General features: G+C 49.6%; 14 protein-coding genes and 2 long non-coding RNA genes across 35 annotated transcripts; 7 read left to right on the top strand and 9 right to left on the bottom strand.

The window, feature by feature from the left end:
* The first annotated feature begins 9,959 nt into the window (after nt 1–9,959).
* Nucleotides 9,960–34,768, top strand: L3MBTL2 (L3MBTL histone methyl-lysine binding protein 2). The gene is made up of 17 exons (XM_049884478.1): nt 9,960–10,063; nt 12,948–13,185; nt 14,476–14,609; nt 17,303–17,426; nt 18,183–18,262; nt 19,753–19,870; nt 20,474–20,608; nt 20,892–20,980; nt 26,889–27,120; nt 27,533–27,609; nt 27,781–27,885; nt 28,577–28,724; nt 29,096–29,178; nt 29,509–29,743; nt 30,210–30,275; nt 30,896–31,012; nt 31,392–34,768. The coding sequence occupies exons 1-17, from the start codon at nt 10,025–10,027 to the stop codon at nt 31,499–31,501; spliced, it is 2,130 nt and encodes a 709-aa protein (XP_049740435.1). The 5' UTR covers nt 9,960–10,024; the 3' UTR covers nt 31,502–34,768.
* CHADL (chondroadherin like) lies at nt 30,997–46,700 on the bottom strand. Its single transcript, XM_049884477.1, has 6 exons — nt 46,693–46,700; nt 44,664–44,841; nt 42,411–44,105; nt 41,724–41,890; nt 40,063–40,261; nt 30,997–31,066 (listed from the first exon to the last, which is right to left on the bottom strand). The coding sequence occupies exons 1-6, from the start codon at nt 46,698–46,700 to the stop codon at nt 31,040–31,042; spliced, it is 2,274 nt and encodes a 757-aa protein (XP_049740434.1). The 3' UTR covers nt 30,997–31,039.
* A 6,585-nt stretch (nt 46,701–53,285) lies between these two features.
* Nucleotides 53,286–78,690, bottom strand: RANGAP1 (Ran GTPase activating protein 1). The gene is made up of 16 exons (XM_049884479.1): nt 78,441–78,690; nt 75,702–75,851; nt 71,683–71,810; nt 69,609–69,668; nt 67,055–67,234; nt 65,485–65,619; nt 63,445–63,603; nt 62,284–62,397; nt 61,155–61,254; nt 60,956–61,040; nt 59,652–59,838; nt 57,852–57,971; nt 57,453–57,555; nt 56,210–56,298; nt 55,849–55,970; nt 53,286–54,222 (listed from the first exon to the last, which is right to left on the bottom strand). Exons 2-16 carry the CDS (start codon nt 75,811–75,813, stop codon nt 54,153–54,155), a joined length of 1,764 nt encoding a protein of 587 aa, XP_049740436.1. The 5' UTR covers nt 75,814–75,851; nt 78,441–78,690; the 3' UTR covers nt 53,286–54,152.
* A 14,701-nt stretch (nt 78,691–93,391) lies between these two features.
* Nucleotides 93,392–152,028, top strand: ZC3H7B (zinc finger CCCH-type containing 7B). 3 transcript variants are annotated; one of them, XM_049884480.1, is made up of 23 exons: nt 93,392–93,672; nt 115,494–115,552; nt 118,887–118,920; nt 119,043–119,240; nt 120,210–120,368; nt 121,667–121,747; nt 126,058–126,114; nt 127,528–127,570; nt 128,186–128,379; nt 128,670–128,994; nt 129,991–130,049; nt 130,197–130,344; nt 134,826–134,987; nt 138,017–138,222; nt 139,698–139,798; nt 140,777–140,958; nt 143,220–143,305; nt 147,380–147,513; nt 147,617–147,722; nt 147,833–147,941; nt 148,228–148,361; nt 148,480–148,643; nt 149,159–152,028. In XM_049884480.1, exons 2-23 carry the CDS (start codon nt 115,500–115,502, stop codon nt 149,448–149,450), a joined length of 3,027 nt encoding a protein of 1,008 aa, XP_049740437.1. In that variant the 5' UTR covers nt 93,392–93,672; nt 115,494–115,499; the 3' UTR covers nt 149,451–152,028. The 3 variants fall into 3 exon arrangements, with proteins under 3 accessions (XP_049740437.1, XP_049740438.1, XP_049740439.1); XM_049884481.1 differs by having other exon boundaries at nt 130,245–130,344; XM_049884482.1 differs by having other exon boundaries at nt 130,249–130,344; nt 138,076–138,222.
* Nucleotides 151,995–166,884, bottom strand: LOC126076082 (uncharacterized). Of its 7 annotated transcripts, none has more exons than XR_007517418.1 (4): nt 166,793–166,884; nt 158,112–158,497; nt 156,427–157,371; nt 151,995–155,265 (listed from the first exon to the last, which is right to left on the bottom strand). It is a non-coding gene; the product is annotated as an uncharacterized LOC126076082 (long non-coding RNA). The 7 variants fall into 7 exon arrangements; XR_007517415.1 differs by having other exon boundaries at nt 151,995–154,179; nt 154,289–157,371; XR_007517419.1 differs by having other exon boundaries at nt 151,995–153,506; nt 154,040–157,371.
* Nucleotides 156,723–181,056, top strand: TEF (TEF transcription factor, PAR bZIP family member). 4 transcript variants are annotated; one of them, XM_049884485.1, is made up of 4 exons: nt 156,723–156,856; nt 171,190–171,507; nt 176,121–176,341; nt 177,526–181,056. In XM_049884485.1, exons 1-4 carry the CDS (start codon nt 156,790–156,792, stop codon nt 177,739–177,741), a joined length of 822 nt encoding a protein of 273 aa, XP_049740442.1. In that variant the 5' UTR covers nt 156,723–156,789; the 3' UTR covers nt 177,742–181,056. The 4 variants fall into 4 exon arrangements, with proteins under 4 accessions (XP_049740442.1, XP_049740441.1, XP_049740440.1 ...); XM_049884484.1 differs by lacking the exon at nt 156,723–156,856 and adding an exon at nt 166,589–166,811; XM_049884483.1 differs by lacking the exon at nt 156,723–156,856 and adding an exon at nt 167,105–167,317.
* A 12,319-nt stretch (nt 181,057–193,375) lies between these two features.
* Nucleotides 193,376–195,943, top strand: LOC126074783 (uncharacterized). The gene is made up of 3 exons (XR_007517027.1): nt 193,376–194,004; nt 195,365–195,512; nt 195,716–195,943. It is a non-coding gene; the product is annotated as an uncharacterized LOC126074783 (long non-coding RNA).
* A 16,318-nt stretch (nt 195,944–212,261) lies between these two features.
* On the bottom strand, nt 212,262–224,316 carry TOB2 (transducer of ERBB2, 2). The gene is made up of 2 exons (XM_049884488.1): nt 222,581–224,316; nt 212,262–216,370 (listed from the first exon to the last, which is right to left on the bottom strand). The coding sequence occupies exon 2, from the start codon at nt 216,273–216,275 to the stop codon at nt 215,238–215,240; it is 1,038 nt and encodes a 345-aa protein (XP_049740445.1). The 5' UTR covers nt 216,276–216,370; nt 222,581–224,316; the 3' UTR covers nt 212,262–215,237.
* A 6,722-nt stretch (nt 224,317–231,038) lies between these two features.
* PHF5A (PHD finger protein 5A) lies at nt 231,039–240,188 on the bottom strand. 3 transcript variants are annotated; one of them, XM_049884496.1, is made up of 5 exons: nt 240,106–240,188; nt 239,855–239,996; nt 239,316–239,396; nt 238,440–238,606; nt 231,039–231,712 (listed from the first exon to the last, which is right to left on the bottom strand). In XM_049884496.1, the coding sequence occupies exons 2-5, from the start codon at nt 239,910–239,912 to the stop codon at nt 231,623–231,625; spliced, it is 396 nt and encodes a 131-aa protein (XP_049740453.1). In that variant the 5' UTR covers nt 239,913–239,996; nt 240,106–240,188; the 3' UTR covers nt 231,039–231,622. The 3 variants fall into 3 exon arrangements, with proteins under 3 accessions (XP_049740453.1, XP_049740454.1, XP_049740455.1); XM_049884497.1 differs by having other exon boundaries at nt 239,316–239,339; nt 239,855–240,178; XM_049884498.1 differs by lacking the exons at nt 239,855–239,996; nt 240,106–240,188 and adding an exon at nt 239,754–239,848 and having other exon boundaries at nt 239,316–239,339.
* A 54-nt stretch (nt 240,189–240,242) lies between these two features.
* ACO2 (aconitase 2) lies at nt 240,243–300,950 on the top strand. 4 transcript variants are annotated; one of them, XM_049884489.1, is made up of 19 exons: nt 240,267–240,350; nt 253,520–253,664; nt 273,998–274,134; nt 280,909–281,167; nt 284,388–284,480; nt 289,026–289,184; nt 289,421–289,571; nt 290,832–290,936; nt 292,205–292,296; nt 293,597–293,702; nt 294,799–294,956; nt 295,171–295,244; nt 295,779–295,890; nt 296,774–296,896; nt 297,122–297,277; nt 298,151–298,342; nt 299,324–299,456; nt 299,953–300,074; nt 300,433–300,950. In XM_049884489.1, the coding sequence occupies exons 2-19, from the start codon at nt 253,614–253,616 to the stop codon at nt 300,565–300,567; spliced, it is 2,358 nt and encodes a 785-aa protein (XP_049740446.1). In that variant the 5' UTR covers nt 240,267–240,350; nt 253,520–253,613; the 3' UTR covers nt 300,568–300,950. The 4 variants fall into 4 exon arrangements, with proteins under 4 accessions (XP_049740448.1, XP_049740446.1, XP_049740447.1 ...); XM_049884491.1 differs by lacking the exon at nt 253,520–253,664 and having other exon boundaries at nt 240,243–240,350; XM_049884490.1 differs by lacking the exons at nt 240,267–240,350; nt 253,520–253,664 and adding an exon at nt 256,198–256,712.
* Nucleotides 300,951–301,147: 197 nt separating this feature from the next.
* POLR3H (RNA polymerase III subunit H) lies at nt 301,148–312,994 on the bottom strand. Of its 2 annotated transcripts, none has more exons than XM_049884495.1 (7): nt 312,931–312,994; nt 312,532–312,653; nt 309,673–309,769; nt 305,718–305,804; nt 305,146–305,209; nt 303,402–303,603; nt 301,148–302,433 (listed from the first exon to the last, which is right to left on the bottom strand). In XM_049884495.1, exons 2-7 carry the CDS (start codon nt 312,640–312,642, stop codon nt 302,380–302,382), a joined length of 615 nt encoding a protein of 204 aa, XP_049740452.1. In that variant the 5' UTR covers nt 312,643–312,653; nt 312,931–312,994; the 3' UTR covers nt 301,148–302,379. The 2 variants fall into 2 exon arrangements, with proteins under 2 accessions (XP_049740452.1, XP_049740451.1); XM_049884494.1 differs by having other exon boundaries at nt 312,532–312,648; nt 312,931–312,987.
* Nucleotides 312,995–326,753: 13,759 nt separating this feature from the next.
* Nucleotides 326,754–342,777, top strand: CSDC2 (cold shock domain containing C2). 2 transcript variants are annotated; one of them, XM_049884501.1, is made up of 4 exons: nt 326,754–326,918; nt 339,191–339,489; nt 340,201–340,323; nt 340,846–342,777. In XM_049884501.1, exons 2-4 carry the CDS (start codon nt 339,314–339,316, stop codon nt 341,006–341,008), a joined length of 462 nt encoding a protein of 153 aa, XP_049740458.1. In that variant the 5' UTR covers nt 326,754–326,918; nt 339,191–339,313; the 3' UTR covers nt 341,009–342,777. The 2 variants fall into 2 exon arrangements, with proteins under 2 accessions (XP_049740458.1, XP_049740457.1); XM_049884500.1 differs by lacking the exon at nt 326,754–326,918 and having other exon boundaries at nt 339,230–339,489; nt 340,608–340,912.
* PMM1 (phosphomannomutase 1) lies at nt 342,717–353,679 on the bottom strand. Its single transcript, XM_049884499.1, has 8 exons — nt 353,554–353,679; nt 349,552–349,669; nt 348,132–348,208; nt 347,844–347,935; nt 347,537–347,636; nt 344,942–345,017; nt 343,912–344,027; nt 342,717–343,529 (listed from the first exon to the last, which is right to left on the bottom strand). Exons 1-8 carry the CDS (start codon nt 353,638–353,640, stop codon nt 343,407–343,409), a joined length of 789 nt encoding a protein of 262 aa, XP_049740456.1. The 5' UTR covers nt 353,641–353,679; the 3' UTR covers nt 342,717–343,406.
* A 12,428-nt stretch (nt 353,680–366,107) lies between these two features.
* Nucleotides 366,108–392,511, bottom strand: DESI1 (desumoylating isopeptidase 1). Its single transcript, XM_049884502.1, has 6 exons — nt 392,161–392,511; nt 374,968–374,989; nt 373,747–373,816; nt 371,426–371,535; nt 370,458–370,580; nt 366,108–368,725 (listed from the first exon to the last, which is right to left on the bottom strand). The coding sequence occupies exons 1-6, from the start codon at nt 392,246–392,248 to the stop codon at nt 368,632–368,634; spliced, it is 507 nt and encodes a 168-aa protein (XP_049740459.1). The 5' UTR covers nt 392,249–392,511; the 3' UTR covers nt 366,108–368,631.
* A 140-nt stretch (nt 392,512–392,651) lies between these two features.
* Nucleotides 392,652–431,716, top strand: XRCC6 (X-ray repair cross complementing 6). 2 transcript variants are annotated; one of them, XM_049884503.1, is made up of 13 exons: nt 392,652–392,756; nt 393,383–393,476; nt 401,739–401,860; nt 405,332–405,470; nt 405,743–405,997; nt 406,917–407,100; nt 414,671–414,857; nt 420,697–420,865; nt 421,565–421,726; nt 423,177–423,306; nt 426,361–426,461; nt 429,848–429,961; nt 431,307–431,716. In XM_049884503.1, the coding sequence occupies exons 2-13, from the start codon at nt 393,398–393,400 to the stop codon at nt 431,501–431,503; spliced, it is 1,839 nt and encodes a 612-aa protein (XP_049740460.1). In that variant the 5' UTR covers nt 392,652–392,756; nt 393,383–393,397; the 3' UTR covers nt 431,504–431,716. The 2 variants fall into 2 exon arrangements, with proteins under 2 accessions (XP_049740460.1, XP_049740461.1); XM_049884504.1 differs by having other exon boundaries at nt 393,383–393,473.
* Nucleotides 431,717–437,487: 5,771 nt separating this feature from the next.
* Nucleotides 437,488–447,704, bottom strand: SNU13 (small nuclear ribonucleoprotein 13). Its single transcript, XM_049884506.1, has 3 exons — nt 447,589–447,704; nt 440,800–440,920; nt 437,488–438,700 (listed from the first exon to the last, which is right to left on the bottom strand). The coding sequence occupies exons 1-3, from the start codon at nt 447,589–447,591 to the stop codon at nt 438,438–438,440; spliced, it is 387 nt and encodes a 128-aa protein (XP_049740463.1). The 5' UTR covers nt 447,592–447,704; the 3' UTR covers nt 437,488–438,437.
* Nucleotides 447,705–461,344: the final 13,640 nt, after the last annotated feature.

A 461,344-nucleotide genomic window follows, 5' to 3' on the forward strand; every position in this document is an offset into this window, starting at 1 on the left:
GATGTTGCTTATTGGTCCAGTTATGAGGATTTTTGTTCCCTTTATGCTGAGGTATAGTCTATGCTGAAGGCTGTGGTCTTTGATCTTCGTCAGTAAGTGCTCCAAGTCCTCTTCACTTTCAGCAAGCAAGTCTGTGTCGTCTGTATAACGTGGGTTGTTAATGAGTCTTCCTCTAATTCTGATGCCCTGTTCTTCATATAGTCCAGCTTCTCGGATTATTTGCTCAGCATACAGATTGAATAGGTATGGTGAAAGGATACAACCCTGACACACACCTTCCTTGACTTTAAACCACGCAGTATCCCCTTGTCGTGTCCAAATAACTGCCTCTTCATCTATGTACAGGTTCCTCATGAGCACAATTAAGTGTCCTGGAATTACCATTCTTTGCAATGTTCATAATTTGTTATGGTCCACACAGTCGAATGCCTTTACATAGTCAATAAAACACAGGTAAACATCTTTCTGGTATTCTCTGCTTTCAGCCAGGACCCATCTGACATCAGCAATGATATCCCTTCTGAATCCGGCCTGAATTTCCGGTAGTTCCTTGTTGATATAATGCTGCCGCTACTTTTGAATGATCTTCAGCAAAATTTTGCTTGCATGCAGTAGTAATGATATTGTTTGATAGTTTCCGCGTGCAGTTGGATCACCTTTCTTGGGAATAGGCATAAATATGTATCTCTTCCAATCGGTTGGCCAGGTAGCCGTCTTCCAAATTTCTTGGCACAGACGAGTGAGCACTTCCAGCCCTGCACCCATTTGTTGAAACCTCTCAGTTGATATTTTGTCAATTCCTGGAGACTTGGTATTTACAGCATAAGAATGAGAGACATCACTTTAGGTGAGAAATAAAAAGAAGAGAAGAGGGCCAAAGACAGAGCCCCAGAAAATGCCAATACTTTGAGGTCAGGATGAACAGGAAGGGCTGCAAAGGCAAGAAGGCTGGCCAGAGAGGTAGGAGGAAAATCTAGAGGGAGCCAAGAAAGGACAGCATTTCAGGAAGAATGGAATAGTCAGTGATGTGAAATGCTGCTGGGAGAGAGAGAGAGGACCAGCCATTGGATTTCACAGCAGAGAGGCTGTAAGTGAACATGACAGAAGTAGTTGCAGTGGCATGTGGGGTTAGATGGGGGAGCAAGGAAAAGCAGAAATAGAGGTAGCCTGTGTCTTTTGAGTCTTTCAAGGGGGTTGGAGGTTTTGGAGGGTGTGGGGGAAAGAAATGGCACAATGAGACGGGAGAGAGGAGGTAGGTTCAAGAAATTTACTTGTATAGTATGGATGTCACAAGAGCATTTGTGTTGCTGTTGGGAATGATCCACCAGAAGGCAAGAGATCAGTGGTCCCAGAGAGAGGAACAGTGATTCATGGAGGGAAGGCCTTAAAAAGAGTGGAATATATGAGGCCTATGTGTAGAGGGATGGCTCAGACCAGCCAAAAAGGGTGCATTTGCTGCAGCCTGAGACCCAGGCCCAGGGGCTCCGTAGCAGAACTGTTTGTTCCACGGTGGCCACTGTTGCTTAGCAACCTGTGTTTTTAATGAGATGTTTCCCCTGTATTCTTAATTAACAGCCATTTCAACTAATGCCAACTGTTCTTGTCCTGGATTCCCCACTCTGCTTCCTTCCTTCCTCTGCAGCCTGGTGCTCCCAACTCTTTAGCTGAAATGCTTGAAACTGGAAAGCAGGGTTTCTGTTCCCTTGTACTGCTGATGATGTATGCGTGGAGATAGGAAACACAGTACATCACAAAGAGAGATTTAGGGAATCTCATCCGATATAAAAGGAAAGACGCCAACAATTGCAGGATTTAGATCTTCAGCTCAGGGCTCTCCTCTGAGCTCCAACTGCCTTCTTGCCCACTTCTCCATTGTCTGCTGAGCGTCTCAAACTAAGCAGAGCTCTTCATTCCCTCCATTCACCCATCCAAACACATTCATTTCTCCTCTAGTTCTTACCGTTACAGAACACGGTGCTATCATCCACCCAGTTGTTCAGGCCTTAAACCTCAGGCGCCATTCTGGATTCCTCCCTCTTCCAAATCCACCAGATACAATTAATTGTTATTGTTGGGTGCCGTTCAGTTGATTTTTGATTCATAGGGACCTCCCATGTTACGGAGTAGAACTGCCCCATAGGGTTTTCTAGGCTCTAATCTTCACGGGAGCAGATCAGCAGGTCTTTCTCCTGCAGAGTAGCTGGGTAGGCTTGAACTGCCAACCTTTTGGTTAGCACCTGAGCACTCAGCCACTGTGCCACCAGGGCTTTGTATACAGTTAATTACTGCCTCCAAAATATTTCTCCAATTCTCCCATTTTCTTGCATGCTTCAGACTCTGCCCAAGTCCAAGCTACCATAATCCTTCACCCAGATCATTAGAAGAGTCTTCTACCTGATCTCTCTTCTTTTCTTTTCCCACCTCCAAACCATTCTCCAAACAGCAGCCAGAGGGTGAGCTTTCAAAACATACATCAAATCAATTCACTCCCCTGGTTCCAACGCTGAAGGGTTTTCCATTGCATTCTCCTTCTAGCTAGGGCTGTTCTCCATTTGACTTCCTAAATTCTGTGCCTCTGCTTAGAATGATCTTACCTAGCTCCCCTTTTCCTAACTGGCTCCTTCCCATCCTATAAGTCAAGGTTTGTTTCCTAAGTAGTAGTCCTCCCCCACTCCACCCACATGTCCCCCCCTCCAGACCCAGCTTGCATTTTCTTCCATCACAGCACCTTAAGTACCTTCTCAGCGGTGAGGAGATGTTTGTTGTTTTTTCACTGTCCTCCCCGCAGGAGGCAGTAAGCTCCATTAGAACTGAGATACTGCTATGGATTGAATTGTGTCCCCCAAAATTTGTCAACTTGGCTAGGCCTAGATTCCCAGTATTGTGTGATTGTCCACCATTTTGTCATCTGATGTGATTTTCCTACATGTTGTAAATCCTACTGCTATGATGTTAATGGGAGCCCTGGTGATGCAGTGGTTAAGAGGTTGGCTTCTAACCAAAAGGTCGGCAGTTCAAGCCCATCAGCCACTCCTTGGAAACTTTGCAGGGCAGCTCTACCATGTCCTGTAGGGTTGCTGTGAGTCAAAAGAGACTCAAAGGCAATGGGTTTGGTTTTATGATGTTAAAGAGGCAGGATTAGAGGCAGTTGTGTTAATAAGGCAGGACTCAATCTACAACATTAGGTTGTATTTTGAGTCAATCTTTTTTGAGATATAAAAGAAGTGAGCGGAGAGACAGGGGGACCTCCTACTACCAAGAATAAAGAACCAGGAGGGGAGTGCGTCCTTTGGACCTGGGGTCCCTGTGCTGAGAAGCTCCTAGACCAGGGGAAGGTTGATGACAATGACCTTCCCCAGAGCCAACAGAAAGAGAAAGCCTTCCCCTGGAGCTGGAGCCATGAATTCCTAGACTGTGAGAGAATACATTTCTCTTTGGTAAAGCCACCTACTTACATTTCTGTTATAGCAGTACTAGATGACTAAGACAGGTGCTCACCTCTGTTTCCACAAAGCCTATCAAGAGCCTGGCACAGAGTAGGCACAAAATAAATATTTGATGAATGAGATGATTTGTCACAAGCAGATTTTCTGTGTGAGACTCAGGGCTGTCCTTTTCAAATAATAATTATAAAAGATTAAGCAATTTAAGGTAAAGGTCACTCTTGGCTAGTGTATTAGTTTCCCAGGGCTGCTGGAAAAAAAATACCACAAACTAGGTGGCTTATAAGAAAATAAATGTATTGTCTCAGTGCCAGTGGCCAGAAATCCAAATCAGCGCTTCTGTCAAGCTGTGCTACCTCTGAAATCTCTAGGGGAAGATCCTTTTGTGTCTCTCCCAGTTTCCGGTAGCCTCAGGCTTGTAGGTGCATCTTCATGTGGTTGTCTCTTCTTTTTTTACAGGACACTACTCAGACTGGGTTAGAACCCACCCTACTACAGTATGATCTCCTGTTAACTGAGAACATCTACTAATGAGACAGAGCCCCCATAGTGCTGTGTTCTTTTCCTGCCTTCCTCCCCTATAGTGTTGTATTGAAAAATCATTTCCTTTGCCCCCCTTTCCCCCAGCTTTGCATTTGAATCCTGCTTTTGCTTGGAGGTTACATGTAAACCCCATGGCACCTGCTTCGTATGATTAAGAATGTTGCTGACGTAACTTATATGAACTCCGTACTTGTAAACCCCTTTAAAAGTAACCTGCTTGCCTGCCCTTGGCAAGCAGTCTTGGCAGTAGCAGCTCCCACTGACTCCATTTCCTTGTACAAGGAAATAAAGGTACCTTTCCTGTTCTCCTACCTTGGTCTCTCGTTTATTGGCCAGTACAGGTCATGCCGAGTAAGAACCTGGGGCTTCCACCCAGTAACACCAAGACTCTATTTCTAAACAAGATCACTTTCAAAGGTTCAGGGGTTAGGACTTCAACATATCTTTTGGTGGGGGCACGATTCAACCCCTAACAGCTGGCTTACTATTCTAGTTGCTGCCATTCCAGCATCTATACTCATAAGTGCCAGGTACTGCACATTTATTATTTCTAATTCTCACAACAACCCAATGAGTTAGAGCTATAATTTCCATCTTACAGATTAAAACCTAGACTCTGTCTGCTTAATACCTCTGATGTTGAATCTTGAGTTGTTTACTATGCTCTGAAATCGTAAATTTTTCAAGCTGAATGAGGTTAACTTAATCCAGCTTACCTCTTTCCAGGTGAGGAAAATGAGACCCAGAGAAGGTCTCTTCATGGTAAAAATAATAATAATAATAAAGAGTTCACAATGCTCGGAGTAGCAAGCTACCCAATCCAGTGCTCTATCTTCAAGAAGCAGCCTGTGTACTCCTTGAAGTCTTATTTTCTAACCTTTTGGTCACTGAGTACCTACTGCATGCTAGGCTCTGTTTTTGGCTCTGGAAATACAGTAGAGAACAAGATGAAACCCCTGACCTCAAGAGGTTTAAGTTTTAGCGGTGGGAGCTAAGCAATAAACAAGTAAACAAAGGAACAACGTAACTTCAGACAAGAACAAGTGCTATGAAGCTGAGATGGGAAATGGGATACAGAGTGAGGCAAGGGAGCCACCACTTCAGATAAGCAGGCCCCTGAGGAGGTGACTTTCAGCTGAGATCTTAAAATGAGCCAGCCCTGAAAAGAGCTGTGGAAACAGTATTCCACACAGATGGAATAGCAAGTACAAAGGCCCTGAGGCAGTCTCAAGCACGGTTCTCAAGAAACGGGAAGAAGGGGAGAGTGGCTGGACATAGTGAAGGGTAGAGAGCGTAGTATAAGAAGATGTCGGATAGAAAGCTAAGACCAAGTCTTTTAGGGTCTTGTGGAAAGTTTGGATTTTATTCAAAATGCAAGAGGCAGCCATTAGAGGGTTTTAAGCAAGAGACTGACATAATCTGATTTATGGTTTTAAAAGATCACCTGGTTGCTGTGTGAATTGAAGGGCAAGATTCAAAACAGGGAGAGCAGTTGGAGGGCTGTTGTAGTGGTCAGGTATTAGATTCAGGTGGTAGGAGTGAAGGGATATAGGATCTGTTTTGGAGGTAGAACGACCAACATTACTTGTTGACAGCATGTTGGGTTTACAGGTGGGGAGAAGGGATTGAAGGGGAAAAAAAAATCAAGGATTTCCTAGAATCAAACAAAAATGAAAGCATAACATATCAAACCTTTGGGACACAGCAAAGGGAGTACTCACAGGGAAATTCATAGCAATAAATGCCTACATTAAAAAAGAAGAAAGATCCAAAATAATTAACTTAAAATGACAACTTAAACAAATAGAAAAGGAAGAGTAAAAGAAACCGAAAAGGAAATAATAAAGATCAGGGCAGAAATAAAGAAAAACAATAGAATCAACAAAACTAGAAGTTGGTTCTTTAAAAGTATCAAAAAAACAGACAAACCACTGGCTGGATTAAAAAAAGTAAAAAATCAAAGGAGGCAAATAACCAAATTAAGAAATGAAACTGGTGACATTACAACCGACCAACAGAGATAAAGAAGATCATTACAGATTTCTATGAAAAATTATACTCCAACAAATTTGAAAACCCACATGAAGTGGACAAATTCCTAGAAACACGCCACCTACTGAAACTAACACAGAGGTAGAAAATTTAGACAGACCCATTACAAAAGAAGAGATTGAAGATGCTATCAAAAAACTGCCAAAAAAAAAAAAAAATCCCAGGACCAGATGGCTACACTGGAGAATTCTACCAAACATTCAGAGAAGAAATGGCACGAATCCTACTCAATCTCTTCAAAAACATAGAAGAAGAAGGAACACTACTGAACTCTGTGAAGCTAGCATAACCCTGATACCTAAACCAGGAAAAGACGTCACAAAAATATATCCACAAGATATTTTTGTGAATATACAAAACTGGATATCCACAAAAATATATTCCTAAATCTGGGGAATATAGATATGAAAGCCATCCTTGATATCTGGCAAAAGAGTTGTAATTCTCCTGGAATCCAGATTTCTGGCTTTCATGTAGGTTGAGATAACCCACACAGGCTACTGCCTTTGGGTGTCCTTTTGAACCTGGGACTTTGATGGTAAATCAGTAATTAGTCTAATTAGTCTTCAAGACAATGCTGTATGAAACACCTAATGTTTGTAATCAAACTGTCACCCCCTTACTATGCAGAAATTTATGTATCTTAAATAAACCAAGTTCTCAGAGAAGATGGACCTCATGGCCCAGACTCCATTTTGTCTTCTGCTTCTGAGAAAGTAACCCATGCTTGTTAATAGGAGGGGCAGCTTGCTCTCAGGAAAAACTGCTTAGAATGTTTTAAATAGATTAACTGGAGACCTCCAGCAGGAGAGGTCCACCCTCTATTGTCTTGATAATCATGTATTCTCTAACGGAAACTTGGTTGTCACATGTAAATTTTTCTGTATCTTCTGTTTTCTCTAGACAAATTTTGTGTGCTCCTTATGGATATATGTTTTTGTGTGGTGGATCCAACTACGCTAGTTTCGATGATCCTTTCCAACTGACGGTGAATTTATATGGTCAATGTCTTGTTTAGATTCCTGGCGAATGCGTGGGCAATGCACTTTGGGAATTTTAGGATTACCTTTAGATATTCATAGTAATGATGCTAGTAAATATTGGAAAAGTGATGTTAAATCGTTACACATTGTAAAACGAGAGTCAGGAGAAAACCCACTTGTCCAACACTCAGGGTAGGGTTGATAGCTTTAGTTCCTACTTACACTATAGTTGAATTGGAGGAAACTTTAAGAAGTTTATCAGTTATCATGGGACCAACAGCAGATGAAGTTGCCAAGTGGAATGGAAGCACAATGGCAGTCTCTGACCTCATTAAGTCACGGTGACATGAGGTAACAGATTAGCTCTTAGATTTTTTATTAGCCCAAGAAAGTGTAGCCTGTGCTGTAGCAAATACCTCTTGTTCCATTTGAATAAATAACACAGAAGTAGAACAGGATATATGTAGACTGGACAACATGCTACTTTGTTACACGTTGTAATGCCCTTATAAACACCACATTTATTTGGTTGTGTTACTGGACCTCCAGGTCTCGCTGGGTGAGACTCAGAGACACAAGTCAGATGAAAGCAAAAGAAGAAAACTTGATTTGGCTGGCCTAGCAAAGGAGCACACTGGGACCTGCATTGCCAAGATGGCTCCTCAGTTGGCAAGCGCAGGGGTCTATATACGGAAAGGAGACAGGGTAGGGGTGGGCTCTTCTTCAGGTGTGTTCAGGGTGTGTCTAGGGGCATGGCCCATCAGGATTAGTGGACAGTCCCTGCATGGCCCATCAGGATTAGTGGACAGTCCCTGTAATGATGCTGAGGTCATCAGATAGTTGATGCACTGGGGCCATCAGTGAGGGACAATGCCAACTGGGCGGAGCTGCCCGCCTCACTTGCCATCCTGCGGTTTCCCACCTCAGTTAGTTACCATCAGGAATAAGTACATGGGTTAGATCACTATTGCAAGAATAATAATATTCTTACTCTGTGTCTTGATAGTATTAGGCATAATAAAATTTACCTTCTATTGTCTTACACACCTAAAAGGCAAAAGAAGGCCTCGGGCTAAAATGTTGGTGTACATTGAATCTGCTCATTTTGGCAATGAGATTGATGAGAACATTGCTCTTCAGATCCTGGTGACGGTATTCAGTGGAAATCCAGCACCATTAATTTAAAGAGCCTCCATCTAAGAATATTGAGTCCAGGTATTGATCATCAATGTATTATCGCCAATCTCTGATCAAAGGAAATGATTTAGGAGATAATATTGGAGCCATTGTTCCCTGTCCTAAAATGTGACCCAGCTGGAGCTGGACTCACAAGGACACATCAACTGGGCCCTGTGGTATAAAGATATTAGCTAGGACAATCTTAGGAAACATCTTTTAGGGAACTTTTCAAATAAACAAACAGTGCGCAAAAGACCCACATACCTTCCACTCTTATCTTTTTTCTATTAGCATTTAGCAAATAATAAGATTTGTTGGATCAGTGAGGGCCCTCCTGTCGTTACTGAAACCTGTACCAACGATTATTAAGAAAGACTATTCAAAACATAGAATCATGGCAATTTGGCAGTTTTTAGCGAATCTGTGAAAAGATGAAGCTTTCAGTGGTTTGGCCCATTTGTAATGTTAATATATACTGATTATAACACTCCTTGGACTCAGACACGCTCTGGAAGCATGTTTGTCTGTTTCCCCACTTTTGCTTATTCTGTAATATTCCTTAGACGGGCAGTCATTGGCGCTGGAACCACGCTTGTCCATTTCCCACTTTTACCTCTTTGAATATGTGCCGAATAAAACCTTTTTGTTTTACTAAACTTTGTGATTTTTTACCCTAGAACATTTAATTTTTTTAATGAAAAACAAAACTTTATTTTAAAAAAAAAGACCACTTTACCTTTTACACAGTGTGTAGAATAAATTGTTGTTTTACATATATCCAGCCTCCACTTACTACATTTAGAGTCTCAATCAGGACACAACGTAGCATCCCAAACCCAAACCTGTTGCGGTTGAGTCGATTCCGAGTCCTAGCGACCGCATAGGGCAGAGTAGAACCGTCCAATCAGGTTTCCAGGGCAGTAATCTTTCAAGAAGCGACCTTCCACATCTTTCTCCCAGCAAAGTGGCTGGTGGGTTCGAACCTCCAACTGACCACCTTTCCGGTTAGCAGCCGACTCTTAACCCCTTTGCCATCAGGGCTCCTTACAGCACGAGATAGGGAAACACTTCATAGTAAATCTTTAATTCTGCCTAACCGTGGAAAGTATCTAAACCTGGAGAGCCTTCGATGCCTCATCTTTGAAACGGTGATTGGATGCCTATGGGATCGAGATGATGCTCTTAAAGCGCCACAACAGCGCCTAGAACTCCCCTTGTGTAGGGGGTTTGTGGGAAATCCAAAAGGGATGAGGCTGCGAGCCTCGGGCTTTATTCAGGAAATGTTGGTGGAAGACGAATGTTGGAGAAATTTGAACACGCGGAGCATTTATGCATTGGGCATGAAATTATTCCAGCTTCTGCCTGAATGGGAAATGAGGAGGGCTGCCAGGCATTCAGCCCAAGAGCACCTCACATTTCTCTCTGGATAGACTGCGAAGTCCCACGGGGTTATCCTCCGCGCCTGACACAGTGCCTGTGTAGGTGCTTAAGAACTGTTTAATGAAGAATAGGGCCAGGCTTGGGGAAAGAGACTGGCGTGGAGTTTAAACAGTCAGCGCCAGTGACCTCAAAGCCGGGGCCGGGCGACGTTCACGTCACTATGGCAACGCCTTTACAGGCGTAACCCTCTGGGGAACTATAAGTCCCACAACCGCCCGCGGCTTCCCCGCCCGCAGTGGGTGGAGGCGCCGAGCGAGCGCGGAACCGGCTTTTCCGCCTTCCTGCAGCGTGATTGGCCCGTTGCTCAGGGAGGCGGCCAATGAGTGCGCTCGGGGCGAGCGGCGAGGCCAATATGGCTTCTTACACCTGGTGACGGTTGAAGAAATGGTGTTAGGGCTCATGGAGAAACCCCGGGGCATCGAGGTGAGAGGGTGAGGGCTTAGCGCCAATGGGCATGGAAACCCCGAGCGCTCCTTCGCCTGGCGAACCCTTCTTTAGGCTTTTTAGCGACGCCTTGAGGGTGGAGGTTGGAAGGATGGATGCACTTAGGCAGCTGGGCTGAGCCAGGGCCGCGAGCGATTGCCCTTGCCTTTTGCTTCCCCGCGGCTGGGCTGGACGTCGGGCGAGTGGTTGAGAAAGGAGTAGCCTCCCTGGCCTAGGAGATGGGGCGTTAGACCCAGGATCGGAGCTCTTCTGAATCTTCTTTGTTCTCCCCGTCTCGTGGTCGTGGTCGTATTCTTTAGGGATTGTGAAACTTGTCACATCGTGGTGTGAAGTGAAGGGAGGCTAAAGGTTAAAGAACGCTTACTCAGTGCCTAGAACGGTCACGTGCATTATCTCCCGGGTATACTCGCAACAATCCAGTGTTACTGTTTCGTTCTTAAGGTTACAGCACCTGAGGCTTACGGAGGCGGTGCGACTCCCCAGGAAGGTCACACAGCTGAACTGTGAAGGAAATCTGTTAGGCATGCAGTCAGGCTCCCAGACTCTACCTGTTATGCTTTTTCCACTCTCCTACAACCTGTAACCCAAACCAAAGCCACTGCCGTCGAGTCGATTCCAACTCATAGAGAGCCTACAGGACAGAGTAGAACTGCCCCATAAAGTTTCCAAGTAGCCCCTGGTGGGTTTGAACTGCCGACCTTTGTTTAGCAGTAACACTTAACCACTACACCACCAGGGTTTCCACCTGTAACCCACCTACCTTTAATCATTTGGCTTCTGGGCACTCTACATTTGAATGCAGTTTTCTACCACATTTACACGTGTAGTTGTAAACAGAAAGTAGAATAGCTCAAAAACGCGACAATGTAGAGGTACTGAAGTGGAGAATAGTAATAGCTCACAGTTTAGTTCTGTTACTGCTGGAAGCAGACCTAGCTTCTACATAATTTATCTCATCCTCACCACAGCCCTCTAAAGAAGGCGTTTTATCTCGCTTGCACTGATGAAGAAACTGAGGGTACCTGTACCCATTGCTGTCAAGTAAATTCCAACTCGTGACCCTACAGACAAGAGTAGAACTGCCCTATGGGTTTTCCAAGGAGCCACTGGTGGATTAGAACTGCCAGTGTTTTGGTGAGCAGCTGCAGCTCTTAAGCACTGTGCTACCAATCCTCCAAAACTGAGGGTAGCAAGGTCAAATATCTTGCACAAAATCACATTTAATAATTGGTAGAGCCGGAACACCCAGGCAAATCTGATTGAGAGCCCATACTTTGAACTGTTCAATTTGTATTTTATTTTCCAGACTTGCTGGAGTTAAAAAGGGTCTTTTCAAAACCAAGGAAACTCTATAAAATTAACCTTGTCAAAATATTTTTTAACATAAAAGGTAATGATAGTTGCCAACATTTATTAAGTGTTTGCTAAGTGCAGGTCACTGTTCTGAGTGCTTTACCTGTATTATTAACTCCTTGTTCTGCAAATCTTATGAAATAGGTTTTATTATCCTCATTTTGCAGACCCCAAAACTGAGAGACTGACTTGCTGCTGGTCATATGGCTAGTAAGCAGCGGTGGTGTTATTGTTGTTGTGTGCTTTCAAGTCAATTCTGACTCATAGTGGCCCCAAGTATTACAGAGAACTGCCCCATGGGGCTTCCTACGGGAGCAGATCACCAGGTCTTTTTTTCCCCAGAGCCTCTGGTGGGTTCGAACCGCTGAACTTTTGGTTAGCAGCTGAGCACTTGAGCACTGGCCCAATGCACGGACTCTTCACCTTGCTGTACCTTTTCTACTAGCTGCTAGGTAGATCCGTCTACAGTATCTCATTACCTCTCAGATACTCCTGAGCCAAATATTTTTCTTATTTTATAGTTGAGAAAACTGAGGCTCGGAGGTTAAGTGACTTGCCCAAGGACCCACAGCTAGTTAGGATCAGAGCTAGATCCAAAACTATGGTACGTACCACTGCGCCATAGCTCTCTGTGTGTCATTTGCCTCCTGCCTCCTCGTGTACAGTCTGGGTCCCCTCACTTAAACTGTATTTGAGCTGAGATTCTTTTGGTGTACCTATGCTGAAGGGGAAGAACGAGTTCCTACTGTATGCCTTCCATCCCAGAGTCTTCAGGAGGCATCTGCCAGAGGGTATTTTCATAGTGTTGTTTTCTATTTGAACTCTGTTAAAATATCATCATTTGTAAATCTACAGAATGAACTCAGTGAATTCCTAACTTGTATTTTCTATCCTGTAATGCACTTCATGGAATCCCTGGTGGCGTAGTGGTTAAGTGCTATGGCTGCTAACCAAAGGGTTGGCAGTTCGAATCCACCAGGTGCTCCTTGGAAACTCTATGGGGCAGTTCTACTCTGTCCTAAAGGGTCGCTATGAGTCGGAATCGACTCGACGGCAATGGGTTTGGTTTGGTTTTTGGGTATAATACACTTCATAGGAGCCCTGGTGCAGTGGTTAAGCACTTGGCTGCTCTCTGAAAGGTTGGCAGTTTAAACCCACCAGCCACTCTGTAGGAGAAAGATGTAGGAATCTGCTTCTGTAAAGATTACAGCATTGGAAATCCTATGGGGCAGTTCTACTCTGTCCTATAGGGTCACTATGAGTCGGAATCGACTTGACGGCAATAGGTTTGTCTTTTTTTTGTTGTTTTTATAAAGCTCTTCTGTTGAGTTGTGGTGGAGAAATATTGTACAAACAAGAGTAATGATCCTGGTGTGTGCGAAAAGGTGCCTAAAAGTGTTGATTTGACAAAGAACTAGGTAGGGGGCTGATAACAAATCCACGGCCTCCCTCCGCATGCACTGAGCCAACTTGGATTCCTCCTGCCTGGTTTGTGTCATTCTTCCACTAGGAGACCCCGTTTTCAGAACCAATGGAGGAAGAAGAGGAAGATGACTTGGAGCTTTTTGGCGGCTATGACAGTTTCCGGGCTTACAACAGCAGTGTGGGCAGTGAGAGCAGCTCCTATCTGGAGGAGTCAAGTGAAGCAGAAAACGAGGATCGGGAAGCTGGGGAGCTGCCCACTTCCCCCCTGCATTTGCTCAGCTCTGGGACTCCCCGCTCTTTGGAAGGCAGTGGTTCTGAACCAGGTGCGTTCAGAGTGTGCCCTGGAGATGGGGAGGAGTCAGGAGGTCCTGGAGGAAGAGGGGGCTGCAAGGCATGTGAGCTCTTTGATCTGATGTCAAGGGCTCAGATGTCTAAATTGCTGTCAGAGAGAAGCACCCTGAGTAGCCACAAGGGCCCTGTCCTCTGCTGCAGTCTGATTTCAAGCTGTGGTTTCTTTCATCCTTTCATACAACTGGTATTTACTTAGCACATATTAGGTGCCAGCCGTCAACATGGTGCTGCTTTGACATTAATTTGTGTGAATAGCTGGTGGATTTCTAAGTCTGGATATTGAGTACACAAACCTGAAAGTGTTCTGATTACGCTCTGGGAAGGAACCAGAAATAGCTTGTGGGTCGGAAGTGAAGGGGGAGGGGACTACAAAATAAAGTGACTTCTGGGTAAGAGGAGTGGCGGGCGCAAAGAAGAATCCCCATGGATCATCCGGAAGCCAGTTGTGAGGCTTGGGCAGCTGCCGAATGCCTGTGCCAGAGCCTCCCGTGTGGGTCTGCCTGTGAAAAGGGGCAGGTGAGATGGTCTCCGATGACACTCCCATTCCTTGGTACTCCAACTCTTCAGAAGGGTACTCTGCCAGTTGAATTTCATTTGTTTCTATACTTTCTGCCGTCTCTTCCTCTCTTCCCTTTCTTTTGTCTTTCTCCCTTCTGTCTTATTTCAGCCCTTTTTTTAGAATCTTAGAATTTTAGAGCCAAAAGGAACCATTAGAGACCATCTAGTCCAGGGATTCTCCAACCTGGTTGCACATCAGAATCTGAGCTTTTGACAAAATACAAGTGCCAGTTCCCACCACAGACCAGTTGACTGGAATCTCTGGCTTGGGCATTTTCACGAGCTCCCTAGGTCATTCTAACTTGAAGTCAGGGTTGAGACACTGATCAGGTTCAGTCTCCTTACTTTCTCGATGAGAAAATAGACCCACAGAGAGTAAGTGACTATGCACCTTTCTCTCCCTATATTTCTTTTTCTTCACATGTTCCTCTCTCGCAAGCCTTCCACCCTTCTCCTGTTTCCCCAGTGGTCCTCCTGGCTTTCTTCTGCCCTACTATTGATGCACATAGCCAAGGGGTGCCAGGCAGCTTCTCTTGGGCAGAACAGATTCACATGTGCACACCAGAACCGCCTCCAGTTCCATGCGCCTCAGTGGGGACTTGGGCTCACCTGGTTAATGCGATGCCCCAGGTTTGAAAGGCCCATCATTTTGTGTGATTAGAGGTGACCCTATGGAGTGAGTCACATGCTGAGTTCTCTTCCAGCTGTCTGTGAGATGTGTGGTATTGTGGGCACAAGAGAAGCCTTCTTCTCCAAGACCAAGAGGTTCTGCAGTGTCTCCTGCTCCAGGAGCTACTCCTCCAACTCCAAGAAAGCCAGTATCTTGGCTCGATTACAGGTGAGAGGCAGTCACTTGGGAGACACTTCTGGGGAGGGGTGGTTGCGCCTGAAATAGGAACGGCCAACTTACTGAAGGCAGGAGGCTAAGAGGGACTTGGTAAGGACCTTGCTTCTGGCCATCTGAGGCTGGAAGCTTCCTAGTAGGTCCAGACTTCGGAAGGCAGAGGAATCCATTTATGGGGCTTGTTTAAATGTAGATTCCTGGAGCTACCCTCCATCCCCCACCTTCCCAGTCTGGTTTAATGAAGTACCTTGGGGAAGCCTGATGTCCTTGACTTTGCCCAACACTTCTATCAATACTCTGAAAGGAAGCAGGAAGCAGGCAGGAGGTTCTGCGGCCTTGGTGTGTTTAGGAAGTTGATGCCTTATCTCAGGCACCACATCATAGGCAGCCACCTAGAAATGCTTGCCAATCTTTAATTATTGACATTGACAGAACTCTCAGAGATGGGAGAATTCTTAGAGAAGCAGTGTGTAACCCACACATTTATTTTTTATCTGTCTCGTTGTTGTTGTGAAGTATATATATAACGTAACACTTGCCAGTTTCTAACCCGTGCGTTTGTTGATAAGTGCACTGAGGTCCACAGAGGTAGAATGACTTACCCAGGGTGGCTCTGTGGGCAGAGAACCACAGGACAGGCTGGAGCCCACATCTCCAATACCCAGCCCTGTGTTGTTTAGTGGTCACCATGGCGAACATCTATAACACTGGGTCTCAAATTTGGCTGCCCAGTGGAATCACCTGTTGTTGTTGTTGTTGTTAGGTGCTATCGAGTCAGTTCCAACTCAGCCACCCTATGTACCACAGAACAAAACACTGCCCGGTCCTGCGCCATCCTTACAATTGTTGTTATACTTGAGCCCATTGTTGCAGCCACTGTGTCGGTCCATCTCGTTGAGGGTCTTCCTCTTTTCCACTGACCCTGTACTTTGCCAAGCATGATGTCCTTCTCCAGGGACTGATCCCTCCTGACAGCATGTCCAGAAATCACCTGGAAAGTTTAAAAAATATTGATGCTTGGGTCCTACTCGCAAAGGTTCTGATTTAGTTGTGGTGGAGTGCAGCCTGGGGATAAGGAACCTACAGGGCTCCCCAGGGAGCCTAATGTACAGGCGAATTTGAGAACCACTGGTGTGACATCCATAGGAGGTTGCTGGGTGCCAGGTCTGCTGCTTAGCCCCTCACGTGCTTTATCTCACTTGTGAGATAGCTTTTGTAAGACAATTACTCTTGTCCTCATTGTACAGATTTTTGTCGAGACCTAGAAAAAAGCATAATAGCGTACAGTGTCCTCAGCTAATGATAATGATGGTAACTACGTTTTGGGATTCTTGCTAAGGGCCTGACACTCGCATTCAGTTTGTCAAATCATCTCCAAAATAGATTATTTTTTAAAGGCCTTCCGTTGTAAAGGCTCAAGAATTCTGGTCACTGGCTCATGGGTACACAACTAAAAGTTGTCAAGCCAGGTTTTGACCCAGGTTTGTCTGGGACTTAAACTTGTATTTCTGCTGTACTAGCCTATAGGGTTGCTATGAATCAGCATCGACTCATCAGGAATGGGTTTGGTTTTGGGGTTTTTTCTTTTTTTTTTTTTTGTATTCTAGTGGTAGGAGTCCTCGTGGCACAATGATTAAGCACTTGGCCGCTAATCAAAAGGTCAGCAGTTCAAACCCAACAGCGACTCGCAGGAGAAAAAACCTGGCGATTTGCTCCTCTAAAGTCTTGGAAACCCTGTGGGGCAGTTCTGCCGTCCTAAGGGCCGCCGTGAGTCGGAATGGACTCAATGGCACACAACAACAAATCCGGTGGTGTAACAGTTAAGCACTCAGCTGCTACCCGAAAGGTTGGCAGTTCATACCCACCAAGTAGCTTGAAGAGCTGGGAATCTGCTCCTGTAAAGATTGCAGTTCTGCTCTGTCGCATCGGGTTGCTGTGAGTCGGAATTGACTTGATGGCACCCAACAACAATCGCTGTAATAAATTTCCTGGCCTTTCTGATCAGCGCTTAAATTATAAGGTACAGGCCCAATGAGTAGCGCTCCACTTGGGGAGTGGACCCCTTTGAACTTGTGACACTAGCTGTGAACCCCCGCTCGAGAATGTTCTTGTATGTACAAAACGTTGCCTGCCAGTGCACGGAGTTCATGGATCCCTCTGAAGCTCGTTCTCTGCTTGGATCTGTAGGTGCACTGGTCGAGGGTGGTAAGTGAGAGTTGAAGCCACTCAGGAGAGCTTCTGGGAGTCAGAGAAGGCTTAAAAGACGGTCTCTCTGCTCTGCTGCTCCACTGACCCCATCCTTCTCTAGATCACTCACTGGCTAGATCACTCACTGCATGCTTACGTTATAGTAACTACCCTCTGAGCCAAGTATTGTTAGTTTCATCATCCTAGTTTACAAATGTGTGAAGCCCTGGTGCAGTGTTTAAGAGCTCGGCTGCTAACCAGAAGATCACCAGTTCGAATCCACCAGCCACTCCTTGGAAACCAAATGGGGCAGTTCTGCTCTGTCCTGTAGGGTCACTATGAGTCAGAATCGATTTTTTTTTTTTTTTAAGTTTACAAATGAAGAAACTGAAGCCCCATAGAGGTTAAGTAACTTGAGCAAGCCCAGGATTTAAACTTAGGCAGTCCAAACCCAGAGCCACATTCTCAGCCACTAGGCTGTCCTCTCCTCTTCCCTCCAGGGAAAACCACCCACCAAGAAAGCCAAAGTCCTGCACAAGGCTGCTTGGTCAGCCAAGATCGGAGCCTTCCTCCACTCCCAAGGGACGGGACAGCTAGCAGATGGGACGCCAACCGGACAAGACGGTAAGACAGCAGAGGACGGTGCTCAGGAAGCTGGGGGCAGGGGGGCAGGACTGGGGTAGCTTTCCTCAAAAGCAAGGAATGGAAACATGGCCAGCATAGGGTCTAGAAAGTATCCTACCCAGCCTAGTGTGGATCGCAGCTTCCTCGCCTGGTGGGGATTGAGGAAATTACCCCAGAAGACCCCTTCAATAACCCTCAAATTGCCGGGGCCCCTTCCCTGGATGATTCAAAAGCCCGGAATTGCTTCTTTTGTTTCTTTTCTAGTCCTGTGACTTCTATTTCCCTGGGGCAGCAGAGGCCCAGATGTGGCTTGAAGAGGGGCTGGGGAGAGGCGGGGTGGAAAAAGAAAAGGGATATCTGAGTGTGTGTAGCAATTTCTAAGCCAATTAAGTGTAAGCCTGAAGCATTCAGTCCTCAGGCTGGTAATGGTTCTGAATTGAGCCCCTCCTACTAGGTCAGACTGGGTGTGGCCAGTGGGAGGTCAGGGAAGGCCTGAGGAATTTAAGCTCAAGGGGCTTTGAGTTTCCCTCTTTCCTTGGGGGTTAAAGGGTGGGAAACTTCACTCTGGATGTTTTCCTTCTCCTCGGCTTCTGGCAGTGTTTAGATTCAGTGCTCACTGGTCCTGATGGCTGCTGGTGGGGCAGGTACGGGAGCTGTGAGGGGCTGTGGGGAGCACAGCCTCGAGTGGACTTGGGAGGAGCAAGCTGCGGGGGGTGAGGCCGCCACAGCCTCCGCTCTCCTCTCCCTGCTCTGCAGCGCTGGTCTTGGGTTTCGACTGGGGGAAGTTCCTGAAGGATCACAGTTACAAGGCCGCTCCTGTCAGCTGCTTTAAACACGTGAGTCCCTGGAGGTGAGGGGTGGGAGTGCCCAGGGAACCTGGTGGGAGCTGCTGGTTCTGGTCCTCACCTGCCCTCTTTAGGAGGAAGCTCCAAGCTGAGCAGCAGGGGGTCTGGGTGGAGAAGCCACCAGCTCCATTTCACCTTTCTGGCCCACCTTTTCCAAAAGTCCTCCAGCAAACACTTACCAAGGGCTTTCTGCTGCTGCTCTGAGACCCCTCCTTTGCTTAATTTGCATCATGGAACTTTCGTGCTAGTTGATCTCTAAGGGTCCTTCCAACGCAGAAGTCCCCTTTTTCCTCCTTCTCCCCATTTTGAGTATTTTCCCTGAAAGCCTGGGACTTCTATACTGGCCTGGGCCCCTTGGTCCCTGACAGGCAGATGCGGATACCTCCTGGAGCCCACTTCTGCAAAGGTCTCCCTGAGCCCCTAGCACTGAGAAACACAGAAGGGTGAGGCCAGGGAGGGCTGAACTCTGAGTGGAAGGATTTAATATCTAGCAGCTGGACCCTGCGATAGCAGTGCTCTGGCTTAGTCTTTCAAATCAGTTTCTTAAACCCCAGGAAGGCTAGGAGGAGGTCTGAACCCAGGAAGCCAGCCCCCTAGCCACTCCTCTCTGAACTGGTACTGAACTCAGGGAGGGCTGGTACATAACAGCTCTTACCTGGCTCTTCTTTGACTTGCTAATGAAGGTACACAACTTGCCTAGTGGAAAAACCTTTTTGCCCTGAATTCCTAGGGGTCCAGGCATTCTCATTCAGGGGAGTTATACTGCATTTAACACAGAAGATTCAATGTGTTCTGCAAAGAACCCAGTTCCATGTGCTTACCATGGTGAGACTGGTTTTAGGTTCTGTGGCGAACCAACCTCTGTCACCAGGGGGATGGGATGGGATACCCGACTGACTTAAGCCAGGGCTGAGCATGACAAAAAGGTGAATTCCACAAAGGAGAATCCAGGTGCCATTGGCAACAACGTGGGGTTTAAATATTGGGGAGGCAACCCCTAAAGAGCCCACTGCCATAGGGTGGCATTTGAATAGAGGTAGAGAAAGAGCGTGCCAGGAATAGTGTGTGGGTAGACAGTTCTGTGAAGGGTGGCTTGGTGACAGCTGTAAAGCGAGGGGGCAGTAATGCTTACCGCACAGGCCTGAGGACCGAGGAGATGAGGTTTGTGCCGAGGGCAGTGCCCAGCACATGGTAAGCACTAGGAAGCGTGAGGTGGTGTTGCTATTATAATTACATGGGCAGTGAAGCGATTGAGGCTCACCGAGTTTGTCATTTGTCCAGGTTCACACAGATAGCCGCTGGTCCTGTAAAGATCAGAACTCAGGGCTCTCTGACCCCAGCCCCTAACCGGCACCCTGGGGTGATATGAAAAGGTAGGGCGCACAGGCAGAGGAAGCCATGATTCACTAGTTTGGGCAGTCATCTGTTTTCACAGCCGGCCCAGGCAGCTTCCCCCACGGTGAATCTCTCGTCCCCCACAGGTCCCCCTCTATGACCAGTGGGAGGACGTGATGAAGGGGATGAAGGTGGAGGTGCTCAACAGTGACGCCGTGCTACCCAGCCGGGTGTACTGGATCGCCTCTGTCATCCAGACAGCGGGTGAGCACCTCTGAGCTGGGCAGGGTTGGGGGCTTGTCTCCAGAGTAACACCTCTAGTCAGGGGTGGGCAGTGGGGTAGGCAGAAGTTGGCTTAAAGCAAAACACCCACAGGAGTTCCTGCCCCCTTCCTTGGGATTCTCCTACCCTTGGCAGGGAAAAAAGCTTGGCAAGCTTAGGAACTCCCCCTTTTAAAGTTTATTCCAGGACTCTTCGGTCTCTTAACAGTTGTTTCTCACCACTACACCATCCCATTGCCGATGAGTCAATTCTGACTCATAGCGACCCTATAGGACAGAGTAGAACTCCCCCATAGAGTTTCCAAGGCGTGCCTGATGGATTCGAACTGCTACCTTTCGGTTGGCAGCCATAGCTCTTAACCTCTACACCACCAGGGTTTCCCCACTATGCCGTAATGCTTTTTGAATAAGTGTCATGGCTTTGTTTTGGCTGTGACTGTTGTGGAGAACAGGGACCCAGTTGCCTGGAAGGGGTTCTTGGAATGGGTGGTAGAAAGCCCAGTGTAGGCTAGAGGAGAGGGAAGGCCTAAGAGTATGCTGTTCCCCATCCCACCTGCCCACACTGGTGCCCTTTCCTTCCTTTTAGGGTATCGGGTGCTTCTCCGGTATGAAGGCTTTGAAAATGACGCCAGCCATGACTTCTGGTGCAACCTGGGAACTGTGGATGTCCACCCCATTGGCTGGTGTGCCATCAACAGCAAGATCCTGGTGCCCCCGCGGAGTGAGTTGATGAGGCCGGTCCCTGTCCTGGTCTCTGTATAGCCCTGTGTAGAAGGGGCCCTCTGTCTTATGTTAGACCAGAAGAGAACCTGCTTGCTTCCTTCCCTTCCCTGCCCAGAGACCCCGTGGCAGATCCAGGTTGTGGAGTCCAGCTTGATGAGGAGGTCTGCTGGCCTCAAGGGGCAGAAATAGGTTGTTCAGTCCTCTTTCCTGATGGGTTGGCTCTGGCCCCATCAGTGGGAGTGGGTCAGTCTGTAACCAGGATTGTGCTTCTGTCTCTGTAGCCATCCATGCCAAGTTCACCGACTGGAAGGGCTACCTCATGAAACGGTTGGTGGGCTCCAGGACCCTCCCGGTGGATTTCCATATCAAGGTCTGGCAGTGAGCCCTGTGGGTCTCCTAACTGGTCTCCTTCCTACCCCTCTGATTTTTTTTTTTTTTTTAAATAGACTTTATTTTTCAGACAGTTTTAAAGATTATGGCCAAGAAAACCCTATGGAGCAGTTCTACTCTGTTGCATCTGGGGTTGCCATGAGTTGGAATTAACAGCAACAGGCTTGGCTTTTGGTTAGTTTTACAGAAAAATTGTGCAGAAAGTACAGGGCTCCCATATGCGCCCCTACCCCCTGCTCATCACTTCTGTTAACATCCTGCATTCCTGTGGTGCATTGGTTACGGGGTGATGAACCAACACTGGTTTACGATTATTAAGGTTCATAGTTCACATTAGGGTTCACTCTGTGTTGTGCAGTCCTAGGGGTTCTGACAAACGCTTAGTGTCACGTGTCCATCATTACAGCATCCTGCCCTAAAAACGCCCTGTGCTCCACCTAGTCATCCCTCCCCTGGCAGTCAGCCACCTTTTCGCTGTCTGCAGTTTTGTTTTGTCTAGAATGGCATATGTTAGAATCCTGTGATACGTAACTTTCTCAGGCTGTCTCCTTCCACTTAGCAGCATGCATTTAAGGTCCTCCGTGGCTTTTTGCGGCTTGATTGCTCATTTCTTTTTATCACTGAATAAGATTCCATTAATTATATGAATGTACCATGGAGCCTTAGAGCCCTGGCGGCACAGTGGTTAAGAACTTGGCTGTTAGCCAAAAGGTCAGCAGTTCGAATCCACCAGCTGCTCCTTGGAAACCCTATGGATGATTCTACTCTGTCCTACAGGGTCACTATGAGTTGGAATCAACTCAGTGCAATGGGTCATGGTTGTTTTTGGGTTTTTTTTATTAGATGTACCACAGTTTGTTTATCCTTTCGTCTATTGAAGGACATCTTGGTTGCTCCCAGTTTTGGGCACTTATGAATAAAGCCGTTGTAAACATTGGTGCGCAGGTTTTTACGCGGATGTATGTTTCCATCTCTTTAGGTAAATACCTGGGAGCACAACTTTAGGACCATATAGTTGGCTTCCGTTTGGATTTGTGAGGGAGGACCTGCCAGGCTGTCTTCCTGAGTGGCTGTATCATTTTGCATTTCCCACCCCACCCCCCGACCCCCCTACCCCCCACCCCTCCACCCTCCCCCCTCCCCCAGTCGAAGGAGAGTTCCTGCTGCTCCACAGCCTTGCCTGCTTTTGGTGTTGTGTTTTGGATTTTAGCCACTCTGATAAGCGGCGTATAGTGGTATCATTATGGTTTTGATTTGCAATTCTCTAAGGACATACGATGCTGAGCACTTTTCATGTGCTTACTTGCTGTACTCGTATCTTTGGTGAAGTTTCTGTTCAGATCTTTTGACCATTTTGTAGTTTACTTGTTTGTTTTCTTTTTGAGTTTTAAAAATTCTTTGTATAGCTTGGATACAAGTCCTTTATCTGATACTATTTTGCATGTATTTTCTCTCTCGGTCTGTGGTTGTCTTTTCATTCTCAACAGTATCTTTCGCAAGCTCTTAATTTTGAGGAAGTCCAGCTCATCAATTTTTTTTCTTCTATGGAATGTGCTTTTGGTGTTGTATTTAAAAGTCATCACCAAACCCAAGGTCACCTAGATTTTCCCGAGTTATCTTCTAGAAGTTGTATAGTTATGTATCTTACATTTAGGTCTGTGATCCATTTTGAGTAATTTTTTGTGCAGGACGTAAGCTCTGTCTAGATTCACTTCCCTCTGCTGTTTTAATCCATTCTTCACCCTACTAATTGGAGTTCGTTGTTTCGTTTTGTTTTTCTAAGACTCCCTTGCGGGACAGTCCTCAGTGCCTTCACATGTCTGCAGATGAATCAAACTCTGCCACCATGTGGCCACCATCCGCTGTTCCAGCCTCATGTCAAACTCCTCCCCTTCCAGCCACATCGACTGTGTTGCTGTCTGCTTTACACTCTCCCAGATCCTTGCCTTTGCTCATGGCGTTACTTAGCAGTGTTCATTCAGTGAATTTTATTAAGTACTTATTGTATAGTACGTATTTCTTTTAATATATATTATTTACTTTTTGTTGTTGAGACTATACCCAGCAGAACACACCCTAATTCAGCAGTTTCTCTGTGTACAATTCAGTGACATTGATTACATTCTTTGAATTGTGCAACCATTCTCGTCCTTTTCTGAGTAGTTCCTCCCCCATTAACATGTACTCACTGCCCCCTAAGTTGGTGTTTTTTTTTTTTAATTGTGCTTTAGGTAAAAGTTTACAGCCCAAGTTCATTTCTCATTCAAAAATTTATACATATATTGTTTTGTGACATTGGGTGCAATCCCAATGTGATCGCATACTCCCCCTTTCCAGCCTGGGTTCCCTCTGTCCATTTGACCAGCTCCTGCCCATTCCTGCCTTCTTATTCTGCTTTTGGACAGGAGCTGCCCATCTGGTCTCTTATATTTGATTGAACTAAGAAGCATGTTTGTCACGTGTATAATTTTTTGTTTTATAGGCCTGTCTAATCTTTGAAGAATGGGCTTTGGGAGTGGTTTCAGTTCTAGGTTAACAGAGCACCCAGGGACCATAGTTCAGGGATTCCTCCTGTCGCTGTCAGACCATTAAGTCTGGTCTTTTTTTGTGAATTTGAGTTCTGGTCTACATTTTTCAGCTGCTCAGTCTGGGACTCTATGTTGTGTTCCCTATCAGGGTGGTCATTGGTGATAGCTGGGCACCATCTAGTTCTTCTGGTCTCAGGCTGGAGGAGTCTCTGGTTCATATGGTCCTTTAGTCCTTTGGGCTAGTATTTGCCTTCTATCTTTGGTTCCCCTAAGTTTCTCAGCTAATCTTTCGAGTTGCTCTTGTCAGTTTGATCCCATGTAGATCTTAAAGGACCATGCTTAATAAATGTACAAGGCAGATATTCTTTACTAGTTAAGCTAAATTATTGTTTGATTTTAAGAAGACTCCAGGGGATATTTTTGGTTTATGGTTTAAAGATTATCTCAGAGCAGTAATTTCAGGGGTTCTTCTAGCCTTCATGGCTCCAGAGGTCTAGATTCCATGAGATTTTGAAATTCTGTTCTGCATTTTGGCCCTTTCGATCAGGATTCTGTAGAATCTTTGGTCAAAAGGTTCAGTAGTGGTAGCTGGGCACCGTCCAGTTCTTCTGGTCCCAGGACAAAGGAGGCAGTTGTTTATGGAGACAGTTACCCACACATTCATTTCCTCCTATTCCTGCCTCTCTCTGTTTGTATAGTGCTTACTGTGTGGCACTTTGGGAGATACAAAGAATACAGACCCTGCCATCCAGGAATCTCTGTGTCGCAGAGGAAGGAAAGCCTACGCTTGAATAGTTACAAAACAGCCTTGGTTCTGAACCATGGTGCGTCTGAAATCATCTGTGTGGTCTTTTATTTTAATTTGAAATACTCATTTTTTAACTTAAAAAGCCATGCATGCACATAGTAACAACTGAAAGGAACCAAAAGGGCAGACAGTGGAAACGTGTTTTTGCCCACCTCTGTGTCCCAGGCTCGGTGTGGGGCGCTCCTAGGTACCTGGGCCGCATGTGAGTCAGGGATGCAGAGGCGTGTGATCCTCTTTGCCCTGGGCAGGAATCACATGAACCTGCCATTATGGCTTCAAAGGCCCAGCAGTTATCAATGAAGGCTTCCTGGAGAAAAGGGCATTTGAGTGGAACCTTGGTGGGCAGGCGTGGTGGTATGGAAGCCACCAATGGGGAATAAGAATGGAATGGAAACTGGGGCCCTGTCACTCAAGGCACCAGACGCCAGGTGAACAGGCTGCACACCATGGGCGGCCTTAGTGCAGAACTGCCCCTCAACGAGGAATGGTCTGGAACACCTCACGGAAGCACTCCTGGCTTCTTGCCCCAAACTTATTTGAACTTATAGGTGTTCTTCTTTGCTGTTTATCTCTACAGATGTTGTTAATTCTTTTTTCAAATCCTCTCGCCAACAAAATTGGAAGCTTTTTCTTAGCGCCTTGTACACGTGATAAGTTTGGTGATTGCAGATGATGGTGAACTCTTTCTGAACTGGCCCTTGTCTTAGACGAGGCAGGTGATTGTGGATGGTGCAGGCCACCAGGTACCCAGGAGGCTTCTATTCTGCCAAAATGGAAAGGAGCTTCTCTCTGGTTGGGAGAACCAGTCAGCCAGCAAGTGCGGAGCATGCTGGAGGGGATACAGAAGCAGAAGGTGGCCCGGCCTGTCGGGACAAGAAGATGACATGCAGCAGAGAACGGGAGGGCACTGTGAGATCAGGAGGACAGGAATTGTTCCAGACGGGGTTGCTGAAAGGTCACTGGGAGGAGCAGGGACTTGACGCTTTGATGTGATGACCACAGCGTCAGTAGGACAGGCCTTGCCCATGGAAGTACATGAAGTCTGACTTGCCAGCCCCCTCTGAAGGTCTGGGGTACAGAGGGAGGAAGGGGGTGGGGTTGTGGAGGTAGCTCCGACCCAAACGTGCACTTCGGTGCCTGCAATATAGTAAGTGCCGAGTAGGATGTTTGGCATGAATGAGTAAGTCATCAGCCAAGGTCAGGGCTGCGTGCACATATTCGCTCTTTGTTCAGGAAAAAGCCACTGACCGAGCACCGACTGTGCCTAGTTCTGTGCTTGGGGCTGAGGATGCAGATGTGAATCAAAGCCAGTTTCTGCCTGTACAGTGCTCTAGTCCTGGTGTGTAACCATAAACAAATATGCACAATTGCGGGCTGAGGGACACAGAGGAAGGGAATGCAGCCAGGAAGGGCCAGGTGGGTGAGATGGCCCAGAGGGGCCCTGGCCAGGCCTCACCCTGTGCCGTGTCTCTTAAGTGAGGTGCCATTACACGGGGACAGGGCCCTGGTGTCAGGATGCATTCCAGCCCTTGAGCGGCAGCTAAAGAATCTGTCTGGTTTTGTTGTTGTTGTGTGCTGGTGAGTAGATTCCAACTCACAGTGACCCCGTGTGACAGAGTGGAACTGCCCCACAGAGTTTCTTAGGCTAAAACCTTTACGGGAGCAGATCACCAGGTCATTTCTCCTGTGGAGCGGCTGTATGTTGGAGCCACCAGCCTTTATGTCAGCAGCAGAGCTTTTAAGCACTGTGCCACCAGGGGTCCTCCTGTCTGGTTTAGGACGGCTACTTTGTGATCTCTGAGAGCTCCCCCTCCTGGCGTGCCCAGGCTTAAACAGTAACCTGTTCACCACAGTTCCCAGGCGGGGGACTGGCTCTCCCAGTCAGCAGCACGCTGGGGCTGGAAAAGCCGCCCCAGAGCTTGCCAGGCCCGGTCCCTGAAGTCAGCAAACAAAGAGACTCTTCCGGCCCCTCCCCGACATCCTGCCCAAATTGCTACTGAGGTACTGTGACGGCTGTCCAGAGCTGAGGCCCATTGGGTCTGAGCTGGAATCAGACAGGTGGAGGCATGTGGGGCCAAGGACATGAGTTTTGTTTGTGCCATCAGCAGAGGCGGCTGGGAGGCCCAGGGGGTGTAAGGTGCCCTTGAGGGCAGAGGGCAGAGCCCCATGAAACAGCACCAGGCTGGACACCAGGAACCAGCTGGAGGCCCAGCTCTGGTTCTCATGAGTCTGTGACTCTGGGCAAGTCACATGACCCTCTTGGAGTCACCTCAGTTTCCTTAGTCTGAAATGGGTTTTGTAATTGCTGTCAAATCAACTTAATGGCATTTTGGTGATGGGAAGTCACACCCATGTTATCAGTTCTGCCATTTTGCCCTCTATGTCATCCCAAGGAACGAGGCCAGGTTGAACTAGGGGGGATGAGAGGGCTCACTGCCAGTTCCTGCCTTAGTCTTTGGGATGATCCCACAAGCCCATTCCTGTCATCCAGAGACTTGCAAAAGGCAGGAGGGTTCCCCTGACCAGCAGCGTGCGTTCTGGTGTCTTTTCAGATGGCGGAGAACATGAAGTACCCCTTCCGGCAGGGCATGCGGCTGGAGGTGGTGGACAAGTCCCAGGTGTCACGTACTCGCCTGGCCGTGGTGGACACGGTCATCGGGGGTCGCCTGCGGCTCCTCTATGAGGATGGTGACAGTGACGATGACTTCTGGTGCCACATGTGGAGCCCCCTGATCCACCCAGTGGGCTGGTCACGGCGCGTGGGCCATGGCATCAAGATGTCAGGTTAGCAGAGCCTTAGGCTGGTGATCCAAGGCTTTGCCTTAGGGACTGGGTAGGGGCACCTTCTCTGCACCTCCCAGCAGTGCCGTGAGGTAGGTGTGTAGATACTGAGGCCCGGGGAGATGAAGTGACTTGGCCCAGGTCACCCGGCTTGTAACAGTATAAACCACAGGACCCGTCCCTCTCCCATATCACGTGGGGAGAGTCTGGGTCTCCAGGGCAGCCAGGCCCGAGGGCTGAATAGTCCCTGCTCTTGATGCTTTCTGGGCTGGACTGGCTGGCCACAGGCGGGGGAGGGGCTTCAGTACAGGTTAGAGCACTGCCAAGCAGCCCCTCGTTCCTGGGGCAGATGTGGAGTTGGCCCTGTTAGCTGCCTTCAGCTCCCTTCTCTCCTCCACTCCCATCACCCCAAAAGAGAGACGCAGCGACATGGCCCACCATCCCACCTTCCGGAAGATCTACTGTGATGCGGTTCCTTACCTCTTCAAGAAGGTGAGGCACAGCTCCTGGGTACTTTCCCCTTGGCCATAGGCCTGTGCCAGGCCTGAGGACATTGGCTCTCCTCTGGGACTGTTCCTTCCCAGACCGGCAGTATCCCAGGCCTGCAGCCTCTGCCCTCCTCTGGCCTGCCCAGTGATTCCCCACCCACCCCTTTCTCCTAAGGTACGAGCTGTCTATACGGAAGGTGGCTGGTTTGAGGAGGGGATGAAGCTGGAGGCCATTGACCCCCTGAATCTGGGCAACATCTGTGTGGCAACCATCTGCAAGGTGAGCCCGGCTGGCCCTCCACCTTAGCAGGGCTTCCTGAGGGGATGAGTAGGTGGCAGAGCTCTGCTGTCCACTGTAGGCAGACTGCTGGGGCCCAGGTGGCAGTGGCTGTCCACCTTCCCCAACACTGGCTGCAACTGGAGCACCTGCCGTTGGTGAGGAGGGTGTCTGTCCCCTCCTTGCTCAGAGTGCTTCAGGCCAGGTCAGAGGATGTTGAACATGTGCTTATTGAACACCTGGCTCAAGCCTGATCCTGTGTCACATTCCCCACTCTGTCCCCTCACTGGGGCCTTCCCGCCGGCATGCCGTCTCTGAGTGCTGGCCTAGCCGAGGGCCCCAGCCAGGCTGACTGCTCAGACCCCCGCGATTGCTGCAGTCTGAGAGCAAGTGACCACTCTCAGCCCTCCTGGAGGACACTGCTCATTTGTTCGTCCAGCAAATTCTCTCCACACTAGGCTGTATACTCACCACTGGGGACATAGGGCGCGGGCATGGCGCTTGACGTCATCTCACCAACACATAGTCACAAAGTGGCTGAATGCTCTGAGGGAGCAGCTCAGGGTGTTCTCAGGAAGCCTCTCACCCTCAGTCCAGGTGGAGCCATCTGTGTCCCCACCATTGTGTCCCCACCACAGCCCTGGGCTGGGGGTGCAGTTCATGATCCGCTGTTCACTGCCCACGCCCCCGGCAGGTTCTCCTGGATGGCTACCTGATGATCTGTGTGGATGGGGGGCCCTCCACAGATGGCTCAGACTGGTTCTGCTACCACGCCTCCTCCCATGCCATCTTCCCAGCCACCTTCTGCCAGAAAAATGACATTGAGCTTACACCCCCTAAAGGTAAGATGGGGGCCCAGCGGTGGGAAGGGGCAGGGTGAGACCACAGGCCCAGACTCCTGGCCAAGCAGAACCCCGGGCCTTGGACTCCCAGGCTGTCTCAGAGGTGACACAGAGCCACTACGGGCCTTACGCTGCCAGGGCCGACTCAGCCCTCTGGTCAGTACATGGCTTGGTGAGCAGCGAACAACCTCTCCCACCAGGGACTGCAGTTCTGGTGTAGGTACAGGCCTGGGGATGAGGGAAGAGGCTGCTGGGTGGACTCCAGATCGAGTCCTGACCAGGCTTTGGTGGCCCTTTGGCAGCAAGTCCTTCCCCCCCGTCCCTTCCACTCCCCTCCTCTTGCTCAGCATCTGAACTGTCTGCTCTCCCAGGGTACGAGGCACAGACTTTCAACTGGGAATCCTACTTGGAAAAGACCAAGTCAAGAGCAGCCCCATCAAGACTCTTTAACATGGTGAGGGGCCAGGGCGGAGCAGGGTGGCCGGGAACGGCACGGGCTGCTGTTAGGGGCATAGTTCCAGCCCCTTCTCTTTTCTTGAGTCTCTACTGCTGAGATCAGCCCCTTCCAGGGGAGGGGTCCCAAAGTATGGCGTGGGCGCCCTGCACCTCCTGGTTTCCACGGAGACAGGCTCGTGCCTGGGGAAGAACTACAGTGTCCTAAGGAACTTGCCTGGCAGCACTTATCAGTGCAGCCTCCACCGATCGTGCCAGGGCCCCATGGCCCAGGCCTGCCTGCGGGGCCAGGAGCTGGCTGGCTCCGTAACTGCCTCCTCCCCCCTCCCAGGACTGCCCCAACCACGGCTTCAAGGTGGGCATGAAGCTGGAGGCTGTGGACCTGATGGAGCCCCGGCTCATCTGTGTGGCCACCGTGAAGCGGGCAGTCCATCGACTGCTCAGCATCCACTTTGATGGCTGGGACAGCGAGTATGACCAGTGGGTGGACTGTGAGTCCCCAGACATCTACCCCGTTGGCTGGTGTGAGCTCACCGGCTACCAGCTCCAGCCCCCCGTGGCCACAGGTCTGGTCTTGCGCAGCCCCAAGGGGCTCTTCACTTTCCTTCTTTCCTCCCACCAACCCCCTCCCCTCCACCCCACCCCAGCTGAGTCGTTTGGCATGAGATGGTGAAGTCTCATGGACTGCTCCCCACCCCTGCTCCTGACTCCTCTGTCTCGCTCTCCCTCTGGCCTGCAGAGCGCTTTTCTTGGTCTTGCCCACTCTGTCATATGCTCATGCCCTTGTGCACCCAGGTAAACCACCCAGGCCTTCTGAGCAGCCCTGGTAACAAGGGTGCGAAGAAGGGACTGCTGTCCTGCAGCCTCTCCCTGCCCCAGCCCAGTCTTGTTGCCCAGCTCTGGCTTCCATTCTTGGGGTGTCTTGTGTGTAAGGGCATCATGAGGGGTGGGCAGGGTCTCAGGATATTGCCTATCCCCTGTGGCCTCTCAGAACTCCCTTCTCGTTTCTTTCCTCCTGTCTTTCAACAACAGAGCTGACCACACCTCTGAAGGCCAAAGAGGCCACAAAGAAGAGAAAGAGACAGTTTGGGAAGAAAAGTAAGTGGTGCTTCAAAGCATCCAGGCTGGTGTGGGCCTGAGGAACAGCTGGGCATGGGGGTGCGGCCAGCCCTCCAGGACTGCCCGAGATGGGTCCCACTGCCTTAGCTCACTCCTTGTCCTTCCCCTTCTCCTCTCCCTTGCCCTTTGTCCCCACCTGTGTCTTTGGAGACCCAGGTCATAACATAGGGGGTCTTCCATCTCTGGTACTGACCAGGATGCTTAGGGAAAGAGACAGGCAGCAGCCTGGGGAGGGGTAGAGCACAGGAAAGGCAAAATGGTGCCTCAGGTATGCTCATGACGTGGCACCATGCAGAGGAGAAGGAGGTCCCTGGGCAGGGTTCCATTACGTGAGTGTGGGGCCCCAGCAGAGGGAGGCCCTGCCACAGTCAGATGGGGCTTTACAGGTAAAGAAACAGCAGGTAGCTGGGGAGGTGGTGCTGATAATCTGCTGCTGGGGAGAGCCCCTTGAGCCTCCTTCCCAAGAGCACACAGCCAGTAAGGGGTAATGTCAGAGTGGCGCTCTCCCTGCTCTGCCTGGGCACTGGAGGACACTCAGCCAGCCCTCTGGGCCTCGGGTACAACCCTCATGCTGGGTTTGATTCCATTTTTATTCAAAGGGAAAAGAATACCGCCAGCCAAGACCCGGCCCCTCAGACAGGGCTCCAAGAAGCCCCTGCTGGAGGACGACTTGCAGGCCGCAGGGAAGATCTTGTCCGAGCCCGTTTCTGATGCGAGTAAGCGAGGAGGGGCGGCTCCAGCACTCAGAGGTGGCCCCTGTCCTTCCCCACCTGAGCAAGAAAAGTAGTCAGTTTGAAGGGAATTTTCTGGGCACCAAGCAGCCCTTCTCACATCACCCTCCCCCCACCCAGTTCTAAGCAGAGCCTCTACTCAGGCTCCTTGGCCCTTCTCTGTCTCTGACTCCCTGTGCCCCCACACCAGTGTTTGGCAGGGTGGGTGGCAGACTGGCTGGCCCTGCAGCTTCTCTGCTGCTGCCTGTCAACGGACGGTGAGCCAGAGAGTGAAGGCTCTCCCTGTCCCATTCCCAAGGACCCCCCGCCTCCCAGAACTACCCAGCACTCACTCTCTCCTCCCCGCCCCCTTCTTTTGGAGCAGTCACTGCGCAGGTGAAGGAGGAGCACCTGGACACAGCCACACCCGACAAGGCTGCAAGTCCCGAGCTGCCTGTCCCCATTGAGGACATCAAGCAGGAGACAGACGACTAACCTCCCTCTGCCAACCTGGCTGCCAACTAGAAGCCATGCAGGGCTCCTCCAGTGCCACCACCCTCTCCCCCACTGGAGTTTGGACGCTGAGCCTTTTTGGAGACATTCTGCCTAATGCTGGGGGTCAGGCCCTGAAGGACCAGCCAGGGTTCCTTGACTCACCCTCTGGCCTCCTCTTTGGCAAAGCCCACGTGACTAGGTCACCTGAGGCCCCGAACGTGTCTATGAGCAGCTGCCTCTAGAGTTCCTGAAGCTTGAACACTAGCTGCCTGGGCTGTCTGCTGTCACCTGTGGCAGTTCCCCTCACCCCCGCCATTGCCTGAACTGCCAGGGCCTGGGAGCCACACCAGCCACCCCAGAAGACAGGACAACTAGTGAGCTGTGCGTGTAACTAAAGGCCTGGGCAGCTCTCTGCTTTCAGGGGAGGAGGTTGCCCGATTGACAGTGAGGGGTGTGATAGGTGCAGCCTGGCCTAACGCCTGCAGAGCTAGCCAAGCAGAATTGTTTCTCTCGCCTCCTGGTTGGTGCTCTGCTCCTCCGGGCACCCTGGGAGGCCTGGGCACCCCACGCAGAGACCCAGCACCAGCAGGCAGCAGAGAAGCAGTGGGTTGCAGTGGTCTCTGAGGCTGTCCTGACTTGCTTTCTGGGGTGCCCTGAGCACTGACTCCCGTTTCCTCCAGTTGTGGGGCTACGAGGGGTCTCTGGAGGGAAACGCCACACCAGCCCCTGTGCTGTATGGCAGATGTGGTGACAGTGGTGTGGGAGGCTTAGGCTAGCAGGGTGCCCCCAGGACAGCAGGATTGGAAGGTGAGCTGGGGCCTGTGTGCAGGTGGGGGTGGAGTCCAGCCACGAGGGAGACTTGGCCATTAGCACTGAGCCTAACCTGCTTTGTGACCTAGCGGGGGAAGGACTTGTCATTTCTACTTCCCTCTCCCTGTTAACCAGGGGTCAGGTGCAGCCCTGCAAGAGAGTCTGGAAGTAGGGGAGTGGTCAGCACCACTGATGGAGGTAGGCCTCAAGGCAGCACTTGTCCTCCCTCACCAGTGCCTCCTGGGGGGAGAACAGGGTGGGAACTGACAGGGCACACTTCCTGGCTCCTCTCCCCTCGCTGTCTTTCCTAATTCCTTATTAGATTCTGGTTCTCCCTGCTCCTCTCTGAAACCACATTCAGGAAGTTCACCTAGTGTCACCCAAAGTTCTAGGTGCTATTATATTTCCCAGTCTTCTGAAACTCCTCTCTGCAGTCAGTCTCATCTTCAGTAAGTCCTCTTCCTGGAGCCTAAGGTGAGGCCTGCGTCAGTCTTCACCCCTCTCCTTTCGTGTGTTCTTGGGTAGACGTGGCCCTACTCTGCAGTGAGTCCCTGTATCCTTCAGAGCAGAGAGCTGTGTTAGCCGGTTCATCTGCCTTCAGGCCTTCCTGCTGCCCCTCAAGCCTGGGCAGGTTCAGAGAGAACAGGATTCTGTTTCCTTTGCCAAAAGGACTAGGCAGCCCCACATGGTGCAGAAAATAGACCCAGAAAGAGGCCTGCAGGTGTAGCCCAGAGAGCTCAAGCAGTGACCAGGTGTTAACACAGTGGACAGGGCTGTCTCCCTCCACCCCCCATCTCACACACACCAGCCACAAGACTCGGCCAGTGACTGTCTTGGCATTAGCTTCTTTGGAGACAGGATATTGGAAGGGAGACAGCCTGGGTTTGAACTTTGGCTCTGCCACCTGCTCAGAGCCCTGCTTTTGATTAGTGATGTGCCCAGCTAAAAAGTCATCTTCCCAGGTTTCCCTGCAATTAAGGGATCTAGTTCTGACTGAAGGGCTTCTGGGTAAATGGTTCATGTGCCCTCTTGGCCCTTGGTTCCTTTTTCCTGAATTAAGAAGCAATGCCCAGAGGTGCCATGAGCACAAGAGCCACATGGTAAGGATGGCAGAGCAGGAGGATGTGTTTGGCTGCCACTCCAGTCCTGGACTGGCCTGCCCAGACCTCCTAACTTCTCGTTGTACAAGACAGATCCTTACTTGTTCAAGTCTACTCTCAGCTTTCTGACCTTGCAGCATAGAGTTTTGATGTATCAACTTGGTATTAGTTATGAAGTGTGCGTAGAACAATAAGAATAAACGTTAATTGGTGTCGTCTCTTCAGCTCCATTGCCACATACCATATTGTCCTTATGTACATTTCTGCCCTTCCCCTACCCCAAGTCTAGGAGTTCCCCAAAGGTAGAGCCTGTGTCTTCTCTGTGTCCCTAGGGCCCAGCACAGGCCTGGCACGAAGTGGGCCTCAGTGACTGAAATAAGGGAGTGTAACTGCCATCTTGCTTGGGCCCAAAGGTCAGTGTATCACGGATGTTCCAAGTACCGACCTCGTGGACATTTTCACCTAAGGCACAGAATGAACCTTGTGCTTGGGTGAAAACAAAAGTCTCAGTTTTACAGCAATGGGGCCACCAGTTGGGAAACATCCTGAAAACTCGTTTCCAGCATCCCCTGCACAAGGACCTGCAGTGGCTCCCTGTGACTGATTGGGTCAACTCTATGTACTCCAAAGAGCCCCTTGCACCTCATCTCTTATTTAGACCCTCTGCTGTAGGGGCACAGCAAAAAAAAAAAAGTTTGTAAAACAAGAGCTTCCTATGTCAGGCACTAGATTAAAAACTTGTTGGTCGGTTTCTCATACTGGGAGAACTTGTGTGTTGCTGTGACGCTGGAAGCTATGCCGCCAGTATTTCAAATAACGGCAGGGTGGACAGATTTCAGCTGAGCTTCCAGACTAGGAAGAAGGACCTGATGATCTACTTCTGAAAAAATTGACCAGTGAAAACCTGAATAGCAGCAGAACATTGATACTGTGCCAGAAGATGAGCCCCTCAGGTTGGAAAAAAGGCACTCAAAATATGACTGGGGGAGGGCTGCCTGCTTAAAGAAAGTTGACCTTAATGGTGTGGATGGAGTCAAGATTTTGGGATATGGCACGACTCAAAAGGAGAAGAAACAGCTGAAAACGTCCATTAATAATTGGAACATGGAATGTACAAAGTTTGAATCTAGGAAAATTAGAAGTCAAAATGAACACATACAGATCAATATTCTAGGCCTTAGTGAGTTGAGATGAACTGGTATTGGCCATTTTGAATTGGACAATCATATGATCTACATGCCAGGAATGACAAATTGAAGGAATACCATCAGAGTCATTGTCAAAAAGAACACTTCAAGATCCATCCTGAATCTGTGAAACATTTCATAACATGGAGGAACCTGGAAGGCATCATGCTGAGTGAAATTTGTTGCAAAAGGACAAATATTGTATAAGACCACTATTACAAGAACTTGAGAAATAGTTTAAACTGAGAAGATTCTTTTGTGGTTACGGGGGGGGAGGGAGGGGGTGGGAGAGGGGTATTCACTAATTAGATAGTAGATAAGGACTACTTTAGGTGAAGGGAAAGGCAACACACAATACAGGGGAGGTCAGCACAATTGGACTAAACCAAAAGCAGTTTCCTGAATAAACAATGTTTTGAAGGCCAGTGTAGCAGGGGCAGGGGTCTGGGGACCATGGTTTCAGGGGACATCTAAGTCAACTGGCATAATCTATTAGGAAAACATTCTGCATCCCACTTTGAAGAGTGGCATCTGGGGTCTAAAACGCTAGCAAGCAGCCATCTAAGATGCATCAATTGGTCTCAACCCACCTGGATCAAAAGAGAATGAAGAACACCAAGGACACAAGGCGATAACGAGCCCAAGAGACAGAAAGGCCACGTGAACCAGCGACTACATCATCCTGAGGCCAGAAGAACTAGATGGTCCCTGGCTAAAACCGATGACTGCCCTGACAAGGAACACAACAGAGAACCCCTGAGGGAACAGGAGAACAGTAGGATGCAGGCCACAAATACTCATGAAAAGACCAGACTTAATGGTGTGACTGAGACTGGAAGGACCCTGGTGGTCATGGCCTCCAGACCTTCTGTTGCCCCAGGACAGGAACCATTCCGAAGCCAACTCTTCAGACAGGGATTGGACTGGACAATGGGTTGGAGAGGGATACTGGTGAAGAGTGAGCTTCCTGGATCAGGTGGACACTTGAGACTATGTTGGCATCTCCTGCCTGCAGGGAAGATGAGAGGGTGGAGGGGGTTAGAAGCTGGCAAAAAGGACACGAGAGAGTGGAGAGAGAGAGCGGGCTGTCTCATTAGGGGGAGAGTAATTGGGAGTGCATAGTAAGGTGTATATGGGTTTTTGTGTGAGAGACTGACTTGTAAACTTTCACTTAAAGAACAGTAAAAATTATTTAAAAAAAAAAAAAATCCATCCTGAAGTACAAAGCTGTCAGCAATAAGGATAATACACCTACAAGGAAGGCCAGTTAATACAACTATTATTCTAATTAACTTTTGCACTCTGAAATTGATCAAACATGCAATCAAAATGCATTGATAATTACTGGTGATTAGAATGTGAAAGCTGGAAACCAAGAAGAATGATCAAAAGTTGGAAAATATGGCCTTGGGTAATAGAAATGACACCAAAGTTTTGTAGGACTTATTCATTGCAAATACCTATTCTCAACAACATAAACATTGACTATACACATGGACCTCACCAGATGGAAAACACAGGAATCAAATCAACTACATCTGTGGAAAAAGACAATGAAGAAGTTGAGTATCAGAACAAGACCAGGGCTGACTGCAGAACAGATCATCAATTGCTCATATGCGAGTTCAAGCTGAAGCTGAAGAAAAGTAAAACAAGTCCATGAGAGCCAAAGCACGACCTTGTATATATCCTACCTGAATTTAGAGACCAACTCAAGAATAGGTTTGACACTTTGAACACTAATGACCAATGACCAGGTGAGTTGTGGAATGACATCAAGAACATCATACATTAAGAAAGCAAGAGGTTATTAAAAAGACAGGAAAGAAAGAAAAGACCAAGATGGATATCAGAAGAGACTTAAAGTTGCTCTGGAACTTTTTGCTAAAGCAAAAAGAAGAAATGATGAAGTAAAAGAGTTGAACAGAAGATTTCAAAGGGCATCTGGAGAAGACAAAGTATTACAATGAAATGCGCAAAGACCTAGAGATAGAAAATCAAAAAGGAGGAACACACTTGCCATTTCTCAAACTGAAAGAACTGAAGAAAAAATTCAGGCCTCGAGTTGCAATAGTGAAGGATTCTATGGGCAAAATATTGAACAAGGCAGGAAGCATCAAAAGAAGATGGAAGGAAAAAAAATAAAAAAAAAAAGAAGATGGAAGGAATACACAGAGTCACTGTACCAAAAAGAATCAGCTGACGTTCAACCATTTCAGGAGGTAGCATGATCAAGAACTGATGGTACTAAAGAAGACCTCCAAACTGCACTGAAGGCACTGGCAAAAAACAAGGCTCCAGGAATTGACAGACTACTAATGGAGATGTTTCAGCAAATGGATGCAATGCTAGAAGCACTCACTCGTCTATGCCAAGAAATCTGGAAGACAGCTACCTGGCCAACTAACTGGAAGAGATCCATATTTGTGCCCATTCCAAAGGTGATCCAACAGAATACAGAAATTATCAAACAATATTATTATTATCACACACAAGTAAAATTTTGTTAAAGATAATTCAGAAACAGTTGCAGCAGTAATATCAACAGGGAACTGCCAGAAATTCAAGCCAAATCTAGAAGAGGAAGTGGAACGAGGGATATCATTGCTGAGGTCAGATGGATCCTGGCTGAAAGCAGAGAATATCAGATGTTTACCTGTGTTTTAGTGACTATGCAAAGGCATTCAGCTGTGTGGGTCATAACAAATTATGGGTAACATTGAGAACACTTAATTGTGCTAACGAGGAACCTGTACATAGAACAAGAGGCGGTCCTTTGAACAAAGCAAAGGGATACTGCGCAGTTAAATATCAGGCAAGGCATGTATCAGGGTTTATCCTTTTCACTGCATGTATTCAACCTGTATGCTAAGCAAATAATCCGAGAAGCTGGGCTATGTGAAGAACACAGCATCATGGCATTAGGATTGGAGGAAGACTCATTAACAACCTGCAATATGCACTGGGTGTTTTGGGTTAATATGTAGATGACACAACCTTGCTTGCTGAAACCAAAGAGGGCTTGAAGCACTTACTGATGAAGATCAAAAACTACAGCCTTCAGTATGGATTACAGCATAAACAAAAATCCTCACAACTGGACCAATAAGCAACATCATGATAAATGGAGAAAAGATGGACATTGTCAAGGATTTCATTTTGGTTGGATCCACAATCAATACCCATGAAAGTAGCAGTCGGAAAATCAAACGACATATTGCATTGGGCAAATCTGCCAAAGACCTCTTTAAAGTGTTAAAAAGCAAAGATATCACTTTGAGGACATCTCAGTCATCTTGGCCTGACCCAAGCCATGGTATTTTCAATTGCTTCATATACTTGGGAAAGCTGGACATCAAATAAGGAAGACAGAAGAAGAACTGATGGCTCTGAATTATGGTGTTGGCAAAGAATATTGAGTATACCATGGACGGCCAGAAGAATGAACAAGTCTGTCTCAGGAGAAATACAGCCAGAGTGCTCCTCGGAAGCCAGGATGGCGAGACTTCATCTCATGTACTTTGGACATGTTATCAGGAGGGACCAGTCCCTGGAGAAGGACATCATGCTTGGTAAAGTAGAAAAAAAAAAGGGTCAGTGAAAAAGAGAAAAACCCTTAAGGAAATGGACTGACACAGTGGCTGCAACAATGGGCTCAAACATAGCAACGATTGTGAGGACGGCCCAGGACCGGGCAGTGTTGTCCTGTTCTACATAGGGTCGCTGTGAGTTGGAACCAACTCGACTGCACCTTACAACAGCAACAGATTAAAAATATCTTTAAATAGCTGATTTCATCTTTATAGTAACATAATACAGTAGATACTGGCTTCATTTTACAGGTGAGTTTAGTAATTTGTTTAAACTTAGAACTATTAAATGACAACAGTGGGATTAAACCTTGGTTGGTCTGCCATGTTACTGCAAGCATTCATTCATTCATTCAACATTATTAGCATCTTCCATATGCCAGACACTAGCTAGATGTTGGGGTCTCAAGGCAGAGTGAGGTAGATGTGGCCTAGCATCATGCCTTCAGCAGGGTGAGTGCCTCTGGCCCAGAGCCCCAACCTGGCCCAAGGCCCTGTCTGACCCTCAAGAGCCGGCTCCATATAGTTCAATTCCTTTGTATTCCTGGGAGGAAACTGCATACGTTCATTAAAACGGAGACTCAGACCTCGTGGCATTGGAATATCTCCATGTCAGAAAGGGCGCCTGCATCACTTGGTTTGAGCTGACCCAATTCTGCTGCAGCCATCATACTGTGTGTGAGGTGGGGAGGGGTCTTTCCTTTTAAATCCTTCACCTGAAGGCAGACTCATTAGAGCTTCCACTCTTGACCCAGCTCTGTGTCCGCAGGAGCTCCCCTGGGCAAGTACAGAGAGCACGGGTGCTGCTGCTTAGCACAATGGCCGGCAGGAAGTGGGTGCCACGAGTGTCAGCGCAGATGAGCGTTGCTGTTGTCCTTAATGCTGGTTCCAGGTCTGGGGTCTGGGGCAGAACTTGCTCACCCTCAGCTTGGGTTGGCAGCCTACTTCCACAAGCAACCTCAGCTAATGGCCCCTGAGACATCCCAGATCTTCAAACTGCAGGTCCGGAGGGGATGGCAGAGCCCTGCCCCACCTTCCTAGTCTTCTTTAGTCTCGTTTTCCCTCTAAGGACCAGCCTCCCCACTTCAGACAAGCCTCCCACAGGACTTTCCCACACAGCAGTGGTTTCCACGTGGAGGGGAGCCTGTACCCTGCCCACCTATGTCTGATGTGTTGGGAGACGGGTCAGTGGGCAAGACTGGTTTTGTTGCTACAACTGAGGGCCCGTGCTGTGAAGGGGTATGTCGGGGTGATGGGATAGCCCAGATGGAGTCCAACCTGCAGCTGAGACCTCGTGGGTGGGTGGAGCTAACACCTGCACTTCAGCTCTCCTGAACCTTGGCATCAGATCAGCACGTCTCTGTGGTCAGGACAGGACACCGCTGACTCAACAGTGACCCAGCAAACACACTTTAGTGGTGGGATTGATTTTATGGTCAGAACCCGACTATGCCGTGGCTTATTCTAAAGCCCACTGCCCCACAGAAGGAAATTAAAAAAAGACCCACTGACATCGAGTCAATTCATAGCGACCCTATAGGACAGAGTAGAACTGCCCCATAGGGTTTCCAAGGCTGTAATCTTTACAGAAGCAGACTGCCACATCTTCCTCCCACACAGCAGCTGGTGGGTTCAAATTGCCAATTTCTCAGTTAGCAGCTGAGTGCTTAACCACTGCACCACCTGGGCTTCTTGGGATGAAATAGCATTTCCTCCCAAAAGTACCTGGGCCCACCCCCGAGGTGGAGGAGCTGAGGAGAGGGGGACAGGCATCACTGAGAGGATGTAACAGGCTCACTGCCCAGGTCTGGAACCACGTGAATTCAGAGTTCAGACCCCTGCTACCCACCAAGCCCCCCAGCCCCACTGCCAACCTCATGTGCTGTCCGGTGTCTCCTCTTGGTGGGGGATCTCCTGGCGCTGGGCAGGAATGCTGGCGTCCGCTTGGCCTTCCTGGCAGCCCAGCCTGGGCAGGCTTCAAAGGCAGCCACTGCAACCTTCACCCTCTGGCCACGGGCAGTGGGGGGCGCCGCACAGGTGGCTCCTACTCGAAGGTTCAGCCTAGCAAGCCACCTGAGGAGGAAAGAGAGCTGGGGACCCACTGTGCCAAATGGCTGAGAGCTTTCCTGGGGGCATCGTGGCCAATAGGTGAGAGCTCACTAACCATGTGACCTCATCTCTGTAGAAGGGGATGGTAATAGTGATAACCAGCTCCAGGGCGCTTACAATGGACCCAGTACTGCTCAAATCGGTTATATTCGCTAGCTTATTCTAATTTCCACCACCTGTCAGTTTGTCACACTGTGGTGGCTTCTCTGTTGCTAGGATTATCCGAAGCTGGAAGCTATGGCACCAGCATTTCAGATACCAGCAGGTCACCCATGGTGGGTCAGTTTCAGTGGAGCTTCCAGACTAAGATTAGGAAGAACTGGCAACCTACGTCTGAAACGACTGGCAACCTACGTCTGAAACGGACTGGCAACCTACGTCTGAAACGGACTGGCAACCTACGTCTGAAACGGACTGGCAACCTACGTCTGAAACGGACTGGCAACCTACGTCTGAAACGGACTGGCAACCTACGTCTGAAACGACTGGCAACCTACGTCTGAAACGGACTGGCAACCTACGTCTGAAACGGACTGGCAACCTACGTCTGAAACGGACTGGCAACCTACGTCTGAAACGACTGGCAACCTACGTCTGAAACGGACTGGCAACCTACGTCTGAAACGGACTGGCAACCTACGTCTGAAACGGACTGGCAACCTACGTCTGAAACGGACTGGCAACCTACGTCTGAAACGGACTGGCAACCTACGTCTGAAACGACTGGCAACCTACGTCTGAAACGACTGGCAACCTACGTCTTAAAATTAGCCAGCAAAAACCTTAGGGGTCACAAGAATATTGTCCAGCCTAATGCTGGCAGATGAGCCCCCTAGGGTGGAAGGCACTCCTAATACACAGTGGCCACCACAATGGATTCAAACAGCAACAGTGGTGCAGATGGAGCAGGGCCAGGCGGTGTTTCCTTCTGTTACACGCGGGGTCTCCACGAGTCAGAGTCAGCTCTGTGGCAACTAACGGCACTTACTCCTTACAGGCACCATCAGGAGGGAGATCCTATAATCACCCCCTTTTCCTAGGTGAGGAAACGGGCGCAGAGACGGCAGGGGACCTGCCCAAAGTCAGCGCCATGAAATCACAGAGCCAGGGTCTGAGCCGGGGCGGCCTGACTGGGGCTCTTTGTCGCTCAGTGGATGAAAGTTACGTAGGGTGCCTGCCATACCAGGTGAACACTGGTCTCCCCCAACTTGGCAGGGCAGATTTCATTCCCACTTCACAGATGAGGGAATCGAGGCTCAGAGAAGGGCAGCTGACCCTGGCTTTGGTAGGATCCCCGTCCCCAAGCTGCTAGGCTGGGCAGCAGACATGTGCCCCAGGGTGCTGGTGGAGGTGTGACAGAGCAGCGAGGTCGGGGGAGGGGGCAGTGAAGGTCTCTGCGCTGGGGGTCCAGCTCAGGGGCACCCACCTGTGTAACGGGAGCAGCTGGCAGTCGCAGCGGAAGGGGTTGCCACTGAGGTCAATGAGCCCCAGCCCCGTGAGTGCCGGCAGGGCAGGCAGGGCCTGCAGCTGGTTCTCCTGCAGGTGCAGGCTCTGGAGCCCGGGCCCCAGGCCCGCGAAGGCCCCTGGAGAAACCTGCAGGAGGCACGTTTCATAGCCTGGGTGGGAGCTTCCACCAGGCCAGCCCCACCCCGTGCTTCCCCAGCCGAGAGGCAGCTGGGGAGCCCAAGGTAACCAGGGAGGCTGCGGCAGCACTGGGGTGGGAACCCAGGTTGGTCCGATGCCAGAGTCCCCTGGACACCCAGTTCAGGCTCTTTCTGCTCTGCCGAAACACCTCCCTCCCGGCATAATACAAAGCTCACTGGGGACTCCAGCCCTGCCCTCAATGCGAACAAACAGCAGCAACCCCGTGGACTGAGTTCCTCCCCTTCTGTGCCCTACAGACCTCTCCCCCTACCCCGGGCAGACCTCTCGCCATGCAGCACTGGGTTCAGCAGAGTCTGTCGCTCACACTTGAGCTCTCTGCAGGCAGGGGCAGGTCTGGCTTATCTCAGGGTCCCCATGCCCAACACAAGGCCTGGAACCAAGGGGGCTGCATGTGTCTGTCAAGTGGTGGCCCCTGCATGTGGCTGGTGCACCCCCACCCCCGGCCCACCTGCTCTAGGCTGCTGCCATTCAGGAAGAGGAGCTGCAGGGACCGGGCCACAGGCTGGAAGGCCCCATCGTGCAGGGCCCTGAGCGGGTTCCCTGAGAGCTGCAGCTCCACCAGAGCAGGCAGCCCCTCCAAGGCCCTGGTGGGCACCTCTCGCAGCTGGTTCCTGTCCAGGTGCAGCTTCTCCAGCTCCTGTGCTGGGCCCAGCGCCCCCGGGGACACTTGGGTGATGCGGTTCCCACTCAGGTAGAGCCAGCGCAGGGCCCGCACCCCCGCCAGGTCCCCAGTAGCCAGGCGCTCCACAGCATTGTCCTGCAGGTGCAGGGAGAAGAGGCTGGGCAGGGCATGCAGGGCAGCCCCTGGCACCTGCAGAAAGCAGTTGCGCTCCAGGTACAGGTACCCAAGGTGGTGGGCTCCTTCGAGAGCAGCTGCGCTGAGGCCCGAGAGCTGGTTGTCAGAAAGGTAGAGGTAGACCAGGTGGCCCAGCCCCGCCAGGGCGCCTGCCTCCAGTTCAGCAATGTGGCAGTGCTGCAGGTACAGGGACACCAGGTGGCCCAGGCCAGGGAAGGCCGCTCGGGGGACCGAGGGGAAGTGGTTCCTCCGAAGGTCCAGGAGCTGGGTGTTGTTGGGGAAGCCGCTGGGCACAGCACGCAGGCCGCGGTCCTCACAGCTGCTGTGACGGGATGTGGAAGCACAGGTGCAGGCGCGTGGGCAGGGCTGAGCCACCCCCTCATGCTCCTGGGGGGCACGTGTGGGAGCGCGGGGCCGGGCGGCCGCCAGCTCCTCCTCCTCCTCCTCCAAGCCATTTCCCAGGCAGCGCAGGACCGAGGGTCGAAGGGCGTCCAGAGCCTCCCCGTGCAGCCGCCGGGGTCCCCTGCATGCACCATCTGCCCGCACAGGTGCCTGCGCCAGCCACTCAAGCAGCGGCCGGGCCTGGCAGCCACACCACAGTGGGTTCCCCTGCAGCCGCAGCCGGCGCAGCTGGCCTGGGCCCTGCAGTGGGGGCAGCGTCTCTAACTGGTTCCCGCGGAGGTCCAGGGTGCGCAGTCGTGGGCAGTGGGCAAAGGCCCTTGGGCCCAGGGCCTGCAGCGCCCCGTGGTCCAGCAGCAGCTCCCGCAGGCTGGGTAGCACCAGGCCATCCTCCTCGCCCACGTAGGTGAGCGGGTTGTGGCCCAGCTCCAGTCGCGCCAGGCCCTGAGCCTGAGACAGTGCCGGCCCAGGCAGGGCCTGCAGCTCATTGTGGTGCAGGCTGAGGCGGCGCAGGGCGGGCAGCCCAGCCAGGGCCTCAGGGGCCAGCACACTGAGTGCATTGTGGGACAGCTGCAGCCAGTGGACTTGCAGCAGCCCCTGGAAGACCATGGCTGGCAGGTAGACCAGGGCATTGTGGGCCAGGTTCAGTGTGGCCAGCGCACCTAGAGCCCCAAACGTCCCTGGCCGCAGCTCCTCCAGCAGGTTCCCCTCCAGCTCCAGCCGCTGCAGTGAGCCCAGACCGTCCAGCGCCTCCTGGGGCAGCGTGCTCAGGCGGTTGGAGGCCAGGTTGAGGAGGAGCAGGCGGCCCAGGCCACGGAAGGCACCCTCAGCTACCAGCTCCACCTGACATCGCCGCAGGTCCAGATGCGTTAGGTGGGGCAGGGCCTGGAAGGCAGCTGGGGGGATCACCTTCAGCATGTTGCCTTGGAGGTCCAGGCGCTGGGTCAGCTGTGGGGCGGGGAGGGGAGGGCAAGGGGGTGCTAAGTGGCACAGGGACCACACCTGGGCCCCTCATTAGCCCCAGGCCTTTGCACACCTGTTCCCTCACCTGGAACACTCCCCTACCCTTCACCTTTTGCTCATTTATATTCATCCTGCTGATCTCAGCTTCCCTAACACCTCCTCCAGGAAGCCTTCCTCCCCAGCCACCTAGGCCTTCCCTCTATGATACTTTGCACATGGATTGTCAATGCCTGGGTACCTTCTCTGTCCCCACCAGGCCAAGACTCCACAGGGCAGAGACCATTTCTTACCCTGATATATCCCCTGTTCCCTACCACAGGGACTGTAATTAATTCAGTATTTACTTTTTCCAGTCACACAGTAAGGATTTTAAATAGATTAGCTCCCTGTTATTATTATTATTACCCATTTTACAGCTGTGAAGACTGAAGCTCAGACAGGTGAAGTGACCAGACAAGGTCTCCCAGCCACCAGTGTCTAGCCCAGGCTCCTGCCACTGCTCCCTCACTGCTGTCCCCAGCCCATGCTCCCTGCCCTGCTCACCTCGGGGATGGTGTCCGGCACCTCAGTGACATTCTGGTGCCGGCAGGCAACACGTTGCCTGGAGTTGTCGCAGACGCAGATCCGAGGGCAGCGCTGGGCAGCAGTGCACCAAGTTGGGCCCTGTAGCAGCAGCAGTGGAAGCAACAGCACCAAGGAGAAGCAGGTGGAGCTCTGGGGTCTGGGAGAAGGAGGGAGGGTTGGTTGTCCACAGGGATGGGGCCCCACACTGTCCACTCACGGAGCCACAGCCACAATGCTGCTCCTGTCCCCAGAGTCCCTCAGATGCCTTTCTCCTTTGGCCAGGGAAGGCTTGTCACCAGACCCTAAGCAGTGGAGTTCTATTAATTAGCCCTGTTTTACACTTGAGCAAACCAAGGCTCAGCTAGGCCACCGGGGAGCCCTTTGTCAAGTGGCTCAGTGAGGATTGCTGAATGTGGGAATGCGGCTGGGCTCAGGGTATGTGCCATGGCTGGTGAGGCTCCCAGTCCAGGGGCAGTCCTGGCCCCTAGCGTGAGGTTGGTTGGGGAGAAACAGCCATCCCCAGACAGATGGGGCCGCAGCTCCTTAGGGGCAGGGAGCATTAACGGTACCTACCTTGAGGAGACAGCCTGGCAGGGCCTGGCAGTGGAAAGAAGGTCCCAGGCCTGGAGTTGAAAGACCAGCCTCGCGGGACACAGATGTTGTGGGGCCTGAGCTCCTTGAAGAGCCTTAATGACTAGTCAGAGCTACACTGACAGGGTGACCAGGGTGTCTCTGGCCTCTCCTCTCCTCTGTATTTATTTCTCTGTGTTCTCCCTTCATCTTAGTACCATCCAGCTGGCCTGGACTGGGACATGGGGAACTGAGGGGAAGGGGTTCGGGCTGTGCTTTGAGCTAATCCATCCACCTATCCAACCACCCATCCATTCACCCATCTACCCATCCATGTGTCCATCCAATCATCCATCTCTTCATCTGTTCATCCGTCCCTCCACCCATCCATCCACCCACCCACCCGCCCGCCCACCCACCAGCCCGCCCATCCATCCATCCATCCGTCCGTCTGTCCGTCCATCCATCCATCCAGCCATCCACTCATACATCCAGCCATCACCCTCCCATCCAGCTATCTATCCATGCACCCATCTATTCATCCGTCTATCCACCCATCCACCCTTTCATCCAATTATCCATCCATCCACCCACACATCCATCCATCCACCCCCATATCCATCCACCCACCCACACACCCATCCACCCATCCATCCATCCCCCATTGGACTCTTCTGTCTCACAACTGCAGCCACTGCCCATCACTTCTTACAGGGTGACCACTGCCACCATGGCTCTCCTGCTCCACTTACCACCCATCAGCCAAACCAAAGGGACCTTTCCAAAACACAGAAGGGACCATGGCACCCGCAACTAAAAACCCTCCAGCATCTCCCTACTGCCTTTGGTGGAAAGTCCTGACTCCTTATTTCCTGAGTTCTAATTCTTCAGTGTCGCCCCCCAGTTCCGCCACCATGCACACAGCTTTGTCAGAACTCCCTCCTGGTGAGCTCCCTGCGACGCCTCATTCCAGCTTTTCCTTCTGTTCCCAGAATGGTCTCTGAGTAGCCTTTCCTGATCTTGGGCTGGGCTCTCACCCCTTGAGCCTCCCCCATCTTAGCTCACCTGATTGTCACTCTGTTTTTGAGTGTCCTTTTTGTCCCAGGGTCCCCTGCCTTGGGCTGGTAGCCTTCTCCAGCCAGGGAGGGGGACTGTGGAGATAGATCCCTGAAGCAACAGCGTCCAGGGCTCAGACGGCTGCTGAGTTCTCAGACAAGCCCCCCAAGGACCGGTCCATGGGAGCCGAGAGGAGCGGCCACCTTCCAATACAGCGTCCTCCTCAGAAACCCACCCCAGGAGACCTAGGAGAAGCTCAGGCCCAGATAAGCCCCAGAGCCCCATTCACCAGCCTCTCAGAGGCCCAGCGAGGGGCAGGGGCTCGCCTTGGCCACTCAGCTGCCGTCAGCACCCCTTCCACCCCCAGGGCCCCAGGACTCACCCCTCCATGCCGCTGGCCTGCCAGCCCAGCCTGAGGCGCAGCATAAGGGAAAGGTTGGCAGTGGTCCCACCTGGGAGCTGCCGGAGCCCTCCTTCCTGGCTCACAGGGCTGGCAGTAGGGACAGGGCTGAATGGAAGGCATTGTCGCAGCCAGGGCTTCCCAGGACTGAGGTGAAGGAGGGGCGGGGTTGGGGTGGTAGCAGCGGCTGGAGTTGCAGGCCTCCTGTCCAGGCGCCTGCTCAGGAAGGAGGTCCAGGCCTGAGGTCCTAGCCCAGGCTGACAAATGCCTGGCTGGTTGGCAGGGAGGGTCCCCGAGGAACCCAGCCCGCCTGTGGTAAGCAGACCTGGGCTGTCTCGCAGACTCTGTGTGACGCTAGGCAGGGACTGCCCTTCACCCAGTCCTGGTATCCTGTTGTTAGGTGTCTTCAACTTGTTTTCAACTCACAGAGACCCCATGAGACTGAGTAGAACTGCCCCATAGGGTTTTCTGGGCTGTAGTCTTTATGGGAACAAATCGTTTCTCTTCCTCATAGCCACTGCATGGGTTTGAACTGCCAGCCTTTCAGTTAGCAGCCAAGTGCTTAAGGTCTTCCTCCACTAGGGCTGATAATAGTAACTAGATGAGAGCAATCCCCCGGCTCAAGAACAGTTAACCCCTTCCTTTCTGTTTGTGGTTATTAAGCTACATTTATAAGTCACAAGGATGGACTCAAACACACCAACAATCGCAGAGATGGAGCAGGACCCGGCAACATTTTGCTGTTTTACATCACATCGCCATGAGACAGATTTGACTCAACGCCGACTAACAACATAAACCTTCATACATTGTTTAACACTGCCCTCGTGGCGCAGTGGTTAAAGCGCTCGGGTGTTTGAACGCACCAACCACTGCGCAGGAGAAAGATGTGGCACTGTGCTTCCCAGATTTACAGCCCTGGAAACCCTACGGGGCAGTTCTACTCTATCCCGCAGGGTCTCTGTGAGTCAGAATCGACTCAGTGGCGGCGGATTTGGCTTGGTTTTTTTATGTATTCTGCAAATTTACTTTTTTCAGTCCACATCAGATTACAGTTGAGGATACCAAATTCTGAGGGTGCTCGAGTCCCTCATACACAACGCGCAGTATTTGCATATAAAGCGGAGCTAGGGGCGGGGACTGTGAGGTGCCCACTGCGCATGTGCGATCGGTCTGGCCGGGTCGGGGTCGAGGGGAGAAGAGGACGGCGTTTTTCCGGGCCGCCGCCTTCCCACGCAAGGAAGGGGTGCGACCCTGTGGGCGGCGGGTTGGCCACCGCGCTCACCGAGGGGCGCCCGGGCCCAAAGGGCAGGGGTGGATGGGTTTTAGAACACGGACCACACTTTCCTAATTGCTTCCTTGTTTAAGAAACTTTCTGGAATTTTTTTCCCCCGAATATTTCCTATCAGCGGTTGGTTGTTCCGAGTACGTGGAAGCTAAGAATAGGGAGGGCCGGCTGCATTGGGATTTATCCAAGTTGGTTCATGTCCTTTATTTTTGACTGCTATAGTATTTCATTGTATATAAATGTATCAAATTAATTTTCACATTGCTGTTACTTCCCATGTTCTGTTATTACAAAAAATGTTGCAAAGAATATCCAAGTACATATCTTTCTGGGCACATTAGAAAAGATTTCCTAGAAATGGAGTCATACAATATGTTTTTTTTTGTGTGTGTGTGACTGGTTCTTTCACTTAGCATAACGTTTTCGAGGTTCCTCCACGTTGTAGCATGTCTTAGTAGTTCAGTCTTTTTTATTGCTAGGTCACATTCCATGATCGTGAGATCCCGTAATTTGTTTTTCCATTGTCCTGTTGATGGACATTTGTTTTTTCTACTTTTTGGGCAAGTCGAATAATGCTATTGTGGGCAGTTTCTTAAAATTACACAATACACCTAATCTACAGCCCAGCAGTCCCACTCCTGGATATTTACCAAAGGGGAATGAGAACATGTCCACGCAAGATTTCTCTTAGAATGTGGGTAGCAGCTGTGTCTCTTTGTTCACGTGGGCAACAGTTCCTCCGAAGTCAATCCTGAGAAATGGAATTTGGGACCACAGGCTACCAGCGTTTTCAGTTTTAGTCTTAGACACTCCTCGGGCAACGTATGAAACGTGTGACAGATTCATCTCCTCCCCGGTGCTACCTCTCTTACCGATTTTTGCCGTCTGGATTGAAGTGGTATCTCTGTGTCATCTCCTGTTGTATTTCCTTCATTACCAATGGGCTTGAACATACTTTTTGTGTATTTATTTGCTTTTCAGGTTTCTTCTGTGAATTGCCTGTTCATAGCCTTTGCTCAGTTTTCAGTTTTTTTTTTTCTCTTTGTGACTGATAATCCTTGATTTTACGATATATATGTTGCAAAGTCTTTTCCTAGTCTATTGCCTTGTCTTTTAACTGTTATGAGTTTTAGGTTTTTTTTTTTTTCTTCCTTTTGGCATTGTTTTTCCTTTTTCATTTTGAAATAGGCAAAATTTCCTTTATGATTTGTGCTTTTTGTGTCAAAAAATGCTCTATTTTACTTCCTCTTTTTAAAAATATGGCTCTTAGGTGCACAGACTTGGATCACTCTCAAACTTAGCTCCCAACACCATCGTAACTGGTCCCAGCACGACCCCTCTACAAGTCCTGTCCTGTCCCTTGCCTCCCCCAGACCAGCTCCACCCTGAATTCTGGGTTTACCATTCCTTTTATTAATGATATCATTATCACATACGTACGTATGCTTAAGCTTAGGTTGTTTAGTTTGTTTTTGAACTAAGGTATCGTACTGAGATTTTCTTCACTCAATATGGTAAGCATGTAGCTGTAGTAATGGACTTTCTTTTTTAAAGTATATTTTGTTTTTGGCAAAAAGTTTACCCAATTTAAGTTAGGTTCCCGTTTGAAAATTTTCGCACAAATTGATTAGTGACGTTAGTTAAATTTTTCACGTGTTAGCATTCTCTTCGTGTTCTGTTTGTTCCATTTCTAGTTTCCTTGCCCCCTCATTTTATCTTTGCTTTGGATTAAATGTTGACCTTTTTGAGAACACCAACCTAATGGATAATATTCTTTATCTTATGTCACTCTGCTTTTCTGCTAAAAGGTGATCTTGGGCTAGTTTTAGTTCACGGTTTAAAGAGCGTCTTAGACTCAAGAAAAGGTTTAAACACAAAAGAAAACATTCTTTGATGGTTACAAGGGTGGGGAGGGAGGGAGGGAGAGGGGTATTCACTAATTAGATAGTAGACAAGAATTGTTTTAGGTGAAGGGAAGGACAACATGCAATACAGGGGAAGTCAACACAACTGGACTAATGCAAAAGCTGAGAAGTTTCCTGAATACGACCAAACACTTCGAGGGACACGGTTGCAGGGGTGAGGGTCTGGGGACCATGGTTTCAGGGGACATCTAGGTCAATTGGCATAAAAAAATGCATTAAGAAAACATTCTGCATCCCACTTTGGTGAGTGGCGTCTGGGGTCTTAAAAGCTAGCAAACAGCCATCTAAGATGCATCAATTGGTCCCAACCCACCTGGAGCAAAGGAGAATGAAGAATACCAAAGACACAAGGAAAATATGAGCCCAAGAGAAAGAAAGGGCTTCATAAACCAGAGACTCCATCAGTCTGAGACCGGAAGAACTAGATGGTGCCTGGCTACCACCAATGACCTCCCTGACATGGAACACAACAGAGAATCCCTGATGGAGCAGGAGAAAAGTGGGATGCAGACCTCAAATTCTAGTAAAAAGACCAGACTGAATGGTCTGAGACTGGAGGGACCCCAGAGGTCATGGCCCCCAGACTCTCTGTTAGCCCAAAACTAAAACCATTCTCAAAGCCAACTCTTCATAGACTGGACTATATGACATAAAATGATACTGGCAAGGAATGTGCTTCTTAGCTGAAGTAGACACATGAGACTACGTGGGCAGCTCCCGTCTGGAGGCAAGATGAGAAGGCAGGGGGGACAGGAGCTGGTTGAATGGACACGGGAAATACAGGGTGGAGATAAGGAGTGTGCTGTCATATTGTAGCAAGAGCAACTAGGGTCACATAAAAATGTGTAAGTTTTTGTATGAGAAACTGACTTGAATTGTACACTTTAACTTAAAGCACAATTGAAAAAAAAAAGTGTTTTAGGGCAATACTTTCAGGGAGTCCTCTCGTCTCAGGTGGGCCTTTTAATGTATTTTCCTGGTTTCGGATATTATATCATGTGACTTTACATATACCCATTTTCCCTATGTTTGCCTTCTGAGTTGTTTCTAGGTTCTTACTATCATGAACAGTTCTGCTTGGAGCTTCTGACCAGGCTTCCTGGTGTTTGTCTAGTCTAGGGGTACACGCCTAGGAATGGAACTGGTGGATTTTAGCCCTTTGAGTCTGTGGGTTGAACCCTTTAGTGGGTCCAGCCCTGCTCCAAGCCCAGGCATTTATGATCTTTTGGGCCCCGAATCATGGTCTCAAGGACCTGGAGCTTGTATAATCTTAGGGTGGCTGTATAGTTCTTGGGGAGCACTTAAAAGCCCTAGGGAGTTGTGTAAGCCTTTGTCTGGGTGTGAGAGTTAAAGTTGTGTCAGCTTGGCTGGGTCATGATCCTCAGTGCTTTGGCCGTTATGATGTAGTTTGGCAGCTTTTTAATGATGTTATTACCTCCATAATGAGATCTGATAGTGTGATCACCTCCATGATGAGATCTGTTGTAAGTAGCCAATCAGTTGAAAGGAAGCTTCCTTGGGGGTATGGCCTGCATCCACTATGGGTGGACTTTCTGACAAGGCTCGCTGGCTCTTGCTGCTCCAGATCTTGCAGCTGGCTCCTGTTCATCTGATCTCTGCTTCTTGGGACTTGAGCTAGCAGCTTACCTGCCATATTACCTGTCGATCTTGGGACTGTCAGCCTCCACAGCCTGTGAGCCAGAGGCCTATCTGACCTTCCAATTTGGATTTGCCTGCACCTGTGGGTGTTAGTCAGGAGAAGCCTCCAGCCTGACCTGCAAACTTGGGACTTTGCAGCCTCTACAGCTGTGAGTCCTTTCCTTCATATGAATCTCTATATGTATTTATATGCTGGACTGGTTTTGCTTCTCTGTAGAGAACCCAGCCTAAGACACTGCGGGAATTCCAAAGGGCTATATAGCTTTCTTAGCAAGCAGCAAAGCTCAAGGCCCCCAAGGTCTTCCTGCACCGGAAGCTGGTCAGAGTCCATGACCTCAGGCTAATCTGAAGGTCTGAGGTGGGACCTACAGTGTGAAGCTCAAAAAGCCAGACCTGCAGGATTGTCATCATGAGGTTAAATGAGATTGTCTGTTCTCTCTGGAGCCATAGTGGCGTAGTGGTTAAGCACTTGGCTGCTAATTGAAAGGTGGGCAGTTTGAATCCACCAGCAGCTGTATGGAAACACTATGGGGCAATTCTACTCTGTCCTATACGAGTAGACTCGGTGGTGGTGGGTCTTTTGGATTTTGGTTCTCTTTGCACTCTGATGTGGAGCTTGTATATGCATTACCTTGGAGGAACAAGGACCATGTGAGAACCTTAGACAGGCTCCTGCTCAGCTGAGAGCCCCCATTTCTCCATCAGTCAGATTTTACCTGTGAGAAGTCCTATTTGAACCTGAAGACCCAATTTTCGAATCCCTAACTCGTGAAAGATTTCCTGACCTCGCCCCCGACTGCCCTCACTCTGGCCACAACTGTTCGTCTCCTTCACCAGACCAGGTGCTCCCAGGGCAGCACCTGTAACCCCAGAACATGGCACACGGCCTGGCAAGAGACTTGGAGTTGGCCGGCCCTGCATCTGCCTCCACCTGTTCCACTTCATAGCCCCAGGCATCGTTCCCCCAGCCAGGGAAGATGTTGACTACATGGCTCATACAGACCGAAGAAGCAGCCTGGGTGCTGTCCCCTAAGAACCCTTAGAGAGACCCTCATTCCTGTGAGGGAAACAAGCTTCCTTTGCATGCTGACTCAGGGGGGAGGGAAGGACGGTCTAAAGGGCTGCCCTCACACAAGTGACAAAGGTAGGAAAGGACACCAAAAGTAAGAGCCCCTAGGCTAGGCTATGTGGTTTCCCAGCCAGGCCCAAGCCTGGGAAGTGACCTTGAGGCCAGGCCCAGGGGCTCCTGACTATAGCTGGCAGGGCCTGTGGCAAAATCCGGGCAGTAAGAAGCGTAGCTGGCTCGACAGCGAAGGGCAAAGGCAGAGGCCAAGGGACCTGCAGCCCAAAGGTGGGGAGAAGAGTGAGTGAGGGTGCCAAGGGAGATCTGTCCACCCCTTCAGGAGTCACTGTTCTTCGTGGGCACCACCCTCCCAGCTGTGAGAGAGGAGCCGGTATGCCCATGAGGAAGCTTTCGGGCTGCCCAGGGCCCCTTTGCAGGGCAGATTACCCCTTGGAGACACAGTGGCTAGAGCGCCCAGCCCAAGGATGCCCTACTCGGGGTGAGAGCTCTCAGTCTCCACTGCTGCCACAGATGACTTTATTTAAGCCCTGTGCACAGCCCAGACACAAAGAGAACAGAGGGGAAAGCACAGGGACCCCAGCGCCGTGAAGGGGGTCCCAGGCCATCTTCTGCCCAGTCCAGCCCCCACCCCTCCCCCACCCCAGGGGGCCCTTTGGGAATGGCCCAAGGTGCAGCTCAGGCACCAGGGACCCTGCCCCTCTCAGACTGGAGAACAGGGCTGAGCCTGCCAAGGTGCCAGCCACACTGCTCAGCCAGCAGTCCGGGGAGGCCGCTGGACCGGAGCCAGCGCAGTGCCTGGTGGTTCCCACTCCTGGATAGTCTGCGGTTTGCCCCCTGGTTTCTCTTCCTGTCCACACGGCGTGGGGCCAAGGTCCTGCCCTTTCTCTTCTGACAACCTCTGCACCCTACCTAGAAGTCTCTGCTCCTCAGGCCGAGTCGCCTGCACAGCAGGGATGGACGGTGGGGACAGCAGTCGCTGCAGGACCAGGGCTTGGTGACGGGAAGCAGAGGCAACGCCGAGTGAGTGGCCCAGGCAAGGCAGGATGGCTCCACCACAACACAGCAAGGACAGCAACTCCCTGGGGTTGGGGGCAACCCACAAGGAGGGGGAAGGCAAGGTGGGTAGGGACAGCCACCAGGGCCACAACCCTGAAGCACAGACGAGCAGAGTGCCCTCAGATGGAGGTGAGTTTAATGGCAAGGCAGCTTGAGGCGCTTCCCCTTGCCCCTGGCGGCAGCTCCCCTAAGGCGGGACCAGAGCCAGTCCAGCAGGGAGACATTGAGAACCCAAGCCTGACAGGCACCACACACCACCATGCAACCACACAGCACACACTCAGGGATGACAGGACACGTGAGATAACGACCCTCCCTGCCTCCGACCAGAGTCTTGTCTGAGGAAGGGGCTGGGCTGCAGCTCAGTTCGTCCAAGCCCCTTGCCGAAGCCGCTGTCCAGACCGAGGGATGGGAGAGACCAGCTTCACATCTAGACCTTGTACAGCGTCTGCAGCAGGTTGTGGCGGGCAAAGGAGCAGGCTTCCAGCGCACCATTGGGCCTGCAGGGAAAGAAGGGTCAGTGAGGGGGCAGGCACCCAAGACCCCAAGAATTCAGGCTCCAGCTAGGCCTGGTTCCCAACTGTGAAGTGGGGCGTGGGGCCACTGTTGAGCATCGAACCATGCCCAACTCAATTTTCTAATCTCATGATGACTTTGCGAGGGAGACATTCATCCTCTGACCTCTGGACATTGAGGGTGGGGAGTGCAGAAGGCCAAGAAAGAGTTAATGCCGGGCCAGGAAGCAGGTCTCCTCAGGCAGGAACCTGGGCCTCTTCTTTCTACTAGACAGCCTCTCCAAGGAGCCTTCTGGCAGGCACAGGGCCAGGGAGCCCTCAGCGGCCACTAGCGCCCTGCCTGAGCCCTGACATGGAGGTCATCAGCCTCACTGCAGGGGAAGACACCAGGCAATGGTGTTGGGGAGGGGAGACAGACACCTGGTAAGTGTGGGGTGGAACCAGTACCAAGGGCACCTCTGACCTGCAGCTCCTTGGACCAGGCTGGGCTTGGGGTTCCAGACAGCTGGCCAGGGGCTGATGGCAGGGAGCCATGCATGTTACACACTCAGTCATCTGAAGGATGGGACGAGCTTTCTTTAAAATGGGCACAGAGTCAGGCCTGGGCTGGGAGCGGACAGCCCACCAGGAGAAGGCAGTCTGCAAGGGCAACAAGGACGGGGGCTTCTCCTTACAGTCCCTGCCTTGCTGAGGGCAGCGTAGGGAATGGTGGGAAGGTGACAGGGAGCTGGGCTTTGTCAGCAGGTGGCGGGCCACGGCCACCTCTGGAGACACTTCAGGCAGCATGGGCTAGGCCTAGGGCTGAGGCAGTGTCACCCACTGTGGGCACAGGCTTCGGGAGGGTAGCCCTTGTGGGGGTCAGGGTAGAGGTGGAGTAAGGTGAGGCTGCCAATCGTTATGGGCTCCCCAAGGTAGGGGGGACAGGTCAATCTCACTTAATGCCTCAGTTGGGCAAATGGGGAGGCTGAGGTTGGCTGGGGATCACACAGGGCCTCAGGGAGGGCACAGGGGACAAACCTCCCAACCCACCCCTGGAGCGACCCTGGGTCTGCAGGCTTCATGGTACTTATCTGTGGCCAGTGCCCACCAATGCCCCAGGACTCTCCAGGGTGAGGCAAGGATTCTCGATCTCTGAGCACCCTGGTGGGTCCCACAGCACAGGGCCTCCCCAGGGCCAGGACTGTGGCTGCGGAAGCCAGGCACAACCAAGCCCCTGTGGCCTTGGTGGCTGTGGGCAACGATACTGAACTGTTCCCAGAGACCACATGGAGCGTAGGACCTAGACCACCACACTTGGGTCTGGACACTGGCCTGGCCTCTGACTAGGGTTTGTCTGTGGAAAACTTAACCAACCTGGGGGCTAGTTTCCTCATTGGTAAAGTGAGGACTGTTACATGTTTTCTGTCCTTCACAGCCAAAGACAGCCCCTGAGCCCCACGTCTTGGGCTGGGCAAAAGGCAGGAGGCCCCACAGGGTGGCGGCGAGGCTCAGCATGGACGCCACAAGCTTGGGAGGTCTGCAGGCCTCACATTAGCCTGAGGGTGGCGGGCTGGGGCTCCTGGAACAGGCTCCTCTTGACCAGGCCAATGGAGCCAATGCGGGCACACTCACTTGGTCACGAACGCAAGCAGCAGGGGAGCAAGGGCCTTGGGGAAGTAGTCCTGCTGCACCATGTGGTTCAGAGCCATCAGGGGGCCATACAAGTTGGCAATGGCCTTGATCTTGTCTTCACTCTGCAAGAACAAAGCAGACGGCTTTAAGGCTGAGTCACCTGGAGGCCCTGGTTTCCAGCTTCCACACCTGCTGACAAAGCTCCTTGGCTGACATCAAGCCAAGTCAGTGCACCGTAGGGACACAGTGTGGGCAACAGGCCCCAGAATGACTTGAGGTCTGGGGTAGGGTAAGTGAGGTGAGGACGGAGCACCTCTGGTCCACTCTCACCCTCCTGGGTCCCTGCTCCTTCCAGCCTCACCTTGAGCAGACCCATGTGGATGAGAAGCCTGGTGAGGAAGGCGTTGGAATTGAAGGAGGATGAGCTGAAGGCCTTCTTCATCAAGGCATCTGTAAGAGGTGACCAGAGAGAGGTGAGATGTGCAGTGGGGACCAGGGAAGGGCTCAGTCAGCCCTTGGCCCTTCTCCATCTGGCCTCAGACATGACATAGGCTTGGTGACAACACCCACTGTGCCCACCTGGGCAGTGGGGGCAAAGATTAAGTGAGGCAGACCCCACTTGGGGGAGCTTTCAGATACTTCAGCAAGTCAAGGGATTGAGGGGGTGGTGGCTGAGGGCCTGGCCTTGGGTACTTGCTTCTATCCGAGGCTGTTTCAAGAAACAGAATTCAGGCAACCTGTTCCCACAAATGCCCAAGGGGGTGGGCTCCCAAGTAGCAGACCTGCAGACTCCAATCTGGCCCCAAGATGCCCTGTCCAGCCTCACTTCCCACGGCCCCTGCCCTGCCTCAAGGCCATCAGCACAACCACCACGTGCATTTCTACTCCTGCGTGCCGGCCCCCGCTCTCCTCTCTGCCTAACCATATCTGGCCCACCCTTCAAGGCTCAGCCACCCTAGGTCAACAAGGTGGACAGCAACAAGTGCTGTGACAGAGGTAACCAAGAGTGGGATGGGGCTGAGGACGTGACAGGGTGTGGTGGAGTTGGACCCAAGATCCAGGGAAGCCTCTTCGAAGACATGGGGAGAGCAGGCATCCTCCACGCAGGGGACCGCCCGTCGAGGGGACTGCATGTGCAGGGACTCAGAGATGGGGACAAAGGCTCAACTCTCCACTGCCTCCCTGAGGGGCTCTGGCACCTGGATCCAGGGATGTGTCCATGGGGCCTTCAGACGTGACCGTCTAGTCTCCCCAGGTAGAGCACGCGCCTTGCAGCCTAGGTCTCTGCCTGACACCCCTGCCCCCGCACCATAGGTGAGAAAGGCCTGTGATCTAGCTGTGTGCAGCTGTATGTCTGGTAAAGGCCTGTAACCCCTCTGGGCATCAGCTTCCCCATCTGCAAAAAACAGGGGGCGAGCACCCAGGCTGCTCCACTGCAGGACCATGGTGAGAATACAACAGACCAGTGTGGGGCAGGGACTGACAGTGGTCTTTCCACTAGCACTGAACAGAGGGTGACAGGAACAGTAAATGTCATCTGGGGTGCATTAGCCCTGGAGCCGCAACAAGAGCCGAAACCTCCAGGCCCTGCCTGCCCACCTTACCTACTGCATCCTGCACAGCCGTCCTCACGGTGGCTTCATCCTTGAACACAGAAGACACCTTCAGGAAGGCAGAGACCACCTTCTCCGGATCAGATGTGTCGGTCTGAGGAGACAAGAGACAGTGGAGACTTCCTGGGCTCTGCTGCTTGCTAGAACTGCTCTGGCCACAAGTGGGCATCTGGTGGGAAGGGATCTCTTGTTGGGTGGAGTGCAGCTGTCCACAACCGCTGGAGGTCTGACAGACAGACTGGCCACGCTCACTTACATGTTCTTATATTAAAAGGAAGTCGGGGTAGCCAGCCCCCTCAGCCCCCTCCCCTAATCCCCTGTGCTCTCCTTGTCCCTCTTCACAGTTTCAGAAGCCACACCACTGGTCGGCTGGGACTGGAGTGCTCTTACCTGCTGGGCTATCAACACGGAACTCTTGGGTCCCAGGCGCAGCAGCTTCTCTGGAGAGGGGAAAGTGAGGAAGGTGGAGACATCCGCGGGGGGCGGGGAGGACAGTACGGGAGCTGGTTCCTGAGAAACAGGCGGTGTGGGGGGCTCTGCTGAGCGCCAAACCCCAGGTTCCTCCCCAGCTCTGTTCGCCTCGCCCCCACCAGAGCACCCACACCTCATGAGCCAGGCAAGGTGCTCCTCCCCCTCAGCTCCCACTCCCAAAGGGAGGGCATAGATGCTGGCCTGGCTGGGTCCCGGCCAGGAGCTTGTGGGGTAGGGGCCAAGTCACCTCCCTAGGACTCAAAGAGCCGGCACTGCCAGATCCCCTCCAGGACGTGTGGTGCCCCAGAAATGACTTGAGGCATGTGGGGCTCCAGGGGGCCCAGAACCGGAGTCTAGTCTGGAGGAGCACCGCCAGCAAGCACCTGTGGTGCCCCGAGAAAAACTTAACGATAAGTAATGCCTAGCCATTTGCTTAACTGCTTCCATGAACTGGGAAAGAAGCCCAATGCAACATGAGGGTGGGGCATCCACAGTTCTCCAGGGGCTTTATGAGAGAACCTGTGGGGAACAGGAATGTGTGAGCAGGGGTGCAGCAGCCTCACCAGCCCTCCTGGCCAGGCAAGAGACACCAAGGGCCTTCCACTGTCCCCCAAATCGGGGTCTGTCCCTAAAGGTGGCCAAGGTAATCCATTGGTAGGTCAGAAAAACTTATCAGAACTTCTCATTTATGTTTTTTTTTTTAACCTTTACTGTTTTATAAGTATTTACATGTTTTATAGCGTAATAATGCAATAGCATTTTGTTATAATTACATAATGTTGCACAGTTGTAACTTATAAATATTATAAACTTACAGACAAATCTATATTGCGGTAAACACAAACACAGGTAAAACAGAACTACATTGAGTGCTTCTTTTTTTTTGAGTGCTTTTCATTTCCACTCATGCTGTTGCTGCCGCTGAGCTGATTCCAACTCCTAACAACCCTACAGGACACAGCAGAAATGCCCTATAAACTGTCATCTTTATGGAAGCAGATCGCCAGCTTTTCTCCCAAGGAGTGGCTGGTGGGTTCTAACCATCGACCTTTCAGTTAGCAGATGAGTGCTTTAACCACCGTGCCACCAGGGCTCCTTTTTACTCCTAAAACCCAACCTGTTGCCATGAGTCGATTCTGATTCACGGTGACCCTGTAGCAGCCCTATAGGACAGAGCAGAGCTCTGTAATCTTCGCGGAAGCAGACTGCCACATCTTTCTCCTGTGGGTGGGCTGATCTGCACACTCCTTGGTGGTGCAGTGGTTAAGAGCTTGGCTGCTAATCAAAACACTGGCAGTTCAAATCTATTACGCGCTCCTTGGAAACCCTATGGAGCAGGTCTACTGTCCTACAGGGTCGCTGAAAACCCTGGTGGCATCGTGGTTAAGAGCTACGGCTGATAACCAAAAGGTTGGCAGTTCAAATCCACCAGGCGTTCCTCGGAAGCTCCATGGGACAGCTCTACCCTGTCCTTTGGGTGGCTATGAGTCAGAATTGACTTGATGGCAACGGGTTTGTTTTTCATTTTAATAGGGTCACTCTGAGTCAGAAGTGACACAATGGCAATGGGATTTGCTCACATGAGCGTGCAAATCATGGAAGTTTGAGACCGCTGTACTCGCTAAGTACCTTCCACACGGCCCCGCCCCACCAAGACGTCTCAGGATCTTGCATTCAGGGGACCAGAGCTCTGATGCTGGCAAACAATGAGGAACTCACCCCACTGTTAGGGTCCAGAATCTTCCTTGAGGGTGTGCTCGATTCCTCTCCCTGCCCTTGCTGTTGTGGCTCTTCTTCCTCCTCTTCCTCTTCCTCCTCCTCCTCTTCGTCTTCTTCCTCCTCCTCCTCTTCCTCCTCTTCTCCTTCCTCCTCTTCCTCATCCTCATCATCCTCACCCTCATCATCACTGCAGAGAGGGGTCGGCTAAAGCGGATGCTCCCTGCCCAGTGGCCCATGTTACTCAGAAGCCTGGCTCCATGAGCCGCAGACCCCAGCCCAACAGGAGGGGTCCTGGGAGGGGAAGGGAAGCCCCTGGTCCCAGTGCAGGGGAGAACACCTCCTTCATTTGCCAACACTCAGAGAACCCCAGGTTGCAGACACAGAAGACTCAAGTCCTCCCTGTCCCAAGGGAGCCCCCAGTCCCTCGGGTTAGAGAGAAAAGGAAGAAAGATCTGCCTTCCACAGCTGGGCCCAGGGGCTGGCAGGAATACCACCCAGGCTGGGACGCCCAGGACTGAGCCACCCACGTCTTGTTGACACAGGAAGCTACAGCTGGCAGAGGGATCAGTGGAGGTGTCCCTGCCTCTGGAAGGCCATGCCATTCCCTGGAAGGCCATGCCATTCCCCTGAACCCTGAGCCCTGAGCCCATCTGAGTTCCCATTCTCAGCAGCAGCTCTGGGCCCGGCACTGAGGAGATACAACTATCTGACAAGTGAATGAAGCCAGCGTGGCGATTAGAGGGGTCTGGGGAGACAGGCTGACAGGTGAACTGACCCCCGTCCAGAGGAGACAGCTCCCCTGCCGCCTACCCTACATGGGCTCTGCAAGTCCCGGGATCCTCACTCTCTCACATCAATCTCTTTGCTTCTACTGCATCATTCCCACCAGCAAGATCAAAATGCTCGAGAGTCAGGCTTATTTTAAAAACCACCCTGAGCCCCGGTCCCCTTCAAAGTGCCTGCTTCTCACCCACCGCTCCTCCAGTCCCGCTCTTCTGGCCCCTGTACTGCGGGACCTCACTGTGCTTCAAATCAGACCACACGCCCTCCCTGCCGCGGCCTCCGGACTCACCCACTCAAAGGGCGACCATTCAGCCCCTGTTGGTTCCTCTGTTGAACATACGGTAACTAACTTTCTCGTCCTGTTCCGTGGTCCTCTCCTGGCCCTACCAGCATGCATTTCTGTGGCTGCACAAACACTGACTGTCTCCTCCTCGCACCCTTACTGCCCAGCACAGTGCCTAGCACACAGCAGGGGCTCTGCTGATGTCTACGGAATGAATGAAATAATGAAGGATCCCTACCTGAGGGATGCCAGCACCTTGGCCATGTTGAAACCATCTAGAACTTCCTGAAGCTGCTCACAGCCTTCTTCTCCCAGGGTGTTGCCTGCTCACAGGAGGGAACAGAGGGTCAGGACAGGGCCCAGGGCCAGATGCGGGGATAGGCTGGCGCTCCCCACCAGCACCAAGGCCTTCACTAGGCCATTCCCGCCATGACTACCGTTGAGGTCCAGCTTCTCCAGTTCGGCCTTGTCCCCCACGGCCTCAGCAACGGCCAGAGCAGCATCTCTCTTGATTTCACAGAATGACAAGTTCAGTTCCTAAAAATCAGAGGAAGGGATAGAGGCAACCAGAAAGCTGAGCCAGGAGATCAGGTCCTACCCTCAAGCCTCAGTTTCCCCAAGTGAGGATCAGGCAGGATCTGTCCTCCAACTGGACAGAAGGGATGGAAATAATAATACCAACAATAAGAATAAAACCAATTATCCAATAATGTGCCAAACCAAGCCCCCTGCTCTCGAGTAGATTCTGACTCACAGCTACCTTATAGGACCAAGGAGACTGCCCCATAGAATTTCCAAGGAGCGCCTGGTAGATTCGAACTGCCAGCCTTTTCGTTAGCAGCCATAACTCTTTAACCACTATATCCAGGGTTTCCGTGATAATGTGCCAGGTACCAAATCTGTTTAAAGACCCAGCTGCCAGCAAGTTGATTCCAACTCATGGAGACCATATGTGTGTCACAGTAGGACTGTGTGCTCCACAGAGTTTTCAGTGGCTGATTTTTCTGCACTAGACCACCAGGCTTTTCCTGTGAGGTGCCTCTGGGTAGGTTCAACCTGTCAACCTCTCAGTTATCAGCTGAGGGTTTAACCATACGCACCACCCCAAACCCCAAACCCACTGCAGGCAAGTCGATTCCGACTCATAGCGACCCTGTAGGGCAGAGCAGAACTGCCTCCGAGGTTTTTCAAGGCTGTAATCTTTACAGAAGCAGACTGCCACATCTTTCTCCCACGGAGCAGCTGGGGAGTTTGAACCATCGACCTTTCAGTCAGCAGCTGAGCACTTAACCACTGTACCACCCAGGGACTCCTGAATACGTTCAGACTGTACTGTAACACTGCACATCACTCCCCCCTCCTATTTTAACAATGGAGACGCTGTGGCTCAGACAAGCAAAGAGACTTGCACAAAATCAGAGCCAGGAGGTGGAAGAACAGGGATGTGAACCCAGGCCCACTTGTCTTCACAGGCTAGACCCACGCCCCCAGACTCTACTACCGCCGTCAGAACCCCAAGTGCTGGGGAAACGCAGTGCCCGGAGGGACAGCGGCGGGCCAAGGTACCTTCAGCTTGGGCAGGCCCCCGCGGACAGCATCTGCAATGGCCACGGCGCCCTTGGAGCGCACCAGGCAGTCCCCGAAGTTGATCACCTCCACCTGTCGCAACGTCTTCAGGGTCTGCAGTGAGGAAGCGAGGGCCCAGGGTGAGATGCAGGCCTCAACCCAGCCCCACTGCCCTCCCCAAGGGGCCCAGTGACATCACACTCCACACCAGCCACCTCGCCCTGTCCTCTTCTGTATCCTCTGCACCTCAGCCCTGCTTGCCACTTTCTTGTTGGCTTCCCGGCCTCCAGCCAACCCCCCTTTACAGCCAAAGCCCTCTTCCTGAAACACATGTGACCATGCCACACCTCCGCTTAAGCCCTCATGGCTCCCTATCACTATGGAGAAAGCCTCAAGGAGGCCGCGAGGCTATGAGGCCTGCCTCTGTCTTCATCTCCTTCATCCCTCAAACGCACATTGAACCTGGTCATTTCAGACCAGGACCCACTGAGCAGGGCTTCTGAGTCTCTGGTCTTCCCACAGGCTGCTGTCCCCTCACCTGAAACACTCCCACCCTCTTCCAGAGAACACCCGCTTGTCCACTTGTCCTGTATGACTCACTCTCCCAGGAAGCCTGCCCTAAGTCAGACTGGAACTGCCACCCCACACTGCACCTCTCTGCTAATGCCCTTTGTGGGGTTGTGCAGTCTGTCCCACCTAGAGGCCCTGACAACAGGCCACTGCACACAGAACCCTGCACTGCAGTTCTAGCCATGTCCTTCCTCCCTGAACTAGGGTCTCCTTGAATGCGGGTACTTTGATCCAACTCTGTGTGGCCTGTGCTTGGTACAGAACCAGGCACCAAACAGGGCTTCAATAAACAGCTGTTGAATGAATGAATGAGACAAATAGATGATGCCAGGGCAGTCTTGTCCTGTACAGCCCAAGAACGAAACCAGCATCAACAGCTGGGCCCACAGGAATCAGACCCAAGCTTAGGATGAAGGCAGTGCCAACACTCAGAGCTGCCCAAGAAGGGCACGGGCCACCTTGTGATGGACCACCCTGTTGTGGACAGTCAGGCTGGCTGAACCCGTGGGTGGTGCCAGGTAAGGAGCCCATAAGCCCTGGGCACCTACACGGGCAGCAGCCGTCTCCTGCACGCCTGGGGTGCTGCCTCACCTCAGCCATGGCCACAGCCCCCTTCTCAGTGAAGGTGTTGTCGTTGAGGTTGATGACCCGCAGCAAGGGGTTGATGGCGAAGGCCTGGGCCAGGGCCATGACACCGGGGTGATTGATCCCGTTCTGCGGCATGTGGACCTCCTCCAGAGTCCCAATGATCTGTGAGGGACAGGAGAGAGCCATGAGCCATGCACACGGAGACCCGCGGGTGGGCAAGTAGTGTTCCGTGCCTGGCCTGGGGAGCGGCTGCGGCAGCACCAGGTGGCGGCTTGCTGAGGCTTTTCCGGGCAGAGTCAGGACTGAGCACAGGCCGGGCATGACTTTGTGCCTGGGCACCTTTTATTGTCCCTGGGGACCTGCAGAATGTTGGGGGCTCCCACACAAACACAGGCAGGCCAACTGAGGCCCATTATAAGCCAGGGCTTCTTCCTCTTCTCTGTGTCAGGGACCCTTCGGGTGGTCTGGTGAAGTCCACAGACCCCGACTACAGAAGAATGTTCTTGAATTTTAAACTATACAGGACTACAAGAGGAAGCAATTAAAATGAAACACAGTTATCAAGATACTAAAAATAAAATACGTGTTATAGCAATAGATGTACTACTTTACACGCGAATAACGAGAGCTAGTGGCAGTTCTATTAACTACCGCGATTCCAATGTTGTAAAGAGTATTTGCAACAACTACCATTTGATGTGAAAACGTCTCAGATTTCTATCGCTGACAAAGTCACAGAAATGTTTACTGTTGCTCAAGTTTACTGTCTACATTCACACTCAAAGGTTAGACAGTAAAACCTGTGAAAGCTGGAACCTGTGTAAGGCAGAAACTTGTCAAAAAAAGGAAAACTCAAATACTTCCCACTAATAGAAAGTGTCAGAAAAGTGTAAGACTGCACCATCAAAGGCAGTCCCGTCAAGTTCCAGCTCTCACGGGGTCTCCATCCCAGCTAGGTTAGTGACGACGACGATGTGCTATTTTCTACCCACATTTGCAGACCCCTGAATTCTATCCACGGACTAGGGGATCCCACGGGCCCCGCTCTAAGAGCACTAGAGGACACATCACAAAGATTCAGCATGAACACAATGTAACCTCGTCCCCAGCACCATGGGGACAGGGGCCACAGGAAGGTGTGGGGAAGACACAACTGCTAACTCCTGTGGATACGAGGACAGGGACTAGCCACCCTCCAGCTCCCACCGCAGAATGGTGAGGTGAGGCGGGAGGGCTATGCAGCCTGAGGGGCCCTGGAGGAGGCAGGAGGGTTGTGCAGCCTGAGGGGTCCAGGTAAAGCGCTAGGCATCTGTCCTCCACGGGTCCCCTCCAAAGGTGGATATGGCGGTGGCTGTGGGAGGTCTGAGCCTTAGCATGTTGACTGTGCTAGAACACCGTTGCTGAATGAAACATTTAAGTCAGGAGAAGAGGGAGACAAACCCCAAAGTCCCAGCCCTGTGGCCAGCAGGTATGGCCTCTCGGCGGCTCAGGATCAGGCACTGGGGCATGTCTGGAGCGGGGCAGAGCACCAGGAAGGAAGGACGTGAGGACACCAGGCGCTTCGCCGCCACCCCTGGGCCACTCGCCTGCTCCCGCCCATCTCCCAGTCTCAAGGGCAAGTCCGATCTCTCTATCTCTGAGTCCTGTCCAACAAAAGCCAGAGCCACACCCCTCAGTGAGCTCTGTGCCGGCCAGACAAGCCAGGCTACACCAGCACAGGTGCTGCTCTTGGGGCCACCAGTTCTCAGTTCAGAGCGCCTGTCCTGCTGAGATCGTGAGGGCTTACAACCTCACAGTGCTCCAGGGGGCGCCAACCCATGGGCGGTGGGGGATCACGCGACTGCAGACGCGCGCTATCTCAAGTGGCCGAGCTAATAGGCTTAGGGGAACTACCAGGCTTGGCGAGTGAAGCGACTCCAGGTGAACAGACCCTGGTGTCTCGGCTAAATGGAAGTGCAGAGCTGGGCTTCCCACCCAGGAGTACTGGCTTCCCCAGCTCAGCCCACCTCAGGCACAGCAGTCATGGCAGACAGAACCACTCACCCCAAAAGCTTCTGCCAAGGCAGTGGCTCCGTCATTCTCCAGGCGGTTCCTGCCAGCTACGAAGACCTTCAGGGCCAGCGGCTTGCCTTGGGCACTGGACTTGCGGTGACACTCGGTCAGAGCTGCTGCCAGGATCTGTGGGAAAAGACAGGATCCAGCCATGGGCAGGAGGTCCTTCTCCCCACGGGGTGGCCATGGCCTCTGAACTGGTCTTCGACATCCCATGCCACCAGTGGTGGGGGGTAAGGAAACAGACGTGCTTGAAAGCACAACAGTCAGGCCTCACATGTGCCCAGCATCCTGCAGTTCACATCTACTGCTTTGTAACTCTTGGGGTAGCTCTCTGTGCCTCAGTTTCCTCAAAGGCAACAAAGCAGACAGGTAACACTGTTTCCTCCTGTGACTGCTGCACAGCAGTGACAAGGTGACGACAGGGAAGCTGACGTGTTTTACAAGGTCGGAGCTCCGGCTCCCCAGCACACTCCCTTGGGTTGGGCTGCACCTCAGTTCTGCGCTGGTGCAGCCATGCTTACAAGGGACACACAGCTTGTTGCCCAATCAGGTCAACGACTCCCTGAGCATGCTGGTCCCTCACCCAGCCTACTTCCCAGGTCCTGGGGCAGGGCCGGCTGGGGCGGGCAGACAGTGACAGACTACCCCTCGGCAGGGAGGCCACTCGACTCCTGGGCCTGGGGCATAGCGAGCGTCACCTGGGCTCTTCCTGCTGGTCTGAACGGAGCCTCTAACTGGATCGCACAAGCTCCGTGATGGGGCACTGTATCTCTCTCTAAGCAGAAACAGACTCATCTGGAAAAATGCAGACAGCGCCCCCACCTTTCAGTGCAGATGGGAAAGTTAAGCTAGCATGTATGAAACATCTTCACAGAGAAGATGTCTCCAATTGATGTTCGTCCTTGTGTCCCCAGCCCTTTTCTCCCTTTTGCTGAGCAGGAGTCAGATTGTGTGGGGGGTGTGCGTGGTGGGGAGCGAGGTATGCAGACCGGGACTCAGCATCCTTGACTCTGGGGCTGAAGGGGCCAGATGACCCGAGGGGAAGAATCAGGGCTGGCGGCCCACGGAGCAGGCTGAGGGAACGGGCTCCTCTCTACACTGACCAGCCAGACCTGCTGGCAGGGTGGGAAAGCATCCAGGGCAGGACCATTGGGAACTAAGGTGTGTTGGGACAGGGCCTCCTTGAGTGTGTGCACACACCAGGCCTCCGCCAGCTATTCTGAGGGTGAGGCAGGTCTGGGGAGGCCCCAAGGCCTGCGTTTTGCAGAGCCAGCAGGTCAGAGCATGGATGTAGCACGGCCTCCATGTTGCCTAGGCAACACAAGAACTGGGGATGGTTGCTTAGCAACCGCACCCCCACAAACTCCATCTCTTCTCCCACTATCCACAGGCTGCTGCCTTTGAGGGCCTTCTCTTTTGAAGAGAAAAAATGACAGCCGGCCATCCCAGACGGTGGATGGCCAAGGGCCCAGGTGAGGGGCTGGAGCATACACTTCAGCCAGGTGCAAAGGGAGCCGGGCACTGGGCGGAGTGGGGACGGGGGAGGCAGCGTACCCACCTTGCCTCCGCCGATGCCCATACCGCAGTTGTTGAGCTTGAGCTCATGCAGCGTGAAACAGGCCGAGCTCTTGAGCAGGGCCTCAAAGCCACGCACGCCATCAGGCCCGAAGGCGTTGTCGCTCAAGTCCAGCTCCACCAGCTGCGCCCCGGCCGTGACGAGTCCCTCCCCAAGGGAGATCTGTGCGCAGAGGAAGCCTTGTCAGTTTCACAGATGCTTACTGGCGCTGCTTCTATGGCTGGCCTGGTGCCCTGACTAGCAGACACAGGCCTTCCAGCAGAGTTGTCTGTGCTGTACACCAGGACTGGGACCTCCAGAGGGCCTGAACTCTGGCAGGGGGTGGGGCTCATGTTTGCCTGTGGCAGTGGGGAAGGTTTCCTGTATACCCGTTGCTGTCCAGTCCATTCCGACTCACAGCAACCCTATAGGACAGGGTAGAACTGCCCCACAGGGTTTCCAAGGCTATAATCTATGGGAGCATGCTGCCATATCTTTCTCCCGCAGAGTGGCTGGTGGGTTAGAACCACCGACCTTCCTGCTAGCAGCTGAGCACTTAACACTACACCACCAGGGTCCCTAGGCTTCCTGTAAGAGGTGGCATTTGAGCTCAGCCTGGAGGAGAGCCAGCCGTCAAACCAGGCAGGCAGTGGTAGAAACAGGAGCAGAGGAAAAAGCTCAAAGAGCAGACTGTGTGCCTGGGAATAAGCATTCAGGAGCCTCCAGAGAAGCTGAGGCGTTAGCATTTAGCTAGTCAAATCAGGCAATACCCTTGCCCACCAGCCAAGAATTGTGAATTGCAGCCTAAGGGCAATGAACGTTGAGGTGGGTGAGCAGTACAGAAGAACACACCCCTGAACCTCAGGAGGGGAGACCGGTGGGCAGGGGGAGGCGAAGCGCCCACCAGGACTGCGGTGCAATGATCCAGGCCATGGCGCTGCCAGCAGACCATGGTGGGTGGGGGAGAGGACGCTGGGCCGGGGGAGAGGATCCTGCAGACGCAGGTGGGTCAGTGCACGTGGAGAAGGAGAGGCATCACAAATGCCTCCAGGCGTCAGGGGGTGGCTGGGCAGATGGGGTGCCCCCAGCCACGGCCCAGGAACAGATCTGGGGGGAAGATGATGAGCTCTCCCGGGAACCTGCTGGGGCAGGGGGTACCTGCGTCCCCAAGAGAAAGGGGCAGAGAGGAGGCTCAGTCAGGTTCATGGTGGAGATGGGGAAGGGGAGACAATCTGCACCTCCGGGCCACAGGGTAGCTGAGGCCTTCTCCACTGTCTTCCCCACCACTGGCTGGCTCCCCACTGTGCCAGGAGGATGCCCCTGGCGACCTGCCCCCCGCCCCTCTCCCGCCAGCAGTCACAGCCACTCAAACTCTCCATGGTCGCTGCAGCTTCCCTGCCTTGTCCTGCCATCCCTGACCTCAAATTCTTTTCTCCTCTTCTCTAAGGCTCATCCTTGTCATTGGTAATATGGAAATAATAGCTCCCTCAAGGGTGGAGGATATTAAATGCTAAGATGTAGCTGAAACAACTTGCAAAGTGAGTCCCATACCAAAGAGCCAACAAGTTTTCTTCACCCCCTTTTTGGATATGAAATCACCCAACCGAACTTACTGGGCCTACCTCCTAAAGCCTGGCTACACATGGCCCTTGCTCACCTTCGAGGCACAAACATCGCCTCCTCTCTGAGGACCCCCTAATCCCCCACCCTAGGAGCCCGGCCTCGGATGACCCTGAGTTGTTTGCTAAATGGGGGCTCTTTAGAAGTGAGGTTGGTGCATGGGTGTCTCTGGAACCCCAGAGCTGGCCAGATGAATGACGGCCGGAGAAGGCACCCCAGCACAACCAAGCGAAGGGATTGAAAACACAGTCAATCAGAAGCAAGAGCCTGCATTGCTGAGCTACTGTGTGCCGGGCCCTGTGCTGCAGGGCCACGCTGAGGGGGCTGCCTGCTTTAGCCCTGCCCGTATCCCTGAGCCCAGGCACACCACGGTTTCCTCGAGTAATGCCTCCTCCCATAATTTGCCACCCACAGGGGAGCGCGCGTGCGTGCACACATGCACACGCACGCACATGCACGCACACACACGAATGGAGAGATGGAAAACAGCCCAAAGGAAGCCACCCACGATGAGAACCAAAGGGAAAGAGTGGTCTGGAGAAAGGAGGAGGCAGAGAAAGCTGGAGGCGGCTACATGAGACAAAGCTATGAGGGAACAAGGGTGCAGGGGAGGTGGGTGCCAGAAAGAGAAAGGATAACGGAAATGATGACCCACAGTGCAAGCGATAGCATGTGCTTGAGAACCAGCCCTGGGACCCCCTGGTCTCAGCTGGACTTGCTCCCATCTGGGCCCTAGTATCTCACAAGTTCTTACACTCCAGCTCCCCCCTTGTCATCTGTCCTCCCCCCGCTCTCCTGTGATGACACAGGGCAGGTGTCACGCTTGCCTGGCTTCTGTCCAATGTCTCACGGGGCTTATCTTAGTCTCCAGAAGGAACAACAGGTGAGAACAATCCCGGAGATGACTGGGAAGGAGGCAGCAGACTCGTCCACTTACCAGGGCTGGCGGGATCTCCGACCTCAGTCTCCCTGTGAACATGTCGCTCCAGTGGCATCGCTTTGGGTAGAGAAAGGAAAGAGAAGTTAGCAGGGACTCTCAGAGGTGGCCTGACACCAGCGAGCTGCACATCATCTTGTGGACTTGGAGCTGCCAAGCATTACCAAACATCCTAGTTTGGGCTTCATCGGCAAAAAGCTGGACCAGCTCTGGCCAAGGCTGGTGAGACCTGGAGGCCCATCCTCAAGCTGAGGTCCCTAAGGCTGTGAACCATGAAGGACTCAGCCTGGAAAACCCCGGATCTGGGCAACCCTCTGGTTTTCCAGGAGGGAAACAGGCTCAGAGGGAAGAGCTCTGCCCCAGGCCCCATGGCAACACAGCAGCTGAACTGGGTCCACGACACCAGACTCCTGGCCCAGTGCACCTTCTCAGTGACATGATTGAGGAACACAGAACACTGGATCCAGCCGTGAGGGAGCGACTGTTTTCAAGTCTTTCAGCTTTCTGACCACCTCCAGGAGACAGCCTCAGTTTAGTGCTGGCAGGTCCTTCCCACGCCACTTCTTGCTCATCTGCCTTTTTTAGAGAGAGCAGGCCTGTTGCAGAGCCTGCAGGCAGCAACAATGTCAAACTAGGATTTAATAATACTATTTTATTTTTTTTACTTTTACTTTGCGCTCATGGTCAACTGAAAGATGTGGCAGTCTGCTTCCATAAAGATTTACAGCCTTGGAAGCCCTATAGAGCAGTTCTATTCTGTCCTGCAGGATTGCTATGGGTCAGAATTGATTTGAAGCAGTGGCCTTGGTTTTGTACTTATGGTCAGGGATAGTAGTTTTTCATTTACAGAAATGATTGTGTTTGTTTTTAAATTATTTAAAAGTGAGCTGGATTAAAGAAAATTTTAGGTAAATAACGTCACAAAGCTGCATGGAACCATGCACCTCACTGGCCAGCCACACGTGGTCTCCCAGCACACAGGCCTAACCCCCAACTCTGCTTGCTCTGCCCACCCCCAAAACATAAACCTTGGCAGCTATGGCTCAGGCAGCTCTGGTCTTCTCTGGGCCAAACACTTCACTTTCCTCAGAAGATCCAGTCCCTAAAATTTATTAACTAAATTCAGCTTTAAGTACTAATTGGTTTTGTAAAATAATTTTTGTGTTTTCCTGTAAAGCAAACCACTCTGACCCAGCTGGGCCTTGGCTGGAGGATCCCATGCTGGGGGTGTTAAAGTGAGATGCGCCAGGCCTGGGGCCATGAATAGGCAGCCACAGCCTGAGCACAGGACCCTTACAGCATCATGTCATCTCACCCCAGAGCTGCCCAAACCCAACTCTGATGAGCTGAGGGTCAGGTCGGCATGTGTGACAAGCATCGGGTCTCCAGGGAACAGGCCTGGATTCCAATCCCAACTTGAACCCTGACCTAGCCAACCCCAGGCCCCTCACTTTCTCTGCCCCCTGGTACCCTAAGGCCTCAACAGACCTCCAAGCCAGCAGAAGAGCAGTTAAGAGCTTGTCCTCCTTAACTCCACCACAAGGATAAGGAAGGATACTATATAATGATTAATAGAACAATATATAAGAAAGATATAACCATATTAAATATTGACACAACCAAAAACAGGGCTGCAAGATACATAAAACAAAGTCTAACAGCACTGAAAAGCAAGATAAACAGCTCCACGATGATGGTAGGAGACTTCAACACACCGCTTTCAGTGAAGGACAGAACATCTAGAAAGAAACTCAATAGAGAGCTCTCGCTGCCAGACCCTGCATCCTTCCCTCCTTCCAGGAGGCCTGTCGGCACTGTGACCTGAAGGCTCTCCTAATCCATTTCTGCTCCTTCCCCCTTTATCTTCGCAGGTGATACTCCAGTAAACCTCTTACACTCCTAACCCCATCTCAGTGCCTACTTCCTGGAGGACCAAATGGACATGTCATGTGGGGTGAGGGACCCTGGTCATGCTGTGGCTCTGGGGAGACAGAGGAGCTGCTCGAGGTGACTGCCAACAGGGCAGGGGCCTGGGAGGGCTGGAAAGTCAGCCTGCTCACCCTGCTGATCTCACCTTCAACTCTGATTTCTTCTCCAAGGCTTTGGCGATGACCTTGGCAGCCTCCACGCCCACCGTGTTGCCCTCCAGGCGCAGAGCCTCTAAGCCATCAAAGTCTTCAATCTCTTTAATCACGTCTTTAGCTGCCCGGGACCAAAGAAAAGAACATTAGAGTTTTGGAGTCACAGAACAGCCGAGAGGCAGGAGGGCTTAGCAACCGCCTTGTCATTCACAGACTCTGAAGTTGGTGCACCAACCACGAGCCAGCCCTGGCTCAAAGAGGAGCCTCAGACAGGCACCGTCCAGCGGGCGCAGCTACAGACGATTCCTCTGGAAGGTGTTAGGTCCAGACAAGGGAGGCGTAACCTGCGTGGGAGCCACTGATTGCTTGGAGCTGTCAGAGAAGACTGGGCTGAGTGGGTAGTGTGTGGGGAGGGTGGGAGCTCACCAGGTCAAGCGGGGGAAGAGCACCCCAGCCAGAGGACCAGCTCGCACAACGGCTTTCACTGTTAAATGATTCACGTGAGGGGAGTTCGTTTCTGTACTATTTTATTACGATGAAAAATCCCAAAAAAGCAAAATAGCCCTCAAGAGAAAGTAGGTTATTCACTGGGGTACTATATACCAACAATCACACTGATGCCATGATGAATCGTGACACAGGTATTTGACCTGGAGAATATTCACGTTATAGCACCCAAATAAACAACAGTCCTGTCCCCGGGCTGTGTGATAACAATGATGTGGTTTTCACTGCTTTTGATCTTTTTGTTTCTATAACAAACATGTATTACTTTCACAACCTGAGCAAAAACACACAAGTCACATAAAACAAAACAAAATCTAGTTTGGCCAGCAGAAGTTAGAGTGGGGTGACAGGTGGCAGGGAAGACATGAAGCTGTGTCTGGGAGACACAGTTTGAACCTTACCTTCGGGGCTGTGAGGACTGACCACACAAGGATCTTGAGAAAGGCTGTGACTTGCAACCAGGAAGGGGCTGACTACAAGCTGTCCTGGCTGGGGGGGGCCTTCCCACACACTGCTCGCCGCTTGGAACTGCCCCCTCTTGTTTGGACGGGAGTATGTGGTATTATACAATCTGTGTGGTGGCATCACTTCCTCAGAAACCCTTGCCTGACCTCCCTAACCAGCTCAAATATCCAGACCACAGGCTTCACAGCCCCTGGGGCCTGTGTCAGGGTTACAAGTGTGCATGTTTCCATGATCACGTTACCATTATATGGTGACTTATTAACACCCATCTTCTTCATGGGGCCAGGAGCTCTGTGAGGGAAGGGACAGGGTCTGCCTTCCTTCACTATTTCCCTCACAGATGAGCACATGATACTCGTAACACTAATAAAAATTTTACAAATATTACCTCATACATTCCCCACCACAATCTACTAAGGCAGTTACTACCATGTCTACTTCACACGTGAGTAAACTGAGACACACAGTGAGTGCCCACCCAAGTCACACAGCTAGCAAGTGGTGACGAGCATCTCATTTTCCATTTCTATTTCATGACGAGGAAGGCTGGGCAAGTATGAGTCAGGCCATTTTCTCAGAGGGGAAACTAAGGTTTCAAGCCATAAAGCAACTTTGTTCAGGAGTTCTGGGAAATGGCAGTAAATGGCTTCAGACTGGTTTTCTGGAGCTGAATCCGTGTGCTCCTCTCCAAACCCTTGCTTCTGTGTGACAACCACGGACTCTGCAAGCCCCTCATCCCAGCGGAGAAGCCCCCAGCCTCTTTGCAGCCACAATCTCCTGGGGGCTGCTCTGGAGCTACAACTCCAGGGTCCCAGTTGCCTGGGCTTCCTCTGAAACTGGTACCCAGGACAAGGGCTGGGGGGACCCCTTGGGCCATTGGGAACCCTCCAAAAGGGCCGCCATCTCAGGGACGGGCCAGGTCAGCCAGGAGAGAGCACAGCTGCTCAAGGGCATCTGACTGGAGGCATGACTCGATGCAGGTTATACCGGCTATCGGGTATAGCTATCCCTAAGTCCTGTGCTTTCCACATCAGCCCTGAGGAGTCAGGCAGCCCCAGCCAGGATGGCAAGCACCAAAATGGAGACAGCAGGAAGAAGGCAGCAGTTCACAAGCAGGCTTGCCTCTCTCCTCTGGTTTTCAATCCAAATGGGGCGATGCATAATTTAAAGACATGATTACTCAAAAAACGGGTTAGGGATGGGCTCCAATTATCACTGTGAGGAAGCTGTCTGGCAGGAATTTCTCCTCTCACCCTGCACGGTCTCACAGACTAACAAGGCAACAGAAAGCAGAAAAACCTTTCTTTGGTCCTTAAGTGACTTAGTGGGGAGAGGAAGGAGCCCTTGTTCTAATCGGCAGCCTTGTGGCCCCCTCAAGAGAGAGCCCACCCTCCCCTGACTACATCGCTCCCTCTCAGCCAAGACCAGGATCCTCAGCAGGGCATTCCAGAGCCTCTCCCTGGGCTCCCAGTGGGATTCCAGCAACCAACAGATTTCCTGTTCCTTAACTCCTGGTCTCCCTGCCTGAAGTGACCCTTCTCCTTCAAGGACAGTTCAAATGCTACCTTACCCAAGGAGACTTCCTGGACCCTGCCTCTCCCCTGCCTCATTTCCAGAGCCCTTTGCTCACGTCCCTGAGCATGTTTCCCATTCAGCCTCCTGTTAGTTACATGGATATCTCATTCCTACTCCAGGTCAGGAGCTCCTTAAATGCTAGGGCTGTCACTTGGCACCCCAGGTAAACTACAAAAGAAGGTACCACATGGAGCCCGCGCTGGTGAAGTGAAAAAGTTACCAGCATGGATTTTAGAGCCAGACAAACTTGAGTTCTAATCCCAGCTCCCCCACTTATAGCTGTGCCCTCAAATAAGTCACTTTACCTCCCTGAGCCTCAGTTTCTCAATCTACGAAGCGGAGATTAAACCTACCTGAAGGGCTTTTGTGAGGATAAGCTGAAGTACTCTCTGTACGGCACCTAACACCCTGCCTGACCCAGAGTAAGTACTCACGAAATGGGATCAAAAAGCAAGTCCATGTTTGCTGAACTGAGAAGAATTTCGACTTCGCAGGACCAGGGGCTTAGCTGGACCTGTGAAAATCCTGGCTTTGCTGTTTACTAGCTGTGTGACCTTCAGCAAGCTACTTAAGTCTCCTCGGCAGTCTTTTTTCCTCACTTATTCACCGCAGTGTTCCTACCTAGCCTGCCCAGGGGTGACGTGCAGATCAAAGCGGTTAAAGTGCGGGGACGTATCTGTGCATTTTTAGGACCCACAGAGGTTGGGAATGTGCATCACCACGTGCCCAGCAATCCAAGGACTCCCACTTCGGGGGCGGGTAGAAGCCCACTGCACACTGACACCCAGGCAAGCCCAGGCCAGTTTTCTGGTTGAGCCAGAGCTCCGAGGGGCCTCCCAGCACTGACATAGGCGACTTCACTTCCAGACACCAGGGAATTCTGGGTTGGTCAGTGCCAGGCATGCTTTGGCCAGGGATGGAAAGACCGGATCTGCACTCTGGTCCCTAGTTCTCCGTAGTCCAGAGCCCTGCATGCTGACAGGGGCATCCACCCCTCTCTCCTCCACCCCAGAGGCCTGGGGTGGTTGTTTTAATGCAACCCCAGGAGTGTCTCAGCTCTGGGGAAGGTGGCAGATATTCCCAGAGCCACCCGGCACTGTGTGGGAGGAAAGAACACCGGGCCTGAAGTCAGGAGACATGGGATAAATCTTGGGACTGCCACTAGCTGTGCCCCTCATTACCATCACCTCCCTCTAAGAGCTAAAGGTCCTTTCCTGTCTGCTACCCAGGGCAGCCACTGGCAGGGATGCCCAACGCCAGCACGCAGAGAGGCAGGGAAGCCTGCATTTGCTCTGGGCAGATCACTGACACCACTGAGCCTCGTTGTTAGGATGGGCCTAATGACACACCTCAGAGAACCTGTGGGATGAGTGATGGGGATAATGGAGCTAGAAGTGTATGACGCCCAGTGAGCATGCACACGTTCACTTGCACACCCGCCCTCCCAGCCCATGAAGGCACTCACCATCTTCCGCAGTGTTGAGTTTGAGGCTCTTGCCCTTGAAACTCAGCTGTCCCCCAGCCACCTGGGTTTTGGCCAGCGTCTCTGCCAGCTTGGCAATGTCTTCGGAGGCCATGCTGGCCACGCCAGTGGGCTCCCCTGGAGATCTGCAAACTGAGAAAGCACAAGTAGCATTAACAAAGGAGTCTCCGGAGGCTGGTGGTTGAAGGGACAGGATAGAACATCACCCGTCTCAGAGACCTGACCCCACCTCCCCCTGCTATGGAGGCTAAACCACCAGGAGAAATGAAAACAGCACAGGAGAAGCAGCAGTTCTAGAAAAGTGAAGGAGGCAGCAAAGACACAAAAACATCACATCTCAGCCTCTGAAGAGCTGTCATCTCACCACAAGTCCTCCTCTGCCCAACTGCCCAGCTGGGGCCACCTGGCAGAGCCATGTGATCTGCCCCTGTTCTGGGCCCCCAGTGAATGGCAGCTGAGTCCCAGACCAATGGCTGCAGAGAGTCTGCCCCAAGCACACACCCGACTCATCATCTTGGCTGCCGTCTGTTTGAGGGTTCCATTCCTCAAACAGGACACAGATGGCTATGGGATCCAGGTCATCCATCCCAGGGAATGCCCCACCACCCACGCTGGCATAACTCTGGGGGTGGGGCACGAAGGTAGGCCCACTGCACGCCTAGGCTCAACCTTGGCTAGGAGCCTGGGCAACCCATGGGGGCCAGGCCTCAGAGGTTCCCAGGAGACCAGAGCACTCTACGTCACAACAGCCACCATCACAATAGGCCAGGGACAGCACTGCTAGAAAAAGGAGTTTCCAGCCTGGAGCTCAGCAGACCGGCAGAAAAGACAACTCCACTTCCCCAAAGAAGAGATGGCAGGTAATCAGGGGGGACCAAGGAAGAGAGCTGATAAATGATTCAGAATTCAGAGGTATCCATGGAGAGACTCCTGCCCAGAACTCCTCCCCCAATCCAGCCATCCTCAAGACGCAGCTGTGAGAGCTCCCCAATCCTCCCACACCCCCAGGTCTCCTCCAAACAGCCAGCTTCCCACCCCCTTCTCCTGATCTGAAGTCTCATTACCCTGGTTTGTCTGTGTCTGTTTGTCTTTATCGGCAAGCTCGGTTTATTCTGGATATAAGCATCCACTCATTCATTCAAGAAACGTTTATGCATCACTACTCTGTGTTAAAAGGAGCCCTGGTGGCGCAGTGGTTAAGCACTTGGCTGCTAACCAAAAGGTCAGCAGTGGTTTGAAGCCACTCCACAGGTGAAGGATGTGGTAGTTGGCTTCCGTAAAGATTACAGTTTTGGAAGCCCCTGGTTCGAAGCCACTCCACAGGTGAAGGATGTGGTAGTTGGCTTCCGTAAAGATTACAGTTTTGGGAGCCCTATGGGGCAGTTTTCTTCTGTCCTACAGGGTCACCATGAGTTGGAATTGACTCTGCAGCAACAGTTTTTTTGTTTTTACTCTGTGTTGGACATGGTTCCAAGTACCAAGAGGACGGCAGTAAGAGACAAAAAGCCTGCCCTTGTAAAGCATATGTTCTAAATAAGATATTTAGTATGTTAGTGGTAAGAAGAAACAGGAAAGGGAGTAAGGAGTTTTTTGCAAGTTAAAGCAAAAACGGTTAGGGAAAGTATTATTAGGAGACAATAAGATCTGAAGGCTACAGGGACTACACCCTGCAGGTATCTGGGGAAGGGATTCCTGTAAAGGGAACAGCAAACACAAAGGCTCTTGGTGGGGGAAGGAGAGGGGAGTTAGGGGAACTGTGAGGAGCCCCTTGGGGCTGAGCAGTGAGGGAGGGAGAAAGGAGGTATGAGCAGGAGGCCCAAGTCACGAAGACCATTTAAGGACTGTGGGTCTTACTCCAAGTGACAAAACCACTGGGAGTTTCTAGCAGAAGGATGTGATGAGGGACATGATGTGCCCTTAGGTATGTTTTGACAGATCACTCTATCTGCGGTATAGGGCCTGGCCTTTAGAAAGTGCTGGAAGAATGACTGGATGAAACTGAATAAAAATTACCACCACCCCCTCTTCCAGGGCTGGGATGGGGCAATTTGAAGCTGGAAGCCTGGTGGTGGGGCTTCGAGGTGGAACGGGGACACAGATCTTCTCAGCTGGAAGGAGGCCCACACTCAGTCCAGTCGACCCCTCCCACCCACTCTAAAGACGAAAAACATCGAAGCACAGAGGTGAATTGATTTGTTCAAGGTCAGCAAGGGATCAGCAGCAGAGCCAAGGCCACCAGTAAATACGGAAACAGCCGCCTCCCTTCTCGGCAGGAGCGCAGGGACTTTCTCAGGTGCAAACGCATCGCTCACCCAAAAGCGCCAGCCGTGACTCACACCGATCCCCGGGGGCTGCAGCGCCCTCCGCGGGCCGTGGGCGATGGGGACGCGGCGACGGGGGAGCGACGCGTGAAAGCAGGCCTTCGGTGACAGGCGAGCAGCGCGGGAGCCCCACCCGGGATCGCCACCGACGCCACTGCTGGCAGCTGCGGGCTGGGCGGCCTCGGTCGGGCGAGTCGGGCGTCCTCTCTGAACCTCAGTTTCCCCCTTTGTGAAAGGGGCCAGCGCCCCCCACCCCACCCACCTCACCTCCGCGCTCGGCCGTCGCCAGCATGAAGGAGGAGGCCGAGGGGACACCGTCCTCGCCTAGGTCCAAGGTCGCCCGGTCGCCCCTCTCCCATCCCAGGCAGGTGACGGGAAAGGAAAAGAGCCCCGAGCCTACCGTAAACAGGCGGAGCCGCCGCGTGGGGCGACCCGAGCGCGCGCCTCAGCCCGGCAGGGCCGGGAGCGATTTAGGGTCCGGGTCAGGTCAGGTCGGGGTCGCCGTCTCTAAGTCCTGGAGGCTCGATGTCCAGCCCGCACGTCTGTCCGCTCTCCCACAGCTTCTAGCCACTCACGTCTCCCACACCACCTGCTCCCCACACGGCAGCGGATGATGGCGGAGGAGGAGGATTTTGAAAGCCGGCAGTTTCTTTCCTTCGATTTGATTTGTTCGAGGCCCAGGCCGGCTTCTCCATCCCCCGCGCGCGTGGCCTATCGGGTAGGGTAGTCTAGTTCTCCTGCGCGGGGGAGGCAGGCGCGGCAGGAGCGGGCACTATGAACTACCACACCCATGATTCATTGCATTCCAGAGTGCCCCCCCCTCCCCCCGCCTCTCCCTCTTCGCCCTCCCATTTCGGCTTCTGGCTCATTCTCTCGGAGACCACAGGGCGGCGCTTAACCGGGAACTCCCAGAGAGACTACAATTCCCCTAATGCCTTGCGGCGGGCCCCTCTCCGCCTTTCCTGAAAGGCTCCTGTTCTCATAACTTTATTGACAAAGGCTGGGGCTGCCAGAGGCACGCTGCTGGATGTTTTCAGCAACAAATAGATATCCGTTTCTTGAAAGAAAAGACTCGTCTTTTTTGTCGCATAATATCGAAAGGAAATTCGAAGACTTTCACATAAATAGCCACAAGTTATTAAAAAGTAAAAAAAGGAAATACGATCTCTGTAGGAGAGATACTGCGGACACCACCTTAACCAAGGGGTCCACGTTAACATCAGACAGGACGAACTGACCTCTTGCGACTCAGATGTAATGCACAGAGAAGACGCAGCATCACCATCCTGTCAACGGCACAAAAAATGAATCTAATCATGAGGAAACATCGGACAAACCAAAACTGAGGGACATGCTACAGAATAACTGTTCTGTACTCTCCCAAAAATGTCTGTGTCAGGAAAGAAATAAAAAATGAGAAACTGTTGCAGGTCATAGACTACAAAGACACAACAACTAAATGCAATAAGTGGTTGGATTGGTTGCTGGAAGGGGGGGTGCTATAAAGGACAATGTTGAGACAATCAGCAAATTTGACTGTATATTAAATAGTTTTTTATTGTACCAGGGTTAAGTCTTCTAATTTTGATTATCGTACTAGGTTATGTAAGTGCAGTGCAGTGAGTTACTTAATATGGTCCTTCTACCCATAGTCTTTGTAACTCCCACCAAATGACTGAGTGGAACTAGACAAATAAGATGCTTGTAGCCCATCAAAGGGATTGGATAGCCTGCTAATAATGTAAATAAGGCACAGGGCACCCTTGTAGGGGTGGGGCCATGCAAATAAACCCTAAGGGGGGGATTGGCCAGTTTTGTCATCCTGCTAGGCTTAAAATGAGCCCTCTTAGAGGTGGGAAGGCAGGTTCTCACCACCACCAAGAAAGAAGAGCCAGGAGTAAAGCATGTCCTTTGGACCCAGGATTCTTGCACAGAGAACCTCCTAGATCCAGGAGACAGAGACCACTGTAACACCCGAAGATGGCGGCAGAGAAGCGGTGGCACAGAAGCGGTGGCTGGGGCAGCAGAACTAGGAAACCGGCAGGAGATGGTGCAGTGGGCTTCCCAGCCCACAGGTTGAGAAAATGGAGCACCTTCAGACAGGAAGCTCACTGGCAGATTGGGGTGCCCCTGGACACTTATCAGCAGAGCTAAAAGAGTTTTGTAACTCTTGCCCCAGCAGGGTAGAGACCGAGGGCCAGAGAGAGGCCTGCCTGTGGGCATAGCCAAGGAGCTATCCTGAACAAAGAAGTATGTCCTGAGTAGTACCTGATTCTGAATTGTAACCTGTTACTTCCCTAATAAACCCCGTAACTGTATGGTTAGTGGGTTCCGTGTGGCCCTTGCAACGCATTATCAAATCCAGCAGAGAAGTAAGACAGTGCCATGGGAGGAATGGTTGACGTCAAAATTGGTAAAATGGTCAGAGGGTGAGGGCATATATGACCTCTGCCTCACAGGAATCAGCCTTGGGTTGTTGATCTTCATTCTCCTTCCCCCTCGTGGAGTTAGAGGAGGCCAGTCACCCTGCCACACCGTTTTTGTAGTAAGAGACTGCCTGTGTTCTTGGGAAATATCTACTGAACTAATTAGGGGCAAAGGAACATGATATCTACAACTTACTCTTAAATGGTTCAGAGAAAGAAAATACATACATATAAACAGTTGTTGTCAGGTGCCATCACGTCAGTTCTGACTCAGTGCCCCTATGTACTGCAGCACGAAACGCTACCCAATCCCGCGCCACGCTCACGGTCCTTGTTATGCTTGAACCCATCGTTGCTGCAGTTGTATCAGTCCGTCTCTTTCAGGGTGTATGAACAGAGAATGATAAACGTGACAAAATATTAACAAGTGAATCTGGGTGAAGTGTATCTGGGAGTTCTTTGAATGTTTTTGCAACTTTTCTGTAAGTTTCAAATCATTTAACCACAAACAGCTTTGGGATAGCTTTTAAAAAAAAAAACAAATAGATTTTAACCATTATATTATTATAACATGGGGGCCCTGGTGGCTCAGTGGTTAAGAACTCAGGCTTCTAATCAAAAGGTCAGCAGTTCGAATCTACCAACTGCTCCTTGGAAACCCTATGGGGCAGTTCTCTCCTGTACTATAGGGTCACTATCAATTTTTGTAATCAATTGGAACCGACTCGATGGCAATGGGTTTGGTTTGGTTTATAGATAACATGCGTTTGTTATAAACAATGCAACCAATATAGAACAGGAGAAAGAAAAAAGTAACTGGGACCTGAAACTAACACGAGAGCTAATCTGTGGCAGCCTTCTTTTCCATGTTACCTCTCACAATCCTGCCCACACACACGCATTTGCTTTACTGGCAATTCAGGGTTAAACAGATCAGGAGCCACACCCTTTCACATGCAGCTAATTTAATCTTTACAATCATGAAGGAAGTGAGCATCATTACCACCCTTCAAAGGCAAAGCTGTGAGGAAACTGAAGTCCAGACCTAATGGGACTTTGGGTCCTGGTTCACCCAGCTACTGAGAGGTAGCACCTGCCCCATAGGTCCCCTTCCATCCCATCACATTGCCTGCTCTCCCTCTCCTTCTCTGCCTGCAAGGTCCATATCAAACAGCACCTCATCTAGGAGGCCTTCCTGTGCCACTCCAGCCAGAATTAGCCTTGCTCTCCTCTGGGCCCCCACAGCAGTTAGCTTTCTCACGGTCAGAGGTAGCAATGTTCTTGAGGGCTTCTTCCCCAGACTTCGAGGGCCTCTGAGGACGGGTACTGTAGCCAACCTGGCAGCATCCCCTCTGGGCATCCCCACCACAGGCGCTTCGGTTTTCCTCCTTCGAACTGGATTCCAGTCAGGCTCACCGGATGTTTGCTTAAAATGAGTCATCATCGGAGACGTTAGAGACACTCCCAGTTAGGCCTGACGCCTGTGTGATTCCAGCTTAAACAAAACCAAACCAGCTGCTGTGGAGTCGACCGTGACTCACAGCGACCCCATGTGTCTCAGAGAAGAACTGCGTTCCATAGTGATTTCAATGGCTGATTTTATAGAACTAGATCGTGAGGCCTTTCTTCCAAAGTGCCTCTGGGTGGACTCAAACGACCAGCCACTCAGGTGGTAGCTGAGTTAATTGTTTGCAACACTCAGGAACTCCTGATTCCATCTGTTGTTGTTAGGTGCCATCCAGTTAGTTCTGACTCACAGCGACATCACGTATAACAGAACAAAACGCTGCCTGGTCCTGCACCATCCTCATAATCACCGTTAAGCTTGAATTCGTTGTTATAGCCACTGCGTCATTCCATCTCGCAGAGGGTCTTCCTCTTTTTCGCTGACCCTCCACAGATGATGTCCATCTCTGAAGTAGAGAAAACATATTTTCTTTAGTGTTTTAGTATTGAAGTAGAGGGAATATATTTTCTAATGTTTTAATATAACTGTAGTCTTTGAAACGTAATTACTTGCTCTGGAATCTGTCCCATGATTGTTCCTTTAAAGACAAACAAGGTAATCCATTTTTAGTTGCTGATTAAACTATGTTCCTCTCCCAAGGAAAAAAATACGCAAAACTGAGGTAGCTGAATAAAGCTTAGATCCATCTTGTGACAGAAACCAGGATGGCATGAAGAGACTTGCAGGACTCCAGGATGGCATGAAGAGACTTTTCAGTATTTTCCCCATTTATCACGGTGTTGCTTATTGGTCCAGTTGTATGACGGTTTTTGTCTTCTTTATGTTGAGGTGCAATTCATACTGAAGGCTATGGTTTTTGATCTTCATCAGTAAGTGCTTCAAGTCATCTTCACTTTCAGCAAACAAGGTGTTATCTGTATATCGCAGGTTGTTAATGAGTCTTCCTCCAATCCTGATGCTTCATTCTTCTTCATATAGACCAGCTTCTCAGATTATTTGCTCAGCATACAGATCGAATAAGTGTGGTGAAAGGATATAACCCTGACGCATACCTTTCCTGATTTTAAACAACACAGTTATCTCCTTGTTCTGTTGGTGTAAGTACAGGTTCCTCATGGGCACAATTAAGTGTTCCGAAATTCCCATTCTTGGCATTGTTATTGATAATTTGTTATGATCCACACAGTTGAATGCCTTTACGTAGTCAAAAAACACCGGTAAACATCTTTCTGCTATTCTCTGCTTTCAGCCAAGATCCATCTGACCAAGCAATGATATCTCTTGTTCCATGTCCTCTTCTGAATCCAGCTTCAACTTCTGGCAGTTCCCTGTTGATGTACTGTTGCGACAGCTTTTGAATGATCTTCAGCAAAATTTTACTTGTGTGTGATATTAATGATATTGTTCCATAATTTCCATATTGTATTGGATAACCTTTCTTTGGAATGGGCACAAATATGGATCTCTTCCAGTCGGTTGCCCAGGTAGCTGTTTTCCAAATTTCTTGACGTAGAAGAGTGAGCATCTCCAGAACTACATCCACTTGTTGAAACATCTCATTGGTATTCCATCAATTACTGGAGCTTTGTTTTTGGCCAACGTCTGCAGTGAAGCTTGGACTTCTTCCTTCAGTACCATCAGTTCTTGATCATATGCTACCTCTTGAAACGGTTGAACGTCCACCAATTCTTTTTGGTACAGTGACTCTGTGTATGCCTTTCATCTTCTTTTGATGCTTGCTGTGTTCAATATTTTGCCCATAGAACCCTTCAATATTGCAACTCAAGGCTTGAATTTTTTCTTCATTTCTTTCAGCTTGAGAAATGCCAAGCATGTTCTTCCCTTTTGGTTTTTTAACTCTAGGTCTTTGCACATTTCATCATATTTTACTTTGTCTTCTTAAGCCACCCTTTGAAATCTTTTGTTCAGCTCTTTTACTTCACCATTTCTTCCTTTCACTTTAGCTACTTGAAGTTCAAAAGCAAGTTTCAGACTCTCTTCTGACATGCTTTTAGTCTTTTCTTTCTTTTTAAGGACCTTTTGCTTTCTTTGTGTATGATGTCCTTGATGTCATTCCAAAACTCATCTGGTCTTCAGTCATTAGTGTTCACTGCATCAAATCTATTCTTGAAATGGTCTCTAAATTCAGGTGGGATATACTCAAGCTTGTATTTTGGCTCTTATGGACTTTCTCTGGTTTTCTTCAGCTTCAACTTGAACTTCCTATGAGCAATTGATGATCTGTTCGGAAGTTAGTCCCATCCTTGTTCTGACTGATGATGTTGACCGTCTCCATTGTCTCTTTCCACAGATGTAGTTGATTTGATTCCTGTGTATTCCATCTGGCAAGGTCCACATGTATAGTCGCCATTTATGTTGCTGAAAAATGCTACCTACAATGAAGAAATCATTGGTCTTGCAATATTCTAGTATGTGATCTCTGGCATCAAGGCCATATTTTCCAACCACCGATCCTTCTTTGTTTCCAACTTTCGCATTCCAATCACCAGTAATTATCAATGCATCTTGATTGCACATTCGATCAATTTCAGACTGCAGAAGTTGGTGGCAATCTTCGATTTCTTCATTTTTGCCCTTAGTAGTTGGCACATAAATTTGAATAATAGTCATATTAACTGGTCTTCCCTGTAGGTGTATGGATATTATCCAGTCACTGACGGTGTTGTACCTCAGAATAGACCTTGAAATGTTTTTTTTTGACAATGAATCTGACAAGATTCCCCTCAATTTGTCATTCCTGGCATAGTAGACCATATGATCGTCAGATTGAGTATGGCCAATGCCAGTCCATTTCAGCTCACTAATGCCTAGGATATGGACGTTTATGTGTTTCGTTTCATTTCTGACTACTTTCAAGTTTGCTAGCTTCATACTTCATATATTCCACATTCTGATTATTAATGGATGTTTGCAGCTGTTTCTTCTCATTTTGAGTCATGCCACATGAGCAAATGAAGGTCCTGTAAACTTGACTCCATCCACATCATTAAGTTTGACTCTACATTGAGGAGATAGCTCTTTCCGAGTTGTATTTTGAGTGCCTTCCAACCCAAGAGGCTCATCTTCCAGCACAATATCAGACAATGTTCTGCTGCTATACACATGGTTTTCACTGGCCAGTTTTATCAGAAGTAGACCACCAGGTCCTTCTTCCAAGTCTGTCCTAGTCTGGAAGCTCTGCTGAAACCTGTCCACCCTGTGTGATCCTGCTGGTATTTGAAATACTGGTGGCATAGCTTCCAGTACCACAGCAACACAAAAGCCACCACAGTACAAAAACTGACAGATGAGTGGTGGCTGATTCTATCTCAGATTTCCCTTGGGGTGACCTCTAGTCTACCTTTTCCAGTTTTATTTCTTGAGACTCTCTTTGCCCTCAGACACCTCCCAAAGGGAAGAGGAAGGTGTGCAGCAGAACATCTTAAGTGATCTACCCCTTCCTCATCCAGCTGATGGATCACAGTGTTTTCAGAAGTGGAAGGAAAAAAAATTTTTTTAATAATTTATTTTATTTTCATTGTTGTTGTTATTGAAAATATACACAACAGAACATACACCAACTCAACAGTTACTACATGTACAATTCAGTGACATTGATTACATTCTTAGAGTTGTGCAACCATTCTCACCCTCCTTTTCTGAATGGTTCCTCCCCTATTGACATAAACTCACTGGCCCCAAGCATCCTATCAAAGCTTTCCAGTTGCTGTTGTCAGTTTGATTCCATGTAGATAGTTCTTTAAAAGAGCACAAGGCTCAGGGTAGACATTCTTTACTAATTAAGCCAAATGATTGTTTGGTTTAAAGAAGGCTTCAGGGGATATTTTGGTTTAAGGTTCACAGATTATCTCAGGACAATAGTTTCAGGGTCTTTCAGGCTCCATGGCTCCAAAAAGTCTGGCTTCCATGAGAATTTGAAAACCCGTCTGCATTTCCCCTTTTTTGATCAGGATTCACCTATAGAATCTTTGATCAAAATGTTCTGTAATGGTAGCCGGGCACCATCCAGTTCTTCTGGTCTCATGGCAAAGGAGGCAGTTTTTCATGGAAGCAATTAGCCGCACATTCCGTTTCTTCCTCCTATTCCTAACTCTCTTTCTTCCTCTGTTGCTCCAGGCAAATCGAGACCAATTATTGTATATTAGATGGCTGCTTGCAAGCTTTTAAGACCTGTACAAATAACTTCAAGTATAAGAATCAGCACAAAGCCAGTTCCTATGAGGTGGAGGTCAAATACATCCCAGATTTCCACATTCTCCAAGCTACTGTACCACTCCGTCTCTGACACCGGCCACTCTCCCTTCCCTCAGCACTCTTCCCTCCCTTGTTTTGGGTTTGGTAATTTGCTGCAAAATCTCACAGAACTCATGAACTGTATTTACAGTTAAGTGGTTTATTAAGGAAATAAGGGTACAACTTGGAATCAGGATCAAAAGACTACAGCTCAGGGTCAGGATTAGGAAGCATGTAGGTGAAGTCTCCCTTATTCAGTGCAGAACAGCTTTCTCAGCTACTCTTGGTGGTGCAGGCCTCCTTTCGGCCTGCTGAAGATAGGCTCCTTTTGGGCCTGTCATCTGTCACCACCAACTCTGCCTCACTGCCCCTTCCAGGCCTGTTGGCACCTGGTCTGCTGCTGGGTCCCTTCCAAACCTGTTGCCATCTTCACTGTTACAGTCCTAGACCCATGTTACAGCTCTTTTAGGAGGTTCCTTGCCTCTTCTCTCTCTTCTTTCTTCTTCCTGCTCTTTCCTGTGGCTTCTCTTCCTGCTTCTTTCTGTCTGAAAAACATCTGTGGAGTTGGCTGCATATATACACAACTCCTTGGAGCCCTAGTGGCCCAGTGGTTAAGAGCTCAGCTGCTGACTAAAAGGTCGGCAGTTCAAATCCACCAAGTGCTCCTTGGAAACGCTATGGTACAGTTCTACTCTGTCCTACGGGATGGCTATGATTTGGAATTGACTTGATAACAATGTTTTTTTTTTTTTGTCTATTTCAAGGCATGGCCTCTTCCAGCGGGGGGGGGGGGGCACAAACTGACCAATCCCCTCTCAGTAGGTCACAGACACTTCGTTTGCATAGTAGGCTATAGTCACCTCATTTGTATAGTCCAAAGTCATTTCATTTGCATAGTATATTGACTGATCCCTGCAAGGTACATATCAATCACAAGGCAGGCTGTAGCCCAGGGCCAGACAAAAAGTATCAAACCACAAGTTGTTTACAGCTTACCCAGGAAGTTCAGTCAACCTGCACAAAAGTAACAAACCCTCTGGGCTAGAAACTAGAGCAAAGGTAAACCCTCAGGGCTTAGGGGGAAAATCTCTCAAGCTGTTTTTCCAAAGAACCAAGGCAAAAGGCCACACACATAAAGGAACTTGTTTCATCACGAGACCCCAGGAACTACACAATGAACTGGGAGTGTGGAGAGCAGGCTAGCTGAAAGCAAATGTAGAAGCAAACGACATGTGAAGAAAGGAGATAAAGAAGATGATTCAACCTGGAGGAGAAACACAACCCTATCAATAGAAGACACTGGGACCAGCTAAGTCACAAACAAGGACTTATCAATACCAACCAAACAGGCTCAAAGAGCTCCAGCGTGTATAAAAGAAGGGACACTAAGACTTAACTTTGCTCAGAGTCATAACCAGAGTCACCTCGGTCATACGTTGCAGACTGGGAAGCAGTGGGTTGTGGCAGCTCGCCCGGGCTTACTCCCAGGTCCTAGAGACGTTGCTAACTCGGTCATACATTGTGAACTAGGAAGCAGTGGGCTGCGACAGCTCGCCCGGGCTTACTCCCGGGTCCTGGAGATATTGCTGACTTGGTTATACGTTGCAGACTGGGAAGCAATGGGCTGCAGCAGCTCGCCTGGGCTTACTCCCAGGTCCTAGAGACGTTGCTAACTTGGTTACATGTTGAGGACTAGGGCCCAGGAGCTTGAGAAGCAGTGGGCTGTGGCAGCTTGCCCAGACTTACTCTCGACCTTCCTCCTAATCTAACACACATTTCTTGTTGCTCGGCTCTCTTGGGCTTACTCTTAGTTCACTCCCAACCCAATACACATTGCTTTGGTCATACGTTGAGAGCTAAGGGATAATAAGCCCTTGTCCTCAAGAGATGTGACAAAAATCCACAAGAGATTCTCAGGGATCGAGCCTGATTTCACATCTGAGCCATCGACGATGGCGTGGTCAAAAGTTGACCTAGACCTAGACCAAAAAAACAGCAACGCCCAAACGCCGTCCTCATTTGCCGTAAGCTTACTTGCTTTCTCTCTCTTTTCCCCTAGTGAATTGAGATCTCTGGTGGCTGGGGTAGCCCAGAACCTGTGTGCCTAATAAGTAATAAAGACATTGTGGGAAAACACAAATCGTTTGGAGTAGTCGTTGTGACCCCCTCCTCATGACAGGGAGGTAGAACAAAAGCACTAAACAGGATATTAGGCGAATTAACTGGGCTCTCCCATGAAACCAAGACTCTAAACCTTCAAACCAAGAAACCAAATCCCACCAGGTGTTTGATTGTACATAAGCAGCTTCTGCAGCTGCTCTTTTGTTGTTGTTATAAAATTATCTATCACACAACATTTGCCAAGTCAACTTTTTTTTTAATTTTTATTGTGCTTTAAGTGAAAGTTTACAAATCAATTTGGATTCCCATACAAAAATTTATAAACACCCTGCTATATACTCCTAATTGCTTTCCCCCTAATGAGACAGCACACTCCTTCCCTCCACTCTCTCTTTTCATGCCCATTCGGCCAGCTTTCTATCCCCTCTACCCTCTCATCTCCCCTTCAGATAGGAGATGCCAACGTAGTCTCATTTGTCTACTAGATCCAAGAAGCTCATTCTTCCCCAGTATCATTTTTTATCCCATAGTCCAGTCCAATCCCTGTCTGAAGAGTTGGCTTTGGGAATGGTTCCTGTCTTGGGCTAACAGAAGGTCTGGGGACCACGGCCTCCGGGGTCCTTCTAGTCTCAGTCAGACCATTAAGCCTGGTCTTTTTATGAGAATTTGAGGTCTGCATCCCACTGCTCTCCTGCTCCCTCAGGGGTTCTCTGTTGTGTTCCCTGTCAGGGCAGTCATCTGTTGTAGCTGGGAACCTTCTAGTTCTTCTGGTCTCATTGCCAATCTAACTTTTGACAAGTGTACAGTTTATTGACATCAATTACATCACAGTCAGCACTCCACATCTGTGGGTTCCACCTCCTTGGACTCAACCAACCGCTGCGGGCAGGGAGAAGAAAGTTCCAAAAAGCAAAACTTGCATTTGCCTTGTGGAGCAATACGCTGAATCCATCTGAATGGAATGATGTGTTGGCATCCCCTGCTATAGTCACCTGAATTTCATAGATCCTCAGTCTCTCTCCAGCACTCATTGTCTGAGCATTGTTTGCCTTGCATCTTGACATTATTGCCTAAACAATACAGTAGTGTGCAACAACGGTTTACATAGCATTTACATTGTATTAGGTTTTATAAATCTAGAGATGATTCCAAGTATATGGGAGGATGCGTGTAGGTTATGTGCAAACACTACACCATTTTATATAAGGGACTTGAGCATGCTCAGGTTTTGGTATGGAGGGGTAGTGTCCTGGGACCCAACCCTCATGGATACCAAGAGACCACTGTAATCGGCTGTGCAACCATTACCCTTAATCAATGCGAATATTGAAAAGGAAGGGAGTTCTCAGAGATGGGAAACTTTATGGTCTTCAAGAACCAAGAGGTAACAGGAAGTAATAAGGCCTGGTGGGGCTTGTGAAGAACTGGAGAGATGTTTTGCCTGAAGACTTTTACATTCAAAGCTACAAATCAAAAATCCAGCCTTACAACAGCCCTTAAATCTAGCTTCTGTTTGTTACTCCTGTGTGTAGATTCTATTCCAAACCCCTTCATAACAGGGACTTAAATGGAGCAGGATTTGGTGGGATGAAGAGTCCAGAATCATCCATTTCCAAGCAACCACACTTGCCATCTTTTCTCTCTCTCTCTCTCCTTTGCTTTCTCCAACTCTCTTTTTCAAGTTATCACCTGAGAGCTCTTCTGTTTCCCTGGCCCAAGAAGTGGAATCATACCATCTCAGGCCGCTCTGTCTCTCATTTCAACAGATGAAGGACTGGGGCCCAAAACAAAACAAAAAAAACCCATTGCTGTCGCTTTAATTCCAACTCATTGAGACTCTATAGGATGGAGTAAAACTGGCCCATAGGATTTCCAAGGAGTGCCTGGTGGATTCGAACTATCAACGTTTTTTTTTTTTTGGTTAGCAGCCATAGCTCTTAACCGCTACACCACCAGGGTTTCTGGCCGAGGTGCAGAGAGGTTAAATAACCTGCCCAAATTTATACAGTAACATAGACCAGAGACTGTAGAAGTCAGATCCCTGGTGTCCTTTTCACCACACCGCAAAACAAGCCACTTTCTGAACGTGAGGCGGGTGTGGGGGGAGAAAGGGAAGGGTGTTCCAGATGGTTCTCTCTCTGCTGTGCGGGTTTTTTTTTTAAAGGATATTTTGAAGAGAAAAGCAGGCTGCCTCTGATGGGTCTGGTTTACTTTAACTGAGTGTTTTAAATTCCATTCTGGTGCCTGCAAACAAACTTAAATACAAATTGTAAATGGAATAAATAACAATATTTACGCTGCTTTCCAGAAGAACTACCAAGGCTTCAGACTTGCTATTTTGTTCAATCAAAAACAAACGCCTGAAGTATGCCAAACGCGTGAGGAATGTGCAAAGAATTCCCAAGATCCAACAGGATGCTCGCCTTGGGTCCCTCGAGAGAGAGGGGTCAGCCCACCCGCATTTCGGGGAGCCTCACAGAGGGTCTGCTCTTCTGGGGTGGGGATGGGGCCTGGCTACATCATCTGTTAAGGAAGTCCTAAACCACGTTCCCACCGGGTTCATGCCCACAACTCTCCATCAGAACACACTTTTTTTTTTTTTTAACTTTGATTAAAAAAAATTAAAATAATTAATTCCACAAATAGTTATCAAGCATTTACTATGTCCCAGGCATTGAGAAGCAAGTGATGAACAAGATGGAAAAGGACAGTGTTCACGGAGGAGCTTAAATTCTGGTTTCGCTAATGTTTTGGAGGGTTTCCTAAGTGGCAAGGGCATTTGGCCGATTATGTTTTAATATTTCTTTTCTTCCAAAATGCAAATAAAATAATTTGACCTTTTTTTTTTTAATTATAAGTGATAGTCGTTTTAAAAAAATTTATACAAATGCATAAAGAAGAAAGTTATAATGACCTAGCTGTATGGCCACCATCCAGAGGTTTTTTTTTTTTATTTAACAGAAGCGTTATCATGTAGAATGATGGACGGACGGATGGATGTGTGATGAAGCAAATACAGCAACACATTCACAATTGTAGAATCGTCTGGAGCCTGTGGGTGTGCACTGGGTAGCTCTTTCAACTTTCTGAGCGTTTGAACGCTTTCACAATAACATGTTGGGGATACATGGGACCATGTTGTACCGTAAACATTCATTTTCTTCGCGCCAGAGGCTGCCTTTTTTGTTGGTTAATCTTAGAGTAGGGAGGAAGGAGAGGGCACCCCCCACGGAAAGGAGAATTTGAGAGCTTCTGACTGCATTTTCCTCTCCTCTTCAATGTGGAAAGTGTAGATGGCTGTGCAAAGAGCTCTGGAGTCAGAACTGTTGCCAACTTGCACTAGTTCCTTCATCTCTGAGACTCAGTTTCCCATCTGTAAAATGGGCATGCTGAAGCCAATCTTCCAGAACAGATTTGTTGGCTCTTTTGGCAGTCCATGGTATAGTCAATGTTCTCCAACACCATACTTTAAAGGCATCAATTCTTCTTTGGTCTTCCTTACTCATTGTCCAGCTTTCACATGCATATGGGTGATTGAAAACACCATGGCTTGGGTCAGGCTTACCTTAGTCCTTAAAGTGACATCTTTGCTTTTTAACACTTTAAAGAGGTCTTTTGCAGCAGATTTGCCCAAAGCAATGCATACTTTGGACATGTTATCAGGAGGCATCAGTCTCTGGAGAAGGACATTATGCTTGGTAAAGTAGAAGGTCAGCGAAAAAGAGGTCTCTCAACGAGATGGATTGACACAGTGGTTGCAACAATGGGCTCAAGTATAACAACGATTGTGAGGATGGCTCAGGACCGGGCAGTGTTTCATTCTGTTTTAAATGGAGTCACTATGAGTTGGAACCCACTCCAAGGCACCTAACAACAACATTTATAATATTGTGTTCAATACAATGGATTTAGAGGTAACATTTGGAAAGCTAAAATATTCCAGGCTCACAGCTGATCAGCCGATTCTCAGTAGCATACATAGATAGATAGCCGCTGAGGAGTCGGCTCTGACTCATGGCAGCCCATGTACAATAGAAAAAAAAGTTGCCTGATCCTGCGCCATCTTCATGATTATCAGCATGTTCGAGTCCATCATTCCAGCTACTGGGCCAATCCATCTCACGGAGGGTCTCCCTTACCGTCATAGACCCCCTGCTTCATCAAACATGATATCCTCCCCCAGCAATTGATCCTTCCTGATGACATGTCCAAAGCCAAGTGAGTTGGACAATGTTCCGTTGTGATCCATAAGGTTTTCATTGGCTAATTTTCGGAAGCAGATTGCCAGGCCTTTCTTCCTACTCTGTCTTAGACTGGAAACTCTGCCAAAACCTGACCACCATGGGGGGTCCTGCCAATATTTGAATACCGTTGGCATGGCTTCTAGCATCATAGCAACACACAAGCCACCACAGTAAGACAAACTGAATGACAGGTGGTGGACATAGACATATATATGTATTTTAATGTAAAAGAGAGGGGGAAAAGGGAAATGGAATTTGAGAGAACTTTTTTTTCTCAAGGGAATGTGAGAGTCTCCAGGAATCAACGGTGCCGGTAGTGGTAGGCAGGGATGCACTCCGTATTCGGAATCAGACGTTCTGGATTCAAATCCAGCCTCCAGCCTGGCCCTTTATCAGCTTTGAGGCAGCAGGTAAGGAGAGCTTAACCAAACAGACCAGCTCCTAAGCAGCCTCAAATCCTTTCTGGAACCATCTCATACATAAAACACCAGCTCAGTGAGGTCTCTCCAGACGTCCTCTCTGAGCCTGCAGTCTTCATCCATAAAGGGGGCTCAATGCAACTAGGGTTTCTGGGAGCCTTCATAGAAAACACCGGGAAACTCGGGGGTCTTTTTACAGTGTATAACGGAGAAGGGCGGAGGCGCTGAGTTTGACCAGCTTCAGCCCAGAAATGCAGAATTGCCCTAAAAAGGAAGACCCCTTTTAAGGAGAAATAAAGGTGAATTCCAGGCATGAGGTTTCCCCAGGGAAGGGGGGGTCTCCCCCGATCCCCCCCGACCCCCCCCTTCTCCCCAGGTGCGCAGGCCGCGCCGCCCACCAGGCGCGAGGCGAGGGAGCCGCGCTCTCTAGGACCCGAGGAGGGAGAGCGGCAGGGAGACCGAGCCTCCCGCGGGTAGTGCCGCGAGCGGCTGGCGAGGGGCTGGAAATGAAAGTAAAGCTCCGGAGCCACATGGACGGGGCTGCCGGGGCGGCGGCGCCGGGAGCACGATGCGGCCGCCCGTAATTAAATAGCACTTACTCTTATTATTACTAATAATAATAACGTAATCATACCTCTAGTCATAGCATACCATTTATCGGGCTCGGCGCAGGCCCGCGGGGGAGCGCAGCCCGGCCGAGGTGAGTGCAGGCGCGGCCGAGCCGGCGGGGAGAGGCCGGCGGCCGCGGGGACTGGGGGCGCCGGGCCGGCCGGGGAGGGACGCGGGAGCCCCGTCCAGGCCGCAGCCGCGCGCAGGCTCCCTGGCAAGTGGATTTTGTAAAAATAAATAAAGATCCCCCATTTCCTCCTTTTGGGGAACCCCCCCGGGCGCTGTCCCAAAGTTTCAAAGTTATTGTGCGGCCGGGGGCACCTGCCGCCGGCGAGCTGTGGCCGCCCCTGCAGCTCCCAGGGGTGCCTGGGAATTTTCTTTCGGGGTTCTCTTCGGGGTCTGGAGCTTTGGGGGTGCGCGGCTGTTTAGCTGGCCCCCACAAAGGTGGCCCCGGGAGCCGACAAGGGCGTCGCTAGCAGCGCGCCCCTGCCTTTTGTGTTCGCCTTGGCCTCACAGCGCCGGGAGCTGGGGGCCGCGGCGAGGATCGGGGGCCAGGGACCGCGGCCGCCCGACCGGCCGCCCTTGCCGGCTGCGGCGGCCACGCGAGCCCGGGGATCTGGGGCCTGCGGCCAACCGAGGTGGGGGGTGCTAGGAATGGGGGGCGCGGTCTGGGCCGGCGGGGCTCAGGGGCATTTCCGGTCGCTGGGTCGGTCACTCTGTTTGGAGGCCTGCGGGGCCGTCGCCAAGTCGGGAGCGCGCGGGGGCTGCGGGCGCCACCTTCCCGCGCCTGGGGAGTGCGCCCCGCGGGGTGGGTGTCCGGGAGCCGCTGAGCCCACCCTCGGGCCTCCTCCCGCCCTCAGCGGGCGTCGGAGTCCTCTCTGGGGCCTGCTCCCTCTTCCGTTTTTCTTTTTTTTTCTTTAAAATGTGTCTGGCTCGGGTGTTCATAAGATGTCTGGCTTTGGGGGTCTTTCACAGAGACAAAGCAGTTTACCCAGAGGGACAAACCGTAGAAATGGTTCACTTCGACGGACCCTGATGGCTGTGGTGCCAACATGGCATGAGTGGGGGACTGGGCCGGGAGTGGGGGGATGGAGATTCTGGGGCCTGGAGAAGGGGGCTGAGTTCAGGGTGGGGGCTGAGGGTCCACAGCAGCCTGGTCAGGGCTTTCATTTTTCTGGGGTTGCTAGTCAGGACTTTGAACCCCAACTTCTTGCCATTTTCCTCAGCACCTGCGGTTTGAGTCTGATGAAAATAGCAGAATGCAGATCCTTGAATTTTCACACAAATGTGATAATTATAGTACATCTAGCAACTGTGTTGGACACAAAATTCTAGTGGAATCTTTAGTTCTACTACCAAGACTGCCCCCCCCACACATACAGCCATACCCGCTGTGGTCTTCAGGAGCTAGAAATGATGTCTTGGCCACATGCAGTTCGAGCAGGTTTGGGGTGTGGCGGTGCCTTAAGCTGGAAAGGAGAAACCTGTGTCTAGAAAAATGAATTTTGCATAAATAAATGAGAATGAAAGAAAAATTTTGTGGTCCCTGACCAGGGACAAGGTTCATGTTCCAGGGAAGCTGGGACATCTAGGCTGTTGGCATTATGTTTAGGTTGGATGTGGATTTTGGGGGGTTATTTGGGGGATGAGAAGTGCAGTGGGGTGAGTTGGTCACTTGAATATTAGGTATAGGAAAGTTAAAGCATCAGTAGGTTTGGGTTCGAGAATCTGAAAATACAAATCCCTTAAATAGTACTTCACAGTTTATAACAAAAGGGCTTCTACATATGCTGCCTCATCTGCCCTCCATAGCAACCATGTCAGGTAGACATCTTTCGATAGTCCTTTTCCAGATGAGAAAGCTGAGGCTTAGAGAATTGAGCGTCTTACTGGAAAGTCACACAACAGACCTAGGATTCCCTCTAGGTTTTCTGACTCCAAATCTTCATCCTTTCCCTGGCCTACCTTTGTTGTTGTTGTCAGCTGTTACCTAGTCAGCTCTGACTTGTGGTGACCCCATGTACAGCAGAACAAAATGTTACCCAGTCCTGCGCCATCTTCACTATCCAACTCTATTGTTGCTGCCATTGCGTAGTACCTTCCAACCTAGGGAGTTCATCTTCCAGCACTGTTTTGGACAGTATTCTTTTTTTTAATTGCACTTTAGATGAAGGTTTACAGAACAAATTAGCTTCTCATTAAACAATTAGTACATGTATTGTTTTGTGACAGTGGTTACCAACCCCACGACATGTCAACACTCTCTCTTCTCAACCTTGGATTCTCAGTCACCAGCTTTCCTGTCCCCTCCTGCCTTCTAGTCCTTGCCCCTGGGCTGGTGTGCCCCTTTAGTTTCGTTTTATTTTATGGGCCTGTCTAATCTTTGGCTGAAGGGTGAACCTCAGGAGTGACTTCATTATGAGCCAAAAGGTTGTCCGGGGGCTCTGCTCTCCGGATTTCTCCAGTCTCTGTCAGGCCAGTAAGTCTGGTCTTTTTTTTTGTCTGTGAGTTAGGATTTTGTTCCACATTTTTCTCCACCTCTCTCCAGGACCCTCTATTGGGATCCCTGTCAGAGCAGTCAGTGGTGGTAGCTGGGCACCATCTAGTTGTGCTAGACTCAGTCTGGTGGAGGCCGTGGTAGTTAATGGTCCATTAGTCCTTTGAACTAACCTTTCCCTTGTGCCTTTGGTTTTCTTCATTCTCCCTTGCTCCGAAGGAGCGAGACCAGTGGAGTATCTTAGATGGCCGCTCACAAGCTTTTAAGACCGCAGATGCTACTCACCAAAGTAGAATATAGAACGTTTGCTTTGTAAACTCCGTTATGCCTGTTGAACTAGATATTTCTGTTGCACAATATCCTGTTGTGATCCATAGGGTTTTCAATGGCTAATTTTTAGAAGTAGATCACCAGGCCTTTCTTTCTAGTCTTAGTCTGGAATCTCCACAATGGGTGACCCCGTTGGTATTTGAAACACTGGCAGTGTAGCTTCCGGTATCGTAGCAACATGCAAGCTACCACAGTATGACAAAGTGACAGACGGGTGATGGTGCATTACCTTAGCAAGTTACTTTTCAAGCTCCTCTCGTGAGCGGGACAAGATTCTGTGTGGTGTGCTGATGATCTACTTACTAGTCTTGTAATTGAGTTTGTCAGTTATAGGCTGACTGGAAAGAGAAAGTTAACTGTAGGGATTGAACGGATGAGAGAACAAGGAAACATTCAGAGCTGGGGTCAGTGTAGCAGGAGTTGAGAAGAGAGAGAGCTCAGAGTAAGGATAATCTGGAAATGTTAGGAACTTGAATTTGAAAGAATGGGGAGGCAAGGTATGGGTGGAGAAGAGGAAGAGATTTCTGGGACTAGCCACAATTGCTTCTGTGTTGGATGCTGACCAACTGACGAAAACCAGAGACCAAACCTGTTGTGGCTGAGTCGATTCCCACTCACAGTGACCCTATAGGACAGAGTAGAACTGCCCCATAGGGTTTCCAAGGAGCAGCTGGTGGATTCAAACTACCGACCTTTCGGTTAGCAGCTTGACCATTGCACCACCAGGGCTCTGACCAAACATTCTTTCTGATTCTGACAGTAGTGTTCTGATTTCCATTTCACAGAGGAAGAAACTAAGGAATACCAAATTTATGTGTCCAGCCCAAGGTCACCCAGCTGGGCTTGAACCCAGGCCTGTGTGACTGTTGTGTGTTTATGTCCCCTGCCCCGTGCAACCACCTGTCTCAAATATGTAGACAAGAACAGGGACCAGGGTGGTCTGAATCAGCAAATGCACTGGGGTGGGGGCACAGGCTAAGAGGTCAGCAGGCGTCCCAGGACCCAATGGCCTGGTGCAGGTGTTCTCAGTAGGTTTCTGGAAGGAGGACTGAGTCGTGAGCATGAGTCGTGAGCATGAAGATCTTACTAAGTTCAGTTTTTTTGTGCCTGCCAGGGGTTGGCCCGCTGCCCTGGAGGAGCTTATAGCTTGGGGAGGAGACAGACGTGGATGACAAGGACAGGCACGAGATCTGATTCAGCCCCTGTGAATCCTAGTTTGTCTTAGTTCCCAGTAGAGGTGCCGTGGGGTCAGACATTATGTTGCCCAATTGAATTACGCTCCAGTGAAGAAGAGGAAGTTTTGTTTGCCTGGGTGGTGGAAGGTCTTCCAAGAAGGAGTGCCATTTGAGCATATGAAAGATGGGTGGAGAAAGGCCAGAGAAAGGGCCTTCTGAGCAGAGGCACTGACACAGGCCAGGCAGGTGTCTTAGTTTCTTCGTGATGCTATAACAGAAATACCACAAGTGGGTAGCTTTAATGAACAGAAATTTATTTTCTCACAGAAGTCTAGAAGTCCGAATCCAGGGCACCGGCTCTAGGGGAAGGTTTTCTCTCTGGGGAAGTTCCTTGCCTCTTTCCAGCTTCCTGTTCCTTGGTGGTCTCCAGGTGGCATAAGTCTTCCCCAGTTTGTCCTTGCTTGCTTCTGTGCCTAAGCTGCTCCTTCTGTATTTCAAAAATGATTGGCTTAAGACACACCCTACATTAACATAACAAAGAAGACTCTATTCCCATATGTGATTGTATTGACATGTATTGACACGTATGTTGTTGCCATCCAGCTGGCTCTGACTCATAGCGACCCCATGTGTTGTTAGGTGCCCTCGAGTTGGTTCTGACTCTTAGCGACCCTATGCACAATAGAACGAAACACTGCCTGGTCCTGCGCCATCCTTACAATCACTTATGCTTGAGCTGATTGTTGTAGCCACTGTGTCAGTCCACCTCATTGAGGGTCTTCCTCTTTTCTACTGATCCTGTACTTTGCCAAGCATGATGTTCTTCTCCAGGGACTGATCCCTTCTGACAACATGTCAAAAGTATGTAAGATGCAGTCTTGCCATCCTTGCTTCTAAGGAGCTTTCTGGTTGCACTTCTTCCAAAACAGATTCGTACATTCTTTGGTAGTCCATTCAATATTCTTCACCAACACCACAATTCAAAGGTGTCACTTCTTCTTTGGTCTTCTTTATTCATTGTCCAGCTTTCACATGCAAATGATGCGACTGAAAATACCATGGCTTGGGTCAGGCGCACCTCAGTCTTCAAGGTGACATCTTTTCTTTGCAACACTTTAAAGAGGTCCTTTGCAGCAGATTTACCCAATGCAATGCGTCTTTTGATTTCTTAACTGCTGCTTCCATGGCCATTGATTGTGGGTCCAAGTAAAATGAACTCCTTGACAACTTCAAGCTTTTCTCTGTTTATCATGATGTTGCTCATTGGTCCAGTTGTGAGGATTTTTGTTTTCTTTATGTTGAGGTGCAATCCATACTGAAGGCTATGGTCTCTGATCTTCATTAGTGAGTGCTTCAAGTCCACTTCACTTTCAGCAAACAAGGTTGTGTCATCTGCATAACGCAGGTTGTTAATGACTCTCCCTCCAATCCTAATGCCCCGCTGTTCTTCATGTATGATGTCTTTGATGTCATTCTACATCAACGACCCCATGTACAACAGAAGAAAACACTGCCTGGTCCTGTGCCATCTTCACAATTGTTGCTATGCTTGAGCTCATCGTTGGAGCCACCGTGCCATTCCATGTCATTATAGGTCTTCCTCTCTTTTGTTGACCCTCTACCAAGCATGATGTCCTTCTCCAAGGACTGGTCCCTCCTGATAACATGTCCAAAGTATGTGACATGAAGTCTCACCATCCTCGCTTCTGAGGAGCACTCTGGCTGTACTTCTTCTACATGTATGAAAAAAAAAAAAAACCCGTTGCCATCGAGTCGATTCTGACTCATAGCAGCCCTATAGGACACAGTAGAACTGCCTCATAGAGTTTCCAAGGAGCGCGCACTGGATTCGAACTGCTGACCTTTTGGTTAGCAGCTGTAGCTCTTAACCACCACTGCACCACCAGGGTTTCCATTTCGACATGTATAGGGGTTAGGATTTGCAACACATACTTCTGGGGAACAGAATTCCATCCATAACAGCAGGGGAGTGTAGAGAAAGGAAGGGGTGGGTCATCTGGCACAGCATAGTATGGGAGGCAGGTATGAGTTTAAGTAAGGCTCTGTCTCCCTGCATGGCCCCTTCGATTCTCTGGGCCTCGGTTTCCCCTTCTGAATGAGAGCCCTGAGATTTGATGCTGTTTGATAGTAATCTGTGGAAGAAGCCCGGTGCCCTGGAATGGGTAGGAGACTCAGGTGAGAGAGGAACTAGGAGATTTTAAAATGTTCATTAATTTACATGCACTGATCCAACAATTACTTAATGGCTAGGCCCCGCTCAGAGCCCTTCTGTAGATTGGCTTGTTTAATCTTTATAACAGGTAACTCTAGTTTCCCCACTTTACAGATGACGAGACTGTGGCACAGACAGCTGAAGCGTAGGTGGAGTGCAAACCCTGGTTATCTGGCTTGGTTGGCCCAGTGTTGGCCTGGATCTGGCCGGGAGGGAGGGAGTGAGAGAAGAAACTGAGTGGCTGAGTGCTGTTCAGACCACAGAAGGTGGAGGTGTCCTCAGAGGGACTCTGGCTGCAGCCTCGAGTGGGAGGAGACCTAGCCGGGTTGATGAAGTGACTACTATGTGTCAGCTCCCAGGAGCCTCCACAGAAGCCAGCTCCTGTCAGCACCTTTAATGGCCCATAGCAAACAGGCTCACTTTCCCTTCTTTGTCATCGCCAGCTACGGGGCTCCTTCCTACCTTATTATTTCCCCTGATGAGTCTGTTTCTTCCCGAGCATCTGATGGCTTCTGCAGGTGTGGTAGCGCTCTTTCCCCATCGGGGTGCTAGGAAGGGGCGGCAGCATTTCTGCGTTCAGAACCCGCTGTTGTCGACTTCCCTTCAGCAGCAATTCCTGAGCCCCAGAGCAGAGGCCGAGACACTGGGTTCCAGGGTAATGGTGGTAAGCATGACAGCAGCCCCCGCCCCATGTATGTAACTTACTATGTGCCGGGCACTGCGCTGGGCACTTTTGGTGTATTCCCTTTTTGAGAACAACAACTCTGAGCCTGGAACGCTTATTGTTGTTATGGTTGAGTCGATTCCAACTCAAAGCGACTCTACAGGACAGAATAGAACTGCCCCATAGGGCTTCCTAGGCTGCGATCTTTACAGGAACAGACCACTAGGTCTGTCCTCCCACGGAGCTGCTGGTGGGTTCAAATTGCCAGCCTTTCAATTAGCAGCCGAGCACTTAACCGTTGCCCACCAGGGCTCCTTCTGTGTGAGATAGGTGCTCTTATCCCATTTTACAGATGAGGAACTTGAGGAACAAAATGGTTAAGGAACAGTTAGTTGATGCTTTTGAACTGTGATGTTGGTGTATACTATTGAATATACCATGGATTGCCAGAAGAATGAAAAATCTGTCTTGGAAGAAGTACAGCCAGAATGTTCCTTAGAAGCAAGGATGGTGAAACTTTGTCTCACATATGTTGGACATGTTTTCAGGAAGGATCAGTCCCTAGAGAGGGACATCATGTTTGATAAAGTAGAGAGTCGGCAAAAAAGAGGAAGACCCTCAATGAGATGAATTGACACAGTGGCTGCAAGAACGGGCCCAGGTGTAACAGTGATTGTGAGGATGGTGCAGGACAGGGCAGTGTTTCGTTCTGTTGTACGTGGGGTTGCTATGAGTCGGAACCGACTTGATGGCACCCAGCAACAACAACAACTAACAGTAGCAGCCCCATTTTGCAGATGAGACTGAGGCTCAGAGAGATGAAGGAAACATGTCCAAGATCACTCAGCTGTGGTAGAGCAGAGAGCTGGATGGAGCCAGGCCTGTGGGATCCAGAGTGTGAGGTCTTAGCTGTCACAGGGGAAAGATGTCTTCAAGTTACTTCCAGCCTCCATGAAGCTTTTTTCTTATCTGTCTGGCCAATCCTAGTTATCACTAACATCTGTGTTGTACTTGTGCCACAGTCTTTCACTTAATCCTTGTGACGATCCTTTGAGGTAAGAGGCATCCCTGTGTTTCAGAAGAAAGAAACCGAGGTTCAGAGGGGTGAATCAGCGAGCCTGGGATGCAGGCCCTTGGCTCTTGCTAGCCTGTCCATACTGTGACTCGGAAGGAGAACAGCCTCGTCCTGCCTCTCATGCCAAGGTCCCACGTGCCTTGCCCTCACTCCCAGCCTTGCAGTCACACTGGCCTGGAACATTCTAGAAGTGCCTCTGCCGTGCCCGGTGCACTCTTACCCCACCACCTTACCTTTGCATGACTGAATCTCTTAAATGCCCCTAAAGAGGCTTCCCTAAGCTCCCAGTCCACCCCCATCACTCCCTGCTGTTTTAGTTTTTTTGTAATTTTCTCTGTATTGTCTCTTCCATTTAACACTGACCTGTTTGTCTCCCCACCCTGGACTATAAGCTTTGTGAGGGCAGAGACCTCAGTAATGCTCTTCCCCAGCACCTGACAGAGCCCTGACACATAGAGGTGAGTGAGCATTTGTGGAATAAATGAATAACGGTATCAGGTTGGCCATAGAACGGCCCTGGGCAAAAAGGCATGGGCTAGACAGAGACTGCAAAGAGATCGGTGTTGCCTGACTGAAAGGTACCAGCAGAATCATCTCGGTACTACCAGTGGTTGTGTTTCTGGGTTCCCAGTTCAGCAGGAATACGTGTTTCAGGCCCCTCTGGGGGAGGCATGCTTCGTAAACCCTCAAGACCACCCTGCAAGGCAGGCCTCAGCAGCCTCATCTTGCTCATGACAAAAACCGAGATTCAGAGAAGTGCCCTGAGAGCTAATGTGGGCCAGCGCTGGGACTTGAACCCAGGTCTGGCCGACTCCCCTTGATGCCCCCGGGGATTGCAGCCACAAGGATACTGAGCTCTTCATTTGCCCAAAAGAAACCAAGTGTTCCACAGTTAGGCCATGGGACTCTGAGTGATTTCTGCTTTGTTTTTTATGTATAACTTGCCTATAATTTCCAAGGGTCTACAATGAACTTCTGTGATGGGGGCTATGGGTTGGGAGCTATTTTTGAAATGTCTCACCTGAGCACCGCATCTGGTGGTCAGGATGGAGGAGCGGGAGTCTGAGCCCCAGACACAGAGCCATGGGTGAACCTGGCCTGCTGGGCTGGGGCTACATGGCCTTGACAGAGCCCCTGCCTCTCTGAGCTCGCTGTCTGTCTCCGTGCAGGTTGGCCCTCTCTGAGCTCGCTGTCTGTTTCCATGCAGGTTGGCCCTCTCTGAGCTCGCTGTCTGTCTCCGTGCAGGTTGGCCCTCTCTGAGCTCGCTGTCTGTCTCCGTGCAGGTTGGCCCTCTCTGAGCTCGCTGTCTGTCTCCGTGCAGGTTGGCCCTCTCTGAGCTCGCTGTCTGTCTCCGTGCAGGTTGGCCCTCTCTGAGCTCGCTGTCTGTCTCCGTGCAGGTTGGCCCTCTCTGAGCTCGCTGTCTGTCTCCGTGCAGGTTGGCCCTCTCTGAGCTCGCTGTCTGTCTCCGTGCAGGTTGGCCCTCTCTGAGCTCGCTGTCTGTCTCCGTGCAGGTTGGCCCTCTCTGAGCTCGCTGTCTGTCTCCGTGCAGGTTGGCCCTCTCTGAGCTCGCTGTCTGTTTCTGTGCCGGTTGGCCCTCTCTGAGCTCGCTGTCTGTGTCTGTGCAGGTTGGCCCTCTCTGAGCTCGCTGTCTGTTTCTGTACAGGTTGGCCCTCTCTGAGCTCGCTGTCTGTTTCTGTGCAGGTTGGCCCTGAGTTGTTGGGAGGGAAGATTATTAAAGTAAGAGCCCTTTGTAAGCAGAACACGGGGATGACGGTTGCTGCTGACTCCGAGTTTGGCTTGTGGTGGGGAGGGTGGGGGCAGCCTGGGGAAGTCTTCTGAAGTTTGGTTTCTGTTCAAGGTGGCCAGTTGAAAAGAACAGAAAACTGCAGGATGCTGAGGCCTGTGGACATTCCAGCTCACCTTCCTTCTGCAGGTGGCTTTTGAGCAAGCCTGGGGCGGCTCAGCTTTCTTCTTAGCAGCAGCATGGCCTTGAGCAAGCCACTGAGTTTTCCAAACCTTACTCTTTTCCTGTGGAAAATGGGGATAACAGCACCTGCCTTGGAGATTATGGGAGGATAAATAACCTGATTTCGTAGAACTGGGCCTCTAAACGTTCTGTGCACCATTGGACCCGTCAGGAAGTCTGGGGAAGCCCATGGCCGCCTTCTCAGAATGTTCTTAAATGCAGGAAGTAAAATACACAGGACGAAAGGGAAACCAATTCTCTTGAACTTAAGCTGTGCTTTTTTTTTTTTTTTTTTTAATTTTTATTGTGCTTTAAGTGAAAGTTTACAAATCAAGTCAGTCTCTCCTACAAAAATTCATAAACACCTTGCTATATACTCCTAGTTGCTCTCATTCCACTCTCTATTTTCATGTCCATTCGGCTAGCTTCTGACCCTCTCTGCCTTCTCATCTCCCCTCCAGACAGGAGCTGTCTGCATACTCTCATGTGTCTGCTTGATCCAAGAAGCTCACTCCTCACCAGTATCATTTGCTATCCCATAGTCCAGTCTAATCCCTGTCTGAAGATTGGCTTTGGGAATGGTTCCTGTCTTGCGCTAACAGAAGATCTGGGGACCCTGACCTCCGGGGTTCTTCTACTCTCAGTCAGACCATTAAGTTTGAGGTCTGCATCCCACTGCTTTCCTGCCCCATCAGGGGTTCTCTGTTGTGTTCCTTGTCAGGACAGTCATTGGTTGTAGCCGGGCACCATCCAGTTCTTCCGGTCTCAGGCTGATGTAGTCTCTGGTTTATGTGGCCCTTTCTGTCTCTTGAGCTCATAATTACCTTGTGTTTTTGGTGTTCTTCATTCTCCTTTGCTCCAGGTGGGTTGAGACCAAATGTTGCATCTTAGACAGCGGCTTGCTAACGTTTAAGACCCCAGATGCCACTCTCCAAAGTGGGATGCAGAATGTTTTCTTAATAGATTTTGTTATGCCAATTGTCTTAGATGTCCCCTGAGAGCATGGTCCCCAAACCCCTGCCCCTGCTATGCTGGCCTTCAAAGCATTCAGTTTATTCAGGAAACTTCTTTGCTTTTGGTTTAGTCCAGTTGTGCTGACCTCTTCTGTATTGTGTGTTGTCTTTCCCTTCACCTAAAGTAGTTCTTATCTACTATCTAGTGAATACCCCTCTCCCTCCCTCCCCCCTCTTGTAACCATCAAAAAATATATTCTTATCCGTTTAAACTATTTATCGAGTTCTTATAATAGTGGTCTTATGCAATATTTGTCCTTCTGCAACTGACTAGTTTCACTCAGCATAATGCCTTCCAGATTCCTCCATGTTATGAAATGTTTCACGGATTCATCATTTTTCTTTATTGATGCATAGTATTCCATTGTGTGAATATACCATAATTTATTTATCCATTCATCCATTGATGGGCACCTTGGTTGTGTCCATCTTTTTGCTATCGTAAACAGTTCAGCTGTGGTTCTTTATTGTCATTGTTGTTAGTTGCTGTCGAGTTGACTCTGATGAGTCTAATTATTGTTGTTGTCAGATGCCATCAAGTCAGTTCTGACTCATAGTGACCCTGCGTACAACAGAACAAAACACTGCCCTGTCCTGCACCATCCTCACAGCCGTTGTCATGCTGAAGCCCGTTGTTGCAGCCACTGTGTCAATCCATCTCACTGAAGGTCTTCCTCTTTTTCCCGACCCTCTACTTTACCAAACATGATGTCCTTCTCCAGGGACTGGTCACTCCCAATAATATGTCCAAAGTACGTGAGACGTAGTCTCTCCATCCTTGCTTCTAAGAAGCATTCTGGCTGTACTTCTTCCAAGATGGATTTGTTTGTTCTTTTGGCAGCCTATGGTATATTCAATATTCTTTGACAACACCATAATTCAAAGGACTCAATTCTTCTTCCTTATTCATTGTCCAGCTTTTGCATGCATATAAGGCGATTGAAAACACCATGGCTTGGGTTAGGTGTACCTTAGCCTTCAAGGTGACATCTTTGTTTTGCAACACTTTAAAGAGGTCTTTTACAACAGATTTGCCTAATGCAATGCGTCATTTGATTTCTTGACTGCAGCTTCCATGGGTATTGATTGTGGACCCAAGTAAAATGAAATTCTTAAACTTCAGTCTTTTCTCCGTTCATCGTGATGTTGCTTACTGGTCCAGTTGTGAGGATTTTTGTTTTCTTTAAGTTGAGGTGCAATCCATACTGAAGGCTGTGGTCTTTGATCTTCATCAGTAAGTGCTTCATGTCCCCTTCACTTTCAGCAATCAAGGTTGTGTCTTCTTCATGTAGTCCAGCTTCTTGGATTATTTGGTCACACTGAATAAGTATGGTGAAAGGATACAACCCTGACACACACCTTTCTTGGCTTTAAACCACGCGGTTTCCCCTTATTCCGTTTGAACAACTGCCTCTTGGTCTATGTACAGCTTCCTCATGAGCACAATTGAGGGTTCTGGAATTCCCAATGAGTCTAGTAAGGACCATAAATTTGAAGTTGTGATGAGCATGAATGCTATTTTTTTTTATCTGTGGTAACTGAAAGCAGTTGTGATTTCTAGTGGTGACAGGTCACGGGTCACACACTGGCACTACTGTATGTGTTGCCTGCAGTCATAATTGAAGGGAGTGCTACTTTTCAGGGAACAGTTAATGAACATAGAGGTAAATGTCTTCTCAGCCACATCCACGGACCCCCATATTCTCTCTGTGGGCCCCAGATTCAGAGCCCCGGCCACAGAAGCTGCTTGATACGCAGCAAGTGGTCGCCAGAAATGAGCGGAGGCTCACCCAGGCCTCCTTGGAGCACAGGGTCCTCAGGTGCACAGACATGGTGCGTAAGGACTGTGAGGAAGGGATAAACGCAGATGTGGGTGGCTGTGGGTCAGGGACGGTGGAATGAAAGCCTCCCTGGTCACTCTGAGGAAGCCATCGAGGGCAGGGTGAGTCAGGAGAGGTGCCGGGCATCTTTGGAGATGACATCACCTCAGGTAGTATTCATTTGGTGTGGATCCTGTCTGCGGTTTGGGCTGACAGCTGCTCTTTAATTAAACCTGGTGCAGGTGAGCCCAAGGTGGGTAGGTTGGAGTGAGGTGGGTGGAGTAGGGTGAGGCTGGAGGCTTCTGGTTGGGGATGGGGGAGCACTGTTGGGTTGGGAGGCCACAGAGAGAGCATGGGCTTCAGGGTCTCACTGCCAGGCTTCAAATCTCAGTTCTGTCCCTTCCTAGCTATGTAACCCTAGCAGGTTACTTTACCTCCTTATGCCTCAGTTTTCTGATCTGTAAAACAGGGGTGAGAATTGTGCTTTCTTATAGGGTCCTGTGAAGAAGACTAAGTGTTGTATTTAAAACATTTAGAAGAATGCCTGGTAGGAGAAAGTGCTTAGTGATTGATGGCTGATCTCATCAGCATCTTCTCAGTTATCCTAAGATCTGTGAGACTCTGCTCAGATTAGGTTTCCTGAGCACAGAAGAGGTTTCTCCGTGCCGCCCAGAGGTGAATAGATGCAGCACTTGCCTTCTAGGAGCTCATAGTTCAGGAAGACAAGTGGACATAAACGCAGGATTTCAGTTAACTAGGTTAAGTGTCATGGGTGTGGCAAGCTTAGGCGCCGTGCTAGGGCGGGGGCCAGAGATGGAAGGCTTCCTGGTAGAGAAGCCACCTCAGCTGAGCCTTCCAGCAGCCAGGGTGGAAATTAGCGGGTGCGAAGCATGCTTCAGACGGAGGGTGCAGCTTGAACGGGAAACCGTCATTGCTGGAGTGTAGCATTCCAGGCAGGGCCATGGGGCAGGAGGGGAAGCCAGGCCACGCCAGGATGGGGAGCTTGGACTTTGTCCTTCTGGAGATGGGAGACATGGAATGGTTTGTTTTGTTTTAACTTCTTTTTTTCAGATAATGATAGATTCACAGGAAGTTGCAAGCAGAGTACAGAGTCCCATGTATTCTTCACCTGGGCTTCCTCTGGTGGTGACATCTTATATAGCTATAGTACAATATCAAAACCAGGAAGTTGCCTTGGTACGTTACTGATAGCTAAGCTACAGACTTTACTCCGTTTTCACATTTTTTTAACCTGTTTGTGTGCATGTGTATGCGCGTAAGGGTTTTGAGCAAGGGGTGACGTATGTGTTCGGCAGATATCCTCCTAACAGAAGGGGAGCAGATTGAAGGGGGTCTCATTGGAAGCTGCTAGCAAGAGATAACGAGGGCCTGAGAGAGAGCCGTGGTGGTGGAGATGGAGGGAGAAATGCTTAGGAGGTAAAGGTAGAAGGAATTAGAGATTGACAGAGAACAGTATGACAGTCGGAGCTGTGCATAGCTGGGAGAAGGGTAATTGAGGAGGAGAGGGAAAAGACGCTGAGTTAAGCTGGGAATGTGTTGAGTTGCTGGAATGCCCAACTCAACTGAGATGGACACCAGGGAGGAGTTTCTGGACAAAGTGCCATTTGAGTTTGGTCTTAAAGGATGAGTAGGGGTTGGCTAAGTGTGTGTGGAGGAGGGCATTCCAGGTAGAGAGCCCAGGATAAGGACAGGCATGGAGGTCATAGGCAGCCTGGACATTGGACGTCTAGGTAGCACCGCCCAGAGGGAAGAGCTATGAGTCTGATATTACGGGGAGGGGTAGACATGGTTGAAGGATAGATTTGTGAGTCATTGACACGACTCATGAGATCATGAAAACGCAAGAGCTCATCTGGGGAGAGTGTGTAGAGTGGGGAGAGCAGGAGCACTGTCCCTCAAATGGAAGCTCAGGAGCATCGGTCTTGACAGCTGGACAGAGGACAAGGAGCCCCTAATGGAGACAGAGCAGGAACAGTCAGCGAGGTGTGAGGAGGACCCCTCACAGAGCTCAGGAAGTGGCAGGAGCACCCGAGAGTCCAGGAAGAGGAGACTGAAGAACTGTCCTTTCACTGAACTCAGCAACTAGGAGGTACCAGGGATGGGGAGAATCCTTGGCAACCACCATTCCAGTAGTGTGGGAGTGGGGTTGCTGTGAGTTGGGGAGTTGCGTGGTAGGTGAGGACATGGAGACAGCTCATGTAGACAGTTCTTTCACAAAGTGTGACCAAGCAAGGGAAGAGAGGTTGTTCAATAGTCAGGAAAAGATTTGGGTCAGGGGAGGGGATTATTTTGGAGGTGGGTGAGGCTGGAGCATGATGATAGATTGAGGGGTCCTGGGGCCCAGACTACTGTTTTATGGGAGATAGTCATGGCGATGGTGATGTGTGTGGGCCCTGGAGCCAGGCTGCCAGCGTTTGAATCCCAGCTCCCCATGTACCAGCTGTGTGACCTTAGACAAGTCATTTAACTTCTCTGTGCCTCTGTTTCTTCCTCTGCAAAAATGGGGATGATAACAGTATCTAATAGGATTGTTGTGTGAGCCTTAATTATTACATGTAAAGTGATCATGACAGCCCCTGGCACATGGTAACCACTCAGCAAATATTCGTATTATTAGGTGATTATTCATTTCTCTGAGTGTCGGTCTTTATCATTTATTCAACATTCATTCATTCATTCTTATCTGTACAATGGCTGTCTCAAATGAGTTGATACCCATTTGTTTGTTTTCATATCATTTACTGAATACCTGCTGTGTGCCAAGCACAGGGCCAGGCACGGAGATTTTGAAGAGGCTGGCACAGTCCCTGCCAATCTGATAAAGATTTGAGTCTCTAGAATTCTGTCATCTTCAAACCCTTCCCCGAGGTGGGAAAAAAACGTGTTCCTCCTTCATGGTTCGTGGGTCAGTGGTTTTGTCTTTTTCTTGTGGAGAATGGCTCATTGACATTTTGGCAGACCCGTAGCACCCAATTTAAAATGGGTTGGCCTTAAGTTAGTCACCTCGTTTTGCTTTTCAAGTTATAAGAATAATTCTTTTCCTGTGCACAAAGTCCAAATCATGCTGAGGTATATAAAGCAGAAAGGAAATCATTCAGCGTCCTTAGCAGATCCCTGTCCCCAGAACGAACCTGTTAAATTGGAGAATATTCTTTCAGAGCCCTTCTTTGTGTGTAAACATACATTGCACGCCAGCAGTATCATACAACACCAAGTGTTTGAAATCTTTTTTTTTTGTTCCTCAACCATGTATGGTTATATGGTGGCATCTCTATGACAATACATATAGATTCAATAACTTCATTGTATTCCTTGGTATAGATAGACCATAATTTATTTAATCAACCCTTTATTGATGGACATTAAGTCTGCTTCTAATTTTTTGCATCCTTAAAAAAAAAAAGCATCCCTGTGCAAGTATAATTGAGTACAAAGAGTTTGGTAAGTTAGATTCTTGGAAGTGAAATCTCTGGGTCAAAGGGAAAGGATATTTTATTGTTGGGAAGGCTTTTGGCTGCAAGTAACAGAATTCCCGTTGCCAATTGCTGAAACAATCAGGGAATTTATTATCTTACATAAGAAGTGAGGTGAGGCAGTTCCAGGGTCATTGGATTTAATGGTCTTTCCATTTTTTTGCTCTGCCACCACCAGTATATTTATCTTATTATTACCCTCTGGCATACAGCTGCAGAAAAGGAGACCGTTCTCTCATTTTAAGAGTGAAGAAAACCTTTCCCAGAAGCCCTTGAGCAGACTTGTCCTCCTGTTTTCATTGGTCAGGATGATGTCACATGCCCATGCTTAAACCAGTCACTGGCAAGGGGCAAGGACCATTATGATTGGCTTAGACCCGTGAAGATTCACTGAGTAACTGGGGAAGGAACAATACTGAGGCTGAGGTGGGGAGGAAGAAGGGAAACTGACTGGTGGGTAGGCAGCCAAAGGGCCTGCCCTGCTCATTTTGGTGGACTTGCTAAATTGCTTGGCAACGACAAACCAGTTCACACGCTTGCTGTGTTCGCAGTGTGCGAGAGCGCCCGTTTCTCCACCCTCATCCCCTAGGTGCTGCCTTCGTGTTCGTCTCAGTGAAATGGGGTGTCTTGCTGTTTTAACATGTGGTTCTTGTATCAGTGAGTTTGAGTATCTTTTCTTAATGATTTATATTTCCTGTGAATTTCTCGTTTATGTTCTTTGCTCATCTTTTTTTTCCTTTTTTGTTGTGGTAAAATAAATGCTGCCGTATTAAAGTACCACAAAGTGGGTGGCTTTAAGCAATGGAGATTTATTGTCTCACAATTCTGGAGGCTACTAGTTGGAATTCAGGGTGTCAGCAGATCCATGTTCTCTCTGAAAGCTCTAGAAAAAGCCCTTTCCCGTCTCTCCCAGCTCCTGTTGGCCCTTATTTCCTTAGCTTGTGGCAGCATACTTCATTCTCTGCCCCTGTCTTCACGTGGCAGTCTTCCCTCTGTCTCTCTGAATCTCTTATGGGACATCACTCAGCTTGGATTAGGACCCACCCTACTTCCCCATGACCTCATGTTAACTGATAACATCTTCAAAGACTCTATTTCCAAACAAGATCACATTCACAGGTACGGGGTTAGGACTTCAATATAAATTTGGGGGAGGGACACAGTTCAGTCTTTAATAGACCCCAGGATTGATTCTCTTTAATCACTGCATTATACTTTGTCAATTGGGAGATTTTTTTTCCCTTACTGATTTATAAACGTGCTGCTGTTGAGTTGATTCTGACTCGTAGTGACCCTATAGGACAGAGTAGAACTGCCCCATAGGGTTTCCAAGGCTGTAAATCTTTATGAAAGAGACTACCACATCTTTCTCCTGCAGAGCAACTGGTAGGTTTGAACCGTTGACCTTTCAGTTAGCAGCTGAGCTAACCACTGCGCTACCAAAAAAAAAAAACAAACCCAGCGCCGTCTAGTCGATTCCGACTCATAGCGACCCTATAGAACAGAGTAGAGCTACCCCATAGAGCTTCCAAGGAGTGCCTGGCGGATTTGAACTGCTGACCCTTTCGTTAGCAGCCATAGCATTTAACCCCTACACCACCAGGGTTTCCAAACCAGAGCTCTTTTATTGATTTATAAAAAAAAAAAAATTTATAGGCACTCTTTATATATCATGGATATATATGCATATTTTTATGTATGTATGTATGTACAAATATATATTTTCCCCTCACTTTGTCATTTCTAATATTATTATCTTTGTCTTGTACGAGTTTAGCATTGTATGCAATCACATATTAACTATGATTACATGTCAAGGAAATGGTTCCCTGTTGGTTCCTTAATTCACGGATGCATTTCTAGGGAGACCCCATTTGAGGCAGGTCCAGCATGAAAGCAAAAGAATGGGCCAGGGGCCTGCAGGACCCTTTCCTGCATTACAAGAGTTGGAGGTGAGGAATCTGGCAATAGGGTCCTGCACAGATCTGGACCTCAGTTTTCTCCTTGAACTTTTTTCTTGAAAAAGAAATGACTCGTCTGATTCTGGAAGTTTGTTTGGCCTACAAGCTCCTTGCTCCTCTGCCAAGTGCCCCCAGCTGCCTGTGCCCTCTCGGTCAGCTCGGGGTCCATATGGCTGCCAGGTCAGAGACGAGTCAGGCTTAGTCCTTACCTTTGAGTTCATGTCCCTCTTAGCTGAGAACAAATGACCTTCAAACCACCTATAAAAATCCTCTTCCCAGAGCAGGGAGATTGAGGAGGAGGAGGAGGGAGGGGCGTGGGGTGATAGTTGGAGCGGGGTCGCCCACCAGCGCTGAGGGGCTTTGCTCACCTGGCACGTTGTTCACCAGGCTTCTAATACCCATCTCCCCAGTCCTGGGAACCCAGGCTCCATGCTCACAAACCATGTTGCTCTGAACACATCTCCTAGCTTCTTGGAGCGCGATTTCCCTGCCTGACAGGGTTGCGGTGAGAAATAAATCCCATTTACTTTTTCATTTTCATGCAGGGCAAAGCCAGACTTAGAGCCACCTGTTATGGACTGAATTGTGTCCCTCCAAAATATGTGCTGGCATCCTAACCCCTGTACCTATGGATGCCATCACCTTCAGTGTTAAGAGGACTGCTGCTGAGATGCTCCTCTCTGACCACTGTTTTTCTGAGAGAATTTCGGGGCCGAGCAGGGCTTGGAGGAGGGTAACAGGGCCATACCGCCCAGGCAGTTGTGAGCCAGTGTGGGCATGTGAGGAAGTTTTGGTCAGCCAAAGGTAAAGAGAGTCGTCCAGAGCTCTGGGTTGGGGGAGCATGGGACCTAATTTGTGGGTTCGAAAGGTCCCCACGAGGGTCTTGAGGAGGCGGGTGCTGGGGGGAGGCAGTGAGGTGACTGGTCCCATCGTCCAGGGACTGGCAACAAGGCCAGGTGGTGGGGAGGGACGGAAGTTGCATTGTGACCCTGCAGGGGCCTCTCCCCTCCCACAGCTTCTGCTGCCAGGGCAGGGCCCCCTTGCGGACATCAGGTGTACCCTTGCCTCCTCCAGCAGACTAACATCTTTTTGAGGGCAAGGCCTGGGTCTGGTCCATCTGAGGAACCCCAGGCTCCTGGTAAATGCTGAGCAAATGAATAGTGGGTCTGGTGGAGGGGTCTGCGAAGACCCCACAGAAGAGTCAGACTTCGGAGGATGGAGGCGATTTCACCCAAGGATGGTGAGGGCACGGCTGCGTGGGCTGAAGGAGCAGTGTGAGCAAAGGCCCGGAGGCAGGAACCATGGGTTCAGAGGAGCCACAGCGGCCTGCACTGGCTGGAGGCCTGGGTGGGGAGTGAGGAGCGGAGCGAGAGGCTCGTTTCACCCCAGGGAGGCAGAGGACCAGAGAGACAGACCGAGAGGCTGGCTCAGCCCAGGGCAGGCACCAGGGCTGGAGCTGCGGGTCTCCTGCGTTAGAAAGGGGATCATCACAGGCGTGTTGATCACAGGAAACACTTGCCAGTATTTTTCCAAGAGGGGAGAGGAGTGTCGGGTGACAGGTATTCTCACTGTGTTGTGTTGGGTTGCTGCTCTGCGCCAGGCACTCTGCAAGTGATATCTACTGAATCTCCACAACAGGCCCATGTGACGGGGCCACCATTGGCCCCATTCCCCCTGTAAGGAAACAGGCCCAGAGGGGTTAAGAGACTCATCAGAGACACACAGTAATGTGAATGTTGGGAGTCGAACCCAGGTCTGAATACAGAGCCCGTGTGGGGCAAGCAGTGTGTATGGGCCTGTGTAAGTGGCTCCCAAATGCAAAGACTGCTTATCTGCTGGACCGCAAGCTCCCCAGGGCAGGGGCTGTGTCAGGATCAGCTCTGGCGTCCCCAAACGCAGGCATCATGACGAATTGAACAGCAAGGGCAGAGGTGGGCGTGGTGTGTTCACGGAAGAAGGAAGCCCGGGCTGGGATGGGGCCCCAGGTTGGCATCACATCTTGGCTAGGGGCCAGTGTGCTCGCTGTGGCCATCTGCCTGCCACTCCTGCCCGTAGCCCGTGGCCAGGAGTCATCAGCAGCAGTGCCCCTGGTGAGCTGGACATTGTGCCAGTTCAACCTTGCCTGTCCCTGGGCGGTGTTCCCTGGGCAGCCAGTACTGGTCTGGGGATCTGAAGACTCAGTTGTGACTTCTCCCCTCTTTGGGAAGGACAAGTGGGAAAGGGAAGATTCAGGTTAACTGAGCTCCTTACTCCACATCTGCCACCTGCTAGATGGGGGTTACCAGCCTAGCGGTTTACTCTGAGGAAGTGGAGGCACAAAGGAGCCGAGGGCCCGCCCTCAGCCACCAGCTCCTTATGGCTCACTGTGCTGTCAGGCAAGGGGCCTGTTGTCTGACAGAGCTGGGCTCAGGCCCACTTACTAGTCGAGTGACCTTGGAAAAGATCCTTCACTTGGTGCTTCACTTTCCTCATCTGTAAAATGGGGTTAATGATCCCTGCCCCACTTAGCGTGCGGGGTTGTTGTGAGGAGAAGGTGGTTGAACTCCGATGGAAACAATAAACAAGAGAGTAAAGACTTTTTAGAAGATACTGTTTTCATACACTTGCTCCCTCCCCAAACTAGTTGGCTGTTGTCCCTTTTCACATCTTGGTGCCAGCTGAGAGGACCCACTTCCTGTGCCCCTGTTGGTGTGTCTTGTCCCAGACCCTGGGCTGGAGGCTGTGTCCCCGGAGACAGAGGGACAAGACTGGAGCGCCGCCCCTGGAGTCAGGGCAGTTGGGGCTCACAGTCTCCACACAGTAATCATTTGATGGAAGAGTGAGGGCCACGGTCGGAAGAGCACCCATGGGTGGCCTGGACGAGAAGTGCCGGAAGGAGTCAGGGCAGCTTCTGGCCGCCTCCTGGCTGGACGGTAGGAGTCTAGGGCTCAGGTTCCAAGCCTTCCCTCACCTTAAGTAAGCCCCCACCTTAGTTTTCACCCCCTTCATCTCTTGAGCAGGCCCCCTGCATGCTGTTGGGTTAGCCACTCAGCCTCACTGAGCCTCAGTCTTCCTCACGTGTAACACAGGCCATATCCTCACATGGCCATGGTGAGCTCCATGAGGTGGCCTGGTTTGGAGGAGGCCAGCTGTGGTGTGGGACAGCTGTGTGGTGGGGCTGTTGGGGGCACCAAAAGAAGTGCCCAGGTTTTGGATCCTGTCTCAGCCGTGTACCAGTTCACAACTGGGACTCCATGACCTCAGTTTCCTCATCAGTAAAGTGGGGACAAAAATGACCCCTCCTCCATGGCACTGTCAAAAGAATTCTGCAGATCCTGGTACAAAGTGCAGGTCCTGGTGTTGCACGTGGCTGTGACCATTACCTTCTGTTTTCTGAGCCTCTTCTCCCCGGCAGCAGCATGGACTGCTGAGTTTGATGATGAACAGTTTCTCCTTGAACTTGAGGCTGTCCCATGTGGTATCGCAGCTCAGGCCACAAGTGGGAAAGGGCAGGGGTCTCCATGTGGCCCTAGAAGGTGCCAAACAAACTTGGCGTGAGGATGGCACATGGCCGTGGCCTGATTCAAGTCCCTGCAGACCCTGAGGCGGATCTTCGGCCTCAGAGCCCTGCCACCTGTAAAATGGGGACACGGGGCAGATGGCGGCCCCGCCCTTGCTGACAGATTGACTGTGTTCTCTCCCCAGAGACTGATGGAGAGGCAGAAACGGAAGGCGGACATCGAGAAGGGGCTGCAGTTCATTCAGTAAGTGCCAGCGGGGCCGCACGCTCACTCCACCCTGTTTCATGTTGCTGAGCCTTTGCTGCCAGGCTCCTGTGCTGTCAGGGAGTCGGGTTTCATGAGCTGATTGCAGACTGGCATGGCAGGGGCATGGTATGGATCCGGCCATGAGCCATGAACCCTGTACTCCCCCCAGCCTCCTGACCGTGCTGAGCCTTCAGTCTTGTCCAGGACATCATTTTACCCCTGCTTGTTGCCTTGCTTGCCTGCACACAGTCAGTGCCAGTTACCAGTTGCCATCAAGTTGATTCTGACTCAAAGGGGCTCCATGTGTGTCAGTAGAACCGTGCTCCGTAGGGTTTCCAATGGCTGATTTTTTGGAAGTGGGTCGCCAGGCCTTTCTCCTGAGGCACCTCTTGGTGTACTCAAACTGCAGATGAGAAAACTGAGGCTCAGAGAGGTTAAGAAACTTGTTAAAGGTCACACAGCTTTTGGCTGAGTCCAAAACTCTTGTTTCTTTCCGTTAGGTGCCCCTCTACACAGCACCCATGGGCTATGCTTGTTAGTTTTTTTCTTTACACACAGGATGATTTTACCACTTTTTATTTATTAAGAAGACCCTCTGAGACATTTATCATGATGCCAATGAACTGAAGTATAAGCATCAGGGCCCCTCACTTGCATGAGTTCTTTTTGAGACCCTGAAACGTACCCTAGAGATTCTGTGTTCATGATTTTGTATTCTTTTTCTTAAACAGAGCTTCCTAAAAAACTGGGATATGATTTTGCATACCTTTTAGTTTTTTTTTTTTTAGACATACACACTCCCCAATTTTGTTCCCTCACACAGACCCATCAAATACTCCCCGACTTTCCTCATCCACACGTTGTCACCCGAAATCCGATCCGTTTCACGCACCCTCAGAATCTGCATTGCTCTCTAGGAGTGTGTTGTATTCACAGGAAACACTCTCTCCCCTGCCAGCTCACCATTCGGGCAGTTTTCCTGGCTACCTCCTGAGGGTGCTCACAGCAGGCTAATTTTGGTGGGGAGTTTTGAGAGCACCTGGAGCTTAGCCCTGTGTTGTTGCTCTGTCTTCCAACGCCCTGGCTGTTCCCCAGCCTAGCCCTCTGCTGTTGCCTTAGCCAGTTCTCCAGTCCTCAGCCTGGTCAGCAGAGCTGTGGCCTACTCAGCTCTTTACATCTCCTCAATGACAAGTATTGATCTGCATTTCTCTGATGGACAGTGATACTGAGCATCTTTTCATTTGTTTGGTGATCATTTGAATGTCGTCTTGGGTGAAATGTCTATTCGGGTCCTTTGCCCATTTTATGATTGGGTTATGGATCTGCTACTTTTAAAGTCAGTCTTGCTTTTTTTGCCTCACCCCTCCTGCGCTGCTTTCTCGCTCAGTGTGCTTAGCAAAACATCTGTTAGGTACTTCCTGGCACAGAGCTTTGTGGGAGCTATAAAGAAATGTTTGACAAGAACCCTCCTTGAAGTGGCTGAAGATTTAGTCAGGGGATAAGAGCTTAGGGCCAAGCAGAGGAAAGCTCCTGGGCTTTGGGGGATGAGGCCAGCCTGGGGTCAGCTCCCACCTCCACTACCCTAAGGCCTCGAGCAAAACCCTGCCTCATGAGTGTTGGTTTTCTCATCTGTAAAATGGAGTGATAAGGCTGTACTATCCAAAATTCTAGATGAGTGGTGGGTGAAGCATTATTCCTTGGGCAGGACGTTCCAGGAAGGCTGCCTGGGGGAGGAGTGACTGGATCTAGAAATAAGCAGGGTCTGGTCAGTCAGAAACGGGGATTGGGGCAGTCCATCTCTGAGTGTGAAAGGGAACATTCCAGTTGGAGGAAGCCAGGGACAGTGCTTGGACCAGCCGGGTTAGTTGGCTTATCTGTATTTCTTAGGTACCTTTGTGGGGCACAGCTGTGTTAGGCAGGGGTCAGAGCTGGTGAATTGGGACAGGTTGGTTGGTGCTGGCTTGTGGAGGGCCTTGAATACCAGGTAAGATGTTTGGGCTTCATCTTTGAGGTGCCAGGCAGTCATGGGCTTTGGGGACAGGGATGTGACCTATTGAAGGTGAATCTGGTGCTGGAAGAGGCTGGAGCAGAGGCCAGTTAGGACGATAGCAATGGGGACAGGCAGGGCTGCACGGGGAAGCAGGACGGGTCTTGATCTCTGGCTGGTGGGGAGGCCAGCGAGAAGGTGGGATGGAGCCCACTGTCAGAGCCGGGGACTCCTGCTTGCCCCCATCCAGGGTCCCCCCAGTGTTTTCTCTCACCATGCCTCAGTAGTGTAGACTGCTCTTTCTTGCCCAGGTGTTGGCAGCAGCTCCGGGCACCGGAAAGAGCCTGCATTCTGGCTCGGCTCTGACGTTGACCTGCTGTGTGACCTTGGGCAAGTCACTGTTCCTCTCGGGCGTCTGTTTCCCCCTCTGCAAAATGAGGGATCAGGAGACAGCCCCCAGCTCCCCTCCCAGCTGAGCCACTTAGCCTGAAGGACGCTCCCCTACAGCTGATGCTTTCTTCCATCCTGAGTGGGTGTGGTTTGGCCACCAGAAGGGAGAGGGTGCCAGACCCACCTAACCTGTTTGGTCTGGCATGAGGGTTGATGGCTCTGAGTGCACCTGGCATTGGCCAGGGACAAGTGGCTTGTGGGGGGTGGGGGCTGAGGACTCCCTGTGCCTCCCCTGGGCCTGCAGTTGGAGATTTTAGGGGGATGCGTAGGAGCAGTGGTGGTCCCTAAATCCCACTTTGCTTTCTTGACAAAGCTCACACTTCCTGCCTTTCTCCCTCCGTCTGTTCCCATCTCTCCTGGCTGCAGAGCCACACAGAGCCATCCGCTTTCTGGGATTGAGCTGTGACTGGCAGAGCCTCCATCAGCCCCGCCTTGGCCAGAGTCTGATTGTCAGTCTTGCCTTCCAGCCCTGGAGGCCTCCTAGGCCTGCCTTTGGTTCTTCCCCTGCCCTTGCCCCCACTTCACCCCTCACGTAATGGAGAGGGCATTTGAGATGCCTGCTGTCAAGGAGCATTGGGTTTGTGGCAGAGGACAGCTGGCTGGGCTGAGCTGGCCTATTTCCCAGCACCTGCCCCTGGGGAGAGCCTGGCTATGAGCACCTTCCTCCAGCCATTCCATTGTAAGTGGAAGGCCTGCTCGGTATTGCTTCGGGGAGGGGGCGGGGGTGGGGGTAGCTGCTTGTCCCCTCACCCCAGCTCACAAGGTGATGTCTGATATCTGAGTCGGGAGCCCCCTCCTGGGCTGACCTCTGGCTCTGGGGCCTCCATGAGGTTGTGGGAGGAGACTGGGATCCCTGAGCTCTCCTAGACCTTGTGTCTCTGTCTGTTCCTCCAGGTCGACCCTACCCCTAAAGCAAGAAGAATATGAGGTGAGCGACACCTGCTGGGCTGGGGAAGGCCAGGGTAAGGGGAGAGGGTGGTGGGGGCTGGCGACAGGGCTGGGGCTGAATGGAAAAGTCCCCTGAGCCCCTCCGTGCCCTGCCCCTGGCAGGCCTTCCTGCTCAAGCTGGTGCAGAACTTGTTTGCTGAGGGCAATGACCTATTCCGGGAGAAGGACCACAAGCAGGCCCTGGTGCAGTACATGGAAGGGCTGAACGTAGCCGACTACGCTGCCTCGGACCAGGTGGCCCTGCCCCGGGAGCTGCTGTGCAAGCTGCATGTCAACAGGGCTGCCTGCTACTTCACCATGGTGAGCCTGGCGCCCCACGGCCTCCTGGCCCCCAGTGAGTCGGGCCCAGGTCCGTGAGCCTGTGGGCCCAGGGCTGTCTCCCCCACCTCCTCCTGTCTGGATGTCTCCCCAGTACTCCTGGGCTGTCTGCTGTGCAACAGACGCACCTAGAGAGCTTTTAAAAAGGACTGATGCCAAATAAAGAGTTTTGAAAGATGGCGCTGACGCCCAGGACTTCCCCAGATGAATTGATTGAGCCAGGGTCTTGGGTGGGCCCTGGCACTGGGCAGCTTCCAGGCAGTCAGGGCTGAGAACGGCTCCCCTCGTGTCTGCTGTCCTTTCTGCAAACCCCTGACTGCTCTTCTCTCCTGGCCTCCCTCACCTCCCACCCCACACCCTCAGTCTCTCCTCACTTCTTTCTCTGCATACTTCAGCTTCCTCCGTTCCTCCATAAACCCCAGCCTCCCCTTCTTCCCTGTCCTGCTCACCCAGGGACTCAGTCATTCCTCAGACCCTGGGTGAAATGCTGTTGTAGGCTCTACAGGGGTTCAGTACCACCTCTGCCATCCAGGGTGGAATGTTCTGGATAAATGAGTCTACCAGGTGCCTGAGAGCTTAGCCCTTCCCGCTCCAGTCTATGCACTGAGCCGCCTTCATGATTCCACTGCCTCTCAGTCCATGATGTTCTGAACCAAAGGCCGATACAGAGGTAGATGGGTCTGAGTGACCAGGCTTGTCGTGTAGATCTTGAAGATCCCTCCTTCCAGTGGCCATTGGCATCCCCTTCACCCCGAAACACAGATGCCCTTAATCCAGAGTCTGACCCCTGCTGTTTCCCCCCTTACCCTCTGGGGCTCTGAGCCACATCCCTGACCTCAGCATCCTCTGTGGGAAAGGAGGCTGGCGGTCAGTCCTAGGTGGGGGCAGGAGGCCTAGGAGAGGGACGGGTCATGGGGGCTGACTGATGGGCTGCCTGATCTTCTCTGCCAGGGCCTGTATGAGAAGGCGCTGGAGGACAGTGAGAAGGCGCTGGGCCTGGACAGCGAGAACATCCGAGCGCTGTTCCGTAAGGCACGCGCACTTAACGAGCTGGGCCGCCACAAGGAGGCCTATGAGTGCAGCAGCCGGTGCTCCCTGGCCCTGCCCCACGTGAGTGCTGTTTCTGCCCTCCTCTGCTGGCATCCACACTGAGCCGGGCTCTGAGTCCAGGCTCTGAGTCCAGGCTCCAGGCCCTCTGCTCTGGCCCTCACTTGGGCCAAGCCACCACGTCTTTCTGAGCCCCAGTGTCCCCCTCTGTGACATGGAGTTGCAGATACTGATATTAATAGTAGCTCTAACTGTGCGCCTGGCCTTGCGAAACTGGCATTGTGCGTTTCAACTTACTTAACCTTACAACAACTCTGTGAGGTAGCTGCTATTGTTAGGTCTGTTTTAAAGATGAGGAGAGTGAGACACAGAGAGAAAGTAACTTACCCTTCACCACAGCTAGGAGGTGGCAGAGCCAAGATGTGAACCCAGCCTGTCTGATTCCAGAGCTGTACTCATCACTCTGAGAGGACAGGGCTACAGTGAGGAGTAAAAAGGGTGACGTTTGCCCCCGGAACCTGATGTGGGGCTGTCACTGGGTGGGGAAGAGACAATGGGAAATGACCAATAGAGAGTCTTGCTTGTCCCCAGCCTGCCCATGGCAAGGCACATCCCCCCTCCCCACTTATTCATCTACTGAACAAGAATGTACTCACTGCCCACACTTGTGCCCTCAGGGACCCCATGGTCCCCTGAATGTGCAGATGGGGTGGCCCTAGGGCCTAGGCCTGGATCCACCACTGACCCTCTCTGTGAGCTTGGGCAAAGCTCTTCCCCTCTCTCCATGTCAGCCCCACATCTATAAAATGCTGCTGCAACTTTATCCCTGAAGTCAAGGGTGTGAAAGGGCTGTGAGAAGGAGTCCCTACTCTCAGTAACATTTTGGTCTCCCACAGTGATGCTATTGTTGTTGGTTGCTGTTGGGTCGATTCTGACTCACGGCGACCCCACGTGTGCAGAGTAGAACTGCTCCGTAGGGTTTTCGAGGCTGCGACCTTTCAGGAGCAGATCGCCAGGCCTGTGTTTTAAGCCGCTGGGTGGGTTTGAACCACCAACCTTTCAACTAGTAGCCGAGCACTTAACGTTTTGCACCACCGGTTAAATTTTAGAAATACAAAGATAGTATTAAAATCAAAACCCAAAAACTATTCCTCCCCCCCAAAATAAATAAATAAAACAAAAGCATGGTTCCCGTCCCAGCCCCACCAGGCACTGGCTGTGTGGCTTGTCAGTGTCACCTCCAGGGCCTGGCTTCCTTGTCTGTGACATAGGGGGCTGCCAGCAGTACCCCTTGCAGGGTGGCATAGGGATTCCGGGAGTGCTGACCCCAGCCCAGTCCGCCTATGTCTTGCCTTCCCCAGGATGAAAGCGTGACTCAGCTTGGTCAGGAGCTGGCTCAGAAGCTAGGGCTGCGAGTTCGGAAGGCGTATAAGAGGCCCCAGGTAGGTGGCTCTGGGCCTGGGGGCAGATTGGGGGTGGGTGCTCTTGGGAGAGGTGAGTGGAGGGGGTCAGGGCCTGGCTAGGGTGAGAGTTGGGGTGACAGGTGACCCTTCTCGTCCCACTCTGTTGGCTGGAAGCCCTGGAATGACTTTGAGAACCTTTGGAAAAGGCAAAGGCAGCCAGAGCTTCCAGCTCACCTGAGACACCAGCTGTTAAAGCCACTCCCTGGCTGGCTCTGACAGCCCTGGTGGAGAGGCTTGACACTGGCCGCATTGACACTGGAGTCCTTCAGCCTTGTGTTCTCAGTTAAAATATGTGATGCGTATTTGAAATGCTGATCTCTGTTAGTTTTGTTCAGCCAACATGCACTCATTTAGCACCTACCATATGTGATGCAGGAAGGAAGAAGTCAAAGAGGACACCTAGGTTGGGGCCTAAGCTATAGGTGATGCCCTTTACTGAAATGGGGAAGACCTAGGAAGGAACTGGCAGGGGGAGACCTCAAGAGTTCCAAGATCACAAGTCCCAAGCATGGGAATTGCTGAACATGGGCAAGCTGTCTTCATCTTTGCCATCGTCTTCATCATCCATATCATCATCTTCATCGTATTTCTCATTACTGTCATCATTTTATATGTGCCAGGACCCCCAAGTGTCTGTCAGCTTGTCGTACTGAGGGGGCTCGTGTGTTGCTGTGATGCTGGAGACTACGCCACCGGTGTTCAGATACCAGCAGGGTCACCCATGGAGGACAGGTTTCAGCTGAGCTTCCAGACTAAGACAGACTAGGAAGAAGGACCTGGCAGTCTACTTCTGAAAAGCATTAGCCAGTGAAAACCTTGTGAATAGCTGCAGAACATTGCCTGATATAGTGCTGGAAGATGAGCCCCCCAGGTTGGAAGGCACTCAGAAAATGACTGGGGAAGAGCTGCCTCCTCAAAGTAGAGTCGACCTTAATGACTTGGATGGAGTAAAGCTTTCAGGGCCTTCATTTGCTGATGTGGCACGACTGAAAATGAGAAGAAACAGCTGCAAACATCCATTACTAATCAGAACCTGGAATGTACGAAGTATGAATCTAGGAAAATTGGAAATCGTCAAAAATGAAATGGAACGCATAAACATTGATATCCTAGGCATTAGTGAGCTGAAATGGACTGGTATTGGCCATTTTGAATCAGACAATCATATAGTCTACTACGCTGGGAATGACAGCTCAAAGAGAAATGGTGTTGCATTCATCATCAAAAAGAACGTTTCAAGATCTATCCTGGAGTACGACACTGTCAGTGACAGGATAATATCCATACGCCTACAAGGAAGACCAGTTAATACGACTATTATTCAAATATACGCACCAACCACTAGGGCCAAAGATGAAGAAATAGAAGATTTTTATCAGCTGCTGCAGTCTGAAATTGATCAAACATGCAATCAAGATGCATTGATAGTTACTGGCGATTGGAATACAAAAGTTGGAAACGAAGAAGAAGGATCAGTAGTTGGAAAATACGGCCTTGGTGATAGAAACAATGCCAGAGATCGAATGATAGAATTTTGCAAGACCAATGACTTCTTCATTGCAAATACCTTCTTTCACCAACATAAACGGCAACCATACACATGGACCTGGCCAAATGGAACACACAGAAATCAAATTGACTACATCTGTGGAAAGAGACGATGGAAATGCTCAATATCACCAGTCAGAACAAGGCCAGGGGCCGACTGTGGAACAGACCATCAATTGCTCATATGCAAGTTCAAGCTGAAACTGAAGAAAATCAGAGCAAGTCCACGAGAGCCAAAATATGACCTTGAGTATATCCCACCTGAATTTAGAGACCATCTCAAGAATAGATTTGACTCATTGAACCCTAGTGACCGAAGACCAGACGAGTTGTGGATTGACATCAAGGACATCATCTATGAAGAAAGCAAGAGGTCACTGAAAAGACAGGAAGGAAAGAAAAGACCAAGGTAGATGTCAGAGGAGACTCTGAAACTTGCTCTTGAGCATCGAGCAGCTAAAGCAAAAGGAAGAATCAATGAAGTAAAAGAACCGGACAGAAGATTTCAAGGGCCTCTCGAGAAGACAAAGTATTATAATGACGTGCAAAGAGCTGGAGGTGGAAGACCATAAGGGAAGAACACGCTCGGCATTTCTCAAGCTGAAAGAACTTAAGAAAAAATTCAAGCCTTGAGTTGTAATAGTGAAGGATTCTATGGGGAAAATATTAAGTGATGCAGGAAGCATCAGAAGAAAATGGAAAGAATACACAGAGTCATTATACCAAAAAGAATTAGTCGATGTTCAACCATATCAAGAGGTGGCATATGATCAGGAACCGATGGTACTAAAGGAAAAAGTCCAAGCTGCTCTGGAGGCATTGGCAAAAAACAAGGCTCCAGGAATTGTTGGAATATCAATTGAGATGTTTCAACAAACAGATGCAGCGCTGGAGGTGCTCACTTGTCTATGCCAAGAAATATGGAAGACAGGTTCCTGGCCAACTGACTTGAAGAGGTCCATATTTATGCCTATTCTCAAGAAAGGTGATCCAACCGAATGTGGAAATTATAGAACAATGTCATTAATATCACACGCATGCAAAATTTTGCTGAAGATCATTCAAAAGAGCTGTAGCAGTATATCAACAGGGAACTGCCAGAAACTCAGGCCAATTTCAGAAGAGGACGTGGAACCAGGGATATCATTGCTGATGTCAGATGGATCCTGGCTGAAAGCAGAGAATACCAGAAGGATGTTTACGTGTGTTTTATTGACTATGCAAAGGCATTTGACTGTGTGGATCATAACAAACTATGGATGACACTGCGAAGAATGGGAATTCCAGAACACTTAATTGTGCGCATGAGGAACCTTTACATAGATTAAGAAGCAGTTGTTTGGACAGAACAAGGGGATACTGATTGGTTTAAAGTCAGGAAAGATGTGCGTCAGGGTTGTGTTCTTTCACCATACCTATTCAATCTGTATGCTGAACAAATAATATGAGAAGCTGGACTATATGAAGAAGAATGGGGCATCAGGATTGGAGGAAGACTCGTTAACAACCTGCATTATGCAGATGACACAACCTTGCTTGCTGAAAGTGAAGAGGACTTGAAGCACTCACTAATGAAGATCAAAGACCACAGCCTTCAGTATGGATTACACCTCAACATAAAACAAAAATCCTCACAACTAGACCAATGAGCAACATCATGATAAATGGAGAAAAGATTGAAGTTGTCAAGGATTTCATTTTACTTGGATCCACAATCACCAGCCATGGAAGCAGCAGTCAAAAAATCAAAAGATGCATTGCATCGGGCAAATCTGCTACAAAGGACCTCTTCAAAGTGTTGAAGAGCAAAGATGTCACCCTGAAGACTAAGGTGCGCCTGACCCAAGCCATGGTATTTTCAATCACATCATATGCATGTGAAAGCTGGACAATGAATAAGGAAGACAGAAGAAGAGTTGACGCCTTTGAATTGTGGTGTTGGCGAAGAATATTGAATATACCACGGACTGCCAAAAGAAGGAACAAATCTGTCTTGGAAGAAGTGCAGCCAGAATGCTCCTTAGAGGCAAGGATGGCGAAGACTGTGTCTTACATACTTTGGACATGTTGTCAGGAGGGATCAGTCTCTGAAGAAGGACATCATGCTTGGCAGAGTACAGGGTCAGTGGAAAAGAGGAAGACCCTCAACAAGGTGGATTGACACAGTGGCTGCAACAGTGAGCTCAAGCATAACAACGATTGTAAGGATGGCGCAGGACCGGGCAGTGTTTCGTTCCATTGTGCATAGGGTCGCTATGAGTCGGAACCGACTGGATGGCACCTAACAACAACAACATGTGCAAGGAGCTTCATGTAGGAAAGGGTGTGACTCAAAAGCCTCTGCTGTGACCTTGAGCAGGTTGTTCACCCCTCTCCACCTTGGTTTCCTCATGTGGAAAGTGGGGCAGTTACGCCCACCTCCAAGGGCTGACGGGGGAATTAAAATGAGAGGCTGTCTGAGATTCCACCTATTGCCCTGCCTGGCACACAGTAGGAGTGCATTGACGGAGGCTGTCTGCCTGCATCACAGTTGGAGGAAGAGAAAACCTAGCTCACACCTGGTGCCTGCACTTGGGGGTGGGACCCGGAGAGCAGCGCAGATGGCAGGCCTGGGGCAGGGAGTCTGGAAGGCATGGCACACCCCAACTGCGTGTGACAGACCCTCTGCTGCCCTGGCTGGTGGCACCTGAGAATCCTTCCAGAATCTTCATCTCATCTTACCTCTCTCCGATTTCTGGCAGGAACTGGAAACCTTTTCTGCACTCAGTAATGGCACAGCAACTGGCATGGCAGATCAGGTAGGATGGGGGCTGGGACCCTGAGCCCCTTCCCCACTCCCGGTACCAACCTGTTATGCAACATGAGGGGTTTGTATTTACTCTCTGGGTGTAAATAACCGCTGGCAGTGGGTTCAGGGGCATCAGGCTGAGGGCTGGGCTCTATGCTGTCCTTGTCCCATTGCTGTGCACCAGGCACGTGTCCTGGGAACAGGGGGTGACTGGTGGCCTGGACTGGGGTCTGGACTCAGCTCTGGGATCCACAGTGCTTCCACCTGTCCAAGAGGTGGTTCCTGTGACCATAGCAGCAAGCATGGGATGGGCCATGGCTGCTGTGGTAGCCTTGCTCGCAGGCGCCAGCCAGGATGAGGCCTGGGCAGTCTGGTCCCAATTGCCTCTTTCTCCTTCTTAGTCCACCCCTCCTGTCCTGTCTCACTGGACTTTCTGCAAGTCTGTGCCCCAGGCCCAGCTCATGCCTCACTCTGCCTCCAGTGACTCCCCACCCCACCCTGCCTTTTCTCTCCTTTTCATTGTTTGAGGCCCAGCAGAAGTACCCTCCTTACTGCACCCCGCCCCGTCACCCTGCTCCCCTGTGGGGTGCTGCAGAGAGGTGGGAGGGGAGAGCTCAGGCTTTGGACTCTGACAGATAAGGGCCAGCTTGTGCTGTCTGTGTGACCTCAGGCAGTTCCTTCGTCTCTCAGCCTCAGCTTCAGAATCCATGAATTTAGGGTGTTTCGCCCCTCAGCCAGGGTAAGGGAGGAAAGTACTCTGTCACCTAAGAAGTAGGGACCCTGTGGGGCCTGCGATATGGTAACTTCTGATAGCTGCAGTGATACTTACCTATCCCCAGGGCCACGGCCTTTGTAGTGCCCACCCAGGCCTGGCTTGTTCTGGAGGTCGTAGCTGGTCCAGCACACCTGTTAGACTCTGCAGCCGCCACATGGGAGCTGCTCAGGTGGACTTCGAGGGATTCTGGAAAGTAAAGGACAGGCCATAAACCTTGACAGAGCCTGGTGGCCGGCCACCTCATTGTACATAAGGGGAAACTGAGGCAGAAAGTGGAGAGGCAAGGTGGTAGCAGATGCTTTCCAGCACTTTCATTTGTTCACTCAGCAGACTCCCACCAGGCTGACCCTGGTGGAGCAGGCTGGGCCTGGTGCAGCCCTAACCCTGGGCACCAGTGCCCCTGAGCCTCCATCTCCTCCTCTTCACGGGGGCCATTTCTTGAGTGGAAGGTCTAAAAATAGCAATGGAAAGTGCAAGCCACGGGGCCAGTGATGTGGCCAAGTGCTGGATTCTGTTGGTGCCCTGGGTGGCCCTCTGTGGGGTTGTGAGCAGTGATGCCTAGGGAGGAGGGGGCCCAGGGGACCCTGAGTGTTGGACGCCACAGCCTTCTCACCTGCCTGCCTAACTCGTCCTTCCCTCTCTCCACAGGGAACTTCCAATGGATTGGGGTCTATCGATGACATTGAAACAGGTAGTGTCCCTGGTGCAAGGGGATAGGTGAGCTGGGACCCAGGCGAGGTCTCAGTCCCTCACCCCAAGAGCCCTGGGAGGTCAGGTACATGAAGCCCTTAGCCTCAGACACATAGATGGAGGCTCTGAGGGGCACCCTGGGGACTGCCTGAGGCATGAATAAAATGAGGGGGCTGAGGAGCAACAGACCCCCTCAAGAAGGGAAGAGCAGCGCTCCAGGCCGGCCTGTGTCCTCTGCCTGACCAGTAAGCCCACCTCTCTCAGGGTCTCTCCTCTTTTCACTGGCTTCCAGGAAGGGGCACGTTTTTAAAGTGCCCCTTGGAGAGAATGTTGCTTACCCCAGAGGTAGGAGGCAACGATCATGGATATTCTGGCCCTGAGCCATCTTGTCGGGGAGCTAGTGGAAGGCTAAGGGGCCCTCTCCTGCTCTGGGGCTACCGTCCTTGACTGTGGCTGAGTGTCCACCAAGGGGTTGGGCTAGGGCCAGGCAGGGTACCTGGCAGGAGCTGGGGGCAAGAGAGAAGAGGTTGGAATAGGACTGTAGGGCCCTGGGACACCTCCTCCCTCCACCAAGCAGGACCCTCTGCGACTGCTGAGCCCATCGCCCCTTCCACAGACTGCTACGTGGACCTGCGAGGCTCCCCGGCCCCCCTGCCCTCCACCCCCACGATGCCCCTGTTCCCCCACGTTCTGGACCTGCTGGCCCCCTTGGACAGCGGCAGCAGGGTCTTCCCCAGCACTGAGAGCCTGGACGACTTCTCCGATGGGGACGTTTTTGGTCCGGAGCTGGACACTCTCCTGGACTCACTGGTGAGGGTGCCACTGCCTTTTTTCTGCTCCCCTAGGCCCCCACCAGACTCCATCACACTCCTCCTCATATCCATGAGGGGCTGCTATGTCACAGCTAGGGAAACTGAGGCGTAGAAAGGGAACACAATCTGAAGCTGCAGAGTACACAACCAGAAGGATCGTGAAGACCCCTGGCGTCTCCCCAATGGACAGGCCGGGGGCTGAGGGCCGGAGCAGGGCTGGCTGCCCCCTGCCCAGAGTTCCCGATTCTGCGTTCTCCTCTGACCGCTCCTCCCTGTCCCCCATCCCAGTCTCTAGTCCAGAGTGGCCTGCCTGGCAGCGGCCTGCCCAGTGAGTTGCCCCAGCTGATACCCGTGTTCCCTGGCGGGACCCCACTGCTGCCACCTGTGGTGGGTGGCTCCGTGCCCGTCTCCAGCCCGCTGCCCCCCGCCTCCTTTGGCCTCGTCATGGACTCCTCCAAGAAGCTGGCCGCCTCCATGCTGGATGCCCTCGACCCTCCAGGCTCCACTCTGGACTCCCTAGACCTACTGCCGTACTCTGAGACACGGCTGGATGCCCTTGACAGCTTTGGGTCGGCCCGCAGCTCCCTGGACAAGCCTGACTCCTTCTCCGTGGGTGAGGCCTGGGAAGCACCTTCACCCCCAACCTCTATGACCGTTTGAAGAGTGCTCTCATATCCAGTCTCTGGGGGTTCCCCTTGGGAGGTGGAGTCACTCCTGGTTTGCAGATGAGGGTGCTAAGTTTCAGAGAGGGCAAGTGATTTGCCCGATGTCATTCAGCTGCTGAGTGTGGAGTTGGGGTGGCCACCCCCGCTGTCCTTGCCAAGAGGGGCCAGGACCATGTCTGTGCACTGCTGTGTGTCCTGCAGCTCAGCACTGGTGGTTGGGGCTGAGCCTGAGAGTGGGACGTCTTGTGCAAGATCAGATGGAGCCGAGCTGGGTCATCCAGGACACCTGAGCTCCTGGCTGGCAAGGCTCAGACCCCACGGGGATGATCATGAGGCATGGGGAGGGCATGAGGCCCTGTGCTCCCAGCACCACTTGGGCTGGGTGCCGAGGACCCATGTGGGCCTTGAGGAACTCCCTGTGGAATAGTCAGACATACTCGGAGCCCAGCTGAGAGAAGGATTCCTGGGCTGTGGGAGCCCAGAGGAGGCCTCCCCAGCGCAGGACCAAGACTTCCTGGAGGAGGTGATGGCTGAGAGGGGTCTTGAAGGAGGGACCCCCATTTGCAATGCAGAGGGAACTATGTAAGCAGATGGTGGACTGGCAGAGCAGTTGTCCAGAGGGGCAGGAGGGTGGCGGCTTTTCAAGACATGAGACTCACCTCAGAGGACCTGTAAGCCAAGCCAAGAAGCTTGGCCTCCATCGTGTGGGCAGTGGGAGGTGGAAGGTTTTAAGCAAGGCGTGGCCATGCTCAGACTCAGGCTTGTCTGTTCCAGGGCAGTGGCCACTGGGGTGGAGAGGGGACAGTTGAGATCAGCCTGAGTGGGGGAGGCTGGGTGGCCTGGGATGGCTTCTGTGAATTGGAAACATGTAAGAAAAAGCCTTGGGATGGTCCCTTGCGCCCTCCAGAGCTAGGCAGGTGACCCGTGTTCTTCTCCCTGTCCAGAGGAGACCAATGCACAGGACCATCGTCCCCCAAGTGGTACTCAGAAGCTAGCCCCCTCGGTGAGTGACTTGGTGGGATCTGTGACTAGGAGGCCTCTCATGCCCTCCGGGGGTTAGGTGGAGAGTGGTCATGGGTTCTAGGATGGGTGGTGAGCCCTCTGCATGAGTGGGTTAGGGAGGGTCATCGAGCGTCCCCTGGTGCCCCAGGCTGGCCCTTCTCCAGTACCCAAGATGGCTGACCTCCTCCTGTCACAGCCAGAGCCCTTCATGCCCAACACTGCGCTGCTCATCAAGAACCCCTTGGCTGCCACCCACGAGTTCAAGCAGGCCTGCCAGCTCTGTTACCCTAAGACAGGTAAGGTCATGCCTACAGATGGCACAGCCACTGCCCAAGACATACTGAGGATCACAGGTGTTTAGAATTCCAGAAGGAGAATCCTCATGGACTCTCCAGAAGTTAGTGCAGCAAAACAGAAACCACTCCAGGTATTTCGGGCAGAAGGGATGCAGTACGGGAGTTAGGCACTTTCAAAACTGTTGGAAAGGCTGGAGAGGCAGAAGCCAGGAGACTCCATTGGGCCTTGAGGCCACCTCTCCACCAACCTAGTCTGTGCTGTGCTGCCCTCACACTGAGGTCAGGAAGCTGCAAGGAACTGCTGGCCGCATCAAGGTGACCACATGGCCCTCAGGCTGGGAGCTGGCAGTGGTGTGCAGGGTCCACTTGGACACTGCAAAAACACAACTGCTAAAGCTAAATGAAAAGCAGCCTGCACTGCTGTCACACGAGGGCATCTCACTGGGTGGATGTAAGCCTTACCCAGAACCCAGTCAGCAAAGGACTCGAGAAATGTAGTTGTTGGTTCCCAGACCCTGCGAGTCAGGATGATGATAAGGAGTTCAGAACTGAGTCCCAGAGCCAAGAATCAATATTCAACACACCTGTTGATGTTATTAGGTGCCATTGAGTTGGTTCCCACTCATAGTGACCCTGTGTACAACGGAACGGAGCACTGCCTGGTCCTGCATCATCCTCACGATTGTTACTATGTTTGAGCCCATTGTTGCAGCCACTGTGCCAGTCCATCTCCTCCAGGGTCTTCCTCTTTTTCACTGACCCTCTACTTTACCAAGTATGACGTCCTTCTCCAGGGACTGGTCCCCCCTGATAACACATCCTAAGTTCATGAGACAAAGTCTCACCATCCTTGCTTCCAAGGAACACTCTGGCTGTACTTTTTCCAAGACAGGTTTGTTCATTGTTTTGGCAGTCCATGGTATATTCAATATTCTTCGCCAACACCGTAATCCAAAGGCATCAATTTTTCGGTCTTCCTTATTCATTGTCTAGCTTTTACATACATACGACGTGACTGAATACACCATGGCTTGGGTCAGGTGCACTGTCTTAGTTATTTAGTGCTGCCATAACAGAAATACCACAAGTAGATGGCTTTAACAAAGAGAAATTTATTTTCTCATAGTCAGTAAGTAGGTTACAAGTCCAAATTCAGGGCGTTGGCTCCAGGAGAAGGCTTTCTCTCTGTCAGTTCTGGAAGCAGGTCCTTGTCCTGAGTGAGGAGCTTCTCAGGCTCAGGGACCTTGAGTCCGAAGGACATGCCCTGCTCCTGGTACTGCTTTCTTGGTGGTATGAGTTCCCCAGCTCTCTGCTAGCTTTCCTTTCCTTTTTCTCTTGAGAGATAAAAGGTGGTGCAGGCCACATCCAGGGGAAACTCCCTTTACATTGGATTAGGGTTGTGACCTGGGTAAGGGTGGTATTACAATCCTACCCTAATCCTTTTAACATAAAATTACAATCACAAATGGAGGGGATGCTGGAAATCATGGCCCAGCCAGATTGATACAGACATTTTGGGGGGGACATAATTCAATCCATGACACACACCTCAGCTCTCAAAATGACATCCTTGCTTTTTAACACTTTAAAGAAGTCTTTTGCAGCAGACTTGCCCAGTGCAATATGTCATTCGATTTCTTGACTTCCGCTTCCATGGGCATTGATTATGGATCCAACTAAAACAAAATCCTTGACAATTTCAGCCTTTTCTCTGTTTATCATGATGTTGCTTATTGGTCAGTTATGAGGATTTTTGTTTTCTTTATGTTGAAGTACAGTCCATACAGAAGGCTGTGGTCTTTGATCTTATCAGTTCTCTTTGCTTTCAGCAAGCAAGGTTGTATCATCTGTGTATCGCAGGTTAATGAATCTTCCACCAATCCTAATGACACGTCCTCCTTCACATAGTCCAGCTTCCGGGATTGTTTGCTCACTGGCATAGATTGAATTGTGTCCTGCAAAAATATCTGCCAACTTGACTAGGCCATGATTCCCAGTATTGTGTGATTGTCCACCATTTTGTCATCTGATGGGATTTTCCCCTGTGTGTTGTAAATCCTACCTCTGTAATGTTAAGGAGGCAGGATTAAAGGCAGTTATGTTAATGAGGCAGGACTCTATCAACAAGATTTGGTTGTATCTTAAATAAGCCCCTTTAAGATACAAAAGAGAGAAGGAAGCAGAGAGACAGGGGTACCACATGCCACCAAGACAGTAGTGCTGGGAGCAGAGCACATCCTTTGTACCCGGGATCCCTGCATGGAAAAGCTCCTAGACTAAGGGAATATTTATCACAAGGACTTTCCTCCAGAGCTGACAGAGAGAGAAAGCCTTTCCCTGGAGCTGCTGCCCCGAACTTGGACTTCTAGCGTACTAGACAGTGAGAGAATAAACTTCTGTTTGTTAAAGCCATCAGCTTGTTCTGTTTCTGTTACAGCAGCCCAGGATGACTAAGACACTCAGCATACAGACTGAATAAGTATGGGGAAAGGATACAACTCTGATGCACACTTTTCCTGATTTTAAACCGCACAGTATCCCTTCGTTCTGTTTGAACAACTGCCTCTTGTTCTACGTTCAGGTTCTACAAGCATAATTAAGTATTCTAGAATTCCCATTCTCTACAATATTATGCATAATTTGTTATGATCCATACAGTCGAATGCCTTTGCATAGTCAGTAAAACACAGGTAAACATCCTTCTGGTATTCTCTGCTTTCAGCCAGGATCCATCTGACATCAGCAATGATATCCCTGGTTCCCTGTCCTCTTCTGAATCCAGCTTGAATTTCTGGGAGTTCCCTGTCGATGTACTGCTGCAGCTCTTTTTGAATGATCTTCAGCAAAATTTTGCTTATGTATGGTATTAATGATATTGTTTGATAATTTCAGTATTCTGTTGGATCACCTTTCTTTGGAATGGGCACAAATATGTATCTCTTCCTGTCTGTTGGCCAGGTAGCTGTCTTGCAAATTTCTTGGCATAGATAAGGGAGCCCCTCCTGCTTTGGATCCCTTTGTTGAAATCTCTCTCTCAGCTGGTATTCTGTCAATTCCTGGAGCCTGGTTTTTCACCAATGCCTTCAGTGCAGCTTGGACTTTTTCCTTTAATACTATCGGTTCTTGATCATATGCTACCTCCTGAAATGGTTGGACATTGACCAGTTCTTTTTGGTACAATGACTTTTTGTATTCCTTCCATCTTCTTTTGATGCTTCCTGGGTCATTCAATATTTTGCCCATAGAATACGTCCAAATTGCAACATGAGGCTTGAATTTTGTCTTCAGCGTTCTCAGCTTAAGAAATGCTGAGCATGTTCTTCTCTTTTGCTTTTCTGTCTCCAGGTCATTGCACATGTCATAATAATATTTTACTTTGTCTTCTCAAGCTGCCATTTGAAATCTTCTGTTCAACTCTAACTCTTTTACTTCATCATTTCCTCCATTCCCTTTAGCTACTTGACGTTCAAGAGCAATGTTTCAGAGTCATCCATTTTGATCTTTTCTTCCTTTTTAATGACCTTTTGCTTCAGACTTGCAGAATTCTAGACTCTTAGACACATGGCATTCCATTTGCCAGAATCCCATGGTCCTAAAATTTTAGAATGGTATTCTCTCAGTGTCCCAGTTAATCTTAACCCCAGCTAATTTTTAACTGCTAATTAAAACTCTTAGCAGTCTGGAAGTGATAATGTCAGGCGACTGACAGGAGCTTAGAGGTCATCTCGTTGCTATTATCCACCCCTCTGGAACTCCCCACGGACACATATTTCATTGCTCAGACCCCAGACATGCTGGGGCAGGGGACAGTCCACTCTCTTGTTGGAGGGCTCTGCCTATGAGAAATTTCTTCCCCAAGTGGAACTCAAACCTGCCTCCCCAATCTGAGCGTCCCCACTCCCTGCTGCTGGGAGGCCGACGAAGGCCCAATTAGTTGGTACACACCTGGTGCTGGCCAAGTTAACGTCACCTCGGGTCCCCACAGGGCTCTTTCCTCTCAGTCTCTGAGAATTACAAGGTCCTCCCCGTCCCCTGCCTGTTGTCTGGGGAAAGGTGGCCCTTGATCAGAAGACTTCAGAGGACTAGAGAAGGGAAAGGAGTGAGAGACGGAGCATAAATTCAGACCTGCTGCCCCGGGCCAGGAAAGGGAAGGGGATACTTATGGGGGCTGCTCTCACACTACCTTCACAATTCTCTGGAGGAACACTCAGATGGTTAGGCTCGCTAGACAGAGTGATGATAGAAATGGGGGGATGCCATAAAGGGGCTGCTTGGAGAGGGCCCCCCCTCAACATAGGCCCACAGCTTCCCGGGCACACAGAGCAAAGGAAGGTGTGGCAGGGCTGGTGGGAGGCCCAGATTAGGGGAGGTGGGTTTTCTGGCTGGCAAGGGGGCTAATTCCCACCTACTGCTTGGGCCTGCCAGCTGTGACCCTTCAGTTCTGTTTCCTGAATCATGTCCCTGTCCACCCTTGTCCACAGGCCCCAGGGCAGGCGACTACACCTACCGAGAGGGCCTTGAGCACAAGTGCAAGCGGGACATCCTACTCGGCCGGCTCCGGAGCACTGAGGACCAGACCTGGAAACGCATCCGGCCCCGGCCCACCAAGACCAGCTTCGTGGGCTCCTACTACCTGTGTAAAGGTGGGTGGGCGGCGACAGGGGTGGAGGGGCCACCCGCCCCTCTGCTCCCCATCATAGCCTCTGAGGGAGACAAGGTAGATGGTCCACAGCCCACTCAGTGCTCTAGGGGTACCACACAGCCTCTGAGGGAGACAGAGCAGGAAGTCCTCAACCTACTCTGTGCTCTGGGGGTACCATACAGCCTCTGAGGGAGACAGAGCAGACAGTCCTCAGCCCGCTTGGTAGTCTAGGGGTACCACATGGCCTCTGAAGGAGACATAACAGGCAGTCCTCAGCCTGTTTGGGGCTCTGGGGGCACCAGAGGAGCCTAAGGCCCATTGAGGAGGAGTGTTCCATCTGAACAAGCACCTCTTGTCCTTCTGACTGGCCTCTGCAGAGAGGTGGGAGACATTCAGACGTTAAAGTCAAGCTGGAGCCTGCTGCGGCCCACACTCTTGAGCCTAAGTGTCAAACAGTTGATGGAGCTGGTTTCTGTTACCACCACAGAGTGGGACTCAGTGTTCCCACTGTTGTGAGGACACGAGGAGGAGCCATGTGAAGGAGGACTGGCACCTAGTAAGGGTTCAGTGAATGTTTAGCCCTTTTTGACTATTACGTTGTCATTGTCTTCACTCCTCGCTTGTGTCAGTTGGGTTAGTATTAACTGGACACTTGTATGTACCTTATCCTCTCTCTTTTGTTCCCCAGATAAGCATCTTGGTCCAGTCTATATGGCAGAATAAAAATAGTGACAATTCTGTCAGCAGTGTGTAGCATAGCCTTTTTGTACATGCACCCTGACAACAACTCTGTATGAAGTGTGGAGGCCTCTGGAGTCTTCCCTGGTCCTCCCAAGCCCTTCCCTGCTCCTCCCAGACCTGTACTGGCTCCACCCAGGCCTGCCCTCACTTCTCCCAGGCCTGCCCCTGCTCCTCCCAGACTTGTGGTGGCCCCACCCAGGCCTGCCCTCACTCCTCCCAGGGCTTGCCCAGTCCCTCCCAGGCTTCCCCCCAACCCCGCCCCAGACCTATGCTGGCTCCACCCAGGCCTGCCCTCACTCCTCCCAGGCCTGCCCAGCTCCTCCCAGGCCCGCCCCTGCTCCACGTAGGCCCATCCCCGCCCATGGCTGTAGCCCATCTTGGCCTTTCTGGACCTGCTCATTGTCCACGTGGAGACAGGCTGGTCTTCCTAATAAAACACCTCAAGGACACAGCACCCCTGGGGTTGAACCCCTCCGCTGACCACTCCCTATGGCCAATGGGATGAGGTCCAGACTCTACAATGAGGCTGATAAGTCCCCAGACCTCCTCCCACCCTTCTGCCTTAAGCATTCCTGGAATACACACCGACCCCCCTCTTGACTCCTTTGCACACACTGTGCCCTTTTGTTGTGTTCACCGTCTGGTCCACCTTCAGGCAGCTGGTCTTGGGAAGCCCTTCCCTGCAGTGCCTCCTCCAAGCCCACCTGCACCCCAGCCCCAGGGGCAATCCTGTGGCCGCTTGTCCTTGTGTTTCTAGAGCCCACAGAGGAGCAGGACAGGGCAGACTTAGAACGAACGGGAGGGAGGGAGAGAAAGGGAAATAGGCCCCAGGACCAGGAAATGGCAGGCCTCTGGATCCCAAGCCTGCTTCCCTCGCCCTGGACTCCCCGGTACCCTGGCACTCAGGTGTTTTATTTATTATTTCTTTTGATCCCCACAACAACCTGGTGTCCTCAGTTTATGGTAAAGGCAGCCTAGTTTCAGGGAATAGCTTGGCTAGAGTTGCCCAGCTGGATCCCAGCCCGTCTGTCTGATGCCAGAGCCCATGTCTTAACCCTGTACTGTTATCTTTCTGGTGAATAGTAATGAAAAACACACTCACATTTCTTTACTATTATTTTTTGATAATACTATGTTTTCAGTGAAAGTTTACATAGTAGGCTAAGTCTTAACCCATTGTCTTCAAGTTGGTTCTGACTCATAGCAACCCTAAAGGTCAGAGTAGAACTGCCCCATAGGGTTTCCAATGAGTGCCTGGTGGATTCGAACTGCCAACCTTTTGATCAGCAGTTGTAACTCTTAACCACTACGCCACCAGAGTTTCCTATAGCAGGTTAAGTTCTCTTCTAACAATTTAATAATTACTACACATACTGTTCAGTGACATTGGGTATGTTTTTCACAATGTATTAACATCCTTATTCATTCTCCCCTGGATCTTTCACTTCCAGTAATCTGGTTTCCCTATCCCCTTACCCTTTCATCTTTGCTTTAGAGTAATTGTTGACCATTGGTTCTCACATAGATGATTTTGTAAAAGTGCACAGCACTTGTTGGTAATAGTTTTTCTTTTCTGAGCCACTCTGTTATTTAGCTAAAAGGGGCCTTCAGGGGGCAGTTTCAGTTCAAGGTTTATGGAGTATCTCAGGACCATAGTCTTGGGGAGACTTCTAGTCTCCACTGGTCCAGTACTTCTGGACGTTTTAAGAATTTGTGTTCTGCTCCACATTTTTCTCCCATTCTGTCAGAATCCACCTATCATGGCCCTGATCAGAATGATCATTAATGGTGGCTGGGCACCATCTAGTTCTTCTGGTCTCAGGGTAGATGGGGCCATGGTTTGTGTAGACTGTTAGTCCTATAGACTAGTTTTTTCTCTGAGTCTCTGGTTTCCTCCTTTCTCTTTTGCTCCGGATGAGATGAAATCAAGAGTTGTATTTTAGAGAACTTGTATTTATTTGGAGTCGTGTGTACTTCTACAAAGTCCTTTTCATACCTTCAGTCTTCCTTGATTCACAAAAGGCAACCCTGTGGGATGGGATCAGCTGGAGTGAAGATCACCTGCAGGTTCCCCCAACCAAACACTTCCCAATATAGAGCAGAGAAGGGCTCCTGGCCTCTGGGAAGGGCTCTGCCCCTCGGACTCCTGTGTGAGGCAGCCCAGCCACCTCACCTGGGACGAGAGGAGCTGCTACCCACCCAGGGGCACCAGGCATGGTGGTGGCCATGGTGGCGCTGCGGGCTGCCATCCCCGCCTGGCGGAACGTGTGTCCTGTTGCCTTTTTGCAGACATGATTAACAAGCAGGACTGTAAGTACGGGGATAACTGCACCTTCGCCTACCATCAGGAGGAGATCGACGTGTGGACTGAGGAGCGGAAGGGCACCCTCAACCGCGACCTACTCTTCGACCCGCTGGGGGGCATCAAGCGTGGCAGTCTCACTATCGCCAAGCTCCTTAAGGAGCACCAGGGCATCTTCACCTTTCTCTGCGAGGTACCAGCCTGCCCACCCCCCTATCTGGCCTGCCCCCTCCTCAGTCTGTGGTGCAGGTCCTTGGGCCGTCAGAACCTTTAGGCCCTGGATCCTGTCATGCTGGAGCCTGGAGCCTAGCTAGCCCCGCATTTTGTGGAGGAGGAAATTGAGGGCAGAGAGAGGAGTAACAACCCTCACACCTGTTCTTGCCAATGGCTGGTCCCATCCAGGCTCAGAGCTGGGTGTTCCGTGTCCTCGTCCCATCTTCCCAGCAGCCTTGCCAGGCAGGTACGATTGGCCCCATTTTATAGACGATGAAGCTGAGGCTCACGGAGCTGGAGCGGTTGCCCTGAGTCTGCATGGCTGGCTTAATACAGACCTGAGGTTCGAACCGAGGCACCCAGTCCCCAGAGCCCATGCCTGGTTCCCAGTGCCAGCTGCCAGTGAGGGTCCTCACAGCCAGGTCCCTATGAAGCAGGCCCACTGGGGGCTTGCCCAGGGCTGCCCACGAATCCCTGTTGTGGGCACAGCATGTTGGGCGCTGCCCGCTGTCCCAGGCAAGGTGTCCACGGCCTCGCTTTTCACCCCTCCCGCCACATCCTTCTTGTGTTTCTGTGTGTCTCAGACCCTTCGAGGCTCCAGTCTCTGCAACTCCACCAAGCTGTTGTTAATTTCCTCCACAGAGTTGTCACAGAGACCCTGCCTAGGCTCAGGGGTGAGCTTGGCCCCCAGCCTCCCCAGCCAGGCCTACCATATTCAGAGCAGGGCCACGTCTGATCAGTGTGGACCCTTAGCGGGTGTGGTATGGCCCAGCCTGGCCCTCCTACACCTGCTCCCTTCAGAGACTGATGGGCCTGGGAGTCACAGCGGGCAGTAGTGGGCAGTTTCAAAGCACCTGCCTTCCGTTATACCTTTCTTGTCCTTTCACAGTGAGCCTGTGGGACAAAGCAGGTGTGGTTGTCCCCATCTCACAATGAGGGAACTGAGGCTCAGACAGGAGTAACCCCCACCCCAGGCATTTGGAGTGGGAGGATCAGAGAGAAGGAGGGAGGGGAAGGGAGCCCAGGCCCAGGTCATCTGTAAGCTCAGCCAGAGAGGGGCCACAGACCCTGGGAGCCACTTCCTCACTCTCCTGACCTAGGCCAGGGTATGCGAGGTCCCTGCTGCCCCCTCCCCGGATGGGCTTGGAGGATCCTGGCCCACCCCCTCCCTGGGTAGCCATGCGGAGTCCCCTACACTTTCCCCTGGTGACCATGCCAGGTCCTTGCCCGCCTCCTCCCAGGTAGCCATGCAGGATCCCAGCCCACCCCCTCCCCAGATGGCCATGTGGAATCCCCCACCCCCTCCCTGGGTGACCATATAGGGTCCCAGCCCATCCCCAGCCTGGGTGGCCATGCAGAGTCCCAGCCCACCCTCTCTGCAGGTGGTCGTGTGGGGTCCCTCGCCCCCTCCCTGGGTGGCCATGCAGGGTCCCAGCCCGCCCCCTCCCTGGGCAGATCTGCTTTGACAGTAAACCCCGGATCATCAGCAAGGGCACCAAGGACTCTCCATCTGTCTGCTCTAACCTGGCCGCCAAGCACAGCTTCCACAACAACAAGTGAGTGGGCCCACAGCCGGCCTCTGTGGTCAGGGGCGGTGCAGAGTTGGGAGGAGAGTCTGCTAGGGCAGCTCAGATGGCTGGGGAACAGCTGAGGCCAATGGGTGTCCCTGGCTGTCAAGGCAAGGGGCGGATTTGGGCCTACCGTGTGCCAGCCATGCGCCTGGAAGCCCGGAAGCACGCTGTTGAGCACCCTCCGCCCACTCCAGGCATCCCCTGCAACATCCTGTGAGGGTGGAGTGAGTGTCCATTTTACAGATGAGGAAGCTGAAGCTTGGGAGTAGCTTACCAGCAGGCAAGGGCACAGGGCCAGGCTCCTGACTCCGGTCCAGGCTCTCCACTGTGTGGCATCAGCGACAGATGGTGCTGGGGAGGGCCTGGAAGGGCTGGCGCGGCCTTTGCTCCCTCTTGCTCCCCATGGCTCTGCCTCAGCGTGGTTGCTGGTGCCCAGCCCCTGGCATCAGACAGACCTGGGCCCAAATCCTGGCCTGGCCAACAGCCTGCTTCATGTCCTCTGGCTACTCTAACCCTCAGTCTCCTCATCTGCAAAGGAGATCTTGATCCTGATTTTCTAGGGCTGCTGGGAGGGTAATTCAGGTTCCTGACCCAGAGAGTGTTGAACGACCGTTCATCTGAATGCAGGCCAGCTCTGGGCACTGAGGTGGCAACCCAAGGGAAATGCTCCCCCAGCCTCCTAGCAGGAGGTTCTGCTGCCCTCCCCCTTTTGGCAGCTCCACTGAGAGCTGGCTCCAGGTTGAAGCCTGAGGAAAGTGCCGAGCTGGGACCGCTGGAGTGTAGAACCCCATCTCTTACCTACTATGCCATCCAGGTTCTAGAAACGGCCCAGAGGGCAGGAGGCCCCAGGGCGGAGGCCTCTGTCCCCTCTGGCTGGCCTTGCCCTGGGAAGAGTTGCCCTAAGGAGTGGTTGGCGGGGGCTGTGGGGACTGCTGACAGCCTCGGGCCCCTCCCCGCCCCCAGGTGCCTGGTGCACATCGTCCGCTCCACCTCCCTCAAGTACTCCAAGATCCGCCAGTTCCAGGAGCACTTCCAGTTTGACGTGTGCCGCCATGAGGTGCGCTATGGCTGCCTGCGGGAGGACAGCTGCCACTTTGCCCACAGCTTCATTGAACTCAAGGTCTGGCTGCTGCAGCAGTACTCAGGTGAGCGGTGTGCAGGTAAGTGGGTGGGCGCGGGCAAGCCGGGGGAGGTTGGAGGGAGGGAAGACAGGTGGAGGGGACTTCAGGAGCATCTAGAGGAGGGTGGTGGCTGGGGCACCTGGGAGTTCTCTGGAGCAGGTGTGCTTCCTGTACCTCACAGAGGAGACAGAGGCTCTGCCCTCAGGGGGCTTCCAGTCTCCCTGGGGTTTATCCCTGTCTGGGAACTGCCAGGGGCTCAGGGCTTTGGAGCCGTGTGGACCCAGGCTCCTGTTCCTGCCCCTCCACTTGCTGCCTGAGTGGTCGTCAGCATGTCCCTTCTCTGAGCCTGCATTTGCTCGTCTGTGCAATGAGGATGGTAACCTTTTTCTGATAGAGTTGTAGAGAAGAAAAGATATCCATTCATTCATTCATTCACTCACTCACTCACTCATCGCTCCTTCATCCATCAAGGCTTTATTGAACGCCTCTCCTGGGCCGGGGATTCAGCAGTGAACCTGTGGCGGTCCTCCATCTCAGAGAACTCATGTTTCTAAGTGGGGTTGAGACAGACAGTGAACGAGTCAGCAGATCGATCCTGCATTCCACCTGCCCTGGGATGCCTGTTCCCCCACTGCATGTAATAACTGAATTAGCAGTTTTATGGGGCATAATGTCATGCTGCATCCAACAATCCGTGTCTTCTTAGAGTTAACAAAGCACAGCACCAGCCTTTCAGAGGTACATTGGCATGGTGAGGACAGGCAGTAGGATAGAGACTCAGGGTGGGGGACACTTCAGATGAGGTGGTCAAGGCGACATCTGAGCAGGGAGAAGCATTCCAGGCAGAGGGAACAGCAAGGCCGGAAGCCCTGAGGCAAGAGCAACTTTGGTACAGAAAGACTATCCATGGGGGTGGGGCAGCTGAGTGAACTGGGGCGGGCGGATGAGGCCCAAGAGGTTGGCAGGGGCCAGAGTGTGTGAAAGCCTCAGTCGTAAGTGGTTGGGATTGTTCTGAATGTGATGTGCTTTGTCTGGAGGGTTTTAAGTAGGTGGAGTCGTATGATCTGATTAATGTTTTTAAAAAGTCACTCTGGCTGCTGGGTGGAGAACCGACTAGAGGGCCAGGGCAGAGGCAGGGAGATCATGGGGAGCCCATTGCAGAGAGGATGGTGGTGGCTCTGGCCAGGGTGGGGCAGAGGCGGACAGATTTTGGGTATATTTTGATGGCGGAGCTGGCGGGTTTTTTGATGGGCCAGATAGGAAGAATGAGACAAATATGAGACTCCAAAGGTGCTGGCCAGGAGCCTGGGAGAATGAGGTTGCCGTGAACGCATGGGAGCAGCAGGCTTGGGGGGACTCTCAAGGCCCAGTTTGGGACATGGGGAGTCCAAAGGGCCTGGACTTCAAGGGGAGGCGTTGAGCAGGCAGCTGGATGTGGGGGTCTAGAAGTTCACAGAGAGGCCGGGCTCTAGTAGACGTTTAGGAATCGTCAGCAGGAAAATGGACAACAGGTGCAGTGCCAGCCAGGCCGGTACTCAGCGGGGTAGAACCCACAGGACAAGGTAGAGAGTGCAGTCACTTGTCGGAGAGGGACTGGAGAGAGTGGCCGGCGGGGAGGAGGGCAGGCTGCGTGGAAGAGGTGCTGGGCTGGACCTCAGGAGGTGGGCCCAGTTGCAACGACACAAGGTTGGCAGGGATGGATTGGGAGAGTCTGATCTGCCAGGTTGGGGTATGTCCCTGGGACATACCACAGTCCCTCCATGAATGGCCTTTCGAGCCTGTCCACTGTGAGCTGGTGAGCCGGGTGGCTGGCCAGGCACAGAGTCCTAAGAACCAGTGGACTGGAGGCTGCCCAGCAGGGGTGAGGCTGAGGCCCCCGTTGAGGGGATCAAAGAAGAGCGATGAGACACTGGCCCAAGACACTGGGACACTGGCATTGGAGGTGGGGGACGTCACCGTGCCGTGGTACAGCATCCACATCTCCACTACATTTGTCCACTGTGTGCATTTTCTTTCCTCAGCCCCCAGGAGGGGTCAGAGCAGGCCTTCTTGTTCCCATTTTGCAGATGAGCAAGCAGAGTCCAAGAGGACAGGTGGTTCCCTGGGCCCTACTTCTGACCAAGGCAGGGCATCCCCTGGGAGTGGTGACCCTGGGCCCCAGGATCTCGCCTGGGAGTGGGGCTCCTCCCCCTGGGCTCTGTGGGGTTCTGGCACCTTGAAGAGCCCCTGCCTCTTACCTTGCCGAGCTCCTCAGGGATACCATGTCCCCACTCCACCCTCCCCAGGCATGACCCATGAAGACATCGTCCAGGAATCTAAGAAATACTGGCAGCAGATGGAGGCGCATACAGGGAAAGCCAGCAGCAGCTTGGTAAGGCCCTGGAGTTGGCCATGGGGCGGGATTGGGCACAGGAGGGATATCTCCTAACCCTTTACCAGCTGCCATCGAGTCAACTCCAACTCATGGCGACCCCAGTGTATGTCAGAGTTGAACTGTGTTCCATAAGGTTTTCAGTGGCTGATTTTTTGGAACTATATTGCCAGGACTTTCTTCTGCGATGCCTTGAAACTAAGCGGACTCAAACCAAACCTGGGTGGATTCGATTTGCCAGCCTTTTAGTTAGCTGAAGGCATTAACTGTTCGCATCACCCAGGGACTCCCTGATCCCTTTCCTTTGACGTAAATTTCAGTCTTACCAGAAAGTTGTAAGAATAGTACAAGTAATTTCTGTATACGCTTTTCTGGATTCCCCAAATGTTAGCATTTTACCACATTTCTTATTTGCTTTGCCCTGCATGTGTGTGTATACATACACATATATACATTTGTAGACATAAATACGCACACTTTTTTTTCTGAATCGCTTGAGAGTAAATTTCAGACGTGATATGCCATTGCACCTAAGGACTTCAGCGTCTGCTTCCTAAAACTAAGGGCTTGCCCTCTCTTCCATAAGCACAGTTACCAACATCAGGGCATTCACACTGACACAAAATATTCTCTTACTTAGGTTCGGTGAATTGTGAAAACCCCAGATAACATGTTGTGTTCAGTTGCTGTGTCTCTTTAATCTCCCTTGATCTAGAATAATCTGTCTTTGTATTTCACAGCGTTGACATTTATCTTTTTATGGTTTATTTATTTTGTTGCTGAGAACATACACACAGCAAAGCATACACCAAGTCAGCAGTTTCTACATGTACAATTTAGTAGCACTGATGATATTCTTCGAGGTATACAACCATTTTCACCCTCGTTTTCTGAGTTGTTCTCTCTCATTAACATAAACTCACTACTCCTGAGGTTCCTATCTAATCTTTTGAATTGCTCTTGTCAATTTGCTCCCATCTAGATAGTCCTTAAAAGAGCACAGTGCTCAAGGCAGACATTCTTTACTAGTTAAGCTGAACTATTGTTTGATTTTAAGAAGTCTTTGGGATATTTTTGGCTTAGGGTTTAAAGTTTAAAGATTATCTCAGGGCGTAGTTTCAGGGGTTCCTCTACCCTCCATGAGTCCAGAAAGTCTGAATTCCATGAGAATTTTAAATCTTATTCTGCATTTTTCCCCTTTTGATCAGAACTTTTCTGTAGAATGTTTGATCGAAATGTTCAGTATGGTACAGGGCACCATCCAATTCTGGTCTCATGGCCAAGGAGGCAGTTGTTCATGCAGGCAATTGCACTGACATTTTTGAAGAGCCTGGGTCAGTTATTCTGTAGAAGGTCCCTCCACTTGGGAGGTCCTGGTGTTCCCTGATACCACAGAGGCCCTGTTATGTCTCCTCAGTTCACATATTGGGAAGTAGCTCAGTCTGTCCCTTCACTGCGGATGTGAACATGGATAACTTGATTAAGGTGACTCTACTGTACAAGTTTCTCTACTGTCAAGTTCTATTTTCTCCTTTGTAATTAATACCTACCTTCTGGGGAGATGTTTTGAGACCGTGCAAATACTCTGGTACTCCTGAAACATTCACCCTCTGATTCTATCATCTCCCATCCCTCTTGGTCCTCATCAGGATCCTGAAGAAGTGACCTGTGGCCAGATGACATTTTGCAGATAGGGAAACTGAGGCTCAGAGCATGTTGGAGACTCACCCAGGGGCACACTTAGGGGGGCAAATCCCAAAGTCTCTGACTCCCTGCCTCACCTTTCATTCATTCCCATCACCCCATCACCCCCACTTCCTCATCTGTGAGGTGGAAACCATAGTCCTGCCCTGCCCATCACAGGGGCTGACTGACATTGCAGCTCACTGAGCCCCTCCTGTGTGGTAGGCCCTGTGCCGCCCCTGATCTCATACCCTCGCTAGGAGGTGAGGTCGTTGTAACTACTGGATGACAGTGGGGAGGCTTAGGGGCTGATTTCAGGGCCCACGTCAGTCTGGAGGCAGTGAGTGAGTGTGAGGTGACACCTCCGTGCCATCCACACATGAGGGACAACCCCCTCACCCAGGCCAGGCCTGTGCACTGGTCAGCGTGGGCAAAGGTAGAGCAGGCTGCCCACTCTGCCAGCCCGTCCTCCCCGGTCCTTTTCTCTTCACGGTTCCTCCCTTCCTCTGTCCCTCTCCAGTGCAGTCTTTCCCCCGACCCTGCTGGGAGTCTGTGCGGGAAACGGTGAGGGGCTCAGACTGGGCCTGCAGTGGTGTCCTCTAAAGGGAGGGCACTGAGTCTTCGCCACCTTCTGTCCTTCGGAGCCCCTCATGCCTGCCCAATAGGGCAACCAAGGCCACCCGAGGACAGCGCAGGTCAAGCTGGAGGAGGGGCCTGAGGGTGTCACAAGGGACCTCAGCCCTCCTGCTGCTGAGGTCCTGCCTACCCCCCAGATGCCACCCCCTGTCCTGGCTCAGGTGCAGCAGGGCTTCTGGGCCAGGCCTGACTGGTGCCCAGGAGGAGGCTGCTTGCTGTCCATCAGGAGGGTGGGTCCAGGGTACTGTGAAGCTGAGGAGGGACACAAGGTAGAAGCTGCTTGGCCAGCACTGGTGGCCACTGTGCCATCCCTCAGGGACGTGAGCACCGCCCCATGCCATCCCCTGTCCTCCCACAATTACCTGTGGGGGTCGGTAACCTGTGAGCCTCTGTCTGCTCCCCCTCCCTCACCTCCAAGGGCTACTACAGGGAGCCAATGGGACTGTCCGTGGTGGCAGGACATGAGCCTGGCCCAAGATGGGAACTCGGGAGCAGCGCAGGGTCGTTAGAGCAGTGGCTGAGCCCCCCGCCTCCATCCCAGTTACTGCCTGTGATGAGGAGGGACACCTTTCTCTCAGGCTTCTTGTAAGAATCAGGTGGGAACTCGGAAATCGACTGTCTGCGCGCATGGCCCAGTGATAGATCTGATGTTTGTCACCAGGACAACTTGTGTGTTATTCTGGGCCTGAGCCCAGGTGCAGGTCTCCCGGCTCCAGGCCCGGGGTCAGCCAACAAGCAGCAAGGACACAACTCCATCCCACTCTAGGCAGGCCCGGGCCTGGGCAGTGCTGGGGACAGGGGGGTCAGCTCCTGTTCCTGCCCTGGCCAGGGTCACATTGCAGAAGACAGGCCCATGCCAGCCTGGAGGAGAGAGGGCTGCACGGGGTGACCCCACACCTGCAGCTCCAGGGAGACCTGGGAAGGCTCTGTCTAGTTATGGAGCAGGGAAGGTGGTGTGTCCACAGAGCAGCAAGTTGTCCTGTGTGGCTGGGGCAACGGGACAGCAAGGAAGAGGAGGGTGGCAGGAGGCAAGGCTGAGGGGGGACTTTGCCCACCTCCCGCCCTGCCTTGTCCCAGGTATGCAGGGGAGCAGACTCTCCTGCCTGCAAAGAAAAGGCCATGGCAGAGGGTGGGGGAGGGACACTGGGGCCTTGGCCTGGAGGGAGGGACCAGAGCCCAGGGCGGCCCGACGTCTGCTGCCACCCATGGCAGGTCCCTCCCTCCCCTCTCGCAGTGTGGCACCTGCTCGCTCCCAGGCCCAGTGCTTGTGGTCAGTCGAGCAAGTCTACACGTGGTAGTTCAGGCTCCGTGGGAGCTCAGAGGATGGGCACCTACAGCTTAGGAGAGCTCCAGGAAGGTTTCCTGGAGGAAGTGGTGCTTGAGCTGAGATTTGAAAGGACGTTTGGAATGAGCCAGATAAAGAATGGAGGAAGGGCATTGCAGGCAGAGAAACAGCCTGTGCAGAGGCAGGGCGGTGTGCAGCGTGCTGAGCCCAACGCAGTGCAAGCAGTCCCACAGCGCAGGCCTCGGGGTGTGGAGGTGGGGACTGGCCCCATGAGCTTGGGCATCAGCACCTCTTCCAAGCCTGGCTCCCACACTGGGAAACCACGTGGCCTGCAGCGAGAAGTCAGGGAGGAGGCTGGCTCTTCCCAAGGCTCTCTACAGCCCTGGCACTCCCGGACTTGTCTGTGTGGCAGACCACAGGGCATCGGGCCCAGTGTCTGTGGCTACACCAGGCCTCCCCCACCCCCACAGGGCGCCCCACGGACGCACGGGCCCAGCACCTTTGACCTACAGATGAAGTTCGTGTGCGGCCAGTGCTGGCGGAATGGGCAGGTGGTGGAGCCTGACAAAGACCTCAAGTACTGTAGTGCCAAGGCCCGGCACTGGTGAGCGGCCCGGGCATACTGGGCCCCCTGACTGCCATGGGGGAGGCCGGGACCTGAGAGTCCCCAAGCCCCCCCCCAACCAGCCTCCCACTGTGTCCCACAGCTGGACGAAGGAGCGGCGGGTCCTTCTGGTGATGTCCAAGGCCAAGAGGAAGTGGGTGTCAGTGCGGCCGCTGCCCTCCATCCGCAACTTCCCACAGCAATACGATGTGAGTGGTGAGGGGGCAGTGGGACCTGGGGGCCCAAGGACCTGGGGCCTGGGAGGGCTGAGGCAGTGAGGCGGTCAGCCGGACTCAGGCCTGCCCTGCCTGCCCCCCAGCTCTGCATCCACGCGCAGAATGGCCGCAAGTGCCAGTACGTGGGGAACTGCTCCTTCGCACACAGCCCGGAGGAGAGGGATATGTGGACCTTCATGAAGGAGAACAAGAGTGAGTGGGCAGGCGGGGCCAGGCCTCACCCTAGTGGCCCACTGGGGGACACCAGCACCTCAGCAGGCCAGAGCACGCTCCGTGACGCCCTTTGCTCCAGCACCTCAGACGTGCCCTCGCTGTCTTCTGTGGTGGACTAAGCCCTGGGGCCAGGCAGCCCGGCAGGGTTGGGAGGGTCCTGGGACGCCCATGGCTCCGGATCTGCTGAGAGTCAAACCGCATGGGGGTCACGGCCAAGTGGATGGAGAAGCCCCTTACCAGGCACTCTGTCCTGGCCCCCACCCAGTCCTGGACATGCAGCAGACCTATGACATGTGGCTGAAGAAACACAACCCTGGGAAGCCTGGGGAGGGGACCCCGATCAGCTCACGGGAAGGAGACAAGCAGATCCAGATGCCCACGGACTACGCCGACATCATGGTAACGTCCACCCCTGGGGGCGGGGCAGGAGCAGGCCCAACCTCACCACGGAGGGCGGCTGGAGGGCGGTGGCCTGGCCAAGGGTGGGGAGCAGGCGCCCACGGTGCTGTACCCCCAGATGGGCTACCACTGCTGGCTCTGCGGCAAGAACAGCAACAGCAAGAAGCAGTGGCAGCAGCATATCCAGTCCGAGAAGCACAAGGAGAAGGTCTTCACGTCCGACAGCGACGCCAGCGGCTGGGCCTACCGCTTCCCCATGGGCGAGTTCCGGCTCTGTGACAGGTGCTCTGGGGAGGCCGGGCCACGGGTGGACACAGGGGGCCCGCGGGTTGGGGCGGGCCTGACACCGTGGGGGCCACAGGCTGGCCCTGGAGCTGGAGCGCAGGGGGTGGTAAGGCTAGAAAAGCCACCTGGTGGCACAGTGGTTAAGCGCTCGGCTGCTAACCAAAAAGTCGGCAGTTTGAACGCACCAGCCATTCCACGGGAGAAACGTGGCCGTCTGCTTCCATAAGATTTACAGCTTTGGAAACCCTATGGGGCAGTGCTACTCTGTTCTATAGGGTTGCTATGAGTCAGAATCAAATCGACAGCATTGAGTTTGTTTTTATTTTTTTTTGAGGGGGGTTGAGTGTGGGTACAGCCAGGGCAAGAGACCCAGACCTGCCAAGCCCCCTACTTTGCAGCCCTGGGTCAGATCCCAGAGAGGCTGCGACAAAGCACCTTGCCCCCAGCCTGGCTGCCCAGGCGGAGGCTGTGGGAAGGGCCAGGGTGTGGGCAATGACCCCTCCCGCCCACAGGCTCCAAAAAGGCAAGCCCTGCCCAGATGGGGACAAGTGCCGCTGCGCCCATGGGCAGGAGGAGCTCAATGAGTGGTTGGACCGGCGCGAGGTGCTGAAGCAGAAGCTCGCCAAGGCCCGCAAGGACATGCTTCTGTGCCCGCGGGACGATGACTTCGGCAAGTACAACTTCCTGCTACAGGAGGGCGGGGATGTTGCCGCCCCAGAAGCACCTGCTGCCACTGCCGCCGCCGCAGCCGCTGCTGCCACCACCACCACCACCACCACCACCACCACCACCACCGGGGAGTAGGGCCAAGTCTTGGCCTTGGGCAAAGTCCTGGGGTCAGGGGTTAGGGTGGAGACAGAGGGCCTGATAGAGGGGCCAGGGCAGGCCGGGACAGGGGGTGGGTAGCTGCCCTCGCCAGGCAGCCTCCAGCCCCCCAGGCCCCGTCTGTCCCTTCTGCCCCCACCACCCAGGTATGCAGACCCAGGTGCACATGCTGCAGCCCCAAGTGGTCCTGGGGTCCTCGCCCTGCTGAAAGCCTGGGCAGACCAGCTCCCCACCCCCACGGTTCTGCTGGCTGGGGGACGGGCCCTTAGCTGGCCCCTGCAGCTTCAGCCTACAGCTTTAATTTCTGTCCTCTCCTGACGCTCAGGGCTGGGGAGCCTGGGGTCCCCACTTGAATCTGCAGCAGGAGATCCTTCTCCCTGCCCCACCCCACCCCCCCCCCACCTCCCTGGGGGTAGATCAGGACACAACCAAGGGCAGGAGGCCCCATTAGCTTTAAAATGCAGCCCCGGATGAAGCTGGGAACACTGTACTGATCACCTACCCCTGGGGCCTGAGTTTTCCCTCTGGGTGGGAGGGAGGGAGGGGCTGGGCTGGATGATCCCTGAAGCCAAAGGAGCCGTGTTCTCTTTAATGACACAATCTCTGGCCCTTCCATGGTGGGCCCTGAATGTGGATGGTGGCTCCTTAAAGCCTTCCAAGATGATCCTGCCCAAACCCCCATTTCGCAGATAGGAAAACTGAGGCCTAAAGGGAGAGAATGACCTGCCAGGGTCTCCAGCCTGCAGCATGAGGCAGAGACTTGGGGCCCATTATGGACGAGCCGCAGGCTCCCCGGCAGGGATGGGATGTGCAGCTGGGGTCTCGGCAGCCACGGGCTGGGGAAGGGGACTCGGGGCCTGGGCCTGTCAGCATCCCTGTGGAGGGACAGTCCCTCCTGAGGGTGGGTGTGGAGGGGCAGCAGCAGAGGTTATAACGTTCCCAGCCGAGGATGCCAGCCTGGCTGTTTGTTCAGAAGAGGTGGTAAGGGGCCGTGCAACCAGGAGCTCAGGTTCTGCAATGGTGGTGAGGGGGAAGAGGAGGGAATCAGCCCTGGACACCAAGGGCCACTCCAGGATTAGACCCACCCCTCCTGGGGACCCAGTAGGGTCCTCTCCTCCTCCTCCCATAGATCCAGATATACAATTTTGACCTTCTTTCCCAACCCCACCCTGATCCCCGGCCCTACCAGCTGCCTGGGACCCCAGCCCCTGCCCCCACCCACCGAGCCCTTTCCCAACCCTCTCATCTGACATGTGGACTCCCTCCTCTCCATCCCACCCCCGCAGGCAGCCCCTGCCTCCCCTGGTTCCCCAGACATTCCAGAATACCCCACTCCATTGTCACAAGGAGTGGGCACCCCCGGAAGGAACCAGGGACCCAGGCTGGGCTGGGGGTGAGTTGGAGAGAATGGAACCCCTTATTTCTCCTCGAGCAAGGATCGGCAGTGTGCGGATGATGTGATGGGGTACAGGGGATAGGGAACCCTGTCCCTCCAGCTGCCCCCGCCTGGCCTTTTCCCTATAACCATGGCATGCACCCTTTCCTCTTGCCTGACCCCTTCCCCCCAGCAGGCCAGCACTGCAGAGTTTGGGTGCTGGTGGCGTGGCTGGGGGCTGGGGGAGGAGTGCCCATACCCAAGGTGGGGGCCATGGCCCTGAACGTGGATGACACTTGTTCCCCTGGTCCGTGGTGTTGCAGTTTGTCGTCACCAGCCTTGTTTCTAGTGTGTATATATCTCGCCCCTGCGGTGCATATATACACAGGTATTAAATATATCGCTCTATATAATATTATATATGTGTGTGGTATCCAAGGGATCACTTCCAATGAAGGCTAAAGATAAAGGACTTGGCCAGGAAATACAGCCACTCTGGCACGATGAGTGTTTCCGGCTTGTCAGAGGGCCGGGTGTGAGGAGACAAGGACTAGAACTTGGGGCCAAGGTGATTTGGGGGTGGGAGTGCTCCCTGCCTGGCCCAGCTCTGTCTGGTGCCCTCCCAGACCACCAGAGCCCAGTGGGGAGAGAGCGGGAGTGCTCAGGGAAAGAAAAAGCTGTGTGCTTGTCTCCACTGGAAGCAAGAGGACTCAGTCCAGAGTTTTCTTCTCCAGCCTTCTGGGGGCCTTGGAATCCAGGGCTGCCCGAGGATCCCCTGAAGGCTGGGAAGAGAGAGGGGAGGCTGGAATGGCTGGGCGTGGGGAGGGAAACCAGAACACCCGAGGGGAATTACTCAGTTGTGACCCCTGGGAGGGGTGGCTCAGAGGCCCAGAGAGTTGAGTTGGGCCTGTGCCCACCCCAGCAGGCAGGGGACAGATGGAGAGGACAGGACAGCACAGCATAGCATTGTGTCAGTGGAGGTCCCACTAGTGTGTGTCCCTTTGCGGTGGGGGCCTGGGAGGCTGCATTTCTCAGCAGCTGGGCAGTAATCAATTTAATGGTCCTTTAAAGGTGTCTGTGTATTAAAAAATTTAAGAATACCACACTTTAATATTAAATATTCATAAAGTCTAGTATCTTGATAATAATGTAGATGTTTTAATAACAATTTTTGTCCTTCTTAAAATAAAATGAAAGAAACTTGCTCCTTTTAGCCTTTGTTCTAGAAAATAAACGTGCACTTTGACCTCTGTCCCCAAGGTGTCACTCCTGCTCCTCCCCACCTGGGGCTTATGCCCCGGGGCCTGGGCTGTCCTCGTGGGGCCAGGCTGGCAATGGGCAGGCCTCGAGGCGGACATTCTGAAGGATGAGGGGCAGGAGGTCTGTGTCCTGCTGTAAACACCCAACCTAGCTGACTCCAGCTCTGGCAGCACCTGGCTGACAGGGACACTCTGTGCTCTGTACAGGTGGCCTGTGGCTCACTGTGCCCGCTCTTCTGCAGCCTGCCTGCTTTGGCCCTCTGTGCAGGGCGGTCCATGGTACCCACCCTCCCCTGCTCTTCCTGTATGTGCCATCCTGGCTGCAGAGCACCAACCTCTACCCTTTCCGGGTATGACTTTTCCAGGAAGGCAAAGGGCCAGACCATGCTTTGGAAGGTGCTCCCACGAAGCCCTGAGGGCAACCGAAGCCACGTAGGCCCCTTTCCTCATCTTTCCAAAGAGAAGGCCTTCAGAGCAGGACTTCTCAATGAGGGACACCTGTAATTGCTGGGGTGGATTGTGTGTGGCTACAAGGGGTCCTGATGGGATGGGCTGCATGTGTCCAGCTTTAGACTGCAGTATACAGTGGCCCAGGGACAGATGTCGCAGGCTTGTGAATTTTCTGAAGGCAGGGAGTCTCCTGGGCCAGGAGCTCACATGGCCAGGTATGCAGTAGGTGCTCAAGTGCTTGATAAGTATGGGATGCCCTTTCTCTGCACCAGGCACAGTGATCTAGCACATCTGTCCACAGCAGCCTTGCACGTTTGGTGTCCAAATTGTGTGGCTCAGAGAGGTTCAACGAAGGTGCCAAGGACACGCGGGAGGCAGAGCTGAGACTGGGAACTGGCAAAGGTCCCTTCAGCTGTGGTGTCCTGTGGGTCTCAGTACCCATGGCCACACCAAGAAACCCCAAAGCAGTACAGCCAGGCGCAGCTCCTGGAAGAAGAATGCAGGCGCACCCTCGGGCCAGCGTCAGTGCCTTCCTTGAGCTGAGAGATATAGGAGGAGTCAGATAAGCAGGACTTCAGTTAACCCACTGGACATCAATTCTTAAATTCTCATAAACAACCAGAACAGTTGCTGCCGAGTAGAATCAACTCCAACTCATGGCAAACCCATGGGTGTCAGGGTAGATGTGCTTCATAGGGTTTTCAGTGAGTGTGATCTTTCGGAAGTAAATTGCCAGGCTTTTCTTCTGACGTGCCTCTGAGTGGATTCAAACCACCAACCTTTTGATTAGTAACCGAGTGCCACTGAAGTACCTACTCCTTAAATTCTCATAAATTCCCTTAAATTCGCTTCTGGTTGTTAAGCATTGAGTACTTACCCCATTGCAGACCCTAGAGTACAAGATTCCTGGAGAAACCGTGGCTCCCTGGAATTCACAGTCAGGGGACTGACCTAAATAGAAGATTGCAGGATGATGTGATGGGGGCAGTGACAGGAGATATTCGGGGGGCGAAGGAGGATACCTCATCCAGGCTGGGGAACCAGGGAGAGCTTCCTGGAGAAGGTGAAACTGCAATTAAGAATTTACAGATATTTTTACATCATTGTAATCTGAGTGCAGTCACCCTGGGTGGTGCAAATGGTTAAGCACTAGACTACTAACCGAAAGGTCGGTGGTTCAAACCCACCCAGAGATGCCTCAGAAGAAAAGCCTGGCAATCTTCTGAAAGGTCACGGCCTTAGAAACCCTATGAAGCAGTTCTACTCTGCACACATGGGGGTGCCATGAGTCTGAATCATCTCGTCGGCAACTAACAATTTGTGTGCACTGACTTTTGTTTCTCTCTCTCTCGATTCTGCTTCACGGATGCGTTTCCGCGAACCCACATGGCCTGGATATTTAGTGGCTGCTATCTCATCACGGCAGTCACAGAGCAGTCCTGTCTCTGACTTCAGTCCTGTGAGCAGGGCTGCTGTGAGCTCACCAGCCATGGTGCACCTGTGCCTGTCCCCACTTCCATTCCTGGAAAGTTGCTTCTGAGGACAGGCGGGTGGGGTCTGTCAGGAGCCTGCAGGCTGGGGCTGGGGCAGCTCTGCACCCCCTCTAGAGAAGGCCCGGAGAGCTCTGCAAAAAAGCGGCATCCACATCTACCCCCAGTGGAGGAGCCCTCCGCTGCCTCCCAGACCTCCATCTGGCCTGGGGGACCATCCCCTGTGAGGCCAAGAGAAAATACCTCTGGCTCTCGGGCTGACTGATGACCAGTGTGCATCTGTCTCCCCTGGTGTCTTCATTTCCTGGTCTCGAATTTAAATGTGCAGTGCTGGCCAACCAAGAGGGCGAGACAGTGAGCTTTCTTGAGCAAATTCTTCCCCAGTCTGGGCCTCAGTTTCCCCAACTGGACGGTGCAGGAGATGCTCTCATGGGACCTTTCCTGCTCTGAGCATGACCTTGTGTCCACTAAGGGCACCTGCCTGACCGACACAAGGCAAGCGGGAGATCACAGCTGCCCTGCCAAGAGACCTTGCCGTCCACACATAATGGACACTGTCCCCAGTGAGTTGGGGGCAGATAGACTATGGAAGCCCAAGGGTGGGGGTGGGAATGGGCTCAGGGGCCTCCATAAGGAACCCACTGGCCCCAGACCATCTGCAGTGGGCATCATATCTCTGAGCCAGGAACCCCGAGATCCAGACCATCCCCCTGCCAGGTGGCCCCGCTAGTGTATCCAGGTGTGCATGTGGCTTCCTCTCTCCCAGGTGTGTCCCGTGTGACCCCACCTACGAACTCCACAGTGCTTGGCCCAGCTACCTGCTGCTGTGACCCCTGCCAGCCACAGGCGGTGCTGCAAGTTGATGTTGTGATGTAGAGTGGGGGTGTCTGGCTGGACTGACTCCCAGTGGCATGAAAATCTCTTCAGGGTGGAGCGTGTGGTTTAACTTTGAAGTCCTCCCAGGGCCTAGCCTGATGCCAGGTGTGTGGTCAGCACTTACGGTCTTAGAGGCTGCACACATTTGTACATGAGGAGTCGTCTGCAGAGCGTTCACAAAAACGAAATCTCATGCACCAGGTGGGTATTCTGGAGACATGCATGGTCCTCCATATTGCCTCTGGAACCATGCTCTGTAGGCAGCTGTCTTCCCATCTTTGTGTGACACCTGCCTTGCACTCAGGAGGGTCACACAGGCACAGGGCTCCAGCCCGGGGTCTAGCCTGGAGCAGTGGAGTATAAAAAGGCCTTTCCTTCGCATTTACAAAATCCTCCCAACGCCAGATGAAGAAATAAGGAGTAATAAAAACAGGAAGAAGGGGAGCGGGGAAGAAGGATGTTTCTGAAGCATACCTTTAGAAATAGTTTTGAGCTTTGACCCATGTAACTGTTTTTTGTATTCAGAAACTAAAATTAATTTGTAAGTAATTTGGGAAAAGAATGTTACTTTGGAGAGGGTTATCAGGGAGCGACAGAGGATAATGAGAGAAAGCTGGGGACTGTTAGGAAGGGGAGAAACCATAAGGGGTTCCTGGAGTATTGGATTCTGTGCAAAACGGCATTTTGGAAAGGGCCGAGGAGTGCGGAGAAGTCAAGGACAGCACAGGGGACCAAGTGCTCACTGCATCCAACCTGGGGAGACAGAACTAGAGCCAAAGGAAGCTCAGGGCTCCCCATACTCAGTAGACTGGAGCTGAGACCCAGAAGAGCTGTGTGGCTTGTTCCAGACCCCACCTGTGTGTGTGGCAGAATTGAGGCCCTGGCATACCTGGGCCACGGGGCTGGGCTCTGATGTTGGTCTCTGGTGGACAGCAACATACAGAACCTTGGCATAACCCACAGGTTCAAGTGGCCTGGGGGCCACAGAGGCCAGACAGTGTCCTGGGGGGAAGGCAAGGAAGAAGACTACAGCAAACAGCCAGCTGCCATCAAGGTCCCAGGATGGGCTGGGGGCAGTGAGCCTGCGAGGGGTTTCAGTGATACCTTCCTCTCCCCTCCCCACCCCACCAAAGGCCAAAGAGCCTCAGCCTGCAGGGCTAGCCACTTCTCTTAGGAGAGCAGGCTCTGCAGAAGCATGAGCCCCACTGATGCAGGCTGCATGGACACGCCCTGCAGGCCCTTGTGGCGTGACACAGCCACAGCAGAACATGCCAACAACCCCAGAGGCTCACTAGCTTGCAGGTGAGCACACGCTGCCCGTTCATTTGCCTGTGCCTGCCAACACAGGGCTGTGCTTTATGCTGGTCCTGCCTATGTCCTTCTGTCTTGCTAGGGTCTCAGGACCCAGCCCAGATGGTTTCCATGGCGGCCGCTCTTCACTGGGCCTCCAGGCTGCATGTGGGAGCCTGCTGGCTGTGGGCGTGGAGTGCACTCTTCATTCTCACCTGGCAGCCCTGGCGCTGGCTCCCAGCCTGGGGGGAGAACTTCCCTTTGCAAAGTTAGATAACAGGCCGCCCCTGCAGAGGATTGGCTCCACGTGCTTCTGCTGGTAAGCCAAGGGGCCAGGCCCGCCCCTCCAGGCAGCGGGAAAGGGAAGGCCAGGCCTGGCTGCAGTGGAGCTGGCAGGTGGCCAAGCAGGGGGTGGCTGAGTGGGCCGGGCTGTGCTGCCCATTGGCTGCCTCGGGCTCCTGCCCCGCCTGCTCCAAGCCCGCAGCTCCCCGCCAGCCACTGCCTTCCCGCTGCTTCCAAACTCCCGGAGCGAGCACCTCCTGCAGGCAAGCTGTGACCAGATCAGAGTGGCCCCTGCCATGGACATGCCAGAGGTCCTCAAGTCCCTGCTGGAACACTCTCTGCCTTGGCCAGAGAAGAGGGCAGGTAGGAGCAGGGGTGACCACGCTGGCTGACTGCCCAGGTGCCAAGGGTGGGGGCAGCCTGGTGCGGTGGTAGGGCAGGCATCTCCAGGCAGAGAGAGGGTCCTCAGCAAGGGTCTGCTCTTGACCCCTTCCTGGGTGCGGAAAGGGCCAGGTTGGGGGAGGCAAGTAGGTGCCACACCAACTCAGGGACTGCCCCAAAGACTGCCAGCTTCAGGACGCGTGTCAGGGAGCAGCTACCGACGACAGGTGCTGTGCTCACATGGGCCAGGGACAGACAAGAGGGCCTGGTGGAAGAATCTAGCAAGACGCTGGTTGCTTGTGAGGTTCCCTCCCCTGCATGTTGAGATGCACAGGGGAGAGGGAGAGACTGGAGATTCAGTGGCCAGGGCCCTGTGTCTGGAGAAGAGGCGTCCCCGGGCGGCGCCTCGGCTCCTGCTTGAGGGCGGCTGATCTCCGGCTGGGATGAAGGCTGTTATGTAACAGGACCACAGGCTCGAGCCCCGCGTTCCTAGGATACTACAGGCAAACATGGGGTGGGGAGGGAGAAGTGGGGGGGCAGGGGAATGGGGGGGCAGGGGGGCGGGCGGTCACGGGAGAGGCAGAGGAGGGCGTGGGTGAGGCAGCTCTGGGCCAGCACCAGGTGTCTCCCAATTCTGCCTGGGAGCCCCAAGGCCATGGTCAGCTTGGGGAGAGTTGGAGGCCGGCTTGCTCAGGGCACCCCTCCTGATACACATCCCTCCAAATCTCTTCTCCTCCGAGACGCCAGGTGCTCGCACCCAGGTCCTCATTGCTCAACTGTTCTCTGCCTCTCGGTCTCCCCTCAGGAGACCTTTCTCAGGCCTCTCCCTCATCCTGCTGTGCTGGCACTGATAGAGTCCATCACCAGGTGGCCCTGGTTGTCCCCGCAGGACTTCCTTCCACAGGACTGTCAGCCCACTTCCCCAGACTTGGGAGCCTGGGACAAACAGTCACTGTCCTTCCTCTCACCCGCAGGGAGTGGGCTTAGGCAGTTTTTACATCAGGAAAGGAGGGACAGCTGACTCTGGTCATGGCAGATGATCCTGTGGTTCAGGGCATGGTGCCAGGGGGCTCTCTTATGTGGCTTTGGGTCCAGGGTGTTGTGGTTTTGAATGCTGGGGCAGTCCGGGCCACTCTCTGACATGGGCCTCATAGGAGGTGCTCCTGGGCCCTGCTAGCACTTAGGACTCCAACTGCTCACCAGGAGAAGCCCATTTTAGGGGACCCCTGCAACTCACCTGACAGATGAGCCTCAGGTGGAGTCTATGCCCACAAACAGGCCACAGCCTTTTTGGTGTCTCTGAATGGCCTGCATGGGTAGGTGAAGCTGGAAGGCTTCTTCCAAAAACTTCCAAAATCTAGAGGCAGAGGGCCCCTTTCTTGGTCCTGGCACCCAGGGTAGGCAGCATAGCACCCCAGGACCCCACCCAGGCCATCCCAGGATCTCTGGGTACGTGGACAGGTTACAGCTGGTGGCCAGCAGCTCGGCAGGGTCAGCTCCCAGCTGGAGAGGGAAGGGCTCTCAGGGGCGACTCAGGGCACTGCTCCTCAGACAAGGATCACCAGGCCTTTGAAGTGTGGCGGCAGCTGCTGGCTGCTGGCACTCCCTCTGATCTGCAGAGCCCTGCAACGCAGAAAGTCCCCCTTGCTCACTGGGGTGGGCAGAGCCGGGACCCAGTGCTGAAGGGACGCATCCAAGGCCTCAGGTAGAGTTTTGCCAAGCACTGGCTGGCTCTGTCTGAGGATTTTGGGTCTGGTATGGCTGGTGGGTCAAAGCAGCCACCTCCTATCACCTCTGCGTGTGGCATCGCACTGATGGCCAGAAGCATGAGGTCTTGTAGAGCTGGCAGATGCCTGTGGCCAACAGGGCGCATAAAATGGAGGTACATCAATGTACCTCACAAAGACCCCACTCATTACTGTCCCCTCCACAGTTGCCACTTTCCAAAGCTCCCAGTCTCTCCAAATAGTTTCTAAAAATAAAGACATCTACCTCAAAAGCAATAGACCTTGGTGAAAGGGAGTACATACACCAATCAGAGCTAGAGTTTCTAGCATGGTACAGTCATGTAGCCAGCACTAAGTTCTCGTTGAGTCGGCCTCTCTTTCCGTTCGATACCACTCCAGCAGACCCTGGGAGGCAGACCACAGGTCTGTGAGTTCTGTGTGTTCATTACAATGAATCATTGAACCCAGCAGAGAAGTCGAGAGTGCCATGGGAGGGATGGCTGGTATCAGAACTGGTAAAAAGGTTGGAGAGAGGAGGTATGTCTGACCTCTGCCTCAGAGGAATCAGCCTTGGGCTGCTCATCTTGGTTCTGGGGGCAGACCCACAGAGGTGACCAGCCGCCATTGCCTCTGAGGAAGGAGGGGTTCCCTCAGGCTCCTGGGCCCTCGCTCTGGCAGCTTTCTGCGGGGCCCCATCAGGTGTGAAGGGGGCAGGGTGCTCTTCAGGAAACTGAGGACCTATTTACAGACTCCCCACTTTCTCTTCTTTACCCAGCCCTGTGACTGTGCCTCAGCACGATTAGGTCAAATACATAGCGTATCTCCAGTAGGAGGGAATTTCCAAGGAAAGTCACACAGAACGTGAGAAATTCTAGGTGTGTTCTCACTAGACTTAGCTCTCCCACCTCTTGCAGTCTCTTGTTTCATTTCTTAGTTCAGAGACTCCCCCAGAGGTCCCACCTTGGGACCCCCTCCCTCTTGCTCCCGCCCCAGCCTACCGGGAACCTCTGCCTCTTCCCCGCCCCTGGAGAAGCAGGCTTTCCAAAACTCAGCAGGCTGGGACAAGCCTCCCTTGGCTTCAGGTTATAACGGCCACCTGGCAGTCCATCACCAAGGTCCGCCTGTTTGGCCAGCCTCCCTGTGGGCAGAGAAGTACATGTCCAGCAAAAGGGTGGGTCTGTACCCCAGAGTCTGACTCTGTTTCCCCTCTGTGTCTCTGGGCCCTGATCCCTAAGGGCTTTTCTTTCTGTCTCTGCTCCAGCCCTTTCTCCCAAGGATTCTCTTCCAAGAGTTGGTTCTGTTCCAGGCCACTCACTCTAGCCCCATTTCTCGCTTCTTTCTTCTGCTTCTGGAAATACCTTGCTTCTCTAAACTGTATCATGAGCTCCTTATACCCCACCTTCCTGGACCCTACAGGGCCTTGGCTAGCCTCAGAGGCTGCCCCCCATCTTTCTGCCAGCCTTGATCACTCAGGCCTCCTTTTCAGGGGACTGTGTAGCATGAAAACACACTCCCAGGTTGAACAAGGCCTTCATCTTGAGCTGTGTAGGCAGGGTCCCTGTATGGGACCCCTTAAACCAGAGTCACTTCTGGGTGCAGCAGCACAGGGCTTATACCCAGAGACAAGGAGGAGACTCCTGGCCACGTGGCCTTGCTATGCTTCTCTCTCTCCATCCCCAATCTGTGAAAAGGGGAAAAAGAATGCCTGCTTCACAGACTTGTTGCTAGGATCAGATCAGTTATCCTACGTGAAAATGTTTGCAAACTGTGAATTGCCATACTGTTTTCTCTGTGAAATGCAGAGTGCTGTGGCCGTCTGTTCTGCTCCCTCTACCTACATCACATTTGCAACCCGAACCCAAGCCCCTTCTCCCCACCTTCCTTTCTGTGGATATTCTCCTGAAAGAACTGGAATATTGCAGGTTTGTGGACGCGCGTGCATGCACGTGCGCGCGCGCACACGCACGCACACGCACACACACACGGCTATCTCCTTGGAAATGCATGCTGAGGCTCTGAGGGGCATGTTGCCACCAGCCCTGTACCAGATGGGTCGGCAGGCTGTCAGTGGGACTCTGCAGAGGAGGCAGGAGTGCAGGGAGGAGGGGCTTGGTATCTTCCTCCTGGTGGACTGAGGAAAATGAGCAGAGAGGGTGGACTCAGGCCAGGACAACTGTTGAGCTTGGCCTTATTAAAGGTCCATATGGTTTCCTCTACTCCCAGCCTGGGGGACCAGAGCAACACTGAGAAATAAAGACGTTTCCTTTCAGGGAAGGAGAAGGGTGGGGGGGACCCGTCCATGTGCTGCATGTGAGCAAATTTAATCATCATCAAAAACAGAAAACAAAAACAAGCCAGTTGCCATCAAGTCAATTCTGACTCACGGCGACCGCACGAGTGTCAGAGCGGAATTGTGCTCTGTAGGATTTTCAATGGCTGTGATCTCTCAGAAGCAGATTGCCAAGCCTTTCTTCCGAGGCACCTCGGGTAGATCTGGACTGCCAACCTTTCAGTTACTAACAGAGTACTTAATCATTTGCGCCACCCGGGGAACCTAATCTTCACTACAACCTTCTAAACTGTGTACTGCACCCGATCCTCTGGTGATGAACTCAGCGAGATCGTCCACCCTCAGGGCCAGCATGTGGTCCCAGCTCTCCTTTCTTCTCTCCTGTCTCTGGGGCCTAGAGCCGTCTTGGCTACCTCTTGGCCCTCACCACTCAGGGAAATGTGAGGAACTCATTCTTACCTAGACAGCTTCAAGGAGTGCCCCTTCCAGATAGCTTTGCATCTTATCAGGCCTGACTCACAGGCTAGGCTGCTAAAGGGATGAGTCCCGATTCTAACAGACACCTTCCCTGAGCACGGGCCAGGAATTGTGCTATGTGCTTTTACGTCACTGTCTCTGAATGGCTTTGCAAAGAAGCTGTGATTGTCCACCCTACAGATGAGGGAGCTGATGCTCAGAGATGGGAAGGCCACACGGTTGTCAAGGGTTTGCACCCAGCTCGGCCGTTTATAGGCTCTTCCCTACACACAGGATATCCTGGGGTCTCTGAAACCACGTCACAGGGTGGCCCCTTTTCAGTCACGCAGTCATTCGACATTGACTGAGAGGTCCCTGTTCGCCTGACATTTGTGTTCTATAGGAGAGAGACAAATGCTGAGCAGTCAGAAGGGTCAGGGCCAGCCTCTTTGAGGGAGTGACATTTGAGGCCTGGATGGTGAGGAGGAGGCAGTTACATGAGGAGCTTTCAGGCTAAGGCAACAGCACCTCCAAAGGCTCCTTCCTGGGGCAAGAAAGACTAAATGTGTCTGAGGAATAAATGGCCATTGTGAAAACAAAAGGGCCACTGTGGATGCAGAAAGTGAACAAGTGAAGGAGAAATAAGAGGTGAGGTTACAGGGCCTTGGAAAGCCTGCAGGGCCTTGAAGGCCACCCCACCACTCGCTCCGTTCTTGGGGAAGTGGCAGGTGAGGAGGAACGTAGTATCCCCAGAACCACCCAAGATGGAATAACAATGAGTTAACTTTAATTGAACACTTGCTATGCGCCAACTTCTATACTCAGCATTGTGCCTGAATCGATTCCTTGACTTATGCTACTAAGGCACAGAGAGGTTAAGTAACTTGCCCAAGGTCACACAGGAAGTGGTAGAAGCAAGAACCAGACCCATATGGTCCAGCTCCAGAGCCCACACCCAACCCCCGTGCCCCCAACCACGGCTTCAACTGGAGAAACCTTGGGATGTGGCAAAGGTCAGAGGTGAGGGCTCCTCTTTGGAAACGGCACTCATGGGCAGCTCTCCCCCTGTAATCTAAGCCCTGAGAGTGGGGAAAATGCCAGCTAAACAGGAAATTAGTACTCTTGAGAGTTCTGATGAGATGGGCAAGAGGTAATAAAGAGCCTCTACCCGCCACTTCTCCCCTGGAGGAACACACTCCCCAGGCACAAACCACAGAGCCCAGAACTAGGCAGCCACAGGTATGCGGACCAGAAAGGGGCAAGCTGCCTGCTAGTTGAGTGCTGGACTTGCCAGGAGGACATCTCATGTTTGTCATTCCAGGTTCAATTGTGAGTCAAAACACAATGACTGTTATTTAATGTTAGTAACGCTCCAAACGTATATGACTTGGCTCCGAAGGGTTTTGTTAACCCTCCTACCAGCACTGACAACAAAGTAAGCCAGCAAATATTTACTGAAGTTACCAGCCTGAACAAAGCACTGTGCTTCCGGCATTTTCTATGGGCAGAGGGCACAGATAACTGGTCTTTGTTGGAGCTCAATGGAAGCCTTATCGTCATTCTGCCCATACGCATACCAGGCTCATGTCACATTTCTCTGTACCTCAGAAGACGAAGTGGTGCTGTTCTTGGAGATGCTGAGTATATGGCCACACACACACACACCCACTGCTGTCAGGTCGATTCTGACTCACGGTAACCCTATAGGACAGAGTAGAGCTGCCCCATAGGGTTTCCAAGGAACAGCTCGTGGATTTGAACTGCTGACCTTTGGTTAGCAGCCAAGCTTTAACCACTGTACCACCAGGACTCCTGTACATGGCCAGTGAGATCATTGCGTGGTATCTGGCCAAAGGCTCTTGTGCTGGAATTTGAGCTCCTCTGAACATCAGACTTAAGTAGTAATAATGTAAATGGGCAGGATGGCATTAGGAGAGTCACTTGGTCTGCGTATGCTCAACTGAAGCAAGCTTTTAAGCTGGGTTGGTTAGCAGGTTTCTGGAACGTTAAAGAGTAGAATTTAAAACTAGTCCAGCTCTGGAAAATGGACATTTCATGTACTGTCTCTGCTCTAGCTTCAACTCTAGAAGTTATCCTCAGGCCCACGGCCTTCCTCACGCCCCAAATAAATCTACCCCAACCCAACACAGCCTGAATGGAAGGGGATGAGGGCTCCCACCTCATTCTACATAGACACTTGCAATTGTTATCACAGCTAGTCCTTGTGAGGTAAACAGATCCATCTCTTTCCAAGAGGGAAATAACTGAGGCTTACACAGAAGTCACTTGCCCAAGGCCACACAGCTGGTCAGTGGCTGATGGGAGAACCCACCCAGGTGCCTCCCAAGCTTACAAGGATGCTGCTGTTCCAGAACGCATGCTTCCCTCTGGAAGCCACTGCACTGAAAACCTATTACTAAAAACTACTAAGGTGCCCCTTCACACCTTTAAAATCTTAACCACATAATAACGTGTTCTTTTTATGGAGTTTCTTTCTTTGTGGGGCTCATAAACATCATGGAAATTAGCCAATTACCTTGCACATTTATTCCTCCACTAAGAGAAGGGAGAAGCAGCCCTGGTGTCACAACAGTTAAACACTCGGCTGCTAACCAAAAGGCTGGCGGTTCAAAGCTACACAGCGGCTCCATGGGATAAAGACCAGGTGATCTGCTCCTGTAAAGATTACAGCCTAGAAAACCCTATGGGACAGTTCTACTCTGTCACATGGGGTCGATAAGTATCCAAAATCGACTGGACGGCACCTAACAACAACAGAAGGGAGAAGGTTGCACTCGGTATTACCCTCACTTTACCGATAGGACACAGAGGTAGAGTGAGGTGTTTATGCTTTTCTCAGATCAGATGTAGAAGGAAGAGAACTACTGGGTCCATCCTCCTCACTGGTGCTGCTGTTACCAGTCAGCAATGTAGTGAATTCCACAACATGCAATTAAGCACGAGAGAACGTGCCCTGCACTACTGGGGACACACCATTTGCCCTTCGGTTATCCAGGGAAAACCCCTCTCTCTGGGGAGTGTCGGCACATGAACAGACAGTAGAATCAAAATTAAGTCTTAAAGTCCTAAACTGTTTCCTCATTTCTCAACAGTCACTTGCCTGTTAGGTTGGTTGCTCAGGGCTGGGTGATGGGTAGAGTAGGCATTATCTGTTTTGGATAACTGTAGTTTTAAAAATAATCTAAACCTTTGCTTCCTCTTACTACCGCACGCCTTTGTCATAATCAAGTGTTATAACTTTCCACTGTTATGTTTTCATAAATCCTCCTCTAACACCTTGAAAATGTTTTATTTCCTTTAGCACAGAATCAACTAGACTGCAGTGAGTTTAATAAGGTCGGAAACCCTGGTGGTATAGTGGTTAAGTGCTACGGCTGCTAACCAAACTGTCGGCAGTTCGAATCCACCAGGCACTCCTTGGAAACTCTATGGGGCAGTTCTACTCTGTCCTATAGGGTCACTATGAGTCGGAATCGACTCGATGGCCCTGGGTTTGGTGTGTTTGGTTTTTAGTAAGGTCACATTAGCCAGGAAAACATACATTTAACTCTAATCTGGCAAGTCTCTCCATGACCACGCTAACTATTTTTTTTAAAGCTTCATATATAGTTTTTATCCATTTCCTTGGAATACCCTTTGAAATTTGTTTCTAAAAACTTCTAGGCCAGATTCTCCTAAAGATGTCTTAGATAGCTCCATACAGAATTTCCACTAACAACAATTCTACAACAGATTTTCTGTGCACAATTTAATATTTCCACTACATTGAGAGCAATCTAGACGCTACACCAGCCTCTGGGATAGTGAATACACCAGGAAGTGGCTGTATACCCATCACAGTCTCAGTACAATGATCAGTTACCATCTGTTACAGTCTGGCAACTGTGTCTTTTACATGCATTGGCTCATTTAACCTTCACTGAAACTCTGTAAGGTGGATCTGCCCTATCCCCATTTGACATACAAGGAACAGAAGATCTGGAAAGGTGAAGCAATAGGTTGGAGGCATCAGGCTGAGTCTAACTAGCAACACTAAGAAGTGAAGTTTGGAATCAGACTCCATCACCCCACAACTAACACCATCCAAAGTCCTATCCAACTTCTTGCTTTGCAGGCCTGCTCAGCTTCCCTGCTTTTTCATCCTCAAATTCCAACAAAATCCCCATAGCACCAGCACAACTTTCAACTAGCTGGGTGTTGGGCTCAGGCCTCAATGCCAGGAACCCAAGACTGCCTTTTCTCCCAGCCCCTCCTACTAGAAGGCTCGGAGCCATTGGAGGGATACAGGATAAACAAGGCAAAGTCCCTGCCCTCTGAGAGTTTACAGAGGGAGAGCCTAGTATTGCTTAGGTTTAAAGCGGAGTATGATCTGTACTGTAAAAAGTCACTAAGTTCTAGGCGCTCTTTAGCAGCAGCTTCCTGTAATGCCTTCATATTTTACATTTTACAAGTGTTCTGAGGAACCCCAGGGAGCATCTGTATTTTAAGAGAGAAGGTGGTTCTCCCCAAAACCTGTGTAATCGGTACCTTGTATAAAGTTTTGTTTTCGTTTTTAGGAAAATGAAGGGCAGGGGTAGAACGAAATAGGTTTCCAGAGCTGTTTTAGAGTTTATCTAGCTCAACTCCTTAATTTTCTGGATGAGGAAACCGGCTCCAGTGAAGCAAATGGGCTTTTCCAAGGTCACGGCTAATAAGTAGGCGGGCCGGGGCCGGTACCGGCACCGGTACCGAGCGAGCCCTAGCTCAGGGTAGGCCCCTCTCCTCACCCCGGGCCTCGAGAACGCGCCTGCACGCTCGAGTTTATTTGGCAGCCACGCCCGCCCCAGAACCCAGGAAGCGTGGGCAACCTGACACCGCTGCCGGCAGCGGCCCAGCCTGCCCGGCGTTCCCCGCGGGCTGGGCCAGATCGCCGTCCCGGCCCTGCCCTCAGCCAACCACTGGGGCGCGTGGGAGGAGGGGCGCCGGCTGGGTCCCGCATCCGAGTCGCAGGACCCTGGGCAGTCCTCCCCGGAACAGGAAGGCCCGCCCCTCCCCCCGCCCCTCGCCCCCTCCCCTCGCCCCCTCCCCGCCGCAGCGCTGCACGTGCTGCGCCTCGTGCACTGACCGGGCCCCGCCCCCGCCCCCATTGGCTGCGCCCGCACCCCTCCTGCTCCCCCGCCCCACGCACCCAACCTCGGGTGCGGCTCCACGTGACCCGCGGGGGCCGTCCGCGCAGCGCGAGCGGCTCTCTGATTGGTTCCCTCGTCCGGTCGGTCCGCTCCCAGCCCCGCCTCCCTCCAATGGCGCGTCCGGAAGGTTGCGAGGGTGGGATGAGAGGGAAAGAAAAGAAGTTACGGCTGTCTGGGTGTTATGAAGAGAAAGGGGAACGTGAAACCACTGGTAGAGGGGAAGGGGCTGCAGCCGAAGAAGGCCTACGATACCTACCCCAGCAAGAGCCAATCAGGTGACACAAGGCGGACGGGGCGGGCCTTCGGCGATGGTCCTCACCTGCCCCCGCACGTGTCTCGCGTACCCCGGCTGCCTAACCAATCACGGCCTGGAAAGCTGCGCCTGCCCTTCATCCAGGGTGGGCCAATTGGAAGCCGCGATCCGGGGACGCTGGCCTCGCCTCATGAATAATTAATGAGCCAAAGCCGGTTCGCAGGCGGGGTAAGGATGGAGGGAGGCGGGGGTGCCGCCGGGCGCCTGCGCAGTAGCTGCCCGAGTCGGCAGCTGCGGCGGGTCGCACGGCTACGGCCCATCTCGGGGGGCGGGCGGGGGAGGCGCGGCGCGCGAGCAGAGCGCCGGGCACGATGTCCGACGCGGGCGGCGGAAAGAAGCCGCCTGTAGAGTCGCAGGCGGGGCCAGGCTTGGGGCCGGGGCGCGCAACTGGGGAAAGAGGCCTGCCGGGCTCCTTCCCGTTGGTCCTGAAGAAGCTGATGGAGAACCCCCCGCGCGAGGCGCGCCTCGGTGAGGGGGGGGGGAAATCCGCGCGGATTGGGGGCGGGGCTCTTGGGGCGGAGCCTCGTGGGGGCGGGACTGGGAGGTCGGAGGTCAGAGCGAAGGGATCCCGCGCAGGGGGTAGGGGTCAGGGATGGCGCGAGCCTAGAGGGCGAGGCAAGGGGCTTGGGATTAGCAGGTCGGGGGAGAGTTGAGAGAGGATGGCTCAGACAGGGAAGGATCGGGAGAGGGTGGGATGGGGTCTCGATGAGAGGGTTCGTTGGAGGGGCCCGGAGGAGGCTGATGGGGGGTCGGTAGCTGCACTTAAATGACCCTCACGGGCAAGGCGCCTTCTCTGGGAACGCCCGCATGAGAAGTACTCGGGATGCTTCTTTACAATGCCGATTCCTGGGCACCACCCTTCGTTCTCCGAATCTGCCTCTTCTGGGACGGGCATCTGCATTTCGAAGCCCCCACCTCCGTGATCCTAAAGTCCGCTAAAGTTTGAGAAGCGCCGGTTTGTATACAGTAGTGGATGACTGTGTGTATGGCCTGCCCCCTTCCCGGGAGGAGGGCCGTGTCTTCATCCCTGTGTGTGAGGATCCCCAGCTACTAGACACACTGGAGATTTTCTGGAAATGTGCCTCCCGGGTGCTGCTGAGGTGTGGAGTGGGGGAAGGGTGTCGGAAGAAGGGACACAGGCACCTTCTGTGGAGAAGGCTTGGGGGCCGGCAGGTATAGGGGTGCGACTCAGAATGAGACCACTGAGACCTGAACCTGGTTGTTGGGGTGGACCCCAGACTGTAGGGCCACAGAGGTCCCTGGAGTATATGTGGAAAGCAGGTTTGGCCTTGTTTTTTGGCCTGGCAACGTGAGGTTCAGGGATGAGCAGGAATGCCACTTATTGTGGAGTTGTAGGTGCAGTGAAGTATGCTTTTAATCCTAGACCTTTGAATTTCTGAGAGCCATCAGTGTGGTTCAGGAATTTGGGAAGAGATAGGCATTTTGAGTTGCCTATCCCAGAGAATTTTCTCTTTAAAAATGCCATTTCTCTTCGTTTTCTGGGTGTGTTCTGAGCCTCCCTTCCCTACGCTGTTGGTGTTGGGTTATAAATAGCTTCAGCACATCAGGTGAGGCCAGGCTCTCTCCTCTTGCTTTGGGATCTCATGTCCACAAACCCCTTTTGTTTGTTTTTAGAGATGCTTTGTTCCAAATATGGAGCTGAGACAGGCTGCAAGGACAGGAATATACATATGGCAGGTTCTTGGTTAAGATAATAACTATCCATAGTAATAATCCTGTCTGCAGAAGGCTCACAAAGCATTTTGACATAGTTCATTTAGTCTTGCACAACAAACCTGTTGGGCATTATCCCCACTTTCCAGATGAGGAAAGCTGAGTCTCAGAGAGGTGAGGGTGCTTCCCCAAGGTCACACAGTGGGGCCTATGATTCTCAGTCTTGTGCTCCTTCTACTGGATCACACTGATAACCACTGGTGTTAATCCCAGTGACCTGAGTGATGGTGGGCCTAGGCCTTTATCGTTCCTTACTACTTAAAACTTTATCTTACAAAAGAAGTCTGACTTAAAATAGCATTAATTGCTTGTTGTTGTTAGGTGCCATCAAGTCGGTTCCAATTCGTAGCAACCTGCGCCATCCTCGTGATAGTTGTTATGCTTCAGCCCATTGTTGCAGCCACCGTGTCATTCTTTCTCACTGACCCACCACTTTACCAAGCATGATGTTCTTCTTCAGGGACTAGTCCCTCCTGATAACACGTCCAAAATATGTGAGGCGAGACCACCCTTGCTTCCAAGGAACATCCTGACTATACTTCTCCCAAGACAAATGTGTTGGCTCTTTTGGCAGTCCATGGCACATTGTATATTCCTGTCCAACACCCTAACTCAAAGGCGTCAGTTTTTCTTCAGTCTTCCTTACGCGTTGTCCAGCTTTTACAAGCATATGAGGCGATTGAAAGTATCAAGGCTTGGGTCAGGCGCACCTTAGTTCTCAAAGTGACGTCTTTGCTTAGGCCAGGCAAAACCTGGAACTTATTCTCACTTGTCCTTCAATATGGCTCCTTTTCTGCCTCCTACCTTCTCCTGTCTCCTTTGATCCCAAGCAACCCCACCCAGCGTAGGTCAGAGTCACTTCTAAACAGATTGTGGAGTCCATGCCTCGAGGGAGGAAAGCAGGGAGGCCATCTGACCTGCCCAGCCCACCACGGCTTGGACAACTGGTTATAAAGCAAAGCCTGGAACAGAAAGGAGTTGCAAAAATCCAGGTTAACTCATATTAGAAGCCGTGATCAGGTTGTGTTTGTCGGAACCTCCAGCTTCATAACTCGTGGGGTGTGTCCATTTTTATTGGACCAACTGGTTGCTTTTTGGCTGCTGTGGTCTAGGAGTCCATGCGTGACTGGCTTGTTCCCAATGTCATCATATTTGATTTCTCCTTTTTCACTTTAGAATCCAGAGTTCAAAGTTGTCTCGCTCAATTTTGATAACCCATTATGAACGTGTCATGATTTTATCTCCTACTTCCCTGATTGGCCTCCCTATCGCTTTGATTTCCTTCCAGCCTTGTCAGGTTTCTTGCTTGTCTTTTTTTCTTAATTGCCCTCTCTTGAATATCCACGGGTATAAATTTTTGAGATAATTAGGTGGGATCTGGTCCCCACTAAATCGATTCATTTTGCTTTGAATGGGAGCAGTCTTTTTCCTACAGCTCCACCCCTCTCCTTCCTCCCAGAAAACCTGCCTTCAGCCTTTCCTGCTGATTCTGGGATAGGGTTCTTGAATTGGCTGCTTGGGAAAAGGTTCTGAAAAGACAGCTCCAGGCCCTGCCTATTAATAAACCAGAAGGTAGTCTGTTCACAAACCCGGCATTCATTCGTTCAGCATACACAGTCACGACTTAGGACAGGGTTCCGTTCCAACAATCCTGTCCTAAGCCAGTTCTGATGTAAGTTGAATATCTTTTTCTTTAAAAACTTCTTTACTGTTGCCGTTTATTGTCAGTGTCTTTATATATCTGATCTTTATTTGTCTTTGAATATCTGCAGGTGAACATCTGGGAATAACATCATAAACAGATTTACACACTGCAACAGTGGTTGTAGTACGTGTTACCAACAGTAAGGTGTATGGAAAAAAAAACAGTCCTAAGTGTGGTTGGTCATAACTTGAATACTGCACGTTGTAAGTCAGGGACTACACATTTTCCTATCACCTGCCATCTGCCTGGCCCTGTGTTGCCCCTCAAGACCTAGAAATGAACCAGAACAGTTCTGCCCTCAACGAGCCCACAGTAATAATGAGTGTTTATCGGGTGCCAGGTACTCTGCAAGACACTTCTGATGTGATTGCTAAAAGTTCACGAAGAGGCAGTTCTATCCTTATTTAGAGAGAACCATGAGGCTCAGAGAGGTTAAGTAACATAGCTGAGGTCACAGATCGAGTGAGTGGCAGAGCTAGGATTCTAGCTCTTGGCCTGTTGTGTGAAGAGCTGTAACTGGAAGAGATAGGAAAACACAAAAGTCCTTGACCTGCAGATCTCAGCCCTTTCTACCCAACATGTCAGGTAGGGCCAGAAACTCCATTTCCTTCCTTGGCACTTCTCACCTGCAGCTGCTCATCCCACAGCCCATTCTGAATTTACCTGGGAGCAGATCAGGGCTCAGAGCTTGCTGTGAGCACCTGGGAAGTCCAGGCCTGGATGAGGGCATGATGCCATCCCTGGCCAAACTGGGTTATCCCAGAGTGCAGACTGGGCTCCTGGAATGCACGGGATGGAATCAGGATACAGAGATGGGTCAGCCCCCTGCAGCTTGATGCTCCATTCCTGGGATTGCGTTACCCACTTGCATGGTGTCTCAACACAGATTTTGTATCTGCAGATAAGGAGAAGGGGAAGGAAAAGCTGGAGGAGGACGAGGCCGCGGCGGCCAGCACCATGGCCGTCTCCGCCTCTCTCATGCCGCCCATCTGGGACAAGACCATCCCGTATGATGGCGAGTCCTTCCACCTGGAGTACATGGATCTGGATGAGTTCCTGCTGGAGAATGGCATCCCTGCCAGCCCCACCCACCTTGTCCAGAACCTGCTGCTGCCTGTGGCCGAGCTGGAAGGGAAGGAGTCAGCCAGCTCCTCCACTGCATCCCCACCATCCTCCTCCACCGCTGTCTTTCAGCCCTCTGAAACTGTGTCCAGCACAGGTTGGTGACGAGCCTTGGGACAGGGCCACCTGCCCGTCCCCATCCAAGGGAGTCAGTCCAGCTTCCCACCAAGGCCTGCTTGTGTCCACACTCCCAGTGGGCCCTTTCTCTGAGGGGAGGGCCTGGTGGGCCTGCTGTGTGGGATACCCTGGGCTCCCCACTCTTCCGCACAGTCCCCCGAGGCTGGAGATAAAAATAGGAGCTGCAGCAGCGGCCGTCAGAGCTTTTCTGCTGGTTGGTGTGTTGCAGATGGTTAGGACGGTGGGGTGGGAGCTGATCCAGCCTGAGGCTTCATGGCATAGAAATCCCGTCTGCATTTCCTCACCACTGCTCTTTGCCCTTACTAGCTCTTGGCTACAGGTGATCGGGAAGCTGAGGCGGTAGTAATAATATTGCTTGTTTTTACCGTTCTTACAGCTAACAGTTACTTGGCACTTAATTATCTGCCTGGTATTACCATGTAACCCCCACAAGAACTTTATGAGGTTGGTACCGTTATTGCCATTTCATAGGTGAGGAAACTGAGGCACAGAGAAGTTAAGTAGCTTGTCCAAGGTCACACAGTGGGTAGGTTGTGGAGGCAGCCCTTGACACCAGGATGTCTAACTCCATAGCCAGGTACCACGTAGGCAGTGGCACGAAGAAGGCATTTCTGCTGCCCTGGGCAGCAGCACCTTCAGGGGCCTTGTTTCATCCACACGTCTGTCTTCTGGTTTACCTCAGGCGGTTTGTTGTTTGTTTTGTTTTCATGCCCCTTGGACCTGATCCCACCAGAGGAGGCCCCTGGCCCCTGTTTCAGGGGCTCTGCAAAACCTTCTACAGGCTCAGTTAGAGGCATACAGGCTGATGGCTCCTGGGAAGCACCCTGGAGCTGGTATGGAACCCAGGGAACCCACTGCCAGGGATTTCTCACGCATTATTGTTTTAAACTCTTCGTTACAGAAAACTTTTTAACTCCTTATGGGAAAATTTTTATACAAATAAGAAATTAAGAGAATGGGATACATGAGCCTCCGTGCAACCACCACCCAGCTTCCGTAATTCTTAACTCATAGCCAGTCTTGCTTTCTGTTCCTCCTCCCATTCTCCCACCAGATCATTTTCAGTCAAATCCTAGACATTATACCATTTCATCCATAAATATTTCAATACATGTGTAAAATATAAAGGTTCTTTCTAAAAACGTCACAAAAGCACCAGCTTTACATCTGAGATTGACGGTAAATTCATCAGCATTCAAATTGGTCTCACAAATGTTGTTTTACAGTTTGTTTATTTGAGTCAGGATTCAGACACGGCTTACACACTGCGTTTGGTCGATACATCTCTTAAATCTTTTGTGTAATCTGTAGGCTCCACTCTTTTTTTCTTGGCAGTTTATTTGTTGAAGAAATGAAATAATTTGTCCAGTAGAGTTCCCCACGTGCTGGATTTTGCTGACTGGATCCCTACAGTGCTGTTTACCATGTCACTCTGCCCCTTGTTTTTTTTCCTGCAAACCAGCAGTTAGATCTGGAGGCTTCCGGTGATTCCAGTAGAATTCCTATCTGAAGGCCGCTCATTTCTGTGCCAGCCAAGTTGTCCTAGAAGGCTGGTTCTGTGGAATGGAGCCCCGCATCTTGCACCTCAGACCACCTAGGTGACATCACCTCTGATTTTTTTTAAGTACACCTTCTTTCTTAAGTTTTACACAGCTCCAAAGTGAACCCATCAATGTAACTACCACCCAGTTGAGAAAATGGAACACTGTAGGAATACCGAAAGAGCCTTGTGACTGTGCCCAGTTATTACTCCCCAAGGATAATCGCTGTTCTTGTTTCCATTACCAAAGATTAATTTTGCTTGTAGTTCAGCTTTCTGTAAATCAAATTGTATGCTGTGTCCTCTTCTGTATTTTTAACTGTTATAAATTGATTATTTTTATATTATTACTTGAATTTATAGCTAGCTTTATAGTGTTGTTGTTAGGAGCCATTGAGTCGATTTTGACTCATTGCAACCCCATGCAACGGTAGAACTGCACCATAGGGTTTTCTAGGCTGTAATCTTCATGGGAGCAGATCGCCAGATCTTTCTCCCACAGAACTACTGGGTGGGTTCAAACTGTCAACCTTTTGGTTAGCAGCTGAGTGCTTAACTGTCACTCCACCAGGACTCCCAGCTTTGTAACACACGATGTAAACGATGTGGGCATCAGGACCTCTTTACACTAACCAAATAGATGTATAGAATATACTTCGCAGGGTACTCTTTTTGCAGAAAATCCCAACACAGATGATGTGAGATTTGTACGGAAGAATTGTACACAGGCTAGAAATGAAAGTAGAGTTCTTCCTCTTCTTTCTTTCAGTTCCTCCTGTAGAAAAGACATGAGCACTGTGTATTCTTTTATGTCTGGCTTCTTTCCTTCAACTTTATGTTTGTGCAAATCACCCCATGTTGGTGCACGTAGTAGTGGTTTGTTCATCTTTATTGCTGAAGGGTATTCCATCGTTTGAATATACCACAGTTTACCCATTCTGCAGTCGATGGACATTTGAGGTGTTTCTTGTTCTGGGCTTTTATAAATAGCGCCACCGTGGACATTCGTGTGCATGTGTTTTGGTGAACATACATTTATTTAGTAGAATGAATGGGTCGTCGGACATGTATATGTTCAGCTTTTGTAGGTCCTGCCAAGTAGTGTACGAGGTGATTGTATCAATTTGTATTTCCACAGCAGGGTATAGGGGTTCTCGTTGTCAGCCTTAGATTTTAATTTGACATCCGTTGTAACAGGCATCTCAGAGAAGAATGTCTAGACAAATCACCAGCAAACCTCTCAGCTCTCCCTCCTCGACTCCTTCAGCTCCCCCAGCAGAGGCATGGAAGGCCTTAGAGCCCATTGCTAGAGTTTGTCCACAGAACTGTCCACTGGATAAGGGAGGACTCCTCAAGTCCTTGCCCCTAAGCCACCTTCTCATAAATTGTCCCCTTTTGTTCCTGGCCTTTTTCTGCCATTCTGTTGCTGAAACTGAGCCCCATCTTGACATTTGATTGGCTGCATTTTGAACAGCATTTCCCCACGGTGGATACCTTGGCTGTTGTTCTTGCAGGTGTAGGGCTTGGCAGGCCTCGGTGTGTCTACAGTCACCACATAGGTCCCTGGCCGTTCACTCCTCTGACGCTTAGACCTCTTTGTAATTAACCCACCTCCAATAGGGTATAGCGAGTTTCTGTGCAGGATCCTGTTAAAACCCAAGGCTGGTCATCCCAGGCCTCTGCCCGGAACCCCCTCATAGCTTCTCATCTCAGGTAAAGCAGCAGCACTGTTGACAGTTCGAACTGGGTGATTTTTTTGTTCGGAGTAGAGGGAGGGACTATGCTGTGCACTGTAGGATGTTTAGCGGCATCCCTGGCCTCGACCTACTAGATGCCAGTAGCATCCCTCCCATCCCAGTATGTCCGAATGTCTCCTGCAGGGCAAGATCACCTCTGCTGAGAAAGACTGCTTTATTGGGATTAAAGGCTCTGCGTGATCTCTTCTCTCCCCTCATTCATCTACTCTAGCCACACTGGCCTCCTTGAACACACCAGGGAAGCACCTACCACAGGGCCTTTGCACCTGATGTTAACGTTTTCTGAAATATTCTTCCCTCAGATATCCACATGGCATTTAACATTTATACTCATGTACATAAAAAAAAAAAAATTTTTTTTTTTTTACATATATGTGTGTGTGAATATATGTTTTTTAGTTTCGTTTAACGTCACCCTTCCCCACTAGAATAACATTCCATGAAGGCAGGGATCTTTACTTGTTTTGTTGATTGCATTAGCTTTGCCAGGACAGTATCTGGCATATGGTAGGTGTTCAATAAACGTCTGTTGACTGAATCATTCTTTTGTGTCCTCCTTTCAGTAGCATTGACTGGGTAAGCCAAAGGTACAGGATTTTTTAATAGCTCTTATCTCTAATCACAGACAACCTTTGACTTCTGAAAACAACTTTAATCCAGTCCATTATAAAGCCAGCAGCCAGGTGAGGCAGGGAAGAGCAAAGATCCCGAGTCAGCCAGACCTGGACTCAAACTCTAGTTAGAAGTCATTTGTTATCTCTGTGACCTCACCTGTAAAATTGGCTCATGCTGGACTCCCTTTCAGAGTTGGCAGAGACTGAGTATGGTGCCTGGCATGCCTCGGGCACTCAGAAATGGCAGTCATTTCTCTTATTCCGTCTGTGTCTCAAACCCATCCTGGGTCACAGAGAGACTCAGCTGTTTCTCATTACTTGAGAACTTGAACCCACAGGAAGTTAAGGAGGCATGATTGCATATTTTGCTTAACATTTGTGGAAAAAAACAATCAGAAAATGCTGTCTTTTTTGAGGGCCTCTGTTTCCTTTTTAGCATTCTGTTCCCAAAGAGAAGAATTCTCTCCATGTTTTTGTTCTGGAATTAACTCACATGTGCCAGTCTGGCTCAGGGGCTGTGCTGTTGTGGGCTTTCTCCCTGCCGGTAGCTGTGGTTTGTGCAGCCTGGAGATTCAGGCAGGTGCCTGGTTGTGTGAAGTGGGTGTGGGTCTTTTCTGCCCTGTGGGCTGCTTCTGGACCAGCTGCCTTCTGTGTCTTTCAGAGTCTTCACTGGAAAAGGAGAGGGAGACGCCCAGTCCCATTGACCCCAACTGTGTGGAGGTTGATGTGAACTTCAACCCTGACCCTGCTGACCTAGTCCTCTCCAGCGTACCAGGCGGGGAGCTCTTCAACCCTCGGAAGCACAAGTTTGCGGAGGAGGACCTGAAGCCCCAGCCCATGATCAAAAAGGCCAAGAAGGTCTTTGTTCCCGACGAGCAGAAGGTAACTTGGTATCCTTTGTGCTTAGACATTTAAGGTGTGCCCAAGAGCCTAAGAGTTGTCCTTCCTCACATTTGGTTTGATCTGGAGGCGTGTCCCTCCTGTGGACACCATTTAAAAAACACGAGTTCCGTTCCTGAAGCCACATCCTGCAGTAGTTGGGTAGAACTAAAGGAGTCAGTGGTGTTTGGCCCCTGTGTGACTCCCTGTAGTTTCTTACCTCACCCAGGACCACTGGCTGTGGCCACGCTCGTGCTCTCTTGGCCTTAGCCCAAACATCAGGGAGAGCTCACTAGGCCACAGAACTGGGGTTGAACAAGTCCTTGCTTTGAAGAACAAAAGATAGCTTGTATGTGGCCGTCCCCAGAGAAGAGCAGACAGATCTCAGGCTGACGGGTCTGTGAGAACTGGCAGGGAGCGGGGAGAGACTTGCACAGTTTTTCCCATCCTCTCATATTAAAAAAAAGAAACTCACAGGGAGGACTTTTCATCCAAGCTTTGGAGTCAGGCAGACCTAGGGTCAAACCCTAGTTTGCCAGCTACATCCTCGCCGTGCCTCAGGTTCCTACTCTGTAAAATGAGAATAACCGTGTTTGCCTCTCAGGGTGTTGCCGAGGCTTTAATAGTGATGTGATGGCAGCAGGCGTTTATATGGTACTTACTGCAGAGCAGGCTTTGATAGAAGCACTTTATACACAAGAATTCACTTGATCATCAAATGCCCCCACAAGAAGTTGCTGTTTTTACCCGCCTTGTAATGATAAGAGACCTGAGGCACTGAGACGTGAAGGAACTTGTGTGGTCCCAGTGCTAGTAGGTTAATAAATAGCAGAGCCAAGATGTGTACTGAGGGGACTAAACCCAGACGTCCAAGCCTTTACCCACTGCCAAGAACGCCCGCGTGGGGCAAGGTATAGATGGCGCTATCAGCTGAGGCAGTACATAGAGGCCTCCCAGTGAACAGTTTCCTTCTCTCCACTGTGTATCCTACCAGAGGGCTTTGCTTCTCATCCTGCCTCCCTGAAGGAAGGGCGGTGCCAGTTATTTTCCCAGGGACCCAGCTCTAGTTCTGGCCACATGAGATGAGTTTTGAGGGGAGTCTCCAGTGTGGAGTAGTGGTGGCAGGAGAAAGGTTAGGCTCCCACGTGGAGAAAGACAAGACACCCACAGAAGGCACTTCCCCACAGGATGAAAAATACTGGACGAGACGCAAGAAGAACAACGTGGCGGCCAAACGGTCGCGGGATGCCCGGCGCCTGAAGGAGAACCAGATCACCATCCGGGCGGCCTTCCTGGAAAAGGAGAACACAGCCCTGCGGACGGAGGTGGCCGAGCTGCGCAAGGAGGTGGGCAAGTGCAAGACCATCGTGTCCAAGTATGAGACCAAGTACGGGCCCTTGTAACCCCTGTCCTCCCACCCAGGCAGAGCACTGCCTGCACCTCAGACCTCTGCCTGGGGGCGCCCTGAAACCCGCACACGCGTGGAGACTTAAGACTCGTCATCCGCGAATGACGGCGTACCTGCTCCAGGCACAGTCACGTCTAAGCTTCATCATAACACGGCCAGAGCACACGGGGACCTCCCCGGGGCCAGCTTCCTCACAGGTGGGGAGCGTGAGAGAATCTGCATAGACGAGTGGAGCGGCCTTAGTTTCTGTTCTTGGATATCCCAGCTGAATCAGAGGGGGCCTCTGGATTACCAGTCTCTCCTTTCACAGAGCCCTCAGGCTCTCCTTGACTCTCCCTCAGCTTCTGGCCTGGGCTGCCAGGGGTGTCTCCACAGAACGAGTCTTGATGGTTACTGACGCCCTCACATCTTCTCAGGTAGCAGGGCGCGTTCCTGGGCAGGGTGTGTCTATCATTCACCTTACCCTCCCCACAAAGGCTTTGAGAGAAACAATCTTGCTCCCACTCCTCAGTGAGTGTCTGCATGGGTGACGGGCCCAGGAGCGGGTCTCCGTGCAGCCTAGATGGTGTTTGAATGGGGCCTGCGGCAGAAGTACACCCCACCGTTCTTAGCTCCCACACCTGTTTTCTCTCTGAGGCCTGGAAGCCAGGGAGGAGGCCCTGGAAATTGGCTCTCTCTGCATGTCACCTACTGTGGAGCAGAGACTCCCAGGGCCACTGGTCTCTGAGCTCTGACCACCAGGGCACAGGAGACCTGTCGTCTCCTCTCCTCCAAGTCACTCGTGGAGGCCACCTGAAGCTCTTGTTTGTCCCATACACTGGGCCTCTGGGCCTGCTCTTTCTTTTCGTTACCCAGTAACCAATCTCAAGTCTTAGATTTAAAAGGAACTCCCCCCCACCCATCTAGGAAGCTTTAACTTCCTGGACCCCAGGATGCAGCTTCCGCATGGTGTTTAGAAAACTGGCCTCCATAGCCCCCCTTGCACAGTGGGCACAAGAGCTGGGGTGTATTTCTTGAGAAGCGCCCGTTTTTTTCTGCTCTGCTCACTGGTGTGGCCAGGCCAGGGTCTGCTCTCCCTGAGGTGGCAGAGGGCTCCTAGTGCTTCAAGATCTGTCTTCCTATGTGAGCCACCCACAGGGGTCAGCAGGCAGCCCAATCAGAGGTTGCTGAGGTTGCGAGGCAACCTGACGGGATAGCAGGCTCTTGGGACATTTACCTGGGCCTAGGATCCCCTCAGTCTTGGTCCCAAGAGACACAGGACACCCACACAAGCCTGGCTGTGGTGTGGGGGGGTTCTCAAGTGCAGCTGTGGCTTCCTCTGCACCACGGCCACTTCTTTCTCTTATATGACTGGAGTTTTGCTCTGCCGAGAATAACTGAGAAAACTCTGACCTTTTTGGTCAGTTGGGGCACCCTCAAGACAGGTGTATATATTTGCTCAGGGCAGGCAGCCTGGTGAAGAGGCATCAGACGGGATGGGTGCACTCTGTCATCTTACCACTGGCTTTATTTAAGATGGCGGCTCAGAGGCCCGGGCCACAATTTCTAAGACTTTTCATAAACACAGGTGTTAAGCCCAGGGGAAGGCACCCCCTGGCCGTGGACCATACCCCGAGGAACACCAGGGACTGCACATGCACCTCTCTGGGGGACTTGACAAGGATCCCCAAGGCCAAGGGAGGTCACCCCTGCCCTCCAGGCCCCTGACTTATACTCTGTGGTTCTATCAAAACCATATACACACTTTTCACTCTGTTGTAACCACACACAGGGCAGTTGCATCCGGCATGTCAGTGTCCTGCCTGGGCAGCTCGCCCGCCCAGCATTCGCCCTCTGGTCTGGCTCCTCACCAGGAGGGCACCTCTCGTTTGTTATTGGTGGAAGAACCTCGAGCTTCCCAGCTCTTCATTTTCTTTGGCCAGAAACTGTATGGTTTGTGTTTTTTTCAGTTTCATTTTTTTAAAGAATGGACACTTATTCTTGGCTGGTGCCCGTGTGCCAACCCAGTGGGTGGGATGACAGCCTGGTGTCTCTCCTCTCTTTCCCACCTTCTGCCTGTTCAGCGTCTCCCCTCCCCCACAGGCAGTGGGTGTCTGGTTCCTTCCCAAGTGCTTACTTGGAGAGAGTGCAGCTGTGGGATTCTCTTAGAAGAGGTCCTTCGAGTCACGAGCCTAGCAGGGACAGGAAGGAGATATGTGTGGAAGCTGGCATTTTGGGGAGAAGTGCTCAGATAAGCCTGTCTCCTTCCCTGGGCCAAGAGTCACACCTTTGTAGGCAGACAGAGGTGGCACCTACTTGGTTTCCATCATGGAAATGCGCATCTCTGTGACTCCCTTTTGGACTCCCTCCCTCCGTCTTGGGGCTAACAGGGACTGAGGCCCCTGCGCCCAGGTCTTTGACATGTTCTAAAAACATTGGAGGCTAGAGAAGCCGTCGAAAATGGCTTCCCATGGGTTCTAGGTGGGCCAGGAAGGGCCGTTCACTTCCCATGTGTCCTGTCTTCAGCGTTGAGGCAGCCTCATTGCAACTTCAGACAGACCAATCTTGAATGAGCTAGAATGTTGCAAGCATATACATGTAATAAATGTATATCTAGATGTAGATATAGAGAGAGAGAGAGAATTTTCCAGATGGACAGCAGCCTTGTGGAGGACCTGGGTAACTCTCTTGGACGAAGGAAGGGGTTTGTCTGTCTGGGTCCTGAGGTTGGGGAAGGCACCTGGCAGTGAACCTTGGCTTTTGGTAAGCATTGCCCTGCTGAGGGGCTCCTGTGGCCCTGGGAGGGCAGCTCCTGCAGTCCTCGGGCAAGGTGGGCGGCAGGAGGGGACCCAGCTGAGAAACGCCCTTCTTGCTGGCCACTCCTGCCCAGGGCCCTAGGAGCTGTGCTTCATGGAGCACAAAGGGCTAACAAGCCCCGGGTTTCATTGGAAAGCCCCACCCCAAAGTTCCTTTAACATCTGTTAATTTAGTGCAATAAATTTTTCTAGAAAATGGCAAAGATGACTTCCAGGTGGATATTGCTGTCTTACGGTTTGGGCATGCCGGAACACCACTTGGTTTTATTTTTCTAAGTGCATGTGACATGTTAGCGTGTGTGGGGCTCCACGCCCTCCCCTGGGAGCTGGCATTCCAGCGGGCCCCTCTCTCCTTTACCTTTGTTGGGGGGAGAGGTCCAGGGGAAGACTCCCTTGGTCCCAGCTGGAGAGGGTGGAAGCAGGCTATAGCCCATTGGCCTTATGTGCGTGTGTGCGCGTGCGAGTGGGTCACTGCTGTTGGGCCGGAGCGATGTGGTGGGAGGGAAGCCGGGAATGTGTCCTTTTCAAAACAAATTAAATATTTTGAGAAGAGAATTCTGGGCTGTCTGTTTTGTCCTCACCCCCCTTCAGTGTTTCCTCCCTTTGTGTTATTCTAGGGGCATGAGGGCTGAGCCAGGAGAGTTTGAGCTTATTAGAACCCTCCCAGGCACCCCTTTGATCACCACACCCTTGGCCAGAACACCTGTGCCTCAGTTTCCTCATCTGTCAGATGGAACTAATTCCTGCCCTGCCTGCCTTGCAATTTATTGGGCAAGGACAAATAAAATAGCAGACCGCGATGCTTCAGGGTGCCAGTGCCATTGTCACTGACTGACTCAGCATTAGGGTCCCTGGGTCCCCTGCTCAGGACTGGCCTGGGTTCCCCCAGGGCTTTCATCTGGAGGGTGGGGGCAGTCCCTGCTGCAAACCCTTCACCCCTTCTCCCTCCCCTCCGTTCCCTCCAGTGTGGGAGCTGGTAGGGGCTGCTTTCTCATAGGGCAGGGAGCTGCCTTTTCACCACTAGGACTGCTCCACCCTGGCCTCCGCACACGGCATGCTGTTAGGGCCTTATGGTTTGAGGGACCGTGAACCACTTGTAATTTTGTTTCTGAGGAGCAAAAAATGCACTTGGACTTTGGAGACACACACAAAATTTTTTTTAATAGACTTAAAAAAAAAATAGCCATTTTACAGTTAAACATTGAGGCTCAGAAAGACCAGGTGATATACCCCAACTCACAGCGGTGATACTAAAATTCAACCCTAGAGAGGGGGTAGAATGACAAACTCCCTGAGCAGCCCGGGCAGGCAGACTGCTCCCAGCCATGGGATGAGGGCAAGGCCTCATATTCAGTGTGACCTTTGGGCCCTCCTACCTCCTTGCAGCTGACAGAGCCTTCCACTATCAGCAACTGGGGGACTCCCACCCTCACTGCAGCTCCCAGTGTTTGCGGTAACTGTTGTTCTCCAGGCCTGAGCTGGGTGCTTGGAGGCCACGTCTCCATTAAACCCCCCAGAGAAGGATGCTGTTAGCCATTGTACAGAGTGGGAAACCAAAGTTTAGAGAAACCCCGATCAGCAAATAAATATTTAGTAAGCATCTATTTTGTGTTGGCCCTGTCTCCTGCCCTCAATGTGGTGGGAGAAACAGGCGAACATGAGGTGGACAAAAACAGAATGACAGATTGTGGTAAATTGTGTTTCTGAGAATGAGACTAATTATATGGGGGGGAGGTCAGGGAAGACCTCTCTGGGGGTGACACTGAAGCTGAGACTAGAAGGATGTGACTTGCCCCCGAGGTTCACACACAAATGGGGTGCAGAGCCAAGACTCCTGCAGTAGCTTCTGAGCCCCATCTATGCCCCTCCATTCCCCTGCAGACACAGCCCTTCTGGCTTACTGTCTTAGTCATCTAGTGCTGCCATGACAGAAATACCACAAGTGGATGGCTTTAACAAAGAGAAATTTATTTCCTCACGGTAAAGTAGGCTAAAACTCCAAATTCAGGGTGTCGGCTCCAGGGGAAGGCTTTCTCTCTTGGCTCTGGAGGAAGGGCCTTGTCCTTGATCTTCCCCTGGTCAAGGAGCTTCTCGGGCGTAAGGACCCCATGTCAAAAGGTCCTACTTTCTTGGTGGTATGAGGTCTCCAACTCTCTGCTTGCTTCCCTTTCCTTCTATCTCTTGATAAGCCCAGGGAAACCCCCTTTACCTTGGATCAGGGAGGTGAGCTGAGCGAGGGTGGTATTACAATCCCACCCTAATCATCTCAACATAAAATTACAATCACAAAATGGAGGACAACCACACAATACTGGGAATCATGGCCCAAACAAGTGGATACACACGTTTTTGGGGGGACATAATCTATGATAACTGACCAAGGGGCTGAAGCACAAGAAAAGCAGTTACAAAAGGAGCCCATGGTGATCAGAACCATGACACCCTCGGCTTCTTGTCCCTGAAGAATTTTTCAGTTGGGAATAAGACTCAAAGAAGCTGAGTGAGGCAGATGTAACTTAAAGCAAAACGTTTGGCCCTAGGGGTCAAACGTTTAGGCAAAGGCCTTGCCCAGACCCCTGCCCTCTCCCTCCCCCATTCACCCCGTGGCGTCCCTGAGGGCTGGGCTGCATCATGGTAGTTATCTGACCCCAGCCTTGAGCACAGTTGATCGGTCAAGGGACAGCATGTGACCCGACTGGGCTTATTGAGGCCCTTCCCTAAGGTTTGTCTGTTTCTCTCCAAGGATGACTTGTGACACACCACACTTTCCACCCTGCATTTGGTTCTCTCCCTGGAAGCAGAGATTTGTGCAGCCACAGGAAGGATATGGCAAACATGGCAAAGCTGTGCCATCTCTGCTGAGTATGTGGTAGCTAAGGACACAAGGCTTTGGAGCAAGACAGTCCTAGGTTCAAACCCTGTGTCCATTTGGGATATGATCTTGGGCAAATCACTTCCCCTCTCTGGGCTTTGATTTTTTTCTCTGTAGAACAGGGCACCAGCTCAGTCTTGGGAGGATTGCACACGCAAGCGCCTGGCACAAGGCAGTTGCTTTATGGTGACGGTCATCTCCTGCTGTGCAGCTGCCACCATCAGGGATGGGTGTCAACCGGATGGTGTGGGATGCAGCCAGGGTCAGACCAGCTGTGTGCCTTAGGCATGTCTGTCCACCTGTCTGAGTTGTTTCCCGCTCTATATAACAAGGCTGTGGCGAGGCCAGCCCAGGGTGTGTCTGACGCAGCAGCTCGGTGTTCAAGTCCCCAACCCCTGGGCTCCCTGGGGGACACATTTCCAAAGCTGAGCCCGTGCCCCCTCTTTGGTTGCACCCAGCGACCAGACAGCCCTTCTGCACCTCCCCCGGCTGTGCCAGGCCAGACCAGCTGGCAGCTCCTGACGTCAGCACTAATCTGGGAAAGCTGCCAGCCAGAGACAGGGTGAGGGGCAAAGGAAATGGGAAACAGATTTCAAGATGGGTGCACCTAGCCCCCCAGGCAGCCCTGAGCTCTCAGCAGCTTCTCACTCTGCAAACCCTCCCCACCACACTGGCTGACGCCTGGATTTAAGAAGGAGGAGCGGGGAGACGGATTTTAAGCAGCAGCTCAGTCAGCAGGAGCGAGGCTTCCTAGGGCACACAGCTCCGCCTTCCCCCATCTGCCCCCGACAGGGAGCCAGGGACATCCATTCGGTCTGGACTCCAGGCCAGCTCCAAGAAGCCCCCAACCGAAGGCCAACCGGCCCTGGCCTACTGCCTCCAGCCTGTGCAGGACCCACCTGGGCTGCAGGGCAGGTGGGAGCAAGGGGGACTCTTGGCAGGTTCTCCCTGAGCCCGAAGCCAGTGTGTGGGTCTTCACCCTTTATGTCGGCCCAGCCTCAGAGCACCCCATTTCATAGAGGAGGACCCTGAGGTTCAAGAGGGTCTCAGGCAACTTGCCCTAGGGCTTACATCAGAGCTGAAATTCAAACCCACATCTGGTGGCTCCCAAACCAGCTTTCATTGTTGCCTCAGCCGTCTACTGGCCCAGGTGCTGGCACTACCTGGGTCTGTCCACACTGGAAGGACACCCCCCTCCAACTCCTCACTCGGCCTCTTGGAGGTCAGCCAGCCAAAGCAGCCAGAACCAAGGCCTGCTCTGACATCTGCCCATGGCTGCCCCCAGCCACCCTGGCTGGCAACGGTGAGTCTGACAGGGGTGGGAAGGATAAGACTGACATTTGTCCCATATGCTGGGCCAGCTCTTCACAGTGAACCCCATTTGGTAAACGTGGAAACTGAGGTTTAGAGACAGGAAGTGACTTCCCCAAGGCCGCACTGTGCCTACAGCCCCTTCCCTGAACTCTTTCTTGGTCCTTGCCCACTCAGCTGGGCTCCACAGGTCCTGGGGTTCACTTGCCCCTGTATCCAGCTCTCTTGCGCCTTCTCCGTCCTATCCCTGGCATGCCCTGTCCTCTTGGCTGCCAGGGTCAGAGGCTTTGGACAACAAGGATCTTGGAAGTTCTTAGGTCCACGCCCCCCACTGAATGGGTAGATAAGAGACCCAGAGAAGGCAAGCATCTACCCAAGTTCACACAGCAAAATCGGGCACAGACTGAGTACTCCTGGGTCTCCACACCTCCACCTCTCTGAGGTCACCCCAAGATGATTACCAGGTGGCCTTCACTCAGGGAGAGCGCTGGCTGCTCCTGACCCCAACCCGGGCATGAGCTGCTCATAGAAACCTGGGCTCATCCTAGTCCCGTCCCCAACTTGCTGTGTGACACAGCCTCAGTTTCCTCCTCTGTAAAATGGGATGCCTAACTTAGGTTGCTGTGAGCCTGGGACAACCCAGCGGGTGAGGACCCACACACAAGCCACATCCCTCTCTGAGCCTCATCTTCCTCATCTTTGTCCTGGGGACAGGATCCTAGCCCTGCCCACTTGTCAGGGTCATTGTGAGGTTCTTTGAGAGGCTGGCTAGAATCCCCCTATAAACTTCAAGGGACAGGGCATGGGACAGTGCCACAGCCCAACCCATCTGGGACCCAGAATATGATGACAACTGCCTCGCAGCCCCCCCCCCACGAACCCGTTCCCCACAGACTTAACGATGTCTGCAGATCCACCGTGGGGAAGCGGGAAGCTGGAGGCTGAAGACGACGCTGGAAGGTAGCAGTGCCAGGCCACTCCAGGAACAAGAATATGGCTGTTTACCTGGGATCTGAGTCCAAAATTGCTTTGTTCCAGGTCTGTGGCAGGGCTGGGTCATGCCCACTGACCCCAGGACTCTGTGTCTGAGAAGCTGCTGGACTGACCCCAACCCACCCAGAAATCGTGCCCTAAAGCTCTGAAGTATAAGCCTTGGGCATAACCAGGGCAGGAGGCTGGAGCCCTCAGCCAGGAGCCAGGAGTCCTGGGTTCTAGTGCCCAGCCCACTACATACTCACTGGCCCCTCCTTGCTCAGGGCCTCAGTTTACCCATCTGCCTAAGAGGACTGGAAGTGTGGGTCTCAAAACTCACGTTCAGACTCTGTAACACAGCTGGGCCTTTGCCCATGGTTGAGCAAGCCCAGCCTGCCCTTACTTTTCCTCTCTTCTCTGCCTCTCAAACTCCTAGTCATGCCTCCTCCAGGCCCTGATCAGATGTCCCCTCTACCAGGAAGTCCTCATCAACATTCCCAATGAGATAAAACACGTGAAATACTTAAAGCAGTGCTTGGCACTGAGCCATAAAAAAAAAGAACCAGTGCCTTTGAGTTGATTCTGACTCATAGCGACACTGAGCCATATGTGTTAGCTATTACCCTCATCACCACCCCCATTTTACAGACAAGAAACTGAGGCTCAGAGAGCATAAATGGCTTGTCCTAGACCTACGGCTTGTCAGTGGTGGGACCAAGACTGGACGCAGGGAGCCCAAGTCCAGGAACCTCCCTCTCAGCTTCCCCTCCCATTACTCTGGACAAAGTGTCCCTGTCCCAGGTAAACCCAGCCCCTTCCTCCCCAACAGGTACCCATCCTTTGCACCTGCGGTCTCCCATGCCTCTTGTGTCATCAATTCCTGCCTTTCTTCTAGAGCATTCCATCAGTCCACAAGCATGCTGTAACATCTTCCATCCTAAAAAAATACCAAACCCCCTGGCCCTGCTGCCTGCCAGGAACGCCCATTCTTCTGCTCCCTTTACAGCAAAGCACCTTGAAGTGTCTACACGCACCGTCTTCGCCGCCAGCCGGCTCCAGTCTAGCTTTGCCCCTCCACTGAGGCCCCCTGGCTGAAACCATCCACTTCAAGGTCACTGATGACCTTTGTGTTGGCAAACCAACGCAGGTCAGTGCTCAAAATTCTCAGTGCCCACTTCTGAGCAGCACTGGCCCTAGCTGCTCGCTCCCACCTTCCGGAAACACTGTCCTCACTTGGCTCCAGATTCTCCTCCTTCCGCAGCCACTCTGGCTCCTTTTCCTTGGCTGGTTCCTCCTCATCTCTCCGAACTCCACATGTCAGAGGCCCCTAGCCTACGTCCTGGTGTTCTGCCGGCCTACACCCGCCCCCTGGGTGATTCACCCAGCCTCGAGGCCTGGAGTTCCATGTATGCCCTGACAGTTTCCAAATGTGCATGTCCAGCCTGACCCTCTTCCCTGAGCACCGGATCTACCTGCCTACCTGGCACCTCCACTTGGACCTCTGCCATGCTCTCGACCTAACCTGGCCAGAGGGAGAGTGGCGGTCTCCCCCAAAGCATCCTCCCCCAGGTTTTCCTTCCAAGTAAGGGGCCCCACAGTTCACCAGGTGCTCAGACCAACAGCCTCAGGGTCCGCCTTGATGCCCCTGTAGCTCAGCCCCATTGTCTGCAAATCCCACCCGCGCAGGGTCCAGCCACTTCTCCCCCTCCCCAGTAGTCCCAGCCACTATCACCTCCTGCCTGAATTACATTGGCATTATCTTTCTAATCTCCTCTGTTTCCACCCTGCAGCCTGTTCTCGGCACAATGGCCTGTGTCTCCCTCACACTCAGAATCAAATCCAAACTCCTCACTGCCGCCTGAAATCCCTGCAAGGCCTGGCCTGCTTTACCCTCCCTGTTTCCCAGCTCCTGGTTCTGGCCACTTTGACCATCTGGCTCTTCCTGGGTCCTGATAATTCCTTCCTGCCGTTTCATCCGCCTGGAGTGCTCTCCCGGGGTCTGCCCCGCCCAGGGCTAAGCACAGAGTAGCTGCTCACAAAACACTATGGGCTCAATTGGGGAAGCTGACCGGGCCAGGGCCATGTGTGGCGGGAGCGCCCTGTCACCACCAGGTGGCGGTGTAGATACGTCCCTGGGCGTTGACCCGGTCCGTTTGTCCTCAGCAAGTCTCCCGTGCCAGGTAGCGCAGCGGGAGCCCGGGCACCGGCTGACACCGCCCTGCCTGCCCACCGGTGGATCTAGGCGGACGTGGGTCAGGGTCAGGAGGGGCTGATGCCCTTGCAGTGGTCGGAGGCACCCACAGAAGTCTGGGAGGAAGAGAGGACCGGCTGCCTTGTGGCCTGTACTTATTAGGTGCTTTCTGGGGAGGGGTGGATGTGAAGGTATGGGGTGGGGGGACTGGAACTCAGCCAAGAAGGCGCGTGGGGATGGTGGGTCCTGGGGAGGACTCGGACTTGGAGCTGGTTAGCAGACCCGGGTTTGCATCCCACCTCCCCCAGTCCTCTGTGTGGCCTTTGGCAATTCAGGTGCCGGCTCTGAGCCTCAATTTCCCCATCTGTTAAAAGGGGATAATAAATGGATGTAAGCAAGGACTGAGACCCTGTGTGGGGGAGCTGAGGCAGGCTTGCTCTATCAGAATGAGGCTGAGGGTCATTTTTTTTGTGGGGGGCCTTTCCAGTGGTAGGTGGTGTGTGGATTTGGAGAAAAGTGGGTGGACAGGAAATCAGGAGCCCTGGGGCCACAGCCTTCCCCTCCATCAAAAGTGACAAGGTCTCTGGGGCCTCCTCTGCCCTGGGATCTGTGGCTTGGATGCCTGTGTGTCTGTGAGTGTGTGATCACATGTCTGTGTGTCTATCCACATATGATCGTGAGTCTGTGTGATTGTGTGTGTTTGTGAGTCATTGTGTGAATATGTGTCTATGTGGTTGTGTGTTTGTGGTTGATGGGATGTGTGTCTATATGATTGTGTGTGTGGGTGGTTGAATGTGTGTGATTGTGCGTGGGTTTGTGAGTGATTGTGTGCGTACATGTGTGTGATTGTGCGTGGGTTTGTGAGTGATTGTGTGCGTACATGTGTGTGATTGTGCGTTAGTGTTTGTGAGTGTCCCCGTGTGTGTGTGTGTGAGACTGTGTATGTGTGTTTGAGCACAGTTCGCGTGTGTCTGTGCAAATGTGTCTGTGTCACACTCCTGGGCCTGGGGATGAGGACAGGCTGCCTGTCATCCTGGCAGAGAGGACGGGGGTTCCAGGGAGCTAGGGGCTTTCATCCCCATGCCAGGAGGGGCCCACAGAGCTGGGAAAACCTGCCCAGTCAGCAGGAGGGGTGCTGCCACGGCACCTCTTCTGCTCCCGCCCTCCACATCTCTGACAGTTGACTTCTTGCTCCATTTCTCCCCTTGGAGCACCCAATGCTTCCTGATTTGCATGGAATTTGAATAATTTGCATCTGGATCCCTGAGATCTTTCTTCCATAAGGAGCACCCCTTACCCCTGCAGCCCAGTCAAGGATGCTATGAACTTCCTGAGAGTAAGGGGGCCAAGGACCAAGCTGGAGGGGCCCTGTCCCCAGGTCCCCCACCTCACTCTGTGCAGAGATTCAGCCAGCAGGAGGACAGGAGTACACTCCTCCTCTTTGAGCCTGAGTTTCCCCATTCGCTAAAAGAGGATCCTGGCCCTGCCCCAGCTTCCCAAGGCAGCTGTGAGGCTGGCGGGGCCCAGGCTGCCAGGGCCCAGGCTGCCATTTTCCAATGGATTTGTTGCAGTAGAACCTGGTTCTCAGCCTCAATCTTCTCCAGAAGGCCGATATATAAAACAGATGGAAAAGGTATTTCATCTACATAAACTTCTAAGCTTAAGGTGGTGACAGGCCCTTAGTCTGAAGTTTCTTAGGAGGGAAAGTGTTTGAAGATCCTGATGGACACACGTCCTGCCTGGGGCGTTGTGAAGGCCACAGTGTGGCTGCTGGGAGCTACTCCGGGACCCAGTCTACTTCTGCAGCTTGTCTGAGTCACGCAGCAAGACAGCCTTGAGGCTCGCAGACAAAAATCAAGCCTTGGTGACAGTTCCAAGGCCCAGCCAGGGTCCTGGTGTCCACAGAGTCCTGTCTGATGACCCCTGGCCCTGGCTGCCCCCAGAGGAGGGGTGGGACCCTGGACAACCTCCATGGCCTTTCTGGGCTCAGGTTCCCCTTGCAGGCACGAGGAGGCTGGGGCCACCTCCAGGCCCTCTCTACCGCAGCAGGTCTGGATTCTGTGACCTGAGGCACTAGCCCTGGCCTGGCTCCTCCACGGCCCCTTAGAAGCCTGGTGGGTGTGTCTGGAAGCCTGGTGGGTGTGTCTGGAGGGAACCTTCAGGGACTGGCCTGGGGGCTCAGTGGGGACAGAGGAGACAGGGCAGGCTGGTGAGGAAGGGTGGGAAGGGTGGGGGTTAGGGAGCTGGCCAAAGCCTGGGAGTTTAAAAATAAATCCTGTCTGGGTGCTGTCAGCTACAGCCACAGCTCCCAGGGCCTAGTGACATCACCAGGGCACAGGATGTCCCTGGCAGGGGCTGGGGGTGCAGAGGGGACACAGTGATGGGGGAGGGGTCCTGATCTGCCCTTTCTTCATCTGGGAGCTGTCTGTGTTTGGGGAAAGCCGACCAAGGCTGTGCTGAGCCCACAGAGCCCCTGCTAGAGACCTCTCCTCCCCCAACACTTGAGAGCACCCCATTTTTTAACAGCCTTAACTCAAAAAACCCATTGCCATTGACTCGATTCCAACTCATAGCGACCGTATAGGACGGGGTAGAACTGCCCCATAGGGTTTCCAAGGCTGTAAATCTTTTCGCAAGCAGACTGCCACATCTTTCTCTGGTGGAGCAGCTGGTGGCTTCAAATCACCGACCTTTAGATTAGCAAGCCAAGCGTTTAACCACTGCATCCCCAGGGCTTCCTTCTAAGAGCTTGATTAAGATATAATCCACATACCCTACGAGTCATCCATTTAAAGTGTACAATTCAATGAATTTTAGTCTATTCACAGGTATGTGCAGCCATCGCCAAAGTCCATTTTACAGCACTTTCATCACCCCAAAAAGAAGCCCTTTAGCTCTCACCCCTTATTCTTCTGTTCCCCGCCCCATCCCTGAAGCCCTAAACCACTAATCTACTTTCTGTCTCTGTGGATCTCCTTTTACTCTGGACGTTCTTATGAATGGAGTCATATAGCATGTGGTCTTTGTGACCGACTTCTTTCACTGAGCATGTTTTCAAGATCCATCCATGTTGTAGCATGTATCAGTACTTCCTTCCTTTTTATGGCCGAATTATGTTCCATTGTATGATTCCATAAAGATTACAGCCTTGGACGCCCTGGGGGGCAGTTCTACCCTGTCCCGTAGGGGCGCTATGTGTTGAAATCCACTCGGCAGCAAAGGGTTTTGGTTTGGGTATGGATACACCCCATTTTATCAGTTGATGGACATTTGGGTTGTTTCTACCTCTTGGCTATTGTGAACAGCGTTGCAATGACCATTCGTGTACAAGTGTCTGTATGGCCATGTGGGAAACAATCCATTTTGCAGCTGGGACACATGAGGCCCAGGAAGGTTGTGACCTGCCCAGCGTTCCATTTTGGGAGATCTGGGTGGCACAACAGTTAAGCGCTTGACTGCTAGCCGAAAGATTGGTGGTTTGAACCCACCGAGAAGCGCCTTGGAAGACAGGCCTGGCAATCTCCTTCCAAAAGGTCACAGCCTTGAAAACCTTATGGTGCAGTTCTACTCTGCACACATGGGATCGTCATGAATCTGAACTGACTCGATAGCAACCAACAACAATGACAGGACTGAAAGCCAGCTCTGCCTCTCAGGTGGTGGCTCTGGAGGCCTGGTTGGCCTGGGGCAGCAGGAAGACCATGTGGGGAGAGGCTCACCTAGACAGAGGGCAGGAAAAAAAAAATTTTTTTTTTTTGAGAAGGCCCCAAATGAGCAAATGCCCAACACTGTGCTTGCCCTGGACTGTCTAGAACAAATGGGTTCCTCCTGCCAGCATTGCCTCTGCTCCTCACTCAGACCCCAATGCGGGACTGGGCACAGGTTAGTGTCATCCATTTTATAGATGAGGAAACTAAGGCCAGAGGGTCAGAATCACGTGCTGCAAGCCACACAGCACCATCGTGCCCGGCTACGATAGGGGCTCATCTCTCCTGGCTCCTTCCATAGCCGCCCAGGCCAGCTTGAGCTTCTGATAGGTAGACAGCCAGGTCCAGAGCCAGGGTGGGTGTATGGGGGGTTGCCACGTAGATACGGGGGTGGGAGGGTCACCCTGGTTCCAGCCTCCCTCGCACCCCTCTCCCTCCCTTCTCCTCCACCTCTGTGCCCCTGCTCCACAGGGCTCTGGCCCCCTGCTGCCTTCAGGACACAGTCCAGCCTCCTTCCCCACCAAGGCCCTCCTTGCATGTCTGTCAGTCAGTCCAGCCTTATCTCTCACCATGTACGCACCACACTTTAAGCCTCAGCCTCCCCAAATTGCTTACAGATCCCCCAATCATTGCCTCTGAGCCTTTAACAAGCTGTTCTCCCTGCCTGGAACGCCCCTTCCACGTCTTTCTGGTAAAGAGCTCCTATTCATCCTTCAGCATTCCGCCCTGGACCACCACTGCCCATCGGGTCATGGTTACACAATCAGGTTACCATCATGATCGTTGTATGCTGGTCCCCACCCCTCTTCCTGGACTTTTTAAGGGCAGAAACTGTATTTTACTCATCTCTTGGGGCCCAGTGTCTACTTAGTGCCTGGGTAAAGGAATGAAATTGGGTCCCACTCCTGCGCCTTCCCCATCCAGGGGCTTTGTCCTAGTCATACTCCCTCTCTGAGTCTGGTAAAATGGGGACACTCTCTGGCCACGTCTATCCTCCAGGAGATCTTCACACAGTCTACCTTTGCCTTTCCCCTCTGCCCTGCTTTTCATTCTGCCCCACGGAATCAAAGCAGGTGGCAGTCCCAATCTGCCTCCCTCCTCCTGTCCTCTTGCTCATCTCCAGAAAGGGACTGCCCCCAAGAGCAGCCACCAAGGGGCTCCCAAACCTTAAAAAGTTGAGGACTCCCCTAGGGAGTGTATTTCAAATGCACAGTCCCAGGCCTCATCTCCAGGAGGCCTACTCAGAGAAGCCTGGTGCGGGGCCCTGGAATGGGCATTGTTAACCGGCTTCCCTTCCAGTGGCCTTGATCCTGCTTTAGCTGAGCCCCCTGGAAGCCCACCATGACGCCCTCACCAAGTGGAGAGAGAGTAAGAGGTTCAATGGTGGGACTGGAGGCTGGGGAAGACCTCAGGGGCAACCACCTTCTCTCTTTGCCCCACTTGGAAGGTCGACAAGTAGCCCTAGACGAGGGAGGGGAGGGCTTCCTCAGTTTCTGGGCCAAGGTGAGAGCCAGCTGGTGGCAGGCGCGCGGCCCTCCTCTGCGCCTGCACGTAATGCACAGGTCGGTGCGCGGGGCCTGGCCCGGGGCCCGCGAAGGTGAGTCCGCCCTGGTGTCACCTCTCCCCTCGGAGCACTGGCTGGTGGGGAGACAGACGCGGATATAAATAACGGCCAGGCGAGGCGGGATGAAATAAGTGCGAGGAGCCAGGCAAGATCCTCGCCTGAGGGCCGGGGAGGCGGGACGCGCTCAGGGGGAAGTGGGGCACGGGCCTGGCATGGGAGAAGGTCCTTCGAATCCCCAGTGACCTTTGGTTCAGCCCCGGCAGAGCTGGAGGGCTCCGGGGACCCAGAGGCCGGGGCCAGGGGCTCCCAGGCTGAGCACCCAGCGAGGGCGAAGGCAGAGTGTGGATGGAATGCCTGCCCTACGGGAAGGGCAGGGGCTGCAGCGGAGCAGGGGTGCCCCACCAAGGGGTGCGGGCTCTGCTGCAGCGAGAGGGTGCCCCCCTTGGTGGGCTTCCCGGGGGCAGCGTGGCGAGCTCCGCAGGCCCCTGCCCGGCAGAGCCTGGTCTTTCCAGGTGTCCGCCCCCCACCCACCGAGATGGCTGGCGCGCGGAGGGGGATGCTCTGGTGTCACGAGGACGGAACAGCTGGGCTATTCATAGGCGGGGGGGGCGGGAGCGGAGCGCCCCCGTGAGCTCCCCTCCCCCCACCCGGCGGTGACGCAGCCGCACCGCCCCTTACGTAACCCCTCCCCCTCCCCGTGCGCCTCCGTGCGTGTGGGAGGGAGGGAGGCGGGGACAGGCCAGGGCGCCAGTTCTCCGCGCCGGGCTACGACCTAGCCTTCTCTGCCTTCCCCTTAGGGCCGAGGGGAAACTGAGGCCCCTCCCCAGCGGGGCACAGCGGGAGAGGGTAGGAGGAACGGTGCGGGGGTGGGGTGCCAGCCCTCGCTAGGTGCGGTGAGCCCTAGGGGAACCCGGATTAGGGTGGGGGTCCCAGCTCTGCCAGGGGCCCCAGCTGCCTCCTCTGAACCGTGGGGCTGGTTTCCTTCCCTGATCTGGACTTCGGGGGCTCTGGAGGCCCCCTGCGCCAGTCTCCCCCTAGCCTGTGTGTGTGGCAGCAGTGAATCTGGAATTCTAGACTGGACAGTGGAGCCCAGGGGTGTCAGTGCTCTGCCTGCGGACTGCGTGACCTTGGGCCGACCTTGCACTTCTGACCCTCAGTGCCCCCACCTACAACGTGAAGCTGCGCCTTGACCCTTCCTCCTGGTGTTTAGGGAAGACCTAGATGTGTCAGCACCTGCTGAACACTTAGCAAAGTAACTGTGCCTTGTTGCTCTAACCACTTCCACCCCTACCCAGAGACTTGGCTCAGTGCAGGACCTTGGCCAGGGCCTGGGCTGGTGGGTGCTCTGCTGGGCCAGTCTGCTCCTTGTGGACCTTGCCCTTTGCTGGAAGCACGTGGTGCAGGCCTGCCCTGTGGCCTGGCCAGAGCAGCAGGCAGGGCTGGCCCTACTTGGCCCTCTCCCCAGAAGGCCCCAGGGAACACTTTGGGTCCACCCTCACTGGCTGTGGTAGCCCACCCATTACCTATTTTTAGCTCTTACCAAGGGCAGCCTGGAGCCCTGGTGGTGATATGGTTGCTAACCAAAAGGTTTGCAGTTGAGGTCCACCAGGCGCTCCTTGGAAACCTTCCAGGGCAGTTCTGTCCTATAGGATCACTATGAGTCAGAATCGACACAATGTAGCAGGTTTAAGGACAACCTTTGGGAGAGGAAGGTGTCTGCCCAGGTCTCTGTGAAGCTCACACAGTGGGAGCCTCAGTCTCCTCATCTTCAAAGTGGGGAGAATCACCCCTCCCTCCCACCTTTCTCACTGCTGTGCAGATGATGTGAAATCTCTGCTTCCTCATGTTGGGCCTGGACTGTGAGCCTGGGGCTTTATGCTCCTTTTACCTTCAAACAGTGATAAGAGGTGAGAATCTTACCCTTTTACAGTTGAGGAAAACAAGAGGTGAAGTAACTTCTCCAGGTAGGCTAACCAACTGCCGTGTGACGGATCCTTTTTACACACCCTTTCTTGCCATGGTCTTGTAGCTCCCACCAAATGATTGGGTGGGACTATGTAAATAAGGTGCTTGTGGCCCACTAAGGGATTGGACAGCTTGCTAATGATGCAGATAAGGTGCATAGCATTCTTGCAGGGGCGGGACCATGCAAATAAGGTATATGGAACCCTACCGAGGGGATTGGTCAGTTTTGTCATCCCACTAGGCTTAAAATGAGCCATCTCAGAGGTGGAAAGAGGGAACCCCACTACCACCAAGAGAGAAGACCTGGAGTGGAGCTTGTGCTTTGAACCTGGGATCCCTGTGCTGAGAACCTCCTAGACCCAGGAGACAGAGCTGTAACACCAGAGATGGTAAGAGTCGGCCAGAAGCAGCAGCAGAGAAATGGCAACAGCAGAGGCAGGTGAACCAGAAGACTGGAGGAAATGGCGTGGTGGGCTTCCTGGCCCATGGAGTGAGAAAACTGAGGGCACTTGGGCAGGAGGCTTGCTGGCGGAGTGGGGTGCCTCTGGGCACTTATTGGTGGAGCTATAGAGCTTTGTAACACTTGCCCTAGCAGGCCAGAGGCCAGGCTGGCCCAAGATGGCTGAGCGGCAGAGGGTTCGAGATGCCAAGGGCCAGAGAGAGGCCTGCCTGCAGGCATAGCTGAGAAGAGGCTGTCCTGATGGAAGAACTATATCCTGAACTGTAACCTGTTACTTCCCTAATAAACCCCATAATTGTGAGTATTGTCTGTGAGTTCTGTGTGGCCACTGCCACGGATTATGGAACCCAGCAGAGAAGTAGAGGGTGCTGTGGGAGAGAGGGATGGCTGGTGTCAGAATTGGTAAAATGATTGAAGAATGGAGGCATGTCTGACCTCCACCTCGTAGGAATCAGCTTTGGGCTGTTGATGCTGATAATGGTTCTCTGTCCCCCTCATGAAGTTAGAGGAGGAGGTCAGTGCTGCTGCCATGCCATTTTTACATCTCTAACATGCCATTTTTAAACCAACCATCCTGGTTGCCCTGGGACTGAGGGGTTTCCGAGGACATGGGACTTTCGTTGCTAAAAAGGAGAGTCACCCTAACTTCAGGCCACACACCTCGCAAGTGACAGTGTCTGTGTTCAAACTCTGGCTGGAAGCAGACTGTCACATCTTTCTCCTGCGGAGCCGTTGGTGGGTTTGAACTGCTGACCTTTCAGATAGCAGCCAAGGGCTTAACCACTGTACCACTGGGGTGCCTTTCGTAAAGATTACAGTGTAAAAAATCCAATGGGGCAGCTCTACTTTGTCACATGGGGTCGCTATTATTCAAAATCAACATCATGGTACCTACCAACAAGTAAACTTGATTCTATCAAGTACTTTTCTCTGTGAGAGTCATTATCCTCAACACTTCCTATGCATTCAAGCCCAGGGAAGTTGATGCCAGTTTTGAGGTGAAGATTGGAGATTCAGAGAGGTTAAGTGACCTGTCCGAGGTGACACAGACAGTAAGGGGCAGGGCCAGTGCTTGTGGCGTTCTGAAGTCTTTCTTCTAGAGCTTAACCCCACTGATGGCAGTTGGTGGTTGTATGGGACACAGGCCCAGGGTGGGAGGGATTGCTGAGAGCCCACAGGCGCCAGGAGCCCTGTCTCTCCGTCAGACGAGCTGGCCTGCTTCTTGCCAGTAGTGGTAGGACAGGTTGTAAGGACAAGCCCTTTGCCCAGGCTGGGCTGCCCCCCTCCCCCGCCACAGTGGGCAGGCTGCCTGAATCCTCTGCAGCTGCTGTTCCCTCTCAGTCAGCCAAGCCTGGAGCAGTCCGGGACATTGTGTCCAAAGACAGGGCCAGGCAGGCCCCATCCCCCTACCCAATGACCTCCCACCCTGCCCCTCTGGGCCTCAGGCCAGCCTGGCCTGTCCCTGGGCCTGGTACGAGCTGGAGGCCAGGACAGTGTCTCTGCTCTTCCTGGCTCACTGTAGCCCCTGGCTTAGAGGGGTGGCCGCCAAGTCTTCAAGGGGTAGGCTCCCCAGAGTCCCCCTCAGGAGGGGCCAGCTGGGCTACCGGGACACCTGTTTCCCTGCCCTTGGCATTTTTGCATTGCGTGTCCCAAAATGCCAGCTGAGCCAAGGTGAGAGGCTCCCTTGGGCAGAGAACCGACTATGTAGGGGCCTGTGCCCATGTGGGCTGGACGTAGCCTGGTCTCCCCACTTCATGGATGAGAAAGCTGAGGGTCAGAGAAAGGAAGAGAAGCATGTGAAAGCACACAGCCGTGAGCTGAGACTCCACTGTGCCAAGCAGGAAGGGGCTGGGGGCAGGGACAGCTGGAAGGGGCAGTCTCAGAGGGGTCTCTCTGGGCTCCTTCATACATCTCAGGTCTCAGTTTACTGCTGCTTACTCAGAGAAGCCTTCCCTGACACCTCGTGTCTAGAGGAGAACTCCCCGTTCCCAATACTGTATTCTGTTCTGTGTCATGTCATCCTGGTCTGTTTCCTTGAGATGTATCTCTGCCTGGACTTTCTTGTTTATTTGTCATATTTATTGATTAAAAGTGAGGATGGACATGTTATCAGGAAGGACCAGCCCCTGGAGAAGGACATCATGCTTCATAAAGTAGAGGATCAGTGAAAAAGAGGAAGACGCTCAACAAGATGGATTGACATAGTGGCTGCAACAATGGGCTTAAGTGTAGCAAGGGTTGTGAGGATGGCGCAGGACCAGGCGGTGTTTTGCTCTGTTGTACACAGGGTTACTATGAGTCGGAATCAACTTGATGGCACCTAACAACAATTGATTATCTTGCCTGATAGAACGTGGTCCCCAGAGGAGGGACTTTGTCTTGCTCCCAGCTGCCTCTCCAGTGCCAAGAACAGGGTCTGATACCTAGTAACCAGTTGCTGTCGAGTTGACCCCGACTCGTGGTGACCCCATGAGTATCAGAGTAGAACTGTGCTCCACAGGGTTTTTAATGGCCGATTTTTCAAAAAAAAAGTAGATCTCTGGGGGAGATGAGAGGGCAGAGGGGGTTAGAAGCTGGAGGAATGGACACGAAAAGAGAGAGTGGGGGGAAGGAGTGTGCTGTCTCATTATGGGGAGAGCAGCTAGGAGTATACAGCAAGGTGTATATAAATTTTTGTATGAGAGACTGACTTGATCTGTAAACTTTCACTTAAAGTAGAATAAAAATTAAAAAAAAAAAAAGAAACGTAGATCTCCAGGCCTTTCTGCCAAGGAGCCCCTGGGTGGACTTGAACCACCAATCTTTTGATTAGCAGTAGAGCACATTAGCCATCTGCATCACCCAGGGACTCCAGCACATAATACCAAAAAAAAAAAAGAAAAAAATCCCCAAAACCCCAAACTGGTTGCTGTTCAGTTGATTCCGACTCGTAGTGACCCTAAGTGAGTGTGCAGCGTAGAACTGCCCGACAGGATTTTCAAAGCTGTGACCTTCCAGATCACCAAACCTTTCTTCCAAGGCACCTCTGGGTGGGTTCAAACCAACAACTTTTCTGTTAGTAGTCAAGGGCTTAGCCATTTGTTCCACCTAGGGACACCCTAGCACATAATGGTGTTGTGTGCCATCCAGTCAATTGCGACTCATAGTGACCCTATTGGGCACAGTAGAACTGCCCCATAGGGTTTTCTAGGCTGAACTTTTTTCCCCCAGGGGAAAGGGGTATTTTTTATTGTTCTTGCAACTTTTTTTTGTAAGTTTAAAATTGTTTTTAAAAGAAAAAAGAACGTGTCCAAGATTACCTATCTAGTTAGAAGTAGGATTCAAACGCAGCTTAGGAACAAGCTCTCCATCCCTACTCTCTACTGGTTTATATTTTATTTTTTATTGTGCTTTAGGTGAAAGTTTAGAGCTCAAGTTAGTTTCTCATACAAAAATTTATACACACATTGTTATGTGACCGCAGCTGCTCCCCCTATAATGTGACCACACGTTCCTCCTTTCCACCCCAGATTTCCCTTGTCCGTTCAGCCAGCTCCTATCCCTTTCTGCCGTCTCATGTCGCCTCTGGACAGGAGCTGCCCATTTAGTCTCGTGTTTTTTTTTTTTTGTCTACTTGAGCTAAGAAGCACACTCTTCACGAGTATCATTTTATGTCTTATAGTACAGTCTATGCCTGAAGAGTTGGCTTCAGGAATGGTTTTAGTTCTTGATTAACGGAGAGTCCAGGGGCCATGGCTTCTGGGGTTCCTCCAGTCTCAGTCAAACCGTTAAGTCTGGTCTTTATACTAGTATTTGAGTTCTACACTCCACTTTTTTCCTGCTGTCAGGGACTCTCTGTTGTGTTCCCTGAGAGGGCGGTCATTAGTGGTAGCCAGGCACCATCTAGTTCTTCTGGCCTCAGGCCGATGGGGTCTCTGGTTTATGTGGCCCCTTTTGTCCCTTGGGCTAATATTTTCCTTGTGACTTTGGTGTTCTTCATTCTCCTTTGCTGCAGGTGGGTTGGGACCAATTGATGCATCTTAGATGGCTGCTTGCTAACTTTTAAGACCCCAGATGACGAGGCTGCAATTTTTACGGGAGCAGATTGCAAGGTCTTTTTTCCGTCAGAGCCACTGTGGGTTTGAACCATCAACATTTCTGTTGCACAGTGCAGGGAATTACTTAATATGGCCCTTTTAGCCATTCATGGTCTTGTAATGATTGGGTGGGACTATGCAAATAAAGTGCTTGTGGCCCACCAAGGGATTGGACAGCTTGCTAATAATGCCAGATAGGTGCATGGCACCCTTATGGGGATGGGACCATGCAAATGAGGTATATGGAACCCTAACAAGGGAATTGGTAAGTTTTGCCATCCCCTTAAGGCTTAAAATGAGCCACCTGAGATGTGGAAAGAGGGGACCTCACTACCACCAAGAAAGAAGAGCTGGAAGTGGAGTATGTCCTTTGGACCCAGGGTCCCTGTGCTGAGAAACCCCTAGACCCAGGAGTGAGAGAGAGAGCTATAATACCAGAGATGTGGGAAATGGTGAGAAGTGGCTGTAGAGAAACAGTGGCAGCAAAACTAGAAGACCAGCGTGAGATGGTACAGTGGGCTTCCTGTCTCATGGAGCAAGACAGTTACCATGGGTGTGCGAACCCGCAGAGCAATAGAGCTGAGCACATTCGAGCAGGAGGCTTCCTGGCAGAGTGGGTTGGCTCCAGGAACTTGCCAGTGGAGCTAAAACAGCTTTGTAACACTTGGCCTGGGAAGGGCAGAGTCCAGGCCAAGGGCTGAGGGGCTGAGAGAAAGGGAGAGGCCTGCCTGCAGGCACGGCTGACAAGGTACCCTGATCGAAGAACTTTTTATCTTGAGTAATTCCTGATCCTGAAATGTAACCTGTTACTTCCCTAATAAGCTCTGTAACTGTGAGTATGGTCTGTGAGTTCGGTGTGCCATTACAACGAATTATCAAACCCAGCAGAGAAGTTGAGTGCCATGAGAGGGATGGCTGGTGTCAAAATTGGTAAAAAGTTTGGAGAGAGGAGGTATGTCTGACCTCTGCCTCATAGGAGTCAACCTTGGGCTGATGATGACCTTGATTCTCCCCCTTTGTGAAATTAGACAAAGAAGTCAGATGCTGCTGCCGTTTTTGCAGTTGGCATCTTTTTTCTTGCAGGGTAGCAGCCAAGTGTTTAGCCATTGCACCACCAGGGCTCCTAGCACACATAAACCCTTTGCTTTTGAGTCAATTCTGACTCGTAGCAACCGTATAAGACAGAGTAGAACTGCCCCAAATGGTTTCCAAGGCTGTAAATCTGTATGGAGGCAGACTGCCACATCCTTCTCCTGCAGAGCTGCTGGGGAATTGGAACAGCTGACCTTTTGGTTAGCAGCTGAGCACTTTAACCACTGTGCCACCAGGGCTCCTCCTAGCACACATAATAAGCCAAAAAAACCCACTGCCATCGAGTCAATTCCAACTCATAGCGACCCTATAGGACAGAGCAGAACTGCCCCATAGAGTTTCCAAGGAGTGCCTGGTGGATTTGAACTGCCGACCTCTTGGTTAGCAGCCGTAGCACTTAACCACTACGCCACCAGGGTTTCCAGCACACATAATGGGGCCAGTAAATGTTTTTTAAATAAAAAATTGAGTACTGTATTGATTGTGCCTTCTGAGCTTCTTGGTCATTTTTTAAAAACAGCTTTATTGGAGTATAATTGACATACAATAAGTTGTACATAGTTAAAAATTACAGTTCGATAAGCTTTGACGTTATCTACAAGTGAAACCATCACCACAATGTGCTTCCTTTTTTTTTTTGATTCCTCTCTCCTGTCCCTCCTCCCTCTTCTGTCGCCAGGAAACCACTAATTTGCTTTTTGTTACTGTGGACTAGTTTGTATTTTCTATAAATGAAATCAAACAGTTCGTACCTCATACTTTTTTTTTCTAGCTCTCCCTCAGCATTGTTATTTTGAGATTCATCTATGTGTATATCAACAGTTCATCCTTTTTTTTTTTTGACTTCTGAGTAGTACTCCATAGCATAGATGTACCAGAATTTGTTCAGCCATTCACCCATTGAAGAACACTTGGGTTGTGTCCAGTTTTGGGCCATTAAAAATAAAGCTACTATGAACATTTGTGTATAAGCCTTCATATGGACCTATATTTTCTTTTGGTAAAGGCTTAGGAATGGAATGTCTGGATCACACTCTAGGTATATGTTTAATTTTTTTTATCATGTTTTAAGTGAAAGTTTACAGTTCAAGTTAGTTTCTCATACAAAAATTTAGACACACATAGTTATGTGACCCTAGTTGCTCTCCCTGTAATGTGACAGCACACTCTTCCTTTCCACCCTGTATTTTTCGTGTCTGTTCAGCCAGCTTCTGTCCATTTCTACCTTCTCATTTTGCCTCTGAACAGGAGCTGCCCATTTAGTCTCATGTATCTACTTGAGCTAAGAAGCACACTCTTCGCAAGTATCATTTTATGTCTTATAGTCCAGTCTGATCTTTGTCTGAAGAGTTGGCTTCAGGAATGGTTTTAGTTTTGGACTAAAAGAGAGTTCAGGGCCCATGTCTTCTGGGGTCCCTCCAGTCTCAGTCAGGCCATTAAGTCTGGTCTTTTTACTAGAATTTGAGTTCTGCATCCCACTTTTCTCCTGCTCCTTCAGGGGCCCTCTGTTGTGTTCCCTGTCAGGGCAGCCATTGGTGGTAGTTGGGCACCATCTAGTTCTGGTCTCAGGCTGATGGAGTCTGTGGTTGATGTGGCCTTTCTGTCTCTTGGGCTCATATTTTCCTTGTGTCTTTGGTGATTTTCATTCTCCTTTGCTCCAGGTGGGTTGGGACCAATTGATGCATCTTAGATGGCTGCTTGATGCCACTCATCAAAGTGGGATACAAAACGTTTTCTTAATAAACTTTGTTATGCCAATTGACCTAGATGTCCCCTGAGACCATGGTCCCCAGACTCCCGCCCCTGCTACTCTGTCCCTCGAAGTGTTTGGTTGTATTCAGGTTGTATTCTTAGCGTTTGGTTTAGCCCAGTTGTGCTGACTTCCCCTGTGTTCTGTGCTGTCCTTCCCTTCATCTGAGGTAATTCTTGTCTACTATTTTTTTTATCTAGCTGGTGAATTCCCATCTCCCTCCCTCCCCACCTTCATAACCATCAAAGAATGTTTTCTTCTGTGTTTAAACCTTTTCTTGAGTTCTTTTAATAGTGGTCTCATACAATATTTGTCCTTTTGCAACTGACTAATTTCAGTCAGCATAATGCCTTCCAGGTTCCTCCATGTTATGTTTTGTGGATTCATCATTGTTCTTTATCACTGTGTATTATTCCATTGTGTGACTATAGCATAGTTTGTTTTTCCATTCATCCTTTGATGGGCATCTCTAGGTTGTTTCCATCCTTTTGCTATTGTGAACAGTGCTGCAGTTAACATGGGTGTGCATATATCTATTGGTGTGAGGGCTCTTATTTCTCTAGGATATATTCCAAGGAGTGGGATTGCTGGATCGTATAGTACTTCTAGCTTTTTAAGGAAGCGCCAAGTTGATTTCCAAAGTGGTTGTACCGTTTTACATTCCCACCAGCAGTGTATAAGTGTTCAGTCTCTCCAATATTTATTATTTTGTGTTGTTTGGATTAATGCTAGCCTTGTTGGGGTGAGATGGTATCTCATTGTAGCTTTGATTTGCATTTCTCTAATGGCTAATGATTGTGAGCATTTCCTCATGTATCTGTTGGCTGCCTGAATGTTGTCTTTGGTGAAGTGTCTGTTATATCCTTTGCCCATTTTTTAATTGGGTTATTTGTCTTTTTGTTGTTGAGGTTTTGCACTATCTTGTAGATTTTAGAGATTAGATGCTGATCAGAATTGTCATAGGCAAAATTTTTTCCCAGTCTGTAGGTTGTGTTTTTACTCTTTAGGTGAAGTCTTTTGATGAACGTAAGTGTTTGATTTTAGGAGCTCCCAGTTATCTAGTTTCTCTTCTGGTGTTTGCGCATTCTTAGTAATGTTTTGTATACTGTTTATGCCGTATATTAGGGCTTCTAGCATTGTCCCTATTTTTTCTTCCATGGTCTTTATTGTTTTAGATTTTATATTTAGGTCTTTGATCCATTTTGAGTTAGTTTTTGTGCATGCTGTGAGGTATGTGTCTTGTTTCATTTTTTTGCAGATGGATATCCAGTTATGCCAGCACCATTTGTTAAAGAGACTGTCTTTTCCCCAACTAAAGGACTTGGGGCCTTTGTCAAATATCAGCTGCTCGTAGGTGGATGAATTCATGTCTGAATTATCAATTCTGTTCACTGGTCTATGTATCTGTTTACCAGTACCAGGCTGTTTTGATTACAATGGCGGTGTAATAGGTTTTAAAATCAGGTAGTGTGAGGCCTCCCACTTTGTTCTTCTTCTTCATATGGTTAATTTTGTAAGAAGCTTCCACAATATTTTCCAAGGTGGTTGTGCCATTTTCTATTCTCATCAGCTGTGTATGAAAGTTCCAGTTCTTCTGTATCTTTGTTAACACTTGGTATGCTCAGTCTTTTTAATTTTAGCCACTTTAATAGATGTGTTCATTTTGGTTTTATTTTGCATGTCCTTAATGCTAATGAATCAACTTGATGGCACTGGGTTTTGTTTTTTTTGTTGTTGTTGTTTTGTTTTGTTTTTAATTCTAATGAAAGGAGCCCTGGTGATGGAGTGGTTAAGCGCTCGGCTGTTAACCCAACGCTCGGCTGTTAACCCAACGGTCGAGGTTCAAACCCACTAGCTGCTCCACTGGAGAAAAATGTGACACGTCCTTCCATAAAGATTACAGCCTGGGAAATCCTGTAGGGCAGTTCTACTTTGTCCTATAGGGTCGCTATGAGTCAGAATCGGGTTTGGTTTGGTTTTAATGTCAGTGTTGTTGAGTGTCTTTTCAGGTGCTTTTTTGCTATCTGTGAATCTTTTTTTTGTGAAGTGTCTGGTCAAATCTTTTGCCCATTTTTGTGTTGTGTTTGTTTTCTTGTTATTCAGTTTTCTAAGTTTTTTTTTTTTTAATCTGCCACACATACTCTTGATGTTTAAAATTTATAAACCCAAATGTTATTATTACAGCAAATACTGAAAATCCCAGTGTCATAAAGAAGATTAGAACCATATACTTCACTAGATTTAAGTGGTAAACTTGATATTTTCAGCACTGACTCTAAAACAAGTATCATGGGTTCTGTCAGATACCATCATTTACCATTCATTTAACAAATTTCACCATACTGCAGAAAACCTGGACGCCACCCCCACCAGAAAAAAAAATTTTTTTTCTTCCAGTTTTTTTTTCTTTCATTTAGAAGAATGACTACAAATTAATTGTGTCTGATGAGTGGGAACTCTTCTTGTGTAATTCAGTAAGTTCTTGCCTTTGAGTAAGCCACTATAGGCACAAACAACTCAAATTATCAACTGTAAATTGAATGGAGAAGGAAGTCTATGACCTACAGCCATATAAAATGGCACTTAATCCCAGGTGACTATGTCCCAGACACTCCAAACTTACACTATGAAAGCCAGTTTTGTTTTTGTTTTGAGAAAATGTGAGTAAAAGATCAGAGGTACCTCTCTAACCCCAGGGTGCCTCTAGTCACAGACAATCATAGACCAGCAGTTCTTTATGTGGTATCACCAGCAGCTTTAAGTGAGAGCGTTTAACTAGTAAAGTTACAAGCGTATAGGATTAGCTACACCTATGTTGTCCACCAGATTCAGTTGTACAGGCCTAGGTATAAAGATTCCTGGAGGTGAGATATCAAAACCTCTTATTACTCATTCCAACATCTAACAGTCTTGGGGTCATCAAATTCTTGATTTGGTCATGATTATAAATAATAATGATCATGGTACCAGTTGCCGTTGAATCAATTGTGACTCACGGAGACCCCACGTTGCAGAGTAGAAATGGCCCGTAGGGTTTTCAAGGTTCTGGCTTTTTGGAAGCAGATTGCCAGGCCTTTCTTCTGAGGTAAATTGAAGTGGGTTCAAACCACCAAGCTTTTGATTAGTAGTCAAATTGCTTGCCCATTTATACTACCCTGGAACTCTCGATTATGGTAAAAGTAATAAAATAAATACAAGAGTTATTAAGGTAAAATAAAATGCTTAAAGAGGCCAGTGAGGTAATATGAATGAAGTGGTCCAGCTGAGGACTAAGGTGAACTGGGCAGACCCTTCTCTATTTAACAGAGGCAGCCACTTTCTACTTCCAGTTAGCCATCACCAAGTAGGGATATGGGATTATCATTACCAGCTCTTCATATTTTTCAAGATAAGCTGAAAAAAATATTTTTGTGAAATCTTACAATTTTTAAAGGTTGGGGCTTATTCAATTTTCAAAAAACAGTAAAAAGATTCTATGAGTCAAAAAAAGAAATAACAAAACGGTATCTCAATTTGCAACCTCTGAAATTAGTGTAGTGGGATTTCAAACGAAACAGAACTGGATTTGAATTCCGGCTCCATTTTGTATTAGCTGTGTCCATTTTGTGTCACCTGTGTGGCATTTGTCAAGTTATGGAACTCTGGTCTTCAGTTTCCACATCTGGAATAGCAGTCATTGTGGTTTATAATTGACCTGCTGGTACTCTATCCAGCATCCATGTCTCTCTTCCTTATTCTTTTTTTAAATAATTTTTATTGTGCTTTAAGTGAAAGTTTACAAATCAAGTCAGTCTCTCATATATAAACTTATATACACCTTACAATATACTCCCATTTACTCTCCCCCTAATGAGTCAGCCCACTCCCTCCTTCCAGTCTCTCCTTTTGTAACCGTTTTGCCAGTTTCTAACCCTCTCTACCCTCCCATCTCCCCTCCAGGCAGGAGATGCCAACACAGTCTCAAGTGTCCACCTGATACAAGTAGCTCACTCCTCATCAGCATCTCTCTTCAACCCATTGTCCAGTCCCTTCCATGTCTGATGAGTTGTCTTCAGGAATGGTTCCTGTCCTGGGCCAGCAGAAGGTTTGGGGACCATGACCGCCGGGATTCTCCTAGGCTCAGTCAGACCATTAAGTCTGGTCTTTTTATGAGAATTTGGGGTCTGCATCCCACTGTTCTGCTCCCTCAGGAGTGCTCTGTTGTGCTCCCTGTCAGGGCAGTCATCGGTTATGGCCGGGCACCATCTAGTTCTTCTGGTCTCAGGATGATGTCTCTAGTTCATGTGGCCCTTTCTGTCTCTTGGGCTCATAATTATCTTGTGACCTTGGTGTTCTTCATTCTCCTTTGATCCAGGTGGGTTGAGACCAATTGATGCATCTTAGATGGCTGCTTGGTAGCATTTAAGACCCCAGATGCCACACTTCAAAGTGGGATGCAGAATGTTTTCTTAATAGAATTTATTTTGCCAATTGACTTAGGTATCCCCTGAAGCCATAGTCCCCAAACCCCCGCCCTTGCTCCGCTGACCTTCAAAGCATTCAGTTTATCCAGGAAACTTCTTTGCTTTTGGTCCAGTCCAGTTGAGCTGACCTTCCCTGTATTGAATATTGTCTTTCCCTTCATCTGAAGTAGTTCTTATCTACTATCTAATCATTAAATAACCCTCTCCCACCCTGCCTCCCTCCTCCACTCTCGTAACCACAAAAGAATGTGTTCTTCTCAGTTTAAACTATTTCTCAAGATCCTATAATAGTGGTCTTATACAATATATCGTCCTTTCGCATCTGACTAATTTCACTCAGCATAATGCCTTCCAGGTTCCTCCATGTTATGAATTGTTTCACAGATTCATCACTGTTCTTTAACGATGCATAGAAAAAAAAATTTTTTTTTTAGTATTCCATTGTGTGAATATACCATAATTTATTTATCCGTTCATCCGTTGATGGACACCTTGGCTGCTTCCAGCTTTTTGCTATTGTAAACAGTGCTGCAGTAAACATGGGTGTGCATATATCTGTTCGTGTAAAGGCTCTTATTTCTCTAGGATATATTCCGAGGAGTGGGATTTCTGGGTTGTATGGTAGTTCTATTTCTAACTTTTTAAGGAAACGTCAGATAGATTTCCAAAGTGGTTGTACCATTTTACATTCCCACCAGCAGTGTGTAAGAGTTCCAATCTCTCCACAGCCTCTCCAACATTTATTATCGTGTGTTTTTTGGATTAATGCCAGCCTTGTTGGAGTGAGGTGGAATCTCATCGTAGTTTTAATTTGCATTTCTCTAATGGCTAATGATCGAGAGCCATTTTCTCATGTTTCTGTTAGCCGCCTGAATATCTTCTTTAGAGAAGTGTGTGTTCATATCCTTTGCCCAATTTTTAATTGGGTTGTTTATCTTTTTGTGGTTGAGTTTTAACAGAATCATATAGATTTTAGAGATCAGGCGCTGGTCGGAGATGTCATAGCTGAAAATTCTTTCCCAATCTGTAGGTGGTCTTTTTACTCTTTTGGTGAAGTCTTTAGATGAGCATAGGTGTTTGATTTTTAGGAGCTCCCAGTTATCTGGTTTCTCTTCGTCATTTTTAGTAATGTTTTGTATTCTGTTTATGCCTTGTATTAGGGCTCCTAATGTTGTCCCTATTTTTTCTTCCATGATCTTTATCATTTTAGACTTTATGTTTAGGTCTTCGATCCACTTGGAGTTAGTTTTTGTGCATGGTGTGAGGTATGGGTCCTGTTTCATTTTTTTGCAATGGATATCCAGTTATGCCAGCACCATTTGTTAAAAAGACTATCTTTTCCCCAATTAACTGACTGACACTGGGCCTTTGTCAAATATCAGCTGCTCATATGTGGATGGATTTATATCTGGGTTCTCAATTCTGTTCCATTGGTCTATGTGCCTGTTGTTGTACCAGTACCAGGCTGTTCTGACTACTGTGGCGGTATAATAGGTTCTAAAATCAGGTAGAGTGAACCCTCCCACTTTCTTCTTCTTTTTCAGTAATGCTTTACTTATCCGGGACTTCTTTCCCTTTCATATGAAGTTGATGATTTGTTTCTCCATCACATTAAAAAATGTTGGTGGAATTTGGATCGGAAGTGCATTGTATATATACATGGCTTTTGGTAGAATAGACATTTTTATGTAAGTTTTTAAAAAATATCTTCTTGATATAAGCCCTTTTTCAGACAATTTTCAAATATTTTCTCCCAGTCTGTGGCTTGTTTTTTTCATTCCTGTAACCTGTCTTTCTAAGAGAATTTTTCATTTTGATAAAGTCTAATTTCTCAATGTTTTCTTTTATAGATTGTGCTTTTGTAGTTGTATCTAAGGAATCTTTGCTGAACTCAAGATCACAAAGGTTTTCTCCTAGAGGTTTTAGTTTTAGGTTTGACATTTCTGCTTTCTGCATATCTCTGCTGTTTCTCGAAGGAGTTGTCTACACTTGCTGTGTCCATGGCTTTACCCCCTCACTTCTCTGCCCTGAGTCTTACCCCCTCCGCACTGACCCCTGGGACTCCCTCAATGCCAAATCCAGGTGTCATCTCAGCAGTCCACCCACAGCACTTGACCAAAGCACTGCTCTCTTTAAACTCTTTCCCCTAGCTTCTATCAACCCTCTGTAAAGGCTCTGGGCTGGATAGGAGCTTCCTCTGAGTGCGTCCTCCTGCCGTGGACCTGAGCAGGGTGTTGAAGTTACAGTGATCTGGGTCTGTCTTCCACCCCACTCCACCACCACCAGAAGCCACAGGCACCAGAATGGAGCCTGGCATTCTGGGAAGGTTTGTGGATTTAATGTAGGAGAGAATGCTCTCTCTATCTCAGTCCCTAGCTGCAGATGAGGCAACTCTGGGGGAAGGGATTTATCTCTCCATAAAATCCCAGTCCCCATCATGGCTTATGTTGTTGCTAGCTGCCTTCTAGTTGGCCCCCAACTTATGGTGACCCCATGCACAGTGGATCGAAATGCTGCCCTATGATTGATTGTGGATCAGACTGTTGTGATCCATTGGGTTTTCATTGACTGATTTTCAGAAGTAGATTGCCAGGCCTTTCTTCCTAGCCCATCTTAGTCTAGAAACTCAGTTGAAACCGATTCAGCATCATAGCAAAATGCACGCTTCCACCGACAGACGGGCGGAGGCTGCCCATGAGATGCATTGGCTGGGACTCAAACCTGAGTCTCCCGAACAGAAGGCAAGAATATGGTCCTGACCTCTTGAACCTCATTGCTACTGGCCTTCTTTTCACTTCCTGAACACACCGTGCTCCTTCCTGCCTCTAACCCTTTGAAGTGACCAGTCCCTCTGCTGCTCTTTCTCTTATGGGTCTGACAAGGGCCTTATAATTCAGATCGCAGCTTGAAAGTCCCCTTCTCAGAAAGGTCCCCTCTACCACCCAATTGAAAGGGACCGCTTGGCCTCTAGTTACCATCGCTGGTTGTGATTACCTTAATGGCACATCTTCACCATCTGGCATTTTCTCATTTATTTGCTTGTTGTGGTTAATGGAACGTCGGCTTCAGGCAGCAGGGACCTTGTCTGCTATTCTCCCTTGTATCCCTCGTGCCTACAACAGTGTCGGGCACTTAGCATGCTCCACGTTGGATGCTGAATATTGAATGCTGAATACAACAAATTAGGGCGGAGCTGAATGAACCCAGATGTCCAGACAGGGCTCGTTTCCTGCTTAGGCTTTCCCAGCTCTGTCACAGCCCAGGAGTATTCTGACCAGACCCTTGCGCCCTGGGGAGTTCCCAGCTGGGTAGCCATGTGAGCCTACCCAAAGCGCAGCCTACCTCTCTGTCCTCCCCTCCCTGGGGAGGGGTCCTCTCAGGGCCTTCACCAGGGCTTCGGAGCCAGTGGGGCAGGAGGAGGGGTTGGCACAAGGAATAGCCCGGATGGCCCAGCTGGACAAGGCCTGGCCCCTTGCCCCTCATTGTACAAATGGGACAGATGTCAAGAGAGGGAGAGAGGTGCTCAAGGTCACACAGTGAGTCAGCCACTGTGAAGACCTGGCACCTACCTCTCCTCCTGGCAATGAAATTCCCCAAATTAAAAGCTAGAGGGTCAGCAGGTTCGTAGTGCTCCAGGGCTGAAGAACTTCTTGACCAGACCCAGCCTGTCCATGGGCTCTGCCTGGGGAGGACTTGGCAGAACTGGCCAGGCCCAGGGAAAGGAGGCGGGTGGGCGTGTGGTCCTTCACCCCATGACTCAGGGGGTGTGATAGTGGTGGGACCAGAGGCAGCCCCTTGGTCAAAGGGCACTGACTCAGGCGGTGGTGATGAAAGGAGTAGGGTTCTCCCGCCTGACCATGACTCACCCCACCGCCCACCTGCGTCTGCAGGGGGAAGCTCCCAGGAGGTTTCAAGACACACAGGGAGGCCCAGTCCCAGCCCAAGGCAGAAGGCTGAGCCTTTAGAGGGGAGTGGCGTTCAGCCTACTTCACAGGACACTCTCTTGCTGGTAGACAGCTTCTCCCCACCTTGTCTCCACCCCAAGAAGTTTCCTTTTCCTTCTCTGCTGGGGCTGGGCGTTGCCTGTTTGCTGTGGCAAAAAGAGCAGACTGGGTCGGGCTGGCCAGGGGCGTTAGAGGATGGGCAATCATGACCAAGATGATGAAAATGATACTTGTCAGTTATTACTGGCTTGTTTGTCCCGGGCAAGCCACTGTGCTCAGCGTTTTCCACCCGTGATTTCATTTTCACAAATAGATACAGTTATTATCCCCATTTTAGATGGGAGGGAACTCAGGCACCAGGGCGGGTGGAGTGGTTTGCTCGAGGTCACCTGCTAGGAGCTGCAGGGTTGGGATTGGAACCTGCGTCTTCTAAGGGAGCTGAGTCCAAGTTCTTCTGTGATGGGTGGCCCTCCTGAGGAGGTTCCCCTCGGGAGGGGTCTTGGCCTTGCTTTTCTCCTTCCTGACCAACTGTGCATACCTGGCCTGGAACTACTTTCCCACCTGTGTTACCTGGGCAGAGAGTGGGTGCTCATAGGGGGAGGGGGGAGGGCTGTCGAGTGAATAACTGAGCCATTTTTAGGAGCAACTCTGAGTTACCAGAATGTTCTTTCTTCCTCTGCAGCAAGGTGGGCCCCAGGCAGCCCTTCCGTTCCACCCGTTCACATCCAGTGTTTGCTGAATAAATGCAGGCATGAGTGCATGAATGAGTCATTTCTGCCTATAACATGGAGGACTGGGGCATCTCTTTCATTGCCGTATTGCTCTGAGGGTGAAATAAAGCTTTGGCACACGCCTGGGTGCCCTCCACGGCAGGGGCCCTGCCAGGCTCAGGTGTAAAGCATCATGGAACAGGTACTCATGGATGCTGTTTTCCTCCTCCACCGGCGGCACTAACAGGAGCTTGCACTTGGAAAGGGAAGAAAGTGTCCCCAGGCCTGGGTGGGGAGGGAACAAGGTGGCAGGGCTCTTAAAGAAAGGTGGGGTCCCCTCTCTCCCTGGGCCCTGGGCTCAGGCACGCTGGCTCACTCCTAAAGCAGCGCCATGATTACCCAGCCTGAGAAAAGGGCTGAGAACCCAAGTTTGGGGGCAGATCTTGGCTCAGGTGGACTCTTCTCCACCTTGCCTACCTCTAAGAGTCTTGTGGTGTGGGGTGGACACCATCTAGAGCAGCCTGGGGTGGGGGTGGGGGTGGGGGTGAGGGGCCCCTGCCCACCCCTTCCATGAGGCATCCCTGTTCTTAAGGACCTGCTTCCAGGACTGGGGGCAGCTCACCACCTCGTGGAGCCTGTGTCCAGTGTGGAAAAGGACCTTGACAGTGGGCACGTGAAGGTGTCCTGTGTTGATGGGATGGGTGGTCAAACAGGGCCCCATGACAATCGTGCCCACGCTGGGGCCAGTCGCGCTGAGGATGACCAGTTGCTTCCTGCAGCCAGCTGGGGCTAGGGCATTCCCGCTCCATCTGGAAAGGCACCCCAAGAACAAAAGCAGCCAGGGCCACGCACCAGACTATTACATATCATGCTTTTAATACAAACTTAAAAAAATCTCGAACAATAGAAACTGTACAGGTTTGATCAATCTTCTGTTTTTAAACTAAGTCTCTAAACACACCAATGTCCCATTCCAAAATATTGCACAACATTCTGAATACAAAACGCTTGATTGTATTCCTCCTTCACGAAAGAAAAAGTTCATCACCTTGCTCCCCTAAGCTCCTCTCCACATTCACCTCAGTGACCCCCTTCCCGTCCCCAGCGAGGGAGAAAACCAGAGAATCTAGAGCTTACTGTGTTGAGAATACATCATTCTGGGCTAAAAGTTCACATTCGTCACAAGACAGTCCACCTTTTGATTTGTTCCTGGGAAAGCGGGGTAGATAGAGAGACGAGGGGGGAAGGGGAGAAAAAAGGCTTTATTCTCCTCTTTTTTTGTATTTTAAAGTTTGTTTTTCCTGAAAAAATATCTTTGTTTCTCTCCTCTTTTTAAGAAAAAATCTTGAAAAGAAAAAAATTCCATTTTTTTAACGTTAGAAATATACATATATTATATAGACCTCTTACGTTTTACAAATGTAGCAAATGATCCAATACAAACGGACACCAAAAAATGTAAAAAAGAAACAAAAAAAATCTTCCTATGAAATCAGGTAAATTAGTGCAGGTTTTTGTTTTCTTAAAAAAAATAAAATTGAAGCAAAAATGCCTAGATTTGAGACGAGACAGACTGAACTGGGCCCAAGATGCCAGCCGTGGAGTCATGCTCCTGAACACACATTCTCTTCGTATTTCAAAAGACACTGAGGGCTTGGGCTCCCCTCTCCCTGTATGTGGTGAGAAATAAGCAGACCTGGGTATGGGGGTCCCCGTGTGCGTGAGTTGGGAGGCAGGTAAGGCAGCATCCAACCTTTCCCAGAGAGCAGCTATCCACCTGGGCCAGTTACCTGTGTGGGAGCTGAGGACATGAAAAAGAGGGGCCCAGACTGGGCTGGCCCCTGAGACATCTAGGGAACAGCGGGTGCTGGGCCAAGAAGCCTGGGCATTGCCCGGCTGGGGGAGGTAGAGCTGGTGCCCAGCGTGGGAGAGGTGGCTGGCAGTATCTGGGCTGGACCCACTGCCACAGCAGTTGCCCATCCGGGGTTGCTGGAGAGGAAGAGTTGGTGTGGGGAGCCAGGGGCTTTGGTACTTTCTGGTGAGGGGGGCCCTGAGCCATGTGGCCCACCTGGCAAAGCACTGTGGCATGGAAGCTGCCCCACTAGGGTCGGGGAAGCCACCTCTCTTCTGGTAGAGGGAGGAAGTGAGTGCCCTTCTAGAAGCCAAACTCAGCATATGGGATGGCCCAACACCTGTCCAGCCCAGCCTGACTAGGAGGCCACTCCTCCCAGCACCAAGGCCCAGTGGGGATGCGTCAGGGCAGTGAGAGGGGACAGCAAGAGTACCAAGAAGTTCCTGATGAGACAGGGGCACAAATGGACTAAACAGAACTACACGCAGAAGACTCAAAGTCTTACTTCAAGGCTCAGAACGGCCCACCACAGGCACTGACCAACCGCCCTACCCACAAGGGTGCTCAAGCGAGCGGTTCCCATCCTGGGCTAAGGACACACAACAGGAGGGCTGAAGTCTGGGGACGACTCTTAGGCATTAGAGACTTGGGTACTCCTTCACCCCCTCAGAGCTGTCCTTTTTTTTTTTTTTTTTTGGTCAAAAACAAAGTGCAGATCCCTCTACAGTCTGGAAACCAGCTCCTCCTGCAGTGCGTTCCCCTGGGAGTGCCTTAGGCTCAGCCAGAGTCTTGCCTCATGGTGTTGCGCCCTGCAGAGGCTTCCCAGCCTGCCCCTGGCCTGTCCACAACCTCAATAAAGGAGCACTTGCTGCGACCCAGAATCACATCCAGAGGGGGAGTTTCACATGGCTTGGATCTTTTTAAAACAGGGCAGCAAACCACACGCGTGCACTCCCTACCTTCCACCCGCAACCTCAGGCCCAGGGAAGGGGCTGCTTGAGAGAGGCCACAGGGATCGATGGCTGGGTCTAGCTCTCTCAAGGCCCACGAATGACAGTCCAGGCCAGGTGGGGATGGTGAGGTGGGGCCACAGGACAGAGAAGAAATGAATTCCAACAGACAATGTCCAACTGTCTGCAGTCAGCTCTAAGGGGTGTCAAGTGGCCAGCCGGAGCTCCCTGTCGCCTGGACCTGAGAGTCAGTGGGGGCTGGGGTCAGACCTATTGGGGTGGCTGGGCCTGAGAAGGCCTGCTGAGGTTGGATGGGTTTCAGTGAGAGGGTAACGGGGTGACAGAAGCAGTGACATGGAGCCAGCCTCTCCCTGCGGTAGGGACAGGCAGGCCCAGCTGCAGCTCTTCTTTCCCTGGGAGCTTAGACACACCAATCCTAAACCAGGCGTGTGGAGGAGGGAGAGAGGAAGCAGGGAGCAGCCATTCACATCTGGACCATTCTTAGCACAGGAAGCCACTAATTAAAGATGTTATATAGAAAACTACATGTACAAAAAAAAAAAAAAAGAAAGAAATGTAAAACCCAAACCAACCAAATAAATCAAAGACAGGCAGGAAAATAGCGGAGGGTTGAGTTAAACTCGACTTGGTGCTTCGGGAGCCCCTCCCACTCCGTGCCTGGGCTGGATCTTTTTTCTAGAAGTGAGTGAGAAGATTGAACTCTTTTTGTATTATTTTCCTTTTCCTGTTTTTTTTGGCCTTTCCTTTCTCTTTTCCGTGGTCTTGGGTGCTCCTGGCCCTGTGGGTGGATGGGTGGTCAGTTGGCCAGCACCACAGGCTGGAAGGGCTGGCTGGGATACTGCATGGTGTTCAGGTTGTAGCTGAGGCCTTCCACGAAGGGCGTCTTCTCCAGGAAGAGGTTGTTGGCGCCACCCCCAAAGACCTGAGCCATGTCGAAGGTGCTGCTGTTGCAGGTGCCGGCCCCGCTGCCTCCAAAGGGGGCTGAGGTGCCACTGCCCTGGCCATCGGCCCCATCAAAGAAGAGGCTGGGTGAGCCGCTGCCGCTGTACACGAACTCCTTGGCGTTGGGCGAGAGCTGGGATTGCGGCGCAGGGTTGGCGGCGATGAAGTTCAGAGAATGCACAGACAAAGAGAGGCTCTTGTGTTTCAGCAGGCTGTCGGTGGGCGAGCGGGCCAGGCGAGGCTGCTGCTGCAGCGGCTGCGGGCCACTTCCCCCACCGCTGGCCACGCCCCCACCGCTCCCTGCCCCGCCACCCTTCTTCATCTTGGTGGAGCCAAACTTGGTGGCAGCAAAGGAGGCGGTGGTGAAGGTGATGGGCTGGGCAGAGCGGGGAATGAAAGTGGGGCTGGGCGACTGGCCGAAGGATGGTGATGGGGAGTTGGATAGGGAGCTGTCCTGGCTACCGATGGGCACAAAGACCTGGGCGTCAGGGTTGAAGCTGCTCTTAATCTCCTTGTCCAGCTCGGGGGCCCCACAGCCCTCGCTGTCATCCAGGTACAGCACTTTCACAGCCCCCTTCTCGCCAATCTGGTAGGACACCTCGAAAGGGTCAATCCAGACGCTCAGCTCCTCAGGCACGTTGGCCCGCACGTCCTCCACTGCCAAGCCACTCCGCTTGGCAGCCAGCTCCACCACGGGGTCCACTGTCTCCCCAATGTGGACACAACGGAATCCAGAGCCCTTCAGCGGCTTGTCAGGGTACCAGTGTCCCTCATACTTCTTTTTCAAGAGTCGCTCTAGCTCCTCGCCGAACAGGTCTGCACGGCGCCGGGGCAGCTTGTTGTACAAATAAGAGATGATGAAGTTCAGGGCCACTTTGATCTCCAGCTGCATGATCCTTTCCTAGGCTATCAGCGCAGGGCAGCACGTGCACAGGCCACGGGTGGTGGCAGGAGATGCAGGGGGGCAGCCTTAGGCTCCAGATGGCTCTGGGAAATGAGAAAGAAGGAGAGGGGCACCATGAGTAGATATGCAGAGACGGCAATAAACAGAAATGAGCACCAACTGCCAAGGACCCAGAAAATAGCACCAGCTTCAGGTCACATGAAAACCGGGCAATGAGTAAGGTAGGCCAAAGAAAAAATGATGCCTGTGAGTGATGGTGCTGGCGAAGAATCCTGAATATTCTGGACTGCTAAGTGAACGAACAAATTTGTCTTGGAAGAATAGCCAGAACGCTCCTTAGAAGCAAAGATGGTGAGACTACGTCTCACATACTCTAGACATGCTATCAGGAGGGATCAGTCCCTGGAGAAGGACATCAAGCTTGGTAAAGCAGAGGGTCAGCGAAAAGGAGGAAGGTCCTCAAAGAGATGGACTGACACAGTGGGCTCAAGCGTAACAATTGTGAGCATGGTGCAGGGCCAGGCAATGTTTCATTCTGTCGTACGTAGGGTCGCTGTGAGTCGGAGCCAACTTGATAGCATTTAACATCAACGATAACAGATCATGTAGATCCCGTTTCTGCCCCACCAGCGACTAGTGTTATTGCCTGACTGCGGGCAAGTTAATTTTCTTTTGAGCCTTAGTTTCCTCATCTATAAAATGGGCTATCATGAAGATTTAGCTCAAGGATGTAAACTGTATCACGCTGTACCTGGCATGTAATAGGCATTTGATAAAATTAGCTTTATTTTTAGGTAATTCTAAGGAAATAAGGGTGCTGTAGTTCTCACCATTTTGTGTGTACAAATGACACACACAAAAAAATCAACTTCCTAATTCAGCTAAAGAAGGGCTGGCTCTTGCTAACTGTCTCGGCAATGTCTTGGTGGAGTTGAGTCCCCAGACTGTCACAGGCCAAGAGATAAGTTTAAAATCTTTAGTCTCCCTCCTTACATGGAAAAGGATACAGCTGACTGAACAGGAAGTAGCACTGCCAAATTTCCACAGCCAATTTGTCCTTCTGGGCTCCATGGGTATGCATGCCCTCTTTCCCAGTCTAGGTTGGCAGAACTGATTTAGGAACTCTACAGTATAACTGGGGCTTGCATTTCCATCCAGAGAGCCTCCAAGAATGGAGACAAGAGCACAACCCCCAGGAAGAAGCTAAGATGTATCAGAACCAGAGATGTGGGCGTAAGGGACCCAGGCTGCCTTGGCCTACACAGCCCTGCTGCCTCTCCTTTTGTCTCATTCTCTGGGGCACCAAAGGCTGCCCCAGAGAATGAGACAAAAGGAGAGGCAGCAGGGCTGTGTAGGCCAAAGAAGTGTTTGCAGCAGCACTGGGGTGGCCTGAGGCACTCTCTAGTTTCTGGCTAGAGTGTTGGTGCCAAGGGTAGCAGAGGGAAGACATTTTCCACCACCTCACAGCCTCCAGCTGGGGCCCATCATCACTCAGTCTCCCAGGACCTGTCCCACCACCTGTCCTCGGCATCGGCTCAGCTTTGTCAAGTGTTTGGAGATCTCTGGAGAGAAAGTCTGAGATTGTTATTTTGGGATTCTCTTGCTGCCAGATCCCACTGAGGTCAGAAAGGCTTACTCCCTACGTCTGGGCCAGCCTCACGTCTAAGGAAAATGATCTGTGAGATTCCAAGGGCCAGTGATCCTAATCTCCTCACTTTCTCCCAAAGGGTGGCTCCTGGGCTCATGCTCGAAGAGAAACTGAACTGAAAAGCACCGTTGCTGAGGGGAGGCAGGCCCAGAACATGTTCCTGGCTGAATCTTTGGGCGCGGCAGTGCTGAGCTCAGCACGAGATGGGGCTGATCCACGATCAGTCAAGGGCATCTGTCCTATGAAAGGCTTGGGGCTGGATTCTGATTCAAATCCCTGCTGGGTCCAGTATGGAGCATTCCCACCTTGAGGATCTTGAGCTTTCTGAACGCCTGGCCCAAACCATTTCTCGTTAACTCTCAGGTGTGGGGCCATTGTTCCCAGGGACATTTTTAGGACTGAATCCTCAGAGTAAGATCCCTGGGATGAATGTATCAGAGAAGATGCACTGGATGATTATGGAGGCGGTAAAGCTAAAAGTACACACAGTGGCTAGACCCAGTCCAACCCCCATATCAGGTATGAGGAAACAGAGGGTCACATGGGGAGGCAGCGGAGGTGCCCTGACCAGGGCCCTCCCTCAAACCCTCCACAGCATGCTCAGGACTCAGGAAATCCCCCTCTCCTAGCCTCCATCACAGACTTAATCTCCAAGTTTCTTCAAATGTCTATTCTCACCATAGGTCAATTCCAGGGTCCTTCAAGGTTTCACGACAAGAAGAATGGTAGGAACAATAACAGGCTCCCTGTTTACGAGGATCGAGTTCACCATCAGATAAAAGCTAGCCACCAGGTCTGCAAGCCTTCTCTCAAGAATGGAGATTTAAAAGGGCCACAGCTGTCCACTAGAGGTGTCTGACATACCCAATGCCGTCAAGTCAATTCCGACCCTATAGGACAGAGTAGAACTGCCCCATAGGGTTTCAAGGAGTGCCTGGTGGATTCAAACTGCCAACCTTTTGCTTAGCAGCCATAGCTCTTAATCGCTATGCTACCAGGGTTTCCAGAGGTGTCTGATACAGAGAAGACTAAAGAGTTGTCAAGAAACTTGGCACCAGTTCCCGAGAATAAGGCTGGAATTAAAAACAGTGTTTTCAAAGTGTTCTCTAAAAGTAAAATCCACTCAGACTCAACCTGTAACACTCCCCTCATGCCACCACAGGGCCTCTTAAAATGTACCTCTCAATATAGGACCCAGACCAAAGGGCTATACCGGGTGGCCTCCTCAAACTTTGCCACATGATTGCTATCCAGGCCAACCTCCCCCAAACGGTTCAGTCCTTAAAATGAGAGCCTTTTAAATGCAGGCCAAACCATTGGGAAATAAGCTTCCCACCCCCAAATACAATAGGGCCACTGTCATCAGCCCTGCCTAGCTAACCATTTTCTGCAGCGTAAGCAACTAAAGCTGCTCACCAATTTATACCTCAGTGATGCTGTCACACAAATAAGTAAGTCTATAATGCCACCTTCTTCACCTCTTTAATTGGTGAACAGGCCAGGCTAGATAGCTATGGGGTGGAACCTTACAAAAATGCTGGACAACCAGAATGAGATTTTCTGCTCTATCAGCTCAGGCTCTAATTCTGACTTCAAGAAGCTTATAGAACAGTGGATTACAGCACTGGTGCTGTCTTGTCTTTGGCTAAAGACAAGTAACCATTTGGACGAGTTTGTTCTTTCTGATGCTATGAAAAAATTTTTGAGCTCATATATAAAATACCCATGGAAATGCAGTGAGATTAGAATGTTTAGAAACAACAACCCTTCAGTAAAATGAACAAGTAGATTCAATTTAAGCAGGCCAGAGAAGACCTGAGATCTTTTCCAACCCTGACTCAAGTGCAAAAGACCAAAATGGTAGTTAAAAAAAGTGTTTAACAAAATGTACTTTTTGTCAATATTTTTATAAGTTGCAAACGTGAAACTAAATTCTGTTCAATATCATGAGGAACCTTACCCTCCTTCACTCGTTTACTGCCAGCAATTAGAGAATAAACAAGAGTGCGGTTACACCTGGATTCAGGTCCCTCGTGACTTTTTTTCTTATGTGTTGACTTGTGTTTTAACGAATAAAAGCCTAGAGATCAACAAAGATGGGAGAAGACGAGCAGGCGTGACGCTGGGAAGACACCTCAGTCAAAGCAGATACGGCAATAGATTCTAGCGAGAACTTCAAATATAAGGTTTTTCAGAAGAAAACAATTGTGTTAAAAAGGGGGTAAAGGAGGCATAGTGATGAGGGCATCTATCGGGCACCCAACCAGTACCTATCAAAATATGCAGACACCTCACAGTCCTAAACATCTCAACCGTCCTATAAACCAGCCACCACTGGATTCAGAGGAGGGCTGGAGAGAGGAGTTGCGGGGGGTGGGGGGCGGCGGTAAAAGGGAGTTCCTCAATTTTAACGAGTGGGTAGTCAGGGGTGCCCCAACGCTGCCCGCTGCCGGGGGAGTGAGAGCCGGAGTCAGATTGGCGGGTCGGGCCGCACCCTGCAGGTCCCGGGGCGGTGGCCCAGCCGGGCGGGTGTGGGCTGACCGCCTTCCAGGACTGGTGCCGACTAACTGCACGCACCACCCCGCCCACAGCCTCGCACCATCTCCCCAAAACACAGATTGGGCAAGCCCGGGTGTGACTACCGGGCTCCTCCCGACTACGAAGGCCCTTTCTAGGGCACGTCAGGCTCCTCGGAAGCCAGGAAGACTTGACTGAGCCCCATTGTGGGCGGGGAGGCCGGAGGCGAAGGCGCGCTCTGCACTCTGGGAATCCTAGTTCTCAGACTCCTCAGCCTCAAGTCTGAGCAAGTGACCTACTTTCCCCGCACACTGCGCTTCCCTGCATGCTTTGCGAGGGCTCAGCAGCTGAACTACGCATGCCTGGTAGGGACGCTGGCCGAGGGTCGAAGAACCGGGGAAAAGTTTCCGATGCACATGCGCGCTGTGGCGTACGGGCGTCCCCGACTCCCCACCGCCCATCGCTAAATACATTTTATATAAATTCTGCCCTTAAGGCCTACTCCCCGTAATGTATCACCCCACTGTATCCATGTCTCGGCTTCGCGAGACGGTGAACTTTTCCCCAGTCCCCGCGTCCCCTGACCGCTGAATTAGGGATCTGCTTCTAACGAGTTTTTCCTGGGTAAGGGGTGGGCGGCACAGACAGGTCACCTCGCATCCCACGCCCGAACATCCTGCTGCTCAATCCAAATTCCGGAGGCCGGGCTGTCTGGGTCCGCGGTTGAATTCAAAGAGAAACGAGCCTTTTCACCAATGCCCAGCGGGCTGGGCTCCAGCACCCCCATGGCCAGGAAAGGCAGGAACTAAAAACCCAGTTATCCCGTCCTTTCGGCCAAAGAAACTCCCAGTTAGGCTGTGGGGAGGCGCCGGGCCGACAATCAGGAGGCCCCGGGCCAGCAGGCCCAGGGCTCACCCCACTTCGAATCCAAGGCCGAGTAACCAGACCCGGGCGAGGGAAATGGGAAAAGGCTCCCGGTCGGGCTTTTCCTCTGCCAGGAAGAAAAAAAAGGTCCATCTGACACCTGAACAACATCTAATGCTTAAAATTCTGGGCTTGTGAGTCTCCTCCCACTGCAAGGCCCGCTCTAGGACCGGACTCACCAACTCCTCGGCAAAGCTCCCTACGGGGTGTTAAACCTCCCTAATCCTTCCTCCTACACAAGCTTCTTTCTCCCTCTGCTTAAGAGGGGGATGGTGGCAGGCGCCCAGGGAAGCAATAGGAGAGTTTCTGTGCTACGGAGAATCACAGTCAGAGAAGAGGGACCCACTCCTAGGCTGGGGTGGGGTGCGCAAGAAGGAAAAAAAGACAGAAAGGTTAGATAAAGGCCCCTCTGCTGGTCCCCAGGTTGAAAGCCGCTGTGTGGGCTCCTGGCGGTGGGGAGGGTCTGCACGTGGCCCTCCTCTCTAATCCCTCTTTCCCTCGCTGGTCAAGGGCACAGTCCATCCCCTAGAGGGAAGGCGAAGAGGTTAGAGTAGGGCTCTTCCTCCCAGGCACGGGCACCAAGACCAACCAGAACCCGCTTCCTGGTCCTGTTCGAGGAGTGCTGCTTTTCCTACCCCGTTTTTCCTTAACACACGAAAGATAAAGACCTCAAACACCAAAATGGTGAAGCCTGGCTCAGCAGCCTGAGGCTGGTCGCCACTGACGGGTCCCATCGCCAAAAGGGAGGTGGGTCCACCTCCAGTCCTCAAGCTCCACGGGGCCAGAAATGAACCCTATTAATAATTACTACCCCCTTCCCGGCACACGGAAAGCGAAGCAGAAAAACAAGGCCTGAATCCTCTCCTTCTTCTGATTTATTTAGCAGTGGGGGTTTCTATAGGGAACAAGGAAAACACTGCGAGTCCCCGGGGTACGAAAAACTGGGGTGCTGGTAATGAAGGACATGCACCCCACGCAGGAGGGGGCCATACTTGGACTTGGGCCTGGGAGAAGAGGGGGCTCTGGGATCACAGGGAAACGGGGTTCCAAAGGGAAAGTGGAAGGCAGAAGAAAGACCAGCCAGGGGGAGGGCGACAGCAACGTGGAGCTTCCAGGAGAGCGGAGATGGAGCGGGGGCCGGCTGGGTTTCGGGGTGGCCCGGGGTGGGGTCCCCCGCCCGCACGCCCCCCACTCCCTCACTCACTCTGGTCTCCGCGGCGGTAGGGCGGGCGGCCGGCTGCGGGGCGGCTTCTCCCTCCAGGGTGGTCCTGGGCGCGGGCGGGGGTCGCTCTCCCTTCCTTCCCGGGCGCCGCCGGGCCGGGGGCCTGGATGCTTCCTTCGTTTAGGGTTGGGGGCGGATGAGAGGAGTGTGGGCTATGACTCTCAAGAATAATTCTTTCAGGTTTTGGAGATCGGGCTCGGCGGCGGGGGGACGAGGGCGGACGGGCGGGCCGGCCGGCGGCGACGGCGCGGGGGATGGCGGAGCGGAGGGTGGCTCGTGTCGAGGGGCGGAGGACGGTCCGGGCTGTGGCTGGCGAGCGGTGCTACCCTTTTGGCCCCGCGTCGCCCGAGCCGCTCGCTTTTCTCCAGCTACGACCCGCACCTTCCCGCGCCCCGGCCCGAAGTGAGCAAAGTCAATGAAAAGTTTCACCCTTAGCACCCTGCGCACGGATCCGACTTCCCCACCCCTGCGTGATGCGTCCCTCCGCCCTGTAGGGGCGGGGCCGCCGCCGGGCCGGGACTACTTCCAGCCCTCCAAGCTGCTTAACCCCCGAGTGCGCGGCTGCGCGGTGCAGCCCGGCGGCCTCGGGCATCTCGTTGCCGGTGCGCAGAACGCCGCCCTAGACACCCCCCGCCCCCGGTGGCCGGAACCTTCTCATCTTTCAGATCTCAGCTCAAATGTCACTTCTCTGGCTGGCCGCCTCTGGCCAGTCTACCGCCAACCGCCTTCACCTCCCATTACTGTCGTTAGTTGCCCTCCAGTCCCGCGACTCACGGCGACCACATGTGTTACATACTAGAACTGTCCCGTAGGGTTTTCTTGGGTGTAATCTTCACGGAAGCAGTTCGCCAGGCCTTTCTTCTGCGGAGCCAGAGTGGGTTCCAACCGCCAACCTTTCGGTTAGCAGTCATGGCAAACTGCTTTTGCCACCCAGGCTCCATCACGGTAACCATGTTACTTCCTTCACGTCCCCATTACCACTCTCTGAAATGATCGGGCTCATTGTGTCGTGTTCCTCTAACTAGACAGTGAGCCCCAGGAGGCAGGCACTGGACTGCCTAGCACCGGCCAGACACACGGTGGGTGCTCATCTGTGTGACGAATGTCCCGGGGAGGGGGCGCTGCACCACTGGGGCCCCGGGAACGTTCTCCGCTGTTCACTCGGCCCCTGCCCCATTAGCAACGGTTTGCACGTTTATCCGAACCGTTCCCCTGAGGCCACCCCGACGTGTGCCTCCACTTCCGGGCCGTCTGGCCGTCCCCGCTGCGTTCGCATCGCCCCAATTACGGTCTTTTCGCGCGCGGGGAGTTGAAGGGACGACGCGAGCGCTGGAAAGGTTTCAGACCTAAACTCGGGTTCACCCGAGTCTTCCGAGCGCCTAGGGCCTCGTCTGGGGACCCATGACATAGCCAGAAGCGGAGGGGGAACCTGGGGCCCGGGGCCCGCTGACAGGGGTCTGCGGGAGGCGGCGGCGAGGCAGAGCCGGACGATCAGGCAAACGAGCAGGGCGCCACAACTGGTCTCCATTGCGCTCCGTTACCTCGCGGCTGGGAAGTGTAGCAGCGGCTCCGCGCAGACGCGCGAGAGCGTCCCCAGCCCGCCCCGGCTGGCGACCCCCTACGGAGCGTCAGAGAGCGCCACATCTCTCCTAGTGACAGCTCCCGCCAGCTCGGGGTGGCGTCTGCCCGCGCACGGGGCGCCGGCTGAGCACCCCCTTGGTCCCTTGGGCGGCGGAGCTAAGTCGCGCGCGCCCGCCCGCCCGCCCCCTGCCCGGGCTCTGGCCACGCTGGTCACCAGCTTCTTTGTGACCCTGCGGGGCGCAGACTTGAGGGTCAGTAGGGCTGTGCCCTGATGAGGTCACAGGCGGACGGGACTGCCAGCTGGCGAGGCGCAAAGCCTAAGAGCTGAAGTGTGCCGTCTCCTCCCCGATCCCGTCCTAGATCGCCCACTCTCCACCCCGACCTTTAGTCTCAGTCCAGCCGCTTGCGACCCAACGGCAGACGCCAAACCCACGTGGGGTGGCGAGATCCGCAAGTTTCAGCTACGACAAACTTGGTTTTTTTCCCCTCGATCACTTTTTTTGGCAAGGGCAGAGAGCAAAAACGGTGGGGCTGAAATTCGCTTTGGTTGACCGCAGAAGGGAAACTCCGCCGGCTGGAGGGCCAACTCCACCGGGACAGGGACGCAGGAGGAGCCGAAGCCTGGGACTCCCATCCCCCACACCCTGTACAGCCCAAGAGGCACCTCCAGGGACTACTTGCTCGTGCGTCAGCCAGTGGCTGCGCGTCACACACGCGCCCCTCCGCCTGGCTCCGCTCCACCCTCCTCTACCTCGCTTCCCTCCCCTCTTCCCCCGCCTCCACTTCCCTCTCCTCCCTTCCCTTCACGAGTTCTACCCGGGGAGCGAGACCCAACAGCCCCACTAGGCTCCAGAGAATTGAAGAGCTAAAAATACAGCTGCAGCGTTAGCAACAGCCTACCCATTGGTCGGAGCGCGGGGCGGGGTGCCGTCTGATTGGGTTTTGGATCTAACCGCTAGGACTAAGGAGGGGGACCGAGAGGGCCGAGGACGCCGGGCCCTTGCGGGGGTGGCGTTTGCGCAGTAGGGCACTGTAAGGGATGCTGGTATTTGTAGTCACATTAAAGGCAGTCGTGGAACTACATGGGTTTGAATTCCAGTTTTGCCACCTACTGTGTGATCTTCATTTAATAGTACTCGATTTAATGACAACAGATCTCTTTTTAAAACATCAAACCTCAGTTTCCTGACAGAAAATCGTGAGGTTTAATATAAAGTCGCGTGAGGATTAATTGTAAGACTGTATGTAAGGCCTGGCCAAGTGGTTTCTATACTTAAAAGGTAACCGTTCTGGCCACACTGCGTCGCGTCCTACATATCCTTCCAAGGCGGAAGGAGAAAAGTGAGGGTGAGTTGAAAGGAGTTCTCCTGCAGCATCTCAGGAAGGACGGATGGAGTCCAGATGTGGGGATAAAGGGTAGATGTGTTCCACCATTCTGTGCAGGCTGAGGAAGAGTGGCCCCAGTCCCTAGGAGGAGGAAGGCTTTTATTCAAATCTCCCTTGCAGTGCTGCAAACCCATCAGCCCTAAGCAGCATCACTAAAAGGGAAGCCGAGAAATCCAGGCTCCTTGGCAAACTGAAGCTCTGGGTAAAGGGCTCTCGTAGAAATAGGAAAAGATAAAATAGAGGGAATAAAAGGTAATCACCCTCCTTAATTGCTGATGTCTCCATTTATCCTGTGGTTTTTCTCTCCTCAACGTGTGATTTCATCTTGTCAGGGCTTAATTGTGAGTTGAATTCCTAGTCAAGCATTCCAGAGTCGCCTCCCTTTTTGAATAATCATATGTTGAAAGGCACACATGGTGCTTTCAAAATGGTGAGCTTGAGAAGTAAACATGTGCCAAGAGAACACTGGCTGGGCAAATTCTCAGAGAGGAAGCAAGTTCTGCCTATGTTTTTGTGCTTTGACAGGTCAGGCTGGTTGTAATTGGCCCCAATTAACTAATTCTCAGGGATGAGTCACTCATACACAACAGGCCAGGGCGAGAAATTTCGTATTGTTTCTTTGAAGTTATCCCCAAAACAGTTTCTCCATTTGATTCGTTGGATGCACTGCTCTAGATGGGCAGCAGCAAAGACAGCCATAGCAAAACTGGCTTTGGAAAAGAGAGATTGGATGCTGAGGGCAAATGATTGGCTATTCACCAATACCACTGTGAGTGAATTCTAGTAAACAAGGTAAGTGGACTAGCCTATCCTTTGCTAAGACCCTAAAACGCAGTGTTCAAAGAAAGTAACATTTTAGCCTTGGTGGTGGTGACCAGCCACTGGGGGGGATAGAGTTGATAAGGAGCTCAGTAAATGGGAAGAGATGGCAAAATTGAATTCCCCCTCCCTTTTTTTTAATGGCAGGAAAATCCCAATTAAGGCAAAGACCCTTCCACCTTGTTCTATCTCTTAGCTTCAAACTACTGTTAAGAGCTAGAGGTTAGATTAGAGTGACACACAGTCTCTCTGAAATTTAGTCAGTTCAGTTTGGGAAGTTAATTATCTTAATTTAGAAACTGCTAATTGGCAGGCCAAGGTCCACATCTGAGGATGTATTTTGGCATATGCCATAGTACAAAATTTTTAAAAGAGTTGCCAATATTTAAACATTGGGATATTGCACAAAAATAACTTGCCACTTGTCCTAAATTCAAAAGATCTGGTAACACTAGCCATTCAAGCTAGTAACAATTGTCTGGAGTTGAATAGCAGCTGTCTCCTTTAGACAGGGCCTGTGTTCTCTGGTTCCCCAAGGTTTCCACTGTCCCCTATTGTCTCTCAGACACTGAGGCCTAGGGTGACATACCATTTATCATCATGCTTGAGCTATTCTTCTTACACCCATCCCTTTTCAATTATATTCCTTAGGCAGAGTCCTGAGTTTGTGACTCCCTTTTTAGTTCAGTGTAACAAGTAATTGAGTGCCTGCCTACTGTGCGCCCTCCAATGAAGGGTGAGGCAAAAGAAGCTCAAGGACCTTATCATCTAGTTCACCTTTTAAATCCTGAGCTGTGATCAGTTAGTGGGGTCATAAAATCACTCAATGGATTCCAGCCAGAAATTTTAGAATAGAATGGGATAAAAATATTGAAGTACAGTAGTAAATATTGTTTCACGAAACTTGTTTTTGTTAGATATAGGTACTTGGAATGAAAATAATTGAAGTGTGTGAGAGGTTGTGGGGTATGAAGCATCTGGAGGCGGCATGAGATGTCAAGATGCTGGAAGGAAGAGGTAGAGTTGGCCAACTGAGGTAAAGGTGGAAGGGTACTTCAAAGGAAACAGAGGCAAGAAGATAGAAGTACGCAGGGATGGACTAGAGGGCACAGAGTGAGAGAGGAAAAACCCTGGGAGTAAAGGAGGATGGTTCTTAGAAGTAAGGATAGCAAGACCTTGGCTCGCTTACTTTGGCCACGTCATTGGGAAAGACCAGTCACTAGAAAAGGACATCATGGTTGATAAAGTGGAGGGTCAGTGAAAATGAGGGAAACACTCAATGAGATGGATTGACATAATAGCTCAAACAGTGGACTCAAACATACCAACAATCACGAAGACGGTGCCGGACCTGGCAACATTTTGTACTGTTTTATATAAGGTCGCTGTGAGTTGGAGCCAACTTGATGACAAGGGAGAGAAATTTATGTATGAAGTATGGACTTATTGTATAAGAACTACCATTTATGTTATATAGTGCCTTTTCCAGGAAGGGCACCAATGTAATCCACACAATTTGAAGAGATAAGCACTATTATCCTTATTTAATAAATAAGGAAACAGAAGCACAGAGAGACTAAATGACTTGCTGGTGAATAGCAGTGCAGAATTCAAACGTGTCTAAACTTATAAAAGCCGTACATTTCCCATTACACCCCCCATTCTTTAAGCAAAAGCACGTGATAAGTAGTTTTTGAAGGGAGATTAATTTGACATGTGTACAGTGTATCTGAGTGAGAAGCTGGAAGTACGAAGACACTCATCCTTTTTAGAACCTAGAACTGAGTATGTAGTGTTGTTGTTAGGTGCCGTCAAGTTGGTTCCGATTCATAATGATCCTGTGTACAACGGAACAAAACACTGGCCAGTCCTGCCCCATCCTCAGAATTGTTGCTGTGTTTGAGCCCATCGTTACAGCCACTGTGTCCATCCATCTTGTCAAGGGCCTTCCTCTTTTTTGTTGACCCTCTACTTTACCAAGCATGATGTCCTTCTCCAGGGACTGGTCCCTCCTGATAACATGTCCAAAGTAAGTGAGACAAAGTCTTACCATTCTCCCTTCTAAACAGCATTCTGACTGTACTTCTTCCAAGACAGATGTTTGTTCGGCTGCAAAAACCTCTTTAAAGTGTTAAAAAGCAAAGATGTCACTTTGAGAACCAAGGTGCGCCTGACCCAAGCCATGGACGATGGACAACGAATAAGGAAGACTGAAGAACTGATGCATTTGAATTATACTGTTGGCAAAGAAAAGTGTGTACTACATTGAATACTTATTAAAGGAGTAGCGACAGCAGAAATAGTAGTGATAATCCAGAAAGGGGAACCTTAGTTTTCTTAGGCCGACCATTAAGAGTTCGATTATTTCAACTAGACCTACATGAAAAAAAAAAAAAAAACCACTGCCATTAAGTGGATTTGAATGCTGACCAGCAGGTTTTCCATAGGTAGTGCTTATTTGAAAAATGGAGAACGCTAGACCATTCTGACTTTCTGTGGTGATATACATTTGGCTGACATTATTCTCAGTCTCTTCACAGAACTATATTCAGCTTGTAAGCAGTATTTTCTCAGCAGAGCATTTGGAAGTATCATTATCCTAATTTTTAAACTTGGAAGGGCAATATCCCAAAGCCCAAGGTAGACAGCAATTAAGGATTTGAACTTCAAGACTCTTTATCCCAGGTGTTATTTCACTCATTACGTTCTATTCCTCTTTTGGTCTCTGATGATCACAAAGAAACAAGCCAAGGATGGCATTATGAAATTAGGTGACAGAGGAGAGGGCTGCTGAATTTACTGGGCTAAGGTTGAACTTGCAGATCCGTGTGGAGGGGGCATGCCCTTGGAGATGCTACTGGGTGTTCATCTGGCACTCCCTCACAAAGTCTTTAACGCTGGATGTGGGCACGCTCAGGGTGGCATTTTGCTGAAACTTAAGGAGTGGCCTTTGAGACATTGGTAGATGCAATGTGGACTAGGGTGCTTAATAGGCAATTGGAAAAAAAATTTCTGGTAAAATAAAGCATTTGGACTTATATGACATATTAAAACTAAAGTTACTGTGGAATTAATTACCAATTCTAATTCTAATCTGAACATGATCTGGTTTCTGCCAACTCTCTTGACATATCCCAACCCCCACCTGATTCTTTAGTAACCAGTCCCCCGTAGAACTCCTCAAACATGCTCGGTCTAGCACTTTGCCTTTGCTGAGACTGTTTTCCTGCCACCAATGTCCTTATCCTCCTCCTCCCCCTTTGCCTGTAGGCTCCAACATACCCTTCAAAGCCCAGTTTATTATCCAGTTTTCATCACTTCAATTAGTCGTTAAATAAATATAAGCACCTGCTATACGCTGGGCGGAGCAGGCTTGGTTCCTGCCCTCCTGGCGTACAGCCTAGTAGGCAACAGTCAATAATCACCAAATGCTATGAAGAAAACATACAGGGTGCTATGTGGGAGTGTAAAAAGGGGAGCTGACTTAGATTGGGGGTTGTGACAAGCATCTTTGAGGAAATATTTGGCTGAGATCTAAAGGATGAGTAGGAGTTAGCTAAACAATAGGACAGGGATTACAAAGGGGTTTAGGGTAAAAAAGCACTAAGACAGGAAAGCAAGCAGCAGCAGCTTGAGGAACTGAAAAGCCCCACTGTCCTAGAGGCCATTAAGGTGCCTGGCAGGTGATGGTAAGGCTTTTTATCCCCTGCCTTAGGGCTATGATCTTCCCCCCCTTCCTGATGTACCCTCAAGCTGGGCCAAGAACCTCTGTGTACAGTCTCTGGGTTATGCTGGAATTATCTGTTCCTGTCAGGTTCCCTTAGTAAAATCTTTGAAGGCAGAGATTATTTTAATTCAATTTTGTACACTCAATACATCATAAATAATTATTGACCCAAACCAAAACCCTGGATAAGCAGTGAGGAGACTCTCATTTCTTTCCTTGGCTTTGCTGCCAAGTTGCAGTGTTACCTTGGGCCATCAGGACTCACAACCTCTTCTTAAGACCCAGCGTCAAAGACCTGCTTGGCTTGATGTCTCAAACTATGACTGTGTCTCTTAAGGATAACTTGCTAATTACGTCTAACCAATTGCCATCGAGTTGATTCTGACTGATTGCAACCCTACAGGACAGAGCAGAACTGCTCCATAGAGTTTCCAAAGAGCGGCTGGTGAATTTGAGCTGCAAACCTTTTGGTTCGCAGCTGTAGCTTAACGACCATGCCATCAGGGTTCAGCATGTAGAAATTACAGAGAGTCCAGTCAGGGTAAGGAAGAGGAGTTATCTCTTAATCTGCTTAAAAAAATACAAGCCTTCTCAAAATGAAAACATCCCCTCAATGTTAGTAAATAAGAGCTTTATGAAACAAATCAACTAAGTTGAATCTTCCTAACTCATCAATTTGATTTAATTTTGTCTCAGTCCCTTCACCATTACTAGAAGCCACCACTTCAGTTTAAAAATAGCCAAGTTTTCAAAAATGACTTTGGTTTATCTATACACAATGAACAGTATGAGTGGTTTTGAATTTATTCCAGTGGCAGTAAGAGGACGAGGTCTTAATGAATTCCTCTTCCTCTCATTTGAATCACACATTCTTGGATGACTAAAATAAATTCCTAGAGTTAAATTTAAATGAGGAAGGTGACCAACTACCAGAAAATAAACACCAATTTTATTAATATGATAGCAACAGAAAGGGTTTCTAATTTCTCAGAAGAAAAATAACATGAAACCAGCACCACCCGGTAAGCTTTACAAGATCCAATCCCTTGTTTATTGTTCGGACAGCTCCCCACCACACCCTAAAGATGTTTCATCAAGGGCAACTGCCATCCGGGCTGCTGTAAGATCACATTTCCCACTGTGGTGGTGAGAACAGCTTCATAGGCAATGCCCCAAACAGAAGACAAATGATATTATTCCTCTTTAGAGGCTCTCAGTGTAGAGAAAAACATCCACATGGAGAACAGAGGCTTGTGTCTCAAATTCAAGAAAAACCAACTAATCTATCAATTTCTCTCTGAGACAGTCTGCCAGAATGCTCTACGAAAAATCCTTTTCTGTTCCTACCACATGTCCGGGTGAGGGGAGAGGAAGGGGGTGGAAAGGTGCCAGTATACTAACAGGCAAGTCTGGTGATGTTCTGGGTTCCACTGCCTTTCTGCTGGTGGTCATGGGTGTCTTCTCTGGCAGCTGCAGCAGCTTGATGGGGGGAGGAAGGGACCACCGGCCAATCACCTCTTTTTGAAGCCGTATTTTTTGCGTTCATAGAAGAGATCAGTCTTAGAGCTCCCCAAATTGACAATCTTTGGGCAACCATCTCTCTGGAAAACAGAAAAATTGATAAATGGTTAAAAGTCTTTTAGGCCTGAATCGAGAGGGATTAAAGATAAAAATTAGGTCACAGAAGGAACACAAGTTAAACTCATCCTAGTATTCAAAACCCCAATAAATGGCTTTGCAATTGTGTCCAAACACCCCTACAACTCCTTAATTGGGAAGTCCGCTCAGTCAGCACTGTCTTTCCAATCTCTTGACTTTTGAAGCTTCTGGATTAATGGCTTAGCTGTTCATTTCACCAGTCACCCTATTCAGTCAGTTATCAAGAATTTACTAAGCACCTAGAACGTGCCCAGGGCCTGCCGACCCTCTACCCAGTGACCTGCGATTACAATTACACTTAGAATGTTAAATTCTAAGCCTACTTCTGTTGCTAATCTGATACAGTTGAGGTAGAATCTGAGACTCTTAAAAAATACGCAAAGGATTTTCTTCAAGCGAAAGGGAGACACAGGAATGATCTGCAGATTCAGCTCCCTGGCCCTCCTGCATAGAAGCACTATCCCAAGAACGGAGAGGATCAGAAAGGAAAAACTCTGAAGACTCTAGGAAATAGGGCCTTACGTTTTAAGTACCATAGGTTTGCTGTGTCTTTATTAATTCCCTGAATTTGACGCATGGCCTCAGGGAGGTAGTGCCCCTGCCTAGAGATGGCTGTTGATGGTCCATGCTTTGATCTGTAATGACATGCTCCCCTGGCCATTCTGGGAGCTTGAGTGGGTTCACTGAACCTCTGGGAAGCTGTTCTCCAGGAATCATGACTCCATCAGTTGATTTGGGATGATGGGAGGAAAACTGGGTAAGTTGGTACTGGTAAAAGCCTTCACGGGTCTGATGATTATTTTCCACGTACCAGGTATTACGTCAAGAACTCTCATCCGTGTAGCTTGGTGTAATCAGGTAGCCAAGGTTCTAGGCCAAGCCGTACCAACGGCTGGATGAACTTAAGCCATGTAACCTGTATTTAAGGTCCTGTAACAATAAGGTAACAGCTGCCTCTCTTGGCCTAAAAAGGCCTGATATTAAGGCAGACAGCGCTCTAAGCTTTTTATAGATCCTATGATACTTTTTTAGTTTTTTTATGATAATTTGTGGTATGACGATAGCCTAATTTGTGCCTTGCTGACTTGCTGTGTGACCATGGGCAAGTCCCTTTGGGCTCATATTCCCCAAGTGTAAAGTAAGAGGACCGAATCAGGTCAGTGTTTACACACTGTATTTATAGAGCCTGAGATTCCTGCTAGACACCAGGTGATGGGAGGACCCATCCCTGAATCTGCACAGCTCTGTTCTCACTCACTGCTTAGGTTAAGATGGTAGGCTCTAAAGCCAGACCACATGACTTATGATAAGTTACTTAACCTCGAGTCTCAGTTTAATCACATGTAAATGACTATAATGGTAGAACCTGCCTCAGAGAATTAAAAGGATTTAATGATTTAACAAACACATTAAGAACAGTGCCTGGCACATAGTCAGCCCTTAATAAGTTTTAAGAAATTGCCAAAAACAGCCAAATACTAGCGATTTCAAAATGGCTCAACCACACACACGTGCGTGCGTGGCTTTTATGGAAGATACTTTTTAAAGCTAGGACTCTACACGTTAAGAAAAATAAAGCTGAAAACCAATGCATTAGATTATTAGATCCTCCCTAGCTTTATGTGACTTCACTGCACTCTCTGACTCCATGTTTTCTTACCTAAACTCCCCTGCTTTTTATTTTCTCCACAGCTCCCTAGAGCCTCATGGTTGTTCTCAAAGTCTACCAGTGTTGTGAGAGATAGGAATGTGTGCACTGAACTGGCTGGCTTTTGCCGACTATGCCTGAATGGAGACAGTCTGAAAGAAGATGGAAGGACTATCAAGAAACCTTGGAGGATGTACACCTGTGAGCTGGGCTAGAGGATATTTTTGAAACACTGGCAATGTATGAAGGAGCCCTGGTGGTGCAGTGGCTAAAGTGCTTGGCTGCTAACCAAAAGGCTGGCAGTTTGAACCCGCCAGCGGCTTCACGGGAGACAGATGTAGCAGTCTGCTTCCATGAAGGTTTACAGCCTTGGAAACCCTATGGGGCAGTTCTGCTCTGTCCTATAAGGTTCCCGTGAGTGGAATCGACTTGACGGCAATGAGTTTGGTTTCTAGTTGGCAATGTCTGATGACAGCAGCTCTGTATGCTCTCTCAATCCTCCCTGAGCAGGTATCGCTGACACAGATCTCCCCATTCCCAGCACAGGGGGCTTTTATTTCAGGCAGCTGTAGCTTGAACTGAATCCCACAGAAAGCATGTTTTATGGCTACTATGATTTCTAAAATTTCACAACAAAGGAGACACTAGACTGCCAAGTAAGGGGTTATAGTCACTCATCCACAAAAGCCACTGAGTACCTCCGATGTTTCCATTATACTAAGCACGTCCTTTTAAACGTTACCAGGAGAACTGGAAGCTGTACTTCTGGAGCGACCATTGAGGAGGAGAACATGCCTTTGGGTTTCCTTCCCGAGAAAGGTTGTATTTCAAGTCCACTTCTATGCAGGAAAGTAAGCTCTAGAAAGCTCACTGATGAAAACCCAGGCTGTTTCAATCAATACTTACAAAAAAAAACCCAACACAGACCATGTATGAAAATATACCAAGGGGAAAGTCATACAGAACTGAAATCTAGGAAAACCAATTAAAAAAAAAAAATTGAGATCAGAAAAACACATTTACTTAAAATGGGTCTACATTTCTTTTTTTTTTTTTTTTTACAAATGTTAACAAGAAATTGGGAATGGGTGCCACTGGTGGGATCTGCTTTAAGTAACAGAAACTAGAAAATGAAATGTTGTTCACTCAGCAACTGTTTAATGAATATTTATGATACAAAAACCTGACAACATACAACAGTCTGGGACCCTAAGAGTATCGCATTATTCTATTTGGGGTTAAAAAGAAAAAAAACTCAAAGATCTCCAAGCACCCAGCACTCAATAAAGCCATCCATGAGGTGATGGGGTTTACTACTCTCCTTTTGCAGAGATTTCCCCAAAGCTACATACAACGTGTTAGTTGCAGAGCCAAGACTTGAACACAGGCTTTCTGTCTCCCAGTCTGGTGTTCTTCCTAACAAGGGAGAACATAGTTCAGGAAGTTGGAGAGAATGTTATATCTGTAAATTAACTTTGAAAAGTATAATTTTTTTTTTCCATCTATCCAACTGCTGTAATTGCTGTTCCCTTTTATGAGAAAGTAGTTAAGTGCTACAGTTGCTAACCAAAGGGTCGGCAGTTTCAATCTGCCAGGCACTCCTTGGCAACTCTATGGGACAGTTCTACTCTGTCCTATAGGGTCGGTATGAGTCGGAATCAACTCAACAGCACTGGGTTTGGTTTTTTTTTGTGTTTGTTTCATGGGGAGCAGAGAATGGTAGAAATAACAAAAGGGAGAGGCAGATCCTTAACCATCTTGACAAAAGCAATGCAGTGAGGTGGTTAGGACTAAGTTCTTTGAGTTTGACCATGCATTGCAACCAGGCTATATTGGAAAGAAAAACAAAACAAAACAAAAAAACTTTGCTATTACAATGATTTGTGATCTAATGTTCACCCCTACCCAACAAAATTTTACTGAGTATTTAATTTCTCTTGTTAGGGAAAAGTTTAATTATCTTAATTTTAGTTTAGCCTTTTTCCTTGCTGTTGGCTGCCACTGTCAGCCCCTGGCTCGTGGGGCCCCCACGTGTAACGACTACAACGCTGCCGGGCTGCACCATCCCCATGAATGGCTGCAGATCAGACTGCTGTGATCCACAGGGTTCTCACTGACTGATTTCTTGGAAATAGATCACCAGGCCTTTCTTCCTAGTCTATCTTAGTCTGGAAGCTCTGCTGAAACTGGTTCAGCATCATAGCAACACACAAGCCTCCAGTGACAGAAGGGTGGAGGCTGCACACGAGGTGCAGTGACCGGCAATCAATACTGGGTCTCTTAGACGGAAGGCGAGAATTCTACCACCGAACCACCACTGCCCTCACCTTTCTCCACAGGGAGACAACGAAAAAAGGCCAAGAATAAGAGTCAGGCAGACCTACGTTCTAGACCTAGATCTGCCACTTACTAGCCACATGACCTGGGCCAAGTTGCTTAACTTTTCTAAGCCTCCATTTCCTTATCTGTATCACATGGGACATTTGTAAAAGAACAGTCAGCACAGGACCCGGTATATAGCAAGAGCTCCGAAAATGTTAGCTACTACTTTTCTTCTTTTCTGGTCGGGAGATTTGGGAAAATGGTAAGTCAAAGGAGTAAAGGAATCAAGGGCTAAGCCCTATAAATACAATGCTGGCCTATAAAAAAACACACATTCGTCCTCTGGTAGCAGTGCCCACAAATATTACTCCTGACTCCTAATTACTCTTGTGGCTTTGAAAAACTGTGAGAGGACCCAGCTTAGCTTACTGGTCTAATTCCTTTATAAATGATGAAAGCTGCAAGAAGAGAACAATAATGGGGTTGTGATGGTTCTAGGAAGATGTCTGCATAGGAAAAAGTCTCGGGGACATAATCTCCATGACGATCTATAAGGCTAAGAGGTGGATCGTGTCACTGGACTGCTTTGTGTTCCTTGGAAACGAGTGCTGAGTACATGTGAGCTAGATGCCATCTCAAATATCCTCAGAACATTCCTGTATAATGGGCAGTAGGGGAAGTACCATCTAGGATAATTCTCAGGGACAAAATGAGGCATGAAGATGCAAAGGTATCAGGTCACACACCACATGCAGACAAGCCAGATGACAATTAACATTAAGCACTGTCTGGTTGCAAAGATTATGTTAGGTAAGAACTCTTGCTATAGCCATGCAAAGTTCACGAAAATGTTGTCACTGATAGACTCTAGTTTAAGAATTGTTTAAACTTTCTCTTCCCTGCTGTTGCCTTAGCACGGTTTCACTGCTTATATTCTCTATAAGTAATTACCAAACACCTAGTACATATCAGACAGCCTGCAGGGTGGGTGATTTGTGGGGCATCACCAAAACGTCCTATCACGTTTGGACTACGTGCCAGGGATCGTACCAAGAACTGGAGAAAAGGAAAAGAAACAAATACACAATCCAAGGTCCTTGCTCTAAAGGAATTTAATCTAGCTGGCTGACCAGACCCACAGTTAGAAAAAGTAGGACATGACTTGACAATGGTGAAATACAAATGAGCGTTTAGGAGAATTATTTTTTTCGTTCTTTAGTTATGGCCTTTCTTATCTCCCTAAATAAAAGACTTAATGGTCTAAGAAATGGTCTTATCTGGCCTGATGTCACACTTAGTGGGGGCAGACAGGATCCAGATGCATGGACTGCTAAGGTGGTTGGGCTGTTTCTCCTCCACATGGATACATCTTACCGAAATGACTTATAAAAGACAACATGGTGTAATTGTGACACCACAAGGTTTAGTCAGACAGCCTGGGCTTGCCACTTATTAGCTGGGTGGGGGACTGTAAAATGGGAATGATAATAATGACACCCATTTGACATAGTGTGTGGAATAAGGGCAATAACATTAATAAAGTACCCACTGTAAGTTTACCAAAACATGAAGAATATTTACCTTTTGTCTTATCCTACACTAGGTAACCAAACCAAAAAAACATCTCATTGCTGTCGAGTCAATTCTGACCCATAGTGACCCCACAGGACAGAGCAGACCTGCCCCATAGGGTTTCCAAGGCTGTAAATCTTTACAGAAGCAGACTGTCTTATCTTTCTCCCATGGAGTGGCTGGTGGATTCCAACCGCCAACCTTCTGGTTAGCAGCCAAGCACTTAACCACTGTGCCACAAGGGTTCCTACTAGGTAAGCAGGTCCCCTCTATTAGTCCAATGGGACTGTAACATACTTCCTTTTAAAGTGTCCTAAGAACAGATGATGTGGAACATATGCAGAATAGATGTAGAATAGTGGTGGAATTTACCTTTAACAGACGTGGAATAGACGATGTGCATGGATGATGCAGAACAAACACGGAATAGATGTGGAAAATATAAATTAAAAAAGTGTTCTGAGAAAACAAGTTAACTGACTCACGGGTTCCCCCACAACCCAGGGGGCCTGCTGCCAGTACTAATCTAAAGAAAAACGGTAAAATTTGTCTTTGGTGCTGATCTATAAGCCCTCTCTCCTGCCATTTGGCTCAGGGAGTTGAACATTAGTAACTAGCCACTGCGACTACACAATGCCAGGGAACAAAAATATCATGAGGCAGAACCACAATCAATGCTGCAACATTAAACCAAAGGCATTCTTTAGCTGCTTAAAGCTGAAACCAGCTCAAGTTGTCCCAAACTCAACTTTGTCACCATATCCACCCAAACAGCCCTTAAGGATAGCAGAAGCAAGAGATATGCTGAGTGGCTTTTATACAATATGGCCTGTGTTAGGACTTACAAATGCAGGATGTTGTTTCTGGGTAACAACCACCACAGGGAGACATCAAAGGAATAGAGACAGGGCTCTCCAAATTGCAGGTGTTGACAAAGAGTTGCTTCTCTGCACTTCTCTTGCCTTTTATTGAGCTACACCCAGTTTGGCTCACAGAGCTTGAAAAAATGATAACTTAGGTGATTAGCTGAACATAGTCATCTCTGCAGACCATAAAAATTTGCTGTGGATGGCAAAGCGTTACTAAATAAAAGGAAGGGTCAGGTAGAAAGCTTTGTGAACACTCACATCCTTCTCCTGGATGGTGCATTCCTTACAGTAATAGGCATCGGAGACTCCGGGGCCTCCACAGATCACACAGCGCCCTTGGTAAGAGCCATAATTACACTCATCACATATGCGCACCAGGGTACAGGGACGCACATAGGAGTCACAGATCACACACTTGCCATCGCCTGTGAAGAAAAGTGAATGGAGTTATGCTCACCTGCAAGTACTTCCTCTCCCAAGTGCTTTGCCCTCCTTCAGCTATGGGTGGTGTACTAGTTTCTTTTGGACAGTGAGTTTAGGGCCCTTCCTCTACTTTGCCATTACCCAGTATCCATCTCAATCCCCTTAACACTTACAAAACATTAACATACATAAAGAGCATAGCACAGCCCCTTGTAGATAAACCAAAAAGACCAAACCCACTACTGCCAAGTTGATTACCACTCGTGGTGACCTTATAGGACAGAACAGTCACAATCCCTTCCTGAAGCCCCTCTCAGGTCTGGGGCAACCTGAGATAGTGCTTCTCAGAATCCTGACTCATAGTGTTTCCAAGGAGCAGCTGGTGGATTCGAACTACCAACTTTTGGTAGATGATAGCTCTACATAACTGCAGCAAAAAGACCTGTGTATGTTAGGTTGGGGGTCATGCTACTCTGGCGATTCTTCGTATCTCAAGCTAGAGATTTCTGCAAAACCTAAATGCACTGTTTAAAATGTGCCAGTCAGAGTGGGGAGGTGGAAAGGGTCTATGGTTGCTGCCTGGGATCCCGTGTCCACATGCTTCCAGTCCCATCTACTCAAAGTCCTCTTTGTGGCACCGCTGGAAATACCCTTTCCCTGACTCCACTGAGTGGGAGGGGTGGGGGGGCTGGGAAGACGCGTTCCACTCACATTTTTCACACAGTCTTCCGATGGCTGCAAGAGCAAAGAAGATATAGAGCACCATTAGAATTAGGGTTCTGACGAAGAGGGCTGGAGTGGGGACAATGACAGGGACTACAGTGAACTCTAACGGACAGTCATCTTATCCTCGTAGACCTCCATCCGAACCAAACCTACAGTCACGATCCCTTCTTGGGATCAGGGGCAACCTGCGACAGCCGTTCTCGGAACCCTGTCCCAGGGACCCCACCCTTGCTGCCCACCTCTGGCTCACAGCCCGCGCGCCCCGCTCTTTCCCTCCCGCGCGCTCCTACACTACCCCGCGACCGTGAGGTGGGAAACGTGGCGGCTCCGAGACAAAGCCCTAGAGAAGTGATGAGAACTCCCAACCTCCCAGCGCCTAACACCACCACCACCCAGACAGCCGGGGGCAGGCCGCCGCCTCACCAACTCCAGCCTGCTTGCGGCAAAAAATCAAGTCCGGGTGGTGTTTAGCCATAGCTCCCACTCAAACTTGCCACCGGAAGCTTCCGGAACTTCCGCCCGACCTTTGACCCGCATTGTTCCTGCCTCCTGGTCGTTATGACTGGTCCTGGAGACTTCCATCAGGCACTAAGCCGCGCTCCCCCTCGCGAGATCAAAGCCACTACGTTCCAAGAAGAGCTTCTGTGGTTGCTGCGGAAGTAAGTCCTGGCAGGAGCGCGAAAGTCCTAAAATGAATACCTTTCCCAGATTTTGATGGAAGATATAGCCGAAATTTGTTTTTCGATAAAACATCTTTGTACAGGCATTTAATTACCGTAACTGTTTTTACGAGCGTTTTCTCTTCTCACGTGCCCGTTCCTAACACTGCGGCTCTGCCGTCTACGTTCGCTGGGCTCGGGCGCCTTTAGGGAGGCCCCGCCCCACCGCGCTGTGTTCTCGTCAGGCCACGCCCCCTGCCTAAGTCTTTAAAGTTGTCGTCTGGCACGTCACTTTCACGCGACCTCATCTTTGTCAGTGCACAAAATGGCGCCTTACAGCCTACTAGTGACCCGGCTGCAGGTGAGCGAGCTCAGGGCCCTCAGGGTTCACGGGGGCGGGGTGCCTCCTGCTGTGCTTGCGGCCGTGGGCGAGGCGGGCCCGACCTCGGGCAGACTTTTCGTGTAGTGTCCCGGCCGTGGGCCCAGTGTCTGTGCCCGCCTCTCTGACGCCCGAGGTCAAGGCGTCCCAGGCTCTGTTAGCTGCCGCAGCCCTTTCCCCGCCCCCGGTAAAGTATAAGCACAAGCAGCGGCGGCCGAATGGAGAGTGCAGGCTCCTCTTTCTCCTTCCTGAGGACCGCACTGCCAGTTCTCGTAGGGTTTCTTTCCGTTCCTCAAGGTGAGGACAAGGTGACTGGGGGGGGGGGTGCGGTCGTTGTAGAGCCCGTTAGGCCCAGTGCCTGAAGGGCTCACTTCCTATCTCAGTCTCAGAGACTTCCTAGCCAGTTCGCCCAGTACACTATTCCGTCCTTTGAGGACCCTGCGGAACTCACAGCCAAGAGTGCGCGGGGGATCTTTCTTGCCCGACGTAGTAAATAATAGTGACAATAGCAGTATCTCACGTTTGCCCGTGATTTCAAGACTTAATTCCTCATCATATCATTTGAGTCATGTCTAGCGAGATGATTATTCTCATTTTGATAGGTGGCGAAAGTGCTAGGAAGTAGGCAAAAGTTTCAAGAGTGTCACTGTCACTGTAGTGCTGTGTCCTGACATCTGCCCTCCTACCCCTCTGGTCTAATTCCACGTCAGCCAGCCCTCACAGACTGAGAAAAGGCGTGATGCTGGACTTAACATTTGTATTTTGAAGAATAATAGAATGGAGTATTTTGTGCTCACAATTAGTTCCTTTTACAGTAACATATGGGAGGGTAATGAGGCTCAACAGTTTGACCTTGACTCTCCCTTTGTGAACCGTCTAGAAAGTTGACTGTAACTGTGACTGCCAAATGTTTTTTTACCCCTACCTAACTTGACAATCCTTAAAAAAAAAAAAAAAGCCCAGTTACCTCAAGTCGATTCTGACTCATAGCGACCCTGTAGGACAGAGTAGAACTGTCCCATAGGGTTTCCAAGGAGCTGTTGGTGGATTCCAGCTACGGACCTTTTGGTTAGTAGCCAAATGCTTAACCGCTGTGCCACTAGGGCCCCTGACAATCTTTAGGAAGGTGTTATACTCAAAGGTTCAATGTCAGGGGAGTATTTTGTTAATAAAAATAAAGGAAGAAAGCACTCGTAGACATTCTCTGCAACCTTTTATGTTTAACTTTGTGAATACTTTTGAATCAAGTGGCGCAACTTTGATTATAGAATTGGAAAGTTGTGTGCTGTACTTTCAGGAAGCGTTGCGGTACTAGAAGTTATTTTTCATCACATTGGTTAAGTTTAGACTGTGGTTTAAGTATTATAAAATACTTCTCACAGTTTGGGCAAAAGCAAGGGATATGCACTTCATTATCTCTTAAGGTCTTTTGATTCTCTAGGTTGATGATGTGAAAATAGTTGTACAACTCCTGTTTTACCATGATGTATTGCAGTCAGGCAAGATTACTTGATAAGATAAATGATTACAAATTTATTGAGCATGGAAAAGAGTTTTTAAAAATGGCATGAGGATGGCGTCTGACCTCCAGCCCCACAAGGGGGAAGGAGAACCAAGATCAACAGTGCAAGGCTAGAGGTGGAGGCCAGACAAGCCTGCTCTATCATCTTTAACAATTCGGACACCAGTCATCCTTCGCACAGCGCTCTCTACTTCTTTCCTGGGTTCTATAATTCATTGCAGTGGCCACACAGAACTCACAGACCATACTCAGGACTAAGGAGTTTATCAGGAGTTGGAATCAACTCCCTGGCAGCTGGTTAGGGAAGTAACAGTTACAATTCAGGCTCCAGAACACTCAGGATACAGTTTTTCCCATAGGACAGCTTCTCCCCAGCTGTGGTTGCAGGCTCACCTCTTCTTGACCCTCGGCCTCTCCCCAAAGGCACTCAGCTTTCTCTCTCAGTGGCCCACATGCTGTCTCCTGCTGCCACATCTCTGCTGCCACTGCTTCTCACCATCTTCAGGGTTACAGCTCGCTCTCCTGCTTCCAGGAGCTTCTCAGTGCAGGGATCCCGGCCAAAGGACCTGCTCTCCACTCCTGGCTGTCCTTCCTTGAAGGTGTTAAGATCCTCCTCCCTGCTCTGGAGTTGGGTCTCTTTTAAGGCAAAACTGACCAGTCCTCTTGGTGGGCCACAATTACCCTATCACACAGTCCTACCCAGTCACCTGGGTAGGAGTTATAAGACCATGGCTAGAAAGGCAACACCCAAAAGTAATTAATTGCACTGCAGAGGTATATTAACAATGTTTTAGAACTGAAAGCAATCTTGGAAAACATGAATGTTAACCTTGTGTAGAAAGTTCATGTTCTACCCTGGCCCTGTGACCTTGAACAAGTTACTTCCTGAATCCCAGTTTTATCATCTGTCATTTGAGGATGACCTTCACTGAAGAAACATTTACTGAGTACCTGATAATCTTCTTTTCAGATTGTCTATAAAGTGATGAGCAAGTAGAATGTATTTGTTTACGATCGTCATAGAATCCAAGACCTTGAGAAACCTGAGTGACTTCCAGTAATAGTCCAGTTACTCTATGGCAGAACCAGGATTAAAATCCAGGTCGCCTTGTCCATTCAGCTAAAATGAATGAGCAGAATTTGCATCTGTGTTATTCCACTTTGCATTGTACCACCCTGCCTCCTGTAGCCAGGCTGTCTTAAGTAATAGCTAGCTAACATCATTCTCTGAGAACCTTGTGAATTTACCTCTTTTGTGTTGAGCTACACTTGAGAGGTGATGCTTTCTACCTAAGTTACCATGTCTTGGCAGAACCCTGTCCATGCATTCAATTCATTCCTTCTTCATTCACCACACATTTATTGAGCTCCCACTGCTTGCTGCAGATTCAGTGGTGAGCCAAGCAGACAATGCCTGTTCTCATGGAGCTTCCACTATATTCTAATATACCCTACAGCAGAGGGTCTCGGAGATGTTTCTCAGCCAAAATATTATTTTTCTGCCCTTGGCTAGACCAAAGGTGAATGTAGATAATAGAATGATGACTAACTACTACCACTCAGAGTAGCTAACATTTAGCTTACTGTTTGCCATTAATCTCACATGACCTTGCGAGATAAGGCAGACCTGTTAGCTTTGTTTTACAGATGAAGAAATTGCGGATTAGAGAGGAAGCATAGTGTAATGATAGTGAAGAGCATGGACTGGCATCAGGCTGCCTGGATTAGAACCCTGGCTGTAATGTTCACTAGCTATGACCTTGGCATATTCCTTTACCTCTTTGTGACTGTTTCCTTGCCTGTAAGATATGGATAATAATAGTACATCTATCTTATTTAATTCTCAATGATCATATTATGGCATCCCTGGGTGGTGTAGACGGTAAATGTACTTGGTTGCTAACTGAAAGGTTGGAGGTTGAAATTTACTGAGAGGCTCCTTGGAAGAAGGGCCTGACAATCTACTCCTGAAAAATCGGCCCTTGAAGGCCCTATGGAGCACACTCTGACAGATACAGGGTCACCATGAGTCAAAATTGACTCAACAGCAACTGTTTTTTTTTAATCATATTGTTGTTACAGATTAATTAGAATCCTGCATGGTTCCTAGCAAGTGGTATATGCTTGTTATCTTGCCTAGGGCCTTATCACTAGTTGCTAGCAGATGTGATTCGAATCTGCACCTTTCTGGTTCCAAAGCTCAAGATCCTAGCAAATGTACTATACTCCTTCCCTTTGACATTAAGACAGCCTGTTGACCAGGGCACCATTCATGCTCATAACCTGAGAATGGTGCTCTCTGGGTTGAAGGTTTACTGTTGTTTGACAGTACCTGCTACCAGGTGGTAAGATTGGAAACGGTAAAAAGTAAGAGATGAAATGTCTTATTTTTTAATATTTTTTTCTGTACAAATGACTATGGAGTAAATAAAAGGAATTAAGCACTTGCAAATATATTTCTCAGCTCTTTGGTTTTGCCTTGAGGTGCTGGGTTGCTGAGTGCTCACCATATGACCTTGGGAAAGTCCTGTAACCTTTTGCATGTAAGTCTGGGATGGCAGTTAACTACAAAGAAGTGTAATGTATTTGGCAGAAGTTAAGTTCTCTGTAAAGTGCTGTGTTAAAAATAAATCTTGTGTTGAATTGTAAAACAAGTCATTCTGGTTGCTTCTTCACTATGGTACCTTTTCAGCTGTCTCGTAGTCAATTGTTAATGTGAACTGAATGAATGAATAAACTTCCAGTCTCAAGTTTGGGTGGGAGGGTGAAGGGAGCAGAGTCACCATCCTGAGGACTAGAGGAGCACACTTGCTTTCTGAACCAACTGCTCCCAGAATACTTACTGAAAGCTTACTGTATGCCTAGCGCTGTTTTAGACACTGGGGACGCAGTAGTGAGCAAGAATGGGGAGACAGAAAATCAACAAGTAGACAGAGAAAATCATGTAGATAAGTGCTCTGAGATAGGATGGTGTGGTAGAGAGAGTAGGCTTGGGGAAGTGGCATAGCTTCACCTGGGATGGTTAGGGAAAGCTTCTCAAAAGAGGTGGCATTTCACTGAGATTTGAGTGGTAAGGAAAGCAGCCATTCAGCATTTTGGGAGAAGAGACTTCAAGCAGAAGGAGCAGCACATGCAGGGTCCCTGAGATAGGCATGAGCTTGGTGTGTTGAGGATAAGCAATAAGGCCAGTGTAGGTGAGGTGTTGTGAAGGAGGAGAAAGTCTGAGCAAGAAGAGGAGCCAGGGTCTTGGAGGTGCAGTGCAGTGAATAACTGTATTTTTATACAAATAATGTGCACCTTCTGTGTTTGTTTGCTGGCCAGCACTCTCACATTGCAAGATATTTTCCCAAGCATGCTATGGGAATTTGTTTTTTTTTTTACAGCAACATGTGGAAGAGGATTGGCATGGTGGCACTTGTGAGGGTGCCTCACAGCGGGAGGGACAGGGGAAGGGCATGGCTGGCAAACAAATTCAGAGCGTATGCGTTATTTGTGTGAAAATACGGTACTTGATATGGACCTTTCAGCTATGTACACTCTTGTAACTCATGCAGAGTGATTGGGTGGGACTATGCAGATAAGTTGCTTGTGGCCCACCACGGGGTTTGGACAAGTTGCTGATGAAGCAAATAAGGTGCATGGAACCCCTGTGAGGGGTGGGACTGTGCAAATAAGGTGTACGAAACACTACTGAGGGGATTGGTCGGTTTTGCCATCCTGCTAGGGGTAAAAGAAAGCCAATCCCAGAGCAAAGGGGTAGACCTCACTACCACCAAGAAGAGATGGGAGCAGAGTTCGTCCTTTGGACCCCAAGTTCCTGTGCTGAGAACCTACTAGATCCAGGAGACAGAGAGAGGGAGCTGTAACATGGAAGACAGCAAGAAACAGTGGTGCAGCTGTAGCGAGACTGACAGCGGCCTGAGACAGCTGTGGTGAGGCTTGCCGACCCACAGAGCTAAGAGCTTTGTAGCACTTGCCCGAGCAGGGCAGAGGCCAGGCAGAGGAGCCGAGAGGCCGAGGGCCAGGTAGAGGCCTGACTGTGGGCACGGCCGAGAAGAGGCTGTACTGACTGAACAAACTGTATCTAGATTTGTTCTGATCCTGAACTGTAACATGTTACCTCCCTAATAAACCACTGAACTGTAAGGATGGTTTGTGAGTTCTGTGTGGCCATTGCAACAAACCCAGCAGAGAAGTAGACAGTGCCGTGGGAGGGACAGCTGGTGACAGAATTGGTTAAAAAAAAAAAAAAGTTGGAGGGCAGAGGTGCGTTTGACCTGCACCTCATAGGAATCATCAGCCTTGGGCTGGTGGTGGTGGTGGTTATCCTTCCCCGTCCTGAAGCTAGGCGAGATCTGACACCACACCCCCGTTTTACAGAGGCCCTGGTAAGGAAACAGGGCTTTACTCCAACTGTAACAAAAATCCATTGGAAGATTTTAAGCAGGGGAGTGACGTTATCTGATTTATAGTTAAGAAGGTCATTCTGGCTGCTGTGTGAATGCTGGACCATCGAGGGACAGAGAGGAGGCGGGGAGACCAGTTGTGGGGGGGGGCTGTTGGAGTAGTCCAGGGAGTGATGACGGCGTCTGGGAGTAATTCTGATGGTGGTGATCATGAGAAGTGTTCAGATTCTAGAAATATTTTGGAGACAGACGGCTGTACGTGGAGTGTGAAGGATCGAGAATAATTGAAGATGACTCCTAGGTTTGGGGCCTGAACAATTGAGGGATGTGTTTGCATAGCACTTGGAGAACTGTAGTTCAGGCAGAAGCTTATTTTTAAATTCTGGATCCTTTCTTCAACTCTGCTCCATTGGCGAAGTACCTGTATTTCACAGGTGAGAAGGCTAGAGGACGGAAAGTGTCTTGCCCAGCGTCCATCAGAACCTTGTTCTTGAGTACGAACATCGTGTCTGGAGTGCTGGTCTAACTTTGTTCTTGTTCTGGTACCTGGTGTCTCCAGGAGGGCATCTGGGAAGGGTTGAAAGTTAATGTGGACGCTCTAGTGGAGTGGTCTCTTCGTGGGCTGCCAGGTTTCTTTGACATTCCTGGTTTTCATTCCAGGACCTGGTTTAGAAGGCAGTGATGGGCTCTGGTCTCTGGGCATGAAGGAGGGGAGAGACCGCAGGGGAGCTCTGCAGGGGGCAGTGCTTGCATTCTTTAAAAAGCAGCACGTGGAATGTTGTGGCCCTCTGGTGACATACCTGCAAAACAGGGATAATTGATAGCTACTGTCCCTTAAAGAAGGTTCTGAAGGCCTAATGATAATAGAAAAGTTCTTTTTAAACTCTGTTTAATGCTCTTTAAAGTTTGTGAATAGTTTCTGATGTTATTTTAGGAATAGTCCTTCCTAACATTGAGAATTGGGATATCCGCCCCCTGCCCCGATTTTCCCAGAACAGACCTGTAGAAGCTCTTCTTTATTTTGGGGATCCTGAAGGGCACGCAGAATGGTTTTCTCGGGTTCATTCTGCAAAACTTAAGCCAAAGGAGAGGAGACTAGCTTTGCGGCCAGATCTACAATTCCACCTTTGCTGTGTGATCTTGGGCAAAATAGTTAACCTTCTAGAGCCTCAGTTTCCTCATCTGTAAAATGGGAACACTACCTTCTGCCTCACAGGGTGGTTGTGAGTATTAAATGGGATGGCGAGTATGAAGTACTTGGGGCAAACCTGGCGCAGGTGTAGGCGCTTGGTGACTGTCTCCAACCCCTGGAGGTGGCTTGCAGCCTCCGTTTCCCTAGCATTTATCCTGTGCACATACACTTAAGGAAGACTGGTTCTAGAGAAATTACTTCTTCCTCCCATAATCTCTCTGGGGAGCAGGTATGCAGTAGTTGTTCGAGAGGACCCCTTGATAACTGCTGCTGTAAGGGAATTGGAGGAAGACGGACAAATGGATTCCCTGGCTCCCGGGTTTTGTTTTCTCTAAGTTAAAGGACAACACTGGGGGAGCGAGCTTCAGAGTCACATTTGCAGTAGTTTCATCATTAAGTATTACACATTGGTCCCTTGTGGAATTTAGACCCAGAGAACATTTCTGCTTTCTCCCTGCGGAGACGAAGGCGGTGTCTGATGGGGGTGACCCTTCCCTCAGTGGGGTGGTCCAAACCCGGGAGCTTTAATTCTGTGTGCAGTCATAAAGGGGTATCAGGAGTCCCTTTAACTGCCCACCCTTCGGTGCTTTGTAGCTGGGCTCCTTCACTTTCTGCTGGACATTAGGCCTGGGATTGTTATTCACAGGCATTCAGTGTGCTTTGATTGTTGGTCACTGAGAACTACAGGGCCGATCACGACGTGGCCCTGCTGGTGGGGGTGAAGTCAGCTAAGTAATTACTCCACTGGGCCGCAGCGCGGAGTGGGGCAGAGGGCGCTGGCTGACCAGCCTGGAACACGGATGCGGCATGGCATGTTCGAAGTCTGCCCATCTGCAGGTAAAGTTCTAACGCACGGATGAACCGTGTGGTCACTCAGCATTACGACGAGTGAAATACGTCGGTCACAGAAGGACAACTGTTGTGCGGTCTCACTTATGTGAAATGGCAAGTATAGGCCAGTGTATACAGAGCACAGTTTGTTAGTGGTTACCGGGGCCATGAAGGAAGGGGCCGGGGTGGGGTTGGGGTCGTCATTATTTGGGAAGCAGTGAGTTTATGGTGATGGGAAATTTGGCAACAGTTATAGGTGATAGTTGCACATGATTAATGTAACTGATCCCACTAAATTGCACACCTGAAGAATGTTCACTGAGCAAGTGTTACATTACACTTATTTTTACAGCTATTAGAGACATGAATCCAGGTCTGGGGAAACAGGAACCATATTAGCTAACGGGTACTGAGACCCAGACCCGCTGCGCCAGTCAGTGGACTAGATCTTGTTTTAGAAATGCTGCCTTGTTTGTCCTTCACAGCTACTCGAAGAAGTAGGTGTTATTAGCCTCTTTTCCAGATGATGAAACTGAGGCCCAGAGAAGTTAAAGCTGTCTGGGGTCAAAACCAGCAAGTAGCAGAGCCAGAGTTTGAGTGCAGGTTTGGTTGACTGCAGGACCTAGGCTTGTCACCGCTCAACCCAGCTGTCCCCCCAGAATGGTCCTCTGGGGGTAGGGACAGACTAGATTTCTGGCGCCTGGGTTAGAGGGGAGTAGGCTAGATACGGGGCCAGAGGTCACGGCTTCATGGCCCGTTTGGGTATGTGTCTATTTTTGCCTCCTGCACCAAATACCAGCAAGGCTGATGGGAGAGGCCAGAGGTGCGGGGCACAGAGGCAGCTTTAGTCCCTGCCTGAGCTTTGGCCAGCCGCACGGGCTTCTGTTGAGCTGGCGAAGGATGCCTCTCCCCAGGCGCGTTGCCACAGAGCTGCTGCCCAGGGGCCAGCGCGGGCTCAGGATCTGTATGCCGTTCACACTGTGCCTGGAGTCTTTGCTGCTGGTGCCAGCGGCAGATGAGTGAATTTATCAGCAGATTCCTAAAAGGAACCCCCTGCTGCCTTGGAGCCAATGTATTGGCTGTGACTTGGAGAGACTAGGCTCTGACCCCTTTCCAAGCCTCTGAAAAGGACTGCATCCCTTTTGTGCCTTCCATTTGCATAGCAACCGGGCTAGCTGATTGCCTCCTGGCAGGAAGGAATTGTTTAGCTTTGGATTCTGGAGACGTGCCAGGCTTCGCCTACTGGAGTGAGAGAAGATTGTTAGAAGCCCAGCAGCGGAGCCTCAGGAGGGTGTTGACTTGCATTCCCCTGTTGTCCACCTGACAGAACCCACCTGAGGCTTCCCTGGTGGGGAGGACGAGGCAGTTATAATGTAGGAGCTGGGAGCCTGAGGGTGGCTTCCAGGGCTGCCGAGATCATAGAGGAACTAGGGGTCTGAGCCCATCTGGGGCCTTGAAGTCATCCTGTTGGTGACATGGGCTGTCTCCTAAGGTACTGAGAGGGGCGTGCTTAGGCTGCATGACTCCTTGTTAGGCATTCAAGTGCAGAACGCGTGGACAGATGGAACCTTTTCAGTACATTGCGTCTCTCAGATGTGTTGTCTTAGTGCTTGAGACTTGCTCTGGGGTTTCTGATCTCTAGTGGCTGGGAAGGAAGAAGTGGGAGGGCAGGGGAGAAAGCCACCCACAGCCTTTCTCCAGGACACAGGCAGTTAGTGTTACTGGTAGCATCTCTCAGGAGAATTGAGTATAGTAGCTTACATTTACTGAGTGCCTGCCATGACCCTAGCTACTGAGCTTTGTGCTTTTCATACTTTTTCCTTAAAAAATACAGCATATTCATGAACACTGTCTTTCCTTCTCTCCATCCCAGTCCTAGAGGTAACCACTGACAGAATTTTGTCTTTATCGTTTCAAACTTTTTTTCTCTGTGTTTATAAACCATAAATTCTTTCTAATCCTCACAAAATCTCTGCTTTTTTACCCCCATTTTACAGAATAAGAAACTGAGGCTCAGAGAGGTAAAGGATCTTGTCTGAGGTCCCACAGCTAGGAAGGCTAAAATTCTAAGCCAGGTCTGTCTGACTCTAGAATCAATACCCTCTCTGCGACAATGCACTGGGGATGGAGGCTTTCCACAGTGACACTCTGACAGGTTAGAACAAGATTGGTGACAGACTTCTCTGTCACTTGCCAAAGCAGCTGCCTCAAGAAGCCAGTCCTCCTCCAGGAGCCTAGCCTATGCAGGCAGTTCAGCCTCTTCTGCTCCTCAGCTTGCCCACTGACATGTGGTTCCATGAGAGGTCGTGCCAGGATGGACAGAAGGTCACCTTGGCCCAGCCAGGCTGGCCTCCCGCCCGAGAATGTGTTAATCCTTTTGGATTGAACTGTTCTCTGCACCCAAGTGGTCCCGAGGGAAGACCTTCATCCTTTGGGCAGAGAGGGCAGTATGTCTGACCTTGGCCAAGTGGGCAGGCCAGAATGCAGAGTGGGTATGCATGTGACATGCCACAGGGCGGAGCCTTCCCCCATCTGTACGGCTCAGCGTGGCCTCTGCCAAAGGCTTTTGTCCGACTCGAAGTTGAAAGCATGGTGAAAAGACTTGTGTTTGAATCATGGCTCTGCCTTCATTTCATCACCAAATATTTCTTCAGCGTCTGTGTGTCAGACATTGTCCCAGGGTCTGAGTATGGTGGGGACCAAATAGACAAGTTTTCTGCCTTCATGGAGTTACCGTTAGTGGGATTTACCTTCTTATCTGTCTGAATCTGTTTTCCCATCTAAGCACAGGACAAGTTGACCTGTAACAATTCCTCTTGACAGAATGGTTGGGAGGATGGTATAAGATGACCTCTGTTATTTTGCCTGGTACAGTTTCTTTTCTCCCCTTTTAATTTTTATTGTGGTGGAATATGTATATCTCAAAGCATTTGCCATTGCAACCATTTTTATGTGTATAATTGAGTGACATTACTTATGTTCACCATGTCTTTTCTTACCTGGCTCTGTGGTGCCTGATTCCCCTGAGGTGTCCACTTTGGGAATGTTCCTTCCTTCTGAGTTTGCCCACTCTTCTGTGTTGATAAATGCAGGCTCAGCAGAGCCTCCTCACTCCTGGGGGATTGTGTCCAATCCAGCTAGGGAGGGACACCAGCAGACCAAGGAACTAAACTCCAGCAAAATCACTCAGGTTCAGGAGTTGGGGCTGAGCCTCCATGGAGGACCAAGCTCACCTGCCTGCTAGGCCCGGTGCAGGGTTGGGAGACACTGTCTGAATCCCAGTGAGAAGGACATGGGCTATGCAAGTTACCAGCTGTGTGGCCTTGGACAGGCTGCTTTCTGTCTCTGAGCCTCTACTTCAGGGCAGTAGGGAGGCAAGATTTAGCTGTTTTCTGCAGTGTGGCAGCAAACTGCCTGTTTACTCCAGAACATCTGTGGACATCTGGCTGCCATTCACCCTGATGGGAAACTCCCACCCAAGTGTAAAATTAGGGAGTTGTTTTCTAGCAAAGGAAGTGCTACAAGAATGCTTATAATGGAGAAGGCATGCTTACAGTTTTCAGTGACCTGAAGAGCTGACGTGTGGAGGGTTGGCTAAGCTCATTTGCTCAGCTCCAGAAGACGGACGGGGCTAGGAAGTTAGGTCTGTCACGTGTCAGGCAGTGGGCTGAGTACCTTCACATAGGTTCTCTCCTTTAATTCTCACTACCGCCTGTGAGGTTGGGATCCCCACTTACAGAGGAAAAGAGTGATGTTTAGGGGATTAAATAAAATCATACACGGTGACACAGCTTCCAAGGGACGGAGGAGGGATTTCAGCCCAGGTCTCCAACGAGGCATATTTCAGTTCAGTATAAGAAGCATTTGTTGTAAGACTTTAGAACTGTCCAGTAGTGGAAGAAAATGAGCTTCCTGGCCCAATCATGTTAGACCAGGAGGTTGCTGAGGAGAAGTTTTCTTAGTTGAGGCTGCTTCAACCCTGCCCTCAGCCCCTTTGATCCTGAGAAAGTGCAGGGTGAGGGCTGAGTGAAGGGCTCTCGTCTAGATAAGGCCCACTGTTGACCCCTGAGAATTTCACAAGGCTGAGACTTGAGCTCCAAATATGGGAAAAAATTTCCCCCTTTCTTAGTTGTTGTACCATCTGGGTTGGATAGCCTTATGGGTGAACTCAGGAATGTCTCTGGGGCCCAGAGGCCAGGTCGAATGCGCAGTATGTTTTACTTTTGGAATAGGAAGTAAAAACAGAGCCCATGTTTTTAAAAAAATGTGCCCAAGTCTTTATCCTTCTTTAAATAACTGACCTGGGCTATCCATGCCCCAGCCACAGTGATCAGCTTAATGTAGTATTAGTTTTTAAGGTAAAATTAATTTCTTACCTTTTTTCCTTGTTTATAAAGATAATTACCCATTGTAGGAAACACAAAAAATACAGAGGTATAAAGAATACCATAAAAATTACCTATGATTATGTTTAATACTTCCACCTAGAGATAACTACTGTGAACATTTTGGTGTATTTATTTCCCATATTTTAAAAATTTTACCATTCAAATTAAAAACATTTGTAGTTATGCATGTATTCACAATCACAGAAGCAGCAGTAAGATCATTCTTGTGTGAATACTGTTGATTAAGCTGAAATCCCTCTTTTCCACCAACCCTTACTTGAGGTTAGCCCTTTCCCTGAGAGTAATAATACACCATTTGGGGCATGTCCTTTTAGGTGTGTATGTACATATAAGGAGCCCTGGCTGTGCAGTGGTTAAGACTCAGCTGCTAACCGGAAGGTTGGCAGTTCAAACCCAGCAGCCACTCTGCGGGAGAAAGATGATGCCGCAATTTGCTTCCATAAAGATTACAGCCTCGGAAAGCCTATGGGGCAGTTCTGCTGTTTCCTATGGTTGCTATGAGTTGGAATCAATGGCAGCAGGTTTTATCTACATACATGTACCTACAGAAATATATAGTTTTTTTTTTCTTTCTGCTGGTCCATTTTATTATTTTTTTTAATAATCTTTATTGAGCTTTAAGTGAACGTTTACAAATCAAGTCAGTGTCACATATAAGCTTATATACACCTTACTCCATACTCCCACTTACTCTCCCCCTAATGAGTGAGCCCGCTCCCTCCTTCCAGTCTCTCCTTCTGTGACAATTTTGCCGGATTCTAACCCTCTCTACCCTCCTGTCTCCCCTCCAGACAGGAGATGCCAGCACAGTCTCAAGTGTCCACCTGATACAAGTAGCTCACTCTTCGTCAGCATCTCTCTCCAACCCATTGTCCAGTCCCTCCCATGTCTGATGAGTTGTCGTCGGGAATGGTTCCTGTCCTGGGCCAACAGAAGGTTTGGGGACCATGACCGCCGGGATTCTTCTAGTCTCAGTCAGACCATTAAGTTTGGTCTTTTTATGAGAATTTGGGGCCTGCATCCCACTGTTCTCCTGCTCCCTCAGGGGTTCTCTGTTGTGCTCCCTGTCAGGGCATTCATCGGTTGTGGCCTGGCACCATCTAGTTCTTCTGGTCTCAGGATGATGTAAGTCTCTGGTTCATGTGGCCCTTTCTGTCTCTTGGGCTCATAGTTATCGTGTGACCTTGGTGTTCTTCATTCTCCTTTGATCCAGGTGGGTTGAGACCAATTGATGCATCTTAGATGGCTGCTTGTTAGCATTTAAGACCCCAGATGCCACATTTCAAAGTGGGATGCAGAATGTTTTCATAATAGAATTATTTTGCCAGTTGACTTAGAAGTCCCCTTAAACCATGGTCCCCAAACCCCTGCCCTTGCTCCGCTGACCTTTGAAGCATTCATTTTATCCCGGAAACTTTGTTTTTGGTCCAGTCCAGTTGAGCTGACCTTCCCTGTATTGAGTATTGTCCTTCCCTTCACCTAAAGTAGTTCTTACCTACTAACTAATCAGTAAATAACCCTCTCCCACCCTCCCTCCCTCCCTACCTCGTAACCACAAAAGTATGTGTTCTTCTCAGTTTATACTATTTCTCAAGATCTTATAATAGTGGTCTTATACAATATTTGTCCTTTTGCCTCTGACTAATTTCACTCAGCATAATGCCTTCCAGGTTCATCCGTGTTATGAAATGTTTCACAGATTCGTCACTGTTCTTTATCGATGTGTAGTCTTCCATTGTGTGAATATACCACAATTTATTTAACCGTTCATCCATTGATGGACACCTTGGTTGCTTCCAGCTTTTTGCTATTGTAAATAGAGCTGCAATAAACATGGGTGTGCATATATCTGTTCGTGTGAATGCTCTTATTTCTCTAGGGTATATTCCGAGGAGTGGGATTTTTGGGTTGTATGGTAGTTCTATTTCTAACTTTTTAAGAAAATGCCAGATAGATTTCCAAAGTGGTTGTACCATTTTACATTCCCACCAGCAGTGTATAAGAGTTCCAATCTCTCTGCAGCCTCTCTAACATTTATTATTTTGTGTTTTTTGGATTATGGTCCATTTTATTTTTATTATTATTTGTTTATTGGGCTTTAGGTGAAAGCGTAGAGCTCAAATTAATTTCTCATACAAAAATTTGTACACATTGTTATGTGACCCTTGTTGCAATCCCTGTAATGTGACCATATATACTTCCTTTCCACCCTGGGTTTCCCGTGCCCATTCAACCAGCTCCTATCCCTTTCTGCTTTCTCATCCCGCCTCTGGACAGGAGTTGCCCGTTTAGTCTCATGTATCTACTTGAACTAAGAAGGATACTCTTCAGAAGTATTATTTTATGTTTTATAGTCTACTCTAATCTTTGTCTGAAGAGTTGGCTTCGGGAATGGTTTCAGTTCTGGGTTAACAGAGAGTCCGGGGGCCTTGTCTTTGGGGGTTCCTCTTTTCTAGTCTCAGTCAGACTGTCAAGTCTGGTCTTTTTATGTGAATTTGAGTTCTGCATCACACTTTGCTCCCGCTCCATCAGGGACTCTGTTGTGTTCCTGTCAGGGCAGTCATTGGTGATAGCCGGGCTGCTATCTCGTTCTTCTGGCCTCAGACTTGATGGAGTCTCTGGTTTATGTGGCCCTTTTATCTCTTGGGCTAGTATTTTCCTCGTGTCTTTGGTGTTCTTCACAGAAACACATAGTTTTTGGGTTTTTAAAACAATATGTTGTATACCTTGTCTATAACTTAACAGTGAATCTTGCAGATTTTTCTGAAAGTGCTAAATGGTATTCCACAGAATGGATGTACTGTAATTTAGCTTTTTAAAAAATAAACGGACATTTGGGTTATTTTTAATTTTTTAATATTTAACTTAATGGTGCATTGAGCATTCTTATAGCTGCCTTTTTGTGCACATGTATGATATGTGTAGATAGACAGGGAATTGTTAGGTCACAATGTATGTTGTCACTCAATTTTAATAGATATTACCACTGAGAAGGCTTTACTAGTATTCTCTTCTACCGAAAATTTGAGGTTACCCTTTTCTCCCGAATGCTTGCCAACACTTTGTCTTGCATAGCTTTAAGATTTTCACCAATTATTTTTGTAACTGGAGAGGAAACTTTCATGTTCCTAAAAAATAAATTTATCTTCGTTCTTTTGCTTATTTAACAATTTGAAGTAGACTGCAAGTGATAGACAACAGCATGGATAGTGCTTAGAAGAATTACTTTGTAATCGTTTTTCTGGTTTTAAAATTAATGTTTGTGTAGTATTAAGGGTTCAGAATTACATAAATACAGAAGTTAAGAGATCTCTGTAATTTCACCCTCAAGAAACAACCATTGTTAAAACTGGTTGCATCAATTCCTTTTTTTTTTTTTTTTTTTAAGTTCATTCATGTCCAGGTCAGTATTTAGAACTGCCTGGAGACACTTGGTGGGTTAAGTGTTTGGGCTGTGGTGCCAGGCTGGGTTTGAATGCCGGTGTTATTATTCACTGTGAGACCTTGGGCGGGCGAGTTACCACCCTTCTCCAGCATTCAATTTCCTCATCTGTTAAATGGGATTTGTTATTACAATGTCACTTTGAGGACTGAGGTGCCCCTGACCCAAACTAAAAAACCAAACCCACTGTCCTCGAGTCGATTCTGACTCATAGCAACCCTATAGGACGGTAGAACTGCCCCATAGGTTTTCCAGAGAGTGGCTGGTGGATTCAAACTGCCGGCCTTTTGGTTAGCAGCCAAGCTCTTAACCACTGTGCCACCAGGGTGCCTGACCCAAGCCATGGTATTTTCAGTTGCCTCATATGCATGCGAAAGCTGAGCAGTGAATCAGGAAGACTGAAGAATTGATGCCTTTGAATTACGGTGTTGGCGGAGAATATTGAATATACCACGGACTGCCAGAAGGATGAACTAATTTGTCTTGGACGAAATACAACCAGAATGTTCCTTAGAAGCGAGGATGGGGAGATCTTGTCTCAGGTACTTTGGAAGTGTCATCAGGAGGGGCTGTTCCCTAGAGGACGACATCATGCTTGGTAAAGTGGAGGATCATCAAAAAAGAGGAAAACCCTCAACAAGATGGATTGACACAGTGGCTGCAATAATGGGCTCAAACAAAGCAATGATTGTGAGGATGGCGCAGGACCGGGCAGTGTTTGTTCTGCTGCACATGGGGCTGCTGTGAGTCGGAACCAACTCAGCAACACCTGACAACAACAATTATTGCAGTGGAGCTGTTCAGCCATATAATGTGCTTATTACTTGGCCCTCGATAGAAGGTGTTCAGTATTAATAATAACACCAGAAACCAAACCCACTGCTTTCGAGTTGATTCTGACTCATAGCGACCCTGTAGGACAGAGTAGAACTGCCTCATAGAGTTTCTAAGGAGCACCTGGTGGATTTGAACTGTAACCTTTTGATTAGCAGCCGTAGCTCTTAACCACTGCTCCACCAGGGTTTTCATTAATAATAATAGCTCTTATTATTATTGTCATTGTTGTCTTTGCTGAGAAACTTCAGCCCTGATGACACCCGTTCAGTGTGGGTACAGTGGGTAGTGTGGTGCCCGGCTTTGTTGGGCACGGAAGGTTCAGCACGGAACTCATGTTTGGTGCTTCTCATGGAGTCAGCCGCTGGGCAATGCTGGCACCAGGCCTGGGAGCTTGCTGGAGGGGAGCAGGTGGTGTGGGTGTCCCTAGGGGGGCTGCAGGGGATCTCTAAAGTTGTGTGCTTTGTATGTATTTTCTAAATTTTCTCCCTGGAACATGTTCTACTTTTTATAATAGGGGGGAAAACCCTAGTAAATGATACCTGTTTATTTTTGGAAAATCTGCCTGTAGTCTTTTACACAGTCCCTGCTATCTTTAGAAGTCCATTGGTGTTATTTCATACCTCGCTATAAGTCTCGGAATAACATGTTATTTCATACCTCCCATAATATTGCAGGTATTATTCCCTTTTTCCAAATGAGGAAACTGGGCTTCAGAGGGGAAACCTACTTAAGGTCGGCCACACAGCTAGTAAATAGTAGAGCTGGGTTACAAGCTAGCTAACTAAGTTCTTTTCTCTGTACCTTGTTGTCTCTTGTAAACCACAGGTCATAGTTAAGTTTTCCGGTGGTGGACCTTACCCTCCCAGCCACAGCCAGGTGTCCAGCCTGGCCTGCGTTCCCCACACTGTCTTTTGCACGTAAGCATTTGCAGTGATCCGTAGCTCCTGCACACTTCCCTTGATGATTCTGTATCTTTTTACATACTATGTGTCTGCTGGTTGCCCTGCAAACTCCGATTCAACCTCCACTGCCCTGCTCAGGCACTACCTCTATGAAGCCTTGCCCAGACCGCCACCCCCAGCAGAGTTAGCTCCTCCCGCTGCTGCTGCTGCTGCTGCTGCTGCTGTTCCTGTTCCTTGTGCTTGCCTTTTTTTTTTTTTTTTTTTTTGCAAATGTCGCACTGGGTTGCGTTTACATGCTGTTTCCTGGCCAGACTAAGGTGTTTTGGTGTAGACTGCCTTACCCTTCTTGGTGTCTATGTCGTATTGCTAGGCACCTGATAGGTGCTCAAATGCTTGAAGTAAACATTTAAAGTACAGGTGTGTGCTCGGGAAGAGGTTACACGATAAGCCACCATGAATGTATTCTACTTTCACCCCTCTCTAATTCAATGTCTGCGTAGCAGCCCCATGGATTTTTGTTTTTAAGTGAACACCTGATCCTGTCATGATCTTGCTTTTAGGATCAAGCTAAAAATTTAGCATGTTCTATTGCCAAGCTCACATACACTTACGTGACAAGGCCAAGGCCTGTTAGATTCGAATGGTTCAGGTACAATGAACCACTTTAATGTTCAGGCAGTTTATTACTTACATGCACAGCAAAAAGAAGGCAGAGGTGCCTATTGCCTGGGTCCTAGTCTCATACACCAAGAACAATGACCCCAGAGCACCAGGAGCCGATGACTGGAGTGCTTACTGTCGCGTCCCCATTGCTGAGGCGCCGCATAGACCGCAGCTCAGCGGAGTTGCATTCTGGAGCTCTGTTCTGAGGGCGTGGAACAGGAAGCACCGTGTCTCACCAGAACCCAGGAGGCGATGAGAAACTGTCTCCTGACAGCCTCGCAGGGGAGACAGGGAGGTGGTGGGAGGTGGCTTCACGGCAGCTCCTTAGAGGCTTGCCATCCATTCCTGGGAATCACAAGATACTCCAAGACTCAAGTGAGCCGCAGCTCAAGGTTGCTAGGGTGCCGTGGCAGAGCTCTTCTCCTACACCTGTAAGATCCCTCATGATAGGTGGCTCTTTCTTACCTCTTCAGCCTTATTTTCTGCTATTTCTACTGTACTTGGCTCACTTTGCTCCAGCCAAACTGGCTCTCTCTTTCATCTTCCATTTACAAGTGCTTTCCTGCCACAGGGCCTTTGTATGTGCTCTATTCTGCCTGCCAGGTTCACTGGGCCCCTTCCCCTAAACCCCATTTTATTAGCCTGACTAACTCTTAGTAATGCTTCAGTTCTCAGATTAAACACTGCTTTCTTGGAGAAGCCCTTGTCCCGGTCTAGATTAGGTCCTCCTGCTTTATGCTGTTATAGCAGTTTAACTTTTCTTTCATAGACTTCTTTCTATTATTTGCACATTCATAGACTTCTTTTGATGATTTGCATAGTCCCTTGAGTGATTGCTTGGCATCCGTCTTCACCAAGCTGTAAGCTCACGGGGGCAGGGACTGTGCTGTCTTGCTCATCTCTGTAATTCAGTCACCGCAGCGCAAAGTTCAGTGCTGGATAAATACTTGCTGGATGAATCAATGACATCTTAGTTGAAATTGAGGTGGTAGTGTGGTAGAAAAAGCACTGAAATGAGAATTGGGTGGCTTGAATTCTGGTCCTAACTGCTGTTAACTGGGTATGTGACCTTGGACATTCGTTTCCTCATCTCTCAAACGAAGAAATAATGTTTGGTGATCTCAGGGTCACCTTGGGTTCTAATAGTCTGTGATTCTAGATGAACCATTCAATTAGCAGAGCTCTAGAGGGATGGGAAGGAGCCCTGGTGGCACAACATTTAAGAGCGCAGCTGCTAACCAAGAGGTTGGTGGTTCGAACTCACCCAGCCACCCTGCAGGAGAAAGACCTGGCTATCTGCTCCCGTAAAGGTTACAGCCTAGAAAACCCAATGAGGCAGTTCTCCTCTGTCACACGAGTCGGAATCAACTTGATGGCACACTACAACAACAGCAACAGAAGGATGGGACCTACTTGACATCTCCACCTGGATATCGGGTGGGAAAATGTCCACAGCCAAACTCCTGACCTCACCCCAAGCCTGCTCTCCTGTTGCTTTCCCCATCTCACTTTATAGCAACTCCATTCTTCCAGCCACTCAAGCCAAAAACCTCAGTGTTGTCATTCTTGAATCGCCTTCTCTCACATCATTTGGCCAGTTTGTCTGCAAATCCTATTATTGCCTTCAAAATATATCAGACTCCAACCCTTTCTCACCACTGCCACCGTGACAGCTCTGATCCAAACCACTGCATCTTTCACTGGACTGTTGTGCTGGCCTCTACCTGCCTGATCTCCCTGCCTCCATCTATTCCATGTGCAGTAGCCAGAGTGCTCCTTGTAAAGGAGTCAGAGCATGTAATTCCTGGTTAGAAGTCTCCAGTGGCATCTCCTTTCAGAGTAAAGGCAGAATCCCCACTATGGGTTCAAGGCCCATACATCCCGATTCTCTGTCACCTTCTGGTCTCACCTCTTACCACTCAGCCCCTGGTTTATTCTGCGGCAGCCAGACTGGCTTCCCACTGTTCCTTGAGCACAACAGACACCACCTCACTTTAGGACCCTTGCATTTTCTCGTCTGTCTGGAATTCTCTTCTTCAGATACCTGTAGGTTGGCTGGCATCTTTTTGTCAGGCCATTTTCCACATCAGCTTTTCATCAAAGCCTTTCCCAACTATCCTTTTGAAAACTGCACCCTCCTTTATTCCGTTTTGCTGGGGTGATGAAAAAGTTCTGGGGCTAGATAGTGGTAATAGCAGCTGCGCAACATTGTGAATTTACTTAGTGCACTGAATAATACACTAAAATGGCTAAAATGGCAAATACTATGTAATGTGTATTTTACAATGTAAAAAATAACGTAGACTAAAAAACCATCAGAGCGCGTTGCACCGAGTAAGGTATCCATAGATTAGAGTTGTTGTTTCGGTCACATACACGCACCACACCCAGTGCCTTTGGATTACAGTGTAAATGTGTGTGTGTGTGTGTGTGTGTGTGTGTGTGTGTGTGTTTGTGTTTCCAAGCCCATGCGCTAAGGTTCCCTTTAGCGTAGAGCGTCCTCTGGCCAATATTTGCGTGTTGCTAAGGCTGTCTCTCTAACGTGGCCTCAGGAGAATACACTGGACTTTGAATGATGTCCTCCTTCCCTTGTGACCAAGGGACCTTTGTAGCTTTCATAATTAACATTCTCTTGATCTGAAGTTTTTTGTTTTTAAATGCTTTTTATTGCTGAAGAAACACTCCCTTTATTGGCAGGCTGAGTTCTTTTAAGTTTGTGCTTCTTGGGACATAGAAGAGGATTCCAGAGTCTAGGGTAACCCCTGAATCCTGTGGCCTACACCGCCTCCTGTGGCCCACACTGCCTCCAGACCAGAGAGTTGTTTCTTTGTTCTCCCCTGGATTGGGGGGCAGCAGAGGTGATGACAGTGGCACCAGGCCTGGCATGCAGTGGGAGGCCCTCATCAAATGGCTGTTGGGTGAATAAACCCCATACCATCCACATAACCTACTACAGCGTAGGAAAGCCAGGTGCTCCCACATGTTATCCCAGCCAAGCCTCAGGATAGCCCTGGGGGATCAGCAGAAAAAGTGATACTTCAAAAAACTTACTTAATTTTATTTTTTGTTACTCTTATTTTATGGAGTAAATGATTGGTAGCCTGTTTCTGAAACAGAGGGCCAGGAAGCTTCTGAAGAGAGTAATGAAATCATCGTTTCTTTACCAGTAAGGTCCATTTCCTTCCTGTTTACCTGTTGTACTGTTGGCCTTCCACTTGGTTCTTTGAGAATCTCATGGAAGGTGAGAGAGAGACAGACGCACCACTCCCGAGAACCCGTTACCTTTATTGATTAGCATTTAGTCACCTTGACAGGCATCTGACAGGCACCTGTGGGTAGACGGAGGTTTGGGAGCCTCTGGTGTGGTAGACAGAATGCTGAACAGAGAGCCTGATAACGCTCTGCTGATGCCAGTGCGATTTTGAGCAAGTTCTTTGGCTTTGGCATCTGTAACCAATTTTTTTGAACTTGAACTCAAATACTGTTTTGTTTGAGCCCGGAGAAGGTCTTAGCCTCTTTCTCCCTCTCGCACAAGTAAACCTGAGGATTCGTATGTGTACGCCTTCGTGAGCCTTTTGCCTAGCTTGTATGATAGCAACTGTAACACTATAGCGCTTTTTGTTTTCATGTCTATCTTAGCCTGCCAGGTTGTGATCTCGAGAGTAGGGACCATATGGTAGCGTTCGAAGTCAAGTATGGTACAGTAGGCTTTCCTGGACAGTGAAAGAGGAAGACAGAAGAAGAACTGGTGCGTTTGGATGGTGGTGTCGGCAAGGAATACTGAATGTACCGTGGACTGCCAGAAGAATGAAGAGATCAGTCTTAGAAGAAGTACAACTGTAATGCTCCTTAGAAGCAAGGACGGTGAGACTTCGTCTTTACTGTGGACATGTCATCAGGAAAGACCAATCACTAGAAAAGGACATCATGTTTGGTAAAGTACAGAGTCGGCGAAGACATGGAACAATGAGATGGATTGACACAATAGCCACAACGATGGGCCCAAACATGTCAGGGATAATGGGATGGTGCAGGACCCAGCAAAGCTTCACCTTTTACCCATGAGATTGCTGTGACTCCAGCTGACTTCACGGCAGTAGCAACAACAGACTTTGCTCAGGTGTGCTGTAGCGAACAGGGTACAGGTGTGCAGAGATAATGACCACCCCCCCACCCCCCCACCCCCGCCAGCAACTGAGCCTGCCACTTGGCTCCCAGCAGCAGCTGGCTCTGTTTACCTCCGTGTGATGTCCAAAACGTGCTATCTTGCTCATGGGAGTTAACTTGAAAACCTTCGGAAGCCATGTAGTAAGTAGCAGTGTTTGGTCCCTAGGAAGGTGTTCCTGGTTAAATGAATTAATGACTGAGGTTGACTAGACAGGTTATTCTACTTTATAAGTGAAGAAAGAGTAAATGATTTGACTAGCGGGAGGGCTGCTTTCTCTGACAGTGCACTGTGTTGCGTTGTGTGTGTACATCCTTATATATGGTTGCCTCTTCACCTCTGTGTATAAGTGGAGGTGACCAACTATACCAAATCTGTTGCCGTCAAGTTGATTCCAACTTATAGTGACCCTATAAAACAGGGTAGAACTGCCCCATAAGGTTTCTAAGGAGCAGGTGGTGGGTTTGAACTGCCAGCCTTTTGGTTAGAAGCCGAGCTCTTTGCTGCACCGCCAGGTCTCCACATTGAGGTGAAGATTAATCTAGAAGAGCCTGCACTCCGGGGGATTTTCCTCCTTGGTACAGATCTGTTCTGACATTACCACGCTTTCCTTGGGGCCTTTGGGGAATAAGTGGGTTTATCTGGTAGCCTGCTTGCTGGGCAGGAGTATTTATAGACTGAGCTGGAAGGAACTTTGGAGAACATCTAGTCCTGTAGTTCCCAAATGTGGCTGCGTATCGGAGTAACCCAATAATCTTTTACCGATTCTTAGGCCCCACCTCAGGGATTCTAAGTGCAAGGTTTGGGGTGGTAGAACCTAGAATCTGGGTTTTTATAAAGCCTCCAAGGTAATTTTGATGCAAACAGAACAAACAAATCTGTCTTGGAAGAAGTACAACCAGAATGTTCCTTAGAAGCAAGGATGGCGAGACTACATCTCACATACTTTGGATGTGTTATCAGGAGGGATCAGTCCCTGGAGAAGGACATAATGCCTGATAAAGTAGAGGGTCAGCAAAAAAGAGGAAGACCCTCAACAAGATGAGTTGACACTGGCTGCAACAGTGGGCTCAAGCATAACAAAGATTGTGAGGTTGGTACAGGACCAGGCAGTGTTTCGTTCTGTTGTTCGTGGGGTCTCTATGAGTTGGAATGGACTCGACAGCACCTAACAACAACAACCCATTTTACAGAAGTGGAAAGTGAGGCACAGAAAGGCTAGATCACTCGTACAAAGCACATAGTGATAGAGCTGAGAGCAGAGGCCAGATCTCCAGACTCCCAATCCCTGAATGCTCCCCGTTGTCCCCCACCGCTTCCTGTCACGGGGCAGCAGGGGAGAACCTTACACTTTGCCAGACTGCACACAGGGAAATGACCCGTGGGCAGGCACACCTGGTTCTTTGCCTCTGTGAGCATGGTGCCTGCGCCAAACATTGGATTGCTCAATTGGAACTCAAGGACAAAAATACAGCAACAGTAGGGGACTGAAGCGCTCTCTAAAGCAGCTGAAAACAGCTTGTCTGTCAGACTCTTTAGCCACACAATATCACCTTGATACAAATTTGGGGAAATAAAAAAAAAAAAAAAATCTCAACTCAGGCTTTTGGTTTGTTTGTTTAATACTTTTGGACATTTTCTTCCAGTCTTTTTTCTGGTGTATGTTAGTTTTGCAGCATTGTAGTCAGTTTGTACGTGACTTACGTCCTGCTTTTTCGTATGTTATCATATGATAGGCAGTTTTCTGTGTTGCTGCTGCTGTGGGTAGGTGCCGTCGCGTCAGTTCTGACTCGTAGTGACCCCATGCACAACAGAACAAAACGTTGCCCAGCCCTGCACCGTCCTCAGTCATTGCTGTGTTTGAGTCCGTTCTTGCAGCCACTGTGTCAGTCCATCTCATTGAGGATCTTTTTGTTTTTTGCTGACCCTCTGCTTTCCCAAGCATGATGTCTGTGCTGCTACTTAGTCTTTAAAACTACCATTGCTAATGGGTGGGAAATTTATACATCCATGTGTCACCGTGTTGAACACTTAAGCTGCTTTCAATTTTAAAATAACCAACCAGTTGCCATTGAGTTGATTCTGACTCGTGGCAACCCCATGTGTGTCGGAGTAGAAGTGTGTTCCATAAAGCTTTCACTGGCTGATTTTTTGGAATTAGATTATTAGGCTTTTTTTCCAAGGCGCCTTTGGGTAGACTCACACCTCTAACCTTGTGATGATGAATAATGCAGTGAACTTCTCAATACATATAATAACATTTTCATATTTAGATTTTGGTTTTTAGGATAGATTCTTGGATACGGGGTAACTGGGTCAAAGAATATGGGTGTTCTCGCAAGCTTCCTATCGACAAGCTGTTTTACAAAAAGGTTGAACCAGTTTTCTTTTGCTCGGCAGCAAGCAGCCTGCAAGAATATTTATATCTTTGGTTCTGATCATTTAACTCTTAATTCAAAATCTTGGCTACAGTCTTTATAATTATAAAAAGTATTACATTGAGTCATTTGTAAAAAATTGTGGAAGTATAAAAAAATCAGGAAGAAAATTTAAACCATAATTCTATCACACAGGTTTAATTTATAAATACTACGCTTCAGTCGGCATCTTTTTCTGCACCTGTTTGCCTAATTCATTCTTTCTTTGTCCTAATCACAAAAGGAACTCATGTATATCCTGTAACATTTAAAAGGTACAGGAATACTTAGCAGAGAAAGTAAAAGTGCCTGTAATTCCACTCTCTAGAGATAATTGCCGTGAATAGTGTAGGCGTGTTCACGTTTGTCAATTACTAGTATGTTACAGGAGCCCTGGTGGCACAGTGGTGAAGAGCTCAGCAGCTAACCAAAAGTTGGCATTTTGGATCCACCAGGCACTTCTTGGAAACCCTATGAGGCAGTTCTACTGTGTCCTATAGGGTCGCTAAAAGTTGGAATCGACTCGATGGCAGCAGGTTTCTTATGTTATTGAAATGGGCCTATGACATGATACTGTTTGACAATTATTTTTTTTTCACTGAATGTGTCATGGAGGGTTTCCATGCCAACACAGGTAGCTCTGTCTTATTCTTTTTAAATGGCTGTCACAGGCGTTGCATGGTGGGTGACCCAGAGTATGCTCAGTAAGCGCGCTGTTCATGGACCAGCTGGGTTTTCCTCTTAAAAACAGTGCCACAGAGAGCATCCTTGCCTGTCTTTCTGTTCGTTTGTATGAGTGTTTTTATAAGATAGCTTTCTGGAAGAGGGAAATTGGTCAAAAGGTACAAGCAGTTTACATTTTAATAGGTATTGCCTCATTGTCTTTCAAAAATGTTGAATGTGTTTACACTGTAACCAAAAACATCTGACACTGGTAACTTATTGATTTTTCTCATTAACCGTTTGATCTTAGAAGGTTAACTGAAGCTGCCCTACATCTGACCCTGCTCAGTAAGGAGGAGCTGGTTGGTAAAGTAGAAACGTCATTCATTCCTTTCACTGATATTTATGTAGTACCTCCTGTGTATCAGACCAGGAATTTAGTAGTAAATAAAGACACAGTCCCTCCCCTTGTGGAGCTGGCAAACCAGTGAAGACAGACATCATCTTGTTAGTGAATGTCAAGAGGAGGGAAATGGGCTTATATAACCAGAGGCTCCAACTGGACTGGGAGGTCAGGGAAGGATTCCCTGACAAAGAGAAATTTACTTAGACCCGAAGGTTTAATGGGAGTTACTTAACCAAAGGGCAGATTGGGAGTGCGAGTGGGCAGAGAACATTCCAGCCAGAAGAAACTGCATGTGCAAAGGCCCTGTGGCAGGTCCCTTTAGAATTTGTATTGACCAAGGAAGTTCAGCATGTTCTATATCCTTAAGGAAGGCAGCTTCTAAAATAGTCAGAGACCAGATGGAGGAGATTTCCTCCTGCCGGAAATCCATAAGCAGAAGAGGTTTCAGAGGGGCGAGCAATTTTCCAAGGTAAATTCCAACAAATGGCAAATAATCTGAAGGAGAAAAGAGACAGGCACTTGAAGAAATCAGCTTAGATTTTTGAAATGACTTAGCCAAAGTTGGAAGAAGGGCAAGTAACGGAGGAAGAATACTAGGGTGCTGCAAGAATTCATCAGAAGGGGTCAGGAATGCCAAAGCCCCAGGTGAGCTAAGGCTTCTGGAAAATGCTCATCAACCAAGAGGGCCTTGAAAGCTCTGTTTGCAGTAAAGAAAACAAGAAAAACAAGCGTGTTGCTTCAGATGTGTCCAGAAGAAACCCCATGTTTTATATCTATCGTCTCTGTGGAGGAAAATAATATAATATAACACATATTGAACACTTAAAATATGAGCAGCTCTGTGCCAGGAGTTTTGGGTAGGGTATTTCATGTGATATTAACACTGTGAAGTTGCTCTCCATTTTATCTATGGAGAAGCTAAGGCCTGGGGAGGTTAAATGACTTGCCCAGGGCCACAGCAGGCAAGTGGTGGAACTGGGTGGGGTGATTTGACTACAAGTCTTCAAATTGAACCATTAAACTGTGCTGCCTCCACACGGGAAAGGGTGGCCTGTGTGAGGTAAGGGAGAATGAGCGGCCCAGAATCTAGCAGAATCCAGAAGAAGTGCCATCTCAGGACCAGACAGATGCTTGCATCCTGGATTCACTGCTTACCAGACGTCTGACGTCTGACTTGTCCTCCCTGGTCTTCAGCTTCCACATCTGTAAGACGGGAATACAATTACCTTGCAGCGTTGCTATGAGAATTCAGCATTAGGCACAGAGAGTGCTTGGCACAGAGCAGATGCTTAATGAACAATGACAGTTTTCATTTTTATCCTAAGAGTGGGAGGGAGCAGCCATAGCCTAGTCTTTATGTTCTATGTGAGATATGTGTCGTCCATGAATGAATGATACTTGGTATCCTCGCTCTTGAGGTCCCTATACAGGGTCAGTGTATTAATATTGTTGAGCTCTCCACAGTTCACAGTTATGACATGTATGACATTTCATAGTACTGCTCTGAAGCAGATAACAAGAGTGAGGTTTCACCTTTTCATGACCTGAAAAACTGAGGCCTGGAGGAATTAGTGAATTGCCCAAGGTCCCACAGCAAGATAACCTCTTTTATTTTTTGTTGAGATAAATAGATAGATCGATGAGGGAAGCAAGTGAGAGAGGGTGTTGATTTCGGAAAGGCATCCAACAGAATCAGACTGTGCTTAACAACAATGCAGAGAAATGAGGGCCTAGTGACAGTTTGGTTAGGTGGCTGTTACAACAGATTAAACAGCTAAACCCGAAGAATATTACTACATAGATCATTGATGGTTGGCCTGACCAAAAGTCTGTTCTGGTGAGCCTGGCCTGGCATGGGTTAACATGCGTGCTGAGACTTGGACAAGCCACGTGGGAACCATGGTTATTGCATTTGTGGCTGACACACACTGGGAGGGCCGGCCTGTCAGAACACGGGGTGACTGGAGCAGGATTCCTGTGGACCACCTGGGGCTGATGATGAAGTTCATTCGAGATTGAGGTAGGGTCTGCATTTCGGTTCCAGAAACCAAGTCCACAAGTACTCACTGGAGGAGCTGGCTTAGGAGCCATCATTGAGGTGTTAGGTATCTAGAGGTGATGTGTGGGTCACCAGTGAGGTGGGCTATCATAAGGCTGATGAAAGTCTAGAATAAAGGGGGGGACCATCCCAGTACCCTCAGCACAGGGCATGGGGTTGGAAACTTGTCATGTAAAGAGATTGTTGAGACACCTCAGGGCTGACCATGGCCTAGGAACGAGGAGACTTAGGGAGGCCAAGGTAGGTAGCTGTCTTCAAATATTTGAGGGAGACTGAGTCATTGGCCTGGGGTGGACCTGGGTATATCTTTTTAGCAGACTCCTCTGGAGGTCCTGGTGGATCTGAGGTCTGGGAACCATTGTCCTGTGCTGGGGAAAGGTGGGCTTATTGCATGTGGCCCCAAGAGGGCAGACCCCAACTGAAGAGCAGACTGCAGGGAAGCAGAGTATGGCTGAATGAGCAAGAGAATATTCAGAAATTATTCAGAAATGGGCTGGGCAGTCATGGGGGGTGATGGACTTTCGGCGAGGGGTGTTCAGACTTAAGAATATGTAAGCTCTTTGACAGAAAAAATGACTGTGAACACTCGTGTTGCTCACGCTTCCTAAAAACTCTCTTCCCATCTTCATTAATATGTAGAACGAGCTGTCCCTTGTGTGCATGTTCCTCAGTCACACCACACTTCAAGTGGTCAGTACCTCTCCTGGCTAGTGGCTGCCATATTGGACAGTGCTGATCTAGAACCAGTCATCCTCACAGCAAGTCCTCTTGGACAGTGCTGGTACAAACAGACATTTTCCCACAGTCGGGAAGCATCCTGATTAAGAATTAACACTATGAGGTTTCTCTCCATTTTATCTCTGGAGAAACTGAGGCCTGGGGAGGTTAAATGACTTGCCCAGGGCCGCAGCAGGCAAGTGAGTCAGCTGACCTGGGTTCTGGTCCCACTTGCTACCGTGTGGCCTTGGTCACTCAGGCTCTGGAAGCCTCAGTTTCCTCACTTGGGAAATAGAATAATCATAGGAGTGACTTTGCTGGGTGGCAGTGAGGACTAGGTGATAGAATATACGCACGATGCCTGGCAGAGCGCTTGTCTCAGAGTAGGCGCTCGATAAACGCTCTTCCCCCGTAAGTTGTATTCTGTGTGAACATATTCTTTTGTCCTTATAGTTTGCTTAACTGTTCCCCTGCTGTTGGGAATTTGGGATTTTACTTTTTCCTTAAACTATAATTGTAATTCCAGTGTATTGTTTTGCCTGCTGGGCCAGAGACTACTATTGTTACACTTGTTTTAACGTATAAGGAAACGGGCTCAGGGCAGTTAATTTACAAAAAGAAAGAGATCTGTATGTAGACATTGGAGAGGTGTCTAGAAGGTATATTGATAAATGAAAAAAGCAAGTTGCAGAACAACTTCTATAGTTTCTCATTTGTGTGAAAAGTTGAGGGGGCTGTGCATGCTTATAAATGCACAGGGGGCAGTAGTAGATGCCATACTAAGTATTTTATATATAACCTCCCTTATCGCTCACAGTAGCTCTATGAGCAGTGGATGCTTAGCAGTGTTAAATTGCCCACAGTCACTCAGACTTGTACCCAGTTCTCTCGAAGGCCAACCTTATGCACCCAACCCCTTCCACTGAAGTAGAGGGGGTGGCCTTAGCTGCAGCTGAAATGTATTACGTTCTTCCTATGCATCAGGCATTGTTGAAAGTATTTTGATATGTGGATTTGGAGCTGGAGCGCCAGCAGGTCTGAAGTCTGCATTGGGGAGCTCACTTTTGAGTGGTGGACTAGGTGGATCGGTGGTTAGAGGTGCTGTTTCCACTGTTGGGTGACCTGGTCTGTGGACTTGTATTGGGTTCAGATGCTGAGGTTGGTGAGATTCGGATTTAGTATCCAGATGACCTAAAGAAGGGTGCCTGGGACAGTGGCTTTGCCTTTTTCTTTACCTAAGTGTACAGCCCTTTAGGCAGTGAGCACACCTAGAAGGGGAGCAACTGTCCCTGTCCCTCTGTCATTTGTTTGTATTTGTTTATTCTTTCCTGGTCACAACGTGCCCTGTGAAAGTTGTCACCCAAAGTTTTAAATTAACTAATACAGGACGTGGAACGAGGGATGTCATTGCTGATGTCACATGGATCTTGGCTGAAAGCAGAGAATACCAGAAAGATATTTACCTGTGTTTATTGATATGCAAAGGCATTCAACCATGTGGATCATAACAAATTATGGATAATATTACAAAGAATTGGAACTCCAGAACACTTAATTGTGCTCGTGAAGAACCTGTACATAGACCAAGACGCAGTTGTTCAGACAGAACAAGAGGAATACTGTGTGGTTTAAAATCAGGAAACGTGTGTGTCGGGGTTGTATCCTTTCACCATACTTATTCAGTCTGTACGCTGAGCAAATAATCCAAGAAGCTGGACTATATGAAGAAAAACACAGCATCAGGGTTGAAGTTAGACTCATTAACAACCTGCGATCTACAAACGACACAAGCTTGCTTGCTGAAAGCAAGGGGGGCTTGAAGCACTTAGGGATGAAGATCAGAGACTGCAACTTTCAGAATGGATTACTCATTAATGTGAAAAAAAAAAACCAAAATTCTCACAACTGGACCGATAAGCAACATCATGATAAATGGAGAAAATATTGAAGTTGTCAAGGATTTCGTTTTACTTGGATCCACAGTCAACACCCATGGAAGCAGCAGTTGAGAAATCAAATGATGTTAAAAGGAAAATATTAGTCCAAAGGACTAATGGACTGCATGAACCATAACCTCCACCAGCCTGAGCTCAGAAGAACCAGATGGTGCCCGGCTACCACCACTGACCACTCTGACAGGATCGCAATAGAAAGTTCTGGACGGAGCAGGAGAAAAACGTAAAACAAAATGCAAATTCACAAAAAAAAAGGCAAACTTACTGGTCTGACAGAGACTGGAAAAACCCGAGACTATGGCCCCAGACACCCTGGTAATGCAGAACTGAAACCACTTCTGAAGCTCACTCTTCAGTCAAAGATTAGACAGACCTATAAAACAAACAATAACACACATGAGGAAGAGCTTCTTAGTTCAATCGAGTATAGAAAATGGGCAACACCTGCCCAAAATCAAAGACAAGCAGGCTGGAAGGGACAGGAAAACTGGGTGAATGGACACGGAGAACCCTGGGTGGAAAGGGGGAGAATGCTAACACATTGTGGGGATTGCAACCAATGTCACAAAATAATATGTGTATAAATTTTTGAATGAGAAATTAATTTGTGCTGTAAACTTTCACATAAGACCCAATAAAAGAAAAAAGAAACAACATTGCATTGGGTATATCTGCTACAAAACACCTCTTTAAAGTGTTAAAAAACAAAGATATCACTTTAAGGACTAAGGTGCGCCAGACCCAAGCCATTCACTTCATATGCATGCGAAAGCTGGACAGTGCATAAGGAAGACCAAACAATTGACGCCTTTGAATTATGATGTTGGCGAAGAATATTGAATATACCATGGACTGCCAGAAGAATGAACAAATCTGTCTTGGAAGAAGTACAGCCAGAATGTTCCTTAGAAGCAAGGGTGGTGAAACTTTGCCTCCCGTACTTCGGACGTGTTGTCGGGGGGACCAGTCCCTGGAGAAGAACATCGTGCTTGATAAAGTAGAGGGTCAGGGAAAAAGAGGAAGACCCTCAATAAGATGGATTGATGCAGTGGCTGCAACAGTGGGCTCAAACTTAGCAACAATTGTGAGGCGGCACAGGACCGGGCAGTGCTTCGTTTTATTGTAGATGGTTGCTACGAGTTGGAACTGACTCAAGGGCACCTAACAACAGCAACAAAACAGGCCCCGTCATCATGATCTATTGCTGCATAACAAATTACCTCAGAACTCAGAGGCTGGGAACAGTAACAAACGTCTCTCCGGCACAGAGTCTGTGGGCCAGGAATTTGAGAACAACTTGGCTGGGTGGTTCTGGCTCAGGGTTGCTCAAGAAGTTGCAAACAAGATGTCAGCTGGGGTTGCAGTTATCTGAGGGTGTACACTGGGCCAGAAGGATTCACTTTCAAGGTGGCACACCCACACGCCTGGCGAGGTGGTGCTGGCTGTTGGCGTGAGGCCCCTGTGCCTCTCTAGGTGGGCCTCTCCCAGGGCTGCTTAAATATCCAGCCAACATGGCAGCTGCTTCCCCCAGAGCAGTGAGAGAGAGAGTGGCCTGCGCTAGGCAGAAGCTGTCCTTTTTATAACCTAATCTCAGAAGTTGCATAGCATCGCTTCCACGACAGTTTGTCCATTGGAAGCAAGTCAGCGACTTTGCCACACGTTCAGGGAGAGGGGAATTAGGCACTACTTGAAGGGAGGAGGGTCTGAGAAACATCCAAAGGTCATGCATGAGGTTTTCTTCATCCATTCTTCTGTCTATTCAACAAATATTAATTGAATTTCTCATATGTGCCAGATCGTTCAGATACAAAGATAAATAAGGCTTGATCCCAACCCTCAAGGGGCTTGTGGTGCAGGTAGAAAAACAGCCACAATTTAGGTAGTGCTTTGGGAGCCCCTGGGTGATACAAATGAGTCACGTGCTCAGCTCCTAACCAGAAGGTTGGCTGTTGGAGTCCATCCAGAGGCACCTTGGAAGAAGGGCCTGGGAGGTACTTCGAAAAAATTAGCCATTGAAAACCCTATGGGGCACAGTTCTACTCCGACACACACAGGGGGGCCACCCATGAGTTGCAATCAACTATCCGGCAACTGGTTTTTTAGCAGGGCTTCAAACTGGTTCATCTAATGTAGATTCTGGTTCAGCATATCTGGGGTGGAAGCATTGGCATTGGCTGGAAATGCAAATTTCTCAGCAGGGGTTCGAACAAACAGGTTGGAATCCCTCTGTTTTAGGTAGTGCTTTTTTTTTTTTTTTTTTTTTACAACTTAATGGGCGCTCTGGTGGCACAGTGGTTCAGAGCTTGGCTGCTAACTAAAAGGTTGGTTTCGAATCCACCCACTGCTCCTTGGAAACCATATGGGGCAGTTCTACTTTGTCCTATAGGATCACTATGAGTTGGAATCGACTCGCCAGCAACAGGTTTGGTTTGGTTTTACAGCTTAATGAGGACTTTCACAACTGTTCTCATTTAACCTCCTCAGTAGCCCTGTATGATCACTGGAAAAAAACAAATCCACTGCTGGCGCGACTCACAGCAACCCCATAGGATCTCCCGAGCTGCACTGTTTATGGAAGCAGATTACCACATCTTTCTCCTGCAGAACCACTGGTGGCTTTAAACCACCGATCTTCTGATTAGCAATCGAATACTTTAGCCGCAGCACCACCCGGGCTCCTTGTACGATCACTACTGAGTATGATCACTAGAGTGGGTTGTTTCCCTTTTTCCCATATCCTGTATCTGACTCGATGGCACTGGGTGCTGGGTTTGTGTCTAAGAGGATAGAGGATTTGCTTAAGTTGATACAACTTACGAGGTAGAACTTGATGTTGACCCAAGCGATTCTAAGTCCCTTGCGCTTTCTCGTACCCCAGGCTGTGTTCCTGGTATCTGCTGTTAATCCCTGTGCTTCAGGTGAGGAAACCGAGGCTGCAGCCACTGAATAGCTCTTGACACTTTAATTCCTTGCTTTTTTCACCATACTGAGCTATTCTTCCTGAGTACTCTATTGACAGTTGCTGTTATCTGTCTTCTTGCAGAAAGCCCTGGGTGTGCGGCAGTACCATGTGGCCTCAGTCTTGTGCCAACGGGCCAAGGTGGCCATGAGCCACTTTGAGCCCAACGAGTATATCCGCTATGACCTGCTAGAGAAGAATATTAACATTGTCCGCAAACGGTAAGGCTGCGGGTGGGAGCTTGTGGTGACTGCTGACTTCTGCTGCTCCCTGCCCCTTTTAGAGGCAGGCAGTGTAGAAAGCGATGGTGAGGGGTGGTTGGTGGTGGCGGCAGGATCAAGGCACTTAGGGTATGGAGGTTCCAACTAAGGAAGGCATTCCGGATTGGCGGTGGAACTTCTGGCTGCTGTGCCAAGGCAGAACCATGTCATAGGAGCCTGGGATGTGGGCCATAGGGGAGGTCTCTGGCTCTGTGGTGCTGTGGCCTGAGCCTCCCAGCCACCCTTCCAGGACAGGCTGCTGACCCTGGGCCAGCCCTGTGGGAGCTGTGAAGCCCAGTGGCTGGAGAAGCATTTGTATTTCCTCTTCAGTGCAGAGTCACAAAGGAGAGAGCCCAGGCCTGAGACCTGGAAGACAGCTGAGGTTAGATCTAGAGCATGCCTGTTTGTCTGGGCCTCACTTTCCTCATGTGGCAAAATGGCAGTCCTCTTTGCCCTGCTGTTCTCTCATTCACTCAATAAACAGTGAGCACCTCCTGGGCGCCAGGTACTGGGTCAGATGCTGGCACTAGAAGGATGAATAAGGCTCCACAGGAGGATAGGGCACTGTGGGCTGATAATAGATGCCACCCAGCCCTGCTCCTGGAACTTGAACGACTACAGGCGGGGCTGTGCGGAGACCAGAAAGACAGGAGCATACCTGCTTACAGCCAAGGAGCAGGCCCAGCTGGAGAAGCAACTCGCCCAAGGCCACACAGTGAGTGAGTGGTAGAACCTGGCCTCTGTGCGCTTGGCCAGGGCTCTCACCAGTGTCCCACACTCCCCTTGTTGCCCCTTTGCTTTGTCTTTACTGATAACCTCACTTCAGATTGTTTTTTTTTTTTTAAAAACAACTTCATGAAGATATAACTCATATACCATAAAATTCACCCATTTAAAGTATACAATTCAGTGTTTTCTAGTATATTCATGGTACTGTGCAAGCATCACTACCATCAATTATAGAACAGTTTCATCATACCAGAAAGAATCTCTATACCCATTAGAAGTCATTCCCATTTCCCCCAGTGCTCCCAGCTCTAGATAACCACTGATCTACTTCTCACTTCAGTTTAAGGGGAAGGGCTCTCATAATCTTATCTCCAGCCTCCTGTCTCCTAGTTAGAGCAAGGCTGGAACCTTCGTCAAGGACAGCTGTGATAATAGCAGCTTCCTGAGTGTCGCTATGGTCTAGGCACTTCACATGTGGTGTTTCTGTTCTTCAGCACTGCCCCTGTAGGTTGTTGTTACACCCCCTCCGTTTTGTGGATTAGGAAGTAAACACGAGTGTCAGGTGGAGGTAAGCTCATCCATCTACTGAGTAGGTGAGCCCAAACTCAAACCCACGTCTGCTCCCCCAGTGCCTCCCAGTGTTTGTGCTGTAATCTTGTGGTTATCACCTAGGCTGCACGTTAGCAGCAGCTGGAAGCTTTTAAAACTACCAAAACCTGGGCCCCACTCCCGGAGATTCTGATTTAAGTGGTTTAGTTTGTGAACCAACAGCATCAGCATCACCTGGGAGCATCAGCTGGTTAGAATTGCGAACCCGAGGCTGCACCCCAAGCCCACTGAGATGGACTCTGCAGCTGAACAGGATTCCCAGGTGACTTGTGTGCTCATCACAGCTTGAGCAGCAGTGGCCAGAGCCCAACGAAACCAAAGCCACTGCCATCGAGTCGATCCCTACTCATAGCAACCCTGTAAGACAGTAGAACTGCTCCATGAGGCTTCCAAGGCTGTAATCTTTATGGAAACCGACTGCCACATCTTCCTCCCGAGGAGCGGCTGGTGGGTTTGAACTGCTGACCTTTTGGTTAGCAACCAAGTGCTTGATAACTGCGCCACCAGGGCTCAGTGGCCAGGGCAGTGGTTCTTGGTCTTTACTACATATTAGAATCATCTGGAGATTCAAATTCCCACCACCGGGCCATACTCCAGACTGGTTAAATCTGGGGGCGGGGCTAGGCATCGGTATTTTTCAAGTTTCCCAGTTGATTCAGACGTGCAGTCAGGGGTGAGAAGCACTGTTCCCATCAACACAGGACTTGGTTCAAATGCTTTTTTCCCACGAAACAATATTTCATTTAGCCTTGGAGCTCTCCGACCAAAACTTAGTGGAAAATGCTGGATTTTCCTTTAGCTAGCAAAGGCACTCTGGTTGCTCTCCGCCGTGCACAGGAGATGGGCTCTGAGATAACTTGACAAAGAAGTATTATTTGCAATTTAGTCTTTAAAAAAAAATCAACAAAAACCTGCCGTTCAGACTGGAACCATTCCCAAAGCCAACTCTTCAGACAGGGATTGGACTGGACTGTAAGACAGAAAATGATACTGGCGAGGAGTGAGCTTCTTGGCTCAAGTAGATACGTGGTGGGTACCTCCTGCCTGGAGGGGAGATGAGAAGGCAGAAGGGGACAGAAGCTGGCTGAATGGACATGGGAATACAGGGAGGAGAGGAGGAGTGTGCTGTCTCATTAGGGGGAGAGCAACTAGGAGAACATAGCAAGGTGCGTATAAGTTTTTTAATAAGAGACCAACTTGATTTGTAAACTTTCAATTAAAACACAATTAAAAAAAAAAAACTTCTTTAAACCATTGGGAGTTTTTTAAGTATTCATTTTGTTAGTAGAATTAAACAAGAAAAATTTTCCTTTGCCTATTTAATTTAAACCCTGCACTAACCAGAAAGGCCAAATAACTTTTAGCATTTCCAGATTAGCTTAGTCAAGGGAAAGGAGCCCTGGTGGGCACAGTGGTTAAAAGCACTTCGCTGCTAACTGAAAGGTCAGTGGTTTGAAGCCATTCCACGGGAGAAAAGACCTGGTGATCTGCTCCTGTAAAGATTGCAGCCTCGGCGGCCCTATGGGGCAGTTCCTCTGTCCTGTGGGGTCGCTGTAAGTCAGAATCAACTTGTCAGCATGCGACAGCATAGTCGAGGGAATGCTTGTTTTCGTTGGCCATGGAACAGTGGTTCTCAGTTAGGGGTGGGAGGGTCGGTGCTCAGTTTTGTCCCCCCAGGGAACGTATGTGGCAATGCCTGGAGACATTTTTAGTTGTCATAACTCCTGGGTAGGAGAGTGCAAATTACTGGTATCTAGTAATCTGAGGCCAGGGATGCTGCTGAACATCCTACAATGCGCACAGAACAGTGCCTGCTACAAAGACTGGCCCGGCCTAAAACATCAGTAGCGCCCTGGTTGAGAAACACTCCTCTAGAGAAGGGCAGAGAGAGAGGCTGTTTTTAAAAAAATCATAATGGATTAAAATGGGTTTAAGAAATTCCTAAAGGACAGAGGCCTTGCTGGGAGATGCTTCCTTCACCCTATATCTGTAATGGAAGGGGCCCGATTCTGTTCCTGAGAGCTGGGTCTTTGTCATCCTGTGAAGCAGAGGTACAGAAGGACATAGAGGACCCATTTGCCATCCTGTGTTAAACCTCAAGGAAATGTGAAGATGACCTTTTCACTAGGCTTTGTCGTCGTCAGGCATTTTTATGTAACTTCAGGCATCACCGTCAAGGTCTTGAGTTTTTAAGCCCATGTGCTATTTTTCGTCTCCCTGGGGCCCAGAAAGAGGGGCCTGCTTTGGGCAGTGAGTCATGGCCCACACACCTGCCTTGGAGGTGCTGCTGCCAAGGGAGCAGGCTGTACCTCAAGCCAGGGCTTTTTTTTTTTTTTTTTTTTTAATTTGTTGTTGAGACTATATACAGTACACAGCAGGACATGTACCAATTCAACAATTTTGACAGGTACAATTCAGTGACAGCGATTACATCCTTCAAATTGTGCAGCCCTTCTCACCCTCCTTTTCCAAGTTGTTCTTCTTCCATTAGCATAAACTCACTAAGCTCCCTATCTAATGTTTTGAGTTGCTGTGGTCGATTTAATCCCATATAGATGGAGCTTCAAAGAGCACAATGCTTAAAGAAGACATTTTTTACTAGTTAAGCTAAACTATTGTTTAGCTTTAAGACTTCAGGCGATATTTTTGGCTTAAGGTTTAAAGATTATCTCAGAGCAATAATTTCAGGAGTTCATCCAGCCTCCATGGCTCCAGAAAAATCTGGATTCCATGAGAATTTGAAATTCTTTCTGCACTCTTCCCCTTTTGATCAAAGATTCTTCTACCGAAAATGTTCAGTAATGTTACCCAGGTACTGTCCAGTTCTTCAGGTCTCATGGCAAAGGAGGCAGTTGTTCATGGAGGCAAGTAGCCACACCCTGTTTCTCCTATTCCTCACCTCCCCCTTCCTCTGTTGCTCCAGGTGAATAGAGACCAATTTGTACTTTTGATGGCCACTTGCAAGCTTTTAAGACCTCAGACACTATGCAATGAACTAGGAGGTAGAACAGAAGCACTAAGCACAACGTTAAGGCTAGGGCTATTTTAATTCAAGGTTCTCAGACTTCAGAACTATGGGGATTTTCAGAATTGCCAGTTGATCTGCTGGTACCTGCATACCCAGCACCTTAGGGAACTCTTGCTCCCTCCCACAGGGCTAGGCGAAACTGGGGGCGAGGGCCCAGGTAGGTGGGAAGAAGTTTCCCTACTTTCCCAGCAGAGTCACGTTGGTGGTAACAATAACTCTAACGATGGGATGTTCACTCCAGGCTGGGCCCTGTGCCAAGTTCCCACGTGTTACTGAGAGACAGTGGGTTATAGACAGTAGAGCCACACTCCTTGGCTCCTTGCCTTCTGGCTCTGCCGCTTGCTAGCTTTGTGACCTGGGGCAAATTACTTCACCTCTCTGTGCTTCAGGTTCCTCATCTGTGTTGTGAGAACCAAACAAGCTGCGTGTATGAAAGTGCTTCAGATGACACTAAGCTGAGCTGAAGCCTGCACTGTAACACTGATCTGTAGTGACAGCGGGTCAGGGGCCGCTTGGGGATGGGGGCAGGAGGGAGGGATTAGCACAGGGAACTTTTCAGGGTGATGGATATTTTAACTGTTGATTGTGGTGATGACTTCACAGATGTGTACTCATGTCAAAACTTAAAAAGTGTGCACCTTAGGTTTGTTTAGTTCATCGTATCCCAATTAACTATACCTTAATAAAGGTGTTTAAAAAAAAGTAAGTACCCTATAAATGTTAGCTATGGTCTCTTTAGGAAACCCTGGTGGTGTAGTGGCTAAGTCTGCTAACCGAAGGGTCGGCAGTTCGAATCCACCAGGCGCTCCTTGGAAACTCTATGGGGCGGTTCTACTCTGTCTTATAGGGTCGCTATGAGTCAGAATCAACTCGATGGCACTGGGTTTGGTTTTATGGGGTGGTCTTGTTACAATTCAAAGCTCGATTTTAGAGCTAGGTCAACCCAGCTCTCTGAGAAGGACAGTCACTTACCTGGCTACCACAGGGTTTTGTGAAAGGACCGGGTCTAACCCAGCGCTCCCTGAGACATTTTTCTTCTCGGCCTCAAACACTAGGGGATGGCCTACTGGGTGGGGATGGGACTCGGCTGCTTCCCAGGAGGCCTCAGTCTGGTGGAAGCTTTGAGAATGGTGGGAGGCAGAGCACGTGGCCAGCAGAGGGTGGCTGTGTCAGGCAGCGGAAGCACTGCTTTGCCAGGTGGGCGGCCCATTGGTGTGGCAGCAGCAGTGTATCGTCAGGAAGCTTTAAGATGGGTGGTGGAGTGCCGACCGGCCCGAGCTCAGTCTAGGTGGTTAGGAGGCTGGGCCCGAGTAGCACAGAGGAGGCTGGTGCCAAGGAGGCGGCTGAGTCCTGGCGGGGGCTGCGCCACTCCAAGGGCCAGGCTTGGATGGCCACTTTGGCCCTGATGAGGAAGGGAGGGGCGGGACCACAGGGCAGTGGAGTCTAGAAATGGAGGAGGTGCCTGGGTGTCTGCTTTTGAGAGCTGACAGCCACGCCTGTCTTCATGGGGTGAGAAAGAAAGGTGGACAGTGGGAAAAGCTTCAGCTTCCGTGGGTTCCACCTAATAGGGTAGCAGCGAAGCATCCAACACTTGAAGTGGAGGGCTGTGGAGGAGGATTGGGTAAGGGGCTGGATGGATCCTCTGTGTCTTAGCAGGGCTGGGGACGCAGGGGAGGTGGTCATGGACAGAGAGAAGTAGAGGCTCCAAGGTGCGACTCTAGTTGTGCACTGAAGCTGGAGACACCCTGTGCTGAGTCTTTGTTTCCTCTTGGTTGTTTGCTTCAATGACAAGGGTACAGTGAGGGTTAAATGACAAGCTGTACACGTAATAGGTCCTCATCAGGCAATGGCAGTTAGTGTGCTGGAAAAGCAAATCGCCTTGGGAAAAGACAACCCTGCCACCTCTTGTGATGTTGTTATTCACTTATTGATCACTTAATTTTGAGCACCTAAGCAGTGCCAAAGGAGCCCTGGTGGCACAGTGGTTAAATGCTTGGCTGCTAACCAAAAGGTTAGTGGTTCAAACTCACCAGCTGTTCTGCCAGAGAAAGATGTGGCAGTCTGCTTCCATTAAGGTTTATAGCCTTGGAAACCCTATGGGGCAGTTCTGCTCTGTCCTACAGGGTCTCTATGAGTTGGAATTGCCTCAATGGCAACAGGTTTTTTGGTTCAGGCTGAGTGCCAGGCGCTGGGCTGTGTGCTGGTTGTACTGCAGTGGCCAGGACTAGCAGTCCCTACCATTTGGACACGTAGTCCTGCAGTACAGGGTTCCTCCCTGCCCACTGTCAAGGTTGCCGCGTGGGCAGAGATGGGGTAGCTGTGGGCTGCGGGACTGCACGGCTGGTACCAACCCTTCTCTCTCCCCGCAGACTGAACCGGCCTCTGACCCTCTCCGAGAAGATCGTGTATGGCCACCTGGATGACCCAGCCAACCAGGAGATTGAGCGGGGCAAGACGTACCTGCGACTGCGGCCAGACCGTGTGGCCATGCAGGATGCCACAGCCCAGATGGCCATGCTGCAGTTCATCAGCAGTGGGCTGCCCAAGGTGGCCGTGCCGTCCACCATCCACTGTGACCACCTGATCGAGGCCCAGGTCGGGGGCGAGAAAGACCTGCGTCGCGCCAAGGTGAGCTAGAGGGGGTGGGGCAATCTTGGCGGAGAGGCCAGGCCCTCTGGAGAGAGCCTCCCAAAGCGTCGCCACCAAATCCTAACTGACGCTTTGGTCTAGTCTTTTTTAAGGAATGGTTTTTGTTCTTTTCTAATTCTATAAAGACCATTTGCTCAACGAGAAGACATTAGAAAAAACAACAAGCATAAGGAAAATAAAACCATTCTTAATCTTACCACACTAAAGGTATTTCTGTTATGGTAGGAAAATGATACATATCGCCAGTTGCTCTGAGAGGGCCTGCCCAGAACCGTGCATCACGCACTCACCCTCTCCTCTGGCCTCCTGAGGACCCTATCAGGGAGGGGGTCCGCAGAGGGTCGCCGTTTGTGAATGTGAGGCAGCTGAGGCACCTGCCATTGATCACATAACTGCATGGTCATGACTAGGGCTGAACCCTGGCCCCAACCCCCACGCTAGTGCCCCCCTGCTAGTTGACCTCTCTAGGGGCTTCCTCTGAGTTTTGTTCAACCAGATAGAAGGGACTATAGGCCACCCGGAGATGTTTTTCCCTGAACTCCTCCCACCCTTCCTTACGAAACCACATCCCTGCTCCCAGCTCGACCTCTGCGCTACCTTTATGTGCACCGGCTCTTGGCAACAACAGGTCTCTGGCAGCCCTGGGCACCCCCCATCCTCTGCAGCAGGAGTGGGCGCCCCTCACGGGGGGGATGTTGGCAAGAGCTGAATGCTGGCAGGGCCTCTGCCTGGCCTGGCACAGAGCAGGCCTGTGATTGAAAGCGCTTTGGCTCCCAGGGTCAGCCCAGCGCAGAGAGCCTCACAGACCCATGGGAAACTCTTGGGGCAGCGTTCTCATCCCAGCCGTTCCTCCCATCCTGGCCCACTGGGTGCTTTCCTGGTTGCACAGTTGCTCTTTCCCGCTCAGCTGAAAGGAGAGCCCAGCCTGCTGGCGGCATTTCCATGTTAGCAACAGCAGGGGTGGTAATGTTACAGGGTCCTGCAGTGCTGGAACCTGGGCATGGCTGGGAGCCTGGGTCCCTTCAGCCCTGGAGACAACTGCCCACAGTGGCACCACCACCCTGGCTTTGTGGATCAGAGTCTACATTCAGTCCTTTCTTCTGCAGAATGAGATTGATTTCTCTCATGTATTCAACAAGCACTTATTGAGCACTCGGTGTGTACCAGGCTCAATCCCGGTGCTGGGATTCAGTGTGAACAGAACGGACAGGCTCCCTGCTTCCGTGGGTCTCAGTCCCGTGGGGCAGATGGTGAACACACACAAATGAGTCATTGCAGGTGTGGCTGCGTGCTGTGGAGGGTCAGGGGAGGGCTCTGAAACCATGACAAGGAGGCCCGACTTTGAGTTTTCGGGGGAAAGGGAGGAAGGACCCCTCAAGGATGTGACATGTAAGCCAAGACCTGAACAAAAAAGTAGGCATTAACTGGGGGAAGAACATTCTAGGCAGAAGAGCTTGTGCGAAGGCCCCGAGGCAGGAAGAAACGTGAAGCAGTTGTGGCTGGAGCTCGGTGTGTGAGAGGGTGGTAAGAGGTGGGCGAGGCAGGGCCTTGGGGGCTCTGCTAGGGACTGTGTGTGCCTCGGAGTCATTGAGGGATTTATGTAAGGGAAGGATATGGTCAGATTTACATATATCTGTAAAGGAGCCCCTGGCTGGGGCCCAGAGAGACAGAGTGACCTGTCCAGGGCCACACAGAGAGCCAGAGAGGGATGCAGGTTGAGTCCCAGCCCAAGAGTACCCCCCGCTCTGGGGCCCCCTCCTCTTCCCCACGCCCACAAAGATATTCGTGTGTGCGCCTCCTGCCCGCAGTATTGATTTTCTCAAGTGGCTGATTGGTAAATGAAAAAACCAGCGTATGAATTATTCATTGGAAAGAGACCGCTCTTCTTTGGTCTCTGAGTCTCAGTTTCCCTGTGTATTTGTGGAAGGAGCTAGGCCCCTCATTCTTCTCTGTCTGCCATTCTTTTCTTGGGGGTCCCACATGGGTCCTCAGAAGAGTACGCAGTGAGTCTGGAATTTGAGTGGGGAGACTGAATGGTTTCGAGGAGGTTGTATCAATGGGGAGCTGACAGTGAGTCTCTTCTCTGATGGGGGCATGGCTCTCCTGGCAAGTCTCATTCCTAGTGCCTCTGTTGGGACTCCGTGCAGCCCAGCACAGCCCCCTTCCTCCTGTTACACTGGTCACCCTTGTCTAGGAACATGTCATGTCTTCTAGAAAAATTCTGACCTCACATCAGCAGTGCTGTGAAGCCCTTCCCACCCAGTGAAGCTGCCTTCAGATTACAGGCAGATGGTGGAACGGGCGCAGTGCAGCCATCAGTTGGTTATGTTTTGTGGAAACCACTGTTTGAAAACAGTGGACCATTGGGCAGTCTTTCATTTGGGGCTTGTCAAGTGTGTTCCCAAATATTGAGCCCCTCCTGTGTGCCAGGCACTGGACCAGGTGCTTTCTCCAGTGTCATCTCATTTCCTCTTCCCCATAAGGGAGGGAGGTCTGTTTTATGTTAGAACATAGCCCTCAGGCTCTGGGATTGGACAGACCTGGTGTCAGACCCTGGCTGCTCTGGGATCTCCAGCCCTTCACTGCTCTGAGCCTCTGTTTCATGTCTGTAAACGGGCTTGATGACAGTACTTCCCTCATGGGTGGGTTATGAGGGTGTTTATCATGATGCCAGTTTCCTAGTGGACATTCAGTAAACATCAGCAGTTATTACAGCTGAGGCTCTGAGGCCCAGATGGGAAGGAGTAAACCAGGTGAACCATGGTGGAACTGGGGTGTTCCCTCTGCCCCCCAAATCGTGTCCCAGTCAGATACTCTTGTGGCAGTGCGCTCCTCCCCTGCTGGCCTTGTCTGAAGGACTTGACTGCCAGAAGGGCCCTTGGAGATTATTCAGCCCAGCTCCTTCTACAAATACACAAGGCCACTGAGACTCGGAGACCAGGCCAGGGAGGGCGCTTCCCCCACCAGGTGTCCCAGAGCTGTCTTGTCCTTCTCCCCTTCTGCCCGCTGAGGCTGTAGGCCGACACCCAAGCCCTTTTGAGATTATTTTGAGAAGTTCTTCAGGAGAGGGCCTGTCACCAATGCCGGCATTTTGGAGTCATAGGGGAGGTGGGGGGAAGGGAGGGAGGAGGGCATGAACAAGGGTCATCCCAGACACAAGCCAGGTTATTAATGCTGTCATTATTGGTTGTCTCAACAGGACATAAACCAGGAAGTGTATAATTTCCTGGCGACTGCAGGTGCCAAGTATGGCGTGGGCTTCTGGAGGCCTGGGTCGGGGATCATTCACCAGGTAAAGCAGGGCTTGGCCTCCTTTCTAAGGGGGCGGGGCCCAGGCTGCAGTTAGGTAACCAGAGAGCACCTTCCACGTCTGTAGGAGGGGTGCTCAAGGCTCCTGACGGTGGGGGGGTGGGGGGAACGGGGTGGGGGGGCATCTCAGCCAGCCCTTAGGCTCCTCCTCCCCTCATTTTTTTTTTTAAATTGTGGTGAAAATATACACAGCAAAAAAAATACACCATCTCAACAATTCCACATGTACATTCAGTGACACTGATTATACCCTTCAAGTTGTGCCACCATCTCGTTATCTTTTTCTAAGTCATTCCACCCCCATGACCATAAACTGCCTCTGAGCAAAAACTCCGCCTTTCCGCTCCCTCCCGCTCCTGGTCACCACTAGTAATTTTTGGTTTCTAAGCTTATTTCATGTAAGTGAGGTCATACAGTATTTGTCCTTTTGCTTCACTCAGCAACATATTGTCGAGGTTTGTTGACCCACGAGGTGGCACGCATCGGGACTTCATTTCTCTCTGCTGCTGAGTAGTAAGTATTCCGCTGTGTGGAATACTTTCATTTTCAATGAATTTCTTAATATGTTATACATTCTCGTTCTCCACGTAAGCAGTTAAAATCGTTCCTTCCGATTGCTCCACCCTGGAGAGTCAGCATTTTAAGTCTGGCATGTCTTTTGGTACCTCCTTTTTTTCTAAGCACGCACACGAGAACCTCTGTACCTGTAGGCTGTGTAGGCCATTATTTGTATTTTGCTTTTTTCCCTGAATCCTATTGCATGCATTGGTCCACAGCTTGCCTTTTTTATTTATTTATTTTTTTAATAGACTTTATTTTTCAGAGCAGTTTTAGGCCAACAGAAAAATTGTGCAGGAAGCACAGAGTTCCTATAGGCCCTCCCCCTGCACACTGTTTCTCCTACTCACACCTTGCTTTCCTGTGGGATATTGATTACAGCTGATGAACCAGGGGGATATATTGTCATTGAAGTTCACAGTTCACATTAGGGTGCTCTCTGTGGATTTTGACAAATGCCTGGTGTTGTGTGCCCACCATCACAGCACCATACAGAGCAGCTTCCCTGCCCTAAAAATGCCCAGGGCTCCACCTAGTCCTCCCCCACCCCTGCCTCCAAATCCTAGGCCACCACTGAGCTCTTTACTGTCTCTAGAGTTGTACCTTTTCCAGAATGTCACACAGCTGGACTCATGCAGTATGTCAGCCTTTTCAGACTGGCTTCTTTGTATCCAGCTTGCCCTTTTCATTTCAGTAATAACTATAGCTCACATTTGATGAGCACAGACTGTGTGTCAGGCGCTGTACTGAGCACCTTAAAAATACCAACTCATTCGTGCTCACCACAACACTGTGAGGTCAAGGCTCTTAGTATCCACACCTCACAGATGAGGAAACTGAGGTACCAAGAAGTTAACCTGCTTACTTAGGGACACCCAAGCCTGGCTGTGCACCCAGGCAGGCTGGCCTGGCAGCCAGTGCGCCTAACCACTGTCCTGACTGTCCAGCCCAGTGCGAGCTCCTCCCACACCGGTGTACGTGGTGCTCCTCATTCCTTTGGGCCCCCTCGCTGCATCCTGTAGGATAGGGGCATCATAGGGAATGTGGCCAGGTCAGCTGGGGCTTTTCTTCCGGAGTCTCCCCTAGGGCAAAATTTCTCCTGTGAGTGTGTGTGCGTGTATTTCTGGGGAGGAAGGTGCTTAGCTTTCAACAGCGGGACTTTTGGGACTGCTGACCTGGTTTGTGGGTTGTGCAGTGGTCTGTGTGTGTCCGGGTCTGAAAACCTGCCTCTGCTGCTTCCCAGAGTACCCCTTGTTCCCCTCTCCATCCTAGGCCTCCCTTCCTGGCCTCCTTCAGGGTGAGCTGAGTCAGGCTGTAATCTGACCCGCCTGGGCTCCTACCCGACTCTGAAACCAGAGCCTGGGGATCACTGCTCTGTCCTTTCGGACCTGTGTCCTTGCCAGGAGGGGCTGCTTGGGGTGGCAGGCTGCAGGGATGTATGGGGCCAGAAAGCCTGTCTACCAGGGCTAGGGAGTCCACTGGGACCAAGCGGGGTGTCCTTCCATTTCAGCACAAGTGACCGAGCCTTCCCGGTGGCTCCTGGGCTAGGTTGGGGCTGCCCAGCCACCAGCTAAGCGGACAGCCTGATCTGCTCGTTCATTAACATAAAATCCCCAGGGCTCTTGTGGGTGCTGTGCAGCTTTACTTTTCTCTGACCTCCTGCTGTGGGGGGACTCTCCCGTCTGGGTCCAAACCTTTCCCTCCACCTTGAGCGCCCTGTCCCTGGCTGGCCTGACAGATCCCCCTCCGCATGTGAGGCCTCCTGCCTCCCCCAGGCCTGGCACTGGGGGCTTCCTCCCCTGTGTGCTTCTCTGTGGGACCCTTCACATCATGATCCCATTGGGTGCCAGGTGCTTTCCCCTGGACCTTGTGTGCTGTGGGAACAGGGCCTGTGGCATGTTTCTCCGTCGCTGGCTCTGGGCCCGAGGCCAGATCGGTACAGAGTAGGTCCTCAGTATGGGTGTATGGAGGATGGTTGAATTACCAGTTTTATGTTCTAGGTGTTAGTCTTGGCCTAAAACACTCCCCCTCACCCTCATCTGCCCAGCCACATCCAGCCGACCTGCGAGGCCCCATCATGACCTGCTCCCTTGTGGCGCTGTCTGCAGTCCTCAGGCCTGTGCTCACCTCCCCCTTCTGGGCACAGAGCACACTTGTGGTCTGCACAAAGTACCATCCTGAAGGTCTTCGTGGATCAGACCTCACAACCTTGAGGAGCTTTAGAGATTAACTGGTCTTCAATCCTTGCATGTGGCTGAAGCAAGGGAGTTTGTTAGGGTTTTCCCAGCACCTGTACACTTCTGGGGAAGGACCAGGTCTCCTACCTTTCCAAGAGACCTTGGCTAGATGCAGAGGCCCTGGGGTTTCTGCAACATTCCAGGAGCCCGCCCACCACCCAGAGGCTCCTGGCAGTTCACAGAGCCCTTTACACCTTGCTCTCACATCTCCCACCTGATCGATGAGCCACAGAATCTCAGATTATGGTTCTTGCTGACTTATAATTAATAAAAATACAAATGAATAAAAATGTCAAATTCCTGCTCTGTACCAAGCACTGTTGTCTGCTTAATACGCATGATCTCATTGAGTCATCGCAATAATCTGATGAGGTAGTTGTAGTTGTTAGCTGTCTTTTATAAATGAGGACACCGAGGTTTGGAGAGGCAATGTGAGTTGCCCAAAATCCTACCACACATGGCAGGAGGTGGAGCCAGAGCTTGAGCCTGGGACATGAGCCTCCTGTCATGGAGCTTCTCCCAGAGTACCCTGCAGCCCTTGAAGTACCCAGCACCTCAGAGGAGCTCGGGCACTGGGCAGGGCCATGCTTGGGTAGCCAACCCTGTACTTCCACTGCCTTTGTTATCAAAGGTTTTGGGGGAAACACTCACTGCCAGTCCCTTCCCAGACAGAATGTGTGCCTCAGTGAGAACACATAGCCCTGCCTTCCTGTGAAACGGGAAAGACAATGAGGAAGTAAAACAGGACACATTCATACCCCTGATTTCTGCCTCCTGTCTGAGAGCTGGTCGTCTTGCTGGTGCCAGCCACCGGGGTGGAAAGGTGTACACACTGGTGAGGCAGAGCCCTGCCTGGCTTTGCCCAGAACTACTCTGTGTGTTTGCTTTCTCTGGACTCTGTCTGGGGCCTGCTTGGAGGGTGCACCCCAAGGCAGCATTGGCTTCACAGGCCCTCAATGCAGTGCCTGACAGCCAGGGCAGCTGGACCCTCCTTCCTGGCTCCTCTTGGTCTTAGAGCGGTCAGAGGTAGCCTACGGGGTGGGAAGACCATGGACTCTGGCACTTGTCTGACCCAGACACTCTTGAGCAAGTCACTTCATTTCTCAGAACCGCCTCCAGGATGTGGAGGTGGGAGGAGGCGCCCTCTATGCTTCAGCCCAGCAGTGGAAAACCATGTGACCACTGTGCTCCCATCCGCTGCCGTGCACATTCTTAGGTGCCTTATGGGGGTTGGAGCCAGTTCCGGAAAGAATTGTCCACCTCTTGAGAAGCTGGATAGGCACACCGCAGACCCTGCACAGGCCATCATATGACACATGGAGTGTTGTCAGGAGCGCCTCACAGAGTTACGTTTGTCCCTGGACCCATCACAGGGTACATTCTTCTATCCCAGTTCATCTGGTTCTCACCACAACCCTGGGTCAAGGTGGTGTAGGTGTTCTTATTCCTGTGCCAAAGGTAAGGACCAGAGGCCAAGAGGTCATTGACGGGCTCAAGTCCCGCAGTTGGGAAGTATCAGAGCAGCTCAGGAGCCCAGGCCACTGTCCCCCGAGTCTCTGGTTCTTCCTGGCCACATTAGAGCTACCCTGTATTAAATGGTGCTGCCCCACTTGAGCCCACACTGGAGGAGTGTGGCCCTGTGTCGTGGGCACAGCTTCGCAGACCCCTTTTGGGCCCTACCTCCATTCTCCTGCTGAGGGCCTCTCGGCTTAAGATGTTGGATTCTTTTTCAGATCATTCTGGAAAACTACGCATACCCTGGGGTTCTTCTGATTGGCACTGACTCCCACACCCCCAATGGGGGAGGCCTGGGGGGCATCTGTATTGGGGTTGGGGGTGCCGATGCAGTGGACGTCATGGCTGGGATCCCCTGGGAGCTGAAGTGCCCCAAGGTGAGGATGGAAGGATGCGTTCTGGGGTGACTGGGCGGGGGGAGCATGTGGGGGATGAATGTAAAATCTGATAGTCAAAAGGAATGGGGGGCCTAGGGCAGCCTCAGAACCCTTCGGGAGGGAGGCGGGAGTAAGTCAGCAGACATGAGAATTGCAGCAAGTAGGTGCCTTGACTCCCTAGTTGGATGTGGCCCAGCCCATGGCCTGTAATTGCGCTCTCTCGCCCTCCTGCTCAGGTGATTGGTGTGAAGCTGACGGGTAAGCTCTCTGGCTGGACCTCCCCCAAAGATGTGATCCTGAAGGTGGCAGGCATCCTCACAGTGAAAGGTGGCACGGGCGCCATTGTGGAGTACCATGGGCCTGGCGTAGACTCCATCTCTTGCACTGGTGAGGAGCTGGCCGCAGGATGTGGCCCTCAGCCTGCATTGGGCCTCTGGGGCCTGCAGTTGAGCAGTGGAAGCAGTGAACTGCCATCCCCTAAGATAGTCTGGGGACTTGGCGAGACTCACTGGGTGCTCAGGAGATCCAGTCATAGACTCAGAGGTGGAGGCGAGTTTGGAGGCAGACCTAGAGATTGTCTGGTCCAGGCCCTGCCTTACACAGACGAGGAGAGGAGATGAGAACCCCCTCAGGGAGAGCAAGTAACCTCCCTGTGGCCACACAGAGTTAGAGGCCAAGCCAGGACTTCAGGAGCTGGGCTCTGGCCGTGGCCCTGAGCTACCTTGGGTGATCAGAACAGGAACTCCCAGAGAGACCAGAGGTGGGAGGTGGTGGTGGGAGTGGGGAGTCAGCCCACAGCTTTCCTGGCTGGGGTTTGAGCCTCGCTCATTCCCTTAGAGTAGAGATTATAGAAGACAGTTAGCCTCCAACACAGGAAGGAGCCAGCTCATTTCTCCCCACTGTTCGAGGTGGCCTGGCATTGCTCTCTGGCCCCTGAGACATCCAGGGACGGGGAACAAGCTTGTCCAATCTAGACTTTCCGAGCCCCTCAGAGCTGCTGTTCCACCAGCCCTTGTACCACCGCCCCCCCCAGTGGTGAGGGGCTCACTCTCACAGGTAGCCCTCCACCACTGAACAGCTCTGCAAGGAAGTTGATAGCAAGCCCACACCCGTGTCCTAGCAGCCCCGTGCCGCAGTGTTCTGAGGGCAGTCAGTGTATCTGTCAGCCTTGACTGTCCCGGGTGATGCTCTGTGACGCAGACAGTAGATGTTATTCCAGTCTTCCTGCTGATAACCTGAGACCCAGAACAGTTTCCATGTAGCAGTTTGGCGTGGCTGGAAGAGGGAGGCCTGGATGTGAGCCAGACAGACTAGACACGAGTGCCAGCACCTGCATTTGCTTTATGATGTGACCTTGAACCTGTGTGAGCCAGTCCCCACCTGCACAGTGGACACAGTAACAACTGGGCAGTGTCTGGCCAGATGGGCCTGTGGGACCTGGTGGCCATCTCCGTCTGGTCTGCCGAGTGTTCTGTCCATCCTGCTCAGTGGCCACTGAGAGCCAGGACATTGAGTTCTGGCTCCTGGGCCTCCCTTCCCTGGCCCTGGTCTTAGCCCTCGGCTGTAGGGATGCATGTCCCCTGCCCCAAGGCCTGGGGGGCCGTGCCTAGCTGCTCAGCCAGCCCCACGAGTTCTGTTTACCTGCAGGTATGGCGACAATCTGCAACATGGGTGCAGAAATTGGGGCCACCACCTCAGTGTTCCCTTACAACCACAGGATGAATAAATACCTGAACAAGACCGGCCGGGCAGGTGAGCTGGCCGGGCAGGGTGTGCGGTCAGAACAGTTGGATTGCACACTCCTTCCCAGGGTACCCTTGAGTGGGTGCTGTTCCCCCAACCTGGTGTCTCATGACTGGCTTCAGAGGCTCTGAGAAGCCACTGAAGGTGTATGGAAGTTCTGCGTGTGTGACTTTACTGAGTAGTGTGTCTGTGGCTGTCATCAACTTCTTAAAGGGGTCAGTCATCTGAGTATGAGATGTCTCTGCCTCAGGATTGGAATTTGAGTTTGACCTAGGAGGATGGCTGAATGCTAGGTCTTCTTGGCCTGGCTCCTGGTGCCCCCACACGAAGCTTCAGAAATGACCCAGATCTGCTTCTATTTGTAATTCTTGCTGTAGCAGGGGGAGGAGAAAAACACTGGGACAAGAACCACTTGCCCAGCCTCCCCCAATGCTACCCTCAGGCCATTCTAGCTGGGCTTCCTCCCCCATCACCTCCCCAGGAGGTTCTAGCTCACCTTTCTCCCCCATCACCCTCCCCAGGAGGTTGTAGTTGGCTGGAGTTCCTTCCCCATCACCCTCCCCAGGAGGTTCTAGCTCGCCTTCCTCCCCCATCACCCTCCTCAGGAGGTGCTAGCTAGCCTTCCTCCCCCATCACCTCCCCAGGAGGTTCTAGCTTACCTTCCTCCCCTATCACCCTCCCCAGGAGGTTGTAGATGGGCTTCCTCCCCCATTACCCTCCCTAGAAGGTTCTAGCTCACCTTTCTCCCCCATCGCCCTCCCGAGGAGGTTGTAGCTGGCTGGGATTCCTTCCCCATCACCCTCCCAAGAGGATGAGCTGGGGTGGGGGAGGCAAGGTCTGGGGGAGAGGTCGTTGGCACCTGTGGGGGGAGGTGAACAAGGCCATTGGGTGGAGCCAGAGGCTGGGGCCCTGGGGACTGCTCCTCTGTTTGCTTCTGTCCTCAGAGCACATGGATTCCTGTCTGGAAGGCCCTTCCCCTCCCTTTATCAAGTAACTTCTCCTTCAAAATTCCATCTACTCAGCTTCTGAGTAGGGTGTTTTTCCTCTGAGTCTCTACATTCATGTGTCTCACTGATAGCTCCTCGCTAGATTGGAGCTCCTTGGGGCCAGGGGAGTGCTCTGTGCTGTTTCGTTCCTTCATTTGTCCTCTCAGTGCCCAGGGCCTGGCATCTGGCAAGTGCCAGGTAACGGATGGATAGATGGACAGACGGATGGATGGGGCTCTGAAGACCACTTTCTGGTCCACATGCTTCAGCCTCCTCCCTTGTTGATTTCAGACATTGCCAGTATAGCTGAGGAATTCAAGGATCACTTGGTACCTGACCCTGGCTGCCATTATGACCAACTGATTGAAATTAACCTCAACGAGGTGAGGAAGGGAATCAGGTCCCAGGAATTTCTGAGGGTGGGGAGTTTAGGCGTCACTGGGGGCTTCTAGTGGCCACTGGTTCTTAGCACTCAGGAGGATCAGGGTGGGTCCCTGGCTGCCCAGCCAGCAGACTCTTGGGCCTTTGGTGCCCAGTACCCCTGCAAACTGCTGCCTGAAGCAGGCTGAAACGGAGATGGGCTGGGTCTGGGGAGACATGGCTTCGAAGAGCGGGGAGGTGGCTGGTTTAGAACAGTTGATTTGCCCCACATCAGCTTAGCAAAGCCCAGACTTGGCCCTGGGGGGTTTTCATCGGTGTCAGAGCTCATCAGCCCACCTGTACAGGGGGCTGAGCCAGGTTGGGGCCCTGAGGGCTGCAGGCCAGAGCTGGCATCGCAATGCCAGAAGAAAGGCAGGCTGTAGGAACAGAAGCAGCAGAGCAGAAAGGTCAAGGCCTTGGGCCCTGAAGCCAGTCTGCATGGGTTCAAATCCCAGCCCTGCCACTTCACCTCTGCAGGCCTCACTTCATCATCTGTGAAACAGAAGGCCCTTGCGGGGGTTAGTAAATTAATTCATGAAATGACCATTGCTAACACTTACCAAGTGCTTACTGTGTGCCCGGCACTTTGCTCAGTGCTTCGCATTTATTAATAAGTATGAACACATGAAGGAGCCCTGGTGGCACAGAGGTTAAGCACTCAGCTCCTAACTGAAAGATTGGCAGTTCGAATCCACCAGCCACTCCTCAGGACAGATGTGGCAGTCTGCTTCTATAAAGATTACAGCCTTGGAAACCCTATGCAGCCATTCTACTCTGTCCTATAGGTCACTACTTGTCAGAATCAACCCGATGGCAATGGATTTTTTTTTTTTATGAGCACGTTTTTACATGTCAAAACAGTACATTTTTGTTAAAAGATTCCAAAGGCAGCAGCATGGTAGGGGGGATAATGGCCTTAGGAAGCTGGCAGCCTGGATTCCGTCCATGCCTCTGCCATCTCCAAGCTTGTGTGTCTGTGAGCAGACACGTCGCTTCTGAGCTCCAGCTCCTTCCCTTGCAGAGTGGGGATGATATGAGTTTGCAGGCCAGGGGGTTCCTGACGCCGGCACCTGAGCAGAGCCTGCTGAGGCTCAGGGGCTTCTGTCACAAGGGCTGAGCCCTAGGAGAGGAGTTGGCTTCCCGGGGCCTTTGTAGGGACTTGGCAAGTGGGAGCCAGGCAGACCCTAGAGGGTGGAAGCCATCCACGTGCCAAGGTGAGGGCTCACTCTGCTCTTGACACGCCTTGCATCTTTGTTTCCTCAGTTGAAGCCGCACATCAACGGGCCCTTCACCCCCGACCTGGCCCACCCTGTGGCAGAAGTGGGTAATGTGGCCGAGAAGGAAGGATGGCCCCTGGACATCCGCGTGGGTGAGCACCTCCCACCCCTGTCAGGCACGGGTGGTTCAGGTGTAGAGGATCACCTGTACCACCATGGGGTCCTTGGAAAGCAGGCGCCTGCTGAGGGAGTGTTTTCTTTATAGCTTTTTTAAAAATGACTTTTCCTTAGTATTATGGAAATATATGTTCACCATAGAGAATATTAACAGCAAGAAGAATTTTAAAATACCCCTCATCTCAACTCCCAACCAGAAATGAGTGTAGGAGAGACAGCTTTTCTTGCACACTTTTCCATGTGTACGTTTCTTTGTTTTACAAACATGTAACCATGCCAACCATGCCATCATATAGGCTGCTTTATTTTACTTACATGCTGGCATGTTAATAGAACCAACATCTGCCACTTTAGGGAGGCGGCACAGTACAGCTGGGTGATCTGTGCCTCAGTTCCCCATCTGTAAAATGGGGCTGTCATACTTACAGCCCTGGAAAGTTGTTGCGAGGGGTGAATGAGTTAATACGTGAAAAGTGCTTTCTACGGCGTCTGGCAAAAAATGTTGCAAAATAAGTGTTCACTCTTATTAGTTGAATAAATTAAAAAAAAAACTGGTGTTTTAATAATTTGAAAAAAAAAAAGACACGGAATTGATAGGAGACTGTCTTGGCATTGGTGGACAGTGTAATGTCTAGTTTTTATTGACTTTTTGAATAAGTTTGATAAACTTTTTAAAAGCACTTTCCCCCCTGATTATAAAACAATAAAAAATCAAAGAACACTCAGAAGTCTAAAAGAAAAAAACTAGCATCCACTAGAAGCCCCAGCGGCGGTGTTTCGGTGTGAGCCCTGTAGTGTGTACACACATACACTTGGGTGTTCAGAAACACAGGCCGTATATGCACATGTGCTGTTCAGAGTCATGTTTAATGGCTTCATTATCTTCCATCACATGGCTGTCCTTTATTGGTGGGTATTGAGGTTGCCGTCAGTTTTTGTCTGTTAAAAACCATCTTTGGCCCAGCATAGTTAGACTCTGTCTTGGCCAGGTCTAGATAATGTGAGGTCAGGTGGAGACCTCTGGTCACTGTCTCCTTCTGACCTCTGACCCCACCACCCACAATGCACCAGGTCTGATCGGCAGCTGCACCAACTCCAGTTATGAGGACATGGGGCGCTCGGCAGCTGTGGCCAAGCAGGCACTGGCCCACGGGCTCAAGTGCAAGTCCCAGTTCACCATCACACCAGGCTCTGAGCAGATCCGTGCCACCATTGAGCGGGATGGCTATGTGAGTGCCCATGTATCCCTGCCCCCGGCCCCCCTACCCACCACGGAATAATGTGACCTCAGGGCAGGACAAGCCACAGCCTTATCAGCCCCAGGGCTGGAATAGGTCCGGCGGCCACCCTGGGTTCCAGTGCAGCTCTTTGTCCCTCAGGCTGCTGAGCCACCCTTTCCCATCAGCCACCTGCCGACCATTGTGTCCCCTCCTCTCCCTGCAGGCACAGATCCTGCGGGACGTGGGCGGCATCGTCTTGGCCAACGCCTGTGGCCCCTGCATTGGCCAGTGGGACCGGTGAGGGATAATGCCTCTTGGTGCGGAGCCTCAGATGTTGGGGGCCGTGTTACTGGGGTGGAGAGAAGAGACTCAAGCCCAAGGCTTCTAGCTTCAGGGGCTAGTGCACATGTGAAGGTTTTCCCAGGCATGACTTGAAAGTTGGGCTGGAAGGAAAGAGGAAGAGCCCTGGAGAGGTGCTGAGTGGCCATGTGGCCTGGACTGGCAGGAGGCAATCCAGAGAGCCACATCTGAATGGACAGCCAGGGGCTCGGATGGACCTCTGAAAGGAGGTGGCTTGAGGGGGTGGAGGGAGCACTGGGTCAGGAGACCTCGGCCTGGGTCAGGACTTGCCACTGTGTGGTCTCAGCCTGCCTGGGGGTCCCCTGCTCTGTATTTGTGAGTCCCGTTGAGGAGGCCATTTCTTCAGGGTCGTTCCTTTCCCCTCCTCTATCATGAGCTGGACACGTGCTGCAGGAACCCAGCCCGTCTGGCCTCAGGAGGGGACGGTGGTAAGGCCAGGCGTCCCTAACCCTGTCCCTTCTGACCTGGCAGAAAGGACATCAAGAAGGGGGAGAAGAACACCATCGTCACTTCCTACAACAGGAACTTCACCGGCCGCAACGATGCCAACCCCGAGACCCATGCCTTCGTCACATCCCCGGAGGTGATGCTCTCCCCAGCCAGGCGCTAGCCAGGGGCTGCCCCTGCAGGCCCTGCTGGAGGGTCAGGGGAGGCAGGAGATGGGCTTGGGTCAAGAGCTTCTAACCCCATGGGCAGCTGAGGAGCATGGGCATCACAGGGCAAGGGGTTATCTGAGCACCTCACTCCCTGGGCGCTTTCTGTCCGCCCTCCCGCAATTGTGAGACATTTCATTAGTACAGTTAGTGGTTAAGACCATGGGCTCTGGGGTTGCACCCTTCTCGTGAACCTGACGGGGTCAGTGGGCACAGGAAAGTGGCATGACTTGGCCAAACTCATCAGCTAGCTAGAGGAGGGCCGGGATTTTTCCCAGATGGAGAGAGTCCAGAGCCCACTGAAAGTTAGGTCTCGTGGTTGTGACTGTTGAACGAGCACGTCAGGGTCCTGCCACAGCCACTGTCAGCACGTGGCCGCTCTTTCTTGGCGTGGGTTTTTAAATGAGAGTTTGCTAAATGGCCCCTTCTGAGTGTTCAGTGCCCTGCCCACCTAGGGGCATTTCCATCCACCTGCCATTCCTGTGCCCGTGGCTCAGGGTGCTGGGCCTCTCCCAGTCCCGGGGTCCCACCCATCTCTGCTGTGCTGTGGTCCCTGCTCCCCAGGAGCCTGCAGCCCAAGGCCCCCAGCAGGGAGGGGCAGAGGCTAGAATCGCCCTGGGATCTGTGAGTCCTGTGCAGGCCCAGTGGCCTGTAGACCCACGTATGTTCCTGCAGCTCCAGCTTCTGAGAAGAGGGCTCTGGAGGACTTGAGAATGTCCTGAGCCCCATTCTCAGTATTTGTCTAGGCTTCTGCTGGGTGGGGTACAGGAGCGGTGTTTGGTGCTGACCAGCAAGCCGGCCACTCCATTTCAGATTGTCACAGCCCTGGCCATTGCCGGCACCCTCAAGTTCAACCCAGAGACTGACTTCCTGACAGGCAAGGATGGCAAGAAGTTCAGGCTGGAGGCCCCGGATGCAGATGAGCTTCCCCAGGCGGTGAGCAAGCGCTGCCGCCCTCTGCTGGCAGCCGCCATGAATGCCTGGTGCTCCTCGTGCCAAGGCACTTCTTTCCACCATCTCACCCACCCCCTGCGCGGGAGGGGTGAGAACGAGGCAGCTCTGTTGACTTGGGAGGGAAAGGCTTGGGGCGCAGGGGAGCTGGCCTCGCAAGAGAGGGAGCTAAGGATCCAGCGCCCAATATGTCCTTGTTCCCTGCTGCAGGAGTTTGACCCTGGGCAGGACACCTATCAGCACCCCCCCAAGGACAGCAGTGGACAGCGGGTGGACGTGAGCCCCAGTAGCCAGCGCCTGCAGCTCCTGGAGCCTTTTGACAAGTGGGATGGCCAAGACCTGGAGGACCTGCAGATCCTTATCAAGGTGAGCCGTGCGGCGGGGAGCACACCCCCAGCTGGCCAGGGGCCCCAGCTCCCTGAGCCTCAGCAGGGCCATTAACTGCTGCTGCCCCTAGAAGGAGGAGGGGAAAAGCCGGAGGGCAGGAATGGACGTTTGGCTACAGAGGAGAGAGGGCAGCGCAGCCCAGTGTTCCAGACCCTTCTCCATGGCCCCATGCTGGGCGGAGCTGGCTCTGGCCAGCCACAGTCTGGGGCTCTCAGCCACCCGGCAGCAGCTGGGGAGAGCCACCTCAGTGGGGTGGGCAGGCGTGACCCCCGCACATTGATTGTTGCTACAGTTGGGCATTAGTGGGTGTGGCCTGTTTGGGAGCCAAGTAGACGCCAACCATTGAGGTGTGGCCAGCAGCTTCATACCCGCTTCAGACGTTAATGCCTGCTGTTTACAAAGGGGTCTGCAGGCACTCTGTGAGCCAGTACTGTGCCCACATGGCAGAGGAGACCACGGTGCCTCCTGGCGATGCAGGTGTGTCCCTGGCTGCTGTGTCTGCCATGGGGTCTGTGGCTGGCCTTGCAGTCTGAACATCTGAGCTGGGAGCCAAGCCCTATAGGGCAAACAAGCGAGCACTGGCTGTCTTTCCCAACCAGCCTGTGCCCCCACTGAGCACCCTGTCCATGAGGGAGCATCCCATCCTGGAGATCTCACTGAGCAGCCGAAGCCTTGAGGGAATGGGTGATGGCCTGCCTGAGCCCATGTGCCCTGAGTAACAAAGCAGGGCTGCTTCTTATCACCCTGCTGGGTCCCAGGCTCTGGGGCCTGCTGCCTGCCTCTAGAGGGCTTCTTTCATCTGCAACTCAAGGCCAAGCCCTGACCTCTGTCTTCTCTGCTCACCTCCCCAAGGTCAAAGGGAAGTGCACCACTGACCACATCTCAGCTGCTGGCCCCTGGCTCAAGTTCCGTGGGCACTTGGACAACATCTCCAACAACCTGCTCATTGGTGCCATCAATGTTGAAAATGGCAAGGCCAACTCCGTGCGCAACGCTGTCACCCAGGAGTTTGGCCCTGTCCCTGATACTGCCCGCTTCTACAAGGTGGGGCAGAGGTGGTGGGGGCAGTGCCCAGCAGCCACTCTGCCAAGGGCCCGGAGGGCAGGCACGGGGAGGACAAGCTGGAGGCCAGCCAGCCCTGGGGCCGGGGGATGGTCCTCAGAAGGGTACTGCACTCAGCTCCTCCCCTGAGCACTGCCCTCAGGGCCCTGTTAGCAGGTGAAGGAATTGAGGCCCCACTCAGGTGGGGTGGAGCCTGTTCCCCGCTCTCCTGCTAGACCACAAACAAGGCAGGCACTACCTGGAAGGTTCCTTGAGAGGAGCCCCAGACCCGAGAAGAGGGTTGGAGGAGACCTTGCAGAGAGGGGGAAGTCAAATGCAAGCTGAGGCCCAGAGAGGGAAAGGGGCAACAGAGGCCCCACAACAAGCATGTAGATGATCCAAGGGCCAGTAGGGCCCAAGACCCAGTGGGAGGCTGCTCTGCCTCGGGGCGGGAGGGGGCAAGGGGAGACACTGAGAGGCCGCCAGCGTCCCAGGCTGTTAGACTCTTTTCTGTCTTGAGAAACTAACAGAACCTGGGCTGAACCCAACACCTGGCCCTGCAGGGTCCTCTGGCACCTCGTGGTGGCTGTCTGGGGCAGAGGGGTACACCAGGGTGGGGTACTATCCACTCAGGAGGCCACCCGGAGCTCTTCAGTTAAGGAGCTCCAGTGCTGCGGACAGCCCCACAGCTTTCGGGAAGCCCCTTCCTGCAGCCACCCAAGCTGCCAGGGCCTCAACCCATCCACACTTTGGCTCAAACACCTGCCTCTGTGTGAAATGCTCTTTCAGCCCCTCTGACCCCAGTGCATCCCAGAGCTTCCCTGGGTGGGTCCCATCTTCTCATTCCCACTGCAACAAGGGCTGTGCCTGATAAGGGCACCCCTGCTTCACCTCCCCTTAGAGAGCAGCTGAGGAAAGGGCCCCTTAGCTCCTTGACCTGGGAGCCTCCGTTCCCTGGTAATTTCATACCCACTTGCTTGGCAGAAACATGGCATCAGGTGGGTGGTGATTGGAGATGAGAACTACGGCGAGGGCTCGAGCCGGGAGCACGCAGCACTGGAACCCCGACACCTTGGGGGCCGCGCCATCATCACCAAGAGCTTTGCCAGGATCCATGGTGAGCCGAGCCAGGCCTCCCCATCACCCTCCTCCCCATCTCACAGCCCTGGGTCACCCAGCCCAAGTGGCTGCAGTGGGCCTAGTGCTTGGCTCCCAGATTGTGTCTGCTTGTGCGTCCGCCACCCCATGGCCCTTTCATGCCCTGCTCAGCTTTGCCTGAGTGAGTCCCACATGCCCACTGTTTCCCACCTTGGACAAGTACTGATCTTGCTTCCAGACCTGCGGACCCAAGCAGCTGAACCCCAGGCATCTGGTCTGACTGTAACTGGGCCTTATTCAAGGAAAGCCTCACGGAGACAGTCACCAGTACACACAGTTTAACTGCCATCACGGGGAGAGGGCGGACCTGGGCCTTGTGCCTTCCCCTGGGCCTCTCCCAGAGCCCCGACTGGATTTGGAGCAGGAAGCTCTCTGGCCTGGGGTGAGGGTTCCTGTTCAAAGAGAGGGCAGAGGGGCCCTGCCCCTGACCACTGAATGTACCCTCTGCCTTCCAGAAACCAACCTGAAGAAGCAGGGCCTGCTGCCCCTCACCTTCGCTGACCCAGTGGACTACAACAAGATCCACCCTGTGGATAAGCTGACCATCCAGGGCCTGAAGGACTTTGCCCCTGGCAAGGTCAGGGAGGAGGGCTGGAGGGTGGGCAGGTCAGGCCGTCCCCCCGGCTCCCCAGGCCCTCCTAAGGGGATAGGTAGGAAACAGCCACCTTCCTCCCCTCCTTTGGCCTGGCCCCTCCCCTTTGTGACAGTTTGAAGGGCTCTGGAACTTTCCGTGCAACCCCCCAGAGGAGGGAAGGATGAGCCAGTTACTCATGGAGGGTGGGGCCAGCCAGGCCCTCCCCTGTCCACTCACCATCATGGCCTGGCACTGAGGGCCAACAGCCCATCCCCAACAAAGCCCCCTTGGCCCCAGGACTCTCCCTTGGGCACCCTGATCCTCCAGCAGGCCCACCCACACTTGTCTCCCTGCCTCACAGCCCCTGAAATGCATCATCAAGCACCCCAACGGGACCCAGGAAACCATCCTCCTGAACCACACCTTCAACGAAACCCAGATCGAGTGGTTCCGGGCCGGCAGTGCGCTGAACAGGATGAAGGAGCTGCAGCACTGAGACCCGTCACCCAGCCACTTCACCCGCTGCCCACCTGCCTGCCACCTTGGACCCGGCTCAGCATCATTTATAAATGCAGCCCGCGTGCTTTGTTGGAACCGGACCTGAGCCAGGCCAGCCACGGTGTCCTGCCCCAGACGGTGTGATCAGACACTCCTGCCCTCCCCTCCTCAGCCCACCAAGTGAACACAGGGGTTTTCAAACCGCCCTGCCTTCCCGGTTCTAGTTTGGTTCAGATCTTAAGCAGTTCTGTACATTCTATTTATTTTTATGACAAGACAGCCATGAAAGAAGTTTTTCTCCTGCCTGATCATTTCACTGGTAGCTGAAGGATCTGAGAGAACTTTTTCTTGCCAGGAAAATAAGAATCACAGTTCAGTGACTGCTACTGTGTGTGCTTGGTGTCTGTGCTGCTGTCAGCACCAGGGGCCAAGAGGGTCGTCTCAGGCGAGGGGAGTGGAGGCCCAGCAGCCATGGCTGTAGGTGGACACTGCAGCAGAGGAGCCAGAGCTGTGGTACAGAAGGCCTCCCAGCACCACACCCAGTCCCCTTTCAGCCCCCCTCCCTGCCCAGACCCACCTCCGCCCACAGGACCGCTCCCCTCCTCATCTGGGCTTCCTGTACTTCCTTGCTGGGGCCCAGGGCGGGTCTTCAGAAGGCCCGCCTCAGCTGCCAGAACCACAGCCCTGTGGTGATGCAGCCCAGCTCCTGCACCAGACCCTCTGCCGCCTCCCCTGGTCACCAACACGCCAGGCACCATCCCACCTGGCCCTCTGGTACCCAAGGGCCCTGGAAGTGAGTCTGCCCGGGGCACGGCTGGCCCATGAGGAGGTGATAAAGAACAGAGCCACTGCAGGGCTGTTGCACCTCCCCAGGGTGATGCCTGCTGACACAACCCAGCACCTCCACATGCTGCCGCCTGGCCTGGGCCACAGACAATGTGACCACATGACCAGGAAAAGCCTTACTACAAAATGGGTGTCCTGGTCCCGGCAGAAGTGGGTGAAGGAGCAGGAGGAACCTGGCCAGGCCGCTCTGCTGAACAAACTGTGGCGCTTGCCCTGGTGCCAAGATCTGTGACGGCACCAGCAGACCCACAGGGCCTTCCTGGCAGGAGCTGAGTGAGGGTACCAGCTGGCCCCAGGCCTCCTGCGGATCACTGGTGTGACGGGAGAGAGAACAAGCCTGGTCACTGCCTCTTTGCCCTAGGCCAGTATACCTTAGCCTCCAAAATCTTGATGAGGGGCTGGTTCAGCTGAGGTCAAGGGCCACCCCACCCCAACTCCAAATGCTTTTTGAGGGGGGTGCTCCTAGCGGTCAGACTCTCATTCAGGCCAGCCCCACCCTCCATGTGACATCATGTAGGCACCAAGCTGGGCCAGCCCAAAGCCCAGAGCCCTCACTACCCCCAGACCCTCCTGCTTTGCTTTGGAGGGTGGGCGGTTCATATCCAGAAATGATTTGAGGACACACTGTCCCAGCTGCAGCAACTCAGTGACCTTAGATCACAACATTGGCCGTTGGTAGAGACAGCAGTGGCCCCTCCCCACTGATATGTCCATTGTTTACTAAAAGTCTTTGCTGTCACTGAGGTCCATGGGGGCAGTGAAACTGGAGGCAGCTCCTGGAGAAGCAGGGCAAGGAAGGCGGAGGCCAAGCTGCAGGCACTTCGTTCCCACCTCCAGCTCTGGGCGGTGAAAGCTCCTCCTGGCATCTGCCTCAGTTGCTGCGTGTCTTCCCAGCCAGCTTCACCTCCTTCCCGAGGGTAGGGTGGGTCTGCTGGACTGGCAGGATCTGCAATCACGCCCAGGGCTAGTTGCTGGTCCACCAGGAGAGAAGGCCCAGGCCCGGCTCACTGATGGACCCCTGCCGGGTGAAGAGAGGACAGGCAAACTTCATCCACAGGCAGGGCTGGAGGGGAGGGCAGGCACAACTGCACTGAGGGAGCCCAGGAGTCACACTGCCACTCCCCACTGGCAAGACTGCAGCGTACAGAACCCTCACGTCTCCCGCCCCAACCTCGACCGAGGCCTATAAGGAGGTGCGGGTTTACAAGGGGCCTGGCCCTGTGTTCCAAGACCTCAGTCAGAGTCAGGTACCCTTCCCTACCCTTTGGTACCCAGCAGGCCAGTCCCAGGCAAGTCACCAGGGTCTAGGCCTGCCAGAAAGGCCCAGTGACAACAAGGTCTGGCCACCAAACACATGCAGAGGGGAGGCACTGGCCACCCAGATTTCTGACAAAGACACAGTGGCCTCCCTAGAACAACTCAGGGACCCCGTACACCAGAAAGTCCTCCCATCCCAGGCCTCTGGAATCCCACTTTCCTCATCTATCACTGACCAGCTTCGTGGGCGGTAAAAGGCAAAAAAATGAACCCCAGCTGCTGCATCCAGCACCGCTGGCTGAGAGCGGCCCCTGCCTCCGGCTGCAGCTGTCTCCAGGTGGGAGCAGCTCTGAGGCTCGCTCGCCCCTGAAGCTTTCCCTGCTGGGCTTTAGCACTCTCCCCAGCCCCTTCCTGGTTTCTTCCATCCTCAAAACCCATGCATCGGTGGCCCTGCCATCCCTGCAGGGAGGGGTCTGACTCTGGTCCATCCCCACAATAGCCATTGTGGCTTTACCACACAACGAGGCCTCACAGCAGGGCTGTGACCGGGATTACAAGCCGGGCCTACAGGAACAGGCTCACAGGAGAAGTGGGTGCCTAACCACCACCATACCACCAGGGACTGGACCCTGACCTGCTGAGAGAAGGCTCTGGAGCCCCACATCGACACTCCTGGCCTCTCCCACCACACAGCTCCCTGCTGGTTCCACCAACATCAGGACATCTCACCGCCAGCGTATATGGCGCCTCCTTCCTGGGCGGCTCCTCACTGGAAGACGTGGCCTCAGCAGAGCTGGGCCCAGTGGGGGACGTGTCGACAAAGCTCTCGTCCACCACCCGGAAGCGGATCTCCTCGCCAGTGTCCATGTACAGGTCATGTGCGCCTTCCTCCGTCTCGTACTCCCACACCCACACCTGCTCTGCTTCGTCACTGGCGGGGCCCAGGGTCAAGGCAACAACCAGGCAGTTGGGGAACGCTTGTGGGGCTCATGGGGGTCCAGTGGGGTCCTCATGCCATCTGGGAGCACTGGTGTGGCTCCTGGGTTCCCTCAGAGCGTCCACTACCCCTCCCCCAGCATAAACCAACCCCAGGTTTATATCACTTTGGGAAGTCACAGGAAAAGCAGAGCCTAGCCCCATGTGTAAAAACAAGAGTCCAAGGCTGGGCCAGGCCTGTGGCCCGTGGTGGGGAAAAGGAGCTCAGGGGCCAGGGGCCAGGCTGAGAACACAGGCCCCGAGCCAGGCACCATGGCCAGGAACATCGGAACAGGAAGGAGGTTAGTGTGAGGCCTACCTCTCAGGATGGAGAGTGACTCCATGCCTACCACCCCAGTGCCCAGGCCCATTCCCTGCCCCCAGGGTCTGCTCCTGGCCAGGTCTGATGCAAAGCCCACATGTCCCCTCAGAGACGAACTGCCAAGTCCTGACCTAGTCCACCACCCACCAGCCTTGTGCAGCGACAAGAAAAGCCCAAGCTCTCTGTGCCTCAGTGTCCCCATTTGCAAAGGAAGGACTGTAACAAGACCTACCAGGGTCATTGTGAGGACTAAGTGAAAATAAAGTGCTTTCTGCAGGACCCGGCACCCAGTCAGGCCTCACGTTAGCTGATGGTTTCTGCACATTTCCCGTGTGGTGCAGACCCACGCCCCTTATGCCTTATCCTGCCCAATCGGCACGACCATCCCACACGGCAGGCAGGAGTACAGGGACTTGGCCAGTTCTCAGCCAGGACATAGTGGGATGGGGGCTCACTGGCCCGAGAGCCCAGAGCCCATGGTGAAGAGATTGGTCCAGGTCACACCCAGACCCTGCCTTCAGGCCAGGCAACACACAGACCCTGCCTCCTGCCCCGGTCACACACAGACCCTGGCCCAGGCCCAGGTCACACACACCCTGCCCCTGGGCCTACACAGGCTCAGCCAAGGCTCCCCTCCACCCCCGCCCAGTCCCTCAGGGAGCCCACACCGAGGAGCCTTGCTGCCCTCTGGTGGCTGTTCCACTAGCAGGATCCTCCCGGTGCTGGATGGACAGCCACCCCAGAAGCTTCAGTTCACACAGCCTCTCCTCTGTGCCAGGCTGGTACGATTGTGACAAGATGGGGTCCCTCCCAGTGACAGACCACAGGAACTTCAGAGCAGCAAGGCAGGATGGCAGGGACAATGGGGGAGCCCAGGAGAAGGAAAGAGCCCAGCCCAGGGTGGCCGGGAGTAGGTGAATCAGGCAAGGCTCCGGGGGAAGACACAGCAGAGGCTGTGCAGTGCAGAGTCTACACCACCAGGCCTGACCGTCTTCTTGGATGCAGACCTGTGGACACTGTCGTGAGCGTGGGAGGTGCAGGCAGGTCAGTGCTTCTAGAACAAAAGTGCAGGCCGGAGGGGTGGGCACAGAGGCCAGGAGCGTCAGATCACAGGACCAACGGCCACCCCAGGAGAGGCCTGAGCTCCTTGTGACCCCTTTAACCTTGGGAGGATACAACTTGGCCGGCTGCTGCAGCGACTCCGGGGGGATGAGAATGTCATCAAAGAAACCGAGAGAGACTGGGAGAGAGAAAGAAGGTGACGCGTGGGGCAGGGCTGGCCATGGACAGTCACACACCAAGAGCCCTGCTACTCAGCAGGCCATGCCGTGTCCTGTGCTGCCCACCGGGGAGGTGTTGTCACCAAAGGACACTGGGCCCTACCCCACCCCGACCCCACAGCCTCCGCCCATGCCCCTCGCAGCCCTGGGCACAGCCCAGCACTTGTCACCAGAACTTGAGGTGCACACTGCACACAACAGGGACTAGTGGGCTCTGAAGACCTGAGTCACCACCACCCGCTTCATGCCCACCCTGAGGTCCCGTGTTATAGCCTCACGGTGACACTGCACAGTGGGCCGAGGTCCTCACGCCATAAACCAAGGAGAGAACTTGCATGAGAGAAGCAGTAGGCCTCTCTGACAGTGTGAGGAAGACTCCAGTCTGTATTTGATCCCAACCCCTAAAGGGATGCCCACTGCCCACCTGGCATGCTCTGGGTCTTGGCTGAGGGGTCAGGACTGCCTTACCGTGCACACCCTCTGGGCTGCAGCCTTTAATCTTCCCAATCAGAACCTCGTCCAGGAAGGGGCGGAACACCACGTAGCGAAAATGGACTGGAAATGGAGAGAACACATCAGCAACAGGCAGGCGCCAACCCTCCTCGCCAGGACCGCTGACCGAGGTTGACGGGGTTGCTCTGAGACCCTGCCCAGCGGCCCCTCCCAGAGCCCCCTGTGGGCCCGGAGCAGTTGCCTGAGCTGTCAGCACCCTCACCCATCCCCTACAGGCCCTAGCTCAGCCCCAGGACAAGGGCTGGCTCCCACGTCTGCCACGTACGTCACACCAGGACCCCAATTCTGGGCCATCAAGCTCCAACAATTCCGGCCTTCCTCCAGGCTCTCTGGAGAGGGCAAAAGCAACTGGAAAAGGAGCCAGGTTTGGAAACGAGTTCCCTGGTTCCTGCTGATTGGCAGTCGGCCCCAGGCAGAGCACAGACCTGGAACGGGAAGCTAAAATGCCCTGAAATTAAGGGGGGGCGGGGGGGAGGCAGAGCTGACACTGAGCAAAATGCCCCTGAGGGTTCTCCTTTCCCCTCACCTGACCCGAGGAACACACCAGGTGGGGTCTACACTCACGTCCCAGACTCTGACCCCTAGGCTGGAGGAAGCCCCAAAGAGGCCATCCCTATCAGCCTGAGCCCCTCCAGGGACCAAGATTAACATGGAGGCTGCCGGTCATGGTCCACCCTGTAACAGAGGTCGTGATCCCACTGTGTGGATGAGGATGGGGCTGGAAAGCCTGGGTAGCCTGCTCACAGCCATAGAGCCTCAGGGGAACCACTAGGTCTTTCTGTACCCACCAGGTGGGACCGCCAGGTTGAAGCCTGCCTTCCCAGCCATAGACTTAACAGGTTTAGTTCCCCCAACACAAGCTTCTGCCACCGGCACCCTCGGCGGCCTGGTCTGCCAGCATTAGCTGGCTCCCTGCTTCCCTGTGGCTCTGGCTGGCGCCCCTCACCCCCACCTGTGAGGAGACAGGCAGGAGCCTTCCTGAAGACAACCCTTTGCCGGGAACCTCAAGCAAACTTGGAGCCTCGTGCTGTCCTCCCGGACGCAGGACAAGGGCAGCCTGGGCTCACTTACCCACGGGATGGAAAAACCCCATCCCCACATAGACTGGCTGGTCTAAAAAATCCTCACTGCGCCTCTACCAGGTGTGTGTGGGGCACTGGGCTGAGATGGGACAGCACCAAATCTTGTCCCCAGGGAGCCCCAGTCAGGAACAACCAGTCAAAATTGGGCACAAAGAGAGGAGGCGCTCAAACAGAGCCCTAACCCAGCCTGAGGTGGGGAAGCGGAACAGGCCTAGAGGGGCTTCCCAGGGGAGGCCAGGTCGAGTGGCCTGGAACATGGGCCTGACACCAGGTAAGGGTATTCAATCGGGGTCAGCATCACAAATCATAAAGGCCAACATTTTGTGAGTGTTTACGACGTGCCAGGCGCTGGACCAAAGAGCTTCCCGTGGCTTTTCTCATTTGTGCCTCACACCCATTTTATGAGGCAGGAGCTATTATTATTATCACACCGTGTTTGCAGATGTGGAGACTGGGCCTCAGAGAGGTAAAGCAGCCTGTTCTGGGTCACAGAGCAAAGAAGCTGAGGCCATTGGCAAATGACTGACTACTCCTCAACACACAGGCAAAAGTGTGGAGTCACCTGGTGCCCCGAGACTCTCCTTCAGCATACGCTCAGCCACAAGCTGAGGCCATGTGGAACGACAACGGGGAGGGGGCCCAGGGCCAGGGGTCATCCTCAAAGCATGGTGACTGCTCCCCCGCCACAAAGTATTAATTCACCCTACATCGTGTTCGAAAGGCTGAGAGAAGCCTCACATTACAAGCGTGGTGCCCATTTTATAGATAAGGAAAATGAGGCTGAGAGAGGTGGAGCTGCCCAAGGTCCCCACGAGGGCAGACAGAGTCAGAACTGCCAGAGCACAGCCTGAGACCACTTGACAGTGTCTTTCTCTGTCAACAGAGGCCCTTGTGGACTTTACATGACAGTCTTAGTTTTCTCTACTGAAAACTAAGTCCCTAGAGACAGCTTGTTCTCCAGGGATCTCTGCAGAGCCCAATACCACCCACAGGAACGAACCAAGTCTCTGGATTCCTGGACAGAGGCCAGGCAGCCTCACAGCCCCTTCTGGAATCGCTTGACATCTGTCCTGAGAGGCTGACCAGCATGGACTACAGCAGGAGCGCCTTGGGTTCCTCAGAACGTGGGCTTGTGCAAAGATCACCCGGCACTTGGTTTAACAGTTGGGTTGGGGGCACCTCCAGAGATTCTGATTCAGTAGGTCTGGTCAAGTGGAGAACCTGCATTTCTAAGGAGCCCCAGGCCCTGGAATGTATCCATGGGCCCTCTGGCCCTCTACTTCTGCCTTGGTTCCATCCAGGAAGAAGAGTGAAGAATGCCTGGCTCCTCGCTGAGGGGCTACCTCAAGCGGACCATGTCCTTTGATGTCCCGTTGACGTTAGTCACAGCTGCGATCTTTCTAGGTTCTGGGGGCTGGCCCCTCCCATCCCCAGATGCACACCCCTTTCCCACGTGACCTTGCAGTTCCTCACACCGTGGGGTCTCTGTTTCCATCCCCTGATGCTGGCCTTGGCCAAGTGACTTGCTTTGACCAATGAGACATAAGCATATGTGACCTAACCAGAGGCCTGAAGGGCACCTGGGCACTGGGGCTCCCACTCTGCTGTGCTTTGGAACCCTGAGCCTGCTAGATGAACGAGGCAGGTCTAGCCTTCTGGAGAGCACGTGAGCCCAGCTGAGGCCCCTGCCCAACCACCAGACAGTCAGGCCACCCCAGATCAGGTGGCCCAGCCCAGCCAGGCCAGGAGGACCCACCCAGCTGACCCACAGAATCGGAAGAACAATGTTGGTTGCTTTAAGCCACTACGTGTTGGGGTCATTTAGTAGAAAGCAAAAGCTAGCTGATACAGATGACAGCAGGGGAAAGAAAAGAGCTCAAGAAAATTCAAAACAATTAGCCATGGAGCACTTGATATGTGCCAAGGCTCTATCCTATAGGCTTTTCACGTGTTCACTTGTTAACCCTCACAGCAGTCCCATGGTAGGAAAGCTTCTGTTAACTCCATTTGGGAGTCCCTGGGTGGCGCAGACAGTTAACGCACTCGGCTGCTATCTGAAAGGTCCACCCAGAGGCACCTTGGAAGAAAGGCTTAATGGTCTGCTTCTAAAATTCCTCCACTGGCAACCCTATGCAGCACAGTTTTCTGACATACATGGGGTCACTGTGTGGTGGAAGTGACTCAACGTATCCTATGGGGCAGTTCTACTCGGTCCTACAGGGTCACTATGAGTCAGAATTGACTCAACGGCTATGGGTTTGGGTTTTTTTGACCCTGTTCAAGACACAGCTGATAAGTGACAGGATTGAGATTTGAATCCAGAGGCCACACTTTTAACCACTATACCCCACTGCCCCTCAAGACCCACCCCCACCCACCCCAACCATCCCCTCCCTGGAGGAGCAGCTGCACTCCCCTCTGCCCTCCACTCTTCTAACCTTGCAATGGTCACTGTTGTCATCACCTGTCTGGTGGCCTGTCTCCCCCAACAGACAGTGAGCACCCTGAGGGCCAGGCCCAGGGCAGGACTCAGTTACAGATGAGACCAAAGGGTGTGCAGACATGGGGCCATGATCCCAGAGCTGGAGGAGGCCCTGAGAACACCCTCCCCACCTCCCAGGTATTACAGGTGAGGAAACCGAGGCTCAGAGAGGAGAGGGGTCTACCCATCGTCACCCAGTCAGTTCCTGGCAGAGTTAGAACTTGGCCCAGGTCTACCAACCCCCAGCCCAGGACTCGCGCCACCCTCAGCCCTCTGGGGTGTGACTTTTTGCTACAGAAAACTGAGCCCCAAGAAACCCAACACCCCTTGAAAAGAAGGCACCCACCTTTGGTGTGTGACGCGCCATCCCCCGGGAACACGTACGCATCCTCCAGCTTGGTGATGTCAAACAGACAGATGCAGAGTCCCACGTTGTACACGACCTGTGTGCGTATGTGTACACACACGTATATACTCGTGGACATGCGCGCTCACCCACCCAGTAACCCAGTTCACAACCTGCGCGCAACTCACCCACAATGACCCAGTTCGCAACCTGTGTGCATATGTGTACATACACGTGTACGCACGCATGTATATACCCACACCCCCGATAGTGACACAGTTGCCCAGGCAGTCTCTCCTGAGACCTCACACGACAGGGCAGGTATAATTATTCCTGCTTACAGACAGAAATGAGTTTGGCTGCCCCTGAGGTAACCACGGGGAAGAAACCTCGAAAGGATGAGTGACTTTAGAAAGAGCAGGGCCTTTGGTGACAAGACCACCTAGGTTACAATCCCAGCTCCACCACCACTGTGTGACCTTCACGGGGTCACTTCACCTCACTGAGCCTTAGTTTCCCCAACTGGAAAAAGGAAATACCAGCCTGCAGGCTGTTAAATAGAGATAACGGATGTGAAGCCGGGGTCCCAGTGCCTGACACATATGCTGGAAATAATAATAACCAGTCAAAGATCATTGCAATTCCTTAGAACGGTGAGTGGTAGAGGAGTCAGGCTCAACCCACATGTTCCAATGCCCCAAAGTCCATGCTAGAGCCTCACAGCCTAGAGAGTGTCAAGATTGCAGCTCATCTCTGTCCTGCCCGCAAAGTCTCAGACACAAACACACAGACATGGCCACAGGCCCTGAGACTGGCTGAGAACAGGGTGAGGGCTAGGCAGCCCCATGTCCCCATCCCCACCCCATGTGCTCCAAACAGCTGGCCACTCAGTGTCTCATCTGCCACCAGCGTCATCACTCCCTAATCAGAGACCTGGTAGGACTGATCCAGGATTAGCGAGAGCTCAGAGAGTCATGGCCAGACCACACTGCCATGAGGTCTGAGGTGGGCTGGCCCTGGCTGGGCCACGGAACCTCTTCTGTGTGGCCTCCTCTCAAATGACTCACATCCAAAGAGACCTGTCTCCATTGGTGAAGGACCCGTACTCCAAAGGGACTGCATTCCCTTCTGGGGCTTTTTCACACCTCCCCCACCCCCACAACGCCTGGTTCCCCCACATACTTCCTAATCTTCTACCTCACAAAGTAAACAGCAGCCATCCACGATGGGCCTCTATGAGTTCTCCCCACCACCTAACACCCCCCACGTCTTACTCCTCCCTGCTGTGACCTCAGCCTCCTGTCTAATGCCAGCCAATCCTCCTCTTTCTGGGTCCTTTTCATCTCATCACCTCTCACTGCTCTAAGGCTCAAGCCAGGCCCTGCGTGGCAAGGCCTGGCTCCCGCTCACCTCTCCAGCTTTCCCTCCCCTCTCCTCCTCTGCCTAAACCACACCAGCCTCCTCCATGCCATGGTTGGTGCTATATTCCCTCCTGCCACGGGGCCTTTGTATATGCTATTTCCTCTGCCTGCTCAGCTCTTCTTTCTGCCCAGTGCCCTCCAACCCCAAAAACAAATCCCCCAATTAACTCATCACCATCAGATCTCAAGTGCCATGTTATGGATTGAATTATGTCCCTCAAAAATGTGTGTATCAGTTTGGCTGGGCCATAATGCCTAGTATTGTGTCATTTTCCTATATGTTGTAAATCCTGTCTCTACGATGTTAATGAAGGAGGATGGGCAGCAGTTGTGTTAGTGAGGAAGGACTCAATCTACAAGACTGGATTTTGTCTTGAGGCAATCTCTTGAGATATAAAAGAAAGAAGAGAGCAGAGAGACAGGGGGACCTCATACCGCCAAGAAAGAAGTACCAGGAGCAGAGTATGTCCTTTAGACCCAGGATTCCTGTGCAGAGAAGCTCCTAGTCAAGGGGAAGACTGAAGAGAAAGACCTTCCTCCAGAGGCAACAGAGAAAGCCTTTCCCTGGAGCTGACGCCCTGAATTTCGACTTCCAGCCTACTAGACTGTGAGAAAATAAATTTCTCTTCATTGAAGCTATCCACTTGTGGTATTTCTGCTATAGCAGCAGTAGATGACTAAGACATGCTACCTCCCCAACAGAACCACCGGTCCTCCTTCATTCCAGGTGAAGTTCCTTCATTCCACAGGTTTGTGGACACATGTTCTTACCTTCATTCACCCCAACTGTCACCACACCTTCAACTACGGGACCCTTTCTCCATGTCTGCTTCTCCCACCAGACTACAGGGCAGAACCTTGCCAGCTCCATTCATTCTATTAACTGACAAGTATGGAACAGGTAGTCCGTGCTAGGTGCACAAACATACAAGGAAATAACAGTGTGGTAAGTGCTAAGGAGAGGATGACAGAGAATAACCCAGGGAGGGTCAGGACAGAAAAGGCCCTGGGAAGCCTCTGAGGAGCCTGCACTGCAGGTCTGGCATGCAAAACGTGCAGATATTTCTTGCAGAAATGAATGCATAAACCCCCTGACCATTAGCTCTATATTACCAGTGCCTTTGATCTTCACGAAAGCAATGTGGTAGGGCAGAAATTTCTGCTCCCATTTAAAAAATGGAAACTGAGGCCTAGAGAGGGTTAAGTGATTTGTCCAGGGTTGCACAGTAATTCGGAAGCTTGTAATCTAGCCATTCCCAGTTACAAAGCCCTTTTTCAAACCCAGTAAGGATTATCTCCACCCCCTTTTACAGATAGAGAAACTGAGGTTCTGGGACAATATGCTACTTGCCCAAGGCCAAGGTTTGGCATGACCAAGCCCAGGCCCGCACCGAGCCCTCCGTGCTAACACCGGCCCACGACCCCGTGGACCCAGTACCTTGTTGGCCAATTTCTTGTTCAGCTCCTCGGCGATGGAGTCATTGAGCTTCCTCTCAAATTGCCACGGGGGGATTCGCACGGTGTCCACCATCTCCACCAGCACGAACATCCCGGCCTGCGCTGGGAACGGCAGGGTGGGTCACACGCCCGGGCCTGGGGCCGGTGGGAGTCCCCGAGCCCCCTTGGTGCCGTCCTAATCGCTGAGACCCCCTCCCCCAGCCAGCCGGTGGGGCTGCACGCTAGGGTTTGGGGGTGTCCTGAGCGGGCCATGCTCCGCTACCGCACTGGGAGGAGACAGGCCGCGCCGGGGCCACCCCATCCAGCGCCAGGGGTGCGCCCCCGCCACGCGCTGCCCGCCTCGGCCCCCACATCCCCGCTACGCGCCCCCGTCACGCACCTGGCTCCCACACGCAGCCGCCCCGCGGCCGCCCAGCTCTGGGCAAGGATCCGAATCCCGTCGCTTCCGGGGAGCGGGCCAATAAGAAGCTTCTGCCCGCCCCTCTACGCGGGGCGGGGCCACCTACAGGCTCCGTGCCCCGGGAGGGACCCGGCGGTGGGCGGGGCCTCCCCTTAGCCCGTTGGGAGCCGTCAATCCTCAAGACCACGCTTTCCAGTTGCTAGGCGACCACTGCGCACTCCAGGTCCCATCATCTGTCTCCTGGGCTGTACCATCCAGGCTGCACCGCAACCAGGGATCCTTTTAGAACGCAAACATAACAAGCTTAAAACCCTTCAAAACTCCGGACACGGGTAGACTTGGTTGGAAAGAGCCACGAGAGATCCTTCTGGGATGATGACGTTCTACATCTTGTTTTAGGTGGTAGTTGAAGAGATTCACGCAATAGTCAGAAACTCATCAAACTCAACACTGACGCTCTCTGCATTTCATCGTAGGCGAATAGACCTCAATTTAAAAGTGGGGAATAAAAGCAACCTCAGCAGCTTCCCATTGAACTAAGAGCCTTGCCCAGGCCCACTCCTCCAGCCCCATCTCTTATTTCTCCACTACATTCCAGTCTCATTCATCTTCATAATAATAGCTCACATGGGCTAAAAGAATTCAGTAAGTTGCCCAAGATCTGGGCCGCTAGTAGCAGAGGTGTGCCTCAGTCTAAAGCTCTACATTACACCGTCTCTAAAAGTTGATAGGATCATGCTGAGTGAAATTAGTCAGAGGCAAATGGACAAATATCGTATAAGACCACTATTATAAGATCTTGAGAAATAGTATAAACTGAGAAGAACACATTCTTTTGTGGTTACGAGAGGGAGGAGGGAGGGAGGGTGGGAGAGTGTTATTTACTGATTAGATAGTAGATAAGAACTACTTTAGGTGAAGGGAAGGACAATACTCAATACAGGGAAGGTCAGCTCAACTGGACTGGACCAAAACCAAAGAAGTTTCCGGGATAAACTGAATGCTTCGAAGGTCAGCAGAGCAAGGGCGGGGTTTTGGGGACTATGGCTTCAGGGGACATCTAAGTCAATTGGCAAAATAAATTCTATTAAGAAAACATTCTGCATCCCACTTTGAAATGTGGCATCTGGGGTCTTAAATGCTACCAAGCAGCCATCTAAGATGCATCCATTGGTCTCAACCCACCTGGATCAAAGGAGAATGAAGAACACCAAGGTCACACAACAACTATGAGCCCACGAAACAGAAAGGGCCACATGAACCAGAGACTTACATCATCCTGAGACCAGAAGAACTAGATGGTGCCCGGCCACAACCTGTGACTGCCCTGACAGGGAGCACAACAGAGAACCCCTGAGGGAGCAGGAGAACAGTGGGATGCAGACCCCAAATTCTCATAAAAAGACCATACTTAATGGTCTGACTGAGACTAGAGGAATCCCGGCGGTCATGGTCCCCAAACCCTCTGTTGGCCCAGGACAGGAACCATCCCTGAAGACAACTCATCAGACATGAAAGGGACTGGACAATGGGTTGGAGAGAGATGCTGATGAAGAGTGAGCTACTTGTATCAGGTGGACACTTGAGACTGTGTTGGCACCTCCTGTCCGGAGGGGAGATGGGAGGGTAGAGGGTTAGAAACTGGCAAAATTGTCACGAAAGGAGAGACTGGAAGGAGGGAGCGGGCTGACTCATTAGGGGGAGAGTAAATGGGAGTATATTGTAAGGTGTATATAAGTTTGTATGCGACAGACTGACTTGATTTGTAAACGTTCACTTAAAGCACAATAAAAATTATTTTAAAAAAAGTCGATAGGACACAAATTGGTGGGGTGTGGAAAACGTAAAAAGATCCCTGGTATGGATGATTGCCAAGTCCTTTAATTTGGTGATTTCACAGCACAGAGGCTCTCTGACTAGGGGCCTGGATGCAGAGCTACTGAATTTGGCCTTTCCTGCTGTTATGAATTGAATTGTGTCCCCCAAAAGTATGTGTTGTAAACCTGATATACCTGTGGTGATAATCCCATTGGGAGTAGGGTGTTTTGTTATGTTAATGAGGCAGGATTAGTGTAGGGTGTGTCTTGAGTCACAAAATATAAGAGGAGCAGCCGGGCATAAGAGGAGCAGCCGGGAAGACAGAGGCCAAGCTACCCGAAGATCACTCAGGAGCACAAGCTCAAAGAGACAAAGACCTTCCTCCAGGGCCAACAGAGAGAGAAAACCTTTCCTAGAGTGCTAAATTCGAACATCTAGCCTCCTAAGCTCTGTGAATATAAATTTGTTTGTTAAAGCCACCCACTTGCACTTCTGTTATAGCAGCACTAGATAACTAAGACCTGCATTGATTTTTATGTATAGATCTATCTGCCTCTGCTAGGATTTGAACTACTTGAGAATAGGGGCAAATGTTACTTTGCTCTTTATCCCCAAAAGCCCCCAACATCGTTCCTAGAAGGCATTCAGTAAAGGTGTTTAGAAGATTAGCATTAATTCTTTCTCTTGAATATCTCTCAAATCCTCCATCTTTATTCCATTCCCACTGCTACAGCCTTGATTCAGGCCTTTTCATCCTTCCCCTGGAGCTTAACAACATCCCCGGTCTCCATGTCTCAATCTCTCCTGCAGGTGACCGCCACACTGCCACAGCATCACAAAAGCCTTCCTGTTATGACTCTCCTTTGCCTGAACAAAAAGATCTAGACTGACCAGCTTTGCTTTCCAGCCTCTCTTGCCACCTGTTCTCCAGGCAACGGGAGCCTCTAGCCCCATGGATGGAAGAGGTCCTTTTACAGCTCTGCCATGAATGCCTCTTCTTTGCCTAGAAAACTTCTACTCATACGTCAGAACCCAAATGTGATCCCTTTCCTACTCATTCATTCATCATACTGTGTGTGCCCAGCTGTTGGGAATCCAGTGGAGGGGAAGAAAAGCTTGGGCCCAGCTTCAGATTGGAGGGGGAGAAGGGAAGGGGAAAAAGAGAAAGAGTATTCTCTCAAACAGCTAGAAGTAATTCAAGTGATTTATAAGTGAGATGACAGCTGGTGAGCAGGGAGGTTGGAGACTAGGCAGGGTCCAGATCTCAAGGGCCTTATCATAATTTTAACAGCTAATATCTACTGAGCACTTATTAGATGCCAGGAAACCCTGGTGGCATAGTGGTTAAGTGCTACGGCTGCTAACCAAAGGGTTGGCAGTTCGAGTCCGCCAGGTGCTCCTTGGAAACTCTATGGGGCAGTTCTTCTCTGTCCTATAGGGTCGCTAGGAGTTGGAATCGACTCGATGGCACTGGGTTTGGTTTTTTTGTTTATTAGATGGCAACCACTGTTCTAAGTGCTTCACCTGTGTTAATTCAATTCATCCTTACACCACTCATATGAGACAGGACCATTGTCATTATCCCATTCTACAGGGCAGGAATCAAAGGCAAAAAGAGCGTAAGCAGCTTGTTCAAGGTAAAGCTGTGATTCAGGTTCCAGAGCCCACGATCCTAACCACTGGGCTGTGCCGCCATGACATTATCCGCGAGGGTCTCAGTGGGAAGCCAAAAGGTTAGTACAGGGAAATGACATGATGACACATCAGCTGAGTGCAGAGTGATGGGAGGGACTGGGCTGAAGATAGGAAGTGCTGGGAGGAGGTTATTATGTGGCCCCTCCAGCCAGAGAAGTCCTGAGCAAGGCTGGTGGCATGGAGAGCTTAAAGTTGGGCAGAATCCAGAGCTACTAGGGGCACGGAATGGCTGGTTTCAGCCAGGGAGTGGATGACCTGGAGGGGCAGGAGAGAAAGGAGCCAACGCCTGAGGGCTTTAGCAACTTTCGCTGTGATGGGAAACTGGAAGAGGGCCAGGCTGGGGTGGGGGCAGCACTGCCTAGTCAATGTTTGCCTTCCCAGGCTTCTTTTACAATCTTTGGCTCACAGGATTGCAACAATGATTTGTTGGCACAGTTGGTTTCCTCAGTGGTAAAAACAGGGACCAGGCCTCTTTATGCATTCTCCACCTTGTTCCACGGAGGATTTGAGGTGGCTTATAAAATACGCAAACAACTCAGCCTAGAAGGCCCATGGTTTCCTCTGTCAGGTTCCCTCCATCTCCTCTGGGCCTAGTCCAGTGCCTGGCACCTGGTCAGGGCTTGTGAATGTGTGTCGTTTGAATGAAAAAAAAGGATAATAAAATAATTGCTGAGGGAGTAGGAGCAAGGGAGAAATAAGGGTTGGAAACTAACCAAGGCAGGAAGAAGAGGGGAGGAAAGTGGAGTGGTTAAGGGTGAGAGGCATGGAGTTCCCACGCCACAGCTCATTAGCACATCCTTGGCGAAGTCACTGGACCTCTCTGTAAAACGGAGATAATAAGAGAACCAACTGCAAATGAGGGCCAATCAGTAGAGGACTGGTTAAAAAAAAAGATACATCATAGAATACCATGAAGCCATAAAAAAGAAAAAGAACGCTCTTTGTGTATTGACATAGAATGATGTTCAGGGTATGTCGTGAAGTGTACAAATATAAGGTGCAGAATAGTATGTATGGAATTTGTATAAAAAAGGAATATATATATTCCATAAATATACCTCTAGCACAAGCCTGTCAGTTTGTCATACTGTGGTGGCTTGCATGTTGCTGTGATGTTGGAGGCTATGGCATCAATATTTCAAACACGAGCAGGCTCAGCCACAGTGGACAGGTTTCAGCAGCGCTTCTAGGCATACCAGGAAGAAAGGCCTAGTGACCTACTTACAAAAAGTAGCCAATGAAAAGCTTACGAATCACAAGAGAATATTGTCTGACTTACATGTTTTGGACATGTCATCAGGACCGAGAAGAGAACATCATGTTTGGTGAAGCTGGGGGCCAGTGAGCATGTGGGAGACCCTTGATGAGACGGATTGGCACATTAGCCACAACGATGGACTCGAACATGCTGGTAATTTTGAGGATGATGTTGTTGTTCTTAGGTGCCATCGAGTCGGTTCCGACTCCTAGCGACCCTGTGCACAACAGAACAAAACACTGCCCGGTCCTGCGCCATCCTTACAATTGTTGCTATGCTTGAGCCCATTGTTGCAGCCACTGTGTCAATCCACCTTGTTGAGGGTCTTCCTCTTTTCCGCTGACCCTGTACTCTGCCAAGCACGATGTCCTTCTCCTGACAACTTGTCCAAGGTAGGTAAGATACAGTCTCGCCATCCCTGCTTCTAAGGAGCATTCTGGTTGTACTTCTTCCAAGACCGATTTGTTCCTTCTTTTGGTAGTCCATGGAATATTCTTCTTCGCCAAGGCCACAATTCAAAGGCATCAATTCTTTGGTCTTCCTTATTCATTGTCCAGCTTTCACATGGATATGAGGACAATTGAAAATATCATGCCTTGGGTCAGGCACACCTTAGTCTTCAAGGTGACATGCCTGCTTTTTTTTTTTTTTTATTATTGAGGGTGATGAGGACTGGGCAATGTTTCTGTCTATCATACTCAAGGTTGCCATGAGTCAAAGTCAACTTGTTGGCAGCTAACAATAACAATAACACACACACGCATACAGGCAAGCACGTGTACTGGTTTATGCATAAAATAGCTCTGGAAGGATACAGAAGAAACGGATTCCATTGGTTGTCTCCAGGGAGAGGAAGTGAATAGGGAGGGGGAAAGACAGTGGTGGGAAGAATTTCTTACCAGATACCCTTTGGGACCTTTGATATTTGGAATCATGGAAATGTACTACCTATTCAAAAATGAGTAAAATTTAAATTAGAAAAGATGAGAAGGCATTAAGCTGAGTGAAACCAGTCAGTCGCAAAAGGACAAATATTGTATGAGACCACTATTATAAGAACTCAAGAAAGGGCCTAAGCACCAAAGAAAACATTCATTGATGATTACGGGGGTGAGAGGGAGAGAGAGGGATATTCACTAACTAGACCCAACCACTTGGTTGGCTAGTGAATATCCCTCTCTCTCCCTCTCACTATCTTAGGTGAATGGAAGGACAACACACAATACAGGGGAAGTCAGAACAGCTGGACTAAACCAAAAGTTAAGAAGTTTCCTGAATACAACCAAACACTTTGAGAGACAGAGTAGCAGGGGCAGGGGTCTGGGGATCATGGTTTCAGAGGATACCTAGAGCAATTGGCATAACAAAGTTATTAAGAAAATGTTCTGCATCCCACTTGGTAAGTGGCGTCTGGGGTCTTAAAAGTTAGCAAGCAGCCATCTAAGGTGCCTCAATTGGTCCCAACCCACCTGGAGCAAAGGAGAATGAAAAACACCAAAGACACAAGGAAAATATGAGCCCAGGAGACAGAAAGGCCACATCAACCAGAGACTCCATCAGCCTCAGACCAGAACTAGATGGTGCCTGGCTACCACCAATGACTGCCCTGACAGGGAACACAACAGAGGGCCCCTGAAGGAGCAGGAGAAAATGGGGTGAAGGACTGAAATTCTAGTAAAAAGATCAGACTTAATGGTCTGACTGAGACTGGAGGGACCACAGAAGACATGGCCCCCGGTCTCCCTCTTAGCCCAAAACTAAAACCATTCCTGAAGCCAACTCTTCAGGCAAAGATCAGACTGGACTATAAGACATAAAATGATACTCGTGAAGAGTGCACTTCTTAGCTCAAGTAGATGCATGAGACTAAACGGGCAGCTCCTGTCCAGAGGTGAGATGAGACGGCAGAAAGGGACAGGAGCTGGTTGAATGGACATGAAAAATACAGAGTGGAAAGGAAGAGTGTGCTGTCACATTACAGGTAGAGCAACTAGGATCTCATAACTATGTGTGTACAAATTTTTGTATGAGAAACTAACTTGAACTGTAAACTTTCACTTGAAGCACAATAAAAAAAAAAAAAAAAGGTCTGGAATTCAAACCCACCAGTGGCTCCATGAGAGAAAAGACCTAGTAATCTGCTTCTGTAAAGAATACAGTCTAGGAAACAATTTGGGGAAGTTCTATTATGTCCTATTGGGTTGCTATGAGTTGGAATCAACTTGACCGCACACAACATAATGGATTTATCATTACTTTCAAATAAATTAACAAATACAAATTAAAAAAAAAAAAATGAATAAATTAGAAAAGATGAGTAAAATTTAAATTTAAAAAGCAATTAACATTTTTCATATCTAAAAAAAAAACAAGCTCTTTTGGCCCCCTTTCCTTCTGGCTACTGCCGCATTTTTCTGCTGCTCCCTTTACCAACAAAATGGCTTGAAGGGCTCATCTATACTTGCTGTTCCCAATTCCTCTCCTCTCCACCCTCTCTTCAACCTGTTCTATCCAGGTTTTTGCTCTCACCACTCACCTGAAATACTTTCTCAAGGTCACCAATGGCCCTGTTGCCAAGACCAATGGTGATTCTCAGTTCTCCTCAGCAGCACTTGTCCCAGCTGCTCACTCCCTTCTCTGTCTACTGGGCTTCTGGGATCCCAAGCTCATCATAGTCCTCCTCGCATTGCACGGGCTGCTTCTCCTCACTCTTGGTATAGATTGAATTGTGTTCCCCGAAAAAGCTATGTTGAAGTCTTAATCCCCTGTACCTGTGTATGTGACCTTGTTTGGAAATAGGGTCTTTGAAGATGTTATCATTTAACCTGAGGTCATTCTGGAGTAGGATGGGTCCTCATCCTATATGACTAGTCTCCTTATAAAAGAGGCGAAGATACACAGAGATAGACACACAGCAGCGAGGAGACCATGTGAAGACAAAGGCAAAGATTGTAGCAATCTACAAGCCAGAGAAGGTCAAGGATCACTGGCTATCACCAGAAACTAGGAGAGAGGCATGAAACAGATCCCTCTCCAGAGCTCCCAGAAGGAATCAACACATCCGAGTCCCTCATTTCAGACTTCCAGCCTCCAGAGGTGTGAGACAATACATTTCTGTCATATGCCACTGACTTTGTGGCACTTTGTTATGGCACCTCTAAGAAACTAATACATACTTCTTGGCTGGATCCTCTCCCTGGTCTCTAAATGTTGGCGGGTCCCAGGGCTCACCTTTCTGCTTTATCTACATTCATGCCTGGGTGATCTCAACATGGTTTGTGTTCATGGAACTGCGTGTCAGACACACAATAAATGCAAGGGAAATATTGCTAGATGACTGAAGGAATGAAGAATGAAAACAAAAGATTAGCCTTGAGATATGCATGCCCCTAGTCTACCATGAAGGAGCCCTGGTGGCCAAACAGTTAAGCACTTGGTTGCTAACTTAAAGTTTGGTGGTTCAAAGTCACCCACTGGCTCTGTGGTAGAAAGACATGGTGATCAGCTCCGGTAAAGATTACCATCAAGAAAACCCTACAGAGAAGATCTACTCTGTCACATGGGGTCGCCTTGAATCACAATGGACATGACGACACCCAACAACAGTCCTCCACTTACTGGTGGTAAAAGATGGATTTGGTTCTAAGCTTCCTAGCAGCCAAAACAAAGAGAGAACTATATTCAGTTATATTACAGCAACTAATTAAGTGTTTGGGGTGGGCCCAGATTTTTTTTATTCTGATTCTCCACTCTGGGTCCTCAAGGAATGGAGGCTCTGAGAAGATAGAGGATGCCCTTGACAGCCTGTCTGAATAGGCCCAGGGACAATTTTTATTTGGGAATTCAAAATTGCTCTTCCAGGGAGGAAAGGCACATATGAAGAGCCATTTTAGAAGGGGCCTAAACCACGTGTGTCTCTCTGTTCTGGCTTGAGCCGAAAGTAAAATGCAAGAAGTCAATCAACTGGTATTTGCTGGGGTCTGCTGTGGGTGGGAGCCCTGGTGGTGCAGTGGTTAAGAGCTTGGCTGCTAACCAAAAGGTTGGCAGTTCGAATCCACTGGCCACTCCTTGGAAACCCTATGGGGCAATTCTACTCTGCCCTATAGGGTCACTATGAGTTGGAATCAACTTGACGACAACAGGTTTGTTTTTTTTTTGTTGTTTTTTACTGTGGGTGAGACTCTGCTCTGGGGGCTTGTGCTCTAGTGAGGGGGGAGTTTGTGAGATCATTTCAGGCACTGCTACTGAGAAAGCTCAGGTAGACAATGTGATGATGAGTGACTGGGGACTGCTGATCTAGCCGGGTGGTCAGGGATGAGAAGAGGGAGTTGAATCCTGAGCATTGAGAAGGCCAGGAAACTGTGGCTCAGGGCGTTCAAGAATGTGGGGGTAAACAGGTTTCGACAAAGGTTTGGTTCACAGCCCTCCCCAGCCCTGGGTCAGCTGTGGATCGGAATGGCGATTCTAACCCCAGGACCTCAGGGAAGGGTGCAGGGGAGGCTAGCCATGGGCCAGGGACCCCCCCTCCCCATCACATAGAACTCCTCCCAGTGACCTTGAGGGCATCCCAGCAGGATCAGTCCAAGGGGCTAAAAAAATGTTTCAAAGGCAATGTAGCATAGCAGAAAGAATACGAGTGCAATGAAGTCAAACCCGCTGAGTTTGAACCCCAGCTCCCTGTGTAGAATGGGCCTGTTTCTTAACCTCTCTGTTCCTGAGCTTCTTCATCTGTCAAGTGACAGCAACACCTCAGGGGCCTACGTACCTTAAAGGATTATGTGGTTTCAACACCCATTTGGCCCTGGGCCTGGCCCCCACTGGTGGGTTGACAGTCAATAACGGAAGGTGAAAATTATAACTTGGGCAGAACCAACAGGCTCTAACCCACCTCTTCAGCTTTTCCAAGGCGACAGAGGCTTTCCAGGAGAGGAGCTTTTGAGTTCTCAGCTCTTCACGAAAATAGCCTCCACACGGAGCCCCTGGTTTCAGGCAGACGATGTCTTTGTTACTCAGCTACGGGTGGGTGGTGGTGCCGCGGCTGCTCATTTCCTGAATGAACAGCTGTGCCCTCACTGTCGGCGGGAATAATCATAACAGTGCTTCAAAATGCGGCCCAGCCCCCTTCATTCAGGCTCTGGCTGCCTGGCAGCCACCAGCACCTGCTCACCAGTCTGGACAGGAGACTGGACAGGAAGCGAGGGGTCTGGCTGTCAGCCTTGCCTTGGCCCATCCACAATGGACCAGGACTCACCCTCCTCAGAACTGACTGGCCTTCAGGCCTGCCTCCTGGCCTCCAGCCTCAGGTCCAACCACTCTCCTTTTCCTCACCAAATCTCACGCCCGCCTGATCGCCTTTGGACCATCTGTCCCCTCTCCTCACAATGTCTTTTCTTTATGTCCTGGTTCCTTCTTGTTACTTGGATCTCAGCTTTAACATCCCTACCTCAGAGAAATCCTCCCTGACCACCAGTCTAGAGGCAGGCCCCTCTGCGGGCCCACCAGCTTGTAACACACTGTTCTATTTCCTCCACAGCCCATGCCACTGTCGGCAATCATTGTGTTCCTTCGCTTGTGTATTTGTTTACTGTCTGTCTCTTAAAGTCCACGATGAGCGACATGACAGCAGGGACCTTGTCTGCCTTGTTCACCACTGCCACTAGTAGCCAGCATGGGGCCTAGCATATAGTATGTGCTCAACAGAATCTATCAGTCGATGAATGAGTGCACTTGTGATCAAGCAAAGGGACCAGCCCCTCAAACGTACAATCAAACGTCCATCTCTTTCAAGGTTTGAGCAGAGAAGACACCCTGAGGGCTACATAGAGCTACTTGACTATCCCTCTTGTTCCCCTCACGTTTTCACTGCCCCTTGGGTAGAAGATCACCCTGAAAAAAAGCCAAACCCATTGCCATCAAGTCGATTCCTACTCATAGCAACCCTATAGGACAGAGTAGAGCTACCCCATAGGGTTTCCAAGGTTAGCCTTTCCAGATCACCCTGAGAGGGGCAATAAATGCCAATGATTCATTCGATAAACCCTCATTGAGCATTTTGTTGGTGCTGTACTTTATGCAGACATACAGCCCTGGTGGCACTCTGGTTAAGAGCTCAGCTGCTAACCAAAAGGTCGGCAGTTCAAATCCACTAGCCACTCCTTGGAAACTCTATGGGGCAGTTCTACTCTGTCCTATAGGGTCGCTATGAGTCGGAATCGACTTGACGACAACCGGTTTTTGTGCAGACAGAGACATGACTCTCAGGTAATACTTCCTCAGGATGGTGACAGAATTCTCCACAGAGGGTGTTGCCTGGGCAAAGGCAGGGGGCAGGCAAGTGCACAGCACATATGAGGAACGGCAAGAGGTTTGGGGTGGCTGGATATCAGGGTTCATGGTGTAGTGGCAGGAGAGGTGGACAGTGGGCACCTCAGGTGATGGGAAGCTGGTTCTGTAGTGAAGTTGTGTCACCAACCCCGCTCTCAGCAGCCATGAGTCTCCTTTCCATGTCTGGGTTATAACCCAGGGACTCCAGACCTGTCACTTCACCAAATAGAAACTCTCTTCAAAGTAACTTAAGCAAAAAGGGGCTTTTTTTTGCTCACATAACTAAAAAATATTCAGGTACAGCCAGATCCAGGTGTTCAAGGGTCCTGACTCTCCCCACTACTCATTTCCACCTTCATTTTCAGGCAGGCTCTCCCCAAGTGTTGGCAAAAGTGGCCACCAACAATGGCATATTACTCAGCCACCTAAAGGAATGAAGCACTTACACATACTACAATGTGGATGAAGCTCAAAGACATTATGCTAAGTGGATGAAGCCAGACAAAGGTCAGTTATGGTACAGTTTCCAAACTCATAGAGACAAAAAGCAGACGGGTGGTTTCTGGGTGCTGAGGGGAGTGGAGAGTGACTGTTTAATGGGTATGGGGTTTACAAGGGACGGCCTTTGTAGCAACATCCCTGCCAAGTCCTGAGACTGGTTCTATTAGCCAGGCCTGGGTCTGGAGTCCTTGGTCTGAGGGTGGGGAGAGGTGATTCCCCAGCTGAAACCAGGGGGGCAGTTCCCAGCAGAAGGGACAGTGGATGAAGGGCAGGGAAAATCACAAGTGTCCTCTATGGGCCCAGCCCTTCTCTTGGAAGGGCAGATTGTACGTGTAAAAACATGAGTCCAGAAACCCAGAGCTCAGGTCCTGCCCCATCTCTTTCAAGCTATGCAGTTTGGTGAAGCCCCACGATCTCTCAGAGAGTGTTTCCTTATCCAGGTAAACCTCAAAAAGTTGCTAAAAGAAGCGAGTGAGATAATGCCTGTAAGGGCACTTTTATTTATTATTATTTATTTATAATAATAAATAAATGATTTATTTTTATAACAATAAATTTATTATTATCTTTAGAGGAGAGAAAAGTAAAGAAGGAAGAGAAGAATTTGAAGGGGGGAGGTTCTCTGGGTAGGTCGTCAGACTGGACGAGGAATACAACCGAAACTCCGGGTCTCATGTGACAAGAGGTAAGATTTATCACCAGTCCTTCTTGTAGAATCAGAAACGTCGACTGTCTGACTGTTCTGGAAGGTTTTAGAATGGCCATGATACATGGTGACTTTGGATGGGCCTGGGTTCATATACCCCTCTAACCAGCTGAATGAATGAAGGCAAGTCCCTCCTCTTATCTGAGCCTTCATTCCCTCACTTATAAAATGGGCGTAATAACAATAAATTATTGGATTGCTGTGAGTTTGAATTAGGGTAAAGCACATTGCCTGGCTTGAAGGAGGAAGCCCTCAGTGCATTTAACCTCACTATTTTCATCAGTTACTTGTAGGTTTTTTGGTTGTTTTCGTTTTAACTCTCTTCTACCTTTTATTTTAATAAGACTTCTTTTAAAAATGCCACCCTGCCTCAGTAGTACTAAGAAGAAATGAGGGAAAGACTTTTTTCTTTCCAAGATGAGGCTGAGGAAAAGGGGCAGAAGAGAAGCTGCTTTCTGGAGGCCTCCTTGAGGCTAGCCCCAGGCTTACATTGTTCTTGAAGCTTTACAGATGAAATATGTTACGTACCCAGCTTTACAGTTGCGGTCACAGGGGATCAGAGATGTAAAATGATTTGCTCAAGGTCACACAGCTTGAAAGTACTGGAGCTGAGATTCAAACCCAGGGCTTGCCTGAGGTGGAAACTGGGTCTTTCTCTGGGGAGTGGGGGGCGGCTGTCCAGCTGGGTACCTACCTGGCTTCAGCCACTCACTGCTCCCTGCTCAGAGCCTTCCAGGCTCTGTGTGTGTGTCTGTGTGTGTGTCTGTGTGTGTGTCTGTGTCTGTGTTTGTGTAGCTAGGTTATCACTCCCACAGGGTCCTGTTGAATGAAATTCAATAGAAATACCTCAGGGGCCTACTGTACACCAAAGAAAGAGATGAACTCATGTGACTTGCCCACATTTATTCATTCACAAGGGTCTCGGAGCCACATGAGCAGACAGGCCTGAGCATTCCTAAAGGAGGATGGGGACACTCTGAGGGTCCAGACGGGAGAGGAGGATCTGAGGGCCCCTGGGAACCTGCTCACCCATCCTAGTCTGAAGCAGTCTTCCTGTCTGCTCCAGCTTCTATTCTCCCAGACCCACCACGTCACCCCCCTCCCCGCGTGCGCGCGCGCGCGCGCGCGCACACACACACACACACACTCACAACCCTGCTGTTCTCTAATTGCCAGGAATGCAGTGCTGTCCCCCCCGCCCCCGCTCCCCCCTTTCTCCCCCTGAGTTCCTCAGCACGGCTGCCCAACCTGGCTGGCAGGACAAATTATAACATGGCCCTGCCATAAAAGCCACTGTCCCAAAACAGAAGCTTTGGGGCCCTTCTAGACATGGCTAACTCTCTCACTCACACTGTGCCTGATGCAAAAGGGGCTGTCTGGGCCAGAGGCGACAAGGCCCTGTGTCCCTTTAAGCCAGGAGTACAAATTCCCATCCCAGTCCCTCCCTCCTGCTCTCCCTGACGTCAGGAGGAAGGCGTGTGTGAGTGAGTGAGGGGCCGAGCTGCCGCATGCTCACACACACAGAGACATACACACACACACAGAGGCACACACGCACAGCACTTCTTTCAGACCCACCCCCTGCTGCCAGCAACCAGCACCCGAGAGAGGCTGGGTGCTGAAGTGGGTGCAGGAGGCCAGTGCCGGCCCAGCTGCCTGGAAGAGGTAAGGGGCTGGGCTGGGGAGGCAGTGGCAGGGGTGAAGGAGGGGGGTACAACATAGGGGGTGCGGCTCAGGGCTGGGAAGGTGGGCGCTTCCCCTGGGGCTGGACCAGCCCTGCCAGCTTACGGAGGGGACATTACCCATCCTTCCCTCCCTCCCTCTCTCCCTCCTCTGTGTCCCCAGGGAGGCTGAGACTCTGTGTGTGTGTGTGTGTGTGTGTCTGGGACTGTGTCTGGCTAAGAGGCAGAGAACAGCAGACACCTGCCAAGCCCCAGCCTCCTGTCTGGAAACCAGGGGAGAGACAGGGATGGGAGAACTACCATGCTCCTAGAAGGTGCAGGAGCATCCTTGGAATTTGGGCCTGGGGCTGGGAGTGACTGCCTGGGGCAGGCAGACAGTTGGCCCTGGAGCAGCTGTCTTATCCCGACTCTATTTTTTCCCCACTGTGATGGGACAATTGTGTTAGTTGGCTTGGCGAGGTTGCTCCATGTTATTATTTCCCCTCGGAGGTGCCCCTGACCGAGCCTTTGCCTCCCCTAAGACCACACCTCTCCCTGCCTGCTGGTCTCCTCTGACCTCCACCTTTGCCAGGGAGCAGCCCCGAGGAGGTTAGGGGTGATAAGCTGGGGTGGCCGTCACTGGGCTGCCCCTGCGGTGGGTTGCAGGGGCTCAGGGAAGCTCCAGAGTGGCCTGACCCTGGCCCAGGGAGCCCAGGCAGAGACCCACAAGGGAGACAGCAGGTTCCTGCCAAGCTGCCAGCCTGAAGGCTCTTCCCAGGGAGAGGGGAGGGGGTGCCGGGCGAGAACAATAATAAATACAGAGTCTGAACTGCTGCTGGTGGGGTTGGGGGAGGGGAGGAGGAAGTACGGGATGGGGGTATGGGCAACCTCTTGGTAAGCCTGGCACCGTGCCCACCTGGATGGCATCCAGTGGGGGCCTCTCCCTGGGAAGGGGTGGTCCTCAGCCTCCTAGGGGTATGGGGAGCTGTTTCTCCAAACCCTACTCCATCCTAGAGGCCTCTGGCTCTCCAAATTCTGGATGTTTCTGCCTCTCAGCCTTGCCCCGCCCTCCCTCCCATCTCTTGGAAGCTTTATTCCAAATGCATCTATTTCCCATCTCTGCCCCTCTGGCTCTGTCTGCCCACCCCACCCTCACCCCTCAAAAGAGACCAGTGGAAGAGGGAACTGGCCACACAGGGGCCTGGGAGAAGCTGGAGGCCAGTTTTGGCTACAGAGGCCTTTCCCAGGCTGGAGAGTGAAGGGGCGTGATGTTCGATGTTCCCGATGCTCCCTGGGGGCGCTGTGCAGGTCCCAGATGTATGGAGAGGGGACAGACTGCCGGCACTCAGCAGGGGCACTCAGGGCCTGGCTGACAACCAGCACAGCCAGGAGCCAGAGCCTTGTTGGGAGGAGGCTTGGGGCTCAGACCTTCCTTTGTGCAGAGCAGGAAATAGAGGGGCACACATAGGGGGGCTCTTCCCCTGCCCCCAAAGCCAGTGACGTAAAGGTCACCAGGGTGAGGCATGACATGCTGGAAAGCTGGTGAGCTTTGGGGTCAAGTGGACCTGCTTTCTAGTTCAGGCTTAGCCACTCTGTATATGACTCTGGCTGGTCCATTCCCCTCCCCAGGGGGACTCAGAATGGGGAAGTGACTTGCCTAGGGTCACTCAGCCTGGCAGACGTGGAGCCAGGGTACAAACCTGACATCTCTGTGGACATCTCTGCCCACATCGTCAAAGAAACCAAAGACCTTAATCACAGCAGCCCCCAGGGCAGCCTGGGCCTGTGACAAGGAAGAGGGTTAGAGGGTCTCCTCAATAATTAAGTCTGCGTACTGGCTGGGGCACCCCCCATCACACACACACACATACACACACACACACACACACACACTGTGGGAGGGGACCCCCCCCCCACACACACTGTGGGAGGGGAAGGAACCAGACTTAATTAGGTCACCTCCAGCTGCAAGAGCAGCTTGGCACTGAGATATTTTAAGGAGTGTCTGGGAGGCTGGGGGAGGGTGAACCAGGTTCTGGACAGTGGTCCCCAGGCTGTTCCCTCACCTCCTGGGGCCCACCGAGGACAAGACCAGGATGCTCAGGAAGTCCTCCCATAGTCACCCACATTCCCTGTCCTTCTTATTTTTAAGTAACTGCACTCATTCCTCCCCCCCTTCCTGTTTCTGCTCCCCTATAATGGGGGCTTGGGGCTGGGGTGTTTTATAGGGGGAGTTGTGAAGCTTAGCAGAGTTGGTGAGTGACTCACCCAAGGTCATGGTCTGAGTCAGCGCAAAACCAGAAATAGAACCCCGAGTCTTGACTCCCCAGTTCTTCCACACCCCTGCGCTTCCTTCTGGGGTGGGGGACAGGAGCTTCTGGGGAATTGCCCGTCTTGCCTCCTCGCCTCCCACCCAAGATCTTTCTGCACCACACTCCTCCCCAAATATTTCCAGGCTTCAGAATGGGAAAGGCAGGGGTTCAGGAGTCAGCTGCACCTGACTGGCTGTGTGACCTCAGCAAGTCTTGTCACCACTCTGAGCCTCAGTTTACTCTTCTGAAGAGTGGGAATGCTAATGATAATTATTGGGTAGGGCTGTTTTGAGTACTAATTAAGGAAATGGGGCAAAGGGCTTGGCACCCAGCCTGGTATGTGGTTAATACTCACTAGATGGACCTCCCACGCTGTGTGAGTCTGTTTCTCCCTCTGGACCAGGCCTTCTGAGGGCAGGGTTGAGCCTCTCTCGTGTTTGTCAGCCTGACACCCAGTATATTTCAGTCATGTGGGTATTTCTGACAACCTCAAGGAGGTTGGGCGGGCAGAGCCAGTGACTATCTGTGTAGCTGAGAAGAAAGGTGAGGGGCAGAAAGGCGCAGGTGATTGCCCCAGGTCACATAGCACAGAGGGGGGCTGGGCCCAGGGGCAGCCTTGCCACGGCCTCAGGGCTTTCGTTCCCTCAACCTGCCCAGGCGGAGAGAAACTCCCATGATTAAAAGAGGACCATGGCAGCCATTTTTTGCCCTACTCTTTTTGGGGGAGCTAGGAATTGGAGCAGAGCCCTAGCGATGTAGTGATTGTCACCTGCTGACAGGACTGAGTCACTGCCAGAAGCCCCTTGGCGCCATGATGCTGCACCCTGGCCTCGTTTTGTGTTTACCTCCGCTGGCCCCTTCCTCTGCAGAATCACTGAGTCAGCTGGGTTTGGCCTGCCTGCAGGGAAATGAATATGGGCTTGGCTGGGAAGGCCAGAGTCACACTCGTGGCCTGGGAGACGCCCATTCACAGGAAGACCAGTGACACAGCTCCTTGATGCCTCCCACAACCTGGGAAAGGGTGCTACAATTTACCTTATTTGACAAATGAGGAAACTGAGGCTCAGTGGAGCCGGGAGTCAAACCTGGGCAGTCTGGGTCCTGAGCTGCCTTCTCACCCTACTGCTGGTCCTGAGGGGCATTATTCTGGGCAGGAGATGCCTCCAGACAGACACACAAACCCCTCAGAGGGCTGGGCTTTAGATTTTTATGAGCTGAAACAAATGTTCCACAAACGTATCTGTTCTCTGCCCTTGGGCAAGTTCATGTTTCTCAGGGAAAGTTCTTTGGGAAAACTTGGTCTTGGCTTGGTTGAACCTGGAGCAGAATTTATGCTCATGAGAGGAGCTCTGGTTTTTGTTATTAGACAAATCTGGGCTCCACCACTTACCTGCATGTGACCCTTTTGAAAGTCACTTAACTTCTCTGAGCCTCAGCTTCCTTATCTGTAAAATGGAAACAATTGTAATTTCAACATCTCAGAGCAATTGGAGAGTTGGAAGATGGAAAAGAATCGCCGTAAAGACTTTTGCGCAGGGCATGGTATTCAGGTAACAAAAGCTGAGAAAACCCTCCCTCCACCTGACTTGCCCCTTCCCACAGCAACGTTCTGGAGAGAGGGGCTGAACTGAAGGCCTGCCCTGCACCCCCTTGGTCACTTTACCTGGTCTCCCATGCTGCTGGGCTTCATGCAACATCTCCAAGTCTAGGACCCGGACAGGGAAAGGCTATGCCCATGGACACACAGCAAGTCAGTGGCAATGCAGGGCCTGGTCTTCCGAACCCTGGTCTCTGGAGTTGAATGGACCTGGCTCAAGTCCTGGCTCTGACACTGACTGCTGCGTGTGGCTTTGAGTGATTGACTTAACCTCTCTAAGCCTTCGCTTCCTTGTCTGCACAATCAGGATAAAAATGCTATTATTGCTAGTTGCTGTCAAGCTTACTCTAACTCATGACAACTTTTTGAATAACGGAACAAAACACTCCCCAGTCCTGTGCCATCTTCATGATCATTGGTATGTTCAGGTCCACTATTGTGGCTACCGTGTCAATCCATCTCATTGAGGGTTTTTCTCATTTACACGGACCCTCTACTTTAACAAACAATGTATTTTTCTAGTGATTGGTCTTTTCTGATGACATGTCCAAAGTAAACAAGTCAAAATCTCACCATCTTTGCTTCTAAGGGACATTCTGGATGTATTTCCACAACCAGAATAATATCACTGGGCTTAAAGGACTGTTGCAAGAATTATACAAAAGGAGAAGCTCTGGGGCCATGAGGTGAAGGGCAGGGAGGATGAGAGTGAATGGGTGGGCTTGGCCCTGCTCAGTTGGCTCTCCCCTCCCTCCACGCCCTCTCCCCCAACGTCCAGCTCAGCAGCCCTGTCTGGGAAGGGCAGCCTGCCAAGCTCCTGCTCAATGTTTCCCACACTGCATCTCATTTCATCCTCAAACGGTCTTTGCAGGCAGGACTCTGGGAACCACCATTTCCCAGATGAGGAAACCAAGGCCAGGTGGGGGCTGAGGGAGATCCCAGAGCCTTGCTTGCTGGCCTGCTCCACCGACTGCCTTCTCCCCAGGGAGGCCGAGGCAGCCTGCAGCCTCAGTCCAGTGGAGGAGCTCTTCTGTGGGGTGGGGAGAGACCAGTGCCTACCGCTGTAGCTGTAATTCCTTCCTTCTGTGGCCTGCTGCTCCCGGTCTCTCCTAGAGCCATTCTGGGGAGGAGAAGGGAAGGGCAGGCTGCCCTCAACCCTAAAATCAGAACAAAACCAAACCCCTTGCCATCCAGTTGATTCCGACTCATGGCGACCCCGTGTGACACGGAGTAGATTTGTTCCATAGAGTTTTCTTGGCTGTGGTCCTTATGGAAGCAGATCACCAGGCCTGTCTTCCATGGCACCTCTGGGTGAGTTCGAACTGCCAACCTTTAGGTTAGCAGCTGATAGCAAACTGATTCTGTCACCCAGGGTCCTTAAAAAAAAAAAAATTTTTTTAACCCTGGATAAATCAGTGTATCTTTCCCGCTGCCTGCCGCATGCATGAGGCCTGGGAGCCCGTCACTTAGCCTTGGGGTGGGAGGCCTGGCTGGCCTGTGCAGGCTCCAGCTCAGCTGTGTCTCCCTGGTGACTGCTGGAGGCTGCCTCCCCCCCTCGGCCTATGACCTCACAGCACCGACTGTCACGGCCTAGAACAATAAAGCCCGGAAGACTTCACATTGGAGAGATCAGAGAGGGGAGCCAGAGCCAGAGTTGCCACTCCTCCTGGTACCCCTGGCCCAGGTGGGTATGCAGACACACCCAGGAGCACTGGGGAGGCCTGGCCCTGCTTCCCTGGCTGTCATCTTGAGTTACTTTGCTGCTCTTCCTCTTATTATTATTAATATTTTTGTAACAGCTTTGTTGTTGTTGTTCGGTGCTGTCAAGTCAATTCCAACTCATAGCAACCCTATGTACAACAGAACAAAACACTGCTGGGTCCTGCACCATCCTCACAATTGTTGCTGTGTTTGAACCCATTGTTGCAGCCACTGTGTCAGTCCATCTCATTGAGGGTCTTTCTCTTTTTCGCTGACCCTCTACTTTACCAAACATGATGTCCTTCTCCAGAAATTGATCCCTCCTGATAACATGTCCAAAGTATGTGCCATCCTTGCTTCTAAGGAGCATTCTGGCTGTAGTTCTTCCAAGACAGATTTGTTTGTTCTTCTGGCAGTCCATGGTACATTCAATATTCTTCACCAACACCACAACTCAAATGTGTAAATTCTTCTTCCGGTCTTCCTCATTCCTTGTCCAGCTTTCTTATGCATATGAGCTGATTGAAAACATCATGGTCTGGGTCAGGAACACTTTAGCCCTTAAAGTGACATCTTTGTTTTTTTTTTTTTTTTTTAACACTTTAAAGAGGTCTTTTGCAGCAGATTTGCCCAATGCAATGCATCTTTTGATTTCTCGAATGCTGATTCTGTATGTGTTTTGATTGTGAATCCAAGTGAAATGAAATCCTTGACAACTTCAATGTTTTCTCTGTTTAACATGATGTTGCTCATTGGTCCAGTTGTGAGGATTTTCTTTATGTTGAGGTGTAATCCATACTGAAGGCTGTGGTCTTTGATTTTCATCAGTAAGTGCTTCCAGTCTCCTCACTTTCAGCAAGCAAGGTTGGGTCATTGCCATAACACAGGTTGTTAATGAGTCTTCCTCCAATCCTGATGTCGTGGTCCTCTTCATATAGTCCAGCTTCTCAGCTTATTTGTTCAGCATACTAAGTATGGTGAAATGATACAACCCCGTTGCATACCTTTCCTGACTTTAAACCACACAGTAGCCCTTGTTCTGTTCAAATGACTGCCACTTGGTCTAAATGCAGGTTCCTCATGAGCGCGATTAAGTGTTCTGGAATTCCCATTCTTCACAACGTTATCCGTAATTTGTTATGATCCACACAGTTGAATGCCTTTGCATAATCAATAAAACACAGGTAAACATCCTTCTGGTATTCTCTGCTTTCAGCCAGGATCCATCTGACATCAGCAACGATATCCCCCATTCCACTTCCTCTTCTGAAACCGGCCTGAATTTCTGGCAGTTCCCTACCAATGTACTGCTGCAACCATTTTTGAATGATCTTCAGCAACATTTTGCTTATACATGATATTAATGATATTGCTCGATAATTTCCACATTCTGTTGGATCTTCTTTCTTTGGAATGGGCACAAATGTGGATCTCTTCCAGTCTGTTGGCCAGGTAGCCATCTTCCATATTTCTTGGCATAGATGAGTGAGCATTTCCAGTGCTACATTTGTTTGTTGAAATATCTTAATAGGTATTCCATGTATTCCTGGTGCCTTGTTTTTCACCAAGGCCTTCAGTGCAGCTTGAACCTCTTCCTTCAGTACCATCGGTTCTTGACCATATGCTATCTTCTGAAATGGTTGAACGTCAACTAATTCTTTTTGGTACCTTGACTCTGTGTATTCCTTCCATCTTCTTTTGATGCTTCCTGCGTCATTTAGTATTTTCCCCATAGAATCCTTCAATATTGAAACTCGAGGCTTGAATTTTTTCTTCAGTTCTTTCAGCTTGAGAAATCCTGAGCGTGTTCTTCCATTTGGTTTTTCTGTCTCCAAGTCTTTGCACATTTCATTACAATACTTTGTCTCCTCGAACTGCCCTTTGAAGTCTTCTGTTCAGCTCTTTTACTTCATCATTTCTTCCTTTCCCTTTAGCTACTCTACGTTCGAGAGCAACTTTCAGAGTCTCTTCTGATATCCATTTTGGTCTTTTCTTTCTTTCCTGTCTTTTTAACGGCCTCTTGCTTTCTTCACGTGTTATGTCCTTGATGTCATTCCACAGCCTGTCTGGTCTTTGGTCATTAGTGCTCAATGCATCAAATCTTTTCTTGAGATGGTCTCTAAATTCAGGTGGGATGTACTCAAGGTCATACTTTAGCTCTCGTGGACTTGTTCTAATTTTCTTCAATTTCAGCTTGCATGTGAGCAACTGATGGACTGTTTCACAGTCGGCCCCTGGCCTTGTTCTGACTGATGACATTGAGTTTTTCCATTGTCTCTTTCCATAGACGTTGTCGATTTGATTCCTGTGTATTCCATCTGGTGAGGTCCATGTGTATAGCTGCTGTTCACGTTGGTGAAAAAAGGTATTTGCAATGAATAAGTCATCGGTTTTGCAAAATTCTATCATGCAATCTCCGGCGTCATTTCTATGTATCACCAAGGCCATATTTTCCAACTACCAAGCCTTCTTCTTTGTTTCCAACTTTCGCATTCCAATCACCAAAAATTATCAATGCATCTGATTGCATATTTGATCAATTTCAGACTGCAGAAGTTGGAAAAAATCTTCAGTTTCTTCATCTATGGCCTTAATGGTTGGTGCGCGAATCTGAATAATAGTCGTATTAACTGGTCTTCCTTGTAGGCATTGGATAGTATCCTTTCACTGACAGCCTTGTACTTCAGAATAGATCTTGAAGTGTTCTTTTTGACGATGACTGCAACGCCATTCCTTTTCAATTTTTCATTCCTGGCATAGCAGATCAAATGATTTTCTAATTCAAAATGGCCAATACCAGTCCATTTCAGCTCACTAATGTCTAGAATATCTATCATTAAGTGTTCCATTTCATTGCTGAAGACTTCTAATTTTCCTAGATTTGTACTTCATACATTCCACATTCCTATTATCAATGGATGTTTACAGCTGTTTCTTCATGCCACATCAGCAAACGAAGATCCCAAAACTTGATTCCATCCATGTCATAAAGGTCGACTCTACTTTGAGGAGGCAGTTCTTCCCCAGTCATCTTTTGAGTTCCTTCCAACCTGAAAGGCTTATCTTCCAGCGCTATATCAATGTGCTGCAGCTATTCATAAGGTTTTCACTAACCATTTTTTTTTCAGAAGTAGACTGCCAGGTCCTTCTTCCTAGTCTCTTAGTCTGGAAGCTCAGCTGAAACCTGTCCACTAAGGGTGACCCTGCTGGTATTTGAAATACCGGTGGCAAAGCTTCCAGCATCACAGCAACACACAAGACACCACAGTACGACAAACTGACAGACACGTGGTGGGGAACAGCTTTATTGGGATATAATTCGCTTTCATACAATTCACCCACTTAAAGTGTAAAATGCATTGGTTTTTAGTATATTCAGAGTTGTGCAACCACAATCAATTTTAGAACTTTTTCCTCAGCCTGAAAACAAACCCCATGCCCATTAGCAGTCACCCCTATTCTCCCCTGCCCCCAGCCCCTGGCAACCACTAATCTACTTTCTATCTCTATGGATTTGCCTTTTGGGACACTTCCTGTAATGGAATCATACAATGCATGATCTTTTGTGATCGGCTTCTTTCACCGAGCATGGTGTTTTCAAGGTTCAACCAAGTTGTAGCAGGAATGAGTACTTCTTTCCTCTGTATGGCCAAGTAACATTCCATTGTCTGGCTGGGCCACAACTTGTTTATCCATTCATCAACTGAGGAACGCTGGGTTGTTTCCCCTTTTGGTTTGTTGTGAATAATGCTGCTATGAACATTCGAGTACCGGGGTTTCAGTTTTCTTCTCTCTAAAATGGGGACAAAAATGCCACATATGGCCCATTTCTGCCACCTAGGGTGACTCAGAGAGAAAAGCCCCACACCACCTTGGAGGGCTGAGGGGCTATGAGGAACGACTCTTGCTCTTTTGAGGGTGGCCAGGCCCTGGGGCTGTGAGCGTTGCTGGCAGTCTGGGGGTGTTAGGCCAGGAAGGGCCTGTATTGACTCCTGCTGGGCTCACACTCAGCCCCAACGTGTCCCACTGCTGTGTCATCTGGAGCAGAGGCCTGATGTGATCAGAAGGGGGTAAGATGGTGACCCCTGGGCACTTCCAGCCCCAATGGTGACGATTTGGAGATCCCTGGGCTCTGGATCCTAAGGAGCCTTAAGCCCTTCCCTGGAAGCTCCAGCTTAAAGCTCCAGCAGGCCCCGGGCAGCTCAGGGTCCTTGGGTATGGGAGTGGAGGAGTGGGAGTGGGAGGTGGAAACCTGTCACCCCACCATTCAGCAACTGAGGACTACGGAGCCTCTTCAGATCCCCAGGCTCAGCTAAGCTGTGAGGGAGCACCTCGTGGCCTGTCAGGACCATTTTGCTGATGAGGAAACAGAGGCCAATGGAAGAGCTATCCAAGGTCCCACATATTGCCATGGAGTAGATTCTGACTCACAGTAACCCTGTAGAACAGAGTAAAACTGCCCAGTAGGATTTCCAAGGCTTTAATCTTTAAGGAAGCAGACTGCCACATCTTTCTCCCACGGAGCCGCCGGTGGGTTCGAACCTCCGACCTTTCGCTTAGCAGCCAAGCTCTTAACCACTAAGCCACCAGGGCTCCTTTATCAAGATCAGCAGCTAGTAAGTGGCAGAGCTGGAGTGGAGCTTGTGGTCCAGGGCTACTTCCTGGCCTCAGTGTGGTGGGCCGCCTGTCCAGGCTCAATGGACAGCCTGGCCTGGCAGGGGAGCTGTTCTCCCTAGGGCACCACAGCAGCATCTCTTAGGGTTTAAGACTTGCCAGTCCCCTAGAGGGTGGGAGGGAGGGAGGCAGGGGTTGGGGAACTATATTCTTTTCTTCACTAGGGGGACATATCAGGTGAATTTTCTTAAGGTCATCCAAGCACTGAGAACTCCAGGCAGGGGTTTCTATTAATTAACATTGATAATAGCAATTCGTTGAGGATCTACTAGATGCCCGGTGTTGGCACACACACTAAATCATCTGACCCTCAGCAACCTTGCTTGGTAGATATTATCAACCTAATCAGGAAAAGTGTGCATCAGGGTTGTATCCTTTCACCATACCTATTCAATCTGTATAAACCAAAAAACCAAACCTGTTGTGGTTGAGTCGATTCCAACTCATAGTGACCCTATAGGAAAGAGTAGAACTGCCGAATAGAGTTCCCAGGGAGTGCCTGTTGGACTTGAACTGCTGACCTTTTGGTTAGAAGCTCTAGCACTTAACCACTACGCCACCAGAGTTTCCGTTCAATCTGTATGCCAAGCAAATAATCCAAGAAGCTGGACTATATGAAGAACAGGGCATCAGGATTGGAGGAAGACTCATTAACAACCTGCATTATGCAGTTGACACAACCTTGCTTGCTGAAAGTGAAGAGCACTTCAAGCACTCACTGATGAAGATCAAAGATCACAACCTTCTGTATGGATTACGCCTCAACATAAAGCAAACAAAAATCCTCATAACTGGACCAATAAGCAACATCATGACAAATGGAGAAAAGATTGAGGTGTCAAGAATTTCATTTTACTTGGATCCACAATCAACACCCATGGAAGCAGCAGTCAAGGAATCAAAAGACAAATTGCATTGAACAAATCTGCTTCGAAAGACCTCTTTAAAGTGTTGAAAAGCAAAGATGTCACCTTGAAGACTAAGGTGCACCTGACCCAAGCCAAGGTATTTTCAATTGCCTCATGTGCACGTGAAAGCTGGACAATGAATAATGAAGACCGAAGAATTGAGGCCTTTGAGTCGCGGTGCTGACGAAGAATATTGAATATACCACAGACTGCCAAAGGAATGAACAGGTCTGTCTTGGAAGAAGTGAAGCCAGGATGCTCCTTAAAAGCAAGAATGGTGAGGCTACATCTCGCATACTTTGTACATACTATCAGACGGGATCAGCCCCTGGAGAAAGTCATCATGGTCGATAAAATAGAGGGTCAGCGAAAAAGAGCAAGACCCTCAACAAGATGGATTGACGCAATGGTTGCAACAACGGGCTCAAGCATAGCAGCGATTGTGAGGATGGCACAGGACCAGGCAGTGTTTCGTTCTGATGTGCACAGGGTCGCAATGAGTCGGAACTGACTGTACAGCACCTAACGACAATTATAGAGATGAGGAAACCGGGCTAAGAAAGACATCCCAAGAGCTCACTGTGGGGCAGGCCCTGTCCTATTCATGTGGAAAGTCATTTAATCCTCACAGTAACTTCTCTATAGGAACCAGCACTATGCCCATTTTACAGAGCAGGAAGGTAAGGTGAAGGCTGAGAGTGTTGACCAAGACTACATAGCTAGTAGGTAGAGAAGCCAGGATTTGAACCTAGGCTGTCTGGAGCCCACTGCACACTTACCCACCGTGTTGAAGCTGTTGAGTGGCTTCCTTGAGGTCAAGTTACAGGTGACAAAGCTGAGATTCGAACCCAGGTCTGTTGGATTTGAAACAGCTAACATTTGTGCTAAACCATATTTCAGACCATCCTCTAGCCACCCCACTGATTCCATTGGCCAGGCCCCCCCTGACTACGGAATTGAACTGGAAGGACTTAGAGGTCATAAAACCCTTTTGTCTTTCCAGTGAGGAAACTGAGTCCCTGAGAGGGGCCAGGAGTCCGCCAGCCCAGACCACACTCACCTGTGCCTCTCTCTCCCCCTCCAGACGGAGCCCGTGGCTAGTGAGGCTGCCGAGCAGGGCCAGGCCGGGCCCTGCCCGCAAGGACATCCAAGCCCTCCGCCGGCCCCTGTGCCCGGGAGCCCTCCAGGCTCTCCTGCTGACCCCACCATGACATCGGAGCCCACGTCGCCCCCAGTCGTGCCCCCACTCCACTCCCCCAAGTCACCAGTCTGGCCCACCTTCCCCTTCCATCGAGAGGGCAGCAGGGTCTGGGAGCGGGGTGGCATCCCACCTCGGGACCTGCCCAGCCCTCTGCCCACCAAACGGACCAGGACATATTCAGCGTGAGTACCTACCCCTTGCCCAGGACAGGGATCCTGCCCACCCCATCGTCCGAGCCCCTGCGAGGAACTCAGGTCCCACCCAAGGACAGAGAGCTATCTGTGCAGTTCCAGGAACTGCAAGTATTCATTTGTTCATTCACTTATTCCACAAAGATTTGTTAGGCTCTTGATTGGGGTTCTAGTGATGAATAAGACAAAGCTCAGCCCAGCAGCTGCTCGCAATCCAGGTGGAATTTGCCCATCATCCATCACCATCAGCAGGGTTAGAGGTGAGGACCCAGCCTGAGTTGTGGCAAGATGATGTATCAGATGAAATGATGAGTGAGCAGAATATGGCTGCTTCGTGAAGTAGTGAGCTTCCCCATTTGGGGAGGTAATCAAGTTTAGGTTGGACATCCTTCTCTCAGAGATCTTACAACAGAAATCCATTTAAACCTGAACAACCTTGGTAGGGGAGGGTGCTGTACAGAGACGACAGTGGCCAAGAGCCAGGTGACCCATTTGCTGTGTGACCCTGAGAGCCAGTGGGCCTCAGTTTCCTTATCTGTTGAATGGGGATGATGTGAGGACTGAGTGCGTAGTAATTGTGTGTGGTTTCAAGTGTCCCAGCAGCCCCAAGGTGGGCTCAGCAGGCAGAGCCTAGGAGGGCTATGGGGTTCCAGGGAGGTGGGTCCCCAGACCACAGCTCCAAGCCCCCTACCCTATCCCCAGGACAGCCCGCGCCTCGGCTGGCCCCGTGTTCAAGGGCGTCTGTAAGCAGTTCTCGCGCTCACAGGGCCACGGCTTCATCACCCCTGAGAACGGGTCAGAGGACATCTTCGTGCACGTGTCTGAGTGAGTCCCCTTACCTCCCCATCCTTGGCTGGGCCCCTGTCCCAGGGTGCCCTCCCCCACCAAAAAAATGCCTTCCTAGGCCTTTTCCCTCGCTGGCTGAGGTCTGTGCTCCTAGCATTTCTCCTCCTCTCAGTAGGGGCTGGGGGCGGCGCATGGGAAGAAGGTGGGTTAGGCCAGGTAGGAAGGGGGCACTCAGACCCCAGAAGCTTGGGAATCATGGACTCTGCCCTGGGTACCTACTCCATGGGGCCTAAGAGGGCTGAGCCAGTCCCTGGGCCTTTCAGCCTGGAAAAAACCTCACGCCTGGGTCTAGGACTGGCCTCACCCGTAGCACCAGGGATGACCTGGGGGACTCAGCTGAGCTCCAAGCGTCAGAGACCCAAACACCACAGAAAAGCAGGTACTGTTTGACTCCCATTTCACAGATTAGAGAACTGAGGCTCTGAGCAGCCAGGGCAGGCCACAGGGAACAACTAGGGAGTAGGTGCTGCTGCTGAGCTGACCCCCTCTCCCTCCCACCAGCATCGAGGGGGAGTACGTGCCGGTGGAAGGTGATGAGGTGACCTACAAGATGTGCCCCATCCCACCCAAGAACCAGAAGTTCCAGGCTGTGGAGGTGGTGCTCACCCAGCTGGCCCCCCACACGCCCCACGAGACGTGGTCCGGGCAGGTGGTGGGCTCCTAGGCTGGTGGCTCGGATGCCAGCTGTCCAGGCAGTGGGAGCCACGCAGGGTGGACAGGCAGCAGCCAGCCCCGCGACCCCACTGCACTGAGCAGCCCCAGTATGCACGTCTGTCTGTCTGTGCTTGTGGCTGTGAGCGTGTGCCTCCACCCACCCCCATGACCCATGACTGTGAGCTGGCCAGGCACTGGACTGGGGGAAGATCACCAGGCCTGCCTCTGCTCGTCCACTGTCCCTTCCTCACCCCTGCGTGTACACATAGGACCCTCGCCCTCCTTGTCCACTGAGCCTCTGAGAGCCCACGTCAGGCCTGAGCTGAGGCTCGGGAGGAACAAGCAGGACCCCTGCCTATCCCCTTGCCCCACTCTGCCCTAGACCCTGGCCTGGGGGCACGCTCTGTTGTGCTGCTCCCATTCCTACCCTGGCCTGGAGTCTCCCTGTGGTCTACATTCTTCCCCTCGGAAGCCAGGTTGGTGAGCACTTTGGGGGAGCTTATCAGCCTCTGGTGGAGGGTAAAACGCTGCTGCCTAGGCCCGCCTTCTCACACTCTCCTCTACCCCGTGCACTAGAGAGGCAGGAAAGAAGGGCTTGAGGGTGTAAAGGGGTTTCCAGGTTCCCATTTTGTTGGCACCTGCTCTTTGGCCTGGCAGTGGCTCTATGAACCCCAAAGTGAGGTCTGCAGAGGGCTGGGGGCCCATCTCCTGCAGCTTGGATGGAGCCACCCCACTGCCCAACTCACAAGCCCCACTGATGCTTGGCCATGGGCCTCACCACACCCGCTGTTGAGGCCACAATGCTGGACAACCATCCCCTCAGGCAGGGCCACTACAGGGAGACCGCTGGCCCCTATCTGTGTGGCGGTCCTCTGGCTGGAGTTCCTCTGGGCCAAGATGTGTGTGTGCACTCACTCTGGGGCCGGGGGGTGGCCTGCTTGGAAGGCCAGGAAGGAGCAACACTGCCTCCACCCCGTACTGTCCCCCCAACCAGTTGCCTTGGAGTTGACTGGACCACGGCGACCCCACGTGCGTCAGAGTAGAACTGTGCTCCATAGTGTTTTCAGTGGCTAATCTCCAGGCCTTCCTTCTGAGGCACCTGAGTGAACTTAACCTCCAGCGTTTTCTTAGCAGCTGAGCACATTATCCATTTGCACCCCCGCAAACCCATTCTTCGCTCCAGGGAGCATATCCTAAGAAGGGTAAGAAATGGGGTCACGAGTTCAGGGGAAGGCCTGCCAAGGATGGTGAGCCTAGGAGACCCAGCCTGTGAGGAAAACTGGGGGCTCGGGTGCCCAAGATGAGGAAGTCTGACTGTCTAGGAGGATCTCCAGCTCCACAGGTGCCCCAAGACCCTGGGGTAGAGATAGACCCCCAGGGTAGAGATCAGCTAGGGTACCTGCACCCCACCTCTGCCTCTACTCCAGAACACAGGCCACAGGCCAAGAGCTGCTGAGATGTGCTGCCCAGCCCCCCAAAACTGGGAAAGGCTCAGCCTGCCTGACACCCTACTCTGAGCTGGGGCTACCATGGGCAAGGCTGGACGCCATACTGGTGCAGGTTAACTCCTGGTGCTGCCCAAGGCATCCCTCCTAGGAGCAGGCCTCCTTTTTCTGATGTGGTGGCATCTCATACTGGGGCTATGGGGGTGGCCAAGGGGCAGCAGCTTTCCTCCCCACCCCTCAACAGCGTGCAGTCAGAGACCCTCCCGAGACCCCCCTAGCCATCCAGGCTCCCTCATCCTTCCTAATACTGGCAATAAATCCTCAACTGTGGCTCACCCTGACCTCCTGCTGCCTGTCTGGGCCCCTGGGGAAGGGGCTGGGGGAGTTCACGAGAACTCTATGGAGGCTCTGGCTTCCTGGGTGGTCTAGGTAAGTCCCTGTTCTCTGTGCCTGTTTCCTCATCGGTAAAGTCATGGCCGTACACATCCGTGTATGGGGCCCATTATCCACTCAGACAGTCCTGGCACCGTACCTTGTTCCCGGAACTTTAATATTTGTGACATAAAGTTCTCTAAAACGTGCACCATCCCCACTGCGCTGCACCCATGGGGTGGGCAGGCAGGGCACTCTATCTCGTACCCACACTCACACACACCCTCCTTCCAGCACAGACGGAAACCTGTTCTGTTCAGAAGGACAAGCAGCAGCTGTGGCCTGGGCCTTCGGGGCTGAGGACAGGGACACTCTGTCCTGGGCAAGGCTAGATAGACCCTGGGAGGGTAGGAGGCAGTCCCCCCAGGAGCTGACCAGCTGGGGACACTGTGCACACAGACCCTGGCCTGTCCCGGTCTGGCGGCCCTTGCAGCAGGCAGGAGGGGCCCTGTCACCCCCACACCAGGGCCAGCGTTTTTCTTCGGGCTGGGCTGAGGGCTCTGAAGTCATGAGGGGCAGGTGCAGTCCCGGTCACGCCTCGTGGGCTGTCTCTGGGAAGAAAATCTCACGGCACCGCTGCACTGTGTCCTGTGGGGAGACCACGCTGTGCCCAACGGTCCGGGGGTCGGCAAAGATCTCAAAGTCATTCCCACCCTGTACAGAGGAAGGACAAGAAGGCATGGAGCGGGGGGAGCCTGAGGAGGCGCCAAAGGTTGGGGCCCAACAGCCACCCTGATGTGGGGTCCCTCTTCATGTTGGCTCCTGAGGGCTGCGCCTTCCTCCCCACTCCCTCAGAACCACCAGGAAGCCCGCTGCCTTGCTTTCACCAGGCTGCTGTGACTCACTGGGTGACACCCTGTGTAACACAGGGCAATGTCCAGCCTTCCCTGGACCCCAGCCTTCCAGTCTGTGTAACAGGGCTGATGAGCTCCGGCTATTCGCTGTGAGCCTCCCAGGAGAACTGTTCTGTCACCCTGTGTCCTAGCCTTGACCTCGGATGATTTGAGGGTGGGGGGCTGGGTTGGGCCACACTCACAGGGGTGGTCTCGTTCCCGAAGAAGTGGATGGTGTCGAAGCTGTCCTGGTCCAGGCTGTCCAGGCAGTAGCGCTTGTCCCAGCCCTCAGGGAACACATCAAAGCTGATCATGCCTCCTGGGGGGGGCGGGGGGGCAGATGAGGCTGGCAGAGGGGTGGTTGGAGGGGTGACCTGGGCAAGGCCCTTGTTCTTTCATTCACTCAACAGCCCTGAGTGCTCACTTCATGCCAGGCACAGGGGACAGGACAGACGTGGGACCCTCGCCCTCATGGAAGTTACGACCCAGGTGGGAGAACATATGACAGACAAGATCCCCCTGTAAGTGCTAGAAGGAAAGATCAGGCGATTCTTTTGCGGGGAGGCAGTCCACCCAGCCAACAGGGCCAGGGAAGACCTCTCTGAGGAGGTGACACTGAGCTAAGACCCGAGCCAGCTGCAGGAATGGTTGGGAATGGAGTTCCAGGCTCGGGAACAGTGAACAGACTCCCCAAGGCAGTGGATGGAGCATCCAGGGAACAGAAGAGGTGGGGAGACAGGCAGGGATGAGACCATGCAGACCCTAGGGTCCAGAAGGGGCCTCTGAGGGTTTGGAGAAGGGGTACAACGTAATCTGTTTCTCTGTGAGGAGCTCTCTGACCATGGGCGAATGAGCTATAGGGGAGGCAGCAGCGGGGAGACCAGCTGTGTTGGTGTCAGCTGGAGCTCATGAGAAGCACACAGTGATCAGACCCCAGACACTCTGGACACAGCCCTGGGACTCACTAGGAGACTGGACTTGGGAAGGGAAGGGAGAACTCAGGGGCGGACTTGGGATGTTGGCCTGAGCTGCTGGGTGGATGGTGGGGCGTTTACCAAGGTGGGGGAAGAGTGGGCAGATAACATACTGAGTCCCAGCCTGCTTTGGGCTCCCAGCTGCCTTGAGGGGTAGGAGGGGCTGCAGCCTGGCGTAGGAGGGGTGGGCAGTAGGAGGAGGGTGGCCCTGGGCGGGCTCCTATGCCAGGGTTCTCAGACCGTCTGTGAGTGGACGTACCTCGTGAGAACCTCAGCCCTTTGCCAGCAAACTCTGTTTTCAGGGCTTCCACAAACTTCTCCCGGATCTTCTCCTTCTGCGGGTGGGAAGGAACTGGACTGAAGCTCAGAGGGCCCTGTGCCAGGCACTCAACTCGTGTGAGTTCACGGAGTCTTCCAGATGGATACCATGATGCCCACTTTACAGATGAGGAAACTGAGGCTCCAAGAGGGGATGCACCTCATTCAAAGTCACACAGCTGTAGTGGCAGAGCCAGGGCCAATGTGGCAGTGGACAGGCTATCCTGAAGGAGGCCTTGGAGTACAGGCACAGGACAGAGGTCCAGGGCATGGGACTACCCGAGTCCCAAGTCAGTGTCCATCTCAGGGCAGGGTTCAGCCCTGTCAGCTCTGCTGTATCCACCCAGCAAACCGTGGCTCAGACACCAGAAATGAATGTTTGAGGAGCTAAGAGCATGGAAGACCTGTGAACAGCGGCAGTGCGGATGCCGGGGACATCCACAGCACCAAGCATGTGGCAAAATGCATTTGCTGAGCATGGCCCGTGTGCCAGGGCCTGGGCTTGGGGATTCAGTGGCACCTCCCTTACTGCCCTAAGCAGGACCTGGGAACACTGCAGCACATCTGCAAACGTGGAGTAAGGGGATTCCACCCACTACGCTAAGGCTCCCTCTGGGCCTGGCACTGCTGGAGCAGCCAACTTGGGACCCAGCTCTGCCCGGGCATCTTGCCTGGTATGCTGATGGGGGGCAGGAGGGGAGGGCCACAGGGCCAGCGGCTCACTCAGTACAGAAATGGTCAGCAGAGGCCTGGGAGGCAGGGACCCTGTATGGTCAAAGCAGCAGAGAGCTCCAGAGGACATTTGGCTCGTGGGGGGCCTGAGGCCAGGCTGGGGGATGGGTTTGGAGGCATTCTGGGGACCAGGAGCCTGAGGGTTTCAGCACCAGGCAGTGGAGTGACTAGTCCTGCATTTTGGTGGGAGCTGGGTAGGACTGGAGCAGACAGAGGCAGGTGGTGGCTAGTGGCGTGAACCTGGAGAAGTGATCCAGACTGAGATATCAAGCCAGGCTGCCTGGTGCCAGGCCTGGCTGCTGTGCTTCTGGCTGGGTGGCCATGAAAGCCGCCTGGCCTCAGTGAGGCTGTTTCCTGGGCTAAAAGACAGGAACGACCCTGCCTGTTTCCCTCTCAGGGAAGAGCCCAGGTGAGGGAGGTGAGCCCCCCACCTGCTTTGGCCTTACATTCCCAGGAGAAGGGTAGGCCCCCAGGGAGGCCAGAGCCTCCGCCAGAGGCTGCTCTGTGGGCCCAGAGTTACAGCAAGAGTGGCCCAAGCTCTGAATAAATATTTCCATGTGGCCCAAGGTGACTGTACCTCCCTGGTCACTGGACAGCCCAAGTGCCTCGTCTGGCTTTGGTAGGTCCAGGACTGTGACCTCAAGCTGGTCACTTACCCTCTGGCCTCTGTCCTGATCTAGGGAAGAGGCTACTCACCCCTCCCTCAGAGCTCTGAAGGACTGAAGGAAGAGTCAAGCACTGATAAGTTATCTGGCTGGTCTAGGACACACAGGAGGATATCTAGAACGTTCACTCCCCCTCCAATACAAGAAGTGGGTAAACAAGAGCTGAGAAGACAAGTGAAGGTGCTGGGGGCTGTGGGAAGCCATAGCACGTGCCACGCCTGCCCTGTGCAGGCTTCTTGGACACTTGCCCTCACCCAGTCCTCACAATAGCCCTTTGAGATGGGAACTACATTATCTCCATTGCACAGATGAGAAAACAGAGGCACACAGTGCTGAAGCCACTTGTCCCAGGTCACTCAGGAAGTAGGAGGTGGAGCTGGGTTTGGAAACCTGGCTGGCCTGAGAAGGACCACCTCTCAATGTGCGTGTGGGGAGGAGGGGGCTTTCTGCCAATGCCAAGCTCATCTACTCCAATGGGAAAAGTCTCCTCGGAGCACAGGGTGGGCTGGGGGTGGGGACCAGTGAGCTGGGAAGCATGGCTACGAATCCCACCCACCTTCAGGGAAGCATCAGAGGGTGGCGGGTGACCCTAGGCAAGTCACTTTCCCTCTGAGCCTTCATTTCCTCATTCGTAAAATAGAGAACATACCACCTTTTCATTTATTCAAAAAATATTTCTTGAGTACAAAGTACTTACTATGTGCCAGGGGCTGTGCTGGGCACAGAGGGGTCCAAAAAAACCAAACCAAGCCCATTGTCATCAAGTCGATTCCGACTCATAGCAACCTTATAGGACAGAGTAGAACTGCCCCATAGGTTTTCCAAGGAGTAGCTGGTGGATTCGAACCGCCGAGCTTTTGGTTAGCAGTTGATCTCTTCTTAACCACTGCACCGCCAGGGCTCCACAGAGGACCCAACAGGGAACAAACCACCAGTGCCCGCCCTTATGAAGCTTATGATCTGGGAGGGGAGTGGACAAGAGACAGATAATAATCAAGATCAAAAAAGTAAATGATGTAGAACATGAGAGGGTGTTTGAATCAGATCACCCATGACACGGACCCATTTCACAGATGGGCAAATAAAGGCTCAGAGAGTGACTGAGGTCCTACAGGCCTAAGGCTGCACGGGGGTGGCACCTTGTCCAGCTCGGAGAACTCGATCCGCTCCTCCAGCGTGCAGCTCCGACCGATGGGGGAGACGTTCAGCATACCGTTCCGGAACTCAATGAAGGTTCCGCTGGTGGTGGTAGGGGTGGGAGGAGTGGTACGGAGCCAGAGAGAACGAGAACGACCCTGAAGTCAAATCCAGCCCCATCTTGGACCACCACGTCCCTGGACTTCAAGGGGACAGAAATCTGCCTGCCAATAAGCCAGGGACCCAGCCCTCTCCTCCCTCAGGCCCCAGGACTCCAAGGAGGGGTGGGTCAGGCTGCCAGGGGCTCACCGCTTCTTGGGCAGTCTGAGCAGGGCCATGTAACTGAGGCAGAAGTTGATCAAGTCCTGCAGCAGCTCCTCTCCCAGGTGGTTCTGGATGGTCTGGCAAGAAACACAGGCTCCGAGTGGGGCCTGGCTGCCTGACCCCCGGGATGACATGGCGCCCCCTCCCCAGGCGCAGGACAGCACTAGCAAGGGAAGCAGCATGCCCAGGACAGAGGGCATCCATGGCCTTCCCCCCCTGGGGAAAGGTGGGGTGTCCCTGCTAGGCCCTGGGGCTCTCAGTGCAGGCACTGACCTGCTTGGAGAGCAGCCGTCCGTGTTTATACTGCACTGTCCCGTTCTCAGCAAACACATAGTCAAACTTCTCAATGACTTCAGGGCCAAAGAAGCCAGGGGAGAAGGAAAAAGAGTGAGACCAGGTCCGACTGGTACCCCCAGACAAAAAAAAACCCAGACCAGTTGCCATTGAGTCGATTCTGACTCATGGTGACCCCATGCATACAGAGTAGAACTGCTCCATAAGGTTTTTTTTGGCTGTGACCTTTCAGAAGTAGATTGCCAGGCCTTTCTTCCAAGGTGTCCCTGGGTGGGGCAGAACCACCAACCTTCCAGTTAGTAGTCAAGTTCTTAACCTTTTATGCCATCCAAGTAGTACCCCAGGGCCCAGTAAAGAGGACAGATGAAGCTCGCACTCCCCGGCTTGGCATTCAAAGCCCATCTGCTCCATCCTGACCTGCCTCCCCAGCCTTCTCTCCCTCTGCAGCTTTGTTTTCTCCCACATAAGCCAGTCACACCTCCTGGCCTTGGCTCATGCATGTCCTTCTGCCTGGAGTGCCCTCCCCAGGGCCTCCCCTCCACTCATCCTCCAAAATCCAGTTCCCTCCTCTGGAAGCTTTCCCGATCTTCCCAGCAGAGAGCGCCATTTCCCACTTTGTGCCCCCACAGCTCCTCTGTCAAGGGCTTCCATCACACTGCATTCTCAGGCCTGGCTGCAAGGTGGGGCCAGCGTTTTCAGCTCTGGCTGTAGCAAGTAGCTAGAGTGGGCAGGAGGGGCCGCAGGGGACACAGCCAGGAGTGGTGTGGGTGGAAGGTGATCACCTGGACTATGGAGCGGTGGTGGAGATGGAGATGGACAGATAGGGATATCATTTTGGACTTGCTGGTAGAATGAATGAGGTTTGCAGAGAAAAAGGGAAGCTCAAGGAAGTTTCTGGTTTGAGGAACTGAAGGCACTAGCCTCCACTGAGATGAGACCAGGAGCTCTGGGGTCCAAACCACTTCCTGGGTGACTTCAGAATTCCCCTCTGTTAAAGGGGATAACCATGTCCATCCCGACACATGGCGAGAGGGTTAAATGAAAGCAAGTCAACACACGGTCGTTTTTCAGTAAGTGGTAGCCATTACTAATTACCCCCCATTTTAAAGATAAGGAAATCAAAACTCAGCAGAGAAGAGATGGGGGCCGTACTACGCACAAGAAAAGCGCTGAGAATGGAGACTGCACAAGGGCAGGAGGTTGCCTGCTTTGTTCCCTGCTGTTCCGCCAGGGCCTAGCACTGTGCGTGGCACAGGGGAGGTGCTCATTCAATGTTTGTTGAATGAGGGAGACTGACCCCTCCCCACTCCCTCTACCCCACAGAAACAGTACTGGGTCTTTGAAGGCACGTTGGTCCAGCGATCTCCCGAACTCCCCAGCGGCTCTGGCCCGCTCCTACCTTCATCCCCCTCGCCCAGCTGCTCGGCGATCTTGGAGTAGTCAGAGCCGCCCACCACGCCAATCTGTACCCGACTGCGCAGCTTCTGCAGGAAGGCAGCCACCTCTGGGTCAATTTTCTGGGGTTTGGGGGACACAAGATTCCAGCCGTCAGCACGTCTAGGGCCTCCTTGGTCCTCAGAATCCGGGGAGCCCACGTACCCCTGGACTTCAGGCAGTGCAAGTGTTAGAGCCCAGACCTCAGAACTGGATGCATTTGGACTCAAACACTGGCTCCAGACTCTCACTAGCAGATGACCTTGAGCAAATGGCTTAGCCTTTCCGGGCCTCAGTTTTCCCATCTATAAAATGGGGATCATAGCATAGGAACCACCTGAAGGAGGGGTCACAGTTAGGATTAAAGGAGATAATGTACCCAACCAAAGTGGTTAGAAATGAACAAGCAATTAACAGTTGAGTAAATCAAAATCTAGCACAGCCGACTCAGACTCATGTGTGTCAGAGCAGAACTGTGCTCCTCTGGGTTTTCAAGGTTGAATTTTCAGAAGTAGATCACCATGCCTTTCTTCCGAGGCGCCTCTGGGTGAATTTGAACCTCCTAAAAGGTTTTTTTTTTTTTTAAAAGGTTAGCACCAGCCAGGGACTCCCACTGGCGAGTAATCATGTGAAAAGATGCCCCATCAGGGAAATGTAAACTAATGAGTTGTAATCCATTTTTTCAAACATTCAGATATGAAAAAAATAAAGCAGCTGACCATCTCTAGACTACACACAGATGGGGAGGGGGGAACAGGAACTCTCAAAGGCCGCTGGTGAGAGAGTACATTGGCACAGCCATTTGGGGAGGTAATTTGGCACAATCGATTAAAATTTAAAGCGTACATGCCCTGTCATCCAGAATTCCCACTTCTCTTGCCCAGGTGTATAAGGAAGTTCGCCAGGGTATGGTTTATAATTGTGAAAAACTGCAAACGACTTAAATGCTTGTCAATTGGTGTTATGGATTACATTGTGTCTCCCCAAAATTCGTACTGGAGCTCTAACCTCTATATAAAAAAAAAACCCTCTATACATGCAGATATACTCCCATTTAGGAACACACGTTTTTCTTTGTTGTGCTAATGAGGCCATATGGGTGTAGAGTGTGCCTTAAACCTAATGACTTTTGATACAAGCAAACCAACTCCCAGCCCCCAGCCTCCATAAAGCCTATGATATTAACAATTCAAAGTCCATACAATGGTTCATAATTAACAATCAGTCGCTTCTTTGCAACACACATCAAAACATTATTACTGTATTATTATGTTAAAGATGTCTTAGTGTATATGGAAGTATTTGTTTAACATTTTTGATGCATAAAAAGGTATACTATGTACTATATAAAAAAAATGTACTATATACTTAGACAAACATTTGACTAACTGGTGTTAGACACCAACCATATCTAACTGTGGCGATTTATACACAAATGTGATTTAAAGGTAGATTTAGGAACGGAACTCGTTCATAATCTGGGGACTGCCTGTATACAAGGCAGATGAGACACAAAGAGAAGCAAGCACAAATGGGGAAAGATAGATGTCACTGGATAGTGACAAGGAACAAAGGAACGCTAGGGCTACAGAAGTTGAGTCAAAGATTCTCCCCCAGAGCCAACAGAGAGGGAGCCTTCCTCTTCAGTTGATGCCTTGAATTCGGACTTCTAACCTTCTAAACCGTGAGAAAATAAATGTCTCTCCTTTAAAGCCACCAATTTGTGGTATTTTCTGTTACAGAAGTACTAGAAAACTAAGACAACTGGAAAACAGTACATACCTACCCTGAAAGGCTATATTGAGGAGTCACAGAACGCATCACCAAGGCTCCTTTCCGCAAAGGTTAACCCACTGCCGTTGAGCTGATTACAACTCACAGCAATCCCGTGAGACAGAGTAGAACTGCTCTATAGGGTTTCCAAGGCTGTAAGTCTTTTTGGAAGCAGGCTGCCACATCTTTCTCTCGCAGAGCCACTGGTGGTTTCCAACCACCAAACCACTGCACCACCAGGGCTCCCTGCCATAAAGATTATGGCCTTGGAAACCCTATGGGGCAGTTCTACTATGTCCTATAGGGTCAAGTGACTCGGAATTGACTTGATGGCAATGAGTTGGATTTGGATCCTTCCAACAAGGAGCCTGGTGGTACAATGGTTAAGCGCTTGGCTGCTTAAAGGTTGGTAGTTCGAACCCACCAGCTGCTTAGGGAAAGAAAAGATCTGGTGACTTGTTCCTGTAAAGATTTCAGTCTAGAAAACACTACAGGGCAGTTTTACTGTTTTTTTTTATATAAGGAGCCCTGGCGGCGCAGTGATTGAGTCTGACTGCTAATCAAAAGGCCAGCAGTTTGAATCCACCAGCCACTCCTTGGAAACCCTATGGGGCAGTTCTACTCTGTCCTATAGGGTGGCTATGAGTTGGAGTCAACTTGACAGCAATGGGCTTGTTTGTTCGTTTTGGTATAAGGCCACAATGAGTCAGAATGGACTCGAAGGCATACAACATCCTTCCAAAGTGGGAGAGTCCAAAACCTGCAGTTAATTGTCAAAAGCAAGTTGCAGGAAGGCACACACAGTATGATACTACTTACGGAAAAAAAAAGAAAGTGTATCACACACAATGCTTAATATTTCCCCTGGGCAAAAAGAGATCCAGGTTAAGATCTAGCGAGAGGCCACACCACACAACCATTTCTGCTGGGGAGAGGGCTGGGCCTGGGATTGTGGCATTGTCAGAGGGGACTTAAGCTTTCTCTGTTATGTTTTCTCTCTTTACAAGGAGAATGTGTTCATGAATACTTGTATAATTAAAAATTAACTTTTCCAAAGCCCTAAGCACTGGGCCCCACCAGGGACTTAGTAACAGGCCCTTCTCATTCAGACTGTTGTGTCAGTAGAGCAAAGGGATGGAGGAGGGGAGGGTAGTGGGACTGTGCCTAGGCCCTGCAGCCCTCAGTCTACCTTCGCCACCATCCTTTCCAGGCCCCAGGGAGCTGCTAGAGGGCGCGGCCTGATTCCTCCCCGAGCCGGGGGTGGCGGGGGCGGGAATCAGTTGAGGTGGGGGTGGGGCACTCAGGCTAAGAGGATAAATAACCCATCATCTCCAGCTCCTGCCTCCAGAGGAGCACCCTCGGTGGGTCCTGTGGCCCCCAGACTGAGTCGAATACCCACAAGGTGTACGGTGGAGGAGGCCATGGTCTAGGTGGCGAGGGTGGGTCTGGGGGGGGGGGCTCATCCAGGATGAGATCCAAAGGGAGAAAAACTGGGCATGGAGCGGAGGTTGGAGGGTCAACAGGGTGAGATGCCTTTAGAAGGAAGACGGCACTCTTGACTCCCACCCTGTGTGCGCTTCAGTGCCGGCACTGAGACCAGACTGGGCCTGGGCGTCTGGCCTCCAGTGGGCAGAGCCCATGAACTCATCCCAGACCCGCAAGAGCCGTCCCTCCCGCCTTACTAGGTGTGGGGATAAAGTGGGGAAGGGCCTTGGGAAACTAGCCCCCGGCCCAGGCCTGCAAAGCTCGGGGTGGAATGGCTCCGAGGCCCCCACCAGATGGCGACTCTGACGCTTGGGTGCGCGCCCAGCCCTGCCTGGAACCCCGGGTTAGGATGTCAGCTTCAGGTTACTAGTGTGTCCTAAGACTGAAACGGGGTGGGTGCCACCGCTGGGGAAGCGGGAGCGCCCCGGGGCCAGGCCTCGGCGCGTGGAAGCCTCTCGGAGCAAGGGGAGTCCGGTCACCCCTCGCAGCCGCCTCCCTGCAGACCCAGACCCAGCCCCGCCGCTCCGGGGCAGAAAGTGGGCGCTGACGCTCAGGCGGGCTGAGGCGCGGGGGGCTGGGTCCCCATCACTCGCGGCGGGTGGCACCAGAGTGTCAGGGCCCGGGTACCGCTGCATCTCACATTCGATTCAGGGGTGTCCGGGGTCACGCCGCTGCAGGCCACCACATTCGGCATGTGTTGGGACCCTACCTGGCGAGCCGGCGTAAGCGTCCCGTCCACGTCAAACAGGCAGAGGACGCGCTCCTTCCTGCGGGCGCCCTCGGCGGTGACGGCCATGGCTGCAGCTCCGCGCGCCGGGCGGAGTCGTGGGTTGCGGCCGCCCCAGCACCGACAGTAGGTGGAAGGGGGGGGAGGCTGGGTCTGATTGGGCCAATGGGTGAGGGGGCGTGGCCAGGGCGTGGTCTCGGTGGGCTAGGGCTTGGCCGGGCGGGGCAGGGGAGGGGTCTGAGCCGACTGGGAATAAAGACTCTGCCCCTGGAGGCGAAGGGGCGTGGCGAAGGGCGAGGTGGAGCCTGGCGGTTTCGGTCGGATTGGTTCGCTCCAGGCGGAGGCGGGATCTGGACTTGGACAGGGCGGGAAGAGAGGGGCGGGGCCAGAGCTGGGCCCGGCGGGATGATTTGATTGCATCAGGCCGAGAAGGGGTCGGACTGGGCCAGAGCCTACGGACCTCACTGCAGGGCCAGGCGGGGCGAGGGTGGGGCGAGGTGGGACTCTCCTCGCCCGCGATCAATCACTCTATGACTCATCACCTCCTGTCTAATCCATTTGCTCTAGTTGGCGTTTAAGAAATCCCTTAATGGCTTTTGCTCAGGCCTTGGACTTTGCCAATGGCCTTCTCCCACCCTTAAGTCCCAGCTCACGGAACACCGGCTTCAGGAAACCTTCCCAGATCCCTCTATTCTTAACTATTTAAGCATCACGTTGACTGTGGAGTCGGTTCTAGGGTTGACGTCTCAGCTCCACTACTTTGGGGGATCCACTTCAACTCTCTGAGGCTTTGGGTCTGCATCTGTAAAATAGAAAGAAAGAAACCACCTACTTTGCAGAGTTGCTTTGCAGATGAACAGAAATAATAAATGTAAAAGAGCCCACACAACCTGGCACATAGTAGGCACCGCCCCAACGGAGACCTAGATGCAATTGACAATGTTATTGATTAAATAGTTATTGCATGTGTCAAAAGCCTTAAACTGTGCAGATCTTTGGGCCAGAAATTCCACTTTTAGAAATCTGTCCTGAGAACATAAAGATAAGCACAAACATTTTGCCCTAGAGATGCTCATGGTAGCATCGTTCAGAACAAGGACAAATAGAAAAAAGGAAAAAAATAGGGAATTGGTTAAATGAACTGTGGTCCATCTAAAAGATGAAATGCCATGAAGCCACGAAAATCTAAGCACTGTATAATATATAACATAGAAAAAGCATGATCTCATTTTTGTAATGGAAAAATAGCCCGTCCATCTGTGGGTATAGATTTTATGGTGACTTTCATAGTTTTGGTTTTTTTTTTCACCTTTGCTTTTCTCTGTTTTCCAACTTTCGCATTACGCATGTGACCTCCTCATGATTATCACAGTAAAAAATTATTATTATTTTAAAAAACAGCAGTTCATCTTTCAGCTGTGGATATTCCTGGGTGGGCATTCTTGCTGCTTCCACCAGCCTCACCCTGAAACCTGTGATCAACTGTGGCAGCTTTGGACACACAGAGACACACTCATCCTCACACCTGTGAGTGGCACCACTGAACACAATTCTTTTTTTTTTATTTATTAACTTTTATTGAGCTTCAAGTGAATGTTTACAAATCAAGTCAGGCTGTCACATATAAGTTTAGATACATCTTACTCCGTACTCCCACTTGCTCTCCCCCTAATGAGTCAGCCCTTCCAGTCTCTCCTTTCGTGACAATTTTGCCAGCTTCCAACTCTCTCTATCCTCCCATCCCCCCTACAGACAGGAGATGCCAACACAGTCTCAAGTGTCCACCTGATATAATTAGCTCACTCTTCATCAGCATCTCTCTCCTACCCACTGTCCAGTTCCTTTCATGTCTGATGAGTTGTCTTCGGGGATGGTTCCTGTCCTGGGCCAACAGAAGTTTTGGGGACCATGAACTCCGGGATTCCTCTAGTCTCAGTCAGACCATTAAGTATGGTCTTTTTATGAGAATTTGGGGTCTGCATCCCACTGATCTCCTGCTCCCTCAGGGGTTCTCTGTTGTGCTCCCTGTCAGGGCAGTCATCGATTGTGGCCGGGCACCAACTAGTTCTTCTGGTCTCAGGATGATGTAGGTCTCTGGTTCATGTGGCCCTTTCTGTCTCTTGGGCTCTTAGTTGTCGTGTGACCTTGGTGTTCTTCATTCTCCTTTGCTCCAGGTGGGTTGAGACCAATTGATGCATCTTAGATGGCCGCTTGTTAGCATTTAAGACCCCAGACGCCACATTTCAAAGTGGGATGCAGAATGTTTTCATAATAGAATTATTTTGCCAGTTGACTTAGAAGTCCCCTTAAACCATGGTCCCCAAACCCCCGCCCTTGCTCCGCTGACCTTTGAAGCATTCATTTTATCCCGGAAACTTCTTTGCTTTTGGTCCAGTCCAATTGAGCTGACCTTCCATGTATTGAATGTTGTCCTTCCCTTCACCTAAAGCAGTTCTTATCGACTAATTAATCAGTAAAAAACCCTCTCCCTCCCTCCCTCCCTCTCCTCGTAACCACAAAAGTATGTGTTCTTCTCAGTTTATACTATTTCTCGAGATCTTATAATAGTGGTCTTATACAATATTTGTCCTTTTGCCTCTGACTAATTTCACTCAGCATAATGCCTTCCAGCTTCCTCCATGTTATGAAATGTTTCACAGATTTGTCACTGTTCTTTATCGATGCATAGTATTCCATTGTGTGAATATACCACAATTTATTTACCCATTCATCCGTTGATGGACACCTTGGTTGCTTCCAGCTTTTTGCTAATTTAAACAGAGCTGCAATAAACATGGGTGTGCATATATCTGTTTGTGTGAATGCTCTTATTTCTCTAGGGTATATTCCGAGGAGTGGGATTTCTGGGTTGTATGGTAGTTCTATTTCTAACTGTTTAAGATAACGCCAGATAGATTTCCAAAGTGGTTGTACCATTTTACATTTCCACCAGCAGTGTATAAGAGTTCCAATCTCTCCGCAGCCTCTCCAACATTTATTATTTTGTGTTTTTTGGATTAATGCCAGCCTTGTTGGAGTGAGATGGAATCTCATCGTGGTTTTAATTTGCATTTCTCTTATGGCTAATGATCGAGAGCATTTTCTCATGTATCTGTTAGCTGTCTGAATATCTTCTTTAGTGAAGTGTGTGTTCATATCCTTTGCCCACTTCTTGATTGGGTTGTTTGTCTTTTTGTGGTTGAGTTTTGACAGAATGATATAGATTTTAGAGATCAGGCGCTGGTCGGAGATGTCATAGCTGAAAATTCTTTCCCAGTCTGTAGGTGGTCTTTTTACTCTTTTGGTGAAGTCTTTAGATGAGCATAGGTGTTTGATTTTTAGGAGCTCTCAGTTATCTGGTTTCTCTTCGTCATTTTTGGTAATGTTTTGTATTCTGTTTATGCCTTGAACACAATTCTTTTGACAGGCACATTTGTTTTTCTGTCTTGATAATTGTAATGTCCTAGGGTGATCCCTGGAGTCAGACTCTGGAGAACTGTAGTGTGGTCCCAGCTAACTATATTTAGACAAGTCACCTTCCTTGTTGGATCTCAGTTTCTTTAGTTACATAATGGGTACATAATCTCCATCTCTTTTCAAAAGACACATTGCATTACGCAAATCTGCTGCAAAAGGCCTCTTTAAAGTGTTGAAAAGCAAAGATGTGACCTTGAAGACTAAGGTGTACCTGAGCCAAGCCATGATGTTTTCAATCGTCTCATATGCATGAGAAAGCTGGATGATGAATAAGGGAGACCGAAGAAAAATTGATGCCTTTGAATTGTGGTGTTGGTGAAGAATGTTGAATATACTGTGGACTGACAAAAGAACAAACAAATCTGTCTTGGCAGTACAGCCAGAGCACTCCTTGGAAGCAAGATGGCGAGACAACATCTCACATACTTTGGACATGTTATCAGGAGGAATCAGTCCCTGCAGAAGGACATCATGCTTGGTAGAGTAGAACCCATTGCCATTGAGTCTATTCGGATTCATAGCAACCTTATAGGACAGAGTAGAACTGCCCCATAGAGTTTCCAAAGAGCACCTGGTGGATTTGAACAGCTGACCTTTTGGTTAGCAGCCGTAGTACTTAACCATTATACCACCAGGGTTTCCTGGTAGGGCAGAGGGTTAGCGAAAAAGAGGAAAACCCTCAATGAGATTGTTAACCAATTAGGATCCGTGCCCTGGAGCAGTTGAGCCAGTGAAACGTACTCCAAGTCAGAAGGAGTGGGAAAGTTTATTAAGGGGGTATATATATCACCGGAGACCTGACAGCAACACAGCCTGTCTCTATGGAGTCCCAAAGAGCAATATTACTTTAGAGCATATATAGGATTTTTACAAGCACTCAAAGTGTCTTTGTAGTCCGCAGATGGCATTCATTACAAGATAGTGACAAAAGACTCTCAGACTAAAAAGATACATGCTGGACATCTCTTTTTCAGGCTAAAGATATACATATCAGACACCTGGGCTCTGATTTTCCTGTGGGAGGTTGTAAGTCACAGGTGATTGGGACAGAACAAAACAAAGTTATTTGCATCAGATTAAAACAAAGAACAAAGTCATTAACATTAGGTCAAAAGAAAGTCATTAAGAAAGGTATGTGAAGGAGTAGGCAGGCAGAGGAAGGAGAAAAATTTATAGGTTCATCATGGCATTAGTTATGTCAAACTCTCAGTGGCTCACTTTGGTGAAAAGGAGCATGTTGGGGAGTATAACCGTCACAAAATTGATTGACACAGTGCCTGCAACAATGGGTTCGAGCGTAGCAACGATTGTGAGGATGGTGCAGGACCAGGCAGTGTTGCATTCTGTTGTGCATAAGGTTGCTATGAGTCAGAACCGACTCAACAACACCTAACAACAATCCTCACCTCAAGGAGCCCTGGTGGTACAGCGGTTAAGCGTTCAGCTGCTAACTGAAAGGTTGGTGGTCCGAACCCTCCAGCTGCTCTGAGGAAGAAAGATGTGGCAGTCTGCTTCTGTACAGATTAAAACAATTCTACTCTGTCCTACAGGGTCGCTTCGAGTCAGAATCAACTCAGTGGCAATAGCTTAATCCCTACCTTATAGGGCTGTGACAGGTGAGACAGCAATAACTGAGACTTACTGATCTAGTACATGCCAGCCACCATACAGGGCACTTGAGAACATACCTTCATTCACTCTCATAGCAACTCTGGGAGGTGTTGTTGCCTCCTCTTGCTGAGGAAAAAGGAAGGGATGTACCGCAAGACCACCAGAGGCGGGTACAGCTGAGATCAGATCAGGGCGCGGGGAAGGAGGCACTTGCCACAGGTGCAAAATTTACAGGGGAGCCAAAAAACTCAGTAATCAAGATAAATAAAGTTTTAATGCAGTATTTAAAAAAAATCTATGGTGAGCAAAATGTCAAAATCTTAGGGTCCGTAACAGGAGCCATATTGGAGCCTGAGGCAAAGGAAAAATCTGGCCTGGCAACAATTTGGTTCATTCTGTCAAAAAATCTATTGTGCTAGACACTGTTCTGGGTTCAGGAGCATTGCAGGGAACAAAGGCCTTGCCCTTAAGGAGTTTTTGTATTTTCTGTTGAATGCAGACAGCAAATTGTTGTAGGGAAAACACATCCCAAAATTAAGTAAAGCAAAAAAAAAGTTTTATTCGGTATAGATTCAAAAAGGCAGAAGTGGGAACCTGGGCAAGCATGCTGCCAGAGCCATGTCTGCCTGAGTCCAAGAAAATATTACAGAATAAGCAAAAATGGGAAAACAGACAAGCATGCTGCTAGAGCCCTGTCTGCTCAAGTCCAAAGATTACAGAAGAATCCAAGAGTGGGAAAACGGACAAGCATGCTGCCACAGACAGCCATGTCTATTCAAGGCCAAAGAATATTACAGAATAGGCAAGAATGGGAAAACAGACAGGCATGCTGCCACAGCTGTGTCTGCCTGAGTCCAGAGAATGGTACATAGTCATCGGTATATATTAACATTACAAATGGGCAAAACCATCGAAAGCTTCGCCTTTTCACAGATTGGCTAGAAACTGTGATCCTACATTTTGAATTGTCTTTCTTAACAATCACTGGTGCAGGCAGGTTTCAGTAAGGACAGTCAGAAGGGTCCTCACTGGTCCAACAAATCTTCTATTCACTAAATGTTAATAGAAAAAAGATAACAGTGGAAAGTCTTTTATGTTCTGTTTGATTGGCTTTTGTGAAAGGTTCCCTAAAAGAAATTTTCCAAGATTATCCTAGCTATTGTCTTTATACCTCAGGACCCAGTTAATGTGTCCTTGTGAGCCCAGCTCCAGCTGGGTCACATTCACTGTGCTCAAGGACAGGGAGTAATGATTTCAATACTATTTCCTAAATCAAAACAAGCCCGGTTTTGCCTTCTTGGGACGACGAGTGACCAAACTCTATCACCTGCACTTACTGCTCCATCCAGACCTGGTCTCTGTGACAGATTGGCTAGAAACTGTGATCTTCCATTTTAAATTGTCTTAACGATCATTGGTGCAGGTTTCAGTAAGTGACAGTCAGGAGGGTGTTCATTGGTCCAACAAATTTTCTATTCACTAAATGCTAATAGAAATGATAAGAGTGGAAAGTCTTTTGTGTTCTGGCTTATGTGAAAGGTTCCCTGAGAGATATTTTTCTCCGATAATTTCCAAGATTGTCCCACCTAGTGTCTTTATCTCAGGGCTCAGTTGATGTGTCCTTGTGAGTCCTTGTGAGTCCAGCCCCAGCTGGGTCACATTCTGCATGCTGAAGGACAGGGACTCATGACTCTAATATTATTTTCTAAATCAGCCACCAGGGCTCCAAGGAGAACTCAGAGGGAACTGGCTAAATGCAGATTTCTCAGCCCTGGGCCTGGCGTGGGATCCAGAGATTCTGGGATGGCGCCACTGGGAAAGACAAACAAAAATAAGCTCCCTTGTCCCAACAACAGCACACCCCAATGCCGTTAGACCTGTGGTTAACTTGTCTCCTTACAAACACCTTTCACAGTCTCCCTGAATTCTCACCACAACCCATTTCGTCCATGAGGTCACTGAAACCCAGAGCAGGGGCAGGACTTGCCCTGAGGCACAGACCCAGGGGGACCAAATGGCTCCTGTGGCCACCAGTATATTCCTTTAAGAGGGAGGTTCATCCCCAGCAACTGGTGCTCAGATGGGGCCCTGGGTAGGCCCTGGGGTGAGGGAGGAGCAGGGCTGGGGGATGGGAAGTCTGGCTCAGAGGGTGGCTTCTAATACACTGGAGAAAGCAAGCCATGACTGAAGGTGGAGGGCCTGAGACCCCAGCCTGGAAGGAAGATCCTGGGCTCTTCTGGGTCAGGCAGAAGGTTGAGATTTGGAGGTTAGTGGTTTCCATGTTTGGTTTGGGTGGAGTAGCCCCTACCTTGGGCATTTCACTTACTTTTCCCAGTAACCCTCTGAGGTGAGTTCCCTTAAACTCAATTTCTAGTAGGTACTTGATACATTGGCTACCACAATGGACTCAAACATAGTAACCATTGTGAGGATGGCATAGGACTGGGCAGTGTTTTTTTCTGTCGTATGAGACTGAACAGCACCTAACAGCAACAATAAGGATACCAGAGAGATAAGTGACTTTTCCAGGGTCACATGGCACAGTCGGAATTCACACTCAGTCCTGTTCCTCCAAAGCCCATGTTTTCCCTGACTCCTGGCTGTTGGTAGAAGGCCCAGTGTCAACATGTTGGGTGAATACAGGGCCTGTGGACCTTCTTTCTCTACCTAGAGTGTGACTTTCTAGGGTAGGCCATCTCAGGCTGAAGGGGCAACATCTGTGTATTGGGGTATACAGTCAGACTGACAGGTCCTGGGGCTGACCCTCCCCAGCCAGGTTGACCTTGGCCAGGCCCCTCCCACTGTCTGAGCCTATTCTTCCTTTATGAAGGGGACAAACACTGGCAGCCTCACTGGGCTATCGGGAAGCTGGGGGTGGGGGAGGGATTTGCTTTAAGAGGCTTCAAGAAGAGCAGGCCAGGGCTGGCCACTGGTTTTAACCTCACCTTGGTTCAGGCGCTATGGAGGTCGGGGAGATTGTGGATAATGAGTGTTTTTCTGTCCACTTTTTAAAATGCCTGCCATGCTTACATTGCTTTCACAATAAACAAGTCCATTGAACTGAAAGCAACAAGCTGAGACATGGTATTTGTGGACTGTGGTGGCTGTTGCTGGGTTGGCTCAGGCTCCCTTGGGGCTCCCTCAAAGCCAGTGGGGACAGAGATGGCCTGGGCTGCAGCACTGCCTTGCTTAAGGGTGGGGGCAGGTAGCAGGTGTGGCCGAGGTGGCCGCCATCTGACATCTGGGTTTAGTGGTCTCTTGCCTTTGCCTGGCTGGTGCTCTTCAACCTTTGTTTTGAGAAGGCATGTTTCACAGGGCTGTTCCCCTCCTGGAGGGCAGGGACCCACTGTAACTTGATCAGAACTCAGCTCCCAGAACCTTGAGAACTTGGACAAGTCACATCTCAAGTCAGGGCTGGGAGAGGGAGAGGAGCAGCAGAGCTGGGAGAGGAGTCCCGCTGGGAGGGGCCTTAGACACCACCTGATCTGTAGTTTTCATTCCACAGATGAAGAAACTGAGGCCCAGAGAAGGGAAGGCGTGACCAAGTTCTCACAGAGTCCAGGTCAGTCTGAATCCAGGTCCAGGGCTCTTTATGACCCACCCAGACCCTGCCCGTGGGAGGGCACCAGGAGGGAGGAGTCAGTCCCAGGGGTGGGGAGAGGTCAGGAAGGCTTCATAAAAGCAGTGCTAGCTCTGGGCCTTCAGCACTGAGTAAGGGGTTGTTCTGAGCGTCAGCGGGGAGGAGGGTCGAGGCTAAGCAAACAGTGAACCTAAAGACCTGGGGAGCCGGCCCACTGAGGCAGTAATAGGGACCCTCACTTACACCGAGGGTGTGGTGGTTGGAGAGGTCTGGGGCAAGCTTGAGAAGGGCCCTAATGAAGGTGAAGCGGAGGCGTTTAGATGTTACCCCGTGTGCCTTTGAGGGGCCAGCGCGGGGGCCTGGATGGGGCTAGGTGACTTGGGGTACGGAGACTGGGAGACCGTCCCTGAGTTTTGCAGTGGCCTCTGTCCACAGCGCCACCTGGCGTCCACCTCCCTCACTGCAGCGTGACCTTGCCTGCGCCACCTGGCGTCCACCTCCCTCACTGCAGCGTGACCTTGCCTGCCGCCTTCTAGCTGGGGAGACAGTTGGGACAGAGACCTCTACAGGAGACTCAGCGCACCTGAACTCCTGGTGGATCAGAACCAGTTCCAGGACCACGCTCTGCCCCTTCCAAAACAGCCCAGGCTCCGTGGTCAGGAATTGACCTTGAGTGTCTCAGGCCAGAGCCCCCATCTGGTCCAACTACCCAGACCAGCCTGGGCAGGTACCCTCCTACACCATCACCCCACTTCAAAGCAGGTCCTGCCTCCACACACAGCTCACTCCGACTTAACAGCTCCTTCAGGCTTTGGCAACTTTGTCTGCTAGAACGTTCTCTTCTCAGAGCTTTCTCTATCCCTTTTGTCCCCCCGTGGTTCTAGCTTGCTGGGACTGTTCAGATCTTCACTGCATGCTGAGAGGTACCAAACGGCATGTCTAGTGTGTGGGTCTTCAAATGCACAGAAATGTCTGGGAAGATGTTTGCCAAAATGTTAACAGCGGTTTCTTAATCAAAAAGCAAACCCGTTGCTGTCAAGTTGATTCCGACTCATGGCGACCCCATGTGATACAGCGTGGAATTGTGCTGTGATCTTTACAGGCGCAGACTACCAGGCCTTACTTCCATGGTGCTGCTGGGTGAGTCCAAACGGCCAACCTTTATGTTAGCAGCCGATTGCAAACCGCTTGCACCATCCAGGGACCTCAGTGGTTTTAGGATGAAGAATTTTAGGTTTTTTTTTTATCTTTGTACTTTTATCAGTTGCTTAATTTGTCTGAATACATATTATCTTTATATTCATATAACTAAAGCCAACAACAATAACAAAACTATTTTCATTTTGGGAAAAAAAAAATTGAGAAATTTAAGTACACCCAAACCACAGCGGGAGCAGCCCAGTAGAAGCCCATGGAGGCAGAGTGAGGAGGGCTGGCAAGGGCTCCACAGTCCCACAGGCCTTGCCTTTGCCTGACCGACGCTCTTCAGCCTTGGTCTTGAGAAGTCAGCGTTCACGGGACTGCCCTGCTCCCTGTCCTCTAAGCTCCTGGAGGGCAGGGACCCACTGTAACTTGGGGTGCTTCTTTACAGATGTGGGCACACGGCAGATGTAGGTACACCTCCCTGCTCCCTGGTTTTCTGCTGCCACTCTTGGCACCACCCCTTCCCCCGTCCCGCAGTCCGTTCTCCACACAGCAGCAAATCGGATGTCACTCTCCTGCTAAAACCATAAACCGCTTTCCGTAACCTACAAGGCCAGATGTGGCCCCGTTGGCCTCCCCAGCCTCAATCAATGCCTTCTGCTAGTCTCTGCTCTGGCATCCGTTTGGTCTCTTTTCACCTGCTACCTCCTCTGCCTGGAGAGTTCTTCCCTCCCACCTCTCTTGTCATTTAGGTTAGGTCTCAGCTCACATATCACCTCCTCGGAGAAGCCTCCCAGACCTAATATCCCCCCTCACACACTAACCTGCTGCCTGGTTTTACTTTTTCCCTAGCACTGTCACCCCCTGAAATGACCTAGCGTGTCTACCCTTTTGTCTCCCAGGCTCCCTGGAGTATAATTCCTGCCCAGGGAAGGGATCTTGTCAGTTTGTCCCCCACTGTCCCCCAAGCATGGAGCCCAGTGCTGCCTCATGAATGGTGGGCTCTCAGAGAAACCTTGGTGGGGTTGACCTTCCACGAGTTACAAGGTCTAAGGGTAAGACACCTGTTTTCTGCTACTTTCCCAGAAGCAGGGCTTATGTCCACAGCCCCGACACCCAGCAGAGGAGCGCCTGGCCTCTGGGTGGAGCTCGCTCATTGGAGGGCCCAGGCAGTGGCTGTTGAATGGCTTCTGCCCTCTGGGCCTGACATTTATAGAGCATTTAGCCTGTAAGTGCTTTACATTTGCCCCTCAGAACCATCCTGCGAGGTGGTCACCATTCCCCCACGCTACAGCTGAGGCAGACTGAAGCTGACTGGCCCACACGTGGCTCAGTTGGGATTTGAGCAGAGGCTGTGCTCTCACAGCAGGCCTGATTACTCAAAGACTCCTGCCTCCCAACCTGTCAGCTCCTAGGAAGAAGATGTCAGCCAAAGCCACCTGTCCTCTGTGCGGTGTCCTTTGGAAAGATGGAACCTCTTGTTTATTCTTTTATCGTAATTTAGATGGCTTACAGAGCGAATTAATTTCTGATTAAACAATACACATATTGTTTGGTGACATTGGTTGCCAACCCCATGACATGTCAAGACTTTCCCCTTTTCGACCTTGGGTTCCCTGTTACCAGCTTTCCTGTCCCTTCCTACCTTCTCATCCTTGTCCCTGGGCTGGTGTGCCCATTTAGTCTCATTTTGTTTTATGGGCCTAATCTTTGGTTGAGGGGTGAACCTCAGCAGTGAATTCAGTACTTGAGCTAAATGGGTGTCAGGGGGCCATATTCTCGGGATTTCTCCAGTTTCTGTCAAACCAGTAGGTCATCTTTTTTTGTGAGTTAGAATTTTTTCCTATATTTTCCTCCAGCTCTGTTTGGGACCCTGTATTGTGATCCCTATCAGAGCAGTTGGTGGTGGTAGCCGGGCCCCATCTAGTTGTGCCAGACTCAGTCTGGTGGAGGCTGTGGTAGTCTTGTTTATTCTTAAGCTAGTATATTGAAAAAACGTAGTACCTCAATTAGCAGGTCTCCGCAGAGTGCTGGTAATGCGGCCTGGATTCAACGGGAGCCACTTCCCACCTGGTTACTTAGTCTCTGCACCTGTTTCCTCATCCATAAAGTGAGACCAATACCACATCTCAGGTCTGTTGTGTGAGTGAAAGTACCAAGCACAGGCCGGGCTTGTGCAAGATACTCCCTCATGGTTGGCCTACTGAATCTGCAGACACCTGCAGGCAAGCTGGCCCGACTGGTAGTACTGGAGGGCATCGGAGGCGCCATCCACACTGACCAACACCCACTTCTCCCCATCACCAACACTTGTTAGTCAACAACTAAGCAAGACTTGTTCAATGAGGTCATTGTAGTAAGGTGGGGACTGGTCCTTGGGGTGATAGACCCAGCCTATAGCCAAGTTGAAGCTAGAAGTAAACATTTATTGGTAAGGTCAGACACCCCGTTGAAGACCAAGATTCCCTGGAGAAAGATCTCACAAGTTGGGAGCCGGATGACCAGGCTTTGGGTCTTACTTGACTATCTCTTGGAAGGTGATCTTGGGCAAGTGGTATTCTCTCTGGGCCCTTTCTCTGTCTTTATAAACAGTGAAAGTCATATATTCTTCCTTACTATGTCACTTCTTATCCACAAGGCTTCCAACCAAACAAAGGAGACACATCCAGACACAGAAAAGTTAAGTTCAGAGGGAGACAGATGAGGAAGGAGCTGAGGGTTGCTTCATGGTGAACACGTCCCCAGCCCTTCAAAGCAGGACACACACGCAGCAGGCAGAAATGAGTTTATTGCATTAGAAAAAACACCAAAGAAAACCAGCAAACACCTCCATACTAGATACAATTATTAGTTGGACTTCAAGGGCATAAAGGAGTTTCAAAGGTACAAGCTTAACTTCTGGAGGGGGGACAGTCTCATCCCTCCTCCTTCCCTGTGCCATTAAACCCACGGAGCTCTGTGGAGGTGGTTCCGTTGTGCGACGCAGTCACACGTAAGACTCATTTCCCACTCTGCTTCCCTGCACACGCCCGCGTGGAGTTGGCTGATCACAAAGAGCATGCTCCTGAGGCTCAGGGGTAGACAGAAACATGAGGATGGGGTCCTGGCCTGGGCCTGAGCTTCCAAAGCCAGTGACGGGGGAGGGGGCTGGCGTGGGGAAAGCCTGCCTTCCTGCAGAGCTCTGGGAAGACTGCTGACTGCCCCCCACATCTCCCCTACAAACCCTCGGCCACAGGCATTGGCATAACTGGCTGCTGGGCACCAAGGGGGCTGTTCACTGAAGCAAGTGGTTCAAAATCTCTCAGGGGAGCCACTTAGGGAAACTTCTCAGGATAGCCCTGGGTCTGGAGGTGACTGCTGGGAGAAGTAAAACCTGGTAAGCCTGGACATAGGTGGGTGGGGGTGGGAAGAAAAGGAGCTTGTGATGCCTGGTGCCCTCCAGACAGAGAGAGAGGGCTGGGCAAGGCAAGCTGGAGCAACTGACAGGACAGAAACCCAGGTGGGAAGCCGAGCAATGGCCTAGGCCCACTTGTTACTCTCCCCGGGAGATATCCAGCCTCTGAAACCCACCCTCCTTGGGCCCAATTCTGCCAGCAAGTCAACACTGAGCAACAGCCCTGCTAGTTTCTGCTTTAATGTATCATTAAACCATGCACGCTGGCAAACTAGTGGGTCTTGAGAAGAATTAAACTGCTCACTGGTTTGGCCTCCAACCTTAATGTCTCAAAGTGTCACCTGACACCACAGCTGGACATGCCCCTGTCCAGGTCACAGGTCAACACTGAGGCAGAAAAACATCTTTCCTCTAGCTGAGACCCTGATGGCATCAACTACATGGTGGAGAGCAGAGATGGGAGAGGGTGGGGCCAGAGAGGAGCAGCAGTTTTGGGGAGAGGAAAGGCACCTGCTGCAGGCCAGACCCCCAGGAGGGGGCAACATCATACACAAAGTCTGAGATGTGGTGCAGAACTGTGATAGGAAGGGCATGAGCCAAGGATGCCAGAGCTGAGACTTGGGCACTTGGAAGCTCAGAGTTCCTTCTCTATGCTCACTTCCCCAAAAATGAATGTCGGGGAGGCTCACGTGAAGGAAGGGAATCCAAAAGCCTCCAGATCAGAGCCCTCCAGACTGCTCCCTGCTATATAAGCTCCTAGCAGGAGGTCATTAGGAAGGGGCCCACTCATGCCCCCACCAGGCCTCCTTAACGAATCACAACAGAAATAATGTATGTCTTAACCACACATTTAGGATCAGGTCAAAGTCCCTACCAGAAATAACTCTGGACTTTCTTGCCATCTTGATTATTACTAGTCTTCCTACATCAGGCATACCTCCTACATCTGCTCTGAACCGAGGGAGACCGGTTCCCAGCCTAATACTGCATACTGGTTTGAGCGGGGTGGTTACAGTGACTACAAATAACCTCTATTATGATTTGCAGACAAAGGCCTGGGTCTCCTGCCCTCAGTCCAGACCGTCATTCACTCTGTCTGATAGGTCAGCTAAGTGGAGGAAACCCGTCCCGTCATTGTAGGTAGCAAGGCAGGTTTTCTAAAAACAACGTCGTCGGAGGATTGGCAATCGGTCTGGGTGGGAGGAGGAATGAATGGCTTTATCCTGTTTTCTCTGGCCTGACACTTGCTGTCACACTCCCTCATTCCTGAAGCTTCTGGCTGCCCCAGCCCTGTGCCCTTGCTTGGTCTCCCAAGAGTGGGGAGGGGAGGTGAGAGAGGTGGCTATGGAGTTCACTTAGATTGGGTCAGTCATCCTGAAAATGGTCCCATGTGCACCAAAACCTTTGGTTCATTTATCACCCATGGCTTCAGGGCCATGGGTGTTGTCAAACTCACCTGGGTCCCATGGGGGATGGCAACTTGGGTGGAGTGTGGGCGTTTTCTGGAAAGAGGTTCTAGGATGGGGCTCCCTAAACTGTCTCTTGCTTTCTGCTTAAGCAAACCCCCTCCCTTTCTCCATGTGGAGGACGCTTAAGAAACAGCGTCAAAAGTGAACTCACAGACAAAACAGCCTTAATAAATTAGTATAATACCATTAGAAGGGATGGCATTTTGTTCTGTTTCTTAGCAGCATTGCCCTACACGAGGCCTGACGATCTCCTTCCCTGGGAAATTTAAAAAGCCGTCCCCTGGTTATTAGCTCTGATGTAAAATTATAAAATAGAAATCTGGTAGGGTTTGTTTTGTTTAAAAAGGAAAAGCCCCGGCGAGGCAGGGCGGTCCCATGCAGTCCTGTTAGCTCTGGCCGTTGGGTCTGCCGATGGCGTTCCCTCCGGGAGGCTGGATCTGGATGGAGTCCAGGAGGGGCCGCAGTGCCTGTCCAAAGGGTCTGCAGAGGAGACAGAGGAGGGAGCTGGGGTGGGCTCTCAGATGCAGACGGTGGCAGCTCAGCCCCAGAGGTCGAGTCGGGGGTGGGGGGGCGGGTGCTGGCAGTATGGGCACTGGCACACAGAGAAGAAGGCACCATCACTTCATTTACTTTTCTCGCCTGCCTCATACATCAGCTTTCTTAGAGGACAGCTCTGAAACAGCCTGTTTTGCTCTTTCCCCCTTGGAGTCCCTTCCTCGGTGGGTGCTACTGTCTCACAGCCTTCACCTCTAGCTCCTCCTCAGCCTGTGGCTGAACAGGCTGGCTATAGACAGGGAGCCAGAGCTTTCGGTGCTTTCCGTACTTGTACCTCTCATTTTTTTGGCATGAGAAAATAAAAATAAAGTTTGATCGATGCAGAAGAAAAAGGATATGAAAAAGAACAGAAAATCAGGAGTGAGGCTGGCATCCAATTGGATGCTTTCAGGAACTGAGGCCTTTCAGGGAGTACAGGGGATCTTCAGGAAAAACCATAAATGCCAGGTTGCCAGAAGATGTTAATGCCACTTTCTGAAGGGCCCCTGCTTTGCTTTCATAGGTGCTTAACTAAAAACACACTGCAGAAACTGGAGTTTGCTGGCTTCCCAAGATTCCTGCGGCCTTAAATCAGGTGACCCACACCTCAGTCACTGGCTGCCTTTTTCTTCAGCGGATACTGCTAGTTTTAAAAAGCATCCCCAAGTTCAGAGGGAATGAAGTACTCCAAAGCATAAAGAGATGAAACAAAGAACTATCAACCCTTACTCAGACAAACCCAGAACTCCACCCATCAAGTAATACCCACAAGAACATTCCAGCTACTTGAGTTTGCTCAGGGCCGGGTAAGCTAGATCCTTCAGGAAGGCTGTGGGCTTTAGTACACCCACCAAGGGCTGGGAAGGCAGGGCGGGGCTTGGGAGACTGGGGCTCCTCACCAGCCTGAGACCACACAGCCTTGTTTCCCCACCCTGCTGAGCCTGCCAAACATGCTGGGATCCCTGTTGGACAGGGCCCTAGTCAGAAGAAACCAAGTCAGGGTCAGCAGATGGATGTGGTCCTGGAGTGGGGTTAGGCTGCCTGAATGCAACAAATGGCAGACGGAGGGAGGAGGGGATGGCTCCAAGTGTGTGTGTGTCCTTTCAGGGAACACTGCCGGGAGCAAGGCCCACAAGGCCCTCCAAGGCTTGGACCACATCACGGCAGGGGGGGCTACAGAATGTTCTTGAAGAAAACATCACTGAGGGCTGACTGCGTGCTCCTTCAAGGAGCTCGTGGTGCCGTGGAGAAGACTAACAAACAACCCGTGACAAAACCAGCCCCTGCTCAGTCTCTGACCTACTCTTAGCTCGTCTATCTAAAACTGGGCACTTCCAGGAAGTGCCATGCTCACGCACAGTGGGAAAGACAGATATCAGAACCCTGTACAAGATTAGAGCTGGTGTCAGGTGGGTTTCTAAATTCTGCAGTTATACTTTGGCCGGGTAGACCTGGTCCAGCTCCAGCAAGGGTGAAGGTAATACAGGAAAGCACTGGTGAGTGGAGAGAGTGGTGCCCTTGTGTGTTAACAACTGTCCCCCTGACAGGTTCTACCTGGCTTGGGTGGCTTCTGCTGAGATTAGGGGAGGGCAGATATGGGCCAGAGGAGGGGCAGTGATTGTTAGTGGGCATCTTAGAGTTTGGGCAAGCCAGGGACAGAGACAGAGGCCACACTTACGTGGAAAGAACTTCAGAGGGAAGGTCAGTGATGTAAGAAGGGATCTTCCGCCCGGTCAGGAACTGGGCCACTTCGTTGCTGAAGGTGTTACAGTTGTGTTCAAAGAGGTTGTAGGCCTCACCTCTGCACATTGTGAGAAAGGTTTGGAGAACAGATATAAACAAGCAAGCAAACATCTACATGGAGTAAGTCAAACCTGGTAATGGAATGGTTAGCACAGCTGCATTTGAGAATTGCGATTTCCCTTCTTTCTTATACTCCAAAAGGACTGTTAGGTTTGAGATGTCAGAGAAATACAGCCAATCTGGCCCTTTACAAATAGATTTTTAAGGGATGTATGAAATGAAAATGAGTGGCTCTTATACAGTTTCAGGAGAATCTTTATAATCACGAAAGCAGAGCTCTGGGGTTAGAGCATAACTCCTTGGAGTCAACTAAAGGTTCTTTAAGAGAAACCAAAAAACCAAACCAAACTCACTGCCATCGAGTTGATTTCAACTCATAGTGACCCTTTAGGACAGAGTAGTACTGCCCCATAGAGTTTCCAAGGAGCGCCTGCTGGATTCAAAATGCCGCCCTTTTGGTTAGCAGCCAAGCTCTTAACCATTATGCCACCAGGGTTTGTATTTCACCCGGCCCCGTCTACAAACCCTGCTTTTGATTTTCCTGATGAAGCACTTGGCCAATACAGGTTGAGAACAGCATTGCTGGAACAACAGTGGCCAGTTTTAGTCAGAAGGAACAAACAGCCCCTCCTCGGACGGACGGGGTTGGAATATCTGCTCAGAGCGACTCTGGGCTCTTTTCGTGGCATGAGAGCTGCCTTCTCTTCATATCCATTCAGCAGATGCCGGGCCAGGCCTTGTGCTGAGTGCTCCCGGAAATATGACATGGTGGCCACCCGCTGGGGGTCACTTATCTAATGGGGAAGACAGACACAACTGACCACCACCCCTGGCTCCACTCACCGGAACAGAGACTCCCCCAGGGAAGACAGGTACTCCAGAAAGATTTCTTCTGTGACTTCTGTGCTCCCCACATCAACCACAGAGTCTGGGGGCCCAAGCAATGTCCCTCCCTAAAAGAGCCAACCCAAAGGAAGTCATTAAGTCACTATTTCCATCGAATTTTTAAATGTGCCTTTTCGCGGAATGCCACAAACGCGCTGTGTTCCATCTTCATTGTTAACTTTGAGTATCCTGGGCAGATGAAGTGTATTATTTCCTGTTTGTATCGAGGCTACAATGGCTTAGGGCATTCTGGTGACTTTCTATTGCCATGTGCCATGTGCCCCGTGCTGGCAGCATGGCTAAGAAGTCAGAGCTTCTTGTTTCTGGCAGAGCCCAGGGAAGCTGAGTCTCTTGAAGGACTGATCCCTTACACTGTCCAAACATTCCCTTGATAAAAAGAAGCCCAGAATCTGGTCTCCTTTTGTCCCCAACATGCCTGGTCATGAGGGCAGAACAGGACAACAAGAAATAGCTTACACTCAATAGGCCATCTCTCCATCCAGCCAATTTCTCTTTGTCACACACTTGATATCCCTTATGACAATGGGAAAATGTGAAGGACTGAGAGAAATCTGGCAGGCTGGCAAATATTTCTATAATTCAGTTCTCTTTTGATTTGTGAGGCTAATCCAATGGTGGTAATGGGGTTCCCAAGCAAGGGAGTTAATGGCCCCTAATTTTTTTTTTAAAGGAAAACAGAAACCTTTAGCCATAGGGTTAACAGACAGCCACCACTGGGGAAACCAGCCAATGGGGAACCAACAGGATCACTGGAAAGGGGTTGAGGAATAAAGAACGTTCCCGAACAGAGCCCCTGGAAAGATCATTAATCACACTTAAATGGTTATTGCCCACCTATAATATGCTTGACTAAGGACACCACTGTGAACAGGATCGGTACTTATCATAGTCAGAGAATAATTATCTCAAGAGTTGGAAGAGATTAAGAGGTCACTATTTGACCCCATTATTCACTCATATATCAAATATATTAAGAACTTACTATGTGGCAGGCCCTATGCTAGGAACTGGGGGTATGATGTGGACTAAACAGATGAGATTTTTGCCCTCATGGAGCTTACAGTTTAGTGGGGAAGGCAGATAAAAAAAAAAAAATCCCATAAACCAATGTACAATTATAAGTTGCAGTAAGGGTCTTGCTAAAAGCAGAGAATGCCATGAGTATATGTGATAGAGGACCTAGCCAGTCTGAGGGGTCAGTGACACTGAGTTCAAACCTGAAGGGTGAGGAGACATTAACCAGGTGGAGGAGAAGTGAAGTATGCTGATGTCCGATACAGGTTTAAATGTCCAAGGTGTGTGTGAAGAATGAGAAGAGGCTGGAGGTGGGGGAGGCCACAACCCAACAAGAGGCCAGAGAGGGAGACAGAGACTAGATCAGGTAAGGTCTTAAAGGCTATGCTGAACTTTCTGGGTTTTATTCCAAAAGCAATGGGAATAAGCGGAGGAGTGCCATGACCAGATTTTCCTTTGAAAAGGTCACCTGGCCTCCCGAGCGGAGAGGACTGACTGCTGAGGAAGAGGGGCTGCAAGGAGACCCGGAGGTTAGTTCAGTGGCCCAGGCAAGTCGTGAGGGCGGCCTGGATTAAGGTCAAAGCTCTGGTGAAGTGGGAACAGATGGACAGACAGATGGATTTAAGATTCGTTTACAAGGTAGAGCCGACTGGGCTTGAAGAAGTGTTTGCTTTCGGATGACTTCCCATCTGTGAGCATCAAACGGACGGTTGCTGGGTCTTTGCTCGCGCACTTTGTGTGACAGCCCTTGGATAGCTCTGACAATTTTTTCGGAAAAGGGCATGGGTTTTAGAGAAACCTAAGTTCTTGTACTGGTGCCACTTACTGGCTGTATAATTTGGGGCAACCCATTTTACCTCTCAGAGCCTGCATCATGCAGCTTAACGCTGGCTGAGTTCATACTATGAGCTGGTCGCTGCGCTGGTGATGAGGATATAAGACACTGCCCAGCCCGCGAGGAGCTTACAGAGTGGCCTGCTGTGGCAGAAACAGTCCATTTCACTCAGATGTGCTCAGTATGAGGCAGAGGGCCCCACAGGTGTGTGGGGGCAGAGAACAATTGGCTGGGGGCCTGCGGAAGGTTTCTTTGAGCTGAGCCTTAAGAACGTTATGAGGAACTATGCTACAGGGCTCCAAACGCAGGGCTAGGAGCCAGAAGCGAGACAGTGAAGCAGAGTTCCTGGTCTACGGGAACCCCCCAGGAACCTGAGACTGCTGCTCAGAGTATGGGGGAGGGCACTCACCGGGGGACAGCTGGAGATACCGCCACTGCCGAAGAAGAATTCATCCTTGTGTACAACTATGGAGGTATGCCTGCCACACAGAGAAGGGACAGAATGAGCCATAAAACTTACAACTGGTCAGGAAAAAAGCAAATACCACGCTGTACCTAGAATAATTCTGCCCAAGGATATGACTGTAGTAAACACCCTTATACAGCACAGCAAACAAAGGCACGAGTAAGATACATACCACAGATCAGAGTTTTTCAACCTCGGCACTACTGACTTTTTGGGCTGGAAAATTCTGTTGTGGGGGGCTATCCTGTGCATTCTAGAATGTTCAACAGCATGCCTGGCCTCTACTCACTAGATGCCAGTAGCACCTGCCCCTCCAGTTGTGACATCCAAAAATGTCTCCACATGTTGTCAAGTGTCTCCTGGGGGTGCGGGGGGCAGAATTGCCCCTGATTGAGAACCCCTGGTGTAGACTGTAAGCAGGGGTGGGTCCCTGGATATTTACCCTGATATGGACACATTAGTGACTGAAACAAAGCTCTGCAGACCAAGATGTGTTTCTAGGCTTCTAAAGCTGATGTGAGCAGTTAACCTGGGCCATGCTGTGGAACAGACCAGATGATGTTAGGTGTGGATCTATTTCAAGTTAAAGTGCTCATATTACTTCTTTGGTCCAGTCAACCAAAGCAGAGGGTCATTCTGGTCAACCCAAATGTCAGCAGGCTCTAGGAATCCAGATGGAATACCTGCTGACTTAGGGTTTCTTAATAAATGGGACTGAGAGCTCAGTCACCACGTTGGAGTCTCACAGGAGAGGGTCTAGTACTGACAGACAAAGAAGGAGCTGGTATTAAGACAGAAATGTGGGGCCCTCAAGACTTCTGTGCTTAGAAAGCTTGGCCAGGGGTGGACAGGGCAGGGTTTCTCGACATTGGCACCTACTGACATTTTGGGCTATATAGTTCTTTGTTGCAGGGGACTGTCCTGGGCATTGTGGGATGTTAAGCAACACCTTGGTCTCTACCCACCCAACAAAAATGTCTCTAGACACTGCCAAATTTCCCCTGGGGGGCAAATTGGCCCCTGGAGCAGAACTATCGCTTTAGGGCTTGACGATTTAAGATGTGGAGAGCAAGATGTCAAGTTGAAAGTCAGACTAGAACAAGAAATGCATGGGGTGCTGCTTTGCTCACAAACCAGTCAACTTAAGGAGTCCACCCAACTTACCAGATGCCTTCCAGCTGTTTCCCTGTGGAGAAAAGAAGAGATTTAGCCATTTTGGGCTGGACTAACTGGCCTCCCAGCCTGATTAAATTCAGAATACCACTCAAATCCAGAGTAACCCATTATAAACCTCTTGGAGGGTTTTCTAGGAATACAACTCTCTTCCAGTAAGCAAATACCACGTTGCACTGAGAATAACGTGCCCAAGGATATGAGTGTGGTGAAGAGCCTTATAAAACTCATCGAACAAAGGCATGAGTGAGATACACACCACAGATCAGAGCCCTTAGGTAGTGATACAGGATGTTGTGCTAAGTGAGTTGAAAAGTGATCAGTGTCCTTTATCAGAACCCAGGGTAAACACACTGGTATAGATGTACCCCAACTTTGTGCCTGCTCTTCTTTTTCTTTTGGGGTTGATTCAACTTTACCATTTTCATTTCTCTAGGTCTCATCTATAGTAAAACTATAGTAAAACCAAAAAACCAAAACCAAACACATTCCCGTCGAGTTGATTGTGACTCATAGCGACCTTATAGGACAGAGTAGAACTACCCGATAGAGTTTCCAAGGAGCCCCTGGTGGATTTGAACTGCCGACCTTTTGGTTAGCAGTCATAGTACTTAACCACTACGCCACCAGGGTTTCCATAGTAAAACAATAGTATAGAAAAGCTATACCCATTTTTTTCATTGAGCATATGTGAGGTGAAATCGTTCAGAGAATGACAAAGCAAAACTCTGAAAATGCCGTCCACTTGAATAGTTAGTGCACATTTATTCTGTACCTACTAAGTGCCAGAAACTCTGCTAGGTGAGGAAACGCTCAAAGGCAAATGGAAAGAGACCCAAATAGATAATTAACTAAAACACAATGTTGATAAGCTCTATAATAGTAGTCAAAATAACATCAGGTACTGTACACGATAAAGAGCTGCCTTCCCGAATGGCAGTTCAGCCAGTGGAGGAGTAGGGGTGCGGCGGACGTTTCTGGCAGAGGGCGTAGTAGGTGCAGGTGTATGGGCTGAGGAAGACTGAGCTCCTGAGGGTAGATCAGATGATGCAGTGACTGTGGGAAGAGGAAAACTGGCTGGCAGGCTATCGAGAAGCAGTTTGGACTGGGACTGAAAGCTGTCCTATACTGGGACACTGCCGGGGAGTGGGGCCGGGGAACCGAAGGTTGTTAGACAGTAGAGGGTCTCTATCAGGTCCGTATTTTGAGAAGATAACAATTAGTCCCAGTACAGAAGATGAATCAGAGGGAAGAGAGTTGAGAGAGTAGACTAGAGGGAGAAGGCCATCTCAATGGTCCATGGGAAATATTAAATGACAGTACTAGGGATGAAGGAGTCTTGGTGGCACAGTGGTTAAGCACTTGACTGCTAACCAAAAGGTAGGCAGTTAAAACCCACCAACTGCTCTGCAGGAGAAAGTTGTTGCAGTCTGCTTCTGTAAAGATTATACCCTTGGAAACCCTATGAGCCAGTTTTACTCTGTCCTGTAGGGTCGCTGAGTTGGAACTGACTCCAGGGCAATGGGTTTAGTTTCTGTGTTTTACGCCTAGGGATGAACAGAAGGGCAGTGAACGATGTGAGAACATCAGACATCACCTATTTACCTTTGGTTTTATAATTCCACATGGATTGTTTGCTGACTGGCCACTGTTGCTCTCTGTGTTTTGCCCTGTGACTTTCTAAAGGGTGGAACTAAGCACTGCGTGGAAGGAAGCTTGTGCTTCTCCCTTGCATGTGAGGTCCGTTATTTCCTTTCCCAGGTAAATTACGAAAGGTCAAATAAATACCTTGCCCCTTTAAGAAGGCTTTTTTAATTGATAACATCAGCCTCATTTTCTTCTTTAGCAAAGACAAAATAAACCATGGCTCCTCTATGGTACTCAAACTGATGGCTCAAACCAAAAAACCAAACCAGTTGTTACTGTGTCAATTCTGACTCACTGCAACCCCATAGAGTACAACTGCGCTCCATAAGATTTTCAAGACTGTGACCTTTTAAAGCAGACGGCCAGGACTTTCTTCCAAGGTGCCTCTGGGTGAGTTTGAACCATAAACCTTTTGGTTAGTAGTCAAGCGCTTAGCTGTTTGCACCACCTAGGACTCCTATATTGATAGCTCAGCATGGTGTTATTAGAGGTGGCTTTTCCACTTGCCAGAAACTCTGGTGGCGTAGTGATTAAGTGCTACTGCTGCTAACCAAATGGTTGGCAGTTCGAATCCACCAGGCACTCCTTGGAAACTCTATGGGGGCAGTTCTACTCCGTCCTATAGGGTCGCTATGAGAGTCGAAATCGACTCAACAGCACTGGGTTTTTTTGGTTTCCACTTGCTATGGTAGATCTTGGGCCAGTTTACCTAACCTCCTTGAGCTTCGGTTTCTTCAATACAGAGTTGTCGTGAGCAGCAATGATAACGTATATAAAGCATCCCAGTATGACATGCATAAAAGTTGGTAAATAGAAGCTATTTTTTTTTATTATTATTATTAGGTAAAACGGCTAGTTGGGGCAAAGGAGTAAATTCTTCCAAAAGATAAAAAAAATTCTACTTCAGATTTGAGGGAGGTGGGTGTAAGAGTTAAGAACAGATTTCAGCACCCAGCACGTTAATGTGAAACCTGTATCCTTTTTACGTAGAGACCTTTTCTGCCCTTGGTGCTGAACTGAAAAGAGAAGGGAAAATGAAATGAGCAGAGCTCTTCTTTCTCTCCTCCCATTCCGGAGACCAGTCTGCTTTTCCCAGAGGGATCTGCTCTGGCCAACAAGATGAGAGAGAACACGAACAGAGGGATTTGCATCTAGGGTTTCTGGGTAGGCCCGTACAGACCATGGGGTGGGCTCTGTACTTACCCAAACCAAGCTGACATTCCACAGAGGGGGATGGGAACCTGACTGGATGCCAAAGCGGGGTGGTAATCCATTTAGGACCCAAAAAAACCCGTTGCCTTCGAGTCGATTCTGACTCATAGCAACCCTATAGGACAGAGTAGAACTGCCGCATAGGGTTTCCAAGGAGCGCCCCGTGGATTCAAACTGCCGACATTTGGTTAGCAGCCATAGCTCTTCCCTACTATACCACCAGGGTTTCTTTCCCCATTTAGGACATGCACCCCCAAATGCTGGTTTCCACTGGGCTCTAAGGATAAACTGGCTTGGACTCAGCTCTCCCAGCTGACTCTAAGTGACCGTACTAAGTCTCTTCTGTTTACTGTGTGTAAAATGGGGAGACTTAACATTGCATTTAAAAAATTTTTTTTTTTATTACTTTTGTTGTTGAGAAGATACATAACAAAATTTCAAGTTTCTCCATGTACAATTCAGTGACACTGACTGCATCTTTGAGTTGTGCCACCATTCTCCCCCTCCTCTGAGTTGTCACTCCTCCATTAACATAAACTCACTGCCCCAAGCTTCTTTTCTAATCTTTCCAGTTAGTGTTATCAGTTTGATCCCATGTTGCTGTTGCTGTTTTTGTTAGATGCCATCCAGTCGGTTCGACTCTCAGGGACCCTATGCACAACAGAATGAAACGCTGCCCGGTCCTGAGCCATCCTTACAATGGTTGTTATCCTTGAACTCACTGTTGCAGCCACTGTGTCAATACACCTCGACTAGTGTCTTCCTCTTTTCCGCGGACCCTGTACTTTGCCAAGCATGATGTCCTTCTCCAGGGACTGATCCCTCCTGACAACATGTCCAAAGTATGTAAGACACAGTCTCGCCATCCTTGCCTCTAAGGAGCATTCTGGTTGTACTTCTTCTAAGGCAGATTTGTTCATTCTTTTGGCAGTCCATGGTATATTCAATATTCTTCGCCAACACTACAATTCAAAGGTGTCAACTCTTCTTCGGTCTTCCTTATTCTTTGTCCAGCTTTCATATGCATATGATGTGATTGAAAATACCATGGCTTGGGTCAGGCGCACCTTAGTCTTCAAGGTGACATCTTTGCTCTCCAACACTTTAAAGAGGTCCTTTGCAGCAGATTTGCCCAATGCAATGCGTCTTTTGACTTCTTGACTGCTGCTTACCTGGCTGTTAATTGTGGATCCAAGTAAAATAAAATCCTTGACAACTTCAAACTTTTCTCCTTTTATCATGATGTTGTGCATTGGTCCAGTTGTGAGGATTTTTGTTTTCTTTATGTTGAGGTGTAATCCATACTGAAGGCTGTGGTCTTTGATCTTCATTAGTAAGTGCTTCAAGTCCTCTTCACTTTCAGCAAGCAAGGTTGCGTCATCTGTATAACACAGGTTGTTTGATCCCATACAGACAGATAAAAGAGCAATGACCAAATCAGGCATTCTTTACTAGTTAAACTATTATTTAGTTTTAAGAAGGCTTCAGGGATATTTTTGGTTTAAGGTTTAAAGATTATCTCGGGGCGATAGTTTATCGGGGAGGGAGGTCCACCAAACCTCCATAGGTCCAGAAATTTTGGATTCCATGTCGTTGTTGTTGTTAGGTGCTGTCGAGTCAGTTCTGACTCATAACAACCTATGGACAACAGAACGAAACACTGGCCGGTTCTGCGCCATCCTTACAGTTGTTATGCTCGAGCTCACTGTTGCAGCCACTGTGTCAATCGACCTTGTTGAAGGTTTTCCTCTTTTCCGCTGACCCTGTACTTTACCAAGCATGATGTCCGTCTCCAGGGACCGATCCCTCCTGGCAACATGTCCAAAGTATGTAAGAGGCAGTCTTGACATCCTTGCTTCTAAGGAGCGTTCTGGTTGTACTTCTTCTAAGACAGATTTGTTCATTCTTTTGGCAGTCCCTGGTATATTCAATATGTTTCACCCACACCACAATTCAAAGGCATCAATTCTTCTTCCGTCTTCTTATTCACTGTCCAGCTTTCACATGCATACGATGCGATTGAAAATACCATTGCTTGGGTCAGGCGCACCTTAGTCTTCAACGTGGAATCTTTGCTTTTCAAGACTATAAAAAGGTGTTTTGCAGCAGATTTGGCCAATACAGTGTGTCTTTTGATTTCTTGACTGCTGCTTCCATGGGTGTTGATTGTGGATCCAAGTAAAATGAAATCCTTGACAACTTCAATCTTTTCTCTGTTTATCATGATGTGGCTTATTGGTCTAGTTGTGAGGATTTTTGTTTTGCTTTTTTTTTTTTAGTTGAGGTCTAATCCATACTGAAGGCTGTGACCTCTGATCTTCATCAGCAAGTGCTTCAAGTCCTCTTCACTTTCAGTAAGCAAGGTTGTGTCAACTGCATAATGCAGGTTGTTAATGAGTCTTCCTCCAATCCTGATGCCCCGTTCTTCACACAGTCTAGTTTTTCGGTTTATTTGTTCAGCATACAGATTGAATAGGTATGGTGAAAGGATACAACCCTGACACACACCTTTCCTGACTTTAAACCACTCAGTATCCCCTTGTTCTGTCTGAACAACTGCCTCTTGGTCTATGTACAGGCTCCTCATGAGCACAATTAAGTGTTCGGGAATTCCCATTCTTTGCAATGTTACCCATAATTTGTTAGGATCCACACCGTTGAATGCCTCTGTATAGTCAATAAAACACAGGTAAACATCCTTCTGATATTCTCTGGTTTCAGTCAGGATCCATCTGACATCAGCAATCATATCCCTGGTTCCACATCCTCTTCTGAATCCAGCCTGAATTTATGGCAGTACCCTGTCGATATACTGCTGCAGCCGTTTTTGAATGATCTTCAACAAAATTTTGCTTGTGTGTGATATTAATGATATTGTTCTACAATTTCTGCGTTTGGTTGGATCACCTTTCTTGGGAATAGGAATAAACATGGATCTCTTCCAGTCAGTTGGTCAGGAAGGTGTCTTCCATATTTCTTGGCATAGATGAGTGAGCACTTCCAGTGCTGCATCCATTTATTGAAACAACTCAATTGATATTCTGCCAATTCCTGGAGGCTTGTTTTTTACCAATGCCTTCAGAGCAGCTTGGCCTTCTTCCTTCAGTACCATCGGTTCAGGATCATATGCTACCTCTTGAAATGGTTGAACGTCGACTAACTCTTTTTGGTACAATAACTCTGTGTATTCCTTCCAACTTCTTTTGATGCTTCCTGTGTCGTTTAGTATTTTCCCCATAGAAACCTTCACTACTGCAATTCCAGGCTTGAATTCTTTCTTCAGTTCTTTCAGTTTGAGAAATGCCGAGTGTATTCTTCCCTTTTGGTTTTCTATAGCCAGCTCTTTGCAAATGACATTATAATACTTCAGTTTGTCTTCTCAAGCCGCCCTTTGAAATCTTCTGTTCAATTCTTTTACTTTATCATTTCTTCCTTTTGCTTTAGCTGCTCAACGTTCGAGAGCAAGTTTCAGAGTCTCTTCTGACATCCACCTTGGTCTTTTCTTTCCTGTCTTTTCAATGACCTATTGCTTTCTTCACGTATTGTTTCTTTGATGTCATTTCACAACTCGTCTTGTCTTTGGTCATTAGTGTTCAATGCATGAAATCTGTTCTTGAGATGATCTCTAAATTCAGGTGGGATATACTCAAGGTTGTACTTTGGCTCTCGTGAACTTGCTGATTTTCTTCAGCTTCGGTTTGAACTTGCATATGAGCAATTGATGGTCTGTTCCACAGTTGGCCCTTGGCCTTGTTCTGACTGATGATATTGATCTTTTCCATTGCCTCTTTCCACAGATGTAGTCGATTTGATTCCTTTGCATTCCATCTGGTGAGGTTCATGTATATAGAGCTGTTTATGTTGGTGAAAAAAGGTATTTGCAATGAAGAAGTCGTTGGTCTTGCAAAATTCTAATTATTTGATCTCCAGCATTGTTTCTATCATGAAGGCCATATTTTCCAACTATCCATGTGTCTGTCAGTTTGTCGTACTGTGGGGGTTTGCATATTGCTGTGATGCTGGAAGCTAGGCCACAGGTAATCAGATACCAGCAGGGTCACCCATGGCGGACAGGTTTAAGCTGAGCTTCCAGACTAAGACAGACTAGGAAGAAGGACCCGGCAGTCTACTTCTGAAAAGAATCCGCCAGTGAAAACCTTATGAATGGCAGCGGAACACTGTCTGATATAGTGCCAGAAGATGAGCCTCCCAGGTTGGAAGGCACTCAAAAGATGACTGGGGAAGAGCTGCCTCCTCAAAGTAGAGTTGACCTTAATGGCATGGATGGAGTAAAGCTTTCGGGGCCTTCATTTGCTGATGTGGCACGACTCAAAATGAGAAGAAACAGCTGCAAGTATCCATTAATAATGAGAACCTGGAATGCACGATGTATGAATCTAGGAAAATTGGAAATCATCAAAAATGAAATGGAATGCATAAACATCGATATCCTAGGCATGAGTGAATGGAAATGGGCTGGTATTGGCCATTTTGAATCAGACAATCATATAGTCTACTATGCCGAGAATGACAACATGAACAGGAATGGTGTTGCATTCATTGTCAAAAAGAACATTTCAAGGTCTGTCCTGAAGTATAACGCTGTCAGTGACAGGATAATATCTATACACCAACAAGGAAGACCAGTTGATAAGACTATTATTCAAATTTAGGCGCCAACCACTGAGGCTGAAGATGAAGAAACTGAAGATTTTTATCAGCTGCTGCGGTCTGAAATTGATCAAACATGCGACCTGGATGCGTTGATAGTTACTGGCGATTGGATTCTATAAGAATTTGAAATTCTGTTTGGCATTTCTCTGCTTTGATCAGGATTTTTGTATAGAATCTTTGATCAAAATGTTCAGTAACTAACATTGCATTTTAAATAGAGCCGATGTGCTCTTCTGGACTGTCATTTAGAAAACGGCTGGCTGTCTAAATGGCAGCACTCTACTTCCTTGAAATCCTGTAATGATGCAGTGAAACGGGACAGATTAGGGATAATACTGGCTTTCTCTGATGTATTCCTTTCAAATGAAGTCTCTCTCATTCACTTCGGGAGTAGCATCATACTCATAAGAGAGGAAGTGTGGTGTAATGAATAACAACAGAGGTGCTGGCGTAGATAGGCCGGGTCTGAATCCAATTAATTCAATTCGCGAACTAATGTTTATTGAGTGACTATTATATTCTAGGAACTATTCTAGACCCTAGGTTAAGCACTTGGCTGCTAACCTGAAGGTTGACAGTTCGAACCCACCAGCTGCCCATGGGAGAAAAAACTTGACGGTCTGCTTCTGTAAAGATCACAGCCTAGGAAACCCTACGGGGCAGTTCTACTCTGTCATATAGGGTAGCTGTGAGTCGGAAGCAACTCAATGGCACACAACAACATCAAAATTCTAGGCACTAGAGATACGTCGGTAAGCAAAAGAGACAAAAGAATCTCCTTTGTGGCACTTATAGGGTAGGGGAAGGAGATGGTTAATAAATATACATAACAAAGCAGTGAATTAATACAGTACAGTATGAGGGATATAGAAAGAATAAGAGCAGAATAAGGGTATTGGGAGTTTGAGTGATCAGTGTGGGCATCTCTGCGAAGGTGACATTTGAGCAGAGACTTGGAAAAGGCAAGGGAGAGAGCCATGCTGAGGCGGCACACACCAGGTGTATCTATAGGACTATAAGGAGGCTACTGTCGGTGAGTGAGGGGTGAGAAGTAGGAGATGAGCTAAGGTAATGGGAGGACAGAACATACAGGAACTCGCAGAGGCTGAGAACTTGTCTAAGCCAGAGCTGTCCAATATAGTAACCACTGACCACATGTGGCTATTTAAATTAAAATTAAAAAAAAAAAAATTCAGTTCCTCAGTTGTAGTAGCCACATTTCAAGTGCTCAATAGCCACATGTGGCAAGCGGTTACGTATTGACAGTGCCCATCTAGAACACTTCTATTATCAAAGAAAGGTTTACTGGACAATACTGCTTAACCTTAGTTCCCGATTCTGTATATTAATCGTGTCTACCTCATAACATAAACAGGAATGAGAGAGGCAACACGTAAAATGTGTCTACGTAGTACCTGGCACATAATACATACCCAATAAAGGTTATCTTTTTTTTTTAGGCTTTATAATTTGAAAGTTTGATGGCTGCCCTTATGTTGTTGTTAGCTGCTATTGAGTAGATTTCAACTCATGGTGACCTTGTGTGTGCAGAGTAGAACTGCTCCATAGAGTTTTCAAGGCTGTGACTTTTCAGAAGCAGATTGCCAGGCCTGTCTTCCAAGGTGCCTCTGGATGGGTTCAAATCATCAACCTTTCTTGGCTTGTAATTGAGTACTTAATCATTTGTGCCATCCAGGGAACCTTGTTATTGACCAAAAATCCACTTCCATCGAGTCGATTCCAACTCGTAGTGACCCTTAGAGTAGAACTGTCCCTTAGGGTTTCAAGGCTGTAAATCTTTGTGGAAGCAGACTGTCACATCTTTCTCTTGCAGAATGGCTGGTGGGTCCAAACCACCGACCTTTCAGCTAGCACTGCTTAAGCACTGCGCCATGAGGGCTCCTATCTATTTCTGTATCTATCTCCCTCATTAGACTACCACTGCCTCAAAGGCAAGGACAGTTTCTCATACATCTCTGTAACTCCAGCACCTGGTGCACTATTCTGTTTAGCTGGCTGACACATAGTGCTATTGAGGCCAAAGTTCCTAACCCCAATCTTGGCTGCTTGGCTTGTTATTCAAATAACTTTGCAACCCTGGCATACTGTATGCCTGGTCTACTACTGTCCTCTCAGATGCCCACACTCAGTGACCCAAGAGGACAGCTGGCAGGTACAGGTATATCAGCTCAAACCCTGCCCTACTAAAATAATGCATTTTTTTTGGAAAGGGGCCTCAAGAGATCATCTTGCCAGCTATTTGACACCTAAAAAACTCAAAAGTTGCAGGACATAAACCCTATTTTAGCCTTTTTATATTGTCTGTATCAATCACTAAGTTTTCCTATAAGCCGGACACTTCCACCCTATTCTGTTCCATCAAGGCACATGTAGGATCTCATTCATCCCTACAGCGGTGACAGGGACAACAGAAAAAAAAAGTTCTCTCATTTATTCATTCTTTCATTTACTCATCCATTTATCAAACATTTAGTGCCAACAACATTTAACATGGATTGAGTGGATTTACATCCTTTCTTAAAGTGCTCATACCAAAAACCAAACCAAACCCACTGCCGACGAGTCGATTCCGACTCATAGCGACCCTATAAGACAGAGCAGAACTGCCCCATACAGTTTCCAAGAAGCGCCTGGCGGATTTGAACTGACGACCTCTTGGTTAGCAGCCGTAGCACTTATAATCACTACACCCCCAGGGTTTAAGCGCTCATAGTTATCCTTATTCTCACGATGTCTGTGAGTGGTAGGACAGGGCAAGTATTTATTAATGTCATTTTACAAGTGGGGAAATGAGGATGCATGGTTTATTCAGCATAAAAACAAGACAAAGCAAGACAGGAAGATGAACGTGTTGGAGAAGTTTGGGTAGACATGTCAGGGCAGCTGCTCTGTGACCTACTCTGGAAGGCACAGGGTGAGGGCCATGGCCCCCTTGACAGGGTGACAGGCAGTAGAAAGAGGGGACTGAGTTGGTTTAAATTTTTTTTTGGCTAGACTGGGGTGGGAGTCGGTGAGTTGGGGGCAGTGGTCTAAGATTGAATTAGGGCACAAGGCCATTTCGGGACGTGAATTAGGCTCAATGTGACATAAGCACACTACAGAAGATTATTTTCCCACTAGGATTTATTCAGCAAGCTGGAGAGCAGATGGGTCAGATGGCAGCACGTCTCCAAGCTTGTCGACAAAGCCAGTGCGTTCATTTTGAAGCCTGTGAATTATGTGTACGGAAAACAAATGGAAGACATGGACGTCGGTTCTGCTTCTCATCATGGATAACAAAGAATGTGGAGGGTGGTCTGCACGAGGCAGCCTCCCTCTGACTGTAAGAGTAAAGCGATGATATAAAGCCAGGGAGAGAACATTCTATTCCCCTCCTCGCTAATTACGACGGATGGAGTTTGTACATATAGACATACATGCTGGTCACGGTACATGCTTAAGAGCAACACCTGGTACACCGTTGGTGCTAAATAAACATCTATTAGTAAGCACAAAGTGGATGATGGTGAGGGGGCTCCAGGGGTAGGAGCCCCTGTGCAGGCAGTACTTTGGCCCAGATGGCAGGGAAATACATTAACTCATCGGTGTAAATAGAACGTAGACCCAGCTCGCCTCACAGATTCCTGCCCTCTGCGAGAGAAGGTGCTTTTAACTGGAGACTGCTGGTTGACTCTGTCATTTGCCAAATTTTCAGTAATGTGAGAGGAATTCAGGGCTAACTTTAACCAGCTGCTTCTTCCCTGGGCCCACTGGATAAACATTCAATCTAGATGGGAAAAGGTAAAAGGAAACATTTGTATAACCTAAGTGGGCCTCTGTAGTCGATATTGTAAAATATGTCTATTGGTGAAGGGCTTGGCCCTCTCCTTGGGCAGAGAAAGGTTGTCATGAAATCAAGATGTGAAACTGCTGCTCACAACAGACGGTATCTTTAATCTTCAAACAGAGGTGGGCCTAAAGCTACACACCTAACACTCAGCGCTGGGATTCCTTAGAGCCTGTGCAGGATTCCTTCCCAGCACAAAAATCATCGACTTGTGAGTTCGTCCTTTTCCTCAGTGTGGAGAGGGGTCCATATTAACCGCGGCTCGTTTTATCAGTCAGGCCTTGTAGCAATGCTTTCAGGTAGGTGGGCAACGCCTAACCTTCACCCAGCTAGCGTTTACGGAATGCCAAGCATGGTGCCAGACCCCGGGGATACAATTCAGCATTCTTACCTCCACGGGACTTCCAGTTTAGCTGGGGGGAGGGATGGGGACAAGGATGAGAGGACTAACAATTATAAAATAATTGCACATAACAGGGAGCATAAACGGAATTTGTGGTGGGAGGGTAGGGGCCAGGGAAAGTTGCCTGGAGGAAGTGACATTTTAGTTGAGACCTCAAGGATGAGTACAAGTTAGCCAGGCCAAGAGATGGGAGAGAAAGTATTCCTGGGGGAGGGGCACAGCCTGCAAAAAGCCTGGAGGGAAAAATAATCCCGGGGGGTTGTTCAGTCCCCTGAGGGTGTAGAGCAGGGATTCTGCAAGATTAAGCCCTAAAGTCCTAAGGTATCCATTGCATATATGAATTCACTTCTCTCCTACACTCTAGGATGGTACTAGGAGATACCACCATTGGGAGAAGTGAGAAAATAAGTCACTTGAAACATCGTCCACAGAGCATAATTGTCCTGTGGAACCTGCTGAGAAAGGCTGGCGTCTAGTGTGTCAAGCAGGAGGTGGAGGCAGGAGAGGTCGGAGAGGTAAGAAGGACCAGAATCATGAATGGCTTTGTAAGCCACATTAGTTTTCATTTTGCTATAAAGAAATTGCTTGATGGATATAAAATGTTCACACAATGAACAATACAAATTTCAAACAAAAGCGCAACAGATGGCGCAAAAACAATGAAGAAAAACCCTCAGATTCAAATAAAGTCTTAATCTTCAAGGCTTGATCATTCCTATAAACCAAAAAACTAAGCCCGACGCCATCAAGTTGATTCTGACTCATAGTGACTCTATAAAACAGAGTAGAACCGGCCCATAGGGTTTCCAAGGCTGTAATCTTTAGGGAAACAGACTGCCACATCTTTCTCCCGTGGAGCGGCCGGTGGGTTCAAACCACTGACCTTTGGGTTACCAGCTGAGCACTTAAGCACTCAATGTTTATTGAATGAGTGTTCTGTACTGCCACTGGAGACACAGTGAGGAATGAAACAGTCTCTGCCTGCAGGAATTCGTGGTTCTTGCTGCAGCCTTTTCTGACCCGTCCAGCCCCCTTGGCCTCTCCTGTCTTTCTAGGCCTCAAACAGTCACTGCCCACTCCCTCAGTTTGGCATCTAATCATAATCTCTTCTATACTGTTACCTAATGCTACCTGTGCATATACATTATTTTTAGATAAATGAACCCCTGGAGGACAGAGTCCATGTATTTTATTGCTTTACTATTTGTACTACAGGATGAAGGAGCCCTGGTGGTGCAACGGTTAAGCACTCAGCTGCTAACCAAAAGGTTGGCAGTTCGAACCCACCCAACGATCTGTTACCATAAAGATTAGATCCTAGAAAACACCGTGAGGCAGTTCTACTCTGTCACACAGGGTCGCTATGAATCAAAATCAACTTGATGGCACCTAGCAACAACAATTACGAAATGAAGCAAAGAACTGATCATAGAGTAAAATCTCAAATACTCATGAGCTTGCATTCTGCCAAGAAATATATACTCTATTTTTCCCAAGTCAGTCTTTACACCTTGGAACAATTCTGAGATAGGCTTGTAAAAAAAAAAAGTAAGCTTGGGATACATGTGTGCATACAATACTTCAAACCAGAAAATAGTCAACAAATACGAAGTACCTCTTACCACAATTTTTAGAAACAGAAAACTGTATTTATCTGTAGGTACTTTAGCACAGAAAGAGGTCAAGAAATTTAAAGAGCAGCCAAAATTATTAAAAGGAGGAACTGGAGGACAATTATAATAGCTAATTATGTTAGCAAATGGTGACTATGGAAAAAAAAAAAAAGGTGTAATCAGGCTGTCTGCTCAATTAGAACACCACGGATAATTCTGGGACTAATTTCATGGCAAGTGAAGGACTGTGGAAAAGGAATGCCTTCACGGGAGGCAATCCTGAGAGACTGAAACCTGGCCAGGGTAAAACTGTGGCATCTACGTGGTTTCGGGGGGCAGGGGAATTACACTGGGTGTTATGTAGTCCAACTGTGAACTGTAACAGAGCAAGAGGAGGTCTTATAACAGGGAACTGACACACTGGGGAATGAGAGTCACACTAAATGCTAATGAGTGTGGCCCAGCTAATGAGGTCACATAAAAAGACAAGATTTCTTTAGTTTGGAAAAACGAAGGCTAAGAGGGATGATCATAAATCTGTAAGATTAGGAACGGCACATACACATTGAATCCAGATTTTTCTTCTCATCCAAACTTGAAGCACTTGGCTCAGGATGCCTTTATAAACTTGAATAAGGTACCTATATTACATCAATTAAAAGAGAATACAGTACACAAGAGAGATGGTGTAGCAAAATGACGGAGAACATGAGCTCTGAAAGCCAGACTGCTGGTATTCATAGCCTGGCCCTGCCACTTCCCAGCTCCGTGATCTGGGGCAAATTCTTAACTCCCAGGTCTCAAGTTCCTCAACTGAAAAATGGAGGTGATAATAGGACTTATCTCACAGAGTTGTGGTGAGAATTATAACCCATGTAAAACACTAAAAAAAAAAAGGGAGGGGGCATGGCACATGGTAAGCTAGCTAGCTAAAAAAAAAAAAAAAAATTTTTTTTTATAGCTATTAATATACTTGTAGAATTCATTGCAAACATCAAGAAAGAAATTGATTTTTTAAAGATTCAAATACATTTAGGAATGAGAGATCAATATACAGCTACTCACAGAACTGGGACACGCCCAACTTTAAGGTTAGCGGTGTCTGTGCGGGGTGTAGAAAGGGAATGCTCCGTTTTCCGTAAGTTGAGGACTTACGACTATTAGAAAGTATGACTGTTAGCTTTGCTAACCCTTTCTTCACATCTTCAAGACATTACTTTTGTGAAATGCATAAAGCAATATGGGATAAAAGCGATAGAGAAAATCAGATTTACAGGCAAGGTGATGTCCTCAGAAATACCATTGTGATCAGGTGTGCCAAATTGGTGAAGTTCCTATTTTTGGCTGAGGCTTTCTAGGATTTCACAATTAAAAAAGAAAAAAAAGGGAGGCGGGGGTGGTGCAGGGCTATCACTCCACTTCCAGTTATGGCCCCTTTCCCTTCACCCACTAGACTCCATAAGGGACTTCTTTCTGTTCCAGGACAGGGTCAGGCTCTTTCCTGCCTCAGGGACTTTGCGGGTTAATCCCTCTGTTTTTCCCATTCCCCTTGTTGCTACTTCCTCATCCTTAAACTCCCAGCTGAAGTCACTATTCATACTACCTTATTTAAAGTAGGTCTCTCCTTAAAGTAGGTCTCACTCCTACCTCAGTGCCTGGTGTGCTTCCTGCACAGTCCGGCACTTTGCACAGTTTGTAATTATTTTATTTACTTCTTTGTTTTTTTCTAATGTCTCCTTTACTAGATAGCTCCATGATGGCAAAGAACATGTCTCTGCTCTTTATGGCATCCTCAGTTGAACTTAGCACATTGACTAGCACATAGCAGGCAATCAACGAATGTCTGTTGAACAAAGTCATGACCTCTAAGGCCTCCTTCAGCCTACAACAATAACTCTTGCATTATGCCAGAACTGTATTGCTTAATTTCATCACTTCCTCACATTATAGGTGTGAGTTATTTATGTAAGCATTAATACCAGTATAAAGGGGGTGGTTTTTACTTTCTTATGGGTCTAGAAATGCCTCTTCACTGTGACCAAACCATGATCAAACCAAATAGCTCTGTTTCCAGAAGTTTAGTTACAACTCAACTGATGTAATCTATTAATGATTAACACCTTCCTCAAACAGTGACTTTGTAGTTTTTCCTTTCACATCTGCCTTACTCATTTTAGCCACCATCAATCTAGGCCCAAACTTCTGTCGAATAATGGGCTGGTGACATGACAGTTATCTGAGGAGCTTATTAAAAATACAGATTTTTGGATCATACTGTAGGGGACTTTGATTTAGCATTTGTGAAGCGATGCCCTGGAATACATATATTTAAAAAAAAATATTTAAATCCATATACTTTAAAGTTTGCTTATTTTGAATAGGTAATATACACAAGTAGTACACAACTCAAAAGGCGTGAAAAAGTTTACAGCAAATTTCCACTTCCACTGCTGTCCCTGAGGTATCAACTTCCCCTTTTCATAAGTTACCACTGTTAACAATTTTGTGTGTATTCTTCCAGATAACTACTTAAGCAAATGCGTATGTATCTTTTGCTTTAAGCACACACTTGCATAGTTAAAGAACTGTTCTAACCTCGGTTTTTCTCACTTAACCATATACGTTGGAAATGGAGGCACTTGTATTTTTAACAAGCATTTTAGGTAATTCTGATGTGATGCCAAATATAGGAACTATTCACTGGATCAGGGTTAAGAGATTTACGTTCAACTCAAGATGACACATTAGAAACTCAGGACACTGAAAAGATGCCCTCATATTTGACTTGCTTATTTGACCTCTTTGACCCCTTGTCTCACTAAGAAGAACATTTTCCAACGTCTCCTTAGAAACCAGGAAAAACTGGCCATTCAAATGGGTGTTGCCAAAGGTGTTTCATTTTCAACTCTTGGAATCTAGTCCCACCTAACATCATCTGAAATCACACACCTGACAATTCCTATGTTACACAAGACATTTAGGTATTTGGGTTGTAATGGCATTCGATCTACACTGAACTAGAGCTGGTTTTCTCTCTTGGCAGTTAAGCAGTTTAATAGCACAGCCGAAATATTTCCCTTTATTAATCCTCCTGACACAATGGCATCCAACCCTCCCCCTGGAATTGCTTTCTTACTGTCTGGGACAAAGCAATCAGCTTAGAAACTGTTGGGAGAAGGCACCCCGGGAGGCCGAACTTGGTGAACTCTGGAGGTGGGGCTCCTGGCGACCTGACTTTCCCTCTACCTGGGGCGAGGACGGCCGTGCAGCTCCGGCGCTCCCTTCTTGCCCACCCCAGGGACTGCAGAGAGGGAGTTTCCTTTTGGAACAGAGGACAGGCTCTCCAAGGGCCACCGGCGAATCTCCTCCGCACTGTCCCTGTCACCACGAGGGGCACCGCGCGGCCGGCATCCTCCCCCGCCCCACGCGGCGCCACGAAGGAGGGGTACAGAGCGGGAACCCGCCGGGACCGGCGCCGGCTTCCGCCACCCCGACCCCCAGCTACAAGGGCTCCAGAAGTGTGTCTGCCCGAGCCCCGGCTTGGAGAGGGCGTGACTCCTCCATCCCTTCTTCCTGGATTTAAACGTGCAGACTGGGAAGTAGGGCTCAGGGGACCCAAACCCTGGGCCCGTCCCTTTTCCGTTCAGGCTTTTCCTCCATTTTTGGGCGGCGGAGGGTCCTCGGGGCCCGGCGTGCCCCCCCGAGCGGGGGTCGAGGCCTCGCCCCTTGGCCCGGCACCCCCTCGCCCGGCTCCAGCCCTGCTTCCCGCCCGCCCCCAGCCCCCTCACCCAGCATGATGGGGCTGAGCCGCCGGGCCAGGCCCTTAGACAGGTCGTACACGTAGAGCTTCACCGGATAGAGATTCGGCGGCTCCATCGGGACCCGTGGCGGCGGCGGCCACGACGTCCCTTTGGCACCCGGCAGCGGCTCGGACCGACCTTCCCGTACCCGACGGGGTGGGGAGCGGAGGGAGCGGGGGGAGCGGGCCCGGACCGGGCCTGAGGGGCGGGGGAAAGGCGGCCCTGCGCTGGTCGCGCCCCCACACCCGCCACCGGCAACGACAACTGTGAGGTGACAGAGCCGGGACCGGGAGGGTCTGCGCGGAAGAGGGGGAGGGGGCGGGGACGCACTCACGCGCATGTGCACACCGTCCTGCCGGGCAGGGGGCGGGGCTTCGCGGGCGGGGGCGGGGCTTTAGCGCAAGGGGCCGGTGTTAGTTCGGGACGCGTGTCCCAAGCTCTTTGGAGTAGTGGGCGTGTCAGTTCGACGGGAGAAGCGCGCGGGATGCGTGATGACGTTAAGGCGTTGATTGGGAGCGAGAAGTGGAGTCTGCGCTTGCGCGACGCCGCAGTTCGGGTCAAAGTTGCTGCGTTCTGCGCCGAAGGTAAGCAAGGGAGGGCTGTGGTCCGTGGAAGTTGCTCCTTGGCCAGGGCTGGCCTCGTCAGGCTTCACCCGCTCAGTCTCACGCACCCCGCCAGCCTTTCGTCGGCCTGAAGTGCTCAAACATGAAGGGTAGAGAGACTCCGGTCCTCGCTCCCTCTTCCCGGGGTGGTGGTAGCTGGCCTTTGAGGCCTCCTGCGGTGACCCCACCGGGCGTGACTGGCCAGGCGTTGAGGGTTTGGGTGAGATGAGGATCGTCGGGTCCGCTCGAGGACTGAGTATCCCAGAGCGGGAATCCTTCACAGTCCAGATGGCGCCGTGAGTGGGACGGGAATCCCAGGGTTGCGCTGAACCCACATATATACCAAAGCGGCCACCTCGGGCCACCACCGGCCCTGAAGCGTCTGTAAGGAATAGTTAAGGTGAGGCTGCTGCTGGAAAGATCCTCATACCCGCTTAACCCTGCACCAACTACCGGGAGCTGTCGAGGCAGCACGATCCAGCATCCATATTCCTCATGACTAACCCCGAGTCCTTAGGGCAGATCTCAAAGGAGCCTAGGAGTCGGGTTTTTGTTTTTTTTTTTGATTTAAATTTTCTTGTCACTGACCTTACCCTTCTTTCCTGTAGTGAGCAGTAATTACCATGTCAAGGTGGGAGACTTATTACAAAAACGAGGGAGATGAAGAAGAAGAAGAAGAGGATGAGGGCCCTGAAGCAGGTGGTAAGAGACTTAAATGTGTAGTACTGTTCTGTGTGGAAGACCTCCCTGCCTATTTCTCCTGAATGACTTTTGCTCTCTAATGGACCACTCTTCTCTCCCCAAAACCAAAAAAAAAAAACAAATCCACTGCTAACGAGTTGGCTCTGACTCATAGCAACCCTATAGGACAGAGTAGAACTGCCTTATAGAGTTTCCAAGAGGTGTCTGTTGTATTTGAACTGCTGACCTTTTGGTTAGCAGCTGTAGCTTTTAACCGCTACGCCACCAGGGTTTCCCTTCTCTCCCCAGATAATCCCAAACCCATTTCTTTCTTTGAACTTTGCTGAGCTCCCTGGATTCTTTTAATTTCCAGCTCTAGTCTATGGGACATCCCTAGCCTGAAACTTTTGGTGGACACTGGTAAATTGACACCTGTTGAGCGTCAGTAAATGAACCTGACCATGGATATCCTCTGCCATGTTAGGTGGCTCAGGGAAGAACCTTACTCATCTAGGAAAGTAGTTTTACTCATTCCAGGACCTCAGTGTAAAAATGTCTTCAACCTACAATAACCACAGCAACCCCAGAGTAAACATTACTCAGCCAGTGATTACAGGAGTGTCATTCCCTCCTCTTAGGCTCCACATTAGGAGCCCTTGTAGCCCAGTGATTAAGCACCTGACTGCTAATGGAAAAGTTGGCAGTTCAAATCCACCAGACACTCTGTGGTAGAAAGATATGGCAGTCTGCTTCTGTAAAGGTTGTTGTTGTTAGGTGCTGACGAGTTGGTTCCGACTCATAGCAACCCTATGCACAACAGAACGAAACACTGCACCATCCTCACAATTGTTATGCTTGAGTCCATTGTTGTAGCCACTGTGTCAGTCCATCTTGTTGAGGGTCTTCCTCTTTTCCTCTGACCCTCTACTTTAGCAAGCACGATGTCCTTCTCCAGGGACTGAACCTTCCTGATAACATGCCCAAAATATGTGAGACATAGTCTCAACATCCTTGCTTCTAAGGAGCATTCTGGTTGTACTTCTTCCAAGACAGATTTGTTCCTTCTTTTGGCAGTGCATGGTGTAGTCAGTATTTTTCTCCAACACCACAATTCAAAGGCATCAATTCTTTGGTCCTTACTCATTGTCCATCTTTCGCATGCATGTGAGGCAGTTGAAAACACCATGGCTTGGGTCAGGTGCATCTTAGTCCTCAGGATGAAATCTTTGCATTTCAGGACTCTAAAGAGGTCTTCTGCAGCTGATTTGCTCAATGCAATGCATCTTTGAATTTCTTGACTGCTGCTTCCGTGGGTGTTGATTGTGGATCCAAGTAAAATGAAATCCTTGATAGCCTCAATCTTTTCTCCATTTAACATGATGTTGCTTACGGGTCCAGTTCTGAGGATTTTTATTTTCTTTATATTGAGGTGCAATCCATACTGAAGGCTATAGTCTTTGATCTTCATCAGTAAATGCTTTAGTCCTTTTCACTTTCAGTAAGCAAGGTTGTGTGCCATCTGCATATCACAGGTTGTTAATGAGTCTTCCAGTTGTGATGGTGCATTCTTCTTCATGTAGTCCAGCTTCTCGGGTTATTTGCTCAGCATATAGATTGAATAAGTGTGGTGAAAGGATGCATCCTTCACGCACAACTTTCCTGATTTTAAACCACGAAGTATCCCCTTGTCTTGTTTGAATGACTGTTTGTCTACGTATAGGTTCCTCATCAGCACAATTAAGTGTTCTGGAATTCCTGTTCTTCGTAATGTTACCCATAGTTCATTATGATCCACACAGTTGCATGCCTTTGCATAGTCAATAAAACAGGTAAACATCTTTCTGGTATTCTCTGTTTTCAGCCATGGTACATCTGACATCAACAGTGATATCCCTTGTTTCATGTCCTCTTCTGAATCCAGCTTGAATTTCAGGCAGTTGCCGTCGCTGTACTGTCATGACCGCTTTTCAGCAAAATTTTACTTGTGTGTGACATTAATGATATTCTTTGATAATTTCCAAATTCTGTTGGGTCACCTTTCTTTGGAATGGGCACAAATATGGATCTCTTCCAGTGGGTTGACCAGGAAACTGTCTTCCAAATTTCTTGGCATAGACGAGTGAGCACCTCCAGTGTTGCATCTATTCGTTGAAACATGTCAGTTGGTAGCCCATCAATTCCTGGAGCCTTGTTTTTCGCCAGTCCCTTCAGTGCAGCTTGGACTTCTTCACTCAGTACCGTCAGTTCTTAAAATGGCAGAATGTTGGCCAATTCTTTTTGGTACAGTGACTTTGTATTCATTTCATCTTTTGATGCTTCCTGTTTATTATTCGGTATTTTCCCTGTAAAATCCTTCCGCATTGCAACTCGAGTCTTGAATTTTTTTCTCAGTTCTTTCAGTTATAGGGTCACTATGAGTCGGAATCGACTTAAAGGCAATGGGTTTTATGGGTTCAGTTTGACAAATGCTCAGCGTGTTCTTCTCTTTTGATTTTCAGGCTCCAGGTGTTTGCACGTCATTATAATACTTTACTTTGTTTTTTCAAGCTGCCCTTTGAAATCTTCTGTTCAGCCCTTTTACTTGATAATTTCTTCTTTTCTCTTTAGCTACTCTACACTCAAGAGCAAGTTTCAGAGTCTCTTCTGACATCCACTGTGGCCTTTTCTTTCTTTTTAATGACCTTTTGCTTTCTTTATTATGATGTCCTTGATGTCATTCCACAACTTGTCTGGTCTTTGGTCATTAGAGTTTAATGCGTCAAATCTATTTTTTTTTTTTTTTTAACTTTTATTGAGCTTCAAGTGAATGTTTACAAATCAAGTCAGGCTGTCACATATAAGTTTATATATACCTTACTCCGTACTCCCACTTCCTCTCCCCCTAGTGAGTCAGCCCTCCCAGTCTCTCCTTTCGTGACAATTTTGCCAGCTTCCAACTCTCTATCCTCCCATCCCCCCTCTAGACAGGAGATGCCAACACAGTCTCAAGTGACCACTTGATATAATTAGCTCACCCTTCATCAGCATCTCTCACCTACCCACTGTCCAGTTCCTTTCATGTCTGATGAGTTGTCTTCGGGGATGGTTCCTGTCCTGTGCCAACAGAAGGTTTGGGGACCATGACCGCTGGGATTCCTCTAGTCTCAGTCAGACCGTTAAGTATGGTCTTTTTATGAGAATTTGGGGTCTGCATCCCACTGATCTCCTGCTCCCTCAGGGGTTCTCTGTTGTGCTCCCTGTCAGGGCAGTCATCGGTTGTGGCCTGGCACCATCTAGTTCTTCTGGTCTCAGGATGATGTAAGTCTCTGCTTCATGTGGCCCTTTCTGTCTCTTGGGCTCTTAGTTGTCGTGTGACCTTGGTGTTCTTCATTCTCCTTTGCTCCAGGTGGGTTGAGACCAATTGATGCATCTTAGATGGCCGCTTGTTAGCATTTAAGACCCCAGACGCCACATTTCAAAGTGGGGTGCAGAATGTTTTCATAATAGAATTATTTTGCCAGTTGACTTAGAAGTCCCCTTAAACCATGGTCCCCAAACCCCTGCCCTTGCTCCGCTGACCTTTGAAGCATTCATTTTATCCCGGAAACTTCTTTGCTTTTGGTCCAGTCCAGTTGAGCTGACCTTCCATGTATTGAGTATTGTCCTTCCCTTCACCTAAAGCAGTTCTTATCTACTAATTGATCAGTAAAAAAACCCTCTCCCACTCCCCTCCCTCCCTCCCCACCTCGTAACCATAAAAGTATGTGTTCTTCTCAGTTTATACTATTTCTCAAGATCTTATAATAGTGGTCTTATACAATATTTGTCCTTTTGCCTCTGACTAATTTCGCTCAGCATAATGCCTTCCAGCTTCCTCCATGTTATGAAATGTTTCACAGATTTGTCACTGTTCTTTATGGATGCGTAGTATTCCATTGTGTGAATATACCACCATTTTATTTAACCATTCATCCATTGATAGACACCTTGGTTGCCTCCAGCTTTTTGCTATTGTAAACAGAGCTGCAATAAACATGGGTGTGTATATATCTGTTTGTGTGAAGGCTCTTATTTCTCTAGGGTATATTCCAAGGAGTGGGATTTCTGGGTTGTATGGAAGTTCTATTTCTAACTGTTTGAGATAACGCCAGATAGATTTCCAAAGTGGTTGTACCATTTTACATTCCCACCAGCAGTGTATAAGAGTTCCAATCTCTCCGCAGCCTCTCCAACATTTATTATCTTATGTTTTTTGGATTAATGCCAGCCTTGATGGAGTGAGATGGAATCTCATCGTAGTTTTAATTTGCATTTCTCTAATGGCTAATGATCGAGAGCATTTTCTCATGTATCTGTTAGCTGCTTGAATATCTTCTTTAGTGAAGTGTGTGTTCATATCCTTTGCCCACTTCTTGATTGGGTTGTTTGTCTTTTTGTGGTTGAGTTTTGACAGAATGATATAGATTTTAGAGATCAGGCGCTGGTCGGAGATGTCATAGCTGAAAATTCTTTCCCAGTCTTTAGGTGGTCTTTTTACTCTTTTGGTGAAGTCTTTAGATGAGCATAGGTGTTTGATTTTTAGGAGCTCCCAGTTATCTGGTTTCTCTTCGTCATTTTTGGTAATGTTTTGTATTCTGTTTATGCCTTGTATTAGGGCTCCTAACGTTGTCCCTATTTTTTCTTCCATGATCTTTATCGTTTTAGTCTTTATTCTTTTTTTTAAAATATTTTTAATGTGCTTTAAGTGAAAGCAAATCAAGTGAGTCTCACATATAAAACCGTATATACACCTTGGTACATACTCCTAGTTGCTCTCCCCCTAATGAGACAGCACACTCCTTCTCTCCACCCTGTATTTCCGTGTCCATTCAGCTAGCCTCTGTCCCCCTTGGACTTCACATCTCCCCTCCAGACAGGAGCTGAACACATAGTCTCATGTGTCTACTTGACCCAAGAAGCCCACTCCTCACCAGTATCATCAAATCTATTCTTGAGATGGTCTCTAAATTCAGGTGGGATATACCCAAGGTCATATTTTGACACTCATGGACTTGATCTAATTTTCTTCAGCTTCAACTTGAACTTGTATATGAGCAATTGATGGTCTGTTCCACAGTTGGCCCCTGGCCTTTTTGTGACTCATGATGTTGAGCTTCTCCATCATTTGTTTCCACAGACGTAGTGATTTCATTCCTTTGTATTCCATTTGGTGAGGGTCAATTGTATAGTCCACGCATCTGTCAATTTGTCGTACTCTGGTGGTTTGTGTGTTGCTGTGATGCTGGAAGCTATGCTACTGGTCTTTCAAATAGCAGTAGGGTCACCCATGGTAGACAGGTTTTAGCAGAGCTTCCAGACTGAGACTGTAGAAAGAGGGACCTGGCAGTCTACCTCTGAAAAAAATTGGCCAGTGAAAACCTTACGAGTAGCAGCGGAACATTGTCTGTTTTGGGTCCAGAAGATGAGCCCCTGAGGTTGGAAGGCACTCAAAATATGACTGGGGAAGAGCTGCCTCCTCAAAGTAGAGTCAGTCTTAATGATGAGGATGGAGTAAAGCTTTCAAGACCTTCATCTGCTAAGGTGGCACAACTTAAAATGAGAAGAAACAGCTGCAAACATCCATTAATAATTGGAACATGGAATGTATGAAGTGTGAATCTAGGAAAATCGGAAATTGTCAAAAATGAAATGGGATGCATAAAGATTGATATCCTAGGTATTAGTGAGCTGAAATGGACTGATACTGGCCATTTTGAATTGGATAGTCATATGGTCTACTATGCCGGAAATGAGAAATTGAAGAGGAGTGGCATGACATTCGTCATCAAAAAGTACGTTTCAAGATCTCTCCTGAAGTACCGCACTATCAGTGATAGGATACGATCCAGTGCCTACCAGACAGACCAGTTAATATGGCTATTCAGATTTATGCAGCAGCCACTAATGCCAAAGATGAGAAAATTGAAGATTTTTACCAACTTCTGCAGTCTGAAATTGATCGAACATGCAATCAAGATGCATTGACAATTACTGGTGATTGGAATACGAGAGTTGGAAACGAAGAAGAAGGATCAGTACTTGGAAAATGTGGCTTTGGTGATAGAAACAGTGCTGGAGATCGGATGATAGAATTTTGCAAGACTAATGACTTCTTCATTGCAAATACCTTTTTTCAACAGCATAAGCGGTAACTATACTGGTGGTCCTCGCTGGATAGAATATGCGTGAATCAAATAGACCACATGTAACCTACGTACTGGTTAATTTAACTCTTGGGTTGAAAATTTTAAATATTGCTTTTATTCAAAGTGAGAAAAATATAGGGAATATAAAAAATAAAGAAAAGGGAAAAGTTAGTATAATCTACCACCCTAACACAACGAGTATTTTACTTGGATCCACAATCAACGCACATAGAAGCAGAAGTCACGAAATCAAATGATGTATTGCATCGGGTTGATGTGCTGCACAAGACCCCATTAAAGTGCTGAGAAGCAAAGATATCACTCTGAGGACTAAGGTGTGCCTGACCCAAGTCATGATATTTTCAATCGCCTCATATCCCTTTGAAAACTGGTCAGTGGGTAAGGAAAACCAAAGAAGAATTGATGCCTTTGAATTGTGGTGTTGGTGAAGAATACTGAATATACCATGGACTGCCTGAAAAAATGAACACATCTGTCTTGGAAAAAGTATGGTCAGAATGGTTGTTGGCAGCCAAGATGATGAGACTTTGTCTTACATACTTTGGACATGTTACGAGGGACCAATCCCTGGAAAAGGATATCATGCTTGGTCAACTAGGGGATCAGTAAAAAGAAGATGACCCTCAGTGAGATAAATTGACACAGTGGCTGCAACAGTGGGCTTAAGCATGGCAATGATTGTGAGGATGGTGCAGCACCAGGCAGTGTTTCATTATGTTGTACATAATAGGGTCACTGTGAGTTGAAACCGACTCGATGGCGCTTAACAGGAGCAGCGACACAACCACTACCAGCATACCATCATTTTGCGTATTTCCTTCTATAGATTTTTTTAATTTTGGGTATATAATTAAAGTATCTGTTTTTGTTTGAATCAGATTTTTCGTTACGGTTGTAATCGTAATACATATACAATTTTTTCCTTGAAAAATTACACCGGTCTTGTTCAGAAAAGAATTTTAAACATATGTACATAATTTTGTGCTATTTTTCCCTTATTATGGTTTCAGAGTATAATCTCTGTCCATGCAACTGCGTAGATCCAGTCTTTTAGTCTTTCTAGGTTATTTTAAATGTATGGTAATTTGTTCATTTACTCTGCCTTCTATTCGACATTTTATTTTCATTTCATTAATAAACAACGTCAAGATAAATTTTGCGTAAAGGCTTTTCCATATTTTATTTTCCTAGAACAGATTGCTGAAAAATAGTTAGGTTTGGCCGAAGTTGGAAATCACGTCTTTTAGGTTTTTGATATGTATAGCCATATTGTTTCCCAGAAGGCGGATAATTAAATTTATTGTGTTAAGAAGCAGCAGTGTCAAAAAGAGAGACAACCAGACATTATATGCCTTTTTTTTTTTTTGAAAAATACAATATCTGCTATGGTATAAAAAAAAAAAAAAAAAGGTATATGTAAAAAAAAAAAAAAACCCAAACCCATTACTGTAGCGTCGATTTCGACTCATAGGGACCCTATAGGACAGAGTAGAACTGCCCCATAAAGTTTCCAAGGAACACCTGGTGGATTCGAACTGCTGACCTTTTGGTATAGTCATGCAAAAAACAAAACAAAAACTCGAATCTGATTAAGCCTGTATGTAGGTCCTTTGTAGGAAATGAGAGGAGAGAGGAATATGTTAATCTACACTGGATGCAATCATCAGAATCCACAGTGTGGGAAACTACATGACAAATGTTCTGTTTTATCAACAAATGAAGTTGAAAGGGAGGGAGTATCTATAGATTAAGAGGCTTCAAAGATGTTTTAAAAAACGAGCAAAACTAGTGTTTAGGGATATATACTTGGATGATAAAACTAAAAAGAAAAGTAAGGAAACGATTACCAAAAGCCAGGATAGTGGTTACTCTTGAGGGGCAGGGGCTTTTCCTGGGAGGGGGAATATGTGGGGGGCTTCTGGTGTGACTGGCATGGTTCAGTTTCCTGACGTGGGGAGTGGTTTTAAGGGCGTTCACCTTATAATCATTCATTAGGCTGTAGTTTTGTCTTTGTAGCTTCCTCTGTTTTATGTGAGTGATAAGTGTGATAAATATGAACACAAGGACAAATATAGCCTTTCATTTTTTCCCCCCACAGGAGAGTATAAATATTCAGGAAGAGATAGTTTGATTTTCTTGGTTGACGCCTCCAAGGCCATGTTTGAAATTCAGGGTGAAGGTGATGAAGATGAATTGACTCCCTTTGACATGAGCATCCAGGTACCACTGCCTTTTTTATTTACTAAACAAACAACCTCCTCCCCTAAATGTATTAAAACCATGTTATGGACTGAATTGTGTCCCCAGAAAATGTGTGTGATAAATCCTAACCTCTATGCCTGTGGCTATAGTCCCATTTGGGAATGAGTTGTCTGTTATATTAATGAGGCAGGATTAGTGTAGTGTGTGTCTTGAGTCAGTTTCTTACAAGGAACAAAAAGAGATAGAGGATGGTAGATGCCATGCCACATGAAGACCCCCAAGGAGCCAAGGAATAGAAGCTGAAGTGACAAGGACCTTCCCCCAGAGCCAACAGTGAGAGCCGTGAGCCTAGATCCGGCACTCTGAACCTGGACTTCTTCCCTCCTAAAGTGTGAGAAAAGAAATTTGTTTGTTAAAGCCGTCCACTTGTATTTCTGTGATAGCAGCACTAGATAACTAAGACAAACCACTTTAAAAATTTTAGGCTGTTTGGAAAGTTTATTTGTGAACGATAAATAGTGATTGGCCTCCCAGGATGGCTGTCTACACATGTGGCTGAAAAAGAGTAACAATACTGGAGAACAAGTCCTTTTTTGGCAGGGGGTTGAATTTAGGACTCTAGGACTCCATTGCCCCCACCTTCTGCAGAGCCCTAGGTGTAGTTTTAGGGCTCCTCCTTCTGCAGAGATGGGAGTGTAAAGGCAGAAGGGACGTTCTGGCAATTACAGTGTGGAGATGAGTCCTCTTGTAAGTGATATTTTTAATGGTTAAAAAAGATTACTATGTCTTTTATGTGTTTCATAGAGAAGAATTTTGAATGTTTTATTGTATATCTCTTATCTCATGTTTTTAGAGATTGGAACCAAACAGGAACTGTTCATGTTTAATTTGTTTGCACACCAGCAGTTCCTGTGGCTGGCAAATCAGAGAATCTTACATCTAAAAAAAGAATAAAAAAGAAATCCCTTACTTTAAAGTAGTGGTTCTCAGACTTTAGCTTACATCAGAATCCTCCGGAGGACTTGTTAAAACAGATTCCTAGGCCTCACCCTAGAATCAGGATTTCTGATTCTGTGGGTCTGGAGTAGGGCCCAAGAATTTGCATTTCCAGCAAGTTCCCAGGCGATGCTGTTGCTGCCAGTTGGGAGACAACACTGTGAGGACCACTGCTTTAACCTTTTTCTGGATCATGGACCCCTTTGAGAATGTGATGAAGGCTATTGACCCTCTTCGCAAAAAGATACACTCACAGTTACACGTGTAATTTCAAAGGGTTCATGGAACCCTTGAAGCCTAAAGACCCTGGAAAAACTGTAGTATTGTGTGCCAAATAAATGAGAAATTCCTAGGTGAGTAGTATGCGTTTGATAAAAAAACAATGGAGGAACATTTTCTAAAAATCTATTTTAGTTTTAGTTTTGTTTTTGTGTTTTTAACTCTTAGAATCTAGAAGAAGCCTTCACCAAATTTTGGAAACATTTGTATGTAGGCTGCTCAAAAAGCAGATTAAGATGGTTTCAGAAATGAGTACTTGCCGTGCAGATGATTGTCCATGACCAAACAGAATGTAGGTTCTGCATTTAGGGAGAGAATGGCTGTGGAAAGAGGCAGGTTAGAGGCTCAGGCAAGACATAGGGTAGGGGGTTACCAGATACATTTATTCCTCAGCTTTGGAGAACCGGAAACTTCATTTCGTCGTTGCACCCAGGATTGAACAGGCCCCCAAGAGACTGGGCGGCACTTATGAAACACTGATTTATAAGATGCTGACATTAGTTTATACGAGTGGATAGATCGTTCCCGTGACTAGAATACTGATGTCTTTAATTGGGTAATTAAGCAAATTTTATTTAAAAGGATGATGTTAGTTGGTATAGATTAATTTTGGGGTTACATATACTTATCATAAATGTAATTTTTAAATTATATATGTAAATCTGTTTTCCTGGTATCAGGGTACTCAAGGAGACATTTAGTGATCTGTCCAAACTCAGCCAGCTAAGTAAGTGGCATTGGTGGGACTCACATTAAGATTTTCTGATTCCACTGCAGTGCTTTTTGTTGTTGTCGAGAATATACACAGCAAAAAAAAAAAAAAAAAAAAAAAAATACACCAATTCAGCATAAAAAAAAAAAAATTATTTTATTTTATTTTTTTTATTTATACTGAATTGGCATACCATTTACTGACATTGATTACATTCTCGGAGTTGTGTAACCACTTTCAACCTCCTTTTCTGAGTTTTCTCCCACCATTAACACTGCTCCCTAAGGTTCTGTCTAATCCTTCTGGTTGCTGTTGTCAGTTTGATCCCATACAGATAACTCTTAAAAGAGCACAGTGCTCACGGCAGACAGTTTTTACTGGTTAAGCAAAACTATTATTTGGTTTTAAGGTGACTTCATGGGGTATTTTTGGCTTAAGGTTTAAAGATTATCTCAGGACAGTAGTTTCAGGGGTTCATCCACCCCCCATGGCTTAAGAAAGTGTACATTCCATGAGAATTTTGGTTGTGTTCTGCATTTTCCCCCTTTTGATAAGAATTTTTCTGTGGAATCTTTGATCAGAATGTTCGGTAATGGTAGCTAAACTGGGTACCATCCAGTTCTTCTGGTCTCATTGCAAAGGAGGCAGTTGTTTATAGAGGCAATTAGCCACACTTTCCACATTGTTCTTCTATTGCTGACTCTCCTTCTTTCTTTTTCCTCTGTTGTTCCAGGCATACAGAGAGCAATAGTGCCTTTGGTGGCTGCTTGCAAGCTTTTAAGACCCAGGTACTATGCATCGAATGAGGAGGCACTAAACACATTATTAGGCCAGTTAACTGGGATGTGCCACGAAACCATGACCCTAAACCTCCAAACCAAGGAACCAAATCCCACGAGGCTTTTGGTTGAACTCACCCTCCTTGTCTGAGTTATTCCTCCGCTGTTAACGTGAACTCACTGCCCCCTAAGTTTCCTATCTGATATTTAGAGTTGCTGTTGTCAGTTTGATTCCATATAAATAGCAGGGCTTTTTTCCCCTTGTTCTTCTGTAGCACAGTTCCCTCCCTGAAAAGATACATGTCTTTAAGTCTCTGATTTCTTAGAGTTGTTGTTAATTACCGTCGAGACGATTCCAACTCATGGCAATTCCATGTGTACAGAATACAACTGCTCCATAGAGTTTTCAGTGCTGTTACCTGTTAGAAGCAGATCGCCAGGACTGTCTTCCAAAGCACCTGTTGGTGGGTTTGAACTGCCAACCTTTTGGCTAGTAGTTGAGTGCTTAACCATTTGTGCCATCCAGTAGGGATTGCCTGTACGTCTATTATATACTTACAACACTGCTTTTTGTTACATCTTGGTGTACATGCCTGCCACTCTCACTGATTTGTAAGTTTTCCTCGAAGTAGGGATTATTGAGCACCTACTATATGCCGGGCACTTATAAGGCTTATGTTTAGTGATAAGTAAGTAACTGAATTTTTATTTTCCTATTTTTAGTGCATCCTGAGTGTGTACACCAACAAGATCATAAGCAGTGATCGGGATCTCTTGGCAGTGGTGTTCTGCGGTACCGAGAAAGACAAAAATTCAGTGAATTTCAAAAATATTTACGTCTTACAAGAGTTGGACAATCCAGGTAAGTAATATTTTAAGATCAGTTTTTTCCTTACATGAGCATGTTACTACCCTGAACGAAGAAGGAGGTGAAGAAAGAAGCAGTTCCATCTTGCCTGGGATTATGCTTTCCTGCAGAAGGGGGTTCTTACTGGGATGTAGACTTCACTGTATGGGTTAAACAGCCCTGAGGTGAGAAGGGAACCTGAGGCTCTTCTCGGTTAGTTTTGTGGTAAAGGTGGCACTGACACCATTCTCATTTTTCTGTCCATTTGACCCCCTGCCTCCGATCAGGTGCCAAACGAGTGCTAGAGCTTGACCAGTTTAAGGGCCAGCAGGGAAGGAAGCATTTCCAGGACCTAATTGGCCATGGATCTGACTATTCGCTAAATGAAGCACTGTGGGTCTGTGCCAACCTCTTTAGTGATGTCCAGTTCAAGCTGAGCCATAAGAGGGTCATGCTGTTCACCAATGAAGACGACCCCCATGGCAATGACAGTGCTAAAGCCAGTCGGGCCAGGACCAAAGCTGCTGATCTCCGTGACACAGGTGAGCATTCTCCCAGCCCTTTTAAATTGGCACTTCATTTGACTGCTTTTTTTTTTTAACATTTAAAAAAAAGATTTTTATTGTGCTTCAAGAGAAAGTTTACAAATCAACTCAGTCTGTCATACAAAAATTTATATACACCTTGCTATATACTCCTACTTGCTCTCCCCACAATGAGACAGCACACTTCTTCCCTCCACTCTATTTTCGTTTGACTGCTTCTTTATAGCTAATGTCAAGCATTTGCTTTCCCCCATTCACAGCCAAATGAAAGAATAAAGTGAAGCCAGGGGGAGACATCCAGGTAGCATTGACACTGAACATGGCCATGCCATTAGCTGTGAAGGGCTCTACCAGAGGGGGCTTGTTGTAGCTGTAATGCCACCCTAAATGTGAGTTATTGGAATATGTTGTCAGAAGTCATAATAGCCTTTGATTTCCTTAGCTACTTTTTCTAAGTCTTGTAATTGTTCATAATCAATCTAGTTCTTTGGGAGTTTTTCAAAGGCATATTTGAGCTTAACTGAAAAAAAATTCTCACTTGCTGAACATTGATTTTTTTTTTTTTTTTTGAGACAATTTTATTCAGATTCTTCACTGCATATTTTTTTTTCTTTTGGTGAAAGTATATACAGCCGAAGATAGACCATTTCAACAATTTCTACATGTACGACTCAGTGATGTTGATTACAGCCTTCAAGTTGTGCTACTGTTCTCATCATCCCTTTCCCAAGTGTTCCACCATCATTGTCTTAACCTCACTGATCCCTAAACTTCCCATCCAGCCTTTGGAGTTGATGTCAGTTTGATCTCACATAGGTAATTCTTTAAAAGAGCACAGTGCTCAAAGCAAACATACTTTACTAATTAAGATATGAAAATTGATTTTTTTCTGCACTTTTGTCTATCCTGGCACCAGGTATCTTTCTTGACTTGATGCACCTAAAGAAGCATGGCGGCTTTGATATATCCTTGTTCTACAGAGATATCATCAGCTTAGCAGAGGATGAAGACACAGGGGTTCACTTTGAGGAATCGAGCAAACTGGAAGACCTGTTGAGGAAGATTCGAGCCAAGGAGAACAGGAAGCGCACGCTTGGCAGGTGTGCTCTGAGCCTGGGTTAACCACCCACAAGTCCTCTAACAGTTCAGAAGCAATGCATTGCTTTCAGTTCCCTGGCTCCTTAACTCTGGACTGTGTTTCTGCCTCACTGCATTCTCTAAAAATCTTGCATTATTTCAGCATGGCACAAGCCATTTGCTTCTCTGTCTCTGGAAAGAGCTGGCATGGTGTTTCTCTAAAATAACACAACCCTCCATTTCCTTGGGGTAAATAGTTGTAGTTTAATGGTATCCTTAGTTGTACATTTATCTGCTTTCATTTCTGTAAATCGAGGATAACAGTAGTACCTGCCTGATTAGATGGTTGTTAGAGTGCCATCTAGTTGGCTCTGATTCATGGTGACCTTAATGTATAACAGAACAAAATGTTGCCTGGTCCTGCGTCATCCTCGTGATCGTTGGTATGTTCGAGTCCACTGAGTCATTAGGTTGTAGTGAGGATTAGATAAAAAGGACTTTTAAAGCAGAGCCTGGAAAGTAGCAAAAATTCAGTAAATGTTGTTAGGTGCTGTCGAGTTTGTTCTGACTCACAGTGACCTCACGCACAACAGAAAGAAACACTGCCCAGCCTGCACCATCCTCAAAATTGTTATTATGTTTGAGTCTGTTGTTGCAGCCACTGTGTCAGTCCATCTCTTGAGGGTCTTCCTCGTTTTCGTTTACTTCTTCTTTACAAGCATGATGTTCTTCTTTTGGAGCTGGTCCCTTTTGATAACATGTCCAAAGTAAGCGAATCAAAGTCTCACTATCCTCTTTTCTAAGAAGTTCTGCCTGAGCTTCTTCCAAGACAGATTTGTTCGTTCTTTTGGCAGCCCATGATATATGCTGTATTCTTCGCCTACACCGTAGCTGAAAGGCATCAATTCTTCTTCAGTCTCCTTATTCATTGTCCAGCTTTTGCATGCGTATGAGGTGATTGAAAATACCGTGGCTTGGGTGAGGAGCACCTTAGTTCTGAAAGTGACGTCTTTGCTATTTAACACTTTAAAGAGTTCTTTTGCAGTAAGTTTGCCCAGTGCAGTGTGTCATTTTATTTCTTTACTGCTGTTTCCGTAGTTGTTGATTGCAGATGCAAGTAAAATGAAATCTTTGACTTCAGTATTTTCTCTGATTATCATAATGTTGCTTATTGGTCCAATTGTGAGAATTTTTGTTTTCTTTATGTTGATCCCTACTGAAGGCTGTAGTCTTTGATCTTCATCAGTAAGCGCTTTGAGTCCTCTTCACTTTTAGCAAGCAGTGTTGTCATCTGCATAACGTGGGTTGTTATTGAGTCGTCCTTCAGTCTTAATGCTGAGTTCTTCATATAGTCCAACTTTGTGGATTATTTGCTCAGCATATAGATTGAATAAGTGTGGTGAAGGTATATAACCCTGACACGTACCTTTCCTGATTTTAAACCATGCAGTATCCCCTTGTTTTGTTCGAACAGCTGCCTCTGGCCTACGTACAGGTTCTGCATGAGCACAATTAAGTGTTCTAGAATTCTCATTCTTCATAATGTTACCCATAATTTGTTATGATCCACACAGTCAAATGCATTTGTATTGTCAATAAAAACAGATAAAAACCTTTCTGGTATTCTCTGCTTTCAGCCAAGATCCGTCTGAAATCGGCAATGATATCCCTCGTTCCACGTCTTTTTCTGAATCCAGCGTGAATTTCTGGCAGTTCCCTGTCAGTATAGTGCTGCAGCTGTTTTTGAATTATTTTCAGCATAATTTTACTTGCATGTGGTATTCAATAATTTCCACATTCTGTTGGATCACCTTTCTTTGGAATGGGCACAAATATGGATCTCTTTCAGTCGATTGGCCAGGAAGCTGTCTTCCAAATTTCTTGGCATAGATGAGTGAGCACTTCCAGCGTTGTATTTGTTTTTTGTAACATTTCAGTTGGTATTCTGTCAAGTCCTGGAGCCTTGGGCTTCTTCCTTCAATACCATCAGTTCTTGATTATTTGCTACGTCCTGAAATGGCTGAACGTCGACCAGTTCTTTTGGTACAGTGGCTCTGTGTATTCCTTCCATCTTCTTTTGATGCTTCCTGTGTCATTCAGTTTTTTTGCGATAGAATCATTCAGTATTGTAACTCGAGGCTTGAATTTTTTTCTTCAGTTGTTTTAGCTTGAGAAATGTTGAGTGTATTCTTCGCTTTTGGTTTTCTATCTCCAGGTCTTTGCACATGTCATTATAATACTTTGTCTTCTCCATCTGCACTTTGAGATCTTCTGTTCAACTCTTTGAGTTCATTATTTTTTTCTTTCCCCTTAGCTACTCGATGTTCAAGAGCAAGTTTCATGGTCTCTTCTTTCTTTTTAATGACCTCTTTTTTCACGTATGATGTTCTTGATATTATCCCACAACTTGTCTGATCTTCAGTCATTAATGGTCAGTTCGTCAGATGTGTTCTTGAGATAGTCTCTAAATTCAGGTGGGATATACTTAAGGTCATGTTTAGCTCTTGTGGACTTGTTTTAATTTTCTTCAGCTTCGCCTTGAACTGGCACACGGGCAATTGATGGTTTGTTACGTGGCGGCCCCTGGCCTTGCTCTGACCGACGATATTGAGCTTCTCCATCATCTCTTTCCACATATGTAGCACTTTGATTCCTGTGTATTCTATCTGGTGAGGTCCACATGTATAATCACCATTTATATTGTTGAAAAAAGGTACTTGAGATGAATAAGTTGTTGGTCTTGCAGAATTCTGTCATGGAATCTCTAGCATCCTTTCTGTCACCAAGGCTGTATTTTCCAAGTACTGATTCCTCTTTATTTCTACCTTTCTCATTCTACTCACCAGTAATATCACTACATCTTGATTGCATGTCTGATCAATTTCAGACTGCAGAAGTTGGTAAAATTCTTCAATTTCTACATCTTTGGCGTTAGTGTCTGGGGCATAAATTTGAATAATAGTTGTATTAACTGATCTTCCTTTTAGGCATATTATAATCATGTTATTCTGATTTCTTATCATTTGCCATTAATAGGAACCAGTTTGTTAGATTATGTTCTTTGAAAGAACTTAGAATTTTAAGTGCTCCTCAGTGTCTTTTTCTAAAGAGCATTAGTTTTTTATTTTAGACTGTTGTTGTTGTTGTCAGGTGCTGTAGAGTCGGTTCCGACTCATAGCGACCCTGTGTACCACAGAACGAAACACTGCCCGGTCCTGCGCCATGCTTACAGTTGTTATGCTTGAGCCCGTTGTTGTAGCCACCATGTCAATCCACCTCACTGAGGGTTTTCCTCTCTTCTGCTGTCCCTCTGCTTTACCAAACATGATGTCCTTCCCTAGGGACTGATCCTTCCTGCAACATGTCCAAAGTATGTAAGATGCAGTCTTGCCATCCTTGTTTCTAAGGAGCATTCTAGTTGTACTTCTTCTAAGACAGATTTGTTCCTTCTTTTGGCAGTCCGTGGTATATTCAGTGTTCTTCGCCAACACTACAATTCAAAGGCGTCAATTCATCTTCTGTCTTCCTTATTCACAGTCCAGCTTTCACGTGCATATGATGTGATTGAAAATACCATGCCTTGGGTCAGGTACATCTTTAGTCTTCAAGGTGACATCTTTGCTTTTCAAGACTTTAAAAAGGTCCTTTGCGGCAGATTTGCCCAATACAATACATCTTTTGATTTTTTGACTGCCGCTTCCATGGGTGTTGATTGTGAATCCAAGTAAAATGAAATCCTGACAACTTCAGTCTTTTCTCCGTTTATCGTGATGTTGCTCATTGGTCCAGTTGTAAGGATTTTTGTTTTCTTTATGTTGAGGCATAAACCATACTGAAGGCTTTGGGCTTTGATCTTCATCAGTAAGTGCTTCAAGTCCTCTTCACTTTCAGCAAGCAAGGTTGTATGATCTGCATAACGCAGGTTGCAAATGAGTCTTCCTCCAATCCTGATGCCCCGTTCTTCTTCATATAGTCCAGCTTCTCTGATTATTTGCTCAGCATACAGGTTGAATAAGCATGGTGAAGGGGCACAACCTTTCCTGACTTTAAACCACGCAGTATCCCCTTGTTCTGTCCGAACAACTGCCTCTTGATCCGTGTATAGGTTCCTTATGAGCACAATTAAGTGTTCATTTTAGAGTGGTTTCCTCAATATGAGGGTCATGACCCTTGGTAATTTTTGAGCTGTTTTTAAGAATTAAGTGGCAGTTCTAGAAACCCCATGAAGTGATCTTCAGGAAAGCACGGCCCCACTCTTTGCTCCACTTGTCATTTTGTCATTACATTCATTTCCCCCTGGGAACTATTTCTTTTTGCTCAAACAAATGCTCTGTCACACCTTCATTCTCCCTGTAACGACAGACTGTTATTCCTAGTACAATTTGGAAATCTACCACAAACTGGGGTGGGGTTGGCAGAGAGGATAAAGTAGTGGGTAAATATAGTTACTGGAGTCTTAATGCTGGATTCTAATTCTGGTCCCTCTACTCTGTGACCTGGGGCCAAGTCAGGAACTTCTCTGAGCCTCAGTAAAATGGGACCAAATGGTTCCTCTCGATAGGATTGAAGTGAAGATCAAATGGGATGATCTAAGTTTCTTAGTCATCTAGTGCTGCTATAACAGAAATACCACAAGTGGATGGCTTTAACAAAGAGAAGTTTATTTTCTCACAGTTTAGTAGGCTACAAGTCCAAATTCAGGGCATCAGTTCCAGGGGAAGGCTTTCTCTGTTGGCTCTGGAGGAAGGTCCTTGCCATCAGTCTTCCCCTGGACTAGGAGCTTCTCTGCACAGGAACCCCAGGTCTGAAGGATGTGCTCTGCTCCCTTGGCGGTATGAGGTCCCTCTGTCTCTCTGCTTGCTTCACTGTTTTATATCTCAAAAGAGATTGGCTTAAGATACAATCTAATCTTGTAGATCTCGTCAATATAACTTCCAATAATTCATCTCATTAACATCACAGTGATAGGATTTACAACACATAGGAAAATTTCACATCAAATGACAAAATGGGGGACAATTACACAGTACTGGGAATTATGACCTATCCAAATTGATACATATATTTTTTGGGGACACGGTTCAATCCATGACACTAGGCATTGTGCTTGGGACATAGTAATTATTTATAAATGTTAGCTATTTTTATTATTTTATGGAAGAGTGATTATAAGGGTACCTGATACAAATAATAATAGGTTGGAGATGTTTGAAAAGTAGTAGTGCTTTAGATCTAAGGCCTAGAAAATTATTAAGCATATTCTTAGTATAATCAAATAAATAATTGTGTGGTTATTGTGTGCCAGGCACAGTCCTAAATTCTTTGTTGACACGTTAACTTATTTAATCTTTATGACAGCCCTTTGAGATAGGTTGAAACCTATCCACTAGTGGCATTTATTAACCTAAAAACATTTCAGATGAAATTAAACCTATTAAGTAACTTCTTCTGCACCATGGTCCAGTCTTCCACATTTTCCTTCTCAACATATGAGATAAAGCATATGATGTTATACTGTAATTGTTTTGTAATTTGGAGTTATGACATGTTCAGGGTTGAAAGATACCTCAGTTTATAAAGGTGAAAATTTAGATGGGGTGGAGGGAGTAATGGATTTGCTATTTTGGGTTAGAAGTAGAACCAAGGTCCTTGGGGACATCTAGTTCAATTGGCATAACAGTTTTTAAAGAAAATGTTCTACATCCTACTTTGGTGAGTAGCATCTGGGATCTTAAAAGCTTGTGAGCCTCCATGTCATATACTCCACTGGTCCCAACCCATCTGGAGTAAGGGAGAATGAAAAAACCTGAAGATACAAGGGAAAGATTAGTCCAAAGGACTAATGGGCCACAACCACCACAGACTGAATCCAGCCAATTAGATGGTGCCCGGCTACTAGCACTGACTGCTCTGACAGGGATCACAATAGAGAGTCCCGGACAGAGCTGGAGAAAAATGTAGAATAAAATTTTAACTCACCAAAAAAGACCAGACTTACTGGTCTGACAGAGACTGGAGAAACTCTAAGAATATGGCCCCCGGATACCCTTTTAACTCAGGACCGAGGCCACTTCTGAAGTTTACCCTTCAGTCAAAGATTAGACAGGCCCATAAAACAAACACTTAAAATACATGTAGCTGAACCATGTATATGAGATTAAATGGGCACACTAGCCAGGGGTCAAGGAAGAGAAGGCAGGAGGGAACAGGACATATGGATGAATGGAAATGGAGAACCCAAGGTTGAGAAGGGGGAAGTGTTGCTATGTCTCGGGGTTGGCAACCAATGTCACAAAACAATATGTGGATTAATTGTTTAAGGAGAAACTGATTTGCACTGTAAACCTTCACCTAAATCACCATAAAAAAAAAAAAATAGAACCAAGGAACCAAGGTCACTTAAAGCCTGAGGCCACAGTGGACCAAGCTGGCCAGTGCTTTGTCCCAGAACACTAAAATTTAGAGGATACAATAATTTTTCAAAATCACTTTTGAAGATTATACAGTTTTTTATTTGGTTATGTTTATTGTCAGCTCTCTCTCAGCAGCCTTTACACAACCAAGTATAACAGTTAGTAAGCCCAAATAATTGAAGTAAGAAACCACCAAATGCTGGTGTTTTTAGTAACACCCATCTATATGTTGTGTTTTTCTTTTCATTCAATTTAAAAGATTTTTTTTTTTTTTAAGTTGTGATTTTTTCTTTGACCTGTGGGTTAATTTCCAAATATTTAGGGTTATTTAACTTCCAAATATTTAGGGTTTTCCCAGATTTCTCTCTGTTGTGGATTTCTAGTTTCGGCTGTGGTCAAGCAACATGCTTTATATGATTTCAGTCTTTTTAAATGTATCAAGACTTGTGTTATGGCCCAGCATGTGGTCTGTCCTGGAGAATATCCCGTGTGTACTTGAAAAGAATATATAATGTAGGTAGTTTTTGTTTTCTGCTTATTTTCTACAATATTGTAAACATTTTTGCATAGTGTCATTACTATAAAACATTTTCAAGAGGTTCTGATTGCTGCTTCAGGTGTTGGTATAAATACTTGGAGAAGTAGGTCCCAACACAAAAGTACATAAGCTTTGAATCCGATATACTTGAATTTGTGTAGTAGTTTTTATTAGCACACCTTGATTAACTGTTCCTCAGAGCTGAAGTGGGGGAAAGGTAATTGCCAAAGGAAAAATGGGGTTTCGTTATTAGAAGACGGGGAAAGGAATGCCAGACAAGCAGAAATGACAGACGATTAATTCAATACTTACAGGGTTATTATAAAGCGTAAGTGAGAAAATAGCTGTAAAGTAATTGATGTCGTGCTGGGCACATAGTTGGCGCTTAATAGAAACTCAGTTTTATTATGGTATATTCTTTATCGTTATTTTAAGCCATTAACATATTCTGAAATTACTTTTTGTGTCATAGACCCTGAGATGGTATTATGGCAAACTCCAGTACGTTATACATTTATTCTAAGAGCTTGTTTAGGATTATTGGAGAGAATAAAACAAATTAAGGCTTGGGTGCCATGAAGGAATTTTAGATGGGAAAGTACACTCTTATAGTCCATGCTTTTTCATTTTTCTTTCGTTCAGGTTGAAGTTTAAGCTCAGCAAAGACATAGCCCTCACTGTCGGCATTTATAATTTGGTCCAGAAGGCTTTCAGGCCTCCCCCAATCAGGCTTTATCGGGAAACAAATGAGCCTGTGAAAACCAAGACCCGGACATTTAATGTAAACAACGGCAGTTTGCTTCTGCCCAGCGACACCAAGAGGTCCCAGGTAGATATGCCTTTACTGAATTTTTGTCCCGTTGACCGGTTAACAGGGAGCAGTTTTCTGATCAGCCTCACCAGTTAAATAACTTTTATGTGTACATCTTTCTAGCCAAGCTGTTGAAACAAAGACATTAGTCTATGAACTATGGCATCTAGACCAGTGGTCTTTTTTTTTTCCCCTCAATTATTTTGTTTTTAGTTACTACAAATTTAGGAAGATGTATTATGGAGCCTAAATTCTAGCATTTAAAAAATTTTTTAAAATTATCTTTATTGTGCTTTAAGTGAGCATTTTTTGAAAATAATATTTAAATGTGTTTTCAGGCAAGGTTTACACAGCAGTTTAGGTTTCCATTCAACAATTTCTATACAAGTTGTTCATTGTCATTGGTTACATACTTTACAATGCATATACATTCTCATTTCTGTTCTGGTTGTTCTGTTTACGTTAATCTAGTTTCCTTGCCCCCTTACGTTCTCATCTGGTTTTAAAGTAATTACTGGCCACATATAGGTGATTTTTTAAAGGAGCACAGTACTTATGGGTAATATTCATTATTTTTTGAGCCCATCTGTTATTTGGCTACAACGTAACCTCAGATTAGTTTTGGCTCAAGGTTTGAAGAGTATCTCAGGACAGTAGTCTCAGGGAGTCCTTCAGTGTCAACCAGTCCAGTAAGTCTTTTTTTTTTTTTTTTAGGCATATGAGGTTCTGTTCCACATGTTCTCCCATTTTATGAGGGTCCATCTATTGTCACCCTTATTAGAACTGTTGGTACTGGTAGTTGGGCACCGTCTGGTTCTTCTGTCTCAGGGTATATGAGGCCATGGTTTGTGTAGACTATTTGTCCTGTAGACTAGTTTCTTCCTAAATTTTAGCATTTTAAAGGTAAAATAATATAAGCCCATATGTGCCCTATATATTATACTGAGACAGAGTGGCATAAGTACAATGAAATAAGAACTAAAAATTATTAAATTTTATTAATCCAGTGTCCAGAAAGTGCCTCATTCTGATTTAGTTCTTGTCTTCATAGAAGATAAAAATACAAGTGTATTTATTTAGCACGAAAAAATAGAATTATCAGCCAAATAAGAAAAAAGGAAACCTTACTATAACATTTAATTATAAATTATTTTTCTGAATAAGATATGTTGGTTTTCAGTGGTCTCTTGAGAGCTAGAAAGTTATATAAGGCCAGTGTTTGAAAGAGATGTCAGTGAAAACTTCAGGCCTTGTCCCAGAACCTACAGCTGTAAGGTATAAACAGTCTAATACCTCACTCAGGTACAGTTGCAGAAAATGCTTTATAGATAACTAGGGAGATGAGGACCTAGAGAAGGTTTGTTAGGTCTGAGGTAAACCTGTTTTGTTCAGGTAGAAATTTTTTTTTTGCCAAACCACGTTTTTCCTGTGGTTTAAAATGACACACATATGCCTTTCTTAACCGGAAACACAGACTTACAGTGCAGAACACTGTCTCCTCATCCTTTCAGCTGTGCTCTCTCGGTAGAAGGATTTGACACCTAAAGTTAAAATCGAATGTGTCATCTTTTTTTTAATTAAGCAAAATGTGAGAGACGATTAGTTTTGCCTAAATTCAGGACGTAGAGGGATGAGCTAAGTGACTAAAATTAAATATTGATTTGATTTGACCCATGGGATGGTTTTTAAAACACAAATGTCAAGCCTCATGGTTTGCCCTGCTTTATGAAGGAGGAGAGAATAAGAAATTCCCTCTTCCATTTTGGAAGTGGCTAGTTTTCTGTATTGGAACATTCATAGGCAGTAGCTCTTCTGATCACTGAGTTTTTTTTTTTTTTCCTTCTAAATTTTATTTATTTTGTCATTGTTGAGAGTATACACAATGAAACATCTGTCTTAGTTATCTAGTGCTGCTATGACAGAAATATTACAAGTGGATGGCTTTAACAAAGAAAATTTTTGTTCCCTCACAGTCTAGTAGACTGCAAGTCCAAACTCAGGGTGTCAGCTCCGGGGGGGGAAGGCTTTCTCTCTCTGTTGGCTCTGAAAGAAGGTCCTTGTCATCAGTCTTCCCTGGTCGAAGAGCTTCTCAGCACAGGGACCCCAGGTCCAAAGGATACGCTATTGTCCTAGCTCCTGTTTCTTGTATGGGGTCCCTTTGTCTCTCTGTTTGCTTCTCTCTTCCATATCTCAAAAGTGATTGGCTTAAATTATGGATGAATCTTGTAGATTGAGTTTATATAACTGCCACTAGTTCCATCTCATCAACCATATAGAAATAGGATTTGCAACACGTGGGAGAAATCACATTAGATGATAAAATGGTAGACAGTCATGCAATAGTGGGAATCATGACCTAGCCAAGTTGACAAATGTTTTAGGGGGACACAATTCAATCCATCTAAAAAAAAAAAAAAAATTTTTTTTCTTTTAATCAATTCAACAATTTCTTCATGTATAATTTAGTGACATTGATTACATTCTTCAAGTTATGCAACCATTCCCACCCACCTTTTAAGAGTTGTTCATTCCTCAGTAACATAAACTCATTGCCCCGTAAGGTTCCTGTCTAATCTTTTGAATTGTTGTCATCAATTTGATCCCATATAGATAGTTCTTAAAATAGCATAATGCTCAAGGCGGACCTTTTTTACTAGTTAAGCTAAACTGTTGTTTGGTTTTAAGAAGACTTGAGGGGATATTTTTGGTTTAAGGTTTCAAGATTATCTTAGGACCATAGTTTGAGGAGCTCATCTATCCTCCATAGCTCTAGAAAGTCTAGAGTCCATGAGAATTTGAAATCCTGTTCTGCATTTTTCACCTTTTGATTAGGATTCTTCTATGGAATCTTCCCTCAAAATGTTCAGTAATGGTAGAAGGGCACCATTTGCTTCTGGTCTCCCGGCAGAGGACGCAGTTGTTTATGGAGGCAATTAGCCACACGTTCCATATCCTCCTGTTCTGACTCTCCTTCTTCCTCTGTTGATCCAGGTGAATAGAGACTAATTGTTGTGCCCTGGATGGCCGCTTGCAAGCTTTTAAGACCCCAGGTACTACCCAACAAACTAGGAGGTAGAACAAAAGCACTAAACATGTTATTAGGCCAAAACATAAAATAACACTTAAAAAGAGTGTGCATCTTTGTTCAGGTAGACGCATGAGACTACACGGGCAGCTCCTGTCTGGAGGTGGGTTAAGAAGGCAGAAAGGGATAGGAGCTGGTTGAATGGACACGGGAAACCGGGGTGGAAAGGAGGAAATGTGTGGTCACATTATAGAGATTGCAATTAGGGTCACATAACAACATGTGTATAAATTTTTGTATGAGAAATTAACTTGAGCTGTAAACTTTCACTTAAAGCACAATAAAAAGAAAAAATGGTATTCGGCCGGTTAACTAGGATGTCCCGAGAAACGATGACCCTAAACCTCCAAACCAAGGTACCAAATCCGATGAGTTGTTTCATTGTACATAAGCCGGCTCAGGAGCCACTCTTTTTTTTTTTTGTCCTTGTTGTAAATGTATCTGTCGTACAACTTTTGCCAATTCAACTTTTCACAGCTGTACAACTTACTGACGGAAATTACAATAATAAGCTGTGCAACCCTACCCTTAATCAATGTGATTTTTCCATTACCATTAGCCACTCTTTTCCCCATCCTTCCCAACCCTGGTAACCACTAATAAACTTTGGTCTCTATAAATTTGCCTTTTCTTGTCTCTTCATAAAAGTGAGATCATACAATATTTGTCCTTTTGTGCTGGGCTTATTTTGCTCAGCATAATGTCTTCAAGCTCCATCCATTCTGTGGCATATATCAAGACTTCATTTCTCCTACTGGCTGAGTAGTATTCCATTGTATGTGTGTAGCGCATGTTGTTTATCCATTTATCTGTTGATGGGCATTTAGGTTGTTTCCACCTTTTGGCTATTGTGAATAGTGCTGCAGTGAACATCGGTGTACGAGGCTCTTTTTGAGTCTTTTTTCTTTTGGGTATACCTAGGGGTGGAATTGCTGGGTCATATGGTCGTTCTGGGGCCCTGGTGGCGCAGTGGTTAAGCATGCGGCTGCTAACCAAAAGGTCAGCAGTTCGCATCCACCAGTTGCTCCTTGAAAACCCTATGGGGCAGTCCTACTCTGTCCTGTAGGGTCATTATGAGTCGGAATCGACTTGACGGCAACAGGTCTATTATTTTTTTTAATGGTAGTTCTATTTTTAGTTTTTTGAGGAACCGCCGCACTGTTGTCCACAAAGGCTGTGCCATTTTTCATTCCTACCAGCAATGGATGAGAGTTCCAGTTTCCCCACATCCTTGCTAATGTTTATGTTCGGGTTTTTTTTATCTTAGCCATCCTAGTGGGAGTGAGATGGTATCTCATTGTGGTTGTGATTTGCATCTTTCTGCTGAGCATCTTTTCATGTGTGCGGTGCCCATTTGAATGTCCTCTTTGGTGAAATGTCTTAAAAACCTTTGCCCACTTTATGATTGGGTTGTCTTTTTGTTGTTGTTGAAGTTTTATATACATTTTGGTCATTAGATTTTTGGTCATTAGATTCTTGTTGAATATGTGGTTTCTGAAGATATTTTCCCAGTTGGTAGCTTGTCTTTTCACACTTCTGGTAAAGTCTTTGAACAAAAGTTTTTAATTTTTATGAGGTCTCATTTATTTATTTTGTCTTTTGCTGTTTGTGTTTTTGTTGATATATTAGATATCCCACTGTTGAAAGCCAGGCCTGACAGCATTGCCCCTGCTTGTTCTAAGAATTCTGAGTTTGTTTATTCATGCAATGTGCCCGAAAAAACCTAAAGGCGTCTTACGTTATTATGGAAACCCAGATCTGACTCTGGTGCTGTTGCTAGTTGTGTATCCAGGGTCAAAAGGCAAACATTAAAGCTTAGAAGTAATATTTATGTGTGTCTGTGTCTGCTTCCCGCACTAACTGGGACTAGCACAGCGTCTGAAGTAGGCCCTCTCATTCAACAGATAGGCAGGTTTGAGCATATTAATGGAGTCCAGGTGGCGTGGTAGTTAAAGTACTCAGCTCCTAACCAGAAGTTTGGCCAGCCGCTCAGCAGGAGAAAGATGTGGAAGTCTACTTCTGTAAAGATTTCTAGGCTTGGAAATCCTGTGGGCAGTTCTGCTCTGTCCTACTGGGTCACTTTGAATTGGAATCAACTTGATGGCAGCGAGTTTGGTGTTTGGTTTTGAGCATCTTGTGTTAAATATGGCCTCGGGGCTGGGAGCTCAGTGCCTGTTCAGCGGTGAGGAAAAGAATAAATAGTTGAAGAACATGGCCTTTGGCACCGGACAGGTCTGGGTTTAAGGCCCAGTTCAGTTACATAACCTGGAGCAAGTTACCCAACCATTGAGCCTCCGCTCATTCATCTCTAAAACAGGGTTTTTAAGGTCTACTTTATAGGGTTGTTCCAGAAGGTAAACTAGGGACAGGTATAAAGTACCTGCAGGTACTAGGTAAATGCCCATTCCTGTTGGAGGAGAAACCTTTAGTCGGCCGTCTTCCCGCTCCTTAGAAGAGAGCTGACTCTAACTTGGTGTGTCGTGTGGCAGCCATTTGTTGTCTCCATGTAGCCTCTCTTTGTGGCCCCTAGTTTTTCCCTATTTTAGAGCTATGGGGAGCCCCTAGGTAACACAAACAGTTAAGTGCTTGGCTGCTAACTGAAGGATTGTAAGTTCAAGTCCACCCACAGATGCCTTGGAAGAAAGGCCTGGCAATCTCCTTTCAAAAGATCAGCCATTGAAAACCCTATTGAGCACATTCCTACTCTGACACACATGGGGTCATCATGAGTCGGAGTCAGCATGATGGTAACTATCTTTATTTTATTTAAAGAGCTATGGGAGTCGTCAGATTGTACTAGAGAAAGAAGAAACAGAGCAGCTAAAACGGTTTGATGAACCAGGTTTGACTCTCATCGGTTTCAAGCCCTTGATCATGCTGAAGAAGCACCATTACCTGAAGCCCTCCCTGTTTGTGTACCCCGAGGAGTCCCTGGTGAACGGTAGGTGCCTAGATGAGGGCTGAACGAGTGGCTCTGACCCAAAATGCAGTCTGTGGAGCAGTGTTTCCCAAGGTGCTGCTTGGAAACTGTTACAGGAGATGTTGATGGGGTATTTGGAAATGTTTCATGCTCAAATAAATTCTGGAAAAACTGGACTAACCAAAGTTGAAGAGGTTTCTTGACGACCTTTAATTTGTGTATCTCCAAAGGTATTTCCTGTGGAATTCTTTCTTTGAGGCATCAGATAGAAAGTAAATATACGTACACACACGACGGGCTTCTTCCCCAGAGATGGCATTTAAAGATGATGTGAACTCCGCCTCTGTGCTTATTTGTGCTGCCCAGACCTGTTTTCCTCTGTGCCACAGCTAATGAATGCCTTGGATCTGACCTGAGTGGTTTTCACAAGCAGTCCAGGCCCATGTCATTAGCCTAATGTCAGTAGAAAGTGAACAGACACTAATAATTCGTTCTCCTTCATGGAATGTTTGAGGCTTCCAAAGCTCTTATTCCTTTCCTTTGTCTTCTTCTCTAGGATTCTCCCCCACTTTCCCCTCAGCTCTGGGGCCATCACCCCTTGTCTGTTGTAAGCTCTTTTAAGAAAATGGAAAAGAAATTGTAGGCTTATAACATGGGTTAAGAGGGAAGAAAGGCAGTGACATCTTTAGGACATAGACCACTGGGACCTTTGTTTTCCAGGGAGCACAGCCCTGTTCAGTGCTCTGCTCACGAAATGTCTGGAGAAGGAGGTGATGGCAGTCTGCAGATACATACCCCGCCACAACAGCCCACCTTATTTTGTGATGTTGGTGCCCCAGGACGAGGAACTGGATGACCAGAAAATTCAGGTGACTCCCCCAGGTATGTGGATGTTCAGGGGTTCTAAGCTTTGTCCAAGCTTTGGAATCACTCAGACCTATTGAGCGGTGCCTGGAAAGTGGATATTTTTAAGGTTTCACAGGTGAATTTGATGCATAGCCAGGTAAGGCCACCAGATATGGTTGTGCAGTAGACAACATGCACAACTGTACGAGTCAGTACTGCAGCCAGGGTTGAGCATTGACTCTTTAGGGACTGTTTGCAGGTTAGTGGCACAAGTTCTTGGGGCCTCACTGCCAACACCTTCTTTCCAAAAACCATTGTTTGGCATCCTTGAGGTGTTTAATGTTTGGTTTATCTTCTGTATATGCCAAGGCAGTGGAGAGACTGGGTTTTGAGGTCAGAGTTGACTTTGTTTTATGCAATGTATCTGAAAGCTTTCTTTTGTTTCAGGCCCATCCCTGCCACTTATTAGCTTGCCAGCTTGGGCAAGTCATTTAATCCTTCTGTTTACATCCCTTATCTGCAAAAACAGGAATACTGGGACACCTTTCTCTCAGATTGTTTTGCATTTGAAATAAATGTACAAGTGCCTAGCACAAGTAGTCAACAGATGGCACCTTTCTTTCTTCTTTAGCCATGCTAATAAAACTTGATAAAGTAACTCTTTCAGTATAATATATTGAAAAAAATGACCATTTCTGGTTATCAGAGTACTCAGGGGTAGGTTTGTATATCAGGTATTCAGTTAGTTATTGAGTTATTAAGTTAGTTATTTGGTTCCAAATTCACCCTGCCGTGCTCTGTGCTGCTGGGGCGGGGACCAGAGTCCCAGTTTTGCCTTTGCTAGCCATTAGGCTCTGTCAGTAGGGGGTGCTAGAGGGACCCTATAGGGCAGAGGAGGGATAGGGGCTTGCCCCTACGTGTTTGCCTACCGCTCCTGTCAGTATTGTGGGTTCCAGTCTTCAGGTGTTTCAGTACCTCTTGTTTCAGTAACTGGAACAAGATAATACTTTACTCTTGACTTTGAATTTGTGGTGGAGGATCTGGGAAAAAGGAGACGGGCTGGACTTACCAGACCCTTAAGCTCAGAGGAGGGCTCCTGGACTGGGGCTGACTCCCTGAGGAAGGGTCAGGGACATCACCCAGCTCAGGATGGATCAAAAAAGCTGGGGACTGGAAGCCACTGCCGTTGCAAAACGAAAGGCCCGTGGTGGAGCATTACTGACAGGAACAGTCACCATACAGGATGGAGTATGTCCCTTCTTTCCTCCCCCTGCCTTCCAGCCTCCTCTGGAGATTTCGGAGGGAGTCTGTTCGGCAGAAGCTAACGGGAGGCAGCTAGTAAAGGAGGAATGGAGTTCGTACGGACCACAGCTCCAGCACCACAGGGCATAGATGGGTGAATTTGGATCTGAGAGAGAAATGACAGCTTAATAAGTGACACACTTCGTTAAATTGAATCTTAGGAGACCATATCTTTCTACTTCAGGCTTCCAGCTTATGTTCCTACCCTATGCTGATGATAAACGGAAGGTGCCCTTTACTGAAAAAATCTTGGCAAACCCAGAGCAGGTAGACAAGATGAAGGCTATTGTTCAGAAGCTCCGCTTCAGTTACAGGTGAGTACCGGGTCAATCTGAGGCTTTCTTCTGAAGTGCCTCCTAACTGGAAAGTGTTATTGAAAAGTCAAGTTAGGCATAGAGCAGCAGAATGCAATTTTATTCCTTTCAGCTAACTGATGGATTATTACGCTGATAGATATGGAAGGTGGAAGCCCTTGTTATATTGAAGACTCTAGGATTGTGCCACATGCTGACAGCTCATCGACCTGTTGTGCTGGGCTTAGAAATCTAGATTTGTGAGTTGAGAATGTTCAGGAAAGTAGCAGTAAAGGGGCAACTTAGTCTGCCTTCTCCCTGGTTATGTTGTTGTCACAGAGTGAGGGAAAGTAAATAAATGCAATGTAAATTGTTACAGGCTTAGAAGAATGATTATATGACAAAAATCATTCCCTCTCAGATCCTGTAAGATGTGATTCCAAACATCGTTTGTTTTTCACCTTCCAGCATTTGTCTTAGGCTATTTTTCTATACCTCTGGGTAACGGGACACCTTCCCCCACCAAAATGTAGCCTCCTGGGTCCCTGTGTTGAGGAATGAAAGATACAGCATCGTTGAGAGTTTTACCATGTGCCAGACACTGTTCTAGGTACAGTGCCAACATTATGTCATTTATTCTTCGTAAGAACCCATTTTACAGATGAGGAAACTGAAGCTTCAAGGAGTGAGGCAGCTTATGCAGACTCACCCAGCTGGAAAGAGATTGAGCCAGTATTCAAATCTAGGTCTGCCTGACTCTAGGCTCATACTCTTTTTACTCCCATGCTGCCGCTGGGTATGTGAAGAAAGAGTACTCAGGCCCAGTATCCTCCCCACTCCCCCCACCCCTCCTCTGTCTAGACCTTCCCTGCACTTATATGGCCCTAACTCCTCCATTTCTATCTCTTCCCATAACTTCCAGTGACAGGTGTGCAGGTATTGTTTTGCTTTTAAATCAACTTTTAGATCTCTAGCATCAGGCAATAAATTGAAAATTGGAAAGACAAGATTCCCAACTGTTTTACTCTGGGTATTTTTCTCAGGTGACCTTGGATCTGTGTTACTTCAGTTGGGCTTATTTAATTTTTAAAATGTTTACATTTTTATTTACTGTTGTTATTTTTTTAATAGACTGATTTTTTGAACAGTTTTAGGTTAATAGAAAAATCATGCAGGAAGCACAGAGAGCTCCCATGTTCCTCCTCTCCCCTCTGCACACTGTTTTTCCTATTGACATCTTAACATTGTTGTTGCTAAGTGTCGTCTTGTCACTTCCAACTCATAGCCACCCTATGTACAACAGAACGAAACACTGCCAGGCCCTGCACCATCCTTACAATCATTATTATGCTTGAGCCCATTGTTGCAGCCACTGTGTCAATCTATCTTGTTGAGGGTCTTCCTCAAATCTGCTTTACCAGGTGTGATCTCCTTCTCCACGGACTGATCCCTCCTGATAACATGTCCAAAGTATGTGAGACGAAGTCTCGCCATCCTCACTTCTAAGGAGCCTTCTGGCTGTACTTCCAAGACAGTTTGTTAGTCTTGCATTTATGAGGTACATTTGCTACAATTGATGAACCAGTATTGCCACGTTATTATTAATTATAGTTCACTTTTTGTGTTGTACAGTCCCGTAGGTTTTGATAAATACATAATGTCATGTGCCCACTATTACAGTATCATACAGAATGGTTTCATTGCCTGGAAGATCCTCTGTGTTCCACCAGTTCGCCCTCCTCCCCACAACCACTGATCTGTGTACTGTCTCTATAGTTGCCTTTCCCAGAATGGCATATAGTTGGAATCACACAGTACGTAGCTTTTTCAGATCGGCTTCTTTCATTTAGCAGTATGCATTTAAGGTTCCTCTGTGTCTCTTTTCGTGGCTTGAAAGCTCATTTCTTTTTTTAGATTTTTGTTGTTGAGAATACACACAGGAAAACAATGCACCATTCAGTGACATTGATTACATTCTTTGACTTGTGTAACCATTATTTTCTGAGTTACTCCTCGCCCGTTGATATAACCTTACTGCCCCCAAAGGTTCCTGTCTAATCTTTTGAGTTGGGGTTGTCAACTTGATCCTATATAGATAGATCTTAAAAGAGCATAATGCTTAAGGCAGACATTCTTTGCTAGTTAAGCTGAACTACTCTTTGGTTTTAAGAAGACTTCAGGAGGTATTTTTGGTTTAAGGTTTAAAGATTATCTCAGGATAATAGTTTAGGGGGTTCATCTAACCTCCATGGCTCCAGAAAATCTGGATTCCATGAGAATTTGAGATTATGTTCAGCATTTTACCCCCTTTTGATCAGGATTCTTCTGTGGAATCTTTGATCAAAATGTTCAGTAATGTACCCAGGGACCATCCAGTTCTTCTGGTCTCACGGCAGAGGACACAGTTGTTCATGGAGGCAATTAGCCACACATTCCATTTCCTCCTCCTATTCCTGACTCTTCTTCCTCCTTTGCTCCAGTAGAATAGAGACTAATTGTTGTGTCTTGGATGGCTGCTTGCAAGCTATTAAGACCCCAGGCACTACTCAGTGAACTAGGAGGTAGAACAGAAGGACTCAAGATGTTATTAGGCCTATTAATTACTGCGATGTTCCATGAAGCATGACCCTAACCCTCCAAACCAAGGAACCAAATCCCATGAAGTGTTTGGTTGTACATAGGAAACCCTGGTGGTGTAGTAGTGAAGAGCTACGGCTGCTAGCCAAAAGGTTGGAGTTGGGATCCACTATGCACTCCTTGGGAACCATACTCTGTCCTATAGGGTTGCTGTGAGTTGGAATCGACTGGACGGCAATGGTTTTTTTTTTTGGTCCTTTTGCCAATTCAGCTTTTTACAGGTATACAACTTATTGACAGCAATGCAGTAATTGGCTCTGCATTCTTGCCCTTTACCAATGTGATTTTTGTTTATTTTGTATTACTGGATAATGACAGTTTGTTTATCCATTCACCTATTAAAGGACATCTTGGTTGCTTCCAATTTTTGGCAATTATAAATAGCACTGCTATAAGCATTCATGTGCAGGACTCATTGGTTGATTGCTTTTTTAACAGGAGTGACAGCTTTGAGAACCCAGTGCTGCAGCAACACTTCAGGAACCTGGAGGCCTTAGCTTTGGATTTGATGGAGCCCGAACAAGCAGTAGATTTGACGTGTAAGAAGGTTTTGACTGAGTTGAGAGGAGTTCTTTTCAGGGAGGCCGTATTGATTCTACCCTGGACTGGTAACGGGGATATATGACGTAGCACTCTCCAAAGATGCACCCTAATCCTCCAGACCATCTTCTGTTGGAGAGACTCTCTAGGCCAGTTTAGGCTACCTGGGAAAGGCTTTGTCTGTGGGTCTGCAGTGAGAGGAGGAGTGAGTGTTAGGCTTCTGAAGTCTGCCTTTAAACTAGGCCAGCCCATGAGGACGTGTTGGTGAATGTAACATTTACTGAGTGCTCACTGCCAGACGCTGTTGGCTCGTGTGTTGACTCATTAACCCTCATAGCTCTGAGGTGGGGGCTGATCTTACCCCTCTTTTACAGAATAACGGGGTACAGAGAATGCAGTGATTAGCCCAAGGTACTCAGCCAGTAAGTGGTGGGTGTCAGTTAGGAATCAATCCACTGGGTCCAGCCCTTGCTCTGAACCACGATGCTTACCGCTCCTTCTTCAGACTCTGTGTGCCTAGCCCTGAGAAAACCCACCTCATTACCCAGCATCAGGGAGACTTGCCTGGCTTCCAAGGCTGTGGTTCTCTGACCTGCTCAAGTCCCCTTCCTGGTTGCGATTCTCATGTATTTCATAGGAGGATGCATGAAGTTCAGTGATGTAAGTTTCCACTGGGAAAGAGATTGGATTTTATGAAGGCTCTCGACAGGTAAAAAGATGAGACAGTTAACCTGGCCTTCTCAGATGTTTCTCCTCATTCCTACTTGAAGCATTCATTCATTCAACATAGTTCTTAAATCTCAAACTCTAAAGTGACAACTCAGGCTCCCTGGTGGCACAGTGGTTAAAGTGCTTGGCTGCTAACCAAAAGGTCAGTGGTTTGAACCCACCAGCTGCCCGTGGGAGAAAAGACCTGGACATCTGCTCCCATAAAAATTACAGCCTAGAAAACCCTATGGGGCAGTTCTCTCTTCTGCGGGGTCGCTATGAGTTGGAATCGACTTGACGGTACATACCACCCAAGTGATGATTAGTAAAACTGGAAAGAACATTGATGAAAACTTACCCTTTCTACTGCTCCTGCCTTATGTCTTAGAGTCTTTCAATTGGTACTGCACACAGCTATCCAGGTGATCTTCCTAAAATGCCAATCTGAGCATGTTGCTCCATTGCTTATAGCACTTAAAAGCTTCCCCACTAGTTACTGTTTAGGGGGCACAGAGGTTATGTTGGAAACCCTGGTGGCATAGTGGTTAAGGGTTTGGCTGTCAATCAAAAGGTCAGCAGTTTGAATCCACAAGGTGCTCCTTGGAAACCCCACGGGGCAGTTCTACTTTGTCCTACAGAGTCGCTATGAGTTGGAATCAACTTGACAGCAGTGGGTTTGGTTTTGGAGGTTATGCTGGAGCCGTGGTGGTGCAGTGGTTAAGAGTTTGGCTACCTACCAGAAGGTCAGCAGTTAGGATCTACTATCCACTCCTTGGAAGTGCTATGAGGCAGTTCTAGTTTGTCGTATAGGGTTGCTGTGAGTTGCAATCGACTCGACGGCAACAGGTTTGTTTTTTTTTTTTTTTTTTTAATTGTACTTTAGGTGAAGGTTTACAGAACAAATTAGCTTCTTATTAAACAGTACACGTATTGTTTTGTGACATTGATTACCAACTGTATGACATGTCAACACTCTCCCTTCTCGACCTTGGGTTCCCTATTACCAGCTTTCCTGTCCCCTCTTGCCTTCTAGTCTTTGCCCCTGGGCCGGTGTGCCCCTTTAGTCTCTTTTTATGGGCCTGTCTAATCTTTGGCTGAAGGGTGAACCTCAGGAGTGACTTCATTACTGAGCTAAAACTGTGTCCGGGGGCCATACTCTCGGGATTTCTCCATTCACTTTCAGGCCAGTAAGTCTGGTCTTTTTTTTATGAGTTAGAATTTTGTTCCACATTTTTCTCCAGCTCTCTCCAGGACCCTGTATTGTGATCCCTGTAAGAGCAGTCAGTGGTGGTAGCCGGGCACCATCTACTTGTACTAGACTCAGTCTGGTAGAGGCTGTGGTAGTTGTGGTCCATTAGTCCTTTGGAATAATCTTTCCCTTGTGTCTTTAGTTTTATTCATTCTCCCTTGCTCCCAATGGGATGAGACCAGTGGAGTATCTTAGATGGCTGCTCACAAGCTTTTAAGACCCCAGATGCTACTCACCAAAAGGGAATGTAGAACGTTTTTTTATAAACTATGTTATGCTAATTGAAGTAACATGGTCCCCACAGCCCTCAGCCCAGCAATTTGGTCCCTCAGGGACTTTGGATTTGTCCATGGAGCTTCCATGACCTTGCCTTGTTTAAGTTGTGCTGGCTTCCCCAGTATTTTGGTGTTTTTTTTTTTTTTTGAGGTTATGTTAATGGTGGTAGAATAAGTCAGAAAAGGATAGTGACAATGGTCGAACAATAAGAAGATTGTAATCAAGGTCACTGATTGCACATGTAAAAATTATTGAATTGGAAAATGTTTTGTTACGTGTATATTTACGGCAATAAAAAAAAGAAAGTGTCCCCATTGCTCTGAGGATAAGATCTAGTCCTCAGCAGGTGTTCAGGGCTTCCCTGACCTCACCCCACCAGCCTTCCAGCCTCTTTGCTGGTCCTGCCCTCCTCACAAGCAGAACCTCAAGCTGCATGTCTCCTGCTGTTTCTTATTTTGTGCCTAGCACGGTGGTTAAGGACTCAGGCTTTGGGATGACTTGAATCCAGCCAGACGCTGTTGTCCGATGTCGATTTGAATCCTGGCCTTCTCCTGCTTGGAGCAGCATCTGCCCAGGCTCTGCTGCAGAAGTCCTTCATGCCCGTCCCCTGCTCACGTGTTCTGTGCGCCCCCTCTCTCACAGCGCTGACCCGCTCTGTTCTTGTGTTTATGCTTTTACCCGCCTAGACTGTAAGCCCCCTGAGGGCACAGATTCGGCCTTAACTCTTAATTGAATGTCCAGAGCCTAGGCCGGAATCTACAACCCAGCTCCACCACTTACCTGCTGCTCGACCTTGGGCTAGTCATTCAACCCCACTGCTTTCCTTCCCTGCAAAACAGGGAGAAGAGTTTACTACCCCATAGGGTTGTTAGGGGGATTTAAACAAAATAATCAGTTTAAGGCATTTGGAGTAGTGCCTGGCTGTGGTAAGTGGTCAGTAAATGTGGTCGTTAGAAGGGGCTCAGTAAATGAGTCAGACTTTATTGAATGTTCTGCTGGCCAGACCAGCTGCCTCCTCGCCGGCCCTTCCCCCGTCCTCGCCCCACCCAGCAGTTAGGTGCTGTCTTCTCTGCTTCCTGTAAAGTTGGAATTGGACAGGAAGTCGGGGCTTACAACTCACCAGGTCGCTCTTCGTGTACTTTGATTTTCTAGTGCCGAAGGTTGAAGCAATGGATAAAAGACTGGGCTCCCTGGTGGATGAGTTTAAGGAGCTGGTCTACCCACCAGATTATAATCCCCAGGGAAAAACTATCAGACGAAAACAAGGTGAGGAGCTGGGTGTGGATGCTGAGTGGGTTCGTTTAAGAAGTTGCCTTTGTGGTCTTATCACAGAGGATAATTTCCTTTCATAAATTACTCTGCGTGCTCACACACACACATATTTCAGCACAAACGGCATAGTGTTCATGTCATTGCCTAGCTTGCTCTTTTGTTACTCAGTTGCACTTGTTGAACGGTTTTTATCTCTGCACTTGCCCATTGACCTCATTAAAAATAAGGCTGTAGGGCTTTGTTGAGTGGGTGTGGCCTGTACTGATTGATGGCTGTGCTGCAGGGAACACTCTGAGTGTGTGTCAGGAGACCCTTAGGGTGGATTCCGAGGAGGGCGGCGGGGGGGATTGCTGGGTCAAGGGGTAGACACCTAAAGTTCTTCTGCTAAGAATTGCCAGGTTGCCTCCGAGAAAGCGATACTGTTGACACCCTAGCCTTTCAGAAAGGATGACTGCGCTTCCCTCCTCCCTCACCAGTCCTGGACTTTGTATACGTTTACATTTTTTCACAAAAATGATAGAGGGAAAATTACATCTTGATTTGCGATTTTCCAATTACAAGATGTAATTTTGACGTTTGTATGTGTATATATTTTATAATGCATTTGCTGTTACTGAGAATGACATATTTTTCTTCTGTGAACTTCCCGTTAATGGCGTTTATCTATTTTTTTCTACTGAAGTGTTCTTTTTCTTATTGTGACTGTTATTCTTCTCAGGAAAGCACGTGTGTTCCTCCTCATTTTGGAATGCAAGTTCTGGCTTAGGGTGTCATCTTTTTGGCTCTCTTTGGTCAAAAATAGCCACATTTGAGCCTTGCTTGCCTAACAGATCTATGAGGAAATGTAGCTGTAAGAGGTTAGCTTGGCGATCATGGTGCTGTCCTCCTTTTGCATCAGAAGTGACTCTCGTAGTGCCCTGTGTGTACTGCCGGCATAGCTCTTCACACGCTGTACACGACTCAGTGATTTACTAGTGTAGCTCACTCAGCCTGCATGTTCCTGTTGCCTAGCACAGTGCCCAGGTACATACACAGGTGTTCTGTGTGAAGGGAGGAAGGGGTCAGAAAAGAAGGAAGGAACGAACGACTTGCTTACCCAGAGCAAGCAAAGTTTTGGGTAAACTGATGGCATTCATACTAGTCCTAAGTCCCTCCTGTGGTTTTACACTTAAATGATGTTGCCTTATCAACACACCTCTCTTCCCCATGATGTTCTAGGCACATGCCATAGCTCTGTGGCAACGGTCAGCTGCAGCCCAGGTCATATGGGTGCCCCATGCAGGGCAGCTGCAGTGCCTCTGGTAGCATTACAGTCACTCCTCCTGCACTTTTCCCCCAGATGATGAAGGTTCTAGAAACAAAAGGCCCAAGGTGGAGGTATCTGAAGAGGAGCTGAAGGCCCACATCACCAAGGGCACGCTGGGTAAGCTCACTGTGCCCGTGCTGAAGGAAGCCTGTAGGATGTGCGGGCTGCAGGGCGGGGTGAAGAAGCAGGAGCTGCTGGATGCACTCACCAGGCACTTCCAGGAGGGCTGACCAGGCTGCACCCCCAGCCCCCTTCCACAGTGTAGCCGGGCAGCCTGGTGTGTTCTCATCCGTGGAAACATGTTTCTCCTGAGCCAGGAAGAATCTGCCTGACAGAAGCCCAGGGTCTTGGTTTATGGGGCTTTCTGTTGCTGTGGAGACAGTGTAGCCCTCTAGCTTGCTGTGTCTTACTCTGCTGTCTGAATAAAGAGCCTTTCCTTTGTACTATATGCTGTTGTTTAATGTGAAAGAGAAAGATTTGTTTGCCTTGCATCCAAAGATCATTTGCCGTTGGCTCTTAGCCTGATATTCTCTTCCCTTGAGGACACACATATTATCACAATGGAAACAAATATAAACGGGTAGGCGTGCGTGACAGTCAAGGACAGGTGAACATACTTCAAGATTATCTTCTCCCGACCCTCTGTCCTCCTACCTGTTTGCTTCTAAATGTGTCATGTTAAGGTCTAAAAATCAAATTTCAGAAGCGGTACAAATGCAGCCTTCTAATTCTGGTGCCATTTGCTTCATGAATAAACAGCAGCCCCCCCACCCCATCTTGCATTCCTCTTATGTGACATTCAAGTATATGAAGATGTACTTAAATACATTTTCTATTGCCTTGATAATTTGAGTTCCAATATAAGAGTGTGGTATAATGAATTACTTAACATGGCCCTTCTAGCCATAGCCTTTGTGACTCACACACAATGATTGAGCTGGACCATGCAAATAAGGTATATGGAACCCCAATGAAGGGATCAGTCAGTTTTGCCATCCCACTAGGCTCAAAATGAGTTATCCCAGAGGGAGGAGGAGAGGATCTCTACCACCACCAAGAAAGAAGAGCCAGGAGTGGTGTGCATCCTTTGGACCCCAGATCCCTGTGCTGAGAAGCTCCCGGAACCAGGAGACTGAGAGAGCTGTAACACCAAAGATGGCAAGAAATGGTGGCAGGAGAGGTAGGAGACTGTCAGATGGGGCGTTACGCTTCCCAGCCCACGGAGTGAGACAGCTGAGCACCTTCAGACAGAGGGCTTACCAGCAGAGTGGGGTGCCTTGGGGGATCCATCAGCAGAGCTAAAAGAGCTTTGTAACACTTGCCCAAGCAGGGCAAGAGGTCGAGGGGCCAGAGAGAGGTGTACCTGGGGGCACAGGTGAGAAGAGGCTGTCCTGATGGAAAACCCGTATCCTGAGCGTTCCTGAGCCTGAATTGTAACCACTTACTTTCCTAATAAACCCCGTAATTGTATTATCTGTGAGTTCTGTGTGGCCACTGTAATGAATTACCAAACTCAGCAGAGAAATGGAGTGTGCCACGGGAGGGACAGATGGTGTCAGAATTGGTAAAAATGGTGGAGAGAGTACATCTGATCTTAGCTTCATAGGAATTGGCCTTGGGCTTTTTTTCTTGATTCTCCTTCCCCCTTGTGAAGTTAAAGGAAGTTAGATGCCTCCGTCACAACATTTTTACAAAGAGAAATGAAAGATGATTTCTCTTATCTATCAGGGGGGCTATAGGAAGTTCAAGATGAGGAATGACCCTAGCTAGTACTGAAAGGGAAGAGAAGTGGAGGGTCTTTTCCTTGGGTTCTTTGTCCCCTCACTCCCCTACCCTCCATTACTTCCCTGCTGCTTTTGCATGCATGTGAGGTGATTGAAAATACCATGGCTTGGGTTACGCACACTTTAGTCCTCAAAGTGACATCTTTGCTTTTTAACACTTAAAAGGGGTCTTTTGCAGATTTGTCCAGTGCAACACATTGTTTGATTTCTTGACTGCTGCTTCAATGGGCATTGATTGTGGATTCAAGTAAAATGAAATCCTTGACAACTTCAATCTCTTCTCCGTTTATCGTGATGGTGCTTATTGGTGCAGTTATGAGGATTTTTGTTTTATGCTGAGGTGTAATCCATACTGAAGGATATATTCTTTGATCTTCATCAGCAAGTGCTTCAAGTCTTCCTTGCTCTCAGCAAGCAAGGTTGTGTCATTTCATACTGCAGGTTGTTAACGAGTCTTCTCCACTCCTGATGCGACATTCTTCATACAGTCCGAGTTTCTGGATTATTTGTGGAGCATACAGATTGAGTATGGTCAAAGGATACAGCCCTGACACACACCTTTTCTGATTTTAAACCACTCAGTATCCCCTTGTTCTGTTTGAACGATTGCCTCATTCTATGTACAGGTTCCGCATGAGCACAATTAAATGTTCTGGAGTTTCCACTCTTCACAATGTTATCCATAATTTGTTATGATCCACAGTTTAATGTGTATGCATAGTCAATAAAACACAGGTAAACATCTTCATCTCACATACTTTGGACGTGTTATCAGGAGGGACCAGTCCCTGGAGAAGGACATCATGCTTGGTAGAGGGTCAGTGAAAAAGATGACCCTCAGCAAGATGGATTGACATAGTGGCTGCAACAATGGTCTGAAGCATAATGATTGAGAGGATGGTACAGGACTGGGCAGTGTTTTGTTCTGTTGTACATAGGCTTGCTATGAATTGGAACCAAATCAATGGCACCTAACAACAACAGACATCTTTCTAGTATTCTTTGCCTTCAGCCAAGCTCCATCTCACATCAGCAATTACATCCTTCGTTCCACATCCTCTTTTGAGTCCGGCTTGAATTTCTGGTAGTTCTCTGTCGGTATACTGCTGCACCTGTTTTTATCTTCACCAAAATTTTACTTGCATGTGGTATTGATACTGTTTGATAATTTCCACATTCTGCTGGATTACCTTTTTTTTGGAATGGGCACAAATATTGATCTCTTCCAGTCAAGTTCGCCAGGTAGCTGTCTTCCAAATTTCTTCACATAGACAGGTGAGCACTGCCAGCATTGCATCCATTTGTTATAACATCTCAATTGGCACTCGATATCCCGGAGCCTTGTTTTTCCGTCAGTGCCTTCAGTGCAGCTTGGACTTCTTCCTTTATTTCAATTGGTTCTTTACCATTTGGTACCTCCTGAAATGGCTGAACGTCCACTAATCTTTTTGGTACAGACTGTGTATCCCTTCCGTCTTCTTTTGATGGGTCCTGCGTCATTCAGTATGCCCATCCAAGAACTCTTTGCTGTTGGTTCTGACTCATAGCGACCCTCTAGGACAGAGTAGATCTGCCTCATAGGGTTTCCTAGGAGTGCCTGGTGGATTTGAACTGGTGACTTTTCAGTTAGCAGCCAAGCTCTTAACCATTGCACCACCAGGGCTCCATTTTGCCCATAGAATCCCTCAATATTACAACTCGAGTCTTGACCCACCCCGAGGCACCTGGGAAGACAGGCCTGGCAATCTGCTTGCGAAAGGGCACACCCTTGACAATCCTGTGGAGCGATTCCACTCTACACATGCAAGGTTGTCGGGAGTCAGAACCAACTTGACAGCAACTAACAACAAATACTTGAGGAGCCACAAGGACTTTTCAGCCTTTTAGTTTGAGCCCAAAGTGTCCTTGAATATATTATTACAACTTTGACTACATTGTGCATGAGAGCCAGTCCTACGTGGGATTTACTCCTTTGCTCTCACAGGCAGCTGTCAGCATGTCAGATCAGCTGGTGGGCCCTGCCAGCACGTGGGGTTCTTCATTGTCCTGCAGTTTTTTGACTTGACCATATTTATTGCTGTTTTGGCAAGACATCCTTACCCTTTTACCTCCTGTACACACACTTTAGTTATCTACTACTGTGTTAACAAACTACCCTAAAAACCATTGGTGTAAAACATTATCTCTCACCATTCCCGTGGGTGAGGTATTTGGGAGGGGAGTGGCTGGGTGGTTCTGAAGTGTCATGAGGTTGCATTCCCGATGTTGACCAGTGCTGTGGTAACCAGACGGCTGGACTGAGGCTGGTGGGTCCATGTGCTGGGAGGCTCATGCCCACGGCTGGCAAGTTGGCGCTAGCTGTTGGTTGGAGGACTTAGGTCCCCTCCACAGGCCTTCATAACTTGGCAGCGGACTTCTTTGCGCATAGCCAGGGAGCAGTGAAGGCAGGGCTGCAATGTCTTTTAGGAATCTTTGGAAGTCACATGTTACTTCTCCTGTACCCTATGGGTCACACAGCCAGGTCTGAAGCAGTGTAGACTACACAGGGGCACGAATACCAAGAGGTGAAGACCACTGGAGGCCATCTTGAAGGCTGGCTACCACAGGGCATCATGGAGAACATTGACTTATTACTTTTAATTTTGCTCCTATAAGATTATTTCTTCAGAATTAAGAGGCACATACCTGATTTTTCAAAATGTAGCTTATTAGTTCAACATTAATAAGGAACGGGGGGTACTTAGTTCTTGGAGCAAGCTCCTGTCTCTCCCTTCCCCACATCACTTTGGGATTAAAGATTATGGAAATTCATTGTTCCGTGCTTAACAATACTACAAATGAATAATCTCTTCAATTAGGTCATTTCATTGTAAATGTAAAAATACTCCTCAACCACAGGTCCTTTTGGGAAGAATTTCAGGAAACTTGCTCTAAAACAGTAGTTCCTAACCAGTGTTTCTTTGGGGTCAGAGGACCCCTTAAGACCTGTTGAAAGCCATGGATTCTCTCTCCAGAATAAAATGTTCATCCACAGAGTTTTGCAATCAGCTTCACAGGCGGCTGGACAGTAGTAGCTCTCTCTCCTTGCTTGCTGGTCTAGGCTTTTGGAATTACTCATTCTCCATGCACATGCCAGGTTCTGGTGCAGGAGCTAGGGCACCACAAGTTCTGCTGTCTAAGGAAGACAAGTCAGAAAGCAATCTCAGACACTAAGTACAACGCAGAAAATGTAAAAGTGGAATGTACATGCTAGGGGAAGGAGGAAGGAAAGGCCCTAAGGAAGTGATAACATGAATTAAGGCTAGAATGAGGAGAAAGCCACCAGTGCAGAGAGAACTGAGGGAATACCAAGTACAAAGGATCTGAAGGGGTTTGGAGTATTCCAGAACAAAATATGGAACACTGAGCAAAAACACATCACGTTGGAGAGGCAGACAAAGGTCAGGCTGCGGAGGGCATTAGGTGCTCACAAATTGGTGCCCTGCCCTTTAAAAGCTAACAGTGTAGCTGTGGCAACAGGAAAGGAAGGCTGGACACTCAGGCTGGAGATGCCAGGAGCCCCTGCATCACCCCACTTCTTAGGGCTCTAGTGGATGGCCCTACTTTCTATTTAGACACCCACCACCAACTGTTTCAGTCTTTTGGATTATAATGATAAAGATACATATACAAAAGAATGGACAAGGAAAATAAGCACTACCTGAAACCTGGGGAGGGAGGGGAATGACACTGGAGTCAGCTGAACAAATGACTAGCCTAGCAGACAGAGAACAAGCCTTACTTAGCAGGTCAGGGTGCTTTCCGAGGTCCCCCAGGTATGTTTCATTGTACTTACCCTCAGATAAAAAGTAAAACAGAGTCAGGTGGTTTTGGTCACTACTGCCCCCTCCCAAGTCTCCCCACCTTCGAGAATGTGCCCAGGGTTACTAGGAGCCATAATTCTATAGCAGCAGGTCTTAATTTACGGTGAATTTACCTCCTAGGGAACATCTGGTAACGTCTGGAGACATTCTGGTTGTCAGAGCTGGGTGGCGAATGCTACTGGCATCTAGCAGACAGAAGCCAGGGATGCTGCTAAACATTCTACAATGCACAGGACAGTCCCTCACAACAAAGAATTATCCAGCCCAGACTGCTGACGTTGAGAAACCCTGTTCTAGGTTAACAGCCCTTCCCGTGTTGCCAGCTTTACCTGATAGAAAACATATGAAACAACAAATGTAGCCTGGAATGGAATGCAACACTGCAATGATTAGGTCTCTATAGAACAGGACATTCTGAGCCGCCACACTGGAAACCCCCTGGTGGGACCTGCTGGCTTTTCCAGTCTTAGCGAGAAAGCCCTGAGACGCTAGAACCACTCTAGTTGTACTATCAGCAGGATACCTACCAAGAATCAGGCGCCGCCACACTCGTTCTTTAAACCGGAATATGAATGTATTTCTTTATTAGAATGTTCACAAGAATGAATGACACATTAGCACTGTCCCTCTCATGTGAGAGGCTATATCTGACCCCCACTGTGGCAGGAAGCAGGGGTGAGGGCCCTCAGAGCTGACACCAAGTGTCCACTGAAGAAATCCTCAGTTGCCAAAGACAGGAAGTTTCCTTGGATTCCATCATCTCTGCTGCAGGCCCCAGCCACTCCCCAAATCCTTCATTCCAGCACCAGCTGACCCTCTTCCCTGGCCGCTCTTGACTCCTTCAGGGCCTAGGTCAGCTGTCCCACGGCTCCCTCGACCGGCTGCCTCTGAACCCTGTAGCACCTCCCTCTGGTTTGCTGCTGCCCTGCCATCCTCCGGGGGTGAACTCAGTATCACATCACCAAAGCCAACAGCAGGGGTGCACTAGTAACTGACGCTTGGAAATGAGCCTAACAACCTCACCAAACATAAGCTTCCTCCCCAAATGACCCACACTCCCCTAGGGCAAAGGAAAGCCCCTGATCACTTAACACGTAAGGAATGGTCCTGTGTGCCAGGAACAAGGGATGCAAAGTGGACAGTGTCTACTTCGGTCACGCCTGTTGTCAGCCTGCACACAGGAGGTAACCGGAAGTTAGCAGACGGAAACTGGAAGCACAGCTCTGCCTTGACTCCATCAGGTTTCTCCTGGCCCTTCCCTGCTTTGAACATGGCTGCCACACTGCTGCTTCCTCCACTGGGTACTAGTTCATTGTCAAAAGGGGGTATAAAATGGCAGACGAGAGAAGGGGGGAAAAAAAAAGCCTATAAAACAAAACAAATACAAAAATCCAGAAACCATCCAGGACTACAAAATCTAACAATTATGAAGTAGCTGAAAACACTACAAGCTAACACAACCTATGACACACAGCCCTGGGGAGGAGTCAGTGGGGAGAGCGGCAGAGGCAGTGGGCTTAGACCAGGAGCCTCTCGATGGACTGCTGAATGGACTGGATCTGCTGCTTCAGCTGTGAGCCCTCCTTGATGGTGACGGAGCAGGCGATGACAGGCCTGGACACGCCACAGGCCCGCCCCAGGGCCTGCTTGGAGCGCACAAACACATAGGGCACGTTCTTGTCTTCACACAGCAGCGGGAGGTGCAGGATGATCTCCAGCGGCTCGGCGTCTGCAGCCATCACGATGAACTCGGAGATGCCTCTGTTGAGGGTTTTGGTGGCTGTGGAGAGAACAGGAGATAAGTCCAATAGGCACTGTAGGGCTTGGGATAGCAAGCAGGATAGCCGCAATGAAGCAATTTCCAGGGATAAGAAAAACCAGTTCAAGAAAACTGGGCAGAACCCCTAGCACAAGCAATTCTATGTTCTGGAGTTGCCCTAGAAAGCAGTAAGGGATTCAAACACCAATTAAGTCACTCAAATCCTACACCAAACCCATAAGCTCTGTTTTCAAATCATACCCTGAATCTGACTGTTTCTTTCCTCTCCTCTGCTGCCTCATGTGTCCAAGTCACCACTGTCCCTCGCCCGGCCGACGGCACCAGCTTCCACGTGGGCCCCAGAGGCACCTGGCAGTGCAGTCAGCACTTCTCAAACTAGCTGTGGCCAAGGATCAGGGTTTACCCTCCCAATCTGCGGTGTAGCAATACTTCTGTAAAGCCCACACCATGGGCGATTCACTACGACCAAGTTCAATAATACCCCACAGCACTGTCTCACCTGCTTACTCCTGATTGCTTCTCACTCCTTGCTCAGAAAATCTAAACATTTAATAAATATTAGAGTTTTCTAAAAAACAAACAAACAAAAAAATACCAACAGCCAAAGTACTGGTTCATGGACCACACTCTGCACAGGGCTGGAGTGGTGGTTAAGAGCAGACTCCAGAGCCTGACTGCCCAAGTTCAAATGCTGGCTCCCACTCTCATCAGATATGTGACCTTGGGCGAGATGTTTAACCTCCCCCAGTGGCATCATCTGTAACGTGGAGATGATACTTCTACCTACTAGGATTCCTGAAAGGATAAACACTGAGAATAATGCCTGGCGTACAGTAAGTGCAAAGTATACCTTAGTTTTGTTACTATCACTACAGTTTATTCTCCAAATGGAGTGATTCTTTCATAAGGGTAAGTCATATCGTATCAGTCTTCCCGCTTGAAATCCTTCCAGTAGTTTCCCACTCCACTTAGAGAATAGTGTAAATTACTAACGATGGCCTCCGAGGTCTCACGTGACCTGGCTCCTAGTTACCTCTCATTCCCTCACCTGCTCCAGTGACACCAGCCTCTCTACTATTCCTCAAGCAAGTCAAGCATCCCTTTGCACTCAGCCTATAATGCCCAACACCCTCATGTATTCAGTTCTCTGCCCAAACTGCACCTTCTTAGAAAGACCTTCCCTGAATACTCCATTTGAAAAGATCAGCACAGTCATTTCCACCCCCTTAACCTTAGTCACTCTGAGGAAAAAGGCGTGCCTGACCCAAGCCTCGGTATTTTCAATCACCTCGTACACATGCGAAAGCTGGACAATGAATAAGGAAGACTGAAGAACTGAGGCCTTGAACCCTGGTGTTGGCAAAGAATACTGAATATACCATGGATTGCCAAAAGAATGAACAAATCTGTCTTAGAAAAAGTACAGCCAGAACGCTCTTAGAAGCGAGGATGGCGAGACTTAGTCTCACATACTTTGGACACGTTATCAGGAGAGACCAGTGCCCGGAGAAGGACATCATGCTTGGTAAAGTAGAGGGCCGGCTAAAGAGAGGAAGGCCGTTAACGAGATGGATGGACACGGTGGCTGCAACGATGGGCTCAAACACAGCAATGACTGTGAGGATGGTGCAGGACTGGACATGTTTCGTTCCGTTCTGTTGTACATACAGTTGCTATGAGTCAGAACCGACTTAACGGCATCTAACAACCACCACCACAGCAAACCACTTGTCATCTGTTAGGGTAAGAACACTCTGTATAATCTCTGAGCAGAAGTACTACTACAGTTTACTAAAAAAAAAAAAACTACTGTTTGAAAAACACCAAAGGGGGATATTTCTGATAACTAAATAAGATTCATGAATGTAAAGTTCCCAGTGTATCAGAGACACTCAAAAACATTATTACCTTTTTCCTTCTATGGTCCTAGGGAAATCACAAAGCTAATATACAAAATCTCTACAACGATTTTCATGGTTTAGCAAAAAAGCAAAAGGAAAACAAAAACAAAGAAAAAGAAGTAAATGTGGCAAAATGTTAACAATTGGTGGATCTTAAAAAATCCCACTAACACTCCCACGGGCCCTTTGGTGCCTTACCCTCATTGGCTCCTTTACGAAGCTGCTTGTAGTTACAGGACTGCTGAACGAGGTCTAATAGCTTCTTGGTGAGGTGGGCATCTGCGAGGGGGTAGGCTTTCGGATTTACATCGGCCTCCGTCTAGGGGAAAAATCAAAGCATTAATCAAGATGAACCAGAAGTTGTTCCAGACAAGTTACAAAATACTCTTAACCAACAAGTGAGACACAGTGGCCAGCTTCCCTGCCAACGTACACACTGAACACCAGCCTGCCCACTCCCCCACTTAGAAAAATGAAATATTTAGTATTACCAAAATGGAACCCGTCGAGTCGATTCCGAGTTACAGTGACTCTACAGGACAGAGCAGAACTGCCCCATAGAGTTTCCAAGGAGCACCTGGTGGATTCAAACTGCTGACCGTCTGGTTAGCAGCCACGGCTCTTAACAACTATGCCACCAGGGTTTCCATTTAGTATTAGGATCTTAAAATAAAAACAAAAAACAAACAAAAACCCAGCAAACCTAAGTTAGCAATTATTTAGTCCAATAATGTATACCAAAGCTTATATGTCCTTTTATTTGTCTCTCTTAGCCTAATGCCTGGCAACACTACAGCAGATGGATTCTAAACAGGGTTCTCACAGTCAGCATCCGTGTGAGTCACACGGGGTAATCTTTAAATTTGGATTTCCAATGTTACGGAGTCATAGTTGAAGTATAAGGTACAGAAAATGTAGCACCAAATTCTCTCTCTCCATTCTCCGCTCCATATTCATATCTCCCTCTGCTCTCAGTGAGAACCTGTTCCCAACACATAAATATATTTTCTGAACCACAAAATGGTTTCAGAATTCAGAATTGTTTTACCAATACTACTACCACGAACAAACTCACCAAGGTCAAATTTCTTTTTCTTATTAAAGTCACATAGAGTACTATGTTCAAAGTTATTCAAATTAACTTTTCCTTGTGGTTATCGATTTGATGAAGAATTAAAAAAAACCCAGTTGCCATCAAGTTGATTCTGACTCATGGTGACCCCATGTGAATGACAGCAGAGCCGTGCTTTCCAAAGGCTGACCTTTGGGAAGCGGATCATGAGGACTTTCTTCGAGTCGCCTCCGGGTGGACTCGAACCACCAACCTTTCCTTTCAGTTAGCAGTTGGGTGTGTTAACCTAGAGTTTCTCTTATTTTCACTTTTCTATTAGTTTTTTTTTTAAATAATACTTTAGTTAGAATCATACAGCATGTAGCCTCAAATGTATAAAACACCTACAGTTTAAAAGTCAAAACTATGCTAGTAAATCAACTGTTTTGAAAACTGCTAAAATTAAACAAGCATTTATCCTGCCTTTCTTATACAGACTGTGTCACTAGGTAAACAGATGAATTGTTTCTCTTGACCATTATTTCGCCTAATAAATAAAAAAACCAAAAGCCAAACCCACTGCCATGAAGTCGATTCCGACTCATAGCGACCCTATAGGACAGAGCAGAACTGGCCCATAGTTTCCAAACAGCGCCTGGTGGATTCGAACTGCCAACCTTTTGGTTAGCACCCGTAGCACTTAACCACTACGCCACCAAAGTTTCCACAGGAATGGTTCAATTAAATATCACCATTTTGGGACCTAATCGGCTGATGGATCCAGACACTGATTAACAGCTACTAACACCACAAAAGACAAGCAGACACCACATGATCACAGTCCGTGAAGAACACACACCTAGGATCGAGTAGTCTTAAAAGAATCTGGTCAAGCCTTTATATTCAACTTTCAGCCTAGTGGAAACACAGAAGACAAAAGAACATGTTAACCAACACTCCAAACCTGATAACTCAAATTAAAACTGCGCTAAACTCTATAGGACGAAGGACCATGTTTCTTCAGCAAATAGTTTGTCTAAAAAAAAAGGGGGGGGGGCCTATCAATGGAGACATACCAAGTATTCTAATACTAGCTATTTGATGTTGAGGAATTTTTAAACTTTGGGGTGTTATAGGGCATGTGGTTATATTAACAATTCTGTTTTTAGAGATACGTACTGAAATATTTATGGATCAAATGACATGCCATTTGGATTTGCTCCCAAATAATCCACACTGGAAGTGAACTGGGTGGGCAGCCTGTTTCATTCCTTCCACCTCACTCCCACTTCTCCAGATGACCATTTTCATTTCTCATCCTTCATGTGTTTGTTACAAAAATATATACATATGTATATATGGAGAACACCCTGGTGGCACAGTGGTTAAGAGATCCGCTGCTAACCAAAAGGTCGGCAGTTCCAACCCACCAGCTGCTCCTTGGAAACCCTAAGGGGCAGTCCTACTCTGTCCTATAGGGTTGATATGAGATGGAAGCAACTCGACGGCAGTGTTTTTTTTTTTTTTTTAAAATAAGTGCAGCCACGCACACATGCATACAAACATTCTAGGTGCAGCCTCCATATGGCCATTGCGTGTGTAAGCGGTTAGCCTGTGGTGATCCTGTATAACCCTGGGATGGGACCCCGGACTAAGGCACAAGGCACTGTAGTTCTCGGAGATGATTCGCAGGTGACTGTCCAGTGGGAACACTCACCATCATATCTGCTTGGTGGTGTCCCAATACTGTAAGGACGCATATATGCCCACCTCAGGTAGGCGGAAATGACGTAGGAGTGATGCCAGAAGATGTGCCATCACAGGGCCAGATTGCACAACACACCTGGTCTCCTCTCCAACACATGGCACTGGGTGAACCTGTTACAGTCCCTGGATGCTGGCAAAGAACTAAGTGAGGGCTGGAGTTCCCTGAAGAAGCACCTCACTGGAGTAGGAAAGAAAATCCTCCATGTTTTAAGTTCTTTGCTCTTCTGCTTAGCTTTTTGGAGCCCTGGTGGCGTAGTGGTTAAGAGCAATGGCTGCTAACCAAAAGGTCAGCCATTTGAATCCACCAGCTGCTCCCTGGAAATCATATGGGCCAGTTCTACTCTGTCCTATATGGTCGCCATGAGTCGGAATTGCCTTGATAGCAATGCCTTTGGTTTTCTAGTTATATAGCTTTAGAATCAGCTTCTCAAGGTCAACCCCCCTTTCCAATAAAAGGTCAAATTTTCTTTTTTTAATTTCATTTTGCTGGATCCCGTAGCTAAGGGGTATAAAGTTTCTTTTAAACCCAAAACCCAGTGCCACTGAGTCGATTCTGATTCATAGTGACCCTACAGGACAGAGTAGAACTGCCCTGTAGAGTTTCCAAGGAGCGCCAAAGTTTCTTTTGGGGGGTAACAAAATATTCTAAAATTAGATTGTAAATATGGTTGCACAATTCTGTAAAAAAAAAAAAAAAAAAAAATATATATATATATATATAAATTGTATACTTTAAGTGGGTAAACTTTATGACATGTAAACTACCCCAATAAAACTTAGGGGGAAAAAAAAAGCTAGACCTAGGGTTCTTATCATTTATCTCTAGAAAATTTTTGACTTAATTTTCTTTATTATTCAGTTTGTCTCTTGAATCGGTTTTGGTATGCTATTTTTTCATGCAGCTGTTAATTTTATCTAAGTTCTATTGTAGGCATAAAGATTGTTCACAATACCCTCTTCTTTGTCTTCATGTCTGTTACTGCCTGTTTGTATGTTTTCTTGCTCAGTCTCACTGGAGAGAATTTATCAAAGCATGATCAGATTTTGTCCATTCTATAACAAAAGAGTTTATTTCCTAGTTCAGTAATTTCTACTTCTGATTTTTCCTTTCCTTTTTCTTTCTTTGGGGTTGTTTTTTCCCCCTAGTTTCTTAGTCCTTTCTTCCTAACACAAGCATTTAAAGGCCCAAGTAATGCTTCAGCTGTATCCTACATGCTCTGGTATGTGATAATTTCATTATTGTTCAGTTCTGTTTTCCAATTTCCATTATAATTTATTTCATCCATGAGTTATTTAATACCTTCATCTCCAAACCCTAACTTCTTATTTCTAACTTATTTGCATTTTGGTTGAGAACATGGTCTGTATTATTATCAGTCTTTTAAAATGTATTGCAACTTGCTTCATAGCCTGTAAACCTACTACCATCAAGTCGAGTCTGACTCATAGCAACAGAGTAGAACCGCCCCACAGGGCTCCCCAGGCTGTAAATCCTCATGGAAGCAAACTGCCCCATCTTTCTCCCTCGGAGTGGCTGATGGGTTTAAAGCACCAACCCTTCAGTTAGCAGTCAAGCGCCTAACCACTGCACCACCAGGGCTCCTGCATGACCTACTAGGTGGCCAGTTTTCATAACGTTCCTTGCATGAAAAGCGTCTTCTATAGTTGTTGCCTGCAGCGTTCATTTACTACATCCCCTATGTCCACTAGATCAAGTTTATTCACAGCATTGTTCAAATCCCCTATTTCACGTTTTGTCTGCATGATGTATCAATCACACAATTTAAAAAAATCTCTGCAATTGTGTATTTGTCCTTCTTGTACTTGTCAGTTTCACTTATTTGTACCATATTTTGTAGCCACCCTCCATTTTTACTGATGCCTTTTGCCTTAAAATCTCTCTCTCTCTCTGATACTTATATAAAAAAAAAAATTTTTTTTTTATAGGCTACAAAAAAAACCCCAAAAACCCAAACCCATTGCCACTGAGTCGATTCCGACTCATAGCGACCCAACAGGACAGAGTAGAACTTCCCCATAGGGTTTCCAAGGAGCGCCTGGTGGATTCAAACTGCCGACCTTCTGGTTAGCAGCCATAGCTCTTAACCACTACACCACCAAGAGTTTCCATATAGGCTACACTACACCTTATTTTTAATTAGCATCTATTTTCATTCTTGTCATTTGCAACCTTTCTGTATCCTTACGTATTAGACGGATCTCTTGTAAACTGCATATAATTGGGCTTTTCTTTTTTAATTTAAACTGACAACCTGTCTTTTATCTTAAGCATTTAGACTCTGTATTTAAGTACTGATATACTGGGTTCAAATCTTCCCTTTTGTGCTTCCTATTTGTCCCACTTGTTTCTTTTTCTTTCTTTCCTTCCTTTGGAGTTATTTTTTTTAATATTTCCCCCTCTACTGGTTTGGTATGTTTGTTCTTTTGGTAGCTACCTGAGAAATCACAACGCATCCTTAAACTGATCAAAATTGAATACCTCCTCCCAAACCATAAAGAACCCAACAACACTTTAACTCCACACACTCCTCATATATATATACATATATATGTATATACATACACACACGGAAACCCTGGTGGCGTAGTGGTTAAGAGCTACGGCTCCTAACCAGACAGTCGGCAGTTTGAATTCACCAGGCGCTCCCTGGAAACCCTGTAGGGCAGTTCTACTCTGTCCTATAAGGTCGCTATGAGTTGGAATTGACTCAACAGCAGTGGGTTTGGTTTTTGGTTTTTTTATTTATACACGCACACTTCAAAAAAAAAAAAAAGCCACTTATTTCTAGCGTGGCTTCCAACAATTCATCTCTGGAAAGGAGAATGCTCAATTCTCAACAGTAACTGCAAAAACGGGTACACTTCCGGAGCCAGGACAACCACTAAAGAGGACTCACCTTATTGTTTCCATATTAATTCACTTAAAAAAATAAAGTCAGGCTCAACTTTAAAACCAAACTGCCTAGCTTGTAAATACTAAGTGAAACTTGCTTAGTGTAGTCATTCACCTTTTAATTCTCTCATGTGTTAGTTAGGAGCAGAATTAAATGAACGAATGAAATCATACCCCTAACTCAGTTAAGCTTGGTTAGTTTGGTCTCCCTGGACACCAGACAGCCCAGCCCTGCAAGGTTCTAATCTAACACCAGACCATGAAATCAGGAGCAGATGTTTAACATGCATTAGCTATCTCAGTTAATCCTCACAACATTCTCAGGCACTGTTAACACGATTTTACAGTTGAGGAAAACTGCTGCGAAGTTCGACCTGAGACCGTCTGATTTCAGAACTTTTCACAGAGCTGACAGCACGATGAGCGCTGGTTTGTAAACTTCAAGCTCTAAGCTCGGCCAAGTACAAGCTTTTAACTTGCGGAGGGGGGAGCGCGAGACCGGGGGCAGTCTCGCCGGGCTCCGGAGCCCCGTTAAGCGGATTAAACCTCATCATGAAGTGTTTTGCAAACACTTCCTTCCCTTCCAAGTGCCAACCAAAACTAACAACCAGGATACCCGGTTTCCAACTCTCCCTCGACGACTAATTACAAGAGTTTAATGGAGCCGCACGTGGTCCCACCAGGGCCTCATTTCTGAGCCGCCGCCTCGCAAGGGACTTTCCTGCTCCCCATGCCCAGAATCCAAGTCACTCCAGTCTTCCCCCGCTTCAGACGCCCCTTTACTCCCCAGCACGTGTCACTCGCGGTAGGGACAGGGGCAACCACGAACATCTCCCTCTCGGGAACCCCAGCCATGGGAGCGGGTGTCTGACAGAACCCCAGGGCTCCACGCCATCTTTTAGAAAAAAGATACCAAAAAAAGGAAAAAGGGTGGAACCGGCTTCTTCCGTCAGCCTTTCTACCCTCCCCCACGTGGTCTGGTCTCCTTCCCCGAAGCCCAGGTATGCCCCCGACTAATGCTTAGGCACTTAGGGCTTCCCCAGTTCTCACCCCGGGCCGGGCGGCTGGGATCACGCGGCTGCATGAAGTCTAACCCCGGGCCGGGCGGACGAGACGGCGCACGTTCTAAGCCTGGGCTGCCGGAGCCCCAACCGCGGGCCGGGAGGGCGACGGGGCGCACGTTTTAGGCCCCCGACAGGCCAGCGAGTAAACCGACCCCGAGTCTCTCGATTCCCGGCCCAGCGAACGCACTCACCATGGCTGCGGTTCCGCGGTCTCGTCACTCCTGGAGCAACGCGGCCAAAGCCTGAGCAGAAGCGCTCGCCTCCGCCGGAAAGCTGCACGGAGGAGCAGAAATGGCCGCGCAAACCAGGAAGCGGAAGTAACGTCACAGTGGCGTGGCGGACATCGCAGCCCGTCGGGGGACGTGGGCGCAGAAACGGCGTCAGTTCCGAGTCGGGAGCGGCTTTCAGCTGTTACAATTCTCTACCACCTGTCAGTTTGTGGTGCCCCTGGCTTGCTTGTTGCTAGGATGCTGCAAGCTATCCCACTGGTTTTTCAAATACCAGCAGGATCACCCATGTGTACAGGTTTCAGCAGAGCTTCCAGCTTAAGACAGACTAGGAAGAAAGGCCTGGTGGTCACAGACAAAAATTAGCTAATGAAAACCCTACGAATGTGATCATGGGAATGGCACAGGACGAGGCAACGTCTCCTTCTGTGTATTTGGGGTCACCATGCGTGGGAGCTGACTCCATGGCGACTAGCATTATCATTCTACTTAAAGGAAGAAACAATGAGTTAAACATTAGAAGAAAAAAATGCACTAAAACAAAGGGTTTCAATGGTGTCATCACTCCGTTGCTGGCTTTTTTTTTTTATATAAACACATTTTTGTTGTGCTTTCAAAATCATCGTTCTAAATACACCAGCGAGGGAAGTGTATTGACATAATTATGAGTAATCCTAAATGTTTCCCTTCATTTAAAGCTATGTTTTGTAAAAGTTTCTGGTGGGGAGTGGAGTTGGGATCCACTGAGCAGGGAATTCAAGAGGAAGAGCAGGTTTGGAGGATGGGGGTTCAGCTTGTGTCAGGCTGAGTTTGGAGATGTCTTATGACCTCTCTTTCTCATGGTTAGCATCTCGCCCTTTTCTCTTTGCTGCTCCGAATCTCCATTATGTTGGGTTAAACTCATGCCTCACTACATCCAAGAGGTTCTCTCTGATCCTTCTGGCCTTTCTCATACCTCTACTATTTGGTTGAAGCCAAAACTAGGACATTTTGGGCTAGTTCCCGTTAATGCCTTTGAAAACTGAAAAGTTGAAACCGGGCAGGACCCTTGGGAATCATGCAATGCAAACCTTTCATTTTACAGATGGGGAAACTGAGGCTCAAAGTGGGGAATCTGCTTGTCCATGGCCACAGAGTGAGGTCGTGGTAGAGCCAGAACTGGACCTTGGCGTTTTTGGCTCCTGGCTTCGGTTACTTCCATCATATCTGTTTGCTCTGCTTTATCATATTACGGGATGGGACAACAGGAAGGGTTTGAACTGGCTCCACAACCAAACATTTTTTCCATTAAAGAGTCCCCATCAAACTTCACCTCATGTAAATCTGAGATGACTTGTGAAAACATTGTTTGCAAATTAAGAAATGCCCATTGATAGCTCCTGTTTAAGGATAGAACCTGTGACTTGGACCCTGCTCCGCAGCTCTGTTGGATCCTGTTTCATGTTTCCATGTCAACCGGACTTAGCAGCCACCACTGTTGGGGAAGGAGACATTCTAATTTACAGCCGTAGATGTGTCCTTAACATTTGCTTCTTAGATGTCTTTTTATAACAATTTCTCATTGTTAATTTTGCCTACCTGGCCTCTTGGACCATCATATCCCAGATCTCGGTAACAACTGATATGGAAAGATGTTTTTATGATCGTAAGTGATGACACAGTACACTTTACCTAAGCACCTGATGAATTTTGTTTCCCACCTGTATAATAATTCAACTTCCATGTTCTCTCAGAACCAGTCCATCTTTTTGTTTCTTGGTAAGTCCCTTGCCTATTAAGTTAATATATGATGACATATGTTCAGGATCAATTTGTTTTAGAAATTTGTCTATTACCGTAGAAAACCAAACCAGTTGTCTTTGAGTTTGTCTATTACCATAGAAAACCAAAACCAAACCAGTTGTCTTTGAGTTGATCCCAACACATGGTGACCCCATGTGTGTCAGAGTAGAACTAGGCCCCAGAGAGTTTTCAAATGGCTGAGTTTTTTGAAAGTGGATTGCCATGCCTTTCTTCCAAGATGCCTCTGGGAGCAGTAGAACCACTAACCTTTTGTTACTATCCAAGTGGTTAAATGGTTAATGTGCTCAGCTGCTGACCAAAAGGTTGGCAATTTGAGTTTTTTTTCAGAGGCACCTTGAAAGAAAGGCGTAGTGACCTACTTCCAAAAAAATCAGCTATTGAAAACCCTGTGGAGCATAGCTCTACTCTGACACACGTGGAGTTGCCATGAATTGGAATTGACTCAACAGCAACTGTTTTTTTTGTTTGTTTGTTTTTTTATTCTTGAATTCTAAATTGCCATGGTTTACCAGTGCCCTCTCCACCAGTACTCTCCCACCCTACTCCCATATTACAGCCCCACCCATCTTCTTTTGCTACTGCAAACCCACCCCATTCCATTCTCTCCAAACTGACCTGTCACCCTCTGCTGGGAGTGATTTGCTCCACTGTCCTGGCTTGGCTAACTCCTAGTGGCTATCCCTCCAGTGGAGCCTCCTGATTACCTAGACTGGGCTAAATGCCCCTGCTGGATGTTCCTACAAGCCCCAGTACTTGTCCTTTGTAGCACTCACTTGCCTTGTCTTGATTCAGTCCTGCCTTCCCACGCACACTGAGAGCTCAATGAAAGCAGGGCCTGCAGCTACCATGGGCACTTTAGATAACTGTCCTGGCAGCATGCCTCTCACAAAGGAGGGACTTGTTTCACTTAGGGATCTTTGGGGGCAAGCAACCAAAAAGAGATTTTGATGAAGACTCTGTAATGGATCTCAGAGGTTCAAGGGGAGCTGACTGTGAGAGCTGAATCAGTCCTACAGTTGGTAAATAGCTGATGCCCCTGCCCCGGGGCCCCAGGGACCACTCACCATCCAACAACTGAAGGATTAAGGCCTGGCCCATTCTTATCGGTCGATGCCTCAGCCTGCTCAGTTACCCAGCATTTTAAATATAACTTTTTGGTGGAAGACAGTCATCAGGATAACATGTACTCTCTCACCAACACTCTTCCTGAGATGGGAAAAGTAATTCCTCAACAGGAAATCAGGATACGGTAGGAAGGGATGCTGGGTGGTCAAACAAGAACGTTGTTGTTGGGTGCCGTGGAGCTGATTTCCGACTCAGAGCAACTCCATGTGACAGTGTGGAACTGCCCCATAGGGTTTTCTCGGCTGTAATCTTTATGAAAGTAGATCCCCAGGTCTTTCTTCCACGGTTCCAACCTCTCAGTTAACAGCCAAGTGCTTAGCCATTGAGCCGCCAGGACTCCCTGTTCAATACAGTGTTGGTTAAATTTTTGATAATGGAGAAGCAGATGGACAAATGGATGAAAAGCACTCACAGGAAGAAAGAAATCAAGCAGACCACAGGGTACATCACCCCATCATACATGGTAGAAACTTAATCTCTTCACTCCAGAGGACAGGGATCTTTACAACAAGTTTGTCTTCCCCTTAACCCCTTTTGGTCAGTGTGCCAACACTGTTCTCACCTGCACCCACGCCCAGTGGCTGGAGCTGAGGCGGGGGCACCATGCTCCTTTGTGAGGTGGCCTCAGTGACAAGGGTGCTATGAGGCGGAGGCTACTCCACCCCAACCTGTCTGGGTCAGCCAGACAGGTCCTGCCCTTCAACTCCCCAACACCACCTGCCTGGCCAATGCTTTGCCATGTTGCTGCCACTGCTGGGCGCCTGTGCCCTGGTGGGACCATTCCAGGGTCCGGAGTGGGAGCCAGTGCGGAGCCTGCTCTCCCAAAATGGCAGCTGCAGGGACCCTCGGTGCCTCGGCAACCTACTTGTGCTTTGCCTCTTTCTGATCTGGCAGGCCCAGCACTATTGGCACCAGGTCAACAAGACCCGCCGCAGCCTAAGGAAGGCCATCAAGGTGAGGGGGCCCCAATACCGCCTTCCTACTTCCCTCAGCACTGTGTTTGTCTCAGCCACTCATTACCAAGACCCTGTCAAAACCAAACCCACTGCAATTGAGTCAACCCTATAGAACAGAGTAGAACTGCCCCATAGGGTTTCCAAGGCTGTAATCTCTATGGAAGCGGACTGCCACATCTCTCTCCCACAAAGCAGCTGGTTCTGTGCCCTGTGCCTTTCTGTTAGCAGCCAAGCACTTAACCAGTGCATACCAGGGCTCCCTCAAGATCCTGTAAACAAAAAACCAAACTCGTTGCCCTCTAGCCGATTCCGACTCATAGTGACCCTATAAGACAGGGTAGAATTGCCCCATAGGGTTTCCAAGGAGTGGCCGATGGATTCAAGCTGCCAACCTTTTGGTTAGCAGCCAAGATCTTAATCACCGCACCACTAGGGCTCCAAGACCCTGTACTATCCCTCAAAAGGATAATTTTTTACAACCCCCTTATACTTTGGACATGTTATCAGGAGGGACCAGTCCATGGAGAAGGACATCATGCTTGGAAAAGAGGGTCATCAAAAAAGAGGAAGACCCACAGTGAAATGGGTTGACACAGTGACTGCAACAATGGACTCAAACATAGCAACAATTGCAAGGATGGCACAGGACTGGGCAGTGTTTCTTTCTGTTGTACATAGGGTCACTAAGAGTTGGGAACCAGCTCGCTAGCACCTAACAACATAGTCTGCAATGACTCCTTTTACCACTAGAAGGAGCTCTACGTATAAAGTGATATGCTTAGTGAAAGGGAAGGAAACCACAGCTCAAAAAAAGTCAGTTACAGAAAAATGAAATGCAAGTGCCTTTGATGCACAGCGAATCCAGGAATCTGCAGAATTCAAGGCAGTGAAAAAAACCTGTATCCTGTGCATGTGTCTTTTGGCTGACTACTGCCAAAACTGCATACCCTGAGAACGAAATGTTTCCTCCCTAGAGAATTGCTTAACTTGATTTGTTCTCTGAGAACTACAACCTTGGCAACACCTATCATAACACAAGCTATATTTAAGTTGTCTAAGCCCAACTTATCGTCCTGAGAGGAGTACGTACTCTCATAGTGCCTTTTTAAAAAATTATTATTGTGGTAAAACATATATAGCAAAAAGCCATTTTGATAATTTTTAGGTGTGTGGTTCGGTGACATTAATGACTTCCATCATGTTGTTCAACCATTACCCCTATTAATTTCCAGAAGTTTGATATCACCCTGAATAGCAACTCAGTACGCCTTTAGCAATAACTCCCCTTCCTTCCTCCCCCTAAATTTGTTGCTGTCGAGTTGATTCCGACTCACAGCAACCCTACAGAACAAAACAGAACTGCCTCATAGGATTGCCAAGGCTGTAATCTTTATGGAAGCAGATTGCCACATCTTTCTCCTATGGAGCAGCTGTTGGGTTTGAACTGCTGATCTTTCGGTTAGCAGCCAAGTGCTTAACCACTGCGTCACCAGAGCTCCCCTCATCACCCTAGCCCTTAGTAAGCACTAATAAACTTTTCTCTATGCAAAACAAACAAACCCCTGTTCAATGACCAGAGTCCCGGGGATGAATCACATTGGACAAACTCAGACTGGTCAGGGAGAGCGTTGCCCAGGCCCAAACCCAGGAGCCACCCTGGATTCCCCCTTTCCCCTCATTCCACACATTCAACCCATCAGCAAGTCCTATCGGCTCAACTTGCAAACCATATCCCAAATCTCATCACTTCTCCCAACGTCACCATCCCACCTGGGCAGAGCCACCGTCCCATCTCACCTGGACTGTAGCAACAGCCTAGTCCCTGCTGCCTCGCTCGCCAGCCATTGCCAGTTCTCTATGAAGCAGCGAGCCACCTTTTTCCTTTAATCAAAGAATAAAATACATACACCAGCATCAGTGTACAGATCAATGCATTTTCACAAGCTGAAGATATCCATGTACAGCAGCCAGATTAAGAAACTGAACACAACCTGCAGCTCAGGACCCCCTTGAGTGTCTTGCAGCCACGCCTGTGCTGACCTCTAACAGCTGAGACTGGTTCTGCCTGTATGGAACCCTACGGATCCCACTATACATGATGAGATGACATGACCTGCGTATGGAATCGCATGGGTCTCCTGCGCTGGCCTTAAGCTCACCATCATGCTTGTGAGGCAGAACGAACATTTAGAAACTGGCCGTCCTGATGCACGTCACAGCACGGCTGAACCTCGAAAACGTCATGCTGAGCCAAATAAGTCACCAAAGGACAAATACTGTATGATCCCACTTAGATGAAACGAGCAAATACACAGAAACCAATGCTTATGAATGGTTACCAAGGGTAGCAGTTGGGAAGACGGGGTGTTTTTGCTTAGGGGGCACTGAGTTTATACTAATGGTGGTCGAAGGATTTGGAAAAGGTTGGTGAGGAAGGTGTCACAATGTGAAGAATGTAATCAGCGTCACTGAATTGTACACGTACAGATTGCTGAGAAGGCCTGTGTTTTGTTATGTATAGTCACCATGACAAAACGAAGAACAAAACCAGATCAGTGCACTCCCCTGCTCAAAGCCACACTCGGAATACAATTCAAGCTGCCAGTCTCGACTCCGAGGCCTGGCATGGCCCGGCCCTGATTCTCTGCTGATCTCATCCCTGGGGCTCTCCTCATTGCTCTCTTCACTCTGGCCACACGAGCCTCCTTGCTGTTCCTGTACACATGACCTGGTCCTGTCCTTAGGGCCTTCATGCTGAATGTTTCCTCTGCCTATAATGCTCTTTCCTCGGATGCCACTTGACTTACCCCTCACTGCATTCAGGTCCATGTCCTTGGGTGACATAAATGGTTTGTGCTCGGCTTCTACCCTAAAGGTTGGAGGTTCAAACCCACTCAGCGGTGCCACAGAAGAAAGGCCTGGCAACCTGCTTCTGTAAAGATAACAGCCAAGAAAACCTTGTGGAGCGGTTCTGTCCTGTACCACATGGGGCCGCCAGGAGTCAAAACTGACGTGACGGCAACGGGTTTGGTTTGGTTTTGCATTCAGGTCTCTAGTCAAACATCACCTCCGCCGAGAGGCCTCTGTTGACCTGAGCGCTCTGGGTCAAGGAGCTGGTCCCATGCCCGACTCGGCTTTGCTTTTCATCAGAACACTTTTCAGGACCGAGCATTCTGTTACATACTTGGTTACTATCTGTCTCCCAGCCTAGAACAGAGCTCCCAGCAGGGATTTTGTCTTGTTCGTGTCAGTATCCCCCGCACCTGACAGTGCCTGGCCTGGAGTAAGCGCTCAATAAGTACGCCTTGAGTGAATGAATACTGTTTGCCCTAAGGGAAGTGACTCCCCCTTGCTGAGTTCCAGAATCTTCATCTGGATACTGGGGGTTGTAACTCTGATCTGTGAGGATTAGATGAGCTAACTTGTATTCAAGGGCTTTGCTTCTGTCACCTACAGGTGCCACCACAGGAGTGGGCAGTGCCCTCCATGACATATGCTACCGTTTTGGGGCTAGCCCCTGAATTCAACAGTCCCCACAAGCTCAGACGCCTGGATGTTCATGAGCAACCATGGACACGAAAGCAAAGATGGGGATACCGGAGGAGCCTCCAGAAATCATGGGCCCAATCCTTGCTCTCCTGGCAGCGCCGGTGCCAGGGCCCACCTTGGTGTGCCCACACCCCCCTGGAACCCATCTTTTGTACCAACTCTGTTTCGAACACCTGCCCGCTCCCTCAGGACAGTTCCTGGGAAGCATGGCAGGTACCCTGGTGTCTCAGTGATGGTCACACTCATCTGATTTGCAAGCCACCGCCTCCGGCCCTGGAGATGTGTCAAAGGATGGAGCAGTTGCTGGTCCACTCCCCAGAAGAGTTCACACCTCTGGAACGTGTCGTCAGCATGAGGTTCCACCCCACCTCCATGTCCTTAGCTACCTCTGTCCCAAACCTCCCTTCAGCTCAGGGGCCGCAGTTCTGCTCCAGAGAGTTCCTGCCTGTTCCTTCCAACCAGCAACTGGGAATGCCCACATGGAAGCCCCAGGGCTGCCCACAAGAGGCCTGGGCACCAAAGAGGGAAAACCAGACAGCAGATAGAGGAGAGGATGGTGGTGAGCACCAAGCTCCAAGGTGGGGAAACCAGAGAGAGAGCAGAGAAGGGAATGCTGGGGAACCCTGGGCATCTGGAAGGCAACTCCTACCAGACCTTGAAATGGGGGATGATGCAGAGGCTGAGATCCTGGGGTGGGGAAACCAGAGATTAGTAATAAGTGAAACTGATGGAGATATCTTGACACCAGGGAGTGAGAACCAGGACCAGATGGGAAGTGAGAATAGAACCAAAATTCAGGAACTAGGGAAGAGAAACCAGAGGGAGGCTGGAGGTGAGAATCCTCCTGAAACCCAGGTGCACAGGGCAGAGAACCAGGAACAATTAAGATGTAAAATTGATCCCGAGGCCCAGACACCAGAGGGCGGGGACCAGGATGGGAATGGAGGTGAGGATGCTGTAGAGATCCAAGCATTTGAAAGGAAGACCAAGAAAAAGGCTGGAGGGAAGGGTGATGGAGAGATCCAGGCCCAAGGACTGGGGAAGCAGGGCCAGACTGGAGGTGAGAATGGTGAGGAGACCCAGATGCCAGGGTGGGGAAAACAAGCCCAGCATGGAGGTGATGATGGTGCAAAAATTCAGGCAGAAGAGAGGGGAAACAAGGACTGGGTTGGAGTTGAGGATGCTGTGCATTTCCAGACACCTGGGAGGGAGAACGTGGGAGAGGTCAAAGAAGAAGATGGTGTAAAGACCCAGGCACTGGAGTGGGGAAAACAGGAATGGGCTGGAAGTGAGAATGTTCCAGAGATCCAGACACCAGGGTGGGAGAACCAGGATCAGGGTGGAAGTAAGAAAGCTAGTGGAGAGAATGAGATAAAATTAAGACTTGATATTTCAGTGGGGAGGGGAAACCAAAATCTGAGAAAAGGCGAGGATGCTGGGGAAACTCAGATGTCTCAAAGGAAAAAACTCAAAGAGATCAGAGAGGAGGACTGGCTGATAATCCAGGCACCATGGTGGGGAAGCCAGAGAGTGGTAGCAGATGAAATTGACAGAGAGTTTGAGATACCATGTTGGGGGAATCAGGGCCAGATTGGACGTGAACATAGAGCAGACATTTGGGGACCAGAGAAGAGAGAGCAGAGAGAAGGTGGAGGCAAGGATGATACAGAAACCTGGGCACCTGAGGCAGATAACCAGAGACAATTAAGAGGTGAAGCTGACGTAGAGACCCATCCACCAGGGAGAAGGAACCTGGAGCAGTTTGGAGATAAGAATGGTGCAGACATGCAGGCACCAGGGAAGAAACGCCTGAGAAGGGTTAAAGGTGAGGTTGGCAAAGAGACACAGGCACTTGGTGAAGAAAACCAGGGCCAGTTAAGAAATGAAATTAGTGGAAAGATTCACCCACCAAAATGGAAGAACCAGGAACTTATCAGAAGCAAGGATGGTACAAATACTCAGGCATACTGGGGAAAATTAACAACTAAAATTAATGCAGAAGCCCATACAGTTGGGTGGAAGAAAGAGGAACAGATCGAGAGTGAGAACAGGGCAGAAAGTCAAGCTCTAGAGAAGAGAAACCAGAGAGAAGCTGGAGGTGAGGATGGTACAGAGACCTTGGCACCTGGGGAAGAAAACCAGGGTCAGTTAAGAAGTGGTAGTGATAGAGATGCCCATTTATCAGAGTGGAAGAATCAGGAACAGATGGGAGGTAAAAATGGAACAGAAATTCAAGCTCCAGAGACGAGAAATCAAAGAGAAGCTGGAGGTGAGGATGGTGTAGAGACCCAGAGACCTGAGAGAGAGAACCAGGGACAGTTAGATAAAGAAATTGATGGAGAGAGCTCTTCACCAAGGAGGAGGAACTGGGAGCAGCCTGGGGGTGAAAACGGTGCAGAAAATCAGGCATCAGAGAAGAGAAACCAGAGAGAGGTTGGAAGGGAGAATGGTACAAAGTTCCAGAGGCTTGCGGGGGAGAACCAGAAACCATCAACAAGTAACATTAATGGAAAGACCTACTCATCAGAGTGGAAGAACCACGAGCAGATTGGAGGTGAGAATGATACAGAAACTCAAATACAAAAGAAGAGAAACCTGAAAGGGACTGAAGGTGATGATGGCTCAGAGATCCAGGCACCTGGGGGGGATTACCAGGGAGAGTTAGGGAGTGAAATTAACACAGAGATCCAGACACAAGGGCGAGGGAACCAGAACACAGCTGGCAGTGAAGATGCTACTGAGATCCGGGAAGTAGGGAGCCACAGAAAGTGTGGAGCTGAAGATGCCGGAGGGCCTCAAGTACCAAGGGATAGAAAGAAGAACCAGGTCAGAGGAAAGGATGCTGCTAAGGCAAACCTCCAAGTTGACTGTGCTGGGGGTGAGGTACCCATGTGCAGGAAACACAGCTTGGCACGGCCCTCAGCCCTCACTGGCTCTGGATGTGGGGCCATGGAACAGGGACAGGCCAAGGCTGTGAACACTTTAGCCTCTGCTCCCGGTCCGGAGATGAAGCACCTGCCCCACCGAAATGAGGTCCTCCTGCTGGCCAGTGGGGAGGAAGAGAACCTGGCCAGCCAGAGCACAGCCCCTGTCCAGGGGCCCCAACTTGAATCCCAGAGAGGCCGACGAAAGAACAAAGATGTGGCTCCAGGGAAGGCCTCCAGCCTGACTTGGCAGCCCTGGAACCCTCAGTCTGTGGCCACCCTGGGCCTGCCCTCTGCTTGCCCCTCTCTCCAATGTGGCCCAGACCCCCAAGCTGCCGCAGCTTTTGGGGGCACTCCCACTGCCCTCGCTGTCCTGCCCAAGGGGCCAGTCCTCAAGAAGAGCAAACAACAGCTCCTGGATTCCCTCATGCGGCGGAAGATAGCACACCTGAAGTGGGGCCTCCCCCAGCGCATCCTGCAGTCCTATTTGCTCCTTAACGTCTTAGGACCTTGCCCATTGCCCGTTGCTGAGGTGAGGCCTCCCGGATTATACACAGGTCATGAGTTCCACGGGCAGAAGAAAAGTCTTTGTGAAGCCCAGGGCTCCAGGCCAGGCCCTAAGCCCCCAGAAAAGCCCCAGAGGGTTCAGCCCCCAGGAAAAAAGAGGCCAGAACTTCCTACACAGACTAAAGCCCTCGAGAAGTGTGGACTGCACTGGTCAGAGCCACAGGGCACGCCCATCCACCCTGAAAAGCCCAGGAGAGCCATGCCACCAGGTGGCGCCAGAGACCCACAGGCTATCCTGGAAGAGGCTCTTCCTAGGTCCCCATTCCCTGCTCCCAGGAACCCCAGGCCTGAAGCAGAGTCTGGGAGCTGGCGTGGCCAAGAGAAAGCTGGAGAGTCTTCCAGTGAGACCAGCAGTAGCAGGAAAATGGTCAGGCCAGAGGTCTCCCAGACGGCAGAGAGGGCTCCCAGCAGAGGGAGGACCCCATGCTCCAGGGCCGGTCACAACCACTGGAGGGAGGAGCGCCCCTTGTGGGAGGTCCCTAAGCCCCCCAGACGCAAACTTCAACAGCCCACATACTGGAGAAGAGGAAGTCTGGAGCCTGTGAGGGGCGGAGGGGCTGGGCAGCAGCCTCCCTCCTGTTCTGCAGACCCCTCCAGCTCCAAAGGTGGTCTCCAATCAGCTGCAGTGAGGCTGAGCAAGACACTTCTGAACAAGATGTCCCGGTCCCCACCGCTGGCCAAGTCGCAGCACACTGTCCCCCACCTGAGCCTGCAGGATCCTGATCCTTCCCTGCTTCCCCAAGCAGGGGACCCACATACAGGGGAAGGCAACAGTAAAGTTTGCACTTCTTCTTTAGAAAGGGACCTTCAGTCACCAGGTCACTGCAGTGCTGGGGCCTCTCTGCCCAAGACAGAGAGCCCCCAGGGTCAGGGGGCACTTGGGAACCCAAATGGGGCCCCATGGAGTCCACCAGCCCCCCAAAAGTTTGTTTTTATGAAGCATTTGAGGTCTTTTCTGCACCAGCTTGGCTTTAGAAAGTAGCCTGTGGGCCCAGAATCCTCAGGACATGGCAGAGAAGGCATAAGAGTTGCCAGCTCCCTTGCAAAGCCTCTAATAAAATTGGTTATTTGGACCATGGGGGTTCTGAGTTCTTTGACACACGTTCTCTGAGTGCCCCCTTTTGCAGTTGGGGATACTGTGTAGGTAAAGGCCACTTTTACCCCATGGTTCTGAAGGTTTGGGCTATGCGAGTCAGTCCAATGCCATCTCCTAAACACCCCTCCTCCCCAGCTCCTCACAGCAGGGCCCACCAGGGTTTCTATTATGGTCCTGTCCTGAGTTAATCCTGACTGGTGCACAACACTCAACCTCAGCTGCTTTGCGGTGGGCTGGTGTTCAGCTATTTATTCAGGGTCTCTTGGTACAAGGAAGGGAGCTGATCCCTGGGCATCTATCATGGATTGAATTATGTCCCCCCAAAAATCTGTGCATTAACTTGGTTAAGCCATGTGTAGTTGTCCTCCATTTTGTGATTGTAAGTTTATGTTGAGAGGATTGTAACACCACCCTTACTCAGGTCACCTCCCTGATTCAAGCTAAAGGGAGTTTCCCTGGGGTGTGGCCTGCACTACCTTTTCTCTCTCAAGAGATAAAAGGAAAGGGAAGCAAGCAGAGAGTTGGAGACCTCATACCACCAAGAATGCAGCACTGGGAGCAGAGCGCATCCCTTGGACACGGGGTCCCTGCGCCTGAGAAGCTCCTTGACCAGGGGAATATTGAGGACAAGGACCTTCCTCCAGAGCCAACAGAGAAAGCCTTCCCCTGGAGCCGACACCCTGAATTTGGACTTGTAACCTACCAGGCTGTGAGAAAATAAATTTTTCTTTGTTAAAGCCATCCACTTGTGGTACTTCTGTTATAGCAGCACTAGATGACTAAGACAGCATCTGCCCCCGTCCTGCCTCTGACCCTGCGTTTCTGCTGCTCGTGAACAGACTTCATGGACACAACATCCCCACTTCTTCCATTCCAAGTACTATAGCCATAATTACCTGTTGCTGTGCCTGGCCCACCTGTGGGAATCCTGAGGCCAATCACTTGCTCTAAACAAGTCTGAAACTTCTGAGCCAACTAGCATTGTGTCTTGTGATACTTCTGTTGACAGCTTCAGCAGGTGGAAAATGAAGCTTACGGGGGATAAATCAGTCTGGATCTGGGAATTTAATTAAAGCTCTCTCTTTTCCTTCTTCTGCCTTCCCTTTTTCCCTTCTCACTTTTTTTTTAAAATTAATTGTAAAAGTCATACATGATCATTAGAGAGTTTAGAAAACTCACAAAAGAAAATAATCCATAATCCCACCACCCAGTCCACATTTGGATGTGTCTTCTTCCTGTTTCTATTTCCATGCATTAAAAACCCACTGCTGTTAAGTCCATTGTGACTCATAGCAACCCTATGGGACAGCAGAACTGCCCCAAAGGGTTTCCAAGGCTGTTAATCATTACGGAAGCAGGCTGCCACATCTTTCTTCAGCAGAGTGGCTGGTGGGTTTGTACAGCTAACCTTTCAGTTAGCAGCCAAGTGCTTAACCACCGTGCCATTACTGCCTATAAATTTATGCCTACCTCTATAATAGCACTTACAGGAGCCCTGGTGGCATAGTGATAAAGCGCTCAGCTGCTAACCGAAAGGTTGGTGGTTCAAACCTACCAGCTGCTCCTCAGGAGAAAGTTGTGGCAGTTGGCTTCTGTAAAGATTACAGCCTTGGGAACCCTATGGGGGCACTTCTACTCTGTCCTATAGGGTCGCTGTGAGTCGGGATCGACTTGATGGCAATCGGTTTTTTATAGCACTT

Source organism: Elephas maximus, chromosome 4, assembly GCF_024166365.1.
Source record: "Elephas maximus indicus isolate mEleMax1 chromosome 4, mEleMax1 primary haplotype, whole genome shotgun sequence".
In the NCBI taxonomy this organism is placed as follows: domain Eukaryota; kingdom Metazoa; phylum Chordata; class Mammalia; order Proboscidea; family Elephantidae; genus Elephas; species Elephas maximus.

Bases quoted from the DNA above. Each gene is read 5' to 3' on its own strand.
- ACO2 (XM_049884489.1), top strand. From the start codon at position 253,614: ATGTCTGATGAGTTGTCGTCGGGAATGGTTCCTGTCCTGGGCCAACAG. The intron at 274,135-280,908 runs GTAAGGCTGCGG...CTCTCCCCGCAG, and splicing joins ATTAACATTGTCCGCAAACG to ACTGAACCGGCCTCTGACCC. The intron at 300,075-300,432 runs GTCAGGGAGGAG...CCTGCCTCACAG, and splicing joins AGGACTTTGCCCCTGGCAAG to CCCCTGAAATGCATCATCAA.
- PHF5A (XM_049884496.1), bottom strand. From the start codon at position 239,912: ATGGAAGTCTCCAGGACCAGTCATAACGACCAGGAGGCAGGAACAATG. The intron at 239,397-239,854 runs GTCGGGCGGAAG...TCCCCACTCCAG, and splicing joins AGGAACAATGCGGGTCAAAG to CCCTCTTCGTCAGAACCCTA. The intron at 238,607-239,315 runs GTGAGTGGAACG...TTTTCTTCACAG, and splicing joins CGGAAGACTGTGTGAAAAAT to GCGATGGCAAGTGTGTGATC.
- CSDC2 (XM_049884501.1), top strand. From the start codon at position 339,314: ATGACATCGGAGCCCACGTCGCCCCCAGTCGTGCCCCCACTCCACTCC. The intron at 339,490-340,200 runs GTGAGTACCTAC...CCCTATCCCCAG, and splicing joins CGGACCAGGACATATTCAGC to GACAGCCCGCGCCTCGGCTG. The intron at 340,324-340,845 runs GTGAGTCCCCTT...CCCTCCCACCAG, and splicing joins ATCTTCGTGCACGTGTCTGA to CATCGAGGGGGAGTACGTGC.
- TOB2 (XM_049884488.1), bottom strand. From the start codon at position 216,275: ATGCAGCTGGAGATCAAAGTGGCCCTGAACTTCATCATCTCTTATTTG.
- PMM1 (XM_049884499.1), bottom strand. From the start codon at position 353,640: ATGGCCGTCACCGCCGAGGGCGCCCGCAGGAAGGAGCGCGTCCTCTGC. The intron at 347,936-348,131 runs GTCAGTGCCTGC...GTTTCTTGCCAG, and splicing joins GACGGCTGCTCTCCAAGCAG to ACCATCCAGAACCACCTGGG. The intron at 347,637-347,843 runs GTGAGCCCCTGG...TACCACCACCAG, and splicing joins CTCAGACTGCCCAAGAAGCG to CGGAACCTTCATTGAGTTCC.
- XRCC6 (XM_049884503.1), top strand. From the start codon at position 393,398: ATGTCAAGGTGGGAGACTTATTACAAAAACGAGGGAGATGAAGAAGAA. The intron at 414,858-420,696 runs GTAGATATGCCT...TTTTATTTAAAG, and splicing joins GCGACACCAAGAGGTCCCAG to AGCTATGGGAGTCGTCAGAT. The intron at 429,962-431,306 runs GTGAGGAGCTGG...CTTTTCCCCCAG, and splicing joins AACTATCAGACGAAAACAAG to ATGATGAAGGTTCTAGAAAC.
- L3MBTL2 (XM_049884478.1), top strand. From the start codon at position 10,025: ATGGTGTTAGGGCTCATGGAGAAACCCCGGGGCATCGAG. The intron at 29,179-29,508 runs GTGAGGGGCCAG...CCCCCCTCCCAG, and splicing joins CATCAAGACTCTTTAACATG to GACTGCCCCAACCACGGCTT. The intron at 29,744-30,209 runs GTCTGGTCTTGC...TTTCAACAACAG, and splicing joins CCAGCCCCCCGTGGCCACAG to AGCTGACCACACCTCTGAAG.
- TEF (XM_049884483.1), top strand. From the start codon at position 167,161: ATGTCCGACGCGGGCGGCGGAAAGAAGCCGCCTGTAGAGTCGCAGGCG. The intron at 171,508-176,120 runs GTTGGTGACGAG...TGTGTCTTTCAG, and splicing joins TGAAACTGTGTCCAGCACAG to AGTCTTCACTGGAAAAGGAG. The intron at 176,342-177,525 runs GTAACTTGGTAT...ACTTCCCCACAG, and splicing joins TTGTTCCCGACGAGCAGAAG to GATGAAAAATACTGGACGAG.
- DESI1 (XM_049884502.1), bottom strand. From the start codon at position 392,248: ATGGAGCCGCCGAATCTCTATCCGGTGAAGCTCTACGTGTACGACCTG. The intron at 373,817-374,967 runs GTAAGTTGGGTG...TCTGTGTGGCAG, and splicing joins AAACAGCTGGAAGGCATCTG to GCATACCTCCATAGTTGTAC. The intron at 370,581-371,425 runs GTGAGTGGAGCC...CACAATGTGCAG, and splicing joins CTGGGGGAGTCTCTGTTCCG to AGGTGAGGCCTACAACCTCT.
- ZC3H7B (XM_049884480.1), top strand. From the start codon at position 115,500: ATGGAGAGGCAGAAACGGAAGGCGGACATCGAGAAGGGGCTGCAGTTC. The intron at 121,748-126,057 runs GTAGGTGGCTCT...GATTTCTGGCAG, and splicing joins AGGCGTATAAGAGGCCCCAG to GAACTGGAAACCTTTTCTGC. The intron at 140,959-143,219 runs GTGAGCGGTGTG...CACCCTCCCCAG, and splicing joins GCTGCTGCAGCAGTACTCAG to GCATGACCCATGAAGACATC.
- RANGAP1 (XM_049884479.1), bottom strand. From the start codon at position 75,813: ATGGCCTCCGAAGACATTGCCAAGCTGGCAGAGACGCTGGCCAAAACC. The intron at 61,255-62,283 runs GTACCTTGGCCC...TCTGATTTTTAG, and splicing joins GGGGCCTGCCCAAGCTGAAG to GAACTGAACTTGTCATTCTG. The intron at 55,971-56,209 runs GTGAGGCTGGAA...TTGTTCTTGCAG, and splicing joins TCCACATGGGTCTGCTCAAG to AGTGAAGACAAGATCAAGGC.
- SNU13 (XM_049884506.1), bottom strand. The intron at 438,701-440,799 runs GTAAGGCACCAA...TTCTCTCCACAG, and splicing joins TCGTAAAGGAGCCAATGAGG to CCACCAAAACCCTCAACAGA.
- CHADL (XM_049884477.1), bottom strand. The intron at 40,262-41,723 runs GTGGGTGCCCCT...TTTCCTCCTCAG, and splicing joins CAGCTGCTCCCGTTACACAG to GTGGCTTGCTAGGCTGAACC. The intron at 31,067-40,062 runs GTTGGCAGTGGG...TTTCTTGCTCAG, and splicing joins GACACCGGACAGCACATGAG to GTGGGGAAGGACAGGGGCCA.
- POLR3H (XM_049884495.1), bottom strand. From the start codon at position 312,642: ATGTTCGTGCTGGTGGAGATGGTGGACACCGTGCGAATCCCCCCGTGG. The intron at 305,805-309,672 runs GTGGGTGCCTTC...CTCCATTTCCAG, and splicing joins TGGCGCGTCACACACCAAAG to TCCATTTTCGCTACGTGGTG. The intron at 303,604-305,145 runs GTATCCTCCCAA...GGGCCCCGCCAG, and splicing joins CTGCAGCAGCCGGCCAAGTT to TGACGAAGCAGAGCAGGTGT.